General features: G+C 45.0%; 1 protein-coding gene across 2 annotated transcripts; it reads right to left on the bottom strand.

The window, feature by feature from the left end:
* Window positions 1-917: 917 nt before the first annotated feature.
* On the bottom strand, window positions 918-483,202 carry SRPX (sushi repeat containing protein X-linked). 2 transcript variants are annotated; one of them, XM_069636553.1, is made up of 10 exons: window positions 482,960-483,200; window positions 273,415-273,480; window positions 226,631-226,822; window positions 205,735-205,911; window positions 111,759-111,885; window positions 99,187-99,308; window positions 71,287-71,466; window positions 19,962-20,095; window positions 11,445-11,566; window positions 918-1,417 (listed from the first exon to the last, which is right to left on the bottom strand). In XM_069636553.1, exons 1-10 carry the CDS (start codon window positions 483,027-483,029, stop codon window positions 1,237-1,239), a joined length of 1,371 nt encoding a protein of 456 aa, XP_069492654.1. In that variant the 5' UTR covers window positions 483,030-483,200; the 3' UTR covers window positions 918-1,236. The 2 variants fall into 2 exon arrangements, with proteins under 2 accessions (XP_069492654.1, XP_069492653.1); XM_069636552.1 differs by lacking the exon at window positions 273,415-273,480 and having other exon boundaries at window positions 482,960-483,202.
* Between the last annotated feature and the right edge of the window lie 4,385 nt (window positions 483,203-487,587).

The following is a 487,587-nucleotide window of genomic DNA, read 5'->3' as shown; positions in this document are numbered from 1 at the left end:
TCAAAAATACCTCTGGTGGAGCCAGTAACATTCTCCAGCAGTATTTCATTAAATAATCTTCCCAACTCTGAATGACCTCCTTAGTTTATAGTCTACTAGTAATTAATACCTACATTTTAAATCTTTCTGTGTATATTTTTTTTTAACTGTGCTCAAAAGTTAGTACCACAAACAATCCAACAGCCGGTCCTATATTCACTATATAGTAACATTCATGGGTGCAATTCAGGGTGCTCTTAAACTCTTTTTGTAGTAAACTCTCCAGTGGTCAAGAAATTCACAAGAGCACACAGGAAGCATTCCTACTGAATGAAACCAAGGACAAACTCTAATACGATATGATATATGATATGAATGGTTATTTATAGCGTGCTTAATACCCAGAGGTTTCTAAGCGCGGACCCGGCGATCGAACCTGTGTCATCTTGCTTCCAAAGCGATCATGTTGCCCCTGCGCTATCCTCCCACCTCGATAGGGAGCCTTACTTTTTTGGCATGTAGGAGTTGTGATAAGCTGCTGAGGTTTGTAACAGACCAATGGTGTGTGGCACCAAGATTACCATCCAGGATCAGGGAATCCTTGATTTAATGCGTACATTGCATCCGGTCGGTGTGCCCGTGCTCCTGTGCCTAGTGCCTTCTCCCGCTCGTTCACCCACTGTGGAAGCCCATGTGTGGGAGCCGCCCTGGCACCTCTGCAACATTGTTGAAACCAAAACGAGTGTCTCACTCCATCTAAACAGATTTTTTATTTTTTTTTTATTGTGCAGCTCTGGCCTCCTTGCCCTCCTACCCAGTCTACCCCTCCCCCATACTGTTTCAGATACAGCTCTGTGTGGGTCAAATGTTCTGCAAACCATTTTGCAAACATGGCCACCCTATGACATATACAAAGATTAGCTGCAGCAGCAACATGATGAATTTGCAAAACATTTTTATTGACGAAAACATTTGATAAAATACGCATTTGTAAGGAGACCTCCCTAAAATATTGTGCAAAATGAAATATTCAAAATATTGTCTATCACAAACCTGGATGCGTTTTCACAAGGGCGGGAAGAGTGAACGGATTTCAAGAAAAGTTAATTTTAGCAAAGAGCACCCTGCGTGTGCAATATGCAGATAGTAACCAGACAATGAAATACAAAACATTCACGCAATCTGTACATCACGGAATCAACAAGCAGCGGGGAGGGCGTATTCACAGGTGTGGCGGCCGGGCGGCGCCTTCGGCAATCAGTTGCAGGTGTGGCCGTGGGTCGCCTGCAGCTTCATCTCGTCCTGTCTCAGGGGGAACGTGTCGATGAGGGTGAAGAGCTCAGACGGCGAGGTGGGGGACGCGTAGCGCTCCTTGTCCATGCCGTGCTTGTCCACGATAACCATCTGGAAAATGTTGTGGGGGATGCGCAGCAACAACCTGCAGATCAAAGAGGGCACATGAGCAAAGGGGACTGCATACAGTCAGGTCAAGATGTTGCACACAAATGGCAGAGATGCGGGTGCGCCTACTCAAAGGAGCAGCTCTTAATATCAGTGGCGGGTGACACCCCCATGTCTGTTGGACAATCCCTCCTAGGTAGCAGTGCTCTGTGTTTTCATTCCGGGTTTCTTAACAGCATGTGCTCCGCTTTGGTTCTAGGTCAAATTTTCGAATGCAAAGGATCGAATGACCAAAGGGTCGAATCAAAAGGACCGAAAACCAAAGGGTCGCATTTATTATATTTTTTGGGGGGGGATCCACCCAAACCCCATTTTTTGGTGAAAAAACACTTTTTTTCTATACGAAAACCCAAAAGTTTTTTTTTTTTTTTTTAAATTCCACCCTTTGGTTGTCGGTCCTATTACCTCGACCCTTTGGTCATTCGATCCTTTTGGTGTCGAACCTTTGACCGGACACCCTCTGCTTTGCATGTGTCATGGACTTTGCACTGGCCAACAAATACCATGATTCAGGAAGCGGTGCAAAGTGCACTGACTCTACCCTGGGGGGCAGGGGGGAGGGGGAGAGAGAGCCTCTCCTTGGGCAATGTGAAAATGATGAGGCCTTTCTGGGAGCAACATGAAAGCGTCATGGGCATTTCTGAATGAATGTGGGGCAGGGCAAAGGGGCAAGGCATGACTGAAGGGAATGTCAAAGTGAGATGGGGCAGTATGAAAGCGGCATGGGTAACGTCTGTGGGCAATGTGAATGTGGCGCAAGGGAAACTTAAGAGAGGAACGAGGTATTTTCAGGGCAATGAATAGTGGCCTTGCCTATGCTGAAGGCAATGGGAAAGTGGCATGTGGCATATTATTTGCGGCACCCTGGGGAATTCGAGAAACATTCAACGCTCACATCTACTTTGGGAGTACACTGGCATTTGGTGGCAGGACGAATGCATAGAATAGCAATTCTAAGTATATCTAACTTTCTGGCAATTTAGATTTGCATTTTATTAACTAGAAGATGCGTAATGATGTACATGACATCATCTGGCACAGTCCATTAAACAGTTGTATTAGCCCCTGGTACAATAGTTGAATTAATTTGAAATAGATTATAATTTATGAATAGGAATTTTCCCAGAGTGGGAGTGCCACATTGTTTGAAACATTGCTTTAGTGATGTCACACAAATACGTTCCCACCTTGTTTCCAGTTTTTGTAACACACAATTTAGTGAAGGGAACCTACATGATTTGCTGCATTGAAATGCTCCTGTGCAATGTTTCAGACATAGTTTATGAGGTACTGGCATATCCCTTCAGATTCGCCTAATACATCCTACGGCTATGTATCCCTTTTACTGAAATCCCTGCAGTAAAAATCACCTTATAAAAAATATTTTTATTAGAGAATCCAACCAGAGAACCCTGGGATTTGGCGTGGTAGTCCAGGCTTGCTGGCTTTGCTTGGTAGCTAATATTCGAAGGTGTTTATTTTTATTTATTTATTTTATTGTTCATTTATAATGCGCTTAATACCAGCGTGTGGTTTCTAAGCGCGGGTTTGGGATTCATACATACCCGTTTTGCACTGCGTTTTCTTGCTTCCAGGACAAACGCGTTGCCTCTGAGCTATCCTTCCTAGTGTTGTCTTGTACAGCACTAGTTCAGCAAGCAGTGCACAATGCATCCATGAAAATAAAGATAACTTGACTAAGGGTTAAATGGACCTGGCCGGTTTATCTCCAAAGACAGTGAACTACTTTTTGTGATTTTGTTGAATATTTGTTATGAAAAGCCCTTCCTCCTTTGTGGCTAACTCTGTATGTTGCTACTCGAGTACCACCTTCTCCTGCCAATCAATGCTCAATGGATTTATTCACATTCTTCAGAAACGTACAGAATGAGCCTGCAGCTACCACAACCTCATCCAGATTGGTTGCCACATCCTGTCAAGCATGCACCTCACCAGTTCCTTCGAACACTGAGCGGGTGACCCAAGTTTTCCCTGAGCCCAAATGGCCTGCTTTAAAGGATTAGTCTCCTCCCCACCCTCGTGCTGTTTCTCAAACTCCATCTGCCTCCCTGATCTTCCTTTCTCTCTGCTGACTACCTTAATCTCTGGCATGGAGGTAGAGAAGTCCAGCTTCTCATTTTCTCTTCCCTGCACTCACTCCAAATAAAAGGGCATGTTGCCTAATGTGTCAATGTGCAAAACACAAAACAAGTGAAGAAGACAAAGGGAATCCCTCAAGACCCATACAATTGTAATGGGCTCTCAGAACACACTGTGAGGAGCCAGGAATGAGATGCGGACACAGGGGTTCATGGCTTTGGCCAAAGACTTTTATTAACATAAAAGAGAGTTGGGAAATGCCTCTCTGTCCCTACTCTAAGAGGTGTTTCCCTAAGGTGAAAAGGGAAAATGTCTTTAGCCATTAATAGTAAACAAATATTTAAAAAGGAAATGCGTAACTCGAACACAAAAATGTTCAGAAGGACAGAGTTCCTTGTTCCAGAGGGTGATTCCCTTCCCCTGGATTTCTCTTGAGTCTTTCTTTTATTGTCAAGAAGGTTAGTTCCTCAAGTTTCTTTTGATCAACCACACAAAACAACTTGGCTGTTAGTACATATCTTACTTGGATACCTAGTCTACTCTCCTGCCAGGTTTCTACTTCTCTTTAATGTGTTTTCACAGCCTTTTTACTAGTCCTGATATATCCTGATCAGGACTTCCTATGGTACTGTTTAATACACACTGTTCAACTTGACCATGCCTGGTCTGCTTTTCCTGCCAGGGCTTTTTCACATAAAGATACTTGCAACTTGTATCTGCCGGGTACACTCTCCTGCTAGGGCTTTTCTTATTCGTATATATTATTGTGACTTGAATCTGCCTGGCATACTCTCCTGCCAGGGCTTTCTCGCACGCATATATTCTTGCACCCTCAATCTGCCTGGTATACTTTCCTGCCAGGGCTTTTCTCCTGTGTATATTCTTGCACCTTTAATCTGTCTGGTATACTTTCTTACCAGGGCTTTTCTCCTATATATATTTTCTCAGCTTTTAACCTTCTTGGTATATTTTCCTGCCAGGGCTTTTCCCATATGTATTTTCCTGTACCTTTAATATGTCTGATATACTTTGCTGCCAGGGCTTTACTCGTGTGAGCATTGCCCACACTTGCAGACTTAATAGTCTCTTAGGTTTCAATAAATCCCCATCAAAGAGTGTGGGTCTTCCCTTTTGCTTTCTCACAATGTTCATTATGGGACTGCAAAGGGGTCTCCCCCCCCAGTCCATCTTAAACTCTCAGGTACTTCTCGTTGTGTTTCATGCTTTTTACACTGGGGTCACTGATGCTAGGAGCTATCCCTGGTTCTCCTGTGCTTCTCCCGGTGTCTCATCCCTTCCACGATGGAATCACCTGCTGTGCGACTTCCTTCAGGCTCTCGGCTCCCTTTCAGGACTGTGAATGGTTCTCGTGGCTTGGAGTTTCTATGTTTGCCCATGCCGGCAGCGCCTCGGTCGTGGCTCTCCTCTACGGCTCTCCGAATCAGCAGCAAGGTTCTCTTGCCTTCGCTGCTGTGCTTGGCCAGCTACTTGCCACCAGCCCTGAGCTTGCCGGATCACGCCCTTGGCCGATCTTTCAGGGGTTCTGCTTTCTCTGCTCCTACTGACGCTGTCCCAGGGTACACATTGCTCTCCTAGTCCCCAGATTCAGTTAGGTAAAAGCAGTTTCCGCATGCCTTCTCTCTCAGGTCCCACAGCTGACCGGGATTTACATTTCTTGGCTGGATGATCCAACCTCCAATGACTAGACCGCTGCTTTGGTTCGCCGGTCTTGGACGTTCTCCTTAATCGATCCCTCCTCCTCCTCCTCCTCCTCCTCATCTCAGTACAAAGGGGAAGGGTATTAGGAAAAGAGTATACGGGAAAGACTATGTGTCAGTTGTCTTTAGTCCTGGCTTCCCCAGTAGTGTGACAGTATGCTTTAAAGTCACAAGGGTTTATGTTGACATTACCAGGTTCTTTTAACATGTGATATTGGAGGAGCTGATGTTGGACCTTATTGGGCGTAATCATTACCGCACCCTGCCTCCTCTTTGTTCCAGTTGTGGATATATTCCTTATGTCACGTGGGGGAATATTGGAGGTGGAGTTGGCAAAGTGTTGAGGGAGAATATTACAATAGGCCATAATGGGCTGAGGGAGGGAAGGAACATCCCTGAAAGGAACGGGGGGCATGTGTCTTCCTTCAACAATTCTGTGTCCTGTCCCCGAGGGGCGCCTCCCCAATGTGATCTTCCCTCATATAGCCGCCTCCAAGGTTTGCATCAGAAAGCGTCTGCCTCAATCAAGCCACATGAGGGAAGGTTTCCTTGGGGAAAGGAATGATTGTTGAATTCATCACAACACACATAGTGGGGAAAGGTAACTGACTAATACACAGCAAAGGAAGACTTCACAAAGGAAAGGAAAGATGTCAGGAAAATCTTTGTTTTTCTTCTAACTTTGTGGCAACAAATGGGAAATGAGCAGGGGGTCAGGAGGACATTTCCTTGTTATTTAACAATAATTTTCAAGGGATTAAGGGTAAAAAGGCAAGATTAGAGAGCGGGCACACAAAAAACAGAAGGTGATCAAAAAGGGAAATACAAACACACCACAAACCGCAGAAAGTAAAATGCGGTTCAAATTGTAATCAACAAACAATTGAAAAAATGAACAAAGCCATCCAAAACTCTCCTAAACCCACCAAAAGCATGTCAAACGCCTTCAAAACTACCATTAGGTGTACCTGTCCTGTCCACTCCTTTCTTAAACTAAATCCAAAAAGTAAACAAGTAGCATGCTGGGTCTTCTCCTTGGACCTTTTTTTTTTTAAACGGAAGGCATTTTGCACAGCACGTCCAAGTTCAATTATAGCCAGTTACCACAGGTGCAATCATTTCCAGTTAGCAAAATAAAGCCTGATTCCACGCACAGTAAACGACCAGGCCATATGTCTTTTTGTGAAGTCAGCACTGCTGTGCCAGCACATTATGCTAATGTCCATAGTTTCAGCAGCGAAAAGGCCAGATTGAGAAACTGGAATGTGAAATGCAGGGAAATGCAGCATATAGGGGCTTGTTTGCAGACAGGCAGGTGGTCAACGCAAAATCTTTTAGGTTGTGCCTACACACCAACAGGGCATCAGTGCTACAACCTTTGTGTCGTATTTACTAACAGGGAGTAATTTGTAATTTCAAACATTTTGGTGATACCTCCATATTTTAACATGTATTCAATATGAAGAATGCAGGTAGCAAGCATTACTCCTGTTACACTGATTCAAATTGCATTAAACCGAGACCTCACAGAACCTGAAATTCCCACCATAATTCACAAATAACCCATTCTGGTATGGGCAATGGGCAGTGCACCTGTAACTGGTCATTATCCTCAAAGGAGAGCCCTTGATGATTTCAAGAATATAAGCAATGTTTACATTAACTGAACATAGAGAATTAGAGATCATTAATGGAGACCTTGGTGACAGTGTACCTAAGACAAAACTTAAAGCACATAAATTAGGGGCAATCGAAGCAATCATGAGACGGGCAGATCCATCAAAAAGCTATTGACCTGTAAACCTAAAACCTCATTAAGAGACATTTGAGATCAAGTTCCTATTCCAACGAACACTGAAATCCAGTCAGGTTTTCAGGATATCTGCAATAAGAAATATTACTTTATAATGAATTGCAGTGTGGCTCATTTGCATATTTTAAGGGTTCACTAAGTAAACGGGATGTTCCTACTCGGTGAGTTGACACAACCAACCCTAATTTCTGTAGTCAAAAGCCAAAAAGAGAGGTAGCTTAAAGTTTAGGTGTGAGATCTGGGGAAGAGCTGTAAGAGCTGGTGTGTGCACTGAATCTATGAAGGCCAACGAAAAGTGCTGACGGTGATGACTTCTCAAGCGAAGCATGAAACCACTGCTCTCTGGGGCAATACGATCTTTATTGTAAGAGTCCTGATCATGTGGCCCCATCATTTGTCATGTGGTCGGGCTGTGTCCTCAAAGGTACAAAGGAACGCACCTGATCAACCATATGTCAGAGATTCTACTGGCAGAGGGCCCCCTAGTGATCATAAAAGTGGCAGAAGACACAGAATAATACTGCTCTTGACAAAAACAATGAGCAAATGGCAGAAAACATTGACACAAAGGTCTATGGCAGCAAGTAGGAAAAAGACTGAGGACCCATTAATCCATCTCTTGTGGAAAATGCAGAGGGAGAGGTTAGCAGTGAAAACAATGAAGTGCTTTGAGTGTCAAAGGAATTTATGGACTAGCTATGTGGTCCACTTTATCTCTTAAAAAGGGAAACCATGTAGCAAGTGATCTCAAGGTCTTCCCATTGCACTGAAGCTGCTCAATTGATCTACTGGGTCAAGATGAGTGGGTCAACTCTTGAAATCAATGGATTCATGAACATTCTCTGAAATTAATGAGAAAGATTGTGAAAGCTCTTGGAGGAAAAGTGGTATTTTATATATTTGTAAGTGACAACGCATATATCCCTGGCAAAATTTCTCCATGGTATTTTTATACAACAAACATAATGTGGTGTGAAAGCTTTTGTAATGAAAACTTGATAGCTATGGATGTATTTGAGGATTTGTGGAATGTGCCTTTGATGCTTTCAATAGTGAACTAGTAGTTAAATCGCTCAAAAGCAATCCTGATGATAATGGTCCATATAATGCTCTTCCTCTTAAATATCGATCCCGAAGGCCCTCACGAAAATGCAAACAGAAATGTGCATTTGTATTTCGCATCCTTGTCTCGCCTCAATACCCAATCAGCAATCATGAAAGTGTTTCTCCTGGGTAAAACGGGCCTGTGGGAGTTTGCCAAAGGACTGATGAGTGCATGGGATCTAAGTGTAGAACTTTGTGCTAGCGTCCCTGACTACATTCCAATAGAATAGCCAACATTAGCAATCCCGAGTCAGAGAAGAACAAAAATGCAGGACAGTAATGAAACATTTCAAATGATATTGACCCTACTCTGCTCAAATGTGCTTGACAGTAACACCTCCATTCCTCGATTGGTTGATCCTCATTTCAGCCCATCAAGGTCATTTTGGGGATGTAAAACTGGTGTTACTGGCTCTTGTCAGGATGCATACAATTTCTGGGAAAGTTGTGATTAAACAGTTTCTAAAATGGCCGCTTGGATAGAAGCAATCACTGTGAAGAGTGCTTACAAATAATATCTATTTGCACAGTATAATGATGTCTTGCTAAATCACAGGACTTGTCCTGTACAAAAAGGAGATGGGTGTTTTGAATAAACGGTACAATGAAAAGACTTCAAAGCCACATGCACGCGCCTGAATCAAATTAGGCTCCTCTTCAGATGTACTATTGGTATTGTTCAACAGCTGTGCATGGATTGTTCTAGCAGCTTTTCAGTTCGGCAAAGCATGGGCAAACCAGTCCACCCGATGATTAGATAAAGCATACTGCATTTATTCCCTTTGTTAGCAGAACTAAGGAATTCCATGATAGTTTGTTCTATTGGGTTTTTGTCTCTAATGGAGAGCATTGCTGACAGATAATCAGTTGTACTACTGGATATCTGTATTGCTTTTCAAGAAATAGACTCACAACCTGCTTTCCCAGATTGTTTGCAGTTCATGAAACAAACATGTGTTCTTAATAAATAGTAATGCAATGTTTAGCTCGATTTCATGTGTGTTGCTGTTAAGCAAGGCAAATGGTGTGGTGCAATTTGCAGAACAAAGAGATGGCAGGCATATGTGGCTACTGTTCAACTGCAGCATTAAAGGGTAAGCCGTTTCGACGAACATAAACCGGACAGTTCATAGATTATGCTGAAAGTGGCCGCATGTGCTTCATGCATTGCTCACAGTCAGTGGCCTGCAACCTTTGACTCCCAAGATGTTTTGGACTACAACTTTCATCAGCCCTAGACAGCATAGCCAATGGTGAACCCTCATCAGAGCCATAGTAATTTGTTTTTGGAGAGCCACAGGATGCAAACCCTCCCACTATAGAGTAGGCTGCAAACCCTTCCACTTTAGAGTAATGTTTGGTAAATGGTTACTCATGCAATGTTAACAAGCATTGGCAAAGTCACGGTTTCGGAACATAAGATGGCAACAGCTGGAAAAGGATGAGAGTACCGGAGCATATGATGTCAGTGCCTAGCAAGAGCCTTCCTAATACCTATGCACAAGCCCAATTGTTATCTTTGATGATGCTTCCATTTAAAAGCAAAAAACAGCTGTGAGGACACAGGCATTGCCTCTATATCAAGCAGATAAAGGCACATTTTGTTAAGACATTTCCGTTACAGCAGGAGTTCATTTACTCTCGGAAGACTGGTTAGAAAGAACATTGGCAGGCACTTTACAGCTGTTACTGTGTGATAAAGCTAGTTCAAAAAACCCTCAACAGGAATGTATTTTAGGCTGGGGCAGGCATTGTGTGGGAGTGGCAATAGGGATTAGCATGGTCATGGGTGGTTAATACGTGTGTAAAAAGTGAAACTATGCCCACAAGCTGTCTTCCCTCCGCACATGCCATCACACTGCTATCTGTACTCTAATGCAATATTTTCAGCTTATAGGTAATGCTAAAGCACCTCCTAATACACAAAAGAAAAAATGAGCCTTTACTTAGAGGCTAAAATTGAAGAAATATTTATGATAGGGAATATTGAGATCAAATGAGCAAAATGGTTATGGAGGGGCTGCTTAAAGGGGAAGTTCACTCAAAAATTGTACTGGCTCAAAAGATGGGCCATAATCAAAAATACATATAAAAAATATTTTAAAACAAAGTTCCTATGTATAATTTTGAGCAAATGAGGCTCAAACTCAAAACTTTCAAGCACTAGGAGGCACCCATTTTGTGAAATGGATGAGCCTCCTGTGCTTGTGTTAAGCTCTGCCCTCCCTGCAAATAATAAGCAAAAGCCACATACTGGTAGCTTTTGTTTATTACAGCTGGCTTTTGCTTCATTATTGCAGGATAGCAGAGAATGCAGTCAGGATCTTGTCTGCCGCTGGTAAGTGCTTTGTGTTATTTTTTAAAAATTTAGATAGAAAATCACAGCAATGATAAATACAATGCTGTTGTATTTATGATTGCAGTGGTTTTCGCTTTGACTCTCCTGGGCTCCCGAGACTCAAAGCGAAAGTACCAGCATTTATAAATACAACGTTGTTGTATCTAGGATGTCCGTGGTTTTCATTTAGGGTTCCCCATGAGCCGGGAGAGCACGGGAAACCTAAAAAGAAAACCACAGCAATAATAAATAAAACAACATTGTATTGATAACTGCAGTGCCTTTTTTTTAGTCAAGTCCAGGCGATTATGAATACTTTGCGGCATCAGGTATCAGGTAGAAAGTGCATATCAGATACGCTCTGTGCATCTTTGGCTATTGTGAAGTGTTAGGCTTTGTCAATCAGTTATGTGCAACTAAATGGTTTGGCAAGGCCTAATCCGCCACTTAGCTACAATATAAAGAAGTGTTATTGCAAAGGAGGGGCAAACCTACAAACTCACGTAGAGCTTGTCGATTCGGTAACAAGTTTATAATGTGCCCTGCTCCAACTTCCAAGGTTATATTTTGTCCCTGCTACTCCCATGCACAACATCAGAGGACATGGGCAAATACACAAGGACACATTCAACTTTAACAGGTGCTCCTGGCAGCAGCGTTCAACTGTTTGCCACCAATATCAGATGAATTTGTGTGATTTGACTTGTTTCACTTTTCATTGTTTCCATGCTCCTGGACATCGCTACCTTCATTGTGAAACTGAATTCCCTCACGGCAGCAGTTTGTGACTGGTGCAAATTGGTCAATAGCCTACAATTTGTATGAATGGGTAAGCAGAGCATGTTTGCGCTACAGCTTGCTTTCTGTGGAGGGAGAGAATAGTGAATTACAACCGGAATATACCTTATGTAATAGGCCTTTTGCTTTTTACCTGAGCTGCAAGCTGAGTGACGGCGGTATGAGCCTTCGTCCAATGCGTCCTATTTGCGCAGGAAACACTCCAACCAACTCAATCACAGTTACATGTCTTAAATCCAGACCACACTGGGCTTGCTGAAACAATGAAGACAGGCATATGTTTGTTTGTGACGTGTAAACATATTAACTCAATGCGAGCAACACACAGAATAACGTCCTACTTCCTTTAAACACTAATACACAGAGGTTTGCGGACAGTAAAAACTACGAGGCTGTGGAGAGGGAACAAGTTACTTACCTGTAACTGTTGTTCTCCAGCATGGGTCTGGCATGGATTCACATGCTCATGAATATTCCCCGTCGTCAGGCTGGGAATCCTCGGTAAAGAAAAAACCAGTATCAGTTTCGTTTCTGATCTGTCTTTCGTAGTAATAACCAATCACTGGTCTCTGCGTCATACTGACCACAGCCAATGACTGCCCTCTACCTAAGCACCGCCTCTGGCAGCCATCTTCAGATTTGGAAGCACGTGAAGTGGCAGTATGACCAAGTGAAGAGCCGCAGAGGGGTAGGCGGGAGGGTTCGCATGTGAATCCATGCCAGACCCATGCTGGAGAACAACAGTTACAGGTAAGTAACTTGTTCCTTCTCCAGCATGGGGTCTGGCATGGATTCACATGCTCATGAATAAAGAATACATAGCAGTACACACATGCACAACCACGGGAGGTGGCAAAGGCTCAACATTAAGCATAGCATCAAACTCAACATTAAGCATCTTACCTCCTCACCAGGCTCACCTCAGGCGAACAGGTTGCGCAGCACTGCTTGGCCGACCCTGGACTCCTCCCTGGAATCCCGGTCGACGCAGTAGAATCTCGAGAAGGTGTGCGTCGACCTCCACGTAGCAGCCCTGCATATGTCCAGCAGGGGCACACCAGAAAGGAACGCCGTGGTAGCTGCGATCGCTCTGGTGGAATGGGCTCTCGGACGGCCGGGCAGCGGTCGGTTTGCCAACCGATGACAGTACATGATACAGCCGGAGAGCCATCTGGAAATGGAAGCCTTCGAGAGAGCCTTCCCCTGATTGACAGGTCCAAAGTTCACAAAGAGTTGTGACGTCTTCCGAAAACACTTCGTGCGGTCCACGTAGAACTTCAGCGCTCTAGCTACATCCAGCGAGTGCAAAGTCCTCTCAGCCGGCGACGAAGGCGACGGGAAGAATACAGGCAACACCAAGGGTTCGTTGAGATGGAAGTCCGACGGTACCTTGGGCATGAAGGAGGGGTGCGTCCTGAGCACTACCCTCGTGTCGTGGAAAGTCAAGTACGGGGCCTTGCAGGAAAGGGCCTGGATCTCTCCCACTCGTCGTGCGGAGGTGATGGCCACAAGAAAAGCAGTTTTCCACGATAGAAACTTCAACGGAGCCGAGTGCAGAGGCTCGAACGGAGGTCCCATGAGCTTGGTCAGCACCACGTTGAGCTCCCACGCCGGGGCCGGAGCCTTCACCGGCGGGAACGATCTGAACAGTCCCTTCATGAACTCTTTCACCAGGCAATGAGACCACAAGGACGTCCGTCCCGTGGTTCTGGTGTATCTGGAGATCGCAGCAAGATGAATCTTGATGGACGCGTGTGCCAGGCCAGCTTTGGCCAGCGTCAGCAGGTACGGCAGTACTTGGGGAGCCGTAATCCGTAGAGGGTTAATCTTCTGTGCGTGGCACCAGACAGAGAACCTCTTCCATTTGTGTCCGTAGCATTTAAGAGTCGAGGACGCCCTGGCCTTTGCAAGAATCTCTCTGCAGTCGGCCGGTATGTCGTATCCTCCAAACTCTAGCGCTGCAGGAGCCAGGCCTGCAAGTTCAGCGACTTCGGGTCGTGGTGGAGGATGGCGCCTCCTTCCCTGGAGAGTAGATCCGCGTCCGCCGGCAGTTTGATCGGCGGGGACGCTGACAAGTCCAGAAGGTCCGGGAACCATATCTGCCTCGGCCACGAGGGTGCGACGAGGATCATCCTGCACCGTGACTTCTTGAGCAGGTTGACTAGCCGGATTAGCAGAGGCAAGGGAGGGAACGCGTAGAGGAACAGGCCCTCCCAGGGGAACGAGAAAGCATCGCCCATGCTCCTCGTCTGGGGAAACCTGCTGGCGAACCTCCGGCACTTGGTGTTCGTCGCCGTCGCGAACAAGTCGATCTGGGGTGTGCCCCACCGTCGGAAGAGACGATCCACCAGATCCTGCCGTAGTTCCCACTCGTGGCACGAGCGCAGCTCCCTGCTGAGTGAGTCGGCGATGGTGTTTTTTATCCCTGCCAGATGAAACGGCACCAGAAAAATCCTTTGGGCGACGGCCCAATGCCACAGGTCCTGCGCCTCCTTGGACAGCGCTGGGGACCTGGTTCCGCCCTGTTTCCTGATGTAAAACATGGTGGTGGTGTTGTCGGTGAAGATCCTCACCACCTTGCCCTTGAGGGACGGAAGGAAAGACCTGAGGGCCCAAAACACTGCACGGAGCTCCAGGACGTTGATATGCAGGGACTTCTCCGTCGGGAGCCAGAGTCCCTTTGCGTGCAGATTTTCGGTGTGCGCTCCCCACCCTTCCAGGGAGGCATCCGTAGTCACAGTCTCCTGGTGGGCTGGGGTCTGGAAGTCCATGCCCGCCGTCAGATGCGCGCGGGTGCCCCACCACCGTATCGCTCGTCGGAAGTTCTCGTCGAGCTTGATCCTTTCCTCGAAGCTGCCCGTCGTCTGGATCCAGCGCGCATCCAGGAATTCTTGCAACGGGCGCATCCGGAACCTGCACATGGGAATGAGGTAGATGCAGGAAGACATCATCCCGAGGAGGGACTTGATGGACCTCACTTTGGCCGCGTCAGCCACCAACATCCGTTGCACCTTGCCCAAGATGGTCCTGGTCCTCTCCTCCGACGGGGAGGCCAGAAGGGACACTGTGTCGTGCCTCGCTCCGAGAAACAGTGCGACTTGCGCGGGCACCAGGTGGGATTTGGCGTAGTTCACGAAGAATCCCAGGTCCGTGAGGAGTTGGACGGTCCTTGCCGTGTGAACCACGGCGAGTTCCCTCGTCTTGGCGCGGATGAGCCAGTCGTCCAGGTAGGGGTAGACGTGGATCCCCTCGCGGCGCAGCTGCGCCGCCACCGGTGCGAGGCACTTGGTGAATACCCTGGGTGCCGACCGTAGTCCGAAGGGGAGGGCTCTGAACTGGTAATGACGCCCTTGGACCACAAACCTGAGGAATTTTCGGTGCCCCTTTAGGATGGGAATGTGGAAGTAGGCATCCTCCAAATCCAACGACGATAGGAAATCCCCTTCCTCCAGCTGGCCCAGGACGTGCTGGAGGGTGACCATCCGGAACTTCTGCGCCTTGATGAACTTGTTCAGACGTCGGAGGTCTAGGATGGGGCGCCATCCTCCCGTCTTCTTCTTCACGAGGAAGTATCTCGAGTAAACTCCGGAGCCCCGAAGCCTCTTTGGGACGATTTCGATGGCGCCCTTTCTGAGCATCGCCTTTACCTCCATGAGAAGTTGAGGGACGTGAAGTTCTTTCCTGGCCACGGGGGGGACACACGGGCACCTTCTTTGAAACTCGAGCGCGTGGCCCCGGGCCAGGGCGTCCAGAACCCAACGGTCGGTGGAGATGGACTCCCACACGCTGACGAAGCCCGCCAGCCGGCCTCCCACCGGGGTGCTCCGGTGGGGGCCCGCCCCACAGCCGGTTCAATCCTGCTTGGACGCGGCCTTGCCGCCTTGACCTCCTGGGCGACGACGGCGGGGTCCGCTAGACTTGCCTCGTCCTCTGTAGGCCTCTTGCGACGACGAGCGGGCCGCTTGACGGTAGGAAGCGAAACCGCCGCCGGAACCTCTGGAGGCGCCCTTGCCTCCGCTGCTCCGAAAGGGCGTCCGACGTTGCTGCAGAACTCCGAGGGCCCGGGCCGTCTCAGTATCCGCCTTGATGGCCTGAAGGGAATCGTCCACTGTCTTCCCAAACAGGTTGTTCCCGTCGAAGGGCATGTCCAGGACTCTGGTCTGGACGTCCTGCCGGAAATCCGTAGCTTTGAGCCATCCACGACGTCGAAGGCAAACGCCGTTGCCCAGCTGGCGGAACCCAGTGTCGGCGATGTCCGTCGCCACGGTGATGGCGTGGTCCGAGGCCACCTCACCTTCCTGCAGGATCTCCAGGGCCTCCGCCCTCTTGTCGTCCGGCAGAAAATCCAGCAGGGGAGCTATCTTGTACCAGAGCTCCCTGTCGTAGCGAGCCACGATAGCCAAGGCGTTGGCCGCTTTAATCGTCGTCGCTGCGCCGACGAGATGACTCTACGTCCCATAGCATCCAATTTCTTTCCCTCGCCGTCCGGCGGGGAAGTCGATGTGGAGGCCGCACCCCCCCCGCTTTCTTCCTGGCTGCCGCGGAGACGACGGAATCCGGGCTAGGCTGTGCCCGGAGGCACAGGGGGGCCGTGTCCGGGACCCGGTACTTCTTCTCGTACCGGTCTCTTCTAGCTGGCGTCGTGGAAGGGTTCTTGAGGAGGGAAAGGCCCTCATCCCAAATGTCGTCCAACAGAGGCACTGCGAGGACCGTCTTCCTCTTGGCCTCGCGCCGCTGATAAAGGAAGCCTTCCTTTTTCTTCTCCTCAGGGCAGAGTTGGAAAAGCTCGGAAGCCCTGGAGATCATGGAGTGGAAAGATCCGATCTCGTCGGGCGGAGAAGCCCTGGCGGGAGGCGACGACGGAATATCCTCGTCGTATGCCTCGTCGTCCGTACCCGTCGCTGCCGTGTCAGTCCCCGTATCATCCCCTCGGGTGGACGGGGGAGAGGGCTGGACGGGGCGCGACGGTTGAAAAGGAGGTGGTGGATGGATCCTTCTTTTCTTGGTAGGGGGAACACCAGAAGGTCCCGGTTCTGGATCCCCCGACGGGAAAGGTTCTTCCGTCGGTAACGGTAGTCTCGTCCTTATCTCGGAGCATAAGGACTGTATGGCCAACAAAATGGCCGCCGAGTTGTCTTGCGGCGCTGGCAGAGGGGAATCCGACGGGCGAGCAGGGGCCCCGTCGGTATCCTCGACGATGTCGTCGTCGTCGTCACTTGCGTCGGGGTCCATTCCGACGGGCTGGCCTTCTTCCACGCCTAGGCCGTGGCTTAAGACCTCGATCAGCTCCTCTTCTGAGGTTGAGGCCGAATCTACGACGACGCCCTGCCCCCCCTTCTTCTTCCCCACGGGGGGTTTCACGGGGGTCCTATCGATGGGCACAAAAGAAGACTCCCTCCGAGGAGGCAGGGAGATTCTGGGCCCCGAGGTCGCCACCACTGGCGCAGCCTCCACAGGCTGAGCCAGGGCCGCCGCGACCGTTTCGATAGAGGGCTTGGTCGGATGGATCAAGGCCTTCACCACCTTAGGTGCGCTCACCGCCTTATCCTTGAGGGAGGGGGCACTGCCACGCTCCTCCTCTGCCTTAGAGCTCGACCGGGGCCTCTCCAGGAGTTTCGCCGGGTGCTCGGCCTTCCTCTTACCCGACCCAGAGCGTTGGCTCGTGGTTGATGGTGCCGGGGAGGGTGCGCCCTGCCTGGCGCCGTAGAGCCCGACCGTTCGGCGCTCCCGGTGCCAGCGGACTCGCGGTGCTTAGCCTTATGTTGGGCCCCCGTCGCCGGGGCGCCCTCAAAGGTCTTAGAAGACCGCTCGGGTTTCTTCTTCTTCTCGCCAGACGGGCTCTTACCCTCCAGCCAGTTGGCGAGACGTTGATGGCGGTCCTTCATGGTCCGTTCCGACATGTTGCCGCAAAACGCACAGTCCTTCTCCACGTGCGTCTTGTCCTCATGAAGGCAGTAAAGGCAGAAAGAGTGTTCGTCCTCCTTAAAGACGTTCTCCAGCTGGCATCCAGGGCAGACCCTGAACAGCTTTCCGGGCGTCGAGCTTCCCTTCTCCTGGGCCATCTCCGAGACCGGGCCTGAGAAGCTTCTGGAGTCCTCCGAAGTGTAGCTCGACGAAATCTTCACCCTTGAGGGGCGCAGACGAATCCGACACGGGTCCCCGTTGATCGGATGTAGGATCGGTGGAGCTTGAGGCTCTTTTGACCGAAAGAAATCGAGTTTTTGTGAAAAAACGCGAAAAAATAGCACTAACGCTCGAGAGCAATAGCACGAGGATCCCAACACATGAACGTGCGGTAAAAATCTGAAGATGGCTGCCAGAGGCGGTGCTTAGGTAGAGGGCAGTCATTGGCTGTGGTCAGTATGACGCAGAGACCAGTGATTGGTTATTACTACGAAAGACAGATCAGAAACGAAACTGATACTGGTTTTTTCTTTACCGAGGATTCCCAGCCTGACGATGGGGAATATTCATGAGCATGTGAATCCATGCCAGACCCCATGCTGGAGAAATTTAAAAACCAGCACCGCAGCAGAGGAAACACTCGCTGATGTCTGCTTTGAGGAAGGATGCCAGCGCCATCTTGATCCCTGCGTCTACACCCACAAAGTAACATCACAATGCACCCTTCGATGGAAGCAATACGTCCTAGAGAGGAAGGCCAACCTGCCACAAATGGTGCCTGATAGGTGGCTACATGGAAAGAGGCTAGCTTTTAAAAGGGCAGACTTAGCGCTATACACGACCCAGTTAGATTACATCACCAGAATAGTCATTATGTGAAGAAAGTAACATGCCAATAACAGCCCGTAGAAGTAAGCTAACTACGAGAGGCATTAATGCCCTACCTCTCTATAGTCTTATCATCCATTTCTGTGCTATGATAGGATGAGTTCCATGTTGATAGCATTAGTATATACAATACATAGCAGGAGGAGTTCCATGTTGATAGCATCATTATATACAATACACAGCAGACTGCATGTGTAAAAGCCTGTCAGTATTTTTTGTATAATACATGGCAGCCTGAATACACACATGAAAGCCTGTAAAAACGGTTGTTATTACAGGCTAGTTGTAACATAACTACTGATCAGTAAGAAGAGAATTACGCCACTACTGTCACTGAACCACTTACGTAAGTAAACACATGACAAGCTTCTCACATTCCCTTCTTCTAAAATCTCTTGCTGTGACACTTTTCAGCCATTCATTGATAAGGAACGGTTTATGGTAGTATGTTAATTTGGTGGCCTGCTGGAGTTCAACAAGGGAGACCAATACTCCAGCTGCATGTTATTTTTTGCAAACCACAAAATTGGTTTTAGATGCTTTTTATGAAACTGCTTGGAATATTTTGTTCGCTGAATATTGGTGTTTTTGTATTCACACAGATTTTACATTGATATGTTTCAACAACTGAAATATCTCTTACATTAGATTAAGCAAGAGGATTGGTAGTAAAGGGAATGACTGTGCATGGACATGTGTTGTAAGGAATAAAATAGCTTGTAACATACGTAAAAAAGATATTGCAAGTCACCCGATAGGTCATTGACCTTATAAAGGAAATCAGCGTTTGGCCTCATTCCTCTATTTGCTCACGGAACTCCTGTGATTTACAATATCCTTATATCGTTTGATAGAGTTTACTTTATCCCATATAATACAGGCAAGTTGTGACATCATTGCTGACCTGTAATAAAAAAAAGATATCACTACTGAACTGTAATAACTTATCACAGTTGGTTGTTATGTCACCCAGCCTGTTGCTTGAGCCAGCATAGAGCAGAACTCCAGCTGTCACTGCAGCACTTAATGTAAGATTGTTTATGCCCAATTTGTGTGTCTGGCTCTTTGCGTTCCTCCCACAGCCATAAGAAAGAGCGGAAAACATCTCTACAGAACTGTGAACACTGAGTGCGAACATCACAGAGAGCCTTTACATTATCTTCCGCCACTTCCTTAGTGTTAACTATTCAACATCCTTTGCCCCTCAATAACTTTGGAACCTCAATTAAACAGAGCACCAATTGCATGTGTTAGTGGCTACAGGTGTAAGTTACTGCTATGTGTGGTGAGAGTTTACTACTGCATATGGTATTCAAAAAGCTGTAGTAATTAGGGGTTCTCGAAGTGTAATATACATAATGCATATGCTACACAATTGTTGACACTTACGTATTGAACATCTATATTGAACACAGTAATTTAAAAGGTTTCAATATTGAATTACATTTATTTAAAACTGGATAGCATTTTGTCATGGCTTCTATGATTTCCTACACACATGCTTCCTATTTGAAAGCAATTGGTGCACGTTCCTAAAAGTTATGCACCACTAACATCATTATCACTTAGGTGTAAATTACATGTGTAGGTAAATCACGGAGGCCCAAATGCACTTTTCTATGAAAATCCCTGCAAGTTACATCTCGTGGGTGTGAACCAACGTTAGGAATGCCCACTGTTGCACTTGTGTAAATTACATAACTGTGTAAAACATATTCTAAACATATGTAAATCGCCTACTCGCAAGATCTATTGTGAATCACACGCAAGTTCTTACATGAATTAGTTATTGATTATATATTGAATTATACATTTAACTAATTTTCTTAACAATGACAAATGGCACGCATGCACTTACTTGAAGCATCCCAAGTTGCAACCTATAGAAGAAATTGGCTCCAGATGGTGTTGATACAATTATCAATCGTCGTCTCTCGTAAAATTGGTCTAGGAGGGCTGCCGCAGTTCTCACAATAACGTTGACATTCATGGCTGGAAAAATAAAATCCCACGGCAATATTAAAGTAATAAAGGATCAAAGAATTACCAGGCGTTGTCGCACACCACACACAACAGGTGGAAATCTTCGGACACTGAACGCCGATTGTTCTGCCATTGCCTAATGATTTGGTATCGTACCGAAATGTCACCCTCATTTGTGCGCCCTGCAGTCACAGCGACTTTGGGGGCACACAAAATGAGGGCGACATTTACTGTGCCCAAACAGAGCAGGAGTTGCAGGGGTGTCCCCTGCTCTACTTGGGTGCTGTAACCGGAGTCAGGGGTTGCGGGGGTGTCCCCCGCTTACCATTTTGGTAAGAAGGGGACAAGAAAGAAAGAAAAAAAAAGCACCCTGCGGCATCAGCTCTAACCCACATTAGTGGGAGGACCGGACACTGCAGGGATAGCAGGGTGTAGGCGGCAAAACACACAAGCGTGCCACCATAGAGGTAAGAAGAGTGGGTGGTCGGGGAGGCGAAATGCGGGCTGGGGGAAGCAGGCACAGTGATCTATCTAATCACTGCGCCGCGCCGTAATTGTCAACATTTTCGTCGGTGCAATTACGGGCAGCGCAGTGATCACATAGATTCAATGATTTTCATGTAACTACTAGACACAGAACACACAATGTATTATCTGGTTTGTACACCGAATAGCATTTTAGTGGGTGCTATGGCCTAGTTCCTTTGAACCCAGGAGATGTACATTAGAAACACTGCGGAACTTGAACACTACGCCTGAATGCAATATGCAGCGGTACAAACTCCTGAGCTTTTTTTTTATTTTTGCTATGTGCAATGATGCTAGTTGTCCCTCTCAGAAAGAGAGCTCTGCTGAAGAGACCTCACTTTCTAATGCTCACTGCTAAAAGGTATAGTTCACACATGTGTACTTTGCTGGGCCGGTCTACTGAAACACCAGCAGTCTTAATGTGATCTGGCAACATTTCTGCCAGAGAGCGGCATTTGTATTCCTGAAACAGCTTGTCGGAATCTATTTAATTCAAACAGAAATAACACTTGGCACTCCCGATTCAAACTACATTTAACTGCATATCCCCATGACCTGGTGGCAGGACTTTGTTAAAAAATAAGACTATGGGCCTCATTACGACTCAGACGGTAAGGGGTTTACGGCGGCGTAAACAGCGCCGACCCTTACCGCCTGATTCCGAGGTCCCTTAGCGCCATGGAGGTTTTAACACCTGCTGGTGTTAAAATCCATGGCGCTAAGGGACCTTGATGTTAATTACGCCACCGTAATTTACGGTGGCGTAATTAACGCCTTCCCCACTCCCATTATGCCCTATGGGGCAAAAATGGGAATGGGGAAGGGTAAATGGGGATTGGGGACTTACCGCCCCGCCAACCTCGGAATGGGGCGGTAAGTCCGCCAACCACCATGGCGTAAACGTAGTTTACGCCATGGTGGTAAAGGTACGACCCAGGCGGTAACTTACCGCCTGGGTCGTAATGAGGCCCTATATCTAGTTTGATGTAGTGGTATATTAAGAGATACATTCAAAACTACCAAACCCCAATCCAATGTCATTTTATCATTTCCACTTGTTTTTCACTGATCCACAGCTGTAAGGCCATTTGTGTTTTCCCCTGAGGGTCTGGAGATTTCACCAACACCAGATGGTGGGCCTAGTCCAGGAATAGCTTTTTCCTCTGCAGGGAAGGCTTGATACATTTCTCGCAGAGGACATACCTCCTCCAAGGGTGGTGGGGTAATGGCTGGGAGCTTTAAATGGACCTCTGCAACACAAGAAGAAGTCACACCAGGGAGGCAATGACTGGGTCCTTTGATCTCAAGTAGACAGGGGATTGGGGGAAGGACCGTGTAGCTGGTTAAGACCGTCATTCTGGAGAAGGATCCAGACAGCTTAGATTGTCCAGGCCCACAAAATTCATCCAGACAAGTCACTCTGTGAGCTGGCATCATAGGGAATAGCCTATGTTACTACGGACTGGACCCTTACAGAAGGATTTTAATTGACCAATCTACTGTGGCACAGAAACTAAATAAGAGAGAGAGAGACCTGTCCTTGATACAATCAACCTTAGGAATCATGTGGCGGCATCTTCTCGAAGAGTCATCATGCACCCATCTTGAAGATTTCATTGGAGCATTTTGGGCACAAAGTCCGATGGGGTGAAGATAATAATTTGCAAGGAGACTTCAGACCTTCCCTCTAACTGCTACAAGGGAACAGTTGAAGTAAGCTGCTGGAGGGCAGCACGACTACTGCTGCTGCTGCGAGAGTTGTACCAAGGACTCTGCCTGCTGAAGTGGCAACCCTGTAATTGTCTCTGGAAACTTTCCTGGTTGGGAATTGCAGAAAATATCGATTGCATAGAAAACATTTAAAGGGGGAGGGCCACCTAATTCGATTTTAAAGATATTAGATTGGTCTCTGTCCAGTCCTGGGATGTTATTGTCCTTTTTCATTTCAATTACCATATTGATATCTGGCAAACTGAATGAGACATTAATGCAGCATTAAGTACTAACCTACTGGCAGCTGTACACTTTAAATATAATTCATACCTGAGTCGAGAGTATGGTGGCTAGTATTTCTCATAATTATTAAAGCCATGTCGGATTGGTATCATACATGTGTCAAAACTGTGAACTCAAGCCACCTGTGGAGAGGCTGTGTGTATTCCCACATAATGGCTTTCTCTGCTGCACCCAGGGGGATGTCTCTCATTGATCCTTTGCGAGGTCAGGTGACACTTCTCTCCAGCAAGACAGCCCCTCAGCAGGAGATGTCCTGGGAAAAAGGAATCAAATGGAACACCCTTCACAAAAGGACTAGCCTCACACCAGGGTGTTGCATCTGAAAGGGCATTTGATGCTGTGGCAAGGGAAGGGGCAACATTAGTGTAGACAGGTGGAGTGGAGCATGGTTGGGGAAGGGTTCCACCAGCTTGTTTCTCTCTGTGCCTTTTCTTCCTTCCTGTCTCCTCCGCTTATTTTAACACACAGCACTTTGGGTATGATGTCAGAAGACAAAGGCTACTTGTTTCAATGGCAAGGATTGGACCCCTTAATGCAGGCTTGCTTTTGTCCAATCACCTGTGAGCTTTTGCCTACAAAATAGGGGATCTTGAACTCCTTCTTTGATTCATCTCCGGCTTTCAATCTTTCAAGAAGAATTCATTGGACCCTGCTTGGAGAGAGGTTCTTTCCAAAGTCCTCCAGTCATGAGGTGGAGGTAGGTGATCCAAGGCAGAGACAAGCTCTGTGCCGTAACCATCCCCAGGGCACATAGGGGGTGACTGGCTGTCTCTCTGCCACCTGCACCGGTACCTGGGACCTCCCTGGAGGTGAAGGATTCCTACAGGTGTTTACCAGCCTCCCCATTATTGGGGGACCAAGGACATTTCTTGTCCCTGGGCCCCTGGATTGGGACTCCCAGCAACATGAGAGCCAGATCAGCCAGGATTCCGACCTTTCATAGTCAAACTACTTTGCGCTGCATCTCAAATGTGTTCTACACATACTGACCAACAGTACTCAGCAGTGCTGCTTTTGGCGCTCTCTTGAGCTTTGAATCACTTACACAGCACCAAGAGGTGTAGTTCACCAATGTTGAACCTCCAAGGACAGCAAGTAGATATTATTGACTCCTAACTGCCACCATGGGCCAACTTTGGGAACTAGATCCCCTTTGATCCCTTTTGCTAACAAAAGACATACTTTTATGACCATTGCACTTACTGATTAACTTTCACCCTTGTTTCATTATCCACAGTGCTGCATCTTGCTATCTTTGCATATTCTGGGTTCTGACCAATTTTAAGTGAGTTTGAAAATGTAGTGGGGAAGAGTGAAAGATCCATGGTACTGTACTGAGAAAGGACAAGGCTCGGCCTCTTTTAGTCTTTTCCCTTTCCTGTCTGATCTGAAATCTGATGAGCATCCCAGTGGGAGAGTGCATGTTCTTAAAAGGAGCATTCAAACTAAATGTGGGCATCAGAAATTCAGCCCTTGTTGATGCATTGGTTTCTGTATGCTGCAGGGGTTAAGTCCTAAAATAAAAGTGTGGGGACACATTAACATACCCATTAGCGTATGGAGGTGCCGTCTGAAAAAAGTGGGGGGACTTCTGAAAAAAGTGGGGGGACTGCATCCACCCGCATGTACCCTCAACTGTTAGTGATCAGCAAAAAATGAAGATAATGCAGGTGATATGCTTCATTAGGTCCAGACTAAGGAGTTAACATGATGCAGTGTCCCAGACACATTATTGGTGCAGGGTTTGTCCATACTACAGACCACAATAGAGGCCGGTGTCATAATCAAGGCAGAAGGGGTATGTGACCATTAATCTGACAAGGAAGTTGAGAAGGAGAACATATAACAAAGAAGTTTGAACTGGATAAGAAAGGAGAATGCGTTAGTACTGATGTCAAATGTCAGAGAGGTCATGGTTGATGACGCCTCCCAGATTTAATTGGGTTGCGGACAGGTGTCTACGTCTGGAACCATAGGCATTTACTCCGGAGATGAGGAAACCCTGCAATATCCCCGTGCCTTGATTCCCATCCCAACCTAAATTGAAAGCCCTTTGAAATGTGCAGATGAAAGTGGTGAGCGCTGTATAAAACCTGGGTAGTACATTTTACATTTTGCAGATTTGTTTTGCTATACCCTGTTGTAAACCTATAAACATAGTTAAAATCCTCTTGCCTCAGTAGAGTGGAGCCTTAAGGGAGTGGATTATGTGTTAAAATGTATATTCTTTCAAAAATAATTTGAGGCATATGGTGAATCATTCTTACTAATGTCCTGATGGGGGTACAACAGAGCACCCGACACACTAGCAATGAGGTTGCACATCTTTATTGTTATCACATGAAATGTTGGATGATGGCTTATAGGGACAATGGGTGGATCTCAAGAGGGATGACCTTAGCTACCAGTGTCAGGCTGGTGGTACAACAAAGCAAGTGTGAAGACCTAATCTACTGTTCCAGTCCAAGACTAATTCCAAAGTTCACAAAAACAAAGTTCACGTCATATTGCCGCTCCATGAGGTCTTCAGGTCGCTCATAGCCACAGTGTGTTTTTAGTGCCCGGTATGTTTTCTCGAGTTCGACAGTGGGCTGCTTATTGGCTCAGATATAACCCTTTGTCTGCAGGTCATCTTCCTAGTCTCCTGGGATGTAGAGACAGCACACACCTCATCTACATTCACTTCGCCAGACATTCACTTTGTCATGCATTTACTCTTTATGCCTTTACTTCCGTCTGCATATTCACATTGTGAAGGTGGCAATCAATGGGATTACGGAGTCCAGTCTGCCCCAGTATCTGTTGTTTTGTCACTGTGAGAGGAGCTGCACTACAGGTCTCAGCCCTGTTTCTACTTCCATTGACTCCAGCTTTAAAATCCTTTCTGGTGCGCGGAGCGTGGCGTGGAGTCCGGTGCAGAGTCCAGTCTGCCCCAGTATCTGTTGTTTTGTCACTGTGAGAGGAGCTAGTATTCGGAAGGGTACCTAGTTACTGCCTTGCTCTGCCCAGGTTGGTACAATAATATCAACAAACGAATGAGCAAGGTCAGGTCGATCTCTGCTGAAGAGTAACCACTGCTACACCCTGAGTGGGTAACCCCTTGTGTGGGTGGTCACAGAATTTTCATGAAACTGTTCTTCTGCACAAAAGGGTTTTATTTTGAAGTGCAGTGGTGTAGTAATACACTGGTATTTTTCAAAAACATAGGACATTCACATTTGAGGACATACAAAGTGTAGTACCTAAGTCTGAATGATCAAGTAGTCAATATTTGAGACATCTACTTGTACAGTTTGTTCATTCTATATAGGTTCCTTGGGAAGGAAGCTTAGAGAATTCAGTGGAATCACAGACAGGTAGAGGGCCCATAGAGTGTGGGCACAATCAAGAGTTGAACAACAACATATAATACATGTCAACACGACAGTGTTTCCGCCATTTTGTGTGGAGCTAGGTGAGCTCTAATGGTGTAGGCCTTCATCAGGACAGGAGTGTCTTTACGAGTGGAGGGTCCTATGTGGTCTGTAGGAGTAAAACAGACAAAGAATGTGTCAGAATGTATGTGGTCAGCAAAAGATCTAGCAGAGAGAAGTTATGAATACTATGTAAAGCGGATGCCGGTGCTTACCGAATCCGAGGAGCTTAGTGGCTCAGATTAAGAGGTGGAAGGATCCACTTCTTTAGGATGCAGTCGTCATCTTGTCAACAGGCGCGGTCACGCCTGTCAGGGAATAAGGAGGTAGGATTACTAAATGGCGCCCCAACCGTGCGGTTCCTCTCTAGCCCATAGTTGGTGTGTGACTAGGGAGGTGGTGGTGTAGGTTTTAGCAGATTTGGTGAGAGTAGACCTAGTGGTGGTCCCACTAAACATGGAGTGCGCTTAAATGGGATAAAAAGGGCTTCTGTGGAATCACAGATGCCATTTATCAAGTGCACGGAGAAATTAGTGCAAATCTGTATTTAATACAATTTGATTAAAAGAGTGCCCCTTCTCAACGGTCCTGGGGGAAGGGTGGACCGTTATCTATGTGGGCTGTGCAAGTTCTGGATTACGGTGCTACAACACCTGCCATGCAGCCTATGGTGTAGGTGGCACGAAGGGCTATGGGCGTTTAAATGTGCAGAGTCATACTGTTTAGAGATTCCTTACAGTGAGGGTAGGCCTACCAGTTTCTGTGCATAGAGCCGCGTGTAGTAGAGCTTACCTATTGCCAGTGCATTCAGCTGCCAGGATCGTTGAAACAGCAGTGTGTCGTCTCGGATGTCGAGGATGCAAGTGTGTAGAATGCAGGCTAGGGCCATGTTAAAGAAAAAGGGCCCTGTGGTGGGGTGACTTCCTAGATGCCTGTTTGGAGTTGATGCAGGCAGTCAGTCGGGCCAAAATACAAGTCATGCAAGGTGTGGTGCAGGATTATGATGTCAGCCCCTGTCAATCCCATAGGGTGTCTGGGGCTAGGGCCGTGTTGAAGAACAAGGGCCCTGTGGTGGGGTGACTACCTAAATGCCTGTTTAGAGTTAATGCATGCAGTCAGTAGGGCCAAAATGCAAGTCATGCAAGGTGTGGCGCACAATGATGATGCCAGCCACTGTCAATCCCTTTGGGTGTCAGCTGTCATGTAGTATAGAACCAGGCCTGTGTTACTTCATTCCACATGTTGTTCATGACAGGTATATGACATCAATGGTTTACATCAATTTACAGATGTAATTACTTCAAAAAACTTTTAAAAAAAGGATTTGACACAAAATCAAAAAACAAATTGTTACACAGTGCAAATTCTTGTTTTTAGAAAATGGAAAGGATCTGTATGAAAGTCTGGCCAGATGCAAGGTGGATGTGGTTTCTCAGAGAGCATCTGCAGCCATATTGTATAAAACACATTGCTGTAGACGGGTGTTCTGTCATAGGACATACATACAGTCGCCATATTTTACAGGAAATGCTTCCACTCTACAGCTGTGTTCAAACCCTCTTTGACAGTTCGTAGTTTGTGGACCCATTTCTGTTCTAGTCTGGTCAGGGTTTTGTCTATGTCTCCACCTCTACGGGTGGTGTTCACTTTCTCTAAGACACACCACTTTATATCCATGTTGGTGTGGTTCTTCTTAACATAGTGTTCCACTAGTGGTTTGTCCAGTACCTTGTTTTTTATACAAGACCGGTGCTCGCCAATTCGGGTCTTCACAGCTCTCATGGTTTTCCCAACGTATAGAAGTCCACATGGGCTTTCAATGGTGTAAATAACTTGTTTGGTATTACAGTTCATGTGATCCTGTAAGGTCCACGAGATCTCTTTGTGTGTAAATACTTTGGTTGTCTCGGTGAACTGACAGGCCATGCATTTGCCACATCGGTAGTGTCCTTGGACGGGTGGTAAGTTCCATAGAGTATTGGGTTGTTTTGGAGTTTCTAGAAACGTATGGACCAATGACTCTTTGATGTTGCGGTTTTTCTTGAAGGCAAAAAGGAGCACTTTTTGGAGAGGTCCAGTATTCTTGATCAGTGGCCAGTGCTGCTTGATTGTCTTTTTTTATCAAATTGCTGAGGGGACTGTAGGTTGTCACAGAAGCCCTTTTTATCCCATTTAAGCGCACTCCACGTTTAGTGGGACCACCACTAGCTCTACTCTCACCAAATCTGCTAAGACCTACACCACCACCTCCCTAGTTACACACCAACTATGGGCTAGAGAGGAACCGCACCGTTGGGGCGCCATTTAGTAATCCTACCTCCTTATCCCCTGACAGGCGTGACCGCGCCTGTTGACAAGATGACGACTGCATCCTAAAGAAGTGGATCCTTCCACCTCTTAATCTGAGCCACTAAGCTCCTCGGATTCGGTAAGCACCGGCATCCGCCTTACATAGTATTCATAACTTCTCTCTGCTAGATCTTTTGCTGAACACGTACATTCTGACACGTTCTTTGTCTGTTTCATTCCTACAGACCACATAGGACCTTCCACTCGTAAAGACACTCCTGTCCTGATGAAGGCCTACACCATTAGAGCTCACCTAGCTCCACGCAAAATGGCTGAAACACTGTCATGTTGACATGTATTATATGTTGTTGTTCAACTCTTGATTGTGCCCACACTCTATAGGCCCTCTACCTGTCTATGATTCCACTGAATTCTCTAAGCTTCCTTCCCAAGGAACCTATAGAGAATGAACAAACTGTACAAGTAGATGTCTCAAATATTGACTACTTGATCATTCGTACTTAGGTACTACACTTTGTATGTCCTCAAATGTGAATGTCCCATGTTTTTGAAAAATACCAGTGTATTACTACACCACTGCACTTCAAAATAAAACCCTTTTGTGCAGAAGAACAGTTTCATGAGAATTCTCTGACCACCCACACAAAGGGTTACCCACTCAGGGTGTAGCAGTGGTTCCTCTTCAGCAGAGATCGTCCTGACCTTGCTCATTCGTTTGTTGATATTACTGTGATAGGAGCTGCACTATGAGTCTCAGCCATGTTTCTACTTCCATTTACTCCACCTTTAAAATCCTTTCTGGCGCGCGGAGTGCGGCGCAGAGTCCAGTCTGCCCCAGTCCGCCTCCGAGTCCGCCTGCCTGTCTGCCTCGGTGTTTCTCGACCGCTGCCTCGCACCGATGACGCTGATAGAAGAATGCCCTCAGACTCGTAAAAAAAATCCTTCAACATCGGCGAATGCTTAATCCATGGACTGCGATGAAAGCTGGAAAAAAGGTAAGCAAAACTGCAAGTGGATCACTGCTTGCATCTCTTACCTTACCTGCAGCACTAGTTCCACTTGATCGGCCTTCAGCCATCCAAACACTCTACCCACGTCCTGAAGCTCGGAGCTGTGAACGCGCAAGCAAAGACGAACCGCTCTCCAGCTCTGGGGACTGCCAGCCGAGTGTAAACACAGACGCAGCAGTAAATCTCCTTGTGAACCAAATTCACCAAGGTAAATTCAGGAAATCTATACCATCGCTGACACAAGAGAAATTAGGCGTTACTGAAGGGGAAGTTTCAGAAGAACCAGCACCTGTGATATCTCATCACGTCTCTTCTGTGAACTCACTGTTACGCCACCAGATCAGTAACTTAAATGAAGAGTCGGCAGTTCAGTTTGTCAGCTCCCTGCATACTGTGATTGTACCCCACGCGACGAGCAGTGCTGCAATGCAACTGAATCCAGAAGACCACATTGAACCTTTAAATCACTCGGAGCCTGAGGCAATGGTTGCAAACTCCACTCAACCTCTGCTTTCCACCAACATTGTTTCTATTCCTTTCATGGTGAGTGATGATGAACTATTAAGCCTGCCAAATGACAAGGTTGTTCACCTCATTCCAAACTGTGCAAACTCAGCCGAACTAACACAGCTAACATAGCTACCTCTACAGCCGAAGTTTTCCGTAGCTGTATTACCAAAAAACACAAGTCAAAGCTCGCTTTCCTCAAGGCCAGCGGCTAATCAACTAACCCACCCGCCATCGTGCTTTCCGTTATTAATGGCAGGAGAGCTGTCAACAGATCGCAATCAGTCTCGCCTCCAAAAGGAACAATCTTATAAAAAAACTCACAAAACTTTACCGCTATTAGTCGGACTGTCTGCAGAGATTAGGGGGGGCAAACTAATGTCAAATCATAGCCCGATCCCACAGTGCAAGGAAACCGCAGTAGTTACGCTTGTCAGGTGCCTGAGGAACCCGGAGCACCCCCCAGAGCCTCACCCAGACGTCCCTCGGATTTGCCCACGCCGATAGTAGCACAAAAACTACCTGTTACGGATTCAAGCTCCATTGCAAGGGCGCAACGCCTATAACGAATTGCCGAGTTAAAGTCCAATTCTCAACATCTTCCAAGAGAACAAGACCACCAAGCGGCACATGCAAGCACCCCTCAAGCCTTGAATAAGACCTCCTATGGTGAATCTCAACCGCCCAACCCAGCAAGAAACCTTTCTCCTATAAATTCAAAGTTCTACTCGGACTGTTCAAACCTATCATTAACAGGACAAGATGCTCCTCCAGTCAATGCTCTGCAGGCAGGCATCTCTGTTGAATCCTTAACGCAAATCCATAATAATGTTCTTGCGGCTTCTGCTGTCGCGCTCGCGCCCTTCACCAAACTATATGAATCACTACAAGGGCATTTAAATGACCAAGGAGCAGTGATTCAAAATCTGGTTCAAAAAATTGAAAAAATTGTCCTTTTTATGGAATCTCTTCAAATACAAATGGCAAAAAACGCTGATTTATCGACCAGATGGCAAGAGCGTCTCAGCGATCTGGCTGCAAGACATCACTGTCAAAATGACACATTAATTGAAGGCTTGCTAGACGCTGTGAAATGGATGAGAAAATATGTCAATCAAAACACACAGACGTATGCAATGCCACCTATTACCCAAAGTAATTCAGCAGTTTTAAACAGCGAGGTACGACCGTCAAATGCGACAAACTTTGCTTTAAAAGGTGTTGTCCCCTCTTCAAATGTCGACATTTTAGCTGCAGCGTCAACATACCCTTCCCAAACAGAATCTGAGCTCTCCAAGGAAGTATCAGGTCTCATGAACAACGCTGAGCCCCTAGGACACGATGTCTCTCCTCTGAAGGACACTACTGTGGCTCACGAGGCAATTCCTGGACCAGCGAGATTTCAACCAAATTCATTTAATATCTTCAGTGGCCCAGCCAAAACTATAGCCACAACAAAAACAATTAAGTTGGAATCAAAGCTCGACAAAAAGAAAATCAATAAATGCGGACAAAAAGAAGCACACGACAAAATGTAAAAAAAATGTATAAGAATCCTGACAACACCAAAAACAACAAGTCTGTTAGACCGGAAAAATGGTAAATTACAACCTGATCCTCAACAACCACAAGTGCCTGTGGTAAATGGACTAAACAAAGTCCTGACCAAGCCAACGGCAAAGCGTTGACGAATGGATTCCGACACCCAAAGTTCGGACAGTTCTGCAGTAGAAAGTTCTGTAGATTTATGTAATTTATCTACGTACTCAATCGGAAGTGAAGCTAACTATGACTCCTCTTCTGAGGCGCCCGCAACAAATCTCATTGACAAATCGGCAGAGAAGAAAATCCCTTCGAAAGACCTATTGATCAAACAACACACTCGTGAAGCATCAAAAAGGAAAATTCCAATGCTTCCAAGGTCTTGCATTCACCTGTAAGTTCCAAACTAAACCCGAAGCAAACAATGAACCAGAGGAAAAATGGACTACATCTCTGTGCCAGAGCTTACTGTAATATAAGTCCAAATTCCACCACGAGCTTATGGAAACTCCGTCTACAGAACATCCAAACTGACGAAAACGAAGTAAACTTGAATAGAGCTAATGTCCTAAAACTATTTGCCTGAGTGCCACAACTTCGGACAATAACGACCGACGACATAAGAATCGTTGAGTATGCAACAGAAAAAACTACAGACCAGGTGGTGCTACACATAACATCTTGTGCCGTAAAAAATATTCTTTTACAAGCATTGGAAGAGCTGCTCATCTTCGGTTTTGACATCACCCTGGAACCTGACTTGACAAGTCAAAAAGGAATACTGACAAGCAAAACAAACATAAATAAATCTCAAAGTGTTGCCAGTCGGATGCCCCTACGGAAATCATTATCGTACCCTCATAGACCACAAAGTGACTTGGATTGTAAAGCAAGAACCGAAGGAAACAGATACGAAACTCGTTCGAGCAATGATCATTATCAATAACAATGAATGACACAGACTAAACTAAGGCTGCTTTCCTTGAACACCCGTGGATTCACTAATTTATTCAACAATTTTACAGAATCTCTAAACAATGTTTTTGCAATTTGCCTTCACGAAACCTGGCTCCGTGATGCTCCGACCCGAGATGGATTCACTATTTTTTTGAATCCAGAAAAAAAAAATACCAAATGTCGTCCATATCCAGGCCTATTAACATTAGTGAAAATACAAAATTGGATGACTCCCCTAGTTTCGGTAAATCCGAACCCATTTGTACAGGGTACGGTAATTCGAATTGCGAAGATGAACTATAACAAGGACAGTTACTTACTGGTAATCAACGGCTACTGGAATCCGGCTATGATATCAACCACGGACTTCATAGCTACTGTAACAACTAATTGCTGACGCTTTTCTCAATTACAGTGACTTATCAGTGATCATATGTGGCGATCTGAATTGTAGTTGGTTTTGATTCAACCATCAAATGATGGAAAACGTTCAGATACCCGAATCCGAAGTAGTTGAAAGAGGACAACTCTGGTCACAGGCCCTTGCCTCACGAAACTGTCAGATGGTTAGTGGCAATACCAAGGGTGATCAATCCTGTAAGACAACCTGGAAACGACTCCAATGCAGGAAAACCCTAGATTACATCTGGGTCTCTCGAAATATATTCGAAAGAGTGGAGTCGCTAGAGGTAGTCCTGAAGGATTCTAGTGACCACGACATGCTGAGTCTTTCACTAGATCATGAAACTCATACACAGCCGACAAATATGAAGTACCACTGTCAATAAATGCGACAGCAAATCGGCAAACAACAAACGGTCCGCATATTCGGAAACTAATTTTGAGCCTTGACTATTCAAACAATGTTGAATATGCTCTGATGTTGGCCGTGTTTATGTCAAAAAATACCAACTCAAGAATATTTGGTCATACCCCGAAACATCTCTTCAGTAACGAAATTGCTCTGGCAAAAAAGGCTTTGAGGAAAGATCTACACATGATAAGAAAGTCCCAATGTTATCAAGATGTCATACAAAGGAAAGTAAAAGATCGACGCCAGGCCTATAGAAATTGGCTCAAATCTCACTCTGTGATAATCAAACAAAACAGAGCTGAATTGATGTTAAAGCTAATTATTACTAAAACCACGCGAGAAATATGGGCACTTTTAAATAAAGGAAATTCAAAAACAATTCCAAATATGTCAAATGAAATACCAAGTTCAAAGTGGGTCGAGTATTTCACAAAGACGTATGAAATGCTACACCAAGATCTACAAGAGCTTCCTCCTAACTCCATAAAAGCCTGGGATATAACACCTTCCAGCGAAGATCTTGAATTAGCAATTCAAAAGCTAAAGAACTCGAGAACAGCTGGCCCGGATCGAATTTCCAACATTATGCTAAAAAAACCGAAGCATCACTAGGCCAAATTCATGGAATGTTTGTTTCGTCAAATCTCAAGATCAAGGAAAACGCCTGACTCGTGGGCAAAGGCAATAGTGGTACTGATATACAAGAAGGGCAGCAGAGATGATCCATCTAACTACCGCCCTATTGCCCTTCTGGATACCATGGGAAAAATATTTGGATCGTTCGTTCGACGGAAGTTGACGGCATGGGCATCAAAGGAAAAGCAAATAGATTGTCGACAAACAGGCTTCACGCCACAAGTAGGTATTTTTCGCATTCGTCGACCTTAGACAAGCTTTCGACGCAATAAATCGTGGAAAACTCTGGTCCAAACTTCGAGGGTGGAACTGTCCAGCCCAGATTCTTGACCCGCTCATAGCCTTGCATACCAACACCACAGTCCAAGTAAGAGTGAACTCCCAAGGCGTCTTGACAGAACCAATTCCAACGCATAAAGGAGTAAAGCAAGGGTGCCCATTAGCAGCTGAACTCTTTAAATTATTTATCTCGGATTTACCAAACTGGTTGGAATCTGCTCACAGCTTCACTCCAAAGATAAACGGAATTTCAATCAAATGCCTTGTGTATGAAGACGACATTGCGCTGATCAACCTAACTCAGAAAGGTCTGCAACATCTACTGCTCAGTTTGAACGAGTACCTAAAAGCCAATGGCCCTCATTAGGACCCAGGCGTTAAGGGGATTACGGCGCCGTAAACGGCGCCGACCCTTAACGCCTGATTCCAAGGTCCCTTTGCGGGATGGTGATTTTAACGCCTGCTTTTTGCAGGCGTTAAAACCCATGCCGCAAAGGGACCTTGTTGCTAATTACGCCACCGTAATTTACGGTGGCGTAATTAGCGCCTTTCCCCATTCCCATTATGCCCTATGGGGCAAAAATGGGAATGGGGAAGGGTAAAATGGGAAATGGGGATTTACCGCCCCACTCACCTTGGAATGGGGCGGTAAATCCGCCATCAACCATCTTCACTAATGAACACAATCGAGGTTACTATACCTATGGAAGTCAAAAATAAAAATCATCATGGAAGCCGCCAACATATCCACTGATGAGCTGCTTGATCGACCCCCGCTTGCAAAATTTGGATTTCCACCTATGAGCATCTCTCAAATCCATCCTCCCTGGTTCCTTGAGCATGCTGAAATTACACTCTCAACCAAAGTATCTAACAATCTGCCCTTCACGTCATCATGGGAACCAATTTATGATATCCTGACTGAATGCAACGAACACCAGAGATACGCTATGGCGGTGTCGATCAAAAGATACCGTTTCTGATAAATGCAGGTTTTGCAAGAAAGGCGAAGTTGAGTTGCTAAAACATCTTATAACGGCATGTACTCAGCTTACCACATCTCCGTACTTTTAAACCCACACTTTATGATGCTGATGAATGGTGAGAAATCGTTTTGGCTGGGAGAAACATCATGCTTACATGCAGCATAATCAACTTCCTCGACGCGATATTGGTCACAGACCAAATTTAAATCAGTAACCCAAGAACTATACTATGACTAAAATAAAAAAACTAAAAAAAACTTGAAAGAACATCAATAACAAGCAGTAGGGAGATGAGCATCTTTATTTAACTTTGACTGGAACACAAAAGTTAAAATTTATGACACTCAGTGTAACAAAAGTTTGATACACATATTGAACTGAAATTTTACAATAAAAAATAAAAATAAAAATTAGTTTAAATTTAGAGATGGAGTCAAGGATGGCGGGGGAATATGAAGTAGAATATAGGAGGTGTACAAGGGATCTCCCCCTGTAATGACAAAAGGAAAGCTGGGAGAAATGAAAGACAGGAGAAGAAAAGGATTGGAGAAGTAAAAGAATCAAAATGGATGTTTGGCAAGGTGAATGAAGGCAAAGTAAAGACATGGATCTACGTTGTTGTCTCTGAGGAAAGACATCAATGGAAAAATACTTTGATTGTTCCTTGCGCTAAAACCTACTATTTTACAATTGGGCACAGAGCTCTCAAATTACATCAACATCTGGACGTTCTATCTTGCTTTCCAACTTATTTACATGTTGTGCTTTGCCAAAACAGATGTGAAAGCTAAGGGAGGAGATAGTTGGTCAAATGGCCCTATTAGGGCGTCCAAAATGGGTAAAAGCAAAGACTTTCTTTAATGTCTATTACCAAGTGACCAGACCAATAGAGGCACAGATACTTAAAAAAGTGAGATATCAAAAAGATCAGGTAGTTCTGCAGTCTGGGGAGAATGTCAGGAATGCTAACTTAACACTGGGAATAGTGAGCGGACATTGACTTGCTGAGCTACAGCTGTAAGAAGGAACACTTTGTGAGCTGACCCTGAGAATGTAGACAGCTTTGGAGTAGATGAGTGGGAGGGGAAGAGGAAAGGAATGACCCTCCAAGTTGGAGTGGAGCTGTGTTTCAGTTGGAGACTCATTACTGAAAGGCCAACAGTTTGATTTTTGTTAGGTAGTGAACTCTTCAATAGAGGGGGATGCCATTGAGCAACCTGTGGAAGTGTGTAGAGATATTCCACAGCAGCAACCAGAATGAGAATTCAAAGATTTAACAAGCAACGTGGTATGATCAAGCTGCTGATTGTCTTGTAGACATCAGTGTGAGGGGAATGGGCAGACTTGAGTTGACAGGTACCAGGGAGGAAATCCAGAGTGTGCCTCTAGACACCGAACCTCTGTCACTCAAAGGGAAAAGAAGAGGAGAAGAAAGTGGGTCAACGTAGGTCACTGGAGTTATAGGACAGACAGACATCCAAAGGCATACAGTGGTTGAGGAAGAGAAGAGAAGCAGGAAAGGATGAAATTGAGGACAAACCCTGGACACATACAGGTAGATGTAGTAATCATTTCTGGCGTAAAATGACAGAGAACAGAAAGAGGCAATCTGTGTATGGTGCATGCTGGAAGATGGGATTCTGAGTTCTTGATAGGTGTTTCAGGTTTACAGACCAGGTTGAAGAAAATGAGACCATTCAATAATTTTGCATGCTGGTAAAGTGGCACGCTTAAGCCTAAGGTACTGAAATACGCCATGCATGTTACATGCTGGTAGATGTGGTTCAAGCTGTCAACTCTAGTCTAACCAACTGAAACACGTCATTTGTTTTCATCGGGGTAGATGTGCCTGTAAGTGCTACATCAAGTCAAGAGAAGAAACCATTGTGGAGACCATTCCAATTCCAATAGAGGATTTGAAGTACATATTGGATATTAGCAACCGGGGAAGTGGCGATTATAACGTGAGGTAAGTGACAATTTTTCAACAAAGTGTAATCAGATTTCAGGTGCAGGGGAGAAATGGTCAACCCTGGCACGTGGGATCTAGTAAGGCACCTATCACCAAAAGAGCTGTTTTGCATTGACTGCTTGGATTCAATCACCCCACTTGGGATGACAGAGAAATGTTACCTGGGCACCTTTCTATGAAGGAACATATGTACTTACCATTGGGTGTATTAGAAAGATACATAAAAGTGTAAACAACGTGCTCCATTATGAATTGGGGTAAGACAGTACATACAAAAGTGAAAGATGGACTTACCTGAAGTTTTGAACAACGTGTTCCACTATTATTGGTGGCAACTGTGCACTCCTTTGAGACACATTTTTCCCAAAAAAACAATCCTTTATATTCTGTCTTCGACATAGTTAAAAATGTGTCTTCTATGTGGAAGGATTTGTGTGTAGCATAGATATACCAAAATCTTTGTCCATACAGTTAATGTTAATTACCTCATTGGGAACAGACACTGACTGCATAATTACCTAGTTCAGGCAATCCCATCTTAGACTTAGGTGACTTTACATAATAACTGCACCCTCTTGGCTATATTAGACCATATTATAACCAGCAAAGCTAATGCCATCCCATAGCCATTAACAAACAGAATGGGTACTAGTTAAAACAAATAGAATGTGAACTAATTCGGAGGAAGCTGAAGTGCACTGTAAGATGTTTAATTTAATGTATTGGGTTTCAAAGCAGAGGCTATTGTTTCTGTTTACCTGGTATAGACATTGGATATACAATAAGGAGAATTGGAGCAACTATCTATGACTGCCCAATCTATAAATCACTAACAGAATGTAAACTCCTTTGGGGCAGCTTGAACTGATGTTATGGTATGAAATTGTAGTTTCTGCAGTTGACAGGGGATATTACGTAAAATAAAGTGTAGACATAGACACTACACTACACTACACAGAGTAGAGCAATGACAACTATCTATGGCAACCCTATCTGTAAATTACTTACAGAATGTGAACTCCTTTGAGGCAGCTTGATCTGATGCTATTGTATTGAATTGTAGATTCTGCGGTTGACATATGATATTATGTAAAACACAGTGTAGACACAGGCACTACACTATACATAGCATTTACACATAGATCTTAACAACACCTATACCACTAGTTCTCTATGTGGGGAGAACAGGAGACATTAACATAGTTTGACCGTTTTTTTGTTATCATCTTTATTCTTAGATATTCTTTTTATTATATTTTTTGTATCAGTTATTATTATTTTTATCAACTCATGTGCATTTTGTTAGTATGTTCAAATGGAAGAGTTACCAGTAGCTTTATACACTTTAGACAATTACCGTTATCTATCTAATAGTGTATTTCTTAAATCGATCCAAGTCTGCTTTGTTTACAGAAATGACGCCATGTACGTCATACGTAATGACGTCATAGCATCTAATTCACGCTAATATTTATAGCGGCCGTTTTGCAGCTTTGTTTAACCGTGGATTAGCACTAAGGGAACAGGACAGGAGACTATGGTGAGTGTAATCATCCACACCATACAGCGGGAGGTGGAACAAGTGGGGGAACACTTGGGATATATACTTAAGCCCTTATTTTTCTAAAGATGAACACATGATGCTGACTTATTCCTAAGATGAATACTAGTCCTTGGTAGCCACATTCTTATTTTTGGTAAGTAGAGGTACTAAGTCTAACTATACTTATGCTTGAGGAGAAATTGAATCGTTGTCAATTGCATTGGAATTAGGTGGTTTATTATATCTAAACCAGCATCTTTTCACTACAGGATCCGTTCAATGAGAAAAAGATTTGAATAATGATTTTTCATTCTGATGTTGATTCAGCTGACAGTAAGGTGAGCCACAACTCACTTTAAGATTGTGATACCTTATTGAAATTTTGACGAAGGTGGTTTGAAGTAGTTGACTTGTGAGATGATATTGTGTATAAGTTCCAAGAGAGAGATTTATAGATTTCCCCTGACCCAATGAATCATTGCCTCAATTGACATTCACAATCATGACTTCAAGGTAGAAATTATAGAGCTAATCAAGTATCTTTAACTCTATATCCATATTCAAGCATCATTAACTTTCGTGTTTGAAATTATTAACTATTGGACCTTTAGAATTGTGTTATGATTTACTAAAAGGATATTATCTGAATTATTTTTGTAGAGAATTTAATTCGAAATTCGCCCCTGATGAAGAGAAAGATTATCTCAAAATGTGTTGGGCCTAATAACTACAATGAATGAATATTGTCTCAAGTCACATTTGTGATACAAGGAAACATAGCTTTTTATTAAATTATCAGTTATGAAAGATCATTTGAACACAAGTAATATTTCAAGATTTTGGTAATCTAAAGAACTTTGTTTCTTAAACGGTTTGGCTCTTTTTAGGGCCTAAGATGGTGTGCGTGGGACGGGAGTTTCCTAATAGGGAACTTTGTTTTGTTCTCTGCCAGTATAACCTCACGTTTCCTTCCAGCCCCCTGCACCACTCCCCCATGCCACCATCTATTTAAAGCTGCTGCTCTATCCCAACTCCCCCTGTTTTCACTCCACCTACATTACCTCTGTCTCCAGTCCAACACATACCCACAATCCATAACCTCCTTTGTCATCTCAATCTCCCGGCTCCACTTTTCGGCTGGCCTGTTGCACCGATATAAAAAAAGTCCTTTTCCAATTACTAACAGTGACCATTTTCGTAGTTTTATTTAAAGGAAATCGGACAGCCAGTTACATGCAGAACTGATTTCCATAAAATAAAAACATTATTAACACACTGGGTGATCTAACATTGTGATAATAGCATTGAGTACGTTTTTTAAGGACAGGCTTTGGAAGTAACAGTCCTTCAGCCCTAACCGAGGACCTTCTATCACTCACACCTCCAAAGGCTGAGGCTTGTAGGTCTTTAGTACCAAAGTCTGCCCTCAAAAAAGGTGCTTAACACTACACTAATATCTTCTTCAGTTTTCCAGACATCAAAATGGGAATTGTAATGCAAAAAGTCAATATCCCAGCCCAGGATGTGACAAGATACCAACCGAACTTTACTGATGTAAAATCAAATTAGGGGGGCCCTCTCCTTTTGAATGTTTGCTATGCAATTGCTGTAGCAAAGTTTTTAAATAGTAGCTGGAGGTGTGCAACAAAAATTCTCATTCATATGAATGGTGATAACATTTCGCCGAAGTTATATCACTCCAATACGTTGCTTGATGGGTTTATGGTCAGCTATAACATATGCAATTGAAGAATTGAGCTATCACCAAGGATTTCGTAGTAGATAACCAACTGTGCTAGGAATTATAAATCAAGCACTCCATCTCTTTTTCCTTAATTCCAAATTTGTCATTTTAAGGAAGGAGATTGTTTACATGTTCTTCAGGGATCTTACCACAGCTTTTGACCTGATGCATTGGAAGAGGCATGTTTCAATACTTGCCAAGAGGAGGATAGCGGGAGGCCTCTTAAAACTACAAATGACATTAAAGTGACACAAAGTGGGAGCAGTTACGTGACAAAAAGAAAATGTGCACTCCAGACCCTTAAATCATCAAGGTGATAACACCATAGTTATCTCGTTGTTTGCATTGTTTTAAATGTATATATTAATGTGCTGCATCACACTTTGGAAGAGTTACCCCTACCCCCTAGAGACCTTTTTGCTTAATTGTCAAATATTTGTTTTTTGTGATGGATAGGAAACTAAAATTCAACGCCTTTAGATCATCTCTGATTATCATGGGTCATGTGCTTAAGAAGCGTACACACTTGTTTTATTCAGGGACTCCAATGATAAAGGTTACAGGCTCTTGATCCCTCGGCGCTACGTTTCTCCTAGGTAGAAGCGTAGAGTATATTTCGAAACAGGTGACTTCTATGACACAGCATGTGATGGCTTGGGTGCTGTGGCTTTCTAATCCTTTAAAGACACAACCCATGGAAATGCTATTAAGCATATACTCTCCCCGCCACCCTCATCTCACCCCCTGCGATCCCCTCCCCGAGGTCGCCCTGCCCTCATCTCCCCGTATCCTCCCCCTTTTTCATACAGTTCTCCATTGCTGTATAGCTAGGTTTGCATTATATGAATCACATACAGAAATACATGCACACGCTTATAATGATTAGTACTGTCAGACCTAAAAGTAGATTCCTTGCTGATTAAGTAGTGACCTTATGTGTTTTGGTCTTCTGTATATGAGCACCGCTTTATGGTTCTGATTGAAGTGTGTAGGAGTAGTTCTATGTGGGGCAGTACAGATTTTATGTCATACATTTTTGGTGCCTATGTATACTCTTTCAGCTCTATCATGCCCATATTGCATATATAAATATATTTTTAGTTCTGCAAAATATTATTGCTTAGCTTCCATAATGATCAGACTAAAAAGTTATTGATTGAGCTGCTGTTGACTACGTGAAACACATGCTCCCAGGAGGGCACTTTGCAGACAACCAAAGTCTAACTATTGGACGCCACCCTACCAATCAAACATGAGCCAGCTTCCAGGCTAGAATACACTTCATGCTTTGCTCTCAGATGTGACGCCAGCATCTTCACCTCTAAGCATACAATACAATGTCTTGCCCTACCATTCTCCTAGCCATCATCTCCCTATTCTTTACCTCAGGCCCACAGGAACACTGTGTCACAATTCCTCATCTCTTCCTCTCCCCTCCCCCCAATCTCCAGCCATCTTACCTCTCATAAAAGAAAATCTGGCCACTGCAGACAAACTTGCTTCAATTGTAGCTCCTCCTCCTGTCTTCCTACAAGAACAACCCTTCCTCTCCACCACCTACTGTATGCACACTACCTCACGCTTGGGCTCCAAAATGCCTAGTAACTCTGAAATAAAACCTCATTCCTTACTGACCACTTCAAGTCCCACGAGTCTCATATCTGTAATGACATAACAAGAACATGGAATGGCGGTATAACAAAGCTAGCCCTGAGGCTGTACATGCCTAACCTGCTACCTTCTCCTTCTCTTGCTAGTAAGATGCCCCCCACTCCCAATATGGTACCTATGGCTTTCTTACTTCTTCCTTTGAACATACTACAGTTCCACTCTTCCCACCAATACATTTTACCATTAATCTCATTTATTACTGCTTGTCGTCCAAATGTCTTCATACCTGACAATTAGCATCTATTTGAAGCCCTACCCATGAACTTCTCAATTGTACCTAGGTGTAACTTTAACCTTCCGAACTTGTCCTACGCCCAATGTCTTGAACATCCAATCTCTTCCTCGTTGCCCTCCCCAAGCCCACCATCTCACAGTCTTGATAACATTTTCCAGATCAATTTCCTCTCTTTCTCCTTCAACTTTCCTTCCCCCTACATGAATCCCTCGGGGTACATCCTAGTACAATTCATTGACTCTGTCCCTACTCCACTATCTCTTTCCCCTACCTCTTCTCTCAGCAAACAGAAATTCAAACTTTACTCCCTTGCTCCATATCTTGCTGAAACCAGGTCATCCAAGTCCACCCCACAAACAAATTCTAGGCAGTCTTCTAATTTAACTTGACCCTACCACCTTCTTTTGAACCCCACAATCCTGATCATTGCTTCCCCCAAACAAGGATTGCTTCACGTATCCATCCTTGGAGGATGACCATGCACCTTCATTTGACCCACTAGTGAAAGCTCTGCTGTCCCTTTGTTCTTCCCTCCTTCAAGGAATCCTTCTCGCAAGTGATGTCTGTTCCAAGTCTAAATACTACACCAAGCTTATCTACTATCTTTACTCCCATCCTCAACTGCCCATGCAATGCTCTCCAATAAATCTCCTCTACTTCTCCACTGCAACCTCTCCTCTACCATCACCAAAATCAGAGACACTCTTACTATTCCCCTATCTCTTTCTCCCAACCCATCGCTATGTAGAGGAGGTCCCAAATATGGCCTGCACTCCAGCCACTCATGTTGAAATGCCAGAAGCATACTCGCCAAGATATGTGACATATAAGGAGCAAATGAATCAACAGAGAGCCACGGTAGGGGCTCTGTCCAGTACCCATCAGAGGGACATGTATACCTATTGAAGCGCCAATAACCAGAAGGTATCGACTGAGACAACCATACCAGCAGATGACACGATACGAAGACTACTTACAGACTGTCCCCAAAGAGGCCCACAGAGCCTTAATGGAAGGCAATTGGTGACGATATAAGAGCCTAGACGTGACGTGCAGACAACCATAAAACGACAAGCAAAAGAAAGTACACAAGGACGAACTGTAAAAGAATAATGATGTGACAAACGTATAGGAAGATACCAAGAAGCTAAGTAAACAACACTGCTTGCAGTGCTTAGTAGAAGAATAGAGTGGCATGCAGCAATTATATCTCTACCTCAAAGAAGCATGCTATATGAGTGCGACTCCATTTTGTAAAGCAGAACTAAGCCCTGGCTGCAAGGGGGCCACCAAGGCCGAGATTCATATTCCAGCTAAAGCCAGAAGGGAAGAGCACAATCGAAACTCAGCAAGAAGTAGCTCATGCTTGGGAATTCGAGGTCAACTCCAGGAAGGGAGGAGAGCGGCTACTCTGAAGACTCAAAACGTCAGAGCAAGACTCCCAGCCAGTGAAGGTCGAGATAAGAGGCCCCATGCAGGTGGCTAGGCTGAACAAATAATCAAATATACAAAACAAAGGAAAATGAAGCAGATTCACGGTGAACAGACATGTGACCAGCCAAGGGCAAAGAGGTACCAACGTCTGATGTCACCCAGAACCTGAGGATGCCATAACTTTTCCTGATAAGAACTACTGTTTCAAGGCCATCGTCAGCCAACTAATTGACACATAGCCCTGATTGATGAAAGGGAGGCAGGGTGAATCTTGGGGCACTCCGCATCTGGGTGTCTATTCTGCATGCTGCTAATTGAAGTGGAGATTTATGTCTTGGGGTGTAACCCACCCAATCACAATGTACCAAATAATCTAGGGTCCTATAGCTTGTAGAACCAATAAGACGTCGTAGTTGTAGTGATGTCTATCACGAGTGATGTAGTGGGATGGGCGTAGACGCCCACCCGATAAGAATTATCCATGCTCTGTTACCATATACAGATATAGCACCTATACTTAAGTTACCTTTCCGACCAATAGAAATTGCATGACAAATTTATGAGTTTTGCACATCAAATGATGATGAATTTTGCCCATAAAAGTTGCTGTCTGAATGAAGAAGTTGGGAGTTGAAGCAAGACAGGCGATCGCATCATTGATGATTACCATTTGTTTCCCTGTTTTTGTACTTGTCATTAAACGGACTTCCCTTTGCCAAACCATTGAGTTGTCCTTATTGAAGTGTGTCGGAGTAAATGAATCCTGCACCCTAACCTCCTCAAGGTGCAGCTATCTTGTTTTACAGGTACTAGAGGGCAAGTTCTGACCTATGGGCCCGTCAGAGGATGCTCTGCCCTCCTGTACACTTGGTAGCATGAGGATGGTTCGACCATCAACTATTGATTGATTAATATTAAGACACCCATAGACCGATGGCACGAAGTAACTCTAGGCTTTATGCAATATCACAAGTCCTTCGCCATTCGGCTGAGTAGACTGAGAAGCTTCCTGTGGACAATGATAGAAGTAAGTCCATCAAATCTGCAGTAGGTCTGAAGGAACCTGCCTTTCCAAGCATAACCCTTCTCATTCCCACAGGCAGCGGATCGGACGAAAAGACCGCAAGAGGCGGTAACGACGGAGGGGCTGGTGATCCTGAAGTTCCAGAGAGGAAAAGATGCGAGCGATGAGTGAAACAATAAACTCATTACTTTGCCAAATGTCTTGTAGACATTAGAACAAGTAAGGGAAAGGTAACAGAGGGTGGTGGAGAAAAATAAAAATAGTTAGATGTAGAGAAGACTGTATATATATAAGGGGTTAATGACTCGAGTATGATAGATAAAAAAGTGGTTACCGGGATAGACACCCGAGATAAAAAAGTGGTTACTGGGAGGACACCGAGAGAAAAAGTAAGGTTACCGGGAGGACACCCGAGAGAAAAAGTAAGGTTACCGGGAGGACACCCGAGAGAAAAAGTAAGGTTACCGGGAGGACACCCGAGAGAAAAAAGTAAGGATTTGCCTTGTTCCTGCGCTTTAATACAGCGGTCAGAAGAAACGTGAACTCAGAGCCCACATAATAGGGGACGATTAGGCTACGGTGACGATTAAAGATGGCACAAATGGAGTTCGTTTAAACCCCATGTCGGGGTATTGATTAGAAGGCAGGTTGATGTGTGTCCAGCTGGTGTCCGTCTAGTCTGTCAAATGTCTGTCATATGTGTCCTGTTATATGTCAAACGTAAAGAACTGTATAACTGAATTTTTTTAATGAAGTTTGGGTTTTACGCGATTCTGTAACTAAGAGGGAATCACCAATGAATTGATGTTCTTGAGTAAACTGGTAGTATAAAATTTTGGCGGGAAAAGCTTGGATTCGAGCTTGCGTATTGGTGCTCGCTCACACTATTGGAAGGATAAAAATGGCATAAGTATTGTTGGTACAGAAATTGAGAATGGAGGAGGTTACCCCACTTGCACATCTGTGTAAGCACTTGCCCAAGCATGCACCTAAGCTTAAAAAGTACAGTACTGAGTGGGTTAAGGATACCGCCCACAAGATGTTTATGCCGTGGCCACAAAATGGGTCCTTATCTAAAGCCGTCTTACAACACATGACGACTTACCTACATGCCACATACACAGGCAAAAAGCTAGAGAAACGCCTCGCTGTTCTAGAACTTTGGAAGATGTTCGAACAGGCGAAGGAGGAAGAACCACCCGCAGACTGGATATTAAACGTATGCACAGAGGAGGGCGAGACACCTACCGCGCCACCAGCCCCATCGGAGCCAGTCATCGAGGGAAGTAAGTCAGAGGGACTCTACCCGCTAAGAGAACTAGAGGCAGCCACGGGGTATAGCAACCCTGCATATGAGTCACCTACATACAGTAGTGACGAAATCAAAAAGAAGGACCAGGAAATTAATCTTGCCTCCGCAATCCCGAGGGACAAGGAGAGACACAATGATGAAGGGAAGGACCAGGCACAGAGTCGTGCACCTCTCGTTAAGGAGAGAGAGGGAAAGAAATGGAAAGGAAGTGAAGACAGAACAGATGAGATAGCATTCGCAAAAGACGAATGGATGGGAGGACAGATATTATTGAAACTTGATGGAAAAGGAAGTGATGATGTGAGACCGAGAGAGAAGTCTGATGAGACGCAAAGAAGGGAGAGAGAAAAGGAGAAGGAAATGAGGGACGAAAGACTAAGAAGAAAGGATAGGTTGAAGCGAGAACTAATATATCGCAAAGAGCAAGAGAAACAGCTCGCTCGCAAACAGAAGGCAGCCTATGACCAGTACAGACAGAATAAGCAAATGTTGGAAGAAGAGCAAAGAGTAAGTGAGAAGAGGGTGAAGAGAAGAGGAGGAAGTTAGAAGGGCAAAGAAACGTAGAAACGAAAGGATGAGGGAAATAGATAAGGCTAGAGAAGAAGCGGGGAAGCGCAAGGAAGTAGATGAGGAAAAAGAACGTAAAAACAGACAGAGGGCACGAGATCTGGAATATTTGGAGCGGGAAGTTAAAAAACCCAATCCTGTTGTAGAATGGGAAGACAAAGAAGAATTATTTCCTGCAAATGACTCGGTACCAGGTACGAGTGGAATGGGACAAATATTGAGGATGACTTCGACACCAGAAGCATCAGGGAAACAATTGATAAAATATACGATGAAATGGGGCTGGAACAAATTTCCCAAGGGGGGAGGGAAGATGAGCGCTTGGAAAGCACTCAGCTGTATGACACTGAGGATGTCACCCGAAGTAGTGGGAGCAAGGGACTGTCCCTGCATAGGCTAGAAATTAGTAAGAATGAAGTAGATTCAAGGAGTTGCATGAACTGGGAACAATGAGCGTCCGACTCCAGTGGGGAAACGGAGGACGAGACACACGAAGAAGGGAGACAACGTGAGAAGCGGCTCCCAAGGGACCAAGGGGTACAATGGTCAGACACTAGCGGGTCTGCACCTAGGGTATCGGGGTTCGCCGCACAGACTGGCCGATATGAGGGAATACCCCGCGGTCAGAGGGGGAAGCCAGCACCTGCCTATGTAGATAGATTGAGGACATTGCCAGGTAGACGGCGATGCGGGAATGTTACCCCAGTGATAGATAGGAGAGCTATGTGGAAAGAGAAGGAAGACTGCGCATTTCAGTTCCCGCTGCTAGAAAAGGGGGGCGCAAGACCACAATATATTCCATGGCCACACAAGGATCGAGAGAAATTAAAAAACAAGCTTCCAATGCTGACATCGGCAGCCGGGAAATGGATACACGAGTTAGAAAAAATGACAGGGGGTGTCACGTTGGCTATAGGGGACATTAAAGGTCTCCTGATCGCCATACTGGGTGAGAGAGCAGACAATGTATGGAAGCGGGCTGGGTACCCTGGGGTAACCATAACTAACACTGCCCATGACGGAGCACCATTCAATAATTGTAGAGCAGCAGTGTAGAAAGTGCTGCGAGTGCTGTACCCAGACACTTCCGATATGGGAGCTATAATGACTCGGAAAATGAAAGAGTCAGAGGATCCCTTGATTTATATCCAGAATTTTCAAGACACGTGGGTACTTGAAACGCATGAATCTTGGACGAAGTCCATCCCTGTATTCTACCACATATTGTGCCAAGGGTTGCCAGAACCGGTGCAGAAACAGCTCAAGAAATTGGTAGGAGTAGAAGCTAAACCGTGGGCCGAAATACAGTTGACAATTGCACACTACTTTAGATTGTTGCAAGAAAAGAACCAAAAAAAGGAGGCAACTCATAAAGGTGAGGAAGCGAATCTGGTGCAAAAGAAACTCTCAAAGTATGCTCTCGAGGGAGCCATGCTGACAAACCCAGCTGAGCCGAGCGCGCAACATGTGACTGAACCATTGCAGAATAACCAGGGTAGCTCAAGATTTTTAGGGCAAGGGGATTTAGAGGAAGAGGATGGCAGAGTAATCAGGGAGGATTTCAACGTAATCAGGGAGGTTTTCAGAATAATCAAGGTGGCTTTCAGAACGCGCAGATGGGCAGTCCAGCTACGCCAGATGGACAGATGGCCCGACTACCGCCAGTGTGTTGGCTGTATGGATGACAGTTCATGTGGCACGTGTGGGCAGAAGCCAAGGCATGTGGCAAAATGGCCAAGGGTTGGGAACAGGCATGATGAATCAGCCTGCCAACCCACAACAAGGCAGTGCACAGAATCACACAGTACAGCAGCAGGCGCCAGGCTTGCAGTAAGGTACTCTGCAAGGGGTTCAACCCTCAAATATGGGGAATTTGCCACAGGGGCAATCCCAACAGGCACTGCCGCAAAAGTTGCAGGGCACTAACTCCGGAGGGGGAGTCAACCCTGATAATGGGGGAAGTCCACAAGTATACAGTGGACCAAACCTATATATACAATAGAACAGCTCACGGGAAACTCTGATGTGCTCTATCCTATCAGTGACACCAGACCCTAACAGGGAACCTAGGGTAAATGTCGTCATAAGGGGGAAAGAATATTCCTTCTTAGTTGACACGGGTGCAACACTCTTGTGCGTAGAGAAGGCAAGTTTTCCTTGTCCGGCCAGGCCATAGACACTCAGAATTTTACAGGAGCTCACAGCAGAGTTCCCTTTACGGACAATCTCCCAGTCTCTGTGGGGGAATGTGAGATGAATGTGCCCTTGTTATATTCACGCCAGGCCCCAGTAAACATTTTGGGTCGAGATTTAATGACAGAGTTGAATATGACTATATCATTCACAGAGGAGGGCATAGTATGCTCCACTCCAGGAATGCATTATTCTAATGTGTGCGAAATGATCAGAGCGTACGCCGGACTCACAGCCATGAGAGCTATACCATTAGAACCGGAGGTTTTCGCATATGGCGTGCGTGTGCTTATGGTGGGATTGCCAGGCCTCGCAGATAAAACTATGAGAACCCCTGATGAGTTTCTATTCAGACCAAGGATAGCTATGCATGAAGAAGAGGGACAAGTATTTCCTTTATCGATGCATATTGCAGCAGTACAAGGGAAGGTGGTAATGGTCGAAGGGTACGAAGATGAAGGCAGACAATGTCGTGCAATTATTGCCATTGAAGAAGGGTACCGAGTGACTGACGTCACCGATGATGATCTGTTCGAAGAACACCCTGACTCAGAAGAGACAAGGCGGAAGTAAGTCTCATATTTTGGGTCAAAATGATCAAACGAGAAGTGCCACTGAGAATGATGTTGGCGCTGATCCGCCCCGAATACTTTGATGACGACATGGCCCAGGTGCCTGTCTCAGTATGGACGACAGGACCCTATGATGTAGGACTCCTGAAAGGAGCAGGAGAAGTGAAAATTAAATTGAAACCAGGAGCAATTTTACCAAGGGCACAACAATATCCCATGTCCAGAGAAGTGGATGAAGGGATTGCGAAGACAATTTCCGCCATGATGGAGCAGAGCATCCTTGTGACGTCAGAATCACAATGCAATACGGTGATTTACCCCATCAAGAAATCAAAGGGAGGGTTGTGGCGTTTAATCCAAGATTTAAGAGCATTAAACGATATTGTTTAATAGTGTTCCCTATAGTACCTAATCCATCTATGATCTTGTGTAACATACAGATCGAGGCGAAATACTTCACGGTGATTGATTTGAAAAATGCTTTTTTCTCAATCCCGCTGCACCGTGACTCACAAGATCTGACGTCCTTCACGTTCAGACAAATGCATCTGAAAAGCATGAGGTTGCCGCGCAGGTGTACTGTGAGTCCCCATCCATTTTCAACCGAGTCTTGCAAGTGGACCTAAGCAACATTACAGTAGACAGTGTTGTTTTGCGGTATGTGGATGACATTCTGATCTGCAGCACCACTGATGAACAATGCAGGCGCGATTCTATCCAGATTCTGAATATATTGGCTGAATAAGGATATAAGGTTGACAAGGAAAAGTTACACTATTGTCAGCAAGAGGTGCTGTACATAGGCCAGCTAATCTCGCATGAGGGGAAAAGGATCACCCCAGAAAGGGCTGAAGCTATCATGAACACGGCTAAGCCGCTCATGATAAAACAAATGCAGAGCTTCCTAGGCCTGTGCAACTATGTTAGGGCATGGGTCTTCGATTACAGCTCATATACCAAGCCCTTGCTCCAGGCCCTGAAGAAGGCCCGAGCAACAAAAGAACAAATTGAATGGACTGAAGAGATGGAAGAGGGGTTCACAGAACTAAAGAGAGCAATTTCCGTGGCTCCAGTTCTCGGGATTCCTAATTATGCTGTGGAATTCTACCTATTCACGCACACGAATGACAATGTTATGACGGCAGTACTCGCTCAAAAAACCTTGTTGGGGTACAAGCCCCATGCGTATTACCGTGGGAATCTGGAGCCAGTAATAAGGGGCCAGTTCCCTGCCGCAGCGTTCGCCATAGAGAAGGCTACAACCATTGTAATGGGATGCTCCATGACATTATATGTTGAACACTCATTATTTGCCATATTAGAGAAACCAAAAGGTACATTGACATCTCAAAGGGCCTCTGCCTATGAGGTGATCCTATCGAATCCATCGATCAAAATAGTGCGAAGTAAAACAGTGAAACCAGCCTCGTTCATAGCTGAACCAGTCACTGAAGGTTGAGCCGATACATGACTGTGGGAACTTTGAAGAAGTCTATGATGAAATCCCCAGGGTAAAAGAAAATGCCCTGGCGGGAGGTGAGATCGTTTTCATTGACGGTTCTTCGAGAATAGACCAAGAAGATGGACAAAGATATACGGGCGTTGCAGTAATAAAACATATGGGAAATGGAGAATTTCAAGTACTCGTTAGTGCACGAATACCATCTCATTATTCAGCACAGGCTGCAGAATTATTGGCATTGATACTCGCCATAGAGAATCATGCAGACCAGGAAGTAATGGTGTACAGTGACTCAGCCTATGTGACGTCCACAGTGCACTCAGGACTAGCGCGCTGGAAGAGGAGGGGCTACCTCCGAGCAGACGGCACGCCAGTGCAGCACGCAGCCTTATTGGACAGGCTGATCAAGGCACTACAGCTCCCAGTGGGCATAGCGGTCGTGAAATGCGCCGCCCATACTCACGGAACAGATTTCGTGTCACGTGGAAATCACGCAGCAGACACGGTAGCCAAGCATATGGCATCCAAAAATGAGACAATCATGGAAGTAGAAATGGCATGCACCCATGAACGTATGATGATAGCTCGAGCCACTGCAGAGGCTTATAGTAATATGGGGCAAACTCAATTGATGGAGCTTCAAGGGGAGGCACCACAGGACGAAAAGAACCTGTGGAAACGTTGATGGTGTTCTTTAAACCCCTCGGACGGATTGTGGAGACAAGACAGCACTGGTAAACCAGTAATGCCTGTAGCCCTACTAAAGATATCACTAGAACAATTACACTACCCGTTCCATATGACAAAAGAAAATATAGCTGCAACGCTCGCAGAAGACTGGTTCATACCGAATCTAGCAGAGCAGGTTGCATTTTTTATAGTGAACTGCATAATTTGCCAGCAGTTCACAGCTGGGCACACATTAAAAGTAGTGAGAGAAGTCATCCCCCGGCCAAATGGGCCATTTTGGCACTTACACGTCGATTATGTCAACATGATTCAAGTATGCAACGGGTACAGGTACTTAATTGTAGTGGTGTGTCCATTCTCTAGATGGATAGAAGCAGGTCCCTGTACACCCCCAGACTCAACCTGTGCTGCCAAATTCCTGGTAAGAGAAGTATTCCCTAGATGGGGGGTGTGTGAGGTGATGAGATCAGATAATGGGGCTCATTTTGTAAGTACAGTATTTGAACAGATTAGCTTGTTGCTTGGTATAAAGCACAAGTTCTATTCGGCGTATCATCCAGAGGGAAATGGCATATGCGAGAGGCTCAACGGCTTGCTAAAGGAGAGGATAGCCAAGTTGAAGCTTACTCTAAAGAAACGATGGCTGCACTGTCTACCACTGGCATTGTATGCACTTCGGAACCAACCAGGCTCCAACCATCATCTCACGCTGCATGAGATAGTCACGGGAAGGAGAATGAGGACCCCCTTTACCCCTCGAGGTAGAGCTAGATGTGATGCCCAGTCTACCCGAGAGGTTGTGGGATGTTTTTATCTACGCATCCAAGCCCTACCTCAAAACTGTGCAGTACTGACATGGAAAACAACATGATGGCCAGAGATTCCCAGAAAATGCCCAGGGAAGTGCATGAAGAATAGGCTGCCACCCATTTTGCCGATGTTATGGGCACAGAAGGGCACTGCCTAAAACCACCATTGGACTACCCACACAGTAGCCTGAAACCATTGGGAATGGCAATGCTGATTGCCAAAAGCAACCTAGAATTGTGGGGAATTCATTTTCTTAAATCCCAAAAATGGGTGCATTACCAGTACTCACCACTATCAGAAAGCCGGCGGTTTAAAACAACACCAGACTTTTTTTCTCTTTTTGTGTAAAACTGAATAAATGAACCCAAAGCAGGCCAAAGAAAGACTTACTGAGAGGTGGATCCAATGTAAAGTTATATTCTGAAGTGACTTGAAGGTTTATAACAAGACTGGCTGAGCTGTGGATTTCAGCAGTTTAAGTAAATTTGGACTGAAAGACACTAAAAATCTAAATGTTTAAAAGAAATGAGTGACCTACTTTTGAGTGTCACATAGGTTGCAATTGTTTAAATGTCATAGTTTTAAACTTAGAATCAGAATTCTAGCTGCATATGTAAAAATGGTTAGTTTTATTTGAATGCAGAAAACTGGGTAACTAAAAGTGACATTAGCTGGGGCCTGGCTTAAGGAACTGAATTCTGCCCACCAGCTACCCCCGACAGGAGTTGAGACTTGCACAACTGCTGTGTTCCCAGGCCTAGCTGCCTTTTTGATGTTCCCACCAAAAGGGATATGACACTTCTCTGATTGGATTATCAAGGGACTGCTAGAGACTAAACATAGGACCCAGGCAGAGGGTTTATTGAAGTGGCCATAAATGGCTTCCTCTTGAACAATGGGCCTTCCAGGGCCCAGGCAAATGTTTTATTGGTGGGAGTCATAAAAGTGGCTTCCTCCTGGAAGGAAAGGGGAGGAGCACTGCATGTGAGAGCAAGCTGGCTTGGCAGAAACTGGGAGGGGGAGAAACTGGAGACAGAGGCTGAGCTTGAAGAAAGTGGAAAAACTGGTTTCTGTACCATGTGACCTGGAAACCACACCCCTGTAGCCAGAATATGGTTTTAGAAAAAGATGAATAACTCATAGTACGGACTTGTCATAATTATTTAAATGATACCATAATTCTTGTGATTTTTCTGCCCACATTTTAAGAGGTTTTTAGAACCGGTGGCGTGATCTGGGGGCAAGCTAGCAGTTAAGAGGGTATTACTTAAAATGTATGCATGTGAAAAGTCTGATACTTCATCAATTAATGTCTGCATGCCTTGCACACATTTGGGTAAATTTGAGTAAGAATCTGATATTGGTAACCTGACCAAAAAGTGAAATATGTTGCCATTTCTCAATGCAAGCTCTCAGGAAGAGCAGATTTGGACAGGGTATACCTCCTGTGATATGTGATGGGTGCATGTAATTTTAAACAAATGTGTACCTGTGCAAATATGTCTTTTGGGTCAAAATATAGATTGTGTGTAATTTGACAGGGGTGGGTTCTCTGTACTATAAACAGACCTCATCATGATGACACTTCATTTCATTCCCCCAATCAAGGGGAAGAGGAGGAAGTGGCCAATGACAAGTGGAGAGGGGCTGGCTAGTGAGGCTGCTCACACACCCACTTTCAAAACACATAAAAGCAGACAAACAGGACAGATAGGGAGCATGCTGCCGGACCATACAACATCCAGAGATCCAGACTTCAAATCCATCAATCTCCAGAATCCAGAGAGGCTAGACCAGCAGAGCAGAGCTGACCCAGACCGCTGTTAGCAGAACCAGAGAGCTGACCCAGATCACTGTGAAGAGACCCAGACCAGACCAGAGTCCAGTTTAAAACCTGACCAGACCCGTGGCGAGGCCCATTCTAATTCAAAAATATATTGTGAGTACCTAGCAGAACTGTGCAGAACCAATCTCTTAGTTAAAATAATATAATCCAAGCTATTTTAATCTAAGTAGAACTGCCTCCTAACTGTCACCTGTCATTTTGTAAAGCTGTCACCTGTCATTTCTAGTTGCTAGCTGTCACTTGTCACTTTGAACTTTAAAATTTCAAATCTGAAAAACGACCTTTACCATATCGCTCATATCTCCGTGACCGTTTGTCTTAGAGACTTGCAGTAACTTTCCTCTGAAAGCTGGGAATCTTGGCTTTTCAACGAACCTAGAACCGCGTTCCTATTCCATACACTTTTGCCGCAATCGCGAAGAACGCACTCGCGAATTTTACCGCGATTTGCAAATTTCTCCACGTGTGAAAACCGCAGCTTCATTGCTTTCCTTGCTAAAAATTCGTTTGCCTCTTAAGAACCATCCCTGAATCATTGCTAGAGTGAGCCTGGACTAATATTAACTAGATACCACTCACCCTGAACCTCTAGAGGGAATTAAAATCATTTTAGCACATTTTCCAATATAGTGCTATCACATATAAAAGCATTTTGGGCCTGTGTTTCAAACTTCTGTAGTCTAAGCTTGCTGGGGTGAACTGAATTACATTTGATTGCATTTCTGAGAACTGTGGGTTTTCCTTCCATTTCCTTGCATTGCATAAAAGGGGGGGTGAATTGCCAGAGAAAAGTGATTACATTGTTTTGTTGAAATCATATCAAGTTATTTTCTGTACTGCATTTCATTCCACATTGCATCCATTTGAAACCATCAAAGTATTGTTGCTATCTTATCCATCCTATAACCACTCATCATTGATTATAAAGAAGTGTGCTAGTGCCGGACTATCCATTATTGATTACTGCTCAGATTAAGTGTGATATTCAATTATTAATTTATTATAAAGTGTGATATATATATCTATTGTTTAAATTATCAAATAAACCTTTTAAACTTGCAAAACAGAACTACTTCTTGGCTCAGTGGGGTCAGGGGGATTCCAAGAGAGGGGTGTTATATAGGGGTAGTCATCCAGAACGCATGAACTGGACATAAAGATATATCAATAAGGGTTTCCATTCAGTATCCCAGACTAGGCATTGACTTAGCTGTAGTGTTGAATTGAATCCTCTTACAAGGTCCTGGGAACCGAATTGTCAGAATATCTGAACTACATGACATCAAGCCTCGCTGTCATTTCAGACCAACTGCAGCGACGACAAAAAGGGTGCAGCATAACATCAGACCCAGAGGGAGATGTTGAAACAGACACAGCTCAAGGACTACGTACGCCAATCATCTTCCCTGGTGACACAGTTCTTGTGAGAAACCACACAAGGAAAAGGTGGGACGAGCCAAACGGCCGGTTCATCGTGGAGGACTGCACTCCCTCAGCCACGAACCTGCAGGGCAGGAGAGCTTGGATCTTCCTAAAAGACATTGAACCTTATATCGGTGAGATCCCCTTAGCTGCACCCCACCGCGAAGAACCTACAGACAACGAGGAAGAACCTCAGCACGTGCAAACGAGCTATGACGAGGAAGAAGGACGCATGAGCAGGAAAATCAGGACAAAGAACACTCTGTGCATTCTAGTTGCAGGGTAAAGAAGAGAATCGCACATCTAAGCCACCACATCACACTGATGATACAAACTTTTGAATCAAGCCATATCCAAGCATTTTCAGCAAACAAGACTTTGCGGAACTAAGAGCAAAAGTTAAGAACATCACACAGTCACCTGAATCAACCAACACCCAGACTTTGCTTTGCAGAACGTATGACATCCCCCAACAGAAATATCACAAGGGATGTGCTGTCCTGTTTTCAGTTAATACTAGAGACATATCCATCGCTTGTAGGGAGAGTTACCAACATCAGAGACGTTGTCCAAGATCCTGCCAACAAGAAGGTGATCTGGCAACTACTGACTGTCATCGCAGAAGCCTTCATTGTCCTACTTGAGTATGGGAATATTAACACAGAAGCTTCCTCCACAGGTGATAATAGATGAACTCACTTATACGCTTTTCTTTCGCATCATAGAGGAGTGCCCTGGACTCATTGGGAGAACCACGGATACCCTAACATTCATTAGAGATCCAAGAAACAATGAATACCTGAACCAAGTGTGGATCAAGCTAAACTACGTGGTCGCAATCTACGCAGCAGGAAAGTGCAGAGACTGTTCTTGTCAAAAGAAAGGCCTATGATCCAGAACCCAGCCAAGCAGGACAAATGTCCCCGTCACCCGAGGACAGTCGCCTGGCGCACAATGTCCTGTTCCGTCTAATCACTGACTATCCAAAAATGGTGGGAAGGGCGCACAATGTCCTGTTCCGTCTAGTCACTGACTATCCAAAAATGGTGGGAAGGCCTGCAGATGTTGATGTCATCACCTTCCTCAGAGACCCAGATAATGTCGCACATATGGGCACACTCCTCCACGGAATCATGCTCCAGGTGGAGCTATCCAATGTTCAGCGAGAATACCTGAGGAGATTCCAGTGAAACTTTCTGCCGTGGGACGGATCGAGAAGAGCAGAGAAGAGAACTTCACTGTTTTGGTTATTTTTATTTTTTCATTTTTATGTTTATTTTTTATCTTTTGATTTGATTTTGAATGGTATAATTTTTCTGTTTTCCATTTTCCATCTTTTACCATTTTTCAATTTTTTCTATTGTATCCAATTTTTCTTTCTTTGTCACATTTAAACAAGATTCCAGCATGTCTTCCGGACTAAGGCAAATTCTGGGGGTGGACTGGGAATTGACCTATTTTGAATATGCTCAATGAGTGTGACTCACCAAAGAGGCTAGTCTAATCTTTTTCCATAGTGTAGCAAGGGAACTACATCCCACAACCAGAGACAATCGTCACCCTCGAGAGGGGGACTCTTATGAAGCACAAGACACTTTACGTCCAAAACCTCCTGAAAGACCATTATGGAGTAAATGAAAAGAAGAGATTGTTATAGAACTTTAACTATTGATATGATTAAAATGGGGGCCCTGAACAGTAACCTAGTCCTCCCACAAGCGGGGGGGCGCCCCCAATTCCCTGGAAGAAAATGCTGCAAATTGTCTTATCGGACGATAATGTGCATATGTATAGTTATTATTGTTTTTCTGTCATTAACAATCAGAACTGCATTCTTTATAGGTGCACGAAGCACTCCAGTTTCAGTGCACCCACCAGATAATGTACATACGAATCCCACAAAAGCACCCAGACCCTATATAGTCATTCCGATTCCTAGAAAAACTGATGATAAAGTAAACAAACTAAAATTAAATGTAATTAGCAGTGATTCATACACATTTAAGGTAACGAATGAAGAGAAAAGCTGGAGACAGGGTCAGCACGGAATGAATGAAAACATAGCAATGACCACTACACGCACACACACACTGAATGCACACAAACAAGGGCAAGTGTCAATGGCTACAGAACCTCGAATGATGGCAACAGAAAATAAGAGACTGCCTACCGAACAACCAGTTCCAGAAAACAGTGGAAGCAACCAAGAGGAAGCAAGCTAAAGGCCAACTGAAAAGGATATAACCCAAGCACTCAAGAAGACAGAGGCTGCTACAAAAGAATTTGCTGTAAAGACACAAATGCTGATAGACCATTTGTTCCCGTTTATAGCCAGAGCAAAGGAAGTGCATAAGGAGCTGATAAATAGGACCACAGTGATTGTCGTAGCAAGCACATCAGTTCCCACAAGCACCAGGCCCACGATGAGGCCACACCACACGGTGGAGAGACGATACACAGATGGTGGTTAAAGGAGCACTACAGGAGAATGCAAGAGGATAAGAAACACACAAAACCTTCTCCTACCACAAGCCTGCTCCTCCAACAAGCATGCCTGAAAATCTTCCAGCAAGAAAAATTCACATAGATGCATTTATAGCTAACTACAAAAATACATTAAGAATTAAGAGAAACCCACATGAAGACAACAATGAAATAAACGATTACCTAGACAGCACAGCACATCTAGGAAACAACATTTGGTACCAACACATGAAAGAGGTCGGAAGAAGGAAAGCTAAAGGAGAATGCTACGTCTGCGCACTCCTACCGTACAGCATGGGAAAGTCCAGGATCTTCGTGGCTGTAGAAATTGATGTCCCGACAGCACACTGTTTGTCACACGTAGCTATGTGCAACACTAGAGGACAATTCATGGGGAGAGATGCCTCACTGATATGGGCAACAGAAACAGCATACCCTGATGAAGACGACTATATCCAAGACATCAAGACAAGAAAAAGAGCTCACACCAGGAATCACGTGATTAGGTATGCAAAGCCCGAAGCACAAGGAACAGGAACAAGGTGGGAGATAAACCCAAGACTGAAAGTTCAAGGGAAAACTCCAAAAGAAGCGCAAATATGGAGAAATAGAGGCCAGATGCAGATTTGGGGAACAGTGCTTTCCCCAGATGTATGGGAAGCAGGAGTAGTGATATGCCGAGCAAGGATGGTCCTTGGAGCCTGCAAGGAAGCAATAGAAAACTCTCAAAAACTGTGGAAACCCCTATGGGCAAAATTGGTGAAGTTACTAACATGGTTCGAAGATAGAGGGTGACCCCTGCAGGTAGTGCCACTGGAAAGCCCGAAATTATGCTTTAGGAACAATGGCACAAGGAAGATGGGAGAGAATCAAAACTGCGGACAAATCTTTGAAGCCCCGGGAATGACGCAAGGGACCGCAGTAATCATGGACCATTAGTGGGCGTGTGGATCCAAGGCATAAATAAGACTACTGAAAATTGGGGAGGCATATACACACTAGTGAACGTCCACGTTCCTGCACTATTGATCCCAAAAAATGACCTGAGTATTGACAGTTTCCCAAAAACAGATGCTCATCTAAGGAAGAGGAGATCTGTAGAATTGGTATCCCGGATGAAGAGAGAGAATTACTTTTCTGCCAAATCAGAAGAAGCATTCCATGCAATCCCATACGAGCACAGGCTGCTTAGCCTCACCTCAACAGTATTCACAACACTGCTCTTGCCCCACGTCCAAGTTGGAGTAAATACTAAATGGTTGCAGATAACCAGATGGGAGTTATTGCAGACCATCAACACTACCTTAAAAGGATTCAATGCAATCAAAGAAGAACTGAGAGCAATCCGATTGATGACCCTCCAGAACAGATATGTACTTGACATGATCACAGCAATGGATGGAGGTGTTTGCACAAACATCTGAAGATCTGCAGAATTAGATAATCAAGGAAAATGACGTAGTAGATGATGACAGCTGGTTTGGAACACTGTTTCTATGGGTCCCACAATGGATGGCAGACATATTCAAAATTCTGGGAGCCCTGCTAGTAATTATACTACTAGGATTTTGTGTTATTAAGATAATCGTAACACAATGTCAGAAAACGGCGAAGAAAGCCATTGGGAAAGCCATTGGGATGAAAATGATCGTCGATGTCGAACCAGGATGGAAGCTCAGAGACCTAACAGAGACCTAACAGATGAAGACATAATAAACTTTGCGGAACAAAGTTTGCATACCCCAGAAAACGAAGAAGGTATGAAGGGAAATGGATTTACTGCAGCCCAAATGGGCAATGCCAGCTAATGACCTGGAACAAAGACGAACACGTAAAAACAACAGGAAGTTGAAAGGAGTGATAAAAATATGGACTCCAAAGATGCACACGTTCACACCATCATGTACAAACGCAGATGACAAAGAAGTGGATGTGGAAGAACAAAGCAAGAATAATTTAAAGGAAGAAGAAGAAGTGGTCGATAAACCGACCAGAGGGGGGTGTGTAGAGGAGGTCCCAAATATGGCCTGCACTCCAGCCACTCATGTCGAAATTCCAGAAGCATACTCGCCAAGATATGTGACATATAAGGAGCAAATGAATCAACAGAGAACCACGGTGGGGCTCTGTCCAGTACCTATCAGAGGGACATGTATACCTATTGAAGCGCCAATAACCAGACAACCGTGGGCTGCAAGGTATCCACTGAGACAACCATACCAGCAGATGACACGATACAAAGACTACTTACAGACTGTCCCCGAAGAGGCCCACAGAGCCTTAATGGAAGGCAATTGGTCACGATATAAGAGCCTAGACGTGACGTACAGACAACCATAAAACGACAAGCAAAAGAAATTACACAAGGACGAACTGTAAAAGAATAATGATGTGACAAATATATAAGAAGATACCATGTTGCAGCACAAAGAACGTACCCAGGATCGAATTGTGCAACTGACTGAATGCATGTAAATAGGCTTGGAATGCAAGAAGCTAAGCAAACGACACTGCTTGCAATGCTTAGTAGAAGAATAGAGCGGCATGCACCAATTATATCTCTACCTCAAAGAAGCACGCTATATGAGTGTGACTCCATTTTGTAAAGCAGAACTAAGCCCTGGCTGCAAGGGGGCCACCAAGGCTCAGATTCATATTCTAGCTAAAGCCAGAAGGGAAGAGCGTAATAAAAACTCAGCAAGAAGTAGCTCATGCTTGGGAATTCGAGGTCAACTCCAGGAAGGGAGGAGAGCGGCTAGTCTGAAGACTCAAAACGTCAGAGCATGACTGCCAGCCAGTGAAGGTCAAGCTAAGAGGCCCCAGGCAGGTGGCTAGGCTGAACAAAGAATCAAATATACAAAAAGAAGGAAAATGAAGCAGATTCACGGTGAACAGACACATGACCAGCCAAGGGCAAAGAGGTACCAACGTCTGATGTCACCCAGAACCCGAGGATGCCATAACTTTTCCTGATAAGAACTACAGTTTCAAGGCCATCCTCAGCCAACTAATTGGTACTGATTGATGAAAGGGAGGCCGGGAGAATCTTGGGGCACTCCGCATTTGGGTGTCTATTCTGCATGCTGCTAATTAAAGTGGAGATGTATGTCTTGGGGTGTAACCCACCCAATCACAATGTACCAAATGATCTAGGGTCCTATAGCTTATAGAACCAATAAGACGTCGTAGTTGTAGTGACGTCTATCACGAGTGATGTAGTGGGATGGGCGTACACGGCCACCCGATAAGAATTATCCAATCCGCATGCTCTGTTACCAAATACAGATATAGCACCTATACTTAAGTTACCTTTCCGACCAATAGAAACTGCATGACAAACTTATGAGTTTTGCACGTCAAATGATGACGAATTTTGCCCATAAAAGTTGCTGTCTGAATGAAGAAGTTGGGAGTTGAAGCGAGACAGGCGATCGCATCATTGATGATTACCATGTGTTTCCCCGTTTTTTGTACTTGTCATTAAACGGACTTCCCTTTGCCAAACCATCGAGTTGTCCTTATTGAAGTGTGTCAGAGTAAATGAATCCTGCACCATAACCTCCTCAAGGTGCAGCTATCTTGCCTTACAGGCACTAGGGGGTGAGTTCTGACCTATGGGCCTGTCAGAGGATGCTCTCCCCTCCTGTACAGCTCTCTCCATCATCCCACCCTTTCCTCTCTGTGTTTATTAACTACCACCAGCCCATTAGACCTGGCACACATTTTCAAGTCTATTAACCTACACTTTGTGCTCCTGTCACACCTCAAACAAGCAATGCTCTGCAACCCTCACAAGGTATTTCCTTTCTCCCCATTTGCCTCTTTGGCTTTCACACTTTGCTTTCAGGTATTTACAATCCTGGTCATCATGAAAAAGCTGTCATTTGACCCTTTTATCTAAGCCTGGGAGTGGGTGGCTTTGCCCCATGTCACAACACACTGGGAAGATAATGTACCCTGAAACCCCATGCCACCCATATTCTGCATTACCCCATCTACAGAACTGGCACTCACTCAGGTTTCCAACTTCCTCAATAGGGATCGCTACTCTAAACTCACTCCCATCCTCATCTATCTCTCTGGTGAGTTTGACACTGTTGACCGTCCTTTGATCCTATGTGTTGTCTCTTACATTGGTTACAGGACATCACCCTTGTTTAGATAGCATTGGATGTGTCTGAATACTTTGTCACCAGCTCTTAGAATACTCGCTTCTCCTCTTTCAGCAAGTGTTCCTTAAGGGTCTGTCCTTGGCCTCTCCACCCACTCTACACCTCCTCTCTTGATAAACTCATCTTGTCTTAGAGCTTATTTATTCTCTGATGACACAAGTCACTCCTTATACCTCAACTCCCTCACTGACCCCTCTCCAATTGCCTCTTCATCATCCGTACCTGTATGGCAGGCCGCTCACTAATGCTCAACTGTTTCAAAACAGAAGTGACCTTCCTCTCTGCTTCTGATATCTCAAACCTTCTCTCTTCTCCCATACCATTTCACCATGATCTCCTCAACCCACCCAGAGTGACTCGCAAGCTCGGGATTTTCTTCCATACCAACCTGAAACGCCAAAAGGCAGATCATGTTTTTCAGTGCAGTAGCTTGCTCTACTCTCCCAACGTAATTTTCATAACACCTTGGTCACCCTCTTCCATCCTCCAAAATGGTTAAAAACCTATTAATGTATGAAAAATGTTTGACAAACAGCTCTTTTTCGAGCCACTGTTGAAGGTCATTTGTAAAAGTGTCTACTACCATCTGCATCTACATCAAGGTTTCTGCTATCATCCAATCATCGCATCCCATCAGTAATTATGGTAGTTTGGTCCAGTCTTGACTGTCCCAATGTCGTTAGTCTTCAAAAGATTGACTACGCTGAAGAGAGCACAAAATCACCTACCCAAAATACTTTTGCTATGTAAAGCAACAAACACATCTCCACCTCTCTGGCTAGCCTTCAAGCAACAGACTGGATTTAACAAACCTAGAACTAACTTGGATACAAAGCTGTTTACGGCACTGCCCATGTGCACCGCTCTTACTCGTCCCACCCTCAGCATACCAGAATCCTCGAATCTGTGTTGACGTCAACCTGCCAATAATCCAAGGGGCATACATACATTTCGGAAACACATGGCTCCACACATACAGCTGCAAACTCTGAAACAGCTTCGAACAGCAAAAACACCTGCAGAACAAAGTTCCCCACAGTTCCTCAAATACGGAAAAGGTGTTAAAGCCTGTCTGGTCTGCATGTGAACTGCAAATGTATCCAGTCACAAAGTCGTAAGAAAAAGACAGAAATGCATCAAGCTAAATTTAAAATATTGCAAAAGAGACCAGAAAAAACTATTTAGTTTCCATTCACAGCATTGTAGCCCAGGGTGTCAAAGTGCCTGAGATAGAGATATGCTTGTACTTTCTGGTCGTAATTCTTTCATCCCAGTGAGATAGCTCAAGGAGGTAATGCACCGGCTTAAGCATGCTCTATGTAATATGCAGGACACAGAAACAAAACGAAACAGCAGACTTGTGGTCAGATGTATTGGGCCTCATTACAAATCAGGCGGTCCGGAAATGACGGTGGCGGTAAACCCGCCGCCACCGTTGTTTCCGGACCGCCTGATCCCGACTCTTGCAGGTGGGAGGTGATGTTCCCGCCAGGTTTGACCTGGCCGGTTTAACACGGCCCGCCTGCAGGCGGACGAGGAAACACCGGCAGCATCACGAGATGCTGCCGATGTTTCCATGATCCCCATTCCCATTGAGTCCCAAAGGACTCCCAAAGGACTCAATGGGAATGGGGGTTAACACCCTTCTGCCTCCGTGATTCCCGGGAAACCGTCATTGTAATGCCCCGGTAATTCCGGGAATCACGGAGGCGGAATGGTAATACGAATCCGGCGGTAACCAGGCGGTTTTACCTCCTCGGTTACCGCCGGACTCGTAATGAGGCCCAATGTATCAACTTGTCTCCTCTTCTGTGCCCCTGCTCCTCCAGGCGCTTAGTGTTCTGCCCTGACGTGCAGAAGCACATGCAGGAAGGGCAGATCTGCCCATGACCACAGGTCCCTGCTAGGGCCTAGTCTAGAGAGCCCTGGCTCACTTAATGCCTGAGGGAGGGGAGACTGAAGACAGGAAGACCAAGAGAAGGGGCAAAGGGGAAGCAAGGCTGCAGGGTAGGTGAGACCTGAGGAGCGGGGAAATTATATGATATGATATTGCATTTATAACGTGCCTACACACAACTGTTTCAAGGCGCGACTAGTGGGGTGGACATTATAACGTGGGCTACAAGGAGCGGAATTAGTGGGCAGAGAAGGCAATAGCAAGAACAAGAGGTTGGAAAGAAGTGCTATCAAATTTCCCCCGACTAGCTAACTGCAAACTGAATTGAGAGTATTTTGCTTAGAAGGGGAATGGTCAAACAGTATAAGTTTAACCAGAAAGGGACATTGGGCCATTCCACCTCTTAGTGTTAAATTCAGGCACATTGGCTGCAAACTATGCACATACATTTGCTTCCAGTATTCTTTTCCATCCAGTGACTGTTTTAACCTCCTGTTCGAACGTTGGTTTTTATTTATCTCTGCACAATCCTGCACTGCGAGCACACGCAAAGCTCTTGCAGGACCTCGAGCGCAGGTTTTCAAGCACGGCCCGGAGGAGGCGGGACCGGCGGTAGTCACGTGGAACATCACGTGACCCACTACAGCTACAAAGCGCCCTCCCATCCGCCCGAGCGGCGTATTCTTTTGCATCCAGTGACTGTTTTAACCTCCTGTTGGAACGTTGGTTTTTATTTAGCTCTGCACAATCCTGCACTGCGAGCACATGCAAAGCTCTTGCAGGACCTCGAGCGCAGGTTTTCGAGCGCGGCCCTGAGGAGGCGGGACCGGCGCTAGTCACGTGGAACCTCACGTGACCCACTGCAGCTACAAAGCGCCCTCCCATCCACCCTTGCGGCGTTAAGCCCTGCGGTGACAAGGCCGCTAGCTGTGCTGTTGTGCGGCTGTTAGGCGCTGGTGGCGCTATATTCTGGTTGGGAGACTGCAGAGGCATAATCTCTTTGATCCTTTCCGGAAATCAACATTCTACGCGTGCTATGGTGTAAAGCTGAACGTTCTTCGGATCGCAGGTAACTAAGTTACGTGCCACTTTAACTACGAAAAGTCAAGCTTCTTTTACATTCTCCACTCAAGTTTGATTTCGACTCCAAAGGACCGAAACTATGTATAATCTAACCGCAGGAATGCCATGTGTGATGGACAAAGTTATGTTTGACAATAATTCTTGCACAACACCAACTGGTGCACTAGCAAAACATTCTTTGAACACTCTGATTAACGATCTGGTACCCAAATCTTGTGACAAGCCCAAAAGCCTTACACGAACCTCAAAAAAAACATAATTTTGATGCCAATCAAAAAAACGCCTGTTTCTAATTGTGACATTCGTAATTTTTATGAGAAGATTACGAGTGTCTCTAATCAAAGTGATAAGTCGACTTCAATATCTAAGGCTAATGAACTCATTATTTCTCAAATGCCTATTGTTGTGTCGCAGGAAGTAGCAGTGCCATCTAGAGTTTCTAACGTTTCGAAATTAGGGATTACTATCTCTGACTCTACTATACTCGCTATAGCACAGTCCCCTCAAAAAATTAAGAAATGTCCACAAACCATCCCAGTGGTAATAGAAGAATCCTTGAACGAAGATGCAATATCTAGCCATGATGACTGCCCTGTATCTTGTAATGAAACACCTTTGAATGATTCGGTAATGGGTATAGAGAATGTTGAAATAATAGAAGTGGTGCCTGAGGAGGTCCCGTTACTAGATTCATCAGTCCATGTAGATGGCCGAGAACTAGAAAGCTCGAGAGCGTCAGTCCTGACAGATTATAATCTACCTGGCTCTATGGACTCAACAAGACATGGTGAGGACATATCCTTTTTACAACCAACACCGCGCCGATGTCAATTCACGAGGAAACCTCGTGAACATTCGGCCAATCCTGCTCTTATGGAGATTACCCTTGGAGCCATAAATACTACTATATCTAGTCTGTTTAAATTGTATGAGTCCCTAGATTATAAAATCACTAGTCTTGCCTCCAAACTAGATCTAATTGGAAATGAGCTGAAAGTTGGCTCTCACCCTGTTCCTAATACATCGAAAATGGAAAATATCATGCAAAGATTGTCTAATCTAGAGACCCATTGCTTGTCTAACCAAACTGGTCAAACTCATGTCGACTCAAGTATTGCGCAGAGACTTGTAGCATTAGAGTCTCTTTGCAACCTACCTATCATGACAGACTCAGTTTTGCCTTCATTTACCAATATTATCCGTCCTGTAGAAAGTGTTGAGATCACCCAGAAAGAAAAAACGACTCTTGGATAAGTGTCGATTCTCCTGAGAGAACCACTACCCAAGATCAGTGTGGTGCTAAAACTGCCAAATAGAGCTACACAAAAAAAATCTCACCAACTGACAATAAGCAAAAAAAAGAAAACGGCACAAAATAAAGTTCCTTTAAGAAATACGAATGCCTTACCTAAGCCTAACTCACAGCAAGAAAATGTCTCTGTAGTGAATCAGACAAACTCTGAATGCTCTATACCAGCGTCAATAGAGACAATTTGAGAACCTTTAACCAATAATGTGACTCCGCACACGGGTGTACATGTGCCATTAAGACCTGTCCCCACTCCAGTTAATCACGCAGTGACACAGGACTTGACTTTGGGTTACACGCCACTGGATGATCTTCTTGAATTATTGTCTTATGGTTCAAATATAGATACACCAGGTCAGCTCCAAAAGTCCACAGAATCCTTGGCACACACACACTCAAGAGTGATGGTAGTTGGTGTTGAGAAACCTTCCTCTTCAACTGCCATACCACAACAAGGCCCTGACAATCGGGTGAGTACTCTGAAAAGATTGTCGGAGGTGTTGCCAGAATCAACTCCCGCCAATCTACAGTCCTTTCAACCCAAAACAGTACACCATAGCAATGAACAGATTAATATCCCATTTAAAGAAGCAAAAACGACAAACCCTAAGTCTTCCACAGCCTCTACATCTGGTGGCTGCTCTGGGCTTAGGGCTATTCAAATTTAAAAAAACACTGACACTCAGAAAACAGTGTCAAAAGCTCATGTGAGTGATAAAAGAGACTCTAATGCTCTGAGATTTACAGGGCGATTATCCTAAATATGATCTATGTCATGCTAGTGTGCTAAACATTTTTGGTGATGTTGAGGGATTGGAAGCAATTGCTTCGAGTGACATAGATCAAATTGAATTTCTTTGCGATAGGAATCTATCTGTTGTTTGTTTATGGGTTAAATCAGGAGTAGTGCGAAATTCAATATGGAATGCAAGAATGGAACTGTTTAATATGGGGTTTTTATTGGCCCAGTAGAGCCAGCATGTGTATGTCATTTCTGTGCCAATGAAAACAGCCATAATTTAATATCATTATCGATGCCTAACACTCATTCCTAACCACGAACGGGAGTCATAAGTATTGAAATTTCACTTGCCAGTTGGAATGCGCGGGGCTCCTCTCACCTTCAATGGACCAAAAATGATAATTTGAATAACTATGATATCGTAGTTTTGCAGGAAACATGGATGTTACATGCTCCTATATGGGACGACCATGATCTTGTTTTACAACCAGCTGAATTCTCTGGTAAAGGAAGGCCTACTTCTGGTCTGCTAGTGGCAGTGAAATCCAGTAGAGGACTTGGAATCTCTGCATGGAAATCTCCAAATAAGTTCATTCACCTAGTCAGAATCACCATTGGCCTAGAAACATACACCCTGATTAATCTATATCGAAATCCAGTGGGTATTCTTGAAGAAATATTCTACAGTACTCTGTCGAGTCTTTTTGGAATAATTGCTACAGATAAAGAAATCTCTGGCATCTTGGTAATGGGTGATTTGAATCTCTCATGCCTTGAAACTAACAAAAAGAGTATAAATTCTGATAGTCAGAGATGGTTGTTATTCATGAATGATCTTAATCTAAGGATGGCGAATGGTGCTATTTTTGGCGATATTCCTCCGATGAACACTTGGGAGAGAGGAAATTCCAAGTCCACTATTGATTATATTTTTATGAACAATAATATCTTTATGAAGGCCACCAAATTTGCTGTTGTTAAGCAGGTACAAAGTGACCATCATTTATTATCTCTTTTTTGGTCCATTGAAAACCAAATTGTGCCGGCCACCAAACAATGGTATAGACAAACTCTTGTGGTTAATAATGGTAGGAATCGTTTTAGCTGGTCAGCTCTAAACACTGCTATTTTGAACAGTCATGGAACGAGCAATGTTGAATCATATGTTGATGTCTTAAATACTTTTAAGAATATTCACTTAGTGAAACATAAGACCCCCATGATTCATACCCATGGATTTGACTTAGCACTTCATGACCGCAAAAAGGCACATAGAAAAGAGATTAGAAGCCACCGTAAACTACCCATGGCTGATCAATCAAAAGCTATTAAATCAGCCAATTGTCATTATCGTAATTGGGTTCGATCAAGGAAGGCTGCGCTTTTTCAAATTGATGGTGAAAAATTTTTGACAGCTTGTTACAAAAAGAATTCTGCCCAGGTATGGGAATTACTAAACATTTGTAAGTCTGGCTCTCAAGTGAATTCCCAAATTAATGCAGTGACAGAATTACAATGGATTAACCATTTCACTAAACTATATGCTGACAGCGAAATGTGCAATTACACTCATAATACGAGTATGGTTGGAAGGTGGCGTTTGAAGTGCTCCGTAGCAATATTTGAGGACTTTATTAAAAGATCATCTTCCTCAAGGGCAGCAGGCCCTGATGGCCTCTCGAATTACATGTTTAAACAAAATGTAAATGAGTGGGCAAATATTTTAATAATGCCTTTCAACATATCATACAAATTAAAACCATTCCTAATTCGTGGCATTCATCTATAATTGTACCAATATATAATAAGGGTGACCGTAAGGACCCCAAAAGCTATCGGCCGATAGCATTGTTAGATGCGCCGGGAAAAATCTTTTCAAGGATGGTTTTAAGGGAATTTAATGAATGGACAGTCAAAGCTGGCCTCCGCGATCCTGCCCAAACCGGGTTTGTCGCGGTTTGGGGACTGCGGTAAACTTGATCACCTTGAATGCCATCAGCCATCAAGCTCAAATCAAGAGATGCCCACTTTATTTCGCATTTGTGGACTTACACTCCGCATTTGATTCTGTTTCCAGACCAAAACTTATGGCTAAACTAATTCATGCTGATTGTCCTCCAACTCTGATTGACATTATTTTTTTGCTTCACTCTCAGACAAAGGTATTCATAAGATTAAATATGGAAGGGCTACTCTCACACACTGTTTTTACAAATAGAGGCTTAAAACAAGGATGCATCTTGGCATCAGCATTGTTTAACTTTTTTATTAATGATGTGCGAAACCCAAAGTTAAATGGTGTGAAAATTAATGCTTTATGGTACGCAGACGATCTTGTTTTGGTATCAAAGACCCCAAGCGGTTTAAATAATTTGTTAAATTCACTCTGTTTATATTTTCGAGACAATGAATTAGTTGTTAATAGTACCAAGACCCAAATTGTTACATATGTCCCAAAGGGCATGCGAAGAAAGAGAATGATTTGGCAAATAGAAAACACTGTTTTACAAATAGTTCCAAATTACATTTATTTAGGCCTCATTTTTGATGGCCGTCCCTCCGACCATTCGCAACTACGTAAAATAGAACAAGAGCTAACCACTGCCATATACCAAACCAGAATAGTCCTCTCCAAGTATGGCAAATTTACATTAAAGCCTGCTATCTTTTACTGGAGCCAGAACGTAGTTGCTACATTACTATATGGTCTCGAGACATATTGTACAATTTCAATGACTTTTCTGAATTCATTAGAAACGAAATTTTGGCGTGCTATTTTACACTTACCACAATGTACCCCAGGAGTGCTCATTCGCTACGAACTTGGGTTAATCTCATTAACTGCAATGTATAACTGGCGTCTATGTGCCTTGTTACGGAAATGTTTGCTGTCTTCAAGCAATAATACCACACTAGCTACAGTTGCCAGCTATTTACTTAAAACCTCTGAAAGCTTTCCGAAACAATGGTTAAATAACATCTTCGCTGTTATGCTGCACGCTGATATTTCTCTTGGGACCCTCCTATTCAATCCAGACCGCGCTAAAAAAAAATGTATCTGATGGATTGGATTGATACGAGGGATAGATTTCTGCAATATAAGGATGTTGATGCCTCAGTATTCAGTCCTAAACGCTATAGAGAAATGGCTTCATATTTAAATCTAGCTCCATCAGCTGCCTCAAGATATGCCATATTGCACTTTCGATTTAATATCTGGCCTACCCGTGAGATTAAAGCCAGAAGGAAACTGATACCTTTTGATGATAGATGGTGTCAATTTTGTAAAGATAATAGTGTTGTTGAGACACTGCAACATGTAATTATTGATTGTCTGGCACTTATAAATTTAAGGAGGACTCATTTCGCAAAACATCTTGCGTACTTTGCACAGATGGACCCTGAACATCGTTGGATAGCATTGGCTGTTACTACATCCATGAGTATTTGTTTAGCCACCATTAATTTTTTGGCAGCTTTGGAAATGGAATGAATGGCATTTTATCGATCTGCTCAGATGCGCTTTAAATCAATTTAAATTTACTTTGAAAGTGTTCTCCAAGTGTTTGTAGATTGTATTTTTGTGATTTTTTGTGAGGAGATTTTTATGGAGATTTGTTGGTGTAAAAATTGAAAACTGAAAAATTGTAATTGTATATGTAAAAATCGCTTTTTTTATTTATTGTTAATTGAATGATTGATAAAATTGTAATGATTGAAAAAAGTTGATTAAATTCAACTATATTCAATAATAAAAAATGTTTTAAAAAAACATTTGCTTCCACCAACTTTAAAGATTATGCGCTCAGAGACATTGACATTCACAAGGCAAAGCATCATATGCACCATGAATCAGTAAGTCAATTTAATAAAACATACAGTAAACAATGTTTCGATCATTTATAATGTTCTGGACAATTAAAATAATACACCATATAAAGCAAAATGTAATGGAATAAGTATTTTGAATTTGTTAGAAATGTAGTGACATGAAGTACGCTGATAAACACCCACTTACATGTACAGGTTGGCTCTTGTCCAGACCAGGCCAAGTTCGACTGGCACACGCGGGCAGGACTCCCCTGCAGATCATATCCAGCAACGCAGGAAAAGTCGCAGGTGGCTCCGTAATTATTACCATCCCCTGAGCACTTGATGTAGCCGTTTTCTGGGGCAATGAGTTTACTGCAGCGCTTGGCTTGGGAAAAAAAAAGAAATACACTTAATTTCAGGTCAATAACAGCATGTTAGGAAAACTCTACAAATGCAACGGAACAGTGTGAACAAAAAAGTTACACAAGAGGAAGGCAAAAGAGTGCTTACTCCGATTTGAGGAGACAATGATTTCTTAAAGAAGAATGTTGCAGGAGGATTATAAACGGGGTAATCTCTTGGAGGAGCCACCACGTTATTTTATTGTTTAAAGTGCTGACGTAGCTCGAGAGCAGCGGAACACTGTACAGAGTGTGGTTAGCCGGCATTTGGGGTAGCATATTTTAACAGTAGCACAGTAATGTGAAGTCTGTGCATCGGTATGTGCATCAATTGGAATTATTCCTTGGTCAGGTGTTGTGGGAAGAGCAATGTTTTTTGAGAGATTTACAAAATTGGAGAATTGTGGGGGCATTCGGAGCCGACACCGGGTTTCGAGTTCCAGAGGGTGGGTGCATGACATGAGAAGGATTGTATGCAGGTGCTCTCTTTGCAGAAGAGTTGTGATTCAAGCCGGATGGGCGATTTGCTGCACGAGGAGCGTATCCCACCAGAAACGCAGAGCTTAGCCACCAGGTATGCTGGTGTGGTACTCGTGACTGCTTTGTAGATGATACATGCGGTCTTGCACAGTATCCTGACTTGAAGTAGAAGCCAATGTAGTGTGCGTACAATTGGGGTAATTTGGTCAAATTTCCATGCTCCTGTAATAATACGTGCTGCAGCGCATTGGGCTGCTTTCTGGGGAGCCAAGTGAGCAGTTGGGAGCCCTGTCAGGAGAGAATTTCCCCCAATGGTATGCGAGACCGCAATGGCCTAAACTACGCTCCGGAAGTTCTGGGTGGGATGAAGGGTTTGATTTTTCAAAGGGTGGAGATTCTGAGCCAGGCTATTTGGGTCTTTTTTGGCTCTGTGTTACTGGATGGGCAGATTGCTGTCAACTGTGAAGCCTAAGGATTTTGCTGAGTCTGAGAGTTATGAATCAAATCCTTTTAGGCGCATATCATTGAGCCATGTTCTTCTCTACCAGAGGCTGAAGAATATTAGAGTTATTGTTGTTAAGGTTTAAGGAGTTTCTTTAAACCTGCAGCAATTTCTGATCAAGCAGAAGGTGGACTGTAAGAATATTAGAGTTATTGTTGTTAAGGTTTAAGGAGTTTCTTTAAAACTGCAGCAATTTCCGATCAAGCAGAAGGTGGACTGTATCGCTGCCTGAGTTGGTGAAATATCAAAAACTGGAATGCTAATCCTGGTGGGAGGATTTGGCAACATGTGAGTGACAGGGTATACCGAATAGCCTGCTTTCCGTTGGTTAGACATCATGGAAGGGGAAGCTTCCTTTAAACAAATATAAAGTATAAGTACACCAGAGAAGTGGCTATCCAACTCTTTTCAGGGTGCCCCTATAATCTGTGAGATTGGAGATCCATTAGAAATAAGATTCCCAGAGGGAAGATACAGGACAGATGATGATGTTTTAATATCTAAAACCCCAAGCAGCATCCAGCGACAATTGAACACCTTTGCCCTTAGACGTGAAGAGATAGTACTATAGATAAATATTAGCAAAACTAAGACCATGATTTTCTCCAAGAAAATTCCTTGTAAATTTTACTATAGGAGAAAAAAAGGTGGAAGAGGTGATTTCTTACGAATTGTCTGCATAAAATAGCAGGATGGAAAGAACAAATATGAAAGCACGTGACCACTCAATCTAAGACGGGCATGCTAGTTCCTAGTTTTGCTAATCGATATGGTGTTCGTACTACACCTCATGCAGTGGAAGTTTGTAAAATGCAGTCCACTTTGGCTGCCCTGATTGGTGCAGAATTGTGGGGGCACTCTGACATTGACTCCATTGAAATAGAAAGAAATAAGATCTGATGTCATGAGGCAGAATAGGGAATTAAAGTGATATGGCTCTCATATGTTGAAGAGATTTCTCTGAAACTGGATTTGCCCGAATGTCCAGGATACCCCCTGTATATTTGGCTTTCAGTCTAAAAGAAAATTGCAAAGTGTGTTTGAGAAATCATTAGTGAAAGAGCTCTGGGATTCCAATGTTAAAAAGGTGAATTGCTGAGTACTTGACAAAAGTTACATTGTTTTTCAAAATTACCTCTATTTTCCCAGCCTAAAATGGTCGAAACCACTGTTGATTAAATAAGACTAGTGGGCTCATCCATGGAATTGTTAGCGCTGTGCAAAGGGGCGAATTTGATGCAAAGTCACTGCACTGCAAAAATCCACTTTGCACTGCTCTGTGAATCAGGGTGCTTGTTGGCAGTACAAATCAATTTGCACCACTGCAAAGTCGCTTTGTACTGCGCTAAATGGTCCAAGAATCGGGCTCTAGGCATCTTACTGTAGTTTAGGCTTTGGGTGAGGGAAGTAATAACTCCACAGGCAAATGTACATACTGTAAAACCCGGGAAGAAAATATCCCTAATTTCGTACATAATGGCTCAGGAGACAGCATCTGAGGCCATTGTTTAATTATTATTGTATACAGATTACTGTGGATGCATTCTGCTTGCTCACAACAGCAATTGCTGTAATTAATCAAAGTTCAATATTCCATTTTCTTGAGAATGCTTGGCGGGTCAGGATGAACTCTCTTTCATGCAAGACTGTATAATCTGAATTTTTGACTACTTTTTAAATAGATGAGTTGGTCCCCATTAAAGGGACTGTGACATAACGTTTAAAATGTTTTATTGAGTTTTCTTTATTTCAGTATTGCTTTGCAGCATGATTTTTTTCTTTAGCGTTATTGTTGCTTTTTGTGGTACCAGTATTTTTGAAACTTGTGTAACGTGTATGGCTCTTGTCGAATTAAAGTTTTAGGATGATTTTTTTATAGCTGGTTTGTCCCCTTTGAGGTTCAATGAGCAACGGGATTTAGCATGTTGCATCTGAATGTTATTTTTGGATGGAACCGGTTCATTCTTGTATCGCTAGTTTTTCGGGTGCACAGCAGCAGGATTGGTGCTTTTTTGGGGTCTTAGTTTACACGGTGGAAAACTCTTTGGATCAATGTTAGACTACCCCAAAATGTAATGAGTAATTTCAAGAGTGCATTTTCTAAATTATTATTTGGTAGAAGTGTATATTATGTTAAATCTATGGGGAATTACGTTTCAAAATTATTTTCTTTAACTTTGAATCATAAGTTGAAGAGTTTTCTTTTCATAGTGAAATGGATTAAACCAACAATATGAAGTTTAAAAACCAAGCAGCGCTTGCCCCACGTCCATGTTCTTCCAGCTCACCAAAGAAGTTCTGAATTGTTATAGGACAATATTTCTTGACTTGCCATTTACCCTAAACTACTGCACCTGGGCACAGGGTGAATGGAAGCGGATTCACAGGGTGGCTGGGAGCTGAAGAGTCAATCTCAACCTGCAATTTGAGATCAGTCGTCATGTTCAGTTATTGACTGATGAGCACATATCCAATTTGAGACCAGGAACAGGAAGGATTTGAGGGAGCACTGATACATCTGAAACGTCTTTGAGAGTGGGGTGTGAGAGCAACATTTCGGGAAATCGTCCTGATGTAGGCTAGATAGATGGCAACTGGTGTTTAACCAACAAGGATTCGAGGCCAAGAGATTTGATTGGTCAAATAACTAATTCTTAATTCTAAATGCTTACGTTTTGCTTTGGTTCTTAGAAAGGCCTCTAGCTGGTGAGGTATTTCACACACGGAGCCAAATCAGAGCTCACAAGCGGCTCCATGTTATATGTGACATCTTCGGCCACTAGGACAAGCTGTTCTTTAAGGCCCATACTTACAGTGGGTTGAGAACTACAAGCTCCAGAATACAAAGCTGCCAGAAAGGCCGAGTCTAGCTGAATCTGTTAGACAAAACGTGGGAGTATTTTTGTAGCTAGGACAAAACTAGGTCACGTTCCCTGGCGAACCCAGCTACTGGAGCTGCAGAAGAACAAGCATGTTTGTAGTTATTAAAAATGCCCTCGCTGGTGAGTGGGAAAGCTTTAAATATGGAGATGGGGTGGATGGCTTAACCAACAACTTTGCATGATGTGCAGTAGCGCCATCATTTTGAACCCTGATTTTGATGGGGCTAAAGCACTGTGGAGATGAGTAGTACATGGGCAGGGGGTGTGCTCTCTCAGCACTCTGAGTATTTTGTGACAGTCCATTTTAATTGTGCTGTTGATGCCACCTGGGAGAAAAGGTGCCTTGTGTGTGGTGGCAGAGACATCACCCATTTTGTAGTACATGTCAGCGAGAAATGCTAACATGTATTTAATGCCCCAGGGCTCATATATGTGGGAAGTACACATATATATGTAAATGTTAAATGTTAAAGGTATTTGTACCGCGCACCGTCACCAACGGAATTGGTCCCCATGCGCTCTGGCGGATCTGCAAACGATAAGGGGGGATGGGTTAGTAAGGTGAAGGAGGAGTAGGATAGTGAGAGGAGTGGTGTTCTTTTGGGAGCTTCAACTCGGTAGACACCGGGTGCTGAGCTTTGGTGCGGGTATTGGATCGGTGTCAGTCCACGTGTGCTGTTGCTCCGGCTTATGTGTTGTTGCAGTGTTGTGAAGTGCGTGTGGCTTGTGGTGCGAGAGATGGTTGTGTGAGTTTTTGAGTGAGATAAGTATGCAGAGTTTGAGGTTATATTGGGTAGTGGGTTACCTGACCTTTTGCATGCTAACATTCACAGTATTGTCTAAGTGTGGCACTTGTTGGCCTTCACAATCCTATCTAGATGCGGCGCAGGCCAATATTCAGAATTATCTTGGTGTGGCATGCTAACATTCACAGCCTTATCTAGATGCGGTGCAGGCTGGTGTTTAAAGTTCTGGGTGTGGCTCATGCTAACATTCAAGTTTCATGTAGGTGCGGGCATGCTATCCTTCAGTCAAGATCCTATCTAGATGCGACACAGGCTAATGTTCACAATTCTATCTAAGTGTGGACATGCTAATATTCACAGTTCCATCTAGATGCGGCGCAGGCTAATGTTCACAATTCTATCTAAGTGTGGACATGCTATATTCACAATTCTATCTAAGTGTGCACATGCTAATATTCACAATTCTATCTGGATGCGACGCAGGCTAATGTTCACAATTCTATCTAATTGTGGACATGCTAATGTTCACAATTCTATCTAGATGCGATGCAGGCTAATGTTCACAATTCTATCTAAGTGTGGACATGCTATCTAAGTGTGGTAAAGCATACTTCATAGAGTTGTGACTCCATGGATGAGGTTACATGACATTTTAAATAGGAAAATGAAAAACATGTCGCACTGCAATTTTGGACCTCGTCCTTGACAGTCAGTGGTAGAAGTGTAACAAAAGAATAAGTGGAACTGGGACTCTGACATGGATGGCACATGGACAGGAGCATGGAGCGGGTCATGTGGCCATTTCAATTTTTATTTCATTTTCAGCCATCATATGAGATGTTGTATTGTTGTACAAAATTACTGCACTCTTTTTTAGAGATGATGACAAAGAGCCCAAAGTGATACAGTAATCGTTGTGCTAATGTGATGAATAATTATTCATAACAGAGTCATCAAAAAATGGAACAGAGTGAAACATTACTGCACAAAGGAAAAAATGCAGTAGCCTGTGTTGTCTCTACCGGACGTTGGGCCTCATTCTGAGTGCTGGTATACAAAAGTGGTATACATGGATACCGGCACTTTACTGGACTGGTGGACTACGGGTTTGCCGGTGGGGCACCCGAGTTATCTCCGGAGGTAAGGCAGGCACCCTATTGGCAAAAAAAGCTGTAATTACCGGCACCGGTATTGCTGGTGCCGGTGATGATGGCACATTCCCTCATGGAGTCCTCTGGGACTCCATGAATGGGGATTTACACTGTCACTCCAGCATCCGTAATCCGGCAGCAATGCTGCCGGACCGGCTGCCGTAAACGGTAACAACATTTGCCGATATCCTGGTGGCTCTACAGCCAGGATACCGGCAATGTTGCAATGAGGCCCTTTGATTCTGCATTGATATATACAGAAGCACATGACACTGCACTGCTGTTGTTTACTGCACTGTTGACACAATGCACTGGAATTCGGAGCAACAATACAGTACAAATCAAAGGCTAAGCCATCTGTTCAAGTTATCAAATAGTAACGGAAGCATGTCATTATCATATCTCTAGAAATCGTTGTGCTCATCACTGGTGAGGTCTCAACTCGACTATTGCATTCATTTTTGTGGGCATTTTGTGAGTATTGTCTCCGAACCACATTGCCTCATCTTCAGACGGACAAAGATACACCTCAAAGGAGAATTACCATGACGGCCCATGGTCTTAATCCAAAGATAATCAACTGAAAACAGCCCAATCTTACTGCACTTTTCACAGCCCATTCACTCCAGTCATTCTGGACTTGGTGTTACAATCTGGCATCATTGGCAAGGGAGACTGGGAATCAACTTTAGAATCAGTGATCCAAGTGAGTGGGAATGGTCAGGAGCGGTGTTCCACTACTTTTATTTTTTTCTGCTCACCATTCCTCCCTTTTTTACAACCATAGTCACCATTCTTTATAGAGTATTTGCCCATTCATGTCCCTGTGCAAGTGTAAAGTCGTAACGGAAGCCTTAGTTACTAGTCACTTTGACTATTGAAATGACCCGGCCGCAAAACTTTGTCACATGTTGCACTATGCTTCCGCCTAGCCTTTTCCCTGCCTAGATCACAGTTCCACTACTTTTTTCGGTACACTTCTACCACTGTTTAGAACCCATCTTCTATACAGAAGGATCAATACATGGAATCACCTTAAATAGTTGTGGTAGACGCAAACATTTAGCTACTTTGAAAAAGAGGTGTGATTCACGTGACAAATGCATTAGTACAGCTGAAGTGGCATAGAATTTGCGTTCCAAGGACTGACAGGTAAACATTATGAGTAAGAAGGTGGTGAACGTGTCCGCTGTAAAATGCATTGCAAGTCCCCTTGTAACAGTCAATTCTATGGACATTGTCAATAACATGGTATCCGTTTCGATGTCTGACACCACATAGCCCTCTAGCCCTCTGCTATACCCTCCAGCAGGGCTCAATGGGAAGGGGGAAGGCGGCAATAACGGTACCGCAAATTGCGGTACCGTTATTGACCCCGGTGTCCCTTTGCGGGTCCCGTCCTTAACGCCTGCTAAAACCAGGCGTTCAGAAAGGACCCGCAAAGGGAACTCATAGTAGGGTGGTAAGGGATTACCGGCACCGGTGCCCTTACCGGTGCCGGTAATCCCTTACCGCCCACCTCGTAATGAGGCCCAATGTGTTATATATTACACTCCACTACTGCATGTAATTCTGCACTGCTGCCCTTTACTCTACATAACTGCATTTGAAGTGTGGCCCTGCTCTTTGTAACTCACGATTGCATGCCTTTATTGTCAAAACTGCATTTGTGTGTGCTGTGTTAGAGTGAAATATTCTGCAAAGAAAAAAAAGAATTTCTCTGTGCACTGCACTTTCCGGCTGTGCAGTGACAGGCACAGCGGGATTGAGCTCCTAGCTATTTACAGACTGAAACTAAGGATGGTAAGGTGTGACACGATTGACCCATGCTTCCTAGTGTTGAGTAGTATTTGCTATGCTGTGGAAAGATTGTGTAATTTTTTCCCATGGATTGTTTGTTGTGAAGAGAACAGTACTTGGTGCGTGGCTCCCCTACTCAGAGATGCAGAGTGGGTGGAGTTATAGCCTGCATCGCCTGTGGTCAGTGAGCATGGTTTATTGGTTCAGAAAATGAAGGTAATCCTAATTCAGCCTCTGTGGATTCACAAGCACCAGCCAGGCACCACATTCTCATTCTCATAAATATTAAAGTCACAGAAATGAATGGGACAGAGAGAAGGCTGCACAACATGCTGTGCTTAGTGAGCCATTCATTGCCACTCCATTGCAGGTATTATGCACACCTCAGAATGGACAACAGTAGTCAACACGCAGACAATTACATAAATACAAATGTAGGGCAGGATGTGTTCAACAAATTGCTATGCTTCAATCCAAAATTGAGCAAAAAAAGAACAGTCTGGCCAGGAACGCCAATCCCACCTCCCTTCCACCTATCAGCACCCCAGATTTCCCACCCCTTTCATTCTCGCCGGTCTCAGCTAATGAAGTGGAAAATATCATTAAAAGCCTGAAACCATCCAGATGCCAAGGAGATCTTTGCCCAGCGGCAATCATTCAGGAAGGCGCCAAGGATTTGGCAACATTCATCTCGCCGTTAATAAATTCTTCCTTCGAGACCAGCACGGTACCCAACAACCTTAAGGAGGCCTGGGACATGCCCCTTCTAAAAAATAAAAAACGACCTAGATCCCAATATTGCCACTAACTATAGGCCCATCACCACTGATCCCTAGACTACCTCCAAATCCAGAAAAATCTGGAGGATTACAACTTACTGGGCCTTAGACAATCGGGCTTTAGGCCAACACATTGAATGGAAACAGCCCTCCTGGACATTAAAATCCAAATGGATGAGGCTAAGGACAATGGTAAGCTTGCCATCCTCCAGCTGTTAGACCTATCAGCGGCATTCGATCTTGTCGACCATCAGATCCTTACTGATCACCTGTCTACAGCAGCTGCCTTTTCCAGCAACGCCTCTACCTGGATACAATCATTCCTGTCCAATCGCACCACTAGGGTCTTTGCTCCCTCTGCCTCAGCGGACCCAATTCCCATCCACTGCGGCGTACCGCAAGGCTTGTGCGTCTCACCAACGCTCTACAACATCTTCACCAAGCTCCTCTTTGAGCATCTTGACAACCTCAGTGTCACATACACATATTACGCTGATGACACCCAGGTTCTCATCATACTCTCAGGGTGCTGTGAAGATGATTGTAAAAGGATTAACGAGATTTACTTGGAAATCCAGGCATGGATGGCAGATCACTGCCTCTGCCTCAACAACGAGCTCTTGATCGTCGGCTCCCAAACCCACCTTAACAAAATAGACCCACGCTATGCTTCCATTAACATCAATGTGAACCCAATCAAAGTGGCAAAAGAAATCAAAACTTTGGGGTTATACTTAGACTCCACTCTCTCCCTCAAGAGGCAAGTGAACTCAACTGCGTCCTCCACGGCCTACACTAACAAACTAATTAACGCTTGCAAGTCATTCCTCTCACCTAGTAGCTGCATTACCTTAGCCAGGGCTCTAGTGTTATCTGAGATCGACTACTGTAACACCCTCTACTTAGGCACCTCCGAAAGGAACCTCAACAAACTCCAGGTCCTTCAAAATAATGCCTTAAGAGCAGCATTAATTATACAGAGATCTACGCACATCACTAGTTACAGGCAGGACGCCCACTGGCTACCGGTACGGGATAGAATTGCCCTTTGCACGCTCGTCATCACCCACAAGTGCCTCTCAAATATCGCCCCCAAATACCTGGCAGATAAAATCAACAAACGTCAACCAACTAGACCAACTAGAGCCATTTACTCACACTGCCTGGCCGTTCCTAGATTTTTTCTAAAAAGAGCAGGGGGAGAGAGCTTCCCTGTACTAGCTGCCAAACAGTGGAACACCCTACCCCTTAGTCTCAGAATGGAACCTTCATTCTGGACCTTCGGAGCCAAAGTAAAGAGTTGGCTCTTCTGTAAGAAACAGGAGTAACCAGCTACCTCATCGTATGTACCCTTATGCCTGTTGTAACATTACCTGCTTGGTATTGTAACTGACTCTCTCAACTTCGACCCCCATGTAACCATGGTCAACCTGCACTTACTTCTGCTGTGGTTTTCTTGTCTGTTTCTGTTTAAACTGTCTGTAACTCTTGTATAAACTTTAAACGTCCAGTAACCTGAGAGTTCGGTGTGTGTATAAATAAAGAAACTAAACTAAACTAAACTAAATCAAAAAGAATTAGGAATCAGCCAGGTGAATTTGCTGTCTCTTCTTTACATGGCCCAGTGGCAGATGGCTTAAGGGCGTCTGTCTGTGCATGCCCCCTCGCTATTGGGGGCATGCACAGACAGCCACCGAAGCAAAGATCCTGGTGCAGGCCACGCAGCAACATGACCCTCGCCTTATAGTATGCGTGATTACGTTTGTTACTACTATTCTTTTATTTTAAAAGGAAAGTGCTCTGGAATGGTTTCTCTAAAAATAAAAAGGATAGGAATGGTGAAAGTGTAAATAAAAAAGTATAGGAGCACCGCTCCTGCTAACTTGGACAACCGACTGGCCTGGCCAGGTGCAAACATTAATGCCAAATTTGGTGAAGTTTCACACTCATTCCCATGTAGTAAAAGCATGTTGAAACTTTTTTGGAGTTTTTTCTATAGACCCTCAATAAAACATGCTTTGAGGATACAAATCTCTAAATTGCCTCCTCTATTTACAGAGATTCATGGTACATTCCTACCCCTCGTCCTGAAGTTGTACACGAAGTAATCATTTTAAAAATTGGATCAATTAAACTATAGATATTGACATTTTTCTACAAAACGAATTTTACAATATATTGGTTCATGCATAGTAACGGCAAGATACATTGTAATGCGAAGGCGGAACAGCAAGGAAGGAAGGAAGGAAGGAAGGAAGGAAGGAAGGAAGGAAGGAAGGAAGGAAGGAAGGAAGGAAGGAAGGAAGGAAGGAAGGAAGGAGTGTAGGGGTGAGGGATGGATGGAGGAATAAATGGAGGAAGGAAGGGAAGGGATTGATGAGGGGTGGGTATGAAGGGAGGAGGGATAATGGATGGATGTTTAATGGAATGCGGGCTGGGTGGAGGGAAGAAGTGAAGGACGGGATGGTGGAGGGAGGGCGAGTTGGAGGGAGGTACATATAGAGGATTGATGATTGGGTGTAAGGAGGAAGAGAGGGTGAGGTATTTGGAATAGACGGAGGAAGGAAGGGATGGATGGATGGATGAATGGAAAGAGGGAGGAATGAAGGTATGGCAGGTGGATGGATGGATGGCTCGTGAATGTTATGTGAGTCTGCATATGATGCATACACACACTAACATGCACAACTGCCAGGGTGTGTCAAAATACAATGCACATAATACAAACAAGCAACACGGGTGCCTTTTGAGGTGACGCATGCGCAGCCACACACAAACACAGCATCACCGCACTATAGGGACTAGACAAAGGTCGCGACATATGCACTACTCATGCAGAAAAAAGGATGAACATCATAACGAAAACCGACAAGACGAGGAAAACGAGGAGAGAACAGGCACCAAAATAAGAACAAAGAGAGAGGGTCACATCCGCACGCTGTGATTTGGGAATTCAGAGAAGGGGATGGTCGTGAATATCTCAGGTTGCCTGCCTTATTATATTGAAAATGCTGTTCTTCAAAATGGACTCTGATTTTCTCCAGCTAACGACTTTGATGTGGCAGATACCCACATTGATGTATCCAGTTTTACACTGAAGTTGAGTTTATAAAAACGGTCTTTATCATCCTGATAAATCCCAGTGCCATTGTGTAATCAGCTACTATTGGTGAATTGGATACACAGAACGTCTTATGGCAGTTAGATCATGAAAATATTAATTGCATGTAAGCTAACAGAGATATTTTACCAGCAGACTTAAGCTCTGTGATCCATCTTGCACCGGCCCTTGTTTTTTTTTGCCTGAATCATTAGTTAGAGAGCGGTAACTTCATTGATACTTATGCTGAATTCGTATGCAAAGACTTGAGGTCAGGACAAACATGAGACTACTACTCGAACTGAACGACTGACAGTCTGATCCCTCAGAGATAGTCCTGTCATTGTTATCAAGCCATATGATAGGAGGGGTAATGTTACTGTAATGAACAAAACAATGTATCAACAGGAAATTATGAGACTGCCGTTATCTGACCGGGTATGCTATGGTAAAGGACGTCAAGAAGTAATGCTGGCCTCAAATGATCTCACCATACAAGCTATAGATACTTGGAGAGCAAAAGATTTATTGACCAAGTAGATGTCTGACAGTTTCTCTCCCACCAACATCTTGGAAATATCTAGTGCCAAAAATACACAAAGATTTGAGGAATCCAAATGATATACCCATTATCTTATCCCATGGCACCTTATGTGGAAAGAGGTCTACGTTGGTGAATAGGTTCCTGATTCCACATGTAATCTCCTTACCCGCTTATGTTAGAGATAATACGTTTGCCTTTTATTGCCTACAAAGGATCCGGAGGGAGCAGGATGCGTGGTTGGTAACATTAGACATAGATGCCCTCTACACTTCTATAATACATGTTGACGGGTACTCAGCACTATAATCATTTTTCCAGGAAAAATCGATACATTGTTTAAAACTTATGGATATATTGCTGCTTACAGTAGAAATATGGCTAGAAAATATGACAAAGTACCCTGCCAATCCCTGGCGACTGATAGTGGTCTGGTCACAGGGGCCGGAAGCTGCTTCGAGCATGTGGGTGCTGGGCCCAGAGAAACTGTATGGGGGATCCCCAGACCACCCCAACTGGATCCTTGTGCTAAGGGATGGGTAGTCACAGGAATGTTCAACCCTCTCCCACCAACCATACAGAGGAGCCTGGACCCCACGGGGACAGTTACAGGGATATGCCAAACCCCAAACCTCCTATCGACGTACAGAACCACCATTGGGGTAGTCACAAGGTACGAAGAGCCATTAAACACATGCTTTACTTTATTTTATTTATTTATTTTTAAATGTCTTTATTGGCATTTGTTATAGTTACAACAGCAGAGTGGCAGTGGCTGCCAGCTGCGGCATAGTATGGGCACATCAGTGTGAAGATAGCCGTTAAATTAAGCCATACATAACTTTAACATAAAACGAATAACATTAACAATGATTGTCTCCTTCTGGTTGATGAATAGTTCAGCTTGGGAGGGTGAGCAGGGGGTGGAGTGGGGAGGGCTGGGGCCGGAAGGGTGGGAGGTAGGAGCATGAAGATGAGGGATCAGTTCTGTTACTAGCGATTATCTGTTCAGGTGACTTCATGATGGTCGATTCGGTTGAAGTGGGGGTAAATCACTCATGGGGGTTTATCCTCGTTGGAAGGGTGGGACAGTGCCCATGTCAGGGCTTTCCAAGTGTCCAGTTCCTGGCGTGCATCATCTGGGGATTTAGCAACACTGTCTTCCCAGGCTGAGGTTTCCGCCCCAACCCAGCGTTCCAGTTCGCTATACCATGCTTGGAATCGTGGGCCGGCTGGTCGTTTCCATGCCATTGCGATGGCCCTCGTGGCCAGGATACATGCCATGTCCATTAGTTTTACAGTGTGTTTAATTTTGGCTAATCTGGGGTAAGTTCCCAGGAGGCATTCACTAGGGGTCCACTCGTACCTGGTCATGCCTGCCCTCCTGCAAGCCTGCTCTGCGTCGGCCCAGAGCTGCTGGGTCCTGGTGCACTCCCAAAACATGTGTAATAGGTTTGCTTTGTCTCTGTTGCACCACGGGCAGTTGTGATGGGGTTGTTTGCTGAATTTCGCTATTCTATGCGGTGTTAGGTAGGAGCGGTGTAGTACGTTCAGTTGGATCAATCTGAATCTGGAGTTCCTGGATATTTCCTTAAGGAACACTAGAGCTCTTTCCCATTCTCCGTCAGTCATTTCTCGCCCCAGATCCCAGTCCCATTTCAGCTTTAGCTCTGGGCTTCGGGGGCTAGGCCTGTCTATTAGGTGGCTGTATATCTGAGAGACCGGTCTCCATCCCTCTCCCAGATTATACAGTAGTGTTATGAAGGGTTTGGGTTCGGGCTCCTCAGGCTATGTGTCCCACTTAGCTCGCGCTAGCTTTCGAATCCTTTGATACCACAGGAACTGACCTCTGGGTATGTCTTCCTCGGATTGTAGTGAGGAGAAGTCTCGGAAGAACCCCTCATTATACTTTACTTTATTTTAATGGCGCACCATAAAACCCAGAGGCGTGAGGGCACACACAAACAGACATGGGTCATCCTAGGATATCCAAGCAGCAGCCATAGTACGTTCATTTATTTAAACCATAGGCGCTTGACTCCTTTCATACCCATGTGCAGAAAGATAAAGGAGGTAATCACAGGGACTCCCCTACTCCCATTCCTCATGCTGATACCCAGGTCCATAAAAGGGTCACGGGAACCCTCACACCACACTTAGCCTTATTATGGACTGCCACAGGGAAGTGGAGACAAACCTAACCCTTGGAGAGGTGCCTTCTCAAAAGGGTAAAACAATGGGAGAGCCATCCAAACATACTAGCCAGATCCAAATGTCTACAGTAGGGATCAATGTCTCACCCTTTATGAAAATATTGCTATACCATACCATTCACAATGAGCATGCTAAGTTTCATCCCCTCGTATAAGCCTCTGCCGGTTTCATCACCATTCCTTCCTTGCACTGCCCATATTCCCTCTTCCCTCTTCCCGGCCTCATTTGGGTGGCATGAAAGCAAGACCTACCAAAGCAAATCCATTGCTAGAGAGAAAGCAGACTGTGGTTCTCTGTATACATTTCTATTGTATGTGCCACATTTAGGTGACTAGGTGTCTAATCAATCTTAGTATTGCAGTGATAAAGGCTCATAGTCTACCTACTGTTTGCATGATGTCAAGAGAAGATGACAGCAAGGTGCCCCCTCCTCCAGCCTGTGCTGCCTGTGCAGTGTTTTCCACTGCTGTCCATATCCCAACAGGCCATGAGCAGTAGGAGAAGGTAGAGTTCCCCTGGCTCACGCCTGCCTCCCCACTGCGATAAGGATTGGGAGCGGAACGGCAGCGAGAGCAGGGAAAGCCATAGAGTGGCATGCTGTAATGTCAGAGCACTCCACCATCCCTGCCCACAGCAGGAAAAGAGGTGTGCCGGCTGAGTGCAGTGATGCCGTACTCTTTCTCCAGATGGTGCCTTCCCCTCAAACCCAATGCCTTGGCTCTTGTGGCTGAAGAAGTGCCAGCCATGGGAGCAACCATGGCCGGCACAGAAGACAGGCCTCCCTTGCACCACCTATGAGGGAGGAGAAAGCGGAGGAGGCAGCAAAAGAGCAGTGTCTATGCAGCTGCTGGTAATCCTGGCCAATGGGACAATTTGATGGCCATGGGGCTAGTATTTGATGCCAATTCTTTGCCCTTTGACAGATTTCTGAGAAGAGTGCTATATAAATACATAATATTGTTGATAAACAAAAGGAAAAACATTTGGCTTTGTCAATGCTTGTTTTTTCTTATAAAACCTGATTTCTGTATTTATACTTTCAGGATCCTGGTTTGCCAACTAGCATTTTCCAGCAATATTTTCTGCTTTCGATTGCAGCTCGCATGCCCCACTTTTAAGAAGCCTTTGCTTTTCCCTCCTGGTCCTGCTTTGAACAGTGCTGACGTGCCTTTCCAGTTTAATAACACTTAGGTTTTCATTAGTGGTGACAACGTATTTATTGCTGCACGATCAGTGTTCCTGCTGATTATTAATATCGCTGTTAACTTTGGCTTGCGGGTTATAACCTTTAACAATTGGACTCCGCATCAAACTGCTCACATTCATTATAAATGACCCGCAGCAAATGCAGCATCTGCACAAACCGAATTACGATCCATCCGCAGCTGCCTAAAGGGCCATGTCATTGGGACACGCAGCACATTTTAACCTGTATTTTTCCTCCCATAATAACAGGAAAGAAAAAAAAATTCCCAGAGTGCTAAACGATTCCTAGGCGTACATGAAAAATGGAAGTAATGCAAAATCGATAAACATTTTATTTATTTTGTATTTTATTGTTTAAAGTGTCGACCTAGCTCGAGAGCACCGAAGCGCTGTACAGGGTGTTTAAGCTGGCAACTTATAACAGCCTGTGCATCAGTCTGTGTGTCTATTGGGATTAGTCTTTGGTCAGGTGTTGTTGAAAAAGCCCCATTTTGAAAAATTTGCAAAATCGGAGAATTCTGGGGACATACTGAGCCGATACTGAGATCGAGTTCCGGAGGCTGGGGGCGTGACAAGAGAAGCATTGCTTGCAGGTATTCTCTTTGTGGACGAATTGTAATTCGAGTCGGTTGGTGGATTTGCTACGCAAGGAGCGTGTGCACTAGATTTGTGGAGCTTTGATGCCAGGTGCGCTGGTGTGCCACTCATTACTGCTTTGTAGACGATGCATGAAGTCTGGACCAGTATCCTGGCCTGGAGAGGAAGCCAATGTAATTTGCGTAGGATGGGGGGATTCGATAAAATGTCCATGCACACGTAATATGATGTGCTGCAGGGTGGTGGACTGTTTTTATGGGAGAAACTGAGCAGCTGGGAGCCCTGTCAGTACGGCATTTCCCCCATCGATGTGCAAGACCACAATGCACTATGGTCACGAAGTTCTCAGTGGGATGAGCATACATAGATCTTCTCCAAAAATACATTATAAAACACAACTTGCATCCCTACATTTATTTTTTAGTACATGCTATTTAAAGGTTTAACATTGATATCTAATGTGTTGTCATGGTGTGCCTAAGTATCCAATTTAACGGTAGACCAGGACAGGTAGTCCCACTCCTAGGTTGCTTCTGCTTTTTCAATCTCTGCCTTTTCAGCATTGTTGTTTCTCTGTGCCTCTCCTAATCATGTTTTAATCCACTTGTAGTTTATTAGTTTCACCTACACATTAGTCTCACTATAAAAACATGTGTATCAATGCTACCCCTCAAACTTAAATGAATGCATGTTTGAAGGAAGCATCGTTTGGGGTAAATCGTACAGATGCTGCACTAGTTACATGAATGATGGGTAAATAGAGCACATACTTTTCTATTTACCTGGAAGAGGCTATGAGGTATTCTTATATAGGAGCCATTGTCCAGGTAAATTATAAAAATGTGTTTCTACAATTTACCAGAATTAAAGGAGAGTTCCGGGACTTTTTTTTTATTGTCCCTACGGTTCGGCCATGTGTTTTTAAGCATAACTCGGTAGATCGTAGAAAACTTTCCTATGGACCTTACCCGACTTTTCGTCCATTAACGCACTCGAAATCAGCCGCCATTTTCTGATAATCCTATCATTTCCCCCCATCGCCCTGGCTCACCTGCTTTTGCGGCACTAAATCAAATCCCCCGCCCCTGAGCCTGACATCAGCAGACGCGTACCGCCCATTTCCCAACGCCAAAGCACGTTTCGTGTCAACAATCGCTGCGCCTCAGCTAATGAAGTGTCGCCATGGAAATGGCAGGACGCCTCTTTCCTCAATAAGTATAAACACACCGTTTCACAACACACAGCAGCAGATTTTCGATTCCATTACTCTCGCTGTGTTACTTTGAGTATTCTGTGACTCGTTTCTGTGCTCTGGTCAGCTACATTCGCCGCTTCTAGGCCTTGTGAACACCTGTACCATCTCTGTAAATTATTTTACTTTCTTTATCACACAATGGCTACAATAATGCCGTATATGTACGAGCCCGAGTACACCGAGGAAGAACTACTGGAAAGGCAAGCACGCGAAAACGATGGGGATTCGGACGGCAGTTGGGAGGACCAGTCAACGGATGAAGAGCCTGGACCATGTCGCATGGACGGCGTCTCCACCTGGTGCACGTGCAATCGGTGCGAGCTGATGCCAACTGAGGAGGAGAACTGCTGCTGCCGTGAAAATTCCGGGTGCTTGGCCTACATTTCGGAAGGCGAGCCAAGTCCGCAATGCATCACCGAGCTGCCAGAGTTCAGGGAAGCCTGCCTCTCACGGACCGTGTTGAGGATGATGATGGTGTTTATGCACGAACTTCGCGGCACTGTTCGTCCGCGTAATCCGAGTAACGAGTAAGTATACTCTGGTTGTGATGTCAGTGATGCCACTACTATTTCATGGTTGTCTCCCACATATAAAATTACATCTACATATCATTCGAATGCATGTAAATTGGTTCCATATTGTGCATTTTCTAGATAGAATTTTTTTCAAAGCAGAATGACATTTTTTACCTGAATCGACAGTGATAAGAAAGTTTTGTCATTTTAATACAGTTTGCATCTTTCATTTTCACAGGTGGTACAGGCTGGTGGCCTATCGTTGCTTCACTTGGTGGCTTCACGGGAGGCTCGGACGCCGCGTTCGGAGAGTAATACCTGCCTGTGCGGTACTTGCCATTAGACAACATTTCCCCAGCGACAGTGGACAATACCGCGGATTTTCCCTGGATGTGCTGCAACCGGAACTTTACAATGTGTAATGTTTATTATTTATGTTCTATTGAAATTAAGATCTAAAATAAAACCCAACATATATTTTAACAATGGTTGTTTTGATTTTTTGCCCTATCAAAGGCAGTTCGCACCGGGGTACTTGTGCTGGCAAGTGGAGCTGTCAGGGAGCGATAAAGGCCAAGAGGTGCCAAACACCATGTACACTTCAAAGTGGTCTATAGAGCATGGGTTGTTGTTCCCATGTCTACCTCCAGACCCCGTGTCTCCTGCCAAGCATCCCCCCTCACGCTGGACTGCCCCCTGCAATCCACATAAGTGTGTCTCCATTCACGAGTCTTCCTGTGTCTTGTCTGCACGACCACCGCCCCAATCCACCCCCGCCCTATCAAAGGCAGTTCGCACCGGGGTACTTGTGCTGGCAAGTGGAGCTGTCAGGGAGCGATAAAGGCCAAGAGGTGCCAAACACCATGTACACTTCAAAGTGGTCTATAGAGCATGGGTTGTTGTTCCCATGTCTACCTCCAGACCCTGTGTCTCCTGCCAAGCATCCCCCCTCACGCTGGACGGCCCCCTGCAAACCGCATAATGCCACGACATATACACGTCATTCATTCACAAACACACCCCTGTTTCGAATTCTTTATAACCCACTTCATATTTCTAATGAGCACTTCTTTGCGCTTTGCTAGTCAACCCGTGAAGGTGCTGGTTATCTGCTCTTCGTCTCTGTGAATTTCCGTGAACACTTCGAGGAAACTCCTCAGTTTGCAACCTGTGAACTGCTCCCTGTTCTACGACAAGAAACTACTGTGATCCCTGCATCTAACTGTTTGTTCGTCAAGGTAAGGCCATGTACCATAATCATTTTGCGTCCAATTTCTTTTCGTTCAAGACAGTACATGCAAGGAACTAGTCACATGTTCTGAGTTTACATTGGTATTCATAGAGAATTGTTGATCTTTACTTTTCAGAACTTTCCACAATGCCTGCCTGTTCCATTGGCGGTTGCCCTTCGAAGACCCATAATAAATCTGAAGGTACTATAAAGCATGTGTTCCCTAAGACAATAGATCAGATAAGAGAATGGGTCCGATATTGCGGATATTCACCGTCTGAGCTTGAAAGTAGAGTCCTAGAAGTCTTTGCGGACAAGAGGGGTGATCGATACCGCATCTGCAGCAGGCACTTTAGCTCAGACATGTACTCCACATCATTGCTAATAAAGAAGAACACACCGCGAGTGAGGCGAAAATTGCTCTCAACCGCTATTCCCACTCTATTCGTCCACATCCCTCCACTGGTGAGTCAAGTTTACGTATTTATCTCTCGGCCTTGCGGTAGTGTGTAGCATTAGCTAACAATAATTTCCCCATTTATGTATCCACTCAATATGAAGGCGGAAGATTCTCCATCCGTGTCGTTATTGCAGTCATCAGCCACTTCAAGCGCCTATCGGGTAATCTTACTTGGCTATTCTGCCACTGACTTGTTTTAGGCATGTAAATCAATAGTTTTAATTTATCGTGTAATTATTTTACCTAATGGTACACCCTTGTACTCGTCCTCTAGTCTTTGTTTTCAGTTATAATTATTGTTATCCAAAATAATGCAAGTACTGTCTTTCAGGGAGATGCTGAGGAGTCCAACGTATTGACGACAACCGTTGATGTCACTCAGATGCTCGAGGTACGTTTCCGGACAGTTCCATCGATGGAGATCATCAGATCTTGCATTCTTGTAGCGTGATTGTTACACACAATGTTTCTTTCGTTTTTAGCCATTGATATGTCCTTCTGTCGTCGCCCTCCTATGTGTCTTCTTTTTTCAATATTGTGTTCATTACTAATGAAAGTCCTATGTTTCAGGGAGTCGATGGAGCATTAGTCCAAGAAGAAGGGGGAGCATGCAGTTACGGGTCTGCGCAACAGCTTGCAGAAGTGTGCACCGCAGTTACATCGTCCCTTGATGTTCTTATGCATTTCGAGGTATGGATACTGACAGTTCGATCAAGCGAAATCATATGACGTGATTACATCTGCTATACTTCCTTCTTTATTAACGCAAGTACTATGTTTCAGGGAGATGACGGAGCTTCTTCTACAAGAACATCACCCCTAGTAGTTGATGCAGATCTCTGGGTGGTGACACTTCCAACGATCGAGCAAATCGAATCATATTTATATATCCATTATTTATTTTAGACAACTGATCATTTGTGCAGGTCTATTTAGATGAGCCGTTGACGCCTGCACAAAGTTTATGTTCTTTTTAACAAAATAGAAAACCATACTAATGCAATTACTGTGTTTCAGGGAGTTACTGAAGCATCATCTTCAATAATATCATCAATGGAAGTCTATGAGGAGCCCGAGGTATGGATCTTGACAGTTCCATCTAACTAGATCAACAATGCGTGAATAATTGTCGTTTGAATGTTCTACACAAAGCGTTCATTCGTGTTTTGCTATTGAGATGTACGTGGGTATTGGTCCCCAAGTACATTTTGTGTTTTCGATATTATTATACATACTAATGAAAGTTCTATGTTTCAGGGAGTCGATGGAGCGTCAGTGCGTGATGGATGTGCTTATCATGAAAATATAGTCGTTGCAGCGCAAGAGGAAGTGGAGACATGCACACACGAGTCGGAGCAACAGCGTCCTGAAGTTGAAGTTCGAGGCAAGAAAGTTTCAAAGAAAAGAAAGCAAAAGAAGGTTAGTGTCCTGGTCACTATAATATGTTGTTTTTCACTGTTATTAGTTCAATACTGTAAGTTGTGTTTAAACTGAACATCCCTTTTCCAATCTGTCCTCTAGTTGCGAGTGGGTGTACGAACTAGATCTACACAGACAGTGAAGCGAACGAGAGATGTTGCTTGTCAAACCTTTTGGCAGGGACTTGAGACTGGAGATGCATCGTGCCAATGGGAAGAATATCAAGTGATTGACAACGGAGCTATACCACCACCAGCCATTGATAGTGAATGTCCTCCTGGTAGTTCGGATGCAGTCGGAGATCAATTCACAGAATCCACACCCGCAAAAACTAAGACCGCGAGAAAGTTGAAGAAATTGTTTTATTCACCCATCGCCGGAGAAGGAACAGATGTTGCAATGGAAGAGAATGAAGTGGACGACAATGAAACACCATCAATATCACTGAACATAGCGGAAGACGATATCAGAGATTCTACCTTTCATGTGAGTGACATGTCCTCAACGTTACAGGCCGAACCAGCTGGGATGCAGAGTGACAGTATAAGGAAAGAGGCCAAATTCATTGTATTCGATAGTTGTTTGATTGATATTATTATTCGGATGAAATGTGGGCATTCGGTTGGTGGGGAAGTATGTGGGGAGCCATTGATTAATGTGACTCGTGCAATTCGAGGCACTAACCTTAAAATACATGCCACCTGTACAAAATATCATCCTTTCTCATGGTCTGCACAACCCATGCTGGGGCAACTGCCAGCAGGCAATCTACTTTGTGCAGCGGCTGCACTTTTTAGTGGTTCAAGTTTTAAAAAGTTAGAGTCTTTCTTTCAGTTTGTGGGAATCCATTTCAATGCGAAAACTCAGTTCTACAAATACCAAACCGATTATCTATTTCCAGCCATTAGCGAAGCTTGGAGAATGGAAAAAATGTCTATTGATCGTACATTCGCGGGCAAACGGTTCAGGCTAGCCGGTGATGGAGACTGCGACATCCCAGGATTTTCAGCCAAGTACTGCACCTACCACTTTCAGGACATGGAAATTAAGAAAATTGTGAGTTCGGTGGTCGTGCAGGTGTCACAAAGTACATCCTCAGTGGCCATGGAGAAAGTTGGCTTTGTAGCATCATTGCAAGAACTACAATCGCGGGGAATGGTGATCGACCTGATAGCCACGGACAGACACGTTTCAATTGCCAAGACAATGAGAGAAGAGTACAAAAATATAAATCACCAATTTGACGTTTGGCATCTTGCAAAAACAATCAATAAAAAAATGTCGGCTGCAGGTAACAAAAAAGATATGCAAGGTATTTCACAGTGGTCCAAGTCAATCAGCAACCATCTTTGGTGGAGCTCAAAAACATGTGGAGGGTCGTTGGAAATTCTACTGGAAAAATGGCGGTCAGTAATGCTACACTGTACCAACGTTCACCGTTGGAACACAAACCAACATTTCCACAATTGTGAACATGGCCATTTGTCCACAGAGGAGGCACGGAAGAAGAAGTGGTTGATTCCTTCATCACCCACTCACAAAGCCATTGAAAAGATTGTATTTAATAAAACTATAACAAGAGATTTGAGGGGACTCACGGAATTCTGCCACACAGGAGATTTGGAGGTGTTCCACAATATGTGCCTAAAGTACAGGCCAAAACGATTGCATTTTGGAATGGAGGGCATGATAAATCGGACTCTTCTAGCGGTCTTGGCACATAACCATAATGTTGGCCGTCAACAAAGTAGGACGACCGGAACTTTAGGGACGCTTCGCTACAATAAGGCCTTCACTAAAAGAAGTAAACAATGGGTGATCAAACCAGTGTTTGAGGATATGCAATATGAGTTTATTGAGAGACTTATTGTTGATGTCCTAGATAGGCACATACATGGAGTTGTGAACGAACCTGTGCAGGGGACAACTGCATTGCCACCCAACATTGCCTCTGTTCCATGTCCACCTAAAGAAGAGCTCATTGAGAAATACACATCACGGTTTAAATGATTGTAATTTGATTGTCTGTTCTCTCGAGTCTGCTCATGTCGCAGGCCCATTGAATATGTGTATCTATGTAATGTGTAAATGAAAGTGATTGCTCAGTGTACATGCAATGTGTCTCTCCACCCTTGCCCCTCTCTTCACCGTGCAGTAGTGCGAACCACCCGGGTGTCACCTGTGACTTTGCTCTCGAGTCTGCTCATGTCGCAGGCCCATTGAATATGTGTATCTATGTAATGTGTAAATGAAAGTGATTGCTCAGTGTACATGCAATGTGTCTCTCCACCCTTGCCCCTCCCTTCACCGTGCAGTAGTGCGAACCACCCGGGTGTCACCTGTGACTTTGCTCTCGAGTCTGCTCATGTCGCAGGCCCATTGAATATGTGTATCTATGTAATGTGTAAATGAAAGTGATTGCTCAGTGTACATGCAATGTGTCTATCCAACCTTGTTCATTTGCGCATTAAATTAAACCAAACAGTAATATAAATCATTTTTCAAAAAATATAGAATGTCTCCGTATTTATGGTTCTCTGGGGCTGCAAAGCACGCAGACAAAATGCAAAGATGGAGTGTAAATTTCAAGTCCTGTGAGATGGCCTTACACTGAATGTAGCTAACTAGGAATGTGTGCTCGTTCAAAGTGAAGGTCAGCTGCTTTGATTTTTTGCTCGGGTGCCGGAATGGCCCACGACTCAGTATAAGGTTCTATTGTTATTTGACCTTGACAGGCCGGGACCATCCCGAAAGACTTCTTTTTGGGGGTGTGGTGCAATAACGTAAGAAACGATAATGAATAAAATTTCAGAAACGATAGCCATTTAATGTTCGTTCATTAGAAGAAATAACGTCGGCATAGAAGGAGTGGTATTTCGGGGCTGCCCTACGCACAGACACAATGGAAAATGCAAATATAATGTAAGTAACTCTTTAGATGAGTTTATACCTCAATTTAATTACTATACAGTAACTTTAAAGACGGGTTAAGTTGTACTTGTTCGTTCAATGTGGCATATTGTTTTGTACCGCGCACTATCTTGAGGAGAACAATCTCCTTTTACGGAAGCACCTCAAAACCTTACTCTTTGCTTCTGCTTCCTCTCTCCCTCTCCCCTGCTACAACTGGTCCACTGTCTGCGACCTCAGTCCTGGGCCCTTCCACTCTCCACCTGCACTGCCTCCCTGTCAACCCCTGCACTGGGGGACTGTCTCAGTATCCTACAGCCCCCCCTTCCCAGCACTTGTTCTGCACTTACCTTGCACTCGCCACCAGCTGGCCCTATGTATTTATTATTTTATGCTACTTACCTTGTACTCCACTTCCCCCCTCCCCTTCCCCTTGCACTTTTACCTTCCCCCTACCCCTGCACGATCTGAATGACACCTGGCCTAGTAGGATCGTTGTCTGTCTTCTCCTTGTTCCCCCCCCTCCCTGCCTCGCCACGCCTTGAAACACTTGTGTATAGGCGCGTTGCAAATGCCATATTATATCATATCAGTGACGAAGTGGTCCACTGGCGCTCAGGCGGCTGTGAAAAAGGCGGAGGAGAGGGGGTGGGTTACTGGAAATGACGTATAATACCCAGTTGCACTGTCCTAGCTATGAAATAATTTCCCGACCTAATATATAAAATGAATAATTTTAATAAAGATCTGATGCTGAGACTAATTTCATTTTTTATGTTTTTAAAACAGGTACATCACTCATTATTGTGTGTGTCACGAGTACCATCACCGGCGGATGGGTTTTTCAACCGCCAGTTGCTTCTCCGCGTGAACAACGTTACCACCCTGACCATTTTATGGGACGACCGCCAAGTACAAGTATGCCCTTACGCGGTACTAACGGCTAGATGCAACATACAGACCGTTGTGGTGGCCTAGTGCCTCGTTGTTGGAGTGGAGTGGAGCATCCTTTGGTATGCAGACTACTGAAGAGTATCCGGGTGTAAAAGTTTGCCACGCCTACGTACTTCCAGGTGTGGGATGTTCATCTGGTCTTGTCTCATTTGGATAGGGGACCAGATAGTGAGCATCTCATATTAGGAGTCATTAGGCACTTTGATGTATTTGGTGTCTTTACTTTACGGCAGTTCTCAAACATCCTGGCCCTGGACGGTAAGGGTAGAGCATTCATTCCTTCTATTCTTCTAAAAATCATTGAATTTCCCACATTTCCCAATAATGCTCGTTTGTGCATTGCTAGTCGTCTGAAGCAGTTTTAGTTGCTGACAGCCGATCTGAGAACATGTGCAGGGTCTCTCTGTCTCCTTTCAAAAACCTTTTTCCCCAGTGTCTTCTCCTATGTTGACTAGGTGAGTTAAAGTGGTGATGAAAGAAGAAGATGTTGATGTCCTTAAATTTGGCGCCCATTCTTCTAGAGGTGCTCTGGCTTCCAAAGCTTTCTGGGCATGGAACAGACTGAAAGATAATGGCAAATCGGCTAGATGGTAAAATGCTTCTTCATTTTATGCCTTTTACTGTAAGCCTATTGTGTGTGCTTCTTCAGCCGTGACCCTGCCACAGCTGCTAATTTTGCATAGCAGAGGTCTCTGTGCTTAGCCATAGAAAACGGATTGGTCCTAGTAAAGCTATGACAGGCAATCCGGATTCTATTAAGTTTACGGAAATGAGTATTATCACTCCTTCACTTCCCCTGATTGCAAATCTGATTTGTTTTGGCGTGTAGAATTCTGTGAGGACCCGTGCCAGGTGTTTTTTTATGTGGATCCAGAGTGTTAGAAGAACATTGTTTTTCACCACCGACAAGATGTATGAATTCTTTCCTTTTTTCGTATTGTATGCACACTGGAAGGCGTCAGAAGAGTGCCCATGATGGATAGTCATAGGCAGCATTTGGATACTATTGGTGTACACCGGAAAGGGGGAGGAGTGGGGGAGGAATGGTGGAAGCAGACGTTTTCCTTTTTCACAGGATAAAGTACAGAAAAGAGAAGTGCACACTACTCACACCCTCGTGCCCTTAATATAATCAAAACTATCCATCCTCATCTTACTGGGAGCAATCTGAATCATTCACAATGTCGGCCATTTTGCAACAGGAACAGAACTGAAATGTGCCAGACATCTTGAAACGTGAGAAGCAGTCTGATTTCTCACCTAGTCAATTCTTCATCAAAGCAGGGGGCCCAAAGACTACCTGTAAATGTCCCTATTGGAGAGGTGCTGCCTTCCCACACATGGTGCCATGCTGGTTCCTACAGCCCCATGTCATATTCACTAACATTAAGGGTGCAAAAAGTGATCCGAACATCCCCGAATGGAATGCTGGCGCCAACACCTGCGGGTACCTTGCTGGGGCTGACACAGTCTGAAAGAAGGTTGCGGCTGAGCCACCATATGGGGTGGCCACCTACTAGGCTTGGAGCCAGCAGGCTTCCCACTGAAGGAACACTAGGCAGATGTCTCTTTTCTGGCTAGTCCTAGAGTATTCAGCCCACTGGATTGAAGTTAAACCTCTATAAAAAAATGCATCTATAAGTAAATCAGTGGATGGGTAGACACATGACTGGGACTGACCCTACATACCTAAAACAACCAAAAAACACACGTGCTTGCGCCCTCTAAGATCAAATTAAAGGTCTTGATGTCATTTGCTCTGTGAATAATTTGTTTATTTTCATATGAATCTCTTTTGTTATACCCTCGAGACGTGTTTCTCCAAATTAAATTATTTGGTTCATCAGGAGGGTTTTTCCATACATTTCCAATCACAGAATTGATGATGCTTTGGTAGATTGGGTGATCAATGCAAGGTTTTCCAGTGCTAGCCAATGATAAGCAACTGGTGCTGAGAAAGGTTATAATCCTTCTGTCTGGGAGTTATTATGAGGTGGCTAATTCCTTAAATTGTCTTAGGTTGAAGTAGAGTGGCTTGGTAGGGTAGGGCTTGATAACCGCAGTGTAGCTACCATACATGCAGGCTCAGGACAATGGCCGAATCAATGAACGGCCAGAGAAATTTGTATTTCTCCCCCAATAATCACCATATTCTAGGGAGGATAGCTCAGGGGCAATGCGCTCGCTTGGGAAGCAAGATGACACAGAGCAACACAGGTTTGATCCCCGGGTCCGCGCTTAGAAACCTCTGGGTATTAAGCGCGTTATAAATAACCAATAACAATTACAATGCCACTGTGCAAAGGTTAAGCCCACATGTGCATGGACATATTCCATAATGCACATATATTGGAAATGGCATCGCCGTGTATGGACACGCCTACCTACAGTTATGCCTCGCTCATCTGAGCAATAGGACTGCACAGGGGGGCATGGCTGTTGTCTGTTAAAAAAGACAGCAGTGGAGGCCCAGAATAGGGGGCACGAAAGTGAACGTTTCTGAAGTATGCGTAAAGCCCGCTGGGATCCTTACCGGAACCGGTTGTCTTTTGCACTGTTAAAAAGAAACGCTCTCATAATTCCATCCATGACAGAGTGTATATCATTTGGGTGGTGAAATATTGAGTCTGTGGGAGCGAGGCAGGGCTTGTCATGGCATTTTCGTGCGCGTGAAATTTGCAAGTAACAAGGGCAGCTGCTCACATATAGGCTGCTGAGTTAGACCACGTGTGCAGTGCTCCAGGCAAGGGACACCGTGCTTTAAATAGCGCGAGCTCAAACTGCAAGTTGCTTTTTCGGGAAAATAACTGTCTTCAAATCAATCATGCATTCATTAAAAAAGCATCATTCTTCATGACATGGTTCTGTTTTTAAAATGTATGCCGAGCTTCTGATGCGTCAGCGTGTTTACCAATGCATGTGGCGCAGGATCTGCAGTGAGACAATAAACTGTGTCTCCTACCTTTAACTTTCACATTAAATCTGCAGGTGGCCTCATTTCCTGCCCTGTCCACCACAGTGTACTGGATTTTATGATCGCCTTCTGCAAATTCGGACCCTGGAGGTAGCCCGCTCAATACAACACTGTCAAAAAAAAACACAAAAACATAACAAATGTAAACAACAGACCACAGTCAATGCGGCAAAGAAAAAATTAAGCACTATACCAATAACTTACAGAAAAGAATCGGGTGAATGTAACAGTTACATTTGATAGGTTGTAGCAAAGTGTACACACGATCTTTGTAAAAAGTATGTCAAGTTAGCGAACTCAATTGCTGTTCTTGTGTTTTTGTTTTTCTTCACTTAGGTCTGTGGGAAGCAGCTGATTTCATAGCTCATCCCCTCTGGTGCATGTGGTGTGTGGCCCCTTTACCTGGGGCAGTGCATAGCCTCTGACCAGCACAGCACGTAACCCGCGAAGGCCCACTTCAATGTGTTCAACATTCTCTTAACGTTAGATTGGTAGGAACCTGGCTAATGCACGTGATCAACATTTGTAATATGGGCCAGCATGTAATACACCATTTGCCCAGATATAAACCCTGCATCTTGACAATCAGACTTCCGCATAAATATTCATTTATTCCTAAAGGCAAACTAACTGCATCTCTCCAGTCCCTCCACTCTGTGGCGCTAGACAGAAGTCACACTAGCCAGGAACAAGATTTAGCCATAATCAACGGACATCCTAACCATGTCGCGTTTTCTGCTGCCCTGAAGTTGGGCACTCTTGCCATTTCCAACATTGTGGCAGGCATATAGTGACCTTCTGTGTTGGGCTGATGCTTACATATGCTTGCACATGCTTCCTGAGCACAAAATTGCTAGTGTAGGGGTTTGAATAATCTACCTAAAAAGGGAGAAGCCTTTGAAGCTTGGTTCAAACTCCTCTTTCAAAATGGCATATAGTGGGAAACAATGAAAACTAAATAATTATAATAATATGATTAGGTGTACAAAATATCATTTTACATCTTATCCAAGAATGTTCGACTATTATTCGTTATGCGTTTAATAATACTATTAAGACCATTGTTAAAGCAAAATTACGTACTGATTTCAATATAGTTTTGAACCAGGAACACGAGCCAAATAATGAATTTGGTGATCATGAAATCCCGGACTGTTGAAGTACTCAAGTGGTGAGATTGGCAGTAGCAAGCCACATGCACGCACTTGCAAAATATTTGTGTATATGGACGCAACTAATCACAGTAACATATAGCTTGCATTGAATGCACAGAAACCTGGTATATAATTAACTAGCATACCTATTGTGTAAGTACAGTAGCATTTAATTTTAAGAGTGATTCATGGCTTTTATGGATCCTCTTGAGGCGGCTGATCAGCACTTGTGGCACTTGCATTAAAATGCAGGTAACAAAGTGGGCGGAGAGACTTATCGCTACCCCAAAATTAACACCAGGTAAAAAAAGAGTACTGGTGTCCAGATGCTGCAATTCCTACCCCCACATTCTCCACTGCAACTATCAAAGTTGCAATCTAATATGTTGGTAGTGTTACAATTAAAAGAAATTAAAGGAATGGTTCGCTTAAAAGTTTTATTTCAAAAATAGATAGGCAATATTAAAAAAAATATACTCGCACTTTTCTTTTTTTAAATTCCTATGTAAAATTTTTACCTATTCAAGCTCAAAATTTGCAAAAGCAAGCACAAGGGCGCATCCATTTTGTGAAATGGATGCCCGCCTGTGCTGGCTTTTGCTTTTGCGGCAGTTATTTCACAAAATGGATGCGCCCATGTGCTTGCTTTTGCAAATTTTGAGCTTGAATAGCTCAAAATTTTACATAGGAATTTTTTTTAAAAAGTTTGAGTATTTTTTTTTAATATTGCCTATCTATTTTTGAAATAAACATTTTAGGCGAACCATTCCTTTAATAACAGTGTGAACTGTTGTGACTTAATGTGGCCAGCAGGGGGCCTAGACTTTAAAATTGGCCTGGTTGGCAGAGCTAACACAAAATCGAAGAAAAAGATTTTTGATTGTACAGAGAGGGTCAACCTGTGTCCATGTTAAGGTTTGGAAGGCCTTATGTCATTGCTGGAGGGATTAGACTGCCCGACTTCAGCGGTTCTACAGCCAGCATTGGTCAAATAGGAGAGACTGAACTGAGTAGTGGGTAAATGCACTCGTTAGGACCACTAGTTCTCCTCGACTACCTCAGTCTTTCAGGCTTTAAGTACCTATTGCTTATGTATTCACTGTAATCGACCCCTTACTTTATATCTACTACAATGAATTTCTTAAGTACAGTAAATATACATTAAATTTACATATTGTTTGACGATGACTTGAAATTCAAATACAGGTGATGCAGTCATGGGGAGAGAACAGATGTGCAGTCCCTAGCCACAACATTAGAAAGAGCGTTTACATCTGGGAAAAATGCAGGCCTTGAATGCACCATGAAATACTTGTGCAGCAAAAAGGCATAAATGATGGTATGATGGTGAAATACTTACTCTATCAGTTGAGTAGCATTTGGTGAGGAGGATCAAACCCGCATCTCTGGGTGTTCCCAGGGGAGGGTTACAGCCTCTGGCCCGCCAACACTCCAGTAATTATGTGCACCTGCATGCTTATATGCCTGAACCGGCCTTGTCTTAAGGCGGCCTTTAACCCCACCTGCAAATGCTAACAGGCCTTCAGAGCTCTTAGTGAGGCCTTTGGGTTCCCTGATATATGGGTTGCCCTGCCTTTCATTGCAAAGGCAGACAGCACAGCTTGGAAGAAGGGATATCCGAGCAGTGGCTACCTGCACATTTAGGCAAGGTTCTAGGGTGGGCTATTAAATACAGTCCTCATTTGCTAGAGAGGTCTGTGGGAACAGGTTTGCATGTGTATTCAGACTCCCAGGCAACACAGTGTGGAGGTGGGGAGATATTCACTTCCTCAAAACAAGCATCCAGTGAACGAGCATTGGTTGACTCTCTGGCGCCCTTCAACAGAAGCGTGGCCACAAGCCGCTCTTCTTCCCATGTTCCAGAGCCCCCATCAAATATGCAATCAAGAGTTTAGTAGGTTCCAGCCAGCCATTTCCCCTCAACTACCGATGCCCTGCCTTACTCAGCAGCTTAGCTTTCAAGTGGCTTATGCACATATATTCGCTGGAATGGAGCTGTTACGTCATGTCCTGTCAGATGCCTGAAGCACTGCACTAGACTCATTACTGTCTTTAAATGCCTATATTTTCTGTCCATCGGCCAAACCCACTTTTAGGGAGAGAGTTTGTATACCCGGGAAAGTTGCAAGAGTTGTGTGCACAAAAAATAAGTCTCTTCTTTTGGTCTGAAAAACATTTAGAATACAGCATATTCTTTCGTAAAAAGGCTGAACTATAAATGTATATACGAATAATGTAAAAAGTAGAGCATCAGTGATGTGACTTGAACCCAGAACCCTTGGCTGCTTGTTTGCCCGGGATAGTGCAGAAACATATACACCATCAATGTTCTGGCTCCCTTGCACGCCAGGGCGCTCATGTGCCAGAAGAAAATGATATGTTTAAAGTATGTGCATGCGCTTCGATCGGTGCTGAATGATAAGGACATACGTAGGCACAAGATGGTATACAATGTCTCACACAGCTGTGTCCACCATGTATCAGGGATATTTTGGAGCAGAATAGTGGCAATATGTGTTGTTAAAATGTCAGTTCCATTGGATAAACAAGTGTAACACATTGCTTTCAAGTACTGTACCCCATATTCAATGACCAATCACCATATTATTCAGTGCTGTCACTGCCACAGCTCAGCAGCACAGGGAAACCCCTTGGGGTTGCACCAGTAGGTCAAGCAGAAATGTTCCAGCCAATCACAAGGCACAAAAGTAGGTCATAATGTGTCTTTGAACACATTAAGTGAAGTGCCAAGAGGTTATGAATGAATGTCACCACAAAACCTTTTAAGAGAACACATTTCGTGGGACTGGGATCTGCCTGGGGATGTCTTTGTGTTACTTTCTATATAAAGGGCTGAGGAGGCCCGAGAGGCATTCAGGTCGCCTGCCAAGTGAAAAGTAACCACAACCCTCTCCTGATAATACACAGACCAAACGGCCTCCCCTCAGCACTATCATGAGGGAATTCTAAGAAAAATAAACCCTTTTGCAGATGCTGTGTCTTGCATTTTCAATGAAATCATTCCATGTTGAGGACACCAAGCAACATATGACAATAACAGCCCATGGGCAAGACCACTGTGTTTTAGATTCCGTCGCGCTGTCCTCACATTGATACACTGGGGCGGCAGGGAGCAGGAGGGGTATCTCTGAGGTGGACCACTTCCTTTTATTTTGTTTCTTTTATTCTATGCTACCGAAGTGTTGGCTACACCTCCGTTTAAGGCCTTCGGCAAGCAGTTCTTCCAGAGGATACTCAAGATAGTACAGCTGTTTACACAGTGGCGCAGTACCTACCTAGAGCTACTTCTTGAGGATACTCAAGATAGTACAGCTGTTTACACAGTGGCGCAGTACCTACCTAGAGCATGGAACGGGAAAACACCATTACTGTTCAGAAAAAACATGCCTAAATAGCTGTTTACACAGAGGCGCAGTACCTACTGAGAGCATGGAACAGGAAAAAGCCATTACTGTTGCTAAGAGACATGTCTAAACAGCTGTTTACACAGTGGTGCAGTACCTACCTAGAGCATGGAACAGGAAAAAGTCATTACGGTTGATAAGAGACACGAATAAACAGCTGTATACACGGCGTTGCAGTACCTACCTAGAGCATGGAATAGGAAAGAGCCAATACTGTTCATAAGAGACATGTCTAAACAGCTGTTTACACAGTGGCGCAGTACCTACCTAGAGCATGGAACAAGAAAAAGCCATTAATGTTGATAAGAGACATGTCTAAACATTTGGGGATGTGACTTTTTTCAGATTTGTGTATTCATTTGGTACAAATCTTGTATATACTGGTTATTGCTGTTTGTGTTTTATGCAAATTGATCTTTGATGTGCGGCATTGCATTGTGTTGTTTATGAGAGCTCAAATGCATCATAAGCAATTAATTGATGATAACTAAGGCTCTTTGGATTGAAAAAGGTAAAATATGTAAATTTACAAGAGTCAAAGAGACAACCTGCTTCTGACCACTAACATACCTGTAAACTGTTTAAGATTAGGATCTCCTAGACATCCAGCCACAGGACGAGCACCCTCTATTTGCCCCTCTTACCTTTCTGGATCATCCAGCTGCAGTTCTACATCTTCTTGACTCAGAAAGTCCCCTCTGGTGTCGCCCCAGACTGCTTTGCTAAACGTATACAAGTGAAACTCTTCTTCAGTTGAATTTAGTCTCTCAGAGACGTCCAAAGGATAACATTGGGTCCATTTCATTCCTATAGGGCATAACTTTGCTACCCAGGTTATGGGGGTTACAGTGGCTCGCAGATACACTGGTTGCATCTTCTTAATGTAAACATTGGCACTGAATTTGCACCTGGTTTTTGATCATACATTTAACACCCCAGAACCATTTTCTATTTCCACAGCCAACTATTCTTCACTAGAGTATTGCACAGTCATAACCTTTGATCATAGGTCCTAGAGAATTGGGGATTTGACCATTGTTCTTGCTATTAATTGTATTGGCATTGTGTATACACCTACACCATTACTAGTGTCCTGACTGTCCACTGTTGCCACTTTTATATTTGTTCTTTCTGAGTTTTGTGTATGGTGCTCCATTGTCCATCCGTGGTTCAGACTTGGATGTCTCAATGTGGTTTACCCAGAAAATCTACTGAAGCTTTGAGCCATTTACTCACATAATAAAGTTTTAAATGATCAGCATTCTGCACGTTCTTCAGAAGACTTGCACCATGCCATGCCATTTAGCTCAGTTGCATGGTATGCAAATGATTAATCAGGGATTCTTCACACTGGGTGGGTAGCTAGAGCCCTTTTCATAACTGAGGCCAGAATTCCACTGCATGTTTCATTCGACTGTCCACTGAAGTCCAGGAAGGAAAGGCCATCCCATTCAGGGGGAGAGGCTGAACTAGATGCCCACGACTGTTATCATTCAAAATGTTGAGGCCAATGGTGGGGTAACAAGACGCCCTGCCCTCCCTCTGGCTAGATGAGGTTTGTAATTGTGATTGTTTATTTGTACAGCGCTTATACACAAGTGAAGTGCTTCAAAGCACTTCAAGGTGCTTCAAGGTGGGAAGGGAGCAAGGGAATACAGTAGTTATTCTTAGGCCTTGAGGTTTCTGAATGATTCTGACCAATGCTCCTTGGGCCATTATGAGGCCTCTTATCAGATCAGTGAGCCTGTCCTTTCATTGTCTAGTTGTGCGAGGAGGTCTCTGCAGAAGGTCATTTGCTGGACATTGGGGGCATACATCGAGCGCAGTGTGATTTCTTTCGATCTAATGGTTCCATGTATGATGAGGAATCTCCTGCCTGGATCTCTGTGAGTAATGCATGGCTCAAGGGAGCTGCGGTACATGATGCCAACTCCCCCTTTTTTTCGGGTCCCGAGGCCCATAACACCCCCCAACCCCCTCCCACGTAGTGGGAATTCCTCTTTGTTTTTGAATTTGGTTTCTTGAATGAACAGCAATCTATTTTAGATTGTTTGAATAGCCATACCAGCATGGACCTTTTCTGCGGTGAGTTGAGACCATTAACGTTCAGGGATCCCACGCGTATGGTGTCAGCTAGCATCGGAGTGTTGTGATGGGTGCGTTACGTGTACTGTGCGTAGTTGGATGCGTGGACCCATGACTTTGATTTGTGCATTCCCATTCTTTTGATGTGCCCCCATTACTGAGCAGCATGTGCTTGGGCACGAAAAGTCAGAATCCAAGGATCGCTTGCACGCAGATCTCCGCCAGAGTGCTACTTCTTCTAACGTCCTTACAACATAGGGCCACACAACGGGTGTATCCTTGTCATCGCAACTTTATAACTTTTGAACTGATAAAAGGTTGGTATGCACATTAACCCCACTGGTTGCTGTCCAGCCCGGCAGTTACGCATGCGGGAGCCCAGAGAGGAGTGTCACTGAGTTGATGTAGCTCTCAGTCCCCTTTCCGTGCACAGTGTTCAACTCGGTCTAATCTCTTCCTCGATAATAGCAGTGTTTGGGCCTCATTAGGACCCTGGCGGAGAGGGTATTACGCCAGCGTAGTGCATGGTGTACCTCTCCGCCATACTACGAGTTCCCGTAGCGCCATGGAGGTTTTCTCCGCCTGGTTTTACCAGCCGGAGAAAACCATGGCGCTACGGGACCTCGTTGTTAATTACGCCACCGTATTTTACGGTGGCGTAATTAACTCCTTCCCCACTCCCATTATACCCTATGGGGCAAAAATGGGAATGGGGAAGGGCAGAATGGGGATTGGGGATTTACCGCTCCGCCGAGGTCGGAATGGGGCGGTAAATCCGCCAACCCCCATGGCGCTATCGGCGGCTTTCCGCCATGCTTCGCGGTGCATTTAGCACCGCGAAATCCGCCTGGGTCGTAATGAGGCCCTTTGTCTCTCTGGGGCTCTGACTTTTCGTAATGTCACTAAGACGATTGTCCTATTTTAGGAGGGATCTAGTCTTTTGAATTTCCTCATGCCCATCGATTGCCCTCTCCTGGGGTAAGGCCCTCGTGGTCTCCGTGTTGGCTCTGATGAAGATGGCATTTCCTCTCCCTCCTCAGCTGTGCCTTCTCTTTCTCTTAGTCCCCTCAGGAACTGCGCTGCTTCCTCTCCTGAGACCACTCTATATTCTTCATCTGCATAGTCGAATGTGAGAGCAAAGGGATAGCCCCATCTGTACCATGTGTTGTGTTCGCGCAGCCATGCTTTCAGGGGACGACAGGCCCATATCTGGGCTAGAGTGGCGGCAGAGTTCTCAAACTCTATAACATCTCGCTCCCTCGCCAGTCTCACAATTTCTGCTTTCTGCCTATGATAGTGGCATTTTGCTAGTATCAATCGTGGGCCCCGTGGTGGGCCTTCTGCCCGGTGAACCATGTCAAATTCGAGCGCAGGGTTTGGGGGTGTTAAGAAGAGGGAATTCACCAATGCTTTAACTCTCCTTTCTAGACCTGCTGGAGTCTCATTTGGGGCCTCACTTAAGCTTTGAATGCGGTTGTTCGTCCTCTGTTCCCTATTATCCTGGTCGTCGACCTTCGCTGCTAGGTCGAAGTTACTTTGCTCTAGATCTTGCAGTCAGCCTTCCATTTTCATTTCCATGATGTCTATGGACTGCTGGTTGTTCTCTAGCGCTTCTACTTTGTCCTCTATTTTATGGACTCTTTCCTGGAGGGCGTTGACTGTGGTCATCATATTGTTGCTGAGGGAGCAGAGTTCGTCCAGCAGGAGGCGTACGTCCGCCTTCGTGGAGGCTTTGTGGTCTCCAGCTGGGATGGGTGAGGCTTCTTGGCATTGGGAGGCTGCCATGGTGCTGCTCCCCCTATGGTACTTTTGTAGCTTCAAGGCTATAGCAGGGTCCAGCTCTCTTTGCATGTGCGCCTGGCTGCGCGTTTGTGCCTATTTGTTGGGCCGAGTTGTCTCTTCCTCGATAATAGCAGTGTTTGTCTCTCTGGGGCTCTGACTTTTCGTAATGTCACTAAGGCGATTGTCCTATTTTAGGAGGGATCTAGTCTTTTGAATTTCCTCATGCCCATCGATCGCCCTCTCCTTCGGTAAGGCCCTCGTGGTCTCCGTGTTGGCTCTGATGAAGATGGCATTTCCTCTCCCTCCTCAGCTGTGCCTTCTCTTTCTCTTAGTCCCCTCAGGAACTGCGCTGCTTCCTCTCCTGAGACCACTCTATATTCTTCATCTGCATAGTCGAATGTGAGAGCAAAGGGATAGCCCCATCTGTACCATGTGTTGTGCTCGCGCAGCCATGCGTTCAGGGGACGACAGGCCCATATCTGGGCTACAGTGGCGGCGGAGTTCTCAAACTCTATAACATCTCGCTTCCTCGCCAGTCTCACAATTTCTGCTTTCTGCCTATGATAGTGGCATTTTGCTAGTATCAATCGTGGGCCCCGTGGTGGGCCTTCTGCCCGGTGAACCATGTCAAATTCGAGCGCAGGGTTTGGGGGTGTTAAGAAGAGGGAATTCACCAATACTTTAACTCTCCTTTCTAGACCTGCTGGAGTCTCATTTGGGGCCTCACTTAAGCTTTGAATGCGGATGTTCGTCCTCTGTTCCCTATTATCCTGGTCGTCGACCTTCGCTGCTAGATCGAAGTTATTTTGCTCTAGATCTTGCAGTCAGCCTTCCATTTTAATTTCCATGATGTCTATGGACTGCTGGTTGTTCTCTAGCGCTTCTACTTTGTCCTCTATTTTATGGACTCTTTCCTGGAGGGCGTTGACTGTGGTCATCATATTGTTGCTGAGGCAGCGGAGTTCGTCCAGCAGGAGGCGTACGTCCGCCTTCGTGGAGGCTTTGTGGTCTCCAGCTGGGATGGGTGAGGCTTCTTGGCGTTGGGAGGCTGCCATGGTGCTGCTCCCCCTATGGTAGTTTTGTAGCTTCAAGGCTATAGCAGGGTCCAGCTCTCTTTGCATGTGCGCCTGGCTGCGCGTTTGTGCCTATTTGGTGGGCCGAGTTGTGTGTGTTGTGTTTGCTTATCCTTCTTTCAGTACTCCTAGCCTCCACTTTCCTTCTTTTCCGGTCCCATCCAAGAGCAGTTGTATGTGGGGTGGTGCAGGCTGAGATGACGCAGAAGAGGATGACAGGGTACCCTGACTGCCAACTCCCTGGCTGCTTATAGGTGGGTACTGGCGTTACTTTGGTTCAGGACCTATGGGCAGCTGGCTTGGCGCTCCTCGTACCTCTTGTGGTGGGGGGGCAGCGCCGGCGCCCATTAAGTTTAGGTGGAGGTTCTTGCTTTGATGGGGGGAGTTCAAGGCTTCCTGTGATGGGATTGCTTATGGGGTATTTCGGGGTAGGGCTTGGGCCCTACCACAGGGGACCGAGGCAACAGTTCCTCCCTTTCAGACACAGCCCTCTCCCCGGTGTGACTGCATTGTGCTGTTTTCTCCTGTGGTCCTTTTTGGGTCAGGCCCCCTTGCGGAGTCTGCTCTGTGGATGGAAGGAATGGAGGGACCCCCTCACATTAAGCTTGTTTAGCCTGCCGGACACTGTGGTCCCGTCTGATTCCTATGGCTATGTCCGCCTGTTGAACCCCTCGCTCTCTTAGGTGGGCACTGTATCTCTGCTGCTTGTGTTCTCAAGCGGTTATCCTGCCTCGATCGCTGCAGCTACTTTGTGACTATAGATGCCATGTGTGGGGCCTTGCAGTTTATTCTTTCATAACTTGTCACCGGCTCCAGATGTGTGGAGGAGTCTGTGCGGGCGGGATAGAAGGAACGGGTGCTTAGGCTTTCAAGCGTAGTATGCGCAGCCCTGAATGCCTTGCTGATTATACCTTCTCAGGGTTTTGTGTGAGGCTGGTGCCTCTTGGGCGGCTACAGGCAAAGATTGGGCAGGTGCATGCAGAGGGGAGGAAGTGCTCACCTCCTATGTTTCTGTGTGCCCTTCTGGGCGTTGCCTGGGCTGCTTCTCACTATGGCGGCCTGTACCCCGGTGTAAGGAGGGGTGGGGGGTCAGGGGGTGACGAGTATCACGGAAACTTTTGGGCGATGTCCACTTCAGCCCCCCCTCTTATTCCACTCCTTACTGGTGTGTTCCACGAAGAAGAACAATGAATCGCTGCTGCTGCTGCGACACACGCAGATACTGGAGCCGCACTGCTGGGTTCTGCTGTGCTGCTTCTCTACCGCCCTGGCAGGCGCTGGGGGGGTTTCATTTAGTTGGTGCAGGGCTGCGCCATTGTCGGCGGCCTCTCTTCATTTTACCGGGGAGTATGGATCTTTGTTCACAGCCTGGCCTACGGGTGTCGCTGGGTGCCGGTGAGCGATGAGGTCCCGCTCTCTCCCGTCTTCTGTGTCGGCGCGCAACCACGTGTTTCGTGGAGCAGCCGCGCGGCCTCACAACACAGTCTCGTCCGGGCCTTAGAAGCGTGACGGCCTGTGCCTAGATCTCTGAGAGTTCAGCTCCGATTTTGTCTGGCGTTGGGTTGGGTGATAGCTGGCCTCTTCCTGCTACAAGCCGGCGTGTCGAGTTTGCTTGCGGGCTGGGCAAAGCAATGGTAGACCGCTGTTACTTACAGGTTCTGCCGGAGGCGAGCGTTCAGGCTTCCATTTTGCCTGCGGCCCCTGGTGGTCTCCCCTAAATTTAAAAATGGAGGCACAACACAGTGAAATGAAGGAAGCAGTGCAGTGAAAGTAGATACCACGGCTAACAAATAATTTTGAATGCGGCACTCAGAATGCAATGAGTATGTTGAATGGTCAAAGGAGAAAGGCAAGAGAATGCAACAGTTAGAGGACATGTGAAGGGGAGGTGTGGACAATGGAAGTCCAGCCACCACTCACGTGATGGATAAATGGAGTGCGATGAGTAGTAGATTGTGTTCATGCCGGCCAGCAGGTTAGCTTGTTGAGGGGCAGGGCCCCTCCAGAGCACTACCATGCAGGGAGAGGCTCAGGCAGGGCCTTTGAAGTGGGCCTTCGGAGGAAAGGACGGCTTCCACCTCCCGGTGGCTATGATTTGCTCATAAGCAAAGAGGCAGCCAATGATAAGGGGGCCAGGATAACAGGACAAGGAGGGCTTGTGCGTGTTGGGCGATGCTGCCATCTTTGAAGGTGCACTCCTTTATTGAACTGTCACTGATAAAAAAAAGCTATTTTAGGTAAATAGCCCAAAAATGCAGCTCATACACTGCGTGGATGCTTCAGAGAGGAGCGCTTGGTTGCACAAAATATTTGCAAGTGAAGTGGGCCCCTGTAAATGTGCCTCCTGAAACTAGCTCAGTCACCAAGATAGATCAGCTGTGCCGATGATCTATCTTCGCAGCACTTTGGATTAATGGCAGTAGTGGGAAGAGGGCAGATTCAGAACCTAGAACAGCCCTGTGCTCTGGCTTGAAAGGGAACAGCACACCTATTGAACACATGTTGGGACGTCTGTTAGCAGCAGCAACCTGGTATTCCATATTTCCACCAGAGTGGATTCCAGAGAGAAGGACCTTTACAGCTTGAGCTAGTTAAGTGGAATCCAACTCAAAAAGACCAGACATTGTCTAATTGAGGGAAAGTGTGCCCACGGTTTTACTGCAACTGATACCATTAATATATTCCATAAAGTGATCATTTTATAGTTAATTGGATTTGATTTATCCATTATACAAACACATCTTATGCCTATGTACCATACAACCGTTTGTAGTCCCGTTACCATTCTGTTAGGTATTGATATAAGTACACATCTGTCTGAAAGCTATGCACCTTGCCGCTTCTCCCCCTTAATTAATCAACCTAGGCAAGCACAAGCCTTTGTGACGTTGGCGCCCAACCAGCTGAAAGGATAGGGGGCTGCCCGGTACCATAATCCTTCTGAAACCTGCTACTTTATCTATATGTATAATTAAGCGGGACGGAAGTGGCAAGGGTTTACTAGTTTGAGTGGTACTTACTCTGTCAGTATACCATCGGCAGTGTCTCGACCTTCTGGCGTTTCCCAGTTCACACGCACCGTCAGCTTGTTAGGTTCAGCTAACTTCTCCTTGATGCTCGGACACTGGATTCTGGGAGGTTCCACATCTATAACATAACCAAACAACATATTCACTTGGACCCTTCCTGCACAAATCATTATTATGGCTCCAAAATCTGAGGTTTTTCTCTGAAAAATCTCAATAATTAAAAATGAGAAAATGTCCAAAATTGCTAAATCACAGAACTTTTATGAAATGCCTACATTTGTAAATATTTGAGTTTGTACACAGCTGTTGAGCAGGAAGACTCGCTGCTCAGAACATTTCACAGCCTCACATGTTCTCCTTTCACAGGAGGAAAATATTCTAATAGAACACTAAAACAAACAAATTAGGTTTAGTATTGTCTGAACCAATATTATATTTTAAGCTACGTTTTCAATATGGATGGCTAAAATACAAATCTAGAAAAAGTACGAAAATTACAAAATGGACATGTGGACACTTTTGCTACAGGGAAGCAAGCAAATGAATAAGCAAGAAAAACTTTTTTGAAAATACAGGTGGCTTTCAAAACAACATCATAGTTAACTTGAAGAATTTAACACTGTTTGGTTTGTTACACTATGCTCCTCTACTTGTTGGCAGCTTTAGAATCTGTGAACCTCAAAGTGCCCCTAATTGTCTCAAGCCCTTCCTCGCCAATTGCAGCCGAGAGGCAAATCTGAATGCTTTTATGCCCTCCTCTAGGACACTAGACTGCGGACTACTAGATTCCCCTCTATATTTCAACAGTCAATTGAAGCCACTGGGTGTGGTAATCCATTTCCAATTGTACACCAACGTCAGCTTGTGACATGATCTAAATGCCCGAGATCAGAGGTGCGGAGAAGAGCCCAGACACCTCAAGATGCTCTCCAGCCCCAAAACAAATCAGAAAATACAAGAACCACAGCAGAGCAACCCACAGTAGAGATACAACCTAGTGTCTCCTTCTTCACACTCTTCACCCACCAATTCTACCTTCTTGAGGCTGACGCCCTGGGATCTTCCATCGTGCCCAATCAAAGTCATTAAGCAATTGAGAGAGAGTGCAATTCTATGATAAGCTGTCTTGAAATACTCTGATTTAACAGCGTATCAAAGCTTATAATTAACATTGTTCTTCATTGTTGCTTATTTAAAACACGAATCGCGAGATCCTGATATACAAGTTTCCTTAAAGGTCTACTCTTAGAGGGGGAATCTGCTGCCTTATTCAGATGTATGCTGCCAGTACACTTGGGTGACAATCCTTTATAAAATGTTTGCCTTTTTTAAGGGAGCATGAAAACTGCATATATATCACTTCTGTATATGTATCTAGTGACTGGATAATTAATATTTCTTTGGGAAATAGGGGAAAAGAGGCTGGATTCCCACTATATGGCTGTTAACACGAAGGATGACAACAGGGCCTCCTTACGAGTTTGGTGATAATTTGGCAGTAAATCCACCTAATTACCACCAAACTCGACTAATGTTACCACCACTTGCTCACATGGGTTTACCTTAGGATTATAAGTCGTGGGGAGCAAGCAGAGAGAAGGAGTGCAAGCAAAAGGTGGCAAAAGGGAGTGTGCTAGACTGAGGAGGTAGCACAAGCAAGAGCAGGTGCAGGGGGGACATTGGACAGAGACTGAGGAAGTTTCTGATTTCAGATTGCTAGTGGATGAGCTAGCCAGGTGCAGGGGGGTGTCCCATGAATAGAGTTGCATACAGGGAGGGGGAGTTTAAAGAGCAGTTTCAGGCCATCCAAAGAAGTCGGTTAGGATGGGGGAAGGTCGATGAAGGTGCAGGTAGCAAAACAAGTGACTCATCCAGAGGGGTAAATAAGTAGAGATGGAGTCTGAGGAGGAGGATAGAGCAGTAGCCAACCCTACTGAGGCCAAGGGTGAAGAAAACAGCTTTATCAGAGAGATAGGTTGGGATATTCAGGTTAAACATGGCAGCTGTAGCAGTTGAGGTAATTCTTTGTTCAAGCTTAAAATCACTGTGAAGGGGAACACCTAGGTTGTGAAACAGGTATGTGGTAAAAGTGTCCGAGGGGATGATACGTTAAGCGCTGGAAGCCAGAGGAAATAGCACCTAAGTCGTTGATGTGGAAAGAAAGCTTTGGGGTAAAGGAGGGAAAGGAGAAGAATTAATGTCATCAGCACAAAGAGGATCCAGTAACCCAAAGGAAAATATGTGCTTGCCAAGAGTCAATGTATAGACAGTGAAGAGGAGAACCATCTCAGACCATTGAGGAATTCTCGCTGATAGAGAGGTTGTAGAGGATGCTCCAAATTGCCAGGAAATGGAGGCAAGGGCAGTGGTCTGTAAGTGAGGTGAGATGAGAGGGTGAATCTGCCAAGCACTGGCATGGAACAAGGTAGGAAAATGTAAGGGGAGCTGCTTAATGACTTGCTCCCTTTCGGGGCTTTGGCGAGGATTGCCATAGATAAAGGAGTGGGAAACGTGTGATGTGTTGCTTCAAGATTTGGCATCTTTCGGTCTTCTGGGAGGATGACAAGGCAACACAATTTAGAACAGTGAAGGATCCTTTCCCTACTAAACCCATATCTCCATCCGGTAATCTTCTGTATCCCCATTTCCATCTGCTTCTAAGGTTATTGTGAATAGTCCATACATATATGGGTGGGTACTGTATCACTCTTTTGCCTCATACACCACTTCATTGTTTCACATCTAGGTTTGTGCTTTGTAAAATCCACAGAAAACACAAATATGCAGATGCCAGTGCCCAAGGAAATAGAGAGATCAAGGAGGAACAAAATATGGGCTAGGCAGGAAGAAGAGAGACATTTGCAGGTATGGGTAAGTGCTGTTTCCATTATAAATTGACTGCAGAACACAGATGAGAGCGGAGTCCATATGTTGCAGGTTAGTGTGAGGCAGATGAGCATCATATGCTCTAGAAATGTTAGAATGAATGGTGCCTGTGCATCCGTCTAGATATGCGAGCGGGTGCCTTTCAGTCCGCCAGGTCAGACATGGCGGGCTGAAAGGCACCCGCTCGCACAACTCTTAGATTGCCGGTCCGGTAACAACGGCAAGTTTACCAGTACCGTTGTTACCGGACCAGCAAACTTGTAATGAGGCCCATTGTCTGTATTATATTTGCTCCTGGTGTGATCCTTGATATGTGATTCCAAACCTTACGCCATATTCTATGATTATCCGATATGATACAGTCTTGTTGACATGCTGAGAGGCTGCCACATAATATATTATGTGAGGAATTCTGGTAAAGAGTTTTATAATACATGGCAGCTGATATCGCTGACTTGTAAAGACACTGTAAACTTTCAGAATTTGGAGGGGTGATTCTATTGATAAGAGAGTCATAATTGTCCACAATGGCATTAATAGTAGATATAAATTGATGTTGAAACGAGATGGTTGCATTAACCTTATCAATACACATATGACAATCAGTTGGAGTACCAGAAACCATAAGCTGATCAAGATACTTGATGCCCAGAGAGAGCCATGGCCTCCAGAAAAGTGATCTTCCCCTAATTTAGATTAATGGATTAAACTATATATATGAAGAGACATATTTGTAGGACTTAGTACTAGAGGGAAACAAATATCTTCTTAGATAGCACAAAGACAAAATAGTGGTCGTTCACTTAATAATTTTTTTTTGGCTTTAATTAGAAAGCAATCCGCTAGACTTAGGGGGGATGCCATGGCCCTCTTTAGACACATCCACCAGGGTACATCCTCAGAATATTGATGGGTAAACCACAGTTGAACTTGCTATAGAACAAAGGCAATATGATAATTCCTGAAATTAGGAAACCCGACTCCACCATCTTCCTGTGATAGTTTGAGTTCATTAAGGGATAACCTTTGTTTATTTTTACCCCAAAGGAATTTGGCTAGCTTAGAGTGAACAGATTTAAAAAAGGAGGGGGGAAGAGAAACTGGTAGCATATACAGTAGATATAAAATAATAGGAGTGATCATCATCTTGATGGATTCCAATCTGCCCTAACATCAAAGATAAAGAGGGGGCCAGGTGCTAAGAATTTCTTCAATTTTTGATAAGAGAGAAGTAGTGTTGATTTTAACAATGTTTTTGATAGAAGCGCAGATTTGAATACCAAGGTATTTAAAACCTTCTGGACACCACTTCATACCTGGAGTTGATATGTGATGTTTCATGCAGTGAACATCGAGGGGTAGAATTTCTGACTTATCAGTGTTTAATTTATATCCTGATACAGCTGAGAACTGTGAAATGAAATCTAAGATATGTGGTAGGGAAGAGTTAGGATCTTTCAGTAGTAATAGGATATCATCAGCATATGCAGCTAGTTTGATGTGTATCTTACCACACGTAATGCCTTTAATTCCTGTGTTTTGTCTTATTTTTTCAAAAAAAGGTTCTAGGGCTAAAATAAACGAAAGTGGGGAAAGGGGACAACCTTAGCGAGTAACTCTGAATAGGGGGAAGAATGGGGATATGTGACCGTTAATAAAAATGGAGGTTACTGGATTGGAATAGAGCACTTTGATCATCGTCAGAAAGGGGTTTTCAAGGCCATGCCATTTAAGTGATTCAAACATAATATTCTAATCAACTCTGTCAAATGCTTTCTCAGCATCAAGGGCAAACGCTGCAAATGAGTCATTAGATTTACTGATATTATCTATGCAGTTTAAAATCAATCTTATATTGGAGGAGGAAAGTCTACCCTTAATGTAACCTATTCATGTTGAACTGATTTGGGCTTTACCGGTAAAAGATTATTGGCTAAAATGTTTGCAAAATCTGTCTTAATGAGGGAGATAGGACTGTAACTTTGAGGGAGCTCAGGATCTTTGCCAGGGTTGGGAAATATAATAAGCATAGCGTCTAAAAGGATCCTCGAGCATTGCCATCTTGAATAAAATGAGAAAACAGTTCTTTGAGTTTGGGTACTAAAATATCTTTAAAGGATGCGAAACAAATCACTTGTATATCCATCTGGTCCGGGGCTTTACCTTTTTTTAAGTCTTTGATGGCTTTATGAATTTCACCGGAAGAAATAGAGGCATTAAGCGATTGATGATGAGTGCTGTCTAGACATCTTTTTGTGGTTTGGTGATGAAGAGATTTTTCTGACGTATACAGGTTTTTTTAATAAAAATCAGAACAGACTTTAACAATTTCTATATCTGAAAATGTTCTATTACTCATGCTTCTTTAACAACATCAATCCTAGCTTTCTATTTTTAAATGTTTTGATATTACGATACGGATTTACTTGCTCTATTGGATAGTTGGTACAGATTTGCTTTGTATTTCAGAAGCGTATCACAGGTATATGGTGTGATTATTATATTGGACTCTAAGTTTAACAATGTAATTAAGAAGTGCTACAGAGTTAGTACGAGCAAAACGGGATTCAAGAACTTTAAGTTCTCTGATGATGTTTTCTGACTGTAACTTGAGCGCTTTCTTTTTGTTGGCCACAAAGGATATAATGTGTCCTCACAGGACCGCTTTGTAGAAGTCCCAGTTATTGGAGACTGAAGTATCTTGGTTTAAGTTTTCTGAAAAGTAAAGGTTGTGTTGTTGAGATATAAAGGAAATAAAAGTCTCATCTTTCAGCAAGGCTGAGTTAAATCTCCATCTGTTGGGGTCCAGGACATTTGTGGAAATGATAGTGGTAACTGAACAGGGGCATGATCTGATAATCCTATACAGTCAATTTTGGCATTGACAATAGAGCTACCAAGGGGTTTAGAGATAAAAATGTAATCTAACCTAGATAAGGTTTTGTGAGGGTGGAGAATAAGGTGAAATCAGGATTGGATGGGTGAGTAAAACGCCAAGTATCTATGAGACCTAATTCAGAGATAAATTTAGTAAATTGTGTATGGGATTTTGTGGGTTTGTAGCAAGCATCAGATGTCCTATGCAGATAAGGGTCCTTAATTACATTGCAATCACCACACACAATCAAGTTGATAGGATTAGAAAGAAAAATGTGATTTTTAAGTTGAACCCAAAAAGAAGGATCTGATGATGTGGGTACATAAACATTTAGAATGGTGAAATCCACAGTCAACCAAAGGTTCAACCATCACCAATCTGCCTATGTCATCGGATTCATTTGCTAATACATGACATTTCAATGTTTTGCTTATCAAAGTAATTACACCATTTTTCTTCCCATTGGCAGCGCTAGAGAAGACTTGACCTACCTAATGGCGCTTGAGTTTATCTGCTTCTACATTGGAAAGATGTGTCTCTTGAATACATGCAATGGAGGGTTTTGTTCTGTTGAGGTGAGACAGAATTTTCTGTCTTTTAATAGGGTTATGTAACCCTTTGACATTCCATGTTGTTACGTTGAATTTAAGGGATAAAAGTAGTATACTAAAATATGAACTGGAGCTTATAGGTAAGCATAATGTGAGATGTAAGCAAGGTATTTCAAGCAGTGGATAAAGTCAAAAGTTACATGTCATTATCAAAATAATAGTAATTCTCATGTTTGTACTCAACAAAGACACATAAGGGACGAGACATATTGGGAATCGGGAGACTAACAAATGCAGCATGGATAACAGCAAGCTAGAGAAAAAAATTACTTTGGTAATAGTAGTGACTAACAAGAAACAGCCACTTCTATCCATGCTGGATGAGAGAAAAAATAAAAAATAGGAGGAGAGGAGCCTTTAAAGGAGATGGCTAACCTCACACCCCGCTCTGAAGAATACGAAAAAGAGACAAGGAGATATAGCATAGATCATTCGTGGATACGAAAATCTTTATATGTGAATTTCAGGTAGGTGCTTTTGGCGTATCCATATAATCTTTCCTTTGGTTTTGGATAAAATATCTTAGAGAAATCGGATCTTGAAAGGAAGGTGGTTGACCATTGAGGGTCACTTTAAGAATGGCCGGTTGTATAATGCCAAATCTTGCATTAAGTTGCTAAAGAGCAGGTCTGAGTGCAAGGAGTTCCTTTCTCCTGGCTGCTGTCACATTACATACACCCTGGGTGATAAAACGTTTTCTACCATTCCATGTAAGGTGTTTAACCAATTTGGCTTTCTCCAGAATCATAAGCAGATGTGTATAGTCTAATAAGGCAAGTATCATTGTCCTGGAAGAATTGTTGCTAGCACTATTAGAGGGTTGGGCAGAGATATATGGACCAATACGATGTGCCCTTTAGATATTTAGCTTGACTGATGATGGTAGTTCCAGAGGCTTCATCAGGAGAGTATTGGCAAATGAAATTGGGTCATCTCCTTCGACACCCTCCACTAGTCCAACAATGCTCAAGTTGTTTCTTCTATTATGATTTTTTAAATTTTCAGTGTCTTTCTGTAGCGACTTGACTAGGTTCTCAAGCACTTGAACTCTTCCTGTAATATCTTCAGTGGTACTAACCCTTTGCTCAACTTCTGAAATTCTAGCCGCAAAAGGAGACCATGTGTCATCCATTTGTTGTAGCTTAATATTAGTTGCTTCCAAGAAGGGCTTCAAAGCTTTCACTTCCATAAGTATAGCTAGCATGGTATCATCTTGTATATCTTATTTTGGCGACAGCGAGACATTTTAAGTCTTTTGTTTGACACAGGAATAGGCACTTCTTCAACTTGATTTTTCTTAGACGTCATGTTGAGAGAAGTAAGTGTTATACTTTATTTTTGTTGATTAAGGACTGTCTTTTCAGCACACTTGGATAATGCTCCTACACCAGGGTGTATTGTGAATTTATTCACAAACTTGCAGCACAAGCTCACTTGAATGTACCATATTTTCAGAGGACACTAGTTAATTACTCCACAGGAATAAATCCCTGTTTTGTCTTTAAAAATCCATCATGGTGGTACAATTAAGCAGCCTGCTTTACTTTGTGTTAGCAACCATAGCTTGAGAAGTGCTATGCTTAAAAATTCTTAAAATTATGTAGTAAACATTGTTACTGGGGTTGCCACAATATTTATGCAGGGCAAATGTATATTGGTTTCAGGAAGTTTTCATCCACTTTAAATGTCTTTAGGCCAGTGTTCACTAAAACATTGCCTGTAAATGTGTCATAGTTCTTTCTTGCAACACTTTTCTTTACTTTCCACAAAAAAGAAAGAAAAAAGAAGAAAAAAGCAGTCTGTACCTTTAAATATCATGTAGAAATGCTCATGAGGGGTTAATTACCAGTCCTCGGTCTGTGCTATGTAAAATATAACAACCTACTTTATAAGCAAAGCCTCCGTTATACGTGTCATTGGATTTCCAGGCGCGCAGGCCCAGCTCCACCTTTAATACGGCTCACCGCTGCAGAACGTCGCCCAGGATACGTAGTGCCTCGCGGACCACCAGGGAAGTTCTTTATAACAATTAACAGATATTATGAGGAAAGTATGTCTGCTAAAATGAAGTAAAGAGGATAATAGACGCTTTCGAGCGGGAGCGTTGAGACTAGGCAGCCATTCCATACGGCACTTAGCCACGCCCCCTTGTTTTCTTTTTCTAGTAGCCCTGCCCTCTGACAGACCACCCTGCCATCGCTTCTGCTGTATCTCTGCCTTTCTCTAATAAAACACGTTCACCTCCATACCTCATCATGGCCACTTTACTACCATACTCAATTTTCTAATACCTATAAACGTTTAGCACCCATTCATTAATGCAATCATTCTCATGCTCTAGCCTTAGGGTGACTGGACATCCCGGTTTTCCCAGTACAGTCCGGGAAATTGCCCTCTTTCCCGGGGCACAGGGAGCTTTTTAATTTTATAAACCCTGTCCTGGGATTGGATGGATGGGTGGGTGGCTACGGTCCCGGTTTTTGCCAGTAACCAATTCCGAAATCCCGAAATCGGGCCTGGCGCAAATCTTCCTGCCCCCATTTCCTCTCCCTTCCCCTCCCTAGCCGCTCTCCGCCAATGAGGAGTGTGCCTGTGAGCACACACCCACCGCAACAGGCCAGGGACATGGAAGTAGGACTACAGTTGTATCAGAGTCCTAATTGTGTTTACTGCAGTCCTATTTCTATGTCTACGGCCTTTCCCTTTTTTATCTCGTCACCTTATCTTGCCTGTCTGGCTCTACATCCAGCCATTCATCCACTCTAGTCAGTCACCCACTCATGCTTCAAAAAGGGCAGCAGAGCAGATGACATGCCCTTGTGTGTGCTCTGCATTCTGTATTCTCCACTTTCTAAGTCTACTACACAGGCTTAGCAGTCTCTCGCCGCCATCACGCTGATAATCCCCTTTCGCTCCATACCTTACCCAACTACATACATAAGATACAACCCCCAGAATCTACAAGGCCTCTGTCCAGCCTATGCTTTAGCGTGAGTGCCTCAATGTTACCACGTTAGTACGAGACACCCCCTGTCCTATTATCAAATATCGTGCCTAAACCCACCGTGCAACCCATCGTAAACCACAACCAGCGAACCGGAACCGGGCCTCTGAGATGCATAGCGCTGAGCCTAAGAATAATGACTGTCTGTCCAAACAAACATATCTTACTCTGCTCCTAGAAATGAATCTACCTCAGAGTGTCACTACAACAAAACACGAGGACGACTGCCTCCAACTTAACCAGATCCAGAATGTAATCCGAGAACAGCGGGCTCGTAAGACTAAACCATCCACCCCAGACACTCACCTCTTCTACCGCTATGCTCACTCTCTACTTTCCACCAACAAACAATAGAGGGCAGCTATACCCCTCGATCAACTTCGGCTTAGTTGCTCACATACAAACGATACTCCACAAACATCCTGCTAGAGCGCAGCTATACCCCCACAATAAAATCGGCCTAGCTGCACACATATACATCCTACACAGAATGCAGTCTCGGAAACCAACCACCTGACTGCACACATTCAACTGATCTTTCACTACCACCGCACTTAATGTTAAGATGCAACTACCATCAGGCAATTCAAACTAGCTGCACACATACTGAGTGCACGCAAGCACCCTATACTACCCTACTCTCTCGACTGACCTGGGCTATGGTCCCCAAAGGCATTCAACCCACGAGATCATACGAATGATATATAGAGCGACACCTAATAGCCCAAACTGAAATGTGGATGAACTAGTGACGCACTTTGCTCTCTACCAGTGACTAGAACATTTATGCATTAATTATCTCTGCTTAGGCAGCTCAGTCACCTAATGCACCTGCTGCAAATAGTCATCACTCCAGTTTCTTACCAAAACCCTCTATTCTACGCTCTTTTACTACTGTTGCTAAATGCATGGGGGGTCGAGAAACTCTTGCAGTTGATGCATCTGCAACCTGCACAGGTGCATGAGGTATATGCACAAGGACATCATGCCGAGCAGGGACTTGACGGACATCACTCTGGCCACGTCCATGGTCAACAGCCGCTACACCTTTCCCAGGATGGCCTTCGTCCTTTCCTCAGATGCAGAAGCCAATCGCACCACTGTGTCAAGCCTGGCTCCCATGAACAGGGCGACTTGCAATGGTGCCAAGTGGGATTTCGTGAAGTTTATAGAGAATCCCAGCTCCTCGCGCAGCTGGACGGTCTTCGCTGTGTGCGCGACGGCAAGTTCTCTTGTCCTTGCTCGGATGAGCCAATCATCCATGTAGGGGTAAACGTGGATCCCCTGTAGGTGCAGCCGCGCCGCCACCGGTGCTAGGCCATTGGTGAATACCCTGGGTGCCGACTTCAGTCCAAAGGGAAGGGCCTTGAACTGATCGTGCCGCCCTTGGACCACGAATCTCAGGAACTTTCGATGTCCTTTTAGGATGGGGGTGTGGAAGTAGGCATCCTCCAAGTCCAGCACATGCTGGAGGGTGACCATACGGAACTTCTAGGACTTGATGTACTTGTTTAGACGACGAAGGTCCAGGATGGGTCGCCAGCTGCCGGTCTTCTTTCTTACGAGGAAGTATCATGAGTACACCCCGGAGCCCCGCAGCTTCTTTGGGACGAGCTTGATGGCTCCTTTCTTCAGCATCGCCCTTACTTCCAGCAGCAGTTGAGGGACGTGATTTTCCTTCCTGGCCACGGGAGGAATGCGGGGGCACTTCTTTTGAAACACGAGAGTGTGTCCGCGAGCCGGGGCATCCAGCACCCATCGGTCGGTGGAGATGGACTCCCAAACGCTGACGAACTTCGCCAGCCGGCCTCCTACAGGGGTGCTCAGGTGGGGGCCCGATGCTACACCCGGTTCAATCCTGCTTGGCAGCGGCCTTGCCGCCTTGGCCTCCTTGGCGACGACGACAAGGTCCTCCTGACTTGCCACGTCCTCTGTAGGCCTCCTGCGATGAGGAGCATGCTGCCTGGCGGTACGTCGAGGAGCCGCCGCCGAATCCTTTGGAGATACCTTGATTGCCTCCGGAGTTCCAAAAGGGCGAATGGCGGCCGTCGTTGCTGCAAAACACCCAAGGCCCGAGCCATCTCCGTGTCGGCCTTGATGGCCTGCAGTGACTCGTCCACTGTCTTGCCAAACATATTGTTCCTGTCGAAAGGCATGTCCAGAACTCTGGTCTGCACATCTTGCCGGAAATCGGTTGCCTTGAGCCAACCCCGCCGGCGAAGGCAAACACTGTTGCCCATCTGACGAAAACCAGTGTCAGCAATGTCCGTGGCCACCGTTATGGTGTGGTCCGACGCCACCACGAGTTCCTGAAGGATCTCCAGGGCTTCAGCCCTCTTGTCGTCCGTGAGGAAGTCCAGCAGGGGAGCAATCTTAAACCACTGCTCCCTGTCGTAGCGGACCACAATCGCGAGGGTGTTGGCCACTTTAATCGTCGTCGCCGCCGACGAGATGACTCATCGTCCCATGGCGTCCAGTTTCTTTCCCTCGCCATCAGGCGGGGAGGTCAAAGTTGAAGCCGTTGCCCCGTCGCTTTCTTCTTGGCCGCCACGGAGACGACTGAATCCGGGGTCGGCTGCCCCCTAAGGCACATGGGGGCGGAATCCAGGACCCGGTACTTCTTCTAGTACCGGTCTCTCCTGGCAGGAGCCATGGATGGGTTCTTCAGGAGCGACAGCCCCTCGTCCCAGATGTCATCAAGTAAAGGAATCGAGAGGACTGTCTTCCTCTTGGCATAATGCCGTTGATAGAGGAAACCTTCCTTCTTCTGTTCCTCGGGGCAGAGCTGGAAGAGCTCTGATGCCCTGGCGATCATGGCATGGAAGGAGCCAATTTCGTCGGGTGGGGAAGCCCGAGGAGGTGGTGATGGGAGGCCCATCCTGTCATCGCCACCGTCATCATCCGTCCCCGTTGCTGCCGTCTCCGTTCCTGTGTCATCCCTCGGATCCAGAGAAGGAGAAGAAGGCTGTGGAGGCCGAGAAGGTTGGAACGGAGGGGTTGAACTCTTCTCCGCTTGCTTGGAGGGCTTCCCGACTGTCCAGGCTCCGCTGGATCGTCATTTGGGGGTAAAGACAACCTTGTCCTTATCTCCGTACACAAGGCCTGGATCGCCATCAAGATTGCTCCTGAGTTGTCTTGTGGTTCAGGTACCGGTTGCGTCGGGAGCGATGGTTGGTGAGTGGAATCCTCCGCCTCCACGGGCTCCTCGTCGGCACCACCATCGCTCTCTTCATCCGCCACTTTGGGATCCCTCCCGTGGCACCGGACCTCCTCGAACTTCTTGTTCAGGATCTTCACGACTCCAGCCAGCTCCTCTTCAGTGGCTGTATCTGTGTCCGTAATGGCCACCGGGCCCCCCCTCTTTTTCCACCTGGGGTTTCTCCGGGGTCTTATCGATGGGACGATAAGAGGATTTCCTCCGTGGTGGCAGGGAAACTCTAGGCCCCAAGGTTGTCTCCACTGGGGTAGCCTCCACAGGCTACACCAGGGCCGCCGCGACTCCCTCGATAGAGGCCTTAGCCGGGTGAATTAAGGCCTTCACTACCTTAGGCGTGCCTGAGGCTTTCACCTTGGCACTGGGCTTTCTCCGTCGGGATCGACCGGGGCTTCTCCCGAAGCTTACCCGGGTTCTCCAATTTCCTCTTCCCCGAGCCAGAGCGTTGGCTCGTGGTTGATGGCATCGGTGAAAGAGCACCCTCCTGCCTGGCAGCCAAGGAGCCCGACCGATCGGCGCTCCCAGTTTCCACGGACTCACAGTGCTTTGCCTTATGTTGGGCCCCTATCGCCGGAGCGCCCTCAAAGGTCTTAGAAGACCGCTCGGACTTCTTCTTCTTCTCACCTGCTGCTGGGCTCTTCCCTTCCAGCCAATTGGTGAGGCGGGTACGCCGATCCTTCATAGTCCGTTCCGACATGTTCTTGCAAAACGCACGTGCGTTTTGTCTTCATGAAGGCAGTAGAGGCATCTGGAATGCTCATCCTCCTTGCAGATATTCTGCAATCCGCATCAAGGGCAGCTCCTGAACAGCTTGGATCCGGAGGTCGTGTTTCCTTTGTCCTGGGCCATGTCCACACGGGGTAGGCCTCAAAGATCTTCTGGAATCCTCCAAGAAGTGAAACTCAATGAAAACCTCACCCTTGAGGGGCGTAGAAAATTCCGAAACGGGTCCACATTAATCGGAAGTAGAAACGGTGGAGCTTGAGGCTCGATTTGACCAGAAAATGAGATTAAACTCTTTGAAAAATCGCAAAACGCAGTAAAAGCTCGAGAGCTATAGCACGAGGACTCCCAACACTTGAACGTGCAGTAAAAATCTGAAGATGGCTGCAAGAGGAGGGGCTTAGGTAGAGGGCAGTCATTGGCTGGGGGCAGTAAAACCCAGAGTCCAGTGATTGGTTATTAGGAGAAAGACAGCTCAGAAGCAAAACTGAAACTGATTTTTTCTTTACCGTGGATTCCCAGCCTGACGACGGGGAATATTCATGAGCATGTAAATCTATGCCAGACCCCATGCTGGAGAACTTCTGATACCAGGGCGTCCGCTGTAAGCACAATGTCAATTATGCATCACATGTCAGTATAAATTACACCAGTTTTAATATTGTGCCAGGAGATCATGAAGTGCACAGCATTGGGTTTGGAAGTGCCAGAATAGAACAGAATTAGTTACAGAATTAGGTGAAAGGTATTAACCATCAAATTGCCAGATTACTTCAAAGTATATCTTACTATTGCTGAAATGGTGCAGGGTGCTGTCAGTTATGGGTGACCTGTGTTGCTCAATTACAGGGAGTTTCTAAGAAAAGCGCCAACCTGCCTGGGTATTGCTTACATACGCTATGGTTCTCTTAAATACGGCAATGTACAGCACAGCTTGTCAGTTTCCAACTCAATCACAGTTAGTATAATGCCAGTTCCAACAGTTCCATGCAAGCCTTGCCCGAGGTTGCCGCTGTATGACATGTTCTGGTGAAAGTGCAGCCTCAAATCCACCAATAATGCCAACATATGCCTGATCAGTCATCATATGTCATGTACAGTCTTGCAGGTGCTGTGATAATATGTCAAGTGCAGCTTCAAATGCCCCAAATAATGGCACTGTATGGTTAATAAAGTACAAGTAATCACAACAGGGTAAATTCAAAGACAGTGCAGGAAAGAAACTTCATTCCCTAACCGTTAAGCAGTCAGTACAGTATCTCCAACATAAACTGTTCTTTGGGAGAAACAATCTTAATATAAGCTTGTTGGACAAATAGTTAAAAAGCAAAACAGCAATGGGAAGAACAATGTGCTATCTATCCCTAAAGGAAGGACATCCTGACCCTAATGGGGGTGCCTAGCCCTAGATGGCGGATGGTGCAACGCCTATCTAATAGGGATAGATAAGGAGGAAACTGTGCCTCTGCTCACCAATTTTATGGGAATACCGGAGTACAATGAGATTAATTCATCATGAAAGAGCAACCTGGACAAACACATAACCTAATGGCTGCTGCAAACGGCAAGACTGATTATTAGATCTTGTCAGAACAGCTAGTTTGCTTGCATGGGCGTCATTTAGCCGTGGGATTTCTGTATATTTTGTATTCACCCTAGGACATCCGATTTGACACATGCATAAGTTGTGTAGTTTAGTTTAAAAATCTATCGATCAGCTGGGACACCTTAAAAAAGGTCACGTGGTGTGAGTTTAGGATGATTCCTTTTTATAAGTGTATGCCCCTCAATTCCCAGGGATATCTATATGTTCATGGGAGCCCCCCCCCAATTTACATTAAACCTCATTTGCATTAATGTGTAGAGAGGAGACACGAGCCATCAGTTAGAAGAATGCCTCCTCCTTCCTCTCTACCATACGAATAATCCAGCATTTAGCCCAGCACTTTTTTATGATTCCATAAGAATCCATTGTGAACATTGCCTGCCGTGCATAAATGGTAGGCAGCATTTCCTCAGTTTGCACAGTGGAGTGCAAAAGGGTGGCATAAAAGTGAGTACACTATTATTTTACAGTTCCTCTTTGCATTCTGAAAAAATTATGAGCGGACCTGTTTATACCGCAGTGTAAATAGAACTGGTCCACTCCACGTAAATTATGGGGACTTCTAAAATGTGCCACAAGGCGTCTCCCATCTAGATTTCCATAAGAAATGACACAGCATTGTTCTATTCTGTTCTCCAGCAGCTCTCACATCTAGATGCACCCGGAAGAGCACACTGTGTTGCTCTATATTGTGCTACAATCTAAAAAGTGCATTGCATTGTTCTACATGGTATCTCCTTATCTAGATATCCCTATGACAGTGCACTGCATTGTTCTACACGATGTCTCCCCATCTAGAAATCCCTATGACAGTGCACTGCATTGTTCTACACGGTGTCTCCCCATCTAGAAATCCCTATGACAGTGCACTGCATTGTTCTACACAGTGTCTCCCCATCTAGAAATCCCTATCACAGTGCACTGCATTGTTCTACACGGTGTCTCCCCGTCTAGAAATCCCTATCACAGTGCACTGCATTGTTCTACATGGTGTCTTCCCATCTAAATATCCCTAGGAAAGTGCACTGCATTGCTCTACACGGTGTCTCCCCATCTAGGTATCCCTAAGAAAGTGCACTGCATTGTTCTACACGGTGTCTTCCCATCTAAATATCCCTAGGAAAGTGCACTGCATTGTTCTACATGGTGTCTCCCCATCTAGATATCCCTAAGAAAGTGCACTGCATTGTTCTACACAGTGTCTTTCCATCTTATTATTCCTAAGAAAGTGCACTGCATTGTTCTACATGGTGTCTCCCCAAGTGCTCTACATGGTGTCTCCCCATCTATATTTCCCTAAGAAAGTGCACTGCATTGTTCTACGCGGTGTCTTCCCTCCTCAATATCCCTGAGAAAGTGCACTGCACTGTTCTACATGGTGTCTCTGCATCTAGGTATGCAATGTTCTGTTGTGTTTCACAATCTATCCCTTATAAAGCACATTTTATTGTTCGTCGCGGTTTCTCCAGCCTATGTATACGTAGGAAAGCACATGACCTTGTTGTATATTATACTCTACATGCTATATGCTATATTCTCGAACAACCTCATGCTCACTACCCAGGCTAACATAAGGGACTAGAGAAAACCCACTGCCCTTACCAAGAACACTCATAACTCTACATCTCTTGAATCAACTTGCAAACTTCACCCACTGCAGTAGTGTGTCCAGACTCATTTGACTGGGGTGGCCCAAGTGGGGTGCACTGACTTATGCAGTGGTTGCATGAAGTACGTGCGTGCAAAAACACACACACACACACACACATAATGATCACAGAACATCAATGCAACATTTGCCTTAATCTCAGCGAATGCTTCACATAACAGTTTGCAGAATTTCCTTTGTCAACAGTTGTCGCATGTCCCCGTACCACTTACGGTGGGCCTGGAGTAATCTGCACCTCAATCTATTCCTTCTCCCGGTACCATAGTCCGGGTCCCCTTTTTCCAGGTACCAGTCACACTCATAGTTTAAGATAATGGGGCGCCACCTAGGATGCCAATCAGTTTCCATGGGTAGCACGTGCCACCCCATGCCACTCCCTGGACACGCCAATGACCCACTGGCCATAGCACCCTGACAAGTCAAACACTTAAGGTCTCCTTTCTGGAAGTATAACTCCTGCATGTACGAATCCACCGCAGCCTAGAAACCACACCCACATGGACGCCAGTTCCTGGTTCTACATGCACTCAAATTGTGTTTTCCCTCTCCTCCCTAATCAAACACCCACGCCCCCACACTTTCGCCCTAAGATCTACAAGAGCGCCTGGAGACCGTGCAAATGGAGTAGTGTGCAGTAAAAATCCCAATTATATTACATATGCATCTAAAACATCCTCAGCTCATAAAGGAATCTGGGTATAGGTGCTGTGAAAAATAGCTCGCCTTCACTGCATGTGTGGACATGAAGGAGATGTGACCAGCAGTTGGGAGCGGTGCTCTTCTACCTTTTTTATTACGTTTTACTGTTCCTATACTTTTATTTTAAAAATAAACTGTTCTGGAATGGTTTCATTTAAAAATTAAAGAGTAGGAAGAAGTTGAAACTTGCAAGTTCAGTGCCCTGCACTGAACGTTCCCTTAAACAGCAGGCGCATGTGTCAAGGGGTTTGTATGGAGTGTGGCAATTTGGTTTGTGGGAAGTGGGGGCAGGCCAGCAGTGGACATAATTCCACTACTTCTTTTTGTACACTTTGCCCACTTGATATGACTCTGAGAAAGACATGATTTTTGTTGTTGCAGTTGAATTAAAAGCTCTGTAATAAGGAGTATAGTGAAGACGTGCTGAAGGATATCCTTAGCGGCTACTGTATGAATACACACTGTTTCCTTGTGCCTTACATTGTCCAACCACTGGCATTTATTTTGCCAAGACAGAGCATGGTTGATCAGAAATAAATGCAACATATATACAGTAAAGACTTCTTGAATATATTATTCTTCCAAGAGTCCAATAAACAGCTCAGCTATCCAAATTACCAACTTATAAAAACCCTTCACATCAACTAGATTTTCAGAAGAAAAATGGTTCCCCCATTTTCTCTTCTGAAGTAGGTACCATGATTGCAGATTAAAAGTGGCTCATACTGAAATGAAAAACGTGTAAAATGTCCTTCCGCATCCTGCAATATATACGCAAGGCGGCAGCTAGTTTCCTACAACTTAGTAATATCATACTCACCCTCTATATAACAACATTTCTGTCCAATTTAGAAAGTTTCACCTTCAAAACTCTGCCATTTCCCACCGTTTAGCATAATTTGTAAAACCTCTATACACTTTTTACAACTTTTTCCACTGTTTTTGCATCCGTCTATGTCTGCGAACGTCTGACGTCATCGCTGACTTTCCGGACAGTCTCATGTGACCTTGCGCACAGCATGTTGACATGTTCGCGAACGCGTCCGCACATTGCGATCGGGTCCGTGCTTCGCGGACAGTTCCAAACTGCACCTTCTGCTGATCTAGCCACTTTCAAGCTCAAAATATACCCTTGCACAGCTCCTACACTTATTCTTACTGATTATCCATTAACAATCTAGTACAGAGCACATACTTGGAAGAATATTAGCAAACCTGCTATTTATTTAAAAAATGGCATCGACTATTGCCATCCCTCCTCCCCAATAGCCACCACCACCACCAGCTGGAGGACATACACAACAAGAAAAAACGCAGTACTTCCAAAGATAATGAAGAGGACCAAGAAGATGAGGGAGAGGAAGTGCCTACCTCTAACACCCAGAGAGAATCATGGGTGTGGAAGTTCTTACCACTGTTGGGAATGTACCAAAGGCTAAAGCTGCCAAAGTGAAATGCACTGAGTACGTTATACTCAGTCGCCGATTACCTGGACAGTACTCCTACGATACCTCGTCCATGCGCCACCACACCAAATCCAACCACCGCAATGCTCTCAGAAAGGTTGTTCCTTTCTTAGCAAGTAGTAGGCTGCCTTCCTCCACCTCATCTTCCTCAACCAATAGTGTAACCACACAGCCTGCTTCTGTGGGACACAAAATCACACCAGCTACCTTGCAAGCAATAAAAGAGGCTGTTGATCCATATCTTTCAAAAACAACAGTCCTCTGTATATACTGCAACATGCCACTCTGCAGGGTGGAGTAATTTCAAAGTGCTTTTGAAGCTGTAATCAAGACTCCCAAACGCTGACGAACTTCGCCAGCCGGCCTCCTACAGGGGTGCTCAGGTGGGGGCCCGATGCTACACCCGGTTCAATCCTGCTTGGCAGCGGCCTTGCCGCCTTGGCCTCCTTGGCGACGACGACAAGGTCCTCCTGACTTGCCACGTCCTCTGTAGGCCTCCTGCGATGAGGAGCATGCTGCTTGGCGGTACGTCGAGGAGCCGCCGCCGAATCCTTTGGAGATACCTTGATTGCCTCCGGAGTTCCAAAAGGACGAAGGGCGGCCGTCGTTGCTGCAAAACACCCAAGGCCCGAGCCATCTCCGTGTCGGCCTTGATGGCCTGCAGTGACTCGTCCACTGTCTTGCCAAACAGATTGTTCCTGTCGAAAGGCATGTCCAGAACTCTGGACTGCACGTCTTGCCGGAAATCGGTTGCCTTGAGCCAACCCCGCCAGCGAAGGCAAACACTGTTGCCCATCTGACGAAAACCAGTGTCAGCAATGTCCGTGGCCACCGTTATGGTGTGGTCCGACGCCACCACGCCTTCCTGAAGGATCTCCAGGGCTTCAGCCCTCTTGTCGTCCGTGAGGAAGTCCAGCAGGGGAGCAATCTTAAACCACTGCTCCCTGTCGTAGCGGACCACAATCGTGAGGGTGTTGGCCACTTTAATCGTCGTCGCCGCCGACGAGATGACTCATCGTCCCATGGCGTCCAGTTTCTTTCCCTCGCCATCAGGCGGGGAGGTCAAAGTTGAAGCCGTTGCCCCGTCGCTTTCTTCTTGGCCGCCACGGAGACGACCGAATCCGGGGTCGGCTGCGCCCTAAGGCACATGGGGGCGGAATCCAGGACCCGGTACTTCTTCTAGTACCGGTCTCTCCTGGCAGGAGCCGTGGATGGGTTCTTCAGGAGCGACAGCCCCTCGTCCCAGATGTCATCAAGTAAAGGAATCGAGAGGACTGTCTTCCTCTTGGCCTCATGCCGTTGATAGAGGAAACCTTCCTTCTTCTGTTCCTCGGGGCAGAGCTGGAAGAGCTCTGATGCCCTGGCGATCATGGCATGGAAGGAGCCAATTTCGTCGGGTGGGGAAGCCCGAGGAGGTGGTGATGGGAGGCCCATCCTGTCATCGCCACCGTCATCATCCGTCCCCGTTGCTGCCGTCTCCGTTCCCGTGTCATCCTTCGGATCCAGAGATGGAGAAGAAGGCTGTGGAGGCCGAGAAGGTTGGAACGGAGGGGTTGAACTCTTCTCCGCTTGCTTGGAGGGCTTCCCGACTGTCCAGGCTCCGCTGGATCATCATTTGGGGGTAAAGACAACCTTGTCCTTATCTCCGTACACAAGGCCTGGATCGCCATCAAGATTGCTCCTGAGTTGTCTTGTGGTTCAGGTACCGGTTGCGTCGGGAGCGATGGTTGGTGAGTGGAATCCTCCGCCTCCACGGGCTCCTCGTCGGCACCACCATCGCTCTCATCATCCGCCACTTTGGGATCCCTCCCGTGGCACTGGACCTCCTCGAACTTCTTGTTCAGGATCTTCACGACTCCAGCCAGCTCCTCTTCAGTGGCTGTATCTGTGTCCGTAATGGCCACCGGGCCCCCCCTCTTTTTCCACCTGGGGTTTCTCCGGGGTCTTATCGATGGGACGATAAGAGGATTTCCTCCGTGGTGGCAGGGAAACTCTAGGCCCCAAGGTTGTCTCCACTGGGGTAGCCTCCACAGGCTACACCAGGGCCGCCGCGACTCCCGAGATAGAGGCCTTAGCCGGGTGAATCAAGGCCTTCACTACCTTAGGCGTGCCTGAGGCTTTCACCTTGGCACTGGGCTTTCTCCGTCGGGATCGACCGGGGCTTCTCCCGAAGCTTACCCGGGTTCTCCAATTTCCTCTTCCCCGAGCCAGAGCGTTGGCTCGTGGTTGATGGCATCGGTGAAAGAGCGCCCTGCCTGGCAGCCAAGGAGCCCGGCCGATCGGCGCTCCCAGTTTCCTCGGACTCACAGTACTTTGCCTTATGTTGGGCCCCTGTCGCCGGAGCGCCCTCAAAGGTCTTAGAAGACCGCTCGGACTTCTTCTTCTTCTCACCTGCTGCTGGGCTCTTCCCTTCCAGCCAATTGGTGAGGCGGGTACGCCGATCCTTCATAGTCCGTTCCGACATGTTCTTGCAAAACGCACGTGCGTTTTGTCTTCATGAAGGCAGTAGAGGCATCTGGAATGCTCATCCTCCTTGCAGATATTCTGCAATCCGCATCAAGGGCAGCTCCTGAACAGCTTGGATCCGGAGGTCGTGTTTCCTTTGTCCTGGGCCATGTCCACACGGGGTAGGCCTCAAAGATCTTCTGGAATCCTCCAAGAAGTGAAACTCAATGAAAACTTCACCCTTGAGGGGCGTAGAAAATTCCGAAACGGGTCCACGTTAATCGGAAGTAGAAATGGTGGAGCTTGAGGCTCGATTTGACCAGAAAATGAGATTAAACTCTTTGAAAATTCGCAAAACGCAGTAAAAGCTCGAGAGCTATAGCACGAGGACTCCCAACACTTGAACGTGCAGTAAAAATCTGAAGATGCTGCAAGAGGAGGGGCTTAGGTAGAGGGCAGTCATTGGCTGGGGGCAGTAAAACCCAGAGTCCAGTGATTGGTTATTAGGAGAAAGACAGCTCAGAAGCAAAACTGAAACTGATTTTTTCTTTACCGTGGATTCCCAGCCTGACGACGGGGAATATTCATGAGCATGTAAATCTATGCCAGACCCCATGCTGGAGAACTTCTGATGCCAGGGCGTCCGCTGTAAGCACAATGTCAATTATGCATCACATGTCAGTATAAATTACACCAGTTTTAATATTGTGCCAGGAGATCATGAAGTGCACAGCATTGGGTTTGGAAGTGCCAGAATAGAACAGAATTAGTTACAGAATTAGGTGAAAGGTATTAACCATCAAATTGCCAGATTACTTCGAAGCAGTGCTTTAAGTGGGCCGGGGCCTGCCGGGGCCGGGCCCCGCCAGGCTCCAAAAAGTGGGGCTGAGCCGGTGCCCTGCCGGGGCCCTGCCGGGGCCCCCCGGTCCCACCACGCCATGGCAGGACGCATTATCCCGCCACGGCCGCAGCCGCGACGGGAGATGCGCGCGCCAGTGTAACGTTAGGCATGTGGACAGAAGTGCCAGCCAGCCACAGCGTCGCTGAGGCTGGCTGGCACTTCTGTCAGTCACTGTAACTTCCCTGATGACACCCCATCTGAGGGGTCATCAGGGAAGTTACAGTTCCTTCGTTTGCCCTCGCCAGGTCACTGACCCTCTGTGAACCTGCCGGCTCCATGATCTAATACGTAGATTACATCACGGAGCCCGCGGGTTCCCAGAGGGTGAAAGACGCCTTGGGCTCTGTGATCTCTGCTCAGAGCAGCGATCACTGAGCCCGAGGTGCCTGTCTCCTTTGGCAAATCTTTATAAAAGATGCCTTGAAATGTGTACGTTTCAAGCCATCTTTTATAAACGTAGAAATATTTCTACGTTTATAACAGACGGCTTGAAACGTACACAATTCAAGGCATCTTTTATAAAGCTTTGTCGACGGACAAAACCACCTTGGGTTTTGTCCGTCCTCAACGCTTTATAAAAGATGGCTTGTACGTTTCAAGCCATCTTTTATGAACATAGAAATATGTTACAAATGTCTATGTTTATAAAAGGTGGCTTGAAAAGTACACAAACCATAGTAAGGGAAGCACACAAGTGTGCGTAACTTACTATGGTTTGTACACTTTCAAGCCACCTTTTATAAACATAGAAATATGTAACATTGCTATGTTTATAAAAGAAGGCTTGAAAAATACACAAACCATACTAGTACGCATACAAATATATAAATGCTCTACTACATTTATATATTTGTTTGCGCACCCTACTATGATTTGTGCACTTTTAGGCCACGCCCACAGCGGATACCACGCCCCCAAACGAGGGCCCCCCCTCAATTTCTTACCCCACTTAAAGCACTGCTTCGAAGTATATCTTACTATTGCTGAAATGGTGCAGGGTGCTGTCAGTTCAGGGTGACCTGTGTTGCTCAATTACAGGGAGTTTCTAAGAAAAGCGCCAACCTGCCTGGGTATTGCTTACATACGCTATGGTTCTCTTAAATACGGCAATGTACAGCACAGCTTGTCAGTTTCCAACTCAATCACAGTTAGTATAATGCCAGTTCCAACAGTTCCATGCAAGCCTTGCCCGAGGTTGCCGCTGTATGACATGTTCTGGTGAAAGTGCAGCCTCAAATCCACCAATAATGCCAACATATGCCTGATCAGTCATCATATGTCATGTACAGTCTTGCAGGTGCTGTGATAGTATGTCAAGTGCAGCTTCAAATGCCCCAAATAATGGCACTGTATGGTTAGTAAAGTGCAAGAAATCACAACAGGGTAAATTCAAAGACAGTGCAGGAAAGAAACTTCATTCCCTAACCGTTGAGCAGTCAGTACAGTATCTCCAACATAAACTGTTCTTTGGGAGAAACAATCTTAATATAAGCTTGTTGGACAAATAGTTAAAAAGCAAAACAGCAATGGGAAGAACAATGTGCTATCTATCCCTAAAGGAAGGACATCCTGACCCTAATGGGGGTGCCTAGCCCTAGATGGCGGGTGGTGCAAAGCCTATCTAATAGGGATAGATAAGGAGGAAACTGTGCCTCTGCTCACCAATTTTATGGGAATACCGGAGTACAATGAGATTAATTCATCATGAAAGAGCAACCTGGACAAACACATAACCTAATGGCTGCTGCAAACGGCAAGACTGATTAGTAGATCTTGTCAGAACAGCTAGTTTGCTTGCATGGGCGTCATTTAGCCGTGGGATTTCTGTATATTTTGTATTCACCCTAGGACATCCGATTTGACACATGCATAAATTGTGTAGTTTAGTTTAAAAATCTATCGATCAGCTGGGACACCTTAAAAAAGGTCACGTGGTGTGAGTTTAGGATGATTCCTTTTTATAAGTGTATGCCCCTCAATTCCCAGGGATATCTATATGTTCATGGGAGCCCCCCCAATTTACATTAAACCTCATTTGCATTAATGTGTAGAGAGGAGACACGAGCCATCAGTTAGAAGCATGCCTCCTCCTTCCTCTCTGCCATACGAATAATCCAGCATTTAGCCCAGCACTTTTTTATGATTCCATAGGAATCCATTGTGAACATTGCCTGCCGTGCATAAATGGTAGGCAGCATTTCCTCAGTTTGCACAGTGGAGTGCAAAAGGGTGGCATAAAAGTGAGTACACTACTATTTTACAGTTCCTCTTTGCATTCTGAAAAAATTATGAGCGGACCTGTTTATACCGCAGTGTAAATAGAACTGTCCACTCAACGTAAGTTATGGGGACTTCTAAAATGTGCCACAAGGCGTCTCCCATCTAGATTTCCATAAGAAATGACACAGCATTGTTCTATTCTGTTCTCCAGCAGCTCTCACATCTAGATGCACCCGGAAGAGCACACTGTGTTGCTCTATATTGTGCTACAATCTAAAAAGTGCATTGCATTGTTCTACATGGTATCTCCCTATCTAGATATCCCTATGACAGTGCACTGCATTGTTCTACACGATGTCTCCCCATCTAGAAATCCCTATGACAGTGCACTGCATTGTTCTACACGGTGTCTCCCCGTCTAGAAATCCCTATGACAGTGCACTGCATTATTCTACACGGTGTCTCCCCGTCTAGAAATCCCTATGACAGTGCACTGCATTGTTCTACACGGTGTCTCCCCGTCTAGAAATCCCTATGACAGTGCACTGCATTGTTCTACATGGTGTCTTCCCATCTAAATATCCCTAGGAAAGTGCACTGCATTGCTCTACACGGTGTCTCCCCATCTAGGTATCCCTAAGAAAGTGCACTGCATTGTTCTACACGGTGTCTTCCCATCTAAATATCCCTAGGAAAGTGCACTGCATTGTTCTACATGGTGTCTCCCCATCTAGATATCCCTAAGAAAGTGCACTGCATTGTTCTACACGGTGTCTTCCCATCTTATTATTCCTAAGAAAGTGCACTGCATTGTTCTACATGGTGTCTCCCCAAGTGCTCTACATGGTGTCTCCCCATCTATATTTCCCTAAGAAAGTGCACTGCATTGTTCTACGCGGTGTCTTCCCTCCTAAATATCCCTGAGAAAGTGCACTGCACTGTTCTACATGGTGTCTCTGCATCTAGGTATGCAATGTTCTGTTGGTTTCACAATCTATCCCTTATAAAGCACATTTTATTGTTCGTCGCGGTTTCTCCAGCCTATGTATACGTAGGAAAGCACATGACCTTGTTGTATATTATACTCTACATGCTATATGCTATATTCTCGAACAACCTCATGCTCACTACCCAGGCTAACATAAGGGACTAGAGAAAACCCACTGCCCTTACCAAGAACACTCATAACTCTACATCTCTTGAATCAACTTGCAAACTTCACCCACTGCAGTAGTGTGTCCAGACTCATTTGACTGGGGTGGCCCAAGTGGGGTGCACTGACTTATGCAGTGGTTGCATGAAGTACGTGCGCGCAAAAACACACACACATAATGATCACAGAACATCAATGCAACATTTGCCTTAATCTCAGCGAATGCTTCACATAACAGTTTGCAGAATTTCCTTTGTCAACAGTTGTCGCATGTCCCCGTACCACTTACGGTGGGCCTGGAGTAATCTGCACCTCAATCTATTCCTTCTCCCGGTACCATAGTCCGGGTCCCCTCTTTCCAGGTACCAGTCACACTCATAGTTTAAGATAATGGGGCGCCACCTAGGATGCCAATCAGTTTCCATGGGTAGCACGTGCCACCCCATGCCACTCCCTGGACACGCCAATGACCCACTGGCCATAGCACCCTGACAAGTCAAACACTTAAGGTCTCCGTTCTGGAAGTATAACTCCTGCATGTACGAATCCACCGCAGCCTAGAAACCACACCCACATGGACGCCAGTTCCTGGTTCTACATGCACTCAAATTGTGTTTTCTCTCTCCTCCTTAATCAAACACCCACGCCCCCACACTTTCGCCCTAAGATCTACAAGAGCGCCTGGAGACCGTGCAAATGGAGTAGTGTGCAGTAGAAATCCCAATTATATTACATATGCATCTAAAACATCCTCAGCTCATAAAGGATTCTGGGTATAGGTGCTGTGAAAAATAGCTCGCCTTCACTGCATGTGTGGACATGAAGGAGATGTGACCAGCAGTTGGGAGCGGTGCTCTTCTACCTTTTTTATTACGTTTTACTGTTCCTATACTTTTATTTTAAAAATAAACTGTTCTGGAATGGTTTCATTTAAAAATTAAAGAGTAGGAAGAAGTTGAAACTTGCAAGTTCTGTGCCCTGCACTGAACGTTCCCTTAAACAGCAGGCGCATGTGTCAAGGGTCAAGGGGTTTGTATGGAGTGTGGCAATTTGGTTTGTGGGAAGTGGGGGCAGGCCAGCAGTGGACATAATTCCACTACTTCTTTTTGTACACTTTGCCCACTTGATATGACTCTGAGAAAGACATGATTTTTGTTGTTGCAGTTGAATTAAAAGCCCTGTAATAAGGAGTATAGTGAAGACGTGTTGAAGGATATCCTTAGCGGCTACTGTATGAATACACACTGTTTCCTTGTGCCTTACATTGTCCAACCACTGGCATTTATTTTGCCAAGACAGAGCATGGTTGATCGGAAATAAATGCAACATATATACAGTAAAGACTTCTTGAATATATTATTCTTCCAAGAGTCCAATAAACAGCTCAGCTATGCAAATTACCAACTTATAAAAACCCTCCACATCAACTAGATTTTCAGAAGAAAAATGGTTCCCCCATTTTCTCTTCTGAAGTAGGTAACATGATTGCAGATTAAAAGTGGCTCATACTGAAATGAAAAACGTGTAAAATGTCCTTCCGCATCCTGCAATATATACGCAAGGCGGCAGCTAGTTTCCTACAACTTAGTAATATCATACTCACCCTCTATATAACAACATTTCTGTCCAATTTAGAAAGTTTCACCTTCAAAACTCTGCCATTTCCCACCGTTTAGCATAATTTGTAAAACCTCTATACACTTTTTACAACTTTTCCCACTGTTTTTGCATCCGTCTATGTCTGCGAACGTCTGACGTCATCGCTGACTTTCCGGACAGTCTCATGTGACCTTGCGCACAGCATGTTGACATGTTCTTGAACGCGTCCGCACATTGCGATCGGGTCCGTGCTTCGCGGACAGTTCCAAACTGCACTTTCTGCTGATCTAGCCACTTTCAAGCTCAAAATATACCCTTGCACAGCTCCTACACTTATTCTTACTGATTATCCATTAACAATCTAGTACAGAGCACATACTTGGAAGAATATTAGCAAACCTGCTATTTATTTAAAAAATGGCATTGACTATTGCCATCCATCCTCCCCAATAGCCACCACCACCACCAGCTGGAGGACATACACAACAAGAAAAAACGCAGTACTTCCAAAGATAATGAAGAGGACCAAGAAGATGAGGGAGAGGAAGTGCCTACCTCTAACACCCAGAGAGAATCATGGGTGTGGAAGTTCTTACCACTGTTGGGAATGTACCAAAGGCTAAAGCTGCCAAAGTGAAATGCACTGAGTACGTTATACTCAGTCGCCGATTACCTGGACAGTACTCCTACGATACCTCGTCCATGCGCCACCACACCAAATCCAACCACCGCAATGCTCTCAGAAAGGTTGTTCCTTTCTTAGCAAGTAGTAGGCTGCCTTCCTCCACCTCATCTTCCTCAACCAATAGTGCAACCACACAGCCTGCTTCTGTGGGACACAAAATCACACCAGCTACCTTGCAAGCAATAAAAGAGGCTGTTGATCCATATCTTTCAAAAACAACAGTCCTCTGTATATACTGCAACATGCCACTCTGCAGGGTGGAGTAATTTCAAAGTGCTTTTGAAGCTGTAATCAAGGAGCACGAGAAACACTGCCCCCTACCTTAGATGAAACAAACATGCAACATCTTCCCCTGTCCACCTGCCCCTCCATATTGGTGCTTGGTGCCTCTTCCCTCATTTCCCTCCCCACCTTACTTTCTAACCTCTCCTGCAAAATAAAAATTAAAAAAACAACAAAAAAAGGTTCCTTTAGGAACCACATTTCACAGTTAAAAAGTAGAAATAAAAAAATCCTAGACTCCACCTACTTTACATTTCTTGGTGAAGTACATAGACTCAATAAGATTTTCCAACATTTCCATTAGCATTTTGTGTCATGCTAATGGGAATGATGTGGCTTTCATCCCCTGTTCCAGGGACTGCACAGGGGATAACAGCCCAGCAGCCCAAGTTATCGGCCCAAGTGAACCAAGGGCGGATAACGAGGGCTCCAGATCGTTCTCCCCTGTTCCAGCCCCTACAACAGGGGATGAAGGCCATTAACACCCCGGGTTGCCAAAGCGGTAACCGGGGTTCTAAAAGAAAAGGATTTTCCTTCCTACATCTGGATGCACGCCGCGTCCCGCTATAGTAAGGAAAATCCTTTTCCAAGAAAGCCACCATGGAAAGGGAAGGTGGGGCTCCGTACAGAGCCACTCTTCCCTTTCCATGGTTGCCTGAAGAAAGCGAAGAGAGAACCCTATGACTTTATTTAGCCTCCACACACCAACTGCCACGTAACATTCTTTTACAAATCATTTCCATCTACATTTCCCTTACTCATCCCCAAAAAATGTACACAATGCTCCTATAAATGCACATGTGCATAATGCAGTGAGTCCTAGTCCCAAGAATTTCTTATGAGGAGGAGGCAAACGAGGAGGGACTGAATTCGGACAAGAGTGAGTGCTTTATTTGGAAACGTTTCTTACGTATTCCAACTGGTACTCCTTTCCCGCCGGTGCGGCATCTGCTGGGTATTATATCTTTGGCCACTAAGATATAATCGAAGCAAATACTACTTTTTTAATCTATTTTATTTCCATTAGCATCAAGTTTATTCGTCCAATTGAATGTATTAAACATGGAGAAGAAATGTGCTGTGCTCAAGGTATGGGTAAACTCTGTACTGTCTGCTGCTATGGGTAGAAAAATATCATTGGATGATTTAGAGTGTAATCCAAGGAAAGTTAAGAAATCCCTGTTTGAAAGTGATTGGATTATAAATAGGGATAAACTGGCCAACTACAAGATATTCAATCACTTTTCTTTAGACATCAAATCTTTCAACTTCCCCCAAAAATACTTGACAAAACATGTTTCAAGAGGTATGAGACATTTTTCTCTAGTAACAAGGTTATGGGTGCAGGGGGATCGGCACCCCCATCTGAACGTTTATGTTGATGCTGTAAAATTGAATATGAGACCCTGAAACATCTAATTGTGGAATGTCTGGTTTTGCACTTCGTGACAACATTTTTAAATCTTATTTTTATTTTTGTCCATTGTTAAACTGGGAGTCGTTTTGGTGGCAACTCCTAGTGTCTCCCAATGACAGACTGTTAAATTAACGTCCTGAACTTTTTAAAAGTGATCAAGACTTTGCATGAAATTTCTTTGGTCTAAAATGATTTTATTGGGAAATATGTTCAATACAATATTTATTTACGAATTTTATGAATTTTATGTACTTTCTACAAAATTTTATTTGAATGTGTATAATGTTTTGACATGTACTCTGTGTGTAATGTTTCGTCTGTAAACAAAGGATAAAAAAAATTGTTCAGTGAGAGAAGTGCATAAATAGAAGGGACTGTGCAGATAGGCAGGTGCTCATGAGAAACCAGGAGGGAAATGCCAGGGTATGCCAAGGTGGGACGTCACTGGTTAACTACTGGACCACAGGAGGCCCGAGGGTGGAATGCATCTTAACCATAACATCCCTTTAACAAACTTGTTTCTTTATTTATGTTTGTTATTTATGTTTCATTGAAAAAGTAATTTGTTATTTTATATTCGTTAATTTCACTGTATACAGATATCAGTAACAGACACCAGCATCGTAATAATGACAGCATGTTGTGATGCCAACCAATTAGGTCATGGTCCGATGATGATCAAGACATGACTTCTTGCATAAGCGGGTCGAACCTTGGGCAGGCTCAAAGATAATGATTATCCAATTAGAAGAAGTAATGTATGGAACAATATAGGTGATTTATTTTAACAACCAATGGCAGCCTGTGAATATTGCGTTTTTTATTAATATGAATATGCAATTTGTTTAGTTTATAACTCCTGGGTTTACAAGAAGTAACTTGGAACATCTGTGGACCATACCGGCCGAATGGTGTAAATAAAGCTGGTATCTCCATGCACCTTGGTTTGCTCCCTTATTTCTGTTGGGGTGGATTATTAGTAGCTCATTTACACCTTTAACACGAGACATCAGTTACGCAACAGAATGATGACATCGGAGCATTGCATAAGCTCAAATGAAAGTGCTACACACAGCCTTGTAGTTACTGTTTCCTCCCTGCGACAGGAACGCGCTGCATTTAAAGCCTAGAATGTGCTTTAGAATCCCTTGTGATGGAAGAATATCCACATTTTTAGGCTTCCTGAGTCGAGCCAAACAGGCCAATTACATCTTTTTCTACAACAAATTCTCCCTCGGCTCCTTGAATAACCAGTCTTTTCATCACATATTCAAATTGAATGTGTGTATAGATCATTGTACACTCCGACTGCAACAGGTTTACCGGTGCAATTGATTATGGGGCGGGTCAGCACGTACCCGGATAGAGACATCACATTAAAAGCAGCTAGAAGTATTAGTGAAATACAATATCAGTCATTAAAACTCCTGATGTTTCCAGATTACAGCTCCCAGGTACAAACATCATGCCTTGATTTGATTTTCAATGCAGTTTGTGATAAAGTCGTCTGCCACTCCAGGTATTTCCTGTTAAATATAAGATTATATATAAGGAAAAATCTCACTTCTTCACCTCTCCGAATGAGGCGCTGCATACATGCAGTATTATATTGAAGCATATAGCCCTAATCGCTGAAAGACATTTCTGGAGTAAGATGTAAGAGCCACAGTACACAGCTCAGAGCTAGCTATCTACATAGTTTAACAAGCTAGCTGATTGAATATGACACTAGTTTCATACTAGACTCTGTATATGAACTATTACATGAATGCACGCTAGCTATAGGTAGATTGTTTGCTTAAATCAACACAATTGCTGATATAATAATGTACTTTTTCAAGACCAATGATGAATCTGTCCCTGGTTTTGCCACACCATAGGAGAACTTTAAGTTCTATATTCAAGGTATGTGTATTGCAAAAGATGCCGTAGGGGATTATATAGATTGGAAAAATGTTCTCTGTGAGCTGGAGTGACAATATGATACACAATAAGACATGTCACTACTCCCTCAGAGCACGGTTGAACTATAATATAAATATCTGACTCATAGGGTAATCATGAAATGATATGGTAAATGTAATCACCCTGGTATAATTCTTTCCAGGGCTCTTTGACAAGAATAGTCGGACTGGGAAATTTGGAAGATGGAAATACCTGATGGAGTAATAATATGGAGATGTGGCCATGGACCAATTATTTAATTCCTACTTGAACTCTTTGTACATCACAGAACACAGGATCTTCCTTCCAAGTTAAAGACCAACTAGACCTAGCTATCCTGGGTTGGCTACATGAAGGGCACAGGTATAGACTGAGCGCACCCATCCAAACTATGCCACAAAGGACATACGTGAACTTGCCTCTGAAAAAGCCCCAGGACCCGACTGCCTTGAACAGAGATGTATTACCTGCTACTAAGCTTGTGGCTTTATATCAGAACTCCCTGGCAAAAGGTTCTCTCCCACCATCAGCCATAAAAGTGTGTATTACTGTATTCCCCAAGCCAGAAACAAACAAGAACAAATGCCAGTTATCCCACCCAATTTCACTATTGCATCTAGACAACAAAATATTGGCTAAGATATTGGCAAATCGCCTATTACCTATTAATGCCCCAAATGGTCCTGGCCAACTAATCAGACGTCATACCAGGATGGCGATGTAGTTAAATCTCCAATGTTTTATTGCAGTGATGGAACTACTAGATCAACATATATCTATTACTGCGGTGCTTCTGAATGCAGAAAATGTGTTTGATTCGATTGAATGTCCACTCCGTAGAATTGGCATGGTGGAATGCTTTTTCTCTTGGATTCAACAGCTTTACCTCGGTCCTCTTGCTACTCAAGAACGGGGTTGTTTTTACTATCAGAAGCATGACCAGATTAATAAGATGATTTCATATGCAAGTAAGACATTATCATTGGTTATGTAACAAATGTGAAAGATCAATCCTGTCAATGGTATGGGCATTAAAAGCCTAATGTCGATTGAACCATGGAGAGCACATTCTAGTTGAGCTCTTCCACCAGCTACTGTAGTATTTGCAGAGTGACCAGATTGTTACTCAGAATGTCTCACATTTAAGCACTACTTCTTGGATTCTATCTATGCAAGTCTACCCTGTAGAGATCAGATATGACTAAAATAAACAGAGTCAGATGGCTCAATGATTAGCAGATTTGCATGACTGTGTAGAGGAGTACTCTTTAGAAGGTGAAGATTTAATGAAGATTCTGGTAGGCATGGCACCCAAACACGACTCAAAAAAACTTGACCCCCAAATACAAACACTTCATAATAGACGAGAATACCATCACCGTCTCAAGAAATAAAATGCTGGGCGTGTATTTGGACCCCCGCAACAGCCTTCACCAGACAAGTTAACTCAATTATCTCATCAGCAGCTTACACTGCCAAGCTCATTCACGCTTGCAGACCCTATTTATCTACTGACAGTTGTCTAACTTTAGCAAGAGCCCTCAAACATCAGGTCGCTCAATGCCCTACGCATACCAAGAAGAGAACCTCGCTCCAAAACCATACGTATACAGAGCACTAGCTACCGGTTCTTAATATTGCTCCCAAATATCTCATAAACTTGCTTACTCCAACCCAAACCACCAAGCCACACGTTCTGCCCCAGCCTTCCTTCTTACAGTTCCTAAATTCAAAAGAGCCAAGGCTGGGGGACACAGCTTCCCAATTGTGGCATCCAAAGGCTGGAACACCCTGCCTCTAGCTATTCGAGCTGACCCTTGTCATGCCTCATCCTGCAGAAAACTCAAGACCTGGCTCCCCACATCCAACCTGTAGTTCCCCCTTCAGTGAAAGTATTCGCCAGACATTGCCTCCTTCAGTATATTAACTAATATAATAACACTGTATAGATACGCTTGATTAGTGGATCTGTAATACTCATGGGAATAACACTGTATCTGTAAATATTTAAGATTACTGCAGGTGTGAATACATATGGTTCAATGCATCTGTATATACCTACTGACTACTCTCAATCTGGCTACTTCTCAAGCTTATGTCTACCATCGTTGCCTGTGACAACACTTGTAAATAGTTTTTACCTGCTCTCCAGTGCCCAGATACCCACGGGTTAGGCGTGCTTTAGAAATGCTAAATAAAACAAATAAATAAAATAAAAACAACTCACAATATGAAGGAACATCTAGCTTCTCCTTACAAGGTGAATGAAGAAAACACCTGTCAGGAATTCCCCCAGTTTATGCGGATGGATGTCCTTAACATATCACAGAAAATAACAAGAAGGAATAAGTAGCTGGTATCAGGAATACTTTGGGTAAAAGAAACCCCTGAACTCTCAGCCACTTAAATATCTGGTCCTCAGAGTAGTCTAGGTTGCCAAGGAGATGGTCAAATGTCACTGCCCACTACTGTAAATCATCAACTCCAGGAAACAGTGAACATTTCTGATTTAGATTATACCCAAATGGATTAGTGGAACATTTGAAGAATTGGAAAGCCACAAGTATGTTGTGTGTTGCCAACAATCCTTTTAAAGATGGAAATCTGATCCAACCCGTCAATGAATTGGTGAAGTCAAAAAACAGAATGATATATTGGAAAAGGATTAAACGTCACTCTCAGATAGAGGGTCCTGACAAACCAGAAATGGTTTGGCAAATAACATCAGTGGCTATCAAAATCCTGTGCTGAAAGTGAAGTTTTCGCTCTTAAATTGAGTAGAGATGTTCTGGATATTGATTTAATTACCAGTCAAAGAGAAGATCCAAATGTTGGAAAATTATACCAATATCAACAAGATACAGAAAACATTCCCCTTTCTCAAGAAGATTACCAGGGTAAGGAAGATTTCAGTGTATTAATGACATTCCAGAAGATGTTTAAAATTCAAAATGTATTGTTGGTTAGGAAACCCTAACCTTGTTACGACCAGTGGGTCTTACATACCACATTCAGAAGTATTATGCTAACTCAAGGCCTTTTGACAGCCACTGCTGGTCAACATGAATTGAAAAGACAATGGAGATATTATATGAGGTTGCTGTCTGACCACATATGGGCAAACACTTAAACATATATGTATTTTTATTGTGTTCCAGTGGAATTATCGACTTTTCACAACCAACCAAAAAAATGTAAATCATTACTAAATCAATTCTTACTAATCAATGAAGCCCAAGAAAAGGAAAGTTTTAAATTGTGGATTCATATGTTTTATACAACTCAATGATTCGAACACCCTGATAACATTGACAGTCAATTGAACTTCATGCCCCACTCACTGAATCTGCAACTGGGCCACTCACCGATCTCGGTCCTTGGCCCACCCACTATCCCCTGCACTGCCTCCCTGGCAGCCCCTGCACTGCGGGACTGTCTCTGTATCCCTACAGCCCCCCTTCCCAGCACTTGTCTGCACTTACCTTGCACTTGCCACCAGCTGGCCATTATTATTTATCGTGTATTCTACTAACACTGTACTGCACTTTCCCCACTCCCTTTCCCCCTTGCACTTTTCCCTTCCCCTCTACCCTTGCACTTGCGCGATCTGAATGGCACCTGGCCTAGTAGGATCGTTGTCTGTCTCCCCGTTTTTCCCCCCCGCCTTGTCGCGCCTTGAATCACTTGTGCATAGGCGCGTTACAAATGCCATATCATATCATATCCTCCTCTCCCAAAACATCTGAGGATAAACAGTATTTGCGATCCACAAAGTGCTTCAGAAGCCTTACTCTCATCTCCCATGATCCGTTACACTCTACCATTATGTGCCTGAGAGATTGTTTACCCTCCACTTCACATAGGGGACCAATTAGGACAGCCTGAGAATTCCTGTTGCACCAGCTCAGGATCTCTCCTGTGTTAACCAGATTCAGGCAGAATCTTAAAAATTGCTGTCTATACCTTGAATTTGGAAAGGGTCTTAAGTACCTTGCCAAATAGCCTCTCAACTTATCATATATTGAGAGAGATTTGGTCAGCTTTAACTGGCAGATAATGGCGATTGTGCGAATACAGTCCTTTCTTCCAAGCACCTTCTTTACCCCCATTGGATTAGAAATAAGATCTTCCACCACACACTCACATTCGTACAGGAATATAGTCACCAAGCTATTTAGATTTGTCAGGAATGCGCTTGAATCCCTGTCCATACAACGCCCTACATCAACACATAAAGAGTTTTCTGGTGGGACCATTACCAGTCTGTAGAGCGAGATAAGCAGACACTCCACTTGCATCTGCAAAGAGTAGAGGCCTAGCTCAAATCTTAAACTGACCATTGAGAGGCTTTTGGGGAGCCTCAACACTCTCTTCCAGATTGACCCTTCTATTTTAGTCCAATTTACTTTCCCAGATAATTGCCTTAGGTCAACACCATACAAAAGGCCAGGGAGCACCTTTGTGAAGCAGAATCTTATAAGCGGGGAAAGCGAGAATTTAAAGTATGTGTTCATTAACTTGAACATCTGGCATGATAATTAAAGCACTTTCCTGCTCAAGTCCTGCTCAAGTTGTGCCAATGTCGGGAAGGACTACAATCTACAATCCAAGTAAATCACTGCCTTCTCTACTGGGATCACTTGCTCTTCTAACAACCACTTGAAGTGTGAAACAGATTTCCGAGTTCTTTTAAAGGGCACAATTTTAGATTTCCTTGGATTAATTTGGAGTTCATTTACTTTAACATAATCACCCAGAGCTTTTAATAAACGCTGGAGGATGACTACAGCATAGTGCATAAGGACTATATCGTCGCCACACGCTAGCCACATCATTGGTCATCCCCCGATCTTTGGGCTTCCTAATGTGTGTGATGCCAAATATTAATCTAAATCTGCCAGGTATAAATTAAAGAGGGGGGTCAATTATGCAACCCTGTCTTACTCCCCTCTTTACTGGATTCCGAGTGGAGCGGAAACCCTGTGCATCTGACCTGCAAGCTGTTAAGTCTCATGCAGGGAAAGTTAGAATTACCAATAAGTACTTTAGGATCCACCAGTTTGCCAGATTTGTCCACAGGCTCTTCTATTGATCTTATGGAACGCCTTGGATAGATCTATCCATGCACCATATAAGATCTGACCACCCGTTTCCCACAAACTTACACACACCAGATTCATGATCAAGCCATTCAATGATGTGGTTAAGTCTCTTCTAAATCCTATTTGGTGTTTCGATAAAATATTATTGTCCGAAGGCCAGGTTTCCAGTTCTCTTAATATTACTCCTGAAAAGATTTTACTATCTACATCCAGAAGGGAGATTGGGTGGTAATTCACTGGATCCGCTTGATCGCCACTCTTGTAAATAGGGACTAATATTAAGTCTTCCAGGAAGCTGGAATACACCTGTTAAACAACTTTAATAGGATATCGGACCACAGAGCCACATCCCCTGTTAGTATTTGATTGGTCAAGACATTGGGCCCAGCCAATCTTGAAACTGAAGAGTGGTGAATGAGCTCTGCAATGAATCCCTGCGTTAGATCCAGCTTCCAAGTGATGTTTAGCTCCTTGTTACTATCACTCCACTGTAAATTATCATACAGGGCACTAAAATGCTCACACCAAGCACTGTCCGTCACTACATTACCTTGTATGCTGGCTTGACTCATTTTCTGTTGGTTGATAAGTGACCACAAATTATGGGAATTTGGATTTCTCAATTCTTGCAACATCAACTCCCCGTCTTTTTGATGCCGAAGATATCTGTGAGCGTCTCCAAGTTCTGCCTTTAAATGCCTTGTGGCCTTCCTCAATGCACGCTTCCTACACCAGGTCTCCTAATCAAAGTTGTAATCATGCACTGGCCTATTTGAGTAGGCAAGTGACTGTGGAGGATCAGAATCCCTCAGAAATTCCAATAAATTTGTTGGGCCACAAGCAGTCAACAGAGCTTTCACACCCAACTTGGATTTCAAGCCCATTTCAGTTATCGAAACACAATCCTTATGAGGAAATTATACATATTCGATATCATTAGATGTAACTAGTCCCTCTGCTCCAGACTATTTTCACTCCTTTTTACTTTTCACCTTACTCTTATCCTTATGAGGAAATCCTACATATTCGATATCATTAGATGAGAAGAGATAGAGCTCCGGGATTCTTTTGAAGATGGTAAGGATCGCGCTTTGACTAAGCGCATCCCGGGCATGCCTCTTAGATATCTTTCTCAGCCACATCTTCAGAAAAGCAAAATAATGGGTGTCCCCCTCTACCTGAGTCTGCTGCAAATGAGTTGAGCGCCTCCCTTTTTTGGCAGCTCCAATCTCTGCTGCTACACAGTTTGAAATCGATGGGTCAGTGATCTGTCTCTCTGTTGTCCCCTCTTCCAAGTCGCCAGTTAGAGGATGCCCAGATACAGGACAGGCCTATGCATTTCCAGTGTTTCCTATTTGGGGGTTCTTAGCAAATTCAGTTCTCTGTTTTTTCCCACGGTAGAAAATTGGGTCCCATTTTCTGGGTGCTCCAGGGTCAGCCGTTTGCACCCCAGTTTCTAATCTTACCGTCTGAGTTGTCTGGGGAAGTGGAGGAAGCTGGTAACCAGGTTGGACCCCACACCGGATGATTGTCTCTCTTAGCCATAAGGTCAGATTCTCATCAGTTTGTACCTCCATACTGACCATTTTGACCGTCTAGGTCAAATCAATAGTGATGAGTTAATCGACTGGCATGGGCTTATTCAGGGTCGTGTGGCTACGAGTTTCCAAAACAAAGGTTGGCTGAGCCTGCTGCTTTTTTTCCTCCACTCTGTGGGCTTGTTCATGAACCTGCCTATGGACTTTGCCACCTGACTTGGAGATTACACACAAAAAACTAGAGGATATTGAGTTCTTAATTCTGCGTCTTTTTGGTTCTTTGATTTTGCTCCTCTCTGGGGACCCATGGTTCAGGATTCATGTGTTTCTTTTTACTTTTACTCTTTGAGCTTCCACTGGGTTTCTGTTTGTTTTGTATTTGCACCCTCTGCTCAATTGCCGTATTGCTGACTATTTGTGGCAATGAGGCATGCATTCCCTTCCCAGCTTCCTCCACTTCCTCTGAATTTGCACACTCTGCTATCTGTGCCAGACGCCTGAATTCGTTCAAAACTGACTCTGATAGAGGTGTATCCTCAAATAATGCACCTGGTAGTTGCCTCCATTTGATGAATAGTGCAGTTATTTGACCCTGAAACCTCCTTCTTCATCTTAACAATCAGCCTGGATACTCCGATTTTTAGTTTCCCCGCTTCTTGGTGCAAACCCAGAGATTGATTCTGTAGGTCTTTCAGATCCACAGTCTGCTTTTTAGCTTCTTGCCTGAGCTCCTGCAGGGCATTCATTATTGTAGAATTCACCACTGTGTTTAGACCCGTCAGAGATGAGTCACAGGCACCTACCTCCCTAGTAAGTTCCATCAGAATCCATGAATGGATCTGCACTTCCCCTTTAAGAAGTTCAAAAACATACACTAGTGAATTAAGGACATAATTTAGGGCGGTCAAAGTGACCTCACCTGATACTATCCCCTTTCCTATATTCACCACTGGGGGATGTGTGGAGTCATATAATGGGCAAAGCTGCAGCATGCCTGTGTCTCATTGAAAACGTGGTTCCGACACCAGAGAGGGACTTCAGGACCGGCGTTGACTGAAGAATGAAAAAAGCTTCACAGTGATGGGGGTGGGGAACCACGTCCTGTGGGCTCACAAGGCACACTGTGGGCTATCAATACTCCACCCACCTTAAAAAATAAGTCTTTCAATATAGGCGGATACCAATATGTGGATTTACACCCTCAACTGAGAGAGGGATACAATACTTTTCCCCCATGCACAATCCGAGTCAGAACACTAAGCGAAGCGCTGTGCCAATGTGCAGGCTGTCTTGACCCCCCAGATATCCCTCCCGGTGGAGCGGTGACTGGCCCCACACCGTCCGCACCATTTTTGGCATGTGCTATGCCTGGACTGCTGACTCTCTCAGAGCTGAAAGGTTAGAGGAAAGAACCTCAGGGATAACGGGCAACAGAGTCTAGTCGCACCTATCACACAACCAGGAACAACAGAATGAGGCTGCTTCTGACTTCTGACATATATTTAAAGAGGTTAATGGTATGTGCCTAGTTTTAACAGAGTTCTCCGACTCGCCAGGCTCCTCTACAGACCAGAGTGATGACATTACCATGGTTAGATTTACAGACTGGTTTTTGTGAACCCGTGAATCCAGTGAAAATCTTTGAAAAACACATTCAACGTGCATTCACCTATGTCCAATGAAACCTGGAGATACCTGTGGTCAGTATGAAGAAATACTATGAGCTTAAGACATCAAAAAGAAAATATGTGTTAGGTGACCAGGTCTACCTCTGTACATTTCAAAGAAACCAATGTAAGGAGTGGAAATGTCTGCCTTTGTGGAAAGAAGCCGTTGTAATTATGGACAAGATATCGCTGGTTGTCCTCATAATAAAAATATCAAAACGGGGTCAGACAGAAGAACACTGGGTACATATTAACCAGCTGAAGAGCTGGCATCCCTAGTTAACTGTCTGACTCACCTGAACCCAGAATTGTGGTGGCTTTGAACTAAATTTAAATATGACCAGAAAGAACAGTGAATTGAAATCTGTGTTAGCAGGATAAGTAAGAATGTTTGGTTGAAAGGCTGCATGCCTGGTTTGTATTCATAAAACGAGACTGTCAAATAAATAAAATGGGAAGCAAATATATCATCTGTATCAATTGCATAAACCAAACCAGCCTTTCTACCCAGCCCTCTTAGTCAAATAACAGAAGCTTGCTTCTAGATTTGAGACCAATCCCATAGGAGGCCGGTGTGTCCCTTCACTAACCGGAAGCCTAGGATTGCTCAGACGGAAAGGACTCAGTGACAAAGAAACCCCTGCATGGCAGAACCTTTTATAATCAATTCACAAGAAGTTGAACAAAGGCTCCTTACCAAAAAGTATTGAAAATAAAAAATGGATCAAATAAAATTATAAATCTTAACTTTAGATCAACTGTGACTCAAATAAAAAAAAACAGAGATCTGAGGCAATCCCATGTTTCTAATGTTTTTTCCCTCTGAAATGTAGGCACAAGGGTGTGGGGGGACCTTGTACAAGTTGTTCTGATTAAATGTAATGCTTTTATTAAATGATAAAAAAAACAGAATGGTACTTTACACTGAAATAGCAAATAATGAATATTTAAACAGACAAAAAAACGAAATTCACCATTCTTTGTTTTGTGTTTGTAGGCATTATATAAAAACAAATGTGACTTGAATGTGTTTTAGCATATTTGCTGCCATTTGAAAGAGAACATTTGGACTGTGTAATTTGAATTGTACTGATCTATAAGGCAATGATACACAGAATTATTTATTTGCTTATACCGTGCTGAAAGCTCGCAAGCATCGGGGCACGACAAAGAGACACTAGACCTGAAAATCTACATAGACACAAGACACTTGGCTGTACCAAATATAAAAAGCTGTCTGCCTAACTAAATGGTCAGTATTGGGTTTGCTTAAACAAATGGGTTTTCAATATTTTCCTAAAAGTCAAGTATTTGGACTGTAGTCTCAGGTTTAATGGTAGTTTGTTCCATTTAGTTGCCACGGCTGTAGGGAAGGCTTTACTGAGGACATTGGAACACTTGTGAGGTGCGACAACAATTTGGCCCACGGCTGTTGATTTGAGATCATTTGAGGCATTGATGCCAGCCCTGGTACATACTGAATGATCTTTGATTTGAGATAGGGTGGCGCTTTCCTATAGAGACCTTTGTGGACCTATGTCAATGCCTTAAATTGTACTCTGTCTTCCACTATTAACCAATGCAGTTCCCTTCTGGCGCTGCTGATCTGCTCAGACTTAGATTTTTGTTTAAATATGCTGACTGCATTATTCTGGATTTGCTGATATTTGGCAATGCACTGCTAGTTCCCTTCTGGCGCTGCTGATCTGCTCAGACTTAGATTTTTGTTTAACTATGCTGAATGCATTTTTCTGGATTTGCTGATATTAGGCAATGCACTGCTAGCTCCCTTCTGGCGCTGCTGATCTGCTCAGACTTAGATTTTTGTTTAACTATGCTGACTGTATTATTCTGGATTTGCTGATATTTGGCAATGCACTGCTTGTTTGCACCTAACATAACTGTGTTCCCGTAATCCAGACAAGGGTCTATGGTTGCTCTTGCTATAGTGGCACAGTTTTCTTCGCTCATAAAATGGTTTAATGGCTCTCAGGAGCCTACGGTAGCAAGAACAGTTTTTTTCTCATGTCTAGGGCTTGGGCGTCCACGCTCATGGAGGCTTCCAATATCATTCCCAGTGTGTTTACCTTACCCACTACCTGGTTGGGGGTATCTCTGATGAGGAAGGACTCATATTGGTGGGTCAGTTTGGCCCTGGCTTTGGTGCGACCCAAAAATCATCAGCTCAGTTTTCTTACCATTCAGGCACATCCAATTTTTATCATCCAGGATTCGATGGTGTTGTTTAGTGCTGTTACTGTGTCACTGTCCTTAACATAATCTGCGCTTAACTCTACCACCAGCCGAGTATCGTCAGCGTAATTGGTGAAATAGGTGTCAATGTTGTCCAGGACTAGGCACCAGAACCGCAGGTATAAATTAAAGAGTAACAGTGATATGCTTGCTCCTTGCGGGACGCCACAGAAGCTATCATGACATGTTTATAACAAATCACATGAACGATAAATCATATCTGTTGATAGACCCACATATTGCCAATAAAGTAATTCCAAGTGGCACCTGTGAGAACAACTGGCTTATCAAAAAATGTTATGTCGCCTCAAAATCGAACCTTTCAGATGGTTCCTTGGTGCTGCCATCTTCCCCACTGCCTCAGAGGTTACATGGCTCCTGCGTCAACAACTGACTGGACTGATTATTGCAGAACTCTTTCTACAGGATTGAGAGGTGATGGCTTTGGATGCAATGGATGTACATGTACTACTTCACAAACTGTATATGTGTAATATTTTTTGCAACAATATGTTGACAATCTTTCCATCTGTTATTCCTTCTTTCTAACTTTTCTTCTCTTGTTTTCTTATTGTTTGGCTTTCTTTCTTTTGTTTTAATTATTTGTGTTTTTCTTTTCTTCATTAGATGTCTACTTTTCTTTTATGTTCTTCCTTCTCCTTTTTTATTTTCTTCTTACCCTTTCCTTCTCTTTTTATGTTCCGATGCCCGTCCTTCCGCTTTTTTCTGCTTTGGTTTTTCTTCATTTTCTTTTTTGATATTTTTACTTTCTCTTTCTTACTCTCTATTTCTCCTTTCTATTTTCTTTTTCCATGTTGTTTTTATTTCACCATTACATTCTTGTATTGTTTCTTTTATTCTATCCTACTTTTTTGTTCTTTCTATATTTTCTCATCATTCCATCTTGTCTTCATTCATTTCTTTCTCTCCATCATTCTATTCTCGTCTCTTTCTCACCGTCCTCCTATCTTTTGTTCCATCATTTGTGTACTAATTTCCCCTTTTCTGCTTTCCCTTTATCCTTCATTCAGTTTCTCTTGCTTTCTTTCTCATTTTATTTCTGTATTTCCATTGCTATTTCTGTCACCCATTCCATCTTTCCTTACTCTTTCTTTTGTACCTTTCTAAATACTTTCTTTATCTTTTATATTGCCTTTTTTCGTTAATTGCAGCTTTCATTCTTACCTCCCGCTATCTTTTTTAATCATTCAATATTTAATTCACCCTTCCTTACTTTGATTTTTTTCTTGCTTTCCTTCTACACATTCCTTTTCATGTTCCTTTCCTTGCTTCCTTGAATCTACGCATACCTTTCATTTCCCTCTTCTCTCTTAGTCATTCTTTAATCCCATTCATGTTTTTCATTGCCTCACTCACTTTCTTCTTCTTTCTTTCACTTTTTTTATTTCTCTATTTCTTTGTCTCTTTCTTTTCTTCTCAGTCTTTTTTTCATTATTTTTCAGTCTTTAACCTTTTCTCATTCTGGCTTCCTTTTCGTCTCTCAGCTGCTGAGCAACACAAGCTCCACCACTTTCATCTTTCTCTGAGTTGATATCATCAGTGCAATGAAACAGTGGGCGATGCCTTGGAAAAGCGGATGAATCAAACTAAAACCTTTGCCAGTCTTGCCGCTAAGATATTACGACCAGCCTTACTCCTGTCCTAAAACATTATGATACGAGTAATCATGTAGCAACCCTTCCTGCAACTGGTAGCGAAGCATCCACGCGCTTTCAACCGGAAGTAACAGGAAGTCTAATAGATAGTGCTTTCATTTACCCCACTTTCCTCTTAGTTATTTTGCATTTTTTGTATCCAGCCTTTACGGATGGAGATACGTTCTCATTGCAGCAGGCTACGTCCTCCCAAAGTAAGTCCTCCGATAACCCGGATTATACCCACAGCCTCTTTCTACTGAAACGCCACTGCAGGGAGTCCTAAAAAAGAACCCCAAAATTCACCTCTCTGTGTTGCTTCGAATACATATAAAAGGAGCCTGTAAAGTAATTTAATAACTGGGAACGTCATGAAAAGCCGCGCCACCCTCAAAGGCTCTAAAAAGCAGTGAATGCATGTCCCATCAGGCTCAGAGAAGGAGGATGTAATAGTGACCCTTTACATCACACACATGCAGAAATCACAGAACGAAATGGGAAGAATCAATGAGTTTTGGAGGCATAATAACTGATAGGAACGTATTTGGTTTATGGTGAACCCTCTTGCTATACGTAACAGGCTCCAATAATCCAACTGTTATCCTATTTCAGGTTTGAGGAGTGCACCTGTTGTGCCGACATTCACAGGCAGGGATGATTCTTAATTACTTTGATCATGATGTTCAGTGATAGAAAAAATATTGTCAAACATTTCAGTTGGATTTGCACTATCCACCAGAACAATTGTACAGATGGTAACAACAGGCAGACAGTTAAACGTGGTGCAGCTTGCATTGTTTATCAGTTGAAAAAAATAAAATAAAGGGTGCAATGAAGAAAGAAAGGAAAGATTTGATGAAGGAAAGAATAATGTAAAAAGGAAAGAAAACGAACATGGAAGAGACGAAGAAGTGAAGAGAGCAAGAAAGAAAGAAAGAAAGAAAGAAAGAACTAAAGAAAGAAAGAAAGAAAGAAAGAGAAACACAGTATGATATTGCAGAAGGGAGCAATAGAGATAAAGAGTGTGAGAAAGGCAGAAAGAAAGAGAATGGGGAAGACATGAAAAATGAAAAAGAAAGTAAGAGAAAGGAAGACAAAGAGAGGTAATGAAAAAGGCAACCAAAAGAAGAAAGAGATTGAAGGACAAAACAAAGTAGGAAAGGTACAACCATTGAAAAAAGATAAGGAAGATGGAAAGAAACAAATACAGATGTAAAGAAAGAAAGAAACAAAGAAAGAAAGAACAAGAATGAAAGAAAGCACATATGAAAGAGAAATCAAGAGAAAGAAAGCAAGAGAGGAAGAGATAGAAAGGTCGAAATAAGGAAATGGCCAGTAACACGAGACAAATCGAGCACTCGATCTTGGGTCTATTATTTTTTTTTTAAAGTCTGTTATTCTTCTACAATATGCCAATGATCATTACTTCAACGTTTTAAAACTAAAACAAATCATGGCGGTGACTCGTTAATATTGGCAGCTGGAACCACGTTCACTTTTCAAAAGAACAAAATGTTATGTCCGAATCGTGACTATTGACACATGCATACTCAGCCAGTTCAGAACCGGTCAGAAGATCACGCGTCAGAGGGAAACAATGAGCCTCTAATGATGATTGGTCCCGACACTACACTCTGCATCTATTCAGAGTGCTTTCAATTACTGGCCACTAATGAGCACCCGTCTGGCCCTTTTCTGTCTCCCTGAATCTTCGCCTCCTGCCAACTATTAGTCCAAGATTTACTGGAGAGTATATGTGCTGCTAACGCCAAATAACTCACTCTTAAGCAAAAATGAATGCGAGAGTGATTTAACCTGTGTGTTTCTGGAGTGGGGATTAGTCCATGAGTCTCCGCTATATCACTCTCGGGCCTTGCACTTGAGCTGCAATGCTCCTATAACAGACTGCTAATGGACCCAATGCAAGTCTTATAAATCACCTGCCTTTAGCTGTTTCCTCGGCACTCTTTACTGCTGCGATAAAACCTCTGAGGCCGGGGAGGGACTGAACTTCCATGCAGTGCCTCTGTGTGCTTGCCAGCCCTGGGCTGTGATGCGTGATGACGAATGGTGTATTACGGCAATAAGAGAGGCCTGGATGTGATCAATTGGGCACTGCGCATGTTTGAAGAGACAAGGCAAAAATTAAATCTATTCAATGATGTGACTCTTCCAGTGATAAGACATCACCTCGAGCAGTGCTACAGCCCCCATCCCTTCCATTTCTCTCTCAATATGTTAACACAAAGTATCAAAACAAGCACAGGCACGCACCCAATTGTGCGTATGGACCCCGACCGAACAACATCTACATATGTTAATATTGCCAATTCAAACCCGCGAAAATTCTCTAGTAAATCTTTCCTGCATCAATTTTTACGAGTGGGATCTGATTTACGAATTAACTGCAGCGTGGTATAATATTTTGCATCACTTTATACTGTACAGCATTAGTATTAAGTGTTACACACCCGTTCCTAGTGCTGGAACGGGTGTTAATGGCCCGGGCCAAGTTAAAGTCCTGAGCAAAGTGAGGGCATTTAACGAGGGCCCTGGGATGTTAACACCCGTTCCAGCCCTTGGAACTGGAGCTTAATGCTATTAGCAAACGTCCCATGGGCAGGGGTGGGGCTAACTGAAAGGTATTTTCTTTCCCTGAACGGGTCGCCTCACGGAGCCCTGTTCACAGACAGAAAAATACTTTACAAACATGGCTGCCGTGGAATAGGAAGGCGGTGCTCCGTATGGAGCCCCTCTTCCATTTCCCTGGCGGCCAGAGTGGGGACAGAAGCTGCAGGAGCTTCTGACGGCGGCACTCTGCGCCACAGCAATCAGGAAAGCAGCGATTGGGGTGGTAATTCCTGCTGGGTTGGTGTGGGGGAAAATGGCAGGCGGGGGAACCGGCCATCAGGCGGCTTGGAACGCAGTCTTAGATTAGCGGTTTCAGCCCACTTTCCATGCCTCCTGATTGGCTAGCTACTCCGCCAAGGGTGCTAATTAATAACAATCCCCAAATTCATTAGTTATACAATGCTTTGCACAATAGTTATAAAAATTATGTGGTGCTTGCCACCACAGTTTCTGCCTTTTTTTATAATAGTGAAAATACTATTTTCCAGTTTAATGATTGTCCATGTATTTTGAAGACCAGGCAGGCCCTGCCAGGATTCAAGTATGTGACCTTTTATTTTGGGTATTTATAGAGTCCGGACCTCGCAGAATGGGTTTCGAGGAATAATGGAAAGGGGGCACTAGTTACAGCAGGGCAACAATATATTCCAGTTAAGCAACAGGAGCAGTAATTAGTGGCGCGACAGGGGTCTACCAGCGGGTGGGACTGGGAATGTCCATGCTCTATGAAGAAAGTGCTCCTTGAAGAAGATGCTGTTCAACTCTTTTCTGAATTGCATGAGAGTGGGTGCAAATCTAATGTTGGCAGTTATGAGTTATAGGTTAACACATCTTGGTGGGTAGATTGGAAAAGCCTGTTTCCTGGTTTGCTGGTTCTGGCTGATTATAGATGCCAGTAGCAAGCAATGAACTAATTGAGCTATCTGGCCATCTTGTGAATGCTAACCACATGATTGGTAGGCCTGTTCTGTCAGGAAATTGAAAAGAAATAATTTTGATGAAACCTTTCTGATCAATTTCCAAACCAACAATTCATATGTATGGTCGATATGAAAAGGTAAGTAAATTAAGGAAGAAGGAAAATAGGGTTGTAAAAAGAGTAAGGGAAAGTAAATGGAGTGGTGGGGGCAAAGTGGTGCTGTGTGTATGGGGTAGGGTGGATTGAACCCCCATAAAGTAAAAATGAAACAAACAAAATAATCCAAAAATGACATTTTCGCATATTTTCAGAGAGTTTGTGAAAACAGGTAAGTTGTAAAATGGCATAAAATCCGTTGGTGCATATATAGCGTCTCACGCAGATAATGTTGTTTTATGCTGCCTTATGTGCTTTAGGCAAAGTTCAAACTAAAAGCAAGAATTGTTTAATGCAGATGTTTTACACTGGCCCAGCATTTTAACAGACTCAAACACGACATTTCTGCTCTAAAATCCCAGTGTGTAATACACGTCACATGCAATTACAATGGCCAAGAAACAACAAGCAGAAAATGATACACATTATGAACCCTAGTTGCAAGGAAACTGAATGATGTGAGTGGTCCTTCATCTACTTTTAAAGCATCAATATTGCAACATATAAATTGTAAACATAAGGTTCCACTTGGCTCACATCTTTTTGTCTCCTTTCACTCCAACTCTTTTTATCTGTCCTTATATTTGCTTATTTATTTATTTATTGGATATTTGTAAGGCGCTTATTCAACAAGACAGTGTTTTAAAGTGCCCCAAGGCAAAAAAGGGCAGGGGACAAGGAAGCAAATAAGCCAAGAAAATTATAATGTATACCATGAGACGAATAGCGGTCCTACTAGGCCTTGCGGCATTCAGATCGTGCAAATACAGTGAAAAAAGTGGAGTGAGGGTGGAGGTAAGTGCTGTTAGGGTCCCCCAGGGGAGGGCGTGCAAGAGGTGCCTGTTGGGGATGCATCAGGTAACTGCATGAGCGGAGACGTCCCAAGCGAAGAGGGAAGTCTACCGTCCAACAGGTAAGTGCAGGGTGGAGGCAAGCTACCCGACAGGTGGGTGTGGGCCCATAGGACAGTGCAGGCAGTGGAGGGTGTGCCGGAGGTGATTGGGCAGCAGGCCAGGACCCAATTGGATTCTTGAAGGACCAGGCCGTCAATCTAAGCGGCAGAGGGGATGGTTAGCATGAGAGGGGGGAGGGAAGTAAGAGGAGAAGAGAAAGGTATTGAGTTGTTTGCGGAACGTGAGGTGGTCCGGTTCAAGATGGAGGAGAGAGGGAGGCTGTTCCATATGAGGGAGCCAGCAGAAGAGAGGGATATGCCCCAGCTCTCTGCTTGGAGAAATGTTTGATCAGCAGAGAGTTGGAGCAAGAAGTTCGAAAGGATCTTGAAGGAGATTATTTGGTAAAAGAGAGCTTCTGGTAGCGTGGTTACAGGCACAAGACAGCCTTTTGGATGATGCAAAGGGTCTTCAATTTGATCCTTGCAGCAAACAGGAGCAAGTGGTGAGTTTCTAGAGCTGGAAAGATACGATCCCTGGGCATGAGGCCAAGGATACAACTTGCAGCACTATTCCGGTTAAGTTGAAGAGGACGGAGTGAAGAAAGAGGCAGGTTGAGGAAGAGGCTGTTACAGTAATACAGCCTTGAGAGGACCAGAGCTATAGAGACATTGAGCTTCTGGGGGAAGGTGAGGAAAGGGAGAATGCCTCTAAGGGGGTGAAGTTGAAAGTGGGCCTTCTTGGGGGGCGCTGTTGCGCCGAAGCAAGATGGCTGCTTGAGCGCTGAGCTCTGGACCGCAAGAGCGCATATTATTGAAATATCCTCACAAATACAGCTGGTTAATTCCCAATTGCGGTGGCCGCTGTGGGAACCTGCATACTACCTCCACACCGACTCTCAGAACGGGGGACCCCCTGAGAGCCCCGCTGTAGCAGCCGGACAAATCAAGGCTGCCGGCGCCCGTCTCGCCCCATGCCACAGCTCCGGCGAGTGCAGCTCCACTACTATTGCGGCACGCACATACAGGCTTAAAAGAATCCTTGGAGCATAACTCAGCCGTGAGCAGGACATAAACTCAGCAGCCCGAAGGACCGCACGAATACCGACCTTGCTACCCCTGGGCCTACAATTGCTACCAGGGAACTCCACCACCTCTGATCACCCGCACTATCCTAGCTCCTAGAACCCTGCCCCGGTCCTCACCATGACCAAGGGAGCCGGTGCTGGGAAAAAGCAAAGTTCACTGAATATGTTTACTAAAACTCCGTCCAAGCCGTCGCCCGATGCCCCTGAGGAGGCGCCCACCACCTCGGCCCCTTCGGCCTCAGACGACTCACAGAAGATGCTGGAGTATATCTGGGATGGGTTCACTACACTGCATACTAAACTGGACAATATGAATGGGACTATCTCCTCTATAAAAGCCCATATCGAAAAAACAGACCGACGAGTTGCTGAAATTGAAACTAGGGTGGGAGCCGCTGAGGATGACCTGGGCTCTCTCTGCGCTGCGGTCTCCACATTTACCAATCGGGCGTCGGCAGTGGAGAAGAAAAATGATGATCTCAAATCCCGCTCGAGACGAAATAACCTGCGCATTGTCGGAATACCAGAGGACAATATCATGGAGCCCATGGAGGACTACGTGGAACGCATCCTCATGACACTCCTGGATACCCCTAAACTCTCCCCACAGTTTGCAATCGAAAGAGCACACCGATCCTTGACCACAAAACCCAGACCGGGTGCCCCCCCACGGCCCATCATAGCCAGGATCTTAAATTTCCGGGACCGTGATGCCCTCTTACGAGCAGCCAGGATCAAGGGAGAACTTCTTCTTGAGTCGGCTAGGATCCACTTTTACCCAGACTACTCCATGGCGGTGCAGCGGGAACGGCAAACCTTTGCTGCTGTGAAAGAGAGAGTCCGAGACTTAGGAGTTAAATACTCCATGCTGTTCCCCGCAAAATTGAGGGTCGAACACTCCAACACAACCTTTTTTTTCACGATCCCAGAGGAGGCTTCTAGGTTTCTCGATGAGCATTTCCCTGGCTGATCCCTCGTCGCCACGGTGGAAATTCAGTCTGTTGCGATATCTACCAGGTTGGCCCATGCCAGCGACGGGCCGTACTTGGACTTGCTCATAGTGGTGACTGTGCCGCCCAGGAATGCATTGGTTGTTAGTATGTTTCCTCTTGTTAAGCTGATCCTCTGTTCTCCAGTCCTCTTAGGACACACAATCATATTGTGTTTAGCAATTACCGATGCCCTAATGCTATCCCAGCTCTAAGATAGGCACGGAATCGAATCACCTGATCCCGGACGTGATACCAGGGACCTGATGATGTTCACAATTATACTGTGTAATTTCTAACCCTCACGGGAATGCATTGACAGGTTGTGGTAGCCCTCTTCGTTCAACCAATAATCCTTGCATGTGTAACTTACGCCAAACACACTAACTAATCCAGCTGTATTGATGATCTCCTAGCACTCTCTCCACTCCGCTGCGCCACCGCTAGACCAGCTAACAGGCCCCCAGGCGCTGATGCCGAGAAGTATGTTGTTGTTATGGTTGGGTAGGGGCTTCATTCCTCAGGTTGGGGGAGGGATGTGGGTGGTGGGGGGATGGGATGTTATGTTAAAAGAGTCTCGACAACCACCAGAGAGGCCGCACATGACACAGTAATACAACACAGATTCATGGATAGGGTGACACACATGCCCAGGCCGGGACAGCACAGGCCACCTCGAACCCATAGAGAAAAACTCAAACAATCCCTCCATGCCAATGGCGGATAGCAGCGTAACCTTCATGAGCTGGAATGTGAGGGGTCTAGGCAACTACAAAAAGATGCGACAAATACAGCTCTATGCCGAGCGCCAAGGTGTTAAAGTCTTATGCCTACAAGAAACCCACGCTCGCTCTGAACAATGCGAGAGATTCGCTAAACAATGGGGACCCCAGAGGTACTACACTAACTACTGCACTCAGAGTCGAGGCACCCTCACTTTAATTCACAGAAGCCTTAAGTTTTGTTGCTCCCATTCACAAATAGACCCCCTTGGGAGATATATACTTATTATCTGCAAATTGCAAAATCAAGAGGTAGCCATCTTGAATATATACGGCCCTAAATTTGACGATCCCGAATTCTACCTTCACCTGGCCTCAGTCCTGGAGAGTTACCCCCAGATCCCGATTATATGGGGCGGCGACTTCAACACGATCTTAGACGTTAACCTAGATAGTTTAGGCTCCAGACCTCACCAGCTCTTAAGGGCAGCCTACACGATTCTCACAATTCTCCCCCGACTAGCAGTAGTTGATGCTTGGCGCTTAATGTACCCTGATTCCCACATGTATTCCTATTACTCTTCAGTCCATGACTCACATTCTAGGATAGACAGATGGCTCTTATCAGACATACTAATCAGGTGCCTGTCCCATCTGGCTATCCTCCCCAGAACGCTATCAGATCACTCTCCGGGGTTATCTCATTGAATTGGGGACATGACTTTGAAAAAACAAGACTATGGAAAATGAGGCTCCATGCCCTCCTAGACCAGGCCTTTGCTTCCGAACTTGAATCCTCCATTGAGGAGTTCTTTGAGTTCAACACAGATTCAGTATCTTCACGAGCCACCCTCTAGAAGTCCTTTAAAGTGTATACTAGGGGTATTGCCATATCCAAAGGGAGCGGTATCCTGAAAAACATTTGGGAGGATATTGCAGACAGCGAATGGTCCCTAGCTATCCTGGAGTCCCAAAATGCCCAAGACCACTCCCCCGACACACTAACATCACTGGGCTCGGAGCTGGACAGATTCCGCAGCCTTGCAGAGTGAGAAGTTAAATTCCTGGATGGCCCTCGGGCAGTAAAACGATACGGGGAGGGTGAGCGGCCAGGCCGCATGCTGGCCAGGTTGCATCACCAAGAGTTTGGAGCCCCCAGCATCCCAGCTATAGAAAGATCCGACGGAACACTTGCTACTTCACCACAAGACATCAACACAGAGTTCCTAATTTTTTATACCTCCCTATACTCGAAGGTTGATGGCCCCCATATCTCAGAAATCGACTCCTATATGGATGACCTTCCTCTCACAGTCCACTCTACTGAGGCCACCGCTTCCCTGGAAAGATCCTTCAGTACTGAAGAGCTTACAGAAGCTATCGAGTCACTTGCGGCGGGAAAGGCCCTGGGCCCAGATGGCCTCCCTATGGATTTTTACAAACGTTATAAATCTCTTCTGGTCCCGCAATTACTGGCTTTCTGGGAGGAGGCATGCGAAAAAGGTATACTCACCCCCTCTCTCCGAGAAGCTATGATAACAGTTCTTCTTAAACCTGGTAAACCCCCCACCCAATGCGGTTCATACCGACCCCTCTCGTTAATTAACTGTGACGTTAAAATATACGCTAAACTACTGGCTAACCAACCGACTGGCTCCACTTATGCCCCACATCATTCACCCCAACCAGGCAGGTTTTGTTCCAGGTAGGTCCACATCCCTAAACCTTAGAAGACTTTTCAATGTGATGAGTAGGATCAATCCAAAGACACAGGCAGTGGCAGCCACTTTGGACATGCAGAAGGCATTCGACTCAGTGTCTTGGGAGTATTTGTGGCTAGTTCTGGAAAAATGCAAGTTTGGTCCCAACTTTTGGACCTGGGTCAGGCTCCTCTACACCAGCCCATTGGGCAGGGTCCGCACCGAGGACAGATATTCCACCTCCTTCCAGATAGCCAGAGGGACACGACAGGGATGCCCCTTTTCTCCGCTAATATTCGCGATAGCTATGGAGCCATTTGCAGACATGATGCGCCAGTCACACTCCCACAGAGGCTTGCGCACAGCAGGACAGGCCGATATTGTCTCCCTATACGCCGACGATGCCCTTCTTTACATCCGCTCCCCAGAAACCAACCTTGTTCCAATCCTGAACGATGTGGCCCGGTTTGGACATATATCTGGGCTGAAAGTTAACTGCTCTAAATCGGCCCTATTTCCGCTCACAGACACCACCCAACCACCCTCTAACCTAATGGATTTCGCTTGGTCTGAATCCAACATCACTTAACTGGGGGCATTGATTTCCCGGCACACAGAGAAGTTGCGCATCTACAACTATCAGAAATATCTCACTAACCTGACCACCAAAACCGCTAGTTGGGCTAGACTCCCCATTTCCCTAGCTGGTAGAATCGGAATACTTAAAATTGTAGTACTACCTCAACTCCTGTACCGATTCACCAACCTTCCGCTATGGCCAGGTGATGAGTCCTTCAAGGCACTATGCGGCATAACAAACACCTTTCTCTGGCATTCCGGTGCAGTCCGCCTCAAACTAACTACACTGACCACCCCCAAGGAATTAGGCGGGTTCGGTGCCCCCGAATTTCTCAGGTACTGGGCGGTAGCCCAATCCCAATTTGCTTCCCATTGGTTCAACACCATAGATCCCCCTCCTCATGTCTAACTTGAAAAACTGAAGGTTAGCGGGCGTACGATCAGCAACCTCATCCTCAAACGCGTCCCGCCGGACCTTGATTCAGCAGACCCCATTGTTAGTACATCCCTTGCACTTACCAAAGTATGGGCAATGGTTGCCACGCCTCACCCATTTCACGGAGACCTCCCGCTCTGGAATTTCCTCCCTGATGTTCCCTACATTCCTCAGTCCATTGTTTCTCGCTGGACTGAGGCAGGTTTCTTGACACTTCGCGATGCCTGTGAACAGGGCAACTTTCTCGAGTGGTCAGACCTCCCTTTCCCCCTCAGGCGTAAGCCGTCAGCATGGCTTCAATACTCCTCGCGCCGTAAAAATCTTAAAGCCAGATACCCCGGTTTCCCCACAGTGCCACCGGACGATCCCATAATTGCTGAACTCTGCTCCTCCGATTCCATCAGAGGGAAAGTATCAAGACTTTATAATCTACTACAGACCAGAGCCGCCCCCTCTTTTACCAAACTAAGACTTAAATGGGAAGAGTATCTCGGAGTCGAGATTACCGATGAGCGCTGGTCCCGCATGTGCGCACATACCCAGGAAGTGTCCTATAATTCTAGATTCAGATTACTGCAGTTTAAGGTGCTGCACAGATATCACCACACACCAACTAAGCGGCATCATATGTTCCACGAACCCTCGCCTAATTGCCCTAGATCTGGCGCTGACCAAGCCTCTTACATTCATATGATCTGGCACTGCTCACACCTGACGCAATACTGGACCAAAATATGCTCCACAATATCCGACATACTAGATCATACCATAGACCCTTCTCCTATGTGCTGCCTCTTCCACGAGTTCCCCAGATTGAAACCTGATTCTAGGAAATTGGCAGGTCTCTGCATGGTACTGGCAGTACGCTGCATACTATTGTGCTGGCTTCGTCCCAGTACGCCTACATACGTGCAATGGCTCAGGAGAGTCACCTGGGCGCATGATACCGAGGAGGCCTGGGGGGCACTGCAACATTCCCACTCGAGACCAGGGGACATTTGGCGTCTATTTCGCAACTACATGTCTGCCTTGACCTCCAACTCAGATTCAGAGACTTCCCCTCTTCCCCGTCCCCTCAGTGATCCCCCCTGTGATTTGTTTATTTATTAGCCCTGGTTGCAATATATCATTTTTCATCTGTATGTTAAACTCGCACTGTACTGTAAAGTCTTCTTGTTGTAATTTGCAAATTTTTGTCATGTTGTGCCCATCTCTGATTTGTTTTTCTGTGTGTTGTCAATTCGAATAAACCAAGTTTTAAAAAAAAGAAAGTGGGCCTTCTTGGCAAGGTCCAAGATGTGAGGAGTAAAGGAGGGAACAAGTTACTTACCTGTAACGGTTGTTCTCCAGCATGGGTCTGGCATGGATTCACATGCTCATGCTCATGAATATTCCCCATTGTCAGGCTGGGAATCCTCGGTAAAAGAAAAAAATCAGTTTCAGTTTCGTTTCTGAACTGTCTTTCTACTAATTACCAATCCCTGGTCTCTGGGTCATACTGTCCCCAGCCAATGACTGTCCTCTACCTAAGCCCCTCCTCTGGCAGCCATCTTCAGATTTGGTACCACGTAAGACGGCAGTAGGACCATGAGAAGAGCCGCAGAGGGGTAGGTGGGAGGGTTCGCAGGTGAATCCATGCCAGACCCAGGCTGGAGAACAACAGTTACAGGTAAGTAACTTGTTCCTTCTCCAGCATGGGGTCTGGCATGGATTCACATGCTCATGAATACAAGAATGCATAGCAGTACACACATGCACAACCACGGGAGGTGGCAAGGCTCAACATTAAGCATTACAACAACTGAACATCAAGCATCTCTTACCTCCTCACCAGGCTCACTTTCAAGCGAACAGGTTACGCAGCACTGCCTGGCCAACTCTGGACTCCTCCCTGGAATCCTGGTCGGCGCAGTAGAATTTTGTGAAGGTGTGCGTCGACCTCCACCTAGCAGCCCTGCAGATGTCCATCAAGGGCACACCAGACAGGAACGCCGTAGTAGCAGCGATCGCTCTGGTTGAATGGGTTCTCGGACGGCCGGGCAAAGGTTGGTTTGCCAATCGGTGACAGTGCATGATGCAGCCGGAGAGCCATCTGGAAATGGAAGCCTTGGAGAGGGCCTTCCCTTGGTTTACAGCGCCAAAGTTCACAGACAGCTCTCATGTTTACTGAAAACTCTTTGTGCAGTCCACGTAGAACTTCAGCTCTCTAGCTACATCCAGCGAGTGCAAAGTCCTCTCAGCCGGGGACGAACGCGACAGGAAAAAAACAGGTAACACCAAAGGCTCGTTGAGATGGAAGTCCAATGGCACCTTGGGCATGAAGGAGGGGTGTGTTCTCAGCACTACCCTCCTCTCGTGGAATGTCAGGTATGGAGGGTTACAGGAGGGGGCCTGGATCTCTCCCACTCGTCGTGCGGAGGTGATGGCCACAAGAAACGCTGTCTTCCACGATAGGAACTTCAGCGGCGCTGAATGCAAAGGCTCGAATTGGGGGCCCATGAGCCTGGTCAGCACCACATTGAGCTCCCACGCCAGGGTCAGAGGCTTCACTGGCGGGAACGAGCGTACAGTCCTTTCATGAACTCCTTCACCAGGCGGTGTGACCACAGCGACGACCACCCCAGAGTTTTGGTGTAGCGGGAGATAGCCGCCAGATGAATTTTGATGGATGCATGCACCAGCCCCGCCTTGACCAGCGACAGCAAGTACGGCAGCACTTGAGGGGCCGTAATCCGTAGAGGGTTGATTTTATGTACACAGCACCAGACAGAGAACCTCTTCCATGTATGTCCATAGCACTTAAGAGTCGAGGACGCCCTGGCCTTGCAGTCCGCCGGGATATCATAGCTTCCGAACTCTAGCATTGCAGGATCCTGGGTTGTGGGTCGTGATGCAGGATCGCGCTTCCTACCCTGGCGAGAATATCTGCGTCTGTGGGTAGCCTGACTGGGGGGGACGCTGACATGACAGAAGGTCCGGGAACCATATCTGCCTCGGCCACGCTGGTGCAACGAGGATCATCCTGCACCTGGACCGTCTGAGTTGACTGATGAGTCGCAGAAGCAACGGCAATGGTGGGAATGCATAGAGGAACAGGCCGTCCCAGGGGAAGGACAATGCATCGCCCATGCTCCCCGGCTGGGGAAACCTGATGGCGAACCTCTGGCACTTGGTGTTCGTGGCCGTCGCGAACAGATCAATCTGGGGATTGCCCCATCATCAGAATAGGAGATCCACTTGATCCTGCCGGAGCTCCCACTCGTAGCACGAGCGCAGCTCCCTGCTGAATGAGTCGGCAATGGTGTTACTCCTGCCAGGTGGAAGGGTACCAGGAACATCCCCTGGGTGATGGCCTAGTGCCACAGATCCTGCACTTCCTTGGATAGAGCTGGGGATCTGGAGCCCCCCTGCTTCCGGATGTAGAACATAGTGGTGGTGTTGTCGGTGAAGACCTGTACCACTTTGCCCTTGAGGGATGGGAGGAAGGACCTGAGGGCCCAAAACACGGCCCAGAGCTCCAGGACATTGATGTGTAGAGACCTCTCCTCCGGGAGCCAAAGGCCTCTTGTGTGGAGATCTCCGGTATGCGCGCCCCATCCCTCCAGGGAGGCGTTCGTCGTCACCGTTTCCTGATGCGCAGGGGTCTGGAAGTCCATGCCCGCCGCGAGATGCGTGCGGGTGCCCCACCCCCAGATCGCCTGCCGGAAAGTCTTGTTGAGGGAGATCTTGTCTTCGAAACTTCCCATCACTTGTACCCAAAGGGCGTCGAGAAACTCCTGCAGCGGCCGCATCCGCAACCTGCACAGTCGCACGAGGTAGATGCATGACAACATCATGCTGAGCAGAGACTTGATGGACCTCACCCTGGCAACCTCCGTGGTCAACAGCCATTGTACCTTGCCCAGGATGGCTTTCATCCTGTCGTCCGACGGTGACACCAGCCGTGCCACTGTGTTGAGTCTGGCTCCCAGGAACAGGGCGTCCTGTGATGGCACCAAGCAGGACTTCGCAAAGTTTATCGAGAACCCCAGTTCCGTGAGCAGGCAGACGGTCCTCGCTGTGTGGTCAACAACGAGTTCTCTTGATTTCGCTCAGATGAGCCAATCGTCCAGATAGGGGTAGACGTGGATCTCCTGCAGGCGCAGCTGCGCCGCCACCAGGGCCAGGCACTTGGTGAAGACCCTTGGCACCGACTTCAAACCGAAGGGCAGTGCCTTGAACTGCTAGTGCCGCCCTTGGACCATTAAGCGCAGAAACATTCGATGTCCTTTGTGTATGGGGATGTGGAAGTAGGCATCCCCCAAGTCCAGCGACGACAGGAAGTTGCCTTCCTCCAGTTGTCCCAGCAAATGCTGGAGGGTGACCATCCGGAACTTCTGTGATTTTATGAATTTTTTGAGGCGGCAGAGGTCTAGAATGGGCTGCAAACCACCACTCTTCTTTCGGATGAGGAAGTACTGCGAGTATACTCCGGAGCCCAGGAGCCTCTTTAGGACGAGTTCTATCACGCCCTTCTTTAGAATTGCTCGTACCTCCAGAAGCAGCTGTGGAATGTGGATTTCCTGCCTGGCCACTGGTGGAAAATTGGGACACTTCTTTAGGAACTCCAGAGTGTGCCCCCGGGCCAGGGCATCCAGCAACCAACGGTCTGTGGAGATGGACTTCCACACGCCGACAAACTTCGCCAGCCAGCCTCCCACCGGGGTGCACGGGTGGGGGCCCCACATCACGGCCGGTTCAGTCTTGCTTCGCCGAGGCCTTGCCACCTTGGGCCCTTGGCAATGATGATGGTGTCCACCGGACTTGTTGCGGCCTCTGTATGTTCCTGCGATGAAGAGCGGGCCGCCTCCAGAGGTCCAAAAGGACGCCCGTCGAGGATGGAGAGAGCCCAAAGTGATGCATCCACTGCCTTGCCGAACAGGTTGTTCCCGTCGAAGGGCATGTCCAGTACCCTGGTCTGCACATCCTGACGGAAGTCGGTGGCCCTAACCCAACCACGCCGGCGAAGGCAAACGCTGTTGCCCATCTGGCGAAACCCAGTGTGGGCGATGTCCGTGGCCACCGTGATGGCATGGTCCGAAGCTACCTCGCCTTCCTGCAGGATTTCAAGGGCTTCCGCCCTCTTGTTGTCTGGGAGGAAGTTCAGGAGGGGAGCGATCTTCAACCACAGCTCCCTGTCGTAGTGGGCCACGATCGCGAGGGCGGTGGCCTCCTTGATGATCGTCTCTGCCGACGAGATGACCTGTCGTCCCATGGTGTCCAGCTTCTTCCCCTCGCCGTCCGATGGAGATGTGGAAATTGATGCCATCGCCCCTGCCGATTTCTTCTTGGCCGTCGCAGAGACCACCGAATCCGGGGATGGCTGTGCCCTGAGGCACATAGGCGTGGAGTCTAGGACCCTGGTACTTCTTCTCGTACCGGTCCCTCTTCACAGGGGCCGTGGACGGGTTCTTCAGAAGGGGCAAACCTTCATCCCAGATGTCGTCCAGTAACGGGACTGCGAGGACGGTTTTCCTCTTGGCCTTCCGTCATTGGTAGAGGAACCCCTCCTTCTTCTGCTCTTTGGGGCATTGTTGGAAAAGCTCTGATGCCCTGGTGATCATGGCGTGAAAGGAACCAATTTCGTCGGGAGGGGAAGCCCGGGGAGGGGGTAAAGGGAGATCCATCCAGTCATCACCTTTGTCATCCGTCCCCATTGTCGCTGTCTCTGTCTCCGTCTCATCCCTCGGTGGGGGGAGGGGAGGTGAAGGATGGAAGGGTGGGGGAGGATGGACTCGCCTCCGCTTGGGTGGAGGACTCCCCAACGGTCCAGGCTCCGCTGGATCGTCCACAGAAGGCAATGGTAGCCTTGTCCTCATCTCGGTGCACACAGTCTGCAATGCGAGCATAATGTCATCCTCCCTGTCCGTCAGCAGTGGCATCGGTTGCGAAGGGGACCGCCGGCAGCAGCATGGTGTCCGGTTCCTTGTCGATCTGCCGTTCTTCGTCGTCTTCATCGTCGCTCTCTACGTCCGTCTCGTCGGGATCCTTCCCGTGAGCCCTCTCCTCGAACCTCTTGTCCAGGGTTGCCTTGACGATAGACAGTTTGTCCTCGGAGGAGGTACCCGAGTCCATTCGAGCTACTTTGCCCCCCCCCTCTTTCTCATCTCGGTGTTTCACAGGGGTCTTTCCGATAGGATGGAAAGACGATTCCCTCTGGGATGGTAGGGAAACTGTAGGCCTGGGAGTCGTCTCCACTGGGGTCACCTCCGCAGGCTTCGTCAGGGCCGCCACGACTCCCTCAATCGAGGCCTTAGCTGGGTGAATCTGGGCCTTCAGGACCATGGGCGCGTCTGAGGCCTTCACCGTTGGGGGAGGGTCACCGCCTCGCTCCCCCTTTGATTTCTCCATCTGGACGTGCTGGGGCTTCTCCCGAAGCTTACCCGGGTTCTCCAACTTCCTTTTCACTGAGCCAGAGCATTGGCTCGTGGTTGACGGTGTCGGTGACATCGCGCCCTTCCTGGCAGCCGAGGAGCCCGAACCAACGGCGCTCCCGGTGCCCGCGGACTTGCAGTGATTTGCCTTCTGTTGGGCCCCCGTCACCGCAGCGCCCTCAAAGGTCTTAGAAGACCGCTCGGACTTCTTCTTCTCACCTGCCGCTGGGCTCTTCGCCTCCAGCCAGTTAGCGAGTCATGTACAATGGTCCTTCATGGTCCGGGCGGACATGTTCTTTCAGAACGCACAGTCCTCCTCCACATGCGACTTGTCGACGTGAAGGCAGTAGAGGCTCCGGGAGTGCTCATCTTCATTGAAGACGTTCTGTGTCCACATCCTGGGCAGATCCTAAACAGGTTGGATCCAATGGGCGTCGAGTCTCCTTTGTCCTGTGCCATGTCCGCGCAGAGTAGGCCTCAAAGATCTTCCAGAATCCTCCAAGAAGTTAAATTCGATGAAAATTTCCCGAGGGGCGTAGAAATTTCCGAAACAGGTCCCCGTTAATCGGAAGATAAAATGGTGGAGCTTGAGCCTCGATTTGACTGAAAAATAAAGAGTAACCTCTTTGGAAAAACGCAACACGCAGTAAAAGCTCGAGAGCTAAAGCAGGAGGACTCCCAACACTTGAACGTTCAGTAAAAATCTGGAGATGGCTGCCAGAGGAGGGGCTTAGTTAGAGGGTGTCATTGGGTGGGGGCAGTATGACCCAGAGACCAGTGATTGGTTATTAGTAGAAAGACAGTTCAGAAACGAAACTGAAACTGATTTTTTCTTTTACCAAGGATTCCCAGCCTAACGAATGGGAATATTCATGAGCATGTGAATCCATGCCAGACTCCATGCTGGAGAAAGAGGAGTTTAAAATGACCCCCAAGGCTTCTGGCTTCAGTGGAAGAAGATGGAGGTGAGCCCATACATGGGTCCCGCTATGAAGAATCTCGGTCTAACTGGCATTAAGACAGAGATCATTGGAGGAGCACCAAATCTGAATAGGAGACAGGCAGTCACAGAAGATAGATGAGGAAGAAGAGGAGGAAGAGGGGACCTTGAAGAAGAGTTGAGTGTCATCTGTGTTACACTGGAAATGAGGAGAGAAGACAGATCTGGTGTGCAAGTGGTGCAAGGTAGATGTTGAAAAGCCAAGGTGAGAGGATAGAGCCATGGGGGAACACCACATGTGGAGAGGGTGGTGGTGGAGGAGAAGAATCCCAGGAGCACCTGGGAAGGGCGATCAGTGAGAAGGAGGTCAACCAATCCAGTGCCCAGTCTGAAATAACGGGTACCTTAGACCTGCTTTATGAGGATAGAATGGTTGACTATCAAAAGCGGAAAAGAAAGGCTGGGGAGTTAGAGTCAAGGTTTGCGAGCAGTTCTTCACAGGTGTTCAGGAGAGCCGTTTCTGTGCCTCTGGGTGCTCAAAATCCAGATTGTTGGTCATGTAAACAGCCAACGAGCTCACTGTGTTGGGTCAGTTAAGGGAAGACCAATTTCTCCAGGAGTTTCCCAAGGAAGGGTGTAATAGAGATAGGGTGGTAGTTAGCCAGACAAGAGGGGTCGCTGAAGGCTTTTTTAGGAGGGCGGCACAAGGGAGGAAGGGAAAGAGCAAGAGGCTAAGGAGTGGTTGTAGAAGTCAGCAAGGGCTGGAGCGAGGGAAAGGATGTTGTCCTTAATGGTTCTGGGAGAACAGGGAGACACCTGTTTGGATGAGACCTTCATAAAGCGTACTACTCTAGAGACCTCATTCGGTGTGATAGATTTGAAGGAGGAGAGAATGGGTGTGGGTGCAGTGGAGGCCATGGGAGGTCGGGGGACAGGGTGAGTAGTGGAGGGGGAGGAAGAGAGAGAGGACATAATGTCCTGGGTTTTAGAGGTAAAATGGGTGGCCAGCACATTACAGAAAGCCTGAGAGGGAAGAGGGGAAGTGGAGACTGCAGATGGATCGGCAAGTTCCTTGCTGATTTTGGAGAGTTCAGCTGTGTTGTTAGAAGCTCCAGAGATACGGGCCTGGATGAGGGCCCCTTTCTTGGAACAGATAAGGAGACAGTATTGCCGTTAGAATAAGCACCAGGCCAGCTTGCCAGAGGATGACCCCAAGGTCTGCCAATTCCGTTTAGCAACGCTGGTGCACTTGTGCTTCAGAGCAGCTAGATCAGTGTCATACCAACTGTTACACTTGGTGGCAGGTTTCAGGCAGATCCTCGTGACAGGGGCAGGAATGTCAAGAGTGTTAGTTATAGCAAGATTAAGATTGGCAAGGAAAGAGTCAGTGGGAGAGTCAGGAATCAGGATGAGGGGAAGAAAGAAGAATGAAGGTGGAGGCAAACACAGCAGCTGACACTCGTTTCATCGGTCGGATGACCATGAAGGAGGCTGGCAGTGCTGGTGGAGGCTCGGTCAGGGGGCCGAGAGGTCCCAGATGAGAAGAGAGGAGCGATTGGTCAGACCAGGAGAGAGGGGTAGTGAGAGGGTTGGAGAATGGGAGATCAGCGGGGATGAAGGCCTCAAGAGTGTCCGGCTGAGTGGGCAGTGCTGAAGGGAGATAGTGAGGGAGAGAGAGAGGTACAGAGATCACAGAAGAATGGAGAGGCAGAAACCGTGGACTCAAGTTGGATGTTGATGTCGCCAAGGAGTAGGAGGTTATAATAAGATCTTAGGCTGAGTTGGCCCAATCCTTCCTTTGACCGTGTCCGGGATATCAATAGACATCAACTTCTATCTTGGTACAAGGACAAACATCTGTTCAAGAACAGTTATGAAAACTGGACTCTCTATGAGGAAAATCCAACTGCTGGCAGATTCACTGGAAAACCACACTATCTATGTTATTGTGTAGAGTCTTGATTCCTGTCAGGGAACTGATGAAGAAAATTTAACCTGCAGTGAGTCAACACATATTTAAATGAGACATGTGGAAGAATACTTAGATTTTCAATATTTTGCTAATGGTAGTGAACCACATTTTCACAAGATTACTTAGTGACTGTGTGCTCGCCCGATGATGCATTGTAATGGAAGCTTCTCCGAATGTCGCCAGCAGGATGCAGGCTGCATCATTCCAGCTTCTTGGAGGCACGGCTCCCTAGCCCTGCTGCAGCCTCTCACAAACACCGGGCCAGTGTCTCAGCACACAGCTCTCCTCTGGGCTTCAGCTCCTGCTGCTCTTTGCTTCTTGGCTTCTCTGGTCCGGGCAGTATCCCGACCTCGCTCTTTGCTTCTGGCAGAACTCCGCCTTTTTATAGTGTAGGAAAGAGTCAAGTGGAGTCAGGTGTGCACAGTTGGGATAAAGTGCCTGACATTGCCTGTCTCTATTAGTGGAACAGCCTAGTACAGCGGTATTCAAACTGTGATCGCAGCAACCCGGGGGGCCGTGGCCGCATACCTGGGGGGCCGTGAGAGGCCAGTATGAAATGTAAAAAAATATATATATTTTTTTTGATTGGAAGAAATGGGCAGGGGTGGCTCACATGGTCGGGCTGAAGCAGGGGGCGATAGAGGCGGGCACACATCTCTGATATTAAACATCTACCTGGAATGGTCATGCGTATACACATCAGTTGGTGTGGCTTGTACATGCATCATTTAGTTTGACCTATATATTGCTTGGTTTGGCCTGAATGTATATTTTTTTAGTTTGGCCTGTTGTACCTATGTGGTTTACCGTGTTTATACATCACTTGATGTACATATACGGTTTATACACACCACGTGGTCTGGCCAGACAGCTTACACTTCTGTGGCACCCTTATTTAAGCCAATGCGCTTACTGTTCTCCCCCCGTCGCTACAGTATTCAGCAGACCTGCCCCTCCACTGATGGTGGCTCTGCGCCGTCCTGCTCCCAGAAGCAGTTACTTTGTACCTTTATTGCTGAGTTCGCTCCGTGCCGCGTTGAAGCCTGGAGGGTTGGGGAGAAGTCAATCCCTAGCAGGTCCACGTTCTGCTCAAGCCACCTCGGCTCCTGTCCTCAACGACACTCTAGCTAAGTGCCAATGTTAATGAGTATCTTTCTCTTGCTGTGAGGACGGCAATGGCACTGCTCCTACAAGTGTTGGGGACAGCAGGGGAATGAAGACTGGGGGCTACCTGCCCTCCTCTGCTAGAGGCCAGAATTGGCCTGAGGGCAGGCAGCCCCCTTTGAAGCATCAAAGGCCATTTGTCCCCCATCTATTTGGAGGGGAGCAGGGCCTTTGGTGTGGGGGTGTCAGGGCCAGGGACTGTCTGCTGTCACCTTTTGGCAGTTTGGGCGCCCAGAAGTCTGGGTCCATTTTGTTACTGGGGCTGGTGGCCCACCCTGTAAACCCGCATACTGGTGGGGCAGTGACTGCTGTCTGCTGGCACTTCAGTGCCTGGAAAGTGAGCAGTGCGGAGGCACTGAGGCCGGGGCCATAGCTCTGGCTGGACTCATGCAGCAGCAACGTGTGTGCTGGGGTTGTACGAGATGGTTGATTTCCCAATTGCCATACAACTCTTTTTTTAGTAAATCGTCGGCCTGGGTTTCCAGTTTCTCTAACATTCAGGGGAAAACAACATGATTCATTATTTATTCGGCTAGGTAAAAAGTAAATGCATGCTCCAGGAATGCGCACTGTGCTGCACACAGTCCAGGAGCAGAGGCCACGTTGACAAAACCGGCCTCTGCACATCCGTGTGTTTCTGCTGTCACGTGAGATCAATAGGTTGCGCAGTGTGGAGCGGGTGAAGGGCGGTGGGAGACACTAGTGCACGAGGCACAACTTGTGTTTGAACAGGACCTCAGTGGCTTTGCCAATGCTGTTTTTAACAGGACTTCAGCGAAGGACACACAGAGTGCTTATTAATCGGGTGCATGAAGGGCTGCAGCAAATGAATGTTGTAATGTGAGCTCCGCAAAGGGCACATTTAAAGCCCCAGAACGAGGTAGGACAAATGTTGCATTCATTAAGTTGACAAAAACTAAAGTCATATTTTAGCTTAGTTTCCACCTTAGTAAGATGATAAACGCATGTGAATGCCAGTAACAGCACGACAAACATATATGTTTCCATCATTACTGACTATATAATAAATGTCTTTATGCATACACCATAGTACCAGCTATTCTCAATACAATATGTTGTGAGTGGGGTCTTCTTTTATCAACTTAGGGTTGCCTTGCGCTAGTTCCAATGTCGCATGCTAGTGAAGTATACAGAGAGTTCCCCTTGCTCCGTGTTATAAGTACCAAAAGAAGGGAGGCGAAGCCTCCTACTTCACGAGGTTAAGCAGCGCCACACAATGAGTTCAAACGGTACTGGTGTTTCCTTTTTTGTGAATCTCAGTATTTATTTTTTCCGTACGTAAATTGCCCTTTGTGTGACACATGTTTCGGCAAACTAATGCCTTTTTCAATGAGGGCCAGTTGTAATTGCCAAAATGGATGTCCTTGGTTGTGATACGGTTGTACGTGAGTAAATATATGGGTTTAAATCCTACCAAACATAAAGTAGCTGTCTTTCTCCTTGCGTCGGCTGTCACAAACCGAAGCAATAAACACGTAAGAATAATGTACCACCATTAGTATGTAAAACCTAATGCTTTTGTCATATTTCGGTGCACATTTTGGAGGTCCTTTTTGCACGCTTGCTCAAAAATTCCCCCTGGGAAATGTACGCCCCACCAGCTTTCAAGCTCACCAGCCGCCACTGAAAACAATCCAGTGTGCTTGTGTATGGACATCACACATTTCGCAGCTATCTCTATAAAAAAAAATAACACCAACACAGAGGGGCGGGGCAGGGGTTCCCGCGAACAATTTATTGTTTGCTCAGGGCGGCCTTGGCATACAAAGTTTGAAGACCACTGGCCTAGTAGTATGTGTTAGTAGTAGTAGGCCCTGTCTTGTTTCCCAATGCTTTTCCTATGGGTAATTCTCATTGATCTTAGTTTCATCTTCCTCGTCTCAGTGGTTGTTGGAAAAGGGAAGGGGGATATGGGACAAGACCAATGAGGGTTCTTGCAGGGCGAATGGTAATAAGAAGGTTGGTGAGAAGGGAAAAACCCAGCTTGATTTTCATATGTCCAGGGCAATTCCCTTTTCCCCATATCATCTATTTTTATTGGTGATGTGTAATAATTGGACTGATATGGATAAGAAGTTCTTTGACTTGAGTTGGTAAAGGACACGTTGATATTATAGCCAACCATATTCTGGTCCCTCTGGTTACCATATTTCCCCACCCGTGTCATTCTATCATGACTGAAATTCTCTTCTTCATGCAAGAGAGATAGACCCGAATATCCTGTAAAGGCATCAGGGATGTCTTCCTCACCCCCTGTTATCCAAATAGGACACTGTGTCTCGCCTGAGTGTCTCTCGGATTTATTACCCCAGACTCCCCTACCCAGGTGATCCTTCCTCGCTTGTCCACCCCCAGGGTTGGTATCCAAAAGCAATGACCCTCCCCTGGCCACCTGAATAGAGGAACCCCAGGCCCTACCTGGGGGCCCTACCTGGGAGAATACCCTCAGGTTTCTCACACAATCAAATAGTTTGACATAATTATTACATATCATGATATTTTTGACCCTTTACAAAATAATGTGAGCACAGAGAACAGCATTTTGACATTTGAAAAAGCTGCTAGAAAGGACTAACATTTATAATGAGCAACAAGCTGTGTGCCCAACTCAAAGGGTGCTCAGTAGGAATGTTTGGATATGATGAGCCTTGTCCAGGAGGGAGACTGAAGCTGGTGGTGATAGACACCACCTGTGCCAGTGTGGCCGAGAGACTGTGGGGACCAGATGCCGAATTGATGCTGGTTCCATGAACTCAAATATTTAACCCAAAATAAGTATGAAAATCCCCTAAATAAAATCACATTTTCCCATTAACCTATTCTATGCTACACCCTTGGTTTGGAAGTGATAGGTGGCACGAATTCCTAACAGAAAAACAGAGTATTTTAAAGGGAAATGCATTTTGATTCTCACTATAGTTAAATGCCCAGTGAGATCTCCTATCAAGAAAACTGATTGTATTTTGTGCTGTTATGCAGTGTCAAACTAGTAGAATTTGTTTTCAACCTGAGCATAGTTTCTTTTTGTAAATCTAGGCCAATAAAATTGCTTCCCCAAACATTACGCATAATAGTCCTATGAACAGTCCCACCTGTGGAAAAATATTAGTGCAGATAAACTCTTCCATTACCTATTTTGAAATTCTGACCAAACCACTTCACTTCACTTTAAAGTGCATCTGTGGAAACAAATATTAGTCAAATGCATTACTACAAAGTTTCCTATTCTTAAAAAAACTGCCAACATGAAAAAAATGTGTTAGTAGAGCAAACACATATATTATCCATTAAACAACATTGCTATACTCATTTCCAATCTACCATGTAATTCACATAAAATTGCATTTCAACCTGTATTGTGTTAACAGAGGCTACAACATTCCCACTTCTTGCATTCACTCTCTCTCTCAGCTACACACAGGGGTGTCTAAATCAAAAACAAGCCTCACATGACATCTATCACCAGTTAACTTTCTGTGCTATACCACAATATACAAAATCTCAAAGACAAAGAAAACAAAACATTCCGTTTCTTGCTCCTGCCGCCCACGTCTTTTAATAACAATACCTTCGGGGACACGGCCCCACTCAGGTGTCCACCCCTTTAACTCAAAGTACCTCTGAAATATCCATTTTGGCAATTTGCATCTGTTGCTTCTTCAACTCCTTGAAATTAAAGGCAACACTGTGCAGTGACACGGCAGCAAACAAGCACCACAACGCCTCCAGGAGCCGCTCCCAAAAAAAAAAATGCTTACAGCTACACAGCATCATCCAGCTCATGGATCCTGTGAACCCTTCAGGTACAGCTTTTTCTAATTGTCAGCAAAATCTCATTTGGACTGGCTCCAAGCCCCTCCAATGTTGTACCATGGGCTCCCAGCCCATCCAAGCACTGCAAGTGCTGTCTTGGGCACTATGCCCCTCCAGCAATGCCATGGGCTCCAAGCCTCCAAGTGCATTCACGGGCTACAAGTCTCTTAGGTGCAGGTACAGGCTCCAAACCCCCTCAAACGCTGGAATGGCCCCCAGGACCCTCCTCTGCTCCAGGCGCTTTGCACATTAGCCACCAATCTTCCATTTAACATCTAGGCACAGCGTAGGTTCCCAACCTCTTCTGATGCTACTGCCCTTGGCTCCAAGCCCCCAACTGCACAGCACCGCTTCCTCATTATCCAGGTGTAACTAGACCCCAGGCATCTTCAAATTGCTACTGCCTTGGGCACCAAGCCCTCCATGCTGCAGCCTGGGTTACTACACCCCTTATACCAGTCTCTGGGCCCTCAGCCCTTTCTCAGTCTCTTGATTTCCTTTGTGCTTGACCTGTCTTACTAGTGACAGGCCAGCTGGCCCCTGGCTCTGGCACAGCCCCTTACTTTCTGTGCCTGTGCCCCTTGCTCTGGTCCCTTCTGCGCCGACAGCATTAAGCGCTCGCCCTACCTGGGTGGGTCTTCTTGGGTTGGGGGGAGGTGTATGTGCAATCTTCAATGCGTCCCCCCAGCACAGCCTGCATCCTCTTCGACAATGTAGAGGTTCTGGGTTGCCCACAGATGACTCTGACCTCAGGTGAAGTTCCAGCAACTTCTTTAATCAAGTTCCAGTACATTGCGATAATCATATAAGGTCAAGTACATCTGGGTTCAGGGCAACATACACCTGCATCCTCCCAGGTAGGCTTACATCTCTCAACTGACCAACATAGAACCCTTGAATCATACATCAACATTCTCACAACCCAGATTCTGTTTCACTCACTTAGCATTCTGCTCCTTCTGCACAAGCAACAAAGAAACCTAATCACTACATAAGGGGCATTGTAGTTGGTGTCATGGTACCATTTTTATTGGGGATGCTTTCAGGTTCTGGATGTAGTCTTAGTTCTAGCGGTAGGGATGTATGTGCATGGAATTGGAGTGTGTGGATGCATTGTATTTCGTGTATGTGATGTTTGGCTGTTGTGTCTGTGTGTGTTGGGAAGGGAGATATGTAGTGATTAGGTTTCCAAGTGTAACATCCAGTTTCAAGAGTCATATTAATCAAGATGGTAGATTCCAGTTCACTTAGGCAAGCACCAGCATCCTCTCTCTCAGGCTTACATCTTTAACTCCTTTAAGAGAACACCAGTCACACATAAACATTCTAATCAGTAACATTCCAATGTCAATCATAGTACTCCCTCCAGATTCCACTAGGATGCAGGAGAAGACCAGATCCTTACATATCTCCCCTCCTTAGAGATATCAAAAACACGACCAGCTAACTCAAGCATGACAGTTATATAAAACACACACACACACCTACAAGTTTGATGCACCTGCATCATCTCACCAAACCAAAACATTCTGCTAACAAACTTCCCAACTTCAATGAACATCCAGACCGCCGCGGGACACAATTACAACCAATGTCCCTTCCTCTTTCTATTAAGTGAAGAAGAGGTATCCAACTACTGAAATACCATTACTAAACTTTTCACACATAGAGGTACCCATACCTCTCATCCAAATCTTAACTCCAACATCCCACAATAAAACACACACTCAACTCCCTCACACCCTTCAATCACAAGACCCAGGTGTGCCTAAACACACACCCACCTCCAACCAGGCTGAGTATATCTGATACTCGGGTATCCACTTCACTACCTCAGTGACTCCATTACCCCTACTGTGCCCGTGTTGAAAGATTACTTCAAGAATCTTTCAACACTTCAAGAAAGAAAGAACCCTACACTGTACATGCATGTCTCAAACGGCAGGAGAGCACAGGCGCATGCTCATCTACCACTGAAAGCAACGGCAGAGGGGCACGGCATCCCTGCTTTCCCCCAGTTCTGGCATGAGGCAGGCTGCGAATAGAACACAGTCCATACATTCCCAAAATTAGACTGCACTGCCCCCGGTGTACAGCAAGTGGTACCAGATGACTTTATATGAAATGTATGTACAATGTCTACACAAAATCAACATCTATTGTGTATGTCAAAAAGCACAGGGGCAGCGTGCTGGTCTTGGAAGCAAGACCACGCAGAGCAACAGGTTTGAACCCCGGATCCGTGCTTAGAAACCGAGCTTGTATCAGTATTAAGCACGTTATAAAAAAAACAATAAATAAATAAATAAATGCTTATGTTCCCCCTGCATATGCTCTACAAGTGTTAGAACCTTTACCAATGGGCTCTAATGTGTGCTAGGGGCCTTTGTCCTCCTCTAAGAGGACATCAGGTGGGGCTTGTGACCACTCACCCGTGGTTACATTCGGGGCAGGCTATCTGGGGCAAACAGGGCTGGGGAATAGCTCCATGTTAAGCTTCAGATTAAAATCATGGCTGCCCAAGTCGCCACCTTCGAATGGGGCATTTCCCTGATGCCCAGGAACGATAATGGGTCAATTGCATGTACTAACAAGCAACTTTCCAGCTGCTTACAAACCGATATAACACTATTACACTATTCAAAATAGGGAACGTTCCTGTTTTGATTTCCTATGTCCTTTATTTCATGTGGTATACCTTTGAAATCGAGGTCTATAAGTGAAGAACTAACAGCAAAAGCTAGCTAGGGCTGCCCTCTGCTGGCTAATACAACAATGACAGTGTTAGGAAAAAATAATGCACTTTGTGCTGCTTGGGTAATAAGGATTGCACACAGTATATTTGTATGCAGTCTCTGTTGCATGAAGATGTTTCTAATTGAATTTTTACTGCACAAGAGGTCATATTGGAAATACGGTCACGCCTACTAGCTGCTTTGCATAGGACCTGATAATAGGGTAGGGTGACACAAATACCGGTTGGTGTAGAGGCAGGAGGTGACACAGCGCTGATCGCAGGACCATTACAATAGTTATATAAAAATGTGCAAACTGATAACTGGATCATTCTTTAGCACCTAGTTGCCTTCGGGCCATAGATTGCGCTTTACAAATATGGCTGCATTGCATTACATCATTGAGTGGGTATGGTCCTATTCTATGGGGCTGGGATGCCTTCAAGGGAGAGCAGAGTGATCTCTATGGTGACCCCAGAGCCCTCCACAGCAGAGGCTGAGGAATGTGTGGACATCATCATGGGTAAAAGATAAACAGTGTATTCAATGTCTCTGAGGTTATATGCCACTGCCATATACCGTCTTGCTCTACCAGACTCCTTCTTCTGGGTTCAAACCCTCTTAAATTCCCCCAGTGGGTGTGACCTCACTCCTCGGGAGCTTGGGCTCCTCAACAAAGTTAAGCCTGTCATCCCTGCTCTGATGTTCGGAACAGTTGTTCAAGCCCTGGTCACCTCCCACTTGGACGGTGGCAACCCTCTACTGGCAGTAGTCCTAGGATCCACCTTGGACCCTCTGCCAGCCATCGAACATGCTGCAGGCTGCCGCATCTCAGGGCTAAGAAAATAAATGCAGCCATATCCCCCCCCCCCCCCCCCCATTCTCAAAGAGATGCACTGGCCAATCATTCAAGCACACATGTTCCAGACAGCTTGCATCACCTAGAAAGCAGTGACAACCGAAACAGTCCACCTGGCCAAGGAGTGCGCCGTCTCTGAAGACCAAAACACCAACAGAAACCACAACATCGCCAGACTGGAAACAAAACTGCACGAGGGGACGACAACTAAGAATCTGGTCTTTTCCTGCTTTGGTCCTTGTCTCTGGTGCAGGTAAACCAGTGGAGATAAGACTGTTTTGGATATGCAAAGAGATGTAAAACAGGAAATAGCACCAGGTTGTAATGAAGTTCACAGTACATGATTGTAAGAGGGAATGATAGGAGCCTATTGCCTTCTGAAGAGAAAGATGATAATGCATTCTGGAGACCAGGAGCACACTGGAATGTTTGCCTATAAGTCTTGTTTTTGAATGTGCCAAATGAAAATCAAAACCATTCTTTAGTACTTTCTTTCCCCATATGGCACAACTTCAAAGAAGACGGCTGATAATAGGTGTAGACTCCAGTTATCTGATGGACAGGGCAAACTGATGGAGAATTGGAGATAGGTAGAAGGTAAGGTTAATGATTGAGGTGGTGGGGGCAAAGGGAGGCTGCAGGGGGGTTTCCCCCTGCATATGTGTGAGGCCAAATGGCTTAAAAGAAAAACAATCGAAATCTCTCCTCGATGAAATCTCATAGAACTGTGAATTGTGCAGCACAGCGAGCAGGACTAATGTTTCTTTCTCACACATATGATATACATAGATTACCTGCGGTGCTATTATTGTTGACAAACTGCAGGGAGGTAGTATAGAAATGTGTGTGCATGATTCAGACACCCAAAAGGGCTTTTCACGCCATATCATCATCTTTGGGCAGGTGGAGAATCCCAAGGCGACTGACCCAGCCATTGTCAGCCGTCTTGGGATGCTTTTTTGTATCACTCCCTGTTGTTGCTATGCTGGAATGAGAAGTACGAGTGTGACCGATACTATTCTGGCGAGAAGATATCCAAGAGGGGCCTAAGGCTTCTATGCACCATGCCCACACTTTTAAAACTACTTGGCAGAAAGGGGTTTCATCATAAAATGTGAACAGAAATAAATAGTATACCTCCTTTGCCTTAGTTAACAAAAATGGAGGCCAGGTCATCTCTCTAGAGGGGAAGGTCAGTGAAGGGCATGCCCAAACAAACACAGTGTACTAATAATATAAAAGGAAGGTCCAAGCAAGTCTATATATGAAAACTTTCACTTTTGGAACATTATGGGGAGCAGTATTAGGCATTTTCTTTGATATGATATTTTAATTATATCGTGCCCATACACAAGTGATACAGAGCGCAACGAGGCAAGGGAGGGGTACAAAAGAGGAAAAAACAAAATTATCTTACTAGGCCCAGTGACATTGAGAACGCACAAGTGCAGGGGAGAGAGAAGGGGGGAAAGTGCAGGGGCAGGAGAGGAGTGGGAAGTGCTGAACACAAGATCAAAACAACAACAGGTAGTGCAGACAGCAGGAGGCAAGCGCAAGAATTAAGCGCAGACAACGGGTGTCAATAAGTGCGGGTAAGAGGCCTGTAGGGTTGCAGATACAGACCCAAGTGCACAAGGTTGGCAGGAGGCAGTACGGCTGTGCAGCTGGGTGAGCAGGGATCTGGGCCCGCATTCAGAGGGTAGCAAGGTGCCCAGTGCAGAAATAGAAGAGATCAGCAGGGGAGAGGAAGAGAGAAGGCAGAAGCAAAGAGGAACGTCTTGCAGTGCTTCCGGAAACGAAGATGGTTCTCCTCAAGCTTCAGAGAGGCAGGGAGGCTGTTCCAGAGGGAGGCCCCAGCCAAAGAAATTTGACAAATTGCCTCTATTTATTTTTAAATTAATAATATTTCAGACACCCTAAACTTATGGCAAGATCTGTGGGATTGTTTGCCAGGTAAATCTTAATGCATGTTCTCTAACTTTAAAACTTGGTTAAGATGCATAATTACATCAAGCATTGGGAGACAGAGCTGCTGATAGAATTGCTGTTCAACAGTTTGAAGGGAATTTTGCAAAGAACAGTAGTGCCCTCTAGATGTGTGGATATTCAAGTGGAAGCTTACAAGGCACTGCTAAGAAGGCACCTCACTCTTCCAAGCTCACAAAGATATACAAAGTTGCTTTGATCACTGCTGGAGAGAATGCAGAGTGGAAGGTGACATGGCACATATATAGTGGCAATGTGCTTGAGTTAGGGAAGTTACTGTAATTGCTCTCCAATTCTTAATGCGTGTCGGTGTTTGCCGGTGTTCAGCGCTTGCACTTAGTCGAGAGGTGGGGCCGAGCACGGTCACTCCTGAAGTTTGCATTGATTGCATGAGCTCTGCAGTACACACCGATATAAAAGGTGTGCTATCTGCCTGTAAGCATGCAGGCCGGTCTCCTGATGACTACCACCCTTGCCCCTCCTTCCATCCCCTTCCCTTCTTGACACTTTTGTCAGACTGCCATTGGTGCCCTCCTGGCCCTGAGGTGCCAGAAGACTACTCCATGCCTGCACATTCAGTTCTCTGCAGCCTGGAAGACAATAAAAACATGTTTCATTGAAAGGGTTGAGCCTCTGCCTCACTGCTTTCAGCAGAGCTGGGCACCTGGTTATTAAGCTTCTAGCGTCATGCACTCTGGCGTGCACATCATGGGGTTTCCACTGTGGTCGCCAGCAATCACCCCCTTAGATATTTTGAAAAAGATGTGTGAAATGTATATTTATAAAGAAATTATATGAGTAATATTTTTTGCATTTTTTGCAGAGTTATGTACATTGAAATGGTAACAGGAATCAAATTCCCCAGGTTTACATTTGGTAATTTCTGCAAGCTGTGTGTTTTGCTTAAGAAAATGAGCTCAAAGGGTGATAAAGTGCTTTGCATATGTACTTTTACGACAGCTTTTTGCAAGTATATTCCATGTGTCCATGAGTGCTCTGTTGCTGTAAACAGGAAATGGACAGCAAAGAATGTCCAACTCTTGTTTAATGTGCAGTGCTCCTGTCACTCAATGCTATAACCTAGCAGTCTGGGAGCGCAAGCTGCTCAATATAATGATGGGGTGGGGGGTTTACAGAGGACCTGGATGCATGAAGGGAGCACCGGAGAGGCCCGTGCTCTGGCTATTCTAGGGGAGAGAGCAGGAACTACCAAGGCTCATATTGTATCCATAATATGTGGTAGTCTGGAGCACAACATGATGTGGGGAGTTTTGCAGAGGACCTGGTTGCATGAAGGAATTCCTTCAGAGGCCCATGAAGTGACTATTTTGTATGAAGGAGCGGGCACTACCAAGATCTAGGAGGGAGCGGGCACTACCAAGATCTAGGAGGGAGCGGGTACTACCAAGACCCAAGAGACCAATGTGACCTCTAATTATTTTTCCCTCTAAGTTGTGCGCACGTGCGCTTGTCCAGATTCCTTCTGGGAGCCCCTCAGAAGAATTTTTAACAGCGCACACAGACAATTCACACCTATTCACATAAGATTTAATAAGGCACAAGCCACATAAGGTACCTAACATTTGCTTTCTCTCAAAATGAAGCAAAATTATACTAACTGTTCTTGATATTCTGGTGTAACCTATTGACATTGCTCTACTATGCAAGTTTGACCTTAAATGCCTAAAAACTCTAAAAATAGAATACACCCACACAAGGTTCAAAAATGAAAATGAAAAAGTGGCTCCACGAACAGACGATATAACTAAGATATGCCTGCACACATTAACTAAATTATCTTCCCTCCCCAGCCAGGATCCTATTCTCGACTCTACCACACTAATACCATATGACTCGAACTCCGCCCCAGGCCACATTCGGATATTACCAGACAACCTTGACTGCCTACCTTAGCTCAGCAAAAGGTTACCAAACTCAGATACAAGTCTTGGTTTATGTTATAATATGAATGACGCTCAAGCACGAGAATTTCTGTTACTTATGGTGCCTTAGTAAAGCATTACCCACATTATGTAACACACGTGTCTGCTCAAATATCAGCTACGGACTGTAAGTAAGCAGGCTCCTAGGATATTTAACCTCATGCCATGCTTCCTAGTCTTTGTACATATGTCACACAAGCATTTTGAAGAGCCCCCCTTGCAAGTTAATGCATTATAAAATTCAAATATGAATTTACCCTCTAAGGGTTTTGAGTAGGCAAATGTAATGTTCAGCGTCTCTTACTTTAGCATTGCTAACATTACCCTATGAGTGGAGAGCAGCATTGAAATATCATTTACTTGGCCATAATTGGTATGGACTCTGCCTGGCATTATTCATATATAAAATTAGGGCAACAATATTCAGATAACTAGATTGCTTTTCACACAATCTGCTTTTCACACAATCTGCAACCTTTCAAAATGTTCAGAATTCCATGTGGGATCGACCTTAACAAATTATATGTTAACTCTCTCCTATATAAAAATGGTTTCACTCAGCACTTGTCGAAACCTACTCAACACTTGAAAGGTGGGGTATGTTGCAAGCAATCGTGTATGCACTTCATAGTAATTGCGCACATGCAGATTTATGACATTTTCTTAAACTGCACATACTAACATCTTGAGGCTTTAAATTGTATTTGCTTGCAAAGTGTTGTTTGTATGCAAATATGCCAGTTATAGTTTTACTTCTACAACCCCTCACTTTTTACAGACTCCTGTCAACTAATATTGTAGGCTAGCACAAGAGCCTGGGAGGGGAACGGTTGGAAGGAAACAGAACACTCCTTGGGGATGAGGAACCAATAAGCAACTTTCAAAAAACAAATGTTTTGGCAGTACAGTACATTGAAGGAAATGTTTGCCTACGCATAGGAAACTATAGTAATAGCCTAGGAAACTGCACCTTCTATTTCTTTCTATGTGCAGCTGCTGAGGACATTTCAATATATTCATGGGTTTGCATGTATTGCCTCTAGCATCCCCATGCATCTTGTTCAACTGATAACAGTGAATTTCAGAAGAGGGGTCCCTAGTTAAAGAAGAAGGTACCCAATACGTTGTAACTGTGAGCATTGCTGCTATTGACTTAATGAGCCAACATATGTGATTTTCTTCAACGGAATACCAGAAGAAACCTTGTTTATTTTTGTATAAGCTCTGGTGATCAAGGGTGGCCAAAACTATAGGCTATATTATGTGCCCTGTAATTTCATTTCCTATGTCAAGGTTACAATCAGGGCTCTGTTACGATTTAATTCCATACTTGGAATCAAATGATTTTTCAGGGAGTAAGAAAGTAATTGGCTTTCCCAGTAGGGATATTTCATGCTTATTGAAATATGTTCTTTCCCCTTTAAATTCCTAGAGGTCGGGCAGTAATACTATTCATGTCCTACCAGTGACACTGCTCGGCTGGTCACTGATTCAAAAAGTGATCAGTGGAACTTTGTGACTAGAAGCAGGAGGTAGATTCCTATATTTTCATGGTTTCATGTTTTTGTTGGGTACATTTCCCTGTTTTTAGTGAAATAGTGTATGCCTCCTAGCTGTAAGGCCGATTTTGAGTAAATGTCACAACTCACAGAACAACATAATGTGGATAGTAAGCAGAGGCCCAGGAATTCAGATCATCATATTCTGTGGTGAAGTTATTCTGATACAATTATCATCCTTACATAAATTATGAGAGGCATGTTCTCCTGGCCCTTGAATTACTCCATTAAAGTGGCACATGAACTCCTATTGGCATGTTTTCTGACACATTCCTTTCAGTTGAAATTATTTAATTTGCAAAAGAGTTATAAGATGCTCCTTTTAGACTGATTTGTAAAGAATTGTGGTGGTTGGGAAAGGGAAACTTCCTTCCAAACATTTCGAGATGGTATCTCACTAACTACGCATGCACACAAAGTGGCTTACATCGTTATTCAGTTGCGTACATGGAAAATAATGTGTGCACAAAGGCTAGTCATTTTCGCACTTAGGGAAAAATAATTAGAGGGAACATTGGTTGTGACTATTGTATGTGGTAGTCTGGGAGCACAACATGATGTGATGAGGTTTGCAGAGGGCCTGGATGAATGAAGGGAGCAATTCAGTGACTATTTTCTATGAGGAAGCAGGCACTACCAAGATCTAGGAGGGAGCAGGCACTACCAAGACCCATGTTGTGACTATTGTATGTGGTAGTCTGGGAGGACAACATGATGTGTAGCGGTTTGCAGAGGGCCTGGATGCATGAAGGGGGCACTCCAGAGACCCATGATGTGCCAATTCTAGAGAATGTGGCAGGTGCTGCCAAAGCCCATATTGTGACTGTTAAATGTGTCAGCCTGGGAGCAGAACATAATGATGGTGGTTTGCAGAGGTGATGGATGCAAGAATGGTGCACTGCAGAGGCGCCTGTTGTGGCTATTTTATGATGGGGAAAGCTTAAGCTGATAAAAACCATGCTGTGCCTTTTCTACGTCAGGAGTGAATTTACTGCTGAGCCACATACTGTGCCTGTTACGTTAGAGGGTCACCTGCACTGTAGAGGTGCTTACTATACATGCTCTATATAAGTAGAGCTTAAATTGCCACTGCTTACACCACTGTGTGTGTTCTATGGAGTGGAGCAGGCACTTACCAAGGCCCAGACTGTGATGATTATTTGTGGGGTGAGATTGCACTGCTGAGGTCCTTGCTTTGCCTGTTTGCCTCGTTCGGAGCCTGAACATGGAACACACATACTATGCCTCTTTTACTTAAGGGGCTCTTGCACGCACGACTGAGGCCATTCCAATGACTGTTCTTTGTGAGTGGCATTTGAACTACTAAGTTCAATACTAAGCCCATTGTATGTGGGGGAAACCTGCACTGCTGAGGCCCATGCTGTAACCATTCTATTTGATGGAAGCTTGCACTGCTGAGTCCCATGTAGGACCTATTCCTTATGATGGAAGCTTGCACTGCTGCTTTCCGTATCTTTGTTGAAGGAAGGCTACCTTATGTTTATTTATTTATTTGTATTGCGCCGAACAGCCCGCAGGCATCGGGGCGCATCCGAGAAGACGGAGACAAACAATATACAAACAGTGGTCACAAGACAGTTACAGGTACCAGAGTAGTTACAGCAGTTCTCGGCCTAAGAGGAATTTCCTCATGAAGGTTTACTTGAAAAGAAATGTTTTAAGCTTCTTCCGAAAGGTAAGGTGGTTAGTCTCCAGCCTAAGGCTGGTCAGTAGTTTGTTCCAGCTTGCCGCTGCGCGGTTTAGGAATGCTCTATCCATGCCGTGTTCTTTCTTATGAATCATTCCAGTTATTAGTCCCTGGGCTTCTGATCTTAGCGCCCTGGGAGGGCTATGGAGGTTCATTTTAGATTTCAAGTAGGCTGGTGCTTTGCCATACAAGCACTTATGTGTCAGGGTCAATGATTTAAGTAGTATGCGGTCTTCAATTTTCAACCAGTGAAGGAAGGTTTCACTGCTGAGGTCAACATGGACTTCTTCTGAGTGAGAAAAGCTTGCACTACTGAAGTCCATGGCTTCTTATTCGTGAGGAAACATTAAATTGTGCTGTGCATGTTGATATGCTCTATTTGAACAGACTTGCACTGCTGTGTCCCCTTCTGTACATGATCTGTTTGAGGACATACCCTTCTACTGAGGTCTGTTGGAATGTACTTTGTGAGGGAAGAACATGTTGACCCGTTCTGTGCTTGTGTGTGTGATAAACTGACATCCTGTATTTGTTTGGCATATGCAAAGCTTTCATTGCTGTGGCACATGATGTCCCAAGTTGTTTTCTCATTGAAACTTGCATTGCTGCTGTCCACAATGTGCCTCCTCTGTGTGTGAGGGATGGGCTGAGAGATAAGCTTGCCCGAATGCCCTACCAAACTCACTGAGGCCACTGCAACATACTTTGAACAAATGTGCAAAATGGTTTCAAGTGTGAATTTCGACAGTCAGTCGAACCGCCTCTTGGAAGGACTATTGCCACAGCTTACACCAAACCAGTCACACATGTGTAAGGCAGGATTTAGGCTAATCACATTAGCTGTCAATGTGATTGTGGAGGCGGAAGAACACCACCGGTCAAGCCAACCGTTTTTATGTGAGAATCATTTTTAAGCTTGGACTTCTGCTGCATAATTTCTAAATATGTGAGAAGTGTGGATTGCTGAGACCCATATGGTACCTGTTCTAGGCCCTGCAGTGGAAGATTAAGCTGCACCACCTGAAACATGTAAAGGAAGCTTGCACTTTTATTGCTTGTATTCTCCATGCATTGGAAGGCTGGATGGCTGAGGCCCATGTGGTGCTTGCTCTAGGCCCCACAGTGGAATATTAAGCTGCACCACCTGAAACGTTACCTGTTATTTCTAAAGGAAACTTGCACTGCTATTGCTTGCGTTCTCCATGTGTGGGAAGCCTGGATTGCTGAGGCCCAGGTAGTGCCTGTTCTAGGCCTGCAGTGGAAGATTAAGTTGCACCAACCAAAACGTTACCTGTTATTTGTAAAGGAAGCTTGCACTGTTATTGCTTGTGCTCTCCATGTGTGGGAAGCCTGGATTGCTGAGGCCCAGGTGGTGCCTGTTCTAGGCCGCTCAGTGGAAGATTAAGCTGCAACACCTCAAACGTTACCTGTTATTTGTAAAGGACGCTTGCACTTTTATTGCTTGCGTTCTCCATGTGTGGGAAGCCTGGATTGCTGAGGCCCATGTAGTGCCTGTTCTAGGCCCTTCAGTCGAAGATTAAGCTGCAACACCTCAAACGTTACCTGTTATTTGTAAAGGAAGCTTGCAATTTTATTGCTTGTATTCTCCATGTGTGGGAAGGCTGGATTGCTGAGGCCCATGTGGTGCTTGCTCTAGGCCCCACAGTGGAATATTAAGCTGCACCACCTGAAACGTTACCTGTTATTTCTAAAGGAAACTTGCACTGCTATTGCTTGTGCTCTCCATGTGTGGGAAGCCTGGATTGCTGAGGCCCAGGTGGTGCCTGTTCTAGGCCGCTCAGTGGAAGATTAAGCTGCAACACCTCAAACGTTACCTGTTATTTGTAAAGGACGCTTGCACTTTTATTGCTTGCGTTCTCCATGTGTGTGAAGCCTGGATTGCTGAGGCCCATGTGGTGCCTGTTCTAGGCCCTTCAGTCGAAGATTAAGCTGCAACACCTCAAACGTTACCTGTTATTTGTAAAGGAAGCTTGCAATTTTATTGCTTGTATTCTCCATGTGTGGGAAGGCTGGATTGCTGAGGCCCATGTGGTGCTTGCTCTAGGCCCCACAGTGGAATATTAAACTGCACCACCTGAAACGTTACCTGTTATTTGTAAAGGAAACTTGCACTGCTATTGCTTGCGTTCTACATGTGTGGGAAGCCTGGATTGCTGAGGCCCAGGTAGTGCCTGTTCTAGGCCCGCAGTGGAAGATTAAACTGCACCACCTGAAACGTTACCTGTTATTTGTAAAGGAAGCTTGCACTGTTATTGCTTGTGCTCACCATGTGTGGGAAGGCTGAGGCCCATGTGGTGCCTGTTCTAGGCCCTTCAGTGGAAGATTAAGCTGCAACGCCTAAAACGTTTCCTGTTATTTGTAATGGAAGCTTGCACTGTTATTGCTTGCGTTCTCCATGTGTGGGAAGCCTGGATTGCTGAGGCCAATGCGGTGCCTGTTCTAGGCCCCGCAGTGGAAGATTAAGCTGTACCACCTGAAACGTTACCTGTTATTTGTAAAGGAAGCTTGTGCTGTTATTGCTTGTGTTCTCCATGTGTGGGACGGCTGGATTGCTGAGGCCCACGTGGTGCCTGTTCTAGGCCCCGCAGTGGAAGATTAGGCTGCACCACCTGAAACGTTACCTGTTATTTGTAAAGGAAACCTGCACTGTTATTGCTTGCGTTCTCCATGTGTGTGAAGCCTGGTTTGCTGAGGTCCATGTGGTGCTTGCTCTAGGCCCCACAGTGGAATATTAAGCTGCACCACCTGAAACATTACTTGTTATTTGTAAAGGAAACTTGCACTGCTATTGCTTGCGTTCTACATGTGTGGGAAGCCTGGATTGCTGCGGCCCAGGTAGTGCCTGTTCTAGGCCCGCAGTGGAAGATTAAGCTGCACCACCTGAAAAGTTACCTGTTATTTGTAAGGGAAGCTTGCACTGTTTTGCTTGTGCTCTCCATGTGTGGGAAGGCTGGATTGCTGAGGCCCATGTGGTGCCTATTCTAGGCCCTTCAGTGGAAGATTAAGCTGCAACACCTGAAACGTTACCTGTTATTTGTAACGGAAGCTTGCACTGTTATTGCTTGTGCTCACCATGTGTGGGAAGGCTGAGGCCCATGTGGTGCCTGTTCTAGGCCCTTCAGTGGAAGATTAAGCTGCGACGCCTAAAACGTTCCTGTTATTTGTAATGGAAGCTTGCACTGTTATTGCTTGCGCTCTCCATGTGTGGGAAGCCTGGATTGCTGAGGCCAATGCGGTGCCTGTTCTAGGCCCCGCAGTGGAAGATTAATCTGTACCACCTGAAACGTTACCTGTTATTTGTAAAGGAAGCTTGTGCTGTTATTGCTTGTGTTCTCCATGTGTGGGACGGCTGGATTGCTGAGGCCCACGTGGTGCCTGTTCTAGGCCCGCAGTGGAAGATTAGGCTGCAGCACCTGAAATGTTACCAGTTATTTGTAAAGGAAACCTGCACTGTTATTGCTTGCGTTCTCCATTTGTGGGAAGCCTGGATTGCTGAGACCCAGGTGGTGCCTGTTCTAGGCCCTGCAGTGGAAGATTAAGCTGCACCACTTGAAATGGTACCTGCTATTTGTAAGGGAAGCTTGCACTGTTATTGCATGCGCTCTCCATGTGTGTGAAGCCTGGTTTGCTGAGGTCCATGTGGTGCCTGTTCTAGGCCCTGCAGTGGAAGATTAAGCTGCACCACCTGAAACGGTACCTGTTATTGGTAAGTGAAGCTTGCGCTGTTAATGCTTGCGTTCTCCCTGTGGGGGAAGCCTGGATTGCTGAGGCCCACGTGGTGCCTGTTCTAGGCCCCACAGTGGAGTATTAAGCTGCACCACCAGAAACGTTGCCTGTTATTTGTAACAGAACCTTGCACTGTTATTGCTTGTGTTCTCCATGTGTGGGAAGCCTGGATTGCTGAAGCCCATGTGGTGCCTGTTCTAGGCCCTTCAGTGGAAGGTTAAGCTGCAACACCTGACACGTTACCTGTTATTTGTAAGGGAAGCTTGCGCTGTTAATGCTTGCGTTCTCCCTGTGGGGGAAGCCTGGATTGCTGAGGCCCACGTGTTGCCTGTTCTAGGCCCCGCAGTGGAAGATTAAGCTGCACCACCTGAAACGTTACCTGTTATTTGTAAAGGAAGCTTGCACCGTTATTGCTTGCGTTCTCCATGTGTGAGTTGCCGGAAAAGGGCAATCAGATGAGTGTGTGCCATGTATCTGTCTGTATTTGAATAATGTCCACTAAAACAATGTATCTGTACATTATTTATGACAAATAAATTACTTGTTAAATCAGTCACTGGCAAAGAAAACTAGGATTCACTAATTAGTTTATATTTAAAATATGTATAAAACCATATTGCTTGTATCAAAGCACCTACACATGTTAGCATTCTTACCCATTACATTGTGTTAAATCATTTTTCAATGCTTTAATATATTTTCCACAACAATGATATTAACCTTTCACAATATCTTAGCATTGGATTCAGGATTTCAAATAGAGTCGTGTTTCAATTACACTATGTTTCCAATTCATTTCAAGTTATCATCAAATCACTCTGGTGGTTTAACATACTCTCTGCACGGGGCTTCACTAAAACCATAATATTAGCAAAAAGGTATCACCCACTATCAGTTCAAAAGCAGTGCTCTCATCTCACTCCCAAAAATATTTTAAAATACGTTGGCTCATTGCTACTCTTAAACTCAACAATTTCCTTTAGATTAAATATGTTTCAAAATCTACTTGCAAATTCTCATTAATCATGCAAACGATCCTGCTCTGGGCGGTAAGCAGCTGGTTAACATAAAGCATTTATTTATTGTCAGATACTGTGCATTTTAGAGCTAAAATCAAATTATTATGGGTTCAGTATTTTTATTTATTCAAAGAGCACTTACATTTTAGAGCTGAACAAAAGAACGAAACTGTACAACATCCGGAAGGAACATGACAACGAATCAAAACGTAGTATTTAGAGGCCGAAAAAAAAGAACAAACGTTTTAAGTCTATTACGGAAATCAGGCAGGATGGAGGAAGAGCAAATTAACAGATGCAGGGAATTCCAATACTTAGGTGCAAGCAGGGCAAAAGATTAAAAAACGGGAAAGAGCACTGGGAGGTTTGGGCACGGAAAGGAAATATAGACACTGAGAGCATAAAGGACGAGGAGGGGAGTAGAAAGGAATAAGAGAAGGGAGATAGGGTAATGTGATATTATGATATGGCATTTGTAACGTGCCTAAATACAAGTGTTTCAAGGCGCGATGAGGCAAGGAAGGGAAACAGAGGGAGGACAGAGACAACGATCTTACTAGGCCAAGAGACATTCAAATTGCGCAAGTGCAGGGGATGGGGAGGGGAAAAGTGCCAGGGGAAAGGGCAGGGGCAGTGCTGTACATGGGATGAAAACAATAACAAGAAGTGCAGTAAGCAGGTGGTAGGTGCAAGGGTAAGTGCAGACAGCAGGTGTCCAAGAGTGCAGGTAGGGGAACTGTAGGGTGCAGATACAGACCTAAGTGAAGGGTTGCCGGGAGGCAGTGCAGGTGTGCAACTGGACAGGCAGGGACCAGGGCCCGAAATCAGAGGGTAGCCATTTGACCAGTGCAGTATCAGACAGGAAATCAGCAGGGGAGACGAAGAGAGAAGGCAGAAGCAAAGAGGAAGGTCTTGAGGTGTTTCCGGAACCGGAGATGGTTCTCCTCAAGTATCTGAGAGGCAAATTGTTGCTTGGGGAAATGACTGACCATAAGGGAGTTGGAGGTAGAGGAGTGAAAAGCTCCAGTATGAAGGTATTTACAAAGCGGGAGTTGGCGGTATTGAAGCCCCAGAAGGTCTTGTGGACAATGCAGAGGGTTTTGAACTTAATCCTCGCAGCCACTGGGAGCCAGTGCAGAGATTTCAGTGCTGGAGAGATACGATCCCTGGGCTTGAGGCCAAGGACAAGTCTTGCAGTCCTGTTCTGGATGAGTTGCAGAGGGCGGGGAGTAGAAGCAGGTAGATTTAGAAAGAGGATGTTGCAGTAGTCCAGCCTAGAGAGCACCAGAGCTGTAGAGACAATGAGCTTCTGGGGGAAGGAGAGGAAAGGAAGAATACCTCTGAGGAGGTGCAGTTGGTAGTTTGACTTCTTAGAGATGTAAGAGATGTAAGGAGAAAAGGAGAGTGTGGAGTCGAAGATGACCCCGAGGTTCTTAGCCTCACAGGGTGGAGCAGGACCATGGAGAGATTTGAACACAATTAATAAGAAATGAAAAAGAAGGTGAGCCTCGAAAGAGAGCCAAGACATAGAGAGGACATCTGAAGAAATGGACGAGCACGGAGGAAGAGAGTGAAGAGTATGAATCTATGGGTGATGCACTGAGTGAAGTGGGGAGAGATGATGAGGAGGGAGGAAGAGAAAGAAGAGTATGGATCTATGGTTGATGCACTGAGTGAAGTGGGGAGAGCTGATGAGGAGGGAGGAAGAGAGAGAAGAGTATGGATCTATGGGTGATGCACTGAGTGAAGTGGGGAGAGCTGATAAGCAAGGAGGACAAAAAGCAGGGATGAGCAGTAAAGAATATTTGAGAAAATGAAGGTAGAAATAAGGGTTTTCGTACTGAAAGCACAACATATGATGAATCCTATGAATGTTGAGTAAGTGATGCCAACAGGAGTGGTCAGTGGTGTTAGAATGAGGAGAAAAGGAGAGAGTGGAGTTGAAGGTTACTCCTAGAGTACATGTGGTAACAGAGTAGGGTAGAAAGAGAGAGCTGGGACATGGGGAAGAAAAGGAAGACGGAGGAAAGAAGACAATTTCTGTCTTAAAGTGCTTAAGATAAAGGAAAGGTGAGTTCATGCATAGCTGGACAGCAGTCATGCACGAGGAGAGAAAAGTGTGGAGAGAATCAGAAAAGTCGGAAAAGGAGAGGAAGATTTGAGAGACGTTGGCATGAAAGTGAAACGAAAACCCAAATTTAGAAATAAATTCAGAAAGGGGGCAAATGGGGGAAAAAAAGAGGAGGACGAGAGCAGAGCCCTGAGGAAAACCATATTGCAGTGATATAGGAAGAGCGAGAAAGGCAGTCCAAGACACAGACAAGGTGCGGATAGAAATATAGGAAGAAAAGCAATGGAGGACAGAGTCAGAAAAGCCCAACGAAGAGAGAGAGAGGAGAGTGGGCTGAACAACAGTGTCAAATGCAGATGAAAAATGAAGTTAGATGAGAATCGAAGTGTGTTTCAGGTGTCTAGCTGTAAGAAGAGAGTTGATGAAATAAAGTAAAGGGTTTTCTGTGAAAATTGAATTAATATGCCTGGTCTCTCTAGAAAATGATTAATATCATACAGCTTTTATGCTGCATTTGTTATTCTGCTGGTTTAGAATAAATACAACGTCTGGGCCCTGGATTTCCACATGCCCCTCCTTTCTCAGCTTCTTCTCCTGGGCTGGTAAGCTACTTCCCATCTTAACTGGCATGTACATCCCAGCGGGTTATCTTATTGGCCTGCCTCTTCCACCAAGCATGTACATTTCTGGATCCTTTGTCCCATGGTTTGTTTGTTTGCGTTATAGTCCCTTCTTTGGATTAACCTCAAAAATGATTGCATTTGGCTGATTTTCCTGACAATGTAATATTCAAATGTCTTGCTATGAACTATCCAAATTGTTTGAAAACCAGCTACGTTTGACCCTTCAGCTAGGTTCAGATTAACTTGTGCCAGTCCAGTATGGGCATTGATCACAGAGTGCTCCTTTAACATAGGCACTTTGCACAAAGCCTGCCTGGTTTGGATTAACTGTGTCATTCCTGGTGCAGCTGCATGTTTTTCCTCTGCTCAAATTGTCTTATTTTTTACAGTACAAAGTCCAAAGCACAAAAGCAAAACAATGAAACATTGTGCAGGTTCAATCAAATCACATGACAGAAACGTCCACCTTATTCATGGAGTTCATGGGAGTTCATGGGAAATAAGCGGAATCAGGTTAAGTTTCAAGCATACGAGCATCCCTGAACACATCCCTAAAGATGAACACACTTGGAACCATGGAGCAGATATACTTAACCAAGAGGTAGTAGGGAAAGACATTGGCATGGCCTTGGTGATTTTGCATTTGGTTATTTAGCATATGTACCAGCATATGTACCAAAGGCTCATTTCCAGCTTTGTCCTTGAAAAGTGACATATTGGAAGACACAAACTCTTACTATTGTCATTCAGATTATTCAATTAATGAAGCATTGAAGTTGTTTCTTGGAGGTTGCATTTCTTCTTTTTTTACAGCACTTTTCAAGGCGTCCTCCAGTAAAACTGAAAACCTCACACACATATGCATCTGTAGTATGTCTTTAACGCTGTCAGACTTGTGGAAAAGACACAGAAGAGTGCACCAGCGTCGCACTGCTACCTACCTTTTCATTTTCAAGTGTTAGCAATGGATCCCACAGCGAGCATTATATTCGGAAGTCTAGGAGCACCCAATGGCCTCACGCCTCAGACCCGTGACGTGCAGCAGTGCAGTGCTCCTTACGCTTCACAATGCACGAAGAACTCTCCCACACTCTGTCCCACGAATGGTGAAGGTAGCAACTATCTATTAGCATGTGTCTATACAACATCTTCACAATGCCAATATCTATGTGTCGGGGCAATTTACACTTTGGACAACCATTAACGAGAATGTTGGGATCCTGAGAGCTAATCAGGAGCCAGGCCTTCCAGGCGCTATGCGCCAATGCAGTGTTGGAACCTCATGGGTCTTAGGAGTCGCCACACTGCTCCAGGGGGTTGCTGGGTCAACCCTCCATTTCCTTACTTACATCACCATCACCCTGTTGCCTCCCGTCACCCCTGGTTGCCCCCTCCCCACCCACCAGCCCACTTCATTGTTAATGCAAAGGGAGAAAGCCCTGCCTTTGCATGGTCGACAGACATCCATAGCTTGGTGGCCTTCGTGGAATGTTGCTCTTTTTTTATTTAGAAACTGCAGTCATTGCTTAGCATTGAGCCTGGCAGTGAGGTGTTAATAGCAATATTACATGCTGCCTGTAGAGACTTATGTTTTCGCCTCGCTGCAGTCACCCGCACTCGTGGGCATTGTTTAGAATGCGAGCCGCGTGACCACAGGAGGCAGTTGCTGGAGAGTTTGAATAGTAAGGCCGTAAAGTACTGAGGGCTCTGGGGAGCTCCTTTTAAATAAAGAACTCTCTTTATTTCCTGTGCCGCCTATATTCTTTCAATTGGCGACGAGGATTAGGAGAGGCACTAGGAGCTGGCCGCGGAGCCGAGATTCCTCCGGAAGTTTGCTGAGGCTGAGGGATGTCCACGGCGCTGCGGTCGCGACCGGCAGCAGCGCAGGCCACATTGTGAGCGGTGAGGTGAGGGGCCGCAAGGGGACTGTCTCCGCAGCGCCCTGGAAGCACGGCGCTGCCAGAGGAGATTTGTCTCACCTTTGAAACGAGCGGCTGTCTCTGCGGCGCCCAGGGAGCGTGGCGCTGCAGGAGGACGCTCTCCCCACCTCCGCTCGCACTTGAAGAAGCTTGAAGAAACCTGCGCAGCGGGTCCTGTTCCTGGTTGGTGCCGCCCACCCGGCTCTCCATTGGACAGTAAGGTGAGGAGCAGGGGGTGTGGGGCAGGGCACAACCAGAAGGGAAAGGAGTGGCTAACTGAGGCCAACAGGCCCAGAAATAATCCAAAGAAATCTTGAGGAGGAGCTGGGCACCAGTGGAGTTGTGGATAAGGGGCAAGTAAAGGAAGGTTGGATTTGCAAGACTTGCAAAGGAGAAGACTGTGAGGAGGAGAAAGTTTTGAAAAAAAAAAAGAGAGACATAGAAGGCGTTTGTACAGTTGTGGAGAACACTATACAGAACATAAGGAAGGCAATTGTGAATTGGTGCAATTTGGTGCGAGTGCACACCACGAACTATATAAAGATGGCTGCAGCAAGTATGGCACCACCACCACCGTTTCTACCAGAACCTGGTGCTCCACCAATAAGGTGGGATAGGTGGAAAAAGTTATTTGACACCTATCTGATTGCCATAGGTGGTGATAAGTTTGCGTCAGCGAGAAAAGAAGCAATATTACTCCACAATTTAGGAACTGAAGGCAGAAGTGTTTACGATGGTTTGCCTGATCTGCCACAGCAAGGCCAAGGAGACGTGGATCAGTATTCCATGGCGGAGAGGAAGTTAGAAGTCCATTTCGAAGCCAAGAAAAACATAACGTTTGAAAGGCACAAGTTCTTCCAGAGGGTACAAGATTCGCAAGAACCAGTGGAAAATGTTATTGCAGCATTAAGGTCCCTTAGTCATACGTGTGAGTTTGGGCTACTCACGGACTCTCTTATAAGAGACCAATTAGTTAGATGCACGAATAATGTAAAAATACAAGAGAGGCTACTGTCAAAAGATGCATCACTGGAGTTAGCCATAGACACGGCAAGAAGCATGGAACAGACCCATAAATATATGAATACCATGAAAGGAGACAAGTCGGAAGGAGAAGTGGCCACAGTGAGGGGATTCCGCAAAGGCATTCCTAACAAGGAAATAAGATGTTACAAGTGTGGCAGTAACAGTCACATTTCAACAAGCATGTTCTGTTCAGCCAGGAATATTTCGTGTTTGAAATGCAAGAAAAAGGGTCATTTCGCAAGAGTCTGCCGGGAATCGGGGATGGTGCAAAACATTGAAGCAGGAGGAAGAGTACCTGAACAAGAAGAGGATCATGCTATGGGAATGAGCAACCAAGCAAAGCATGTGCTAGAAGTATCAGACGTTTCTAACAAGGGAGGCGCACCAACAGATGTATTCATGATCAACGGGAGAATAGTGACTATGAAAGTGGACAGTTGTTCACCGTGGACTTTGATGTCAACGGCAACATTCTTGGGTTGCATGCAGGGCGATGTAAAGCAGTTGAAGGAACACAATATTGAACCCTATGCATATGGGAATGTAAAAATTGAAATTGTAGGGATGTTCCAGGCTTCCATTAAGTATAAAGGGAGAAGCTGTGAATCTAAGATATATGTTACTCAAGAAGGTTCATCACTCCTGGGATGGGGTGAACAGTGGAAGTTGGGTATCAGGATCTAAGCAAATGCGGAAAGGCCTATTGATGTGGCCGAGCTGAAAGATAAGTGGGAGAAGGAATACCCCAAAGTATTTCAAGAGGAATTGGGAATGTTAAAGGGATTTGAACATCAAATTCAGCTGAAGGCAGGAGCCAGTCCTAAAGTGCACAAGGTGAGGCCAGTGCCTCATGAACTAAGTGAAAAGCTACTCCAAAGAGGAATAATTGAGCAGAGTGAAAGCTCTGAATGGCTGTCGCTGGTGGTGGTGGCAGCAAAGACTAATGGAGACATTAGACTATGTGTAGACCTGCGAGATCTGAACAGGAATATCTTAGTAGATAGACATCCCCTGCCGATAATAGGTGACAAATTGTCGGTGTTGAACAATGCCAAAGTATTTTCAGTCATCGATCTTTCTCAGGCATACCATCAGGTTCCACTGAAGGAGGATTGTCAACACTTGACGGCATTCATTACGGTGTTTGGAACATTTAAGTATTGCAGGATGCCGTTTGGACTCGCCTCGGCGGCAGCTGTATTCCAAAGGGTGATGGAGACAGTGTTGAGTGGAGTAAAGAACATTATTGTGTTTCAAGATGATGTTCTGATATATGCTAGTTCCACTGAAGAACATGATGGGGTGTTGATACAAGTGTTAAATAGATTGGGTGAGGCAGGGTTAACGGTTAAAAGGAGTAAGTGTAAGATTGCGGTGCATAGGGTGGAATATCTTGGACATGAGATAGATGAACAAGGGGTGAGGCCCAAGAGGAATTTGGTGGAGGCAGTGAAAGTTGCACCTGGGCCAGAGAATAAGGAACAAGTGAAATCATTTTTAGGATTGGCCGAATATTATCATAAGTTCGTGAAAGATTTTGCAAAAGTGTCCACCCCTCTCAGAATGTTGCTCAAGAAGGGTGCGAAATTTGAATGGTCAGCAGAATGTGATGTGGCTTTTGAGTGTGTCAAGAAAGCGGTGAATGAAGCACCATCCATAGGTAGGTTCGATCTCAAGGACAAGAGTGTTTTGGTGGTTGATGCGAGTATGCTTGGGCTGGGAGTGACATTGGTGCAGTATGACAGGGACAATACAGAGAGAGTTATTGCGTTTGCATCTAGGACTCTGAGAGGTGCGGAGTGCAAATATTCCGTTATAGAAAGAGAAACCTTGGCAATGTTCTGGGCTGTGAGCCATTTCAAGTATTTCTTGTGGGGAAGAAGATTTGTGGTCAGGTCAGACCATAAGCCCATGGTTCAGCTTTTTGAGAGTGGAAGATGGGCGTTGGGTTCCCCAAGGATTAGCAGGTGGGGTTTGGGACTCCAGAATTTTAACTTTGAGGTAAGCTATTTGCCTGGAAAGAAACATGTGGTGGCAGACTGCCTGTCAAGACTGCCAGTAAACAGTAATGTTGTGGAAGAAAAGGAGGAAGAGGAAGAGTTGGTAGTGGCAGAAATTCAGAATGCTGTAAAGAAGGAAGAGTGGATACAAGAAGAAGATGTAGATGAGGATATTAAGCTTATAAAGTATTGGACAGTGAGAGGGTGGCCAGCCAAAGGAGACATAGATAATAAATTCAATACCTGGTGGGAGATAAGGGACGAGCTGAATTTTTGTGAAGGCAGGCTGAGGAGGGGAAGGTGCATTGTTCCTCCACAGTCATCTGTGTTGGTGAATTTGGCACATCAGGGACATCCTGGAGAAGCGGCCATGAAAAGGAAGTTGAGGCAGAATTATTGGTGGCCGGGGATTGATAAAAGTGCTGAAGGGTATGTCAAAGATTGCATGATTTGCCAAACTAGTGACAAATGTAAAGTGGTGAGAGAAGCCCCATTAATACCTAATGTGATACCAGACCAGTCTTGGAGCAAGTTGGCAGTGGACATCATGGGTCCTGTAGCAGGGTTGGGAGAAGGTCTGAAATTTCTATTTGTGGTGGTAGATTTTCATTCCAAATGGTTTGAATGGGAAGCAGTGAAGGAAGTCACAGCTAAGGAATTGATTAGTTTCTTGGAAAGAGTTTTTCTTAAGGAAGGTGTACCCGTTGAAATTGTGCCAGATAACGGGGTAAAGTTTGTATCTGGGGCAATGAGAAAATTTCTGGAAGGATATAGCATAAAACATACGAGAACAGCGTTGTATAATCCCAAGGCGAATTGTCTTGTTGAAAGAGTCAACAGGTATATAAAAGGGGGCCTGCAAATGGCCATGAAATCGGAACAGCCATGGAAAGAGGTGTTGAGGATGCTAGCATGGAATGATGTCACTACGCCGCACTCGGTGACGGATGTATCTCCATTTGTGTCTATGAAAGGCAGAGAACCTGGAACAAGGCTTTGTCCAGGATGGCTAGGTATGGCCAAAGTGGTTAATGTAGATCGTGATCACATAATGAAACTCATTAAATTGAGTCAAGAAAAGAATAAAGAACTGTTTGATGACAGGATGAGGGTGAAGGAACAAGAATGGAAGATTGGACAGTTGGTGTATGTTAAAAACCCTAGACTAGTAAACAAATGTGTAGAAAGTAAGTTCCTAGGACCAAAGAGGATTTGTGCAGTAAAGAATAATGTTGTCATATTGGAAGGAGGAGAGGTCTGGTCTAAAGGAAGGTTAGCAAGAGTGGGAAATTGGAGAGGGAATAAGTTGAATGAACAGACGGAAGGAAGAGAGGTGAATGTAAACAATGACAAGAAATTGGGAGAGGAAATGGAAGGAAGGGCAGTAGATGGGAACGACGATAAAACTTGTGTGAGAAACGGTGAAGATGTGAGAACCGGTAAAAGAAGTTTGCATAGGTCTAGATCAAAACCTGTGTGGATGAAAGATTATCAATCTTGAAATTAATAAATGAATTGTATGACATATATGATGCACAAACTTTAACTATTGTTTTCTTATGCTTTTCTATGTTTTTTTGTAACTGGGTTTGGTTACATTGGTTATGGTAGTTTCTCCAATATTTCTTATTCACATAAATTGTTTATTTGTTTTCCTGTAAAGGGGAAAGATATGTAGAGACTTATGTTTTCGCCTCGCTGCAGTCACGCGCACTCGTGTTCATTGTTTAGAATGCGAGCCGCGTGACCACAGGAGGCAGTTGCTGGAGAGTTTGAATAGTAAGGCCGTAAAGTACTGAGGGCTCTGGGGAGCTCCTTTTAAATAAAGAACTCTCTTTATTTCCTGTGCCGCCTATATTCTTTCACTGCCACAGGTCATACAGGTAGTTTTTTTGTGTATTGATCAAACCTTTTATCAAATACAACACTCCACAATATGTCTCACATTGGTTTGTCTCAACAGTCCCAAAACCCCGTCCCATCCACCCATCTGGAAAAAGAGCCAGTCGCATCGGCACTGGCTCACCTGTGGTGATGATATTTAACCCCTATTTGTGATGAATGCCTAATGATGGCGGTTAGCCCCTATTTGTATTTGGTACATTGTCTCCAGGTAGTTATACACCCTGGTTCTGGGTACACAACTGCCAGAATTGCCCACAGCAGCGGGGGGGAAGTGCTTAATACAGGACCCTAAGGGCTTCTTTATGAGCATGGTGGTAACAGTAAAGTTATGTGGTATTTTAAATACCTCCTATGTTTGAAATACCACCTAAATATAAACTGTGAATGAATGGGATATTTACCTCATGGTGTAACATAGAAGGGGATGGGTTAAATAACACATATTTACTCATATAGCACTTTCTCCTTATCACATGAAGTACATATCCCATACAATCACAACTCATAATTAGGTGGTATTTTAAAAACAAGTGATATTTGAAACACCACATGTTTTATCATTACCGCCTTGCACATAGTGAGGCACTTAGCATTTGATTAAGGAAGAATAATGATGTCATGGGAGGAATCCATCTGTTTTCCTTCCCTGAATGAAGAAGAATGTACTTTTGGACAAGGGAATGAGTGATAATTCAGTTGCCAAGAGAGCTATTACTGTTGCCATGCCCAGGTTTGCCTGCAGAAATCACCACCTTTGCCATGTGCTACACATTTAGTGTAATTGATGTATACCACAGGAGAAGGCCATTTGCACTTACCAACACAGGAAGCTGGCTTCCCACTCCAGACTTTCCTGTCCATACAGGTCACAATCCGGTCTCCTTTGAGTTGATACCCCGGCGAGCAGTAGTATTCACATCTGGAGCCATAATATGCCCCATCAGAGCATTTGAACCCTCCATTCACTGGCATGGTAAGTGAGTGGCATCGTACCTCTGGAAAGTAGAAGATATGTGCCAAGTTACTATTGCTTATAAGAAAAGTATGGGGTGAAGGAAGAACACGTGCAACATATACGGTATCATGTCACATCTGACTCTAAACTATTCTGGTTTGCTCCACACAAAAGCAACATGCTAAGATACAAAGATACTAAGGCGGGTTAGGTGAGTGCACAGATGTGAACTGGACAAGGATAGGTCAGAAGTGCATTTTTGAATTTCCAAAAAAAACCTTAAGCTGGGGCAGGAATTAGCACTGGAGGGAGTGACTTCAAAGCAAGGCAGTTTTGTCTTTTTTGCATTATAATCATTTAATTTGTAAAATAAACAGTAAAGAAAGAAACATTAAAATTGCATTTGTCACAATAAAACGACCGTAGCACTAATAAGCAACGTGTAACTGTAAGCTATAAAAAAAGACACCTGTGGCCCTTTTGGACAAACGTTTTTAAAAAGCACAATAACATATTTATTACTTGTTTAAAGGAAGGAAACACTGCATTACTCACCAGCACTATTTGGGCAAGGCTCTACTCTCAGGTGCTGTGAACTTGCCTTTGTCTGCCTCAAGAAAGGCTTAGGGTAGGGCATTCATGAACATCACAGTGGTGGTGGATAATCATTCAGGGTAGGGCCTTCATGAACATCACAGTGGTGGTGGTGGATAATCATTCAGGGTAGGGCATTCCTAAACATCACGGTGGTGGTGGTGGTGGTGGACAATCATTCAGGGTAGGGCATTCCTAAACATCACGGTGGTGGTGGTGGTGGATAATCATTCAGGGTAGGACATTCCTAAACATCACGGTGGTGGTGGTGGATAATCATTCAGGGTAGGACATTCCTAAACATCACGGTGGTGGTGGTGGATAATCATTCAGGGTGGGGCATTCCTGAACATCACGGTGGTGGTGGTGGATAATCATTCAGGGTAGGGCATTCCTAAACATCACGGTGGTGGTGGTGGTGGTGGACAATCATTCAGGGTAGGGCATTCCTAAACATCACGGTGGTGGTGGTGGTGGATAATCATTCAGGGTAGGACATTCCTAAACATCACGGTGGTGGTGGTGGATAATCTTTCAGGGTAGGACATTCCTAAACATCACGGTGGTGGTGGTGGATAATCATTCAGGGTAGGGCATTCCTGTTGATCACGATAGTAGTGGTGGAGGATAATCATTTAGGATGGGGCATTCCTGTTCTTGAAGATCACGATAGTGGTGGGTGGAGGAAAATCATTCAGGGTAGGGCATTCCAAAGATCAGGTTAGTGGTGGCGAATAATCTGTCAGGATTGGGCACTCCTGAAGATCAGGAGAGTAGTGGAGGAGAATAATTCAGGGAGGGGCATGTTGATGATCAAGATATCAGTAGAGGAGAATTGTATGAAGAGTCGGAGTTGCTTTATGATTCTGGCAAATTTCTTTACAAATTACATTTCTCCTGTCATGCCAAATCACAACATTGACATGTGCCGTGCTAAGTGGTGGAAATCATGGGATTTAGATGCAGATTGTGTTTTTTACCATAGGTATAGGGGTGTCCCAGACAGGTATTGGCGAGTATTGTGCAACATTTGGAATCTACATTGAATTATAACAGGAGCCAATGGAGGGCACCAAGAGTGGTAGGAACTCTATTATCGGTGCCAGCCTCTTTCAGCACATTCCATTAGTGTGCTGGGCTGGTACTCTCTCAATAACGCACAAAGTTCATTGGCAAAGTTCAGCCTGGTGTTATTCACTGAGAACACTCTGACCGAGAGATGCAACTACAAAAGCAGTCCGAGGAGGAGGAAGAATGTTTCTTTGGTCACTATGGTTACCAGGAAGTTCATGTTAAAGTCCTTATTTGGCAAGACTCACTGAATTTGGTTTTTGGCCATAGAATGCACTGTTGACTGAGGTATGGGAGGGTGAGTTCAACATGTGTCATGGAGATAGGTGTGCAATCCCTGTTTTACCTCAATTAAGCTTACATGTGTTTATACCTATACATGCCTCACGGATGTCATTTAGGGGTTGTCAGGGTTAGTAGCTGCTACCCCTATGCTACCCATAGACCTGTCCCTGCTACCCTTGGCCCACTGGACAAAGCGACAGAGCCAAGAGCAGTTATCTGTGTTGCACCTAAAAAAGGCGGTTGTAAGTGCAGCTAAATGTGGCACAGCTTTCTTCAACTGGAATCTAGATCTCTTTAGCGGGAGAAATAACAAGGAGTCAAGAAAAACCATGAAGCCAGCATCACAGACAGGTTGGCAGTCCATTAGTGAAGAATGCCTGAATGGTTGGGTTTCGAGGTGGGGCTGTCTGTGCAGCTCATACCCGGTACTGTGGCAACAGGAAGGGTATGGGGGCTAGGTCTAGCTAGCTGGAAATGGGTAAGAGCAGCTACAGTACTCAGTGACAGCACAGCATGAATGCAAATCCCATCAGTGTTACTCGTTGTCTGCTTTGCACATCCAGTGACCACTGGGCCTTTGATGCGAGGGGTGTGCTCCAGTGGCTTCTGACACCAATCCTGCCTGGGCATTGTGTGACCTGACCCAAATCTGCCAGACCTGCATCACTGTAGATAGACGAATGGTGAGATCATTAATGTACATGAAGTTGCCCTCCACCTTTGGAGTAAACCATCTGTTTGGAAGGATAGCTCGGAGCACCACCCTTGCTTTCAGAACAAGAGTATGCAGTGCAACATGGGTTCATTTCCTGTTCTAGTGCTTAGAAGCTGGAGGAGTCTGGCATTAAGCCAGATATAAAGGACGAAAGAAAATAATAAAATGGGCCTTTACTAGAGGTGATGTCCTGAAGCTGCTACTGCTGTTTACATTTTAAAATGTAAAAAAAACTGCAATTACTGTGACCTGCAACACATCCTACCCCTCCATCTCCCATCTAACAAAAAAAACGGTGGGTTACTAACCAAATAAGAAAAATCGAAAGGTGATGGTTGGAAGGTTTCACATCATTCATAACCACTGGCAGAGCTCTGGGCAACACTCCAGACCACCATTTTTCTGGTTGGACTTGTGGTGGTCAGTTGCTGTTTTCAGTCTGTGGCCAGAGACTTGGCAGGCACTGGAAGTCTGCACTTTGGTTCTATGTTCATTCATCGGCAGTTTCTTTTCCGCTGCATTTATTGCCGAAAATGTTTCCCTGAAAAAACTAATCGACCACTATTATTTATTGTTGGTTTTTTTGTTTGTTTGTTTGTTTGTTTGTTTGTTTGTTTATTCATTTGTTAAGCGCACCAGACTCATGAGTAAAAGGGCACAACGACAAGGAAATGCAAGGCTTACATAGTTACGTATACACAGGTTATAGAATTTACATATAGCTAGATGAACAGTTTTTGCATGACTACAGGATATATACAGTATGAACAATAGGGCTGAAGCAAAGGTACATGCACTAAGGATATAGAGCTTATATGGTTACATATACACAGGCAACAATATTTACATAAAGAACGAATATAGCAAGGTATACTGTTATCTTGATTGCAGGATAGTGTCCTCAGGGGAGAGGGTGATGGGAGTATAAGCATTGGTGGCAGTGATGTGTTTTATTAGGTTTTTTCTGAAGAGTGAATATGGTTGGTCAGCTCTCAACTCGTGGGGCAGTGAATTCCAGCTTTTGTCTGCCTTAACAGTGAAGCCATTGCCCCCGATGGTAGTGAGTTTGTATTTGGGGATATTTAGGCAATTGGTGTTCCCACTTCTAGTTGGGCTGTGGTGAGCGATTTGTGTTGACGTCTCAAGGCAGAAATGTGGGTTTTCTTGTTTATGCCAAGGGCTGCTCTTAAGGCGTTATTCTGTAGCGTTTGGAGCTTTTGAATAGTAGATTTGTTAGCCCCAATGTAGAGGGCATTGCAATAGTCGATTCTAGAGAGTATAAGAGCTCTAGCCAGGATCAGACAACTATTGTCAGAGAGGAACGGTTTACCAGCTCTAAGAAGTTTGCATGTGTAAGCCGTAGCCGAGGTAAGGGATTTGACCTGCTTGTCAAAGGAAAGTGTGGGATCCAAGTAAAATCCCAGGGTTTTTACTTCCTTGCAGACTCTAATAGTATTGCCGTCAATATTGAAGGATGAATATTCTTGACCTAATTTTTTAATATTGGCCTGCGAACCCAATATTATTAGTTCAGCCTTATCATCGTTCAAACATAGACCGTGAGTGGTCATCCATGCTTGAGTGATAAGGTAAACCTTGTTCACTAGGCCCATGTCCGTACTGTAATCCCCAGAAAGTGGTAGGAGAATCTGGGTATCATCTGCATAGTTAGTGTAGGTGATACTCAGCTGGTCCAGATCGTCGAACAGTGGCTTAGTGAAGATGTTGTAGAGGGTAGGCGAGACGCAGGATCCTTGGGGAACACCACATAGGATGGGTGTAGGATCGGCCGATGCTGAGGGGGAGAAGTCTCTCATGGTCCTCTCACTCAGGAAGGACTCGATCCACTTGATAGCGTCCGTGGAGAAGTGAGCTGCAGAGTCAAGGTGCCGGCATAAGACCTTGTGGTTGACCAGGTCGAATGCAGCGGAGAGGTCGAGTAGGAGCAGGAGTACTGTCCTTCCTTTGTCTCTCAACTCGTCTATTTGGGACTTAATGTCGATTAGGGCAGTCTCAGTTCCGTGCAGTGGACGGAAGCCAGATTGTCGGTTGCCCAGGAGTTTGTGCAATTCTAGATGCTTCTGAATTTGAATGTAGGTGGCCTTATCCAATATTTTTAATAAAAATGGGACCGTGGTAATAGGCCGGTAGTTTGTAGGAATGAGGGGATCAAGTGTCTGTTTCTTGAGGAGTGGTAGCACCCAGGATTGCTTGAGGTTGGCAGGTATAGTACCTGTGGCAAATGAGGCATTTATCAGTTTGGTTGTAAATAGGGAGAGTTCTCTAGCAGCATCTTTTATTAGCTGTGCAGGGCAGATATCGCCTTTGCAGTTTGAGGGCTTCAAAGATAGGATAATTTTTTCTACCTCTAGGATGGACATTTTAGAGAAGTGGAATGTGTATTATGTGCCGGTGGTGGCTCGTTGGGCAGGGGAGTGTTAGGCGAATGTAGTAAGTTTCGAGACTTTTTTTTAGTTGAATTTTATTCTGAAGTGTGTCAATTTTATGTGCTAAGGCTTATTGTATATCTGTACACCAGGATTTGTCCTTGGTGCAGACCTCCGGGATAGCAATAGGGGACTCTAGTTCTTTGAGTTTGCAGAAGAGTTCTTTCATGCTTGAGTTTGAGTTAGCAATACGTTTGTCGTAGGAGTCACGTTTTGCTTGGCAGATTTCCTTTTTGTAATGTGAGGAAAGTGCAGTTAATTTAGCTTTATTCTCACTAGAGGGGCATAGTCTCCAATTTGTTTCACTTTTGTTCTTTAAGGTGCAAAGGTCTTTGAGTTGAGGGGTGAACCATTTGTTTAGGTGGGCTATGGGTTTGCTCGGTCTGAGTTTGATAGGAGCAATTTTATCCAATGCGGTGAGCATGATATTGTTGAATTCCTGAACTAGGCTGCTGGGATCGAGATTATCAGGCAGTGCGTTGAGAGTAGGCAGTATGGCAGGGATAATTTTTTCTACCGTAATACTTTTATTACTTCTGGTTGGGCATGGTGGTGCTCGTGGTCGAGCCAGAGGAGTGGGTCTGATAGTAGATAAGTGAAAGGAGATCAGAGAATGGTCTGTCCATGCTAAAGGCAGGATGGAAGTGATTTATTCCTTATTCCCCACCCCACCCTACCCCCTATACAGGCCCTTAACCCCACAAAGCCCTCACAGACCATATTTTTCGATTTGTTATTTTGGGGAAAAAGGTTCAGCAAAAAAAGTTACGAAAAGAAACCGGGCGTTGACTGAACTTTGTAGCCTGCGCTTTGGTGTTTACCGCCTCTACGAGATGCTATGTCTGTTTATAGTTTAGCCCGAGTGATGTACAATAGTCCAGTTTGTTGTTGGCTGTTTACATTCACAGTCATTTGGTAATATGGGCCTATACACACTGATATTAATGCTACATATGGTTATCCAGTCTTGTATGAAATGTATATCATATTACAGTGATATCGTAACCATATTTTTCTTAGTGTACTGGGGAAAAATGTTATGTGATGCCACTTCCTGTTTTATGAAGGGGTGAAAGGTTGTGTGCCATCACTTCCCATAATGTCACCTGGATGCAGGGTCAAACGACATCACTTCCTGTGATATCATCAGAGGTCAAGGGTTGTGTGATGTCACTTCTGCTACCTCTAGCATTTTGGTGAAATGACATCCCTGGCCCACCTCCAGTGGGAGGTGGCCCTCGGCCAAAGGAATACATGCGTTTATAGATTGCACACATTCATGAGTATGTGGGTATCATGCAGAAACAGTAAAATGGGAGTCAAAGTCTTCACATACAGTAGCTTGTGTCTTAACAGGATAACATAGAATAATTAAAGCATAAAGGCTTGAGGGAGGCCATGGCAGCTGCAATGAACGATAGAGTTGAAGAAACCTCTGCATTCATTCAGGAAGACCTTTATCGATAGAGTAACATTACAGACATCACAATGGCCTGCACCAAGTGGGGGAGAAGGGTGTTATGAACAACAATACTAAAGACCTCCAATTGGTCAAGGAAAGGATCATCATGTAGAGTGGGTCTAAGTCGGCTTTGGCTGTAACATAACATAATCCTATATTCTGATTAGGGATTCTATATTGTGATTAGGGTGTCTCATATTGTTGTGCCATTCTACATGAAGTCTAACAAAGGCTTAACGATCCAAAGGAGACTGGCCATTGGTAGTAGTTAGACCAGCTTGCGGGATCAAATGATGGATTGGTAAGGCATTTGTGAATGGGAGCCTGATAAAGGGGGCAGCTAATGGACAAAAGGTTACAGTGAAGGTCACAGTTTAGTGAAGTCATTGCTCAGAATCAGAGGATGTCAGCACTAGTGCCTAGGAGGGGAAACATTCACAAGCAGAAGCTTTTGATGTATATGAGATTAAGTGAGATGCAGTGTGTCTGGATAACTAGTGGATCAGAGGCAGTGGGGAGTGGCATGTGCTTGAAGTCGGATGGTGGTGTTGGTTTAAATGCCTGTGTTTTATTTGCCAAAGGAGGTTTTGAGTTTGGTGCACAGCTGCTAGGAGTAGAGTGTGAAGCATTGTAGAGAGTGTGGTGCAGGATGATTTTTGGGGGTATTATGCAATTGTATCCCCACCAATAATGTCGCCATATAGAGCACGGTTTGCAGGGGTGTCCCCGCTCCCTTTAAAAAGAAATATGGGGAAAGCAGGCGTTTCCCTCGCAGGTTCCATGTGTAATTATTGCCACAAAAAATTGCGCCATTCTTGTATGGCGATATTATTGCAGGGATATTAACATTGAGTAGGTTGCAAGAGTTCAAAGACCCTGTACATTTATTCATGAATCTTGGTGACAAAGTACGATTTAATGGCTTTGAAGAGGCCATTTCTGAACAAGTGTAAGAGTCTGCTTTAGGAGGCGCAGTCTTACTTTGTTCTGGAATGGCGGTGCTGACATTTTTGCTTGTGAGTGATGAAATCTATGGTGAACCCGCTCAGGTTACAAATGTGGCTTTGTCAGTGTGAAACAGGCCGCTGCACCAGATTTAGTGAAGATGTGATTAAGGTGGGGTAGACAGTGTTCTAACACAAGGGTCAGTCTTTTAAGCCCCTTAGGATGGTCTCAATAAGGTCTTTGAAAATCAGAGAGCATAGCTTTACCACTCAGCCAGAATGAGGTCTTGGGTGGTGTTTACAAAAGTTGGGATCTGTTGATCTTTCAGGCGAAGGGTAGGGACTCGCCCAATTGCATGTTGATTTTCCAAGAGAGGAGGACGTGAGGTCATTGACCTAAGAAGAGGGAGAGGAAGTATAATATAAGGAATAGGTCGTGCATCCACAATTTAAGCCAGAGAATTGATAGTCTTCTGGGGTTTTGAGCTGAGATTGGAGTTTCCCGGGATGAGAAACCATTTAGTGAACAGGTCCCAGTTTCTCAAATAATCTTTGCATGAAGAAAGAGTAGGCCTTAACACTCTAAATATGCAGCACCATTTTATTTGGTTTACACTTAGTCGTTTCAGTTACCTGCTGTTTATTAGTAGGCATTGGTACTCACACACCTGAAGTTCTTTGCTGTGTTTTTTTTTTATCCCAGTCACCGCAATGAATATGCATCAGTGTTTTCTAGATTATTCTAAGGGTATAATAATATAACACCTCCCTGTATGCCTTTTTTATTTCATAAAATGTGGAGGAAATCCAAGTGGGACATTTATAATTCAAACATGACTAACTCATTCCCAAATAATTTAAATGTTTATCATTTCTAAATTTAATGCAAACCCTATTTAGTGCGTGTAGGTAATTTTGATCTTATATATTTATTTATCTATGGTCATATGTGCACCAGCTTCCTCTCTCAGCCCCACCTCCTCTGTAAATGTGGCTCAATTGAGCTGTCAGACCATGATGTAGTTGCATGTTTCACAACCATTTCATTCTCACATCCAAGATTGCAGAGCTGCTGACCAAATGAGTAATCATAGTTCATGGTAACAAATGCTTTAATGTTAGAGAGAGGGTTGTGAAACATGAAATGGGCACCAACCCCAGTATGCATTACATAATCAGTGAAAATATATGTAGTCATTCCTGTGGTGCCCAAATGCTCTTTGATTTTATGCAAAGCAGCCAAGAATGTCTATTGATTCTATTTTTCCCATTACCCTTTATCATAGTATTTTGAAGTCTATCTTTGAATGAAAAATGGCTATCAGAAAAAAATGTAAATGGTCCTTCTAGTTTTGATTATATGCGTTGCTCAGTAAGAGAAGTTTAAAGGTTTCATTAGCACCCAATGGGAGTGGTGTTGCGGACTCCCTGCCAATCAGGAATCTCAGAACATGGTCTTTACCTCACAGTTAAGCCCCCGTTTTAAGCCTGCTCGGAAGTGGGAGGTAGCCATCTTCACTGCTGGGACATCAGGTAGGCATATGCCGTGCTCCCCTTCCCCTCCTATGCCACACCCCCAGCCCCAATTTCCAGATCCCTCACCCACCCCCACCCCACTTACCTGGCACTCCCTTGTCCCTCGCAGGTGCCAGGAAAACACAGTGTTTGCGGCGCATTTCAATTGCGTCAATGGCCACCATGGAAAGGAAGAAAGGACTACGTGTAGTGGCTGCCATTTTGGTTTGTAGTGTATTAAAGTTGAGAAACTGCAGACACGCCGTTCCTCAACTTGAAAAAAAATCTATTAGCATACCGGTATAAAATAGCGGGATGCTAATATCAATAAACTCCTGCAAGGGGGTTGGGTAGCTTTTCCGGGACAGGTAATATCTGGTCTGCCGTGAAAGCCTTTGCTTGGCTCAGGCTTCTAATTGGCCAGGTCATTACCTGGCCCATTAAACCCCCCATCCGTCAGCGTTTATTGCTTAATTACGACAACAGTGGAAACTGGAAATGATAAGCAGAAATAAGCCCTAAGATTTAAATAAAAAGCCATTTAACAATTTTAGTACAATTAAATAATTTCCTTTTTAACCCCAGTTCCCTTAGAGGAGCCTGTGGGTCTCATTACCAGTCCGGCGCTAGCCGTGACGGTAAAACCGGCAGGCTGCCGCCGGACTCGTGAATTTCTCGGGCGCCTTGATTCACGTAAACACCAGGGGATTACGACCCCGTTATTCCTGGAAGTCAGACGACATAAAACCATTAATCCCCATTCCCATTTGAGTCCATAGGACTCAATGGGAATGGGGATGACAGAAGCACCGGCACCATTAATAACAGTGCCAGTGTTTCTGTGAAAGTCTGCGGGCGGGTCCTGTCCCGCCCGCCAGGTCAGACCTATCGGGCGGGATGGCACCCGCCCGCAGACTCAGAGTGTGCCGGTCCAGTAACAGCGGTGCCAGTAGGCTTACCAGCACCGTTGTTACCGGACCGGCACACTGGTAATGAGGCCCTAGGTGTCCTTCCCAAACCTCCCCACATGCAGGTAATGAGCCCACAGTGTGAAGGTTGGATTAATGCTGGACATATGCACGTGATGACAATGTAGGTATCTAATACCATGTAAGTGTAATTCCAGGCCTGTCCCCACATTGGAGGTTGTCTCTGTTCTGATGCTCTCTTTTTATGGATAACCAGCAAAGGAATTGGTCCGGAACAAGAAAGAGCTGCGCTCCTGCAAAAATTGTCTTGCCAGACCACCATTCTGTGTAGACCCGAGGCCCAACCCACTCCCAAGTTGTGGAAGCTCACTGCACCTGATTGCCGCTAATCTCATTGTGCGTCATAATGTGCGCTGATACGCGAAGACTTCACAAACTGCACTTAAAAGTGGTCCTTTGCTTACTGGGACAGCGCAAACTCAATCAATGAGACAGTCCAAAGCTGTATATGTCTCATGCTTTGCACACATTTTACTGCTATGGTCACTAATCCGACAGATGAAATGAGCATCATACCCACTGTGCATTGCATGCTCAGAAGGAATGCACGTTTGAATAATTATTACAAACATGTTTGATAAATTGGTAGTCATTCTTATGTTCACAAAAGCAGCCAACATCCTATATTCAGAGCACCCTCATTATTTGACATCTAGCTCCGTCCCTGAGTGCTGCCCACACCACTGACAATCCACCCCTCTCCCGCACGCAAAGGGCAGAGGAAGTTCCACCAGTACATTTTGTCAATTTCCAGCACTGGATATAACCATAAAAACATAGCACAGACTCTCTGTCCATGATACCTGTGCTTTTACTTGGCCACACTGCTGTCAGCAATGGCTGGTTTTTCTTTAGTAAACCCACAAGTGACAATGTGACTTCAGCCCACGGACAGACAGAGACAGAATGAAACAGAGGGAGAGACAGTGTACAACGAGCGAGATAGAAAGAGGGATGGGATACATTACTCACCGTAATCGTATTTCTGATGCTTGTATCTGCTTAGATTCACCTGCTATGTATAGGCCGACATCTAGTGGAAGCTGCATAGTATTACAGTTGTTGTTTTTGAAATTCAAAAAGGGACGTCGACAGCACGTGCCTGTAATACCATCCTTAGTGTGACATCCCCTGTACCCATGGTCCTTCATGCGTCAAGGTCCTTCAGATTGTTTTGTTTCTGACATGAGGGAGCATGAAGTGTATTGTGAGTACAGTTGTATCCAAGGAGTTAAATATCAGAGAAGCTCATATAATATCTATGCACCTTCTCTAAGGGGAGGAAGGCTGGGCGCATGTGAATCTAAGCAGATACAAGCATCAGAAATAGGATTACGGTGAGTAATGTATCCCTTCTGAGGCTTGTTGAATCTGCTTAGATCACATGCTATGCATAGATTAGAAAGCAGTGCTAGGAGAAGGTGGTGGGTTATGAGAGGGAGCGGCAGCAAACAGATGTTTTAGAACTGCTTGTCCCACCTGTGTATCTGCTTTGGAATGGGTGTCAGTGCAGTAAAGCTGAGTGAAAGTATGTACTGAGCTCCATGTAGCTCCTTTGCAAATGCTGTCTAAGGGGGCATTTGCGATAAAAGCCTGAGTAGCTCCTGTGCTCCTTGTATAGTTAGCTCTTGGTGTGAAAGGCAGTGTTTTGTTTGATAATGAATAGCATAGTTGTATGCATCTGACTATCCATCAGAAGATAGCATTTTTGGAAATGCAGTCTCCCTCTCTGCCTTGTGCTATGGAGACAAACAGTTGGTCTGTTTTTCTCAGCGGTCTGGTCTTGTTTACGTAGTAAAGGACCGCCCTCCTCACATGCAGTGTTTGGTGTTTTACCTCAGCTGAGCTAGTTGGATTCTGAAATAAGGCCGGTAGCACAATGGATTGGTTCACGTGGAATTTGGAAATTAATTTAGGAGAGAACCTCGGATGTGTACGTAAAACCAATTTATCTTTATAAATGATAAAGAAAGGATCCTGCACTGACAAATCTTGCAGTTCACTAACTCTTCTTATGGAAGTAATAGCTACTAAGAAGGCAGTCTTGTATGTCAGGTGTTTAAGACTTGATTTATGCATAGGCTCGAATGGGGGCCACATGAGTTTAGCAAGTACAACATTGAGATCCCAGCCTGGCGGTGGGTTTGAAATTGGAGGGTGGAGTCTCTTTACCCCCTCCATGAATGCCTTAATGACTGGAATTTTCCACCATGATACATCACTCTGAGAGGTGGTGTACGCTGATAAAGCCACCAGGTGGACCTTTATGGGGTTGAAAACTAACCCTGAGTCTAACAAGTGGAGCATATCATTTAGAATGTGGGATGGAGTACATTCTATGGGGTTTATTTTTTATACTGCCACCAAATTACAAATCTCCTCTACTTGTCGAAATAACAGTGTCTGGTGTTTGGTTTACGAGCCTCCTTGAGGCTATCCATACACCATTGTGGCAGATTAAGGTGTCCGAACTCTATGACCTCAGGAGCCAAGCTGCCAGGTTCATTGAATGTGGTTGAGGGTGTGCTGTTATTCCCCCGTGTTGGGTCAATAGGTTTGTCTGGCACGGGAGTTTGATGGGATCGCGCATCGCCAGTTTGCACAGATGTGGATGCCATGGCTATCTTGCCCACATGGGAGCAAATAGGATGAGCGTAATTGGTTCTCTGTGAATCTTGTTCACTACCCTGCTCATTGAAGGAGTCGGGGCGGAGCGTAAGCAAATCTCCCTGACCAGTTCATCCATAGGGCGTTCCCCTTGGAGCCTGGTTGGGGGAACCTGGACGCGAAGTCTGGGCATTGCTTGTTTTCTCCTGTAGCGAACAAGACCAGTCTTGTGTAACCCCACTGAGAGAACATGTGGTCTACGAAACTTGAGTCTAGCTGCCACTTGTGTTCCTCTGGTAGGGGATCTCTGCTTAGAGAGTCAGCTAGAGTGTTGAGTACCCCTGGAACGTTTTGGGAGGATAGGAACATCCCTCATGTGAGTGCCCATCTCCATATTTTCTGTGCAAGCTTGGACAGACGTGGAGAGTGTGTGCCCTTGTTTGTTTACATAGAACAATGCAGTGGTGCTGTCTGTTAGGACCTGAACCGCCTTGTTCGTCAGCTGCGCCTCGAATGCTTGAAGCGCTTTGAATACTGCCAAGAGTTCCAACAGGTTGATCTGGTTCTGTGCCGTGATGTGAGTCCACAGACAATGTGCTATCTGGTGAAGGTAATGTGCCCCCCACCCGGAGAGTGATGCGTCTGTAGTAACGATCGCTTGCGCTTCCGGTTCGCGGAAGGGTTTTCCCTTTAACAGGTTTTCCTTTGTCCACCAGCGTGGGTTTTTTTCTAGAGTTGGTGAAACAACCACTAGATCGTCCCACTGACCGCTTGCCTGAGACCATTGTTTCGCCAACCACTCCTGCATGGGTCGCATGCGTAGGAGTGCGTGTGGGACCAGGTATGTGCACGACGCCTTCATGCCTAGTAAATGCATTGCTTTGCGTACGCTTATCTGGCAACCGGCTTGATACTGAGGTATTTGCCGTAGAAAGTGTTGTACTCTTTCCATGGCTGAAAGGCCAAGCCTGCTTCTGTTTCTTAGACAGCTCTTAGGAACTGTTCTTTTGTGTTGGGCACAAGACTTATTTTTTTTCCTTTATTGAGAAGCTCAATTCGGAAGAGAATCTATATGGTTCTTTGTGTGTTTTGTTTACAAAAATGAAGCGTTTCCCCTGTGATCAGGCAGTCGTTCAGGTAGGGGTACAATGGGATTGCCTCCCTGCTGTGGGATACATTTACCCACTCAGCAGAATTCTACTCCATCTTCAAGCTGCATTTTAGCAGTTACCAGCAGAATGGCTGCGCTGGCTCCTTTGAGCATCATTGCCTCGCATCAAAACTGTGTTTTGCAGCTACACAATGATGGCTGCACTGTCTTGCCAAACACCTATTGGGCAAGATGGAACAGGGAGCACACGGAGAAAGGCTGCCAGTGTGTTTTCTTACAGGCACCAAGGAAGAGAATTGAAAAGCAGCCTTGCTTTGCTGCTAGCTCCACATTTCCGCTTGAAAAAGGAAATATTTGGCGTTTAAAATGATGGCGCCCTGATGCTCTGTTTCATCTATTCAACATTACGCAGTTCTGATTCAGGGTGATCCGGCTGTGCCCATCCACATTCAGATTGTGCTACAGCCAAAGAAAGCATTATCACTGAATGACGGGCTGTGTCAGACAAGATAGGGGAAATCAACAGAAACTTTCCTCTCAGCCGCACGGAAAATGCTTGACTTTTGGGCTACAACATGTCAAAAATCAATGATTTAAAAGAAACCCTAGCTCTATGGGCATATGTCAATTTCAGTGTACCTGTGTCTTGAACAGACTGCTGCATAAGAAAAACTGACTAGGGCTGCAAAACAACGTTAGGAATTCAGATGGAAGAGAAAACATTTTGAAAGGGACATCCCAGCAGACTTCACCTTATGTTAAAATGTGCTTTTGGAAATAAGAAAAATACCTGTTTTAAAAGTGTAATGTTGAATAAGGCCCGGTCATTGCCAGAAATGTAAACAGGGTTTTGCTGGGAAACATATATGGGATGTTTTATTTCAAAAAGCTTGCTTTTGATTCAGAACAAAATAAAATAAAATAAAGAAATACATGTATTGGCTGTACTGGGAAATCAGCCCAAATAGGTTTCCTGCCATGGCTCAAGGGATATTTGGGTCCTGACAACAGGAGTGCCCTCCCCCCAAAGGAAGCCACAATGGATTTCTGGGACGCATACGTGTTAATTTCTGTCCTTGAAAACTTTGAATGGCCAAGAGGAAAAATATCACACGCCCATCAGACTTCTGTCTGTGCTTCAGCTTGAGACAATAGATTCTGGGACACCTACGTGTTACTTTGGAAGTGACACTTACCATTCACTCAAACTGGGGAAAATCCAGGGCAGCCCTGGGCTAAACTGACATTTGGTGGTAGCCTGGAAAAGAAAATGGTCCCAGTTGGAGGACAAAGGCCAGCCCATTTTTGCTCAAAACACTATTTAATGAATAAACTTTAAAGACTGTTAATTCTATAGCCAGACAATGCAGTAATGTAAATGTTTTACAGTTTAAAGATAATTTTTGTGGCGTACAAACAAGATATTGTGGCTGTCCATAGCATGTATGGGACGTAAATGCCAGGAGAATGCGAATCATGGGAAAAGGACATGGTGGAACATTAAAAATTAATGGAAATGTGCCCTATGATAATATGTATATATGCTTAAAATTGGGGGATTTTAGGTAAATTGGTTCCCACTAAAAACCACGAAAAACTATTAGAAGGTCAAAATAATGTCATACAGACCTGGGAGTGGGAACACCATGCTCTGTATGGGATATGCAATTTGCCCATGTGATTTGCAGAAGTGCCACAACTGTATAAATGTGTGATTTATGTTAAAATTGATTTTAGGCAAAAATGACTGTGGGATGGTTTTGCACCTCATAAAACACAACCCCATAAACTGAGTCCCCACCTGGAGGAGGCGACCAAAATAGGCTGACCTATCTGGTTCTTCGGGGTAGGTCTAGCTTAGTCTGGCTCAACAATAAATCCTGTGAGTCACCCGCATTATAAAAAGGGGACGGTGACAGAGACAGGGACTCTCTCATCTGTATTTTCCAGCGCCAGCGTATCCAAACATTCCAGATCCACCCTGCAGATTCCAGACTCCACTGCAAGAAAATGGATAGTTGGTTCAGGCTCTCCTATCCTGGCAGAATCAACACTTCATAATTAAACCCCGTAACAAAATCCCACAAACTCAGGGAGAAGGGAGAAAAGCTGGGGTACCCTTGTGGGAGGATCCAGTGACAGACCAATTTATTTAGCCACTACCTGCATGCCAGCTGTACCCTTGCCATCCAGTGACCAGACTTGCCCAGCTGTTTGCTGTTAGGAAAGTCCGCCGCCTTACTGTGTCCAGAACCTTTTGAGTCCAGAACCCGGATGACTGTCCCAAATCCCAAACTCAAGTGCGGATTGTGAGTATTTCCCCGACCCATAGCACCACATAGCCTATCCCATCTTGAGATTTTGACTTTGTTCCACTCTCTAAGTAATCCTATCCATACCCTGGTAACTTGTTTAAAACTGTCAGAATTCTCTGTGCATCCTGTCCTTGATTTCCTAGTGTTAGCGCCATCCTTCCATTCACCCCATCTTGTAACTCCTTAGCAATATTTTGAATAATTGTATTAATTTCCACATAACGAGACACGCGGCGTGAAGAGGGTTAATGCGGCCACTTAACCTGTTTCATGGGCAGCGCTCTCTTCTTGATAATCTAGTTTGTCCTTTTTCTTTCCAAACCGATTTTCTCTTTTTAACTGGTTTATTTTACCGAAACCGAATTTCTTTCACCTTGAAAATCTCATCCAAGTATTCAGCTATTGTCACTCTTTCACTTCTATATTGTCCCTGTGATGTGCATCTATCACCCAGCCTAAAAACCACATTCCGATTCTATGTATTCCACCCATTTAAAATAAACGTTTTGACATTTAAAACTGCAAAAAGTGTAAATTGCTACTTTTCCACGTGTGATTTTCACTGCACTCAATTTTAGGTTGCTTTTGAATTGTATGCTTTTGTGATACTTTGCTTTACAGTTGCTAGTGATATAACATCCCTGATACTGTGATAAAACATATGTACATCATTATTTAACCACACATATCATTAATTATTTGTCAAATTCTGAGTGTTATTTTATGCCATTGCAAAGGGTTTTAAAATCGATAACTCTGCCCGCATTATCTGCGGCATCCAGATTATTATTAAGAATGCAGCTGGAAGTTGCTTTGCTGTCAGCTGTTACCAGGGCTAGTTGACACTTTAGTGGTTCGGGAGCAGAAACTATGTTTATTGTAGTTATTTCATCCCATTTGTGGCAATTATAACTTGCCAACAGTGTCGAATTGTTGGCGATTCTAGTCTGAGAAGCTGCCGAAGTCGCTACCTTCCGCTCCATAGTATAGAGCTTTTTGCTCTCCTCATCTAGGGGTGCCTCTGAAGAGGCTAGTGGTGTCCCTGCCCTTTTGTGGGTTGTGGTAACCACAAACGAATCTGGCATAAACTGGTCCCTAATATAGAGCGGGTCAGACGGCGCTGGTCGGAAACGTGTCTCTACCTGTGGGTTTACTGCCCGTGTCTGGTTTGATGTCTCCAGGGAAGGTTGAATCCTTCTTTTGACAGACTGTAAAATTGAGATGAATTGGGTGGCAGACTTCTTGTCTCCCAAAATATCTTCAACAAAGTCTTTGTCTAGCTGAGTTTCTTGTGTTTGGATACCAAAGTGTTCAGCTGCTTTAATTAACATGTCGTTATGGAGAGGCTGATTGTCCACTGGTGAATCGGCCACTGGTGAGTCCTGATGAATTGGTGAGGCCAGGGTATACACTTCCTCCTCCTCATTATCATCATAATAATGATCAGACTGCTGGTAGTTTTCATTATCATCCTCAGTCTCTGTATGAACATCATACAGGTCACCTAGTACTGGTTGGACTGTACCTAACACAGGTAGAGACTCAGGGCAAGCTTTTGTAACTGGGGACTGGGAGCTGGAAACCTCAGTTGTAGGATGTGTAACTTTGGATGCCTGTGGTTTTTTTTCAAAGAAATTGGCCATAAAGGTAATTCTAAACATGACCCTGTCTATGTCTTCCGCAGTCCATTGGGCTGAGCTTGGAATGACAGCAGGGTACTGAGGGGTAGAGTCTAGGGGTGTACGATGGCCCTGGGGTGTGGACTGGACCTTGTTCTTTAAGGTCTCTGTCATGGGCCTCATTACGACCCAGGCGGTAAGTTACCGCCTGGGTCGTACCCTTACCACCATGGTGTAAACTACGTTTACACCATGGTGGATGGCGGATTTACCGCCCCATTCCAAGGTGAGTGGTGCGGTAAATCCCCATTTCCTATTTTACCCTTCCCCATTCCCATTTTTGCCCCATAGGGCATAATGGGAGTGGGGAAGGCGCTAATTACGCCACCATAAATTACGGTGGCGTAATTAGCACCATGGTCCCTTAGCGCCATGGATTTTAACGCCTGCAAAAAGCAGACGTTAAAATCACCATGGCGCTAAGGGAGCTTGTAATCAGGCGTTAAGGGTTGGCGCCGTTTACGGCGCCGTTAACCCCTTAACGCATGACTCGTAATGAGGCCCAATGAACCTTCTTCTTGTGGGACATAGTGTGTTCCCCTAGTAGTGGGGATAGACGTGTCCTTCTAGGACTTATCTTTATGATTTGAGCTCTTGGAGGAGTGTTTCTTGGAGTGCTTGGACTTTAGCAGGCTCTCAGGGACGTGCTTTTTTACTAGGTGGGATAAACTAGTATTTTTTGAGCCTACAGCCGTTTTCGGCATAGGATGTCGACTTTCGGCACTGGAGCGGACCGCCGCCTCGTCTTCCGACGTTCGGCGGTCAGTCGATGTTTTGGGGGCGGCGTCTTGACGATCTTTAGACTTGTGGCGCCTGTCATGGGGCGATCGGGACCTTGAGTGCCCAGAGGTTAGGGATTCCGTGGATTTCCCCCATGTCAACGCCATATGTGGGCGTTTGGTCGACAGTGTTGAATCCTTGCCCCGGGATGTGTGTTTAGTGACAGGGTAGTGGTAGTGCTTTCGTCGCCCTCGCTGTCTATAAAGACCATGACACTACCATCACTGGAGGCTCCCTCCATGTCCATGGCGGCCTCGGCCTGCATGGCATGATGGGCCCAGCGTTTCGTTCTCCGGTCTCTAAGAGTTTTTGGTTTGAAGAGCTTGCAGGCCCGACAATGCCCCTCTTTGTGGTCGCGGGCTAGACACAAGTTGCACACCCGGTGCTTGTCTATCCACGGGAATTTTTTATTGCATGTGGGGCAAAATTTAAATGGGGTTCTATCCATGTCTAAGGGTAATGGCAGCCAGGCGAAAATGGGAAGGGAGGGGAAAATGCATTCTACAATGGCCACCCCCCACTGACGTTTGTCTTTTCCACCGCATCAATGAATTTGTCGAAGTCGGTAAGGAAAAGGACAGAAAGGGTATACAAATTTTAATTTGTCAGAAGCAAATGGCGTTAGCCAAAATGAACACAGCGATAAGCGTCCGCTCACAATAGTGGAAAAAAACAATCTGAGGGACCTCGACGCGTGAAGGACCATGGGTACAGTGGACTTCACACTAGGGATAGTATTACTGGCACGCCCTGTCGACGTCCCTTTTCAAATTTCGAAAACAGCAACTGTAATACTCTGCAGCTTCCACTAGATGTCGGCCCCTATGCATAGCATGTGATCTAAGCAGATTCCACAAGCCTAAGAAAAAAATATATATAATACATATATATATATAGATAGAGAGAGAGAGAGAGAGAGAGAGAGAGAGAGAGAGAGAGAGAGAGAGAGAGAGAGAGAGAGAGAGAGAGATTGATAAATGGTGGGACTAGTGGAAATATCTAATGCATCGGACACCTGGCACATACTCTGTCTTTTTGAGTTGTTTTGGTGACATACAAGGCATGTCTGACAGCCCGAATACATTTTTGCAAGGGCCCGAGTTTAACGATCTCATGTTGTGCTAAGGAGGTTGATCTTCGAAATGTATGGAATATGACCGCATCATCTTTTGTGGGATTTTGAAAAGATAAATACATTTGCATTTGCGTTCATAATGACCTATATTTTAAGAAAAAGACATTCTTATTTTGCAATACACCTTCCTCCTCAAAAGCAAAATTGGCTCTAGGAAAATCAACGATACCAATGACACACTAGGCTCACAACCTCTTTGGCGTCAAACTTTACAACTTCAGAACTGGCACTCTGCCTAATTGCTACTGCTATTCTCTGCAAACTGTAGCAGCCTCCTCTTGGGCCTTCCATTTTACGCCTTTGCTCACCTAAAGAAAGTTCTGAACTTTGCATCTGAAACTCTCTAAAACCTCTCAGCTCCTCTGCCCACCGCCTTCGCCCTGGATGGCTCTCTCTCCAAATAACTTCTCCTAAGTTTAAAAAATCTGTTAATGGCTTGCACCCATCCTCTATCTGACTACCTCTACTACTTAAAACTCACTCCCACACCTTTTGCTCCAATGAGCTGCTTGACCTCACAGTTCCCCAGGCATCCTGCGCAACCTCTCACTTCTGCTCCTTAACAGTCTCGTACCCCTACTTGTAGAACGCCCTCCATCCCAACATCAAGGACATCTCCCTTTACATCTGTCCTTCCTTCTCTCCTTGTAAGGTATTCCTCACCGACCCCTTCCATGATCCCTCCCAAACATCTCTCATCGATCATCTTCCCTGTTCTCAATTGTATGTACTGTAAACATAAATATTTATTTCGGGAGGATAGCTCAGGGGAAACGTGCTCTTTGGAAGCAAGATGACGTAGAGCACTACAGGTTCGATCCCTGGTCCGGGCTTAGAAACCTCTAGGTATTAAGCTTGTTATAAATAACCAATTATAAATTATAATAATGATTAGCAAACTGTCAGTGTATTAATGTACATGCGGTATAATAATTTGATGTTTCTGCCTCCTCTTAGCCAACAGGTTTCAGTCTCATCTACATTTAGCTACTATTGTAAATGGTCTAGGGAAAGCATTGCTCCACTCACTCTCCTTCCTTTTCTACAGTGTTTTGGTTCAAAGAACAATGTGGCCTAATTCAAATCAATTCAAGAAGCGATGATACTCACGTTTGCATGCAAATCTGTCAGACCAGCGTTTGTCCAATTGACAAATGACTTGAGAAGACCCATGCAGCTCAAAGCCTTTTTGGCAGTGGATGTCGCATGCGGTCCCACGGACGGTTTTATAGTACTCTCCACGAGGGGCTCTGCAGCTCGCATACCCGTTTTTCACCTTAATCGGGGAGCACCACGGAGTTTCTATCGATAAACACAAAAACATATCAATTGGTTATCAAGGAGTCACCTTTCTCACGTTACAAAACAGGATATAAATAGAAAAGCCTAAATACAACCAAGTAAGCATTCTACCTGTTTGTTCCTCTATAGAGACTTTATTTCTATTGCTCCAATACATCATTTGCAATGCAATTAGTGAACAAAAACAGGACATTTTTACGGATCTATGTGATCACTGCGCCCCCCGCAGCTGTGATGCCGAAAATGCCGACGGCAGTTACGGCGCGGCGCAGTGATCATATGGATCACTGTGCCCGCTTCCCCTGGTCTGCATTACCCCTCCGACCCCCCCACTTACCTTTAGGGCGGCACACTTCTGCGTGTGCCGCCCGCACTCTGCGATCCCTGCAGTGTCAGCTCCTCCCACTAACGTGGGTTGGAGCTGACGCCGAAGGGTGTTTTTTTTTTTTTCGTGTCCCCCGCTTTCCAAAATGGTAAGCGGGGGACACCACCGCAACCTTCGACCCCCATTACTGCACGCAGGAAGAGCCGGGGACACCCCTGCAATCCCCGCTCTGCTTGGGCGCAGTAAATGTCACCCTCATTTTGTGCACCTCCAAAGTTGCAGTGGCTGCGGGGGCGCACAAATGAGGGTGACATTTTTGTGTGATACCCATTTTTATCATACCAGCTGACAACTCAAGCCAACTTATTTCACTGGATGTCGTTGCGGATCAGTCTTGAGTCTTGTGAAACTCATCTGAGCAGTCATGCAGAATGGAAGACTACACTGTCTAGCATGGGCACCTCGCTACAAAGAAATTGAAGACTCCAGGGACACACAATGCCGCATTTTGGCTTATTGTCGCCATGTTCCACTACTAGGAGGCTGTTCGCTTGCTCCAAGTGGATACTTGATGACCTTTTAAGATTTGTTTGTCTCATTTTTAAGTGAAATAACAAAAGGGTCTCCAGAATACTTCAAGGGGAACACTGTACTGCATATAGTAGATCCAAGAGGTGGCCTGTTTTTGGAGGTCACCCTAGTCAATACACTTTACCAGAGGAGATGGGAGGTTATCTTGTCCAGAACCACAACAGTGCATTGGCGCCCATTCATAAACTAGATCTAAGCTCCACGGGTAATTCGTTCAGGGATAATACCATCATTTTATTTCAAGTTAGAAGTTAAGGTAGGCCCTGGGGTAGAGATGAGTGCTCAGCGGCAGAGTGGATGCACAGACGTACGCCAATCACTGTGGGCATAGAAGCTCTATGATGGAATGTCCTGTTAACTTATGTGATCTCTCTAAGCAGCCACATGCCACAGAACCTCCTTGCAATCAAAACTTGTATGGAAGGGAAAGTGAGAGTGTTCCTTCATTAAAGGAATTCAAGGTTTGGAAATTATGTTAAAGCATAAGAAGATCAGACTAATCAGGTCCTAAGAAACTCAGAGACCGTTCAAACAGGAGGCAGTTGTGGAAGCGGGAATGCTGTAACAACATGGACATTCATTTAATTAGGATGTGTTCGTTTTTCTCAAGGATGGGCCCTTTCAAAGAAAGATCATGGGTTGAAACATGTCATGGTCTGCACTGATCAAAAACAACCAACAACCTTGTCATGTGGCGACTCTTTGCACGCTTGTGTGAAAGTAGCTGGCTGCTTGAGCTCAACAACTAGTCGCCATGGGTCCCTTTCATGACAATTACCATCACAACAGACAAAATTGCTGACATCTGAACAAGAAGGGCAAATAATGAAGGGACATATGATCAGTAGCTCTGTTCAACGGTGAAACAATCACAACAGTTGCACAACCGGGAGCTATAGATGTATGGGGGCATTGTAGTTTGTCAGTGTTCTCAATATCACAGACGACACAAAGACAATCAGCAAAACATTTAGCTGTGTCACTATAAATCTTTCTCTCATACTTGAATGTCCCGTTATGTAAGCATTTCCTCCAAAAATGCTGCAGTAATATTCTAAAATGCCATAAAGCAATTCTACGGTCTGTACATAGTGGAATGTTGAGGGTCACAGGGTGATGTGTGTCAGGCTTCTGAATCTATTATCGCACAGGAACTGATGTCAGCCGGCACTGACCCGTTACCCCCAAAAACTCCCTCAGAAGCTAACGAGGTGCATCAGAAAGACAGGCCAGGACCATCTAGGCAGGACAGGAGTGCTGTAGAGGCAGGAAGAGTAGTGACAGATAACTGAGCGGTGGAACACCAGTGGGACTTGAAGAGACTTGAAGGGTAATCAATGCACAGACGTTCCCAGATCCCTCCTCACTGCCAAAGTGCTCTGACATGGGAGCACATCCCATTCTGCCCTGCAGGGTAGGAGCAACAAGGGAGATACCATGTCATGTCAGCATTCCCCTCAGAATAGTGCAACTAGCACTAGCTGGACAAGGCTCAGTAGAGTGTAGTGTCTTGAAGGGGAAGCGCAAGTGTAGTGATACATGCTTAAAGGCCAGTCTCTACTGCAATATTTAGAATGGCAAGAGTAGTGCTGACAACACAGCATTCAATGTGTTTTATGCTTCTAGAGGTCTGTACTGTAGCATTGTATTGAGAAGCATGTTTTAGGGATAACATACATTCATTTAATCGTTCATGCAACCATTTATTATAGAAACGCGCTTAGTGGCTAGATCATAACATGCTTACATGTGTAGTTGCAAGCATGCCTGTACATGAACCCATATGCATGTACCTAACTATATTGAGTAGGCCATGGATCAACATCCACTTAATTTCCCATGTGAATTCCCAGGGAATAAAGGTTGTTTTGCTCGAGAGCAAACACACAACAACCCATGGTGTTGAGTTAGATCCTTGAAGCAAAGACATTGGGCCTCATTACCAGTCAGGCGTTAAGGGGTTAACGGCGCCGTAAACGGCGCCGACCCTTAACGCCGGATTCCGAGGTCCCTTTGCGCCATGGTGAGTTTAACGCCTGCTTTTTGCAGGCGTTAAAATCCATGGCGCTAAGGGACCATGGTGCTAATTACGCCACCGTAATTTACGGTGGCGTAATTAGCGCCTTCCCCACTCCCATTATGCCCTATGGGGCAAAAATGGGAATGGGGAAGGGTAAATGGGGAATGGGGATTTACCGCCCCACCCACCTTGTAACTTACCGCCTGGGTCGTAATGAGGCCCATTGGGCTTCATTCCGATTCGGGCGGTCCGGTAAAGAAAAGTGCTGGTATCCGTGGATAGCAACACTTTCCCTGACTGCCCGACTTAGCTAAGTGCTGGAGGTAAACCAGGTGCCCTACCAGCCAAAAGGTGGCGGTAATGACGGAAAATCCCCTCATTTACACCATCCCGCCAGCACTTGTAATCCAGCGCCAATGCCACCAGACCCAGTGCTGGTAAAGGTAAGTACCAAATACCGGTATCCTGGCAGCTGTACCGCCAGGATACCGGCATGTTCAGAATGAGGCCCATTGAGAGCTTAGCTTGATGCTGTGAAGCCAGATGCCAACAGCAAGAAGCTGTGAGCTGATAAATCGGGAAGATGCTGAGGGGAGATTGTGCACCTTTTGTTTACATACATCATACACATGAGGGGAGGAACTTTCAAATAATCCAGGTTAGAGGCAGAAGCAAGGGCTCTGCCCACAGATTCTATGGTAATGAGATTTCCAAGCTAAAGACCTTATAAATATGCTGTAAGCCCACACACCAGGGCTAACTTCTGGCTACTGATGTGGTTGCTGTTGGAGGTTATGCCAGGGGGTGCAAAGCAATGGGTTTTTGGATAGAGCGAATACTGTGCAGTGAGTTTGCAATGGATTTCTGCTTTGTGTTGAATACTGTCATGGATATATGTAGAAGAGCAATGATTGCTTTATTGATTTAAGCTTTTTTGGTTTAGTTTGGAAACCATGAAATACAGTATTGCTCTATAGAATATTGCTTCAATGGTAAAATAGGTTTGAATGCCTTCATATAGTGTTGCTCTAAGAGTATTGAGCATTGCATTTTGATTTTAGAAGTGTTGGGCCTTTTTTCCTTAGCAGAAAGGCTAAAGCTGAGACAGAGATGTTGGTGATGGAAATGGAAATATGAAGTAAGCCCCATGTTGGGTTGAACAGGGCTTTATGTGATGGAAATGTGTAGCCCCATTATTAGTGAATTGATATAAATTGATTTACCAGACAAATGTATTTGAATTTTATGTGGAAACTGAGGGTCAATTGAAGATGAAAAATATGTTAGATGTGATGCACCATTGTGATGATTAATTGAAAAATGAAATGAGGGATTTATATGTGTAAATAAAATATTTATGTTATACAAAGTTGGTCATTTATGACTCTGGGGTACAGTAATACCGTGAAATGCCAAGCCCTGTGTAATGTGATGCCTTTTTCCTTGAAGCCTTTCTGTTTTGTCACATTTCTCTATCCCTACCTATGTGCTTAGGGTACTTCACGAGCATTGACGTGGAAGTGTTTTAGAGCCTGTGATTCAACCATCAGGTTTGAGGTTTGTACATAGATATTGTTGTGACAGTAACTTGGGAAGGGAATAAGCTTTGAAGGCCACACATAATACATCTAAATCATTGTAGCAGGAGCATAATATGGCTCTGTACTGGTCAGGGGAGATGTCCTCTGCATTCCTGTCCAGGGGCTGGTAGCTTCCTCTGTTGCATAAGTGACCAACGTCTACAGAGAAGATGTGATTATGTTGATCTTACATTCTCTTTAAATTACATGTTGATGTGTGAGCATTTGAGTGTATGCAAGTTGCAATTTCTGAATTATTTGATTAGAAAACGTAATATATGTAATTCAATTTTGATTTATTGAATGATATCAGTATCGTAGATGTGCAGGGCCCTGGGGTATCCAACATTTTAGCATTCTATTCTCTAGTTTGTTCGATATTCATCCCATGTGTCAGGGATGTGTCTACCTCCCCATGCACCCTTAAATATTATTGACTTAATTTTGAATTGCTATGAAGACATTGTGAACAAATCTTTAACAGATTGTGTGCGTTAGGACACATTTTGGATATTTGTAGTGTTCCCCTTTCAGGATTTGTCACAACTATCCTGTTAGCACCCATTCTCCTATAACGAAATATTTCATTTTCTAAGTTTAATGAATTAGTAAATGCACATGCCCCCACATTAGCATTTACTGAAGTAGAAGCTAATAGAATTCTCTTTATGATTACATACACTGATAAACCAATTCAACCTACAGAGAATCCAGATAAATTAATTAATCAACTTGAACGCCTCATACATAGAGAAATCTTTCAAGAATTACATGCATCAACATTGTCAGAATATTATAAATTGCAGAGGTTTAAGAATGTATTTACTTATGGTGTGGTGAGTAAAAACAAGATGGCCGCTGTTGTTTAGGTCTCCGGAGCACGCAGCTTACTTCCTGCAATTTTTCTCCATTCAGGCACTGCCTTGGTTAGTTTCTATCGAGACACTTGATCTGTATGTGCTGAGCCGACTCTGACTCCAGCGCTGAGGGAATTTACGAATCAGTGAGCCACGGAGCGAGTGCGGCTGGTGCCAAGGATAGGGTCCAGGCCTTCAGCGATTCACAGAGACTGCACGGCATACCACCAGCAGAGTTGGGAGCTGAGACCTTTGTGCCGTGGTTCAGGCACCGGTGAGTGGATCCCCAAGCTGCCTCCCTGAGATGGTGTTCGCATGGGCTACAGCAACGATAAATACAGGCATTGGATCTGTCCCTGACATTGCTCTGAATATTGGGCGGGCCGTAAATGAGCGGCAGCCCCAGAGCGTTCTGTGATCCTTTATGCTACAGGTCCCTGGAGACGGTGCCTGGAGGCGTAGGTGTGTGCAGACCTATGCTTGGTACAGGGCTGGTGTTCCCCAGCCGTGGGACTCGAATACCGGCACAGACTTATCCAGAGACATGGTGAGTCAACGATGTGGGGCAGGGGGCACTGGGATGCGCAAGATTAGCGCAGCAGATGAGAACCTCAAGATCTTGACTGACCCTAAGATGGTGGGCGAAATGATGGGAGTGGCAATGTGGGCTGCAAATAGATCAGCTGGCTAAGGGGCTCCGGAACCTGCGGGATAGCTAGTCATATAGCGATTCAATAACTGAAGTCCGGTTGGAGACCATGCCGTCAGTCTCCCTGTAAGGTTCACGATACCAAGGCCCCTCGTAGCCCATAACCCACTGTATGTGAAGCTCCCTGGGAAGCGTTTTTCCTGGAATTGAACTGACAAGCATGATATAAGGAAATTGTAGAGGCATGTGGTTTTGGTGCTGAGTCTGGGATAGTGGCATGACGCCTAGGAGTTAAAGGTGATTTCGAGTTAGCCCCCCCACACATTATACACTCACTGGAGAATCATTTGGATTACCCATGGAGTAATACCTTATAGTGTGCACCACCTCTGAGACTTTTTGCCCCAACTGCCGTTGAGACTCTACTGGATGGCAGTCCTCCATTGGAGATTCGTGCATCAAGAGCACCAGAGCACCCTGAGGTTAGGAATGTCACCCAGAAGGATTCCTCTCACTTTCCTTGTGTTCCGGAGAAGGGCTCATCCCACTTGAGTCACCTTCCTTCCTCCTCTGTGGACATCTGGTGCACCTGAACTGTCAAGCTGCTAGGCGGCCTATTGAGTTTGTCATGTATTTGCAGTCTCTTCGAGCATCTCTATGTGCTCTTCCTCCATGGTGCTCTCCATCCCTACTATTTACTCTAACTGCTACTACATCACCTATCCTACCTCTCTCTCTCGAAGCCTAGAATTAAAAAGTGCAAAAAAGATTTCCTGTTCTCCAATCCAAGCCTGCGCATCGCTGACACCTACGTCAATGCTTCTTCCAAGCAGACTGTCACAGAAATCCTCTTTGTCACACCCTCTCCGGACCTATGGACCTCCCACACGGTCTCTGTCCTCTCCCCTTTCTCTTTGTCACCCATTAATGGTTGCACCAGACGGGAAGTACTCTTGGCATGCTTCTCATCATCTAGGAGCATCATTAATGTCCAGCAGAATGGCCCTGTCATGGCCCAGGGCTCCCAGCCCAACCTCCTCCTTCTTGATAGGTGTCTTCATCTCTCATCAACTTCCTCCCTTCTCCTGCCCCTCCTCCGTCTGCCACCCCTCTTGCCCAGTTTCCACCACCGATGGGCATTCCACATTCCTGTTACCCCCATCAGATGTCCTTTAAAGGTGGCAACTAGCTTCACCTAGCCACCCTCAACTCTTGCTCAACTGTGAAACACTCCTCTGATATCTGTCTCCTTCTTGAAGACTTTGACCTTGACATTCTCGCTCTAACTGAGACGTGGTTCACTGCCAGCTCTGTCACTGCTTTTGACACCCTCCTCGCTGGAGGCTAAAAGATCTTCTCTAAGCCCAGGCCTGACCAGTCTGGAGGCGGAGTGGCCTTGATCTTCGCTGAATGGGTCCCTACTACTATCATTCCCATGCAGACCTACTCTTCCTTCGAATGCCTCATCTGCAGGCTTGGTGTCATGACCACCCTCTAGTTGACTCTCGCCACCATCTACAGGATCCCTGGTCCAGTCTCCCTCTTCCTCTCAGATTTGTCTGACCTCACCTCTTCTCTTCTTGCCTCCACCTCCAAGCTTCTCCTCCTTGCAGACTTCAATATTCACCTTGACTATCCTGACTTGGCCACTGGACTCTTCCACAGCCTCTGTGACTTTCTTTTCCTCACCATTCATCCCTCCGGTCTGACCAACTCAGCCGGATATACCTTGTATGCTCTCATCTCAGCAGACATCCCCATCTCCAACCCTCTCACTACAGCTAAGCCTCTGCCTGCACCGCCAGTCTCCTTCTCTCTCATTCGACCGATGAAGCGAGTGTCAGCTTCTTCTTTTGCCGCCACTTTCCTTCCCCCTCCCACCTCTTCCACGGACTCTCACACTGACTCTGCTCTTGCTAATCTTCCCCTCTGCATCACCAACACCCTGGACATCCCTGCCCTGTCATGAGGATCTGCATGAAGCCTGCCTTCAAGCGCAACACATATCTAAGCCTGAATCTCAGGGGCCACTAAGAACACAGGCAAACTGTTTAAAATCTGCAAGGAACTTGCCAATCCTACTGCAGTCTCCACTTCTCCCCTGCCATCCCTGACCCTCTGTACTTCGCTGGCCTCCCACTTCTTAACCAAAACTCAGGACATCCTGTCCTCACTATCCTCTACACCCCTTCTCCCTCCCCACCTCTAAGGACTCCCTTGGCCCCCCACTCCCCGTCCCTTCTACTCTCCTCTTTCTCGCCCATAGCACAGATGAGGTCTCTAGACAAGTTCTCTCTATGAAAGTCTCCTCTAAACAGGTACTGCCCTACTCCTCCAGAACTATCAAGGAACACAGTGCCTCACTTGCACCAGCCTTGGCTGATTTCTGTAATCACTCCTTTGCCACTGGCTCCTTCCCTCTACTCCTCAAGCACTCCCTTGTGCATCCTCTACTCAAAAAGCCCTCTGCTGACCCTTCCTGTCTGGCTCACTACCACCCTATCTCCATTGCCCCCTTCCTGGGCAGACTCCAGGAGAAGCTGGTCATCTCCCAACTAATCTGTCACCATCAGATCAGCCAGAGGCACAGAAACTGCTCTACTGAACAACTCGTGAACACTTGCTCTCAAATCTCGATTCCAACTCTCCTTCCATTCTTATCCTTCTGGATCTTTCCTCTGCCTTCGACACAGTCAATCATGCCACCCTCACAAATCGGCACTGTGACACCATTGGCATCACAGGCCTGGCACTTGATGGGTTGACCTCATTCCTCTCTGAATGACCTTCCCAGGTTCAACTGGGCCCTTTTCTCTCCCCTATCACACTCTCCACCTGTGGCATCCCTCAAGGCTCTATCCTCTCCCCGTGGCTCTTCAACATCTACCTTGCCCCTCTAGCCCACCTGATCTCCTCCTTCTCTCCTCACTTCCAGTGTTATGCAGATGACACACAGCTCTCCTTCAAGCTTCCCTCTACTTCCTCCTCTTCCTCCTCTCTCATCCCTGACTGTCTGACTACTATTCAGGCATGGTGTGCTGCCAATCATCTCTGCCTTAATGCCAGTAAGACTGAGATCTTTCTCATTGGGACCTCAGCTCCCTCCTTGCCTCCCTCCCTCTGGCCACCCTCTATGGGTCCCCTCCCCTCACCCTCTTGAGGCAAAAAGCCTTGTTGTCATCTTCAACTCCTCTCTCTCCTTCTCTCCTCACATTGCGGACCTTGTCAAGAAGGCCCACTATCAGCTGGACCTCCTCAGAGGCATTCTCCCTTTCCTCACATTCCCCCAGAAACTCAATGTCACCAGAACTCTGGTCCTCTCTAGGCTGGACTACTGCACCAGCCTCTTCCTCAATTTTTCTTTGTCCTCCCTTCGCCCCCTTCAACTAATCCAGAACAGGACTGCAAGACTTATCCTTGGCCTAAGCTGAGGGACTACATCTCTGCAGCCCTAAAATCTCTCCAATGGCACCCGGCTGCTGCTAGGATCAAGTTCAAGACACTCTGCATCATCCACGAGGCTTTCTGGGGCCTGGGACCCTGCTACAACCAACCCTCTCTCCCTAAATACCTCCCTACTAGAGCCCTTCATTCTTCTAACTCCACTCTCTGCAGATCATATGTTTCTTGAAGCAGAGACTTGGGGTAGATCTCTATCCTGTGCAGGAGCCTCCCTCTGGAATGATCTCCCTGCCCCTCTCAAGCTTCAGCCGATCTCCTTAAGTTACTGAAGCTCCTCAAGAACCTCCTTTTCTCTTCTTCCTTCCCTCTCCTCCTCCCCTGCTAACACCCCTGTCTGTTGCAGTGACTGGCTCCCGGCTTCCCTCTGAGTTCTACAGGGCACCAGGCCCTCTGCCCAGTCCACCCCCCTACTCGCATGTGGACCGCACCCCATGCACACCTAACAATCCCTGGCACTTGCCCTCCTGCCCTCCCCTTAGCACTCACCTAGCCCCGGTGGCCCTCTTCCCCCCACAAACCCACCTTTCACTTGCACTCTCGCCTCTTAACCCTGCACTCCCCCTTCCCACCCCTACACGTCGTATTTCACACAGGCCGGCACTTCCCACCCCAACCCCCTCCCCAGCACTTCTTGTTACGGCAGTTGCATGATCCGAATGTCACAAGGCCTAGTAGGACCGTTATTGTTATCTATCTCCCTTGTTCCCCCTCCCTTTTTTGTCTTGTGGCACCTTGAAACTCCATTTCTCGTATAGGTGCCTTACAAATATTCAATGAATACATAAATAAAAGAAATTCTATGCAAAAACAATCTTGCTTTCATCAAAAGATGGGAACAGGTATTGAATAAATGTTCATTAGATCTCATACTATTAACAATTGAAGAACTTTCAAAATCATTAACACAGACTGATAAAGATATTAATGAGTTGAGAAATCAACTATCAAATTTCAAGACAGGAGAGGAATTACTAGAGATGTTAGATGAGGGTAACCATATTGTTATATTAATGACTAGACATTCGAAAGAAATTGAACATTGCATGATCAAAACATTTAGGAGTGATACTTTGGACTGTTTGCACACTAGAGTATATAAGACTACTACAAGAATAACACATTTAGTAGATCACCATCAACTAAGAAAACAACACAAGAAAGTTCTGAACCAAGTAGTGACACCACAAGTAGTGATGGGGACCCTATGGTGAGGATTCCTGCAGAAACATTACCAGAAAAAGATGATACAGTTCCAGAAATAATATCTTCACAACCAAGCTCCTTGGGGCCAACAAGTACGTATACTGTTTTCGATAGAAGAAAACCAGAAAAGTCAAAAAGAAGTTCAAGACCAAAAGGCAAGAGTGTGAATCCATTGTAAGGAACATCTCTATCAGGGATTTAACACTCCAACAATTGAATTTGCTTAACTTAGAACATTCATTTACGCCAACCCAAAATACTGACCTTTTTTCAGAATGTATCCATTTGTTAAAGCTATTACGTAAAATAAGTTCAAAGTCTTTTTAGCCAAATACCTCTAATAGAAGAGTCATCCATGAACTATATAATAATAAATAACCCAGCTGTCAATATGTTTGAAACTAAAGTTGTACAGGAGTTACATAGAGTCAATTATACACAGAATAAAAACACCAACATTAAGAGAAAATAAACAGAGATAATCAAGAATTTATCGATCAAGGCAGCTGATAAAGGTGGTGCAATTGTTGTCATGGACACGACATTCTATAAGGTCAGTTGTTTGGATCTGCTCGAAGACAACACAAAGACAACACAACATACATAGAATTAGAGACACACCCTGTAGGCGACATCAAGTCACTTATACAAGAAGTCCTTAATAAAGCAAAACACTATAGGTGGATCACAGAAAAAATGAAGGATTTCCTGATAGAGGTTTCCCATCACTCCAGTTTTTATGTTCTACCCAAAATACACCAACACTCAAAAAAACCTCTATTTAGAACAATAGCTGCTGGCACGCAGAGCATATGTTACCCTCTAGGAATATACCAAGATCGACTACTACAACATTTGGTTGAAAAAAAATGATGTGATACTTCTCACTTTTTAGATACTGAACTATCTAAAAGATATACCACAGAATAGCACTCTTTTTTCATTAGACTTACAAAGTAGTTAAACTTTGCTTCCTCTTGATGAAAGAATATGTGCACTTGAATGGATGTTGCTACAGAAAGAAATGTTTCAGACTAGTAAGATCTTGGTTCTAGAATTGACAAAGATAATACTATATAACTATTTTAAATTTGATGGCAAGCATTTCCTACAGGTTTCAGGTACTTCAATGGGGTCTGCCATGGTCCCGGTCTACGCAAACATTTTTATGTATTATCTAGCGACAACACAAATCCTAGAACATAATAGTTGGTCCTCTATATTGCTGATATGGAAATGGTATATAAATGATATAGTTGGAATATGGATTGGGACAGGAACAGAGCTACTTGACTTTGTGAACCATTTTAATGAAGTACACATCAGAATAAAATGTAAGTTGGAGATTGGAAGTCCCACTTTATAATTCCTTGACACGGAGATCAAATTAAAACATGGTACTATTAGCACAACCATCTATAGAAAACCTACAGATGTAAATAACACCTACTCTACATTATCACAGTTTCCATCCACATCGTCGTAAAGATAGTCTGCCGTATAGCCAATTTTTAAGACTTTCAAGGATTATATCTGATCCTGAAATATTTGAATTGGAAAGTAACATCATGTATGAAGTTTTCGCAAAAGAGGTTATCCACAAGAGGCCTCCTCAATTACACAAGATAGGATGAAATTGTTAAAGAGAAAGACCAAAGCAGATACCATTCCTCTAATATATGTATTGGCATTTTCAAAGCAGAGTCCTCATATATCTAGGATTATCAGAAAGAACTGGAAATTAATTCATCTGGATCCACAACTTAAAAAATGGTTTCCTTGAACCTCCTAAAATGGCTTATAAAAGGGGATCTAACTTTCGTGACCAACTAGTAAGAGCAGCGAGAAATCGGCGCACAAGACAAAACAACACTAAGTTGACAATAAATGTGGAACCTTTCCATGCCTAAAGTGCAATAATTGTAATATTGTAATGAAAGGAGACTATATAAGACATCGCAGCACAGGACGCAAGATAAGGCTGCTTGATTTTGCGACCTGTGATGTGATAGTTGCAATGTTGTATACGGCTTGAATTGCACATGTGGTATATATTACGTCGGACAAACAAGCAGGAAGGCAAAAGAACGATGGATGGAACATAAATCTAATATGCGCAACTCAAATCCGAGATCTTCAGTTGCTTGTCATTTTAAAGAAAAAAGACATAATGTCTCTTAATTGAGAGTTATAATACTAGAAGTGGTACACAAACTCCCTAGAGGAGCAGATATTTCCAATACATGACCATAATGTGAACTCTATTGGATTCATAATTTAGACTCCATGCATCCTCTTGGAATGAATGAGGAATTTAACCTGAGTGTTTTCATATGAATAAGCTTGCTTTTACTGATGTTTTTACATTTCTTTGTATATACAATATTGGGAACCATACATGTTTTAACAAAGTATGGTTCCAATTATGACTATAATGATGGATCATGTTGATAAGATGTTGAAACTAAGGTAGTTTCTTATAGTAAGAATTTTCAATTCTGTATTTTGTTAATTTATCAATGGACCATTTGATATGAACATACATTTTTTGTTTAATTTATATTATTTTTATACAAGAAACTTGTAAGATATGACGATATATTACATGTCACCCTGTTTGCATAATATTAGGGAACTATGTGTCATCCTGTAATAATGAAATTATAATTATATTGTTGATTAAATCATGATTAAAATGGTCAATTCTTCTAATTTGATTGAGACTCAGGTCACTTATAACAGTAAACATCTTCCATATTATGCTTCATGAATTATTATTGAGGTATCCTAATAACAAAAGATACCATCTTTATATATGTTTTTGTACATGTGAATGATATCAACTTCTTGTAGATACGACAATTATTTTACACATAAAGATTGTCAATTCTATGACACGTCTTTGATCCTAAATTGATTGACAATATGGATTTCTGAATTATACTTATTTTAGTTTTCCCAATTTCTTTCACTATAAACATTGACAACATCAAAGTTTGCGGATCATGCACACGTAGATACTCATGGTATCTACATTCACGCAATGTCATTACGTTCCATCTAATGTACGTCATTACGTCTACTTATATAGATGCAATTTTCTTTCATTACTTCGTTCTACGTGGATTAACAGGAACATCTAGGTGAGTGCTACATGAAACTGGATTTAACTTTTGAATTAGAATAGGGAGGTTAGCTTCCCATACTTTTACTAATAGACCTCTGTTTCTCATGAAGTTTCTTTTAGATTCTTCAACTAAGGAGTGAACGTTCTTCTGCATTAAGATGTACACCATGATCTTATTCTATACTGAACTGAGGAACTCATAAACTGAATGCTATAACAAGATTAGTTTTATTTGAGGGAACTGTGCCATACTTTATTTCTTCACAGATATTGTTTGAATAGGATTCATTCCTTGGGATGAAATGGCATCCACATAAGCTGATCCTGAAAATTCCATCAGGTACCTATAATATGATAATTTGAAATAATACTGTACATACATGCCAATTTGTAAATTATGTTAATAACTCTAATATGTTATGTTAAATAAATAATAGGATGTAGTCGACATCTACCTGTAATCGATATTATATTATCAAGACAGAAAAAGAAAAATATAGCTCCTGGGAACGGAACATATTCCGGAATGCTTTGAGCAGAATGTATTAAAAAAGGATGGAATACATACATTGAATCCATGTAGAGTGATTATTACGACAGAAGTCTACAGAGAAGATTTGATTATGTTGGCCTTACTTTCTCTTTAAATTACAAATGATTGACTTGATGTTTGAGCATTTGAGTGTATGCAAGTTACAATTTCTGAATTATTTGATTTGCAAATTTAATGTACATAATTCAATTCAAAATTATTGACTGATATCAGTACCCTAGGTGGGCAGGGAACTGGAATATCCAACATTTTAGCATACTAGTCTCTACTTTGTTTCATATTCATCCCATGTGTCAGGTATGTGTCTACCTCCCCATGCACCCTTAACTATTACTGACTTAACTTTGAATTGCTATGAAGAAATTGAGAACAAATATTTGACAGAATGTGTACTTTAGGAGGCATTTTGGTTATTCATAGGATGAAGACAGGACTACTTTTGAGACAGGGTTTCTCCAGCGGCCTGCTGGAGGCATCTGCTCCTAGTTGATGAGCGTTAGGTTGGGTCAGGTTAAGGCTGAACAGAAGGCTTCCTGCATGGTTTCCTTCCAAAGAGAATGGACTTTGAGTGGTTCTATGTGAACTGCCTACCAAAAATACCTATTTTTCAGACGATTTTCTGTGGCCCACAAAAAGCGAAAATAGCACATTCCTTTGCACCCCCACCCCGCCCCCGTCGCTGATGGGATGTCTTTGAAGTCTGGGGGGGTTTACTCCCCAAGACCCCTCTTCCCAACCGCCACCACCTTCCTCCCCACCTAAGCATACTCCTAACCCATAAATACACACACACACACACACACTCAACACAAACACACACATAAACACACATACTAACAAACACTAACCTGTACTCCCGCAACGGCTCTTCCTGGTCCTTTAGTGACCATCACCCCCCGGCGCGCATTTGTGTGCGGCAAGGACATGACAGTTTCATCTAGAAAGACCGCTCTGTGCGGTCACAGAGCGGTCTTTCTAAATCAGTCTTTTTTCTAGTCGATGAACAGAAAAGGACATTTTGACTTAATACCCTTTGTGTCAGTTGGTTAAGAGATTGCACCAGACAAACAATATTTTTGACAAGTCACTCATAAAAGTTGGTGAATTACTGTAGTTCTGTGAGATTGGTAGGAGTGGGCCTCTCCAGGACAGCTTGCACTTCCTATCTTTACCCCATGTCGATCAGAACAGGGATTCCAAAAACTCCATCTTCTTTGTGTAGAAGGGCACTTTTCCAATTTTTGCATTAAGATAGTATTCCTGCAACCAGAGGTCTTGGTATATTCTGGCAGTAGATATCCTTCAGACACACCACTACATAAACTCTATTAAGCTCATGGATAAAATAAACGATAAAGTGTCAAAAGGCAACAGAATTGCCGAGGCCGAAAGGCATGACGATATTCTTGGATTGGATGTACTTGGTCTTGCATGCAATTTTCCACTTATCTTGTTTTCACATCTCTACCAGATTTTACCTTCCTCACAAATCCAGCAAGGTCAAACAGGACACATTTTAAACTCTCTCGATGGGGTGGGGTCTGAAAGCCAATGGATTGTGTTTCTTCATCGTAATCCGGTTTAACTGGTGGTAGCCAATACACACCCAGAGCGCCCTGGCTTTTTCTTTACTAAAAAGATTGGTGCTCCAGCGGGTGATGTCAAGGGTCTGCAGGGATTCAGCCACAAAAGTCTTCAGAACTATTTATTCTTCCACAATGAGCAGATTCACCCGTGAAAAATCTTGTGACCAAGTATGAGGTCTTTTAGGCAATTGTGGGAATTGTGTGGATGTTGCTTCATGACTTCCATTGGAAAGAACACAGCTGTGAAAGTTTGGTAGTCTGATGGTATCTGGCAGCATCTCATTCAGACAGGTAGCCACAGTAGGCTGTCTCTGAGCTATCAAAGGAAACTTGCAGATTAATGCAGGAGTCTGGCAGACAATTCACCTGTTCCTTAATGCAGTCAATGCTGGGATTGAGACAGGATAACCAAGCCATCCACAGAATCCCTTGTCAATTGGAAGCATCAATGTGTGTAGATCGGATGAACTCCTGATGATCTTTGATCAGCATTCGTAAGGCAGTGGTTACATATTTGATGCCTCAATGTCAGGGCAGATCCATCTACAGAATGGTTTGGCGCAGGTGAAGGTTTCAAAATCATCAGTGTTGCGTGTTTCCTGGTGAACTGTGCATCCATATAGTTGTTGGTTGCCCCACTGTCAATAAAGGTAGCAAATTTTACTGGGACTGAAATTTCTCCAAATTCAATGGGAACATCAAAGAAGAGGCACATGGGGAACACAGGAGGGAATTTGGTATTCTTGAAGAGGAGTTGCTCATTAGGAACAAGCTTTGTATTTCTGTGACTCGACAAAGGGCAGTCTCTTATAAAGTGTCCTTTGTTTCCACAGTACATGAATAGGCCTTGCAAGCATCACTTATTCTGCTCTTCTGAAGAGAACGGACTGCAGAGCCAACCAATCTCCATAGGCGTAGGTTCTTCCCTGATTTCACTCTTAATGGGGAGTGACAAACTGGCCAAGGAATTTCAACTACTTTCTGGTTTCTGTCATTTGAACCGATGGTCCTGGATTCACTGTTTAGTGCTAAGTGTCGCGTCGATCTGGTTTTCGATAGTGGTCGGGCCAGAGAGAACGTGTACTAGGGCATACTGAATTTCATCCTCGAGCACATGATGTAAAACCATCATATGATTTTTTTCAGAACAATGGAGCCCCGTAACTGATTTATGGACCTGTACAGGATAGGAAAGCAAGTGCCAGGCACCGTTCCAGAGTCATTTTCACTGCCTTGGCTTGAGATGAGTAACTTCTAGAAAACATGTTTTTAAACAAGGCATTGAATCCTGCACAATCTGTAATAATGGGATCATCTGAACCGAGAAATGGGGGGCTGAGGGTAATGTGACACTCCAACGTGTGTTATGATTAATACAAAATTAGACTGGTCATTGGGAAACTGGGAAGACTTCATGAGGAAAGGAAGTAGGCACTGTGTTTGGCGGATTTTTCTATTTATTTGGATCACTATACAGTGCTTCCCTAGCAAAGGCGTGCATGTCTCTTTGTTCAGAACTAACACTTGGCACAGAGGATAATGAGGAAGTAGCTTCAGCCACCTCACCCTTGGTTTCTTGTTTCTTATGCACTTTTGCCTGCCAGGCTTTAACTCATTCATGCATGACAGAGGTTTCTGAGCAACTATCTGCAACCTCTGTTTATAGTTCGCTGAGCTGGGCCATTAATTGTTGTGGCACAGCCGGAAGGCCCATCAATTTGGGTGTGGAAGGGAATCAGCCTCGCACTGTGAGGCTTCAGACTATCAAAGGAGAACTGATGACAGCTGGCGCCACCTCCCTCTCCTCCCAAACACTAACTCTGGAGATAATAAGGTGCATGAGAAAGAGAATGGGCCAGGAACATCTGGGCAGGACAAGAGCGGGTGTCTCATCTTAAGCGTGCAGTGTAGAGGCAGGAAGGCTTGAGATGGAACATCAGTGGGGCAGAAATGGAGGCAAAGAGTAATCAGTGCCAGGACCTGTCCAGAGACCTCCACACTGACAGGGTGCTCAGGAACTCCCCCAAACTCACTATGCAGGATGGTCCAGCAGGTGGCCAACACTGGTGGGGGAACTCTGGTGAGGAACCGGCAGTCCTCGACAGATGATGAGAGGGTTTGATTGTAAATGCTGAAAGGGAAGAGAAGCACAAGCGGGCAAAGACTTTTGCTGGGAACACAGCAGCTGACTCACACCCAAGCACGAATGACATAGAGAGGCAAAGGGCACTGGTATGGAGCCACCAATTGTAGACACTGGGTTGCACAGGTGTGATGCATGTTATAATGAGAGATCAGCAGGAGCAGAGAAACTTGAGACTTGGTTAACTCTTGGAATGCCTGTAATGAGCACCAAGGCACTCAGAGTGAGTGGTCTGTGAAAAGAACTGAGCTCATTCTGGGCACTCTGTATGTTTACCTCTGGCACAAATGGACCTTTCATCTTTTGCTGCCAGTGTTGGCATTTTCAATCTGGTGAAGTTGTAACTTTTCTGCAACACGCAAACAAGCGCCCAATCAGTTTGGATCTCACACGCTTTTTGTGTGGGAATGGTAGCATTGCCTGCAGGTAACCTACCAAATATTACCAGAATCATGTTTAGCACTTAAAAGTTATTTTTGTGGATCAATGTGAAAATATCGAATGTTTTACTGCGATGCCGAAAACCTCTAATTTTAAACAATGCATTTTAGGTATTTTAAATGGAGGGGTAGATCCCAGTAGTCCTCACCCAGATCCCCCACATTGATAAATCCCCCTACCCAACCCCGCCATCTATTTTCTTTTCTAAACGTGTTGTTTTACCTTGAGGTTTTCTAACTCGCAGAAATGGTCTGCGCAGTAATGGGGTGATACCATTTTTGTCAAGGGTTGGCTACCTTATTGTTACTGTTGCACACATCCTTTGCCCATCCTACTAACCCCTTTGAACACAAGGTGGCAACCGCATCTTAATGAGGGAACCTTGTAAGGCGTGGTGTATGCCATTGTTTCCCAGAGCAGGATAGCACTGGCTTAAGAGAAGGTCATCTTTCAGAAAACCACTAGAGCTAAATAAAGCTAGCTAATATAACTAGTGGGTTGCCTGAAGACCAGGCAAAGGGCTGTTGTAACCGACTAGGAAATGTTCAAACAGTGGCCCACTCTCACTTGAAAGTCAGGGTCACCCAGACATAGAATGCAGCATTCGTTGGCTTCCAGGCCGAGAGCCCTAGCACAGGGTACATTCACTTTACAGCTGCTGCCAGAAGTGGTGAGGTCATCGCACTGCAATACCAGCTCCTGGGTTCATTGTATAGGGTGGAGTGGCTTCGCGCCATTCTTTTAATGTTGCCACTGCCACGTCCTCCTCGTGTGTTGACTTGTTAAACGACCTCCTACTACATGACCAGGAATCATGTTTTACTTTGTCAGACTCTGCAGTGACTTCCTGCTTTTTTTTTTGGGTTCATTTTGTCTAGTTATTAGCGGGTCCCTCGGAGCCCACTTTTTCGCCTTGTCCTTCCTGATGCATTCTACTTTCATGACAGCTCGCCTTCTTCCTTGCTGTGTCATGCATCGCTGTGACGTGTCCTGCTGTCCGTTGAAAATGGTGAGTAATGAATGCCGTGATATGTCTTTCATGGAATCATAATGATGTGGCATTTATAACACGCCTGTACACAACAGTTTCTGGGCGCAACAAGACAAGGAGGGGGAAACAAGGGAGGACAAAAACCATCTTACTAGGCCTTGTGTCATTCAGATTGTGCAAGTGCGGGGAAGAGGGATAACAGGATGGGCAGGCTCGGAGTGGCCTATAGGGCAATGCCCAAACCAATAACGCAAAATGCTGGTGTGGGCCTGTTTTTCTGGTCAAAGTGGTCCACTTTTTTGAATAAGGTGGGCCAGTTGGATGAAATATTTCACTGAGTTTAGTAGTTTTGACCATTGTTGCTAGATACATATTCTTGAAATTACACAATTTGCATTACATTTTATCCAAAAACTCCCTCTTGGGGACTATTCAAACAGTCTGTCACAAAAGGAATGAATTGCCATTTGCAACTGTGGGCTACGTTTTCATTGGTGCCCGAGACAATTCTATGCCCTGGTCCGACCTTGTATATGGGGTAAGTTGATTTGCTACCGCGGGAACCGTGGCTTTTCTGCATCATTGCAAAAAAGGTAATAGAGGTTGCGCTATGTTATGTTACACTTTTTTTCAAGCACACATAACTCACATGTTGGCCTTTGGACACTACCTGTGTACGCAGTCTGCCGCTACGTTAGAGTTCTGAAGTGAAGTGGCATGCCTCTGTTTACCTAAATGTGGATCACTGTAGTACTGCATCATTGATATTTGTGTCCGGGCCCTTGCATAGAGGCTCCTCCTATTAATTAAACTAGGGTGGCCTCCTATAGCATCGTATGGCCCATCCCTACAAAAAGAGACTTGCTGTGGCTTATGTAGCAATTCTTAGGATAAACATGTCTTTGCGGTATGCAGTAATAAAATCGCGGAAAAAAAGTTGCCTGTACAAAAAATCGCGGAAAAAATGCAGTGGTTTGACCCGGTAAAGTTGTACCCCATTATACCATTTAAGGAGAGCGGGGGTAATGGGATCAGGGGTTGCAGAGGTGCCCCCCCCCCGCATGCTTACATGGATTGCGGCGGCAAAACCACAGCCTTTTTGCTGCAATTCTTTGTGTAAACAGCAATTTTGGAAGCAACTTTAACACATGGAACCGTCTTTACTTCGGCAGATGACTCTGATTATTGAAATGTTCAACCTCACAATATTCTGAGGTCGTGCCCTTTGGCCCAATCATTTATGGGCATGATCTGGCCCAATATTAAGGGGTGCATTGTCCATGGCACATTAGTCTGAGGGGAATGTTTTCCATTGCACAGTAATAAGGTGAGGCGTTACTTCTACAGAGTACTCTATTTCTGATTGCAGTATGTATGATGGGAATTGAATACAAAAAGCGTAATCGGCAAAGGATAAAGAATACAGTCACTGTGGGAAATGGTATTGACTTCATGCATTCATGTTGGTCTGTATCAGATTAGTCATACACAAAATACAGTTGTGAATGGCTTAAAGTGGGTAGAGGGAGGTTATCCACCAGCAACTTTAAGTTGGCTGTCATCATTGTTTCTTCTCAGCTTTAAGTGGCAATTTGAGTAAAGACAATGCTCTTTGAAAATGACAACACGCTAACATATCACACTTTAATAATATGTTTCGGGGAGCCAGGGACAGCATCCAATGTTTGAGAAATGCCTTAAACTGAACCCGTTTGCTTCCACTGAAGGGATCACTTTATTTAATATGCTTGCTAGTTCAGTAGCCTCAGGATTGGTCCCAACCGATATGATCGTGTTAAGGTGGTGTGGGCCAGATTTTGGCATGGTGATACCTGCCAGCACCACCACTCTGAAAATCATTCCAGAACCACTGTCTCCAGACTGTATGCCTGTCTGTGACTGTAAGGTTTGACACCTGGGATTTGTTATAGAGCCCTTGATTGTCTGGGTTACCCAGTGTTGTCCTTGAATAGTTGTTACCCTTTCCTTCACGTCACTCAGTAGGGTATTGGTTACTTCCTCTATGTAATCCAATTCCAACTGGTATCTCTTATGTATTCATGGGGCTTTCAGTGGGCCCTGTTCAGTTCTCTCCTATTGGTGATTGTCATATATGAGGCAAAAGAGATGAACAGCCATTTTCAAGTCAGGCAAAAGCTGTCTACTGTGAATATGGCACCTCGTGAGAGCCGGAGTGTTGCTGGTTCCACTGCAAGCGTTCCCAGGCACTCATTTACACTGTAATTGGATGTAATGGTTGACGTGCTCGAGCGGAGGAAACTGTGTTTGTCATCAGCGTGGTCAGGACTTCTATCTCTTTTCTCCCACTGTTCATCAGGGTAAGCCTCTTGCTTCATCATATGAATAACCCCTAACTTTGAAAATGGGAGTTGGGCGGGGTGCGCAGTCCATCGTGAAGGATCAAACATGGTCATAGCTGTAGGGGCCCCATTCCCTCTTTTTCTCTTTGCCCATATGACGATGCAGACGCCACACCAGCCCTCTTTCTGCTACCAGTAGGCAGGATGCTTGGCACAAGTTCTTTGGGTGTCAGGTCGCTTCCCTGAGAGGTCTGAGTTCGTGGGAGGAGAATGAGGTTTTACAGACAGTTGAACACTCCCAACAGACTCCCCAGGCACTGAGAGGAACTACACAGTGGGTCCAGGACATCTCCAGGGAAATCGTCACATTGCATGTGGACATTTGTGGTCCAATCATATATTGAGTAAGCCTGACCACTTAGGCACAGTAACTAAATGAAAGTTTACTGAGTCAAAAAAATGTGTTTAATTTACATAATTTTCCAAAAGCAGAGTAAGGAACAAGTTACTTACATGTAACTGTTGTTCTCCAGCATGGGTCTGGCATGGATTCACATGCTCATGAATATTCCACGTTGTCAGGCTGGGAATCCTCGGTAAAGAAAAAAATCAGTTTCAGTTTCGTTTCTGAACTGTCTTTCTACTAAAAACCAATCACTGGTCTCTGGGTCATACTGCCCCCAGCCAATGACTGCCCTCTACCTAAGCCCCTCCCCTGGTGTTAGGGAGAATTCTCTTCTAAGGCTAATTTCCCTTACCTATAAAGTCCCCCAGCAGCTTTGCTGGATTTGAAGGTTTTATTTTTTTCTCCTGCTAAGAGTGAGACCCTTTTTTCCCAATCTTAGACAGATTTCTAGTGTGTGTTTTAGGCTATCTTGTGTGCTTATGGCACAGGGGTGTCGTAGCGACCCCTAAACATAGACTCCATACCCTGGCACTGACTACTGTCTCCCAGGGCATGTAAAGTCCCCATTGACTTTACTAGTCAATAATTAAAAACTAAACCAGTACACCCCATCTTAATATGGAAGGACTGGGAAGGGTTAATAGTGTCCCTAGTGTTCATTTTCGAAGGTGTACCATACAGTCCCTCTCTCAAAAACTTTTGGCTGGTGGCAGTGGTTACTACTGTAAATATTCGACCGCAAATATTTCTCTATGGGATTTTCCCATTGTTCGAGGCTACCACTTTTACTGACAGCCTCTAACATACCGCCGGTTTATTTTAATATTAACTTTACTCCGGTAGGTTTTTATTGCCAGAACGTTAATAATATTTTTTTCTCGTGTCTTTCTCTATAATCCTAACACAGGTCGGGGATCCTTTGTTTGTCCTTTTGGCGGGCTTCTGCACAGAAGCCCTCCTCTCGGCACCACTGAGTCTGGGGTAGACAGGATGTGTGGGAGGGGGAATAGGCACCCTGGACAGGGTTGCCTACGCAACCCAAGTCGCACTCTGCCCTGATAGGCTGGAGGGTTCTCCCGCCAGGAGAGCCACCCCACTGTGTGAGTGACAGCTAGGCTGTATGAATGGGAGTCTTGCTGCATAAAAGCAGGGTCCTGAGGACTGGAGGACAAGACGTTGCCACTGGAACTAAGAAACCGAAGAGGAGAGAAGCCAAAGACATCTGCAACGACTGAACCACCGGTGAAGCCCTGCTGCAGATCCTCAAGACTTTTCTCCAACGACTCGAGAAGATCTTCACCTGCAAGAGTCTTCTTCCCTTGAGCTGCTGGGGCCAACCAGTTCGCCAATCGCCTTCCAGGACCTGCCTTGGTCGAATCGCCAGTGCCCTGCACTCGACCGGATAGCCAGGCACCCGTCCACCCGGACCGCGATTTAAAGGAGCGTACCTTTTATTCGTTTGGCAGCACCATGGCTGGTTTCATCCCTGGGCAGTGCAGTAACTCGAACCTTCCGCCACGACGAGAACCTCTCTTCCTCTGCTGGATCTCCCGAACTGCAGGAACTGCCAGGAACTACCGCCACCGCAGGAGACTCTTCTACTTTAAAGGTACATTGTTCCGCCAGGCCTCCCGTTTCGTTTGGTATCGCTAAAGGTGTTTTAAATCCTTTCCTTACCTATTGGGTTGGCTGCCCCTATCATCTAACATTGTCTTTCACCTTCTGCAACCGCCTTTTCGAATCGTTAAACAAAGACTTGACTGCAGCTACTAGAACATTTTGCACCTAGGCACTTTGCCTTGTACAATTGACACTGGCACAGGCCTATTGACTCTGACTAAATCTGTTACAACTGCCTTCTCTAGATTCCTTCTCACCTAGAAATGTGTTGGTGCACCTAACACTTATAACCACCTTTTCCTTCCCTCTTTTTAAACTTGTGAAGTGCCATTTTGCTCGGTTTTCACCTCAGTATTGCATATGCTAAAGTACTGCCTTGCCTAACTTGTTCACAATCTACTTGGGAAGTGTTGCTTGTGTGCTAAAGAGTCTAAACCTGTATAACTTGTCCTTTCCCTCCCTTTTGAGAAATAGTTAGAGTGCCATTTCTGCTTGGTTTTCACTGTGCCGTTTTGCTCAGTTTTCACTCTTGCTCAAACTTGTCTACACTTTAAATTGGGAGTTGTGTATACTATTCCGGACTGTTTTAACTTACTTTAAGAATAGTGATTTATGTGTGAACATCAGAGTGTGTAAAATAAATATATATATTCTTTTTGATACAAAGCTTTGGTCAGTGTTTCTTTGTTCCATAGTATTGTAGTCCTATTGTGTAAACCCTGAATACTGCTCATCTGACTGCTTAGCCACAGCTACCAACTAAATCTTTGTGGTACGGACTGATACCAAAGGGGATTTTCTTGCATATACCTGTAGTCTTAATCTGCTGTAGTGCTCCCTAAGGGAACTGCACAGGATTCTGCCTAACACCTGGCAGCCATCTTTAGATTTGGTAGCACGTAAAGTGGCAGTAGGCCAAGAGAAGAGCTGCAGAGGGGTTGGAGAGAGGGTTCGCATGTGAATACATGCCAGACCCATGCTGGAGAACAACAGTTACAGGTAAATAACTTGTTCCATGCACAACCACGGGAGGTGGCAAGGCTTAACATTAAGCATTTCAACAACTCAACATTAAGCATCTCTTACCTCCTCACCAGGCTCTCCTTTAAGCAAACAGGTTGTGCAGCACTGCTTGGCCGACTCTGGACTCCTCCCTGGAATCCCGGTCGACGCAGTAGAATTTCATGAAGGTGTGCGTCGACCTCCATGTAGCTGCCCTGCAGATGTCCAGCAGGGACACACCAGACAAGAACGCCATAGTAGCAGCAGTCGCTCTGGTCGAATGGGCTCTCGGGCGGCCGGGCAACGGTCGGTTTGCCAACTGGTGACAGTGTTCACAAACAGCTGTGATGTCTTCCGAAAACTCGTAGAACTTCAGTGCTCTAGCCACATCCAGCGAGTGCAAAGTCCTCTCACCCGGCGACAAAGGCGACGGGAAGGAAACAGGTAACACCAAGGGCTCGTTGAGATGGAAGTCCGACGGCACCCTGGGCCTGAAGGAGGGGTGCGTCCTCAGCACTACCCTCGTCTGGTGGAATATCAGGTACGGCGGCTTACAGGAGAGGGCCTGGATCTCTCCCGCTCATCGTGCGGAGGTGATGGCCACAAGTAACGCTGTCTTCCACGATAGGAATTTCATTGGACCCGAATGCAAAGGCTTGCATGGCGGGCCCATGAGCCTGGTCAGCACCACATTGAGCTCCCATGCCGGGGCCGGAGCCTTCACCGGCAGGAACCAGCGGAACAGTCCTTTCATGAACTCCTTCACCAGGCGGTAGGACCACAGCGACGACCGCCCCGGAGTTCTGGTGTAGCGGGAGATAGCCGGCAGATGAATTTTGATGGAGGCATGCGCCAGCACTGCCTTGGCCAGTGACAGCAAGTACGGCAGCACTTTGGGGGCCATAATACATAGAGGGTTCATCTTCTGTGCACGGCACCAGACAGAGAACCTCTTCCGTTTATGTCCATAGCACTTAAGAGTCGAGGGAGCCCTGGCCTTGGCAAGTACCTCCTTGCAGTCTGCCGGGATGTCGTAGCCTCCGAACTCTAGTGCTGCAGGAGCAAGGCCTGTAGGTTCAGAGATTCTGGGTCGTCAAGCAGGATCGCGTCTCCTTCCCTGGCGAGAAGATCCGAGTCCGTCGACAGCCTGACTGTAGGGGATGCTGACATGTCCAGAAGGTCCCGGAACCATATCTGCTTCGGCCACGCAGGTGCAACGAGGATCATCCTGCACCGGGACCGTCTGAGTTGACAGATCGGTCGCAGGAGCAACGGTAACGGTGGGAACGCATAGAGGAACAGGTCGTCCCAGGGGAAGGAGAATGCAGCCCCCATGCTCCCCGGCTGGGGCAACCTGCTGGCGAACCTACGGCATTTTGTGCTCTTCACTGTCATGAACAGATCGATCTGGGGATTGCCCCATCGTCAGAATAGGAGATCTACTTGATCTTGCCGAAGCTTCCATTTGTGGCAGGAGCACAGCTCCCTGCTGAGTGAGTCGGCAACAGTGTTCTTTACTCCTGCCAGGTGAAATGGTACCAGGAACATCCCCTGGGCGACGGCCCAGTGCCACAGATAATGTGCTTCCTTGGAGAGAGCTGGGGATCTGGTGCCCCCCTGCTTCCAGATGTAGAACATTGTGGTGGTGTTGTCGGTGAAGACCCTTATCACTTTGCCCTTGAGGGATGGAAGGAAGGACCTGAGGGCCCAGTACACGGCCAAAAGCTCCAGGACGTTGATGTGCAGTGACCTCTCCTCCGGGAGCCAAAGGCCTCTTGCGTGGTGATCTCCGGTGTGTGTGTGCCCCATCCCTCCAGGGAGGCGTCGGTCGTCACAGTCTCCTGATGCACTGGGGTCTGGAAGTTCATGCCCGGCGCGAGATGCGCACTGGTGCCCCACAACTGGATCACTTGACGGAAAGTCCTGTTGAGGGAGAACTTGTCTTCAAAGCTTCCCGCTACTTGTATCCACCGGGCGTCGAGGAACTCCTGCAGCGGCCACATCCACAACCTGCACAGTCGCATGAGGTAGATGCATGACGACATCATGCCGAGCAGGGACTTGATGGACCTCACCCTGGCAACTTCTGTGGTCAGCAGCCGCTGAACCTTGCCCAGGATGGCCTTTATCCTCCGCTCCGACGGTGAAGCCAGCCGCGTCACCGCGTTGAGCCTGGCTCTCAGGAACAGGGCGTCCTGCGATGGCACCAATCAGGACTTCGCCTAATTTATCGAGAACCCCAGTTCCGTGAGCAGGCGGACGGTCCTCGCTGTGTTGTCGATGGTGAGTTCCCATGACTTCGCTCGGATGAGCCAATCGTCCAGATAGGGGTACACGTGGATCCCCTGCAGTCGCGGCCATGCCGTCACTGGTGCCAGGCACTTGTTGAAGACCCTTGGTGCCGACTTCAAACCGAAGGGCAGTGCCTTGAACTGATAGTGTTGCCCCTGGACCACGAAGCGCAGACATTTTCGATGTCCTTTGTGTATGGGGATGTGGAAGTATGCATCCTCCAGGTCCAACAACGACAGGAAGTCCCTTTCTTCCAGCTGTCCCAGCACGTGCTGAAGGGTGACCATCCGGAATTTTTGGGATCTTATGTATTTGTTGAGGTGGCAGAGGTCCAGGATAGGCCGCCAGCCGCCGGTCTTCTTTCGGACAAGGAAGTACCGTGAGTACACTCCGGAGCCCCAGAGTCTCTTCGGGACGAGCTCTATCGCGCCCTTGCCTCGTACCTCCAGAAGTAGCTGTGGAATGTGGTTTTCGTTCCTGGCCACCGATGGAAAGTAAGGACACTTCCTTTGGAACTCCAGAGTGTATCTGTGGGCCAGGGCATCCAGCACCCAACGGTCGATGGAGATGGATATCCACACGCCGACAAAGTTTGTCAACCGGCCTCCCACCGGGGTGCTCGGTTGGGGGCACGACGTCCCGGCCGGTTCAATCCTGCTTCGCTGAGACCTTGCCACCTTGGGCCCCTTGGCGACGACAACGTCCACCGGCCTTCCTGCGGCCCCTGTAGGCTTCCTGCGATAAAGAACATGCCGCCTGACGGTACGACAAGGAGCTGCCACCAAATCCTTTGGAGGCACCTTGAGACTTGCTTCCGGAGGTCCGAAAGGACGGCCGTCGCTGATGGAGCATGCCCAAGGCACGGGCCATCTCAGTGTCTGCCTTGATGGCCTGCAGTGACTTGTCCACTGCCTTGCCAAACAGGTTGTTCCAGTCGAAGGGCATGTCCAGTACCCTGGTGTGTACGACCTGACGGAAATTGGTGGCCCTGAGCCAACCACGCTGGTGAAGGCAAACGCTGTTGCCCATCTGGGGAAACTCGGTGTCAGCGATGTCCGTGGCTACCGTGATGGCGTGGCCTGAAGCCACCTCGCCCTCCTGCAGGATTTCGAGGGCCTCCGCTCTCTTGTCATCCGGGAGGAAGTCCAGGAGGGGGGTGATTTTAAATCACAGCTCCCTCGTACTGGGCCACGATAGCGAGAGCGTTGGCCGCCTTGATGGTCGTCGCTGCCGATGAGATGAACCGACGTCCCATGGCGTCCAGCTTCTACCCCTCACTGTCTGGCGGGGAAGTGGAAGTAGATGCCGTCGCCCCTGCCGATTTCTTCTTGGCCACTGCGGAGACCACTGAGTCCGGGGACGGCTGCGCCCTGAGGCACATAGGAGCGGAATCTGGGACCCGGTACTTCTTCTCGTACCGGTCTCTCTTCGCAGGGGCCGTGGACCGGTTCTTCAGAATGGACAGTCCCTCGTCCCAGATGTCATCCAACAGCGGGACTGAGAGTACAGTCTTCCGCTTAGCCTCTCGTTGTTGATAAAATAATCCCTCCTTCTTCTGCTCTTCAGGGCATAGCTGGAAAAGCTCCGAGGCCCTGGCGATCATGGCGTGAAACGAGCCGATTTCGTCAGGAGGGGAAACCCGGGGAGGGGGCGAAGGGAGATCTGTTCCTTTGTCTCTGCCGTCGCCTGTCCCCGTCATCGCCGTCTCAGTCTCCGTCTCATCCCTCGGGGGAGGGGATCGAGGTGAAGGATGGAAAGGTGGGGGTGGATGGTCTCGCCTCCGCTTGGCTGGAGGGCTCCCCGACGGCCCAGGCGCCACTGGATCGTCCACTGGCAGTAAGGGCAACCTTGTCCTTATCTCTGTGCACAGGGTGTGCAGTGCCGACCTGTCCGACGGTGTTGGGATCGGTTGCGACGGGAGCGTCGGCGAGAGGCTCCTCCGGTTCCTTGTCAACCTGTCGTTCTTCATCGGCTCCACCCTCGCTCTCCACGTCCGCCTCGTCGGGATCCTTCCCGCAGGCCCTGACCTCATCGAACCTCTTGTCCAGGACTGCCTTGATGACCGACAGCTCGTCCTTGGAGGAGGTATCTGAGTCCGCTAGGACTACCGCGTCCCCCCTCCTTCTCGGCCCGGGGCTTCACCGGGGTCTTTTCAATCGGTTGGAAAGACGATTCCCTCCGGGATGGCGGGGAAACTCTATGCCTGGAGGCCATCTCCACTGGGGTCACCTCTGCGGGCTTCGCCAGGGATGCCACGACTCCCTCAATCGAGGCCTTAGCCGGGTGAATCTGGGCCTTCATGACCTTAGGCGCGTCGGAGGCCAACTCTGTGGGAGGAGGGTCACCGCCTTGCTCCCCCTTGGCTTTTTCTGTCGGGATCGGCCGGGGCTTCTCCCGAAGCTTACCCGGGTTCTCCGACTTCCTTTTCACCAAGCAGGAGCGCTGGCTCGTGATTGACTGTGTCGGTGACTGGCAGCCAAGCCCGAACCGACGGCACTTCTGGTGCCCGCGGACTCGCAGTGCTTTGCCTTCTGTTGGGCCCCCGTCACTGGAGCTCCCTCAAAGGTCTTAGAAGACCGCTCAGACTTCTTCTTCTCACCTGCTTCCGGGCTCTTCGCCTCCAGCCAGTCAGCGAGTCGTTTAAGACAGTCTTTCATGGTCCAGACAGACATGTTCTTGCAGAACGCACAGTCCTCCTCCACGTGCGACTTGTTGGAGTGCAGGCAGTAGAGACACCGGGAGTGCTCATCTTCCTTGAAGACGTTCTGTAGTCCACATCCTAGGCAGATCCTAAACAGCTTGGATCCAACGGGCGTCGAGTCTCCTTTGTCTTGAGCCATGTCTACGTGGGGTAAGCCTCAAAGATCTTGCGGAAACCTCCAAGAAGTGAAATTCGACAAAAGAATCGCCCTTAAGGGGTGTAGAAATTTTCAAAACGGGTCCCCGTTAATCGAAAGATGAATCGGTGGAGCTTGAGGCTCGAATTGAGCGAAAAATGAGAGTAAACTCTTTGAAAAAAACGCAACACGCAGTAAAAGCTCGAGAGCTAAGCACGAGGACTCCCAACACTTGAACGTGCGGTAAAAATCTGAAGATGGCTGCCAGGGGAGGGGCTTAGGTAGAGGGCAGTATGACCCGAAGACCAGTGATTGGTTATTAGTAAGACAGTTCAGAAACAAAACTGAAACTGATTTCTTTCTTTACTGAGTATATATTCATGAGCATGTGAATCCATGCCAGACCACATGCTGGAGAAACTATCTCACCCTATCTATTGCAGTACTTTAATATTGACAAACATTACAGAGTGTAACAATGTTTTACACAGATTATATACAAAAAGAATTTGTTTTTAAACAAAAGAAGTGCTGAGATATGTTAGGGATTTTTGGTTGTCTTTAAGAAGTGAAAAGGACAAAGAAGAAGTTTGAGGAATTATAACTGTAAGGACATTAGATGCTAATGCTTACATTTGTATTCATATTTTTTATGGAGTACGTTTGTGCCTTAATTAGTATTTACCTTTGTCATTCTAGACTCTGGCTGCGAGACATTCGAGTTAGTAATGTGTGTTCTCTGTCGTAAGTCCACTGACCTCCCCATATTAACATGTGGGGGTAATGTACTGCTATGGAGCTGGTTGGTCCAGCTTCTGCCCAAGGTGCCTCCTCAAGGGTGGATGAGGTGGGATCTTGCTGGCCTGCTGCTGCCCCAGAGATGATGTATGACCCACTCTGATGTGTGCTGGAGAGATGACTCTCAAAACTACATAGCCCAAGATACCTTGCACCACGCAACCGTGACACGGGAACAAACATTCACAATCTCTTGTAGAGAACAACATTTTCGAACCAAAGGGAGTTCATAAAACTTAAGATTATCTGTGAGAAGATTGAAGAATAGAGGCTTATGCTTGCAGTGCTTCTAAGGCCCTAATATGATGCTAGACTCATGGGGAGGGACAGAACGAACTATGCAGCACTGCGCAAAAAAGAGGAGATTCCAAGATACCACGGGATGCATTGCTCACTTTTAACTCCTTGCCAGGCTGCATTCGGGCCAATTCAGGGTATCCAGTAATTAACCACCCAAAGAAACATTCTTCAAATACCCTAATGAGAGATATTAAGAACCATTTGGGGAATAAGCAATCCGAAGTGAGAGTTCACACTGAAACAAGGCATAACCTATGATGATTGAGGCAAGAAGCCAGGCCCTGGCTTGAGGCAGACGAAAGGGGCTGAGGAAACCCTGAGAGGGAGAACATCCAGATTTAGGCAGATGTGGCTGCTTGAGTCCGCTGCCAGATAGGAGATAATCCTGAAAGAAAGCTATCCAGAGGAAGCGGTGCCTGGAACAAGGCTACCGCCATTTGGAAGAGAATAGCCTGACCCAGAGTCGAAGCCTGGAGATCTTGGAGAGCAAGTCTTACCAGGTCTTTGGTGCGATGCTCACACTAGTAGACCAGATCATAAGTCCAATCACCAGCATCCCCTAGGTCAATTGCAGCAATGCCTAGGTAATTTGGAGAGTAACTGGGCCTTTGGCAGGAGGTCATGAACATTACTAGCTGTTGAAAAGTATCCTAGATGAGGGGGTTGGAGAAACATCAATATTCGATGTGTACTTTGCAACCTGGGTCCAGGAGGGACTGCGTAAGAAACCTGAAACCCAAGGTCCAAAGAGAATGCTTGTGAATCCTGCAATCCAAGGAACATGAGTGACTAGTTGTGAATCCTGCAATGTAAGGTCCAGGAGAGACCACTTGAGAATCTTTAAACCCCTGAGGCCCAGGAAAGACTTCTTCTGAATACTTGAACCCTGGTCCAGGAGGGTCTGACTTAAAAGCCCTAACAAACTCTAGGTCCAGCGGGGACCTAACACGATCATCCGAAACTGAACTCAGATCCAGAAGGGATAAGCAGAGGGTGGAGAATTCCAAAGGGAAAATGAGGTAGTAAGGACAATCTGCTAATCAAGATCAACCCATTGGTGAGGAGAGGACCACACAGCAATGCTGGGAATCCTAGGAATAAGAGAGTCCTCAAACAATGAACAGTCTGAAGAGACAACCCGAACCAAATGATATTAGGCATGGTCTTGGTAAATCAAAGTGAAAGCAGAGAATCCAAGAACACATGACCAGACTATGAGTAATTGATGCAACAAGCCGACCAGGTGAACCTGTTTGGAGGTTGATTAACCTTATAGAACCAGAACAGACTCTACCAACCTTGACTTAGATAATATAGAGGAAGTCACATCCCAGCAAGGAATCGATTGAGTATTAAAACTGGGGTGGAAAACCAATTGCGACATATAATCAGATAGCTCCAAAATCTATCCAGACCCTCCATCGCATTTTAGATGTCAAAGGTGGAGTTATTGATCATGATTACCAGGGAGAGAACATAGTGAGCCTCTCCAATGATGGCTATGATGATCACACCATCTACATAGGTGATAGCATTGCACAAATGGTTTGTGAAATAACCATTATGTCCCAAGTTGAGGATGCCAATGCTCTCACCACCACCATCAGGGGAAGAGGAGAGTTTCACCACAACCCACGCCTCCCCCCGTCCTCATGAAGAGGAACCAGACCAACCCATTCCAACTCACAGACACATGTTTTCAACACACTCTCATCCCGGATTGCCAGTGTATACCAAACAGGACACAGCCTGTGAGATGCATGTTGGCATTCTCTACCAGGGAGAGCCAGGAAAGATCATCAAGGGCCATACTTCATCAAAAAGAATGGGATAATGTACCAGGTCCAAACCAATTATAAAGGTGACGAAGAGCCTTTCATCATTTGCTAGTCAATGCCCCACCCCAAAAAGAAGCAATGAAGACGTCACACGTTCACCCTACGGCTATTCACCAAGGGATAGCAAAGACGCAAGGCCAGGTTTTGTAAATTTTCTTTGGTATTTTACCATATTCCAAAAGCATCAATAATGGACCTATGCCAAGCTCTAATATGTTGCTTCCACCTTACATTTCCGAAAACTATTTCACTATCAAATATGTACATAAAGATGTTAGCGTACTATGGGGTCAGAGTGGACCCCATTGAAGTATTTGATAATTATATGAAAAAGCAATCCTGAATCTTAGAAAATAATTGGTCAGTATCATGTCAAATAAGGTGATCACAAATATTTTCTTTGATCCAATGTCTTCAACTAGTAAAAGTAACCATTCTATGGCTTCTATTTCTTCCAAGTGTTCAAACATTTCACATTGACTGTACATTTTCTGGAAATATTCCAGAGGATAGTAGTAACAGAGTACTATAATAAATATATGCAGGCATGTACTTTGTGTTAGAGGGTAGAGAAAATGGTCCAGGTAGGTGCCCAATGGCTGTAAAAGACTACTTACAGTCAAAATTATGGGCTGGACAGGTGGATTCACTTAATACTTTTGCACTTTTGGCAGCATATACTAAAATGTTATTAAAGGGTTTGTAGCAGTTAGGAATTCTTTTGTGTTGAAATTAATCACTGGTTATGTGTTGAAATTAATCAATTTTCAGATTTAAAATATTCCAAAAGATGTTCATTCTTATCCTAAATTTCCTTCATAGGATCTGTAGTTATACACGTGCAAGTATTAGAATCATTCATTTGTCTTGAATCCTGTGCTTTAGACATGGCAAGTCTAACTACCAAGAAACCAGTTTTGTCTGCTGATTTAAAAGTCATTCTAGTCTCTGTACTCAAATCTCTTATGAAGATTAAAATAAGAATATCCTTTTCTGCCAAAATCAATTTTTACTGCAGTGAGTATTTCTTAGTAGTGATAGTCAATGGTATGCATATCTGCAGTGAGAACAAAAGGGCGACAGTGTTTTAGCTACTCATAGCGTTATTCATCTTTCACCAGTTCTTGAAGAGGCAGTAACTGACGAACACATGTTTTTCTAAGTCCCTCTTTGTACACATTTTAAGAGCTCCAGTTTAGTCAAGAATGAGGTTGAAGAAAATGTGGGTACATACCTAAGTCCATTATTCAGTAAAGGTCTCTGCTTTTCCATAAATGCCCTTGAGGACAAGTTGCACATAATCTCTAGATTGATCGTTGTCATGTTTGAATCTGTTCATGCTTTTCCTATTCTCCTTCCCTTCCTATTCTCCTTCCCTTTATTCTCCTTTTCTGGTTTTCCGTCAAAAAAAGAGAATGTTGTCTCCACAGGGAACTGACACCAGCCCTCGGCTCTGATGGTTGTCCTTCTGTGGTACTTAATTTTATATTTATTCATAGCTGTTTTATAAGGTGCCAACCTCTAACAGAGCCACTGTGTAGTGCTCAAGAGAAAGGAGTGGAAAAGGAAGTGGAGAAGAAGGGGGCGTCAGAACCTTCAAAGACATGGAATATTCTGGCTCAGTTAAGTGCCAGAGATGGGGGAAGGTTTAAAGTGCAGTGCAGTCAAATAAGGAACATGACAAGTGCAGAAAAGTTAAAAAGTACTGCAATCAACATGATACATAGGCAACTGCCCCTTACAGATGACTAGAGTAAAAGTGTCCATGCACTGAGCCCTCTTCAGGAGCATGTGTTGTCAGATAATGTTCCCTTATAAACCTTATATTGCTTCCATCAAAGGCTGTACTTAATGCTTATGTAGAACTGACTGGATCTAAGCATGTTTTATCAGTATTTCTTTATATTGGTGGACGTATGTCCCACTTAAATCTACTCCAGCTCTTGTCAGTACTTAATCATAATACCATTGATTTTATCTGACGCTGCTCTTGATATTTGTTTTAGTAACTCTGCTTCAATTGCAATCATTTCTTGTGTAAAATATTTTAAAGTCTCCAATAATTCTTGGATTGTTAATAAGATTAGGCCAAAGAACATTTGTTTGAACTATTTTGCCACTTCTTTAGAAAATCCTTATTTTCTTTGTACAGTGTTGGTAACAAGTGTATGGTTAGGGTGTGTTGCGTTTTATAATAACGAGCCATGATCGCATGTATCATTTCCATTGATTTCTTTTCTTATGTGAATTTCCACCTGTTTTATGTTCACTGCTTGGCCTTCCAAAGATCTGGATGAGGTGTAGGGATGTAACGATATGACGGTATACCGTTAAAGATACTGTGAACCACTTAATTGAACAATAATAACCGTCACATTGTTTATGCCGGTATACCGTTTATACCGTTAAGTGTGCTTTTCAATCTGATTTGGAAAGGCTGCAGTAAGCAAGTGCTGCATAGTCTTGGTCTTGCACTGTTGGATGTGCAGTCTGCCAAGTAGTTTCAGTTGGAGCAGTTTTTAATGCCATTCCATAAACCACATGTGCCTGACATAAAATCAATGTTAGCAATAGGAAGAATAAATACAGTGCCAAGAAGGAAAAGGGTTTACTTAGGGATTGCGGCTTTGGGGATTATATATTTATAATGGATAATGTTTGCTAAACATATGACAATGGGGGATTTCCCTGGTTCCATCATTGAATTTACATATAATAAGTCACACTGCGAAATTCACTCATCTCTCTGGGTATTCCCTGCTGCCTTACCAAAGGGTAACATGTCCGTGATTACTGAACACCTTTTGGCCCGCAAGTAAACTAAAGGCAGTAACGTAAAGAAAGAGTGTGTGTGCATGTGTGTGTATGCGCACAAGGGTATACGACCATCAGCCTCCATTAATCTGTGGCATGCAGGTTATCAAGATGGCAACATGTTCATATTCACCAGTAGCCAGTGGGGGAGCTAAAAGCCTAAATGACCACTTAAGAAAAGCTATTCAGTTTGCTTTGCCAGTCGCAGCAGGGATCCTGCCCCACTCCTCCTCTCCACACCATGGACGTCATTTAGGGGTCGCCAGAGTTTGCAACTGCGACCTCTGAGATCTCCTTTGCGACCTCTGTGGTCTCCCTTGCAACCTCTAAAAAAGAAAAAAAAGAAAATTGTAATGCAAGCTCCTGGGCTGTGGCCAGCACCATGTGGCTCTTTACTTCGGGAGGGGGGCTGGCTTTCTTGTTCAGGCCCCTTAAAAAAAAGAAGAAAAATAATAACAGGAGTGCCACAAGTCTAACACTTTCAGCACTGACCCTAAATAAGTAAGAATAGGAATACCAAATAATGTGTCTTTCTGGAATTCTATACAATAATTGCTAGACTCATTAAAGGTTTATTTCAGGCACACTTCAAGGGGTCAGTCACTGATTTAGTCTGTTCCTAAACGCCTCAACTCAGCCTTTCATCCTTCTGAGGTTGATAAATGAGTACCAACACAGGTTGGGTGATATTGTATGTATATTTTTTCTATATAAAGCGCTTAAGCGTAAATGGTATATAATAACACATTTATCATTTGGTCATGGACGTCTGCTTGCATTCACAGTAATATGGGCCTATACACACTGATCTTAATGATACATATGGCGATCCATTCTTGTATGAAATGTACATCACATTATAGTGATATTGTAACCATATTTTTCGTAGTGTACAGTGCTATGTGATGCCACTTCCTGTTTTGTCAACAGGTGAAAGGTCGTGTTCCAGCACTTCCCGCGATATCACTTGGTAGTGGGGTCAAAGGACATCACTTCCTGTCAAGGGTCGTCTGATGTCACTTCCGCTTCCCCTGGAATTTTTGTGAAATGACGTCCCTGCTCCACACGTGTGTTTGGGGGAAGCAAGGGGTGGCATTTCAGTGGAAAGTTTGTTGAAAAGCCCAATTCTGGCCTTGGGTGCCTGGTTTTGTTTTTGATGATAAATCTGACAATTTAAGACCTTTTTAGAAAATATTTGTTAAGATTAGTTAACTCCACCTGCTATACCGCGATAACCATGATATACCGTCATTTGGCTAGAAGGTTATCATACCGTCATAAAACTAATACCGTGACACCCCTAATGAGGTGGTTTCTTTAATAGGACTTAAGCTATGGTCTGCCTCTTGGGGTGTAAAGGCTGGTGTTTCTGCCTTTATGTCAGGAATGTTGTCAGCATAGGGCATTCTGTTATTATGTGACACTAACATGTCTGTCAAATGAATTGAATGGAGGAATTTGAAGGTGGACATGGCTAGTTTTGCAATTCACCATTAATTTTCTAAATGTGCCAATGCCACACCAAAGACAATGTAACAACTGGAAGTAAGGCTCAACAACACTTTGTAAAACACGGTTGTCACTCTCTCGCAAGCAGGCAATGTTCATTACAATAGCACCATAAACCTTATGAACTTCCATACTCATTGATTCAGTCATTCTTGTCACTTTTATATGAGACATCACAAGCGGTCTCTCTATGCATTTCTGGATGTGTTCTGTCTTCAGGAGGGTATACTTCTACAATATAGACTCAAAATAATATTCACTGTGGATCCAAACTTATAAACATGTCTAAAACAAATATATAAAAATAATACATACATTATCTCCTGTGGCCATTCATAATCCATTCACTTCACCACAATGATTCCATGTCAAAACAGGTCAACATTGAGAAAGTGAGCCTTTCTGCTATTTTAATCTGTAGAGGAGCAGGTAGACGGTTTCTTGCCAGTTCCCACCCCCTCACCACCATCACATTGCAACAGTCGAATAAGAGCCATCAATGGGGTCCCCTGCATCGTTCCTATACTGCATCGAGTGTATGAGACACGTTATGTACTCAGATTGCCAGACAGAATGTACTCTCACACTGAAAGAGTTGCAATGTACCTGTCAGACATTAAATAAAAATAAAAAAATAAAAAATAATACATCAATGAATATCATTGATGGACGTTAAAGTGAAACTATATGAAAATACTAAGTAACAATGTAACTGAAGCACTACGACTAACAGGAACTTAAAGCTAAAGTAATCATGGATCTAAAGAAGATGAAGTAACTTACTGACCCATAACTGTAAATATGCAGTAACGCAAGGTAGAAAGAAAACGTGTAGAAGCTTGCTATAGAGGAATATATAACGTAGCAAGTACGGCCATATTAGGAAAATGGATGCTGTCTCACGTTGAATTTAACTAAACTACCTCAGACACAGGCCGAGGCTGTAAGAATCAGGAGAAGCCGGAAAACAGTTTCGTACACAGAGCTGTCAATGAGTCAAGGTTGGCCCAAAGCGAAGATGCTATTTTTAAAGGATAAGCACAAAGCTCTGAATGTGGGACATTCTTCTTAGATGGAAGAAGAGGAAAAGATCTGTGAGAGCCAAACTGCTGGTCAATTAAAAGTGTATAAAGTTCCTATGAGATAGAGTGAGCAAGTCTCTAGAGACCAAGCGGAGTAACAGCACCCTGAATAATTAAATAAATCAAATAGCAGTAAATGAAAGACTGAAATGCACAAATTGGTGTTGTTTTCACATGTGACTCTGAAGTAAAAAACAAAGGCTATTCATTAGAGCGTTAAGCTAAGGTAGCGGTGAGCTCACACTTCCTTGAATGTTCCAGGACAATGAGCAGCAGCAAGAACAACTACAAAAGACTTTGGCTGATAGCCTACCGATGAAAGATGATGGACTAATTTAGAAAATGGGGAGTAGACTGATGGGATTCAAACACCTAGGTTTCAGTTCATGTATCTGCTGCTAAGGAGCCAAAAGTCCAAGGTTGGGGTAGTATGCCAACTAATCAGTGGGGATGGGGGACAACCTAACATACAATGTTGCAGGAACCAATCCACTGATGTTTTTCTGCTATAATCAGTACTATATGTGTTTAGAGGTAGTTCAAGGTGTGCCCTACAGACAAGGGGTAGCCAATGATGTGCTCATCCTTATATGTTCTATGAATAGATATGTTCCCTTCACCAATCCCTTCCCTCGATAGGTTTTGTATTTTGCCACATAGAATGATGTCATAGATGACACATATTGGGGTATAAGACATATATGTAATCAAACTGCTGCGTGAGTGTACATGCATCAGTTTGATGTTTGTCAGATCTCCCTACTTAATTGAATTGATAATTAAAGTTGTATTTTGTCATGTTTCTTGAGTCTGTCCGGTTCTTTGGTTTGATATGATATGATAGGTTATTTATAACGTGCTTAATACCCAGAGGTTTCTAAGCATGGACCCAGGGATTGAACCTGCAGTGCTCTGTGCTGTCTTGCTTCAAAGGCAAGCATGTTGCCCCTGAGCTATCCTCCCGAGACTGAGACCATTACTGTAATTCAATCTAGCACAAAAGGCATTTCAAGGTGCTACAGCACAAATCAATTGTACAGGAAGATCAAATGCACATATCAATATCTCTTTCCATCCTTCCATCCCTATCTAACATCATAAGTTCTTTCTTTGCTACTAGCATCACCATAGTGGTATGTTATGATATGGTACAACACTTAGCACTTAAGCGCAAACATTCACCTCACATAGGTGTTAATAATTTGGCACAGCTCATGTGCAATCACGCCCCTAGCAGCTTTTAGAGTTCTTGGTGGACAGGGGCTATAAACTGATCCTGAAGGACAATGCTTTGCCATCACCTCCAATATATGTACTTGATCGATTGGAGTAGATGATGTAAACGGATCTCCGACCAATGGCAGATCCGAGATCAAATCCATATGATCCAAGAGCGAGGGCTCCAAGTCTAGCTTCTGAAGTTCTTCTTGGATTGTGTTAATTTTATCCATAAAGAAAACGCCTTGCTAATGGCCACTGGATCACACAGTTCTCCTAAGACTTAACAAATGTCCTCGGCTACATTCAGACTTGTAAATGCTCGATCCACATAATAGCTCTGCTTGGCCCTCCTAATCAGCTTTCTGACTTACCACTCATCAGGTCAGAGTGAAACCACAAATCTAGTTTACTGTTTCTTCCATTCCTGGCTAGTAAAAGTGTCCTAGTGCCTTGTTTGCTGTCTTGGCCATTCAAACCTGACGAACCAACGGAATGTGTAAGTCAAGTAATTGTAACAGGAAACACATGTGGTAGGTTAGAGCACACAACTGCACTTCCATCACAGGTCTTCACTTTCTCTATCAGATTGAGACTTTGTCACAACAATCCCTAGTTCGGCATCTGCCAAGTAATTGCACTAGACGCATTCAACTCCTAAACCAAAAATGCCATTACATTCCAGTGTCACCTCAGCCAAAGGATGCTGCTGGCATTCCACTTAACCCCTGAAGTAAATAGGGATTCACCATGCAGACTGAAGGGGTCTTCTAGCCTTGTCTAGCTAGACAATGTATCCGTGAATGGAGCTACTCAGACTCTACCATGATGGTCCTATTGTGGATACCTTTGCTAACTGGCTGAGACTAAAGTCAGAATTTCTGGAACAGCCTTTAATTCAGAAAGAAAGGCCAATGCTTTCACAGCCACCACTGTTCCAACTGGGTGTCACCCACCGTGAAGCCCAGAGTAGTGCTGGTAATTTGTGGTGTATTCCCCTCAGAGGCATTAATCCGCCCACCCTCCCCCTTCTTGTGTGTCATGCCAGAACAATCCCAGCATCACCTGGGTCTCTGGAAAATGTACTCTTTCCCACTACTAGAATTTACATATTTCCTAATCTAGGCCTGGCCTGTGATAACATCAACCATCTCATTTATCGTGTAATCCCATCTAAATTAGACCGTTTCTACCTGAAAATCACTGTTTCAACACTGTGTGTGCTATTGTGGATTCACGCATAGATTATTGTAATGCTTTGTATTCCAGCATTCCTGAATCTTGTCTCCATTTTTTACAAGTATTACAAAATACTGCAGCACCGATTGTTCCTAATACATCAAGGAATGCCCACATCTCCCCAGTCTGAAGAAATTACATTGGCTACCAATAAGGAACAGGATAGCGTCCAAACTCTTAACTTTAAACCATTAAGCCCTTTTTGGGGAGTATCTTAAGTACATCAAAGATCCATCGAAGTGGTATGGCTCCTCACAGGTCCCTAAGAGCAGCCTCTGGCTACACCAATACCATCAATTGTTTTATACTCTTTAAGGCTATGGGCAAGTCTGGTTCGTTTAACGGAGCCAAACTCTGGAATGCCCTCACTACTCAAACAATCTAATAACTCCAGAAAAAAAACTTGACACACCCTTTTAATGTCGCCGTTCTCTGTGTTGATTTTTGTTGCCTCAGTACACACGCTTAGAAACCAATTGTTTGTAGCACCTCTCCCCTCCAATACAATATAATCTCATGTTGCTGATTATGTCGCCTTTCTGAAAGTTCCACTTTGATTTAACACCTTGGAACCCTGCTCCAGTCTTGGCTGAATGACTGGTAATGGTTTCTTTTGCAATCTTCTGATGACAGATCTAAAATCTGACTGCCAACTTCCTATGCATTTTAGTACCCGGCAAGGGACAATCAGATTGTTTCAATCAATCTAATTGACACTCGCCGGGTCTTTACTCGGCCGGGAAAGACTTACCGGCAGCAACAGATCCGAACTCTGTGTCCATCAGTGTTCTTCTGTTTGCTTTCTCAGGCCGGCATGGAACGGGAGAAGGGACTACGTTGCCCTGATCCATGGCGCCCATGTTTTCTTTTTCACATATCTTTTCAATGGCCGCCATGGAAAGGGAGAAGGAGCTATGTATAGTCCCTCCTCCCCCAACCCCAGCAGCCATTTTTTCGAGAAACAAATGCTATTAGTACCCCGGTACGATGTCCCAGGGTACTAATAGGAATACAATTCTGAGAGGGGGGCATTACCAGACTGCCCCCCTCCCAGGGTTCTATTGCTTCCTTATCTTGATTTCCATTAAGATTATTAAAACTGTAACTAAAGCAATAACTATGTTCATCTGTTTGAAATTCAACAGTGCATCGCGCGTGTCAACTTTAATACTTTTAAATCCAGCAGCCAAACATTTAAATGCCAGGCTAATCCAGATCACCTATGTGTGTTGCTTTTAACAGTGTCCCTCATTCTGCTGGGTTACCGATTGAGGTTTTTAGTTAAATTATGGGTAAAACTATATAAGCACAGGTGCTTTAGGTGCTAGTTTGTAAATTGTATTTTGCAAAAGTTGTAATGAAATGTGTTCAGTTGTATTGTTTTAACAAAATGTAGAAGATTTGAGTCATATTTTGAAGCATTGTGTTGATATTGTAATCGATGTATAGATGCATGATTAATTCAACAAAAAAGTTGAAAGAAGTTGTTTAAAACATTATACATTATGACTCCACTGAGCAAGGGACCATCCCTCATGTCTTCAAATCAGCCTCGATGAAACCTCTCCTTCAAACAAATTAACGGTCAAAAGAAATGAACAAGCAAATTATTGTCCAAACTCCAACACACGTTTCATCACCAAAATCCTAGAGAAATTTATATACAAACAGCTACAGGAATATTTAAAAAACAACAGCTTCCTTCACAAGTCACAACATGGAATCAGGTCAACAAGAGGAACAGAATCCACGCTGTGTGCAACATGGGACATCCTAAAGAAAAGCACAAATTCTAACTTACTCAGTTCACATATCCTACTGGACAATCTGACAACCTTCAACACCATCAGTCATGAGATCCTACTAGAAATATTAGAAGATATTGGACTAATGGGAAACGCTCTTTGCTGGATCACCTCAAATACAAATCGATAAAGAATGAAGCCAACACTTATGTTGGCTCACACGTCACATCCTCCCAACTTGGCAATTGCAGAGTACCCTTAGGATCCGGATCTGCGTGATTTTTTCCTTCATTTGGCAGTGGGCTCGGGGGGACAACCCCGCAGCCCCAAGTCCAACCCCACCAAAACACCTAAACACACACCACGAAAACTTGGGACTTTTGGTAGTCCAAACTTTTCATGGTGTTTGTTTTAGGTCTTTTGGTGTGGTCGGACTTTTGTAGTCGGTCAAATCGTACAATACCAAGGATCCTGACTCTCACCTCTTCTCTTCAACATATACATGACCCCACTACTCAGGCTTTTTAACAACTCAGATCTCACATGCTTCAAATGTGCAGATAACATGCAAATTGTTTATAAACTCACAAATGAATGAACAATAAACACAGTGGACTTGAGTACATGCATTGCCCCTGTTGACTCTTGGATGACTGTGAAGACTTGAGCTTGACCTAACCAAAACAGAGTCCGTGATCTGTGGCAGAACACCACCACACCCCCTAGCCAGACGTAATGGGATTTTGCCCATTGCTGACTTCAAGTGTGAAGAACCTAAGAAGCACAGCAATCTTACACTAGAACCACCGGCTAAAGGCATCATAAGACACTGTTTCTTCCAACTCAATTATATCGTATGCATCAAGCCTTGCCTGTCCTTCATGGACAGGACCATGGACATGTTGCACTGATACTATCAATGCTACACCAGCAGCCTTTTCCTTGAACTCCCAGTATATCTACTCAATAGACTGAAATGAGACCAAAATGCATCAGCCAGATTTTTCCCAAGGCTGAAAAGATATGAACACATCACCCACCACACCACACACTCAACTGGCTCACTGTCAAAATGAGGATTCACTTCAGAAGTCTAAGCATTGCTCACCGTGCCTCCATAGCAAGGGCCCTATATCCATACTTCTACCCAGCAATGATGCACTAATAGCAGTGCCATGCTTCAACCAGAAGGGGCATGGAGAATCTTTGATCTTCCTCCCAGACAACAAAAAACTTTGAAACGTCATGCCCAAGCACTGGAGCACAGGAGAAGACCACGTGACTTTCAGGGAGTAACTAAAAACCTGGCTACTCAACTAAGAGCAGAATGAAATCAGCACCAGTCTACTCATTTAATGCCGGCATGAGACCAGCACCGAAACCTTAACCAACCATACCCCTATCCACGACAATATAATCTCAATGGATGGCGCTCCCTGATTGTTTATGAACATTCCAGGAACTTATGCACAAAGTAAGACTATTGAAAAAATGAACAGATACAAATTGCACACCAGAGAACCAAAGAGACTTGAACACATATTACCATAAACTATAAACAAAGGGCCTCATTATGAGTTTGGAGGTGTGACCAAAAACAGTGGTAATGTAGTGGTAACTCTGTTGCCACTGCCTTACCGCCACATTACCACTTCGCCAAACTATGAGTTTGGAGGTAAGGTGGAGGAAAAACATACACCAAATGCTGGAGGTCATTCCACCACCCTACTGCCAAAACATGTCAAGTTCCACAGAATTACCAGTAGCAGAATTACCGCCAGTCGTAATTCCATCAAAATCCCCATTGAGTCTTATGGATTCCATATTTGGGGACTAACACTGCCATACCACCACTTGTAATCCAGCGGTAATTCCACCCAAGTGGCAGTAACGGTAAATCCGTTTCATAGTATCTCAGCATATTTGCCGCTGAGATACCACCAAACTTGTAATGAGGCCCAAAGGATCCCAATAATCTCCCCAGAAGTCACCATTCACTTCAATCTCAAATGTCGCCCTACTTCTTAACCAATATACATGTATTCCTCATTTGTCTACCCCGTCTGCTCCCCAACTTAGTGATGCCCCTCTAAAACGCATGATCACCTTACACTAAACACACACACAAAGCCTCCAAACATGTTTATCACAGGCCTATCATTTACCACATCAACATTGATCAAGCTATTACTAAGCTTGCCTCTTCAGCCCTATCACACACACACCCACATCAACATCTAGCCAAGGCCCAAAGCCCTTTAAATGAACATATTTTGAGTTCTCCTCTTTGGATAAATTATTACCAAGTGTCAACGCAAAACCCATAACAGCACTCAGGTACTTACAACAGGCAACCATCAACACCACACCACACCACACCTTTCGCACCTGCCCCACTATCCCACTAGCAACCGCCCATGTTGCAGATCCACTTGGATATTCCTCAATTCCTCAAGTTGTGGATGATGCAGAAGATGCTTGTAAAATGCTGGTCAGATTTTGTTAAAATGTCACAATTTTCAATTTTCATCACACAGATACATGAGGAATACATTTTTAAAAAAAGAAGAAAAAGAAACAAAAATGCATGTAATCCACCAGCCTAGGCCTGAAACAAAATCTTGAAGCGTCTAGAGAGGACAATGGACCCCCAAATGAAAGCTGCAACAGAATAGTAAGGTCCCATAATGAGCAAGGCATTGTGCAAGTGTGAAAAAACTCCTTAGAACATGTGAAGATGGTTCAAATAAAATCCTTGTTCCAGTAGACTGTCTGGTGCCAGCTTATTGGGACGAAGCAACCCCAAATAGTAGGTGCCGTGTAGAGCAACCTGCCTAAGATGTGTACAGGAAAATACAGTTCTAGGGAACTGTTTCTGTGTATTGGGGATGCAAACTTGCCACCTTCTCCAAGATCTTCAGTTGCCCCTTTATCCAGTACGTTTTTTAAGCCAACAAAGCATCGCAGGCTGGAAATCTAAGACCCACCCTTATAAAAGAAAAAGTAAAAACCACAGGCCCCAGTATCCAATGTGCCACTGGCTGGATTGAATACAAGAAATCCTGATGAACACATTTCAGAATGAACAACAGTTTCCTCTGTCTTTCCTCTTCAACACCTGCTGTGCTTATCCAAATCCAAGGGCCTAAATCCCAAAGAATGGCACTAGAGTAAAACAGGAGATTGCTGCAAGTATCCAAGGTAGCACCTGCAAAATTATACCGGATTGATCAAGCCTAAAATGCCCCGAGGTGCATGCAGCATCTCCGAGATGCCCTCTAGCAAATCTCTGTGAATTGCATGTGCATGCAAGCATGCTAAGCTCGAGCATGTCAAAGATGCTCCAGGCATATCCAGATTTGTTCGAGGTTTCAGTTTTGCAAATCAGATATAAGGCAGCCAGGGACGTCATTTGGGGGTCGCCATGGGGTTGCAACTACGACCTCTGAGGTGTCCCCTACTACCCCTGTGGTCTCCCTAGCTACCCCTAAAAAAAAGAACAATGTATTTTTTTTTTTTACATTGAAGCATGTGGGCTGTGGCATGTGCCATGTGTCTCTTTGTTTCTGGGTAGCTGGAATTTATGTTGCGGCCTCTAAAAAAACAAGGGGTTCCAAAAGTATAAAACTTTCAGCAGTGACCCTAAATAAGAAATAATAGGAATAACAAAACATGTGCCTTTTTGGAATTGTATACAATAATTGCTAGACTCTTTAAATGATGTCACTGGGGTGGGGTCAAATGACATCACTTCCTGTGATGTCATCAGAGGTCAAGGGCCATGTGATGTCACTTCCGCTACCCCTGGCATTTTGGTTAAATGACGTCCCTGAAGGCAGCCAATGCAAACTCAAGATGTTCAGAAGAATCTTCTGGTTTGCTCCAGCACGTAGCTTTACGAATCAACCCTCAAGACTGGGTCACCTTAACACCCATTCCAATGGCACAGCATGCATTATAATGGCAGTCATTCATGGTTCACTGGGCATCAGTTAACGGGCACAAAAAGTGACCTTTGTTAGTATATAAAGCTAAGCAGTCACCTTTACTGGAATATCTACGGCGTGAATACATATCTTCATCGTCTTCTACTGCATAATATCCCGATCCTAAAACACAAACAAAAAGAAAAACTGCAAATAGGCGGAAACCAGATAGCAATATGCAAGAGGAATTTTTATTGTGTGCAAAAGTCATGCAAGTGACATGAAATGTGAATGAAACTATCATCCCTAGGCGGTGCACAGAGAGAGGCCAAGCTTCCGGTGGACACCACCCATCATGCCAGCATGCCGGATTTCAAAGCAGACAGCATTTTCTTTTAAACAATGTATCGCATTTGTTTAAAAAGAAGATTTAAAAGCACATTAGATTTCGAAAGCGAACCATGATCACTTTTTTAATAATTGCGCAAAGGCGGCATAGAGAGAGACGTACGCAGTGTGAAGGGCTCTTTAGGACATCCGACCAGTGCACCATTGCATGGTGACCGCCTTTTGAATGGTGGTGCAACCCCCATTCAAATGGAGGTATCTGGAAGCTAGCGGCAGTGCAAATCTTTCCCTCCACAGCAGGTTTTAAGCAGGCATAATGAGCAAGCAGGGCTGGCCTTAGAGCAGGGCAGCACAGACGACCCCGCCCGGCGCACCACTACCCACCCCCCCACCACGCCAGCTCAGGACAGTCTTTTAAGGCCTCCCATGGGCAGGCATTGTGGCAAAAGGCGCAGCAGGCACCCTATTCAAATTAATACTCTCAGGAGCAGGGCGCATTTAATAACAATAGGGTGCTGAAGCATCAGTGCCTAATGAAAAATATGCGGCCAATAAGGCCGGCCCTGTGAGTAAGTACTTCATGTCCCGTCAATGGATTGCCTCACTGTCATAAAGTCGTCACGTACCAGATCCACCATCGGCTCTACAGCGGGGGCATGGCACTCTCTGATTTTGTCAATCAATGTGTTGCCCTATTTTTGCAGCTTAGAAATGGGGAGAAAAAGGACACATTGCCTTCTCCTAATACCTTCAGTGGGAGATACCCCTGACATCCGTACACTCCCCTGCCTTCTGAGCATGCATGGGCAGCGTTGAGTGCTGTGTAGCCTTTTCAACGCACTACTGCTCTGTATGCATGGAATGTTTTGAATGCAGTTCTCGGTCCAATCGATTCCATCAACCCTCTCCATGACAACAATTGGAAAACTGGTGGCTCTTCCACCAGCCAACCAATCAAGTAAGCATCACGCATGCGCACTCAGTGAAAGCCTCATTAGCCTCACCAGCCAAGTGCAATAAAACCGATCTGCAGTACTAACTCAACCATCTCATAATATGGACCTTTGCGAAGAATTATCATAATATTGTGAATGAGAAGGTATAACACATGAGTTAAGTGTTGGTTGCATGTCGCTAAACTGCAAAGTTGAATTGGCAAAGTGTATACATGCCATAGCATAACATACCATTGCATTTTAGCTTGTACTTGGACAAAAACATGTAAGACACTTTGGCTGTTTAAAACAAATTCACATTTACTGCAGTTCAAGTTAGTTCCATTTTTCAGAAAGTTATTGCGCTTCCTCGTCGACAAAGGTGTTTGAAGCTGAGCTACAAACCTTTGGAGTGATATTCGAGTTTAGAAACAAAACATAGTGAGACGTAATTATATATATCAGAACACAGACAGCAATTTGTAGGACTGAATTCATCAGAACTGCTTTCAACCTAAGAGGGGGTAGCACAGATAATTACGTTGATTAATGGATACACAACCTGAAGGTCACAAGCTCGAATCTCAGCAGGTTCTCGTAGCCAAGTTCAATAAATTGGGAACCATTGAGCAGGAAAATAAATGCACCCCTTATCACTGGCCAGAGAAGATATAGTTCATGAAGTGGGTGAAAGATCTGGGGAACACCACCAATTCCGCACCTGCCGAACATGAGTCCAAAACTAGATGTAACTGCATTGGTTCTGACCTAATCATCAGAAGAAATCACACTCACACGCTCCATCTCATCCTCAACGTGTGGTCTAACCAAACGCTGCAAGGCCAATGCCTGTACCAGAAATGCACAACGCGGGTGCCCTTCTCAATAGTCAACCATTCAATTGAATACAGTGGCTAATAACGTGCTCTGCCACCTCTTCTTGCATATGTGCACCCTCACCAACACCTGCCACCAAAATTGCGCTCATTCTTATAAAGTTTGATTTCCAAGCAGAGTATGGGCTCTCAAAGTTGAACGGTCATAGCCTAGAATGTGGCTGCCCTTCTGTTCCTTAGATATAGATGGTGAAAACCCTATATCAGACTGGCTTTCAATTCTTTTCCTTAGCAGCTAGTAATGGAATGCACTCACTTGACAAGTCCATAAGGCCCTGTCCATAAGGCCCTGTCCAAGTCCATAACACCCTGGCATACCACTCCAAAGTCAACCAACCCTATCAGCTTGGAACCAGCAATCGGTCCCTCTAAATCTCTGATCCACCTACCAGTCAAGTGCGAAAAGATTTGGAGGAACCACCATCCAGATAAAGGACTCCTCTCTCTGAAACACTCTCAGTCTTTATCAAAGAAGTTAAGCGGTTTCCCTAAAATTTGTGAAAGTCATGAAGATACATCTCTCTTGCACTAATATGGCCCTGATTAACTTCATCCTCTGCAGTAACTGCACATCAGTTTTTCTGGACCTACATTTCTCTGAACATCTGAATGTTAGACGTCCCAAAGTGGCATTCTTCCACTGCCCACCCTGGAATATACAATAGATTCTTAGACCTAAAATATTTTCTGCACATTTACTCTTACACTAATATACTAGAAAAAGGTGCTAATCCATTCATGTTTGCAGTTTAGGCAAGTGACATCTAAGGATCTACTATCCAGGTTGATAGCTCATGTGTTAAGTAATTCTTAGAGTAAAAAATGCAGCCTCCTTGTCAACTGAACTGAAAGTCTGCGCCACTGAAAAAAGCGTTACCCTTTTTATCACACTCTTTGCGGGGACCAGTCATCGCCAAAGTGTTCTCTGGCACTCTTGATTATTGTAATGACTCCCTTTTGACCCAGCCCAAATATCTTATTGAGAGACTCCGAATCCTTCAAAATTCTGCAGCTCGTCTAGTTGCTGACCTGCCAAAATATGCTCAAGCATCCCCGATCTAGGCCCAGCTTCACTGGCTTCCTGTCGATAGTAGGATCAAATTCAAGGCTCTATGTTTGACTCATCGAGCCCTGCATAAACAGGGTGCTCTTTTTCTTCAAGAGAAGATTATCCCCTATGTTCCTACTAGAAACCTCTGCTCTGCTAACCTTAGCTGTCTGGTCATCCCCAGGTTTAAAAAGAAGTTGGTTGGCGGCAGAGCTTTCTCTATCGCCTCTCCTTCCCTCAGGAACACTCTTGCCCCGGTACTGAGGTTGACTGAAGATCATGGTAAAATGCTGGAATTACTTAAAACATTCCTCTTTCCCATGTAAATGTCTCTTCCTCACCTAGTCCTATCTGAAGGTTTTCCGGTTAAGCGCCAGCATACCCCCTGGTGGCAGTGCGCTCTACAACCAAACAAATCAATCAATCAATCAATTGCATCAGGACTGGAGCCATCCTGCACTTCACCAGTTGGAATACTGCAGCACGGATAACTCAGCCCTTCATCCTTTCAAGGTCGATAAACTGAGTATCATTACATTGAGTGACAACACCAGTTATTACAGGGCTTATAAGTGGGAGGAATCTAGCAAATAGCCCTCTACACAGATAAATACATTACATAATCCTAAAAAAGAAGGCAGTGTCCCCGTTACCTGTACCCTCAAAACACTCAGATGACCCCAAAATATAAAATAGCATGCTGAACTTTACAAAACCCTAAAATAAAACAAATAGGGTGTGCTACATGTCATATAGTCATTATAAAATGCAAAATCATCTTTCTGATTACTCTGGACCTTCCTACTGCATTACCATCGTAGCTTATGAGAATTTCTGGAAAGTCCTAAGCCAGATTTGGGTTTTAGTCAGCCATCAGCTTGTTTGACTGCTTTTTGTGAGAGAGGGCTGTGCCACCCAATGAGGTATAGCATACCCTTCACCATTGTAGCCTAAACAGTTCCCGGGGGTTGGCACCCATGCCTCTACTGATGTTCATTTGTGTTAGACCCTCACCTAACAAACATCATGTTCCAGTCAGGCATTGGTTTCTACCATTATTCAGATGACCACTCTGAGGTTCTCTTTGGTGACTGTATCATCAACACCAACTAGCTTCACAGTACGTGGTGTAAAGATTAGGTTGCTGATTTTGAAAGCTGGGTTCTGTGTATTTCGCATTTTGTGAATCTGATTCAGTCACTTTATCTGACTGTAACTCAGTTCCCACACCAGTTGAAACTGGGAGTGTCCAAAATGAGATTGCACATTAGCATCAAGCAACAAAATGTGTCCTTACAATTGAAGTCTATTCTGCTCAGCTCAGCTTGCAAGTGCCTAGAGATGACTTATTTTGCACTATTATACTATGTATTCAGTCACATCTTTATGAAGCCTAAATCCTGGGTGAAACCTAAATGTTATGTTATCTTACTTTGCATTTATATAGCGCCTTATGTACCATTGGTATGGTCTGAAGGCGCTGGTAGGTTGAACGCCCTCGGGAATCGAAGTTCAAGTCAGTAGAGAGAGTAGAGAGAGTCAAAGGTGCTTGTGAGCACCTGATATGTGTGCAGCTGGTGTGGCATTCGTGCAATAGCTGCTTCATAGCGGTAGGTGTGGTGTTTGAGAAATCAGGGGTATGCGTTCGTTCTGGCAGGTTTTATCCAGACTAGTTCTGGCTGCGTTAGGCCTGAGGAGAACGCCTGGCTGGGGGGTGTGAAACCAGCAGTGATTAGTTAGAGTGATGTGGAGTATGAGGCAGATGTTGGTATGAGAACAGCTATACCGAATGGTGTCATAGTATCTCTGTGTTCTAGTTGAATGGTGATGTAAAGAGGAGAGTAAGCATGGTGATGTGATAAGATGGTTTACATGCTCTTTCAAACGTTAGATGCATTCCAAATCATTCATGTATGTCGCACAATTCTATGCACTCCGAAACCATTCGTCGCACTCCGAAACCGTTCCACACACTCGGATCTGTCCATGCACTCGGATCATTTCCGTGAATTCTAAGTTGTTTTATGCAAATGAATGAGCCTGTCCAATACTTCTTGCAGGATGAATACACAGCCTTGGAAATCTTTATCTTTATTACAAATCCCCTTGATGGGATTCTTCTCGATGATCAGTTTGAACGTAAGACCTTTCCCTGCTTCTTTCACAAGTAACCAGTATTTCCTTCAGTACACAATACGATGAAAAAAAATCCATTCCTTCCCATCTAAAGACCACCTCACCTTGTGCTCCGGTGTACGTAAGTGCTAAGATTGACTCCAAAAACGTCCTCTCCAACTGAGTTTGAAAGAAGCTTATTAATGGCTGCAACTACTGAAGAACTCAGCCATGACTCTGCAAGGGCTAACAACATATCTTCTGCTAGCTATCGCAATCCTCAGGCAATGTCATAGGCTCCTTCTTAAAGCCAGAGGCAATTTCAAACCTCACTAACCCACAGGGCAATTAATGGAAAAGCACCTGTGTATCCGGGCTCTTATGTTATGTTATTTGGCATTTGTATAGCACCTACTGCCATTGGTATGGCATCAAAGTGCTATGAGGATGAACGCCGTTTGGAAGAGCACAGTCTGAGTTGAAATGTTGTGGGAGGAGTGGTAAAAGGCATGTGGGCATTTCAAGCCTGACCCAAGATATGTAGGGAATGGCTAGGTCCCTAACAGCAGCTCGTATTATCAGTTGCGGGACAGGTGCTGTATCAAATTGTCAAGAGAGTCAAGGTATGTGAACAACTGGACCACATTTTTCATAGAACTCAGCTGTATTCTATGGGTGGTTGCCCTCGTGCCGAGGGTGATGTTTGTTTAGTGTAGGATGTAGTCAAATTGGGCACATGCCATAAATGCAAGGCTACGTGTAATGCAGTCTAAGTCAGGGGCCCTAGTGAGGATCAATCCAGGCATGGCAAAATGCAGACAGAGGCATGATTGAGACAGCAATCTAGAATGGCAAAACCAGGCCAGCAAAGGGCAGGTGTGGCAAATAAAAACAGTGGCAAGTTTGAAACAGCAATGTAAAATGGGGAACCTAGGCCTGCAAAATGCAAGTGTGTCAAATACAAAACAGAGGCAAGATTGAAACAGCAATATAAAATGGGGAACATAGGCCTGCGAAATGCAAGATGTCAATTACAAACAGTGGCAAGATTGAAACAGCAATGTAAAATGGGGAACGTAGGCCCAAAAAATGCAAGTGTGGCAAATACAAACAGTGGCAAGATTGAAACAGCAATGTTAAAGGGGGAACCTAGGCCTGCAAAAATGCATGTGTGACAAATACAAACAGTGGCAAGACTCAATGGAGACGTCCTTTACCTGGAAGTAGTTGTAGAAGAATAGCTTGGAGTTGGTCAGAGCTGGGGCATCAGGGCAATCAGGCAAACAGGGAAGGTAGGCACCCTAAGGAAGCCACCTTAGCCTATACCCTTTACCGGCTGCCTGGGCAAGGCTGCCCTCGGAGGGGTGGTTTTCAATTGTGGGTCACGTGACCCAACATTCATCCTCCAATCAGTGGTGGGTGGGCAGGGAGGAGGGATTGCTGTGGTCTGGACGGGGTGTGAGCTGGGCAAATTATGAGAAATTATCTTATGGGAAACTAAGCCTGAGAGTACCCAAAACAAGGTTCTTTCTTTTAAAACTGTTCTAGAAAAACTGCCCTCTGCTAATGCATTTACAGCAATATACTTGGTTGATCAGAGTTCCTGTGCTTAGAACTTCAATAGCTGCAGATATTAGTGCTCCTCAAATTCCTTATGCATGTCAATTTTGCTCAAATCAGCCACCTCCAACCTAAAAGTACTTTGGGTCTCTAGTTCATCTTTTGGGGCAAATTCAAATGATTTATTTAAATGTTTTGGACTTCCGAATCTGCACTCAACTACCTGTTAGAATTCACACCTCACCTCTCCCACTAACGCCCCTGTAGTGAAGGTGTGCGTGCCAGGATCGCATCAGTGCTCATATACCCAACATTGCGACGAGACGGAGGTAGTGAGGGTGAGAAGCAATAGAGGTCACCGCACTCATGGGGGCATGGAGAGCTCAAGGAGAACAAGAAGAAGCTGCAGGATCTGCTCAGGACACCCTTCACAGGAGAAGTTTGCTTACTTTATAAAACTTGATTTAAGGATACTCCCAGTGTGAAGGACTTCATTTGAACATCTTAACTTGGTGAATGAGCATGAAGGACTTAATTTGACCAAAACCACATAGTGATTATGACGTTTTGGATAGTGAATGGACCAGATAATGAGGAAAGAGAAAAGCACAACCATGGCACGAGGGACCGTGCCACCACCACCACCATTTATGCCTTCACTGCATGCACAACAGTTCCCTGGGTCCAGTGGAAACAAAACTTAGAAATGCTGACATTACTATTGATCTCCTAATCCAGAATCCAACGAAGGCTAAAACTAAGTTCTTCCAGCGCGACTGGATTGATTTGGGTGAGAAATGCAGAGAATATAATGACTTTGCAACACGACCGTTTAGTCATAATAACTATAGGGAGCCTGAAATATACTTGATAAAATCTCCCTCTCGAGAACATAGACTAAACTTCATGCGGATCAGATTTAACCTCTGCCTCACCTGGCAATTCATGGTCAAACGTAAAATGATAACCAAGGAAGACGGTAAATGTAGATTCTGTGGATGTAAGAACGAGGCAGAATCCCTAAAACATTTATTGGTGACATGTGTTAAGCTGATATCGTTAAGATTGCGACTGTTAAAAACTGCATTTGGGGAATTTGGCGATATGTCATTAGAGTTACTTTGGCAACTCATTTTCTGGGGGCAAGTTGCCACTTACAGAATAGGCGCGATTGCATTTTTGAAGGCTCTACATTTAGAATCCCCCCAAACTCCGATTATATCGTGAATTATTTCAATTATCTATCAGTAGGTTATAGGACATTGACAATATTTGAATTTTACACCCCAAAGTGATATATAAAGTCTAGGGAATACATGACCTGACCTATTTTCGATACAAATTATTGTCATAAAGCTACACCCAACAGCATCTTGCCATTGTTGTGAATACTTATGCTAAGGTTTAATACATCTGTTAGCCTTTGTACACATTTTTGACTATGTTGCATGTTCGATATCTCTAGTATGACTTGAAATCGTGGTGCTATTTTGAGTGTTGAATTTTCATAGAGATGTAAAATAGGTTTACAGCTTAAATGTTTTTAATCTTTTTTTCTTTTTTTAAGCAAGATGATTGTGAATTGTATTATAATGGAATAAGTAAGAAGAAGTTGGAAAAAGTTGTTTTATGTAAATGTTGAAAAGTTGGCTTATCTCAGCTGTAACAACAGAATAAAAAAAAAAGAAATGTGCATCAAGGCTCTAGGGGCAGACCAAGAATCAGTGGGCAGGTAAGCAGTCCTATTAATACATTCCCTGGAAAGAGAGGGCAAGAGGGAATTCAACACTATACCCCCAAAAAAGAAATAGACTGTTTGCAGATTTACAATATATACAATATATATGAGGCAGCCCTTCTGAGGGAGGATGCCTGCCATGGATCGCCTGTACCAGCACCTATTGTGGAGCCACAGAACCCCAAAGACCGGAAAGCACCCTTTAAGAACAAGATGGAGACTGGGCTATTTTAAAAGTAGGAATAGAACATGTCCTTGCAACTGGAACAATGAGATTGCCAGACTGCATTTAACAAAAGCTGTGCATGAGGAAAGCATTCTAACATCTTATGAAAACTTTCCCTCTACGGAAGTAAGGAAGAAAAGAACCCGAGCAGCCCAGTTTAGGGAATATCATCTAAATCCCTCTGAATAATATAAGTATAATGTTCCCCACTACCGGGCAAAGGAAAACAAATCCAGCTAGCTCTGCCAAGAAAAGACAAATGCGAGAATACATTTCATCGGTCTCCCCCTCTGCCAAGGGAAGTAGAAGAAACACTGCCACCCTTTGAATTTATCAGGCATTGTGCTTTCTCCCAGACCAGTGTTGCGTGAGATAGAATGCATCTATTTCAACTCGGAATCCCCCAGTGGAAGGAATAAATGTATCTAACAGTTGCTCAGGATTACCAGAGGGTTCCTGTGATAACAAAACACACAGTGGACACAAAGATGCTCCCAGAAAGCTACAGGCAGCATCAAAGATCAGTTAAGTTAGGAGAAGGAGAACACACACATAACTGAGGCCTGTATGAAATCTAAAATACAATGTTGGCTGGTCTCTTTTTAGATTCAGGCCAGCCCACTTAACTCCAACTTGACCAGTATCACATTGTCCAATTAGGAAACAGCACCAGCCCCTGAACACAGGTGACACTGTTCCCTTGAAGTCTTACCCAGAGGAGGGGCAGTTCCCATATAGGGGAGGTCGGCAACTGACAGCCAGTCCTGGCAAGAACCTGGAGGGAGTTATAGCCTGCAAGGCCTGGCACAGAGAGGGTCCACCGCTGAATGTGAAGGTGAAGCACTGGAGAGCGGAAGCTCTGGTGAGAAGTAAGCTTTGAAAAACATGGGAAATTACAGAGAAATTTGTGGTGAGAGCGAGAGTGTCTAGAAGGGAAGAGTTCCAGCTTGGTGAGATAAACAAGGAGTACCATTTGGAAACAAGAGAACATACCAGGCAGTGAGAGCAGTGGAGAAACCTCTTAGAGAAGACTAAGGAGGCAACAGATGGAAAGGAATCCACCACAGAGGTTTGGTGGTACTTTATCATCCTGGAACCATTATGCTAGCACATGGGGTATTTCCATTGAGAAGCATTCAGATATATTAATGTTTGGTTAAGCACCTTTGCAAATAAAACACTGAAACATATCTTAAATTGTCAGTCCTTATTTCTGCTGGTACAAGGGATGAGGTCGTGAGACAACCGTCCACATGGGGTCCTCGCCAGCATGCCAACACAGACTAAGTGCACAGAAACCTAGTGTTAAGTTGAAAGAACACTTGCATAGATGAAAAGGTTGGTGCAAAGCAAAGATTCCAATGTGGAGCAAACCATGGCAATAGCAAACAGTGTTGAGAAGACAGCAAGACAGCAAGACAAATATCTGTCCGATAAAATCTGCAAACACCAACCCTCGCGTACCACCAGATCGGCCCACTCTCACAGCTTTGTGGTTCCAAGGTTCAGCCTAAAATCTGCTGGAGGAGCCAGTTTCCCAGTCCAAGCTGCCAAACAATGGAATTCCATACCCATTCCCCTCACACAAGAACCTTCCTTCCTCACTTTTAAAGCTAAAATAAAAGACTGGTTCAGTAACAAACGCATACTTTAAGATGTTACTACCACTTCTTGCTGAACCATCGTCTATCTGACCTCAGTTTAGTTAAGTTGCTGTAAAATTGCTTCTTTCTCACTAACCCATCTGTAACCAGAGTCCCTCTCTGCCGCTATACTTGCATGTCAATGTATACTGTCAATGTATATTGCCTCACCTTGTATGTAACTCCTAAGTCTCTCAAGCGCCCAGTTGCCTTCGGGTTCGATGCGCGATATAAATAATAAACAAATACAAATACAAATGTTGTAGCCAAAACATACATAAAACAGGAACCAGATTAACAAGAAATCAACACAATAACTGTAAACCCTGAACACCAAAGGAAAACCTGGTGCAGGTCAGGGAAACAAGAAAACAAGATAAAGAATGTTAGAGCTGCAGAAGCAGGCACCACCTAGCCAACGACCCTAGTTTCACAGCAAAAGACACTAAATTTGAATATACATTTCACCAAAGTTAGCAAGACTAGAAGTGCACAAATGGATACCCAGAGAGAGAGAAAGAGTGACCTTACCAAAAGAACAACAGAAGAGTCATTGTCTGCAATAGCAACGAAAAAGTACCATCAGAGAGGACAAATCCCATGTGTCAAATACAGAGTAAATGAAATGTGCATGTTAGGAAAGATGTTCCTTTTCCAGCTTTCCCTCCACGGACATCAAGGGAAACCCCCAACGTGTTGCTATTGTTTGATTCCTGCACTGACCTTTGGAGGTAAGTAAAGAGTTTTTACTTTACTTACCTTGCTTAGCCCATCAGTTTGGTGGGCCCTGGTCAGTCCCTAAGGCTACCAGTGCAGGGGAACTCTGGATACCTTTGTAAGTTTCCTTGCTGTTTCTAAGGTGCATACATAACCTTAAAGTGAAATGCGGCTGGGGCTCTTTGTATCCTTCTTTCTTTTAGTAAAATATGTATTACTTTAATGATGTGTCAAAGATGGCCGACAAACAGTGAAGGTTTTTCATTTTTCACCATGCACTTCTGTATTGTAACACATCATGCCTTTTGAGTACTTTATACTCAAAATGGCTATTCCACATGTTTTTCGCCCCCTGTCCTTTGGCCATCTTGTCATTTGGCCTTCTCGTTGTCCTCTCAGGTCAGGAAACGGCATTCACGCAAAGCTCTTTCATGAGCAAAGCCTCGCCTTTCTCTGGCACAGTGGCAGTGAGAACATATGGCTGGTTGTGGGGACTGTTACTGTCTGGTCTCCACCCACACTCTGGCCAGGGGTATGTCTGTTGCTGGACAGATGTGGTGCAAGAGACCATGATTGGACAACCCTTGCCAGTTCAATGGTGCAGATCCTTTCCATTGGTGGGCTTGGGGCAACACTCGCTCAAAGTTAAGATAAAAGGATAAGCCCTGTGGACAATCTTCAGATCATTGCTTCACCTTCATTCTTAGAAAGGAAGTGATGTAGTCATGGTGCTTGGGCCAGGAACGCGATAGTGCTTCCATGCATGGCAATACAAGGGGACAGTGCTAGCATGTACGTGAAGCAAGGCAGAGCCCATCGTGCATGGGGCATGGACACACATATTGGGAGAGCTGAATAAGATAAACAGGTAGCTGCTGCGTCCGCTGAGCCCTCCTTTACCATGAGCAGTTTGCTTATGTTAAGATGATCCGGGAAGTCCCAAATTACACAGAGGTTCTGGAGCCAGTTCAACCCGGACTCAATAGCGGAAATAGACAAAGTGCAAGGCAAAACCCAGCTTTATTTTCATTAAAAAAAAGCAGGGACAGCATAAAAGCAATGAATTATTGGCGCTCTCGCTGGTTACATAAAAAACAATGGTTTATATATTCAACATTTGTCATAACTGACATCATACTGTAATCCTAGCTATCTAAAACCTACGGGGAATGAGGACTGGCTAACAGTGGGGATTACATATACATTCTATAGGGGTTACATTTCTAATTGGGTAACGCTTGTCTGGTGGCTCCTCCGGAGACCACCTCTAAAATGATAAAAGTAGAAAGACATATTTTCTACAATATGTTATTGGCTGGCACCATACTTCATGGGCGGTGGAACATTGGAGATTTTCATTGGTTGGCTTGTTACTACAACTATGGACAACCGAGAGAAGTCCACAGGCTGCTTTCCTTTCAATTAAAGAATATACCATCCCTCATTTCTAGGCCCTGAGCCTGGGTGATCTCTATTTGTACTTGGCCTTCTTTGGCATCTCGTATCTGGCTATATATGTAAGGAGTAAAGCAGATGTCTTAACTGTGTTTGTTGCTAATGAGTAGACAGTGTTCTTCAATTATAGGTCATATGTGATGGGACCGTGTTTGAAATAATTGCACTCTTCATTTATAGGGAGTTTAGCTAATATTAATGCACTTGTTATCTTTTCTATTTCCACTGGGGACACTCTTGAGTTATTCTTCATGGAGTCTTTTGGTTTATAGTTGACCTGCACCTGCCTTACAAGGTGCAGGTTGTACTCTTATAAAGGTTTAAATAATCTGGGAGTATCCTCCTTGCGTCCTGGGAATTGATATATTGTGCTTTCACTGCAACGTTCTGACCCCCAACCCCTTAATTCACTGTAACCTTGGCTATGGTTGCCAGCGCCTTCATGTGCTGTGCACAGATCTGTATTTTTGTGATTTTTGCATTTTGAGTTCTCGTGAAGCCTCTAGACCATTTGTTTAATTAGGAGCATGTTGTTGCTTAAGGTGGCTGCCCATTACTGTTGTGTTTCTGTTAGTGAGCTATATTTGCATGTATTTCATGTTTATACATTGCTGTTAGTATTTTTTATGTGTTATGGATGCTATGTTAATATTCTGCTTGTATAAGTTCATATGTTACCTACTGTCTGCATTCTTCATGTTGAGAGCACTTTTGCTTAGTGTCTAATACACACATGCATTGTCACAATGTTAGTTTGGTGACTCGTGCCATCTTTAGCTTAGATCGTGTCCATCTCCTGCTGTACCTGCCTGGTGTAAGTGCAGAATGGTTGTCTTAGTGAGTAACATTTCTCACCTGTGTGGTATTGGGCTGGGGAAGTAGCAGAAGCTATGGATGCCACATTCATCTGCCTCTCAACACTTATTTAATAAAACTTGATTTTAGAGAACGAATCCCACAATTTAGTTGTACCCCTTACCTCCCAACAAAGCTTTGAAGACAGGAAGTAAACGTCAATAACTTTGTAGAAAAATAATGTCAAAGACAGGCCTAAGAAAGTTTCTACTATTGAAGGGCCATCATTCTGGGGTCCCTTTTGCAAATCCTGGCACCACCTTGGCCACCACTTGATGTGAGGTTGCAGAAGCAGTGTCAGGGAATGGAAGCAAACACAGCTCTCGAGATCACTGCTTACTTTGCAGGCCTGCCTGGATCTAGCGCTACCTGTCTTTTTGGTTTTTGGCACAAATTTCAGCACCATATGTAGCAAATTCTTGTCCACATAAATCGAAAGAAAAAGAAAAGGGCGTTGGAAACCAGACTATCTGGTTGTCATGGCAACAATGATGGCATGAAAGAGAAAAGTCACGATTTGTTAATGTAAGTGGCCTTCTGCCATTTCAATTAATGCAGAGGGTTTTGCATGAATTGGGCCAATGCTAAATCGTCTTTCAGATCATGTGCTTTCATTCTTTTTAATTGCACAGTGACTCCTCCTTTGCTCCTGCTCGGACCTGTGTGTGCCTTCAGCTCCTCTATCCTCAGCACAGCTCACCAGCATAGATCCGCGTGCTCCCTGTGACTTTGTCTTCTAACATTCCCTCTCCCCCATACGTCCCTATTCTGTGGCCATAACTGTTTTGCCGCCTCCTTCAGAGCGCCCCTTCCCGAGAGTGCTTTCGATATGAGCCCTACCTGCTCAGCATACTGTCCCAAGATACTTTTTTACACAAATACAAAGCTTACATGATCGTGATCGTGACCCTCACACTCTTGTTAAATTTCCACAAATGTTTTGGTCTCTTTCTAAAGGTATTCAGGCTTGCTTTGAGCAAGCAAGTCAAAATTCCCTTAGAAAGAGAAGATATATACACGTAAAAATACAATAATGGAGATGAACATTTGCTTCTCCAGTATGAGGACAGCTGCTAAGGAAAGTGAGGGAAGCGGGTAAGGGAGGCAGGGCACCAGGTAGGGACACTCTGCTCTTGGGAGTCCTACACCACCACACACCTCCACACCACCACTCCATACCACCCATTACACCACCACACCCCTACATCTCCAGACCGCCAACAATTACACCTTCACCACACCATCACCTCCACACCCCTACACCTCCATACCCCTGCACCTCTGCACGAATGAACATCCACACCCATACCACCAGAATTCTACAGCTCCACACCCCTCTGCCTCTACACCCCCAACCACCACAGCACTCCATTCCACACAGGCACACTTCACCACCACTCTACACCACCATTCAAAAATGTAAAATGCAATAAACTGCAAACACCAAAACGATTGGCCTATCTACAATCATTTGTATTCCTAATGAAGAACAAAGTACTGTTTCCGACTGCAACATACTAAACTAAATGCAAACATGTTTTGTATGGTGTCCGTTTACTATCCAAATGAACTTTTTAACCAACTCTAAATTTACCTCTGTGCATAAAAAACGCATGTGAAACTATAAAAACCTGGATGCACAGTACACAGACAGGGCTTGAATCTAGTGCAGCTGATCAGATCGAGGGAAGCAAGTTTCTTCGAGGCAGAAAATAGTATAGATATAAGAGTATGACACTAATGATTGCCCTAGGGATAGTGGCACTCTAAATTACAATGTGAACTATGCTATGTAGAAAGCAAACCAACACTACTTCTTAAAAGTCGCTGATGATACATTTTTCTATGAAGCTGATGCTGCATTTGCAATTGTTTTCTCTTGTTTTCTCTTGTTTCCATGGCTACGGGAGCCGTGTGCTCTATTAGTTGAATGCACGGTAGCCTCTTGCCTGAACAAGCCTGACCTGAGGAAAGGATGTATGTTAGATGATAACTTCCATTAGAGGGCAGTAGCTGGATATATATATGGCTGGACTGGCATACGATGGCTATGCTGGGTGTACCACTTGCACATCAAAGCAACATACCAGTTCATGTATGGCCAGTATCTATCATAGCCTTTAATTTGTGTTAGTAACATTCTGTTAATTTTATACATTTTACATTTATGATAGTTTGTTTATGTGAATGATGTTGCCTCCTGTGATGGCATCAGGGTCAATGGCCATTTAACATAATTTCCTATGACGCCAGTGGTGCCAAAGGTGTTATGATGTAATTTCCACTGATGTCACTGAGTGTGTGTCACTACCGCTACCCCAGGTCTTTTGGGGAAATGACTTCCCTGCTCCAATCCACTTCCCTTGTGGCCTTTTGTATCCTGGCAGCACTAATGTACCAGATGGAGATGATCCCAGCTGGGAAAAGAAAGGTAGTGACACCAAAAGTTTATGTCCCTGCTACCTTTTTACTTCAATACCCCTCATCAAGGAGGTTGCAGAAGAGTACAAAGATGCGAGATTGTGTTGCAAACCTCCTTCATGAGCTCGCTGCTGCCATCTGAGCGTGATCTGCAGGTTGCAGGTCGCAGGTTCGAATCCCGGCAAGGCCAACTCAGGCTTTCATCCTTCCGAGGTCGATAAATGAGTACCAATTTTGGTTGGGTGATATTGTATGTAAATATGTGCTCTGTAAAGCGCTTTGGATTAAGGCGCTATATAAATAACACATCATTATCATTACTCTGGAAATGTCCTGGTGACAGAAGGCTGTCTCCACCACCACCCACACAATGGCACTGTGGTGTAGAGATTTATGATGAAAAACAGGCTTTTGAATCAAATTAACTCTGCTAGTGGCCATTGACATAGATGATATGGGCTTTACATCATATAGAATCAGTGGAACATGGGTTTAGTGACAGATGCCGCACGTAAATACACAGAAAGAGAACTTGCTACCTGCCCTGAGAGAATGATGTGCAAAAGAGAGTATGAAACAGCCAATAGTTAGAGTAGGTCATCCTGCCACTTACAGTGATCGATTCATTGATTTGTTATTTGATTTATGTGCCTATACACAAGTGTTTCACGGTGCAACAAGGCAAGGAAGGGGAACAAAGATAAGACAAGACAAACGATCTAACTAGGCCTCGTGACTTTCAGATCATGCAAGAGCACAACGCAAAGTGCAGGGGAGAGGGTGCACGGGGAAGTGTGCAGGGGGAAGTGCACCCAGGGCAGCAGGCTCTGAGTTAAGTGCAAGGGAGGCTGGGACAACAGGGTAAATCCCAGCCAGGAAGTGCAAGGTAGGCAGGTGGCAGTGCAAGGTGGGGCAGGCGGCAAGTGCAGAAGGACTTCTGCAGTACTCTAGCTAAGCCTAGGACTCGACACACCACTTATTTGTGCCTCTAATTTACTTAATGCAGGAACGCAGTATGTAAAGAGTACAAATCAATAGTACAGCACGCATTGATAAGGACTGTAATTTCCATACTGAGTGAGACCTTCACACAGACTATTTTCATCTAAGATTTACGTCCGAAGGGACTCAACCGAAAGAGGTACGTTATAGAATGAATCCGAGGACAACTAGTGATACATTATTGCCAATGACAATTCAGAGATAGTTCCTAACACTTGATAAATACACTTTTGCAGCAATACAAACTGCACATCCAAGGATTTGGACAATTTACCAATATAACAGAAAATCAAAAAAACATTTGGACACAGCGTATCTAACTGATATTGGGTGAGTGTATCTCAATTGATATACTTAGGTAAAATAAGGGATAATTGGTTAATGTAGGTAGCCTCTAAGTGGGACACACCGCTTATTCAGCGACTTGTCCTACTTGAGACCACTTTTTAGCGCTTATTCTGACATCTTAGTAATTGAATGCCTTTCATTCACAGAAGTTGTAATTGATTTCAATAAGAAGAGTGAAGGGAACTGGCACTGGATAGGCCCATTCACAGGTTAGTGCAGTGGCACTAGGTAATCTTTTTGTAAAGTTATAAATAAGTAAAGTTTGATATAGCATACTAATAGTATTTACTTCTATTATTTTTTCAGAATCACGTCACTCTAGATATCTATACCTGAAGAAGGGCCAACAAGCCCAAAACGCATAGTAGCAGATAGGCGGACTAATGGTCCTAACAAACTTTATTAACTCCTATCAAGATATCTGGAAATCTATGTTTCAAATTACTTAGATGATTTGAAATGTGTATGTAACATGAACAGAAATGTTTTTCTTTTTACCCATGTAGGAAATTCTATTGATGTATACATTGTAATGTCAGTAATTGATATGTATAGAAATTGACATATGTAAAATCAGTTTGAATCTTTATTGAATCTTATTACATATGATCATAAAACAGCTTTTTAAGAAACATCATTAAGTTTGTGTGAATACCTAAGAATTAACACAACGGTTTAGTTGAAGTGTGTGCCCTTGTTTGTACCTCATTGTTTATCAAGGCACTCATTCCCTTCTCACTGAATAGATCCGGTAGCACGAATCCAACAAGGAGCACCTGTAGGTTGATTTAAAAAAATAATTAATTATGCAAGATTGGAGTGATATTTGAAGGAAACTGACTACACCTCTACACCCTACTAACAGTTCTAGTGCGCTTTGCCACATAGGGTCTGATCCTCGGTTCTTAAAGGATACACTGCGTGGGTGTAGCGCAACGTGCTATGTATCAATCATCCAGTGTCTCCTGCATCTCCTGCGGTCCTGCGTCGCACAACACTTAGACTACCCAGGCTTTGCCACGGAGGGTCCGATTCTCGTTTCTTAAAGGATACGCTGCCTGGGCATAGCGCAACGTGCTACATATCAATTGGCCAGCGTCTCCTGCAGTCCTGCGTCGCACAACACTGCGCCCTTACCTTACGAGGGCTTTACCATGGAGGATCCGATCCTCGGTTCTTAAAGGTTACACTGCATGGGCATAGCACAACCTGCTACGTATCAATTGGTCAGCATCTCCCGCAGTCCTGCGTCGCACAAGACCACACCCTTAGCGTATGCAGGCTTTGCCTCAGATGGTCGGATCCTCCATAGGATACGCTGTGTGGGCATAGCGCAAGATGCTACATATCATTCGACCAGCATGTCCTGCGGTCCTGCGTCGCACAACACTGCGTCCTTGGCCTGATTCCATTCTTCCCATCATCAGAACCCAGGTCTCTTCCCTCTCCATGGTATGCACGCAACCCATGTGCTTTCTTTAAATAATGTTTGGGAATTAATGTAAACTAGTGTACAGGCCCATGTACATGGACCAAAAGTGCAGGTTTTCGTTGACCCAGTAGCACCGCTATATATCCTAATCCTACAGCTCCCTCTAGTAGTAACAACAAGCAAAGCTCTAAAAATTGGACCACTGTACATCCTAAGCCCTCTAGCAATGACAACAGGTGAGGGGATGCAAATTGGCATTGTCTCTATATATCCTAAGGCAACAGCTCCCTCTAGCGGTGACAACAGGCAAAACGACTGCATCGGACAACCATACAGGACAAACATACATCTGGCCATTCATTATATTGTTAGACATGTACAAAAGTTACATAACCAATCCATAAGTAGTGCATTTGTAGACACATTTTTAATGATAATGATAATGATGTGTTATTTATATAGCGCCTTAAACCTCTGTAGATGTGACGGTGAGATCCTCATACATAGAAATACTTCAGTGTGTTTCCATATAGATTCACGTCCCGTACCTGCCAAAAAACAGACCAGCACAGAGACAGTGGCAACACTGAGATCCCTCAGGGAAAATAACATTTCCGAAGTTGACATTGCTTAAGGAGTTTCTAGCTGTGCCAGAGTAACAGTGCAAAATGGCAGGGACTTAACCCCAAAGGGATCTTTTCCTCCCCTCACCATGATTTCACACCAAATGAATGAATCAGAAATGGCCCAAAGTGGAAAAAGTCAACCAATTCTTTGCAGGTATTAAAATACAATTGACGATGGACACGACAACAGCCGTGTAACCAGAAGAATAGATGCATAGCCGACACATAATGCCTCATCATAAGTTTGCCAGTCTGGGAACTAAGGTACCGGTAAGCTTGCCAGTCCCGTAGTGCCCGGACCGGCAAACTACGAGTTGTGCTCTTGGGTGCCTTTCTGCCCGCCAGGACGGACCTGGTGGGCAGAGCGGCCCGCGCGAGCACAGCATGTCGGATGCACCAGCACCATTATAAACGGTGCCAGTGCATCCGACCTCCCCATTCCCGTTAGGGCCGAACGGGAATGGGAAGCATCTTTTTTCCGGTGCCCGGGAATCGACAATTACCGGGTCCGGCAGGGCCGTAATGACCCTGTAATTGCCCATTTGCTGGTGCCGGAAGAAAAATGACACCGGCGCCAGCCATGCTTGTATGACAGGCACGGTTATTGCCGATGTCATAATGAGGCCCATAGTGTGGTCAGCTTATGTGGCGCATTTAGCCCCTCCAGAAAAGAGGTTAATCAAAAATGATGTGCCAGGAGAAAAAGCACCATTATAAACCACCGTGCTTGGAGATAATGTCCACACTGTCCCTTTCCTAGTGACTATCCCTCTAAATATCACGAGCCTGAAGATTACCATCAGAGTGGGTGTCGTGCTCAGCTACCTTTTCCAAAGTGTACCCTCGGCTCTTTGCCAGCAGCCACTCTTCACATTTCCTCTCTCTATCACTAATCAGCAGTTCCTGCTCTCTTCTCATGCCCTTTCTTTTAAAAAGTTCCTGCCTTCTCCCGAGGGCTAGTCTCTCCATCTTACTATTCTTAGTAGTTCATACTACCATTCCCTCGCTCCTACCTCATCTGTGCTTATTCGTCCCCGTTTGCCTCATTTTCCCTCTCTAATTGCTCTTTTGATCTGCTCGTGATATCCTGATGTTTTTCTTGCCTTCACTCTCTCCATCTGAAGTTCCCCATTTCCTTGCTGTTAGAAATTACCTCTACTGCTTGCTGTCTAAAATTGCCCACTTTCCAGCCTTCAAAATCTGTAAGGGTAGGTCATCCACTTTAATGTGCACCTTTTTCAGAAGGTCATAACATCTGTAACTGATAAAAAAAATATACTTTTTTGCACGGATCCATCTAGTTCAAGCACATGCCACACTTAGATGGAATTCTTAACTTTAGCCTGCGTCGCATCTAGATAGAAATGTGAATTCTAGCATGTGCCACACTCAGATGGAATTCTTAACTTTAGCCTGCGTTGCATCTAGATAGAAATGTGAATGTTAACATGCGCCACACTTAAATGTAATTCTTAACTTCAGCCTGCATCACACCTAGATAGGATTGTGAATGTTAGCATGTGCCACACTCAGATGGAATTCTTAACTTCAGCCTGCATCACATCTAGATTGGAATTCTTAACTTTAGCCTGCGTCACATCTAGATAGAAATGTGAATGTTAGCATGTGCCACACTCAGATGGAATTCTTAACTTCAGCCTGCATCACATCTAGATAGGATTGTGATTGTTAGCATGCGCCACACTTAAATGAAACTGTGAATGTTACCAAGTGCCACACTTAGATTGAATCGTGATCACTAGCCTGCCTCACATCTAGATAGGATATTGAAGATTAGCAAGTGCCACACTGAGATGGAACAGTGAATGATAGCAAACATCACACCTAGACATAATTCCAAGGACAGCAATGCCAGTTAACCAATCCACTAACAATTTCACCCCTCTGCATACACCTCTCAAACTCTAACCAAGCACAACTACAAGCCTACAACACAACAATCTGCACAAACTTCACTACACTGCAACAACAAACCAAACCACACATAGGGCCTCATTACGACCCTGGCGGACGCGGTATGAACAGTGCCGGTAAGGTATGGGCACCGTTCATACCGGTTCACCACATTACGAGTTTGCTCGCGGGTGGTGGTATACTGGCACCCGCAAGAAGACAAGGATGCTAACAACGGACCCATCATTAACGGGTCCATTGTTAGCATCCTCCCCATTCCCATTGAGCCCTATCAGGGCTCACTGGGAATGGGGACGTACCGGGTCCGGGTCCCGAAAATGGGAATTAACGGGCCCGCAAAACGCAGAATGGCCCGGTAATTCCATTTTTTCGGGACCCTGACACGAGTTTGGAGGTAGCCATGCCGGTAATGACGGCATGGCTACCTCCAAATTCGTAAAGAGGCCCATAGACTCGCACAACAGCACACAACGATTACCGACCGTAAACACCCCAAGCCCAGTCAACGGACCCACCGGGCTGAGGCTGCCAACAGCACATCACTGCTCTCTTGCACTTTTCCAGCTTATTGCCACTAACTCCCCCCCCTTCCCTTTTCCAGAGCCGCCAGAGCACCAGGGGACCACTCCAGTGGTGATAGTGCGCGGTACAAATAGCCTTTAACATTAACATTAACACATGGCACTAACTCTGACAGGGACTTGAAAGCATCCTGCCACTGGTCTATGACTTTTGCCATACTGAATGTCTCTGCCCGACCCAACGTCAAATCTTTAGTGTACGTGCTGGGCATTTAGACAAGATATTTAGAGGTTGAAATGGCACCGTGTCTGCCTGATGAGGAAGAGTTTGTAAGAATCTTTTAATTCTGCTTAAGTTCTGTGGCTGTTCTCTGGCTCTCCACGCTGACCCCACAGAAAATGAAATGAGACACACAAGGGAAACTGAGCCACTGTTCTAGAAGCACAAGACATGCATCACCCTATTTTACTTTTCTTTTTATTTTCATTTAGCTGAATTTAATCAACTTTTAAAAACAACATGTTATGTAAAAAAAAAAAAAAAAAAAAAAAAAAACAAAACAAAAAAAAAGACAACAAGAAAGAACAACAAAGAAACACATTCAGATACATAAAATAACAAACATAATAGAAGCGTTTCTATACATAAATGAATACTGATTTAAACTGGACTCATCTGATCATGTCCATTTACTGAGTTAAGCACAAGACATGCATCACCCTATTTCTCTCCTCCCAAGGATTTATCTAGGGTGATTTCTGATAGAGACCTGAGATGAGACTCATGACCCATGTTCAATGATTTCCTCTATCATGAAGCTTGGTTGCTGCTGCATATCACTGGATGTTTGTCTGTTCCTGGTTTGGCCCCATAGAGGCGGGCACACACGGTCGACGATACGTGCTATGTGGCTCTCCACATAGGCTCAGCGTCTGACCCGTGCAGGAACTGCCAGCCTGTGGCATTAACGGCCAAAATAAGGACAGAGGTATGTGAGCTCAGTAAACTAGCTGGCAGGGAGTGCCCCTCAACCACATTTTAGGCCACAGGGCACTACCCCTATATAGGACATTAGAGCCAAGGACACAATAATATGTTTTAATGTAATGACATGTTTTTATATAGTGCTTCCTGCCAGACTCCTACCTCTAAGCTGCTGCAATAAGAGGCATTAGTAGTATTACCCCGATTTTCCTATCACTCCATTTATCAATCACAGAAAGATGAACAGTTGAGTCGGCCCTCCCGAGATTCGAACCTGTGATTGCTGGTTAGACACACAAGTCGGAGGAAAGTTCTTAACTCACTGTGCTACCTCAGAAATTGCTGAAAGACCGAGCACGATCTTCTACTCGGCCGGGATTGCATTGTGGCAAATTGCTAAAAAAAAAAGGAAAATAAGATACCCTGAGGGAGAGAATCCAGAGGCAGCCCAAATGGCTCCACTGGCTGCTTAGCTGAGGAAAGGTTACCCGAGCACAACCCCGACAAAGGAATACAGAAGAAAAGCATGGTGCTTATTAAGGCCAAACCATGGTGCCACGTGGATCTACTTTTCCGGCTTCAGAGGTTGGCAAAATACATACGAGGGTTCATAACTGTGTATTAAAGAATTTAGAGTGGCGCAGGGAAAGCAGCCCACTCATATGGCATCCCGTACTCTCGGCACTCATTACATCATACATGCAAACAAACATCCTGAAAAGCATGCCATGGAGATGGGAAAGATAGACACATTACAACAAAGCATTAATTGTGCCACCCTGAAATCAAGCGCCACTTTATGTGCTATGGTCAAACATTTCTACACTGTACACAAGCTTTTAGGCACAGGGATTTTGTCAAGTGACCGAGGACACCGAGATGGAATGTCTTGTGATGATCGTAACAGAGACAACGGCAGAAAAAAACTACAACTGCAACTTGCGTAAAGCAAAATACATAGTCCGAAATGGATGCTTATTCTACTCTACATGCTTTTTGGAAGATTTTGTCTGCATTGTGAATTTGAGGTGTTTAAGAACAGACAAAATCAGTGGCTCCCCCCCTGAGGTGTGCCTGAAATAAACCTTTAATGAGTCTAAAAATTATTGTATAGAATTCCAGAAAGACTAATTATTTGTCATTCCTATTCTTTCTTATTTAGGGTCATATTTTACTGAAGCTCTAGGGAGTGTGCAGAGCGCTTGCTGCTCGTCACAGGGCCAGCGGCACAATATTGTGCTGGGCTAAAACTACCAGCCCTCCCGATTATGCAGGCTCCTTCTGTGAAGCAGCAGATATGTGAAATTGGGCAGGGCTTCCATAAGCACACAATTGGGCTAACATCTTCCTTGGCCAACAATAGTGACTGGTCAGGAGCAACCAGGGACTCGCACTAGGCAGAGGACAGATGAAGGCCTTAGGGGTAACCCACTCCACGTGCATTCTCATAGGAAGGGATAGCATGCGATTTAGAGTGGCCTTTGGGCACCAAGTCTTGTGAGCCTACAAACAAAATAAGTCACAGCTCTAAGCACCAGACAGCACCAGCATACATGAAAGGCTTGGCCGCCCAATCATTCTATTATCTGTCACACCTTACACAGAAACAAATGTGCAGCAAGGCCTAGGACAAAGCGGACATTGGTAATTACATGGGTGGCAAACACTATGCAACACTGTAAAAACTATCAGTCAAATGTTGAACTTCACTACGCAGAAATAAATCCTAGGTTTTTTTATAGCTTTTATTTAATACAAAAAGCCTGGCTACAATATTTCAGATAGAAGGAACTTGCCAATTACAGCACTTCTCAGTTTGGCTATTTCACAAAGATGTGCTGACATGTCGCTGAGGCCTGCCAAGTGTGCTGAAAGCACCACTGTGTACTGAGAGAAATTAAGTGCTTTGGCTAGCCCTGGAGGAAGTCAGTTTGTGGTTATGATTAATCAAAACCTCAAGTCGTTACTTTTGATTTATTTGGCCATATTCCGTCCAGTTTCGACATTCAGGAACTAATGCCTAATTGAGATCATGTGATGTATGTTTAGTATTCCGCATATGTGTGCGTAGTCTAAATAGGACATTTCCCCCCCACTCAGTAAGACGCGCTTGCAATCAGCTCCGTAGCAACCAACATCTATTTTCTCGAGCTGGGTTTATAATGTAAGCCTATCGTAGTTGAGCGCACGTGAAACAGCAGTTAAGGCGCATTAGGCCCTGGAACGGGTATTTGTCTTCTTACGATTTCAAATCAAATGTATGTTCACTTCGTGAAAAAAAAGATTTTCCAGAAAAACAACACATCTGTACAACTCATTTGCAATCACATCATCATAAAACGATACATACTGGCCTTATGAAACTTTACAATCCTGATACATACACTTAATTTCGAATACCCTTGTTATAAAAATATCCAAACAAACTGAATAAAATCATTAGGTAACACTATTCTCAATGTCAGCATGTACCCTAAATTGCTAAGAATTGATTTCTTTCATGTAATGCTCTTGGTAAATATATCAGTAAGGACCAGCCCAGTTTTGGAGAATCTGCCCACAGTAGATACAATAAAGCTGGGTGGCATTGTATTAAACCGACCCAAGTAAGACCAGATTTCATCAGGGCGACTTCCGGCCATGATTTTGATGATGTGCGCCCTCTAGTGGCTGATTTAGCCTATCACTACAATTTACCCCATCTTAAATTTGAGAAATATATTGGAAAATGGCCTCATTCTTCCTATGTTGATTTTTGCTTGCATCTTCTCTCAATATAGCTACAAGTCATGGTTTTCTGATCCCATCTTTAAAATGTACCAGACATATTCCAGCACAATGGAGAGTACAAGTAGGAGGGCGCTTGACAAACACCTATGACAGACACCCAAAAATACAACAATTGAACAATGACACAGCTATCACTCATATAACACTAGAATACACTTCAAAGTGATTTGGCGGTCATAGAAACATTTTCAGATATATATGTTTATTTAATGTATTTATTTTGATTCTAAGTGATCCGACCGCGGCTGATTTTGCCGCGGCCGGAATGTTCGCATGAGAAAGGTGCAAACTACCAAAGGTTTGCACCTTTCTCATGCGAACCAACTTACATATTACGGGGGCTGCAGGGGTGTCCCCCGCTCACTATAAACTATAGTGAGCAGGGTGTTGCGGGGGACACCCCGGCAGCCCCTGTTTTTTTCATATTTGTTTTTGCGGGGGGTGCTGCCGGGGTGTCCCCCACAACACCCTGCTCACTATGCCACACAGTATAGTAAGCGGGGTGTTGCGGGGGACACCCCCGCAGACTTTTTTTTTTTTTACTTACCTACAATGCTACCACCAAAGGTTCGAACTTTTGGTGTTCGAACCTTTGGTGGTAGCATTTTTCAGTCGTTTTGTACTGTCGGACCTTTTTTTTCCGGTCCAATCGTACAAAACCTTTATTTCAGGGTCATTTGAAGCAAATATGAGGATAATGCAACTTGCTAGTTACACATGGGGCAACCTACAATTCCATTAGATGTGGGCTGCATGTTGATTCACCTCCATGCTTGTGCAGGAGCTGATAGGATGGAACAGCTGTTGTGGACAGATTATGAGTTTTCAGGAAAGGAAAGGAGAATTGTGTGCATGGACGGCCCAGATGAATAGCAGAAAAACGGACTGAAATGATACTGTTTCAGCCCATGCCTGCTGGACTAAACGTTGAAACGTTAAACTTAATCTGACAGAGTGGCAAAAATGAAATCAAGATAGAAGTAAAATACAGACATACAAATCTATACTTCTGTAAGGTAATGATGTGATCCAGTCCACAGTGGGTGGCAACCACCCCCCATCAGCTGTGGTGTTTTCTTCTCAAACCACAATGCCGGGTAGTAGTTTAGATGGTTCCCATATCAAGGTGACGCAATAAGTAGTCTACTGAAAGGTTGGAAAAAAGTACTGTGTCACTTTGTCATGGGATGTTTGCTTATTTATAAAGATGCCTCCTCGACCTGAAAAGAGAAATTGGACTTAATTACGAGTATGGTGGTATCTGCATGGTAAATCCACCCAGATACCAATAATGGTATTAGCATTACCGCCACTTGGTCTGGCTGTATTTCTTCTGCATTACAGGTGGCGGTAGGTGGTGTTAGTCCCCATTTATTTGAGTCCATAGAACGCAATGGGAGATTTCTGATGCATCACTGCGGCAGTAATTTCCACCAGAGTTATTCTGATGAAACTCAGTAAAGGGTTGGCGGATTTACCTCCAGCTCCACCGACAACCCGTCTTGGATCCGGAACATCTTTGAAAACTTCATCAACACCCGGAGAGCCTCTTTACCGGTTTAATCCGATTCTGTTAGAGAGAAACTAAAGGGGTCTTCAATGTGTCGATATAATGTTCTGATAATCGGGTCCTCTTTCTGTGCAGGGATCAAATCTGCCTCTGGGGTATCTCTTCTCCACTGGACAGTCGAGGATTCACTGGTGGCACATGTTTGTGACCTGGTGACAGCAGCAACTTGGGTTTCACCCACCAGGGATTCTGTTTCTATGAAATCCCCCTGCAGATCTCCGGTTTTAGCCATGCTGGTCAGCCCTCCACCCTCTCCTTCTCTCCTCACATCTCTGACGTCTCTAAGAAGTCACACTATCAGCTGCACCACCTCTGTATTCTTCCTTTTCTCACTTTCCCCCAGAAGCTCACTGTCTCCAGAGCCCTGACCTCTCTAGGCTGGACTACTGCAACAGCCTCTTTCTAAATCTGCCAGCCTCTACACTTCACCCTTTACAACTAATCCAGAATAGGACTGCAAGACTTGTTCTTGGCCTCAAGCCCAGGGATCATATCTATCCAGCCCAAAAATCTCTCCACTGGCTCCCTGTGGCTGCAAGGATCAAGTTCAAGACCCTCTGCACTGTCCACAAGGCTTTCTGAGACCGGGGACCACACTACATCCAACTTTCTCTCCCTAAGCATCTTCCTTCTCGAGCCCTCTGCTCATCCACCTCCAACTCTCTGAAGGTCATATACATCTCCAGGCAGAGAGTAGGGGGTAGACCTCTGTCCTCGGCTGGGGCCTCCCTCTGGAACAGCCTCCCTGCCTCTCTCAACCTTGAGTAGGACCACCTAAGGTTGCGAAAAGCTGCTCAAGACCTTCCTTTTTGCTTCTGCTTCTGCTTCCTCTCTCCCTTTCCCTTGCTAATGTCCCTGTCCGCTGCGCATACTGGTTACCTGGCCAACCACTGAACCTATGGGACCAGGCTCCTGCATGACCAGTTGCCCTTGCACTGCCTCCGGGCTTCCCAACCATTTAAGCAACTGTATCTGCAACCCTACAGTCCCCTGACTCTCTGCACTTATGAGCCACCTCCCGGCAGCACTTATGAGTTCCTTTGCACTCTCCCCTCCGCCCAGACCTCCCCTGGCTCTTCTCCCCTTCCCCCCTCACTTGTGCGATCTGAATGACACAAGGACTCGTAAGATCATTGTTTTGTCCTCCTGTCCTCCCTTCATTGTCTTGTCGCGCCTAGAAACACTTGCGTGCAGGAGCGTTATAATGACTTATCATATCATATCATATCATTCCCAGTCTTACCTGGCCCTTCTATTTTGAAATTACCTCTTATTTTCTTCCAAAAGATGGTCATCTCATAAGAGGTCACCAGATTATCAATTGACTGGATCAATTTGCCATGCTTGAACGGTTTGTAGTTGGCACAAAGCATGCATCGGGTCTTCCAGTTAATCCTGTGTTCCACGAATCCATTCCTGACATAATCAGAGTCAGTGATTATGTCCAGTTCTTGGAGTTGGTTGTGCACTGCAGTGAGGATGGCTTGATAAATGGCCATCAACTCTGCCACCTGATTACTTTGGGGTCCTATTTTGTAACCAGCAGAGTGTTCTGGGTATCATTCAACCAGGCATTCCCAATGCCAGCAGCTAGTTATTTTTCCCCGTTGTTATCAACATGGTAGGAGCACCCATCCACATAAACTGTGGGTATCCCCTGGCACGTGTCTTCTTCATATACCTTGTGCTGCGAAGTTAAGTATGCCTCCATGTTGTTGTGGGTCATTAGACTTTCAACATCAAGACAGTTTTCGTGAGCAAAATCATGCAAGTCCACCAACCCTTGCGCTAGGGAACCCTTCTTGTTTTGGCCATTTCTGACCTCCACAGGAAAGCCTTGCATTGACAGGATCTAGGAAGTAATTCTGGAATTACTAATGCTTCCCGCCTGGACTCTGTCACTTTGTAAATATAACAAGGGTTGGTGAGGGGTCTCGACAATGATGTGCTCCCCTGGATGAATGGGCGGTAGTTTGTCAATGCCCACGCCGTTGACAGGAGTGCCTTCTCGCAGTCATTGATTTTTTGCTATACAGAGGTCAAAGTTTTGCTTGCATACAAGATAACTTGATTGACCTTGTCGTGCTTTTGATACAACACCGCTGTTAGGCAAGTATCTGAGAATCCTGTCTCCAAGAAGGAATCCTTGTTCTTTATGGGGTAGGACAAACAAAGAGTCTGGGAAAGGCTTATTTTCAGTTGTTTAACTGCCTTGGCTTGTTGCAGACCTCACTCCCACTTGACTCCAGCAGTTAATAAATGGACCAAGGATCGAGTGACCTATGCGTAGTCTTCAATGAACTTTTGACTATAATTAGTGTGTCCAAGAAGGCTTCTCAATTCTCGCTGCGTAGTAGGGTCTTGTAATTTCATTAAGGCTTCTACCTTCTTCGCCTGGGGGATTAAGACCCTTGGGGTGATCTTGTGCCCTAAGAAGTTCACTCGGGTCTTACACCACTGTGCCTTCTGAAAGCACAGTGTTTCTTGGCTTTCTGCAACTGGGTTAGAACATAGCGGATTTCAGCTCCACAGTTGAGCTCTTATCAGAAAATCAACTATATAGGCAAGGTTTCCCCTTTTCGATCAAATCGGTCTTGGCCTTATCCAGAAAGATGTTGAACTCATTGATGGAGTTTATGGATCCAAAGAGGGTGTGGCTCCACGTGTTTTGTTGCCTGCAAAGGTAAGGGCCCAATGTATTGGTCTTTCCTACTCACAGGTACTGTACAGTAGCTGTTGGTCAAGTCAATGGCGGTGTACACCTTTGACCCTTGGATCTGTGCCAGCCCTTGATCGATGTATGGAAGTGGTCATCTTGACATGGACCCTTTGTTCAACTCCCTCAGGTCTGCTCATATTCTCCATTGGCCGTTTGGTTTGAGAATCCCCAATACTGGGTTATTAAAAGTAGTGTGGATTGGACAAATTATCTCACAGGATTCTAAATTCTTAATGATCTCCATGAGTGACTCCATGGACACGAGAGGTAACCGCTATTTTTTCACAAATACTGGAGCCATCTCAGGGTCCATGGAAATGGTGGTTGAATGAATGGCTGTGCGTCCACAATCATATAAATTCACTGAAAAGATATTCTGTAATTCCAGGAAGACCTGTTTCAGCTTTTGTCTTTGCTTCTTGGTCTCACAGGCATCAGCAAGGTTGGTCCGTTCTTCGACCATCTGCATGAAACCTGGAAAGACCGCAGGCTTGGCAATTTCAGCGGTATCCTCCTGTTGGGTGGAGAGATCTCTTTTTATGGTATTAACCTGAACAGGAGGTTCCAGAGTTTCGAGATAGTGGTCCTTCACTCTGAGTACTACCTCATCTCTCCTGATGTCGCAGGTCACCTCTCCCACAACATAAGGGCAGGAAGAGTACACCAAGAAATTCCCTCCATGCCTGGTAAAAATCCTTTATGGAGGAATACTGTCACTGATGTCAAAACAGTAATTTGGGATTGGTCCCATGATTTCCTTACTTAAATCAATAGAATAATGTTGGCCATCAACCGCCATTCAAATAAAGGTGGCTGCGCCCAAAGTGATACTTTGAGGGTCGCTGTTATCCACCAATATTCGAATGGTGATGTGTTCTAGGTCTACTAGAGGTATCAGATTAAATACAAATCTTGTTGTTGAAGATGGGAATTCAAATTAATATATACAGGCATTCAAATGTTTGAGGTTCTGTCCTCGCTTAATTTTGAGGGGAATTGTGAACTGTTGTACCTGTCCTGGGATGGTAACCTCTTCTCACACTTGAACTTCAACCGCATAAGGCAGCAACTGAGCTGACTGGAATGCTTTTTCTGTGTTGTCAAAACCCATGGGTTTACGCCCCACTCTCCCCCAGTCGTGACTAGGCTTTATTATTAATTAGGTCCAAATTAATTGTGAATTGGTTGAGAATGTCACTACCTAAATAAAGGCAGGAAGGGACATCTCTCACAACCCAACAATGATGTTCTATGCTTTTATTCCCAATGGACATTTTTGACATACACCTGCTTGGCGGAGATGTTTGAAATTTGAATTTTCCAGGCCTATTTGCCATTTGTCAATCAATTTAAATGTTGGAATGGTCTGATCTTTTGGGAGTTTCCTAAATAATCCTTCGCTGATGAAGTTTCTTCCATTCTTCAGGCATACTCGGGAGAGCACAGGGTGTTCCCCGCCATTTATCTGAATGGGGAAAAACAACTGTTCGCCTTTTCTCTGAATGTCCGTCAGACTATGAGCTGGCTCTTCATTGTCTTGTTTCACGGGACTCAACATTTCTTCTGATTTTGGAAAGGCATACAATTTCAAAGTGTTCCCTTCCAGTGTGGAATGCCACTTAAAACTAGGAGGAAGGTTGATTTACAAGAATGGAGAAGGGTTCCCTTCACCTGTTTGTTCTTCTGCAGAGATGACAGTGATTTCTGGGACTTGATTATTCTTGAAATTGAATTTTACTTTCTCAGAGCGTTGATCAATTAAATAGCAGGTACCATTCATGCTTACATAATAAGTACTCATTTTTAATTTTATCGGCCGGTTAGTCTGAGTCTAGAGGACCTCTGGAGTCATGGCTATCACTGGATGTATTAATCAATGTCGTCCAATTTTTATTTCATGATCTGCAGTCCCTTCGATGGAAATGTCATTCCTGTTGAAATTTTGGAGTTGTCCAGAAAGTGGTGTGAGGGGAATTTGGTGACCCTCCCCCTTCCTGTGTTTAATTGGTCAAAGGTATTTTTTGGAAAGGAGGATGGCTTGAGATCCAGTGTCCACCAGTGCTGATAATTCACTCTGACCCTGCACCTTTACTGGGGCATAAAATCTGCCTTCTTTCTCCTCCAACATGCAAAGAAAGTGTGAGTTATTTGCCAACCCGCCGGTCATCTTCTTAATATTGAACTCCGACACTGTGTGATCTTGGGCGATTTTTCATGTTGGAGATCGGGAATCGGTAAGAAAAACATCACAACTAACAATGGGTGGATTTGGGGAATCCTCTTTCTCCCCTGATTCTTTGCTGTCCCCCTTTGCGTGGAGGCAGTTCTCAGAATCTGTTTGGGGTGCGGGGGTAAACACATCCATTTCTACCTTGTCTGGCTCACATTTTTGGGGTTAAATAGTTTCTTGATCTGGGTCAGTGTCCATACTTACCCTGTCCAACTAAGGGTCTGTTGGGACCCATTTGTTTTTGAGAGGCATTCCTCGGTTCCTGAATGAGATGTTTTGCTTATCTGAATCCTCCAGGGAGTATTTTCTTTCAAAGGGGAGGACCCTAGGTTCCTCCACAAAACGGGTTCTTCTTTGGCCTCTACTACTTGACCTTTGCTCTTTGGGTTATAACTTCCCAGGGGTAGAAGGGTCACCTTCAGGCTGAGAGGTTTCTAGGGATTCTGTCTGGGTGAGAAATAAACTTCCCCTATGACATGGGATCTCACCTCCACCCGGGCCCCCTACTCAGGAACCTGTAACCTGTGACTTGTCGGACGTTTCCTCCCATCATTCCCCCCAGGGCATCAGACCTTGGGGTTGGGACATTCTAGTAATCAGGGTTAGGTTGAGGGTTGGACTGGGCCCTCAGGGTGTGCCCCCGGTCGTCTGTCAGTTGATGGACCTGTCGCTCCAGTTGCAAGATATTTTCTGGGTTATATGGATGTCTCGAGTCAAACCTCTGCTGCTCCTAAAACGGATAATTGCCCCTTCTCCCGGAGTAGTTCGAATACTGTACATTTCTCCCATCATTTTCCATCCTGAGCCTCCCTTCTCTCGGGTTCAGGGATCTATTGTCCTAGAACTGGGAGAGAGAGAAGGATTGTTCTGGAAGTTAAGATTTGGGGGATATATGGGGAAGAAGTCTATGTTGGGAGGTGGAGTGATACATACATAGCCCAGGATTAGCTTGGTACCCTGGTATCTAGGGCTTACATGGGTGGCAGGGTTGGAGGGATCATTGTTCCGGGCCCCTACCTGACTACCATTTGATTGGGCTGGGGGTGGGGGGGGTCCCTTCTGCCTTCCATTTTGCTTGTTGGTAGGAGGGCTATTTTTAGGCACCCCATCTCCAGATGCAACAGAGGTGTCGTTCTCACCTCAGCCACCTTTGCAGCAGCAGGTGTGCTAGATGGCATAGGCGTTTTGAGGGGTATCTTTACTCTCAGTGGGCTTCTGGATCTCATAGATCCTGGTGGCTTGTTCAGTTACCCAATCCAGGGTCCTATGATCACGGAAATCCAGCACCAACTGAGTTATAATGTATTGGGGAGCACATGAAAATAAGTGCTCATAAACTCCCTACCATAGGTGTTCAACCGCCGGGAAGTCTGCGCAAAGGCACGGTTTAACTCCTGCAGAAACTCCCTAGGTGCCTGATCCTCCCCACATTGCAATTTATATGCTTTCTTTACGGGCCTCCTGTTGGTTTCTATGTATAGAGAATTTGTTTTAAATGCCCGCCTTATAGGTGAACCATTTATAATGATGCTGGTCCTCCATTCCTACAAAGAAACTGGAGTACTCAGGTGAAAATGTCTATTTCGCAAATGTGATGCAATTCACATAATTTCTGATCAGGATTGATGCCATAATCTGTTTATAAAGTTTCAGGTGCTCCCATACCGAATAGTTAGCAGTCTTGTGGTATGGGGTCAAGAAGCTCTTCATGGCCTTGGTTTGTCTTATTGTGCTCTTTTTAGCGGTCTTTTTCTTCCTCTGCACCACCCAAATCCATTCCTTTTCTGACTCAGAGCTGCTATTTGTACTCCATTCCTTGTCCTCTAGGTGCTCCCTATCTCCAAAAAATTGGGACTATCTCTGCGACTCACAAGATCTGGACCCTGCTCGCCTGGATCGCAGTGATCTCTCAGGGTCACTTTTCCTGTATTTACTTTTAGGCCCAGGATAGAACACAGTTTCATCATCCCTCCTTCCAGGGAGTCTGGGGAAATCCCCCTTTCCTCTGAATGAATGGAGGTTTTCAGTATGCCCTTCCTATGCTGGAGATTGGGTTTTTCTCCTGCAGCGAAGCAGGCGATGTGGTATCTTTGTAGTCCCATCTTCAGCCAATCTAACTCCCTGAATTTCTCATCATAAGAGTTTTCATGGTCCGAAGTACTCGTAGTATTCTTTTAAGACTCCCAGGACATGCTTGTCAGGCCCCCTTCCCTTCTGTATGGTACAGATGAATACTCATCAATATCAAACAAGGACTGGCCTTCGGGATCAGTTTGGCTAAGCCTGGGTAAGGGCAACTGTCTCATGTTCCCCTGTTATTTATCGGTGGCATGCATGAGGTCAGTTCCCCTTTAAAATGGGTTGGGAGGTTGTAGATGACTAGACTGAGGTCCCTGAAGGGAAGGGCTTCTCACCTTGATCAGTGGGCCTTGTCCTGTATCCTGATTGGTCAGGGTGCTTCAGAGCCTGTTTATAATTCTCAATTTCCTTTGTGAGACTCTCACAGCTGCTTCTCTCTGTACTTATCTGCTGTTGGTATTCAGAGAGTGGGCTTTTTAATTCTGACACCAAGGAGTGACTAGTCTGCAGCACCCTACTCTGATCGACCCTTCATTTTCTGTAATTACTCCTGAAAAGCTTCATTTTCTTTCTGGGAGTCCTGTATTATGCTTGCATATTGCAGGCGCTTTTCTTTCAAAAGACTAATCTCTTTCTCTTGCGCGCCCTGACAATTCACTGCCTGTGACAGGTCAGCTTCTGATTGCTTCACATGCTCTACAAGTTCCATGTTCTCTTGGCTTATTCTGGTAATTTCCTGACAATCTGACTGACCCTTCCTTTCACCCCTTTCAAATCTTGATGCGTCTTGGTCTTTACTCCTGTTGTGAGTACATCGCTTTGATGAAGAACTCACTGTTTCCCTTTTCTAATCCCCTAATTTGTTGTTTGAGGGCCATAATGTCATCTAACAACCCTCTATTATGACCAATGTGGTCATTCAATTTGCATTGGGGGTGGCACACAGTTTCTGCACTCTTTTCACATGTGTTTTTCAGTGCAACAAACTCTATTTCTTGCTATACTCTGGCCTGGGTCTGGGTGGTCACCTCATTTTGTAATAGTTCAATGAGGTTGTGTTTTACTTAAAACATGTGACTCTGTTGTGCTTTGTCTTCTAACGGTCTGATTTCTTTCTTGGCCTGTTTATATTTCTCAGTCTGACCCAGCAGCACACAAACCTCCCTATTTTGCACTCACTCTTCCAGTAATTGCAATTGGAAATATAAATAAGCTGTGGGCTGAGCCATTTGGATCAGTTCTTCACAAGCATTTTGGGTCATGTAAAAGGCCTCTAATCCTTTGGGTAAAATCCCACCTTCCAGACAAATGTCAGTGCCCACTGAGGTAACCACTTGCATGATTTTGGTTTGCCAGTTCCCGGTTTTGCTCTCACTCCATTCTCCTCGAAAGAATAGCTTAGCCTGGAGATGCTTCCTGGAATCAGACACTTCTGCAGTAGTGATTCTAAAATTGCGTTTTGCACCATTTTAAGCTTTCTTTGCACAGGGGCATAATCACCCTGTTCCTGTTTGATTTCCACACACAATGCCAAATCAAAATCAATTCTAATCAGTCTCCTTTTTCACATATATGACTACCTGGATCTCAGGGATAACGTCTATATGGCACTTTAACAAAGCAAAAACAACTTTCCATCCACCTCAATATGATTACACCAGAATGAGTAGCCTGTCACAATGCACTTGTCATGATTCAAACGACAGTAAGTGAAATCACAGCACAAGCCCCCTATCTGTAATGATATATAGGGACACAACAATTAACACAAGGAGATCCTTCCCCCATTTAAGTGAGCCCATAATATACCCTTAGTTTAAATACTCCCTACTTATGACTCATACAGAGCCCTGTGGATCCCTCTCCCTGTGTCAATAATGAACCAAGAACCAGGCCGAAGTGCAGAAAGAATGGATATTTATTTAAAGTATAGGTTCAATGAGGTTTGGCTGATGTTACACACACCACCTTCTTTGTGGCACAAAACAAAACTTCAACACGTAAAAGACTTTCTCCTTTTTACTTCAGGTACATGGAACACAGGCTGCATAAACATTTCAAAACTCCTGTCGCACTAAACCCTTTGGTATCAAAATGTAATAATAAAACCACACAGAACATTACTAAAGCATAAGCCTTAGCATTTCTTTGTCAGGGTTTAGTTTCAAAATATAAGCACAATTTTGTTTTGAAAATAAGTCAGATTTGTTCAATGGAAATTGCACTAGTTTCACTTTGGAGAGCACTCCCCTGCCCCAGCACCAAAAACCCAGGCATCAATTACATGCAGCACCCCTCTGTTCAATGGCCAGGTCTAGGGAGTGATATGATATGATATGATATTATATGGCATTTATAACATGCCTATACACAAGTGGGGACAGTTTACAAATGTCATTCTTTTGGCCAAGGGCACCCCTTTGTTAAATACAAAGTTGAAAAACTGGTGAGAATTGGGAATTTCGTTGTTGTGGCAAGGACACATTTCTGTTTTAAAGGCAAGGGTTGGGAAGGGTGGCAATTATCAATTTCGATTTTGTGGCCAGGACACCCCAATTAATGTATTTGACTATAACTTTATCCCTGCTAGGAAAAAGGTTGGAAGTTTTGAACTATTCCAAGCTCCCCCTGCGTCATTCTACTTGGGAATTAATTAAATGTATATTTCTGTCAAATATGATAAGGGTCTACGCAGTTTTCCCCCCACCCACCATTAAGGGACACAGATTAAGGCAGGCAAAACCCCCACACATTTAGTTTCAAATAGATCAATTGTACTTACATTGGACCTCTGTTTTGTGGCGCTCGGGAAGGACAGCCAGACTGTTCTGTGAACCCACAGGGTCTGGTCAATTCAGTCAGCTGTTGGCTTCCCAAGTTTCTCTCTCCCCGGCAAAGTTAAGGCCTCTCAATGTTAAGGCCTCCACACCCTAGGTGCTTTTTAGGCACCTGTCTCAGGATACCCCCAGGTGCAGTTCTCCTTCAAGATGTTTGTCTGTGCTCTTTCCAAGATGGGTTTAGGCAGGATCTCCCCAGTTCTGTCCAGTTCTCCCCAGTTCTGTCTTCCTTCCCTTTCCATAGTGCAAGGCCGTTTACTCTCCACCCCTAAATTCCAGCCCCTCTCTAAGGATCAGTTCAGGAGTCCAGAACAGAAGTATTGCAACTCCCCTTTGAGATTCACATGTTTTTTTATGTCCAGTTTTACCTTCCAAAAAGTCCAACGTGGCAAAACTTTACATTTTACAAATAACAGCCATGATATATAGATATTAATATTCCCCGCCTCATGATTGATCAGTAGAAGTTATTTTTATTTCGGCACCTTATTGCACCGACGTGCTATGATTGTTTGCCCCTCACATAAGAGTATAATAGTTATGAATATGAAATGTAATATCAAGATACCTAATTTAACAAACCATCAGCTCACCAACCTTCTCGGGGCAGCTAGAAACACATTTTAGATTGCTATAGAGTTTCCAAAAGTCAAATATTTATGAAATAATTAGCATTGCAACGGGCCCAGCATCAGCTTCAAATGACATATGAGTGTGATCATTGCTGAGAAAATTAACAATTATAATAGTCAATTTAAACTAATGGAAAAGTTCAAACATTTTATGCAAATCAAAACCCCCATTTCTCCATGTAGGTTTAATTTCTCGGAAGACACGTGGTCCAGACACTCTGAAGCCTCATTGTTGGTTAAGCCTGCAATAAACCCATCAACTTTTTTCTCTTGAGGATTGATGGGCTGAGGAGATTGTTATCATGCACAAGAGGGCCTCTGACATCAGGAGGCCCACTAGCATCTCCCATTTTGTCCCTCTAATCTTAAGTTGACCATCATTTTGATATAATACTGTATATTTTCAAGCATTTCCACCCACTCAGGGCTGGGTCTGTGTTGATCTGGCCCTGTCATAAATACTTGGTGTCCATTGGTTACACAAAGATCTGCTGTTTAGATAAGGAGCCAGGCAGGCACTTGAGAATCTGTCCAATAACAAGAAACATGGTCTGTCTCGGTTTTAAGTGAGATTTACATGTGACCTATGGAAACAAAAGAGCCTTTTCAATAGTTGCCTTCTCTTCTCAGTGCCGTATTTTACTTCTTTAAGCAGTTTGCATCTTTCTGTCATGGTGTTATGGTCAAATGTATTTTTGAATCAGGGTATTTTCTTTGTGTTGCACTTCCAGCATTTTTCTTACTGTGGTAAAACTGAAAGCGAAGGGCTGCTGTCAGTTTGGTCACACACAAAGGCCTTTTCTTTATTTACATAATGTTTGTTATAGAAAATGCTGCCGTTTGTCTCTCAGCCACACAGTGATGTGCCTTTTTCATGTTATAATGTTCCTTCTGCCAACTGCAGAACTACCTGTATTGATATTTGCTAGGCACATTTAGCAGTATTGATGTTTTAAGGCAAGTTTTTCATTCACCAGTGGGCCTAGCCATAAGAACAATGTATTTTGCAGTAAGGCCTAACATGGCCAAGTTATATTTGTTGGGGCTGTGATTAAACCCCACAGATTGTAACCTGTAGTCAATGTATGTCTGAGCCGAGCTGCGACCATGAAAGCCTGCCTACAATTTTAATGTTGGATATGCAGTTGTATATTTTATTCCTGACACTAAGGTGATCCTGCAGCTAAATGCAACACCTTGTCATGCATTCTAAAGGTCATGATCCATAATCCCACGAGCCAATGCCTTGTGGGTCACGGGATACTGTGCCCCATGACACTCTACTCCAGATTCCTGCATTTCACCACCATACTTAGAGAGGGGTTGGTCTTTACCTGGCAAAAAGCACAACATGGAAACATGCTTGTACCACACCAATTTATACCCCAATTCGATCGACACATTGTTTTATTGATGCACAAACTGGAGAAAGGTCCTCTTCTCCCCATCTCCATTTTGTAAAGTATAGCCCTCAACACCAAAAGTACATTTTTAGTATGTCAACTTTAAAAAGAACGATGCCCAGCATTGATGCTTTTACAAAGTTGCAAATACACACCGGTTTAACTGCACCGACATTAAGACCTGTCACGTACTACAGCATCATAGCATACAGGCCTGAATTAAGGCCCTTCGATGATAGAACTCCTGTGAGGCAAAATGGACAAAAGCAACGTTTGAGTTGTTACCATAATATATTTGGTGGCCTACTTTGTCTGCTGATGTCCATTGGTATGTTCCTTCCTGTCCTGTGTGTGGCCAGAGTAATTCTCTACGCAGAAATTGGCTGGTGTGTTCAAACAGTTGGATGTGCCCTGGAGTCATGGCATACTGCTATCTCCAATTTTGTTGTCAAATTGTCACCGTTGGGAGGCTACACTGCAATAACGCTTATGGAGAGGGTTTTTCACAAGATGGTTACATTCGCCCAATTCAAAGGCTTTCTATCTGCAGCCGAGCTGGTTAAAATGTTCCTAGAGGAGACTTTTTGTCTCCAATGGTTGCCTAGCAAGATTGTTTTAGACAAAGTAAATTTAGGAGTTTTTGGAAGACCTTGTCAAGTTTTGGGATGGAACATGCACATTCTTCTGGCTGTCATCCCCAAAAGAATGGTCAGTCAGAGAGGAGCAATCAGAATCTGGAGCAACACCTCCAATGTTTATTGAATGCCACTAAGATTAATTTGAAGATTTTGTTACCCACTGCAGAATTGCTTATACAACTCAATTTCCCCCTTTCTTTTGTTTGTATGCAGCCTTATGATTTTAAGAAGTTATTCCGCACCAGCAAATGGTGAATGCTTTTTATAATTGATATTGTATACTACTTTATACGATTAATATAGTTGAAATGAACCTTTGAGATTCCGAGGGTTATGAACAAGTCTGGTGATGTTTCACAGAAAGATGTGGTTATTCTCAGTGTCTGCCTGCTCCCGATTTGCTGGTTGCTTTGTTTTTATGGCTTATGCTTGATTGACAGTGTTGCTACTCTTGTAACTCGTGGTTTGCAATTGCCTAAATCTTGAAGATTTATGTGCAATTTAATTTATGTCAGGTAATAACTGTGAATCAGAATCCTTTTGGTCATTCCCCTAGGCATCTGTCTCTGGTGCCATACGATAGTCATAAGGAATTTTAGGTTTCTGATAGTTGTGATGGTCCCATTTCTTGACAGCGGTTCCTGGATTTATTTGGACCCTGGCAATGGTTATCCTGTTTGGGATAGGTCATGGGAACAGGTGCCATGTGTGTGTTGCCCATTGTAGTTAAGTTGTTTACATTAACAGTTTCCATATTTACCTGGGGCCTCAGGGAGAGAGGTCTACTGTTACTCTTTGTGATCAGCATCGCAGCCCTCGTGCCTCTGGTGGCATGGTGTCATGGTGCATCCAGGTGATGGACAATGGTCTGGTGCCCAAGACACTATCCCAACACAATCAATCAGAGAAAACACAACTGACTCCCGTTCCTTCTAGAACAGTGTGACTAAACAGAAACCACAACAATGTATTCTAGAAACTCTCCCTGAATCTACATTAGGACCGATGATACAGAAATAACTTGCACTCCTATCCTTTTTATGGGGAAAAGGCTGATTGATAGAGAAGCAATATTGCCCTTAGTCTTTAAACACGTCCTAGGCCGAATGCCTTGAAAAATTGCTATACACACTAATATTACTAATAAATTGGGCCTCATTACATGTTTGGCGGTAGCCTTGTCGGTAAAACCGGCAGGCTGCCGCCAAACTTGCAATAATTTCCAGCGCCCCCAAATGGGCAATTACCGGGGCATTCCGGCCCCACTGGACCCGGTAATTGCCCATTCGCCGCCGCCGGAAAAAAGATGCTCCCCATACCCATTCGGCCCCATAGAGCTTAATGGGAATGGGGAGGTCGGACGCACCGGCCCCGTTTATAACGGTGCCGGTTCATCCGACATGCTGTGCCCGCGGGTGCCTTTCTGCCCGCCAGGTCCGAAAAACTACCTGAGAGCAAGCACAACTCGTAGTTTGCCGGTCCGGTTACTCCGGTACCAGCAAGCTTACCAGTACCGTAGTTCCCAGACCGGCAAACGTGTAATGAGGTCCATTGAGTCTATTAGCATTACCCCACACAAACGTAAACATTCTCCTATATCACCCACTCCGCTCTGCCACTTCGAGCTTTCTTTAAGCCCTATTTACCTTCCAGCCCCCTGTCAGGCTCTGCAACTCTAAACCTTTCTTAGAACTCACTGACAGATTCACTCTATTCATTTTTCCACGACAGACCTTCACATATGAGTTTTTGCACATGTGTGGGCAGGGCCGGTGCATGGATTTTTGATGTCCTAAGTCAAGTGGCATTTTCCGCTCTTGGAGCCTCATTGGTTACATGGAAAGTAGGTAACTCGCAAGGCCACTCGCCAGGCCCTTGCTTGTTACGCTCTAAGCAGCTGCTTAACATTGAGTCGACTTAACACAGTGGTTTTCAAACTGTGGGGCTGGCTCCCCTCGGAGGCTCCAAGGATGCCGGAGGGGAGGCGCAAGGCTCTTCAAAAAGGGATCCCGGTGACTGCTTATAATAGAAAATATAGCAGAAATGGCATCTTGGGTGGGGGCAGCAACAATATGTTTACTGAAGGGGGGCTCAGCAGCAAAACTTCTACTGAAGGGGAACTCAGCATAAAAAGGTTTGAATACCACTGACTTAACACCAGCCCTCTGGATAGGTTTCGTTTGCAACATGCCCTTGTAATTAGTAAGAGGCATGGTGCAATCGGAAACCGAGTTCATAGAAAGCATTGCTTATTCATCAGAATGAACGTACATTTTGAGGTTCATGCAACATCTCAAATTATCCTGGAAAAATATTTCACAGCAGTCACTCTAGAGATGGGTAGGATTGCCCACAAATTGCTATACCCTGCAGTCCCCATCCAGCCCTTTTAAGGGGCACGTGGTATCAAGTTCCCCCACCAAAAGGAACTCACACATTCTTCATGGCAAGCCTGCCGCCATCTCCAATTTGGCAGCTTGTGGGCAACTCAGGTCATGTTATCTGCAGGCATTGCTTTGATTCTTGTTTCCAGGAGGTCTACTGTTTGTAAACGAATCCATGGGGAGTTGGCATGCATGCCAAATGCAGGCAAAGGTACATATGCGGTACACCACATAATCACACACTTGCATGCAGCGTGAGAAACCAGAGGCTTTAATCTAAGAGTCTGTGTTGCACTCAGCAAGCCTAATTTGAGATTCCCCTACTCCACTTCTCCTGTAATCACAGACCCACACATGAGTGATGTCGATACGTGCTTTTGTGGTTTGCATGACTATATTTTGCAGCACGCCCAGTTTACTGTTATGTACACATTAGACTCTCAATTTTGTTTTCCTCAATTATGTGAAGATCTGTAAAACGTGTAAAACAAGGTAAGTGTTCATTACTTTAAACATCCCGAAGCGCAACTCCTGTGCATGCTGCACAGCTGCGGAAAACTGATTTGCCTTTTAGCGCAAACCAAATCGAAAACAATTGGAAAAATTGATGAATTTCACTGTGCAACAAAATTGTTATTTGTATACACTTTAAACCCTCCTTCGCTTGAACATGTACACATCACACCACATAAAACTTAATATAGCTCCTGTGCTACCGCCAAGCTGAATTTGCTACTCATAATTGGATTAAATCTGCCCATTTATGAGTGCATAGTGGGGTGTTAATCCCTTATTTTGCAGTCCACAGTATTTAGGGCCTCATTCCGAGTATGCTGTTATCCTGGCGGTAGAGCCACCAGGATACCTGCATTTGCAGCCTCATTACGAGTTTGGCGGTAAGTGGTCAAATTGGAGGTAACCCGGTTGCTGCCAACTTTACCACTATGCCAAATTACAAGATTGGGCCTGGAGTGGAGGATTTGCCTCCATGAAAGTCCTGGAGGTAAATGCTCCAACTCACTGCCGAAAAAATCGACAGAATGGGCACAATTACCACAGCGGTAATTCTGCTGCGGTAATTCCACCAAAAAAGGCCCATTGAATCCAATGTACTCAAATTAAATGGGGAATTACACCGCCACCACCACTTGTAATCCGGTGGAAATTCCGCCAGACGATGTGGCAGTAACAGTAATTCGTTTGGGCAGTATTCCAGCAGATACCGCCCAACTCATAATGAGGCCCTTGGTACTTACCTTTACCAGCACTCGATCCGGCGGCATAATCACAGATACAGGCACTTTTTTACCAGACCGCCCAACTCGGAATGAGGCCCTTAATGCAGTATTTGGAGGAATTTGTAGGAACGGGGAAATTTCGCCTGTGATTCCTCAATCAATTTTTGATGGTAAAGTTGAGCAAAGACCCCCAGCGATATACTGGAGGTTTCCCCTCTGCTTTACCATCAAAGTTGCATTTCTGCAGTGCAGTAAAGTGCCAGCAATTCACTTACTGCCAGGGCTGCCCCTATGGGTTGTGGGACATGAGCAGGAAAATATTTTCACCCCCCCCCTAATTTCCATAGGTAATGACATCACCGGAAATTACGTCTTATAATAAGATTTCTTTACTCAATGGGATCATGGGATGTTACAGTAAATGAAGTTTACAGGAGTAAGCCAACTGACAAATACACTTTGTGATGCACAGTATATGAATGAATAGTGTTATCATGCATGGGGCAATATCACAAGTGAGGCTCTTATTGGAGTAGCGGATGGTATGTTATGTTATGTTAAAGAACATCTATAATGTGCGCTATCACCACCTGAGTGGTCCCCTGGAGCTCTGGCAGATCTGAAAAGCAAGAGGGTAAGGTAAATTAGTGGGACTGAGCGGCAAAAACGCAAGACAGCTGTGATGTGCTGTTGGCGGCTTCAGTACGGTTTGCACTGTTCGCTCAAGCGTAGGTGTGAATTTTCAGTCGGTAGTTGTCATGTGCTGTTGTGCGAGGCTACATGTGGTTTGTTTTATTGTTGCAATGTAGTGAAATATGTGCGGTGTGTTGTGCTGTGGAGGTATAGTTGTGTTTTGTTTAGAGTTTGAGAGGTGTAACCCTTCAGTTTTGGTCACCTGTGAACACCTATCTCTGCCATCATTGTGCATGGTGTTGTGCTATGGGGTCTTCTGTCTATATTCTGTGCAGAGTTGTGGATTGTTAGCAGGGCTATTTGGGTGTCATCTGCATAGTTGAAGCAGGTGAGGCCGTGCCTTTTGATGAGGTTGATTAGTGGAGTCATGTAGATGTTGAAGAGGAGTGGGAAAAGGTAGGATCCATGTGGTACTCCACATGTGGTGTCCCGCGGGGCAAATTTGAATGGTTTGATCTATCCTGTTTCTATTCTTTCAGATAGGAAAGATTTAGTTCAGAGCAGCACCATGTCGAGGATCCCTATTTCTTCCAGTCTCTTGATGAGTATGTTGTGGCTGACTGTGTCGAACGCTGCAGAGATGTCGAGTAGTATCAGTGCCGAGTTTGTGTTGGAAACTGCGTTGGTCTTTAGGTCATCCCAGATAGAGAGAAGTGCCGTCTGATGGGTCTGAAGCCGACTTGTGCCTGGTCCAATCGCTAGAGATTTTCGACGTGCTCCATTATTTGTAGACATAGGTCTCTGTTAGTTTTGCCGGATAGGGAATGTTTGATATCGGTTTGTAGTTGGAGAGGTCTTCCACATCGCCCGCTGTATCCTTGAGGAATTGTTTGATGTATGCATATTTCAAGTCCCGCGGTACTCTCCCCATTGAGAGCGATTGATTGAAGAGGTTTCTTTGGCCAATGATGCGCCCTATGTAAGCATTGATTTATAGATGTTTGGTGAGCAGGGGTCCTTTGTGGAACCTGCTTTGTTGATATGATTCACCAGCTTGAGGAATCACTCTCCTGATATTTAAGTGAAGCTTTGTAGCTTGTTCGGTTGTTCCAGGGTAGGTGTGGCATGGTCATGGTCAGTTTGATTGGTCTGCTGCGTATGATCCGATGTATGTGAGTGATTTTATTTTTAAAGTGGTCTGCGAGATCATCACATAGTTTTTGTGAGGGTAACGGTGTGTTAATGCATCCAGGTGGATTCTCATCTCATTTATGATGTTGAATAATTCTTTTTGGGTGTTGGTGGCTTTTATGATTCGGTTGTTGTAGTATTTCTTTTTGGCTTTGAGGATTTCATGTTTGTATGCTCAGATTTGTTTTTGACAGTTTGTTCTTTTTGCCTGGTCGTATTTTTTCCTCCATTCTAGTTCAAGTTTCAGGTTTGTTTTTTTCATTATATTAAGGTGGGGTGTAAACCATCTTGAAACTGCTTTCTTTTGTGATGGGACGAAGGGTTTTTCCAGGGAGATGCTGTCTATGGTTTCAGCTAATCATTTCTGGGTTAGGTCTGCTTTTTCATATAGGTTGGTTCCTTCCAGGATTCTGGTTGATGGTTTCGAGGATGTCAGTTGTTCTTTTTAGTTATTGCTTTTGATGGTATTCTTTTCTAAATTGCAGGGAGCTTTTGGAGCTGTTTGGGTGCTTTAGTTGGTAGTTGGATCACGAACGGTATGATGAGGTGGTTGCTGCATAGTGTTTGTATTACTGGCGCAGTTGAGATCAGTTTTATGTTGGCCAAGATTGCATCGAGAATGTGTCCTGCTGGCATAGTTTCATTGTCTCAAGCTGCTTGATTAATGATTTTTGTGAGTTTGTGTTATCTTCTTCAAACCATATGTTGAAGTCCCTGAGTATTATCAGATGGCTGTGTTTAATGGCCAGGTTTGTGATGGCTTCTATGAAGGTGGCTATGAAGGTTGCATCATAGGCCGGTGGTCTATAGATGAGCATGAATGTGAGGTTTGTTTTTGATTTCGCTGTCAGGTGACGGACAAGGGCGTTGCAGTTTCTGATGTTTAGCGGATCATCTGTTTTAATTATCAGGTGTTCTTTGTAGGCTATTGCAAGTCCTCCTCCTCTTGTTCCTTTTCTGTTTACCTGTGTGCATCTGAAGTTGTGGGGTAGACAGCTGTATTGTGCGACTTTGTAGTTGTCATCTAAGCAGGTTTCTGTGACAAATAAGATGTGTATTCCACCATCGTAGAGTAGATCGAAGATCATTGTAGCATGTTTGGATATTGATCTTGCGTTGCTTAGATTTCAGTGTATTTTTTCAACATTGGTTTGTTTTGTTCCTGGTTTTGTCTTATGGTGGTCTTGTTGGCGAGTCTCCTCGTTACTCCCGAGATATGAGCTGTGTTCCGTAGGGTCTGTTTCGTCATTGAGTAGATCGGCTAGATTTTGAATAGGATTACTGACTTCTTCTGGTTCCTCTTCAGTATATCATTGCCATTGATGTTGGTGCCCTAGAATTTGGGTGATATATGGAGTGAGGGTGTTGTGTTTCCGGTATACCTTTGTTTCATCAACAGTCATTTTTACGACTGCCTTTTCTACAAATACATAATTACGAAAACGTTTTTTGGAGGGTGGGAAAGAGCAGATAAGGGGTTGGGAGTGTCAGGAGTAGGCATAGGGGAATACCACCCCCCAAAAAAAGAATTCAATGACTTTTTTCGTAATTGTGTATTCGTAAAAAAAAGGCAGTCGTAAAAATGACTGTCAATGAAAGAACATTGAACTCGTTTTCCCTCTTGCACCTTCCAGATGTTTCTGTTCCTTTCCTGTGCGGTCCTGGTATCTTGCTGGGGTGTCTAACATTGTTGGTGGTCATGAATGATTCTGGTGGGAGGTCTGTCGCGAGGTATGGTGTTAGGTATAAAGATGTGTACCTTCCTTTAGAGTGTGTTCTATTTCCTGTCATGCTTATGGGTTTGTGTTCCATGGCCGTGTCTGTGTTTGCTGGCGTAGTGCCATGGTGTGGTTCCATTTGATTTATTCTTTCTCCTAGTTTTCTCTTGCATCGTTCCGTTCTGTGTCGTGGCATATTGTGGTCCTTTGGCGTCTTCTAGTTTAATGGATTTGCTTTGTTGTGTTTGGGTCGCAGGGGCTCTTACCCACCAGCAACACAAAGAGCAAGGGTGGGGAAAGAAAAACATCACAAACAAAATATTTAAAAGCAGAGGGTGGAAAAAGGTAGAAGGGATGAACCTACTATGCCTTGTGAGTATTCAGAATGTGTAAATGTTGGGTCAGACAGTGTAAAGTGCCTCTATTGCAGGATTGCTTTGTAGTGCAAACGAAGCAGAGCCTATTTAGTGGGGAGGTCACGAGGTAGTGAGAATAAGCATTATGCAGGACTTCGAAACGTAACAAAATCAGCGCAGGGCCGGATCCAGAAAAACAAACTCTACAGTCCAGCAATCTCTCTTCCCATATCTCTGCACCTGGCAAACCGTAACCCACTGCCCTCTCCTGATATACCGTCCTCAAATCCATGCATGGCTTTCAACAGTACGCTGTTCTATAGAGATGATTTGAAAAGTACACAAATCATAATACACCACTTAGACAAATATCTAAATCCCTAGAGAATTATTTTAAGCAAAAAGAGTACACTGTTAGCATTATTTACCCCCACCTTGTGCAGAATACTATAAATACCAGAATGCAATTAAGCACGGGTCTAAAAAATGTCTTGTGGGTTTTTTAGATGTACTTTAAAGACTAAAAGACTCACAAAAAAAGATAAAGTGTGAGAAATTAACCTGGTTGATTTTCATTGTTTGGCAAAGGCACTTCATGAAATGTGACATTGTAAAAAAAAAAAGTGAAAAGAATGTACAAGAGGAGACAGTTTAACACTTTTTTGTGAGAGGTATTTTAGTTTTCTTTGTAGAAGGCAAAGATTTAAGAAGCTAATTGGTGCTTTGTGTGCTTTCTGAATGAAAATACCCCATTTACAGATCTTTGTCACAGAAACGTTATGAACATCTTGTCCAAAACAATGGTTACTTAAATGAGCCATCACTTATAAATAGCTTCCACTTCAAGTGCTCCACCATAACAAAGCGAGGGCTGATTAATAAAATATTAAGGGGGCCGGCTGGAACCTGCTATGCAGCTTGTGCTGGGCAGCTCAGAAGCCTGGGGGGGGGCGGGGTTGGTGGAGATATTTGTCTCCAAAACGTCAGAGTGGATTGGGAGGTGATACAGTGCGGCCCTGGTGGGACACGCAAAAAAACAGCCTTGTGTCTGGAAGAGGGCATCCCCAAAGAAAGTCAAACTGTATCACTTGATATACAGGTGTAAACACTCGGCACACAAGAGGCAGCTGGTGCACACACGGCTCCCATGAGAGCAACACCCTGGGCGATGGTACAGACGGCCCGTGCCCCGGGCTGGCACTACTTACCGCCCCTTTACATCCATCTTTTAACGCACTGTGGAACTCGGATTAAGACCCTTAGTATAAAAAAAAGAATTGGAAAGGACGCGTTATTTATCTAGGGAATGAGCACAATAACATGCAGAGGTGTGTCATGGTAGACCTATGCTGTAAGAAGTTTAAGTCGTTTTTTCCTACGCCGTTTTCACTTACTTGACCCAAGTGGGACCTTTCTAAAACTATGCTATCCTTTTTTAGGATTTTGTACTGTGAATGGCATTGGAATGCCTGAGGTTAGAGGAAGGCTAGTGTGGACCCGGGACCCTGTAGTAACCCTAACATGTGTAGAGAAAGCAGCCACCATAATTAGTGGTTGGGGAGACAGGCTTTAATGCGTTGCTTACTATATCGGTGGGGTGCAGGCGGAACATGATTTATGCCTATAAGCCATGGCGCCTTCAGGAAGTCCAGGCAATCTTACTGTTAATGGGTGGTAGTGGGAGATCTGTCAGCAGGCCAAGATCATTCTGCCCAATGCCTCCCGGTCCCAACTGAGGCACTTTAGATCTATGCTGTCGGTACATAGCATTGGAGGCCTCCTTGTCGGTGGAAAGTATCATAAATAATGACGGGCACAATGAGTTCCATGCTGGATGAGACAAAGCAGTGAACCTTTGTTTCATTTAATGGTTTCAGTAACATTTATGCTGAGACCCTCTCGCTGGCATAGGATGACCAGGTATGTCCAGCAGAGGAGAGGTGGCTGCCATGCCACCTCTACTATGCTCAGCTCCACCCCTGGCCAAAGCATGCCCAGGCAAGACTGGCAGGAAGAGGTGACTGGAGGTGATTGTCCTCCTGTACAGCTACCAACTGAGAGGCTTCAGGCGCACCCTGGCTGCCTTATTCGGTTCTTGGGGAGGAAAAGAGTGTCCTGTTGACTGTTCTTCAGTTTCTCTCCCCAAAATATTTGTGGACGATTCCTGAGAAGGCATCCTGAGAAGGCGCTTCCCTCCCCCTTGTGGAGGGAAGCGCACCAGAGAGTCAGGGGCTCCTCTGAAAATAGTTCCTGCGAAGGTCTTCTGCATCCTAAATTTCTGATGGAATTGCTATTGCATGCTGCTGTTCTTCAGGCAGCGTTTGCAGCGTATGGAGGTTGTAAATATAAAACATGTTACCCTGTCTTCTTTTCCCCCTCATTGGATAATCATATTATTTCCTCGATCCTAGTTTTGAAGTAATACAAGAAAGCTGGGCTGATAAAGGCCTGGCGGGAGGGTTGTTGACTGGCCAGGCACCTTCTCTATGGCTGTACTACAAAGTCAATGGCAAGTTTGAAACATATGCATTGCATTTCCCACTGACACCCATGCAGCACCAAAAGCCACGTATGGTCTAGCAGGGAGTTCCACCATCTCTGAGAAGTTTTGGAACGGTCCTCCAAGTATGAAAATCATATAGAATCTTAGTTCATTAAGGACTGCACATCCGCAGGACCTTCACTTCCTTCATGGTCTATCAGGGAAACACAGTTGCACAAACATTGAAGGTTTAAGCTGTGCTTTTCAACCAATACCTGGCAACTCTCACCCACTGCATTGCCATTTTCTGCTCAAATTTCGAGTGCTACGCTGACGACACTCAACTCATTTTAAGGCTGCCCTCGGTCATCTCCTCTCCCTCTCTCATCTCTGATTGCCTAACTGCCATTCAAGATTGGTGTGCCGCCAATGATCTCTGAATACCAGCAAGACGGAGATCCTCCTCATCGGCACACCTTCACCATCCTTTCCCCTCACTCTCTGGCCGGCTTCCCTTGGCCCTCCTCCTACCCCCACCTGCGAGGCTAAGAACCTCGGGTCATCTTTGACTCCACACTTTCCATCTCCGCCCACATCTCTGAGGTCTCTAAAAAGTCAAACTTCCTACTGCACCTCCTCAGAGGTACTCTGCCTTTCCTCTCCTTCCCACAGAAGCTCATGGTCTCCTAAGATCTGGTTCTCTCTAGATTGGGCTATTGTAACAGCCTCTTTCTAAATCTACCTGCCTCTACTCTCCGCCCTCTGCAACTAATCCAGAACAGGACTGCAAGACTTGTCCTTGGCCTCAAGCCCTAGGATCGTATCTCTCCAGCTCTGAAATATCTCCCAGTGGATGCAAGGATTACATTCAAAACCATCTGCATTGTCCACAAGGCTTTCTGGGGCCTGGGTCCAAAATACCTTCAGCTATCCCTCCGCAAATACCTCCCCTCTCGAGCTCTTTGCTCTTCTACCACTAACTCCCTCAGGGTCAGACGTTTTTCAAAGAAACAAGCTGGGGTAGATCTCTTTCTTCAGCTGGGGCCTCCCTCTGGAACAGCCTCCCTGCCACACTCAAGACCGTGCTCTTTTCTTCTGCCTTCGCTCCCCCTCTCCCCTGCTGATCTGTTCTCTCTTGACACCATGCACCTGGCCACCCTCTGTCATTCGGGCCCAGGTACCTGCTCACTCTGCCACCCTCCCACACTGCCTCCGAGCCACCCCTTGCACGGGGGTCTGTACCCATACAGCCCCCCCTTTATCTTCCTGCACTTATCAGACCTACCCTGTCTGCTGCCTTAAACCTAGCCCTTGCAAATTGCTGGCTGCACTACCACTGTTTGTTGCCTTTATTATTTATTTATTGTTATTATTATTATTTATCTGTTTCTGCTTTGCTTCGCACTTTCCACTTCTCCCCCCTTCCATGCACTTTTCCCCTCCCCCTCTCCCATGCTCTTGCGCGTTCTCAATGTCACTGAGCCTAGTAAAATCGCTGTTTTGTTCTCCCCTGTTCCCCTCCCTTGCCTTGTTGCACTCTGGAACACTTGTGTACGAGTGCGATAGAAATAAAATATCAATATCAATAACCGTAAAAAACATTCTAATAACAGACAAATGGATCTCGTTTCTACTGCATAGGGGTGTAGGAATGTGCTGGTCCTTGTTCTCTGATTCGCTGGTTTGTTTCCTATGTGTCAGAAAACCACAAAAGTAATATAATAACAGAAGTATGGATTCTTATTTTTTAGGCATAATCAGGTTAGATTTCCAACAATAGGCACTTTATTAAATGCAAATAGGGGTGGTGGTATAGTGCATATACTATGCAAAGTAATGTGGCTACATTAACATTAGGTGTGAGCTGATTTGTTGAAGTGACAACAGATTCATACAGCTTTCCTACATATCAATATTAAGTAAGTATATGTTATCTTGATGTTATTAATGATATTATTGGTGATTTGTATGATAATATGTACTATACATTGGGCCTCATTACGACCCTGGCAGAACGGGTTAAACGGCGCCGTAAAAGGCTGCGGCGCCATTCAACCCGTTCCGCCACATTACGAGGTCCCCTCGCGGGACACGTTAAGCACGCCTGGGAAAACCAGGCGTGCATACCGGATCCCGCAAGGGGAAGAGGGAGCAAACAACGGGCCATCTCGTAATGGCCCGTTGTTTACTCCCTCTCCCATTCCCATTCAGCTCTATGGGGGCTGAAATGGGAATGGGGATGAACCATGTCCGTGTCCTCGAGTGAGGAATTACCGGGCCATCCGAACTCGGAATGGTCCGGTAAGTCCTCATTCCGAGGACACGTACACGGATGCGGTTTTGCCGGCAGCCATGCCGCCAATAGCGGCATGGCTACCGGCATACCTCGTAATGAGGCCCATTGTCTTGTTTATTATTGGTTTAAATGGGTTAATGGTATTCTTACAAATAAACCTAATTAAAAAAATAAAAAATATATCAAGATTAAATTAAGTTACAATCAAAGAAACAAACACAACATTATTATACAATTCACCACATCAATGGAAAGGAAGTACAGTAGTAATGTAAAACCTAAGGCTTTTAATTAGACTGATACCCCACAAATGTAAGTTAGAAAAAATCAGAAAAACACTGTGAAGTATTGGAAACAAAATTGATCTCTCCCTCTCCCGCACTCTCTGTCTCGATCTTCCGCTACACACACCTACGATACAGTGCATATATTACAAGATGTTGTGAGACAAGCAATTGTGTTCTGGATTTCTGTATATTTGCAATACCATTAAGTATTACAAAAAAATAACTAAAAGAGAAGTTTTCTGCCAGAGGTGCAACATAAATGTCCTTCTATCATCAAGTCAAGCTATTGAATCTTGTGTCCCACTAAATTGCATAGTACCTAAAGGAGATAATGGGACATGGTCTATCAAATGCAACTTAATGGTGAATTTTTTTCGTGGCGATCCAGCACAAAGGCAGAAATGTAGGCAGAAATGTAAAAGACCTTGTGGGGTCAAAGCTAACCAATCGTGTTCAAAAGAATGAAAACATCCATCTTTCCCAAATTCTCTACTGGAACATGGCCAATGCAGCTCTAGGAAATCCACCAACCAAACAGGCTGATTGTAACATGCCTCTTCCATAGAATACTTGTTCCAACCCATACTTTTAAGAGTGGCCCACATTTTTACGAACACTATTCATGGGTCATTTAGGCTCAGCATAATTTCTGCATATGGTAGAAGTCTTTTTCCAAAAGGTCGGCCAGCCATGGACCTCTAAAGTGGTTGAGCAGTCTTGTTGCCGATCTTGCTGTGTTTTCCATTGAGGGTTCTGAATGGATTCATGAATAAGTTATTTGTAGAAGTGAGAGGCTGAAAACTGACAATTATACATTTGCATATGTCTAAGGTAGTTTGTCCGGGGGGTTGCAGCAGGAGCTGTAGATTATCTGCAATGGCATTAATTAACAGTATATATTGGTAATAAAACGAGTGAGGAATTTCATCCTGAATTCATTGAAGGTTAGCGGTATACCTTGACTGAAAAGTTGCTGAACAAATGTAATTCCCTGAGAGTCCAATTTTTCCAAAAATGACTTTGCCATTATGGACTCGAAAGAACTTAGGGAGATAAGATATTTTCTGATCTGTTTGGCAGTGAATTGCACATTAGTGTGTTTGATAAATCTATTGTTTGAATCAAAAGCATAACAATTGGCCAGAGAGGAAGGCCAGACCATATTGCTTTCCGCCTGAACCCAAATAGGAGTTAAAGATTGATAATTTTGATAAAACCAGCCTTGTGCTTGTTTTAATATAAAGGCAGAGTGCTATTTGGTAAAATCTGGAAAAGCTACCCCTCCAGAAGTGGCTTTTATTTTTAATTTACTTAGAGATATCCTATGTGTTTTCTTTCCCCCTAGAAATTTAGCTAGGCATGCGTCAATTTCTTTAAAGAATTTACTGGGAATAGGGATTGGGAGCATAAGTTTAAACCAAACTCTCTTCTTTATCCGTCATAGACTTTTTATTACCCCCACTAACCTTTTTAAGTGTAAAATATCCCTAGATAACAGATGTTGGAATTGTCATCAATACGAGGGATCCTCTAAACACATGTTCGTCGAATGTACATTTATTAGACATTTCTGGGACAATGTCTGGTGTATTATCAAATGAATTTTTAAACTAAATGAATCTTTTAACTTCAACATTCTATTTATGCGTAGCGCCCTCTTTCACCACATCAATCCCCATACATCCAATTTATTTGATCTTTTAATTTTAGCTGCAGTCCAGGTAATAACTACTTATTGGAAAAAAATCTAATTTCATTAACCATAAAATATGGTGGAATTCTATATGTAATATTCAAAGAATAGAGGGCTGCAATACTTCAACCCCTATACTGTATCACAAATATGAATTCAAATGGAAACTGTTTATTGATTTTTTTTGCCTTAGATAACTATAAGGTTAAAGAAAATTGAATTGTATATACATCATTACCCTCATCCTATTCTTCCCCTGCCTCCTCCTCCCCCCTTTCGTTCATCTCCTGTCTGTTTTGTATGTTTTATGTTTCCCCTTCCCTGTTTTATCCTTAAAAATAACCTCAATTCCAAATCTATGTATAGCCTTAATACAATGTGAAATTATTCGCCTCAACAAATTCAAATTATCCAATTTTGACTTGTCTACAAATTGTGGTGATGTTATTATTTCTTTCCATACTATTTACAGACATGCATTGTTGTGTATCCTTAATAAAATACATTTTAACAACAACAACAAAACATAATAATAATAATTTCTGGATATGGAAGCAGAGGTACTGAATATATCTCATGTCCTGTCAAGTGTGCCCTAGTAGCTTAAACATGACTTGCGTTGCAATGAAAGCCACATTACAAAGTGAAATGCAGGCAAGGAGGCCTGAAGTACCTCATGAGCCTCCATGTCTACATTTGCATCCATGTACAACAATGCACACTTGCAAAAGCAGCCTAATTAATATTCATGAGGAACACCTCATTACCCCTAAGACCGTTGCACATCAGTCGCAGCACAAAGGACTGGTCTAATTGCAGCCCTATGATCAGGCTGTTATGAGCCTCTGGCTCCAGATGTTGGGAGTTCTGTCCCTCATGGAAAGATCCTTCCCAACTCCCACTCCTTACCTCCTGGAAACCATTGGCCAATCACATGTCCTACCCACCCCTCAGCATGTGGCCAACTCTACCCACTGCCCTACAACCTTCACAAGGGTGTTGGGAATCCTTTCTGTTCCCTCATGGGTCAGTCTCAGCTTGGCCTACTCACCAGAAGATTGAGTGCTCCCTTGCTCTTCCTTTCCTGTAGAATACAGCCCCCTCAACTGTCAATTCTTCTTGTTCTGCTACACAATGATATATAAGGCCCTCTGAGCCTTCGGCCACACATACAGAACCTTTGCACCTGAAGCTACTCATCCATTGAGATAGAGTAGCATGTAGACAAAATATATACATTCATAACTGGCTTGATCCTTTGAGAGGCTTAGTCTAAAATTTGACTGGCTCTATCCCAGCCCAAAGGATTTTGCAACAGCACCTTGTAGAGATATCGCGAGAGCGCCCGCTCTCGCGAGATCTCGCGCCCGACGAAGCCCCGCCCCCGCGCGCTACGCGCGCATTACGGGGATTAGCGGAGGACGCGATCGGAGCGTCTCCCCGGCTCCTCCGAGCACGGGAAATCGGCAGGACTTGCCAGCGACTCTACTCTACATTTACAGCCCCTTATGTTGTTGGCCACGTTGGCATCCAACAGTGCAGCACCGCTGGCATCATTTATAAGGACAATTTATGTTTGTACAATAAAGCCCTTCTGGACAACACACAGCCTCCTGCCTCCTGAAATTTATTATACTACATAAATTGGCGACGAGGACCACCTCCAGGAACCGCGCAGAAGCATGCAGGGAGCAACACCGCCCCCACCCTTTTTACAGACGCCAGGTAGGCCTGCTATACCGTGGCCACAATGGCAGCCCCTGTTTACAACGTATGTGGAGGCAATGGGGGGAGCAGGATTCACGGCGGCAAGACGCAGAGCCATGCTATTAAACGCCCTAGGGGTGGAAGGACAAAGAATATTCGAGGGCCTGGCTTTGATTGCGGTAGAAGACGCCGATGATGACGTGTTCAAGGAGGCAGTCAGAAGAATAGAAAAGAGGTTTGCCAGTAAGGAAAACACAGTGCTCCACAGGATTCGGTTTTACACGCGGAAACAAGAACCGTCAGAACCTGTCGACGATTATATCACGAAATTGAGAGAACTGGCAGCTTTGTGCAACTTCGGCACCAATGCAGAGAACCGGATATGCGACATGTTAATAGTCCACACCAACAGCCGGAAGGTCCAAGACAAATATATCATGGAAAAAGAAGTACAGTTGGAGAAGGCAGTGGAAATAGCTAGAGCTGTGGAAGAAACGGCAGGAAGAAGAAAAGAGTTTGCAGGTACCCAAAGTTCCCCTGAGGTACAAGCAGTAGGGTTCCGTCCCAGAAAAGAAAAGTTCATTCCAGATTCAAGAGAAGGGAGAGCCAACAAGAAAGAACCCCTCAAGTGCCATAGGTGCACCAGCACAAAGCACCTAGCGTTCGACAGAGAGTGCCCAGCCAGAGACAAAGAATGCACAGTATGCAAACGCATAGGGCATTTCTCAATAGTGTGCAGATGGCGAAACAAGAAAGTCACAAGTCTGACCTCAGAACGCGTGGCAGAAAGGGATTCCTCGTCGGAGGAAGAAGGAAGGCCCACCGTAATCATGGTGAACAGTACACGAGCCAGGAGAGAAAAGCCACACTGCATGATCAAGATCGACGGCAGAGAGACAAGGGTCATGGCAGACTCCGGCTCTGACCTTACCATCTTACCCCTACAAACATACAAAGATATGCTCGGGAAAGAAAAAGTAAAAGTACTCACCACGAAACACAAGCCGACGGTTTTCGGTGGAGCATCGGTTGAACTACTAGGGTACATCAACGGAAAAGTCGAATTTAAAGGGAGGGAAACTTACACCAGAATATACTTCAGCCACGAAGGGCCTCCAGTACTAGGTTGGGATGACCAAGACAAATTAAAGATCAGACTTGACCCCAGCACGGAAGAGCAAGTCCTATCCATAGGTGCGAGGAGTGAAACCGTAGTCAAGAGCGATTACCCAGCACTTTTCTCGGAGGAGCCGGGTCACATCAAAGGTTTTCTACACAAAATTGTCCTCAAAAGGAATGCCATTCCTGTCAAGCACCGAGTGAGACCAGTACCAGCCACAGCGAGGGACACCCTCAAACAACAATTGGACAAAATGAAGAATGAAGGGGTGATAGAAGAGATTGAAGCGTCCGAATGGCTGAGCCCAGTCGTTCTCATAAAGAAACCCCATTCGCAAGAATTAAGAGTATGTATAGACCTGCGTAGCTTAAACCTGGAAGTCGTCACAGACAATTATCCGCTTCCAAGCATAAATGAACTCATACTTTTAATGAAAGAGGCCAAAATCTTCTCAAAACTAGATATGCGAAATGCATATCACCAAATCCAGCTCCATGAAGAATCAAAACCTCTCACGGCATTCATCACCCCGTTTGGCACATTCCAATTTACCAAAATGCCCTTCGGATTATCATCAGCTGCCTCAGCGTTTCAGCGCATGATGGATGCCCTCCTTCGAAAGGTCAAAAATGTAGTTTACTTCCAGGATGACATATTAGTTTATGCAGGTGATAAACCGACACATGATGCCACTCTCAAACTAGTGCTCAACAAGTTACAAGACGCGGGAGTCCGCCTACGATACGAAAAATGTTCGTTTGGAGTAAAAGAAGTCGAGTACCTGGGATACAAATTTTCAGAAAAGGGCATCAGCCCCAAACAGAACCTGATGCAAGCCATCATCAAAGCACCCAATCCCACCAACAAGGAAGAGGTGAGATCATTTTTAGGCTTAGCAGAATATTACGCAAAATTCATACCCAAATTTTCTGAAACCACGTCACCTCTACGTGATCTTCTCAAGAAGGGGTCCGAATTCCTGTTGCAAGAACCCCAAAAGGCGGCGATAGACACCATAAAACAACATATTATGGAAGCCCCGTGCCTTCAACCGTTCAATCCCAAGTGGGAAACAGTCATCACCACTGATGCCAGTGCATATGGACTGGGAGCAGTACTTACGCAGAGGAGGGGTGACACCGAACATGTGGTGGCCTTTGCATCGAAGGCGCTATCTGAAGCAGAACAGAACTACTCCACCATCGAAAAAGAGATGCTAGCATGCGCATGGGCAGTGGAGCACTTCAGGACTTATGTGTGGGGCACCAAGTTCAAGCTGGTGACAGATCACAAACCACTCATCCATATGCTCAGTCCCGGAGGCACCAAAGCCTCCACTCCCAGACTAGCTCGCATTGCCGCGAAATTACAAGAGTATACATTTGAAATCCACCACATATCTGGCTGGAAAAACTCGCAGGCTGACTGCATGTCGAGATTACCGGAAAACAAAGAAAGGGCTACCCCATTTCTACAAGGGGAGTGCATTGTTGCTTCCATCTCGGACATAAGGACGCCAGAATATCTTGAACTCAGCGAAAAGCACTGGCAAGAAGAAGAAGGAAAAGACCCAACCATGTCCGCCATTCGAAAATGGATCAAAGAAGGCTGGCCAGATGAAAGGGTGCTACCTGAGGGCATGAGGCCATATTGGAAGGTACAAGAGGAGTTGTCCGAAACACAAGGGATAATCATGAAGTCGGATCAAATCGTACCCCCCACAGGAATGAGACGCACAATTCTCTGCAGGGCCCATGCGGGGCACTTGGGAAACACGATGACTCGCCGCAGAGTCAGAGAAGCATATTGGTGGCCATCCATGGACCAAGAAATCCGCTCCATGATAGAGCGATGCCACGAGTGTTTAAACAGCGACAAAAGATTGAAGATTCGCCAAGCACCTCTCATACCCACCGAGATACCAGAAACAGTATGGTCCAAAGTGGGCATAGACTTTATCGGACCCCTGGAAGCGATGTCAGCAGAACACAAATACGGAATTGTACTAGTCGACTACCTATCCAAGTGGGTGGAAGCAGAGTTTGTTCCAAACATAACTACAGAGACGGTTATAGAGGTGCTCACCGAAATTTTTCAAAGGGAAGGGCTCCCCAATGAAGTAGTCACAGACAATGGAGTGCAACTAGTTTCTAAAGACATGGAGGAGTTTCTCAAAAAGAACCACATCAAGCAAAAGAAGGCGGCCCTGTATCACCCTCAAGCAAATGGACTCGTGGAAAGGGCGAACAGGTTCATAAAAGGGGCTATCCAACTTGCAATGGCCTCGGGCATGGACCCCCTCAAGACTACAAAGGAAGCCATAGCAGCACATAGACTCACTCCGAATGGCATTACCCATGTATCCCCGTTCAAAATGTTGAGAGGGAGGAGTGCGGCATCAACGCTCATCCCGCCTTGGCTGTCAAAAATAAGAATAGATGAAGAGGTAGACATGTCAGAAGTTGTATGGCGTATCACAAGAAACAAGTCACGCATGAAACTGTGGAGCGACAGAAGAAGGAGAACGAAGCAAGCGCCCAGCATTGAAAGGGGGGACTGGGTCAAAATCAAACTACCAAGGAAAGATCAAGACACAGGTTCCCGGTATAGTCAACCCATACAAGTTACCCATAAAGGGACAAATCATGTCCGCACAGAAGACGGGCGCGCGTGGAACTTCGAAAGAGTAGCTTTGTATCAACGCAGACAAGAAAGACTTAGGACTCCAGAAACCCCACGCACAGAAGCAGAAAAGGAGGATGTGGGGAATGAAGAACCAGAACCAGGGAGAAGCGATGGAGAGAGAGAAGAACCAGAGAGTGAACCGGAAGAACCCTATGTAAGCCCTGAACCGGTTCCGCAGGGACCTTGCCCGGGAACCAGTGAGAGGCCCAGAAGGGAGCACAAAAGACCGGTAAGATTCAATGACTTTGTGTTACAGTGACCCTACTTCCCTTTTGATAAAGGGAGGTGTGTAGAGATATCGCGAGAGCGCCCGCTCTCGCGAGATCTCGCGCCCGACGAAGCCCCGCCCCCGCGCGCTACGCGCGCATTACGGGGATTAGCGGAGGACGCGATCGGAGCGTCTCCCCGGCTCCTCCGAGCACGGGAAATCGGCAGGACTTGCCAGCGACTCTACTCTACATTTACAGCCCCTTATGTTGTTGGCCACGTTGGCATCCAACAGTGCAGCACCGCTGGCATCATTTATAAGGACAATTTATGTTTGTACAATAAAGCCCTTCTGGACAACACACAGCCTCCTGCCTCCTGAAATTTATTATACTACACACCTGCCTGTTGGGTAGTCAATCAAATTCCCCATAGCCAAATCCATGCTCATTCACACCTCATTGCCACAATAGAAGATTCGGGTCTCTACGCTCTTTCTACAACTCCTATTCTTCACCCTCATCTGGAAACATATAAATGGCACTCTAACTCTGTTTCCTAAAATAAACACAGTTCTATCTTCTCTGACTCCTGCTAACACTTAGGCAGACTGATCCTTAGGGAAATGGGGCGATTTCCCAACATGCAAGTTCCCTTAATAGAAAATAAAGAATGCCAGGTGGAAAAAAACACCAAGAACCATGGTGAAATCTTGTATGGTGAAAGGCTTTCCAATGTGTATCCAAACCAATATCTGGAGAACCACTGCTTGCAACCTTTTTTTGTAATGTAGATTATATATAGTTCCACACAGGAGCGGGACTAAATTATCCAAGAACATGTCAAATGTGTTTCAGTGCATTACCATCACCAGGGGCAAATATCATCCAAAGAAAAATCACAAATAAGAAAGGGAATCAGTACTAGTCAAATTGCAGCTGTAAAAACTCTCAGGGAGGGATGTGCGAAACCTGAGGGTATCCTTACATCTACTCCCCTTGGATCCTCTTCTCAGGTGGCCAGGGAAAGGCCATCGCTTTTGGATCCTGACCCTGGGGGAGGAGAAGCGAGGGAGGATCACCTTGGTGGAGGATCCCTGGGATTGGAGAGAGGATATCCACAGGCGAAACATGGTATCCCCCTTTTCCTACTCAAGACCAGCCTAACCCACCCCAGGCCTTTATGTGCTGTTGTAACACCTTTCCCCACATTTTCTATCATTCAACACACTATGGTACTGGGACGGGGAAGAGGCAACTCAAAATGATGAACACTAGTAGGTCATTTCACCACTCTAGTATTGTGACGAGGAAGAGGTCTGCAGAGTATTGTGACGATCAGGCATGTCCCTTTAATTATGGTCAGGCAATTGGACTAAGTGATTGGAAGACACCTCCACCAGCCGATGAAACAGATGTACCATCTCTATCGTGGTGTGACGGAGCCAGGGAGTTTTGCTTTCCACTTGTAAGGGTGTACCTAATTACGCTCACACCAGAATAAATACACCCCTCTAGGGAAATAAGGCCAAATGTCTATCTTGTCAGGATAACAAGTTTAATCTTACAAAAATGAGGATGGTAGTAAAGGACTATGCCACCTGAACTGTCTTCTCCTGTCCCTCTTCAGTTCCTTCTCTGCCAAAGGGGTGTCTGGCAGGGGTTTATATAGTCCTGGCTTGCTGTAGTGGCGTCACCGGATACGGGCCATGGCTTCATCTCAATCTGTTCTCCTTCCATAATAGAGATGCTCCAAAACCTTCTTTTTCTTTTTTTCTTTGTCAGCAGTTTTGTCAGGGCATGCTGTTCTACATTTTACTACCTAATAAGAAACACACTACAGCCCTGCAGACTTTTACAAACCTTGAGGCCTAGCCCAAGGGAAAAACTAAACATTTTTATAACTCATTTTCATTCATTCTGTCCATATTTCACTCCTCCTGCTAATGTTATCACCTTTTGCATTTTGTTGTATGGAACATACAAATCCCACTTTTAGCCAGCATGGACCCTTGACGGACAGTAGACAGCTGGTGAGTCACTTTGTGTGCTCTGCCTGTGCTAGCCTAAGTGGCGAACACCGCTGAACCTGTAGTCCATTTTTAGCACATGCTGCATTCTATCTGGGAAGGAGGGGGAATTTGCATTTATCGCACTAAGATTTTACAATGCATAGGATCCGACATTACAAATCTATCCAGCTAATAGTTAATTGTGCTTTATATTTTAAAAAATAAGTGCCTTCTTCAGTGCCTGCCCATGTACTTCTTCAGTGCCTGCCCATGTCTGTGTATGTGATATCTACATGAGAGAGCCTTCCCAGAGCCCCTCCTACCACTAGTGCATTATAGCACCTAAAATAAGTCTTGCCTAATTCTAAAGTGCTTGGGGGTGCGGGAGGACCCTGGTTTCTTCCCAACACCCTCCTAACACTCACTTTTCGCTCTGGATCAGATCCCGTCCTTGTTTAAAGCCCCACGCTTCCCACTCATGGAAATCATGACTAGTACTCCTCTGGCCCCTTCCCTGGGTCTCATCCTCCACCTAACTTGGGCCAACTCAGACTCTTCGTACCTTCCTGTTCTATCTGGGCGTGGGGTTGTAGTTTTCTGACCTTCTGCTGTTGCCCCCTCTGCTGCCACCACCTCCACCTCATCTGATTTTACCACCTCCTTCTCTCCTATTATCACCCTAACCCCTGCTGTTACCAAATTTGTTCCTGCTGCTACCACCTCCTCCACTGCTATCAGCACTGAGTCCCCCCGCCCCCGCTGCTAATGCCACCTCCACCTTAGAGCCATATTGATCCGCACATCACTTGCCACAACCTTCTCTAACAACCCACGGAACCTGCTTGGAGTATCTGTTATTTATAGTTCTCTCCCTCCAGTCCCAGGGTTGGAGTTTCTTTGAGGGCTTGCAACTGTATCTTGTAATTGGGGCATGGTTTGGATTGGATGCTGTTCCTGTGTGTACCTGACATCACTTTAAGATTAATGTGCCAGGCCAAGCCTTCATCTTGCATTGCACTTCCCCCCGCTCTCTAGACCTGTCTATGCAGGACCCAGTCCTGCCTTCTGTTACTCCAGTTTATGAGCTATTACTAAAGAGGTGTTTAGAAAGTGAATTAGCAACCTGTGGGTGGGAGCCGGCCAATTACGAGGCTAGAAACGCTGGCTGATATTCCTTGCGTTCCAAGCCGCCTGATCGCTGGCTCCCCAGCATGCCATCTTCCCCCACCGCCACTGCCGCAGTCAGTAAGCCCCCCACCCACATCCCAATCCCCAATTACCTGGTTGCTGCAGCAGGGGTTGCCACTGCAGCTCCTGCAGCTTCTCTCCTTTCTCTGTCAGCCATTGAGAGGGAAGAGGGGCTCTGTATGGAGCACCACCTTCCTCAATCATGGCGGCCAACTTTGCACAGTATTTTCATTCAATGAACGGTACGCCGCGTGCGTCCCATTCTTTGAATGAAAATACTTTTGTAACCCGGGGTGCTAATGGCGTTATTAACCTGGGCTATACCGGGGGTTGTGTCCCGATGTTCTCGTTAAATGCCCTCGCTTCACTCAGGCCTTTAACTCAGCTGCCGGACCGTTATCCCGGTATAGCACGAGGAACGGGTTAATAAACCCATAGTAGTAAAATTGTATCCTCAGTGAGGGAACGCTCTGTCAAGAGACCATGGATTATTACTTTTGTTTCACATATTAATTCTGCGGCCAAGTGACCACTGACTTGTAACACTATCACAGGCGCAGGACTCTGGAGATCTCCCACAGAGAAACCTCTGGTCAGAAACCAAACAACCTAAAACAATTTTTTCAACATTTTACTAGGCCATCCATGTTGAGTAAATCGTAAGAGTGCCAGAACACACAGGTGTAGTGCCGTGTGCATGAAAATGACTTTGCTTAAAGGGAAGTGTTTATTTCCCATACTAGGGTTTGTGGTCTGCCTAGAGCAGTGGTCTTCAAACTTTTTTGGCCAGGGCCCCCCTGAGCAAAATTTGGGCAGGTCGGGACCCCCCAGAAATGCCAAATGGACAGTATATATTGCGCGCCGTCACCTGCTCTCATCAAAGTCGCTGGGCTCCCTCATGCCACTCCTACCCAGTCGCTGGTCTCTCCCCACCCCATCACACACCCAGGGCTCTCCCCACTCTGCTCCCATCACTATCCCATGGTTCCCGCCCATTGTGCTCCCACCATAGTCCCTCGGTTCCCCCATCCCGTTCCCAACACAGTCTGAGGGCCAGTGGCGGCTGGTGAATCTTTTTTAAGTGGAGGGGCATTAAGGGGAGGTTCGGGGGGGTTTCCCCCTGTGAATTTGTTTTTAAATAATAGGTTAAAATGTTGCATTGTAGAGCATACTTTTAACAAAAAATGGGTAAATAGCCAAACAGTTTGCAATTGTTGCTGGGAGTCCAGGGGGCAGGCATTGATATTTTATTTCTATCGCGCTCGTACACAAGTGTTTCAGCGCGTGACAAGGCAAGGGAGGGGAACAGAGGAGAATAAAACAGCGATCTTACTAGGCCCAGTGACATTGAGAACGCGCAAGTGTGAGGGGAAAAGTGCATGGAAGGGGGGAGAAGTGGAAAGTGCGAAGCAGAGGAGAAACAGATAAATAACAATAAATAAATAATAAAGGCAACAAACAGTGGTAGTGCAGCCAGCAATTTGCAAGTGCTACGTTTAAGGCAGCAGACAGGGTAGGTCTGATAAGTGCAGGAAGAAAGATGGTTCTCCTCAAGTTTTAGAGTGGCAGGGCGCTGTTCCAGAGGGAGGCCCCAGCCGAAGACGGAGATCTACCCCCAGCTTGTTTCTTTGATAAACGACTGACCCTGAGGGAGTTGGAGGTAGAGGAGTGAAGAGCTCGAGAGGGGAGGTATTTGCGGAGGAATAGCTGAAGGTATTTTGGACCGAGGCCCCAGAAAGCCTTGTGGACAAGGCAGAGGGTTTTGAATGATAGATGTCCGGTAAAAAGATACCATCCCTGTCCCCTGGGCCCCACTGGTCCTAACACAATGAACATGATTATGTGTATATGCAAGGCGCTGCACATTCATACAGCAATCACTCTATCATTCACATGAGCATCCATCACCATACACTCACTCATAACGCATCCATACACATGTTTAAATAAAAACAATGAACATAAACGTACCTTCTGCATTGGCCTGTGTGTGGGTGCTGCTCCAGCTGCTCTGTCCGTATGTGCGAGGAGGCGCAGGAGCTCCCCCTCGGACATACAGACATGCAGTGCCCCAGCCAGCATTTCCAATGAGCTATGCAATGCTGGCGAAGCAAAACGCCCCAGCACTTGCATGGCTCAGTGAGCATGTGCGGCTGGGGAACTAAACTGAACTGTCAAAGGGAAACAGTGTTTCCCTTTGACAGTTCAGCCAGCCCAGGAGCACTCCATTAGCTGGATAAAGCAGCTGAGGGAGTGCTCACTGTTTCACTGGGCTGGCTCCTTAGCTCCTCCATAATGGGTGAGGGGCCACTATGCAGTTAGTAATGTTGACCATTGTTGCTGAATATATCACAATTTACTTACATTTTAACACAAAGCACCCCTTTGGGTACTATTGAAACAGTGGGCTTCATAACTACTCTGGCGGTAGCTGTGCCGGTAAAACCGGCACGGCTGCCACTGGAGTTGCATCCGGGTCTGGCACCCGCGAATGGGCAATTACTAGGTCATGCCGAGTTAGGCGGACATGATAATTGCCCTTTCGAAGGTGCCGGTAGATCCCCATTCCCATTTGAGCCCCATATGGCTCAAATGGGAAGGGGGAGCTCGGATGCACCGGCACCATTAATAACGGTGCCGGTGCATCCGACGAGCTGAGGTCAGACCTGGCGGGGGCTGTCAAGCACCCACGAGCACAACTCTTACTATGGCGGAACGGTAGCAACGGTGCCGGTAGCTTACCAGCACTGTTGTTACTGGTCCGCCATAGTAGTAATGAGGCCCAGTCTGTGACTAAAGGAATGAATATCCATTTACAACTGTGGGCCACTTTTTCATTGTTGCCTGAGACAGTTTCATGCTTCAGCCCGCCCATGTGGGCCACCTCTGCCCATTTCTTCCAATCTAAAAAAAAAAAAAAAAACTTTTTTCATGCTGAGCTCTCAGGGCCCCCCTGGGATGCACCCGCGGACCCCTAGGGGGTCGCGACCCACAGTTTGAATACCACTGGCCTAGAGGAAGCTTATGGCACTCACAGTTAGGAAGAGGGTCCATACGAAGGGGCTCGGTGACTGTCCTTTCCTAAATGCTGGAGCCCAAGGGAGGGTGAGCAGGGGATCCTGCCTGCACCTCTTCCAGGCCCATTTTCTAATTGTACCTGGAGGCACCCAGCTCCCTGAGTACCCCATGGCTAGGCCGGTGACAACGTGACACTTTATACAGATCTCAAATGCAACCGAAGTGTCTTCTATGCTAATACTTCTGGTTTTACAAGAGATTATCTGCTGTCTCTGAAAAGCATTATGTTATTGCAGGAGTTGTTTACTGGGAAAACACCAATATTTCAAGGTATCTGCAAAAGATAAGATGGCTGTCTGCGGCAGAATTTTCCAGATATTTATGGTGCCATAACCAGTCTTGACTTCCTGTCCAACATGGCTACGTTTAGTTTTACCCCTTGAAGTGATTGAAAATGTCTGCACGTTGTGATGCCCATTAACAATATGTTGGCTATTTTAATCATAATGGTGTGTTTAACCACTGGTGTGTTAACATTTTGCATTTTAAGTTACATGGAAACATGAAATGCCACACATTAACATACATCCTTTTTGGGAAAAAAGTAACTAAAGGATTGTGGTGGGGGAGTGGAACTGGCAGGAATGTTCAGGGGAGTTGGGGTACACATTGCAGCTGTGTAAAGTTGTTAAAATGCAGGTCAGAAACGTCAGTGTCTGGTCAGACGCCTTCATCTAGCGTTTACACCTAACGTGTCATGGCAATACCTACCATTGATGTTAGTACCAGAAGTGCATTCGATGGCAATGCCTGATTTATGCTAGGAGTTCCTGCCACATTACATGAGGTACATGGGCATATAATTGCAATGCTTGCCAAATGCCTTCCCAGAGTCTATAAAAAAGGCCACACCGTTGGCTTTGCCAATGCTTGTTTTGAGAAGGCAGCATTGGTAGCTGCTACCCGTCATGATCAGTTTGGCAGGTGCCTGGTATAAACTTGAGTGTTTCCTGATGTGAGGCCCTAGGAGAAGTGTGTTGCCGGATGGGCATGTTGCATTGCCGGCAGTGCGCCCGGTACCTGGCATTAAGCAGCATGTTCAAGATGCCAGGTGTATGACAAAAAGCAGATTATGCTGTACATCGGCAGTGTGTTATGAAATGTGCAGGAGCCAGTGGGTGCAGCGTGCCAGGGGTTTGGCGTACCGAAGTGTGTGCAAAAAACTAGGTGCACAATATGTAAGGTGACTCCCATGGTGCTGCATGTGCAAAGTGCCAAAGAATGACACGAAGTGTGTGTCCAGGGTGCAAGGTCCGCTGCATGGTGCAGTGTGCTCAGTGTGCAGGAGCCTAAAATGAAAGCAGTATGTGAAGCATATGGGCACTCATAGGCATAGCCTGAAGCAGTGTCTTAGGTACCCTGGTTGAAGGGTGCAGTGTGTCAGATGCCTGCTATGAAAGGGGGCAGCAGGGCCTCAAATTAAGCAGTATGTACAGTGCCAAGATTCTGAAGGGTGGCATGAAGTATTTCATGTAAAGTATCCTCTTCAAGGAGTCTCTCCTCCTCGACACCTATGCCATCACATCACTCTTCCCGCACCTGACTCGCTAGACGCCGCCCGCCCTCTCCTCCCTGCCACCTGGTACAGCTGTACCCCTCCTCTGTGCCCCTCTGTTCCTATTGCCCCCCCCCACGCCCCAGATGCGTAGATAGGGTAGGTCCTGGGGGGGCAAGACCCACCCAAAAATGTGTAAAGGCCCACTCAGCAGTGGTGTGTTAGCATTTACAGATGTTAATGTCGCTGCGGTGGGCACAACTACATTACATTCAGGCCCCACTTGTTAGACAATCCTGGCTACGCCTCTGTCCCCTCCCCCTAGCCCCGCCCCCTGCTGTATTTCTCTTCTGTTGTTATCTCCAATAGCGCTGCGTTATGCATCTGAATTGGTGTATAAATTGCCTGACATGGAACCGTGTCTGCGGTTGCATAAGCCTGTAATGAAGCCGTGTGCAGACGGTGTGCTGGTGCCAGCATAGGAAATGTTGCAGAGTGCGTGCCTGTGCTTGTCAAGAAGCTGTATGCAGTATCCTGCCAGGAAGCCGCGTTCATTCTATGTTCAGTGTGCATGCTTCTGTCATGGGGGCAGTCAAGGCAGTGAACAGGGGGCACCTGCTATGATGAAGCTCTGTGCATGCTGTGTTCATGAGCCTCGTACGACGATGCAGGGGATGCAGTGTGCAGGAGTCTTTCCTGCAGCAATAGGCACTATGTGTGCAATATTCCTGACTGCTTGGTATGTTGCCGTGGGCAGGAGCCTGACATGACTCAGTGTTCAGGCTGTGCCCACCTCAGCCAGTTGGTCTAATCCAGCATCTCATTAGCCAGATATGTTTGCGATGCTTCACAAGTAAAGGGCAGTGGGTGTGCATCACTCTGTTCAGATTGTGGAATGGTAGAAGTCTAGCCATCAATCACCAGTTATTTGTGGGGTCTTCTTGAAGACTTTTCAGAATGTATAGTGCACTTAAGTGTGATGTCCAGTGTCTGAGGCACTCGGCCAAAGATATGGGCGTGTGGATTATTGCTCCAGCCAGCATCAGTTTCAGGAGTGTTGTATCAGGGCTATGATGAGTAAGGGGTAGTAACTGCGATAGGGATGTGGATAGGGTGGGTTTCCAGGAGCACAAATGCAACAGAAAACTGTTTGGGCTGTGGAGGAAATTGAATACATACAGTCTCACAAATATTGTATTTAATAGCAGATCTAGAGTCCATCCAGCTGCCATTTAACCCTTTCCTCAACTTCCCTCATAGGGTGGAGGTGACCTGGACCTTCGTCCTCTCTAGGCTGGAGCACTGTAACAGCCTTTACATGGGCCTCCTTAAGGGCTCTCTGCTTATGTTGCAGATCATCCAGGACAAGGCAACAAGGCCTCACCTTGGCCCTAGACCAAATGACCACATTACTTTGGCTATACGATCGCCCCCTCACCCCCTGACTCCCAGTTGAATCCAGCACATCCCTCAAGATCCTCTGCATCATTCAACTGGCCTACTGGGATCTGGAGCCGGGACACCTCCAGGCAAAATTGCCCAAATAATGGCAACCAATAAATACAAGTTCCTCTTCCTCCAGATCCCTGAATGCCCAGAGGCCTATGAGGAAGAAAGCTGGTGGCAGGACCCTTAGCATGTCAGTAGCTCTCAACCCCTCGTCAAGGGGGGGAGAACAAAATCACCTCCTCGTTATCCCCGAAGTCCTCCCCTTACAGTTCTCTCCAGTCTGATGGTTTTCCACTGCACGGCCCCTCGGGGTTCCCTGTCATCTCATGGCAATCCTCCCTCTTCTATGTGCCCAAGTCCCTGCTCCTAATTGCCCCCCCTCCTCATGAGCACTGCAGCCAAAACCAATCTGTCTCCTGAACCTTGCTCATCGCCACCACCTCTCCCGCCTTTTGTTATTTCCACTTGGCACACAGTACTGTTTTTCGTTGTATGCGTGTGCTTGCCATATTGACTGCTTTTTAGTTGATGGCACTTAATCGCGTGTATCCTATATCTGCTTGTACTTGCACTTATGCAAAAATCCCGCAGCTCAAAAAGCTGTGGTTCTTTTGCACTTTTCAACGCATATATATGCGGGGGGAGACCCCTGCAAACTCGCCCCCCCCATACTCGTGGGATTTTGTAGGCGACGTTATCACTGGAAACGCACATATGACCGCCTGTATTTATTGGTTACTGTATATCCCCTGCACTTGTCCTCTTTTCCAATTTCTGCACTCATCTGACGTGAATGTTACAAGGATTTAAACAATGCTTTTTCGTCTCTTCCCAAACTTCTACTTTTTGCACCACAAAGTGACTATCTTATGTCTCACAGGGTACACCTTATAAACTATAAATGAATCAAATAATGGACACAAAGCAGGAAAAATACCACTGGGTATAATACTCAGGTCATATGTTTAACATGGGTGGATGTGAGTCAAGAGTATATTTTTCGCACCATTACCACCAAAATGTGCATAGGTATGGAAATAAATCTATTTCTTTATTTATTTTAATTTAGTATTATAAAGTGAACAAAGTGAACTTTCAATACAACACATAAAAGAAACAACATGCCCCATGAATAAAATAGTCACATAGAAAACCTGCTGTTGAAAAAGAAAGAAAGAGGAAGCATCAGTCGCCATTACCCGATAGGACCAGTTCTTCATCAAGGTACAAAGATACAATAAGCTCCCACCCTGACCATAAGAGAGGAGAGCCATTAAGAACTATATGTAGATCATTCAATGATATTCAAGATGAGCTTTATGTGCTTCCGCAATTTTATCAAATAAAACATGCAGGCATCATTAATACCATTCATGAATTCAGACCAGAGCCCATCTGTAGAATGTTTTGCAACCATATCAGCTGACCTCAATGCTAGTAGTCTCAGCTCATGTACTGAAGGGCATTCCATCAGAAGATGCTTTGCAAACTCCAAACATTCATCCCCAAATAGTTGATACAGCCACTCATTTCTCAGGATGGTAAACCATGACCCCTGTGAGGTAGGCATGGTTTCAGAAGGCAGACAGACACACATGAGCAGTGTTGATAACCTTTATTTAACTTTAAAAGGGGTTGGAAACTTCCGATCTGGCCCTATCTCTATAATGGGAGTAGTCTCGACCACCAAATTAAACTAAAGGATGTCAAAATAATAAAGGTGTCCATGTCAAATCTAATCTTGCCCTTACTTAATTCTACAATGATAATGTGTACAGGGTTAGGTCAAAACAAAAGAGTGAGTCAAATAATATTAGGATGGCAATGAAGTTGAATAACACTACCTTCCCCAAGTGTGAGTAATAAAAGTTTGTTAGCAGCTTGGGTGGCCAGTTCACACAGTTCAATGAGTCACAGTTCTTCCAGGCTTCCCTTGCCTGGCTCAGAATTCACAAAATTCCTCAGCATACACTTCGCTCATGCTTCCCTCGCCTGGTTTGGTATCAAGTTCTCAAAACCCAGTTTCACAACGGGGGTTCCCTTCCCCAACCGTTCAATAATGGTTTCACACTGGGGTGCCCTTCCCCAACAGTTCAACAATCCTTCAATGGTTTACATGACAGAGAAATTCACGAACGCACAGTATTCGCTAGCCCTGCACGGGACCACTCTGTTTTCACACAATCGTGCCCTTGGCACTTCTTTACTTTATAGTACAGTAACAGAGACTTTCACAAACACACAGTATCTTGCTCAGCCCGGTGCGGGACCACTCTGTTACTAAGGCCGTCTATACAGTTTATGCTCCTCGCATAATATTTTGCTTGGACGTGCCGCTGGCACTGTCTTTCACAATCTTCTTGGTCGTTCCATCAGCGCTGTCTTTCACAATCCTTACTTCGTGGGTCCCAGACCCTCTTCACAATTCTCCCTATGGGTCCCAGACCCTCGTCTTGGTTCCACAAATTTAACAGTTCTTTTTTCACTTTCGCTCGTGCTTTGAGCCCTCTATAATTCACAATCTCAAAAAGTCTCCCTTTACTCGTGTAAACGTACACGCGGCCTTGGCGTCACTTTGTTTCTTAGCACACTCTTTTAACAATGGACAATTGAAGCTTTCCTTTTCATTGTGTCTCTTGCCATACGTGTGTCCTTGCTTTGCAACATTGTATTTCACTCGCGCCTCACAAACCGGGTTCCCTTCTGCTTGGAACTCACCGGCTTTGTTTCTCTTTATCGCTTGCTGCAAGTCGAGGTCAGGGTCTCCTCCGATGCCCCTCTGACACTCCTGAGCCTTCACGCACACCCAGGGGACGAGCACATGTGCCAGGCTTTTTCTTTCGAGTTTTTTTCCTTGAGCGACCTCCTTCTGGCTCCTTGGAGACACGGCTCCCTGGACACGTTTTTTGCAGCCTTTTCACATCTCAGGCCCTCATCGTCTGGGTGCTTCATTCTCTGCTGACAGATTTTGGGGTACCCAGCTGACCAAGTTCGCCTGCCTGTTTGACCTCCAACTCGTGTGCCGTCTCGGGCTCCATCTCCCTCGCTGTGTGATTCTATGCTCCACCTCTTATACTCGGGTTAGCCGTCAATGTGTTTAAGGTGTGTGTGATTATGACTGAGAGTGCCTGACCCTGCCTGGCCTCATTACCGGGACAGGACAATTACATATTACTAGGGGTAATCTTCCAAATCTCATTCTTCCTCTTCCTCATCTCAGTAGTTGGGCTGACACAGAAAGGAGGGGAATTATGGGAGTTGTAGTGTCCCATAAAGGTAGAGGGGATCTGGGGTAAACAATTGTTGGGAAATGGGGGATACCATGTCTCACCTTCTAGTTTTTCTTCCCCAGTCCCCAAGGAGCCCCTACCCAGGTGATCCTCCCTTGCTTGTCCACTCCCAGGGTCCGGATACAATAGCGATGGCCCTTTCCCTAACCACTTGAATAAGGGATCCCTGGGGATTGAGTAGTGAAACACCCCCAGGTTTTTCACAACCCATAATTTCCAATGTCCTCACTGCGTTGAACTTTACTTTCAGACACATATGTTGCTCAAACAGTTGCAAATATAATCGGGGCATCCACACGTGTGATGAGATATTCAAAGTATAAAACAGTGGTTGATTCAGAGGCTATGTCCACCATCAGTTGTTCCCTGCTTTGAGTGTTTAGTCGGGCTTCCATTACCAATTTCAATTGCCACAAGGGCAGATTCATGGGTCTAACCACTGTGCGCCTTTTCCAAGTGTCTACACAAGATTTAATCTGCACCACGTGGCTCTTTAACATCAGACTATTCCTAGTGCTTAGCAGATCGAACAGCAGTCTGGACAATGAACGGGCCAGGGTCTTTACGAGTTTCCAGTACATGGTGAGATAGCTCATACACAGCTCCACCAAGATGGTATGAAAGAAAACTCCAAGTAGATGGCCTCAACAGGTGGGAAGTGTGCCAACATCAAAATTCTCCTCAATAGTGTCTGGTTCAATTTGACCAACGCCGAGCCTCTCCCCGGGGCCCATATCTCCACCTCGTACAGGATAATCAGCAGAATCTTGAGCAACTATAGTTTCACCAGTATACCCACCCAGTAGCCACCACTCTTTAAAGCCAGTGAGTGAATTTTGTATTTGTATTTGTTTTATTTGTAACGCGCACCATCAGGCCCGGAGGCAACAGGGCGCAAGGTGTGAATAGCACCCGCTTCCTGCGCAGCTTTAATCTGAAAGTGTTCCAGGTGTGTGTTGCCATTTAGTTTAGTGTCAAAAGAAATCCCCAGATATTTATATGATGAAACAATCTCAATTTCTTCCATGTTAAGCCGTCGTGAAAAATGCTTGATTTTTTTCCTTTTTGGAAAAAGACCATTATTTTGGTCTGCGAGACGTTAATTTTAAGAGAATGGGGAGTGCAATACCACTGGGTAAGTCCAAAGCGACTTGCAGGCCACTAGGAGCGAGATCTAGCAAAGCTGTAAAGGGGAAACTCCTAATTTAGGCGACATGCAGTCAGAATTTACAAAGCCCGCTCCAAGATCTGACAGATATAAATTCAACAACATGGGAGCAAGGATGCACCGTTGCTTGAGCCCCATGTGTGTGTCAAACCATCCTGTCATTTTGCACAGTGGTCCAAGCACACCTTTACCATGGTTTGCTCATGCAGTTGGATAATCGTTTTGAATAGACCTAGTGGTATGTGCCAGCTTGTTAGCTTTGCCCACAGCTTGTGCCTATCAACGGTGTTGAAGGCTGCGCTGAAGTCTATGAAGGCAACGTGTACAGGGCAGTTGCAGATCATCCAGGTCTGTTGCACAGTAGTAACACAGGTGAGGCCATTGATGGTAGTATTATGGCCTTTCCAAGATCTGTGTGATTGCAGGGGATGATGTTATATTCCTCCATCCAACAGTTAAGCTCATCGAGAAGCACCCTCGCAAATATTTTGACCGGTATGTCTAACATAGTCAGGAGTCGATCATTCCGTACGTCAGAGTGGCTACTTTTTTTGTGAACCGGCAACATAATACTGTCCCTCCAGGAAGATGGTAGTACCTGCGTCACACTAATCCAACGGAATAACCAATAGAGACCTTCAGCCCAAATGTTAGTGTCAGATTTAATAAGCTGATGCAGAGGCCATCAGGGCCATATGCTCTCAATGATTTACTGGCCATGATCATTTTGGCCAAGTCTGGTGGTTACTTATTAAGGGCCAATGGCGCAAAGTTTGTAGGATGTGATTTTACCAGTCTGTTGCCGAGGACCCCCCACGTCTCGTCCCTGTACAGCATTGCCATTAACAATTTTCAAGGATTCTTTATAATTGTTTGTTGCCGAGCTATGGACCAGGTTACACCAATTTGCACATTCTACATATAACTTGTGTTTCTTGAGCCAACTCTGATAATGTCCCTTCATCTTTTTCACCATATGGGCATGTTTTGACAAGTTTAGTTGTAGATTTGCGGTCTTACGAAGATCTCTTCGGAGAAGCCTTTTCCTGTTCTTAATGTCTATCATATTGGTGAGGATGGCAAAATTTAAGGCCAATTGCATCCCTAGAGAAGCCACTAATGCTGCAGGTGATGCTGTCTTTCATCTTCTCGACATGCCATTCCGAACTCTGTATTGCTATTCGAGCAGATACCAGATCTCAACCTACCAGAGTCGTAGCCAGGATAGTTTAACAAGTGAGGCCTGAAGCTAATGTAGTTGGGCCCACCGCAGTGACATTAACATCTGTAAAGGCCCACACAGCGCTGCTGAGTGGGCATTTACAGATTTCGGGTGGGCCTTGCCCTCTCAGGCGTTACCCTGTCTAGGCCTCGGCAACCTACATGCCAACCTGGCGGCCTACCCAATCTTATTTGAGTTCCAGGAAATTCTATAACTATTTCTTAGCCAAGGACAAAAACAAAGGATGAAAATAGACTGTTTCTGCATTCTCGCGGTAGCATTTCAAAAAGACACGAGTCATTCCTTACATGCGTGTGTAGATGAGTTAGTGAAGGATGGGCAGTGTGATTGCGGCTTTTAAGTACAAGAGATGTGTTGTATAATTTCTGTCCCCCGAAGTTCACTATTCTGAGAGCCCCCTTCTCGGATGCCCTTTGTTTCTATGCATGTATTGTAGTGTAATATGCATTTATACTCTACAGGTAACCTCCACAGGAGTGTGTAAATATCAATGTATAAATCACATTAACATGCCATGTCTTACAACCACATACATTAGTCTTTAGAATATTATAATAACGTATTTCTTCATCTAGCTCTTGCAGCCAGAGTTCTTTTGTTTTGTAGCACTGCAAATAGTTCAACTTTATTGCCTGCAGATGAGGGTACTACACACTATTATGAGCCCGACTCAGGGTTTCAAGCGATGTTATTAGCAACCAACTGCGCTGCTGGGTGGTGAAGGCAGATAGTAAATTAGTGGGAAAAGATAAAAGAACAATTTATTTTATTTATTTATTTATTTGCATTTGTAAAGCGCACCTATAGCCCAGAGGCATTGTGGCGCTTGTTACAAGAATTTTTACAAGCAATTTCAATAGGCCAGGTTACATGTCACCGCAGGGTCTCTTGGTTACAGTTACAGTCTTCATACATTACTCATTGCAGAATTGACATTACTCATCATAGTTTATGTATCACAGGAGAAACAGCTGATTGGTTAGATGAATAGTTGTGTTTTGAGTGCTTTGCAGAAGGCTGTATGGGATTGAATCATTCTTAGGTTAGGTGGGAGGGCATTCCATTGTGTAGCAGCAATCCTGGGGAAGCTGGATCCCCCTGCACCAGCCTTTTTGGTTTTGGGCACAAGGATAAGGTTGGAGTAGCCTTCCCTAAGAGGTCTTGTGGCAGTGTGTTTGACAATCCTCAGTACAAGGTACAGCGGGGCACCATCATGGAGGCATTTGTATGCCAAGGAGAGAGTTTTAAAAATGATTCTCTGTTTAACCGGGAGCCAGTGGACCTGTCTCCTGATATCGGAGATGTGCTCTTTCCTAGAGGTCCCAGTGGCTGCCCTCAGGGCATTATTTTGCGCTAGTTGTAGTTTTGAGAGGTTTTTGCATGACATCCCGCATAGTAGGGCATTGCAATAGTCTAGTCTGGAGCCTATAATGGCTCTGGCGAGACAATTCTGTTGGGAGAGGAATGGTTTCGATGCATTAATGATTTTTGTATAGTAGGCTGAAGAGGTGGAGATAGCATTCACTTGTCTGTCCCTGGTGAGGTTAGAATCTAGGTATACGCCAAGTGTTTTGACATGGTCAGATACCTTGATGGGTGTGTTGTCGATAGTGAAAGAGGAGTATTCCTGTATGAGGTTACCCAGAGTAGTGGGTGAACCGATAAGTAGGAGTTCTGTTTTTTCACTGTTTAAGCAAAGCCAGTTGTCAGCCATCCAGCATTGGATGGTTGAGTAAATGGCAGTGAGATTAGACATGTCCGTTTTCTAGTCACCTGTGAGTGGGATTAACAGCTGCGTATCATCCGCATAATTGGTGTATGAAATGCCCAAGGAGTCCAGGATGCTATACAGTGGCCTAGTGAAGAGGTTATAAATTGTTGGTGCAATGCAGGATCCTTGTGGGACTCCACATTTGAGGATGCTGGGGGTGGCGGAGGCTAATTCAGAAAAGATTTTCTTAGCCCTGTCTTGGAGAAAGGAGGTAATCCAGTCGCATGCTTTAGGGGAGAAGTTAGCTGCAGAGGCAAGGTGATGGCACCAGGTCGAAAGCAGCTTATAGGTCAATGAGCAGGAGGAGTGCAGGTTTGCCTACATCTCTCATGTCATCCATTTGGTTCTTTAAATCGAGGAGGGCTGATTCAGTGCCATGTTGTGGGCGGAAGCTTGATTGCCGTAGGCCTAAGAGTTGGTTCTCTTCCGGGTACTTTTGTACTTGCACAAATGCAGCTTTATCGAGAATTTTTAACAGGAATGGGACCGTGGTGATGGGCCTGTAGTTCCCGGGGATGGTGGGATCGAGAGAAGGCTTTTTTATTAATGGGCGCACCAGGCTTCTTTGAGATCTTTGGGAACAAGACCTGTCCTGAAGGAGGCGTTAATAAAGGCAGTGAGAAAAGGAGCCAATGTGGGTGCAGAGTCTTTGATGAGTTGGGCTGGACAGGCATCACCTTTGAAGTTGGATTCTGTGATGTCTTTGAATTCGAAGGGGGCAGGGGGGTTCTGTGCAGGTGGCGTGGGCGATTTGCTGTGTTGGCTAGCTATTAGCTTTTCAAGCACTTTTTGGTGGCCAATGATTTTAGATTGAAGGGTGTTGAGCTTGTCTAGCATTGCTGACTGAATGCTGATGCACCAGTCTGCATCCTTAATGCGCGTGGGAGGGGGGGGGTGGAGGGTTTTTTCAATTCTCTGAAGATACAGAATATTTCTTTGGAGTTGGATTTGGCATCATTAATCCTTGAGTTGAATGAGAGTGCATTGGCTTTGATGACATTGTTTTTGTATGACATGGAGATGGTTTTGAATGCCTCCCTGTTAGAATATGAGGGGTTAGCTTTCCAGGTAGAGAGGGCGGAGCGTTTTTCTGAGCGTTGTTTGAGCAGCTCATTGGAGAACCAAGTGTTGGAGTGCTTGAGTTTCTTGGCTTTCTTGAGGGCCAGAGGAGCAATGGTGTCTATAGCATTGGTGATAATGTTTTTTGAAGGTGCTGGCGAGAATGTCTGGATTGCTGGAGGAGGGCGCCTGAAGCTCGGGAGTCGTTAGAAATGGCGCTAAGTTTTCCACTGTGAGTTTATGTGAGCTCCTGGCGAGTGCCGCTGGGCAAGGGGTGTTGGGGACGGTGTGCTTTAGCTTAGCGGTGAGGTTGAACTGGATATAGTGGTGGTCGGACCAAGGGATGGGGGGTATTGTCAGTAACCAGGATGGAGCAATTGTGCTGGTTGATCCAATCCAGGGTTCGTCCTTTGATGTGAGTAGGTTCGGAGATGGTGGATGCAAAGCCAAGGGTGGTAAGGGCTTTGTTAAGGGCTTTGGCATGAGGATCTTTAGGGTCATTTAGGCCCAAGTTGAGATCGCCCAGGAGGATGATTTGGGAGGTTTTTTTGATAGTCTGATAGGGCATGGACGAGAGTCTTGGAAGTCAATGCAGGGGCCGGGAGGTCGTTATACAATGTGCATACTGATGGTGCATGTGTGAGACAGGTTAGTTTTAAGTGGGAGGTAGTCACAATTGAGTCCTAGTTGTCCCTGTTGTCTGGGTGATTCCCTGATGCTAAGTGAATTCTTGGCTATGAAGGCAACACCACCACCTCTTTGGTTGGTGCGGTCTTTCCTGTAGATAGCGTAATCTGTGGGGATAGCTAAAGAGAGTGCAGGTCCTGAGCTATCGTTCCGCCAAGTTTCAGTAATTACGAGTATGTCAAGATTGTCTTTAGTTATAAGATCATGAATGTGGAGAGGATGCGCAGGGATAGAATGTGCATTAATTAGTGCGCATTGTAGGGTACGTTCAGGGTGCTGTAAGGTGATTTGAGAAGGGGGTTGAGGTGTGGTGCAGGGTGGCAGAGCGGTATGGAGTGGCTTAGGGGGGGCGTGGTTGTTACAAGGAGGGAGATTGGAAGTGTATGGAGTGCCAGGCATTGGGGATGCAGTGGCAGGAGAGGGCTTGCCATTGTCACATGGCTGCTGAGCGGTGGACTCTCATCAGACTGCCAGGCCAGCGCGAGTCTTTTCTCTATGTTGGTGCCATCCGTTGTGTGGTGTCACTGAGTGGGAGTCAGATGTGGGATGAGGGAGACGGTGGCTGGGCAGTACTTGGAGAAGCGACGATGCGAGCACAGGAAAGTGGAGCAAGAGGTCGAGCTTAGACCACAGGGAGACAGAGGACAGCTGCAGCAAGCTTGTGGCACCTGGAACCCTGAGAACCATCCGGATCCATAGCTGCAGCAGTGTATATTGCCCAGAAGCTCTGGAACCTGATTGGCACCCAGGATTCCAGAGTGCTAGCATTCTATCCAGGGTGCTAGCATGTGCTACTATTTTCCAGGTAAATGGCGCTATCTTTTTTTACCTTGAATGTGAAAGTCTGAGTCACCTCTGCTAGGAATGGAACCTGTTGCCTGTAAAAAAGCCATTGATCCCGGCGAGATTTACTTGCTGAGATTTTGATCTAATGAAATATATATATTTATTTTTTTATATACGGCGAGGAAAAATGCTCTTTTGATCACAAAAGAACGTACAATAGATAAGAAATCAGATTTGGTGGGAAGCAATGAGCTTTTTACTCTGCGATGAGTTTGAGGGACATTCTGACCAGGTTGTGGAGGGGAGTAAAGGGAACAGTCACCGGGGACAATAAATAGGTGGACATACATAGATTAAGGACAGCCAACACTGGACATTTTTAAGTGCAGGTAGGCAGTAGAATACATCCCCAAAACCCTCCTCGTACTTGGTAGAAACGCACATTTAAACCAAGTGGATACCATTTTATTCTTGCTACCATCTTCCCCGATTAACAATGCGCTAACACAATCCATAATGTGTAGGATAAAACGTTATTCTGATCAATGAATCTGAAATAACTGCCGTACGATTGATCTCTTTGTGTTTAGGGGTATTTGTCAAAAGGGGTGTAGTTTTCCTTGCAATCCTTCCTTAAGGAAGGTTTAAGGCGTGTTTCATTCATTTTGAGGACAAACGTTTGAACCACTTTGTTTCATATTTCTCATTGCTGTTGTCAGTGGGTCAGCAACCAGGTAGATTAGCCTTTGGTCCCCTTCCCCCACCCCAACATTTTGAGTTACGTTGACTTGACCTGTCTGATCTACAGAGCCTGGCAGGAGAGGACACAGACACGGACAATATGCAATGCCTGCAGCTGCACAGTTAACAAAGGCCCATCAATTACTACTGTAAAGCATTTCATTGTTGACAACTGCATTCATACGTATACCTTTATAGGCAATTGAAAGTATGAAGGGGTATTAGCACGTGCATGTCAGGGGAGTGATTGGAAAGGTAGGGGGCGAGTAGAGGACTGATTCTCTCAGTAAGTCTTAAGTGTGTGGCTTCAGGCATGAAAGAGAGAGTTAACTGCTTGTAACAATGAAGCTGCACCAGAATAGTCTCATTAGAATGTGTAAAGAAGTTAGATGCCCCCAGACAAGTAAGTGTGTCCCTCCCCCTCAGTCACTGAAGGCAGCCCCTCTCCCAACATGTGCATGGTTAGCCCTGCCCGAAACTTTAGTCTAGTTGCGCCCCTGTTTGCAGTAATGTTGGGTGTAGCATTTCAGTGTGCAGTGGTTATTGTGTCTTCTGTTATCTCTCATTTCTAACTTCTACATGTTTCAATGTGCGCGTTGAGCATCAGGAAACCGGGGTCTGGAACAGCTGTGATGAGTTATAGCGCCGCCGGCCCTTCTAAACGGGATACACATGCAGTCATTTTGTTGGCATGCCCCCCGATCTTGCCACGTTGGAGAAATGAGAACCACACACACAACATAATGTGAAAGAAAGTTGTCCATTCTTTATGCATTCGATACATAATTCCAATAAATGCATTCTCGCCAATAAGCACATTACACTCCATCAGGACTACACGGAGAAAAAAAAAACAATTTACTAAAGGTAGTTTATTTTCAAGCTTAAATTAAGGTGCACAGAAGGCAACGCCTTTTAATTACTCATTTCTGTAGCCTGCCAACCCCCACATGTGGAGCTTCTCTGACATATCCCGAGCAGCTCCAGCTGCCGGCCTCATCTGATGACAACTTCAGCACAGTCTTTCACACAATCCTCTTCAGATGCGAAAATAATCTCCATTAATCAAAGTGACAGCCCGCGCAGCCATTAGAAACTGCCCCACAGAGCGAATCCTGAGGCCAGGGACCTGGAGAAGGCAGGTCGAGTGCCACCTTCCCCTCTCTGCCCTCTCTGAAACACCAAACCAATTGTTGTGGCACATCACTGTCGCCTGCGAGGCAAATGTGCAGTTGCCACGTCCTCTTCCATGTACACTACCCGTCTCGCTATAATGTACAGCGTGGCAGCATCGATAGGTAACAGAAAAGAAGCACACTATACATGCTCAAGCCAAAGAGGTTAGCACCTCTGGGGTTATTGTTCAGTAGACATCAATAGCCAGGTATGCTCCACTGCTATGAACTGTCGGCGCGTGCTCCTGTTTAATACATTAAGCTGAATGACAGCAATGCGCTCCTCCTCTGAAAACCAAGAAAACCTAAACTCTAGGCTTCAGACGATTCTCGAGACGCGCAGCCTTCTGGACATTTAACGAGCACTACCCACAGTCGAGGAAGAGGAACTACTCATATATATTAGAATAAGTAAGATGCTTGGCTCGCCACAACATCACAATTAAATGTCGAAAGAATCTACCGTTTGTATGTTGAGCCACTTGAAAATAAATCTGCACATGAACAATCGTGCTCTCGACACAAACCGCCTAGAACTTGCCCCAATACAGTACCTGGGTACTTCAGAACTGCACGCATCAACACAACAGCTAAGCTACCTTACATGTTCCCTCTTTCCCCGCCAACCAAACCCACTTTCAGATCCACCGGTGAGCCACGAGACCATGTCAATGGCAGCCTACTACGATATAAAGCACAATAACATATTTACATAACACAACAATATTAACATAGCATATTCAAACTGAGAGGAAAGCATGAATGTTATGTCATGTTAACGGTTATTTATACTGTGCCAGTCACCTCCGTAGCCAATGATTGCCCATGATGTGGAGTATTGTGCACCCTCCAAGGCTATCCAGACCTTAGTCTAATGGAGAATTGGCAAAAGGACATCAAAGGAGAAGAAAGGCAGAAGCTGGGGCAGAGTTAACAAAAGCAAAAGATGTGTGAAGGTAAGAGTGCATGAAGGGCGGGGGGGGGATCGGGAGGTGGGGCGTTGTGATAGTTTGCATGGTGGACCTGCTGGTGAAGAGTGATCAACTCTGATCATGAAAAGGGCCCACACATCTTGCTTCTGAGATCAGGCATACAACATGGAAGCAGCTACCAGGACATTAAAGAAAAGCTGGAATGTGTTAGTGGGTGGTTGTTTGATTGGCCAGAGTTGTGCCTCAGTGTACCCCTGGAAGTATGGTGCCTTATTTGTCTGCTATGCGTTACCGTAACCTCCCCAGATAGAACATTCTGGGATTGCCCAGCCAGTTGCCAGAAGGGACAGAAGCTCAGAGTGAACTGCGTCAAAGCTGAATGCAGGGAAGACTGAAGGGCACTACGGAGTTTGGACCAATCCTCAGAGGGCCATACCTGGATGGACACTTACTGGGCTCCAGGTGTGATTTGGCGTAAATGAGAAAGTGCAATAAGGATGGAGTAAAAAAGTGCATTAAGCCTAATCTTCCACTGGTGGCCTTAACTGGTGCTCTTGGTGCACCAGTCAAGGCCGCCAGTGGAAGTGGTGGGTTAAATCGGCCCCACGTTCTGTGCTCAGGAAATGGGGAGATGTGCTCCTCAGGAAACATTACTGTTACAGAGATTTGCATCAGCTTATTCACCAGCATCTTAAAGTGCAGTCCTACTGGAATGCTGCCTTGGGTTTTTCTCAAACATTAGTTTCCAGAGTATTATTCCTTGTTATACCAGAACTGACTTCAAAGCTATTGGCTTAATCACCTGCTTATGGTCGGCCTCCCCAAAACATGCCGGCTATTCCCAGACTGGTGAACATCCACTGTGTGGCTAGTTAGCTTCACTAGCACATTACTCCCTCTGGAGCTTGTACTGGTGGGTCTGAATCTGGAACTTGGCTGAATGCAGTTCTAAAGATTGTTTTGGACACAAATGCTCCTCTCTGCAAGTTTTCCTTAGCCAATGGCACTTGATCTTCATCACTCCCAGGGGTGGACTGGCCTATAGGGATATTTGGAGATTGCCCAGTAGGCCACTGGACCCTGGGCCTCTATTGTGTGTTAACCTATTTTATTTTCAAATGTTCTCATAGGAAAAGGGTTTGGCTTACGAAAACGTATATGTGGCCACTTTGCACATTATTTCCAGGGCCTCTTTCGGTAGCCAGTCCACCCCCGGTCACTCCTTTTTCATCCTGTTGCCTCATCTCCATTTCCTCTCATGCACCATTAGCAGTCTGATAAACCCTTCAGGCACCCTTAGTGCTTTACAAAATAAGTACTTTACTAAAGAGCATCACACAAATAAATGAAAATATGTCTTAGCTTCACTGACTTTTAATTGTGGTTGTTTAACAGGGCCAGGATCCTTCACTCCTCTACCGGTGCAGTTGTGCCCTGTAACTTAAATTAGTTGGTTCTGTTCATAATGAAATCCCTGAAAAAGCAATATACATTTTCATGTAAAGCCTACGTTTTCCCACTCTCCCTTTTAAAGTGAAGCCTGTACCAGTGAGGGGTAGGTTGGATCACCCCAATGGCATCCCGAGTAGGACGGGTATGCCCAGACATTAGTTCCAACCCTGCTGTGCCGAGAAACCCAACATAAACGTCATTGATGATGACCAAATAGGCAGAAACATGTCTGGGGTTGCTTGTGGTCTTGTGCAGAAGAGATGTGACCTATTGGTTTGGGCTGGACTGAACCTTTAGGTGGGGCACGAAGCCTGTTTTGCACATGGTCTTTTCCATGCTGTAATGGCAAGACAGGCTGAAAAAATGTGGTCTTGAGGGTTGCACAGAGCATTGCCAGTAGTTTAGATTAATTAAGAACCTTCCAGGCACCCCTTTCTGCTTTGCTAAGTGAGGGGAACCTGCCCAAAGCCAACAGCAATAATTAAAAGCCTTGCATTCTTCGTGCAAAGCACCAACATACATTCGAAGCCCAGACAGAATCCATCGTAACATGTGGTTTCCTCCAAATCTGAACCATCCAGCACAACATGCCCTACCTGGTCTTCCCAGACAGACCCATGGCTGTCATTGCACTATTATTATGCATGCTAGACTCCACCAACCTCTACCTCAGCTCCACGGAACACATATTTAACAGGTTGCTGAAAGTCGCAAATAACGCAGCAAGACCTCTCCCAAGACTCCAAAGATGGGAACACATCACCCAGACCGTGGAAGTGCTCTACTAACACCTGGCGACCACATGTAAAATACAATTCAAAACACCCTGTATCACCCACCAGGCTTTCTATGATAAGGGCCCAGGTCCACTTAGAAGAAATATATCCACTACTTACTGACCAGAACACTTCAATCCAGTAACTACAGGAAATGCCACCGTGAACATTCCTTCACATTTCAGTCTACAACTCACTTCCGAACAGAGGAAGGCCTCCTAGCCTTCAGAAAATACATAAAAACCTGGCAATTTGCAAGAGCATAACTGACGTATTGGCACAGAATGCTTAAAGACCAGACAACTCAGAGCAAACCAAACCAATCTCAACCAGCAGCCATCCCAAATTCTGATGCAAAGGCCCACCAAAACAATCTGACAATGCACACACAGTCACAAAAGATAAAGCACATGGATATTTAACAAGATAAATAATCACCACGTACCTGGACACAAAAGAGATAGCAGAGCAAGGATGGACCAGAACAGCAAAATTGAAAAAAACTACAAAACAGAGTTGGGACGTTTGAGGTCAACCTCAACAACACAGGCTTGTGCTTGTGCACAACTTTTCAACCAAGAAAACTAGAGAGGTCAGACTCAAGCAGGTCAGTCTCCTCTTCTCACCCCCATCAGCAACACCCACTCTACAATCATCATAAAATTGAACCCAAAGCAATACGATCTTGGATTCCTGATGGAAACACTACAACAAACTCTCAAGCCATGCCAGCAGAGTGAAGGAAACCAGAATGAAGACACACAAAGAGCATTTCCAGCACCCTGAAAGCCTAGGGAAGTCAAATTGGTTAGCAGGGTGCTTAAAAGTGTATGCTGCATTGAGCAAGGGGCATGCGAGTCTCAGAATGAAGTATATGAAGAACCTGAAGTACTTGTGAATTGTAGCGCAAACAGGTTGCTGAACCCCTATTTACAGGAGGAAAGCAAAGTGAAGGCAATAGTGAATATTAAAGAAAATTATGTTGAACAAAATCTAACAAGCTAACTTTGGGCAAACATTGTTTCATGGACAAAAGAGAAGATAATCACATATAAGTCAAGGCAGGAAAGTATACCAGGCAAAGCCCAGTGTATGAGAAATATTGCAAGCCAAGCATATTCAAGAGCACGTAAAAGTCCCGGCAGGAGAGTATACCAGGCAAAGCCAAGTATATGAGAAAGATTGCAAGCCAAGCATGTTCAAGAGCGCATAAATGTCTTGTATGAGAAAGACTACAAACTAAGTGTTTTCAAGAATGCATAAAAGTCTTGGCAGGAGAGTATAAGAGGCAGCGCTAAGTATTTAAGAAGGACTGAAAGTTGAATACTGAAAGTCGGTACAAAAAAAGATCTGGTAAGGGAGTACACCCAGCAAAGTCAAGTATGACCCATGCTCTGGAGGTTTTGAGTTGTTGTAAAAGTGGGAAAGAACCTGGCAGGGCAGTATACCAGGTGACCCACAAGTCTCAGTTTTGCATCTAAATTGTAACTTGAAAGAGAACTTCAAGGAAGACCCATGCCTTTGGGATTAGGTGCTGTCTTGTGTGAGAAGAGGAGCTTGGGGAAGGGAATCTCTTGCCCAAGAATTGTGGACTACCCTTTTAGCTTACCTGGAACTTGGTCATTCTTTTGTTTGTGAACTTTCATATTGGTGAAGTTGAACCTGGGGAAGGAAGTTATCCCCTGGAACTTTGAACATTTTTCAGTTCAGAACATTTGGTTGAATGTACATTTTGTATGTGATATGAACATTTGTGCACCTTCAAGAGCCAGAGAAAATACCCCTCATATCTTAGATTTAGTTTTAGAGAGTGAGGGCCAGAATAAGATTACAGACACAGGACATATCATTTTGGACATCTTGACAAAGGACAGACCCATTAGTTTTAGTTGAGGCAGGGAAATACCCCTTAGACTGGGGATAATGAGGCATTTTCCCAACTCCTTTTGATTCAATAAAAGTCTTTATCCCAAAACATAAGTTCTCTGTGTCTGCGTCTCATTCCTGGCTCCTCACAGCACACTTGCACTTATTACCAGAGTAAACGTGATTCTTTGTGACAGGGCCACCCTGTCACACCAGTTAAAAATGGCATGCCACAAGATGCCTCCTCCCAGCCCTAAAATTAGAATACTGCTCCTTATTAACACATGCAGACACACACACAGCACACACACACACATACATCCACCATACACTCTCTCATTCACCCCCCGCATTCATGCAGCATTCAGACAGCTCTATGCATGCATGCTTACCTATAAACAAACGCACAAACGTGCACACATTTACACATAGACACATTCATAGATGCGGACTAAGAAAACCCTATTTGCATGAACGCATACGTACACATTGAACATACACATTAATACTTCAATTACCTGCCCACACCCTCAGCACACCGCCGCCGCCACACACAACTGGATCCCTTGCCGCGCTACTCTGCGGAGCACACTGACAGGAGAGAAGTCCTCTGTTGTCAGTCAGCGCATACATTGTTAGTGCACAAATGAGAGGTGGCAGGGCTAGACACCCTACAATACGCCGCCTTCTCACTGCACTCCATGTCCTTTGCAGAGCCCAATGGGGTCCGCAATGAACATTACAAAAGGATAAATGGGAGGGGACGCATCCCTGATCAGAGCCAGGTAACAGAGTCCTCATTGCAAATGAAGCACCTGGTGGGCTGTACAGTCTGGCACTGTGCTTTGGTGAGAGATGTACATTTAGATTAACATTATCATGTTAATCTAAACATTTACATCTCTCACACAAAGCAAGGGGGTGGCGCTCCACACCCTAATAAAGGAGCCACCACTGATTGTGTCCTTTACATTTCCTGACTGCCAGTAATCTTGACTTCCTTACTGGCACCCAGCTCACGCTCATAAAAATAAAAAAAAATCAGATCAGAGAACTTTTCATTTATTATTCACTTTACTGAGAATCCAGGTGAATCTTATATTTCCCATCAATTTACATTGAAGGAAATTCCACACAACACAAACCCCTGGGGGATGTTGTATAGATGTGTCTCCTCTATCAAGGTGCTCCTCACAATGCATACAGTCAAGAGCACAGGTTTCAGCTTGTCCCAAAGCCTCGCTCAGCCAGGATTTTTATAAATGAAATATATCCAGCCCCTCTGAGAGGATGGAAAGCGAGCCAGGCATTCACATACCTGAGGTGAGCTGTGGTGGCTGAAGAAGATCCCTGCAGCTATGAGATACCATCACAATTATCAATCAAAAATAGATTTGATTCAGGCCAGACTAGCAGCGGTGACTCGTGCTTCGGCGAAGAGGCAAGTGAAGAAAAATGTGCTGGCGTCTGAGCTTGCCAGGCTCCCCGTTGAATCTTGTTCAGACTTGATCAAGTGGGAAGTGAAAGGTGATGTTTCAAATGAGAGGCCTGCAGGCAGGATTGTGGCAGGGGGGAGGGCTAGAGCAATGATCTCCCACTGGAAATTATGAATGCATCCACCTTAAAAGAGTTAACAATGGTCCTACTCAAATATATTGACGTTCCCATTTGAGTGGAAAATGGCATACACAATGCCCCATCCAAAAGAAAAAATGGTTGGGTAAAGATGGAGTGCACAAGATTTATAGGACCTGAACCGATCATTAGTGGATCATAATATTTGGCATGTATGGAATGCCCTGTTTTCTGATTCCCAATGAACACGTGACTTTTTCCTACATGTATTATGACACATTCTATGTCATAGTGCAGTAGTAGGGACTACAGGTACACAAGGTCACATTGAATCTGCTTAAAAAGAGCACTTGCTTCATAAGGGAGTGCAGGCTACTTCTCCAGTCTATACGAATGCCCAAACCGGGAGGGTTTAGGTGTATTGTCTGTAGTCCAAGCCTCAAAGAAAAGTTTTCCTTTAGCGAAAAGGCATCTTAAAATCACCAAACATCTAGCCTCATGAAGTAACAAGTTGCAGGGTGTCAGGCTCCACGTTTAAACTGTGGAGATCCCGTGATGAAAACAAACCCAACATAATAGAAAAAAAATCCAAATTAAAAAAGCATCAGACTGCTAATTCATGAGTAACGTAAATACATCTCAAGAAATACTCAAAAGATGAAAATAAATGCTTGGTTAAATGGAGCCAGGCTGTGAAACAGGGCAGGGGAGAAAACAAAATGGGTGTGCTGTGTTGTCATCCCACCCACACGAAAGCCCTGGACACAGTAAGTATCAAAATGGTTTTATTCAGAGACACAAGTACAGGTTTCCACCCCTGCCGATCCCATGTCGAACTTCCACTAATATCAGTTAATAATGTCCCCATAGATAATGTCGCTGGGGAAAGCCATTGGCAACATTATATATGGTGACATTATGTATGGGGACGGGTTGCGGGGATGTCCCAAGCACCCCTTGTCCCCCACATGTTCAATGTAATAATGTCTCCGCAAAAAACTGTGACTTTTTTTGCAGAGACCAAGAAAGAAAACACTGGGGAAAGGACGAAGGGGAGGATTTGAGAGGGATTGACGACAGTTTTCAGAAGAGGACAAATAAAGAGAAGGCCAGTAATTCAGTGGCTCCCATCCAGAGTAATCATTTATACCGTGGTGATCCCTCCACAAAACAGATACCACATCAATGTCAAAAGCGCCCTGTGGAGTGAGTCGATGATGGCTTACTTTGATCCTACAAGAGATACCTTGGATCTGGTGGTCGATGCAAGTCAGTGAGGGCTGGCTGCTGTGATGACTCAAAAGGATGGAAACGGAACAATCCAACCTATTGCAATTGCCAGCGGGGCACTTACCATACATTGGAGAGGTATAATAAAAATTGAGAGGGAGGTAATAGCCATATTATTGGGGTCAACTTTATCCCTACAGACTTCATGTTCACAGTGGCGATGGACAAAAAAAACGAGTGATCCAGGGTTGCTCCTTGGCCCTCACTGCGAATCACCCAAAAATGAGCCGTGTCGTTACAGGAAAATCAATACAAAGTAGAATACTGCACTGAGGCCCACAATCTAGTAGAATGCTTGTCAAGGCAGCCTTGGTCGGCAACCAAAAGAAGAAACAGAAGAAAAGGACACAACAGAGAAACATGTCCAAATGTTGGTGGAAAGTGCTCGACCAACTGCACTGTCCTTGGAGTTCATTCGGACGGCTATTCAAATAGAGAGTGTCTACAAGAAGCCAGCTAGATACACATGATGAGAATATGCAAGAACATATAGCCAAAATACAGCCACCCGAACCAGGAAGTCAATAAGACTATTCAAGAACTGCTAATGATCAGGCGAGCACTGTCTTACGCAGAAGAAGGTGTGCTGCTTCAAGACACTCTCATTTGCCTTGTAGCCTCATTCACTGAGCGGTGTAATTAGTCAATGTGGGACACCAAGGAGTTGTAAAATCAAGAAACCTATACAAGAAAATACATGGTTTATTCCTGGGCTATTCCCTTGTAGAAGACAAAATTACAGGATGCATTCGATGCCAGAACACCGGGAGCTGGGAAATATTTCATAATCTCAGAGCAACTCAGTGAGGTCCCATCAGGAGATCAGTGCAGACTTACTGAACGACCATCATAAAAACAGAACCAAGGATAGCAAGAACCCACCCTGGACTAAATACTTACAGAACAGGGCCTCCGCCGGCCACAGGCACAGAATTTCTCAAAGGCCTCCTGCTCTGCCTCCACTACCCCCAAATTAACCTGCTCACCCCTCGATCTCATGCCACCTTTTTACACGAGGTACATAAGAACCCGTTTGTGCTGCAGCCGCATGCCTGCTAGCTAGTACTCACTCCACCGGATTGACCACAGCTGAGTCACTGAAAGACCTTTGACCCTATCACATAGCCCCAGGTCACCTTCCTCTCAGAAAAGTGTCTCTCCCAGGATCCCAACAGTGGCAGCCAATGGATCTCAGCTTCTCCACTCTGGATAAACATAGACTCAAGTGTCACCGCCACAAACTACCTTCACGCATAGTTATCATCATCATAGTCAGCAGCTTCCCCACTTGGCCAAACAATGTGATCCTGTGCAAATCACTTTACCCCACTGTGCCTTATTATCCATATTGCAGAAACTGAAATCCCCTCAAATTGATTCTTTTTTTTGTGCACAACACAAAAAGTCTCAGCCATGGAAGGTTTAGTAGACTACAGTTATGCTCTGTATACAATCACAATAATGTCCATTTAGAAAGTGCACACCACGGGCTGAAATGTCTCTTAACTCTCTAACAGCAACATTGCTGTAGTATCTGCTTGGATTGTGTGCACCGGTGCAGGCAGTGGAATGGTATGATGTCAGCTGGAACCTTATGGGTCATCAGGGTTCTGAGACTGTCAGTTGGGACGTCAGGATGGGAGAACTGATCTGAGAGGATGCTTACTCCTTAGCTCCTGCCTCTCTTCACCCAATTAGCCCTGTAACTTAAATAAAACCAATTTACTTTTATATATATAAGCCTCCTGAGTCATCTCTGCTTCCTGGTGACTTCACCTGTATCCCCAATGCTACAATTACATGTGAGAGATGGTTCTTTCGTCATTCAAAAGTGGAATAGGTTTAACTAGGACACTCGAACGTTTGGTGGTGCGCGAGGGGTGGGTGATGGGAGCTTGGAGAGTGCCAGCGGAACATTGCTAATAGAAGAATGTGATTGCAACTGAAGTTGTGATAGCACAGCAGTCATAGGAAAATGGAACTTTTGTTCCATTTAAAATGGTCTAATAACGCATTGGTTCCTAGTTCGTCGTGGTATCGCTTTACATCGGGTACAAAGCATTGCTTGCTGGGAAAATCTCAGATCCACGCCACCCCTTACATTACTCCCTAGGCCGCGCCCCTCCTGGAGACAGAGTGGGGTCTGTGGTCTTTTGATCGGTTAGTGAAAAGGGCCGCATTGGATGGATTAAGCGGGATGTATCGCAAATCAATCTCTGGAGTTTCTTTCCTGGAAACGCTTCAGACCAGGAGGCCTGCCAAGCCTAAATACAACGTTGCTTAGTAAAGTGAAATGAGTGCTTTTAAATTGATTTTTGTTACCACTATTTAACCGACTGATTTTTTGCATGATGGACTTTGTTTTAAAAAATAAAAGTGAAAATGCTTCCCAGAAAAGGCCACCATAGTCGAAACCCAGCAGTGCTGTTCCCATTGAGGTTATTGGCACGGAGATGGCCATTGTGTTGGAACAGAACAAGGGTTTGCAGTAGTGGGGGTTGGGGGGTGTTCGATCCAGCCTTTGTTACAAATGTATAAAGCTAAGCATTTGCCTGACTTGGGTCCTATGTGCGCATGTGTGTGTTTAGTGAAGGGGGAGGGGGAGGGGCATGCTGGTGCATGTGGTGTGATGTTTCTGAGAGCAACTGCATGTGCATAGGTTTGTTCAGTGGAAATTGGTAAAAGATGGCAGTGCAGGCCCTTACTTCTGGTGACGGTCTTGCAATGTTACAAACCTTTTGGCAGACAGGTGTCATTCATTGAATTTTGCAGTCAGTCAGCAGGACTAGCAAGACCTTTGGGGAGACATTGGGGGGGGGGTTGAAATCACGAAGGACCCAGAAAGGTCCATCTCAAATATCATTAAGCAGGCTATCCACCCTTTGGTGGCAAGATGGAGATGCGGCTACAATAACATACCGAGTTTTAACTATCATCCATTACAAAATATTACGTAAATAACGACTTAGAGGTACCTGCAAATGTTCTTACTCAATGTTAATCAGCTGGAAATCAGACAGGGCTGCATGCTGGAAATACAGTGCAAGCCGGATTGAGGACGACGGAAATGTGATTGTCTGGAAGCAGTTGACCCTTTTATTCATATGGTTTGTTCATTTAGGCATTGTGTACTGAGGCGGCCGGGCTATCAGAAGATCACTCCAGCCAATCTGAAGTTTTCTAGATGCTGATATTCTCGTTGTCACAGGGCTTGAGGGAGTGAGCAGTGATGGGGTTAGAAACCGTGTGACGTCCAGGCTGCTGTCCTACTAGAGCCAATACTCTCTTAGGACGGTCACCCTCAGTCTTTATCTTGGTCCCTTTTCTGCAGTTCCCCTCCCTTAGTGCATCATATCCGTGACTCAGAGGCTGGGGGTTTTTATAGTCTTCCAAGCACTTCTTTCTTGTCTCTGTCTTTGGCTTTTGCAGGGGTCACCAGGGACTCCCTTTGTGCTCCGCCTAGACTCACCTACCTGGTACCACCACCCAGTAGCTTAAATCGACTGCCAGGGATCAGGCACTACACTAACAGTTGGATCCCACAGTCCTTCCACCTTTCCTCTCTTATGCGTTCTTGGAAATACATCTGTGAACTTTAGGCTTGCATAGGGATCACCTCCCCTAGGTTTATTTATCCAGTTTAGCTCTGTAACTTAATCTGACCCCTCTCCACCATTTTAGCAGCAGCCCCCTGGACCAGGTCTTAAATCAGACTACTCCTCTTGCTTTCCTACCACTTGGCTCTCCTTCTTTTCTTCCTCTTTTCTTCTCCATCCACTGGTTTTCTGTTCCCCTCCTCCTTTCTGGCTCTCCCTTGCCCTAGTCCTTCCTTTTCCTCTATTCTCGCCCCTCTTTGTTGTTCCTCTGCCATCTTCTCCTTCCTCCTTTCTTATATGTTATCTTGTTATGTTATCTGACATTTGTATAGTGCCTGCTGCCATAGATTATGGCATGGAAGTGCTTTGCCTGTGAAAGAGGCAAATGTTGAGTATGACAGAATGTTCAGCAGTGATAGCTGGGATGAGGGTGGAGGATTGATAAGATGCTCAGGAAAGTCTGAGAAGGAAAATGTGGAGGAGCTATGTGTGCAATTGGACCACATTTAACTTATTTTAAGGGGCGCAGCGTCGTAAGGGGAGATGACTGGAGAGAGGTGTTCACTGCACCAGGGGATTGGTCTGGAATTTACTGAAGCACGATGAACCTGGGCATGTTGAAACCATGCCTACGAAAACACAGACAGCAAAGCCATTCTACTTACTTCGGTAGGCCCCCAACAACATATGGGATGGGTTGTGTATCAGAAATCCTAATTTGACAAGTTTTCAAAAGCTCCCTAAAATGCGAGCAAACAACCTTGATTTGTTTTTTAAATACTTGACCAAAACTCTAGGCTTGTGCTTCTGGGCAGAGTGCTTAAGGACACAAAGGCAATCTAAAGGTCACCAGTGGTCAGGCTTGTGAGCCTTGCACAGTGTCATGGTGAGCAAAGGCATTCAGAAGCCATACCAAGAAAACACAAATTGCAAAGCCCTTCTACTTTCTTCCCTAGGCCCACAACAACATTTTGGAGGGGTTGTTTGCTAGAAATTCGAATGCAATCCAAGCCATATGTTGGCATCCACACCATATGTTGCACCCCTTCCCCTCTCCTTTGATGTTTCTACCCCTCCTCTCTTCTTTGATGTTTCTCCTCCTGCTCTCCTTTGTTGTTAATGGTCTTTATACCCTTATATATTTCACTTCCTCTCCCTCCGCTTCCTTTTTCTTTGCCCTCCTCCTCTTCATTTCTCTCTTACGGTCTCTCCCTTCTCTCCGCATCTTCCCATCCACTCAACTTCCTCTGAATTTTCCAACTTTTGCCTAACGCCCACACTCAGTCGCTGGTCATCTTTCCTTCTGTACCCTACTCAGAATTGTAATGGACCTCCTGATCAGGGAAGACATGGCAGTTGTGTGTTAACCACAAGGAAGCCTTTTGATTGGTGGGGATCTGGGCAAACTACAGTTTCCACTTTTACTTTTACCTGTTCAGTGGGCCACAACACATTTCTGTGGACAGAGGGAATGTAAAGCCTGTCTGCCAACTTGGAGTCACAGTTGCCTGATTCCTGGACGGCACTAGCCTGCTCTTAGAAAGTCTATGAGTTCCCATATCCTGGCACGGGTTCACTTGCGGTGCACCTGGGCAGCTAATTGTGTGCACTTGCCTGACATTGGGGGTCATTACAAGGTGGGTGGTAAGGGATAACGGGCACCAGTAAGGAGAACGGTGCCGGTAATCCTTTACCGCCCTATTCCAAGGTCCCTTGGTGGCGACCGTAAGGAACGTGTGGTCTGACCATCAGGGAGCAAGCGGCAGTCCCCAGCACAGTAAATAAAGCCAACTACATTTATTAAAATGGCACCCACTTGAGAAGTCTGGACAACTGAAAAATCTGTGTTTGGTCAGTGGCCTTCCAAGTGATGATAACTCCTGCTGAGTTTGATAAGGTTATTAGCACATAATGGTTATAACAAAATAGGTTTCAGAGTTGTGGTTGTAAATTAGAAAACCTTGTTCAATGAGGCAATATAACCGACCCTGCTGGTAATAGCCTGCCGCCCAAGTCAAGGGCTCGAGTGAAACAAAGCGAGGGTCCCTTAACATGAGTGGTGGTGCCATTACCAGTGTGGTCGGACGGCTGCCGAGAGTTATATCGCCGTTAGCACCTGTGTAGCTCACAAGCGGGTGCTAAGGGTGAGTTAATCACAGAAAATGTAAAAGGTTTAACCTGCTGTCAGTTTCTGAGCAGTATTTCAGCAGTCCCTTTTCATTGTCGATGACCGTGGCCACATTAAGAAGGAAAATAGACTTTAAAAATCCAGCACACCTTCAGGCAGCAGGGCAATCATTTATTTGTAATTGAAACACACCCTTAGCGTTTAAGGTACGTGGGTGCTAAAGGGTGAAGATGGACTGGGGAAGAGAAACGGGGCACAGGCCGAGCAGCCCATGCTCCGAGCTTCCTGATTGGATAGAACCCCAGCCAGTGTTCTAATGGAGAATAAAATAAATACACAAATCGTGTTAGTAAATTAAATATGCTTTATTGTGTAATATTTACAAAATGAGGTTGTCTTCATAAGTTGAGCATTTTAATTGCAATATTCGTTAAAAGGAAAAAAGCTTTCACGTGAACATGCATTAGGTGTAATGTAAAAGCAAACGGTTTCTGTATAAGAAAGTGAAACCTTTTTTACATGTTTTATTTTTTCCTTTGCTGGGTTAAATTGGAATTTGCAGTGAATAAAAAAAAATACGTGCAGAGACGTAGTGTCTTGTTAAACAAAATCATGCCTGGAAATTGCATTGTTGTTTCTCTGTCTGCCTTTGAAGTTAGAATATTCAGAATGCAGTTAATACCAATAGGTATTCACTTTACTCCAAACATTCTGATTGGGTGAAAGCAGGGCAATAATGACTTACATATGCTAATATGGCGTTAATCCCCCGTTCCAAGGGATGGAACGTGGAGTAACAGCCCAGCAGCCCAATTTATCGGCTCGGGCAAAGCGAGGGCGGATAACGGGGGCTTCGGGCCGTTACTCTCGTTCCAGCACTTGGAATGGCGGATTAAGGCTATCCGCACCCCAGGCTGCCAAAGCTGCAACACAGGGCGATAAAAAAAGGTTTTTTCCCTCGATCAACGGGACGCCAAAGGCGTCCCGTTGAATGAAGGTGAAAAATGTTTGCAAGATGGAAGCCATGGAAAGGGAAGCAGGGATACGTATGATATATGATATGATTGGTTATTTATAGCGCGCTTAATACCCAGAGGTTTCTAAGCGCGGACCCGGGGATCGAACCTGTGTTGTTCCATGTCGTCTTGCTTCCAAGGTGAGCACGTTGCCCCTGAGCTATGCTCCCGAGATGTTTGATGCCCCTTTTCCCTTTCCATGGCGACCTACCGGAGCTGAAAAGAAGGAATGGCGGCGGCCGCCGCAGAAATACAGTAAGTGGGGGATGGCAAGGGGGAAATTTGATAAAAGGAGGGATGGAGTGTAGGGGGAAGATGGCAGCGGGGGGAGCCAGCCGTCAGGTGGGTTGGAACGCAGGCTTTCATCGCTGGTTCAAGCCCATGTTCCTAGCCACCTGATTTGCTGGATCCCCCTGCCACGGTGTTAATGTTGCTTAGTGACGGTTTTCATTACATCTTTGCAAGCTCGTTAGGCTGCATTCTGCACTTTATTTTTTGTAAGTAAATTATGTGTTTTGATAATATTTTGACATGACCTAATTTATTATTTTTGACATGACCTAATTCATCATAAGGACTGACAAAATATAACCAAGTAGTTAAGTACAGGTTTCCTATATTTGTATTGTTTTGAGATGAACCCTTTGGTGTGTTTGATTCGTTGTATGTGATTGGTCGACTTTTATGTCATGCAATCCAATAAAATGAATTTGAAAAAACAGAAGCTGCTTTCTTTCCGAACAACACTAGTGGACATGTTCTGCATACATTGCAGCATATTTTTATCTATTTAACAAAATTTACAACCAAAAAAAGTTAATGTTTTGCCCCATCTGCTCCAGGTACAAATCCCAATTCAGGAAACATTGAGGAAACTGTAGGTCTGCTGTGTGGTCTGCTGTGTACCCCTCTGCAGGAAGTGCATGGGAAGGGGCAGCAGACAAGCTAGATGTCTATGAGCGCTCGATATTTGCCGCATTTCTGTGGTAATAGCTCGCCCGTTGATGCTCCTGTAACTGCAGCATGTACATGAGGTTAATCCCCACTTTGAATGTGCAGGTGGGGGTGCGGCGCCCTCCCGCTTTGAAGCCAAGGAACACCCCCTGCAATGCAAATGACGCTGAGCTCCTTTGGATTTGGGGGCTCTCTTTTTGTTGTAGGGCCCTGTCTATGTGAGCAAAAGTATGTGTTTTGTGCTTGTTGTTGTAAGATTGTTATTTGGAAGAAGGTTTGGGTAATAGCTGTGTGTGTAATAGGTGTAGTAGAAGTGCTCCAACCAAAGCACAGGCATACACCATTATCACAAATAACGAAGTGTATATGAAGTTTAGTGTGAGAATGTGTGTGTGTGTGTGTGTGTGTGTGTGTTCAGACATTATTAGGCTATGACAGAAATCTAACTATCTAGCCGTGGCTACTACTGCATGTATAATATACTGAGGGAGGAGGGAGCTGACATGCACTTTGTAAGATAGCTCAGAGGGCTTATGCATCCTGTACGGATGTCTATGTGTCACCAGAAGACATGTCCACTTACCCTCACATCCGCCATAATAATATTAGGTATTGTAGAGGCCTAGAGATGATGCGCATAGCGATGTGCAACATATAGTTGTACACCTGGTTGTTTACTTTCTTACAGCTGGGATAAGTGTACTCTGCCCACGGCTGTGGTAATTGTGATCTGCTCATGGTTTTGATACATGTAATCTTCCAGTGCAGTGCTCATTTGAATTATTTCAGAATTGTGTTGTTTGTAATCTGGACGAGAGTTCATTTTCATGTGCTTATTCATTCGTATTACCTTTTTCAAATGCTTTCATCAAAGCGCTGTACACAGTTTTATTAATTGGTGCACGGGATTTACAGCATCAAAGAATACTTGAAAAGTGACCATAGAGGACAGGTCCAGAGCGTAAGTAAGGACGGAGGAAGGTGTAGAAAGTGGGCAATGGGAAAATGTTCGGTGTTAGAAAAACTGAAAATCCAAGATAAAGGGATATAAAGTGTGAAATAAAGAAGGCGGTCAAGAAGGCAGCTTTATGCAAACAGAAATTCTGCATCCAACACGCTGACCAGCTAGGAAGGGGAGGAGGCGGTGTGGCAGTCATCCACAGGAACGATTGGCCATGCTTCATCATCCCCTCTCCCAGAACAAGTTCATTTGAATCACTTGCCTGCCGGTTCCCTCTATCTTACAAGGAATCCATCACCTTCCATCTCATCTACAGACCACCTCACAGGAGTGACTATTTCACTGCAGACATCTCCAATTTACTCTCCTCTGCCAAATTAGCACATTCAAATATTGTCTTTCTCACTGATTTTAACATCCCTGTGTCACTGGCCGACAACCACACTCGAATCACGCTTTTTGCACTGACTGCTCCCATGGACCTTAAGAAATTTGTGTTCTCCCCCATGCAAGACAAAGACAACACCGTAGACTTAGTGTTCACATCATCTCCCTGCATCACCTGTGCAGACCCTAACCCACATGATTGGTCTGAGCACGCCGCCATCCAATTATCAATCACCCACTCGACTACGGCTCACAAAGGTCAGGCTAAACGCCCCCTCACTCAAGGTCGCACATCCAAAACCTTCCCACTCAATGAGATAGAAACACAATTTGCAGACTTCCCCACCACAAGGAATGCCTAAGGCCTCCTGGAATTATTCAGCAACGCTGCTTTGAAACTGGTGGGCAATCATGCCCCCCTAAAATCCAGCTGGGCGAAGACCATCCGCACCATGGTACACCCTGAGGCAACCTCCATCAAACACTCAATCAGAACTATAAAGCAATGGTGGCGCAAAAACCATAACTCGGGAGACCTCACCAACCTCAAATCTCTGCCTGCAAACCATAGGATTCTGATTACTGAGGCCAAAGCTGCTTACTACTCCACCACCATTGCGGCAGCCTCTAGCAGGAGCAAAGCCCTCCTTGAAGTAGTAAAGCATTGTACCAAACCCTTACCCAACCTCTATGTACCAGCAACTCAGGAAAAATATGATAGAATCAACACGTTTATTATTGATAAAATAGACAAAATATGAGAGACCATCGAATCAACCTTTCACAGCATTCGTATCCTCTGCAACACAGCACGCAGACTGCCTCTCTAGACCAAATTCTCTCCTCTTTCCCACGGATCTCCTAAAAATGTTTGCCGCCTTCAAACCTACTTCTTACTCTGACAATATAATTCTGGCCTCCATCATTAAACAATTGACAGGCCCTTCGCTCAATGCGCTCCTCAGCATCATCAATGCCTTTGCATAAGGATCATTCCCAGACACCCTCAAGAGTGGTATCATACGACCTCTTTTTGAAAAAAACAACCCTAGATCCAGATGACTTGGTCAACTACAAGCCCATTACCAACCTCCCGTTTATTGGCAAAATCTTGGAAAAAGTTGTTGCTACACAACTCCTTGACTGAATCGAACAACTCCACCTCCTAAATGACTATCAGTTAGGGTTCTGCCCAAAGTGTATCATCGTGACATCCACCATCCAGGTGGTGGAAGATGCTCTCCAATTCATGGATAAGAACAACTCATGGATCCTCGTCCTCCTTGACCTCTCGGCTGCATTTGACACTGTCAACCAGCACATCCTTCTCTTCCTCCTTGCTGACAGGATGGGATTCTCTCGCCCTGTCCTGAATTGGTTACCTCCTACCTCTCAGGGAGAAACCAGGCTGTCCAGATGAACTTGTTGCATTCTAACTGAATCCAGGTCACCTGCGGAGTGCCCCAAGACTCCATCCTCTTCCCAATCCATTTAAACCTTTACACAGAGCCTCTGGGCATTCTCCTCAATGATCCCAGCCATCTACCAATGCGCAGACGATACTCAGTTGTAGATGAGAGTAAATAGCGCGCAGGACATAATTCGTCTCCGAGATTACCTAGCCTTTATCCAGTCCTGGCTGTCAACTGCCTACCTCAAACTAAACCCATCCCAGACTGAATTCATCTTGATCGGTCAGCCCGTCAAAAAATAACCTGTCCAACAATGGTTCGATGATATGCGCATAGAAGGATTTGATCCACAATTCTCAGACTCAGCAAAATCCTTAGGCTTCAGCATTGACAGTAATCTGTCCTTCCAGAAAAACATAGCCTAGAAGGCCCAAATAGCCTGGCTCAGAATCGCTACTCTTCGAAAAAAAATCAAACCCTCCATCCTGCTGCAGGACTTCCAGACTGCAGTGAAGGCCTTGGTGGTCTTGCACATTTATAGGGGAAACGCTCTCTTGACAGGGCTCCCAGCTACTCACTTGGCTCCCCTTAAAGCAGTCCACCATGCTGCATCACTTCTTATTAAGGGAGCACGGAAATTTGACCGAATTACCCCATCCTACTGAGACTACATTGGCTCCCACTCCAAACCAGGATACTGTTCAAGACTGCATGTATCATCTACAAAGCAGTTACAAGTAGCACACCAGTGCACCTGGCGAGTAAGCTCCACATATCTGGTGGCCCACGCTCCTTGTGCAGCAAATCGACCAACCGGCTTGAATCATAACTCGGCCTCAAAGAGAGGACCTGCAAACAATCCTTCTCTTGTCATGCACCCACCCTATGGAACTCGATCCCGGTGTCGACTCGAAATGCCCACACAATTCTCCAATTTCGCAAATCTCTCAAAACATGGCTCTTTCAACAACACCTGACCAAGGACTAATTCCATTGGATGCACATACCTCAAAGTACTGCACTACTGTTAAAAGATGCCAGCCCAAATGACGGCTGCCCACACTCTGTACAGCGCTCCGCTGCTCCAGAGCTAAGTCCACGCTTTAACCAAAAAAATAATATTAAAAATTAAATATGAGGCAGAAGAAAGAGCATGAGGAGGAGCTTTAAGCCATGTGAGAGTTGAGAAATATGGCAGCACATGACCTATGTGAATCCACTGCCACATAAAACCAAGTAAACCAAATGTATAAATCAGAGAGATACAATTTAAGGATGTGAGATGGGTTATGGGTTGGATTCAAAAGATTACTGAGCAAGATATGTTCTGGCAATGAAAAGAGAAAAATGTATTACCGTGTGCCCATGCATGTGGTCAGGAGATAAGATTGTAAAATAAGATTGCCACTGGGTAAGATACCAGTGGGAATTAAAGAGTTGCGGAGGACAGGCAGAATAAATGAGTGGTTGTGCACATAAAAGAAAGGGAAAGGGTCAAAGTAAAAGTCTAGATTGTGTGCAGAGGTGGGTAGGTTGAGGGGAGATGACAGAAAGAGTATTGGAGGGAGCGGGCAGAAGGTAGGAATAGTGTTGGAGAGACCGTGGAGGTGGTATGCTGGAGGGAGCGGGGTGAATGTACTAATAGTATAGGAGAGAGCGGGAGATGGTATACTGGAGGGAGCGGGGAGAATGTAGGAAGAGCATTGGAGCAAACGGAGAGAAGGAAGAAATAATATACAGGAGCACAGGGAGGTGGTAAGAAGAGCATTGAAGGGTGCGGGAAGAAGGTAGAAATAGTATAGGAAAGAGAGGGGAGAAGGTATGAATAGTATAAGAGAGAGCGGGGAGATGGTAGAAAGACTATTGACAAGAGTAGAGAGAAGGAAGGAATAGTATAGGAGAGAGCGGAGAGATGCTATGAAGGCTTTTGGCGGGAGCCGGCAGAAGGTAGGAATAGTATAGCAGAGAGCGGGGAAATGGTGTACTACAGGGAGCTGGCAGCAGGTAGGAACAGCATAGGAGATAGCGGGAAGATGGTAGGAAGAGTATTGGGGGGAGCAGGGAGAAGGTAAGAATAGTATAGGAAAGAGTGGCAAGGTGATAGGAAGACTAATGGAGGGAGTTGAGCGAAGGAAAGAATGGTATAGGTGAGAGCAGGAATATTGCAGAAATTGTATTGTAGGGAGCAGAGAGAAGTTAGAAAAGTTGCTTCTGGTGTTTGAAAGAAAAACATTCAGTTTAAGTGGGATTCAAATGTATATTATTGGAGCACACACAGCTTTTAATAACGTGTTAATTAGCATCTGCACAGGAATGTGTTCATTGTAATCCGACAGAATCCAGGAGTTTCCCATGGCATTTCATTAGAAGGGGACACAGTACTTAAAGCTTCCTGCTAGAGATGTTGTTGCATTCTGTTCACCTCTTCGCATCTCGCACAACAAGTTATTACACCCCTGGTCACATCCACACTACCAATAGAACCGAGCCATGTTACATAGTTCCATCTAGAGACCGCTACCAGCTTCAGGAAAATACATTTGGTCAGGGACAGGTGCAGGAGATGGCAGGGTGAATAGATCTAGACTGGAGTAATAAAGAACCCAACTCTCATCAAGTGTGTGTTGTGATATTTCAATTTGGCAATGAGGGCGATTTCCTGTACACCTGCACCTACCCAACACTGGATTATCACCTGGCCCATGGCTGTTCCATGGGGCGCACTGAGCTGTGCCACCAAGCCTGAAGGAATCTAAAACCCATTGCCTATCAAGCATCATACAGATAAGTGCTTTGCTTTCTGAACATCAGAAGGAAAAAGGACCTCGGTGTGTTCCCCCATTGGCCTCTTACTGAACGCCTTAACGTCAGATTGACGGGCCTTATGTCCCTGTACCAGAAAGCACCATGAACTTCATCTTAAGGTTTCTGATGTCACAAGGGGAATTCTTCTGAATTCTCTGTGGAGCCTGAGTTCAAGTATCCCTGAACGGCTGTATGATGTCACAAGAGGAATACCTCTGTTGATCATGCTGGCCACAATCATGACCACAAAAAATTGAAAGAAGGGGGAGGAAAGTGGAATAACAGAAACATACTGCAACACATATGCAACTAACAGAGTGAAAGATAGTCACACAACCAGAGGTCACACAGGCAGAAACTTGATCAGCCACCAAAACTCCTTTAATGCCAGGAAATCCTACCATACATTGTAGGCAACCAAAAGAGGAATTCAACACATAGAGGAATACACGGTACCAGGATAACAGTGGCCCGGAAGCTGTATGCATTGTTTGGAGTCTGAAGGGAAACACGTCTGCAGTAAACTACCGCCCATAAATCAATCAGAAAATGGCAAAACACTCAATTCACATTAAGAGATATTAGTAAGGATGGAAAGGAGATATGCCCACAAGCAAATGTGATAATGGAACGGCATAATTGTTATACACGTGAACAGCTGCCAGGCGAATCGATCAATTAGCACTCAGAACATTGGTGGTCTCCTGCAAATTTAGTCAGTTTTAAGAAGCAGTCATCAGGGACCAACTTGTTGTTCATACCAATGACCCACATATCATCCAATGCCCCTCTGAGGAGTCGGAAACCTCACTAGACCAGGCGGTACTTTTGGCAAAAACCAATGAGTGCTCCAAGAATTACTGCTTATCCATAGAAGCTAAGAATAAGTGAGATCAGGCTCCAGTATATGTTGTCAATAGTAACATGAATCCAAATAGCAACTCACGCTAAGATGGCTATACTCATGAAAGAGCCGACTGGTGGGCAAAGAAGATGCAATGCTATCGATGCATTGGTGTGGACCACATTGCCACTTCTAAGGGCTGTCCAGCCACTGGGAAAATGAGCAATGAATGCAGATGCCCTGGAGACTTAACTAAGCTGCAGAACTTAGAAGGGCTTCAAGAACTGTAGGTGTAAATTCAAAGGCTGGGAGAAGGTCGAGATTATATCTGAAGAGGAAAAAGACAAAGTGTTATACATGTTGCAGCATTATGGGTTTACTCTTAAGGTAAAAAAATGTAAAATGTATCTCAATGAAATACACTACTTGGGTCACATACTGATAGAATGAATGTAGGGTGAAGTCTAAGAAAAACTTTGTGGAGGCAATTAGAAAAGCACAGACACCATCTTCAAAGGAGGAACTCCTTTCAGTTTTAGACCTGTTTGAGTACTATATCAAATTTATAAAGAATACTCTCCTCGATGGTAAGTAGGTGAAATAGAATAGGAACGCTGTTTGGTTTATTATTTATTAATTGTCTTTACCATTGTTTATCCACTCCCTTGTTCCCTTGCCTTTTGCCTTGTGGAGCTTTGAAACACTGCCTTGTTGTACAAGCACCTTATAAGTAACCAATAAATACATAAATAAAATGTATTTCTGAACAATAGTGTGCTGTATAAGGCATTGATCCAAGGCAGAGAAACCTTTCCTAAACCCTGGCTGGTTGTCAGGTATGTTCTTATTATCCAAGACCCGCACCTGTAGCCTCGCCGCCAGACCGCCTGACAATATCTCACTCGAGATATCAAGCAGAGGGATTGGGCGATAGCAGTGAGGATCTGCTGCCTAGATTTTTGTTTAAACCGAAAATTAAAAGAATTCTGTTCCATGAACCTGGGCAAGTCCGCTGGATAGCAATTTCATTCAAAACATGTGTGAACATCGGTGCACACTATTCAAACATCCAGACAAAAATGTCTGGTCTCACCCCGTTCGGGCCTGCAGCTTTCCCTGTTTTGAGCATATAATGTGTCTTGATTTGTTCTTGACCAAAAGCTAATCTCTCTACCCGCTTTTGGACTTTGATTTTACCCTGTGGGATCTCTGCCTCCTGATTATTTAGTACTCCAGCTGGCAGGAGGAATGGAGCCGATACCATCTGCCTCATTTTGTCCAAATCCCTTTTCCACCAGCCTCCAGAACGCCTTGACTTTGTGCTCTTGTACTGCTCTATCTAATTGGTCCCATTGGTTTTTCTATGTGCTGGAGTTTTTTGTTTTTTTAGTAACTTTTTGTATGCACGCTTTTTCCCATATAGGTCTGTGGCTTTAAGTGTGCCCTCTCTCGAGTCCGGATTGAAAAACCACTTCGAGTGCCTACACTCAGCTTCAAACCAGGGAGCCACTCCACCCTCTCTGGCTTTCACGTTAAGCGACTTTGCTGGAAGCGCTGATAATTTACCACGGACAAAGCATATAAGATGTTCGAAGTGAGATATGATCCTTCCTTGCTCTGTCTCATTCAGCAATTTGGTATACCGTCCTCGCACATCTGGCTCCTGATGGATTCAGAACAGTTTGGCTTTCCCAACTCTCCTCGTATGTTGGATCGTCACGAGCTCTGATTGTGGCTGCAAAAATGACTCCCCCGTGTCAGCAATCTGCCATTCCACTGCCAAAGGATTATGGTCACTCTCTGCCCTCTCCAGTATCTCAAATGATTTGACCCTACTAAAATAAAGACAGTCTACTGCCATGTAGTCAATAATTGATTTCTTGCCGCCCAGCCTAAACGTGTATTTTGAAGGTGAGTCCCCACTACATGAAACATTCAATTCCACCAAATGATGTGAATGCATGATTTGAGCATTGGCATGGTCTCTCGAATCATAAATTGGATTGGATACATCCCTGATTGGGATGTCTAGAAGGTCAGCTGGGGACTCCTCGATGTCAGATTGAGGAGTCAGGTTGTGACGGGTCAGGTTGTGATGGGTCAGTCTCAATTCTGCCATTAAAATTCCCAAAATAGTAGAGTGCTCACTCACTAAAGTTTTCTTGTATGAGTTTTTGTTGCTGTGCGTTTGTCCCTTAAATGTGCATATTAAATTGATGCTCTGCCATCTCGCCAGCAGGTCTTGACTCTCTCCATCCACAAAGACACGGCTCCCAACATTCTTTCCATCTGTTTGTACTAGAGGTGGCATGGCTGTCATGTTGCTCGGCTCTTTCCTGCAAGGAGCCATTCTGACCACAGGCCGCAGGTAAGGTTTTGATAATCTCCAATCACCCCCACTGAGTCCCTGTCCTCACCAGGCGGCCAATGCTCTAAATTCACTGCGGGTCACATCCAGTCCTTACTTGACTGTAGAATAGGGGTATGCACTCGCTGTCTGGGCACTTCAACCCAGACCTTTTCCGTTACATCATAGTTGCAGCCTTGCTATGTCCTGGTTCTGCTTGGCTCTGCCATGGATCTGCTGGTAGGGGCCCCGTTGGCCCAGGGTCTGTTTGAGAATAGACCTCTTTTGTGGTAGAACATTTTTCCACCTTCCGGCCTGGTTGAGCATTGCGGATGGGTTCCGAAAGAGCATTTGTTAGCTTCTCAATATTACTGACACACATGCAACCAGTTTTCTTAACTCCCCACCCTATTTGATGCCTGAGAATTGTCTTTCAGAACCCTAAACATGTTATCTATTCTTGCAACCTAGGCACGGAAAGAACCCGGGGTTCCCCCTTCCAGATAGTTACTGGGGCTACTGCTGGAGATAGAAACCTCCACAGTTTCTGGGGAATGGCATAAATAAATCCTGGCTGCCATGATAGTCCAGTGAAGCCTCTTGACAATGGAGGGTAGTGCTATCAACCTTGTCTCCCTCGTCCTCTCCTGTACAGATTGCTGCAGCTGCAGCATGTCATTGATAACACCTGTGGTTTTCAGGTTAGGGGAGGCAGTTTTCACTTGGGACGCCACCGACCGTGTCTGTGCTGCCAGCTATTAACATTTGCTGGAGGTCCACACTTGGCTTGTCCTCAAAATCCTCACCTATGTCTTTCATACCGGGCAGTATGGTAATATTAGTGTGAAGTATCCTACTTGGCAGGTTAGAGGAGTTTTCTCAGTATGAGGCTGAGTCTGTATCAGTGCCTAGACCTGTGTCTGAGGCCAAGGAGGGTGTTCGAATATCTGTTATTTTCCTGGCTTCCTCCCCAACTTTTAGGCTCTGCACCACTGCCTTCTGGCTCCTTAGAACCCACTTAATTGTCGACTGGGTGCACTGTATTAGGCCACACATAATCTGAAGCTGCAATGGGGGTTTCCTCCTTACCCTCGGTACTGGAGCCATTTTCGGTTTGTGGGATATACCCATTATAGGCAGAGTGTGCTATTTGCACTGCATGTCTGAGGCTAAGTGCAGAAGGCTATTTGCAGGAAGAAATAGAAGGGATATAATGGAAAAGGAAGAGTTAGGAACTGTAGTGGCTTAAAGATGGGAATGATGAAAATACAATGGCTGAATCTGAAACCGCAGCACATAGTAGGGTGCAGCTTGCAGTCGCCGCAAGCGCTGTCGGTCAGAAATTGGGCTCTGGCACCGGGCCAGGGTCATTTTCCACCTTACTGCTTCCACTGCCTATTCGCACCTCTCACAGCTCCTTGACAGTTTCAGGAGCCAGTGGACCTGGCACTCTGTCCCTCTATACTGCCTCGCTCTGCCTCTACAGCCTACAGCTGCAAGCACCCGGCAGAAGCCCCGTCTGCTCCTGTGATCACTGTAGAGGAAAGGACCAAAAGAAGCCTCAGAACACTGTCACCTAGTAATCTGTCAAGCCACACCGCTGCGAGCAGCCGTTTCCGACAGTCTGTCAGTGATAGAGGTAAAGCCACTCCACAAGTTACTAAGGAAAGGAGCACCCTACGAGTGGATAGTTGAACAGGAACAAGTCTTTCAGCCAGCCAAGCAGAAAATAATAGAAGCCCCCATTCTCACTCACTTTGACACTGATAAACCCTCCATTCTGGACGCTGATGCCACTTCCAAGGAGCCGGGAGCTGTGGAAAGAGCACCAGAGCCTTTGCCTCACAGCCTTTGTCCAAACCTGAAGAACATTATTCCATCATAGAGCATGGGGCGTTGGCATGTGCATGGGTGGCAGAACATTTTAGGCAATTTCTGTGGAGTGTTCAGTTTGAATTACTGATGGATCACAAACTATTGGTTCAAGCTCAAAATGTAGGAGGGACATGCTTCCAGACTAACAGTGTTCAGGTACATAATTAAACACAAGTCAGGGAATACCAATGTTGTGGTGGACTGTCTCTCCAGGCTTCCGTAAGATTTCAGGATAAACAAAGTGAATTAGGACCCAAGGAGTGGAAATGGCACAAGTGTTCTCTTGTGGAGAGGCATCACGAAGAAAGAGTGGGTAAAGTTGGAAGAGGATGGTCCCACTTATTAGGCCGTCAAAATAAAAATAAAACAAGCAGCAGATGAAACTAGTTTGGAGGAGGAGATTATATGGCGGGGAGAGAGAAGTATTCCACCAGAGGTAATCAGTGATGAAATATTGAGCAATACTCATGCCAAGTATCTTGGAATTTCAGAAACCAGAAACTTGTCAAAGAAAACCTCTACTGGCACGGGATTGATCAGAATGTAGATCAATAAATCAAGTACTTCAGCCCCACAGGGCTCTGCATGCACCTGTAGATATTCCTGAGGGCCCTTGGGAGAAGCTAGCCCTAGTATTTATTGGACACTTAAACAAACTCCCCATAGCTATGAGGTTTGCCATAGTCACTATTGATTACTATTGACATTGGTCTGAAGTGAAATTCCTTAGGGAAATCACTACCAAAAAGAATATTTAATTCCTGGATGAGTTTGATCCCAGAGAAGGCTTCCCAAAAGTGCTTGTCAAGGAAAATGGCACACAGCTGGTATCAATGGAGATTCATTAATTCCTGACATGCTCAGGTGTCAAGCACCTTACCACATCCCTATAATACCCACATGCCAACAACCTTACAGAAAGGTTCATCAGAGTGGTTAAAGACACCATACACTTACTAGTAAGGTCCAACTAACCAGTTACGCAAGGGAGTCATGACATGCTGCTTGGCTACAGGGTCCTCAGGCATGACACCACAGAGGAGTCTCCCTTCAAGCTTATGAGAGGTAGGAAACCCAGCAATATGAAAAGACCTCCTTAGCTGAACAAACCCTGTACCATCACAACTAATTATCAAAGAAATAAATAGGGCATGCCCAATTTAGAGCTCAGAAAATATATAACCAGAAACATGTCACAAGAGGTCACGTTTTTGAGGTTGGGGATAATGCGTAAATCAAGCTCCCACACAGGACAGATGGGTTAGCTAAGTTTAGCAACCTGCTACCTTACATCAAGGTTGAACCCATCTCCATAGTCACTGAGTACAACAAGGTATGGAATGGGGAGCGTAGAGTGTCAGCGAGCAGGGAGAAGCATCTAGGAAACAAATTGGCTGAAGCCTCCAGCTGCATCCATTGCTTCAGGAGTCAGGCAGAGGCAGCAAATCTTTCATAAACCTGTTAGGTATCCAAGGTAACCGCTCCTGAATGGGTGGGAGATGTGTTGCATCCTGTTCACCTCATTGCTACTCACAAATTAATTATATCCCATTCACATCCACACCACAAACAGAACTGAGCCATGTCAAATAGTTTCATATTGAGAACTCTGCCTGCTTCAGGGAAAGACATTCTATCAGGAGCAGATACAGGTGCTGGCCGGGTGAATAGACCTGTGCTGGAGCAATACAGACCTTAACTCTCATCAAGTGTGTGCTGTGATAATTCAGGTGTGGATGTTGTATTTTTTTGATTTTTTATTAATATTACATGATGCAGGCAATTTGGTTTCTGAAAGTGAGGTACGTTAATCAGACCCCCCTTTCATAAATGCTCCATGCCAAAATTATAGTGCAGCCTCCTGGTACCCGTGGCAACAGCTATGCAATGGCAGGCAGGATTAAAGGTCACATGTGCATTTTTCACAGCTTTTGGGATACAACGTTCCTGCAGGCAGAGGAGACTTTTTAATCTTCTGCACCTCGGTTTCCAAATTTAATAATTGTATGCCTTAGTCAGTCTGGTGGCAAGTATACATTTAAATATAAGCCATACCTGGTAGGGGAATGGTGGCTACTAAGAGCACACTCTTATGCAGACACAGCAATTTGGTATCACATTAGTGCCAGCACTGTGTGAAGGACCCAACTATGACAGGACTAATGTGTATTTGTGTCTGGTCTGACTGTCTCCACTGCAGGCATGAGGAACAACGGCTAAGATGCGGCCTCTTTCATTCTGGTGCAGGAAAGGCAATGCCTTCCTCCTAAGGCATAGGAACAGTTCCCAAAAGACACCCTGGGAACTGGTATCTCAAAAGCAGTACTGACATAACAAAGTCACTCTCATTTATCATGGCATGGGATGCCCTGATACAGACTCTGTTTGCACGGGTAGCCACTGAAGCTGGTGATGCGGATATGCCCCTATAGCTGTCAGAGACAATCCAAGCCAAGAAAGATGAAACGGCAAAATGGCAAAACGGGGGGAGGTAGCAGTTGCGATGGTGTGGGAGATACAGTTGCGGGAACAGTTCACGTGGAGTTATAACAGGACAATTGTTGTAAATGTATGGCTGTAAATGTGGAACGTTTATCTCATGTATAAGTGAAAACCTATAAAAACTTTTTAAAAAGCAAAAATAAAACAAAATCACTCTCACACCAGGAGTGCTGACCACTGGAGTCCCTGTGAAGGCAGCAGGCATTGGAAGGGGCAGAGGTAGAGAATCCAGAAGGGAGAGATATGCTTAGAGAACGGTTACACTATATTGCTTTCTGTTAGGGTTCTTTTTCTCTTCTTGTCCCCACAATTTTCTGCAGGCAATGCATTATGGGTGTGATGTCCTAAGGCTACGGGCAGTTGTTACAACCACTGGGATTGGGACTCTTATCACAGGCTTTCTTTGGACCAGTCCCCTGTGACATTTTGCCTTTATAAGAAAAGGTCAATGCCCTCATTCTTTGATTAATTTTTGGATTCTTATAAGTACATGAACAATTCACTTGACCTCTGTTGGGAGTACTGGCAACCTCAAAGTCCTCTGCGATAGAGGTGAAACGCAAGGCAACAAAGGCAGAGGCAGGTTTTGTTCATGCGCCCGTGGCAGACACATGCCTATTTTCATTCTCATTCTATATCGAGCTGAGGCTAGAAATAACACTACAAGATGGAAATAATGGAACAGTGTTGGTTCCATAGTCCCTCTTCTATGTTAACAGCCTCCCTTTGTGGCTATATGCTTACACAATGTGGTGCAACCCTATTTTGATTCCTGGCCACCATTACCGTGGCAACTGCCACGCTTTCCGAAACGGTGTGTTGAGCATTCTCAGCAAACGCACAGGTACTTACTTATACACACTAGCTGCAGATTAAATGATAAACGGATCTACTGATCGGTACCTCTGAATACGTTTTCGTCACATTTTTTTCTGATTAGATCATATGCTGTATAGCATTCCCACTGAGACCCTCAGGAACTTGTTGTAAATGTCGGGTTTCCACTGTATAACACGAGAAGCCTGATTCTGTGCAGGCAGACCCTGATCGCTGGCTACCATCTTCGTGGCCACCGCCACGCGCTTTGCAACGCCGCCTTAAGAACAGGAAATCTGAATCTCGAACACAGGTACTACAGATCCACATGCATAGACTATATGATAGATATATATATATATATATATATATATATATATAACCACTTAGCAACATTTCTAACACCGTTTCCACCATTTCTCAAGTTTTATCAGAACTTATGCTCGTCAGCTGCTTTTTCTGACTTACCTTTGGTTCTTCTTTGAAGATATCGAACAGCCAATGTTGAATACGAGCAGCTAGAACCAGTGTGACTTTTTGTGCCCAACAATGGTGAGTGGGTACATCTACATGGCACCGCTTTAGCATGTATCTCCATGTGATTTTTTTTATAATCTAATATTGAGACATTGGAAATAGAATATGTTACCTGACGGGCTTAGGTAGCATTATTGATTGCAGATAACTTGGGATATCGTACTATATATGTAAGAGTCACAGGACTCTAACTTAAACTACTTTGTAGCTAACCCATACAGCCAGACATTTATCATTTCCGTTACTTCGTATAAGCGAGTAGCGAAGAATGGATTCTTTGTTCATTATGTCTTTTGACAAATTTCAGAGTTCTTATAGGATCTGTTTTGCTCATCTATCAAACCAAAAAAATATGTTTTTAATATTTCTCGAACTTGATAAAGCATGTAGCGTTTAAATAAAATGTAACACCAAGTGGGGGCTCCTCCATAATGGGCGACGGGGCGCCACCATTATGAAGGAGCCAAAGCCAGAGCCCAGTAAAAACCTGAACACTCCCTCAGCGACAGCACGTAGCTGAGGGAGCGCGCCTGGGCTGGCTGTGTTGTGGGGAAACAAGGTTTCCTCTTGAGATCAGTAATCCATCTAGCATGGGCAATGAGCCATGCAAAGCTGGGGAGTTTTGCTTCCCCAGCCTTACATGGCCCACTGACCATGCTGGCTGGGGTACTGCACCCTCAAAAAACCTAGGGGATGCTCCTGCGCCTCCCCATGCATTAGGAGGGCTTTGGGCACCCAGTGCCATGCGCTCACCCTCGCTCTGCAGAGCGAGGGTGAGCGCATGGCACTGGGTATGCACTGGATATGCTGGAGCACTAGGAAGAAAGGAGAGATGTTTGATTTACACCTCTCTCTGCTTCCTGCCTGGAGTTTTTGCAGTGATGGCCCTCTGGTGGAGCGAGAGGGTGTGCATGTATGTGAGTGACTGTGTATATGTGTGAATTAGAGTGTCATGTTTTGGAATTTTTACCCAGTTTTTCACAGAAAGCGTGCTGCATGATGCACCATTTTACCCATTATTCACAAGGTCTTCTTGGGAGGTCCGAGCGTGCCTGAGCTGCGAGCACATCTCTAGCCAATCCCACGCCTCACAACCAAAGAAAGACCTGGCAAAATCCACCTGCACCGGTAAGGACCCCTGGCAAATGCACCCACCTCCCTTTTCGGCCCTCCCACTACCAGCTCCACGGCAGGAACGTTTGTGAACTAACTATCCACCAGCCCGAGTCTGCAAATGCTCACCCTGGCTTTAAGAACTCGAGTTCTAGTACGCCCTCATAACAATGCATTTAGAAATGTTGACATACTCAATTTGCATTTAGAATAATTGCATTGAGATGTGCCTCTTTAAATTTTGTATTTAGATGTGTTGATGTACTCACTTTGCCTTTAGAAAAATTGCATTTAGATGTGTCTCTTTAAAATTCGAATCTAGAGGTGTTGATGTGCTCATTTTGGCCTCAAAATATCGCCATCAAAGGCTTTAGCCACGGTGCATTGCTGCGCTATGAAGTCCTCCCTAGAAATTCTAATTTAGGTGCCATCACCTGTAAACAGCCGCTTCTTTGCCCGTGTGATTCACGCCCAAGCACCTCTATTCTGATCCGCAATTCCAAGACGCATCCACAACATCTAGTTCAACGACTCCCTACAGTTCCGGCCCAGCAGTTCCAATACCGTTCTAGTCCCTTTCCAGCCAATAAGAGCACATGCTGTAGGAATCACCTCTGAGCCCCACTCAGCCCCTGCCCCTGGCGCTATTGCTCACCCAACCCACATTGTTGACCCTACTACTGCCAGACTCCGACAAACTATTGCAACCCCTCCAGCCAGTCTCACCGGATAATCAATGTGCAATGCTGCCCTCTACCAAAGCCCCATTCCCTACTACCGGGCTTACCCCTGCCTGGCCCTACCAAGACATGGGCGATCTGATGCCAACTATCTTTCCTATCAAGCACTCTCAGCTTTCCACCACCATCTATAAATACACACTCACCCTCAAAAATGTCAAACAATCTCAAGATAGGAATCCTGAACGTTTTTTCTTCAAACGGTCTGATTGTCCTAAGGGTCATGTATTTCCACTTCCCTTCTAGGCTTCCCTTATCTTGAACACCCTGAATAGGGTGCTCTACTCTATTACTGGCCATCAGATATTCCAGCGATCATCATTCTCAACACTAGAGGTAACGGGCATTTTCTGGGAGTACTCGTTATTTTGCTCTAATTTTGAATTTTTTCTTTCAATCATTTATAGGCTATGCCTCATAGTTCACTTACCGAGAGGTGTATCTCTGGATATGTCACTCTCTATAACGTAATCCTTTTCTATACTGGTGCCTACCCGGTTCTTGTTTCACATCTCTTTAGCTAACTTATGTCAAAGGCTTGATATATACTCTAAGTGCATTATGGAATGTTTACATGTAAAATTGAGATTGATTGGCTCCACACCTTCGAGTTCCTTGATGCAATATGCAATTGTCCTTAATCTGTTGTGCTGCTAGACTGAACCACACTTTGTTAACGATTATCTAACTGATGGGTACTTGTTTTATAATGTTTTACAGTTCAATTAGGCTCAGGAAGAAGAGGAGAGAACCTCGAAACGTGTCAGCCAATTATATTGAACATCTCGATGTTATGTTTTGCTATTTTCTGACATTTTTATGTACTTGAAAAATCCCTTTTTCTTGATTAAAATTGTATTAACCTTTTTTCTGAAAACGGTATCATCATTGAATACTATTGATCATATTTCTCCATTCTACTGAATTTTTGATTGTCTTTGGACAGTATATTATAGAGTGCAGGGTACGGGAGTGTCCCAAATTTGGACCCTCTTACTTCCTTTCTTATGTGTATTATTGATCTTATGCCAAGATCACTTTCTCTTCCCCGCACCTTTAACTTTTCAAACATTTGAATTCTGACATTAATACAAGTGATCTTGAATCGTTAATGTGCACCAATAATCCATAGCAGAGGCAGGTCCTGTCCCATAAACCCCCCAGGGAACAGTGAAAGTGGCTGCTTTAAGACCACAGCCTCACTGTTGGCTGCACTGTAACCACGATCCTGTATAATGAGATTAAGGATGCCCTGTAGATCCTGGCAAACTTTATAGAGTGGAATTGCAAGACTGCAGGACTCATCTTGTCCAAGAGATTCTGGATTAGGACTCCCAGCAACCCAGAAGTCCAGAAGCAGCTAGCAAGCCTGTTTCCACACCTAGAGGCCCCTTTGAGATGGGAAGACAGTCTGCAATGCCTTTGAGCCACCACAGAATCCACTGTGCTGCTTTTGGCACTCTACAAATCTTTAAACTTCTTACTGCATCTCAAGCCCTTAAGACGCTGGCTCAACCCTTTGCTTTGGATCGCTTTGATCAACCCAATCCCTTGCTCGGCTGATTCGAGCATCAACTCTACCTTCCAGGAGGCCAGTGAACCGCAATAGCGAACAGCGTCTTGACCCAGCCAAAGCATTGTCTTGCCGCTACCTAAACTGCCGCCCAGAACCATTGGAATGCATTGTCTCGCCATCACGAATGCTGACATGACTCATCAGGAGCCTACACCAATGAATTCACTCAATTCCAACCACCAGTGGAACCGCATCAATTTGAACCTTTCGCAGCGGCTCATCTGCAGCAAAAGTGCCAAGAAGCCCTGCTCGATGCTGTCGAGCACCCCAAAGGCAAAGAATAAAGTTACTGTTAATAGGTACTGTCCTCCTGGTGCTTTTTTTGGGACCATAGTGACTTCTAAGTTCCCTTCTCTACTTTGTTCTTCAAAGACATAGCTAAGAACAGGGACACTGTTGCGCAATCTATTGCCTGAACATCCCTTCTCACCAGAGTGCCCTTTTACCAAAGTCTGCATTCTCTGTATTTCCTTTACAGGTGTGGGTTTCTGTAGTGTTTGGTGATTAGTTGTTTGAATGTGTATTGTTTCATTAAAGGTCTTTTTTTTATAGAACTTTAATTGAACATTCTTTTATTTCGGGGTCTTTGTACTGTTGCTGTTGTGGTTGCTATGAATAACAGCTCACAACCCTCCTGAAAATATAACCTACCATAGGCATCCACTATCACACAAGGCGAAGGAGGCAAACCTTCCGGGCTGGGTCTGTTTCACCTAGCTGATTGGGATCACTGCTAGTTTAGTAGTAGTGTGGGGCTGAGTAGGTGATTTAGCCTCTACTTATCCCCATATTCCAGAATATCAGTAGTCATTTCATCACAACTATGGAACTAGTTTAAGGATTACATGTGATTTTAGAATGATCGAGGCACGCTCATTACACCGTGTCCTGCTAGGGTACTGCTTCAATCATGCAGCCAAACAAATGGCAAGAGGTGGATCCTCAGAATCCATTATTTAAATTCCAAGATTATTTATTTAAAGGCAAAACTAGTTGGTCTCTCTTTCCCACGAGCACTTCAATTCACACACTATAACAAACCATACTGAGGGGTATAAGGTTTCCGTCTTGCTAACTGTACACATATATGCCAACCCTCCCGATTTAGGTGTGAAATGAATGAAAAATCAGGCTATTTTTTACTGTCTCCCGCCTAAAATAATTATAACTCCAATGCAATCCTATGGGAAAAATACATTCTCCCGATTGCTAACGTGAAATCTCCCTCAAAGGGCCTGCTGAATGTTGGCATGTCTGTGTGCCAGTGGAAAGATGAGAGGCCAACTTGGACGACTTCCTATGCACCGTGTAACAATATGCAGGGTCATCATTTATTGTGTTTCATTTGACTTTAATCCAATCGAGCTGAATTAATTACACTTTCCATGGGACCATCGCTGATGTGAATATAACTACCATGCGTGGGCAAAAAGTAACTTTAATCCTTAAATTCAAGAACCAGCCTGTCCAGGCTTGAGGTATTTTACAGAAGCACTTCTACAGCTCGTGCAGGCAACTTAGAGCCTAGTTGGGATTGGCTTACAGAATCTGTTTTTCTCATCTAACAAACCCAAAAAACATCTGAATTCATTTTTCTCGAACTTGATAAAGCATGTAGCGTTTAAATAAAATGTAACACCAAGTGGGGGCTCCTCCATAATGGGCGACGGGCCGCCACCATTATGAAGGAGCCAAAGCCAGAGCGCAGTAAAAACCTGAACGCTCCCTCAGCAACATCACGTAGCTGAGGGAGCGCGCATGCGCTGGCTGTGTTGTGGGGAAACAAGGTTTCCCCTTGGGATCATTAATCCATCCAGCATAGGCAATGAGTCATGCAAAGCTGAGGCGTTTTGCTTCCTCAGCCTTACATGGCCCACTGCGCCTCCCCATTCATTAGGAGGGCTTTGGGCGCCCATTCCATTCCGCTCACCCTCGCTCTCCAGCGCTAGGAAGAAAGGAGAGATGTTTGATTAACATCTCTCCCTTCTTCCTGCCTGGAGGGTTTGCAGGGATGGCCTTCTGGTGGAGCGAGCGTGAGTGCATGTATGTGAGTGCTTGTGTATATGTGTAAATTAGAGTGTCATGTTTTGGAATTTTTACCCAGTTTTTCATGAAAAGCATGCTGAATGGTGCACCATTTTACCCTTTATTCAAAAGGTGTTTTTGGGAGGTCCGAGCGTGCCTGAGCTGCGAGCAACCCTCTAGCCAATCCCACGCCTCACAACCAAAGAAAGACCTGGCAACATCCACCTGCAACGGTAAGGCCCCCTGGCAAATGCACCCACCTCTCTTTTCGGCCCACCCGCTACTAGCACTATGGCATGACCCTTTGTGAGCTAACTTTCCACCAGCCTAAGGTTGCACGTGCTCACCCTGGCTTTCAGAACTCGAGCTCTAGTACGCCCTCACTTTGTCGTACTCACTTTGCCTTTAGAAAAATTGCATTTAGATGTATCTCTTTAAAATTCGAATCTAGAGGTGTTGATGTGCTCACTTTGGCGTCAACATATTGCATTTAGATGTGTTGCTGTGCTACGTTGGCCTTAAAATATTGCACTTAGATGTTTTGCTGGGTTCATAGTGACATTTTCGAATTTCATATTTTCAAAATGCCATTTTTTTGACACCAGAATGCCAAAAAAAAATACTTTTCGAATGGTTTTTATTTTATTTTATTTTTTAAATGGGGGGATAATAGGAGGGCTCCCCTCCAAACCCCCGTTTTTTTATAGACACTTTTTTTTACTCACAAAACAAAAATAAAACAAAATAAAAAACATTCAGAATTTTTTTTTCTGCATTTTTTTTGACAAAATGGCATGTTGAAAATATTTTTTCGACAATTTAACTAGATACCGTTTTGCTGTTCTCAAGATGGTCTTAAATTATTGCATTATTGCATTTAGATGTGCCTCTTTAAAACTCGAATCTAGATGTGTTGATGTGCTCTCTTTGGCTTCAAAATATCGCCATCACAAGCTTTAGGCACAGTGCATTGCTGCCTCCCTAGAAATTCAAATTTAGATGATATCACCTGTAAACAGCTGCCTCTTTGCCCGTGTGCGTCATGCCCAAGCACCTCTATTCTGATCCACAGGTCCAAAACGCATCCACAACATCCAGTTCAACGACTCCCTACAGCTCCGACCCAGCAGTTCCAATACCGCTCTAGTCCCTTTCCAACCAATAACAGCAGATGCTATAGGTATCACCTCTGAGCCCCACTCAGCCCCTGCTCCTCGCGCAATTGCGCACCCAACTCACATCGCTGAACCTACTACTGCCAGACTCTTACAAACCATTGCAACCACTCCAGCCGGACTCGCCGGACAATGACTGTGCAATGCTGCCCTCTACCAAAGCCCCACTCCCTAGGCTCGGCCTTAACCCTGCCTGACCCCACCAAGACATGGGCAATCTGAAGCCAACTATCTGTCCTACCAACCACTCTCAGCTTTCCACCACCAACTATAAATACACACTCACCCTAAAAATGTCAAACAATCTCCCAGACTCACACGACATTCCACCATCACTCTTTCTGCCCAAAGCATGTCCACTCAAAACCATGTCTATCCCACGAGACACAGGATATAAGCCAACCTCAAGTCCTAGTTAACCTTGTTCTCTCGACAATATGAATAAAAGACTAGCATCTTGCCTAGCTACATGCCAGCAGAATTTACAAACAACAACCCTGTCGATCACTTGGAGGAATGCACACCTCAATTCGAAAGCCACCACCCCTGGCACCACAACATCCCCTTCCAGCCACCTACTTAAACACAATGCAGAAACAACACTCTCCCCTGTGCCCAGTACCTTCAATGTGATGCTACCTTATGCATTTCTCACACTACCCCCATGGCAGCTTCCCCAGCCATCATCCTTGCTAACACCAACCTAGACACAGGGGCCACAGCACGGGCCAAAGCCTCCTCTATAGCCAAAGCTTCCTCCCCTGCTAGCCTAGAACACATACCTAATGAGATCATCTCCACCTCTGACACTAAAATGAATACCACAACACTCCTCACAGGAGTGCTCATCAATTCCAGATCCCTCCTTGGCCATGCTCTCGACATTTCAGACCTCATCACCAACAAGAAACTAGGCTTCCTAGCAATCACGGAAGCATGGCTGCATCCAGCTGCTGGTCCGTCCCTCTCCCTAGCCATCCTGGATGGTTACACTATCTTCAGGAAAGATATACTAGTATCCAAAGGAAGGCAGAGGCGCTTTTATTGCAATAAATAATACTCATTAGAGAACTTTCCAACCAATCCATCAGCTCATGCGAGCTGCTCTCAATCAAAATTACCTTATCTGCTACAGCCACCCTTACGATCCACTTAACTTACAGACCTCCAGGCCCACTGTTTCCCTTGAGGAACACATTGTGCAACTCCTCTTTACCAATACAAAGCCCTCCTCCAAAATCATTTTCTTGGGAGATGTCAACTTAGGTCTAAATGATCCAGCTGATTCCCATGCACACGCCCTAGCCAAAACCATTTAATCCCTAGGCTTCTCCCACCTGATCTCAAGCCCCACCCATTATAAAGGCCATACACTAGTTCGGATAGCAGACCTCAACTGCAACAAAAACATTCTAACCAACAATCCTTGCCCCTGGTCAGATCACAATTTTATCACCTTCAATATTACCAAGACAGCTCACTCGGAGGTCTCACCCCAACCAGCACTGGCTTCCCTCTCAAGAAACTCACCAACATTTCTCCAGCCAACCTACTCCTCCTGTTACTAACTCTAACCTCTCAACCACACACAACCACTGACCCCACCGCCATGGTCGAGCTATAAAACCAAACCTTCCTCAAAGCCATCAACAAAGTAACACCTCTAAGCATCCATAAACCTAAACCAAGTGCCCACCACAATTCGTGATACACCCCCACTCTCAAAACTCTACGCTCCTAAGAAAGAGCAGGTGAGACTGCCTGTTAATGTTAAAGGATATTTGTACCATGCACTATCACCACCGGAGAGGTCCCCTGGCGCGCTGGCGGATCTAAAAAGGAAAAGGGGTTGGGGGGTGATGTTAGTGGGGGCGAGCTGGATCAGTGCAAGAGAGCAGTGATGTGCTGTTGGCAGCTTCAGCTCGGTTAACACTGTTCGCTGAGCTTGGGGTGCTTTACCATTCGGTAGCCGTTGTGTGCTGTTGTGCAAAGCTATGTGTGGTTTGTTTTGTTGTTGCGGTGTAGTGAAGTTTGTGCGTTTTGTTGTGCTTTAGGGTTGTGGTTGTGTTTGGATAGAGTTTGAGATGTGTATGCAGAGGGGTGAGATTGTTAGTGGGTAGGTTATTAGCCTCACTATATAGAGGTGATGTGTGCTAAATGTCCACGTTCTTTCTCGATGTGGCTCGTGAATATCTCTGCATTTCTATCTAAATCCGACCTTGCCTAATATTCACGGTCCTGTCTATATATGACGCATGCCCAATATTCACTATTGTGTCTGGACGTGGTATTGACCTACCTTCGAGCCTGTTTAGATGCAAATCAAGTTAGCAAATAGGATTCCATCTAAATATGGCATTGTTAATATTCCCAGTGCAGTCTAAATGTGGCAACGGCTAATATTCCCAATACTATTTAGATGTGGCACTGGCCGGCTCCATGATCCTCTCTTCATGTGACGCATACTACTGTTCGGTATTCTATCTAAGTGTGGCGCTTGTTAACATTCACGCTTCTGTCTAAGTGTGGGATTTCTAACCTACAAATTCTTATCTAGATGCGACGTAGCTGGTGTCACTGTCCTGTTTTTGCTTTGTCACCCCGAGTGGGACGGGTATGCCCAGACGTGGGTCCCGTGCCTGCTGGGCCTAGAGACCCAAGCTACTTCTCACTGATGAGCCCCAACAAGGGTGAAACATGTTTGGGGATGCTTGTGGTCTCGTGCAGAAGGGATGTGACCTAGCAGTTCGGGCTGGACTGCCCCTTTTGGGGTAGGACCAAGCCTGATTTGCATATGGTTTTTCCCCTTCTGTAATGGCTTGGCAGGCTGAAAAACGATGGTCTGGAGGGTTGCCTAGAGCTTTGCCTGTGGTTATGATTAATTCAAAACCTTCCAGCCATCACCTTTCTGTTTTGCCAAAGTCACCCCGAGTGGGACGGGTATGCCCAGACGTGGGTCCCGAGTCTGCCGGGCCTAGAGACCCAAGCTACTTCTCACTGATGAGCCCCAACAAGGGTGAAACATGTTTGGGGATGCTTGTGGTCTCGTGCAGAAGGGATGTGATCTAACAGTTCAGGCTGGACTGCAACTTTTGGGGTGGGGCCAAGCCTGATTTGCATATGGTCTTTCCCCTTCTGTAATGGCTTAGCAGGCGAAGAACGGTGGTCTGGAGGGTTGCCCAGAGCAATGCCAGTGGTTAAGATTCATTCTAAACCTTCCAACCATCACCTCTTTGTTTTTGCTTTGTCACCCCGAGTGGGACGGGTATGCCCAGACGTGGGTCCCGTGCCTGCTGGGCCTAGAGACCCAAGCTACTTCTCACTGATGAGCCCCAACAAGGGTCAAACATGTTTGGGGATGCTTGTGGTCTCATGCAGAAGGGATGTGACCTAGCTGTTCAGGCTGGACTGCCCCTTTTGGGGTGGGGCCAAGCCTGATTTGCATATGGTCTTTCCCCTTCTGTAATGGCTTAGCAGGCGAAGAACGGTGCTCTGGAGGGTTGCGCAGAGCAATGCCAGTGGTTAAGATTCATTCTAAACCTTCCAACCATCACCTCTTTATTTTTGCTAAGGTTCCGAGGTAGCTCATTCCAGTGGGAGATAGCCTTGCTAGGAAATGCTCTGCCTAGACCTGTGGATTTGGCTCTGGGGTGACTGGGCTTAAGTAGTCCTTGTTTAGCGGATCTTAAGTATCGTCCTGGCTCATACCAGTTGAATTCCTTCTTCAGGCATGCTGGGGCCATTCCATTAAGGCAACGATGAACCAGTGTCAGTGATTTGAAAATGATACGTTCAGTCACAGCCAGCCAGTGGAGGTCTTTTCTATCTTTTGTAATGTGTTTGCGTTTGGACTTTCCCACGATGGACCGGACGGCATTATTCTGGATGATTTGACATTGCTTTAAGCAGCTGCTGCTGGCACCCAGTAATAAAGCGTTTCTGTAGTCCAATCGTGACAAGATGGTGGCTCTAGCCAGTGTGGCACTGTTTTTGGTGTTAAGTAAGGGTCTGATGCGACAGAGGAGCCTCTGGTAGTATTGACAGTTCCGTTTTAAGTAAGAGGTTTGTGCTTCGGCTCCTACTGATGATTGCAGGTAAATGCCGAGTGTTTTGACTTTGTTAGACACTGTGATGGAGGAGTCTTTTATACGGAACAAGGAGTAGTCAGGGCCTAGGTTTTTTAGGGCTTTTGTGGAACCAAATGTCATGAGCTCTGTTTTGGAGCTATTTAGGCACATCCAGTGTGATTTCATCCAGTTTTCTATTGTGTTATAAATGGCTGATAATCTGTTGTTGGCAGAAGTGTGGTTACCGCACAGTTCCAAGATGAGCTGTGTGTCGTCTGCAAAGTTGGTAAAAAAGATCCCAAGCTTTGTGAGAAGGGTGCAGAGATAACAAATGTAGAGATTAAAAAGCAATGGAGAGAAGCTGGCTCCCTGTGGAACACCGCAGTCCACTGGGCTAGAGTTTGTGGAATGTCCTCCCCAAGTGATTTTAGAGTTCCTATCCTCTAAAAAGGACGATACGCAATCAATAGCTTCCTTGGAGCAATTTCCAGCTGTGTCTAGGGCTTCTCGGAGCTTGCCGTGATCAAATAAATCAAAATCTGCGAGAGGTCCAAAAGAACTAGCAGGCCTGCCTTTCCTTTGTCAAGGATGCCTAGCATTTTGGTTTGTAAATCCAATAATGCTGATTCTGTACTATGAGCGCTTCTGAAACCTGATTGTTGTGGATGCAAGAGACAGTGCTTGTCTACGTATCCTTGTAGCTGTTTTGTGGTAATTTTATCAAGGATTTTCAGCAAGAAGTTACAATTTGTGATAGGCCTGAGCTTTGTCCGGTCCTGTTGGTCTAGACCAGGTTTTTTTACCAATGGAGTGACTGTGACTGTTTTTATTCCAACAGGGACTTTCTGATCCCTGAAAGAGGCATTTGTCATGCGACATAAAAAGGGGGCGAAAATGTCTGCGTTATTTAGAATGAATTTGGGGGTTAGTATATTTTCGGAGCAAGAAGTGCAGTTAACGGATGAAAGCGTATCTAGCATATCTCCTGCCGAAACAGCCGAGAAATAAAATTTGGGAATATTAAGTTCTGGATTCCCCTCACTAGTTTGGTGCAAGGGTAGTGTTTCTATTAACTTACAGTTAATTATAGTATCTCTGGCTTTTTTAAATTTTGTTGGAGAACGCTGTTTGGACTTGTTCGCAATCTGCCAAGGTTAGTTGGAAAGGTGGTGAGAGAGTCGGAGGCTTTTCAATGAATTTTAAGATTTGGAACAGTTTGCCTGTTGAGTTTGAGGCACTAGTGATTTGGTCGTTGTAGTAGTTCTTTTTGACTTCTGTTAATTTGGCTCTATACAAAAGGTCACATTTTTTCCAATTTTCTTTGTTGGACTCGGAAGGGGTTTTATGCCAGTCTCTCTCCAGTTTTCTTTTTTCAGTTTTGAGTGTGGCAAGTTCGGTCGTGTACCAGCTCTGGAGGTTAAGGTTTCGCCGGACTCGTTTGTTTTTAAGTGGAGCCTGCTTGTCTAGAAGTACCTGGAAATGGCTCCCGAATATAGAGGTGATGAGTTCACAGGGGTCATCATCAGTGGTTTTATCCATGATGTGTGTAATAGCTTTTCTTAAGGTTTCTGGTGTGATTTTCTTCAAATTCCTACTTTGGATGGATTTGGGAGAGTTATCAAAGTAGTTGGTCTTGAAATTTAAAGACAGTGTGGCTTCGATTTTATAGTGATCAGTCCAGATACAAGGTAGGATGTTTGTCACTGTCAGTTCTACATTGTTGGTAATAATCCAATCGAGTTGGTTCCCAGAATGGATGGTAGGGCCTTTATTAGCTATAGAGTAGTTGATGTTTTGTAGATTCTTTTTGAGGCTTATAGCGTCCTTGTCGCTAGGGTATCCTCGCCATCTGTTGAGATCTCCTAGAAAAACCGTTCCCGTGTTGGTTCCTTTTAGGTTGTTAAGAGTGTGGCAAAGTTCGTCATTGAACTCTGATATTAGTGATGGGGGCTTATAGATGGTGTTGAGGTTGATGCAATTGTTATGGGAGGGCGTGAATTTAAGGTGAAGGACCTCGCAACCGGAGCATTGGATTTTGGTAGTGAATAATTTTAAGCTCTGTTTAGCTATTATGGCGACCCCTCCTCCCTTACCTGTCTCTCTATTTTCAAAGTAAATGTTGTAATTAGGGGGAACAGCACTGTCGATAGTAGGGCCTGGTGGTTCTTGTAACCAGGTCTCAGTGAGAAAGAGGATATCTAGGTTGTCTTCAAGGATATAATCGGGTACATCTTGCGCATGTTTATTCAGTGACCTAGTGTTTAGTAGTGCAATTTTGATGTTGGTTATTTCTGGACAAGGGGGTACCTTTAAGTTGGTGGCTGATTCAGTTCTGCATGATATGATTTGATGAGGGTGTGTTAATTTGTTGTCATCGTGCTTTTGTTTGGTCTGTGTATTTGCTGCATCTAGGGTTTTGTCTGAGGTGGGTGGATTGGGCGGCGTGTCCTTGGTGCGTATAAATTCTTTAACTAGTTGCTCATTTCGTAGTTTGTTGGCATTGGAGAGTAGCTGCAATAGGTTGGGATAACCCATTTCTTACCTGTCTTGTCTTCCCAGATGGCAGGAAAATTTGGGCAGAGTGGGGAGCCGACAGCCGATGTCCTCCGTGGACCGGCACCATCCCAGTAGCGCCGGCGCTGAAGCGCCTGACGTTTCCCTTTGTGCAGCTGAAGTGCTGCTGGGAGAAGTAGTTCATGGAGCTGCCTTGTCAGCTCAATTAAATCCGAAACAAATGGGCTTTGGCTTGCTTTTACTTCAGTCAAATGTAGGTGTTAGCAGGTGGTAATAGTTATGAACAACGGCACAGAAAGCTGGGGTAAGTAAGTTCCTCAGATTGTGCTTGCTTCCTAATGCGAGCAGATTCAGGTAATGCAGAGGGTTAACACACACACACGGCTGCAATTATCAAACAAATGCGGGCAAACAGAGCTTGTTGTTTCTTTTTCTGGCAAATGATCGTAATGAGTGGCAAAACCTATCTATGAAGTTAAAACGGCAATTCACAGGAGGGCGCGCTCAATCTTACACGTACTCAGAATTAATTAAATTAAACAAGTTCAATTAAAATCAATAAACAGGCATAGCCTGTGCTTCCAGCCTTAGACTGTCCTGGGTGTCAACTACACTAACTATGTAGACGACACCAAATCCTCCTACCCATCTCTGACAACTATGAGACTGACTCCAATGCACTAACCAAATTATACCAAACCATCCAGGCCGGGATGGCACAACATGGACTGTGTCTAAACGATGAGAAACCCGAACTACTCCTTATTGGCACACAATCTCGGCTAAAGCTACTCAATGATTCATGCAAATCCCTTTCCATTGACGGGAACATCATCAGTGTTGCCAAATAGGTAAAGACCTTTGGAGTACACCTATACTCCACGCTATCACTAACTAAACAAGTAAACGCTATTGCATCATCAGCATACCTAGAGAAATTGATCAATGCCTGCAGACCATTCCTATCCACTAACAACTGCATCACATTCGCTAGATCCCAAGTACTATCTAGGAACGACTACTGCAACTCCCTCTTTGCAGGCACCAATTCCCGCAGTATGAAAAAACTTCAGGTCCTTCAGAATAATGTTGTAAGAGCAGCTCTAAAAAATCCCTAAAAAAAGACCACATTTCCACAGCCAGACGAAACATCCACTGGCTCCCAGTCCCAGTACGCATCATGTTCAAAAACGCTAGCATTGACACACGAATGGATCTCAAACACTGCCCCTACCTACTTAACCAGAAAATTCTCCAAAGCCCAATCCTCCAGACCTACCTAGACTGCGTACTCGCATTTACTTGACAGTCCTAGATTCAGGTGCCAGAAAGCAGGGGGGGAGCAGCTTCCCAGTGATTGCGGCTAAACTCTGAAACACTCTCCCTCTAGCCCTAAGATCTAAGGACTCCTTCTGGTCCTTCCGCAAAGGTCTCAAAACCTGGCTCTCTTCTCAAGACCCCCAAATTTAATCTGAACCCACCCAACTCAACAACTCTTGGCACTGACACCTCCACCCTGTTCAGAAATGTAGCTCTAGATAAGCTTGTACGTATCAATTACGCTTATTACCATTGTAACCATTACCTGTAAATAATGTACCACCTTTGTCTGTAACCTTGCTGTAACCAAGTGCAACCACTGCTTTCACGCCCTCCCTCCGCCTTGGAGGCTCGCACTTACCCATCGACGCCCCAGGCTGTGTAGCACTCTCCACACCATGCACTTCTACCATGCACTTATCTGTGGCTCACTCACGAGCACGGACACCTCAGCACTTCCCCCTTCCCTCTTCCTTGCTGCACTTACACATTCTGGATACTCACAAGGCATAGTAGGTTTGTCCTTTCTCCCCTGTGTTCTAATGTGTTTCCTCCCTTTGCGCTTTGGGCGCTTTGAAACAGTATTTACTTGCTGTATAGGCACCTAACAAGTGAACAATAAATACATACATACATAAATAAATAAAACCAGCGCCCAGATGCCTTCGGGTTCAGTGCACTTTACAAATGTTAAAATAAATAAATGGTTCGGACTCCCTCACTATACTCGGTCTCTATCATATATCAGGCAAATATTTACACCTCGCCAATTACAGAATTCACCAGCTGCCACTGTGTAACACTCATATTTAGAGCCAGGTATGTTATACATGGAGACAAGACACCAGAAGCTCCTAAACTACGACCATTAAATGAAACTTTGACTGAATAAAAAGCGCTAAACAACATTATAACCAATCAGGTGCATCACGTTGAACATTCTATATTCTTGGAAGTCATCAATGAAGAGTTTCTTTTTAACTCATATTTATTTTCAACGGAACACAATAATTCAATGAAAAGAGTAACAAGGCTATCCCATCTGTGGTTTGCCCAATAATTCGATAAAATCAACGTTAGGGAAAGAGCCCAGTGTATCATATGCTGCTATTGCTGCACTGTCACTGGGGGCACTGTTTATCCCCTACGTTTCACCTGCCTCTAGTCTACTAGCTGGCCACGCGCATACCCACCCCGCTCTCCTTTCCTCTGCTTGCTGGCTGGCCAATGCTGCTTGTGCTGGACCGCTGCTGTGAGGGCGCTCTGAGGAAGCTTGAGGCCGGGGCTCCTGCTCTCCTCTCCTTGGCAGGGGCAGATGTGGCTGCAGTGTACTTACCACGTGTACGTGGCTGCGTGTATGCATGTGCGCCGTAGTCCACAAGGCTACAATAAAGGATGTGCTAATGAACTTAATGATACACACCTTGAGCCAAGACAATCTGCATCTTCTGTTATGCCAGCTTTCACAAGAAACAACTAGGATAATTACTTTAGCTCAGGATTGCTTGAGTGCTTCTGTCACCTTTCTTTTACCTTGTTTGCTTTCATTCCCAGTGGCGGCTGGTGAATTTTGGTGGTAAGATGTAAATCGTTTCCCTGAATAGGCCTGAGCGAGCCCAAACTATGTGACGAGGGCTCGGGGGAAAATACTCCAATCGATGATAAGGGCATTTCCACAACATATTTTCAATTGACTGTGCCAAAGAAAAACATCTCAACAGGGCCACCTCACCATAAATGCCAGCATTAACACTGTAAAACACATCTTGCTGCTGGCTGTCTTGAAGGATATTCTATGGCCTAGGTCAACAATATATGACAGCACACATTTTAGATCATAGCTCTAAACCAGTTGGTTAGGATTCAGACAGAGGACTCTTGATTTTTGGATTTATACGTGCACCCTTCATTTTAGTTTTGTTAGGTAGGAAACTTCCCTCACAGCGCTAGGGCTAGCTAGGCATTTTCTTTTTATAGTTTAGTTTGTTTATTTGTATAGCGCTCCAAGCCCAAGGGCATCTGGGCGCATTCCTTACATAGACGCTTACAGGAGGTACAGTGGCAAGATAAAAGTTACAAATGTTACAGGATACGTTTGTAGGCGTAACACTCACATATGCAGCAAATTACATAATTACAGGGTGCGGAAATACAGATTACAGCAATCGTATAACCGCGACTATACATTTACTGAGATATGCAGTATTATAGATGAGATCATAAATGTAGTCCGAGTCCTTCTTCTGCTTCGCCACACTGCTCAGACTTATCCTCCAATTCTTGCCTCGAGAAGCTCATGCGCTACTGGTTGGTGCCCTGATCAATTTCCATCTTGATTATGCCAACTGCTAGTACACTTGGAATTTACGAATATCTTGTGAGCCATCTTCAAATTGTTCAAAATGCAGCCACTCAGCTCTTGTTTAGAGTACTAAATCCACTTCGATTTCTTCTTTTAGACAGTCCTTACATTCGCCTTCAATTTATCAATACATCACATTTAAGACACTTTTCCTTACTTTCAAATGTTTTTCATTGTTTGGCTCCCCAATGCCTTACTTGTAAGACCCAACCCGACCAGCCAGCTAGATCTTTGCATTTGCAGTACTACCATCTTTCTACCGAATCTAATTAAAACTACTGAAGACAGACTGTTTTCTGTATTAGGACCCAATTTGCGATACAGTCTGCCATTAGATTCAGAGGATTGAATTGCTTGCCATCTTTCGGAGGAAAAAAACAATAACATACCTCTTAATAATTTGTTTTTCCTGTTTTTTTTTTTCATCTGGGCCCACATGTATTTCACTCTGCCCATTACTCTTTGTTATGCGCGTTCACAGATATATTAAATCTAAACTATAGTTCAGAAAGGTGTGTGGGTCCAGAGCATTAGGGTGGTGCTGAGGGCTAGCATTACATTAACACCCTATGTTGCAATGGATTGTGTTGATATTGTTTTGAAATACAGTGGCTCATCCGGATTTTGAGTAGAGCTGCGATTTGAATTTATTTGGTTAGAGAGATGCTCAATTCTTTTGAGATTATGGAAAACCTCTGTTGATTAATGTTGTACTTGTCCATACAATTGCACATTAGTAGGCTGTTGATTGTATTTTGAATTTTGTCATGTGCACTCTTTACTGACTTAATAACTGGCTCCATAGTCAAGTGCATGCGCCCATAGAGCATGCAATCATGGAATGGCAGGCTGTGTATTACCTGGGCCTATCCCCAACCGCTCCACGCCATCACAGTTGCCTTTTTCCAGCCCTGGGGTTATATCCCATCAGAATTGGTCAGCGTAATGTCTTTGGGAATAACCGCCAGTGTCGTCAGTCTGCCTACTCGAATGCTTAACTATCAATAGGTTAACATTTATGCTAAAAATTAAACCAAAGTATCTGAAATGTTTATTTTGGTAAAATGTGTAGACTCCACGGTTTTCCCTTTTGCGCTCTTGATTACAGTCCTATACAGACTCAGAGCGCCTGATTCACAGAAGTGTTTTATAATGACGTAATCCCATAGGAAGTGTACAGACAGTGGGCCTCATTCCGACTTTGGAGGTAACCACGCCGCTATTTGCGGCATGGCTGCCTCCAAAATCGTTTTGACTCCGCCCTGGTGAATGGAGTAATTACCGGTCCATTCCAAGGTTGGAGGGACCAGTAATTTCCCATTCACCAGGGCCCTTCCCCATTACCATTTGAGCCCCCATAGGGCTCAATGGGAATGGGGAAGGCGCTAATAACGGTACCGTAAATTACGGTACCGTTATTAGCACTAAAGTCCCTTTGCAGGTCCCGTCCTTAACGCCTGCTAAAAGCAGGCATTAAGGAAGGACCCGCAAAGGGAACTCGTAGTAGGGCAGTAACGGTTTAACGGCACCGGTCTCGTTACCGGTGACCGTTAACCCTTACCACCCTACTCAGAATGAGGCCCAGTGAACTAGAGGCAGACCTAAAAAGGCACATTAAATCACTTGGGTTTTGTTTCATTTTCCGCAGTTTGCAGTTTGAATGTAAACTCTTGATTAAATAGACAATTTCCCCATTGAATCTGTTCTTTTCCGTAAAGAGGGCCATACGCCGTATATATTTGTCTTAATCTTCCAAACTTTGACAGTTTTCCATACATGCATTTTCCTTGGCCTGTCAAAGGTGCACTTTTACTTTGGACTAATATATAAATTGGAAAGGCTGGAAGTCATCTGTCAAAATTAAACGCCCACTTCTTTCTAGTAAATCAGACGGGCAGCAGACAGCACGCCGTGCAGTTGCACCACTGTTTATGAACAAAGGGTCCAGTGTTGCATACATTTAACATTCAGACTTGAAAGAATTTTGATGTGTCAACTCTTGTGTGGCCCTTCCTTAGCCGTTAATTATTGCTGGTTAGAGGATAATATGCTCATGCAATAAAAACAGATGTAGTTTTATATTGATACAAGTCTTGTCGCCAACTCTATTTTAGATATTAATCTCAGATTCATTATTTATTTTCTCATTGCATTGGCAGAGGACCTAGAGCAGACTACTTTTTTCCTCAAATATAAATTAAGTAACACCACAATTGGCTCTATGTGAGAATTCTGGTGTGTGAATTCTTTTTTTTAAATGTTATGTTTTTAATGTGGAGGTATCCCCATTATTCCCTTTCCCTCCTTCCCCTACAATCTAAAGCCTTGTCGTTTGGCCCCGGCCTCACCGAGGGTTGTTCATTTTACACCTCCCTCCTGCTTGGCCGAGATCTGTAATGTCTGTGTCAACTTGGCCATTTTCAGCTTTGGCTATTAGGTGGCAATTTAACGCCACACGTAAGCTAAAACTATTGCATTGGAGAACAGCTAGGAGGGAAATAACATGTGAGGAACTGTGGATGTTGTGTGGTTATTTAACCATCCGACTCCCCATGCCCATGCTAATCCCTATGACCATTCCCACCTACTAACTGCCGCTCCCCGCTGAAGACACATCCTCCTGGGATTTCTTTGAGCTAGCTCTATCAAGCAGTAACATATAAGGCCCACCAGTGATTTTTCTCAACAGTCTGCTAAGAGTTAATGACTTAATTGCAGCTGTACATTTGTTTCTGGTGTAATGAAAATGTCTTGCCAAGTGTGCTTTCAGCCACTTAATTTATATGTGCTCCTTACACTGATGTCCTGTTCAAAACGACCATTGACAAAGCCAACAGTTTTGGCTTGTGTATACATGTTAGGCATTTTCCAGGCACTCCTACATATGCACATCATGTTCCAGCTGAATTAGTTGCAGCAGCATGTAGTTCTGATATAGACATGCTCAGTGGTTGTTTTTAGATGGTTACCAGTCTCTTGTCTTGAATGTGATAGCAACAGGCAATGTTTTGCTTTCGCTTTTACTAGTGACTCTAGCAAATTGCGGCATGGTTACCCCCTTACCGGGTACCGGGTCTGGGTTCCTCGAATGAGGAATTACAGGGCCATTCCAACCTTGGAGGACCCGGTAATTCCTCATTCCAGGAACCCGGAATGGGGAGGGAGCTAACAATGGGGCAGTTAATAACGGGTCCGTTGTTAGCTCCCTGGTTTGCTAGAGGGACCCGCTAAGGGCGCCTGGTTTTACCAGGCGCCCTTAGCGGGTCCCGCGAGCAGACTCGTAATGGGCCGGTAATGGGTTGACGGCTCCGGCACCATTACCTGCGCCGTTAACCCCTTACCGCCAATGTCATAATGACCCCCTGTGACCCTTTTGTTGATGCTATAAGTATGGGAAGAATGATGACGAAAAAGCAATGAAAGACATGTATGTTGCATTGGACATCTTGCGTTTTAATACGGACCTTGTCATAAGTTAACAGTGTTTTTGTAAATTGTAGCGCAGTGCCTGTTTCACAGGACTAAAGTTATAGCTCCCACTTGCAAATGAGTTACAGGATAAGACACAGTGCAAGATTCCCTAACCCCACCAGTGAGCTTTGCCTCCACCTCTATTGGCAGGCCATGGCTGCAAGATGAGCAGGTACATTTTTCAAGCGTGTTCAACTGCTGAACCGATAGCAAACATTGTGGTCAATTGTGATTGAGAAGTTTTGAAATGCTAATGTGGGACCTTTTTTGTTCAGTATTGGGAGCTCATTACAAGTTGGGTGGTATGGTAAAAATGCAACGGTCATACCGTTATTTCTGCATTACCGCACCGCCCAACTACGAGTTTGGGGTGCAAAGTGGAGACAAACCCTACAGCAAGAAGCTACAGGTAATTCTACCACCTTTTTGCCCAAAATTAGCCAATTTGGTGGCATTACGGGTGGAGTTACTGCTGAAATCCCCCAGGGAGTCCAATGGGGACTAACACCGCCTACCACCACTTGTAATACTGTGGTAACACCGCCGGGCGAAGTGGCAGTAATGGTAATACAGATTGGTGGTATCTCGGCGGATTTAACGCCGAGATACCACCAAACCTGTAATGAGCCCTTGGACTCTTATGGTTCAAAAGGAAAGCAAGTAACAACGCAGTGCTTTTAGTAAAGCCGCAACGATGTACTTTAATACAGTAAGAGAGAAAAATTGACATTTCATTTTCCAACATGTCAGTATGGCTTGGGGAAGGCAGGCAAATGTTGGTGTAGTATAAGGTTGATGTATCTCCCAGATCTAGTGGTTTTTCAATGCCACTGGTATGAGAGGATGGCAGTGGCTTGTAGGCCAGTCCACCCTTGAACCCAGCTAGGAGGTGCCCAATGGCAGAACTTCAATGGGGGATATATCCATTCTGATTAACCTGCTGTTACATTGTCTGACATACTGACACATTCATGTATGATGCTTACAGAAAATTGTGAGCTTATAAAAGCATTAAGCAAGAAACGTGTGTAACTGCAGAGAGATGAAGCACTCCATGTTCATGGCGAGCTTCCATTTGTTGTATGCACGTGCAGGGACAACTTCCGGTGTGGTAATGGACATCCACGAGTAGTGTGTCCAAACCATTAGGCACACCAGGAGTCGTGGTGCGCTTGAGGTTCAGTTCTAGCATGTGTGTATGTGTGGCATATGGCAGGAGGGATAGGGCCAGGCCAAGAATAATGCCACTCTGGGCCCTTCTGACCCTTGGGGGAAAGTTATTCTGTCCCGTGCATAAAAGAAGGAATCCCAGTGGGGGTAAGCCACTGCATGGAGCCTGCCAGGGTGTTCTAACGTTTATTCATGACCATGCACATGCGTGATGTAAATTCCTGGGATGTCCCCTAGTTGGGGGGACATGTGATTTCACATCCAGTGCGGTCAGTATCTGAAATGTCATCGGTGGGTTAAATGTTGTGTGATGTCACTTCTGCTGCCTCTGGTAGTTGCATCATCCAAGAAAAGTAAGCCTCCATTGCATGATGGAGACGACACTAGAGCAAGACAAAGGAGCGCCTACTCTAGGTTCATGCATATGTCTGACTGAATGCCGAGGCAGAGCTGAACTGGGGACTATGCTCCTTTGCTGGACACACTGTGCATCGGTTTCCCGAGTTTTTATCCCGGCTAGTTGAACGTTTACATTTTCATCGTGGTGTTCTCACCGAGGCCGTTTACGCACCATTTCTTTTTTATTTCTTTTTTAAAATAGGGGGGTCCCCAAACCACATTTTAACCCACCCCACCACCTCACTCTACCACCCACAACCCCCGAACTCTCTACCCCAAACACACAAAACATGTATCCATTTTAAAAAATGCTGCGAAAACGGCGCACTAAAAAGACCACGGTGAAAATGACGGCGTTTAAAACTGCAGCGATGAAAACACAGTAAGCATGTGCATCAGCAACCTGTCCAATGGCCATCTCCAGTCCCATAAGAACTCGGTAATCCCGCCAAAAAGACAATACCAAAAAATCAAGGCCGAAAACACTGAATTTGAATATTTCCATTTTTGTGTACATTTTTTTAAAAGAAATAGATGGTGTACTGTGTCACCCCTCTAGAGGTGCTTGGTATCTCCCAGGAGCTCTTGGCAGTAACCACGTGACGGTACTCAATAAAAAAGTAAAGCGCGGCTTCCCGCTCTTCAGTGTTCAGTGTAAGCAAACATGGTGTGCTGTGTCTTAATTCTATGACAAGACAGGAGGCTCATATTATGCATTACAATCTTTACTCTGAAACCACAGCAGCAAAGAAAAAACTTTTACAAACAAAAAAGTGTCAACAACAGAACTAGATAAAGTTCAATGTCAATGCATGGGGAACTCCCCAAACCATCATGGAGGATAGGTCATACCCTGCAGGGGACCAATGAGCAGGGACCCTCCTTTATATATGTCCATTACTCTAACCCCAACCCCTCTTTCTTTGCTGCTGACACCACAGAGCTAAGTCACCCCTTTCAGTTGTGTCTTACATTGTTTGTCAGTAGTAGGCTTTATTCGTTTGAATATGGCATATATGGTAAATATGTGTTAATTACCTTTTATTATAAAGGAATTTGTGTATTTGATACATTGTATCTGGATAGCCGCGTGCGGCCGTTGGTTTCATTTTGGTGTCTTTCAAAAAGAAAATATGTATTATGCTTATACATCATGTTTCAGCTGAAGCAGTGGTGCAATGGTTGAATTTCGGACTACAGTCCATGAGGTTGTGAGTTCGAGGGAGCTCTCTAATTTATTTCTTCTTTAAAAGTTTCTCCGCTTGTAAACTCAGGTGTTTCTAGTGCATTAATCAACTCGCTCCCGGCGTGTGCAAGAGCAGTGTTGTTTACACTGTTCCCTCTTCATTTCGCCTGTGAATTCCAGGTGTAATGGTTTATTGGGCGTGACACCCTTTAGGCTCCTGTTGTGCGCCGGTCAGAAAAGAAAGAAGCTGTTGCTTGACACCCGGCGTGTACGGGGCTCTTGTTTGAATTTGTGCCCCTTGACAGATTTATGGTCACCTGGGGATTCCAGGTGCTGCAGGCTTTGGGTTCGGCCTGCCCCTGTGGCTTATGTTTGTAACAAAAGCCTCTGTTTCAGTACTGAGCCAAGTTAGCTCAAATATAGAGCTGCAGGTCTCCCATACAGGAAGATGTTTATTTGTATATTTTAAGATTAGATATTTTAATTATTATATTTTAACTAATTGTATTTTACAGTGGAGGTATTTGATTGTCACCTTTTTTGCTCAGTTGAGCAGGGATTTCCTAATGGGCATTTGGTTGGTTCATGACTTCTTCAGAAAGATTATAGCACAAACATTTTAATAGTAAAAATGTGGTTTTGTTAAATGTTTGTAATTTCGTATGCCTGGTGACACAACACATTTCCTTACCTTTAGTGCTGGAAAGAAAGAATGTATACTGATAGACTGTGGGTTTGTTAGGTCAAAGTCTGACCATCCAGCGCAAGAGCCCGATGCACTCCCAGTCTGCAGTTTTATTTTATTTTCTTTGTTTATTTATTCATTTACTTATTTCTTAAGTTATGTGCTTTGCCTTCACTGTAGGTGCCATAACCTGTTCGGTTTCAGGTTCAGCCTGATTCTATTGCGAGGTTACCCCCTCGTGTACTGCTGATTATCACACCCTGCTCGGGCGAGCAGTTGGAGGTGCACTTGCTCAGTGTATCCTACCTTCAACTTGACAGTTTTCTTTTGTTTGGGTTATCTTCCCTGGAAAGGTGCAGTCACCTGCTCGGTGGCAAGGTTGCCTGGGGTTTCTGCGAGGGGTCCCCTTGTATACGGCTGTGTCCACACCCTGCTAGGGTGAGCAGTTGAGGTACACTTGCTCAGTGTTTCCTCCCTTAAAGTCGGCAACTTGGGTAATTACCTTAACTGGCATGCACCATAACCTGCTCGGTTTCAGGCTCTGCCTGAGTTCTAATGCGAGGTTACCCCCTCGTGTACTGCTGATTATCACGCCCTGCTCGGGCGAGCAGTTGGAGGTGCACTTGCTCAGTGTATTCCTTCCTTAAGGTCGGCAGCTTTGTTTAGGTGCTGCATATGGCTGACGCCATTGTTTGGTCTTGTAGGCGTGCAGTAACCTGCTCGGTTTCAGGCTTCGCCTTGTTCCTACTGCGAGGTGCTCCCTCGTGTACTATTGGTTGCCTCACCCTGCTGGGGTGAGCAGTTGAGGTGCACTTGCTCAGTGTACGCTTTGATAAACAATATGTTTAAGTGTTGACTGGAACACATTTGCGTTTTTTCAGAATTGTCAGTGGCCCAGAAAGCTCAGTGAGTATCAGCTTATATAAGGGCCGGGGATTCGGTCCCCTGTGAGGGCGTAACCCCTCTTCTTTGGATATTAATATATTTCATATATTATATATTCTTTATTTATTAAGTGCTTTAAAGAAAAGAGTGTGGAAGTGGTTGTAAACAGACCCATATGGGGTTGTACCTTCCTCTCTAACCATCTCTCTGGTGTTATCATTCGTCTTTTAGTTAAAAATTCTGTCACCCTTTACCTTAGTTAGTTTCAGGACAACTCAGTCCTTTCCTTAGGTTTTGATTCCCGACCTCAATTGCTCCACCCAATACCCGTGCTGATTAAGCTACAGTATTTTCTCTCAACATGAGGAAGAATAAAGATGATGCGTTATGCCTCTATTGAGGTCTGTAGGGCTTAAGGCTCTCTTTAGTGGGGACGTTTGTTCTCCCCTACTTTTGTCCCATTGGACATTCCTTATTCTTTTGGTTTCTGGTGGAGACAGGGTCAGCTCGAGGGTAACCGTTCAGTTTTTTACATGACAAGTTGAGCAACCATGTTTTACTTGGATGGAGTGTTTGGAAACACTTGATGGTATCAGTTAGACGAGTTGCCAAATAATAACTTGCTGGCGCCTGCCTCATGTTTTTCCTCCCAAAGCTTGGCCTATGGTTCAGCTAACCGTCTAACAGTGTGTTGCAACTTCTCCTCTGCTCGAGGAGTACACGCAGGCTTCTGTACCCTCATGAGCGTTGCTTAACCTCTTTAGGGTGCTGTTTTCATATCCGTGCTGACCCTTCTGATACAGGTTCCTAATTTTGGAAAGGTCTACATCAGTCTTTTATCCTGCTGAGATCGATAAGTGAACCCCTCACACCACACAACGCTCGTAGTAGTGATAAGCACCACTCAAATACCTGAGGGTTCGTAGTACTGTATAAGTACTGTTTTGCTATGGACAATGTGCTTAGTTTTTCCTTCCCCTGATTCCCTTAGTGGCCAGTCAGCCTCACATGAATACAGTGACTCAGACCTCAGGGTTTGAGGGGACAGTGGTCCCAGATTTCTTCTCAACCTTGCATTTACGGGGCATTGATAATTAGCCAGAGTTCTTTCCCCCTCATTCCCCTTCCTGCCATCCTTGGGGGAGATTGCATCATAATATTACACCTCTGGGAGTATCCAATGGTTTCAGTTTTTTCCTTTTTACAGGAGTTCTGGCGGGTGACCAGTGCAGACTTGCACTGAGCATTTCCCTCCCGTCTGTTACTTTCCTTTGTGCTAATCTCTGGTATTTCAATGAGTTAACCGGAGTCTGTTCACAGTCAGGGGATTGGTTAGAGGCGCTAGTGGGTATTTATTTCTCTTAACGGTGTAAAGCGGGGCTTTAATGTGGTCCTCAGGGTAGTTTTCTTACTGGATTGCAAGGTTTTTCCTTTGGATAAGGGGGGGGAGGTTTCTCCTCTTTTGGGAAGGCTCAATATCCCTTGGTGGGATAGAGGGGTCTGGGAGTGATACTATCCCCCATCCACGTTATGACCCTCTATCACGATGCGTTCCAGAGTCTATACATTAACTTTCAGACGGTGTCTGCCGCTACGATTACCAGAGTGCTGGGATATATATTTGGTTGATGACTTGATTGTCATAGTCACCTGCATGGCAGGTGGACCTTTGGGGTTTTCACAAGAGTTTGTTTGCAGTAAGGTGCCAGCTCAGGGTGCTGTGAGCTTCAAATATCTGCAAATTGGCTGAAATATAGGTTGGACCTCTTCTGGTGTACACCTTCAGTTTAACCGTTTAGTGATCAGTTCTTTGCAGTTTAGAGTCTTGCTAAGATTTTGGAAATTTGGTGTCCTCCTTCGGTTACTTTTGATCCGCTAGGGGATTTATCACCAGGGAGGAGGGATCAAGGTTCAAGCACCGGGCATACCTACAAAGGAGTTTAGATATCACTATAATGGTAGTGATTGGATGTCGGATACATTTTTTCTTCTTGCCAAGTTTGGCCTCTTAAGGATCAGGTTTATAATATCTGCCTTTTGTCATGGTAGCAGAGTCCTTCTTCAAGAGTTCGGGAGGTCTGAGGGTCTCCGTGTTGGCGGTTTGACTGGTTTAGCTTCTCAGGTGGGGCCCTCTCTTCCATTCTGCTTCTGCCTCCAGAAGACTTCCCTCCTTAGTATACACATATGTCTGAAGACAATTGTAGATTAATTCTATTGCTTTTCAGCTCCGCTCAGGATGGATTGTCCTATTACAAAATTTATAAAAATGATTTTTTACTCCCATTTTACCCTTTTGAAGATTTGTCTTTCCCTCTTGGTTGCCCAGTGTAGTTCTGTGGCATGCCCTGTTTCTAATGCGATATCTTCCTTTAATGCATGGGATGGAACCTATAAGACTTTCACCCCTATGGGGTACTTTTCTTTATCTCCAGGAGAGCTAGGTGTTTGTTTTCATTGGTTTGCTTTCTAGGTCCCCAAAAATGGTACGAATTTAAGTGTTTTGAATATTTGATTGAACAACATAGGTGTTTATTTCAGATGGTTTTGTCCTAACCTATTAGTATAGGAAAACTTTGTTCAATGTTTTCCCCTCTTTTAACCAGTTGGTTTTGGTGGCCTGTAAGGAACGCTGGAATTGGCACATTTCCTGTTTTTCTTGCAGTGGATTTGACTTTGCCTTATAAAACAGCTTTTCGGGCAATCTAGTCTTGGGCAATTCTCTGATTGGTCAACAGATTGATTTAATGAAAGCATTTAAAAAATGTTTCCTTTCCTATTATTTTATTATATTATCTATTATATTGGATCATTTTGTACGTACTAATGAGATGCAAGGGCTTTGAACTTGCATAATATGAGCCTCCTGTCTTGTCATAGAATGACTAATCCCCCACACTAGCGTGAGTTGGGGGTTTAGATTCCATTAAAGACAAGGAGGCGATTATTATCCCTCCCACCCACCCTGGATATGATATGATATGACAATTGTGATACGCATGTACACAGGTGGTTCAAGTGAGAACATTCTTTGGTTTGTTGTTCTTTCCAACCACCCACCCTTCTTGCTTGTTGTTCTTACAGGTACGAGTTGAGGTTCTGCTCAGGAGTGTGGATCGCAGTTACAAGTTCTGGAGTGCGTGATTTCGGGTGAGAAGTCCTATCCAGAAGAACTTCTTCATTGCTTCAGGCTGCGGAAAGGTTGAGATCTCCGGTTTCGCTGGATCCTTTTTCTCTGCGCTACACAGTTCAACCGTTCCATTGGGCGTCTGGTGCAAGTCAGCTGCAGAAAGAGGGGTTGGGGTTAGAGTAATGGACATATATAAAGGAGGGTCCCTGCTCATTGGTCCCCTGCAGGGTATGACCTATCCTCCATGATGGTTTGGGGAGTTCCCCATGCATTGACATTGAACTTTATCTAGTTCTGTTGTTGAAACTTTTTTGTTTGTAAAAGTTTTTTCTTTGCTGCTGTGGTTTCAGAGTAAAGATTGTAATGCATAATAATCGCCTCCTTGTCTTTAATAGAATCTAAACCCCCATCTCACGCTAGTGTGGGGGATTAGTCATTGTACAGCACTATGCTGGTGATGCGTAGCTGACAGAGTCCCTGCCCTGCAGGGCCCTCCACCATGACAGTGCCCCTGCCGGGCAACACTGTCCCTCATGGCTGTCTGCCAAGTTAGTAGAGCCCCTGCTGGGCAACTCTACCTTAGGAAGCCGGTGCCCCTGATGGGCAACGCCAGCGTCATCTGCTGGTGCAGGCCTGGGTGCCCCCAGGCCTAGGATGAGCCCCTGTGCTCACAGGCTGACTGGGTGACCCAGTCCAGAGCTGTCTGCTGGGTGTCCCCAGCCGTGATGTCATGTCGGGCGACCCCGACATAAGCAGGGTGATCCCTGCCTATAATCCTGCTGTGTGATCGCAGCCGTGTGTCTGCTGGGTGCCCCCAGCACGTCGGCCAGGTGCCCCCAGCCTTGGTCAGCCTGGCCTGGGTGACTGCAGGCCTGGACATAACAGATGGGGGGTTCGGTTTGGGAATACATTAAAGAAGGGGGATGTTGGGAGATGCGGAGGGTCTTACCCCGCATTAAAATAAAAAATAATTTGCACAACAAAAAATGGAGGCTAGGGGGAATTCGATGAAAACAAATGTGATGTTTTCACCCTCGATTATTTGTATTCATTAATTTAACACTGAGAAACAGTCGATCTGAGGACAGCAACCTTCTGCACCAGTCCCTGTGTTTATACATGTCTGCAAGCTGAAACATCGTGACCCTGAGCAACCATTGTACCGACATGGGGAGGCTTCTTCGGACAAAATGGCTGACAGCTCTCTTTTTTAATTTGGCTCTACCTCTGCTGAAATATGCCTCGTTCACTTCTTAGTCCCACTGCAGCCTTTGGCTTTGATTAACTCAAGACTACAATTGGCAGTTTGTTGATTTCCAGATATGTTTCTACTGCTGGTGGTCCTTTAAAGATTCTTACAATAAACTGTTTTATTCTAATAGTATAACCGTAATTACGAGCTCTGTCTGTATTTTGCTGTTTTTGAATAACTTGGAATTGAAATTCTGTTGTGTGGGGCTGCTTTGTGTTATGGCCATGACTTCTGCTAATCCACCAAACGATGAGCCAGTGGTAGTTAAACTCATCTCTGTTTGTGAATACATGAATTCTGGCACCAGGGCAAGTGTAGCATAATAAAGTCTTATTCTCCCCCCGCCCTCGACCAGGCCATGGACTTTCTCATGCATGTACCTACCTCAATGATGAGAGCCAAGGCTTTCTGATGGACATTTCACCTGCATACATTTACCTCATTTGCTTATTTGTGGGTTCATTTGGTGTGTTTGAAGGAGTAAACTTTGCATTTCCACATTTTATGGGAATGTTGCTGAACACACATGATACAGTTATAGTTCCTTCATCCTTTCCTTGTAAGTGTGTGAGCCTGATTCACTTTACATTTTTCTGCATGATGTAATAAATATTAAACATTAATCTACCGTTTCATACAGACTACGTGGAGTGAGGGTGCCAAAATAAAGGATCCTGAGGAGACTTGTTATAGCCTGTATGTCGATTTTAGAACTGTGTTTTTTTATATACTGTAAAAAACCTATCATTCTAGCATTTCTGTCATGTTCCACTCCACCCCTCACCTGTTATCCTCCAGCTCCTTCTGTCTCCTCCAGATTACAAGATAAGGCATATTCAGGCTTTCCTTTGTTCTTGAACTTCACAGTGTCCTAAGGGTAGAATGTCGCAATGTTGCCGAATGGAGACCTTTGATCTGTACACAAGGTACACAATAAGCAGTGTTGCATAGTATTTTGCTATGCAATTCTGTAGGTTTGCCAATTAAATTGACATTTGTGTAGCACAGCTGGCGATTTAAATTACCCAGTTCATTTAAAGCACTGATCACCCTGCAATCCTCTTTTTCTCCCCATTCTCTTTTCTCTGTTCACTGCAGGTTCAAAGGGGCTAATGAAGAGAGAGTGCAGCAGTAATCATTAACTCCACTTTTAGGAGTTCTAGCCAAGAAAGGTTCTTTCTTTTTCAAGTAATTTCAAACCAGAAGTAATCAGGGTAGTACTTGTATTAAGCTAACTACATTCTATTTGGTAAAGACAAGTATGTGTTCACTTTTTTTAAGCTATTCCTGAAATTCCACTCCTAAACATTTAAGTTGTTACATAATGCAGAATTAAAGTAGTTCTACAGGAAAAAACTACATTCTCTCCATGTTTTCGAGTAAAGTTTAGGTTAGTATATCTAAATCTCAGTGTCCAATAGATTTTGTAGGCGAAGTTACATCATATTGGCTAGCACATTTGTGAAAATATACATAATCAGATATCCAAATGCCTGTGCGCCAGCCGCGTGGGCCACTTGTGCGCTGATTTCTATGAATTACCCCCTAAGTGTTACAAACATTTGGGAGTGGCAATTTGCTTTAACCTTAAAAATGATAACTTAGTAGCACCGGCTGGGGAAGCCTACCAGGTTGCTCGGATCACAAACTGAATCCCATGATTTAAACCTCTGTTCCGAGCCTGATGGCTGTAAGCCCGCCCACCATCCTCCCCCCCGTCCGGTCAAAGTTCCTCCCCTCCCCACCCCCCACCCCATTCACCTTATTCTTTTAGCGGCAGCACAACTGTCACCGCTGCCCCAGTCTCTGTCCTGGGCCGCTGCGGCAGTGGAAGAGGGGCTCTGCATGGAGCCCTGCCTTCCGTCTCCACGGTCACCATCATAAGTCCTTTTTTTCTTTGAATGAACAAGACACCGTGAGGCGTCCCGTTCATTCAAAGAAAATACATTGCAATCAGAACCCCAGATTTCTGGATTGGAAACCCAGGGTGCTAATGGCAATAACATCAGATCTGGGCCGCCGGATCAGGTGGTACCGGCACTGGGGTCCAGTGGTAATGGCACTGGGACCAAACATTAATGCCCTCACTGTGCTCGGGCCTATGACTTAGGCTCCGGGACATTACCAGCCGATCCGGCCAACCGGATTGCATGTTATTGCCATATTAGTTCCAAAGTGGTTGTGGGGGGTAAATCAAGCTAATCACTAAAGAAAGTATTGTGCCAAGGTTATGCATTCACTTTTTCATGGCTGCAATGGGTCTGCACGAGTTGCACATCCAATTTTGAGAGAAAAGGCCATTGAGGGAGGCGTGGCGAAAGACCAAATCAACAGTGTCTTCTATCTATTTGGAACTGTGACTCTGACCAAATGAAATCTGAGTGAGGCATACCACAGTACAATTCTGCCCAGTTCAACCAATTGAAACCTCAACCTGCTTGAGTAAATTGCCATATAAATGCACATGCCTCTAGTACTGATGTGAATAGTTTATATTTAAAATGGGACAATTGCAAGTTCCGACGGATAACACTTTGCCCACGTTTGGCTTCCACCACTTGTGACCTATCATGCAAATCATACATCTAAGAGGGATCTGAAATAAATACTGATTAAAGACCAGAAATCAAGATGATATCAGTCAATCTTGATTGTTGGCTGGGAATAATGAGATTATATTTTTGAATGCATTACATCGGTGGAGAAAAACATCATTGTGGGTCGACCATATTTTTCTCCCACTAACCACACTTAGCAACCTATTCTAGGGCAAGTACAAATGTATAAGCAAACGGTAAACCTAGAATAGTTGGGAAAAGTGCTGAATAGTCGGAGGAAACAAACATTGTTTCCCTAACAATGAGCCTCATTACGATTTTGGCGGTAGCCATGCCGCTATTGGCGGCATGGCTGCTGCCAAAATCGGGTCCGGGTTCCCAGAATGGGGAATTACCGGGCCATTCCGAGTTCGGAGGGCCCGGTAATTCCTCCCTTCAGGAACCCGGACCCAGACCTTCCCATTCGGGAGGGAGGGAGCAAACAACGGGCCAATTACGAGCGGCCCATTGTTTGCTCCCTCTTCCCCTCGCGGGACCTGGTAAGCACGCCTGGTTTGACCAGGCGTTACTTACCGGGTCCCGCGAGGGGAGCTTGTAATGAGGCAGAACGGGTTTAACGGGTCCACCTCCTTTAGCGGGTCCCGTTAACCCGTTCCGCCTTACTTGTAATGAGGCCCAATATGTTTTGCGTCCAATATAATCACTGGACACCGATTGAATCACGTTACGTCAGGGTACAATCTGAAATGCATTTACATTTACATACTTGCCAACCATACAGATTTAGGCAATAGGCTACTGCTTTTTTAATCAGCCCTACCGCCTACAGATTTCAGTGACAGATCCTACTGCTTTTGACAGTGGCAAGTAATTTATGTGACTCTAAGGCGGGCTCCACGACAAAGCATGCATCACATTAATTAGTCTGTCTATACAGTGTACTGGTAGGTCATTACTTTGATTAGGCTCAGACCAATCCACTGACCTGACAACTACTTGGCTCTGTCTTGCACTCTTGCCGAGACAGCCCTTGGGTGAACCACTAGTGAAGGCAATTGGCAGAGTGTGACACCATCACATTGCACCTGCCTATCACACTGAGGGGAGTATCAGTCGCCAGGTCATTCAGTGTTCAACTTGCAATAAATATGTACTGCCTGGGCTGGCGCTAGAGAGCAGTGGCAAACGTTGCCTACCAGCTCTGAGTGATTACCTTCTGTGAAGTTAGGTAATTGAATTTGTTGTTAAGTCACCATTCAGAATTATCCATTTTTAAAATGTCATCATCTTTCCATGCTCTGCTGTTTGATGGGTTGTGTACTTTAGAATGCTTCAATAGTGCCAACAATATATGGTTTTGTATTTTCCTATGATGTCATTGTTATGGAAATTATTATTCTTGAAACTTAAACAATCCTACATCTTTTTGGTCACAGAATGTTGGCAAGTATGCATTTACAGCAGCACAATTTATAATATAAATCAACAGATGACTTCATCTTTAGTGCTGTAACCATTTGGTTCAAAATGCTGATCTCGGAACTGAATTTGATCTTAGTGTTATAAACTACACATTGCATTTTGATGCTAGGTTTTCATGAAATTGTACAGATTTCTTCTGTCTGTATTACGTTAATACCCAGCACCCTGTCAGATGAAGTTGAAGGTTTTTAGAAAAAGATATGCAGCTAAAGCCAGTGCCAGTCCATAGGCCTTTCACTAAAAGAAAAACATCCTTTGAAATGGTTATTTAAAAGGATGTTATTTCGTTGAGTATGATATCTTTAAAACATCTTACTCCAAGCAGTCCAAGCAGGGCATACATTCTTCTCTTCTACCTTAGTTTATTTTTTAAATGGGTAAATCATTAAACTCAATTTTATGGGATCCATCTCTCACTTTCTATTAAAGGGGGATGGGGATGAAATGTGTAAAGGGATAGGGGATGCTGTAAGACATTATAAAACAAAAGAATGGTTAGATGATCCCATTCCTGTATTTGAATTAGTCTCCTATCACAGGAGACACATATACATAAGGTACAAACATGTTCCAGTACATTATAGGTACATTATAGGTGGCTCTTAATGAGCTATGTCTGTCCTTCACTGACCCCGCTATTGTATGCATGTTCGCAAGAACCCAAGAAAATTTAAATCCAGAATTCTAGAATACAGAGCTAGGATCAAGAATGCAACAAAGATATATTTTTTCAATTGAAGCAAACTGTTGGTCATGTGAGAACCCAACTATTTAAATTGTACAGAGGGATTCTTGCTGCGGCAACATGAATCGCACACTTTTGCTTCCTGAGGCATTTTGGATACTCAGATTGGGGAACATTAAACTTGGGGGTTATCAGTGATGAATGTGGAATGACAGCGTTTTTCCTCATTGAAGAGAATGTCACCTTCTTAAATAGGCATTCGACTTCTATCTAAGATCCCTGTTTTTTTTTTTTTTTTTGCATTTGGCAAAATGCACCTCTTAATGGCACTATGGCGACTTCAGCATGCAGTTACCTGACAAAATAGAAGTCATTTGATATTCCAATATAGGTACTTTTTAAGAATAAAAATGAGAATCTCTTTCAAATGGACTGTCTCCATAAGAATATACAACTGAGCCCCTAGTCAGGGACAAGATGTAAGCTTTGACTCAGATTGTACATTAAGGTATGCGCAGTGGGCCACTATCTCTACGTCATCAGAAGTGGAGAATTTTAAAGGACCTTATATTTTAGAGAATGCCTTGTATCACCAATGTCCTCCCACCCTGCTGTGTCAGTGCTGCAATTCAGCTAGGCTGACTTGAGCAGTGTGCTGGCATGACAAGCACTGTCAGCATCCGGGTCATTGTTATTCGGGAAACTGGATAACTAACACAGATGTGCCGGTGTTTCTAACACTTTTGTTGTTTTCTGTGTTACGCAGACTGACAGTTTGTGATGACGCAGATGAATACATCATTACCAACTTCTGTCCCGGCCCCACCCGATTACTGCAAAGGCGAGAGACGTTACAAATTGAGACAGCCGTACTACCCCATTCACTTAGGGGTGAGAGATGATATAAAATAAACGGAACTCCATCAAACAATAGGCTTAATCAAAGTGAATGTGCATGCAATCTGCCATAAAGGAGTAGTTAGGTTGTGTAACACAAGTAAGGACTAAAAGTAGTTTGTAGAATGCACAAATAGTGTGCAGTATAGATAGTGCAACACAGTATAAAAAGACAGGAGGTTCCTGTGCACCAAGAGAGGGTCTCACTACACTCATAGGGAATTTGGATTATAAGTAGATAAGGGGCTGAATACATGGGCAGGGACACCATCATATGGCAGACATACAGGATGAATAGACGGCAATAGGTTGCCAACATGGAACCAGGAATACAGAAGTGCAGCCATTTTGCTAACGCAGAGGTTGCAGCAGGTCTCAGAATTGGCAAGGCCTTAGAACCCAAGATGCTGAACCTACAAAAGCACATGTATTGAAAAACCGTGTGCAGATCCCTGACAGTAGGTCACAGCCAGAGCCAAGGTCAAGAATAAAGGGTGTAATAGATTAACGGAACGCGGGCACAAGATAACGGTTCCCAGGATGAGAAGCGGTAGACTCCCAAGTTAATTAATTTTAATAAGTGCGCAAACAACCATTGATGTCCAAGTTCCTGGGATCAGTAAGCCAATAGACGTTATAGAAAGTAACTGACTGGCATCCCAAGTGGCCACAAGGAACACAACATGCACGGTAGAATGAGCTAAAACCCCAGAAGGAAATCCACTTTAAATCACTGTACCCTAACACGTGATCCAGACATGAAGAAGACTGGCTACTCATTATGAGCCAAACACAGATAAGACACCTGCAGACTTCCTCAGTGCAGACACAGACACCAGATGACAAACAAGGCCAAATACAAAGGAAAGGCAGGCCACATCGCCTCAGAATGACCAACAGTATTGTTTAATTCGAGTTATGGCAGACTACAGAATTCACTTGCAAACAAAGGGGGGTCTGGGAATCTCTCTACCAGCACGAACACAGCCCAATGACCTGTTCTTGGGTGAATAACCCCTGGGAGAGACTCTACCAAGTCTTTAGCTCACTGTCCTTTTCACAGAGAAGAAATTTCCCCGCATATCAGCCTTTGTCCTGCCCAGGGGCAGTCCAGCGCCGAAATGCTAGGCAATTCTCCTCTGAACAAGAGTACCATCAGTAACCCCATACACATGTTTCAGCCTTGTTGGGCATCATCAGTGAGGTGAAACTGTTGCCTCTCTAGGAACAGTGAGCAAGGGGTCCACGTCTGGATTGCCCTGTTAACTTAGGGTGAAACCCAAAGTTAATGTATGCAAACAAAGGGGGGTCTGGGAATCTCTCTACCAGCACGAACATAGCCCAATGACCTGTTCTTGGGTGAATAACCCCTGGGAGAGACTCTACCAAGTCTTTAGCTCACTGTCCTTTTCACAGAGAAGAAATTTCCCTGCATATCAGCCTTTGTCCTGCCCAGGGGCAGTCCAGCGCCGAAATGCTAGGCAATTCTCCTCTGAACAAGAGTACCATCAGTAACCCCATACACATGTTTCAGCCTTGTTGGGCATCATCAGTGAGGTGAAACTGTTGCCTCTCTAGGAACAGTGAGCAAGGGGTCCACGTCTGGATTGCCCTGTTAACTTAGGGTGAAACCCAAAGTTAATGTATGCAAACAAAGGGGGGTCTGGGAATCTCTCTACCAGCACGAACACAGCCCAATGACCTGTTCTTGGGTGAATAACCCCTGGGAGAGACTCTACCAAGTCTTTAGCTCACTGTCCTTTTCACAGAGAAGAAATTTCCCTGCATATCAGCCTTTGTCCTGCCCAGGGGCAGTCCAGCACCGAAATGCTAGGCAATTCTCCTCTGAACAAGAGTACCATCAGTAACCCCATACACATGTTTCAGCCTTGTTGGGCATCATCAGTGAGGTGAAACTGTTGCCTCTCTAGGAACAGTGAGCAAGGGGTCCACGTCTGGATTGCCCTGTTAACTTAGGGTGAAACCCAAAGTTAATGTATGCAAACAAAGGGGGGTCTGGGAATCTCTCTACCAGCACGAACACAGCCCAATGACCTGTTCTTGGGTGAATAACCCCTGGGAGAGACTCTACCAAGTCTTTAGCTCACTGTCCTTTTCACAGAGAAGAAATTTCCCCGCATATCAGCCTTTGTCCTGCCCAGGGGCAGTCCAGCGCCGAAATGCTAGGCAATTCTCCTCTGAACAAGAGTACCATCAGTAACCCCATACACATGTTTCAGCCTTGTTGGGCATCATCAGTGAGGTGAAACTGTTGCCTCTCTAGCCCCTTTGTTTTACAGAATTCACTTCACACACTTATATCTTGATCATATCTTTACATCTCGTCAAAGTGTCCAGGGTTGATAAGCTACACGCCAACCAATAGAAAATCCGCTTGCCACACCGCCTATGATGGATAATGCCAACCAATTAGCTGTCCTTGTAATGGCGTATTAGCAATAGTATTTATAACAGGATGGGTCCAGGCAGAGGCATCAGATAGGCATAGACCAATCAAGTAGCTAAACCCGATACATCCTATATGTAGCTTGAGCTATTAACCAACCTGACTTCCCAGTAGGTTTTGCAGACTGATGCAATGTGACATCATAGCTGACGTAGATTTGGTACAACCTTTGCTTGCAATTATGAAAATGTTGAGAGCTACGAGAACAAGATGTTTTAATGCTGTCCAAATTAGGATTCATTGTTTGAATACAGCTGGGGTTTGACATGCACCTGGGTCCTCCGTCATTGAATATTATTTTGACTAATTGTTTGATCTTGGGCGTACCTTTACATGCAGTGGCAGATGATGGTTCTGTGTGAGTTTTCGGACTATCGAGGGCTCCTTTCCGCAGCCCCTTGGACAGCGAGGGTGGTCTGTGGAGAGCAGAGATAAAACGCACTTGAGAAGAGAGGTCAGCAGGTACCCACATTGATGGACAGCCCTGCCCGGTCCCTCTAGGCCACCCAGCTGGGCATGAAGGGGAGCAGGCAGATAGAGGCCTCAATGCTGAAGACCCTCAGAGGACCTGTAAAACTGGGAAGATGGGGTTTTTGTGATATTGATTTATGAGAAAGAGATGATAAAAGATTGAATACCTTCAATAAGGGTTGATGAAGACCATTTGGTAACTCTCTCTAAGGGTCAGAGATAAAGAGAAGAATCCCCCACATATATGGGAAGACAGCTGTATTTTTATTTGTGTTAATGTTTGCTGGCACGAGCCTTGTGTTGTGGTGTAACATAGGAGAGTAGAGGTGTTTTTTTGTGTTGATAGAAGAAGTGAATTAGTGTTGTGGAATAGGAAAAGGGGTCAGCAGCATGAAAGGCGTTTTTGGTGCTGCTCAAGAGAAGGATTGTGTGTTATAGGGGACTTGGTCTCAGAGAGAGACGTTGGTGTGGTAATATTGGGAACACTATTGTGGGGAGGTGTTCAAAAAGGAGTGAAAAAGGTGAGCGATGGGTGAATTAGGTTTTATCGATTATTGGTAAGTTGTGTTTTATATTGTTATCATGGCGGATACTCCCATTGTTCATTTGTGTAAATCATTACCCCGATATAAAACTAAAATCATAAAATACCAGATTGAGTAGGTTAAAGATATGGCTGGAAAGATGTTTATGTCATGGCCTCAAGGCGGTACTCATTCGAAGACAGTGCTGCAACACATGTGTAAATATTTACATGCCACACACAAGGGGGAAAAAATATGGAACAGATTGGGTATACTCGAGCTGTGGAAAATGTTCGAGGAAGATGAGTTGGAGCAAAGTACAAAATAATGGACGCTTAACAAGCATGATGGAGCAGGCACACAGCCCACAGCTCCTACTCCTGCTCTTGTACAAAATAGTGTCCCGTCCTTTACTGTACAGAGATTATGTCCATTAAAGACCGATGCAGGGTTTTCCAACCCCATATATGCACACCCAACATAGAGTGATGAAGACAGTATGAGAGGAGAGAAAGTGAGCAAACAAAGACCATTGTTATTGCAGGAAAAATATGACACACAGTGCAGGGTGCAAGAAAGGTTAACAGAAGTAGATGGGAAAAGGTTGGAGGAACAGCGAGAAAGAGGAAAATGGAGGGAAGAGAAGGAAAGAGAGCAGATGAGAGGAAGACAGGGAAAGAGAAAAGAGACGGGAAGAGGGACAAAGAGCAAGGAAACGAGAGGAAGAAAATGAAAGAGAAAGACGGCAAGATGAAGAGAGCGAAAAGGAGAGAATTTTAGAGAGACGCTGCAAGGATGTTGATGACATCCTTAGTAGACACACGTTAGACAAGGGAGACGCAGACGCTACAAGGAGGAATAGCGACAGCTTACACAAGAACAGAAGGAATGGCACGGGTATAAGAGGCAGTTGGGGAAAGTACCTGCAAGAAGAAGGCTGGGATGTATTGGAAGGTGTAATGAGGGTGATGTATGGGAGAGATCCCCTTGGAAGGCTAGAGCTTTAGGAAAGAGAGGATGAAGAAGAAGAAACACCGTCGGAAGAGGAAGATGACGAGGAGACCGGGGAAGAGGAAGCTGCATGAGCCCCATCTACTGGCACATGTGTAGGGAGAGAGGTAGCTGGGTCAGATTTGGAGGAGCTGACGATAAGGCCAGAGCCCATTAATACGCATGACTCCCGGGGATGAGCTTGAGGAGCCCAGAAAGAAAAACACCACACGTAAACAGGCTAAGAGATTTACCAAGACATAAGAATGTTTGCATGACAGGCAAGCTGAAAAAGACAAAGAGTATGACTGCACCTGCATGTGGTACTGGACTGACCCAATTCCCATTATTTATTGGAAATTTGTATGGCGCCTATACACAAGTGTTTTAAGGTGCCACAAGACATCGAGGGGGGGGGCAGAGGAGAAAACAACACCAATAAAGGGTCCTACTAGGCCTTGTGACATTCGGACCATGCAAGTGCAGTGACAATAAGTGCAGGAGGAGGGGGCAGGTCAGGGCGGAAGGGCTGGGATAAGGGAAAGGGAAAGGGGAACCGTGCAGAAAGGCTGGGGCCCCAGGGACTGGGAAGTGCTGAGGGGAGCCCAGGACGGTGTATGCCAGGGATGCGAGGACGGGGTGGACTAGATTCAGGCTAGTCAGGAAAGGGTGCCCAAGGGTATGTGCTCGTGATGGGGTGCTAGGGCAGACTGGACGAGGAGGGCCTGGCTCCTTTAAGGCACATAAAGGACCAGGTATCAGTCGCAGTGAAAGGGGGACATTAGCAAGGGAGGGAGAGAGGAGGAGGAGAAAAGGAGAAGTTTCCAGAACTTAAGGAGATCCGGATCAAGTCTAAGAGAGGCAGTAAGGCTGTTCCAGAGGAAGGCTCCTACCGAAGAAAGAGATCTACCCCCCACTCACTGCTTGGAGAAACATCTTATCTGCAGAGAGTTGGACCTAGAGGACCGAAAGACTCTAGCAGGGAGGTAATTAGGGAAAGAAAGTTGGATTTAGCGGGGTCTCAGGCCCCAGAAAGCCTTGTGGATGATGCAGAGGGTCCTGAATTTGATCCTTGCAATCTCCGGGAGCCAGTGGAGAGATTTTATGGCTGGAAAGATGCAGTCCCTGGGCTTGAGGCCAAGGATAAGTCTTGCATCCCTATTCTGGATTAGTTGAAGAGGGCAAAGGGAGGAAAGAGGCAGATTGAGGAAGAGGCTGGTGCAGTAGTACAGACTAGAGAAAACAAGCGCTCTGGAGACATTGAGCTTCTGGGGAAAGGTGAGGAAAGGGAGAATGCCTCTGAGGAGGTGGAGCTGAAAGTTGGAATTCTTTGCAAGGTCTGTGATGTGAGGTGAGAAGGAGAGTGAGGAGATGAAGATGACCCCAAGTTTTTTTGTCTCACAAGAATGTGAGGCGAGGGGGGCCAGAGAGTGAAACGGGAACAGGGAACAGGCATCCCAATGAGAAGGATCTTGGTCTTACTGGCATTAAGGCAAAGATCATTAGCAGAGCACCATGCCTGAATAGCAGTCAGGCAGTCAGGTATGAGAGAGGAAGAAGAGGGGGTAGAGGAGGGAATCTTAAAGTAGAGCTGTCTCTCATCAGCATAACACTGGAAGTGAGGAGAGAAAGTGGGGATCAAGTGGGCCAGAGTGGCAAGGTAGATATTGAAAAGCCACAGCGATAGAATAGAGCCCTGAAAGACGCTGCCGGTAGAGAGTGAGGTAGCGGAGAGGAAAGTGCCCAGTTGCCTTGGGAAAGTCGGTTAGAAAGGAAGGAGGTCAGCCAGGCTAGTGCAAGGTCCGTGATGCCTAGGGTACCACTGATATGGTTTATGAGGATGGCATGATTGACCGTGTCCAAGACATAGGAAAGATCAAGAAGGATCAGAGCAGAGGTAGAGTTGGAATCAACACTTGAGAGCAGGTCTTCACAGGTCTTCAAGAGAGCAGTTTCCATGCCGCTGGTTGCTCTGAAGCCAGACTGGTGGTCATGGAGACAGCCAGCAGATTCAGTGTGGTGGGTCAGTTGTGGGATGACCAACTTCTCCAGGAGTTTGCCCAGGAAAGGGGTGATGGAGATAGGGCAATAGTTTGCTGGGCAGAAAGGGTCAGCAAACAGCTTTTTTAGGAGAGGGTGCACAATGGAGTGATTGAGGGGTTGTGGGAAAGTGCCAGTGGCAAAGTAAGGGTTACAGTTGTCAGCTAAGGCAGAGGCAAGAGAGGAGATACTGTCCTTGAGAGTTCAGGAAGAGCAGTGGAGCACCTGTTTGGAGGAGACTTTCATAGAGCGGACTACTCTAGAGACCTTGTCCGGTGCAATGGGAAAGAAGGAGGAGAGAAAGGAGGATGGTGAGAGAGGGAGCCAAGGGAGGCAAGAGCGGACGGGGAGTGGGGAGGAGAGTAGAGGAGAGTGAGGACAGGATGTCCTGAGTTTTGATGGAGAACTGGGAGGCCAGTGCAGTGCAGAGGGCTTGCAATGGAAGAGAAGAGTAACCTGCAGTAGGATTGGCAAGTTCCTTCCAGATTTTGAAGCTCAGCAGTGTTATTGGTGGCCCCAGAAATGTGGGCTTGGACATGGGCCCTCTTCTTATAGCAGATGGAGAGTTGATATTGCTTTTGGAGCAGGCGGCAGGCCAGTTTGTCAGATGATGTGTTTGAGGCCTGCCACTTCCGCTCAGCAACTCTGCACTTGCGTTTCAGAGCAGGCAAGTCAGAGTCATACCAAGAGTGGCACTTGGAGGCAGGCTTCATGCAGATCCTCATGACAGGTGAAAGGAAGTCCAAAGTGTTGGAGATGGAGAGATGGAGGTTATCAAGTGATGAGTCGGGGTGAGAGTCAATAGCAGGGGTGGGAGGAGGAATGAAGGTGCCGGCAAATGCAGCGATTGACACACGCTTCATTAGTCGAATAACAGAGAAGGCGACTGGCAGTGCAGGCAGAGGCATCGCTGCGGGATCAGGGAGCTCGAGATGGGAGGAGAGGAGAGCACCGTCCGACCAGGAGAGAGGGGTCATTAGAGGGTTGGAGAGAGTGATGTTTCCTGAGATGAGCGCATCCAAGGTGCGTCCAGCAGAGTGGGTTGGGCATGAGGAAAGAATTGTGAGGGAAAGGCAGTCACAGAGGTTGCGGAAAAGTACAGTGGCCACATCCAGAGAGTCTAGATGAGTATTAAAGTCACCAAGGAAGAGAGGTTTGAGGGAGGAGGTCAGCAGAGAGGAGAGGTCAGCCCATTCAGAGAGAGAAAGAGGGGATGTTACAGGGGGCCTATAGATGGTGGTGAAGGTGAGGGAGAGGGTAGGAGAGATACCCAGCTTAAAGACAAGGCATTCAAAGGGAAAGTAATATTGCGTGCAAATGATAGTAGCAGGGACCCATTCAGGGAAAACAAGAGCCACTCGACCTCCAGACCGGTTAGCCCTGGGCTTGGAGAGGATATTGTAGTCCTCAGGAAGGACAGAGTCAAAGAAGTGACAGAGCTCGCATTGATCCACGTCTCAGCGAGAGCGAGGACATTGAGGTCAAAGTCTTGAAGGAGGTGACAGATGTCAGAGGAGTGTTTAACAGCAGAGTAAGCATTGAGGGCAGCTAAGTGAAGCTGGTTGCCACCTTTAAATGGCTTCCAAGGTGGGGTAGAGGGATATGGCACACCCATTGTTGGGGGTGGGAGGCCAGAGGCGTGGCAGTCGGAGGAGTGGTGGGAAAGGGGAGGAAGTTAATGAGTGGTGAGAGACGCCTATCCAGAAGGAGGAGGTTGGGCTAAAAGCCCTGGGCCATGATAGTGCCATTTTGGTAGATATTTATGAAGCACCTAGATGATGAGAAGTATGCCAAGAGAACTTTGCATCTGGTTCCACCATTAATGGACGAGGAGGAAAAGGGGGAGAGGATAGAGACCATATGGGGAGTCCATAAGTCAGGAGAAAGGACAATGATGTCAGTGATAGTCTGCCTGAAGGAAGCATTGACATAGGTATCAGCAATGGGGAGGCCTGCGTTGGAGGCCAGGAGCGCGTTCTTAACCCCTTAAGTGCCAGGCTATTATGCAAGTCTATGCAAAAAGGACAAGCATACTCATCCTTGGCACTTACACTTTCCTTCCAGACTTCGAGAGAGAGGTATGATAGGAGACAAAGAAACAGTGAGAGTAGGTAGGGGAGACCGAGAACACCATGAGTACAAAGGAAGAGTGGGTCAGGAAGAGGGACTGCACTGGGCACAAGGAATTCACCAGGTGGCCTAGCAGCCAGCACAGGTGAGATGAAACAGAAGTACTGTAGGTCAGGAGTCCAAGGAAAAAGGGCTTAAGTTACAACAAGCAGTAGTATCACGACATGAATAAGGTAGAGGTGAATCAGATCACGGGCCTAAATTGTAACACTGTCACAGGTATAACAAAATGCCCAAATTCAAAATTTTAAAAATGCAGCTGAGGGGCTAGGTTTGAATACAGTCACAGGTATAACAAAAAAACAAATTTGAGATTTTTAAAATGCAGCAGAGGGGCTGGGTTTGAATACAGTCACAGGTATAACAAAAAACCTCATTTTAGATTTTAAAAATGGAGCAGAGGGGCTAGGTTTGAGTACAATCAAAGATATAACAAAATGCCCACATTTCAAGCTAAGATTTCAATAGAAAAACCTGCTCACCCTCCTCGGCATTTCTCATCTGCAACATGCTGATGACAGTTCCACTAATTTCCACACATATTCAACATGCTGATAAGCATTTCACATTACAACAGAATCCAACGCAATCATTTTTCAAATCTACTTTAAGCTCAGGGGACACCTCTCTGGTGCATCAGGAAAGTATGTCTCCAATTTGGATAGCAATACAGCCAAACACAAGCCCAGAGGAATTTGCTATGTGAGCAAATCCTGCCTGAACCCAAACTGTTTCAAAATCCTACTTTGCGGAGGCCAAGGGCCTGTTATGTAAACAGGAATTTGGTATGTAATTTGGGCCAGAGATTAAGGAAAGGAAGAGTGCATGTTATTAAGAAATGTGACAAGCAGCAGAAAGAAACCATTGACAGAGCTGAGAGGTGCATATCTCGAACGCGGGCACAAATTTGCATCCCACCACAGGAACCAGGGACATTCAAAAAACAATGTGCATCTGGTCATTTATATTCTTTGAACTAGGGTACTTAAAATCACGCTCTATACTATGCGGGATTTACAAAGGATGACCTGGCCACAGCATTTTAATGACAGTGCTGCATGTCGACATCTCAATCAAGCAGGTCTTTGAACAGGCAGTAAGACCACAGGTGGTAGGTTACAAAAGTAAATAGTTGGCAATGTAAGTAAAAAAAGTTAGTGGAACGGTAAGGAAGAGGGTAGCAACTTAGACAATGCAGCCTGGTAGTTCATGGCTGCGTGGGGTGCAAGTCTGTTTTGGTGTGCAGACCTGTGCGAGGAGGATCATTATAGAAGGAGCAGCGAAGGAAAAGAAATGGGTGGCAGGGCGGACTGCTGAGAACCCCCGGAAAGGGGACTTTGCAGGCATCGGGTGGGAGCGTTGGAGTGGACAACCCATGAAATAATGGGCTGTGCAATGTATGTGGCAATTGCGTGCGCAGCAGCTTACCGGATCATCGGGAGGTCAGAAAATGCAGACGCGTGAGATGAAAAAGGATTCCGAGGGTGGGCATGGAGCGGGGCCCCCTCCAGCCCCAGACAAATTGAGATAGAACCCTTTGATGGTGGCCCTTCGAGGGGGGCGGTCTTGCCTGGCAGCTTCCTGACCTGCAGGGATATGTGGGCTGAACGCTCCAATCGGCCGGGTCGTATGAGGCAGGGGGGTGCCTCAATGTGCTAATGTGTCCCCAGTGGCCATATTGGAGATGGCCAGGGCAAATCAAGTAAAGCAGCACACGCAGACACAAAGGGCCTCAGAGATGTTGCTGGATGAACGGCAGGCCTTGAATCAAGGCCCAGACATGGTGAGATAGAACCCTTTGATGATAATTACAGAAAGGTAGCAGACTACAACAATACATACCTTGGCCACAGGCAGACAAAAATAATAGGATTTGTAAATTACCATTGCTCACTGCAGGGCCAGGGAAGTAGATTTATGAGTTAGAAAGAGAAACTGCTGGCTTGACTTTAGCAGTAGGAGATATGAAAAGCTTGTTTACTGCTATACTGAGTGAACAATCAGATGACATTTGGAAACGGGCAGGGTATCCTGGGGTGACAGCACAAAATGCCAAACATGACGGTGCTCCTTTTAACAACTGTTCCCAGACTAATCACAGATGAGTCCGATCATGAGACAAAAATGGGGACAGACGAAGACCACGCTGCTTATATACAGGAGATTCAGTAGAAATGGTAGTTAGAAACAAGAGAAAGGTGGGATAAAAACATAAGCATTTTGTATCACTTTTTATCACAGGGACTCCCCGAAGAAGTACAAAGGCAGTTAAAGAAAAATTGTGGGAACTGAAGCAAAACCATGGGCCAAAATACAATTGAACATTGCTCATCATTGTAGGCTAAAATAAGAGAAGGACAGAAAGAAGGTTGAGGAAAGAATGATGGAAGAAGCAAAGTTGGTACAAAAGAAATTGGCCAAATTGACAATAGAAGGAGCGATATTAACAAATGTAGGGGAGAACCACAGCATGCAGGAAGCACAGCAGATGCAGCCAAATTGTAGGCAGAGGGTTTGGATTTCAAGCACCACAGGCAGGATGGTTTAATAGAGGGCAACTATGAATTTGACGATCTCCAGCACAGTGCTGGACATGCAGGCAACTATGACACATTGCACAGGTCTGTAGAAGTAGTGAAGGAATACAACAAAACTGTCAACAATATGGTCCTAGGGGGGTCAGCATACCCACCGCCATACAGTGCAGCACCACCAGACTATAATGTCCAAGATTACATGCAGTATCAGCCAACACAGACACATGCGTTGCAAGGTCCACAAGCACAGCAGGCAGTATAGCCACAAATGCAACAACCAAAACAGATGGTACTATCTCAGACACAACAAGCACCCATACAACCAGAAGTACTGCAGAATACAATAGTACAAAGGGAGAGAAACATTGCCGCAAGCACCGCCACCACCCAGAATAGGGGGTGTGACAGTAGTGGGAGGGAACTCCTTTACTGGAACAGGACTGAACATGTATCCACAATAGGGAAGCCACAGAGCGACTTGATGTGCCCAATTCCATTGATTACCCCAAGAGCAACTGAGGGTCGGGGTGACTATAGGTGATAAGACTGTTCCCTTCTTGGTAGATACGAGGGGCGATGAGACCCTGTGTTAAAGAGGGAAAGTTCCCAATGTCGGGAATATCAATGGATGCCCAAGGAATCTCTGGGGCTATGACAAGGGTTCCTTTTACAGACAATTTGCCCATAACGATAAGAGAACATGAGATGGCTATGACATTATTATACTCTTGAAAGACACCAGTGAACATATTGGGGAGAGACTTCATGAGTAAGCTAAACATTATGATTTCCTTCACTGAGGAGGGAATAATTTGTTCAACACCAGTCATTCATTATGTGAATGCTTGCGAGTACATCAGAGCATTTTATGGTCAGAAAGCACAGAGACGGGTACCACTAAACCCAGAGGTATTCCTTTATGGAGTACAGATATTATTAGCATGGCTTCCACAAATACAGGACAAATTGCTGAGATTAACCATCTACTTTTTGTTCAGACCAGAGATAGCCACGGACATGGAGGAAGGGCAGATACTTACAAATTAATTAGAAGCAGCAATAGTAACAGAGGACAGAGTGATATTACACTGAGTTGATGGCAAACAAGTAACGTGGCAGATATTAGTAGCACTCGATTCAACACACAGACTAACTGATTTGACTGATGAAGACCTATTTGACCACTTAGGTGACGTGGTGATTTTTATATTTGTCTTACATACCATTTACAAATAGAGCACAAAGAGGTTCCCCAATTAATATTATTGGTGAGGAAGGTACCATCATTTATGCAGGAATATTTGGCAATGTGACCAAGTTAATTGTGGACCAGCGGTCCATATGACGTTGGCTTATGAAAAGGGGTTGGAGCAGTACAAATAAAACTGAAGAATGCAGGAATATTTGGCACTGAAGAATGCCATTTTACCACGAATGAAGGTATATGAATGAAGGTATATATTAATCCACTGCTGCCTTAGTACGACAGCGTATATTAGAGCCTTCAGAATTGTCATGCAAAACGGCAGTGTACCCCATGAAAAAGGCAAGAGGGGGTATTGGAGATTTATACAAGACTTACACCCTCTGAACAACATCGTTGAAGCTGAATTCCCATTACTGCCAAGTCCAGCAACAATATTATGTAACATACTGTTATGCTCACCTGACTCCCACGGAGGCGCTGGCCTGGTTCGCGCTGCTGTGACCTCTTCTAAGGTGATGCGCAGGGTTCGGAAGACGGACTGGACCGGGCCCCCAAATCTGGCTTGTCTGGCTCGCAGAAGTATCCTTCTGTAGGCAAAAATAGGGGATTAACTGTCTGCGGGGTAATGCAATCGGCCTCCCACTTTCCCCTCTCACCCTCCTTGAAACCCTTCTGTGATTTCTCGTAGCGTCTCACCTTAGGGTCTGGAAGGACGAGCTCTCCATCCTGCTTCTGATGCAGGGGCGTGTTGGTATCCAGTTACTTCACTGGATTTTCGGATTGGTGAGAACCAAACTTGCTTGGCTTCCAGGTAAGTTTTTTTGATAAGAGGTTCCCCTTGTGTCCATGCATTAATGTACTAATGCTAGTGTCTTTTTCCCCATAGGGGCCGGGGTACGGAATGCCGGGGAACAGGCACCGACCCGAGATGAGAGGTGAAATCCTAGAAATCAGGTAAGTCTTTTATGAGCGTTTTTTGGTAATGTCTTTTCATTCGCTCATTAACGCTGATGTCTCTTTTTCCCCTTAGGGGCCGGGGTCCGGAAATGCCAGGATGCAGTGCGGACCAGAAATGAAGAGGGAATTAATCAACAGGTAAGTCTTAACATGGAGATTTAGCTTTCCTTATTCCCTTCTCACTCTCACCTTTTGTTCTGGTGTTTTTCTCCCTAGGCGCTGGGGCGTGACTGCGAATCCGGATGATCGCTGCTGAACATGGAGGCGCCCTGTAAAGGTGAGTGGAATGCGGCGCTGCAGCGATCGACGCGATGAGCTTTTAAATTAATGTCTTCCTTTTCAGGATTGTCGGCGAGATGTCTCCGGGATGCGGATTTAGCAGGTAAGGACTTTTCCTTCTTCTGTTCTCTTCTTCTCTTCCTTTGCAGGTGATCCAGGATGCTGGCAGGCGTGGCAGAAGTCAGGATGCAGGAGCAGACACGGTGAGTGTCCAGCTGTTAGATGCAGAACAACGCGAAGCACGTGTGGCTGTTCGGGTGGGGTTTAAATAGCGTTGGAAGAAGTTCCAGGTATGTATCCTTCCTCCAATCAGGTATGTATCCTTCCCCGACCACGCCCGGATGGTAAATTAGTCCCACAGGTAAAGTAGTTCCTTTCAGGCCTCAAGGAGGCCGGGATCCTGCAGCATGGTCTGCATCAGATAAGTGCACCCAAGCATTCCCATAATGAGCCTGGCGCCTATGGCGCCAGGACTGATGTCTTTTATGAGCCTGGCGCCATAGGCACCAGGACACTGTCCAAAGGGCCCCTATATGGGGTTGCTGGGTCCTTCCTTGGGGACTGGATGTCCGCTTTCGGGGACGCCGGGCTTGAATCGGCTCCCCGGGAGCGGGCATCATGACACATATCATCTACAGCTCAATATTTTACAGTGATTGATTAGAAAAATGCTTTTGCTTCAATTCCCCTGCACGGAGACTCACAATATTTGACCATGTTCCCAATTCGCGGAATAAGATCACAGCCCAACCGCCTCCCACACGGGTACTGTGTCCCCCCAGTGTCTTTAATCAAGTGCTGCAAATGGACTTAGGGAATGTCCAAACTGACAGCACGTTCATACAATGGGCCTCATCACGACTTCGGTGGTAGCCCTTAAATCCGGCGGTAGCGCTATTATCGCTGGATTTAAGGGTCCGCCGAATCAGGGCTTCGGCGGATTTCGCCCCAGCTCTGAGCTGGGGGGAAATCCACTGAAAATTCGCGCTATTACCGCCGGCGGGAAATCCGCCGGCGGTATTAGCGTGAAGATTCCCCATTGAGCCCAATGGGGAATGGGGCATTCCCGAATGGGCTCAGTGGGGAATGGGGACTTACATTACCGCCGAACTCATGATCCGGCGCTATTAGCGCCGGGGAGTTCGGCGGCAGGGCTAATAGCGCCCGCGCTAATAGCGTTACCGTTACCGCCCAAGTCGTGATGAGGCCCACTATGTGGATGGCTTAGAAGTTTGCAGTGCAACACAGGAAGAGTGCAGGAAAGACTCAGTGAAACTACTGACAGTACTGACTGAAAAAGGATACAAGGTGGACAAAGAGTAATTGCAATATAGTAAGGAATAGGTATTGTATATAAGCCAGATAATATCAAAGGAAAGGAGGAAGGTGACACCTGAAAGAGCAGAGGCGATTAACAACATGGTCAGGCCAAATACCATAACGGAGATGCAACAGTTTTTAGGACTCTACAATTATTGCAGGGCATGGGTTTTTGACTATAGCACATATGTTCGGCCGCTATTAGAAGGACTGAAGGAAGCACAGAAAGATAAGAGTATCATTGCATGGACAAGTGAGATGACAGATGCATTTGATGAATTGAAAAAAGCAATCAGCACAGCTCCCGTGTTAGGGATCCCAGATTACAATGAAGAATTCTTCTTGTTGTCTCATTTAAATGGAGTTGTGATGACGGCTATCCTCATACAGGAAACTTTAATGGGACACAAACAACAGGCCCATTACTGCAGGATCTTAGATCCAGTAAAGAGAGGCCATTACCCATGTCAGCAAGCATTGGCTGCAGCAGCTTTTACAATTGAGAAGTCGGCGACTATTACAATGGGCTAGTCAGTTACGTTATATGTTGATCATGCTCTTTTTGCCATTCTTGAGAAGCCCAAAAGAACAAGGTTGTAATCTCAGATCCAAAAATCAAACCTGTAAGGTGTCGCATAGTGACCCCGGGAAGGTTCATAACAGAACTAGCGCAAGAGGGAGATAATGTACATGACTGTATTACCAACACTGATATTTATGATGACGTGCCTCACGTCAAGAAAAAAGCCCTGGGAGGGAATGTCATTCTTTTCAATGATGGGTCATCGATGATAGATCACAGCAAGACATAGTGGAACAGCAGTAGTGAAGGTAATAGAGAATGGAAAGTTTGAAGTTGTGAAAAGCTCGAGATTGCCAGCACATTGTTCAGCTTAAGCAGCAGAGTTGGTATCCATAGTTTTAGCACTTGAGGAGTAAGAGGATGTGACGGTGACATTGTACTCTGACTCCACCTACATGACAACAGTACATTCAGGGTTGTTACGTTGGAAAAGGAGGGGCTTCCAGCATGCAGAAGGCACACCAGTACAGCATGTACCATTGGTAGAGCGGCTACTAGAAGCACTTGAATGTCCATCAGCAATCCCCATGGTTAAATGTGCAGGGCATACGAGAGGCATATACATGATTTCCTGTGGCAACGAAGCTTCAGACGCAGAAGCCAAAAGGGCAGAAATGTCCCGATATATTAGACATTACAATTGCCCCAAACAAGTACACCCGTACACGTAACATGGTGATGAAAGAGGTTTCAACACACTAACCATAACGAAGATTGTAGAGTTGGAGGGATGCATCCCACAAGAAGAGCAGGAACTGTAGAGGAAGAGGGGGTGTTCATTATCCCCCCTGAATTAGTGTGATGCCAGGATAGCACCGGGAAACCTATTATGCCTATCAAGTTGCTCACAGTGGCACTGGAGCAACTCCATTATGCAGCACATATCACCAGAGAATGCCTTGCAGCATCGATTTCGGATGACTGGTTAGTTCCCAATCTGAATAAACATGTGACCAATTTTAGAATACATTGCATGATGTGTGAGAAATTGACTGCTGGACACACACTGAGAATGGTAAGAGGACCAATCGACTGCCTTAGTGGAACATTTCAGCATTTGCACGAATACAAATATATGATAGTAGTTGTGTGCCCTTTCTGCTGCTGGAACAAAGCAGGTCCATGCACACATCCAGATGTCATATCAACTGCAAAATTCCTCATAGAAGAGCTGTTTCTTAGATGGGGAATATGTGAAGTTCTACGCTCCGACAAAGGACCCCATTTTGTAAACCAAGTGTTTGAACAGATAACATCCCTATTGGGAATAAGGCATACATTCTCATCTGTCTACCACCCACAAGAGAATGGGGTTTGTGAGCACCTCAATGGCCTCTTGAAGGAATGCAGTGCAAAAATAAAAGATACATAAGAACTGGTTGCATTGCCTTCCCCTTGCTCTTTCTGCCTTACTCAATCAGCCCGGCTCTGACCACCAACTGACACCTCATGAACTGGTGACAGGATGCAGAATGAATGTCCCAATTGCTCCTGCCACACAGGCTCAAACTGAAGCAGAGAATTCAGCTACTGTACTTGGTAAAAAATGCATGAATATTTGTTGGCTGTAACTTAATCTCTGAAATGTATCTCCAAACAGGTGCAAGCGAGACAAAGGGGCTCAAATGTCCCAAGATTTAAATTGACATATTGATGTAGATAGGTTGTTACAGTCCCTCCAGCTCTATCCAGGAGATGAGGTACTTTGCAGAAATGTTGTTAGACAATGGCACAAGACAAGATTTGAAGGGTCTTATGTTGTAGAAGCAGCAACCTCTTCCGGAGTTAAAGTAAAGGGAAGGAGACCATGGCTTCATTTGAGTGACCGCAAGAAGTACTGTCATGCCGCCCCCATCTTACGAGACAAAGGTTGATGGTGAAGAAGAAATACAAAGACCCTAGACAAGGGTGATGACCAGAGCCAATCAGCAGTAAGAGCAACAAGAAGCATAGAGATCGAGGGCTATTTTTTCCTGTCCCAAGAAGACTTTGAGCATTCCCCAAAGGACTTTTTTGAAGTACCCCCTTTTTCTAGAACAATTTTCTTTGAACAATATATAAGCTGATCTAAATACAAGAACCGTCTTTTATTTTTTTAACCATATTTTTACTGCGGACACTTACGTTTTTATGCATCAAAGAGACAGTTTTCCTAAAATGAAATGCAGTTCTTAAAAAGTACCAAATATTCTCTTGTATTGCCTAGACAAGCTCATACGTATAGATATCGGCAAAAAGCACATACGTTGGGTATTATGATCATAGCAAAATAATTCTCATTGTGTTGTCTTTATTTTTTACATCGCAGTGAAAGAGCTTAGCACTAACTTTATGGCCAGGTTAGTATCCAGTGAGACTAACACAAGTATAGCCACTGAAAGAATGGCAAGTGAAATGACACGTGAAACATCCCCTGAAAGTAAGCACACTAATTGAAAGAGTGAAAAGAAGTCTGCACAACGAGCGAAACCACACGAGCAAGTATTTTGATAGTTCCTTCCATGTTACCAATAACATGTGGAACCAGCACATGAGCAAAGGGCGGAGGGAGAAGGGTGATGAGAACTGGTTTGTGTGTTCCCTCATCCTGTACGTCATGAGTGCCTCTAGAACATTTATAGCAACTGAGGTACTTGTATACACAGCATATTTCTTGACACATCTTGCACTATGCATGACACAAGGATAATTTCAGGGTAAAACTGCTAAACTACAGTGGGTAACAAAGGTAGTCTCTCTGCGTAAGGATAGTTTCATAAAACAAATTCCCCTGATGATCAATGCTAAAACACAACACAAGGTAATGAAATACATATTTTTAGGCTAAAATAGGGGAGAGATTAGAATAAAAGACAACAAATTGCTGCAGTGTACTGGCGCAAAAGGGAAAGAAATACCTGGTTGCTGGAACAGAGACCAATTATAGATAAAAGGAAGTGTATTTACCGCTGAAGGGTGAGTCGATGAACTGATAGGCTGCAAAACACAAGCACTTGTAGCACAACCTGAGGAGTTTGTGCAGAATGCAAATAAAGTGTGCCTTGAAGAATGGCCTCAGTACACTAAACTGCTCACCTGGGTAGAAGATGAGGGAGGACCAGTACCATAATACCAATCAAAAATGCAACCCTGTGCTTCAGAAATAATGGCACAGTGAAAGTTTGAATGAACAAAAGTTGCAGATGTGTTTTTGACATACGAAACATGAAAGTAGGCACAGCTGTATTAATGGATGACCATTGCGCTTCTGGTTCAAAGGCCTACATGCAGCTTCCCCGTAATTGGGGAGCTTTGTGCGCTATAGTGATAATAAGTGCATCGGCACTGGTGGTGCCTTAGAGTGAGGTGTAGATTGGCGATTTCCACCTGATGAGTATAAACATCCAAAATAAAAGGTCTCTTAGTCTAAAATGCACCAAAAGGGAAAATTCTTTTTCAGTAAAATCAGTAGAAGCCTATGAAGACAAATTGTTCGGTACCTCCTACCTTATTCCCAGATTGAGAGCAGTCATGAATGCAAAATGGTTAAAGATAACCAGATGGGAGCTATTGCAAACAATAAATGCAACTATAAAGGGTTTAATACAATCAGAGAAGAGTTGTGAGCAGTGTGATGAATTACTCTTCAAAACAGGTATGTCCTTGATCTGATAACGGCCATTGAGGGGGTGTTTGTGCAAAGATCGGCCCATCTTGCTGTACATACACACCAGCAAACGACGAGCAGAATGGAACCCTGATAGAGGCTATCACAGCCATGCAGGGACTGCACTCAAAGATGGTGTCAGAGGTGGAAGACATTGAAGATGATGACTGGTTTCATTACCTGTTCTTGGTGGTCCCCACCTGGTTGCCAAACTCATTCAAAACAGTATTGGCCTTATTGGTACTGGTCCTGACAACTACCTGTGTCCTGAAAATAGCACTGAACCAATGTAAAAAAGCTGGCAAGAAAGCACTGGAAATTACTATATTAGTAAATGTGGATGCTGAAGTGCATGAATGTACATAAATCAACCACCCAGGATGTACCCCCTAGACTGTACTATTGGACTTCCTGGAACATTGTCCAAATGTCCTGTTGACCCCTACAATTACACCAAACATTGGGTGGATTGTGACGCTGGTGGGATTGTTGCATCATCTGTGGTCCTGAAGAGTACGTAGCACAAGGAGGCAGCTTGAGGGGGTTGAGCAGAATATGGATACCCAATGATGACTATAATGGAACGAGCAGAAGTATGGGCATGGTCGAAGATTCGATCAGAGGGTGGAATGTGATGACGTAGATGAATACGTAATTTCCAACTTCTGCCTCTGCCCCGCCCCATTACTGCAAAGGCAAGAGATGTTACAAATTGAGACAGCTGTACTTCCCTATGAAGTTAGGGGTGAGAGATGATATGAGCTAAACTGTGCTCCATTAAATAATAGGCTTAACCAAAGTGAATGTACGTGCAATATGCCATAAAGAAGTTGTTAGGTTGTGTAACACAATTACAGACTAAAAGTAGTTTGTAGAATGCACAAATAGTGTGCAGTATAAATAGTGCAACATAGTAATAAAGAACAGGAGGTTCCTATGTACCAAGAGAGGGACTCACAACACTCATAGGGCAGTTGGATTATAGGTAGATAAGATGCTGAATACATGGGCAGGGATATCATTGTATGGGAGACATACAGGATGAATAGATGAAGAAATAGGTTGCCAACATGTTACCGGGTATACAGGAGTACAGCCAGTTTCCTAGCGCAGAGGCCGCATCCAGTCTCAGAATTAGCAAGGCCTCAACCCAAGATGCCGAATTTATGAAAACACATGTATTGAAGAAACTCATGCAGAGCCCAGACAGTAGCTCACTGCCAGAGCCAAGGTAAGGAATAAAGGGAGTAATATATGAACTGAACGCAGGCACAGGATAAGGGTTCCAAGGATAAGAAGCTGTAGACTCCCAAGTTGATCTATTTTAACAAGACTGCAAACAACCATTGATGTACAGGTGCATGAGATCAGTCAAAAGACTTTAGAGAAAGTAACTGACTAGTATCCCAAGTGGCCACCAGGAACACAAAACGTATGGTAGAATTAGCTGAAACCCTAATAAATAGAAGGAAATCCACTCTCAAACACGGTACCCTAACACGTGATCCAGACATGAAGAACACTGGCTATTCATTATGAGCCAAACACAGATAAGACACCTGCAGAACTCCCTCAGTACACACACAGACACCAGAAGACACACAAGGGCAAATACAAAGGAAAGAGCAGGCCTCATCGCCTAAGGGTGACCAGGAGTATTCTTTAATTGGAACTATCAGAGACTACAAAATTCTCTTGCCCCAGTTATGTCTCGATCATATCTTGACATCTCGTCAAAGTGTCTAAGGTTGGTAAACTAGGCGTCAAACAATAGAAATTCCCCTTGCCACACAACGCATGATGGATAATGCCAACCAATTAGCTGTCACTGTGATGATGTATTAGCAATGGTATCTATAGGGTTGTATACAAATTGTTCGTATTACAATTGTCCGAATGACAATTGACCTTCTGCACAATTGACCGAATATAAACGGTCAATTAGGATATATATGCGGGGGGAAAACCCCCTAAACCCCCCACCCAATCCCCTTATGTTATTATTACCCCATCCCAACCCATTATATATATAAATGACCATACAGTCAATTGTGCAGAAGGTCAATTTGGACCACTGCAAAACGGTCAATTGTGTCATTTGAGCAATTGTACTCGAACAATTTGGGTAATACCATCTATAAAGGGATGGGTCCAGGCGAAGCCATCAGATAGGCATACACCAATCAAGTAACCCCTATGCATCCTATATGTAGCTTGAGCTATTAACCAACCCAACGTCCCCATAGGTTTTGTAGACTCATAGTGTAATGTGACGTCATCGCTGATGTAGTTTTGGTACAAATTTCACTTGCAATTGTGAAAATGTTGAGAGCTACAAGAATTCTAGCTAGGATTCATTAATTGAATAAATCTGGGTTTTGACGTGCACCTGAGTCCTCCATCATTGAGTAATATTTTGACTAATTGTGTGATCTTGGGCGCACCTTTACAAGGTAAAGAAAGAAAGTTGCCAAAACACAATATTATATTTGATCTGCGTCTGAGACAATAAGTGCTGGTTTTCAGAAATAAGTGCTGAGGCATAGTATTCCTTTGTCATCTCTGTCTGATCCCTGTCATCTCTGTCGGTCTAATCCCAGAGGCTATTACTGTTGATGTTAATACCACACACCATAAAATCCAACATTAAAATACACCACATTGTTGTTTGATATTTATTAAACCATCACATGTACATGGATGGGTCGTAATTGGTTGAAACTAAATGGGGACAAGACGGAGGTGCTGGTGGTGGGTGCCTCCCCTGTTCCTACTCTCTGTGTGTCCTCCTTCTGGCCTTCTTCACTTGGTGTCCTTCATATCCCTGTGTCCAAGGTGAGGAATCTGGCAGTAATCCTTTGATCTTCTCTTTCTATGAAAGACCAAGTGTCCGCTGTCTGTAAAGCCGTTCACTTCCACTTAAAAATCTTAAAAAAAGGTTCTCCCTCTGATACCTGTGACTCTTCATCTGCCTGTGGTGGCTGCCTTGGTGCTGAGCATACTTGATTATTGTAATGCTCTATATCTGGCTCAACCCAAAGGCACCATCCAGCGATTACAGCGTCTTCAGAATCTAGCTGCCCGGGTGACCAAGGGGTCCCCCTTTGGGGCCGACATCTCCCCCATTCTGCGCACCATCAACCGGCTCCCTGTTATACAGTGGATTAGGTTTAAGGCCCTGTGCATTGTTCACAGGGCGTTGCCCGGACAGGGGGCCGAGTACCTCCAACCCAAATTTATTCGGTACCTCCCTGCCCGCCATCTTCGCTCGGCTGCGGCTGACCTTTTGGTCGTCCCGAGGTTCCGCAGATCTTGTATTGGAGTTTGTGCTTTTCAGTTGTTGCTGCGCAAATGGGGAACGACCTGCCAGGGACAGTTAAGAGTGTATCCAATCACCTATAGTTTAGGAGAACACTCAAAACCATTCTGTTCTAGGTCCCTGGCTGTTTTCGCTAACTCTGCAGTCCTCCACCTCGCTAGCGCCAAGATACCTCCGGGTGAACGTTGCGCTCTATAAGTTACCTTGACATAACATAACATGTAAGGCTTTCTTCTTCAAGGTCTATGACATATCTGGAAACGCCAACTTGGTATCTTCGGTTGCTTAGAAACAAAAGGTACCTGGTGGCACACTCGGGCTAGTCTTCACGTTGCAGTAGTGTCCAGCAGTTTGCAGACGTTGCTCGAATTTAATGTACATTAACCCTGCTGGAGGCCTCCTCGCCAGTATGAAGGTGTGTTTTCAGAAACCCTGGCTGGCGAAAGGTTTCTTCCTCCCCCTTACAGCACTGTATGTATTTGCACTCGAAGGACACGTTCCTTTAGACATGCAATTTTTTGCTCATGCACAAACCTCTGGAAATCGCAATTGTTCTTAAAAATATATCAATGTTTTTGGTGTGCTTCCCTAATCTACTATAGTTTATATTGTTCCTTAATACATATTGTTCAAAACCTTTACTCAGGTTTTCCTCTAGTCCCCATCCTAAGTGATGCATGTGTTGACTGTGGACTTTCACATTAATAGAACACTGCCCATTTTTTAGGCAAACTATTTCAAAGTAATGCTATAGTGGAACATTATTTTTAGAAAACACCATTAATTCGCAATTACGGAAAAATGTGGTTTTATTGGCTGCCAAGAAAGCGTATTTTCTCTGTGGAAAATAAACTATTATGTGTGCTTCCCTGCAGACATCAGCAGACCAGCCACATAATTAGTGTTGGAGCTCATGTATAATACATGAATGGCCGTCTTCCACTAACTTTTTGCTCAAACCAGCCAGAATACAATTTGAAGATATTAATACTGTGTTTTCTGTGTTTTAGTTAAAGATGTGTAAAGCAATGGTAGGACTCGGTGTAATGCCTTCTGCTACTATTTCATGATCTACAACACTATCTTGTAAACGTTCACCTTGGATGCATTGAGCAGAACTATTGGAATGGATAAAGAAATACTTCCGGTTTCCAGAAGACAGCAATATAGAAGAAAATGCAGAACTACTAGCTGTACCCGCCATACCATGCGATGATCTCTCTCTCTCTCTCTCTGTCTACTCTATGCCTCATTATCTCCCTATCTCTGTCTCTTCTCTGGCTCACTCTCCCGCTCTCTTTCTCTTCTCTATCACTATCTCTCTCTGTCTCTTCTCTGGCTCACTCTCTCACTCTCTTTCTCGCTATCTCTCCTCTCCACTCGGTCTCACGATCACTCACTCTCTCTTATCTCTCTCTCCTGCTCCTCTCTGTCTCACGATCTCTATCTCTCTCTTCTCTTTCATGGTTTCTCTAGCTCTATCTCTCCCTTCCCTCTCTCCTCTCTGTCTCGCTATCTCTCTGTCTCTATCTCTTCTCTCTCTCCTCTCTATCCTCTGAGTTTCTCTATCTCTCCCTCTCTTTCTGTCTCTATCTATTTCTGTCTCTTTCTCTCTCTTCTCCCTCTCTCTATCAATATCTCTCTCCTCTCGTCTCACTATCTCTCTCTTTCTCTGCATCTCTCTGTTTCTTTCTCTCTCGACTATCTCTCCTCTCTTGTCTGACTCACTCGCTATCTTTCTCTCTTTCTATCTTCTCTCCCTCTCCTCTCTGCCTCTCTCTTTCGCATTGGCAGGTGTGTGTCAGGTAGAGACACCTTATCCGTTACTGACAGTAAGCCCGTGAATCCTGGGGGCTCCAAGACAGAATAGCAATGAATGCCGGAATAACTGGGTCCACCAGACCATCTAAATAGATCCCCAATTGAGAAGAATCAAAATCCAGATTCATCGTAAAGGTACATTAGTCATGCCAATATCATTGTCTTGGTTCATGGCTTAATTGAATAGTCCTGTTTTATGTTTGAAACAGGCAATATCAGTAGTGTCTCAAACACCACAAAGCCATGAAGGTTCACAGCTTTTAATTTACTCTTAGCTTTATGGAGTTTACTCCACCAACATATGCCTTAACTTCCTGTTCGACATTTGATTCTGTTCCATAATAAAGTCAAACTGCAACCTCCACTTAAATTCCTCCTTTCTGGACTCTTTGGTTCCAGTGCATTGGCATACAGCATTTCCAACTAGGATCTGCACATCACCTCTCAGTTTCCTATGTATTATTCCTAAATTTAGATTATCCACAAGTGAGAAATATCCCTTGCAATGTGTAAGAATATGCTGCCAAAGGCTTATCCAATCCATAGTGAGGATGAATGTGCTCAGTGAATGTTTTCCATTTCCAAGAATAAGGGCAAGTTGAGCTCTTTTAGATAGTGAGTGTATATACGTTATTGAATTTAAGCAGGACATACCATGCTTTGGATTAAGCCTGGGCATACTTTCTCCAAAATAATCTGCGGGCTCCCATAAGCCTCCTGGTGAGAGTCGGTTAGGTTTGCGATTTCCTGCAAACATAATTTCCAGTCCGAATCTTCTTTAAGATCCACAAATCTTCAAGAATGTTTGGGAGAAGTTAAGGGAGGTTTGGGCTGATTTGTGGGGAAAAACATACATGAAATAAAGTAAGACAGTACTTTCATATCTGCAGAAAGGTATCATAGCAGATGAATTCCCTACTGCAGAGATCTCTGTGTAATCTGCAGGTCCCAGATTTGAAGTTGGATAAGAAGAACCCAGCCTTTCATCCTTCTGAAGTTGAGAAAATCAGTAAAGTGGGCAATTGCAAGATTGCATGTCTATCCAGCAGAGTCAGTCAAATGTAACATATGTTTAGGTCTCCTTGCAGCATTCAGATGTCCACCCATTTTAAACTGAGGGAGGGGTCATTATCTTGGGATAATCGCCCACCAGCAAGTTTTGGCTCAAGGCAAAGCCCAGGGCCATAGGCTGAGGAAGGGTCACTATCCCAAACGATCATGTCCCCTGAGACCTAGAAAGCTATTAACACATACTGGTAGTAGCAATACACGTTTTTTGGGTGACGTGTACTTTAGGAGCGAGTATAGTGCATAGACAAACTGAGTTATAAAATTAAATGTGGTTTTATTTTGTAGTATTTAAATAACATGATTGTCTTCATAAGTTATGCATTTTAATTACAACTTGGTTGTGCTGAAACAGGTTTAACATGAGCATGCTCTTAAGTGTCAATTAAAAATAAACCATTTCTCTATTGGAAAGTGGAAGCATTTCCCATTTTTTTAATTGTTTTTTTCTGTTTTTGATAGTAAAATTAATTAAAAAAATAAATACAATTCCCTTGTTTCATCTCTTAAACAGAAGAACCCCTCGCCAATTAAAAAGAATTATCAGATTTCCCAGACCTGAACATGTAACGTATTTTACATGAAAATAAACTAAAATGCAGGGCTATTTTTCCAGCGTCCCGAGTTAATACAGAGAAAAGGAAAAAGGGAAAAGAGATTTTATATGCCTAGTCCCCACCGGTCAAGCCCTTGTGGTCTCGAATGTCAATGCATTCCAACATAATATTTATGCTTCTTCACCTTCCATTTGCAAACCACCGTTTAATTCATTCAGGGCTACCTCGATTATTCTGACAACTCTCACCGTTGCCAAAATGATAGAATTGCTGCATCCCCACATACATCGCACCCAAACCATGTGGCGTTCACAACCTGAATTAGCTCCCAGATAAGTTCTTAAACATATGAGTGTTTGTGTTTCAAAATGCACGCAACACATAAATAGATGCTCCAAAGATTCAGGCTCATTCCGCTTAATACAAAACCTGCAGGACTCTCCAATTCCAGACTCTTGTTTACCGAACCATTTTTTGATCCGAGTACCCGTGTGAATTAAGTCAAGGCGAACTCTCATGTAAATCATCCTGGTATTCTTATCAGGGAAGCTCAAAAGATAACACATGCGTGGAGTTTATGCATGTCGACACTTAGCATAAGAGGTGAATGACGAGTAGCCTGCAATTGAATTGGAATTATGTGCCCATGCATTCATAAAAAAACTTTGTTAGTCACCCCAGGAGAATCAATCAGATCTTGCTTTGTCAAATTCAACGAAGTTAACACTTGATTCATACGCTTTTGGTAAGCAAGAATGGAAACCGGATGTTCCTCAACCAACATCGACTTTAAATCCTCATACAGGGAGTTAGCAGGTGGAACTAACATTTTCATATAGGTATTAAGCATACGCCATTCATGCCTGTCTGCTAGTGCGTGTAGGCCCAGTTCATGTATCAGAATGGGATTTGGGAGGTACCCAGGAAGGCACAGTACCTTTTTCCAGATCTTGCCCTGAAGAATATTCAAAGTCGGGTCCATGTTCAACAAACAAACATCCAAACTGTACAATAGAATAGGCTCAACCGTCATTAGGTAGAAATGTATTAGAGGGATGATAGAAAATGTACAGTGGTGAAGGAAGATAAATCTCATCTGTGCAGACAGGTGCATTGGTTTGATATCGAGAATGGCCCGCCACTTACTGACAGAATTACTGTAAGATATGTAATAACCCAGATATGTGATCTCACTCATGATGTTAATCGATTCAAGGTCGACATTATACTTGAAGACTTGGGGTTTCCTTTTGGCTGTAAAGACCATAATATTCGATTTAGCCAAATTGATCATCAAGTTATTCAACTGACAGTACTGTTGAAAGAGGTTAAATTTATTCTGTAACCCAAAGGGTACTCTATCAAACAGTATAACATCATCGGCGAACTCCAACCACTTTAGGCGCAACTTGCCCAAGATAACCGGGAAGATGTCATTTGTGTCCCATATTTTCTCAATGTCGGCCAAATACAAATTAAATAGGACCGTGGCCAAGTTGCATCCGTGCTTCACTCCTATTCTAGTGGGAATGTTGTCAGATAATAAACCCTCCAAGTTAATACAAACCGTATAAGAGGTATTTTGGTGAAGCGACGCAATTAACGCTACCAAGTGCGAGGAAATTCCATAAACCAGCATTTTCCGCCAAAGACGGGTGCGAAGGACGTTGTCAAACGCAGACGATAGGTCCAAAGATGCCATATAAATTGGACCATGAGACCGAGTCCGCGAAGACATTAGAAGATGAGCAAGAATAGAGGCATTTAGCTGGGTGCTCATTTCCTTGCGAAAACCCACCTGCGCTTTAGATAATATGCCAGCTGAGGGAATAACTGCTTCCAATTCCTTCAAGACAAGCAAACATTTTTGCCGCTATATCAATAAGGGCAATGGGCCTGAAGTTTGCGGGATTATCCAAGGGGCCCTTTTTGTGAATTGGAATAATTATCGCCATCAACCAGGATGGTGGAATAAGGCCCGTTTTGAATACCAGTTGAAATTGAAAAAGCAAATACTTTGCCCAAAAATGCGGATCGTCCTTAAACACACATGGTGGCAACCCATCGGGACCTGCAGCTTTGGAAAACTTCATTTTTGAGATTGCCCAAATTACATCTTTTAAGTCCCAATAACAATTAACTGGAAGCTGCAGCAACGGCTTGGCAGATTCTTGGTTGTCGTGTCGACGAGGCACTTCATATTTCTTTCTAAAGAAACACTGCCAGGTAGAACCAGATATTGTGCCCGCCATACGATTGTCTGATTTGGAAGCAGGGTTTCTTAGGATGGCCCACATTTCCCTTACGTTACGCTTACATAGATCATCAATCACTTTCTTCTTGTACTTTGCCAAGATTATTTACTTTGCTGCCGTATGGCATGCGGCACCTGCATGGGCTTGTTTCGCAGCGCGAAGATCCCTATTTTTGAGATTTTTCAGGGCAGCTATTTCCGACGAGAATGTATGCAAGGCTTTAGGAGCATTTTTACACAGAGAGGCCTTAGATAAGGTCACCAAATGCTGACGAATCATCAAGAGATTGAGTTCACTGACCTTCTCCATAGAAGCCAAAGATGCTGGTTCATCAGTACAAACCAACAAATCCCTATTGACTAGGGACACAAGTCTACGACAAGTGCCCGGATGCCATCTTACAGCAAAAGTATACCTATCAGTCTCCACCAGTCCCATAGCTGCTGAAAGCACATACGTTTTGGCCTTAATATGAAGCCTAGTGCCCAACAGACTATGATCACCCAAACCCACATTTAAAATTATAATCGGGCCAAGCAGACTGGTCATTGCCGCTGATGCAAAAACATAGTCAATTAGTGAGTGAAGGTTACCACGCTGCCAGGAAGCCGATGCACTATGGGGCGCAAGAGAAATTGGAAAGATGCCCCAGGATTAAAAAAACTCAAACCAAAGCTTCCCTCTCATTCGTGACTTCCTTGCATAAGGAGTTAACATGTCTGTGGGCAGTTTTTTACCATCTAATTCCAGACATGCACTAAGATCTCTGCCAATCAAGATCTCATGCAGTGGATAGATCAGGAAGGCGTTAGACAATATCTGATTTAAAGCAGTTATCGTTGTTTCCAAAGGTTCAGCATTCGGGTTCGAGTATATTGTTAACAACAAAAATGAATATGAAGTGTAACCTGTAAAACACAATTCCACCAGTAAAAAGGTATCCGACTTATCCCTAGCTGTGCCTTAAATTTCAAGCTATTTTTAATAAGAATGGCAATGCCCCCACTAGTGCGACCTAACTGGTTGCAGCGAGCAGGTAGACTAAAAGATACGTAACCGTCTAAAACAATTTCATACATGGACATCGTTCCTTGCAAAAATGAGATTTCCAGGGCTTTTTGAGTCCCAATAGCTTCATACCATGCCTTAAGATTTCTTACACCACAACAATTCCAAGTAACAAGGCCTATGCTCGATGGTTATGTTGGCAGTGTCTCCCTTTAGGGATACTGCCACTTTCAAAAGTGGCTCTAGCCACGTTAACCCACTTAGTGCCTGGGTCAGCAAAGCCAGTTGCTGCAATAGCTCTCTACTATGTAGCCCATTTGTTGCCAAATCTGGACCCTCCCGTAGCTCTAGCTTGAGCTACGGGCAGATCAAAGTCCAAAAAGGACCATGCAGCCTCCAAGTCCCAAAACAGTTGTGGATAAAGTCCCAGGGACTCAAAGTCATCCTTGAAATCCAAAATGACTTTAGTTATAATTTGGGACTGGAATTTACACAGCACTCTATAGTTATTAAGGTTTAGAAGTTTAACCCATTCAATGTCCTTAGATGCGAGATTACGTAGTGAAGGGATCTGATAAAAAAGCATTAATCAGAAATGACCTGTTAATTCGCGCTGTTCCATTTATATTAGAATCACTTACCCAACCAAGTATTTGATTCATCTCTTTAGGAATCTCTGAGAATATCAACGTTCCAGTGAGAGGAGGGATTGAATTGGCCTCAAAGGAGGCTACCGCCTCAACAACAGGTGGTTCTTTACTCACCGAGTTGGACAGTACACGTGGATCCAAACTGATCGATGCACTCTCTGTGTCTTTTGGTACAGCGTGATCAACATCTTCGTGTGAACCAGGCCCCTTTATGCATCCTTCGGTAGTTGCAATATTGGAAGCATTTTCCAATATTTTATCTTTCTCTTCCGTGTAAAATAGTATGTAGCAGCAAAAAAATATGGTCCTCTCAGAGAGAAAGTGTCTCGTTCAAGCAAAATCTTTGTCAAGTGGGAATGCAATATTTAAAAGTCTACAGCTCAGAAAAGACACATAACATATATCTATGGTAAGAGACCTATGGGTGCAGGGTGTCCCAGACATGCTCCCAACACCAGTGTTTGAAATTAAGGGGAGCAGGGGGCTATTTAGCTCCTGCTTTTAGCCTAGAAGAACCTGATTAGCTTGAACCCAGCAGCAACCAAAAGCTACGTTTGGCTCCCCAGGCCAAATGATGCCAAACAAACACACCAATGCAAATTGAACTCTGTTTGTTTGGGGCAATCAATAGTTTAACACTATGACACGTCTAAATGGCATTTAAAGCCTAAGGAGGCATACATAATGGAGAAAATTATAACTCTGCATCTTATTTGAAAGTAAGATTTGTGGAAAGCTATGTTAACTCCCTGTTCAACAAGGGTAGCTCCAGGTCACTGCTTATTGCTGGATACCAAGGAGCGGCCTTAAGCCTTTGCTTATCGAATCCTAACTTCGATCCTAGAACAATTATTTCTGCAAGGGGCTGGCCAGCGCATCATTGATGCTGAAGCAGAGCCTCCTGCAAACCTTTGTGAATTAGGTAGTATGAGCAAAAGTAATGCAAATAAAAAATGAATCATCTGCACATTTTCATTTGCATTGCTTTTTATGAATTTGCCACTAAGTGATTTTTAAAGATTAACATGTTTTTTCAGCTGAAAACAGAGAGTTAATTTTGGTTTCTATATAATAGAAACAGCCAGTTGCAAACCATTAGTCATTTAAACACTGAGTTTTCTACGAGCTTCCTTAGGCAGGAAAGATTCTGAACTTCTGACCCATTCCATTACCAATATACTTTGTTTGCTTTGAGCATGTGCTGGCAAGAAAAGGTCTGACCTCTTCAACCCAATGTTTACAGTAGCATTTCATCGCCATGAGTTGTCATAAGTTCAACTCAAATCTGTCACCCAAATCTCATCAAGGTTCATGCAAACCTGAATCACCCATCTACAATGCAAATTTGGGAGATATGTGGTTCGGAGTTCATTTTTTTGCCAAGGCCAGCTTCGGACAAACAAAAAATAGAAATACATGGAATCGAACATTCTTCAACAATACTGCTTGTAGTTAGACATTCTCTAAGCAAGGCACTTTTTGCAAAGTCTCAAATTCCTGATAAATATGCTTTTCTCAAACCTTAATATAACTGAACTAAATAATAATTGTACATTATTTATTTGGGTTGATTTGTGAGCACAAAACCAGCTTTCCATGTTTCCCGCTATGACTTGCTTTATTACACCTGGTAATCCGCCCTCTCTCCAGGGAAACATAGTATGCTGGTGCAGTCTCTCTATACTGCCTACTTCTCACCATTCCCTCCTCTTTATCTCATTTCTTAACAGATTTCCCCTACAGCTTTGCTGGTCTTGGTCATAGCTTCCTTTCACTTACCCAAATCCCCAGTCATCTCTCTCCTCCCTAGTTCTTCCCGCCTCAGGGTGGTGTACAAAGTAGTTGTACCAGTACACAGACATCCCATATTATACATTCTGGAATTTCTAAGGGGACTCTGAGACCAAACATCGTGAACATTCACCTTCTATAAGATCTCCTACACTTCGTCCTGGCTGACAAAACTCCTTAACCAGGAATTATTATACAATATGTGTCATGTTCTTGATCGTTCACTCCTGTAAAACTTAAAATGTGTAAAAGCCTGCACTCTCCCTGTATTATTGCGGGTTGGTTTGGTTAGAATTCTTGTTTTGATTGAACTGTGTCTGGCCCTCATCGTGTCTGTATATTGTTGAGATTTTACTACAATTTAAGAACAGATACCTCTATAACTCTCCGGATATATGTGTAAAGCACTAGGACACCTACAAGGGCCTGGTTCCTGCTACAAACAACAGAAATAATTAACATTATGCATGTTTGCTACATCAACACATTTGTTGCATCAAGCTTGACGGTTACATCATGCCCATTTCCTAATCATGTGCACTTGTTAAATCATGCCTTAGCATTATACCTCTTAGTTATATCTTGTAATGAAGCCACCTTTACCTTAAGAAGCAGACCTCCAGCAGGAATATTATAAAAGGAATAACCTTTATTCTTCTTTAGTTTCAGTGAAGGTAAAAAAGAGTACATTCAGCAGGTGTGGTGGACCAGAAGAAGCAGTCGAACTAGGATTTAGCATGTTCAAGAAAATGTATTTAAATAATATGAAAATGCCTGTCCAACCCTATTGCTATGAGGGTAATTCGCCACCTAATAAGCTAAATTAAGGGTGCTTCTCAAATGTTCCAAAAGAAATAGTACTCAGTCCAAAACCTGCTTGCCATCTTACCCTACCACCTTAGAAAAATGTAACACAACATAGACCACAGCAGTAGCCTTTCCACTTGGGCTTTGCCTGGCCAAACTACTTGGGTTCCTCCTAAATAATGTTCATCAAATGGTCGCATTTCATCAATTTTTCACAATATAGTTCCCCATCATCTTTTCAGGTTCTGAACTACAAGTCTTAAGTCTTCAAACACATCCAATACTTTCCATTCTTTAAAGGGAAAAAGGATTTTCTTAGTGTGATTCCACCACTTTTGACCTGGTCTTTGATATTATTCTTGCTTTGGGTTTGAGCAATGGCACCCTGCAAGTTCTCTCTGTTCCCAGTCTTGATCCCCACTAATTATATTTCTAGGGCTAACCAAATCCCTCTGGCATGTGTTTAACTTAACAGAGTCTATCGTGGGTGTTAGCCCATATCCAAGATTTGGGTTTTTCTGGCTCCTGTAACGCTTCTGGCGTTCCCAGCTTGGTATATCAATGCCACTTGTTTGTTCTAGCGCTCCCCGAAGCATTTTAGCCCTCTTACATGGATAATTCAGCAGATTCTCAATTGGACGCCTGCCCGTGCCCAGCGTTCACGTTTTCCGAGCTCCCATATCCCTCTTGGATTCTCCAGCACTCTGTGACACAACTGTTAATCCCTCTTCCCGCCGTTACCTTCTTGGGAGCAATCGCTTCCATTCCTATGCCCGAACCACCGATAATCACACTTCTCATGTGGAGGTTGGTGATCCGATCTCTCCACTGAGGTCTGGTCTTGGCGTCAGTTAACAGACCCCAGGCCACCATCATGCAAGACGGTCCTTCTACTGTCCGGGTCTCGTTCTCTGCTTTGACTTTTTTGCTGCTCCTAACACTAGCCTTCTGGCGTCTCCTCTGCGATCAGCTCGCTCTCCGTGCTACCGCTTGCTCTGCCTTCTAGCATGGCCCCGTCCCTCCAGAACATCTTCCAATCAGAGGCTCCCCTCCGCGTAGGATTTTTTCTCCTCCACTCAAGGTTCCTTGTCTTTTATTGTTTGCCGTCACAAACAAAAGGGGTGTGTCATTCCTCGTTGACTGTTGAGCTCAGGGGGAATCCAGCATTACCTGAATCTAAAGAAATTGAAGTAATATCACTGAAGCCGATTCACTTGTGCTGTGGAAGGCCGCCGGGAAAGACTGCCTGTCCTTGCCTCTCCCCCTCCTCCACACCATCTAGGAGTGAGGGGGCAGCGTTCTTTTTGGCTCAAACCACCTGGATTCTGCATCTCACATTGCAGTGGATGCTGCCTTAAGATGGTCACCGCCATTCCACCAGACCAAGCACTGTTCGTGTACAATGAGGAGTGCCCTCTGACCCGCGATGTGATTGGATCCTTGCATCCTTATCCCAGGCCTCTGCCAGTCCACAGGCAAAGCCGATTCACTTGCGCTTGGGAAGGCAGCCGGGAAAGGCTTCTAGCCTGTCTGTGGCTGTCCCCCTCCTCCACACCATCTAGGAGTGAGGGGGCAGCGTTCCTTTTGACTCAAACCACCTGCATCCTGCATCTTACATCGCAGTGGATGCTTCCTTAAGATGGCTCTGCCATTCCACCCGACCCAGCACTGTTCGTGGGTGATGAGGAGTGCCCTTTGACCCGCGGTGTGATTGGATCCTTGCTCCCTTATCCCAGGCCTCCCCCAGCAGGCAGGCAAAGCTGATTCACTTGCACCGGGGAAGGCCGCCGGGAAAGGCTTCTAGCCTGTCTGTGCCTCTCCGGGCCCTGGAGAGTCCAGAGGCACTTTCAATGAACCATCGGCCGCGACCCAGGCCATTCCATGTTCCTACTATATCTGCCACTGCATCATCTCCACGTTTTGTCCAGCCGCCACTTCATTCATTGCTTCCACATCTAACCAGGAGGCTTCCGGCAGTTTACAACCCCTGCCAGGAAGGTAAGCCGAACTGACTGTCCATGCATTGCACTGGCCACTTTGGGCTCGTGCTCCTGCACGCTCACCCATACGGCTCAGTGTCAGTCTTCACCCAGCCAGTAATTGGAAAATCTTCTTAGCGCAATATAGTACTGTGATACCTACCTACCTATCTGATTGACACTGCATACCTGATATAGCCCCCTGCACCTGAGGCATGGCTTGCCAGTCTATCTTACCCACCGACTTAACCCTTGCATATTTGTGTCACTCTATGCACTACAAGTACAACCGGTATGCTGGAGTGCTTGGGAGCAGGAGTTCCACATCAACTTTGCTGCTGCGTCCCTCTCCCTACTGTAACACCCACCCCGGCAGCAGCCTCATTCCAGTATCGACCTCGCAGACGCCTGCCAAACTTGCTACTCATCTTTGTCTGCACACCCTGCAGGTGCAGCCCCTCACTTTTAGGTGTTGTCTAGCAAACCATGCACCCTTCTAACTGTACTTGCATATCTGATGTAACTCCCGTACAATGAGGCGTGGCTATGCTGGACTATGCATTACCCTAAACTGACCTTCATGTATTGTATGCCTAACGTAGCCCCCCCTGTGATGGTCTACACTTGCCTAACTTGACTTTCATTTGTTGTATACCTATTGTAGCCACCTGTACCATGAGGCATGGCTGTGCTGGTCTATGCAATACCCTAATTTTGTCACTTATGTAACTGATGAAAACTGTCACCTTGCACTTAATGTAACTAGTACCCTGATGCCCGAGGGTTTGGTGCGCTGCTATAAATGCAAAATATAAATAAATAAAATATGTGTTGAATCCAAAACAGAAGAAACATCAGTCTTTGCGATTCCCATATATGCAGACAATGTATTCCTCCTAGGAATGGGAGTGCTTGTCACTCTCAGTGAGGTCCCATTTTCCTAAACCCCTTGGGAGGGTCTTGCTTAGCAGGCTTGCCTCCCTAGCCTCCCTAGGGGGTGGCTCCCCTGTGGGGAGAAGGGGCGAATAGTTCAGATTTGTCATATAGGACACCCATCATATGCATCTACTCTCCAGGACTCTCTGGCCGCAAAATGACATTACTGCAACTCTCACATACTTCAACGCTTCACTAGCGTGCATCCTCCAAACTAACCCTACATTAAATTATCAAAGACAGATAGCACGCATCTACCACCCTTACTTAGTTTGCTAGATCATGTTTGCTTTTTACATCGTGCCTGCGGTACCATGCCCTCTATCTAAGATGCTGGCCTTGGAACCTTTACATCTAGTATTCAAACCGAAACAAATGTGCGAAAGCCCACCTTACGTCTCCAGGTGCAGAATTTCTTTTGCAATTCCAACTAGCAAAGTGAAACACAACTAAACCAATTAGGGGATACCATATCCTGCTACTGGCTGTGCCCCACAGCAAGTAGACTGGCTGAATCCCATTGTGTTCTTGCCAATTAGTGTGGCCTGAGCATTTCATCCAGCAAAGTACGTTCCATACACCCAGGGCGACCTGAATGCTCCAAGTGCTACGATTTGCTGGAAATACCCTCTTTCTCAGATGATCAGAATGTCCAGGACACTCAGATTGACCAGTATTTGAGGCGTCCAACAAATACACGTGGAGGCATGCTTCACACCTGCAACACAAAAAAAGTCATGCAGAAAGATATGGCGGGCAAAAACAAAATCCTCTGGCATAATATTGGTCCACCTTACTAATCATTTCAATCAAGCATCTCTGAGGAGGTAGCAAGTGGTTTTCAGGTTTTGTGTTTTCTTTATGTTTTTTGCAGTGAGTTTCACTGCAGTCTTCACAGGCCGCCTTCTACCCCGAAACAATGAGATAGCGTAATTTGCTGTAGCTGGGGTTGTGTGCTGTACTGAGTAAGAGACTGGTTTAGCGAAGGTTGGTTTCAGTTGAATGGGAACACCACCAACATATTTGAGAGGAAGACGTGCAAATGCGACTCACAAAGGTTTGCTTAAGGGCATTCTCGGAGAGGCATTTTAGAACCATTACGTTATTAGGTCAATACTTACAAACTCAATGGAACAGTCTGAATTCACAGTACAGGGAATATTACATTTTATTTTTTATTGAAAAACTACAGTTTTTTTTTAATCAAAAAGAGAAAAAAAAACTTTTGTTTCAAACTTTTGTTTCAACTTCCACAGGTCGTAGCATAACAAGCCTCGACTGTAGCAACAGAAAGAGTCAGTCATGCACGCAACCATCTGAGGCCTCAGGTTGGACATTCCTTATAGTTGGGGGGAAACCTCAGGATAGCGTTCAAGTAGTTTACGATCGCGCAAACATATTTGGTGTTTTGTCCAGAAGAAATCAGAAGCCACCAAGAAGACAAGTCTCCATCCTTAGGGGCATATTTGCCTAGATGAATAGAACGAAGGTCATCAGTAGCTGGGCACTTTAGAATTAAGTGTTTCAAAGTTTCAACCGAGACTGCACAGAAGCGACAAAGGTTATTATTTACATTGGGCTGATTCCTTTGAAATAGAATTTCCTTCGTATTCAGCGTATTTAAGCGGAAGCGAAGGAATTGTTCCCGGTAGTAACGAGTATAACATTGAGTCAGGTAATAGGGCTGGCAGTTTAGTTTTTTTTGTGCGTTGCCTAGCCATTGGGAAGCAGCGAGGTTTGTATGTTTTTCAACATTAACGATCCATGCCCATGCTTCAAATTTTCTTTTGGCCACTTGAGGACGGGAAAATAGGTCAAAATTGTTAATATCCGCTGCAGCAGTCCACTCTTGAACTCTTATACTCCATTGATCCAACAGGCAGCTGATTTTAGAGTCGTCAGAGGCAGTGAATATTCTATAGGCTGGCGCACCGCCCGCTTCTCTCATCTTACGCCACAACGAAATGGACTTCCAGATCACATGGGTAAAGAGTGAATTCAGCGATAGTTCATGACGTATCAGTATGATTGGAATACAATTCGGAAGATTGAGGACACGTCTCCAAAAGAGACCCTCTAATACATTCCAATTTTGCTCGCTAATATTCCATCCCGCTTCTGCACCAAATGTTAAGATGGGTACTACCTTTTGGAGGTAGAACGTTAGGACCGGAGTCAGGGAAAATTTTCCAAAGATTATATTGATCTTGGCCGCTTCTAGCGCTAAACCTACTGCTTTTTGTTTTAGAACTTTTAGCCATTGTGCTTCACAGATTGAGTTGTTGAATTCAATACCCAAATAGCGGATCGAATTGACTGAAGTTAACGGCTGACCACCGACAGCCCATTTGAATGCACGGTCTCTTCTGCCTGATGTAGGTCCAATAGACAAGATTTTAGTTTTGTCTGTATTGATGAAAAGTTCGTTACTGACTAAGTAGATATTCAAGCAACTTAGAAGGTGTTGGAGGCCGATCTGTGTGCTATCAATCAGGACGAGATCATCAGCATAAGCGATGTAACGAACAGAAGTCTTATTTAGACATGGAGGGAAGCAGTGGGCTTGTTCAAGGTGAGTCGGTAGATCTACTAAAAATAATTTAAATAGGTCTGCCGCAAGCGGGCAGCCTTGCTTGACTCCTCTTGTAGTTGGAATACTGTCAGATAGAACTCCATTCTTATTGATGCAAACTCGAAAAGAAGTATTCGTATGCAGCGCCATTATTGGATTGAGGATGGCCATAGAGCATTTCCATTTAATTAATTTTGCCCATAACAAATCGCGATTGATTTCATCAAAGGCTTGCTTCATATCAATGAAGGCTAGATGAAGTTTGGTTTTACGTTTAAGGGCATTCAGTTTCAGGGCAGTTAAAAATTGAAAGGTTTACATCTACTCCTGTGCCCTTAGAAAACCCTGTTTGACGAATATCGAGGATTCCTGAATTTTTCGCCCAATTCACAAGTTTCAGTCTTAGATTGGATCCAAAAAGTTTTCCAATAGAGTCCAAGAGGGCAATGGGACGATAGTTTTCAGGTCTGTCCCAACTGCCCTTCTTGTGAATAGGGATCACAATAGCAGTTAACCAGGACTCAGGCAAACAATTGGATTCAGCAATCTTTTGGAAAAGACACTCAATGAAGGGGGCCCAGATTTGTGGATTTTTCTTTAGCGTCACATTGCTGATCATATCTGGGCCCGCAGCGCGTGAATTTTTGAGTGACTTAATTGCATCCACAATGTCAGTGTGCAGCATTTGCACATCCCAGGGTGCTGATGTGGCAACAGAATCGATTTTGGGAATCTTGGAGTAACTGTTGAACACTAACCCAAAGTGTTTGCACCAGGTGTCGCCGGAGATGGTGTTCTGCGTCGAATTTGATCTGCTATACGGGTCCATATTTAGTATTTTCCAAATGTCACGTGTATTCTTTGTAATCAGTAGCTTCATCATCAGTTCAGCACGATCTTGGTCGACAATAGCTCTGTGGGATTTCATCCAATTTCTATAAATCGTGCGTCTAGCTTTTACTTCCTCCAGCAGAATTGAAATGGGTACATTTTTTTGTTTTTTTATTCTGCGTACATCTTTTCTTAGCTCTTTCTTTTTGTCATCAAGCATTTTGCTAAACAGATGATTGTGGAGCTTGCGTTGCTGAGAGCTATCTTTAATGGTTATGATATGATTCATGAGAAGTGGAGTGTAGTCAACACAATTTGGCGAGTCAAGCAGTTTTTCCGTTAAAGAGCAGATCGCTTTGACGTTTAGTATTAATCGGTTACCACTTGAATTTGTTTCTACCGATTCGGAATATAAGGGCAAAGAGGTCGACTCCGTCAATAGGCAATTGAGTTTTAACAGTGAATGATCGCTCTTAGACGTTTTCAAGGAATGTAGCGAGATGACCTTCGCCTCAAAATTGCTGGAAACCCAGAAATAGTCAATGATGCTATGTGGTGCTTGGCGATGCCAGGTGGGCTGGGCCGGTATGTCACCCCGCGCATTGCCATTCAACAATACACAATCATGCTACTCCATTACGTTTGTCCAGCACTGTTCTTTCTCGCCCAGCTCCTCATAAGCGAGCTGGCAGTAGGAGTTGGTGTGTGGGTCATGCTTAAACCACGAGCCATTTAAATCACTGCAGCAGATTATAATCAGGTTATTATATTTCACAATTGCTTCATCCATTAATGTACTTATCGCTGAGGTGAAGGCAGATTTGTTTATTTTTGCTGGATTCCAATAGCAGTTAATAAGCAACAAGGACGAAACTGCTTTTGTGGTGGTAGAACGTGAGTGCATAATTGATCCTTGAACATAAGGGTTAGGATTGGAACATATTGGTGTGGACCAATCTTGAGCTAGACGGACCATTGTCAAAAGGCCTGCACATGGTCTGCCTTGTGTGTTTTTGATTGCAGGATTGACCGTTGTGGCACAGCCGTCTCGCATCGGAGCATCAACTAACCAAGTCTCTTGCAGACAGACAGCAAACACATCATCTAGTGGAACATCAAAGTCCTGAAACAAGTGTTGGAATCCTCGGGTGTTCCACGATAGGATGGAGAGCATGGCATTCTGCGAACCCAATCATGGCTAATCCTGATTCTGCAGTCTCTGGTGGCTCGATTTTTTCTCAAATCGAAAGCGAGAATCGTTTGGTCGCACCTCAGCAGGCATGCTCTTGCATAAATTTTTCGCGACTGCTGTTTTTTTTTCAGTTGGATAGTGTGCCGGCAGCACGGAATTAAGGCTTCTCCGAGGCATGTCAGGTTCGACAGAAATGTCAAAGCCAAATAACAATAAGTCTTCGGCAGCTTTGAGAAGTGTGTTCCGTACGCCAGCAGAGTCGATATGTAGGAGGACAGCTTTCTGTTACATATTCGACAATTTTGATATCATCCGAGTTAATCAGCCGCAGAGGTGGAATATGTTTAAATAATCTCAAAACATTTGCGCGATTAAGATTCAGCTCATTATCATCGTTATGTATGTTTTGAAGTCTCAATTTACACCTACAGTCCTTTGCACGGTGTTGAGGCAAAACATGTGACCTCAATGGGGAACAGTTTTGATTTTTGCATTGATTTGAGGTGAGTTTTGGATTCAACCTTGAATTAGCTGCCAAGCGAATCAGATCTTCCTTTTTCGAAATAGTGGTTCGACGTCCTTGCACAACTTGCCACTTCGATGTTGAGAGGCTTTTCCTAGTATGGGCAGCACTCGAGGGCAGCTGCGTTTCCAATGACTGATCTTCATCAAGATGCTGCGACTGATCAGCATCACTTGGATTCGAGTAAGTAGAAAGATTACACAGATCTTGGGAGTTTGAATAACTGAGGCACAATCCTCAGAGATTAAGCGTCAACGCTTTACACCATGGTTTAGAGGCGGCATTGTTGCATTATTGTGTGATGATGAGGGATCTTTCGCACCCTTATTGGGGTGCTTAAAGAGGCCTAGCCGCGGTGGAGTTGTCAGGTTTCTTACAAAACTTTTCGTTGCTGAATGTGACGACAATTTTGCTTTCTTGGCTCTTGTAGTCGATTTGGCAGGTTTTGGTTGAGCCGTAGACTTAGCAGAAGCCTTGATGGTAAAGGATTTTGCCGGGCCTGCAAAAATACTGAGAGTGGATGAGGCACTTTCATGGTGGTCAAGTTGAGTTGTGGCTTTGCTCAGAAGAGTTACATCATGTGTAAGGACGTCCTCCGCCTCCATAGGCTGATGGGTTGCTGACGGGACTTGTAGAAGAACACAGTCTGAGGGGTAAGAAACATTGGCCATTGTTGGAGGGTGAGGACTTGGACTTTCCATAGATTGTAATGTGATGCACTCCGTTTGAGAAGCCGTTTGGTCGGAGTGTGTTCCACTTTGCATCGCAGGTAGAGGCCTTGGACAGGAGACAGGCTGTGGAGCAAAGCATTGCATGTCAATTTTGGGCTGTTCCGATCTGTGACCTGGATTTAACAGAGGAGCAATCTCGCTCAACACCTCCAAAAGACATTTTAGCTGAAGGTCATGTCTCTCCTGTTGTAAAGTCACGAGGTGGTTGAGACGGGATTGCCAGAATGAGCTAGAGTCTTTTCCAGCTTGCACATCATGCTGAATGAACTTAGTAAAGGAGTCAATTTGATCCAGTTTCGACGATAAGTTCGATAGAAGGACCCCTTGATCCCTAATGGTCTCATTTAAAGACTCATATAGCTTAACAAACGGAATCATCGCTTGGGATGATGCCGCAAGCACATTGTTATGCAGCTGGATTGCCGCACCCATTGACAGATTGATTTTAGAATTCAGGGTTTTCAAGTTTTCTTTACCTGGGGTTAGAACAGTTGAAGGGTCAATGGAAGAAATGGGGCATTTTGCAGGCGTGGCTGGTAAGTCTGGAGTATTGTTCCTTTTTGCTGTTAAATCTGAGATATTTTGCCTTTTTGCACTGCTGCTGGCTTCTGATGAAATCGCATCGCCCTGCAAATGCAAGACGTTTCCTTTATCATGAGGCCCTTTATCATGTGGTCCAAAGCGTGACAATAATTGAGTTTTTAGTGTAGAAGGGACCGTCAAGGTTGTGGGCAAATGCTCCAACTTTTTCTGAGAAGAGCGTGGCTGCAAAGTATTCGGGTTTAAGTTTGCACGGTCGCCACTCAGAAGCTGATTATGCGGGAACTCGTGGAATTGCCCTTTTGGGGATAAAGTTGGAACTGCCCTGTCGATAATGGATGGCGGAAGGGCAGAGAGTGCCTTGTCATGAATGCCACCTGAAATCGTAGTAGCCAGAGCCGGAGCCGGATCTACTGCGTTTTGAACTGCAGGGGCTTTTTTGGAAGCAATTGGAGTCCGTGTCATCGATAATGGCTTCTGTAGCGATATTGAGGCTGAGAGCATATCTTCAATTGGCGTGAGTCCTGGTATTAGGTAAGGTTTATTTATTGAAATGAGCGAGCAGCTGCCTGGAATAAGGTGAGCCTGTACCGCCGTGACATTTCCGCCGTCATGTTGGGCAGCAGAAGCAGCACTGCCAGCATTTGCAACACTGGCATCACTGATAACTGGAGCAGAGAAAATTTGATCTGATTCAGTTGGAACAGGCTTAGCAGGAAGTGATCGGCCGCCGACATTGATTTGCGTAGATGAAATGTTGGTTGGAGCCACCGGGATTTCTTTAACTATTAATTTTTCCTGTGTGGCAAAAGTAGCACTCATAATTTCTGCATCCGTTAGATCAAATGGAGAGTACATTTCAGGAAAAGGAAAATGCTTTGAAGAAGCAGCATTCGCTTCCACGTACTCCACTGGCATCGACGGCATCGGGGCAAGGTCAGTAAGGGAGAGCAAGGTAAGGGATTGAAGCGAGGTTTGATAGGGCGCTGTGCAAGTTGGACTATGAACCAGGCTGATATCTACTGGCCCAACAATGTCAACAATGTCAGTACCACTATGGACCGAGGGAGCTTTGTCTTGATGGACTTGGACAGTTGTTTGTACACTAGGCAGAGACGGTGGGGCCACAGAGGGCACCGGCTTCGAACATGCTGTGGGCTTACCTTGAGACTTTAGGCTTACTGCAGCACAATTCGGCAAAGCAGTCCAAGGATTAAGCATGCGACGCTGCAACAGCGTCTTGTTGCGTGTTTGCGGTCCACTCGAGAACGGGGTCTTCTGGTTCGCAACCATCTCCTTGAGCGGCCCTCTGACGCACTCAGGCGAACTGGGCAAACTGGGACTCAGCCGGGACTCCGCGCCGCGCTCCGCGCGGCAGCACAGTATTTATATGAAAGGAGTAGAGGACTCCACGGGTCGCTGCAGCTCCTCACAGTAGCACACACACAGAGAGTCTCTGGGCAAACTGGGACTCAGCCGGGACTCTGCGCCGCGCTCCGCGTGGCAACACTGTATTTATATGAAAGGAGTAGAAAGAGGACTCCACGGGTCGCTGCAGCTCCTCACAGTAGCACACACACACAGAGAGTCTCTGGGCAAACTGGGACTCAGCCGGGACTCGGCGCCGCGCTCCGCGCGGCAACACAGTATTTATATGAAAGGAGTAGAAAGAGGACTCCACGGGTCGCTGCAGCTCCTCACAGTAGCACACACACACACAGAGTCTCTGGGCAAACTGGGACTCAGCCGGGACATTATAATGTAAAACACAAAAGTTTACAAAGTCGGTATTGCCTGAAATTTAGACCTGCAACATGAGCTTGTTTAAGTGTATTATTTTTAAAGAGCGTGCAGACACTTTCCTTCTTGTAAATGAACCAGAGCAAGCATTCTGTTTATTTTGTAGAAGTTCAAGCTGTGCAAATGTACATCCACGCAGCTCGTGCCTCAACATTCCGCCACTCACTAAAAACAGACAAAAACATGCCACAAAAAAAGGAATAAAGTGATATATCCCAAGGCAGAGGGAAGACCCTGCCGGTAACGGCCTGCAGGCCAAGTTAAGGGTCCGAGCAAAGCAAGTAGTCACACGTGGGCACAGGTCGAAGAGGGCGGGAGCGGTGTTCCTATACTTTTTATTTTTAAGTTTCACTGTTCCTATACTTTTATTTTAAAAAGAAACCGTTCTGGAATGGATTAGTTTTAAAATAAAAGTGGAGTGCAAAAGGCGGGTAAGGGGAGAATGAAAGGGAGCATGGAAGGCACAGGGTGAGGGACGTGCAGCACTGGGGAACTCTGAACGCAAGGTAAGACCAGCGAATACAGCCCGCATTAGGAGCTCCCTGATTAGCTAGCACCCTCGCCCAGGGTGCTAATTAGGAATCATTCATGTTCCTTTCCAGGGGAGTTGCTAGGTCTGGAAAAGACCCGGGGCTAAGCTGATGTCGGAACTGTTGGGACTGGGGGCTAGCTAGTCTTTTGGCTGTAGCTCCTGATATTCTATCCGGGGCTACAACCAAAAGATCAGGGGCTATAGCACCCTCAGCCCCCCCCTAGCAACACCCCTGTTCCTTTCAGCTATCAGGGAATCTGGGGGGTTTTATACAGTTGAACAACCAAGAGCAGGGACAGAGTTTACATGGGCAGGCTAGGGGCACTAAAGGGAACAGTGAAAGTTGAGTGATGACTGGGTAAACAAAAGAAAACAAGGACTGGTCAAAAAATTGGACTAGGAAAGACAGAGAGCACCTTGGATTAGAGATTAGGTGATCTTGATTAATGTTATTACCATACCTGACAACCCTACTGATTTAGGCAGTGGGCTACTGCTTTTTAAGCAGTCCTACTGCCTACAGATGTGGGCGACAGATCCTACTGCTTTTTACAGGGGCAGGTAATTTATGTGACTCTAAGGCAGGCTGCTTGAGACCGGCCCAGGACAAAGCATGCAATACATTAGTTAGTCTGTCTGTGCGGTGGGTGGGTAAGCGAGTACTTTGAATGATGGGCTCAGACTAATCCACTGCCCCTACAGCTATGTGACTCTGCCCTGCACTCTTGCCGTGACAGGCTTCAGGTGAACCACCAGTGAAGGCGAGTGGCAGAGCGTCCCACCATCATACAGCATCTGCTTATCAGACTGTGGAGGGTATCAGTCTCCATGTTGTTTATTCATCTTGCACTGCAGGAATACATATGCGTTGCCCAGGCTGCTGCTACAGAGCAGTGGTAAACTTTGCCCACCAGCTCTGTGTGATTACCTTCTGTCAAGTTAGGTAATTGAATTTAGTGTTCATTTACCATTCAGAATTATACATTTTAAACATTTGAACATCTTTCCATGTTGTGCTGTTTGATGGGTTGTGTATTTTAGAATGCTCCAGTGGTGCCAACAATATATGTTGTGTATTTTCCTGTGAGGTAATTGTTATGCAAAATATTATTTTTGAAACCTGAAAAATACTACATCTTTTTGGTCACAGAATGCTGGCAAGTATGCATTACTGAGTATGCTGCCTGGTATGGTATTCATATTCCTGCCTTGTTTGGTTATTATTTCTGTAGGTTTCAGCTTAGTACCATTCGTAGTGCCAATCCTGAGGGTTTGGAATATTGTGCATCTGAGAAAGAATGCATAAATTAACTATGTCAGAAAAGATCAAATGATGGTGAAATGCTGTACAGTTCCCTCAGCACACAAGTGGCGGGGCATGAAGAGGCTGTTATGGAAATGTGGGGTGGGGGGATATTGCTTTGTAAACTTGCACGTATCCCTTGCATTGAGGGCACTCACCATGGCACTCCCCGACATCGTTAGAGGGCTGTTGGAAGCCTACGAATGGCCCTCTTCAGCTGGCTCGCTTCTAACAGACATGGCCTGGGACGTCGCCAGCCCTGCCCCTGCTGATCTTCACCTCCACCCGGGCCACTGCTGATAGATACCACCCGAGGTCTTGACTCCATCCCTACTCCGATTCTTGCCTGGGCCACACCTGGCAGACACAGCCCATGCCTTACAGTGTATCTGCCCCTTGCAGCCTCTTACACACCTGGCGTCTCTCCCTCATGTCGCTGATGTTGTGCAGCCAATCGCCTGCAACCACCCAGGCAGATTCCTCTATCCCCAGCCTGTGCTGCCATGGCCGGCCCTAGGATTTGCGGGGCCTTGGGCTGCAAAAGATGTGCACGGCTCCTTTATTTGCATCACAGAAAATTATGTCACACAATTAGTCATTAATATCTGTGGGGATCAAATAAACTGACATTCAATATCTGATTTTTAACTATTAATATTACGGTTGTAGCAATATCAGGAGTCTGACTTATTTTGGAGTAGCCGACCGAGTGAGCTGAATCATTTGTATATGATATGATATTTCATTTGTATCGCGCTCATACACAGGTGTTTCAGAGCACGACTAGGCAAGGGAAGGGAACAGGGGAGAAACAGCATAACAAAACAACAATCTTACTAAGCCCAGTAACATTGAGAATGCGCAAGTGCATGGGAAAAGGAAAAAGTGCATGGAAGGGGGAGAGTGGAAAGTATGGAGCAGAGGAGAGCAGATAAATAATAATAAATAAAATAAATAGAAAATGGAGGCAATGAACAGTGATAGTGCAGCCAGCAAGTGGCAAGTGCTGTGTTTAAGGAGGCAGACTGGGTAAGTCTAAGTGCAGAAAAAGAAGGAACAAAAAAGGGGGGGCTGTATGGGTACAGATACAATCCCCAGTGCAAGGGGTGGCCAGGAGGCAGTGCAGGAGGGTGACAGGGTGAGTAGGTAACTGGGCCCAGGGGACAGAGTGTGGCCAGGAGCACAATGCAAGAGAGAGCAGATCAGCAAGGGAGAGGGGGAGCGAAGGCAGAAGCAAAGAGGAAGGTCTGGAGGTGCTTCTGGAACCAGAAATGGTTCTCCTCATGTTTTAGAGTGGCAGGGAGGCTGTTCCAGAGAGAGCCCCAGCCGATGATAGAGATCTACCCCCAGCTCGTTTCTTTGAAAAACGATTGACCCGGAGGGAGTTAGAGGTAGAGGAGCAAAGAGCTCGAGAGGGGAGGTATTTGCGGAGGGATAGCTGAAGGTATTTTGGACCCAGGCCCCAGAAAGCCTTGTGGGCAATGCAGAGGGTTTTGAACGTAATCCTTGCATCCACTGGGAGCCAATGGAGAGATTTCAGAGCTGGAGAGATACGATCCCAGGGCTTGAGGCTAAGGAGAAGTCTTGCAGTCCTGTTCAGGATAAGTTGCAGAGGGCGGAGAGTAGAGGCAGGTAGATTTAGAAAGAAGCTGCTACAATAGTCCAACCTAGAGAGAACCAGAGCTTGGGAGACAGTGAGCTTTTAAGGGAAGGAGAGGAAAGGCAGAGTACCTCTTAGGAGGTGCAGTAGGAAGTTGGACTTTTTAGAGACCTCAGAGATATGGGCGGAGAAGGAAAGTGTGGAGTCAAAGATGACCCTGAGGTTCTTAGCCTCGCAGGTAGAGGTAGGAGGAGGGCCCAGGGAGGCCGGCCAGAGAGTGAGGGAAAAGGATGGAGATGGTGTGCCAATGAGGAGTATTTGTAGAGATGGCTACCTCAATATAAAGTACAGTGATGAGGTAGAGCAGGACAAAGAGTAATGAAGATCACCGGTAAGTGATCCTAATGTGACTGCACATTCCAAGGATGTAAGGACAGGGATTGGCCCTGGTCCAGACAGGGCAAAGTGCTTTTGCTGGAAGATAGTGCAATCGTAACAAAGCCTGTTTACCGAAAGGTACTGAGGCAGTCAGAGTAAGCAATTCTGAAGGTCTTCAAATGTCATCAATAGGACTTGAGTCCAGAAAAAAGTCTGAGGGATAATTAACATACGCACAGGTACTGGCCTTTCTAATAGAAGAACGTTCAAAATAGAAATTAGCATTGTCTTTCACAAAATGAATCAATACAGGGAGAAAGAGAACAGATAGAGGAGATGTTCCTACAACACTGCTAGCAAAGTATAAAAGGCGTGCACCTTTTAACTCAAAAATCTATGTTGAAATATTCTATGGGAAGCAAAATACCAATACAAGATGTGTGCTTTGAAGACACATTCATGTGGCTTTGTGGGTTAGTGGGTTCAAATCCTGGTGGGCTAAAACCTGAGCAAATAAGCTTTTTTGCATGCTGGCCTCAAAAACACCCAAAGGGGATGAAGTCGGCACTGTGAAAAAAGTGGGTGGATGCTGACAACACACATGTAATCTCAATTTGTAGCCTAAAAATAAGCACAGGGCCAGGTAGAACATCTTTAGTACAGCAACCTCTCTCCACATATCCATGGACCTGGTAAATCATCACAACAAATGTCCCATCAGATCCTTTCCCCTCCTCACCACGACATTTGGCTTTCAACTATCTTCTGTTTTATAAATCGGACTTGAAAAGTACACATATCATAATTAAAGTATAGGTATTTATCCCCAGAAGCGCCTCACAGGGGTTTGGGAGCAGGCCTCACTAAAACAGGCACAAAGAAAAGCCCTGTGTCTGCAAGCAGCCCAGCCCTCGTTACTTCTTATACACACGACAACAAGCAGCTGCGGGGCCCCCAAGATCGTGGGGTCTGGGGCGACAGCACAGACTGCCCATGCCTCAGCCGGCTCTGTGTGCTGCTAATTTTTTTTTTGTTATCCCAATTCTGAATATAATAGATTTAAGAAATTGGCCTGCATTTACAACACTTTTTTTAAAAAAGACAAAAAGGCCACTGCATAACATAGAGATGGTTATGTGTTTGTGACGGCCATCTCTGGAGGACGGAGCAGGCAACAAGGCATCAGGCAGTGGCCTCTAGGTAAGTAAAGCAGGGGCCTTGGGGGGGCTGAGGTGATGGTAAATAGGAGGTGGAGATGATTTGGTGGCCTCAAGGAGAACGGGGGAGAGGTGTCCAGAAAGAAAAATGGTGGACTGAGGAGAGTCGCTGGCAGCAATTGTGGGAATGTGGGCTTATACCAGCTGAGTCAGCCCACATTCCAGCTAAGTGGGTGGAATGTTCTAATAGCAATAATCCCCCCCATCATCGATCCATAATTGGGTGATTAAGGCCATTGGCGGTTATCAGCTGGTGGTTGCACTCAAAATGCTGCATTCATTTATCCATCCATCATAATCTATCAATCAGTCATTTATCCTCACACACCAATCCACCGTCCGATTCTCATTCAATTATCCCTCCACCACCACAAGTTATTCATCAATGAATGTAGCCTTCCATAATCATCCATAATCATACTCTCTTTCTCTCCTCCGTTATGCAGTATCCCATGTATTCATCCAGGCAACCTAACAAGCACATCAACACTCATATTCACACTCACTCATCCACAATGTTTTATTCATCAGTTCACCCATGCAACCTCACAGTTGTCAATGTATACTTCAATTCTCAACCTCTGATTCATCCATCCATCCATCCATCCGATACATCCATCCATCTTTCACTCTTATACTTCAACCCTAGGGTGATGTTGTAATGTGTATCTGAGTGTGGTGACATCGTTGTTGGATGGAATGTAGTGATGTCAGAGTGTGTGGAGTGTTGGGGATGTTATGCTCTGAATACTGGCTCTAAGATTTACAGTTGAGAGCTAAACTGGCATGAAGGGACGTGCCGATGTTATCTTCCTGCCAACTAACTTAAAATAAACCTACAAATAACTTAGCGACTGGTCCGGGTGTTCTTCAGGTACCAACTTATTACACTGGCGACGAGGATGGGATGCTGTCGAGGAGGGGATAGTGCGGAGCCAGGAACATCGCCCTCCGTTGAGTTCACGTCCCGTATTGTTGCTGCCAGCTGGTGTTAGCCCCAATAGCTCTGTCTGGGTGTTTATTTGGACTTCAGCAGGCCGGATGGTGCTGAAGGGAATGACGTTTCTTCGGACAAGAACATTTCTGGTCGGCAGAGCCCAGTGCCGAAAGGAGTTCGGTGACGGAGGCAGCACAAGCTTTGTGTTGCCATGTCGAGGGACCGGAAGCCCCGTGTCGGATGCGGTGGGCATTTGGCCGGTCACTGCGGTGAGGGCCCTCGTACCATGGCTGTGCAGCGCCATGCATATATAAATCGTAGCCACAGTAGAGCGGGCAGCGGCGATGTGGTCTGCGCGATACCTGTTGAGCTAATGATGACGTGGGCCAGTCATCGATCAGCATTCTAGTTTATACGGCCAAGTTGTGGGGAATGAGTTAAACATGCTGAACGTGCTCAGCCCGTGTCACGTCTCGGTTTTTGTGACATTGAATTTCGTAATCCGGATATGTGTTGCTGTTTAGGACCTGGGTGTGCAGCGATATTGCGGATGGAAGGAGACAGGATGGAGTGCACCTCTGCCGTGGGGTGTCAGTGCGGTCGGGTTACGAAGGACGGTGGAGAGGACCGCAGCCATGGAGTGTCTGGGCAGTCTGCTACCGAGAACTGGTAAGGGTGTGGATTTTAACCTGCGGCATGTGACACGTAAGAAAACATATACAGCGTATTCCGTGGGATTGGCAGACCTTTGTTTTTATTTCGACATCCCCGCTGGTTGAAAAGGGTTGATCGAAGTTATGGAGAGGTCGAGTTTGAACTTCAAGCAACTGCGGCACGTTAAGGGGACTGTTAAGAGTGTAAATAGAACTTTAGTGAGCCAGCATGTATGTGTGTGAGACCATTACGTGTGTTGTTTCGTGTACATGTTGTGGCCTTCCGTGTGTTGGTTGGTTGATGGTGTGTGTGTGATACATGTATTTGATATGTAATGTGAGTACCATGGGCTTGTGTGGATATGTGTGTGTAATTGAGAGTTGGTTTTGATTTTTAATGTGTCTAAGATGTACATGTTGCCAATTGGTGATGTGCTAAATTGCTATTTATTGGATTTTCTGATTTTCACTAAATATGATATTGAATTGAGATTATTTATGTCTAACCCTATTTTATTGCAGGTTGTGTTGGCACTTTTGGGTTTGCACGGACTCGTGGGTGGGAACTCGCGTTTCTTGGTTCTGCATTATTGCAGTGTTTTTTAACAAAGTGCTGAAATTATTTTTCCTGAAATGAACTTGCTATAAATTGTTGGGTTTGGACGGACTCATGAGTGGGGGAACTTGCGGGTTTTGGTTCTGCTCTTATGCCAGTGCTTTTAACATAGTGCTGTTATGATTTTGCTGAAATGTTTGTTTGTACAGTTTGAACATGTTCACCTGTCTCGTGCGTAGCATAGGTTGTGTGAGGTGTGTGAGGGTCTCCCGGGTTCTGTGTGCCGTAGGGGCCTTACATTCGTGGTATGGTGATGAGGCAGTGAAATGACCATCACCATACCGGGAGGTTCTGTGTGCGATAGGGGTCTTACATTCATGGTATGGTGATGAGGCAGTGAAATTATACTGTGGACGTTGCAGTCAGCTAGGACCTGGGGTCCTCCTTGTAGTGTTGTTGTGGTGCTGCAAGTGCAGTCAGGCCAGGACTAGGGGTCCTAGTGGTAGTGTTGGTGTGCTGTGGTGGTGCAGTTTGGCAAGGACTAGGGGTCCTGGGTCGTAGTAATGGTGTACTGTGGTTTTGCGGTTGGCTTGGGCTAGGGGTAGTAAGTTGTAGTGGTGATGCACTGTGGTGTGCATTTTTGGCAAGGACTAGGGGTCCTAAGTTGTAGTGGTGGTGCACTGTGGAGTGCATTTTTGGCAAGGACTAGGAGTCCTGGGTTATGGTGTTGGTGTGCTGCAGGGTTGCAGTTTGGCTGGACTAGAGGGTCTTAGGTGTGTGTTGGTGTACTGTCAGTGGCAGTTGGTTGGGACTTGTGTCTCGCATTGTGGTGGCTTATGGAGGGTGTTTTTGCGCAGTCTTGTTGGATTGTGTTTTCTTAGGTGTTCTTGTTGTGTTTGGGGTGGTTTTGGGACTGATGTTGGGATGGTGTGCTTGTTGTTGCTCTTGGTGAGCTGGTATCGTGGCCGGCGGTGGCCGCCCTGGTGCCCTAGGGTGCAGATTAGGGTGGAAGGTGCACAGATGGTTTGGTGTGTTACGTAGTGTATTTTTGGGAACACCGGGTCGTCCTAGGTTTCAAGGGGCAGCTTGAAACAGGTGGTAGTGCTTAGTTTATTATTTTCGTTTCTCGAGTGTATTTCCAGTTCTGGTTGTAAGGGAGGAGTTAGCCCTTATTCTATTTTGGTGGGTTCCTTATTGTTTGTGTTTTGAGAGGAAGGAGTGAAGTTGGGTGTGTCTTTGCTGACACAGGTTTGGTTTCGTTGTCCAATTTGTTTGAGGCGCAGTTAGAGTGTGTATTCTTGGGGTGCTATGTAGGTTATGTTTGTCCCATGTTCCATGGTTTTATTGCTAAGCATTTCCGTAGTGTTGTATAATTGTATGTGTTGAGGGTGATAGTGAGCTCCAGGTGGCAATTTTTCTTGTCGTCAGTGGAGTCTGGTTAGTTGGTGCATTTACGTGCTGGCCACATGTGTATACAGGGGATTGTGTTAGTGATAGTTTTAGTTAAGTCCTTCTTGTTCAAGATATGTAAGGTGTTGTAATGTGTATCCGAGTGTGGTGACATCACTGTTGGATGGAATTTAGTGATGTCAGAGTGTGTGGAGTGTTGGGGATGTTATGCTCTAAATACTGGTTCTAAGATTTACAGTTGAGAGCTAAGCTGGCACATCGGGACGTGCCGATGTTATCTTCCTGGCAACTAACTTACAATAAACCTACAAATAACTTAGCTGTTGGTCTGGGTGTTCTTCAGGTACCAAGTTATTACAGGTGACCAAATTTTCAAGACAAAAAAACCAAGACAGCCAACAACATAAAAGATGGACTCCCCTGCCCCCGTAACCAGACCTCCCCCCGACCCATAGTATATACATACAAATTGTGCGGCTTTGAGTGTTGATAAAAGCACGTAAATACCAAGCATGATACTGATTGAATTATGTATTATTATGTTATATTTGGACAATAAACTTGACCGTTATTGGTATTTAGTGTCAAAATGTTGAGCATCTAAACTATAACACACAAAAAAGGTAAATATTAATAACAATGGTGCTTTTGCTCTGTTTGACATTCCACATATTGCTATGTACTTTCCTCAGCTTGTCTCTGTGGTGCAAGCATTCAATGCATAAGCCTTGCATCTGGAACATTGGGGACTCGAACCCATTCTAAGATGACAGTATTCTTAACATCTAATACTCTCTATATAATGGTATTAAAAAAAGGGGGCTGTCACTCTCCCCTTGCCCAAAACTGACACAGGGTTTTTAAAACATAAAAACTCTCAGGACAGAGGTCCCAGTCCCAGCAAAACCAGGACGTCTGGTCACCCTAATCCGCCCACACAGAGACACAGACATCATAGCAAAGATTCATCCTTTCACTCATCAAAAAAGCAAGACCTGTTGGCTTTATCATAGCTCCTTAAAGAGATTTGTTAGCAGAAATCACGCACCACACTTGCATGCTTTATGCTAACAGAGTTAAAAAATACCCAAAACTATCTTTGCGTCAGGCCAAATATGAAATTTCCACGAGTAAACTTCCCCTTTCGTGCCCTGGAGGAGCGTAAAAGAGTCAAAACAAAAGTCCTGTGTGTTCCGGTCGCTTTCAACAGCTGCAGACTTCAATGGCATTCTGGAGATGCCTGTGGTAGCGACGCGGCAATATTCCACATCGACACGTCTTCCCACGCGTCGGGTCCGTTCTACGCTGAGGCGTGTGCAGAGCGGCGGCTTCTCTGGACTGAGTCTGCGCAGTAATTAGCACTCTTCTCGGAAACCCTTCGAGACACGTCCTGCGCTGTGCAGTGTGCCCTGGCTTTGTTGCATATGGTCGCAGTCGCAGCAGTACTCATTGAGCTATGGGGTTAGACCTGTCAGTGTGTTTTTCTGCCGCTCATCATATGGAAACTATAATTAGTCTTAAACAGTGCTTTAAATGAGCCGGTCCTACCCGGCCCTCAGCGCCTGCACTTCTTTTTTTTGAGCATTTGATTGAGTACCTGCACTTCTCAATGCCTGAAAGAGAACACTGGTACACAACTATGTTGTGAGGTGAAAATGAAAGCGTTTCACTTCACTTCATCACAACTTAAAGGGCTATGCTTCTACAGCATTTGCTGGGGAAAGAAAAGCCCTCTCCCTCCTCTCTCCACCTACTGCAGTGCCCACAATGTCTCCTTCAGCAGTGGCTTGTCATGGCTCCTTTTGGCTAGGGTGGCCCAAGTGGGGCACTGACTTATGCAGGGGTGGCATGAAATACGAGTGCGCACACACATAATGATCATAGTTTGGGATAATGGGGTGGCAACTAGTGTGGCCAATCAGATTCCAGGGCTAGCACGTGCCACCCCAGGCCACTCCACTGCTTCAGCGCCCACTCGGCAGAACAAAAGGAGAGACAGAAACGCATCAACTGTGCTCTCAGCACACTAGGCGCGGAACACTGCGTCGCTAAGTGGGCATCCCCTGTTAACATCGGTGTCCTTTGATGGAGCAGCTGAGCAGGAATTGATTTGGAAAGCCTGGGAAATTACTTTTTTAGGATGTTTCTTTGTTATTAGCAGTGCCTTGTCTAATATTGAAATGTTTAAGTAATTGGAGTTGTGATGGAACGTTTTCGAGTGAAAACTCGAGCACAGCCGGAGTTACCTACCAAATGTCTTATTAGGCAATGAAAGCGAGCAATAATACAACTCCCCTTCTAAAGCTTAGTTTACAGCCATGATCTCTGCTAGTCTGATACGCAAACAAGAAAGTCATTTAATATTGATATTCAAGTCTCATTCAATATTGATATTCAAACTATCTTAACACAATGCATGATAACAAACTGGAAGTTTCTGTGAAAGGATCTCAGATACACTGCTTTAACAAAGTGTGTGCTCCTTGGCACATAATTTAACCGCACTGGGCATTGCCTGCAAACAGGGTGTGCCTAAAAGGGACCTGTGTCCAAGTTGCCGCGCTGAAAGGGCCGGTGCAGAAAGCACTGCACCGGAATGTCCAGCTTCATAGCTTGGTGAGTACCCACACTTTTTTTTTCCATTTAAAGCACTCGTCTTGAGCGAGTCATAATTGTATTCCGCTCTGTAAAATCGGCCTGAGCGGTACATTAACCCAGTGCCTGCTCACAAGAGCAGTACAAGTGAATTTTTCCTGAGACATATTGGACACAGTAAATAACGGAATGCAGAGCAGTCCCCTTTCCGGGTGTTTTCTAATAATGGAGCAGTGGAATGCTGAGAAGCTGCGACATAAAGCAGTTGGTGGAGGGAGGCAATTGGCATCACACAAATGTGAAAAGACAGAGGGCCTGGTTCACAGAACGTTTTCCTACAGGATTGCGCCATTATAAAAGGCTTCTGTGAATCAGGCCCATAGTGTTGTGAGCACAGCATGTTACCAGAGGGTGCGTGTGTGGGCACGTGCATCGTTGTCTCTAGAGGGGGGCATAAGGGGTCAATTGCCCACCCTATTGGCTGCTTTGCCCCCCTTAATTGCTGGCCTTCCTTCCCCCCCAACCCCCACCTGGCAAATAACTCTGTTCAGGAGCCTCCTTTGCTCAGCCGTCATTCGCGCGTTTGCAGTCTTTCTTTGCCTAGCCTCAGTTCTTTCTTCTGGCCTGAAAGGGACACCATGGGAATCAATGAGCCATGGATATCACAGGGGTGGAGGTCATCACTGTTAAAAGCAGGCTACCAAATGCTGGGCACACTATTGTCTTCCAAATGTGCATCTTAAACTCGTCTAGTTAAAAACAAAAAAGAAGTTTCCAAACTGAAACATGGTCTTAAACTTATATTCACTACTTTTCTTTAAAATGTGTTTATTTATTTGTCGCGACTACCACACAAATACCCTTTGATTTTTGTGCCCCTTCCGTGTGTTTTATCACAGGTTATATTCATAAAGATGTTATATGCTTGTCAACCTGCTTAATCACAAATAAATGCTACTATTGTGCTGACAGCAGTTATCAGGAAATTAAACTATGGGTTCATGGGGGCCAGCTTTTGATTTTCACTATGGGGCAGAAATGCCCCCACCCTCACCCTGAATATAAGCAAACTACCACCCCAACCCATCCCTTGGCCGAACCCATTTTATAGCAATTGTTTTATTTATTTTTAAAGGAATTGCAAAAAGTCATACGATATACAGCCAGTTTTAAATATATAACATTTTACCACAGTCACTCTGCCTGCTGAGCTAGCCTGGTAGCCTTTTATTGTAGGACATGTCCATGGATCACTTAATGTGTTCAAAATCGCTACATTAACAACAGTGCAGTTCATGTACATGACTTCAAAGTCAACAGTATTTAATCTCCCTCCAGCTACACTGACCCTGTGCATAGATTCATATCCGGTGTACCAGTGGCAGCTTCTCCATAATGGGCCAGGGGCGCCGACCCACGCCCATTATGGGGGAACCAGCCCAGTGTAAACACTGAGCACTCCCTCAACTGCATTTTGCAGCTGAGGGTGCGCTCCCTGGCTGGCTTGAACTGTTAAAGAAAAACGCAGTTTCAGTTTGACAGGTCTGTTCCCCAGACTTGCATATCCAATGTGCCATGCAAAGCTGGGGGCGTTTTGCTTCCCAAACTGTGCATGGCCCATCAGCGATGCTAGCTGAGGAAATGCATGTTTGTATGTGTGATTGGAAGCGCTATTGTGTCTCCTCGCATATACAAACAGAGCGGGCCACTTCGTCATCAGCGCTCCAGCTTTTGCGTGCACGTGCATGAACCAGGCAGCGCTTTTGCTTCCTGCTTCCTGTTCATACTACGCCGAAGGTGGAGCCCTGGGAGGGAATATCAGGACCTAGGCAGAAGGTATATTAATTTAAATATTTGTATGTATGTGTGTATGCTTGTGTTTGTGTGTAATGAGTGAGTGTATGATGATGGGTGTGCATGTGAATGAGCGACTGGATGCTCCGTCTGAAGTTTGTGTGAATGTGTGTGCATGTGTGTTTGTACTGGGACGTTGTGCCTATTTTGGCAGGAGGGGGATGTGCATCAGCCAAAATCAGCTGCCGTTGAGAGACGCTGGGGAGGCCCAGAGGGTTAGGCATGGTATTTTTTTTCTTTTCTGGCCATCTATGAAAGATGTCTAGTAAAAAATACCATGCCTACTCCTTGGGACCCCCAGCAACTTGCATGCACACATAATCACATTGTGTGTGTGCAAGGCAGTGGGGGAAAAGGAGGGCAGGACATGGCCTTTTTTACTGGGCATCTATGATAAAGCAAGCATGATAAGTGTTATGTAGCTAGACTGGCATTGTAATGCAACCAGTGTAGCCATGTCTTACTCTGGCATGCCTTTTTGTATTGGGCATCTTTGATAAAGCATGCATGGTAAGTGTTATTGTGTAGCTAAACTGGCATTTTAATGCACCCAGTCTAGCCATTTTTTACTGTCGCATGACATCTTGTATTGGGTGTCTTTGATAAAGCAAGCATGATATGTTTTATTATATATCTAGAAAGGCATTTTAATGCAGCCAGTTTGAACATATGTTCATACTGTGGCAGGGCATTTTTAATGGTAAAGCCAACTGGTGTATGTTTCTTATGTGGGGATGCTCCGACATTTTGGCAGAGCAAGCGTGGACATGATTTCTTATAGTATCATTACTGGCATTATGCGTAAAGCATACATGAATATGAGGTTAAATGGGAATATTGGCGTATATTGGTGCAGCCATCATGGAAATGTAAGGACGCAGCCAGTGAGAAAATGTTTTTATGCTGGCATATGTTGTGGGCAAAAGCAACCTGAAAAGGTGTTGGCGAAATGCTCCTCTCCCCTGTTGGTGACTTCCATCTAATGGATTTTTTCATGTGTTACAGTACAAAAAGCAATTGCAAACTGTTTGGAATTTTACCCAATTTTGGCACCATTTTAAGCCATCAGTTAAAAAAAATTCTTTGGGTGAGAAACCCCCCAAAACCTTTTAATTGTTTTGGGTTTCCTTGCTGTGCTCCATCACACTGTCATATTTGGGGGACATTTTTATGCCCCTCCAATTAAAAAATTCACCAGCCGCCACTGGGTGTACCGCCAGAAACTGAAAACTGAACAATTCTACTGGGGCAAAGTAAAATTTCTGCAACCATTGCAAAAGAACCAAGGGAGCAGTTGCCTCCTTTCCCCTTGTACTTGGCGCCTTTATGTGATATTTCATATGTTAAACAGACTGTCCTCGACTTTCATTTGAAACTGAGGTATGAGGGATATCTCTTCTGTTAAATGGACAATTTTTGACTAGCTATTATTTAAAGATTAGCTGGAAGTGATATCTCTTCTGCTAAATACCACCTCAAACTATACATTATTTGATGCTGTGCTGGGAGAGATGTCAGTCTCTTGTTGACTGCAAGGGCATTTTTGCAACTGTTGAACATGAGTTAACTTTTTAGGATGCATATTAACTTGATGCAAAACCTTTATTGCATTAAACCTACACTGAACATGCTTAATGACACTTTTTTTAACCAGATTGGTAAAATATAGGTATACTTAAACCAGTTTGCCCTATTGGCCTTTATTTGGTGTGCCACCACCCCACCCCACCGTGTATTTCCCCCCCCCAATACTGATTTCTAGTGACGTCACTGGCCACGTGTATGTCGCTAATAATTATTGGCGAGCAGCCTCCTGCCAGCCAGTTGACGCACTGACTCCCGCCTCACTTGTATCATTGCCCAATCTACAAAGTAGAGGAGGGCCCGCCTCCCGGTGCCCTTAACAGATGGTAACAGTTCCGCTATGTACATTTATCAATAATCAGTTTGATAATGTAAATCAATGTGCAGTTATGTACAGTCAGGCAAAGGCTCATCAGTGGAGGGAGTGGTGCAATTGTAAGTCTCAGGCGCACCCCCAAGGAAGATCTCTAGTACACATTTTTAGAGCAACGTTAAGAGCAGAACAGTGGTTATAAGTTTAATTTCTAGGCGAAGTATGCTGCAACGTCAGGGAGCCAGAGTACACATGATTAAAGTAGTTGAATCATTGGGAATGGCCAACCCAACAATGTTCAAAAATTAGAGTACCTTAATTGTTCCAGCGTTAAGGCCGTAGGAAGTCTGGAATGGGTAGCGTATTGAGGCGGTAAAGAAGTCTGGCTGGAGAAGCGCAGTTAGTGTATAGTGCTAGCATTAAAGTTGTGTATTGTTCCAGCATTTATGACGCAGTCGGGATCCGGAAATAAGGTAGCATGTTAGGTGTACCTGTCCAGCAGTTATGAGGAGGTCTGGATTTTGGAGATAGTTATAAGGAAGTCTGGTATGGGAATGAGAGGCAGCACGGTTGTGTACCTGTCCAGCAGATAGGAGTAGAGTAGTGCACATTGCACAGTTGGTTTATCGCTGTGAATGGAAGTCTGGAAATAGGAACAGGTAGCTTGTTGTGCGCCTGTCCAGCCTTTATGAGTAGATGGAACAGTGCTAGTGTTCTTGTGTCTGATAGAACCGTGTACAGATTCTCTGAAGTATATAATGGCAGTTTTTTAGAGTTAAGGTTAATGAAATACATAGGCTGTACTGTCTAATAATGGTGACAGAAGAACGAGACTATAGAACAACTTTTATCAAAGTTAGCCAGTTAACATACTGACAAGAGGCGTAGCTAAGCTATTGTTCATCTGGCTATCTGTTTCCTTCATGCAATACTTCCTTGTGTTGCAGTTTTATTTTGTGTGATCTTTGTCGTGTCTGTATTTTTTCTATCTTTTCCTACTTTTATGTGTTCTCTTTAGGGGAGGAGGTTATGAGTTTGTCTTTGTATGAGTATGGATTTCCTTCTATTTAGGTGAGGCGATGAGTTCTGACAGGATACAGATAGTATAGTTAGAATAGTTTTCATCGCTTTTTGGATAAGAGCGAGTATGTGCTTAAGTGGGAGAGGCTTAAGGTTAGGTTGTGGCAGATCCTGACAGAAGGTGCTAAGTTTCTGTGAAAGTTAAGTTAGTTTGGTAATTTTTTATGCTCTCTTGTGTGTGTTTGTGCTCAGGCATGGCAGGCATGAGGTCCTGGGTGGCAGTCAGGACATAAGGGTGTTATGTCAAATTATCAGAAAGTTAGTATTTGTCTAGAATCATATAGGCGTTGTAATTGTGGCCTATTATAGAGTCCCCTTGTTTGTTTTAGGAAGGAGGATGTGTGGTGATCTACATATGTATGTTTATGTTCAGTGAGCTGGGAGGCTGAATGGAATTTATTGGAATGTATGATGCAAGTCGAATGTAGTGTGCTGCGGGTTCCAGACGTGACGGTTGGGAGACGGGGAGAGGGTCAGAGGAACTAGAAGGATGCTTGTGTACCACTCTCCTACATCTGATCTACATCTGCAACAGACACTGAATAAAGAAGCATTCCTTTTCTACTAACCTGGTCTGCAGTGGTTCCTGCCCATTATTACTTACCTTAAGACCAGGAGAATACTTCAGGTAAAGGAACGGAGGCAGATGCAGCACAGGAGGGATGGGGCACAGCAAGATTGAGGAGGGATTCAGACTGCAGCGATCAAGCAGGAGTGTAATAGAACATGGCATCAGCAAGATGGAGGTGGGGTAGTGTGTGGAGAGATTGGTGGACAAGAACAAAAAATGAGACAGAAACCGTAGACAGAGACAGCCCTTCTGTTGCGACAGGTGCAGCGTGAGAGTGGAAGCAGAGAGCGTGGGTTGCAAAATTGAGTACTTTATTAGAGGGAGAAAAGGAGTAAAGGACAAGAATTTAAAGCATGGTTTTAGTGGAGGGAAAGGTAAGGTGGGCGTAGACTTTGGAGATGGTTAGAGGGTTTATCCTGTCATATGTGGCACTGGAGGTGTGTAATGGTTGAACTCTAAGGTTATTGGTAAAGTAAGCCCTCTAGTTTGCGAACCTTGGGGTAGGTTCAGGATTTGTCAAGGATATGCAATAGGGTGGCCGCAATCGGTGGGGCATTGAACATGAGGTCAAAGAAGTGAAAGGAGGAGAGCAGTTTTTCAGAGAGATAAAATGTAGATTGTGAAGAGGAGCAGGATCATGTACTGATCCTCGAGGCCTCCCTACTGGAAGGGATTGGCAGAGGAGCGGCTTGTGTTCCAAGTTATGGAAAAGGATCGGTCTGTCAGGAAGGAGGCAATTAAGTCATGAGGCTCCTACCTACACCTACCTTTACTTGTTTGCTGCAGCAAAACATCTGCAGCCTTATGACCTAAGCACACCTATGTCTCTCATGCGCACGTGACACAACCCACACAGGGCACACAATTGATCACCACTGTGCTCACTCATCCACACACAGGTGCCACGGTGAGCTAGAACGCACTCAAGGGTGAGGCTGCAGCCTGAGGACAGCCTCTGTTTCCCCGCCCCTTGACTGAAAACGTCTATGCCTGCTTATTTCGCATCATCTGTGCATTGCCAGGTGCCGGCCATTGTACACAGGCCATGATATGATATGACATTTATAAAGCGCCTGTACACAAGTGTAGCACAAACACCATCCACGCACATGTCCATCCGGGCATTGCTAGGCTAACAGAACTGAAAGGCCACCACAGCGGTAGATAAGACTCGAGCGTTACAATATAAACTAACATAACAAGCAGCCCTTCATCCTACTTCAGAATTTGACATGCTCTAGCCAAAACGTACTGTAAATAGAAACAATGGGCCTAATTACGGGTCCGGCGGTAACCATGCCAGTGATACCAGCCGGTTGCCGCCGGACCCATAAACAGTTACCAGCGCCTGACTTGCCGGTAGCACCGGGGGGTTACAACCCCGGCGGCCGGGAAGTCAGGCCCCGGTAAAATGTTGTTCCCCATTCCCACAGAGTCCAATAGGACTTCAAGGGAGTGTGGACAATGGAAACACCGGCACTGTTAAGAACGCTGCCGGTGCTTCCGTGAAACTCTGCGGGCGGGTGCCGTTCCGCCCAGCAAGTCAGACCTGCCTGACCGTAGGGCACCCGCCCGGCAGTCTTGTACTTTGCCGGTCTGGAAACAACGGTGCCGGTAAGCTTACCGGCACCGTTTTTTCCGGACCGACAAGGTTAGAATGAGGCACAGTATCTCACACGCAAATTCTAGCCTCAGGACTGCAGGGATGTTTAGTGCAAACATATTTGGCATTGAATAGTTTACTTTTGAGGTGAGAGGACTAGGCCGACTGGTCATATTTCATCAGGACCTTCCTTACCATTGCTTTAAATGGAGTAAGAAATCAAGGGTATCCCAAACGAGTGACAAAACAATATTTGGGAGCAGGGCCTACGACCTGCCTGCGCTTCCGTAGAATCGCAAGGGCCTACAGAACACCTGTAAAAGATGTACGGACCATGTAACTAAAGGAGCGGCCTAACAGACGCAGTGGACTTCTCAGACCTGACAAGAAAGGGGAAACGTCCCTTTTTGAAAGATGTGTTTCATATGATATTATTCATCGGCAGACAAAAGAAATCGCCTGCAATGCAAATATTTAAATATAAATACGAAATCCAATCGAAATAGGTCAATGCAGGATCTAATCTCTCAGTTCTTTTGAAGGAAATCCATGATTATTATGCATTAATTATGTTTATTATATAATTCTGACAAAACCTTAATAGAAAATGTTGCAAAAATTGAAAAATGTTATGTTCTATATTATATTTCCCGATTATTACAAAACAAATAATCCAACTTCAAATGTCTGAAACTGATGGTCTGATTCAGGCCATGAATGACAGTGCTACCCACAGGGGAAGACGAGTAGGGCCACGCATCACCTTTTCATTTGCTTGTAGCACAGGGAAATCGAATTGCACAGCCCTGGCTCAAAGACAACTTTGGAGTCTGCCGAAGCTGAGCCCCGGTGCACTTAAAGCCCTACTCTGTATCCATTTCTGATCCTTCAGCCAATAAGCAGCTGCATGTGTAGTTAGGTTCATTTTTACATTATAAGTGCGAATTTACAAGACCCAGTATAAAAACTCCTGTTGTACAAACATTCAGGCCTGAAAAGGCTACAGTCCTTTTTCGGCTATGCCACTGTAAGAGCGAGCCCCAACACAATTTTGCCTAACTTAACACGTGGCATTCAGGTCAGTTAAGTGTTGCCTCTTAATTGCTGTGCCGACACCGGCCAGGCATCCCTTTTCATCAATCATCACTCTTTGCCTGGGGTGCAAGGGTGATGAGCCCTGCATGCTCATTCTAGCTAAAGGGGTACCCGGCGGGGGTCAGCAACACAATTCAAGTAGAAAAGGTGAGGCATTTTTTCCAAAGCCTGAATCGATTATACGCAAGAGCTTCAGGCTTTAGAAAAAAGGCCTCGACTTGTAGTGGGCTGGTGGGCTGGGGTTAGCAGGATACTAGCCCCGGCCTACTTGAAGCCCTGCATTTCCCACTCATCATTTCAATATTTTAATGATAGCAGAAGACATTCACCATGGAAATCTACACACGAGCGCGCTATACCCTGCTCCCCTTGCCGCCACACACCCGGGTGGATCCTGAGGCACCCTTCAACCTTTGGAGTGCCCCCGCTGGGATGTTCTACTGAGCCAACCTGTATTAATTCAAGTTTTTTTTTCTTCCAAAATGATGTCCGCACAGGCGCGCAGAACGTGTCCAAAACCGTGAGCGTTGGCCCTCTACTCTAGACGGTTGGGCTATCCTGAAGCTTTCCAGTGATTTGGGCAGCCACAGGCAGCGGTTTCACGTGCCACATACGTCACGAAGCCGGAGTTTGCTCAATGAACGCCGCTGGACCTGGCATGTCAGAGGGAACGGTCAGTACGAGGCTGCCAGATGAACACGTGGCGGCCGTGCGAAAGCAAAACAGACTTCCTGAAATGCAGCAAGGGGCGCGACCCGCAGGAAGTGACAGGCGACATATCAACGTTACCAACAACGCTAACCCCATTGGGCACTACTGTGTCGGAGCCCCCCCAAAATCTTAAAAACAGCAATGAACCCGTTCCCTCCAGTGTCCTTTCCCTCTAACTCAAAACGCACAAAAACAGAGCTATTTTAATGTTCCTAGCTTTCACGACAAAAATGAATCGAAGCAGCCATTCATTAACTGCTGCCTTATATTGGAAGGCGCAATTCACTTAAAACGAGGGCGTTCTTAATAGGAAATAACTAATAAAGCAGTGTAACATGACTTTATAACTCCAATTATTGTTATTAACTTTGTAAACGGAAATTAATTCCAACTTTAAAAGATTGAAATGGTTGAAGAGTTGTATTAGAACTCCAGTAAAACCGCGTCTAAAGTGAGGCTCCGGTTACACTGGCTCTTGGCCAATGGGCTGATGGCACAGGCAAAACCCCGGCCACCCAAAGTGTCCCCTCGCCCTACCTTGATATCCCTGGGCCAGGTAGATAGTGAGCGCCAGTAGCAGCAATGTGTCCTGCAGCCGAGCCCCCATGTTGTTGCAAGGGTTTCCTCCCTCTGCTGCTCTGCCGCTCGCAAGCCTTGCGATGAGAGGGGTCGGTGAGGTGGGGGGAGGAAAGCGTCCCCGCAGCACGAGCCTTCCAGCTGAAAGATAACAATGTCTTTGCTTGTGCAGGGCTTGTAGATGCCTGCCAAGCAAGCTGGGAATGTAAACCAGCCCCGCATTGGCCAGCGCAGACTCCCGCTCATTGGCCTCGAAGGCTTCACATCTTAAATTTGCACGGATTTCTTTCTGTCACTTGCGGTTTGCTGACTTATGCTGTTCAATTCTGAGGCGGTTAATGTAAAGAACAGTGAGCAGACTGTGTGGAGCCCAACCACTACATATGTTTTCGGGCATGTTTTTTTTCCAGGCCGTCCATTCACTACTTGAAACAAGCTCCCTCTTTTTGGAGTGCAGTTTAAAATGTTACCGATTGTGCTTTTCATGTTTGCAGTTTTCTCTTTGAAATGTAAAACGCATTTGCTGATGGACACGGGCTTCATGGCACAGGACACAACATACCATTTGAAAGCTAATAGGCCGAGTACTATCCGTCTTAATGGAAAACATGTTTTTTCTGCTCATCTGTAGCTTCTTCTGTCTGTTAAGGCCTTGCAGCCTCTCAAATAAGGACGCAACACCTGCACTGCAAATGAACTTCTTTCTTTATTATCTTCCAACAGCATACTAACTCCCGGTACCCTCTTGAGCCTCCTCCCTCGCCCTACGTCATGGCTCACATGACTATGTCCCTACGTGCAGGTTGCTGTCTTAAAGAGACAGAGTGTGGAGATATTGCGGGACCTGCAGTCTCGCGAGATCGCACGAAAGTGGAAGGAGCTCGGGTGAGCGAGAACAGCAGAAGCTAGACCATAGGGCACGGAGCAGGTCCAGCTCCTGCTGCTCCTCTTTATACCAGACTCTTCTTAATGTTATGGACCCCATCCCATATGCTGCATCCAGTATTGTTGAGGGCCAACAAGGAGAATACTGTCCTGCACAGGATATGGTTCTACAGCCTCAAACAGGAAGCGTCTGAACCAGTGGACGACTACGTGACCAAACTACGCAAATTGGCTGCACTGTACAATTTTGGCAACAACGTGGAAGGACTGATCTGTGACATGCTAACTGTATATACCAACAGCAGGAAAGTGCAAGACAAATTCATTTTGGAAAAATAATTACTGCTGGAAAAGGCCATCGAGATCGCGAGGGTGGTAGAAGAGACCGCAGGTAGAAGGAAAGAATATGCAGGCGACACAGCTCTGCAGAAGTACAAGTGATAGCCTTCTGACCCAAGAAGGAGGATCCAGTTGTTGACACGAGAGACAGGAAGTGGGGAAGAAAAGAACCGTTAAAATGCCATAGATGCACCAGCACCAAACACTTAGCCTATGACAAGGAATGCCCTGCAAGAGACAAAGAATGCTGTGTGTGCAAGAAGATAGGACATTTCTCAATCGTGTGCAGATGGCAGAACAAACAATTCAGTAACGTCAATGCCGAGTACAACGCAGAAAGGGAATCCTCCGACAAAGAAGGGAGACCTACTGTAATAATGGTAAACAGCCCACGTGCCAGGAGAGAAAAGCCCCACTGCGCCATCAAAATAAACAGCTTGGAAACGAGAGTCATGGCGGACTCAGGCTCAGACTTAATGATCTTGCCCCTTCAAACGTACAAAGAGATGATAGGCACAGACACAGTCCAACTCCTCAGCACCCGTCACAACCCCACAGTGTTCGGAGGTGCATGCATCGATCTACTAGGTTACATCAAAGGGAACGTGGAGTTTAAAGGGAGAGAGACCACTACAAGAATATACTTCAGTCAAGAAGGCCAAGCAGTCTTAGGTTTGGATGATCAGGAAAAACTCAAAATCAAGCTTGACCCCAGCACAGATGACCAAGTGTTGTCAGTCAGTACAAGAGGAGCGCCAGTTGTCAGGGAAGACTATCCCAAAACTGTTCTTGAAAGGTCCTGGACAAATCAAAGGCTTTGTTCATAAACTACTACTCAAGGCAAATGCTGTCCCTGTCAAGCACAAAGTAAGACCAGTACCGGCAACCGCCAGAGACACGCTCAGAAACCAACTCGACAGAAGGGTGAAGGATGGCACCATTGAAGAAATCAAGGCATCGGAGTGGTTGAGCCCCGTCATGCTCATAAAAAAACAAAATTCACAAGATCTAAGGGTATGCATTGATCTCCGCAGTCTGAACCTGGAAGTCATTTCAGACAGCTACCCCCTGCCAAGCATCATCGAGCTAATTCTCATGATGAAAGAGGCCAGAGTGTTCTCTAAATTGGTCATGAGGGATGCGTATCATCAAATCTCTCAAAAGACTCCAAGCCATTAACGGCATTCATCACCCTGTTTGGCATCTACCAGTTCACGAAGATGCCCTTCGGCTTGTCATCAGCGGCCTCAGCGTTTCAAAGCATGATGGACGTGTTACTGCGTGATTTGAAGAATGTATCCTACTTCCAGGATGATATCCTGGAGTATGCTGAAGATGAGCAAACGCACGATGCCACCCTGAAGAAAGTTCTCGCCAAGCTGCAAGAAGCTGGAGTAAAGCTAAGATATGAGAAATGCGTATTGAAAGCATGTGAAGTTGAATATTTGGGGTACAAAATATCATCACACGGCATAAACCCCAAAGGGAACCTGCTGCAAGCAATAACCAAGGCACCCGAGCCAACACATAAGGATGAAGTGAGATCATTCCTAGGGCTAGCAGAATACTATGCTAAATTCATCCCCAAGTTTTCAGAAACTTCAAAGCCGCTGCAAGACCTACTTAAAAAAGGGACTGAATTCACATGACAAGAAGCCCAGAAGAAAGCGGTAGAAAGCATCAAACGACATTTCGTCGAAGCACTGTGCCTACAACCGTTCAATCCGCACTGGTGTACAGTCATCACTACTGATGCCAGCGCATGCGGATTAGGAGCTGTTCTCACCCAAAGGAAAGGAGACACAGAACACGTAGTGGCATTCGCCTCCAAAGCCCTATCCACCGCGGAACAAAATTACTCCACAGTCGAGAAAGAAATGTTGGCGTGTGCATGGGCAGTTGAACACTTCAGGACGTATGTATGGGGCACAAGATGTAAACTAGTCACCGACCACAAGCCCCTCATTCACATGCTCAGTCCAGGAGGTACAAAAGTGTCGACACCCAGGTTGTCACGCATAGCAGCTAAGCTGCAGGAATACACCTTCGAGATGCATCACATATCAGGATGGAAACATTTGCAGGCAGGCTGCATATCAAGATTACCCGAAGGCAAGGACAAAGCTACCACCTTTCTGCAGGAGGAATACATATTAGCGTCAATCTTAGACCTCAATGACCCGGACTACCTGGATCTAAGTGAAAGACATTGGATTGAAGAAGATGGAAAAGACCTCGTCATGGTGAGAATCAGGGAATGAACCAGGAATTAATGGCCAGATGAAAGACCAGTGGCAGAAGGAATTAGGCTGTACTGGAAAGTGGCAGAGGAAATTTCTGAGGCGGACAGACTGTTGATCAAAAACAACCAAGTGATACCACCTATAGGGATGAGGAAAATCATTCTATGCAGAGCCCACGCTGGGCACCTAGGGAGCACCATGACGCGACAAAGGGTGAGAGTAGCTTACTGGTGGCCTTCCATGGATCAGGAGATTCGCACAATGATCGAGAGATGCCACGAGTGTCTCAATAGTGATAAATGCTTGAAAATCAGACAGGCTCCCATGATTCCCACCGAGATCCCCGAAGCATTATGGTCAAAAGTGGGACTGGACTTCCTCGGACCACTGGAGGCAATGACGCCCAAATATCGGTATGGCATAGTACTGGTGGACTACTTGTCGGAGTGGGTGGAAGCAGAATTTGTCCCCAATATCACGACTGCCACCGTGATAGAATTCCTCACATAAATCTTTCAGAGGAAGGGTCTCCCTAGCGAGTTAGTACCACACAATGGGGTACAGTTAGTATCGAGGGACATGGAGTTGTTCCTGCAGAAACACAACATTCGCAAAAGGAAAGCAGCGCTGTATCATCCCCAAGCAAATGGACTCATGGAGAGAATCAACAGATTCATTAAAGGAGCCATCCAACTGGCGACCGCCTCAGAGATGGATCCACTCAAAACAGTCAAAGAGGCCATTGCAGCTCACAGATTAACGCCCAAAGGTATCACCCAAATCTCCCCTTTTCACATGTTGAGAGGGAGGAGAGCAACGTCCACACTAGTGCCACCATGATTGGCCAGAGTAAGAGAAGACGATGAAGTGGACATGTCGGAAGTAGTATGGAGATTAGAGAACAGTAAGGCATGCATGAACAGGTGGAGCAATAGAAGGACAACCCAAGACCGTGAAGTAAAAGAAGGAGATTGGATTAAAGTATGTCTACCAACCAAGGACCAAGTGACTGGTTCGAAGTTCAGTCAACCTATAAGAGTGATTCATAGAGCGCCCAACCATGTCTGCACCGAGGATGGCCGTACATGGAACATGGAGAGAGTAGCCATGTTCGAGAAGAAT

Source organism: Ambystoma mexicanum, chromosome 7p, assembly GCF_040938575.1.
Source record: "Ambystoma mexicanum isolate Mex_15411 chromosome 7p, UKY_AmexF1_1, whole genome shotgun sequence".
In the NCBI taxonomy this organism is placed as follows: domain Eukaryota; kingdom Metazoa; phylum Chordata; class Amphibia; order Caudata; family Ambystomatidae; genus Ambystoma; species Ambystoma mexicanum.
Note: the sequence above shows the minus strand (reverse complement) of the source record. Positions and strands in the feature narration are given on the sequence as shown.

Bases quoted from the DNA above. Each gene is read 5' to 3' on its own strand.
- SRPX (XM_069636553.1), bottom strand. From the start codon at position 483,029: ATGGGGGCTCGGCTGCAGGACACATTGCTGCTACTGGCGCTCACTATC. The intron at 273,481-482,959 runs GTAGGGCGAGGG...TTTGTGTTTTAG, and splicing joins CCTGGCCCAGGGATATCAAG to GATCGGGATATTATGCAGTA. The intron at 205,912-226,630 runs GTGAGTATCATC...TCTACTTTCCAG, and splicing joins TGACAGATTTGCATGCAAAC to AGGTACGATGCCACTCACTT.